General features: G+C 38.8%; 7 protein-coding genes, 7 long non-coding RNA genes and 2 pseudogenes across 32 annotated transcripts; 9 read left to right on the top strand and 7 right to left on the bottom strand.

Annotated features, from left to right (window-relative positions):
- Positions 1-671: 671 nt before the first annotated feature.
- On the bottom strand, positions 672-75,639 carry LOC144300405 (uncharacterized). 3 transcript variants are annotated; one of them, XR_013367009.1, is made up of 3 exons: positions 74,737-75,627; positions 11,833-11,983; positions 672-1,343 (listed from the first exon to the last, which is right to left on the bottom strand). It is a non-coding gene; the product is annotated as an uncharacterized LOC144300405 (long non-coding RNA). The 3 variants fall into 3 exon arrangements; XR_013367008.1 differs by lacking the exons at positions 672-1,343; positions 11,833-11,983 and adding exons at positions 63,271-68,314; positions 68,530-69,353 and having other exon boundaries at positions 74,737-75,632; XR_013367010.1 differs by lacking the exon at positions 672-1,343 and having other exon boundaries at positions 74,737-75,639.
- LOC144300404 (uncharacterized) lies at positions 7,078-11,999 on the top strand (annotated as a pseudogene). Its single transcript, XR_013367007.1, has 3 exons — positions 7,078-7,152; positions 8,289-8,422; positions 10,955-11,999. The product of XR_013367007.1 is annotated as an uncharacterized LOC144300404 (transcript).
- Positions 71,582-72,541, bottom strand: LOC144300406 (uncharacterized). The gene is made up of 2 exons (XR_013367011.1): positions 72,081-72,541; positions 71,582-71,887 (listed from the first exon to the last, which is right to left on the bottom strand). It is a non-coding gene; the product is annotated as an uncharacterized LOC144300406 (long non-coding RNA).
- LRRCC1 (leucine rich repeat and coiled-coil centrosomal protein 1) lies at positions 75,099-113,693 on the top strand. Of its 6 annotated transcripts, XM_077876389.1 has the most exons (20): positions 75,372-75,559; positions 78,179-78,384; positions 78,688-78,753; positions 82,541-82,708; positions 84,637-84,812; positions 84,906-85,112; positions 93,647-93,843; positions 94,121-94,268; positions 96,389-96,537; positions 98,713-98,917; positions 100,334-100,473; positions 102,665-102,866; positions 103,258-103,443; positions 104,239-104,413; positions 105,480-105,643; positions 109,166-109,374; positions 109,487-109,624; positions 110,969-111,104; positions 111,890-111,950; positions 112,818-113,017. In XM_077876389.1, exons 1-19 carry the CDS (start codon positions 75,471-75,473, stop codon positions 111,917-111,919), a joined length of 2,991 nt encoding a protein of 996 aa, XP_077732515.1. In that variant the 5' UTR covers positions 75,372-75,470; the 3' UTR covers positions 111,920-111,950; positions 112,818-113,017. The 6 variants fall into 6 exon arrangements, with proteins under 6 accessions (XP_077732518.1, XP_077732517.1, XP_077732515.1 ...); XM_077876391.1 differs by lacking the exon at positions 111,890-111,950 and having other exon boundaries at positions 75,253-75,559; positions 112,818-113,693; XM_077876388.1 differs by lacking the exons at positions 75,372-75,559; positions 111,890-111,950 and adding an exon at positions 75,752-76,581 and having other exon boundaries at positions 112,818-113,693.
- Positions 113,694-124,294: 10,601 nt separating this feature from the next.
- E2F5 (E2F transcription factor 5) lies at positions 124,295-151,818 on the top strand. 2 transcript variants are annotated; one of them, XM_077876383.1, is made up of 8 exons: positions 124,295-124,519; positions 142,153-142,262; positions 143,221-143,384; positions 144,700-144,741; positions 146,168-146,232; positions 147,175-147,439; positions 149,634-149,678; positions 151,029-151,818. In XM_077876383.1, the coding sequence occupies exons 1-8, from the start codon at positions 124,295-124,297 to the stop codon at positions 151,136-151,138; spliced, it is 1,026 nt and encodes a 341-aa protein (XP_077732509.1). In that variant the 3' UTR covers positions 151,139-151,818. The 2 variants fall into 2 exon arrangements, with proteins under 2 accessions (XP_077732509.1, XP_077732508.1); XM_077876382.1 differs by having other exon boundaries at positions 149,631-149,678.
- RBIS (ribosomal biogenesis factor) lies at positions 151,803-157,679 on the bottom strand. Of its 3 annotated transcripts, none has more exons than XM_077876386.1 (4): positions 157,554-157,679; positions 154,527-154,643; positions 152,226-152,342; positions 151,803-151,932 (listed from the first exon to the last, which is right to left on the bottom strand). In XM_077876386.1, the coding sequence occupies exons 2-4, from the start codon at positions 154,638-154,640 to the stop codon at positions 151,861-151,863; spliced, it is 303 nt and encodes a 100-aa protein (XP_077732512.1). In that variant the 5' UTR covers positions 154,641-154,643; positions 157,554-157,679; the 3' UTR covers positions 151,803-151,860. The 3 variants fall into 3 exon arrangements, with proteins under 3 accessions (XP_077732512.1, XP_077732511.1, XP_077732510.1); XM_077876385.1 differs by lacking the exon at positions 157,554-157,679 and adding an exon at positions 156,889-157,048; XM_077876384.1 differs by lacking the exon at positions 157,554-157,679 and adding an exon at positions 156,519-156,542.
- A 1,705-nt stretch (positions 157,680-159,384) lies between these two features.
- Positions 159,385-180,344, bottom strand: LOC144300402 (uncharacterized). Its single transcript, XR_013367006.1, has 3 exons — positions 180,166-180,344; positions 179,373-179,490; positions 159,385-160,180 (listed from the first exon to the last, which is right to left on the bottom strand). It is a non-coding gene; the product is annotated as an uncharacterized LOC144300402 (long non-coding RNA).
- On the bottom strand, positions 168,012-169,836 carry LOC144300398 (adenylyl cyclase-associated protein 1 pseudogene; annotated as a pseudogene).
- An 896-nt stretch (positions 180,345-181,240) lies between the features above and the next one.
- On the top strand, positions 181,241-252,215 carry CA13 (carbonic anhydrase 13). 8 transcript variants are annotated; one of them, XR_013367001.1, is made up of 12 exons: positions 181,241-181,392; positions 186,443-186,640; positions 194,687-194,805; positions 201,030-201,125; positions 202,414-202,476; positions 203,023-203,178; positions 212,866-213,186; positions 246,140-246,207; positions 247,773-247,874; positions 248,640-249,151; positions 250,154-250,246; positions 252,062-252,215. XR_013367001.1 is itself a non-coding variant. In XM_077876380.1 (7 exons), the coding sequence occupies exons 1-7, from the start codon at positions 181,356-181,358 to the stop codon at positions 212,983-212,985; spliced, it is 789 nt and encodes a 262-aa protein (XP_077732506.1). In that variant the 5' UTR covers positions 181,241-181,355; the 3' UTR covers positions 212,986-214,941. The 8 variants fall into 8 exon arrangements, 1 of the variants encoding a protein (XP_077732506.1); XR_013367002.1 differs by lacking the exon at positions 248,640-249,151; XR_013367000.1 differs by lacking the exons at positions 247,773-247,874; positions 248,640-249,151.
- On the top strand, positions 231,905-233,808 carry LOC144300176 (uncharacterized). Its single transcript, XR_013366771.1, has 3 exons — positions 231,905-232,035; positions 232,357-232,388; positions 232,548-233,808. It is a non-coding gene; the product is annotated as an uncharacterized LOC144300176 (long non-coding RNA).
- Positions 252,216-254,436: 2,221 nt separating the features above from the next.
- Positions 254,437-264,048, bottom strand: CA1 (carbonic anhydrase 1). Its single transcript, XM_077876381.1, has 7 exons — positions 263,893-264,048; positions 262,995-263,192; positions 261,132-261,250; positions 259,483-259,578; positions 257,380-257,442; positions 256,366-256,521; positions 254,437-254,821 (listed from the first exon to the last, which is right to left on the bottom strand). The coding sequence occupies exons 1-7, from the start codon at positions 263,927-263,929 to the stop codon at positions 254,705-254,707; spliced, it is 786 nt and encodes a 261-aa protein (XP_077732507.1). The 5' UTR covers positions 263,930-264,048; the 3' UTR covers positions 254,437-254,704.
- Positions 264,049-330,571: 66,523 nt separating this feature from the next.
- CA3 (carbonic anhydrase 3) lies at positions 330,572-341,234 on the top strand. The gene is made up of 7 exons (XM_077876378.1): positions 330,572-330,777; positions 331,587-331,784; positions 333,947-334,065; positions 336,063-336,155; positions 337,191-337,253; positions 338,222-338,377; positions 340,172-341,234. The coding sequence occupies exons 1-7, from the start codon at positions 330,744-330,746 to the stop codon at positions 340,289-340,291; spliced, it is 783 nt and encodes a 260-aa protein (XP_077732504.1). The 5' UTR covers positions 330,572-330,743; the 3' UTR covers positions 340,292-341,234.
- On the bottom strand, positions 333,753-335,529 carry LOC144300395 (uncharacterized). The gene is made up of 2 exons (XR_013366998.1): positions 335,481-335,529; positions 333,753-334,111 (listed from the first exon to the last, which is right to left on the bottom strand). It is a non-coding gene; the product is annotated as an uncharacterized LOC144300395 (long non-coding RNA).
- Positions 341,235-354,817: 13,583 nt separating the features above from the next.
- CA2 (carbonic anhydrase 2) lies at positions 354,818-371,006 on the top strand. The gene is made up of 7 exons (XM_077876377.1): positions 354,818-354,977; positions 356,052-356,249; positions 364,392-364,510; positions 365,006-365,098; positions 366,654-366,716; positions 368,572-368,727; positions 370,191-371,006. The coding sequence occupies exons 1-7, from the start codon at positions 354,944-354,946 to the stop codon at positions 370,308-370,310; spliced, it is 783 nt and encodes a 260-aa protein (XP_077732503.1). The 5' UTR covers positions 354,818-354,943; the 3' UTR covers positions 370,311-371,006.
- A 38,569-nt stretch (positions 371,007-409,575) lies between these two features.
- Positions 409,576-414,227, top strand: LOC144300175 (uncharacterized). The gene is made up of 3 exons (XR_013366770.1): positions 409,576-411,199; positions 412,408-412,468; positions 413,902-414,227. It is a non-coding gene; the product is annotated as an uncharacterized LOC144300175 (long non-coding RNA).
- A 5,444-nt stretch (positions 414,228-419,671) lies between these two features.
- LOC144300174 (uncharacterized) lies at positions 419,672-424,070 on the top strand. Its single transcript, XR_013366769.1, has 3 exons — positions 419,672-420,604; positions 421,706-421,865; positions 423,937-424,070. It is a non-coding gene; the product is annotated as an uncharacterized LOC144300174 (long non-coding RNA).
- The last annotated feature ends 63,517 nt before the right edge of the window (positions 424,071-487,587 follow it).

Genomic DNA, 487,587 nt, shown 5'->3' with positions numbered 1-487,587 from the left:
CTTCTTTATCCATTCATCTTTCGTTGGACACCGAGGCTCCTTCCACAGTTTGGCTATCGTGGCCATTGCTGCTAGAAACATCGGGGTGCAGGCGTCCTGGCGTTTCATTGCATTTGTATCTTTGGGGTAAATCCCCAACAGTGCAATTGCTGGGTCGTAGGGCAGGTCTATTTTTAACTGTTTGAGGAACCTCCACACAGTTTTCCAGAGTGGCTGCACCAGTTCACATTCCCACCAACAGTGTATGAGGGTTCCCTTTTCTCCGCATCCTCTCCAACATTTGTTGTTTCCTGCCTTGTTAATTTTCCCCATTCTCACTGGTGTGAGGTGGTATCTCATTGTGGTTTTGACTTGTATTTCCCTGATGGCAAGTGATGCAGAGCATTTTCTCATATGCATGTTGGCCATGTCTATGTCTTCCTCTGTGAGATTTCTGTTCATGTCTTTTGCCCATTTCATGATTGGATTGTTTGTTTCTTTGGTGTTGAGTTTAAGAAGTTCTTTATAGATCTTGGAAACTAGCCCTTTATCTGATATGTCATTTGCAAATATCTTCTCCCATTCTGTAGGTTGTCTTTGAGTTTTGTTGACTGTATCCTTTCCTATGCAAAAGCTTCTTATCTTGATGAAGTCCCAATAGTTCATTTTTGCTTTTGTTTCTTTTGCCTTTGTGGATGTATCTTGCAAGAAGTTACTATGGCCGAGTTCAAAAAGGGTGTTGCCTGTGTTCTTCTCTAGGATTTTGATGGAATCTTGTCTCACATTTAGATCTTTCATCCATTTTGAGTTTATCTTTGTGTATGGTGAAAGAGAGTGGTCTAGTTTCATTCTTCTGCATGTGGATGTCCAATTTTCCCAGCACCATTTATTGAAGAGACTGTCTTTCTTCCAATGGATAGTCTTTCCTCCTTTATCGAATATTAGTTGCCCATAAAGTTCAGGGTCCACTTCTGGATTCTCTATTCTGTTCCATTGATCTATGTGTCTGTTTTTGTGCCAGGACCACACTGTCTTGATGACCACAGCTTTGTAGTACAACCTGAAATCTGGCATTGTGATGCCCCCAGCTATGGTTTTCTTTTTTAAAATTCCCCTGGCTATTCGGGGACCACCCCACTTTAAATATCAGAATACCAAGTCTCAGGTAAAGTAATTTGCTCAAGTTTGTACAACCAGTTGGAGGAGAGGGTAAGGGCAAAGCCAGGATTTAAATTCAGGATGAGGATTCCAGAGCCCATACCTTTAATTATGTTCCTGTCTTCTTTTGTTTCACATGTCATATATCCGTCATCGTGTTTCAGCTCATAAACATGCCATTAATTCAAAAAGTGGAGGAACTGAATCTATTTGGAGAAAAATCCCTAAGAGATACTAAAATGCACAAGTGGAAGATATTCAAATCCAATGAAAAATTCACCAGTGTTTACATTAGAGAAAAACTAAATATTGTAATACAGAAGAGAAATGGACAAAGTAACCTCATTTACAGAATTAAAAACAAGATGAAAGAAATCACACGGAATCATTACAGTTTGAATAAACGCATTTTCTAAACATTTGTTTGGAGCTCCATGTGTTCAATATAGCTATTTTACCAGTCTGACCCAGGCACCAATGCTATAGTTAGGATACTCTAGTGACAAAGAGAACTGGAGATTGTACAATTCATGGTACAAATAAGAGGAGTTTTAACCAACATGTCTTGACCAAGGTTTTTTCTGTTTTTTGTTTTTTTTTTTTTAAACTCTTACAGCTGCTTCCAAGATAAATTCAAAACGATGAGTCAGCCATCCTGTGCTTGTGGAAGACTCACAATCAAAGTATAACATGATTAGATAATAAGGAAAAGGACAGAAATCTCTTTCTGTCAGGAAGAGATTAAGCAAGAAGAGCCTTGAGATGCTGATAAGACTTAAACTTACATTACTTTTTTTTTTTTACTATAACTAGAAAACTCCATAGCTTATAAAGTGAGTGTGAAGAAGTAATGAGGGTTTTGCCCTTGAAATGCTTTTTTTTGGACAAAAAAAAATAAAATGAAAGTCGTTCCAGTTTTATGATATAATTGACTCTAGAAAGAAGGAATAAAAGATTATTGGAAATTAATGAGTGCCCAGTATCTTAGGTACTTTTGTAACTGCTTGCCCTCAGGGTTGTTAGCTTTCTTCTAAAAGCAAAGCTGTTCAAGCATCGTTTTCCTTTCATTACAAGCTCGTGCAACATAGCTACACTCACTGAGCACATGAGCCTGTCAAACACCAAGGAGACACTGGAAATTATTTGTCCGTTCATCTAACAAATATTGATTAGGCATCTACTATGAGGCAAGCATTGCCTTAGGATGTGGAATCCAAAATTATAAAGACACAGTTCCTGCCATTGCCTCACTCATGGTCCGGAAGGAGAGACAGACATGCAAGCAGTCAGAGCTGATACTTGACTAGTGTGCACCAAATGACCTTCCCACCTGTTTATAGCTAGGTTCCTTCTATTATGTAAGTACCTATGCCAAAGTGGCCATTAAATACTTTAAACAGCACCCCTGTAAGCAATTACAGTGTAATGTGGTATGTCCTATATTAAAAGCACATATAAAATGCCAAAGAAACGGAGAGAGAAGATATTTGTCACATCCGAGATCGAAATGGAAATGATAGTTAATAACTTCATATCCTCTGTGACACTCTCTCCAAACATACCAGCTCACAGTGATATTTACGAAGAAACATAGACCTTTAAGGTTGGAAGAGACCATAGAAATTAGCTTGATCAACCTCCTCATGAGAGAGAGAGAGAGAGAGAGAGAGAGAGAGTTGGAATTCCAAAATAGCTTCACTGACTTCCTGCCATCCCCCAGTTAAGGTCACAGGTAGGATAAGAATTCAAGGCCCAAAACTCTCTGATCACTATCCCACAACTAGTCAATAACACACACTATTGTACTTACCTGAGCCCTGTTTGTTTTATGCTCATTGTCCTGCCTTCAATGCCTTCCATCCACTTTCTTACCTAAAAACCAGTAACTTCTCCAGAAGAATGGCAACAAAGACAACACCAAAGCAGCTAGGCTAAGAGGCGTGAGGCCAAATCCCATTTCCGTGAGATTTAAAATAGACCATGGGTATAAAACTCCTTGAGACTCCTTGCCTTCAGACTCTCTGACTTCAGCCCATTCTCAAAGTGATCTTTCTATTATAGATTTAATCAAGTTATTCTTCTGCCTTAAAGGGGAAAAATAAACATCTAAACATACAGAATTCTTGCAACCTTAACTCAGTCTTCGTCGTAATCTCATCTCCAAACGCTCCCCACAGTATTCTGCTCCACTGACATTGAACTACGTATTCCTATTTCCCAAATCTGCCATGGTCTCCTACAGCTCCACTTTGTGAATTTCTACTCCCTGGCGTGTCCTCTTCCCTCTAGACTCACCTCCTACTCATGGATTCATCTATCTCCCTAATTCATCCTTAAAGACCTTGCTTCAATGTTTGGCATTTTAAAACCTCGAAAGTATTCATATACTACTTTTATAATTAAAAGACTAAATAATATTGTACTCCAGAGAAAAAGTATGACCACATTAAATGTTAACTTTTCTGTTATAATTTCCTAACTCACCCTTGCTCATGTAATGGCATTTCTATGCTAACCAGGTAGCTGTACCCTCCTCTGTTATTAATATCATAGTAAGTTTATGTGTCTGCCTCTACTCTGGGCCACTGAAACAGGAAAAGTGTCCTATATATCTCCACCATAAGCGTGCCGAAGAACTTAACTTACAAAGAATGAACAAAATGTGAGAGGCTACACATTGAATTAGAGTTGCATCAGTTATTCACAGACAACCCAGACCAGAGCACATGTTAGAGCTTTTCTCTTTCAGGTCAGGAAACAGACAAATGTCAGGAAACCCAGTTTAGGTTTCTATACAATACCCTCACAGTGATCCTCCTGTTCTGAAAACTGCCATGTGTCATGTTGTCTGACATACTGGAGAAAATCACTAGACTAGATTTGCTCTTAGAAACTGTTTTCTCAATTCCTTAAACCTCTTAACACTACATGCGCTTTTTTCATCTTTTTTTTTTAAAGATTTATTTATTTAGTTATTATAGACAGAGAGAGAGAGAGAGGCAGAGACACAGGAGGAGGGAGAAGCAGGCTCCATGCTGGGAGCCTGATGTGGGACTCGATCCCGGGACTCCAGGATCGTGCCCTGGGCCAAAGGCAGGCGCTAAACTGCTGAGCCACCCAGGGATCCCCTCATCTTCTTTAAAAAAATAAAAAAAATTAAGTCCACTTAGCCAATATATAGTACATCATTAGTTTTAAATGTAGAGTTCTATTATTCATTGGTTGCATATAATATCCAGTGCTCATCACATCATGTGCCTTCCTTAATGCCCATCACCCAGTTACCCCATCCCCAATCCCACCTCTTCTCCAGCAACCTTCAGTTTGTGTCCTATAGTTAGAGTCTCTCATGATTTGTCTCCCTCTCTGATTTCTTCCCAGATTTCTTTCCCTTTCCTTATAATCCTCTGCACTGTTTCTCATATTCCACATGAGTGAAACCATACAATTGTCTTTCTCTGATCAACTTATTTCACTCAGCATAATACCTCCAGTTCCATCCACATCGATGTAAATGGTATGATTTCATTCTTTTTGATGGTTGAGTAATATCTATCCATTCATCTGTTGTTAGATGTGCTTTTTAAAAGGAACCTCTAGGGTGGTTAATTTCACCCAGGCACTATGCACACTCTTTGAATGCATGATCCTTTGGAAAAATAATATTAGAGAAACTAATGACTTGATTCTTCTCCTTTTCAGGGAGGATAAATAAGATGTGGGTAGTATACTGCCCACTGAAAATTTTTAAAGAATATAATTATGATTGTCATATAAATATTAAATGAAGATGTCTCAAAGATATTGTTTGACTCATTAATTCTTGGGGAAAAAAAGGGCAGGGAGAGGAGATGGTAGATATATAGATGATAAACAGATAGATAGTAGATTGATATGGACAGAAATGTTGAAATAATAGATTTTTCTTAAAACATGAAAAATTGGTCAATACCAATAGGACAATAACTAACTACATCTGCATAGGACACAATTTGTCTTTCTATGGAAAATAATCATTCATTTAATCATTATCAATATTCTATACTTACAAAGTTGTAAAATAGCTTTCACTCTATAATATATAACCTGGAAGTGTGTGTTAGACAATGCTAATTTTCCATCGAAGACATCCAACAATCTTTTTGTCCATTTCCAAGTCTTTCACAATTTTTTCCTATACCTTTCTAATGCATTGATATATTATAGCACTAAAGTTTAGGAGCTAGTATTTTTTCTGCTTATCCTACTAAATATTCTGATTACTCTTCAACATTAACTTAAAACAATACAATCTACAAAGTAGAACGGTGTCTTCCAAATTATTTATTCATAAGATTTAATTGAGGGTACTTTTTAACGTTCACATTTCCAGGTCGTCCCCTGGACAACCATTGAGTATATATGGAAAGGGACCTGAAATTAAGCATTTTTTAAAAGATTTTATTTATTTATTCATGAGAGAGAGAGGCAGAGACACAAGCGGAGGGAGAAGCAGGCTCCATGCAGGGAGCCCGACATGGGACTCGATCCTAGATCTCCAGGATCAGGCCCTGGGTTGAAGACAGCACTAGGCTGCTGAGCCACCCGGGCTGCCCAAGCATTATTTAATATGCACCCTACATGATTTTTATGATCAGGTAAGTTGGGAAGTGTTTCATTAAAGCAAGGCTAAAACTAATCCTGTAACTAAATATAGTTTTGAGTACCCTTAAATTAATTAAACAATCATTAATTAAAGTTTTATTTAACTCAGGAGGTTTATCAAATCTTTTTTTAGATATGCCTAAATTTATGACCACTTACTATCTCCTAAATCACTTAAGTATTTTATGGAAATATAAATATTAATTGCCTCTGAATTAATTGCATTAATTGCATCTTTTAACTTTCAAAGGTCCCTGTGCTCTCTCTATATTCTCCTTATTTTATATTGAATAGTGTAATACCATACTTTGAACTGCCAAAATTATAGCAAACTAATCAACAATCAATAAACTGAGGTTAGACCTAACTCTGGGTAATGAACAGGGGTAGTGGAAGGGAAGGTGGGTGGGGGGTTGGGGTGACTGAGTGATGGGCACTGAGGGGGGCACTTGGCAGGATGAGCACTGGGTGTTACGCTATTTGTTGGCAAATTGAACTTCAATAAAAAATTTAAAAAAAAATAAACTGAGGTTAGTTACCTGGAATGCAGAGACAGTTGATCCACCAAATCCTAAAATATCATTAGATGTGAGGAGATGCAAAAATGAGATCATGAGTCAGAGTGATACCTGAATCTGAAGGGCAAAACCAGAAATTCACAAATGGCTAAGTGAAGAGGTTTTAAGAAACAAATATGGTAGGTCCACATATATTTCCAGCACAGTGGTTTTAAAAGAAACTATTCCCATAACGGGGGCTATATCTCATCCAGAACACATCAGTATATTGAAATATTTTTATTCTATTAGTAAATGGTTATTATCCTAAATTCCTCATCCATTCCTCCTAGTCAACCCTGTATCCAAAACTGAAGGATAATATCCAACATGGCAGGGGAATCCCCCAAACCTTGCTCATATAAATATTAATGAAGCCCAATTGCCAACAAACTTTCTGATTGTTTTAAGCCCGCATCCCACCGTGGTTAAATACTGAGATTATTATTCCTACTCACAGGATGTCTCCACTGATATTTCATGGTGCTCTTAACCAGACTCTTAAAACTACCAAAAAGAAGTCCATTTTCTTCTAGAAAAAAAAAAAAAAAAAAGAGTATTTGTCCTGTTATTCCAGCGTTTGAATCTTTATGTCTTACTAACCTGAAAAGGGCAGTGAGGTCCTTATATACACATTGTGACTTTGAAATAATCCAGTGCACTAATTGGGGGCTTTTGTCAATTTTGTCAATTCTTAACTGAGAAATATTTTGCTACTTCTTCTTTACTAAATTCTGTGCAGCTTCCTTCTAAATACTTCTAAAAAGAACCAGAAAAAAATTAATGGACATCCATTTACCTGTAAGGGGTGATGGTAAGTGCTATTATACCTAATCATAGACCTAAACAAAACAGTACAATTTAAGAAAGAAAACTACTCTAGCACTCACTAGTACAACGTTTTTGTTGTTGTTGTTGTTGTTGTTGTTGTTGTTTTCTTTTTTGAGCCCACTGTATAACTCTTAATTCCAATCTTCTCTGGGAACTCTATTATTAAAATAGCTGGGTTTTCTCTTTAAAACAATTCAAACAAAAATAAAATAAAACAATTCAAACAAATCCATTTACATACCAGCATATTTGTGTGGGGAATAAACTTAGTGAGTTTCTGGTACTAGATGTCTAGGAGCAAGTCTTGTTTCTTTCATTAGGACCTGGAAAAATCCATTTACAATCTTTGTCCTCAGTGTCCTCCCACGAAAATGAGTATTTGGACAATAACAGATCTTTCCAGTAGCAAAAAGCTCTCTTCAAAGAAAACATTGCACAAAAGTTCAACGATAAGCACAACTTCTTCAGTTAAAGGGGAAGGATGGGCAGAGCATTGCCATCTTGAACCTTCATCTACTTCCTAGGCAATCCTGAGATACTCTGAAGGAACTGCTTAAGATTCCACAAAACAGTGTGAAATCCACAAAAATATGATCACTAATATTCTTTCCAACTCTAAAAATTCGATGAAAATTCCTATAAGGTGTTCCTAATGCTTGGGGTTGTTCAATCAGACCACATGGAGGCTCAAAGGATAAAGGCTAAGCTAATACAAACACACAGCAGAGGACAATATTATGTTACTTATAAAAGAAATGACCATTTCTGTAAAAAAAAAAAAAAAGAAAGAAAAGACCAAAAGTAGGCAAACTTATGCCATTGTAACTCAGTATCAGTCCCTTCCCACCTCATGATATAATCCAAACCAAATATCAATTGAAGATAAAGTAAGAGCAGAAAAAATAAAATCATGATAATTAATATAGGTCATGTTGACTGTGACCATTTATCCAAGGTTCTCTCTCTCTCTTCGTGTGTGTATGTATATATATATATCACATTATATATTCATACATTCATGCATACACATGCATACAATAAATACTAATACATTCCTACATATTTCTCTTCTAAAGTTTCCTTTGATTGTTTCATTTTGGGGACTTTTATGTCTTCTAGGTTAGATCCTCAAAGCCACTGCTTCTATACACTGATTTCACTTATTTTGGGTGACCATTATCAACCCAGTGATTTGAACAACTTGAGAAAAGTTGGAAACTTTACAAGATGGAATCCATATTATACTGCACAAGGTAACAAAAGCTCTCTGTTAAAAATGTAGATTCAATCACATAATTAGTGTGCATAGAACACTTCACAGCTTCTCAACTCTTCTAGACTCATTATGAAATCCCAGACCTTTCATAATTTTCTTCTGTGGACCTTCCCAGCTTTACTTTGTCCTATTCTCCCCCTGCCCACTTCTGTACCTGAAGTGGCAGCTTGGTCATGCTCTGTGTTCTCCCCCACTGTCACTGGGGCCTGAATTATGCCATTCCTCTACCTGGAAAAACATCTTTTCAGCCAACTGCTTAACAGTCTATTTATCCTTCAAAACAGCTTGAGCCTCATGTTCTCAGCAAAGCATTCCCTGACCCAGTCTAAGTTAGGAAACCTGATATATATTCCAAATAGCGTTTTATACCTTTTCACAAAACTCTGAATACTTGAAATTGTTTAACATATCATTTGTGATTATTTATTTCATATCTGAATTTTTACTGCCAGTAAATTCCCTATAGATAAGGCCATGTCAATCTTACTTACCCCTATAGCCCCATTATTTCTCATAGTACTTGGCATTTGGCAAATATTTGACAAATATTTATTGATAACAAATAGCACTTAGAAAATTTACAAATTTCTGAATTCACTCCTTAATTACTAGCAGTGATTTTAAACACATTTTCTGGGCCACCTGGGTGGTTTAGTCAGTTAAGCATCTGCCTTCAGCTCAGGTCATGATCCCAGAGTCCCAGGAACCAGCCCTGCATCAAGCTCCCTGCTCAGTGGGGAGTCTGCTTCTCCCTCTGCCCCTCAACCTGCTCTTGCACTCTCTCTCTCTGTCCCAGTTTCTATCTCAAAAAAATAAATAAGATCTTTAAAAAAACCTCATTTTTTATAACTAAAAAATTTATTTTCTTTTGTTATCAAAGATTTTTATGATGCCTTCAAATTCTTGAACTACATGGAATGTTCTGAATATATATGCTTTTACAGAGCCATCTAGTGTCCATTTTATTTAGTGATGCTTAAAATGAAATAAGGCCAAAAGAAAAAAGAAAAAGCCCATAATATACTTAACAGTGAGAAATATATAATCTCCATCTGGCAGTAGCAATTTAATGCATCAACTGCACTTGAATAACTTTTTTTCTTCAGCTTCCTCTGTCCTTCACCTTATAGACATTATATTAGTCATTCTAGAATTTTGATAACTAAAACTGTGATGAGAGATCTCTGTTTCATGTGGTATATTGAAGAAATATGCTGCCACCTACCCCCTCCTAAAACCCCACTACAATAACAGGAGAAGAATAAGATATGCACAGACATTTAAGGATAAATAAAATAGGATAAGAAATTTCAGCAGATAAAAGAGACATAACAAAATTTTGGAAGTTAGAACAGAGAAGAATCAATAGTAACTCACACTGCCATTAGAGAAAGCTAAAAAAGCAAAGAAAAGGGATGCCTGGGTGGCTCATCCCTCCCAGGATGGTCAAAAAGGGAAATTTCAGGATTCCATTTGTGAAGAAAGCAACCAGTGTAAATTGGAGTGGAAGGACAGGGTCTCTAAGAAATATCAAAAAGAGGAAAAAAAGAAAAAGACACAAAGAAACAAAAAAAAATGCTATTTAGGGGATCCCTGGGTGGCTCAGCAGTTTGGCACCTGCCTTCGGCACCTGGAGACCCAGGATCGAGTCCCATGTCGGGCTCCCTGCATGGAGCCTGCTTCTCCCTCTGCATGTGTCTCTGCCTCTCTCTGTGTGTCTTTCATGAATAAATAAATAAAATCTTTTTAAAATGCTATTTAAATATATGGAGAAGATGAAATCGAATCTCTGCTAGAATATTTGGGGATGAATGTCATAGGTACACAAAAAATTTAGAGAAATTTTTAAAAGGCCAGAAAAAAAATATGAGCACAATAAATGGTCCAGCTGAGAATCATATTTAAAAGGTAATAATAGGGCCCCTGAGTGGCTCAGTGGTTGAGCATCTGCCTTCATTCAGCTCTGGGTGTGATCCCGGGGGCCTGTGATCAAGTGCTGCATCGGGCTCCCCGCAGAGACCCTGCTTCTTCCTCTACCTGTGTCTCTGCCTCTCTCTGTGTGTCTCTCATGAATAAATAAATAAAATCTTTTTTTAAAGGTAATAGTAATGTAAAAAAAAAAAAACTAAATATTGATTTAATCAGTTGTGACAGCTACACTCAGAAGATGGGAAGAGACATACATGGGAAAGAAGAAGTGGGTGCATATAAAGGAGCTAACTTCTTTCGCTAAATAGTTGGATATCTAAATTAAAATTTTCTAAAGGAACAATAAAATTATATCGTTTTAAATATAGAGACAAAGTCTGAAAAGAACAGAATGTGGTTTTCTCTGGGAGAAGGAATCAGGAGTGAATGGGACTGTGACTAAGGACAGATTTCTCTTAATTATGTCTTAACTTGTAATTTATGAGTGTATAGACAAAATTTTAATTAGTTCAATAAAAATAGGTATCTTATATATTTTTCTTTCTTTTCTTTTTTTCCCATTGTGCATTCCCTCGCTGAGCTGCATGAGACAATACATTTTCAAGTTCTATCTAAGATGCACCAGCATTGCGTGGAACCAGAGGGCCCCATGAGGGGTGACTGGGCTTCTGCAAGCGGGAGGAGGTGCAGGCCTGCCCCAGGCCCCTCAAGTCTGTGTGTCTGTCCCCAACACTCTGCAAGGCTAGAAAAGGAAGAAGAACCTGTCCAGAATCCCCGCAGGGCAAGGAAAAGAAGGGAAAATCTCAACATGGAAAAACTCTACAATGAAAATGAGGGAAAGCTGGAAATTGAGAGACAGCCAGAAGATGAAGGAGAGCCTGAAGAGGAAGGAAATCAGGGGAGGAAGAAAAGCTGGAAGTGGAGGGGAAGTCAGGGCATGAGGGAAAGCTCCAGAATAAGGGACAGCCAGATGACGAGGGGCAACCAGAAGATGAGGGAAAGCAGGAAAAGCAGGGCAAGTCTGAGAATGAGGGAAAAACCAGATGGTGAGGACAAGCCAGAATCATTGGCAAAGCCCGGGGGTGAGCGACCAGCTGCTGGAAAGTGCCCAGCTGAAGATTACATGCCCAGGAAAGAAAAGAAAACCGGATGGGGGGACGGACAATCTCCCCAAGGACCATCAGGAGGACTTACAGGAAAGGCACTTGAGCAGTGAGGAGATAATGAGAGAATATGGAGATATGTCAAAGGCTCAGGAAGAGCTAGGAAAAATAAAAAGAAAAGGGATGGTTTTCACTGGATGCAAAGAGATGTACAAGATCCGTTTGCCCCAAGGAGGCAATGGAGTGTCGGAGGAATGAGGGGCCAAGGTAGGGGCCAAACGGGTTTACATGATATCCCATATCCTTAATGCCTTTGGCCTTCAATTCTAACTTCTCTAATGAGAGTATTGCTGACCCTGCTTTCCCTGGCTGGCATTGGGCAGGCTGATCCTTCACTTTAGGTGTCACTCTTGTTACCAGCAGCCTTTTGATCCAATTACAAGTGTTTTTGGTCTTTCAGGAGGGGATCTTTCACTCATGTGCATGGAAGAGATGTTCATGGTACACTGTAAAATAACAATAAAGAAAAAAGTTTTCAGAGCCACAAAAACAATAAATACAATACAATAAAATAAAATGTACCAGTGTTAATAGCCTCACTTGGTTTCATCCAGAACTCTTGATTACATGATACTGACAAGATTTTTTAATATTTTAAGACAAGCACAAAAGACCTTTCACCAGTTCTATAATTGTTTCCCATCAATGGTTACTTGAGGGTACTGGCCACTGCATTCCCTCTGTGGGGATGTTTTTGCAATAAGTGTGATAAGTCCTGCCGTGAGGGCTGATTTTACCTCTGAAAAGAGGTCATATTCTAGGCAAAAACAGTTGAACATATTGCCTGCACATCTCCTATCTTGTGTCTCCTCAACCAAAATATTGGGCTGCCTACCATTATAACCTGAGAAATATGCATTTCCAAGATTGGAGAGATCTTTCCTAGGACTAGACTCTTGTGGGCAAAATAAGACAAGCATAGGAACAGTTTTCATAAGGTTTTTGATAAGTGACAAACACAAGCAACCATGCCATTCTAAGGAGAAATCTGAACTCCCCAGGTCCTAGGACTGACTTGAAGAACAGATCTCATATTTCACATATGGTCACATAATCAAATGATTCTTAAAAGAGATCTAATTTCCGAGGAGGCAAAATTAATTTAGCATTTGAGAGCACAAACAAAGAGCAAATCATAGGTCAGACCCAAGGTGAATTTCATGCCACTACTGTGATCACAGATGCCCCCAAGCAGGAGATGCAGAAGCTCCATGGAGCATACTGTTTTTGAGTTGAGAGTCTTGGGCTATAGCAACGAAGGTTTCTTACACAGACCTTGGTAGAAATTCCACATCGTTGAGTTCCTAAAATACCACCAAAGCTTAATCAAGCAAAGTTAATTTATTACAATGTACTGCAGCACAATAGAATTTCACTTCATTTTTTATCAATCAAGCGTACAAGGGGATCTCTAATTTGCTTCAAAGATCTCTAATTTGCTAATTTCTGATGCTAGCACCTCTCTCTCTCTCTCTCTTTCAAAAAACATACCGTGGGGAAAAATACTCTGGCCATATATTTGAATCTTTCTTAAATACATCGTTGACTAGGAAAAAGGGTCCTTTTTTATAGACTAGATATGCATACTGGTCACATAAAATTGGGGCAGACTGGGCAACCTTCTAATGCTATATGAAATGCCAGGTAAGGTTCAGGACCCCACACCGGACACATATTCTAGTCATCTCCTGCCAGCCAGTAAATGGTGAAATAACACCAATAGATACATAACATACCAGCAAAAATAATATCTTACAGTTTTTGAATTTTCCTCCTTCTTAAATACTTCTGCTTTTCTGGCTTTATATGTATTTTTAGGAAGATATGCAGAGGAGACATATCATTTAAAGTTAATTTTGAAACAAATTTCTCATCACTCTCAAACTCCTACATCAGTTTAGAAAGATAACTTGGTATTAATAGCAAATTGTTAAATATAAGTTTTCAGTTTGTCAAATGTAGCCAGTAAACTTGTGGGAATAAGAAAAAAATAGATGAGAGAGAAAGAATACAGAGATTCCAAACTTCCATCATTTCTTTTCACAGAGAATTCACTGAGACAATGCATAAATAAAGGTAAATTTCATTTCAAACAAAAATTATTATGTATTTTGTCCTTTAATGTGATAATTGATCCAAATATTTTCTCTCTAATCTTTCCAAAACAAGTTACTAAGTTAATTTGCTCGAATATTTATCAAAAGATAGAGATTTTTAGATTGTGTTCAATTAAATAGAGTTTAGAGAAAATTGGATATTTGGACCAATATCACTCAATGATTAGCTAAATATCAAGCCCTACAATGTAAATATAGATGTCAAAGGCAGATTAAATACCTTTAATAAACAAATGAACAAAATACCTTTTGGAAGGTGTGGGTGTGTGTGATATTTTTATTTTTATGAAGTTCACACAAAAAAGTTACAAGCATACTAAAACATAATTCCCATATAGCCTTCAATCAGACTCACCAATTGTTAACACTGTATCACCTTTGTTTCATCATTCCTCTCAAATATATAATCATTTAAGAGCCTACTCATAGATAACTTGTCTCTTTACCTCTAAAGACTTGAAGTACAATTCCAAAGAATAAGGGCATTCCATAAACTGGTACAATTCACTTAACAAAATTAGGGAATTTAACATTGATACAATGCTGTTATCTAATATGCAGCCACATTCAAATAACACTAATTGTCCCAGTAATATTCTTATGCCATTTTTTCCCAATCCAGGATCACACATTGCTTTGTCATGTGTCATTAGTGTGCTTAAATCTAAAAATTACCTCAAACTTTTTTTCATGGCATTGACATTTTTGAAAAGTGTGGTCACTTTTATACAATGTCCTTTAGTTTAGGTTTCTTAGAAGCTTCTTTGTGGTTAGAGTCAGGTCATGCCTTTTGGCAGGAATGACCAATAGCTATCAGTTATTGCAGTACTAGTTAGGTTAGTTTTGAAAACTTGGCTAAGATGGGATCCTTCTCCAATGTGGTCATTATTTTTCCTTTGAAACTAGTAAATAATTTCTAGGGAGAAATTTTGGAACTGTTTAAATACTGTTATAAAACTTTCACCCAAATTTTAGAAGCCATTGATTATTCTTTTTTTTTAATTGGAATTCAATTTGCCAACATATAGCATAACACCCAGTGCTCATCCCATCAAGTGCCCCCCTCAGTGCCTGTCACCCATTCACCACCACCACCCCCCCGCCCACCTCCCTTTCCACCACCCCTTGTTTGAGAGGATGTGGAGAAAGGGGAACCTTCTTGCACTGTTGACCATTGATTATTCTTATCTGAATCAATTACCATCATGGTGGCAAAATGATTTTTAATTTTATTATTTCTTCTGATTTTATTGACTAGCATTTTATTGTGTAGGATATTTAAGACTCTGGCGTAAGCCTAGATCCCTGTAATCAATTTCTCTCTCCAATGTGAAATAAAACAAAGAGATTTACCACTATTTGGGTTTAAATTTGATTTTATAGTAATTTTTTAATATTTTAAAAGCTCTTCCAAGATAAAGGTGAAGTCCACCAGGCATAATATTAGAAATGTATGAATCCAATATTTATTTAATGTTAAACATTAAATGCCAGCACTGTCCCTTTTTAACTTAGTTGCATTTCTTGTGTTAACTGAGTAACATGACTTGCTTTTTAAATATATATTAACCATAGTATTTCTGAAAAAACAAGAAAACTGAGTAAAATTATGTTTCATAGAATGAGCAATTATTAAAACTCAGAAGGGCTTAGGGGTACCAAATTCCCACATTTTACAGATGAGGAAACAAAGTTTTCAAATGGACAAGGTAATCACCAAAGGTCCCATCAATAAATAATAACAATACGGGCTGAGAGTAGAGATCCCCAGTCTTCTACATGCTTAATTATTTATAAGGTATGTTAATTAAGAAAAATAAAACTTCCTAACACAAAATAGTTATAAAATAAGCTTCCGTATTTCCCTTCAGATAGTTAATGGAAGGTCTTTTCAGAGCCAAATAAGAAAAAATTATAACTAATGACATTTAAAATTATTTTAAATTACAAAACGCAGAGCACTAAGCTCCCAAAAGCAATAGGATTTTTCTCCAGGAAGCAGGGCTTTTATTCAGTAACAGATGCTAGGATCTTTTTGTTTCCGAAAGAAGTATTGAAATACTTCTCAGTCAGTAAGAAAATCACGCCAAAAGGGCAGCCCAGGTGGCTCAGTGGTTTAGCCCACCTTCAGCCCAGGGCCTGATCCTGGAGACCCAGGATCAAGTCCCACATCCGGCTCCCTGCATGGAGCCTGCTTCTCCCTCTGCCTGTGTCTCTGTCTCTCTCTCTCTCTGTGTCTCTCATAAATAAATAAAATCTTAAAAAAAAAAAAAAGAAATAAAATCATGCCAACAGTTAGGGCTGTGCGCTTAGTGGTATCCAGGCTGTCTGCTTTCAATCATGCAGAGGACAGCTTTCTTAGCAGTGGAGCACACTGCTCCATTACCAGTCAGTCCTGAGGTTCTCTATCTTTAGATTCCCCCTACTGTCCTCTCAGCATGTGGTGCCTAAACAACTTTGTTGCCACCTGAGTTTATTACCCAGCTTTTCCATCCCTGGTATTCTAAAGTAAACCTTCTAAGACAGGATTTTGTTTGGTGATTTTGCAGGGATTTTGATTGAGACTTCAAGACACGGTTTCAATCTGTACGGGGATCGATGTCATCACTTTATTTTCTTAACTGGAATTGTGCTCAGTTACAGGAAGAAAGGAGTTTGGAGCAGGCTTGTGAATGTTCTCTGTGATGAGCTTTCTGATGCCTCTAAGAGTATGGAAGCTTCTGGCCAAGGACTCCTTGAATATGAACCTCTGAAGGTCTGGATTCATACAACAGGGAAATATATTTCCCCAAAATATAGTTTCCTTTCTTCGTTCCTACATTTTTTCAAAATATATATATTAAATGCTTACTTACCTGCCAGGTCCTCTTCTAGAAGTTGGAGATACATTAGAAAACAATCAGAAATGCCCTTGCCTTTATAGACCTTGTATTCTAATAGAATCATAGAAAAAGACAGAAAACAAATAAGTAAATATAGAATGTATCAGAGGATGATACTTACTATATATACAAACTGAGCAAGTTAAGGAAACAGTAACTGAACTAAGCATGCCTAGTTAAGATGCTCCTCATGAATTTCCACTTGGATAAGTTGTGATTCTCTGTATCTGCCCACATGCCTCTCCTATGTAGGGGGCAATAGTGTTCCCTGTGATTTCAGTTCTCTGACAGCTAAAGACAGGGGTTGATTTTAAAGTTTGTTCAACTGTAAAAGCTGCTGTTAGGACAGAGTGAAGACTTCTAAGCTTTTTACATGCCACACCAGAAATCAAAAGTTTGGTGCAATATTTTAATTACCTTCTTCAGTTCCCTGGGTTTGGGTATTAATTCATAATCCACAGTCTCTATCTGTTCCATTGAGCTGATTAAGTGACCCCAAAATGATCACCCTCTCCATCCTGCTATCAGTGCTATTTTACAGAGATTTTCTGTTTAGGTCTATTCTCTGAAAGGATGAAGGCACACAGGAACCTTAAGCCCAAGCTCACTGCTTCTACATCTCCCCAAAAGTTTCCAATCCCTGAGACCAGAACATATACCATATGGATCCAAGTAAACTACATATTATCTTTCCTGGTTCCCCTTCCAACCCTACACATACCCCTGTCCTGACTTCTCTACTCCCTGTTTTTCTCATCACCATGTCTGGATTTGGCATCAGCAAGACAGAGAAATTTTGAAAAGGAACCACAATTCTTCCTGCATGCTGATCTCCAGCCATAGGTGTTTCCACTTTTGCAACTTTTATTGTCCAAACAAGATCATTTAGAGATGCCAGAGTTACAATGGTGAAAAAGATCCAGACTATGTCTCAATCATCTCTGTGACATGCATTGATTAACATAGCATAGTATCTAGCAAAAGGCAGATGTTCAAAAGACTGTGCCCTAATCAATAAGAAGCTGTAAATATAGGAAAAATAAATAATGTTGAAAAGATGAATCATGCCTCTGTAAGAGTACTGATAGGGGAAATGTAAAGCCCTAAACATGTATACTAAGTGACGCATTTGTCAAAATTGAATCTAGTTTGCAATGAACTACAAAGTGCTTTTAAAACACCTTAAGAGATGCTGATGCAGTCTCTCTATAATGCAGGTCATGATAATTAATATTACCAGATTACAAAACTAATATTTATGGATCCCTAATGTACACTAGTTACACTATTAGGTGCTTTTTAATAGTATTTGCCTTCTTATCTCATTTAATCTTATTGAAGAAAAAACAAGGTAGGGAATAAAATAGGGATTATCAGTTCCATTTTCAAAACAAAATCAATAAGTTAAGTCACATAGATTTGCTAGTAAGCGGCAGATGTGTATGTTATTCTAACCAAGATCTGCAAAGAAGCGGCAAATATGTGATTCAGATCTTTGCACTTTTTATCATTCTATACAAACTTTCTTTTTTTAAAAGATTTATTTATTTATTTATTTATTTATTTATTTATTTATTTATTCATGACAGACATAGAGGGGGAGGAGGGCAAAGACACAGGCAGAGGGAAAAGCGGGTTCCATGCCGGGAGCCTGATGCGGGGCTTGATTCTGGGATTCCAGGATCACAGCCTAGGCCAAAGGCAGGCCCTAAACTGCTGAGCCACCCAAGTATCCCCCTATACAAACTTTCTTAAATAATTATTTGGTTAGGAGTCAAAATTAATGAGGGTACATACCCATAGAAATAACCTGGTTTGGAATTTTTTTTTTTTAATCTCATTCTCAATTAGCTATGTCTAACTTGTTTAAGTGTGCATAGCTTTTTAAATACTTAACATGTAAAACACTTTAACTCTAGTATTAAGACCTCAGAAACTTTAGTTCAGTTAACTCAGTTAATTTTAGTTCAGTTAACTCAGTTAATTTTTTTATATTAGGTGCTGTAACAAAATATATTCGAGTACTAGAGGAGGAGAAAAGCAAAGTGTTTTTCTATAAGAAGATTGGCTGAAGCCTTTCAGAAACACAACAGATGAAAAATTGTGAATTCATGTTAGCCTTTAAAATTAAGTTTCAGATTTAAGAAAATGAAAATGAGAGGAAGTCCTCTGCTCCAAAGGGTAGTAGGATGTTTCCATGGAACAAATTTTTATTCAGTATCATCCGAGGTGCGGGAATATTAATTTCTCCTAGAGGGGTATTAAAGTGCTCCTCACTCAATGTGGGGGGTCTTCCTGTCTGGGCTCTCTGTGCCATAGTGTCTATGATGGCTGCTTTAGTCATGCAGAGCTCGGGACCAGTTTCCCTACAACTGGAGCACAGTACTATTTCCTCAAGAGATCTCTTAAATCCTTTACGACTTTCTTCTATCTGTGGATCCATCTGTTTAGTACCCCAGCAGGAAGTGCTGCACGTGGCTTGTTACTAGCAGGATACATTATACAGCCTTTCCATCCTGGATGTTTTATGAAATGTTCAGAAATTTTATGAAATGTTTAGAAATGTTTAGTTTGGGAAGTCTGAAAGCTTGAAGAGTGAAAGAGGTGACTTGGTTTCAGACTGTCAGTACAACTGTGAAAATGACAGTTATCTGCTTCATATCTCTAACTGGAATTGTGTTGTTGAGAAAAAGAAAAGAGAACTTAGCCAAGTTTGAAAAAGCTTTTGATGCTGAAGTTCCAGATTCCTCACAGATTGCAGAAGCCTTCTTACAAGGATTATATGCATATTCAGGCTTGGGAGTCCTTGTTGGAATAGCAGGAAAAATTAATTTTTAAATTATAAAAGCCAACACTCTACTATAAACATATAACACTCAAGCACCATAATCTAAGAAAGAAATACTACATTGTTTTCATATGATGTGTGTCTCTCTAGTACTTTATCAAATGAGTAGAAACACATTAAACCCTCTATGAATGTGGCCGTCATACTTCAGAAAACAGTATTTTCCAGATATTTACAATTAAAACAAGTAAACACGAAACCAGCCACTTAATGACCTCAGGACAATTGCACTGTTCTCATTGAACAAATATTTTAATAGTCTATATATTTCCTAATGATAACAGACTTTCATCAGGAGAAAATTTTTTAAAAGATTTATTTATCTGAGAGAGAGAGAGAAAGAGCACTCAAGGGGGCAGGGGCAAGGGTAGAGGGAGAGGGAGAGAGAAAACCAAGCAGACTCCACACTAGCTCTGAGTCAGATTCAGACTCATCATGGGGCTTGATCTCAAGACCCTGAGATCACAACCAGAGCCAAAACCAAGAGCTGGGCGCTTAACCAACAACCACCCAGGAGACCCCATCAGGGGAAAATTTTTAAATGCAGAAAATGTAAATTAAAGATGGCCTGTAACCATCTTGTATGTATGTACACACATAACGATCACACTACACAGGCACTCTAATAACTTTGTTTTATTTGAAGTGTTTAGTGAGAATTTACAAGCATTAACAAGTATAAATGGCTTTTAATGAATACACATTATTCCACCATAGGAAATTTGACCATTATTCAAACATTTTCCCATTGTTGGATCCCAGAGTTGTTTCCAGTTTTTCACTTTTAAATTTTAAACTTATTGTTGCAATAAGCATCCTACTATGTAAATCTTTGTGGATTTTCATGTTGCTTTATTAGAAATAAATATTTTTTGTATATTCTTTATTGGAGTTCCATTTGCCAACATATAGTATAACACCCAGTGCTCATCCCGTCAAGTGCCCCCCACAGTGCCTGTCACCCAGTCACCCCATCCCCCCCCCCCGCCCACCTCCCCTTCCACTACCCCTTGTTCGTTTCCTATAGTTAGGAGTCTCTTATGTTAGAAAGAAATCTTGAAGTAGAATTACTAAGCGAAACATATAAATATTCAGAAATGAGTCAAGAAGTTGCCTTCCAGAAAGGCTCTATAAATCTATCAGTGTCAGTTACAATGACTACACTTGGCATCATCATGCTTTTTTCATTCTTTTGTCCCTTAGTCTGTAGAAATCAAAGCTCAGGATTATAATTCACTTTTTCCTTGACTACTAATGGGAAGGACGAATTTTTCAAATGTATACGATGATTTATATTATTTCCTTTTAAGAAGACAGGAAAATATTTTTCCCAATCTGTTCTTTGTTTTCTTTTTTAAAAAAGATTTATTTATTTGACAGAGAGTAGGTATGCACATGAGCTGAGGGAGAGGCAGAAAGAATCTCCAGGAGACTCCCCACTAAGCAAAGTCTGAGGCAGAGCACAATCCCATGACCCTGAGATCAGGACCTGCGCCAAAATCAAGAGCCAGACACTCAAGTGAACTGAGCCACCCAGGTGCCCCTGTTTTGCTTTTTAATTTTGTTCATTAGACTTTTTTAAATCATAATTTTAATACTTATGGTATCACCCTACTGATCTTTTACTTTTTCATTGTTTTCATACTTGAAAAGTCTTTCTCCACTTCAAGATTTAGATTAATATATATCTTTGCTTCTTTTTCTAAATCTTTATGGTCTTATTTTTTACACTTTACTCTTCACTACATATGAATTACTTTGAGGGCATTATGTAGTATAAGTTAACAATATAACTTAGTATTTTCCAAATACTTAAACACCCGTGTCAGTTTTGGTGTTGGGAATATACACTCAGATTTAACCCAAGTTTTAACTAACCTACAGACTTATTCCAAGGAATAAAAAGAACAGGAGTGCCTCCACTCACATCTTAGACTAACGGATTCACTATTCCAGCCCTTCATTAACAGGCAGTTATAATTCTACCTGTTGACCATAGATAGGAAAAAGGTTCACTCCAGTTCTTCTGGCCTAGAGTTCAGGGTTTCTGAACTATTCTGTTCTCATCCAAGAGGCTCATGTTGAGTATCTCAGGGATACCCCACTGACACCCCAGAATTTAACACACACTATTGCTACTAGAATCAATAAATTACCCAGGACATGGTAAATGAACATTCAACAAAAATGAGCTCTTTTGCAGAATCATTTCCTTTTCTTACTGTATGTCATATTGAAACCACTTTCAAACATTATATAATTATGTTTCATGACTGGTCTTCTTTTTTCTTTTTCAGGAGAACTAAAAAATCCTAGTGACAATATCTCCAAATGTGTAAATACTGACTGAACTCACCCTTGTGGCACCGATCTACATATTGGTTACTAGTTGCTACTTAGTAGTTCTGACTCCAAAGGAAATCATTTCTTCAGATATAGTGACATAGAACCAGAGGGAAGACATTTTGTCCCATTCTCCTGACTAATGGGAGTTTCTAATATACAGTGGCTCTTTTTGCATACCTTCAGAGAATTATGATAAATTAGCTCATGTCTGGGTCAGTTATTTATTTACCTACTCAAAGATAAAAAGTTTAAAAGGACAAACATTCTTTAATTTTGAACATATACTAAACGTAAAGTCTAGCAGCAGAAATATGGAAAGCATAAAGAATTAGAAAAGAAAAAAAGCAGAACAGAATAGATTAAGTTGATTAGAAAAGAATAGAAATTATGGGAATATTTTTCAAACTTCATTAGAATATACTCCTTAAGGACACAGTGGGTATTCTGGGTTAACATTTGGTCCTAGAAAATATAAGTCATATGCTTTGTTCCTAAGCATATCCTCAAAACCTACTGGGGACACAGAGCTTAACTATTTAACTTTTCTTATTACTGAATGTATAAAACCTTCTGCAATATATCTCCAAGCATATAATTTTAGTTTACTGTAAAAATCATTCAGATTTTCAAAATTTGTTTTAATTACTACCTCAAAGATAAAGAAACTGTATTTTTTTTGCCCTAAAGATAGGTAAATTGAAGAGCTTCGATCTCAATTAAACTTAACATACACACAGACACATTAATAAAGTATATACTTTCAAACTTTATATTTCCAGTTATCATCAGGCACTAAAAATAAAGGATAATTGGTAAAAGGCTCTCATTAAAAAGAAAAATAAGGTTTTACACTGTATGCAAGCTTGTTGCTCCCCCTTTGCAACTTTTCAATAACTAAGAATGTATTATTCACCCACCTCACACATTAGTGGTGATAATCAAGTGTGAAAATATATGTGAAGGTACTTTGGAACTCCTACAGCACACAAATATTCTGCTATGAAAAGAGCAATGGCTTAATGAAAACAGACATATATCTGAAATAAAATGACCAAATACCAAAAATTGCTTTCACACATTGCAACTTTATGAATTTCATGAGGATTTCTATTTTAATGTCAGCAGAATGGGGAGGAAAATTGTTGTTTTCATATTGCATAGGAAAATTAAGTAAAAGTATGAAAAAATCATGTTATAGTATTTATAAAATCAAGTTACATTAGTTATAGTTTTCAAAACATAAGGAACAAATATACTCTGTAGTGATCCTAAATCTCCAAAAGAGAGTAATATTTTTCACCAACAATAGCCCTTTAATGTTAAGAAATCAGACCTGTTAGTTCTCAGGATTTATAGTATAGAAAGATAGTAAATAGCTTCATACATTAAAATTTTAGACATGTTAATATTAGTAGACTTGATTTAGGCAGAAGGTGAAGACCCACAAAAATGCCTGCCTGATGTAGTAAATTAAATAGGAAACATAAAGATAAATCCCACATCTTTGTTAGCCTGAATTTGTGGTCCAATTTGGAGTTTATCATCAAACCAGTCAGTTTTCAATAACAGTAGGACCTAGATTAATTCTTTACACATCTCTGAATGACTGAGGAACTGTACACATTTGCAGGGGACGACCATGAAAGTCAAGCAGTAAATAAAATCCAAGGTGACTTAAAAATTGGCTGAAGTTGAGGATCCCTGGGTTGCTCAGTGGTTTAGTGCTTGCCTTCCGCCCAGGGCGTGATCCTGGAGTCCTGGGATCGAGTCCCATATCCGGCTCCCTGTATGGAGCCTGCTTTCTCCCTCTGCCTGTGTCTCCACCTCTCTATCTATGTGTGTCTCTCATGAATAAATAAATAAAATATTTTTAAAAAAAAAAATAAATAAAAAATTGGCTGAAGTTTTGGGGCATCTGGGTGGCTCAGTTTGTTAAGCATCCAACTCTTGATTTCTGCTCAAGCCATGATCTCAGGATCATGAAATTGAGCCCCACGTCAGGCTCCACACTGGGCATGGAACCTACCTAAGATTCTCCCACCTTCTCCCTCCATTCCTCTCCACCGTCTCCCTCTCCCTCTCACTAAAACAAAACAAAAAGGCTTAAGTTTTAATTTGCTTCTCAACACACACAGATTGTGTGAGGATGGAAGTCTTAGGTGCTTGAGCTGTTTGAGCATAACATCTGTTCAAATTATTAACTTACAACTTATATATGCAGTAATATACAACAGTAATCTCTAGGAATCCAAATGTAAAAATTAAAATTAAGAATTAAAATGTGGGCAGCCCCAGTGGCTCAGTGGTTCAGCGCTGCCTTTGGCCCAGGGTGTGATCCTGGAGACCCGGGATCGAGTCCCGGATTGGGCTTCCCTGTATGGGGCCTGCTTCTCCCTCTGCCTGTGTCTCTGCCTCTCTCTCTCTGTCTCTCATGAATAAATAAATAAATAAATCTTTTTAAAAAAAGAATTAAAATTAAGGGGCACCTAGGTGGCTTAGTGGTTGAGTGTCTGCCTTTGGTGTGGGTCATGATCCTAGAGGTCCTGGGATCAAGCCCTGCATCAGGGTCCCAGAGGGAGTCTGCTTCTCCCTCTGCCAATGTCTCTGTCTCTCCTCTCTGTGTCTCTAATGAATACGTAAATAAAATCTTTTAAAAAATAATAAATAAATAAATAAATAAATAAATAAATAAATAAATAAATAAAATTTGAGCAGACACATCAGTAGATTTACATCATGAGGGAAATGGGATTATGTCAGTTTAAGTCAAGGCAAGTTAAAAACAGAAGAAAGGAAAACTTGAGAAAATATATGGAGAAGTAATGGCTTGTAAATGCCAGAAATTTATTAAAAAAATCAATAAATGGGGCCAAGAAATTCAGTGAACCCACAATGAACACAAAGAGAATCAAATCTAGATGTAGCAAAGCAAACTGTGTTAGGGGATCCCTGGGTGGCTCAATGGTTTGGCAAAGCAAACTGTGAAAACCAAAGCAAAAAGAAAGGGAAAGCATCAAGAGAGCAACTGTGCATTTTGCACAGGAAAACAATCATTGACAATTGACATATTAAAAAATGGAAACCAAAAGGCAATGGAATAACACAGTTTAAGTGCTGAAAGGGGAAGAAAAAAAAAACTTGTCAAGCAAGAATTTGATATCCAGTGAAAACACCCCTCAGAAATGAAGTAAAAATAAAAACATTACAAGAAAAACTAAACAATTTTATTGCTACCATACCTGCCCTATAAGAAGTACTGATGGAAATTCTTCTAGCTGAAAGAAGCTAACGTAAATCAAGAGGAAGGAAGAAAGAGCACCAAAAAACAGCAAATATATGGGTAAGTACACAGGTCTCTGAGTACACACTTGTATATATATTTCTCTTTTCTGTGAATTAAAAAGAAAACCTTGAGATTATATAAGGCAGTAAGTTTAAAATGAAGGCATAGGCTTTATAAAATATGCAGATGTAGTACATAACAATAATAGTACAAAGAAAAAAATGAGGAAATGAGCTAGAGAGGAGCAAAGCTACTATATTTTACTGGTATTTAGTAAGAATTAACTTGAAACTTATTTTGATGAATTTAAAGGTGCATATTGTAATTACCAGACCAACCACTAAGAAAGTAACTAAAAAAACGTAGATTAAAAAAATCAATAGAGGAATTAAAATGGCACCTTAAAAAAATTTGCTTAACAGTAAAGGAGGCAGGGGCACCTAGGTGGCTCAGTGGTTGCACGTCTACCTTTAGCTCAGGGTGTGAGCCTGGAGTCCCAGGATCGAGTCCCACATCGGGCTCCTTGCGGGGCACCTGCTTCTTCCTCTGCCTATGTCTCTACCTCTCTCTGTGTCTCTCATGAATAAATAAATAAATTCTTAAAAAAAAACAGTAAAGGAAGCAGTAAAAGAATAGAGGGACAAAAAAGACTGACATCAAAAACAAACAGCAAAATTGCAGATGTAAATACAATAATATCAATAATTATATTAAATGAGAATATGCTAAACAATCTAGTTAAAAGGCAGAGATTGGCTGAATGGATAAAATAATCCATCCAATTATAGCTGTCTAAATGAGACACATATAGATTCAAACCCACAATTAAGTTGAAAGTAAAAGGATGGAAAAAGATATACATGCAAACAGTAACCATAACAGAGCTAGAATAGTGATATTAACAAGAGACTGATTAAATTTAAGACAAAAAAATTACTAGAAAAAAAAATTACTAGAGACAAAGAAAGGTATTTCATAATGATAAAATGGTCAATGTATGAAGATGATATAACAATTATAAATGGGATACCTGGGTGGCTCAGCAGTTGAGCATCTGCCTTCAGCTCAGGGTGTGATCAGGCAGTCCCAGGATCAAGTCGTGCATCAGGCTCCCTGCATGGAGCCTGCTTCTCCCTCTGCCTGTGTCTCTGCCTCTCTCTCTCTATCTATCTATCTCTCATGAATAAATAAATAAAATATTTTTTAAAAAAATTATAAATGCATATCTACCTAATAACAGAGTCCCAAAATATGTGAAGCCATACTAATGTAACTAAAAGGAGAAACAGGCAAATCAACAACTGTAGTTGGAGATGTCAGCATATGACTCAATAATTAGATAAAAAATTAATAATGATATAGATCTGAACAGCAGTATCAATCAAATTGATCTAGTTGACATATAGAGAATACTCCACCAAACAGAAGCAGAAAACACATTTATTTCAAGTACATATGGATCATTTTTTAGGACGGACCAAGTGCTAGGATATAAAACAAGTCTCAAAAAATTTAAAAAGATTTAGGTGCACCTGGGGGCCTTGGGATTTAGGGGCATCCGGGTGCCTCAGTTGATTAAGCGTCTGTCTTCAGCTCAGGTCATGATCCTAGAGTCCTGGACTGAGCCCAAGGGCAGGCTCCCTGCTCAGCAGGGAGTCTGTGTCTTCCTCTCCCTCTGCCCTTCCCCTTGCTCCTGCTCTCTCTCTCTCACTCTCAAATACATAGTCTTTTTTTTTATTTGAAAAGATTTATATCATACAAAATATTTCTTCAACCATGATACAATCAAAATAGAAATCAACAATGTCATTTGGGAAATCACAAATATTAGAAATTAAACATCTAGGGGTGCATGGGTTGCTCAATTGGTTGAGCATCCAACTCCTGATTTTGGCTCAGGTCATGATCTCTCAGTTGTGAGATTGAGCCTCATGTTGGGCTCTATGCTCAGCAGGGAGTCTGCTGGAGATTCTCTTCTCCTTCTCCCTTTCCCCCTCCCCCCTCTAAAAAAAACAGAAAGAAATTGTTTTTCTTTTCTTTTCTTTTTTTAATTTATTTATGATAGTCATACAGAGAGAGAGAGAGAGGCAGAGACATAGGCAGAGGGAGAAGCAGGCTCCATGCACCGGGAGCCTGACGTGGGATTCGATCCCGGGTCTCCAGGATCGCACCCTGGGCCAAAGGCAGGCGCCAAACTGCTGCGCCACCCAGGGATCCCGAAATTCTGTTTTTCTAAACAACTCTCTTCTAAATAACTAATGGGTCAAAGAAGAAAGGCTCTCAAGAACTGTGATGCATCTACAATATAACCCTACTTGGAAGGTCACACATTAGCCTAGCACAATTTCATGAATGCCAGCACTGGAGACAAAAACAATTTATTATTCATAGCAATACCAGTAGCAAAAATACCATTTTTTTTTTTAAAATACCATTTTTATGTTGGTTCCCCACACCTCAATTCCTACAAGACAAAGTAAAGAAGGCCAAATAAGACTTGCACATGACAAAAGAGGAACCCAAAGCTTAGGGAATCCAATTGTTTTTTAATGGACAGTAAGTCTCCTTTACCTTTATCCCAAAGTAAGTCACTGTCTTTATTATATAGTAAACAAATTTGCCTTTTTTTTCTAGATAGAAACACTATCTCTATGTCCGTGACAGTTCACTACACAAACATCCTTGAGAATATAGTCTAAGTGTGGTACTGGCACAAAAACAGACACATAGATCAGTGGAACAGAATAGAGAACCCAGAAGTGGACCCTGAACTTTATGGTCAACTAATATTCGATAAAGGAGGAAAGACTATCCATTGGAAGAAAGATAGTCTCTTCAATAAATGGTGCTGGGAAAATTGGACATCCACATGCAGAAGAATGAAACTAGACCACTCTCTTTCACCATACACAAAGATAAACTCAAAATGGATGCAAGATCTAAATGTGAGACTAGATTCCATCAAAATCCTAGAGAAGAACACAGGCAACACCCTTTTTGAACTCGGCCACAGTAACTTCTTGCAAGATACATCCACGAAGGCAAAAGAAACAAAAGCAAAAATGAACTATTGGGACTTCATCAAGATAAGAAGCTTTTGCACAGCAAAGGATACAGTCAACAAAACTCAAAGACAACCTACAGAATGGGAGAAGATATTTGCAAATGACATATCAGATAAAGGGCTAGTTTCCAAGATCTATAAAGAACTTCTTAAACTCAACACCAAAGAAACAAACAATCCAATCATGAAATGGGCAAAAGACATGAACAGAAATCTCACAGAGGAAGACACAGACATGGCCAACACGCACATGAGAAAATGCTCTGCATCACTTGCCATCAGGGAAATACAAATCAAAACCACAATGAGATACCACCTCACGCCAGTGAGAATGGGGCAAATTAACAAGGCGGGAAACCACAAATGTTGGAGAGGATGCGGAGAAAAGGGAACCCTCTTACACTGTTGGTGGGAATGTGAACTGGTGCAGTCACTCTGGAAAACTGTGTGGAGGTTCCTCAAAGAGTTAAAAATAGACCTGCCCTACGACCCAGCAATTGCACTGTTGGGGATTTACCCCAAAGATACAAATGCAATGAAACGCTGGGACACCTGCACCCCGATGTTTATAGCAGCAATGGCCACGATAGCCAAACTGTGGAAGGAGCCTCGGTGTCCAACGAAAGATGAATGGATAAAGAAGATGTGGTTTATGTATACAATGGAATATTACTCAGCTATTAGAAATGACAAATACCCACCATTTGCTTCAACGTGGATGGAACTGGAGGGTATTATGCTGAGTGAAGTAAGTCAGTCGGAGAAGGACAAACATTATATGTTCTCATTCATGTGGGGAATATAAATAATAGTGAAAGGGAATAGAAGGGAAGGGAGAAGAAATGTGTGGGAAATATCAGAAAGGGAGACAGAACGTAAAGACTGCTAACTCTGGGAAACGAACTAGGGGTGGTAGAAGGGGAGGAGGGCGGGGGGTGGGAGTGAATGGGTGACGGGCACTGGGGGTTATTCTGTATGTTAGTAAATTGAACACCAATAAAAAATAAATTAAAAATAAATAAATAAATAAAACCTAGACTATAAAGGCAAAAAAAAAAAAAAGAGAATATAGTCTAGGACAAAGGCAGTCATTGTCTCTGCCCACTAGATGTTACATAAATGCAAGAAACCTATAGACAATTGCCTCCCAGTAATACCCACCATTTGTTTCTACATTTGACTTCTAGTGAACTGTCCCATGAGCTTATCAAACCATCAAGTATTCTGATAAATCTAACTAACAGAGGTTGGGACCACATGCATTCAGTCTGTCTCACAGAGCATTTAATTAAGGCTGCTGTTTACAAGATCCCAAACAAGATGAAGTAGTACTGACCTCAACCTTGCCCCCCCTTCCTTCATAGGGTTCTGGACCTAACCAGATGAAAAAAAATCCCAACAGAATGGCTGAGTAACTATTATAGAGATGGAGGCAGAGAAGATATCTGTAGATATTAAAAGTTGTTTTGTATAGGAGGTACTGAAGTTGAGGCCACCACCTCCTGTTTCAGAGAGACTTCTTGGTAATGTTAAGGGAGATAGCAATCAGATCATAGCCATTTGGCTTGGAACTGTTTCAAAGAGAAGCACCAGGGTATTTTCCTCCAAGAGGAAGGTCCTGGGAATGGCTCTGAAGACAAAAAGTTATTATTGTCCATCCAACCATATTTTCCAGAATCTAAAATATTCTTTCCTGGAGACCTACAGTGACCACTGTGAGAAGACTCAGCAAACTGTGTACTTAACCATGTGGTCATTATCTTTATAGTCTAAGACCATGCCAATCCAACAAGGAGATCCAGGTAAATGAACCAGGATTAATTTTGAATTCCCTAGGCTTTCTTTTGGCAAGTCTGATACTCAGAGGTTATACCACCCAAGTGAGCTTGAGGTTGCTGTGTAAGGAAAGGAAGGAGCATAATAACCAGCAATGATCAAGAAAGCCTCCTAAATTTACAGAATAGGTCTATATAACTCCCTATCCCATTCTTCCTGATTATTACCCAGGAAGCAGCCAAGAATGGTTTCACTTTCTAACAAAGGTTATATGCAATGTCTAAACTACCTAAGGCATGTGGACTACAAGAATGTGGGGGAGGTAGAGTCAGAAATATTTTTGTGCTGATTTTTGACAATGTCATCCAAACATCAAACTTTTCTGTTGAGAAACTGCTGACAGTCTTATGAGAGTTCTGTTATATGTAATATTTCTCTTTTCTTTTTTTTTTTTTTTTTTGCTCTTAAAATTCTTTCCTTGTCTTTGACTTTTGACAATTTAATTATAATGTACCTTGATGTATTCATATTCATGTTCAACCTATTTGGGATCTTTTGAGCCTCATTGACTGGACGTCCATTTCTCCAGATTCAGGAAGTTTTTAAACTATTATTGTTTTAAATATACTTTGTCTCTTTCTCTTTTTCTTCTCCGTCTAGACTCCCATATTGTGAATATTTGGGGTTTTTTTCTGCATGCCCTCTAATTCCCACAGGCTTTCTTCACTCTTTTTCATTCTTTTCTCTGTCTAATCCTCTGACTGGGTAGTTTCTAAAGTCCTATAGTCCAGGTTGCTGATTCTTTCTTCTGCATGATCAAGTCTACTTTTGAAACTCTATATATTTTCACAGTTATTGTATTTTTCAACTAGGATTTCTGTTTTATCATTTCTATTTCCTTTTTGAACTCTTTTTTGTTCATACATTGTTTTCCTAATTTTGTTTACTTGACTACATTTTCTTATAGTTCACTAAATTTCCTTAAAAGGATTATTCTGAATTCTTGTCAGTTCATAGATCTCTATTTATTTAGGTCATATTTACCTGACTTTTTTGTGATCTGTTATTCCTCACATTAGTAGCTGTGCATTTGAGTAAGCAGGCTCTTCTTCCAGACTTTACAGGTTTACTCTGACAGTTTTTCACCGGTTAGCTCAGTTTGGGTTTCTGGGTGTGTCTGTTGGTGATGACACTGGGGAGATGGGGCCTGCTATTAAGGTCAATTTTGGAGTGAGCCAACTGTTTGGGCTCTGAAGACAGAGATAGAGGTTGTGCCTCTGGCTGAGAAGTGGATAGGACTGTTTTCTTGGTTCCCTACCCAACAGAAGCTGAAGGATGGGCTCTGTGGTGCCTGCATTCTCTAGTCAGGCTTACTAGATGGTCAGGACTGGGTCCCATCTATATTCAATAATATATGGGACTATGAGTTAGCCTCCCTACTCTGGGAGGGCAGCCAGATGTGACCTGTACAACTTATTGTTTAGAGGCTTGAATCAATCATGTGCAATGAATTCCTTGGTCAGGTGATGCCACTGGTTTTGCTTGCAGATGAGGGAAGTCACAGGCTGTACTCTCTGTGAAAGCACTACTGTCCATAGGGCTGTTGAATGGGCTACGCAGCTGCCCATGCATTCTGCTTACGCTTCCTGGCCAGATAGGCTAAAGGCTGTATTCATCAATGTGCAGGGCTAAAAAATAGATTCTCTGGCCAGGCTCAGAAGAGAAGTGACTTTAGGGGCACCTGGGTGCCTCAGTTGATTAACCATCTGCCTTAGGCCCAGGTCATGATCTTGGGATCCTGGGATTGAACCTGCATCAGGCTCCTTGCTCAGCAGGGAATCTGCCCTCCCCCCTCTCTCTGCCCCTCCTCCCCTTCTTGTCTGCTGTCTCTCTCAAATAAATAAATAAAATATTTTTAAAAAATTTTAATTAAAAAAGGAAGTAACTCTAAAGCTGGTAAAGCTTTTGTTGTCTTAACTCAAGCCAACCTACATCCCAAGTTTCCTGGCCAAATAGGGCCACTGGCTTTGCTCTGCAAACTATCAGATCCACCTTCATCTTAGCTCAAGTACTCCTGGGCTGCACAGCTTACAGAAGTTGTTACTTGCCCTCCTGGTTAGATGAAGCCAGAAGGAACATTCCATAGTGGGTGGACCTATGTCTCAGCCCCTTGTTTGGGTAGGAAGAAAAGGAGACATTCCAGGCTATTCTCAATTTCCCAAACAGGATCTCTCCACCTCAGTCGGGGATATGAATTAATTCCCCTGCCTGGGAAGCCTCCATGCCCAGTGCCAGCTTTTTTCTGGGGGTGATCAGCTCTGCCCACCTGCCTCTTAGCTTGAGTATCATTGGGTCATCAGCCTCTCTAATCAGATGCTGGAAGTGGTGGAAGATACTCTCCACAGCAGGTGGAGCTGTGACTCACACCCCACCTTGACATAGGCAAACCAGCACCCAGGGCTGGCAAAACTCCTCATCTGAAGATCTGAAACAGGTAGATCTACACTCGCAAAGAGTTTCCTGATAAGAATGTGCTACAGACTTGATCTTGCAGGTGAGCAAACCACTGGTTGGGACTACTACCTTGGGTATGGCAGTTATGAATTTAGTTTGCCAAAATCCATTGCTGGTTGTTGCAAGCCCCTCGTCCACTTCTTCATCACACTCAGATTGCCAATGATTGAACCCCACAGATGCCTCTGAAATCTCTGTGGTGCAGCATCAGAGTAAAAGTTCTCAGAAAGTGACCCACAATACCGGAGGATTCCTGACTGTCCCCCTGGGTTCTCTTTTCCCACTAGAGGAACTAGAGGTTCAGGAGAGACCTCTCTGCATGGTGATTCACTGGACTAGGGGAGCAATGCAGTGAACATGTAGCCACATCTCTTATCCTTCTAATGTAGTTTCTCTTCATCTGGAGAAGGTGGAGGAGGATGCTTCAGCCTCACCCCTATATTCTAGGATTCTCTCAGTGGTGTCTTGCTGTCAAATAGATGCTAATTGTATACCAACTAGCATCAATCTATACAATGGTTTTCATTACAGTCTCAAGGCCTGGAACAACCAACCAGAGCTATAGGAACAACTGAATTCAGTTGGCAATACATCTACTGTAAACCTGCAGCTCCCAGTAGCTTTTGTCACTGGCCATATAGTAACAGTTGTATTGAGATGTGCATCTTTTATTACTCCAGCTGCCTTTAAGTCTTCAATCAAGTTTATGATATTTCTTCTACTCAGATTCTACATTGTTTTGGGCTATTTGAACTACATAATGAGGGAGAAAGAGATGAATTTGGGAAGAACTTGTATGTCCCACTAGTACTCCCTTATCTTTACCTGAACAGGAGAATCACCTCTGGACTTTTTGATCATTCATACTACAAGCATATAAAATACCAATACCAATAATACATTCAACAGAGGAGGTCACAAAAATATGGTACATTGAACTGACCAAAAGGCTTTATCAACAAAGAAACCTCTGCAGATGGAGGGCTTCCCTTCCACACTGAATTCCACCCAAATTCCTTTAGCTGCATGTAGCTCACAGGACTAAGTTTGTTAATAACTTTGGAACCTGTATCTAAAAGCCTTCACAAAGTTTCCCAGAATATTTGGGTGGGTATAGCCAGGGAGACCTCAGTTACATCCCTAATTGTCCTTCCCCTCAAGATACCTGCAGTTGAGGAAAAGGGAGAGAATGGCCATGGAGAAAGAAAGAACGGTTTTGTGCCACTAAATAAGATATATTTTTTAAACCTCAAATTAATAAAACTGCCTCCAAAAGAAACATAATATCTAAATATATCCATATTAGGGAAACAGACTACTAATTCAAAATCTTCCCATAAATTAAATCCCAGGACAGTGGCTTCACTGATGAATTGTATCAAGCATTTAAGAAAGAAATAATACTACTCCTACACAAAGTCTTTCAGAAAATAGAAGAGGAGGGAACACTCTCAACTTATTTTATGGAACCCGTATTACTCTGATACCAAAGTCAGAATAATTCTTTACACGAAGAAAGAAAATTACATACAAATGCCACATATAACATATATTGTTGTATGAACTGCAATGAAACACTTCTTAAAGACATTAGCAAATTGAATCCAGCAACATATTTTTAAAAATGACAAACAATGACCAAAGGAGATTTATCATCAAGGTTGGTTTATCATCCAAAAATCAATTAAGGTTTTACTCTACTAACATACTAAAGCACAAAAATCGCATTATAATATTGGAGATTCATAAAAAGCATTTGACAAAAATCCAACACTCATTGATTATTTTCTAAAACCTTTCAAAAAAAAAAACAGCGATAGAAGGGAGCTTCCTTATTTTAATAAAGGGCAGCTACTACCTATTGATATGTGTCTGGCAAAGAAACTCATAAATAGCAGGTATCTTGCAGGGCAGATAGCATATATTCTGTTTGAAAGTTGATTCAAATACTCTAGAATCAAAGCCTTGGAGTTAAAATTTGGTATTTATAGTGATAAGTAGGAAGCCTCGTTTTAAAACACAGGTCAAAAGAAAACACCATATCTGACACTTGTGGCAGACTCAAACCAACTTATAGGTACAAAACTGGCAGATTACAGGTAATCTTATAGATTCTGTACAGCCCAGGAAGGTGTGTTTGGCTGTGCATGGGGCAGCTGGGGCTGGATGCACCAAGTGGCTGAGTGCCACTTTCAGACAGGAACTGATCACCTGCCACTTCACATTTTTTATAGAGAGGTTGTGAAAGGGTGGGGATTACTCAGCTGTATAGAAAGATTCTGAACTTGGCAGTTAAGATGTCGATCCAGCAGGCATGAGCAAATAAATTAGTTTATTGCTCCATGGTTCACCGTTGGCCCCAGATTTCATAGCTTACCAAAAAGAAAAGGGTATCTCAGGTGGCCACGATACTGCCAAAAGGCCACTTCACCAGGAAAATGGACCCACACATAAATATTTCAAGGTTCACAGGTCAAAGCCAATAATAACAGAAGATAAAGATGCAGTGCAGGGTCAAAGAAGTTTATAGATACAGTGCTATGGGATACCTGAGGCTCCCCCGACTCCTGACATTTTTATGAATAGGTGTGATTACCCCTAGATGGTACAAAGGTTCTACTCCAGAAAAGGCCCCAATATTCGGAAGATTCATACATTTATAGAGGAAAAGTTGGGAACAGATACTCTCTAAACAAGTCCAAAGCCTCTGAGTTTGGTAATGAGGATTCTAGTATTCCCTTTAAATTCATCCTCATGAAAAAAAATAATAATAAAATAAATTCATCCTCAATGAAGCAAATATAAAATTGGCTCAGCAAAAATTTAAAGTCAGTCCCTTTATCTCTACCACCAGCCAATAATCAAGGCACAAATGAACAAAAAGAATAGGTACTTCTGCTTTTAGCACTAAATCACCTAAAATGATTATGCTGTGTAATTATTATGCCATATATATGCTATAGACCAGAGACCATCAAACCAGGCATCTAAAAAATCTATAGAAAACTTAATAGAAGCATTATAAATATGAACAGTCAGCAGATTAACTGTTCTGAGGTACTGAAAAAAGATCAAGAGAAAAAAATTTCTCTATACAGAAGAGATCACTAAAAAATTATTCATCTGGCTTCAGCTAAGGTCGTTATGATAATTTGACCCATATTTCTAACACATAGTGAGAAAAGAAACTGATCTAATAATTTGAACAGAATAGAAATCATTTTGCAAAAGTTCATGTGTAGACAAATAATTTTAAAGTCTGAAAGAAAAGCAGGTCAAGTGACATATATTAACTTTCCATCTTGCCACTTACTGGGAAAGAGTTTTTGACCACAATAGAGATACAGTATAGAGCAACAGTTGTATGAGTATGAAATTTAGAATCAAAAGACCTAGGTTTAAAACTTGGCTTCGACTTGATATGTGGACATCTGACAAATTACAGAAGTTCTCTGAGCCTATTTACTATCTCTAAAATAAGAGTAAGTCGATTGGAATACAGATTAAATGAAATAATTCCTAGCAACTCTTAGCATAAATAGGTGTGAAATATCAGTATATGCCTTTATCTCTTTTTGGAGCATCCACGGAATAAGAAAAAATGCAAACATTTGACTTCTGGAGATTAATACTATATTGATTCCATAACCTCAAGTGAACACAAATACCAGAGCTGGACAAAACTAATTCACTTCAGCATGGCCAACTACTCCCCTGGGTAGGTTCCAAGTCTAGTCATCTTAAGTGGGAAGATGCTTGACAGGAGTCACTAACTGCTGAGAATAACATTTTTATGGCCAGCCAAGTTCTTGAAGCAGTAGAAACAAAAATAGGAATGTATTCACAATCTTCAATTCACAAGCAAGGAAGATATAAAATAAATCCTACTGTTAATTGAATGCAGAGATACTTCCTGGGTACCTCATAAGGTAGCTCTAATTTATGGCTTCCAATTCCCACTACTATATCACACTCACCATATCCCATCCCCTTTGCATTAGCTTTAGTTCCTACTGTAGCAATGCTGGATATATTATTTATTTATTATTGTGTAACAAACCACCCTCAAAACTTAATGATTTGAAACAACAAACATTTATTACCCCATATTTTCTGTCAGGAATTGGAAGACCATTAGCTGGGTGGGTCTGAATAGAGTATTTCAAGATTGCAATCATGAGGGCTAGGACTACAACCCTGAAGGCTTGACTGTAGCTAGAAGATCTTCCAAGATGGTTCATTCACATTCTCCTGACAAGAGGCTTCAGTTTCTCACCAGCTGAATCTCCCCATAAAATGTCCTCATGACATGACCAACGTATCCCCCTCCACTGCAGGGAAAGGGAAAAAGAGAGAAAAAGGGAAGAGGATGGGACAGGAGAGGAAGGGGAACAGAAGCTTCACTGCCTTTTATAACATAATCTTGTAAAAAAAAAACATAATCTTGTAATTGACATACCATCTCTTTTTTTGTATTCTTTTGTCACATAGAACAACACTGGTACTAGCACAATATGAGAGAAAACGACACAAGAATAGTGAATACCAGGAGACAAGGATTATTATGGACCACTTTGGAGGTTGATGACCCCAATCAGGACCTACCTGAGCTTACTGTACAAATATAATACCCATTATTATATAATTTTGTAAGCTATAAACTAAAGGACCCTACTTGATTATTCCTCTGTCACTTGCCCCTTCACTCTCTACAGTCCAGCCACAACACCTTTCAGTACATGAGCACACCAAGTTGTTTTTCATCTAAGAGGGTTTGCATATGCTCTTCCTCCTGCCTAGAATTCTCCTCCCTCTCATTCTCTGCCACTTAAATTCTCAGTTTAAATATCACTTCCTCGACAAACATTATATGGTCTCATTCATTTGGGGAATATAAAAACTAGTGAAAGGGAATAAAGGGGAAAGGAGAGAAAATGAGTGGGAAATATCAGAGAGGGAGACAGAACATGAGAGACTCCTAACTCTGGGAAACGAACAAGGGGTGGTGGAAGGGGAGGTGGGTGGGGGGTGGGGGTGACTGGGTGACGGGCACCGAGGGGGACACTTGATGGGATGAGCACTGGGTGTTATGCTATATGTTGGCAAATTGAACTCCAATAAAAAGAAATTTTAAAAAAATATATCACTTCCTCTGAAATGTCCTTCATGATTGAATTATGTCATCAGTGTTATTTGTAATAACAACGCTAACTGTTTATATATTTACTAAGTTTATCCTATATGCCAGGTACTGTTCCAAGAACTTTTTATATTCTAATACATTTAATCCTCACCACAACCCAATGAGATAGGTACTTTTATTATCCACATTTTACGTATGAGCAAATAGACATAAAGAAGTAACTTGCTTAAGGCATGAAAGCTAAGAATTGGTGGAAGATGTGAGGAATAAAGTGATTGAAGTGTCTGAACAAGGAGAGAGGAAAATGAGAGGATACTGGAGAAATAGGAAACTCATCGACCTTGTTATGTTGATATTATTCTAGTGGCAATAGAAGCATTTGGAGAGTTGGAAGCAGGGGATATAAGTGATGATTAAAGTAATAGTTCATTTTTAAAATATAAACAATAATATAATAAATACCATGAATACTCAAGAAATTAAACACTACAAATATTGTTGAAGAACCTGATGCACAATCTCTCCCTTCCCATTTCCCCACGTATCCCTAGAGGTAATCCTTATGTTGAATATCATGATATTTTTATTACATATGTACATATTTATACATAATATAACATTCATTTTTAACATTTTAACATTATATGGTTATGTGCTATATATATATTATGCAAGTTGTCTTTTTTGTTCAATTTTATGTTTTTTAAATATACACATGCTAACATTAATCTCACCTTCATTCATATTGAATACTTTGATATACTGCATCATGTGAATGTAGCAAAATTCATATTTTCATTTTCCTACTGATGGACATTTACATGGCTTTAAATTTTTTACAGTGACAAACAACACTGCTATAACCATTCTTTTACACTGATCTCTGTAAGATAGATCTAGGTATAAAAGGATTTAAAAACAATAGAAAGGAAAAGAAAAAAGACATCAAAACTCACTATCTATGAACTAAATCATTATCAATATATTGTATCATTAGGTAAATAATTATTAAGCAATAAAGCTGGGTTTAAGATCACTTATTAGTTATACACCAACATCAAATAGTAAGGATATGCTTAAACTTACAAGCGAATTTTTAGAATTTACAAGTTTAGACTTTAAAAGCAAAATGGGGATGCCTGGGTGGCTCAGTGGTTGAGCGTCTGCCTTTGGCTCAGGGCGCATGATCCCAGTCTCCGGATCGAGTCCCACATCGGGTTCCCTGTGAGGAGCCTGCCTCTCTATCTCCCTCTGTCTGTGTCTCTGCCTCTCTCTCTGTGTCTCTCATGAATAAATTAAATAAATTAAAAAAAAATAAAAGCAAAATGAACATGATGCTAAGCCTAAATTTAACAACAACAATAAAAAGGCATTAAAACATTTACTCTTAGAATATTCTATCCTTTCCTGAAGAATGGATCAGGAAAAGACAGGGGCTAAAAGCAGGAAGATAAGAGTTTTTGCCATTACCTAAAAGAAAATGATAGTGGCTCAGACCAAGATACTTGTCAGAGAATCAGACATATAATCAGAAATAGATAGGATTTGGAAATAGAATCAAGAGTTGGTGAAGGATTGGATATAAAGAGTAAAGGAAAAGTATCAAAGCTATTTGGACATAGTTTAATCAATTGGGCATGATAATGAAATTTACTGAGGCTTGAGATAAAGAGACTTCTGCTTCCAACTGAGTGAACTAGCTTTTATCAAAACAAACCTCCCACCAAAAACAATAAAAAGCTGTATTCAATATAAAAATGTCTCTTTGAAACCATTCGAAATAAATCAAAGCAGCAAGGGCTTAAAGAGTCAGAGTCCCAGAGAAAAAGGAAACCTAGAAAGGTGAACCTGACATTTAACATCACTTTTCCCCTAGAAGCATTTGACAACATGTAATTGGTGAACTAGAAGAACATCAAGTAAAATACCTAGACAGAAGCATGAAAAGAAAAAAGATGGAAAATACAGAAAATAGAATAAAAATGTATAATATGTGCAAAGACTAATATACTTTTGAAATATAATTTCACATCCATCAGATCAACAGAAACTTTTAAGTCTGACAATATTGTGTTGTCAGAGGTGAAATTTGAAAGCATCTAATAAAACAACAGTACCATGTCACCTAGCAATTCCACTCCTTTATGAATATCCGAGAGAAACTCAAACATGTATCTAAGAATAAACTGTAAAGCATGTTCACTGCTGCTTTGAATTTAATAGTGCAAAAATGTTCTCCAAAAGGCAAATAGATGTATTTGTGCAATAGATAACTATAAAGACAAATCCATTCTTCCAATTGCCAGGCCCACACACTTTGGTCAGTCCTCTTGTCCATCTCTCACAACCCCACATCCAATCCATCAGCAATTGTGCGGTGTCTACTTTAAAAATATATGAATATTCAATCATTTCAAACCTCCGATGCCAATATTCTTGCCCGTAAGCTTAAATACTTCATAGTTCTATATACCTGGACTGGCCCAAGTCTAGCTCCCTTTCTTTCATGAGTGAAGCTCTAATTCAAAAATTACAAGTTATACAAGAAATAACCCAGACTGCCAGCTACAGCATGCTTAAGAACATCCTTCAATCAGAAATCAGCAAATAGGGGGGAGGAGCAAGATGGCAGAAGAGCAGGGTCTCCAAATCACCTGTCTCCACCAAATTACCTAGAAAACCTTCCAATCATCCTGAAAATCTATGAATTCGGCCTGAGAATTAAAGAGAGACCAGCTGGAATGCAACAGTGAGAAGAGTTCGCGCATCTATCAAGGTAGGAAGACGGGGAAAAAGAAGTAAAGGAACAAAGGCCTCCAAGGGGGAGGGGCCCCGCGAGGAGCCGGGCTGAGGCCGGGGCGAGTGTCCCCAGGACAGGAGAGCCCCGTCCCGGAGGAGCAGGAGCTGCACCGACCTTCCCGGGCGGAAAGGGGCTCGCGGGGAGTTGGAGCAGGACCCAGGAGGGCGGGGATGCCCTCGGGCTCCCGGGGACAGTAACAGACACCTGCGCCCCGGGAGAGTGCGCCGAGCTCCCTAAGGGCTGCAGCGCGCACGGCGGGACCCGGAGCAGCTCGGGGGGGCTCGGGGGCGGCTCCGCGGAGGGGGTTGCGCGGCCCGGGAGCGCGAATCCACCAGCGCAGGCCCCGGAGCACAGGGCGCCGGGACACAGCCCAGGATCCGGCCTCCCCCGGGACAGGCAGAGGCCGGGAGGGCCCAGGACAGCGAGGACGCTCCTGCCCCGAGCTGAGCACATCAGCGGCCCCGCCCCGGAGCCTCCAGGCCCTGCAGACAGAGTTCCTGCCGGAGCTGAATCCAGGTTTCCAGAGCTGCCCCGCCACTGGGGCTGTTCCTCCTGCGGCCTCACGGGGTAAACAACCCCCACTGAGCCCTGCACCAGGCAGGGGCACAGCAGCTCCCCCAACTGCTAACACCTGAAAATCAGCACAACAGGCCCCTCCCCCAGAAGACCAGCTAGACTGACAACTTCCAGGAGAAGCCAAGGGACTTAAAGTACACAGATTCAGAAGATACTCCCCCGTGGTTCTTTTTTGTTTTGTTTTGTTTTGTTTTGCTTTTTGATTTGTTTCCTTCCCCCACCCCCCTTTTTTTCTCCTTTCTTTTTCTTCTTTTTTTTTTTTCGTTTTTTTTCTTCCCTTTTTTTCTCTCTTTTCTTCCCTTCTTTCTCTCCTCTCTTTTTCTCTTTTTCCCAATACAACTTGCTTTTGGCCACTCTGCACTGAGCAAAATGACTAGAAGGAAAACCTCACCTCAAAAGAAAGAATCAGAAACAGTCCTCTCTCCCACAGAGTTACAAAATCTGGATTACAATTCAATGTCAGAAAGCCAATTCAGAAGCACTATTATACAGCTACTGGTGGCTCTAGAAAAAAGTATAAAGGACTCAAGAGACTTCATGACTGCAGAATTTAGAGCTAATCAGGCAGAAATTAAAAACCAATTGAATGAGATGCAATCCAAACTAGAAGTCCTAACGACGAGGGTTAACGAGGTGGAAGAACGAGTGAGTGACCTAGAAGACAAGTTGACAGCAAAGAGGGAAACTGAGGAAAAAAGAGACAAACAATTAAAAGACCATGAAGATAGATTAAGGGAAATAAACGACAGCCTGAGGAAGAAAAACCTACGTTTAATTGGGGTTCCCGAGGGCGCCGAAAGGGACAGAGGGCCAGAATATGTATTTGAACAAATTCTAGCTGAAAACTTTCCTAATCTGGGAAGGGAAACAAGCATTCAGATCCAGGAAATAGAGAGATCCCCCCCCTAAAATCAATAAAAACCGTTCAACACCTCGACATTTAATTGTGAAGCTTGCAAATTCCAAAGATAAGGAGAAGATCCTTAAAGCAGCAAGAGACAAGAAATCCCTGACTTTTATGGGGAGGAGTATTAGGGTAACAGCAGACCTCTCCACAGAGACCTGGCAGGCCAGAAAGGGCTGGCAGGATATATTCAGGGTCCTAAATGAGAAGAACATGCAACCAAGAATACTTTATCCAGCAAGGCTCTCATTCAAAATGGAAGGAGAGATAAAGAGCTTCCAAGACAGGCAGCAACTAAAAGAATATGTGACCTCCAAACCAGCTCTGCAAGAAATTTTAAGGGGGACTCTTAAAATTCCCCTTTAAGAAGAAGTTCAGTGGAACAATCCACAAAAACAAGGACTGAATAGATATCATGGTGACACTAAACTCATATCTCTCAATAGTAACTCTGAATGTGAACGGGCTTAATGACCCCATCAAAAGGCGCAGGGTTTCAGACTGGATAAAAAAGCAAGACCCATCTATTTGCTGTCTACAAGAGACTCATTTTAGACAGAAGGACACCTACAGCCTGAAAATAAAAGGTTGGAGAACCATTGACCATTCGAATGGTCCTCAAAAGAAAGCAGGGGTAGCCATCCTTATATCAGATAAACTAAAATTTACCCCAAAGACTGTAGTGAGAGATGAAGAGGGACACTATATCATACTTAAAGGATCTATTCAACAAGAGGACTTAACAATCCTCAATATATATGCCCCGAATGTGGGAGCTGCCAAATATATCAATCAATTATTAACCAAAGTGAAGAAATACTTAGATAATAATACACTTATACTTGGTGACTTCAATCTAGCTCTTTCTATACTCGATAGGTCTTCTAAGCAAAACATCTCCAAAGAAACGAGAGCTTTCAATGATACACTGGACCAGATGGATTTCACAGATATCTACAGAACTTTACATCCAAACTCAACTGAATACACATTCTTCTCAAGCGCACATGGAACTTTCTCCAGAATAGACCACATATTGGGTCACAAATCGGGTCTGAACCGATACCAAAAGATTGGGATTGTCCCCTGCATATTCTCGGACCATAATGCCTTGAAATTAGAACTAAATCACAACAAGAAGTTTGGAAGGACCTCAAACACGTGGAGGTTAAGGACCATCCTGCTAAAAGATAAAAGGGTCAACCAGGAAATTAAGGAAGAATTAAAAAGATTCATGGAAACTAATGAGAATGAAGATACAACCATTCAAAATCTTTGGGATGCAGCAAAAGCAGTCCTAAGGGGGAAATACATCGCAATACAAGCATCCATTCAAAAACTGGAAAGAACTCAAATACAAAAGCTAACCTTACACATAAAGGAGCTAGAGAAAAAACAGCAAATAGATCCTACACCCAAGAGAAGAAGGGAGTTAATAAAGATTCGAGTAGAACTCAACGAAATCGAGACCAGAAGAACTGTGGAACAGATCAACAGAACCAGGAGTTGGTTCTTTGAAAGAATTAATAAGATAGATAAACCATTAGCCAGCCTTATTAAAAAGAAGAGAGAGAAGACTCAAATTAATAAAATCATGAATGAGAAAGGAGAGATCACTACCAACACCAAGGATTTCGGCTTTCCTGTGTGTGTGTGCGCATACACACACACACACACACACATATGCATATGTATACATTTGTGTGTGTGTTACTTGGTTAGTGTTATAAATATAAAACCTCTTTCTTACTGGGAATTTTTATAATAAAAAAAAAAAGAAGGAAAAAAAAAAGAAATCAGCAAATAGAAACATCAGCAAAACACTCATTTATCTCCAATTGCAATAAGTTCAATTAAGCATAAAACTTTTCTCAAGTATCCCTGTGCTTAGGAAAATATTATCTATTAACTGCTAACCTTTCCATTCCACACAAACACCACCATTACTACCACCCCTATCATCTTTCATCAGTCATCATCATCTGACATATTATACACATGTGTTTCTTGTGTGTTTACTTCTCTTTCCCCTAAGATATAAAAGTATTTATGTCTGTCCTGACTAGAATACAAAAAGTCTTTGCCTGCTATGAGCTTTGCATATAGTCAAGTGCTCAATAACTTTTTGTTGAAAACAAAAAATCTACTAAAAGAAAAATTAAAAGAAAATAAACAATTTACCAAAACAAAAACAAAACATAAATTAACTTCTCTATAGTTTATTCTGCTACAAACAAATAATGGGTGAATGAATGTATAAGTTAATAAAAAACATGTGTTGGATGTATTAACATTTATATTGCGACACAAGCTACACATGTGATTTAGACATTAGTGGCCTAAATACATTCAAATTGTACTCCTCTTAAAAGTGAGAAGTCATTTGTCTTGTAGCTTTCAAATTTTTTTCCTTATCTCTGGTGTTTAGAAGTTTGATTATGACTTTATTTGGGGATGGATTTCTTTGGATTTATTATGTTTAGGACTCACTCAGTGTATTATATATGTAACTTTATATCTTTTAACAAAGTTGGGAAATTTTCAGATGTCATTTCTTTCAATATTTTTAAGGCCTACCATCTTTCTCCTCTCCTCTGGAACTCCAGTGACATATGTGTTAGATATTGTGTTATATTCCCACAATAATCACTGAGATTCTATTCCTTTTTTTAATCCATTTTCTTTCTATTGTCAAACTGGGTATTTCTACTGTTCTATTTTCAAGTTCACTAATTCTTTCCTTGTGTTCTCCATTCTGCTGTTGAACCCATCCATGGAGTTTTTAATTTATTATATTTTTCCATTCTAAAATTTCCATTTAGTTTCCCTTTATATATTTATGTCATCTGGCTCCTTCTATTTTGTCACTATTTTCAGGCATATTTGCACAAGCTTACTGAAGAATTTTTATGATGGCTACTTTAAAATCCTTGCCACATGATTCCAAACTCTGTGTCGTCTCAATATTGGTGTCTGTTGTCTTTCTTCATTCAAGTTGAGATTTCCCAGGTTCTTGGTATAATGAATGATTTTCTATTGTATCCTGCATATTTTGGATATTACATAATTAAATATGAGATCTTACACTGGACCTGGGAGCTCCTAAATATATTTATTAATAGACAGGTTTATATCTACCGGGATGATACTGATATCTAATCTAATTATAATAAAAGAATGAGTACTTCTACAATATATTTTTATTATATACAACCTAATCTATACTGCTAAGATGGCCGAAATGGCCTCTGTCTCCTGGTATCAATGGCCTAAAGTAATCCCCTAGCCTTGAGTGTGGGCAGGACTTGTGAATTTTTATTTCCAATTAATGGAATACAGCAAAAGTGAAGGGATGCCACTTCTAAAACTTCTGTCTTGTTATCATTCTCTGTCCCTGATGGAACAAACAAGATGGCACACTATGATCGGCCCTATGAGGAGGCCCACACAGAAAGAATGAAGGAAGGCCCCCAGCAGATAGCTTGAGACTGAGGCTCTTAGTCCAAAAGGCTGCAGTAAACTGAATCACAACCATATGAATGAACTTGGAAGTGGATTTTTCCCCAGAGAAGCCTTGAGATGACTACAGTTCCAGCCAGCTTTAAGAGACACGTAAAGCCAAGCGTCCGAGGTACCAGCATCCAAGTTTCTGCCCACAGAAACTGTAAGAGAATGTTTTTCAGGTCACTAACTTTTGGGATAATTTAGTAGGCAGCAGTACACCCAAGTGCAATTATTAAGCCATGACAGGTCAGTACTTCAATGAGTGTTTCACAGAGGTCACTTATTCAGTTCCATGGAAATGACTCTCCAATAAAATGAAATTATTATCCTCATTTTACAGATGAGGAAATATTAATTCAAAGAAATAAGACAACTTATTAAAAAATCATGCAGCAGCTACTAAGTGTCAGACGTGGGATTCAAACCTTGGCCTACTTAAAGTTTACATGTTTTATATTAAACTCAGTTCCTCTCTTTAGAATACACTTTCAAAAGTATTAGCTCAAAGTTATATAATATCAATGTTATACCTCTAAAGAAAAAAACCTCTGCCCAAAACTTAAATCTTTCTTAATTAGCTGTGACTAACTTGTTTAGTGGCATATGTGATTTTTTAAGACAGATTTGTTGAGATTCCTATACTATTGAAATTCCTGTACCCATACAATTCATCCCTTTAAATTGTACACTTGGATGGAGTTTTTGGTATATTACATTAATAACTTTTTAAACTTACAGTAAAATATACATAACCTAAAATTTTCCATTTTGACCATTTTTAAGTGTACAGTTCAGTGGCATTAATTATATTCACAATGTTGTGCAATCCTCACGAGGTATATTTGAATTTTTAAATAATTAACGTGAAACGTTTTAACTCTGGAACTCTTTAAAAGAGTTCACAAAACCCTAGAACAATTCACAAGTTAATCATTTCTAAAACAAAGTGCAAAAAAATGCTTATGTAAGGATGATAGCTAAGTCAACAAAGTGTGTTGCAGAAGAATCATGTGGGAAATGTATAAAAGTAATCAATCCACATGAAATTTTTAGAGCATTTTTTAGGATTAAAAAAAAAAAAGGGAAAAGGAAAAAACATGCAACTCCTGAGGGAAATAGGATTTTTCCATGGAAATATTTTATTATTTTGTGTCACAACAGGTGCAGGAATCTTTGTGTCTCCTAAAGGGGTATTAAAATATTCCTCACTGAATATAGCTGTCTCCCTGAGTATTTGGGCTGCTTGTGCTGTTCTGACTTTGATCACCGCTCTCAGTCTTGCAGAGCTGGGGACAACCTTCCCTAGAAGTGGAGCACCTTACTATTTCCTCAAAAGATCTCTTGGCTCCTCTGTCGCTTTCCTCAGTCTTTGGATCAAACTTTTTATTTACCCCTTAGGAATAGCTACTCAAAGCTTAATAATAACCTATATAATTCAGCCTTTCTATACCAGGTGCCCAGCGCCAGAGCAACCAAAGAAATGTCTAGCTTTGGCCATTCTGTGGTCATTGGGACTTCTGAATACTCGAGGGGTGCTAACTGTGGCTTGGTTTCAAACTATCAGTATTTTGGTGAAAATGGCTGTCCTCTGTTTCATTTCTCTTACTGCGATTGTGCAGTTAGGGACTGGGAAAAAGGAGAATGTGGCCAGGTTTGAGAACGCTTTGGACGCTGAATTTCCGGGTGCCTTACAGATTGCAGAAGCCTTACTTCAAGGATTGTTTGCATATGCTGGCACATCAATCCTGATCAACATAGCAGGTACATCCATCTCTGAAATACTTTTGTAGAAAGCATAAAGTATTGCCTATAATCCTATAGAGAAATATATAGCTGATTTGTTTGTATTTTGGAATCAGATTTACTCTTCTCTGCACCAGTTGGATGTATCACAGTTTAGTCATCATTAAGGCTCAGTATATAGCTATTTATATAAAAAATGTGGAAATTGGGCACCCCGGGTGGCTCAGCGGCTTAGTGCCGCCTTCGGTTCAGAGCGTGATCCTGGAGACACAAGATCGAGTCCCACGTCAGGCTCCCTGCATGGAGCCTGCTTCTCCCTCTGCCTGTGTCTCTGCCTCTGTGTGTGTGTGTGTCTCTCACAAATAAATTAATAAAATCTTTTTTTTTTAAATGTGGAAATTAGTATTCTTCAGGTCATGTCCCTTATTCAAAACTTGGGAATTCTATAAAGTTTTAAAAAGAAAATTAAGACCAGTCTCAGACTTTACTGCTTTTTTTTCTAACATTTTTTCTTCCCATGGTGGCTGTGATTTATATATTGGTGAATACATCCTACCTGGCAGTTTTGACCCCTCAGGAAATCATCTCTGCAGGTATGAATGTGTCTAGACAAAGGGTAACTAGTCACTACTAGTACCTACCCTCAATAAACATGGACTTCTTTGTACTGTAGATATGCTTGATACACCCATTAAGAATATAAACATGATGTGTTCATGCTTTGGTTTTTATAAGGAGAGGAAAAACAATCCTCTAAACAAACTATAAAGAAGGGGCACGGGAATCCCTGGGTGGCTCAGTGGTTTAGTGCCTGCCTTCGGCCAAGGGGCATGATCCTGGAGTCCCAGAATCGAGTCCCACATCAGGCTCCCTGCATGGAGCCTGCTTCTCCCTCTGCCTGTGTCTCTGCCTCTCTCTCTCCTCTGTGTCTTTCATTTCATTATTTCAATTTATTTATTAATAAATAAAATCTTTAAAAAAATAAAATAAAATAAAATAAAGAAGAGGCACATGCTAAGGACAAAGGTCTAAGGGTAGTAGAATGTGAAACACCAAGAATTAGAAAGAGGAAGAAGAGGAGGAGAGGGCCATGGAAGAGAAAGGGGAAAGAGATGAGGGAAACGGGAGCAAGCACAGCAAGAAAGCAAAGCAAAGATAGGAGATATTTTGTTAGAAGTACCTATAGGACATCTGGATGGCTCAGCGGTTGTGTCTGCCTTGGGCTCAGGGTGGGATCCCGGGGTCCTGGGATTGAGTCCTGCATACGGCTCCCTGCAGGGAGCCTGCTTCCCCCTCTGCCTCTCTCTGTGTGTCTCTCATGAATAAATAAATAAAATCTTAAAAAAAAAAAAAAGATCTATGACAAAGGCTAATAGTAAATGGTGTCATCTGAATAGTAAGATTACAGTTTTTAATTTTATTTCTTTTTGTATATTGTTCATACTTTCCATGATTTGCATGTTGTACTTAGGATCAGAAAAATGTCAATTTTCTAATGCCAAGTAATAATACTTCTACAGACTCAAATGATAAATTTTTATGAAGACACCAAGTCTTTAAGAAAATGTTAAATGGGGGTGCCTGGGTGGCTTAGTCAGTTAAACATCTGCCATTGGCTCAGGTCATGATCCCAGGGTTCTGGGATGGAGCCCCAGTCTGGCTCCCTACTCAGTGGGGAGCCTGCTTCTTCCTATCCTCCCTACTCATGCTCTCTCTTGCTTATCTCTCTCTCAAACAAATATTTTTTAAAAAAAGAAAGAAAATGCTAAATTATATTCAGTTTACTTTATTTTATTTTTTTAAGATTTTATTTATTCATGAGAAACACCAAGAGACACAGGCAGAGGGAGAAGCTGGCTCCATACAGGGACCCTGACACGGGACTCGATCCCGGGTCTCCAGGATCAGGCCCTGGGCTGAAAACAGTGCTAAACCACTGAGCCACTGGGCTGCCCAATATTCAGTTTACTTTAAAAAAGGCAGAGTAGTATTTGAAATAGATTCAAAAAGTTCCAACAAATCCTAATTTTAAAAAAGTTATTCCTGAAAGAAAAGAAGCTATCTAGAAAGTTCATTTACTGAGAGCAACTCATTCTTTAAATATTCTAGATAAAGTCCAAGTAATACACCAACAAAAACATAAACTACAAAAATATTGTATAGACAGATATGCACAGAAGTATATGACCATGTAGAAACACTTCTCTTCCCTCTGCCCATGTCTCTCTGCCTCTCTCTCTCATTGTGTTTCTCATGAATAAATAAATAAAATATTTTTTAAAAAAATGTTTGAAATGCAGTTTAAAATCATGAAATGGAGTATAATGAATAAATAGAATAAAATTTCAATTATCCTGCCATGAATTTTAGGATTGTTAACATTATTAATAACAAGTTCTCTAAAACTTAGAACAGAAATTACCTATAGAAACAAAGCTTTTAATTTTGCAAATAAATAAAGGCAGAACCGTAGGTGTCCAAGCACTTATGATTGGAAAAAGAAGGAAAAGAACTGAACTATGAATTTATCAAATTATCAATGAAAAATACCAGCATATCATAGGTAGTAAAATAATGAAATCATATCACCCAATTTTGAACTCCTCTTAATTATAATCCAAAGCCAATAATTTTGGAGAAATTTTGCAGCACATTTGATACCCTTATAACAGAACTTATGTTTCTAGTATCAGTTATTTTTCTTAAACATATGATACTTACCCCCATTGAATTTTCCTTTTTTATTTTTGATCCTAGTATTTATGGCTGTATCATTTATTTATTGTTGCAAAACAAGCCTCCTCAAAATGTACTGGCTCCCAACCACCACTTAGTTGGTTCACAGTTCTGCAAGTAGACAATTTATGCTGAGTCCAGTGAGGCAGTTCTGGCTGTCTGCTGAAGTCATACATGTGTCGATACCCTGCAGTTTCGGTAAACAGCTGTATTGAGGTTAGCCATGCTTTCCTATTTATTTGGGGCCTTGGTTGGTAGGATAGTTGGAATCCTTTGAAAAACAAATGCCAGAGGCACTTGGCTGGCTCAGTCAGTAAAGCATGCTCTTGATCTTGGGTTTGTGAATTCAAGACCCACATTGGGTATAGAGAGTATTTAAAATCATAAAGGGGTGCCTGGGTGGCTCAGTCAGTTAAGTACTTGCCTTAGATCAGGTCATGATCCCAGAGTCCTGGGATGGAGCCCCATAACCCATGTCCAACTCCCTGCAGAGGGGGGAGTCTGCTTCTCCCTCTCCCTCGGACCCTCTCCCTGCTCATGCTCTCTCTCTTGCTCATTCTCCTCTCTCTCTCCCTCTCTCTCTCTCTCTCATATATAAGTAAATAAATCTTTAAAAAAATAAGTAAAATCTTAAAAAGGAAAGAAAGGTCAATAAAGCTAAAAGAGAGGGAAGCAAATGCCAAGAAATAATTAAATGTGTAAGGATTTTATTAAGAGAAATGCTTGCGTTAGAGAAACCAAGAAGGAAACCAGGTAAGGCTAGGAGAGCAAATTTGACTCAAAGTGAAGGAGAAAAAGAGGTAAGGATAGGTAAAAAACACCCTAAGTTGATATGCAGTATAGAGAAGGTCTGGCACATCTCTCAGGGAGCCCATTAGCCAAAGTCAGCCATCAGATACAGGAGTACTTCTTGGTATCTCTACCTCACTCATTAGCTGGGAACAATCTAGGAGCATGGCTTTGGTAGAAATGCCACAGTGGATTTCATTGTGCAGTAGCTGGGGCCCTAGATCAATTATGCTCCCTATATTTGGAAGTCTGTAAGGTGCATTTTCATGGCTCCAGAGTTACTACGGCTTGTCTCTGACAGACTAGATTGAGTTTGTTCATATTGTAGCTAAGCAGTGTCCCAAAAGAACAAACAAAAGTCCATGATACCTCTCAAGGCATAGGCTCATAGTTGGCAAAACACTACATTCAATGCATTCTACTGGGCAAAATAGACAAGGCCAGTTCATATTCAGGAATTGATAGAGAAGCTCTCCCTCTTGGAAGGAGGACCAAAGTTATATCACAAAGAGTACAGATGCAAGAAGAAATAAGAATTATTCCCATATTTGCAATCCAGCAAAAGTGACTAACTTTTTTGAAAAAATTTTTTAGAAGCTGTTGCTGTCACCTGGATGAACAAAGTATTCCCTTCCATGGAATGGGTCATCTCTTTTGGGATTTCAACTTCAATAGTTAGCAACATGTGTTGTACAGTACTTTCAGCCTCAAGGCTGTTCTACACAGCAAGCCAAGAAGGACAACTGCCTTTGATCAATAAGTACTTCAGTCCAACTGTTGCTACCACCCAGATAATCATATTAGCTTCTTTTCTTATTATATACTCAGATTTAATCAATTTAATAAAATATTCAGGATTAGCAACCTGGGTAAAAAGAGGGCTATGTATGACAGGTCTACTTAAACTAAGGTACCAGGACCCCAATCTACCCAGACCTTATAATCAAGATAAAAATGTTAATATTAAATCTCTACTTTCTTTCTAGGAATATAATTTTTTTAATCTATAGGAGAAGCTTCTAAGTCCAGAGCAGAGGTTCATAAATGAAACTGGACTTGCATGTCCAGTTTACTGATGTATAATTGGCTGTATGAGCTACTTTTGGCTTGATTTTTAAGGAGTAAACGGTTCTTGATTCTCCACAAGGACAATAGATGTTACCATTTTTGCTATCTTTCAGAAACTAGATAATAATGCTTTTGAGGGGGAAATATTGGCCCAACTCAAAATCATCCCTTCAGTGCACAACCCAACATAGGTGATGTGGCATTCCATTCTTGATTATGTCCTTGATAGAGTCTTCATTTTCTATAAGATGTTTAGGTGATTATAAAATTGTGAACCTGAACTTAAAATAAAATCACTATCTTCTAGGTAATGTCAGTAGGGCCATTGTAGGCGCCTAGAGTATCTTTGTGTAAAATATAAAAAAGCACCCCTTCCTCTAGGTGGACATAGCTCCGTGCCCTGGCAAAGAGCCTAGTGAGCAGAGCACAAGCTAGCTATCAGTCCCCTCACATGGAAGCACTTGTGTATGGAGTGACTACCTAAGCAATCAAATGCATAAGAAATAAAATCAGACTCATTTGAAAAGACCATTCTGACAATAGTGTAGAGAATGAATTAGAAGGAGGCATGACTAGATTCAGGCCAAACAGCCTGCAGAGGTTCACCTCGTCACCCGGTTTAACCCAAGAGAATTCCAATACTCGGAGATTAAGTAATTATCCTAGCTAAAAGGAGCAGGGTTGGAATTTAAACCAGACATTCTGATTCCAGAGCCCATATTTTTGTTATATGTACTAAAAGAAAACTGGTGAATATTTTATTCCATAAGGACTTACTAAGAAAATTTTTCTGATCTTAGCATCAGGAATATTGGGCCTCCCCTAAATAACCGATTTGCTTATACATTATAGATGGTCTGCTCTCAGAATCTATATGGGGCTTTGTGGCATGCATTTTGTGAACCAAATCCATTCTTTATCTATTTGCCTCTTTCTCTTTCTTATTTTCACTTATTTTGTCTTGGTATAATGTAAGCTATACCTTACTATAATGTAAATCCTAGTAAGTTTCAAATAGCCTGTTTTATTCTTTAATCATAACTATGGTATGATTTTTAAAGATATTTTTTAAGATACTTTCTGGCTGCAGGGATTGTGTGCAAAGTAAAACGAGAGTCCCATATTTCATGCCAGTGACCATAAAAACCACTTGAGTGTGCATTTTAAAATCTGAATTTTCAGATTTGCCCTTGGAGATTCTAAATCAGTAGGTGTCAGTTGGGCTCCAGGAATTTATGCTTATCAATTATCTTGGGGGTTTTTATGCCGAGAGTCCACTGACCATATTTTAACAAACACTAGTCTAGGTAATCCTGACTTTCTTCTCACAATAGCTCCTTCTTTGGCCATGCCTCCTATTAAAAACAGTGAATGATAATATCTTGGATTTGAGTCATCCATTTATTCAAGAAATATGTGGTAACTATCCGTTGTGTTTCAAGCACTCTACTAGGCAGTTCAGAGAAATACAAATGAATCTTTCAGTCAAGAGTCTTATAAGCCTCATAGAAGTGTAGAAAGTGTAAAAAATCACCGTTACAAATTTAATTAAGAAATGGCATTTTGTTGAACACATTCTACTGAAATACCCTGTATACAATTCTCAAGAAGATTTCAAAAGATCAGCATTAAATAAAACCTCATTTTGCATATGGGTCTGAGAGGACCCATTTTCCCCCAAACATCCAGACTTAATGTTTAAGTGGCAACAACACAGGTATATCATGAATATTTTGTTAAAAATCTATGAACACAATTATCTTGTAGCACTCACCAACCCACCACGTAGCTTTCCTCAGTTGAGACAGAGCACAGGGACCCAGAAGTCTCGCTGTGCAGTGACAGTGACCTGGGCACTGGTGGTAGAGGACCCACAAGACTGGCAGTTGGGGGTCTTCTCTTGGCTCCTTCCTGCAAATGGTTCTGAGGACCAGATTAATTAAATAGCCCAAAGTTATACAGCTGGACAGTGGCACTAAGCTCCTGAAGAGGAACCTTCTTTATCTGTCTGAGTATGGCAAATGGCACATAGGAATAAGTGAATATTTCTTGAAGGAATGAACAATATAGATAGCAGAGTTTGTTGGACACCTGGGTGGCTCAGTTGGTAAAGCATCTGACTTTAGCTCAGGTCAAGATCTCAAGGTCCTAGCACCCAGCTCTGCTCTCAGCAGAGTCTGCTTCTCCCTCTCCTTCTCCTTCTGCCCCTCCCCCTACTCATGCTCTCCCTCTCTCTCTCTCTCATAAATAAATAACATCTTTTAAAAAAAGGTATCAGAGCTTGCATTTCCAATCAGACTTTTCTGATTCCAACGTTTCTGTTATTTTTATTACTTAATAGTGCCACTCTAAGAAAAATTGGCACGTGCCCGAGTAAAGAAGCCTTATAACCAAATACAGTTATGCCAACATGGCTGGTTTCCAAATTCCCAAAACTAAACAAGCTTCAATAACTAAAACTAGAATGACATAGCTAATGTTTAACTTTTGACAAAGATTTCTTATAATGTATCTTTTTTCCTATGCCAGAAAATAAAGTACTGATTTTAGTAAATAAATGACAATATCTGATGAATGGAGTAGGCATTCATAAAAACTATGGAATAAATATAAATAAATAAATACAGTTCCACTTTTTTTTTACAATCATTAAGTCTGCCACTGATTTACTTTCTATAATATAATACTGAGACTGTCTCTTTAAATATTATGTGAAAATATATTCGCAATTTTCTCCCTGGTGTTTGAAAACATTTGTTCCAAATACAAAGGGAATGTTCTCATGTTGTTTACAGAAACTTTTGAGGAAAAGGTCATCACTAATCTTAATCTTTTTTTTTTTTTTAACTTTCAGGTGCGTTTGCCATTTGTATTTGGATCCATAGCTGTATCTTTGTTTCTAATCATGACACCAATGATTCAGTCTCCTAAAGTAGAGTATATCTATGGGTTTATCTTCATTTTTAGTGGACTTCTGTGTTACTGGCTTCATGTTCACCTTAACTGACATTATGCTTGTTTTGACAAAATCATTTGTTATCTACAATTACTATTTAATGTTTCACCACCTGAAAACCAGGATGATGGTATTTTAACAGGAAAAAAAATTCTTGAAGAAATATTTTTGTAAATAAGAAATTCTAAATGGCTAATAAGTATAGTTTTAAAGATAATATTTGCTTTACCCCAACTACATATATCAAATCCACCTCCAGCTACATATTCAAATTCTCTACAATTCAAATTCTTTTGCTTGTAATTGAAGCCTAAGTTCCTAATGCACAACATATTTTTCACCACTTTCCTTCAGGTCAAAAATTTTAAGCAAACACACACACATGTACACACAACAGATAAAAGGGCATAATATGCCTACTTCTGTGTGTAGAAAATATTTTAATGCTGTACACCTGAAATCAATATACTGTCATATATCAATTATATCTCAAATAAATAAACAAATAAACAAAATCAAAGAGTCATTGTCAGGAAGACAAGTTCATGGATGAACAATGCCTAACAGATAACAGTTTTTTTTTTTAAATAAGTTATTTTAATCAACATTTATTAAATCAATGTAAGATGCACCTGCAAAAAAAAAGCATAATTCTAAGTCCAAAATTTATATTAATAAAAACTATATATTGCTTCTTACTCACTTTGTCTAAATTCTTTATAGTGATACCAATTAAAGAATATGTTTTATTTCCAAATCCTTGCATTCACCTCTATAAAGTGTAATAGGCTAAATCATGACCTTCAAAAATATGTCCAGATCTAGATGGTGACTTATCATGGTGAGCATAGTGCACAAAATTTTCAAACCATTATATTATATACCTGAAATTAATATAATATTTTATATAAAACTACATTTTAATTCTTTAAAATGTCCAGGTCCTTTTCCTGGAAACTCTGTATCTTACTTTATATACAAAAAGAGTCTTTACAGATGTGATTAAAGATCTTGAGATGGGCACCTGGGTAACTCAGTTGGTTAAGCATCTCCCTTCAGCTCAGGTCATGATCCCAGGGTCCTGGGATGGAGTCCTGCATCAGCAGGCATTGGCAGGCATCAGCATCAGGGATCGGGCTCCCTGCTCAGCAGGCAGTCTGCTTCTCCTTCTCCCTGTGCCCCTCTCTGCTGCTTGTGTGCTCTCTCTTTCTCTCAAATAAATAAATAAAATCTTTTTTAAAAAATAAAGATCTTGTGATGAGGGACATCTTACTAGATTATCTGGATAGGCCCTAAGATAGATATATAGATATATATCTTTTATAAAAGGTATATATCTTTTATAAAATATATATAGATATATTTATATATTATTAATATATATCTTTATAAAAGGGACGTAGAGAGATATTAGTCAAGACAGAAGAGAAAGGCAGCCCAGGTGGCTCAGTGGTTTAGTGCTGCCTTCAGTCCATGGCGTGATCCTGGAGACCTGGGATCAAGTCCCACATCAGGCTCCCTATATGGAGCCTGCTCCTCCCTCTGCCTGTGCCTCTGCCTCTCTCTCTCTCTCTGTGTCTCTCATGAATAAATAAATAAAATCTTTTAAAAAATAAGTTTCCTTAAAACTGCTATTTTGAACTCTGTATCAGGTAAATCACAGATCTCTACTCTTTGGATTCCTAGAACATTATTATATTCCTTTGGTGGTGTCATATATCCTCATTTTCCGTGTTCTTTGAAGTCTTGAATTATTGTCTTTGCATTTAAAGAAGTAGTCATCTCCTCAGTCTTTATTGACTGGCTTTGGGAAAGAAATACCTTCTCAGCTCTACTAGAGATTCTGAGGTTTTTCTCAGACCTTTTCTACGGGTACACCCGCCCCACACTTCTTACTCCCTCTTGTGACGGAATTCTCAAGCATGTACGCATTTTCTTGATCCTGAAAAGCCAGGCTTGCAGTCTCCCCTTTGCTTTCCCTAGCATGATGCTGAGTGCTCAAGTTTGTGGTTTCTCCTAGGCCCTCCTGCTTGAGCCAGCTTTCTGCACATAATCACTAGCTGTCTGAAAAAGCTCTCTGCACCCTTGGGAGCATGGCCAGGGAGCCAGCCAAAGAGTGGCATTGTGTATAGGTGAGGTGCACAGAGCACACACAGTACCTGTTAGTGAGTTGGGGGGATTCCCAGCAGCTCATGGCAGGCTTCCTGATGGAGACTGTGATGTGGTTAGTAGGATCCACATCCCTTTGATATGTTACATTCTGGACCTTTGCTCCTATTCTCTCAGCCACTGAACTCTCCCCATCATCCTCCCCACAACTCAGTACCTGGATGAGGCAAGAGACAAGTGGGCCTCTTTGGCAGTATCTTGAAGCTAGACACTCACTCACACTCTCACTTTCTTCTGTGGGAAAAATCACAGGTCAAGAAGTCCTGAGCTGTGCTGTACTGGCAGAGGGATGACATGGGTAGAGTCAAGCTATTTATTTCACCTTCTTGAATGTGTCAAATCTTGAAATTTCTTGTTCCAACAGTGTGCTAGAACTTCACTACTGGAATCTTGGACTTCCACAAAGGTTCTGTCATCCATGGATGACTGCGACATCAGTGTTCTTTGAGGGGTAGATGGGAGAAAACTCCTGTTCCACCATTTTCATGACAACACTCTCCTTTCAGTTAGTTACAATTCTAACGTGTTAGCCACAGTTCAGAATTTAGCTCCATCTCCCACTTCTCTCAGATGGCCCGGCATTTCTAAGCTGTTGGATTCTCATCTAAGAGGCTCATATTTGGATCAGGGAAATAGCACTGAGACTCCAGAACAAAACATGATTCCATTGCTTCTTGAAAAAATAATTTATTCAGGACAAGATAAGTGTTAAAAAAAAAAAAAAAAGTTCAAATGAGCTCATAAGGTTTGCCAGATCACCTTCTTTTTTTATTTTTTGTTATAGTTAAGCCACTTTCAAAGATTATGTAAGAAGTTATTTTTTATAAATGGCCTTTATTTTTGTATAAGAGAGCTGAAATACTCAGTGAAAATATCCCTACATATAAGATTACTGCACTTACCCTTATGGCTAATTTACTTTACTGATTTACTTACTGGTTAACATTTCCTACCTAGCAGTCCTGACTCCAGAGGAAATCATGTCCTTATGTATGGCTGCACAGAACCAGAGCGAAAACACTGCCCCGTTCTCCTGAAGAAAGTGGGCTTCTAATACACAGTACGTCTCTTTGCATACGTTAAGAAAAATATGCTGCATTGATTCATACCTGGGTCATCCGTTTATTTAAAAATAAACACTTAAAAGTTCTAAGCAATCTTTAATTTTGGTTATCTCCTAAAGGGCAAGATCTAGCAGCAGAAATATGGAGATCATCAAGAATATTATAGAAAAAAAAGCAGAATACAATAAATTAAGTTGAATAGCTGATCCTGCTACAAAATTAATGAATGAATAAATGTTTAAATTAATGAATACATATTAGGTGGACTAATACCTGCAGATTGAGATAAATTAGGGGAAGAGTACTAGCCTACATACATTTAATACTAGACAAGGTTATATTTCCATGGCCAGTGTAGATATATAAATTAATCCTAATATGTGAGGTAATCCAATAGATGTTTCACATATAGGATCTCATTCAATACTATGCCACTCATCCCACAATATGAAATTATTATCCTCATTTTATAAATGAAGAAATGTGGATTCCAAAAAAATAACATAACTTGCTAAAAACCATGCTACCGGTAAGTGACAAAGTGGGATTCAAATCTTTGCCCACTTGAATGCAAAGTTCACATTTTTTCCATTAAACTACAATTTCTTCTCTTGGTACTCATCTACAAAGTATTCCTTCAGAGTTAAATAATATCAGTGTTACACCCCCAGTGGAGACTTCTCTTTCCAGAACTTTAAAAATCTTCCTTTCTTAATTAGCCATGACTAACTTGTTCACTGGCATATGTGATTTAAAAAATAATAATAATAATTAACATGAGAAACACTTTATGGCCTTAAAAGAAGTCACAAAATCATAGAACAATTCACAAGTTAATCAATCATTTATAGAACCAAATTAGATTCAATAATAAAATGCTTGTGGAAAGATGAGATGGCTAAATTAAGGAAACATCAATGTTTGAAGAGCCTTTCAGAAACACAGAAAGAAAGTGTAAAAAAAATTGCAATCCATGTTGTTTCAAAATTACTTCTCAGAATTTAAAAAATGGAAAAAGGCAAAAATATGCAACTCCATAGAGCAATAGAACTCTTCCATGGAAATATTTTAATATTTAGTGGCTCAACAAGACAGGAATCTTTGCATGTCTTATAAAGAGTATTAAAATATTCTTCACTGAACTTAGCTGTCTCCCTGAGTATTTTGGCTGTTTGTGCCATACTGATTATCATCACCATGCTTAGACGTGCAGGGCTGGGAACAACCTTCCCTAAAAGAAGAGCACCAAGATATTTTTTCATAAGATCTCTTGGATCCTCTGTTTCTTTCCTCAGTCTTTGGATCAAACTTTTTGTTCATCCTTAAAGAATGGCTGCTCAACCTTATTACTCTCTGGCTGCATGGATGTACCATAGCTCTTCTATGCAAGGTTCTAGATGTCCATGGAGCACAGCTGGGCAAGTAGAGAGGCTAGAATAGAGCTGGAGGAGGTACACAACAGAGGACTGTGAAACAAGTAATTTTGTGAATTTATTGTTTACTTGTGTAAGCAAAGTTTCTCGTTGATGGTGATCATCAAGAACTTGAAGACACCATCATCAAAAATGATTAAATCAAAATCATAGTCAAGGGACGCCTGGGTGGCTCAGCAGTTGGGCATCTGCCTCTGGCTCAGGGCGTGATCCTGGAGTCCTGGGATCGAGTCCCACATCAGGCTTCCTGATTGGAGCCTGCTTCTCCCTCTGCCTCTCTCTCTTTCTTTCTCTCTCTCTCTCTCTCTGTGTCTCTCATGAATAAATAAAATCTTTAAAAAAAAAAAGCATTGTCATTTCAAATATAAAATCTCTTTTCACCTCCAAAATTAATTTTTGAAATCATATACATTTTAGAATAATTTTGTTAAGTTCCATAAAAGATTAAGTTGGGATTTTTATTGCGATGGAATTTTATTTGAAGTATATTTGGGGAGAACTGACATCTTTACAATAATGATTATAGCTTTCTCTAGATTAAATCTTTTTTGGGGGGGAAGGGGTCCTTTTATAAGCTTTAGGTTTTTCCATAAAATTTTACACATCTCCTGTTATATTTACTCCATAAACATTTATAATTTTTGTTACTATGTCAATTGAGAAAATCCAGGAGAATATATGTAGAAAATCATATTGTCTGCAAATAGAAGCAGTTTATTTTTTTAAATTCTTAAAATTGAATAAAAAATTATTTTTCTTACAGCATTGGTTCAAGTTCATTTTAATAGAGCAGGAATCCTTATCTTGCCCATGACTCTAATGAGAATACTTGCAATGTTTTAGGATGATGTTTGCTGTAGGTGGTGGGGAAATGCCCTTTATTTAATTAAACATCATCACCTATTCTCAACTTACCAAGATTTTGTTTAATTATGACAGAATATTGATCCTACCAAATGACCTTTGGTTCTTTCAGGATAATTACAATTTCTTCTTTAATCTACTAAATTAAGGTATATTTTGATCTTTTCTAGCTTAATGAATTTTCTTTTTTTTCTGCTAATCTAGATAACAGTTTATCAATTTTATTTAACTTTTCAAAATACCAACTCTTTGTTTTGTTGGTTTTTTCTATTGCTTTTCTATTTTATCTATTGCTAGCCTTTATGTCTTTTTTTTTTGTAAATTTATTTTTTATTGTTCAATTTGCCAACATATAGAATAACACCCAGTGCTCATCCCATCAAGTGTCCCCCTCAGTTCATGTCACCCAGTCACCCCCACCCCCCGCCACCTCCCCTCCCCCCACCCCTCGTTTGTTTCCCAGAGTTAGGAGTCTCTCGTGTTCTGTCTCCCTTTCTGATATTTCCCACTCATTTTTCTCCTTTTCCCTTTATTCCCTTTCACTATTTTTTATATGAACAAAATGAATTCATTCCCCAAATGAATGAGACCATATAATGTTTGTCCTTCTCCGATTGACTTATTTCACTCAGCATAATACCCTCCAGTTCCATCCACATCGAAGCAAATGGTGGGTATTTGTCATTTAGAATGGCTGAGGAATATTCCATCGTATACATACACCACATCTTCTTTATCCATTCATCTTTCGATGGACACCGAGGCTCCTTCCACAGTTTAGCTATTGTGGACATTGCTGCTATAAACGTCGGGGTGCAGGTGTCCTGGCGTTTCATTGCATCTGTATTTTTGGGGTAAATCCCCAGGAATCCAGAAGTGGACCTTCAACTTTATGGTCAACTAATATTCGATAAAGGAGGAAAGACTATCCATTGGAAGAAAGACAGTCTCTTCAATAAATGATGCTAGGAAAATTGGACATCCACATGCAGAAGAATGAAACTAGACCACTCTCTTGCACCATACACAAAGATAAACTCAAAATGGATGAAAGATCTAAATGTGAGACAAGATTCCATCAAAATCCTACAGAACACAGGCAACATCCTTTTTGAACTTGGCCACAGTAACTTCTTGCAAGATATATCCATGAAGGCAAGAGAAACAAAAGCAAAAATGAACTATTGGGACTTCATCAAGATAAGAAGCTTTTGCACAGCAAAAGAAACAGTCAACAAAACTAAAAGACAACCTACAGAATGGGAGAAGATATTTGCAAATGACGTATCAGATAAAGGGCTAGTTTCCAAGATCTATAAAGAACTTATTAAACTCGACAGCAAAGAAACAAACAATCCAATCATGAAATGGGCAAAAGACATGAAGAGAAATCTCACAGAGGAAGACATAGACATGGCCAACATGCACATGAGAACATGCTCTGCATCACTTGCCATCAGGGAAATACAAATCAAAACCACAATGAGATACCACCTCACACCAGTGAGAATGGGGAAAATTAACAAGGCAGGAAACCACAGATGTTGGAGAGGATGCGGAGAAAAGGGAACCCTCTTACACTGTTAGTGGGAATGAGAACTGGTGCAGCCACTCTGGAAAACTGTGTGGAGGTTCCTCAAAGAGTTAAAAATAGATCTCCCCTTCGACCCAGCCTTTATGTCTTTTTCTTGAGGAGCCTATAATCTTTCTCCCTCTGGTGTCTGACTGCCTTCCCAAGGGCCAGGCCATGGAAAGATGCTCCATCGTTCTTCCTGTGAAGCCCAAATTCTGCAACTTCTTCCTATTTAGCAGAGCTGTGCTGGGCATGCAGCAAGCCATTCTTCCCATTTCCTTTGTTCTTAGCTGCCTTCATGAACTATGGCAGGTCCATTGGTGCTATGGAGAAATCAACCCCTCCAACAGCTCCCAGATAGGCTAAGACCTTTGTGGCATGCTCTACCCTTTCCTCTGAAAGAGGCCAACGTGATTTCTTTGTACTGTGCTGGCTTAGGGAGAGACTGAAGTAGATAAAGTGGATTGTTCTAAGCCTTTTCAACACGGTGGCTCTTAGTTTGTACTACTCTGAAGCATTGAGATTTTTTTTTAATATTATTTATTCCAGAGAGACACAGAGAGAGGCAGAGACACAGGCAGAGGGAGAAGCAGGATCCATGCAGGGAGCCCGATGCGGGACTCGATCCCAGGACTCCAGGATCACACCCTGGGCCGAAGGTGGCACTAAACCGCTAAGCCACCCAGGCTGCCCGCATTGCAAAATCTTAACTGCATTCTGGACTCTTTACTTAAAGGTATTTTGGGCACATTATCATTGTTAAATCGGTGTCTCTGAGGGGAAATGAGAGCTGGAACTTCCTTTTCCACTATCGTGCTAATGCCACTCCTCTCTCTACCGTGAATTAAAAGTTTGTTCATTAATTTTCAGTCTTTTTTTTAAGATTTTATTTTTTATTCATGAGAGATACAGAAAGAGAGAGGCAGAGACATATGCAGAGAGAGAAGCAGGCTCCACGCAGGGAGCCCAATGTGAGACACAATCCCAGGACTCCAGCATTACGCCCTGGGCAGAAGGCAGACGCTAAAACTACTGAGCCACCCAGGCATCCCTACTATTTTATTGTTATGTAATAAACTCATTCAAAGTTCTGGTTTTCTCCTGAGAAATTTTTGGCCAAATGCCACTGATCTTTTTTTTAAGATTTATTTATTTGAGAGAGAGAGAGAGAGAGAACACACACCCAAGAGCAGAGGGAGAGGCAGTGGGAGAGAGAAAATCCTCAGACTCCCCACTGAGCAGGGAGCCCAAAGCAGGACCTGATCCCGGGACCCTGATATCATGACTTGAGCCAAAACCAAGAGCCAGATGCTTAACCAACTGAACCACCCAAGTGCCCCCAAATGCCACAGACGTTGAAATGGATTGCTTTAATTATCATAAAGGTATAAACTGTGATTTACATTTATTCAGGAGTATGGTTTTTAAACATCAAGTTACACAGACTTTTTTTCGATGAACATGTCTTTATTTTGTTCAGGTATATTATTGTGGCCAGTGAATGTATCCTGTTGGGAGAAAAATTTAATCCACACTTAAAGGTTCTTCCACTGGTGTAAGAATTAAACTAACATGAGACAGTTTAACAAAAGAAAATCAAATTTAATTTTGTATATATGGGAACCCCACAGCCATGAAAGGTTCAAAGACAGAAAGGTAAAATGAGGTATACATACCATCATGAGCTAAGGAATGGAACAGGAGTCTATAGCATCAAAGGCAAGGAGGTCAGTGCATGAGGCAATAAGAACAGGTGTTTGGTAACTAGATGTTTCCCCTGCCATACAGATAGGCCATTCAGATAAAATGTATCTCTGGTTAGGACGCCTGGGTGGCTCAGCGGTTGAGCCTCTGCCTTTGGCTCAGGGTGTGATCCCAGAGTTCCGGGATTGGGTCCCCCAGTGGGCTTCCTGCAGGGAGCCTGCTTTTCCCTCTGCCTATGTCTCTTCCCCTCTCTCTCTGTGTCTCTCATGAATAAATAAATAAATAAATTTTAAAAAAATGTATCTCTGGTTATAACTCCTATTCAGGGAAAGAATCCCCCAATTTAGATTCTTCTAGGTAGTTAAGGAAGGGGCAACAGTTTCTCTTGAGTCTGCAGAGTCTCAATTGCCTTCCACTCAAAACAGTACATCTGCCAAAGCAGTGCATTTGGGGGAAACTTGTTCTATATTCCTTTAGCCCCACCTTTGAAACTTGGAAGAAAGTTTCATAATCCAGAAGCTAAACTGATAGATTAGTCCATATCTCAATAAATCAGCCTCAGTCTTGAGAATAAATAAGTCAGTTGAGTTAAATAATTGTGTCTCATTTCAGGAAGCAGTCTTATAGGTGGGCTCCCAAAGTTAGGCCTATATTGTGCAAGCAATCAGGTAACAAAAGAAAAACAAACGTTAATGACTGGAGCAAATTATAAATCCAGGATCTGAGTCTTGAGTGCTGCCAGTGAGATTTCTAGATGTCAGACGAGAGGCATCTTCAGAGAGAGCAATGGCAGACAGTGGCAATCTGAAAGATTTTCCTGATTTGAAGTTTGAATGTCTCTGGTGATCTGAGTGGCCCATTCAGTAACAGGCACAAAGATCATCTAAACATGGGCTGTTGGGATGATTTCTCTGACATTGGTATCATGTCATATAGCTTGAGTTTGCCGGACTTCAGGAAAAAAAAAGGGCAGCTTTAGTTCTCAATGATTCCAAGTCAAAAAGAAGGGAGAGGGCAGCCCCAGTGGCTGTGGTTTAGTGTTGCCGTTGGCCCGGGGTGTGATCTGGAGACACGGAATCGAGTCCCACATCGGGCTCCCTGCATGGAGCCTGCTTCTCCCTCTGCCTGTGTCTCTGCCTCTCTTACTCTCTGTGTCTCTCATGAATAAATAAAATCTTTTTAAAAAAGGAGAAATTGTAAATTTTAGTTTGGAGAGTCTTAGCCAGATATTTTAGGAAATCAGAATTCATGATCCAGTCAAGTTTATAGGCAAAAACAAACCCTCAAAGATCTAATACCCACAAAGGTGTGTTACTGAAACACAGTTTTTCTCTCTAAAATCACCCTCATATCCACCAAAGATAGCCAAATTAGATGAATTTATTTGCAAAGTAAGTCTGGTTTCAAAAAACTTGGCCTGATTATTTACATAATTGCAGCAAGAAGAGTGAGTGACCATATAGGCTCTTTTTAAATCTACGTTGCTAGAACTTTTTACAAAGAATCTTCAGATTGAACTTTTAACAGCCTCTGAGGCCTAACTCAAATACTTCCCATCAGACTTGCCAGCAATATCTACATATTTGGGTAAGTTCCTTCTTCTCAAGGTCCCCAAAATATCTTGAGGTGCCTGTCAAGCACCTGTGACAATACAGGCAAGTCTTGACAATATAACCAATGTTTCCAATTATATCCTATTACAAAACACAATTTTATTGAACTTATGCAAATAACTATATTGCCATGAAAATAAGAAAAACCTCTGAGAATGTCCAAATTCTGGAGGGATCGAGTAGGAAGAAAAAGATAAATGTTTTGTATTTGTTTACAAAGGTATATTTTACCAAATTGCTAGAAGTCACAGATAGCTTAAAAGAAAGTTTCTTTAGATCTGAAAAAGTAAACGCTAGAGAACCACCAATGTTTCAAATAAGTCACAGAAATTATAATCCTCTTCTTCAGTTCATTCAGTCCTGTGTTATTTAATTCTTGTTGTGTTCGAATCCAGTTTTCCCACCAGTTCTGGAAATTCTTACCCAGTTCAGTAGTAAGGTTAAGAAAAACCTGTATTTGTCAAAAGTTCTTTCCATGAATCTCCTTGAGGATGAAGCACTTTTGTAAGGAAGCTTTTGGAAAAGTATCAGAATAAAACAACAGCTGTCTGTATATGACAAAAGACTTTTTAAAAAATTGTAATCATTAGAGAACTGATGAGAACTCGTTATAATGGACTTGACAAGGAAATGTGGTTATCTCTGTGACATATGACACTTCAGAAATTAGAAGTACAAGTGCATGTACTTGTACTTGAATGTAGTAGTACATTCATTATACTACGACATATTAAAATTTTAAAAATTTCATACATGTTATAAATAGTTATATTAGGGATTCCTGGGTGGCTCAGTGGTTGAGCATCTGCCTTCTGCTCAGGGCATGATCATGGGTCTGAGGATCCAGTCCCACATCCAGTCCCACATAGAGTCTCACATCAGGCTCCCTGTGGGGTGCCTGCTTCCCCGTCTGCTTATGTCTCTGCGTCTCTCTGTGTCTCTCATGAATAAATAAATAAATCTTAAAAAAAATAGATTATATTAGTATTCACTCATATAATATAACCTAAGACAGTTTATCATTATTTATTTGACAATGCTTCCCATATAATTTAACATACCAAATAAGCTTACCTAGTTTAATCTCTCTCTTTATAAGGTCAAAGAACAAATCTTTTGAGATGTTTCAGGGACTCTCGGGAATATCTCATATCTCAATAGTAAGCTGCTTCTTTTTTTTTAATATTTTATTTATTTATTTATTTATTTATTTATTTATTTATTTATTTATTTATTCATGAGAGACACAGAGAGAGAGAGAGAGAGAGGCAGAGACACAGGCAGAGGGAGAAGCAGGCTCCATGCAGGGAGCCCGACATGGGACTTGATCCTGGGTCTCCAGGATCGGCCCTGGGCTGAAGGCGGCGCTAAACCGCTGAGCCACCCGGGATGTCCCTCAATAGTAAGCTTCTACATGAAAAAGAATTTAGTCAAAACTTGATTTCTGGGAGTTTGTAAAAAAAAAAATATTTATTTTTATTTATTTATTTCAGAGAGAAAGAGCACACAAGCAGGGGGGAGTGGCAGAGGGAGAGGGAGAAGCAGGTTCTTCTTGGAGGAGCACAGCAGGAAGCCTGACACAGGGCTCCACAAAGCCAAGGACTCTGGCATCATGACCTAAGCAAAAGGCAGACGTTTAACCAACTGAGCCACGCAGAAAATGCTGTCAAAAATATTTTTTTAAAAAAAGGTTTTAAAGTTCTTGCCTAAATAAGATCAGAGGCCATTACAAAACTTAAAACTTAATTATCTATTCAACCAATGTGGCAATAAAAGATTTTAAAGGCAAACACAGAAGGTTACATAGGTTACATACATAGGTTACAGAAGGTTACATACATAACCTTGCTAACATAAAAGGTTAGCAAAACTTATTTCTTTTATTTACTTTTTTAAAAAAGATTTGATTTATTTATTCATGAGAGACACAGAGAGAAGTAGAGACATAGGCAGAAGGAGAAGCAGGCTCCCTGCAGGGAGTCTAAGGCAGGCACTCAACCACTGAGCCACCCAGGTGCCCCAAAAACTTAGTTCTTTTAAGATAAGATATTCAGTTTTCCTAAATAATCAAAAACTTGATAAATATAAAACATAGAATCTTTGTTTTGAAACATATTATGCTAAAGATAAAGAAAAACCTTTGTTTACAATCTTATTAGGAATAGACCAATAATCTGAGAAAATTGTCATTCTAACAAAGAGAAAAACAAAATTCTAAACTTACAGCAGTATACTTTTGATAGTAAAGCTCATTTACATAATTAAATTCTTTCTATCTTAGCCAGTCCTGACTGATACAGCTTTGAATGTAGGTAAAGCCTGGAGATGACAGCCAAGAATTCTTGAGACGTCTTTGGTATAAAAAAGGTGGTTTTATTAAAGCATAAGGACTGGACCCCTGGGCAGAAAAAGCTGCACTGGGGTCATGAAGAGAGTGGCCCACTATACATTTTCAAGTTGGGAGGGGATTAGGGAATAGCATTAAGTCTCTAAGGAATTTTGGAAGCAAGGTTTCCAAGACGTTGAGGGGCTAGATATTGTTGGGGAAAGGTCATTTATTATTGTCTAATAAAACCTGAGTCATCAATGTATATTTATGGGTCATATGCTTGGGAAGATGATCGCCAACATATACCTTGGGAGGTAAAGATAAAGGAAGTTTCCAAAGGAATTTTTATAAAGTAGACTTAAAAGGATCCTGGGGGTCCAGCTAAGATAGCCTTTGCTATTAGCAAAGTATTAACAACGAGGCAGCTTAGTTCTTAGAGGAATGTCTGTTTCAAGAACTTGTCAATGGGCTATAGGTAGTACAGAAATTTAATAGTTTTTCTTCTGCTTTTGTTTCTTACCTCACTGACCATGCATAAAATTCCTTTCTGAAGATCCCTTTCCTTGAAACCTCCTACAATTTTCTTTTTTATAGTCAGATTTTTTCTTATGTTTTCCCTTTTTAAATAGAGACAAATTTCGTCCTAAAGTCAACCTCACTTTAGGACAAAATTATTTTCTTTTTCTTTAACCAAAAAAAAGCACTTCTACTCCTTATATCCTTTCTTACTAAAAACACACATATTCTCTTTGCACACAGAGATGTTTCCATGATTATTTCTAGTAGCTTTAATTACATTAGAATCCTTAACTCTTAGAAACCTAATTTCTAATGAAAACTATGAAGTAAACAACTGTGTACCGTTATACCGGCAAATTTTTTAATTGGCAAATTTTTTAATACTTTTCATAATTTCTAGAACCATTACTATGTGCTTCTTCATAGTATAATCTTTCAATAAAGCACAAAACAGGGATCCCTGGGTGGCCCAGTGGTTTGGCGCCTGCCTTTGGCCCAGGGCGCGATCCTGGAGACCCGGAATCGAATCCCACGTCGGGCTCCCGGTGCATGGAGCCTGCTTCTCCCTCTGCCTGTGTCTCTGCCTCTCTCTCTCTCTCTCTCTGTGTGTGTGTGTGTGTGTGTGTGACTATCATAAATAAATAAAAATTTTAAAAAAGCACAAAACATGTTTACCAATAGACCCAAATTTATCCTTAATTTCTCTGTAATAAGGAATTCAAAAGTAAATAAATTTATATTCAGTAATTAAAGTTTCAATATTTTACCTTATCTGGAAGTGATCTAGATATTCAATGAATTTAACTTAACTCATCACTTAACTTAGCAACTTTAAAGTTTTAAGTTACCAAAGCACTTTGGTAAAACTATTTTAAAAGTTTACTTAAAAACTTTTTATCTTATTTGCATCTATTCAATTTAATTGCTCCTAATAATTACGTTCAGATTACTCACTCACATGAGACATCAGACAAAGCCAACCATTCTCCCAAAATGTTTTTTTTTTTGTTTTTGTTGTTTTTGCTGTTTAAATTTTTTTAAGAGTTATAATATAAACTTATTTGGTTAGTAAACCCAAGTACCATAAAAGTGTTATATTTAATATTGATAACTCTAAAGGCATGTCTATTTTAATTAAACCAACATACTTCAATTAGCTTTTATTCATTAAAGATTTATCCTAGATCACATGAACTAAAAAGTGTTTGGGTTAGTTTTTATATTTCTGAGGGCTTTAGAATAGCCAATCCTTACAAGTGCTTGCCTTCAAATCAACTATATAGAGCTACTGTACAAATATTGGCAATACTATCTGTAGAAAAATATCACATATATACAATATATAACATATATATACAAACATATATATACACACACACAGAGACATAGAGATCTGTAGTTATTAATATTTGTAGAGAGAATTTTTCATTTGCCCAATTTCCAAATACGTCCTCTTTCCTCCTTTTTTTTTCCTTTTCCTTCAGTTGAGAAACCTCTCCCTAAAGAAGAAAATCGAATTTAATTTTGTATGTATGGGAATCCCACAAACATGAAAAGTTAAAAGATAGAAAGGTTAAATAAGACATATATACCATCCTGAACTAAGGAATGGAAGAGGGGGGGAGGTGGTTAAAGCACAGGGCAATAAGAACAGATGATGGTAATTAGATGTCTACCCTGCCATACACATGGGTGGGTTCAGATAAAATTTCCCTCTGTTCAACTCTTATTCGGGGAAAGACTCTTCCAATTTAGATTCTTCTAGGTAGTTAAGGGAGGGCAAAATGTTCTTTTGAGCCTATTGGGTCTCAAATGCCTCAGCTCAAAACAGTCTGCATTCCAAAGTGGCACATTTTGAGGAGATTGTCTCTGAACCCTGTTAGTCCCATAAATTTTAAACTTGCTACAATTTCTTTGTAGTGCAGTGAATGTCTAATTTTACTACAATGAATTTTATAAATACTCATGTTGACGTATATGTACATGCATAGACATGACTAAATAGAGATAACAAAAGATTAACAGCATTACATTTTGATCCTACGGGAATGAGTAAAACACTAACGGTCACTCAAACACTATGAAGAAAAGGAAGGAGAAACAACTATGGTTGCCTTATACCTTACGTTCAAATCAGTAAACAAAGCTTATAAAATCTAACTTATTAAGTTCTCCTTAGGTATTGTCTCATCACTCTGACTCTTAGGGACTTTGTCCAGCCATTCATTTTTCTCCCTTGGTTTACTGCAACAATCTCCTTAATTTATAGCTCTAATCTGCCTCCAATTCAGCCTCCCCACTCAGTTTCTAGACATAATGTCATAAAACACAACTTTAATCCTGTCATACACACACACACACACCCCAACTTACTCTCCTGTCTTGTGGTCTTCCATCTCCTTCCTACCTCACTCACAACTGCCTGCAACCATCACACTATTACCCCATCACCACCTTCCTTCACCAAATACCAACTTCTAACTGACCACTGCAGGTTCTCCAAGATTGGAGTCAAGCCTAACTTTCTATTCTCAGCTCTTGCTTCCTTATGTGCACACACACCCTCAGCACACATCAGCCTTTCTAAACAACTTACCATTTCTAGAATAGACCCTATTATCTCTGCCTCCCCCACAATGCTACCTTGCTGCCCCTTCTGACTGCCTATCTCATCCCTGATCTCACACTAGTAAGACAGATTTCAAACATATTGCCCATTTTGTACCCCACAAACACTTTATAGATAGCGTGAAAAGCAAGTCCAAGACAAACTTAAGTGATGTTTAAAAATATAAACCACGGCGGCACCTGGGTGACTCAGTCTGTTAAGTGTCTGCCCTAAGCTCAGGTTATGATTCCAGGGTTCTGGGATTGAGTCCCTGCTCTGCAGGGAGCCTGCTTCTCCCTCTCTCTCCTGTGCTCTCTCAAATAAGCAAAAATAAATAAATAAATAAATAAATAAATAAATAAATAAATAAATAAATATAAAAAAAATAAAAAAATAAATAAATAAAGCTAAAAAATAAAATATAAAGCACATAGTAAAGTTGTTTACATATTACTTAGAATATTAATGATAGGCTCTTTGAATTTGAGAACTGAAGTCTCCTATAGAAACTTATTGGGAAGTCGGGTGGCTCAGCGGTTTAGCACCGCCTTCAGCCTAGGGTGTGATCCTGGAGACCCGGGATTGAGTCCCATGTCGGTCTCCCTGCATGGAGCCTGCTTCTCCCTCTGCCTGTGTCTCTGCCTTTCTCTCTCTCTCTCTAATGAATAAATAAATAAAATCTTTTTTAAAAAAAAAAAAAGGAAACATTTAACAAATTCTGTTTTGCAAATAAAGAATTTTGAAGCAACACCAGTTTCCAAACATTTGTGCTAAAAAAAAAAATAAACAGGCAAACAATAGTGATATTAGTTTATCAAACTCTGATTTTAAAAAGTCAATTCTAAAGTGCTAAGGCAATTCAGACACAACCTGGATTTTTTAACTCCACTAACAATAATCAATATTTTAATTAATCAATTAATAATGATGCCCATGATTTTGGAGGAAAGATCCAATACATTTAACATCATCACAACATGATTTGTTTTTTGTATCAGTTATTTGTTTTAGGTAAGGCTATAAGACTTATCCCCACTGAAAATCTCTATTTTAATGGATCGTCCTAGATCAGTGACTATTACCAATCATCTAATCCCATGTAACACATTCCCTCCAGAATTGACTGGCTTAACACAAAACACTTTATTTAGCTCACATTTCTGTTAACTTGCAGTTTGGGGGTGGGTTCAGCTAAGCAGTTCTGGGCTCACGCATGTTATCTGTATGTCCTTAGCTAAAGTGACTTGTTCCTGCTTCCCATAGTCACTCCTCCTCCAGCAGGCTAGCCTGGGTTTGTTTGAATGGCAAGTCAGCCAGACTTCCAAGACAGGGAGCAAAAGCATGCAAGGTGTTTTGAGGTCCAGCACTAGAATTAAATGAATTCTATTGGGGGGGGATTAAAAAAAAAAAAAAAAGCAGGGATCCCTGGGTGGCGCAGCGGTTTGGCGCCTGCATTTGGCCCAGGGCGCGATCCTGGAGACCCGGGATCGAATCCCACATCGGGCTCCCGGTGCATGGAGCCTGCTTCTCCCTCTGCCTGTGTCTCTGCCTCTCTCTCTCTCTGTGACTATCATAAATAAATAAAAAAAATTAAAAAAAAAAAAAAAAAAGCAGAAACAAGGACTCCAGAATCAAGGAGCCACTGAGAAAATTCCACCTTCACTTCCTGTTGGAAGGAGCTGCAGACCTATGGCAAAGCACACGATTATAGGAAACAGTAGATTGTGGCTACAACTTTTAGAATGTGACAGGTATAGCCAAACAATCGGAGACCGACGACATTTATGTATGAAAATACCTTCGGTATTAGATTAGAAACATTAGGTTAGGCTTTTATTTGCGTGCTAATAGGGACCACCAAAGATTTTAGTTCAAGATAGTGACGGGGTCAGAGCTGACATTTTTTTTTCCTTTTTCATTTTTCTAAGAGATTTTATTTATTTATTCGTGAGAGACAGAGAGGCAGATACACAGGCAGAGGGAGAAGCAGGCTCCTCGCCCGGAGCCGGATGCGGGTCTCGAACCTGGGTCTCTGGATCTCGACCCTGGGGTCTCTCAGTCTCCATCCTGGGTCTCCGGGTCTCGATCCCGGGTCTCTGTCTGGATCCTGGGTCTCAGGGTCTCGATCCCTGGTCTCTGGGTCTTGATCCCAGGTCTCCATCACGGGTCTCTGGGTCTCAATCCTGGGTCTCGATCCCTGGGTCTCCATCCCTAGGTCTCAATCCTGGGTCTCTGGGTCTCGATCCCAGGTCTCTATCATGAGTCTCTGGGTCTCGATCCTGGGTCTCAATCCCTGGTTTCTGGGTCTTGATCCCTGGTCTCGATCCCTAGGTCTCAATCCTGGGTCTTTGGGTCTCGATCCTGGGGCTCAATCCTGGGTCTCGGGGTCTCGATCCTGGGTCTCAATCCTAGGTCTCTGGGTCTTGATCCTGGGTCTCGATCCCTGGGTCTCGATCCCTAGGTCTCGATCTCTGGTCTCTGGGTCTTGATCCCGGGTCTCCATCCTGAGTCTCTGGGTCTCGATCCTAGGTCTCCATCCTGAGTCTCTGGGTCTTGATCCTGGGTCTCAATCCCTGGTTTCTGGGTCTCGATCCCTGGTCTCGATCCCTAGGTCTCAATCCTGGGTCTCTGGGTCTCGATCCTGGGGCTCAATCCTGGGTCTCTGGGTCTCGATTCCGGGTCTCCATCCTGAGTCTCTGGGTCTCGATCCCTAGGTCTCAATCCTGGGTCTCTGGGTCTCAATCCCGGGTCTTTTTTTTTTTTTTAATTTTTTTATTTATTTATGATAGTCACAGAGAGAGAAAGAGAGGCAGAGACACAGGCAGAGAGAAGCAGGTTCCATGCACCGGGAGCCCGACGCGGGAACCGATCCCGGGTCTCCAGGATCGCGCCCTAGGCCAAAGGCAGGCGCAAACCGCTGTGCCACCCAGGGATCCCTCAATCCCGGGTCTTGATCCTGGGTCTCTGGGTCTCAATCCCGGTCTCCATCGTGGGTCTCCATCCCGGGTCTCTGGGTCTCCATCCCGGGTCTCAATCCTGGGTCTCTGGGTCTCGATCCCTGGGTCTCGATCCCTAGGTCTCGATCTCTGGTCTCTGGGTCTCGATCCTGGGTCTCTGGGTCTCGATTCCGGGTCTCCATCCTGAGTCTCTGAGTCTCGATCCCTAGGTCTTGATCCTGGGTCTCTGGGTCTCAATCCCGGTCTCCATCGTGGGTCTCCGTCCTGGGTCTCTGGGTCTCCATCCCGGGTCTCAATCCTGGGTCTCTGGGTCTTGATCCTGGGTCTCGATCCCTAGGTCTCGATCCCTGGTCTCTGGGTCTCGATCCCAGGTCTCCATCCTGAGTCTCTGGGTCTCGATCCCAGGTCTCCATCCTGAGTCTCTGGGTCTTGATCCTGGGTCTCGATCCCTGGTTTCTGGGTCTCGATCCCTGGTTTCGATCCCTAGGTCTCAATCCTGGGTCTCTGGGTCTCAATCCTGGGTCTCTGGGTCTCGATCCTGGGGCTCAATCCTGGGTCTCTGGGTCTCGATTCCAGGTCTCCATCCTGAGTCTCTGGGTCTTGATCCTGGGTCTCGATCCTGGATCTCTGGGTCTCAATCCCAGGTCTTGATCCTGGGTCTCTGGGTCTCGATCCTGGTCTCCATCGTGGGTCTCCATCCTGGGCCTCTGGGTCTCCATCCTGGGTCTCGATCCCAGGTCTCAATCCGGGGTCCCTGGGTCTCGATCCCTAGGTCTCTATCCCTGGTCTCTGGGTCTCGATCCTAGGTCTCGATCCCTGGTCTCTGGGTCTCAATCCCTGGGTCTCGATTCCTGGTCTCTGGGTCTCAATCCTGGGTCTCTGGGTCTCGATCCCAGGTCTCAATCCCGGGTCCCTGGGTCTCGATCCCTAGGTCTCTATCCCTGGTCTCTGGGTCTCGATCCCGGGTCTCCATCCTGGGTCTCTGGGTCTCGACCCTGGGTCTCCATCCGGGTCTCTGGGTCTCGATCCTGGGTGTCTGAGTCTCGATCCCGGGTCTCCATCCTGAGTCTCCAGGATCACGCCCTGGGCTGAAGGCAGCCGCTAAGCCGTGGGGCCCCTGGGGCTGCCCTTTTGTCCCTTTGTCTGTCTGAAGTAGGCACCCTGCCCAAGGTGGGGCTTGCACTCCCCTAAGATCGAGTCAGATGCTCCACCCTCTGAGCCAGTCGGGCGCCCCTCCTCCATCTTTTAAATATCCCCACGACCTAGAGAGCAACCCGACCAGGTCTCTTCCACCTCCCTACCACACTCTTTTCCTACCTGGCATGCCCCTCGCTTCCAGAACGTCCCTTCACCTAGCAAGGCTCTGCTCAGTCCCTGGGAACTTCTTTCGAAAGCCTCCCCGCAACCCACGCCGCTACTCAGGTGGCTCAAACGCTGCTGGGCTACTTCCAGCGCTCACCCCGCTGCACGGCGATGCTTCGTCTCCTCCCCTGACCTGCGAGTGCCTCCGGGAACGAGAACGGCCTTCCACGGATTCCGCCCGGCACACGCGGGACACCCCGTGAGTGTTTACTAAATCCGAAGTACGTGCAACGGCCGGCGGGGTACGGGGGGCGGGTAACTGATAGGCGTGTACGACCATAGTTCCGCAAAGACACGCTGCTGTTAAATGGCCTTCAGGAGTCGGTCGCCTCCGAAGCAGAAATCATCGAAGGGTTTCGCAGGCAAGACGCAGCCTTCTTCAGCCCACACGCGCGCGCGCGCGACGGCCTTCCCCTTTACGGCAAAAAAAAAAAGTCCCAAGAGTCGCGCCGTAGATGCCGTAAAAGGGAGGGAAGCTCTTGGGGAAGGAAAGCAGGCTGCCCGCTTTGCGGCACTTGTCAAGGCGGGAGAGTGCCCGGCTGTCGGTTGGAGCTGCAGGGAGGGCGGGGCCGGGGGAGCCGTCGCCCCGCCCCCTCGGACAGGACTTCCGCCCACTCAAGAGGCGTGTTCCGGGCTCTCCCACCCAGCTCTGGGCGCCGGTTAAGACCACGCTCCCCGTCGCCGGTGCCATGGAGGCGCCGATGGAGGCGGAAGTCGAAAATGAGGACGGCGACAGCAGCTGCGGGGATCTGTGCTTCATGGACAAAGGCCTACGGAGGTAAGAGTGTGCCCCGCAGCGTGGAGGGGCCCGCGCCCGCCCCGGGCGCCGCGGAGGCGGGCGGCGCCGCTTAGCGCAGACCCGCCCCAGCGCCGCTGGCTTCCGGCCGCCGGGCTGCGCCGGAAGTGCCCTGAGCCCTCCTCCCTGCTCCGGGGCCCTGCAGCCCGGAAGCTGCGCCCCGACCTCCTCCTCCATCACTCGAGGCCGGTCCTCCCCCTTCCCTGGCTCTCCTCTCTTTCCTGACGAGCCTTCCTCTGCTTGCTCTCTACTTGTCGGTTTTCTGGGTTCTCTCTTGTCTCTCCTGCTCTTTCATCCTTCACAAGAGAGTGGCGCTCCTGCATCTCTCTGGCAACCGTGGAGCGAAGGTTTACCGCTCTTCCTTGGTTTTGACCCAATTCTCTTTGCCTGCCCCCCCCCCCCCATTCTGATTTCTCCTTTGCAGAGCGCTGGGATGCATACGTCCTTCTACTTTGTGAGAGCGCTAAACCATACGTGGCTAAGGATTTCCCTCTTTGATGCAGCCCAGATCTCTGCGGTTCTTGCTCTACTGGCTGGCCCCTACCTTATCGTTTCGGTCTTAGGATACGGCTCTTACCATTTCTCCATTTAACGTCTGTGATGAGCCGGTACTGAGCTACAGGCAGTTCCGTAAATAGGGTTCTCCTTGGCTTTGCACTTAACTGTTCCTTTGTGGCACGCCCTGCTCCATGCAGAACCTTGCTGCCCATAATTAAACCATCTTGCCCCGGATCATGGTCTAAAAATGGGCCAGAAGACCCCAGGGAGATGTTTTCTAAAGGAATATTTAAATTAGGATTAAGTATTTAATCCTAATTAAATAATAGAGGAATATTATTAAATATACTTGATAATAAATGTCACCTGCCGAACGCCATCCACGTGTACATATTATTATGTATGTTATCACGGACCCTCACGATGGTTCTGCAGCGTCGTAATTTCACAAGTGACAGATCTGAGACTCAGAGGATCTAAGTCGTGTTCTCAACTTCTTGCAGCTGGTGAGCAGTTAAGTTCAAATCCAAACCTGAGCCTGTCTAATTTTCACCGTCTTCCTTTTTTTTTTTTGCTGTACCGCATTAATTTTCCCAGTACTGATTTCCAGAAACTGCAATGTGTCGGAAAATACGTGGCTGTCATCGAGAGCGTGTGTTAATAAGAGAAGGATAGCTCGGTTAAGTGACAGTAGCTAGGTAATTGGGAAATATTTCAGTCACATGTAGGGATTTTTTTTTTAATTTTTATTTATTTATGATAGCCACAGAGAGAGAGGGAGAGAGGCAGAGACATAGGCAGAGGGAGAAGCAGGCTCCATGCACCGGGAGCCCAACGTGGGATTCGATCCCGGGTCTCCAGGATCGCGCCCTGGGCCAAAGGCAGGCGCCAAACCGCTGCGCCACCCATGGTTCCCTGTAGGGATTGTTAGTTTCAAAGTGACAAATGCTTTATCTTTTTCTGCCCCAGGTTATTAGGTGCTTAAGTCTGAAGCCTAAGGGAGGAGGTAAAAGACCTACCTGATGGCATATTTAAAGTGTTTATGATTTTTTAATTTTGAATTTGAGATTCTCCGTGCTAATTTGGAAGCAAGCACACCAGAATTCCTTGTTTCCCTTTTACTCCCTGGCTACTGAACTTCTCACTTCTCTGCTGCCAGAGTTAAGCTTCCGCTACAGTAGCTGCTACGGAACATGGAACAAATGCCCATGCATTGTGTGTGCCTATTCCTGACAGTCCTCCCTCCAGCATATCTGAACTATATGCACTGTAGGTTTTATTCCTGGAACTACCATCTTGAGGAGAGGTTCAGATTATAAATGGCAGTACTTAAAAAAAAAAAAAAAAAAGGCAGTACTTGGGAGAATGGAGAAATGAGTTGTGTTTAGGGGAGGTACATTCCAGATTTATAGAAAGGAGGGAAAAAAAAGAAATGAGGATAAATTTTTTTCACTAGAAATAGCAAGAACTAGTGGTTTCTTTTGAAATCAACTACATTCTGGGTTAAAGAGGTGTTGGAGTCCGTAAAGAAAGTAAGATTATAAACCACAGTGCCAGATCTGGATTTATACTGCCTCAGGTAATAACGACAAGAACGTGGACAATTTATTTAATTTCTGCTGCAGACTACAGTATCCTTATGATACCTGTTGCTTAGAATTGTGGGGATTAAATGAAATGAGGAAACGGAGGCTTAGACAAATTAACTCCTTTATTCAAGTAATTTAACAAAGGAAAAATAGTGATAGAATGCAGATTTGAACTGGGGTATTAGGGTTCCAGGGCCTTGACCGGCACCGAATCACAGCTTTCATTATATGTTGATGACTTGGTTGCTAATAGAAGGTAGAAATGCCCAGGGTCTCTTATCCCTTTTGAGTGAGTTTCTTGTTTATCTTTATGGTCTAAAATACCAATTAGTGGTAAGAAGCACTGTACCCTACGAGATATTAAAAGGCTACCAAGAGGAGGAAGGATTTCATTATAGAATGAGTAGAATACGTACTTAACCATCTACATGCTGTTTGGTTAATTTTAATTATTTGGTCATAATTTTTAAATCTGTTTCTTACTTGTTTTGGTAATATATATTTTCTTTTATAGCATGTCAGAGTTATCTTTAGATTCATCCCTTCATGCCATCAATCTTCATTGCAATAACATCTCAAAAATCGAAGCCATTGATCATGTTTGGAATTTACGACACTTAGACCTGTCATCTAATCAAATAAGTCGAATTGAAGGGCTAAGCACACTGACAAAGCTATGCACTTTAAATTTGTCCTGCAATTTGATCACAAGAGTAGAAGGTTTGTAAGTGATTTTCCTGTGATACTTTTCTTAAGGAAGATGATTTAAGTCCACTTTTCTTCTTCCCGAAAGAATGGAACAAATATCATAAACTTTTGAAAACTGGCCTTAAAATTTACTACGTAAAAAATTTTCTTCTAGAAAAGTTAACAATTAAGTATTTTGCAAAATACTAAGAAAATTGATTTCACTGTTACCAGAGTATAAATTTGCTTCAAAACTGTCTGAAATAGTATTGTAATACTGTATAGCTTTAAGTAATTATTTGAATTCTGTAAAGGCTTTATTTTATTTTATTTTAGGACTTGAAGCACTAACTAATCTGACTAAACTGAATTTATCCTATAACCACATAAATGATCTTAGCGGTAAGTAGTTAATCGTATGTTTTCTATAGTGCTGAATGTTTGCTATGTGATGAATTAGGCTAAACTCAGCCTGCTGAAAACTGGATAATCCTGTTTTTGACCAAAAATACCCCTAGAGAATGTGCTTCGGTCATAATTCTTTCTTGCTGGTGCCAAAGCTAATGCTGAATAACAAATAGGAATGCAAACTAGAGTGATCAGTAACAGAAAAAACTTGGACTTACTTCAAGAGAATACTGTTTTAATCTTATATAATCGATCAGTAATATGTTATTTAAAAAATCGTTCCAGGGCAGCCTGGGTGGCTTAGCGGTTTAACGCCACCTTCGGCCCAGGGCCTGATCCTGGAGACCTGGGATCAAGTCCCACGTCGGGCTCCCTGCATGGAGACTGCTGCTCCCTCTGCTTGTGTCTCTGCCTCTCTTTCTCTCTCTCTTTCTCTCAAATAAATAAATAAAATCTTTTAAAAAAAAAAGATCTTTAACATTTTAAGTAAATAAACTAAATTAAATTAAAAATAGTTCCAAAAGAACTTTTACGATGATGACAGTGTTACATATCTGTGTCGTCTGACATGGCAGCAAGTAGCCAGATGTGTCCTTAGAGCACGGGAAATACAACTTACGCAGTGAGGAACTGGATTTGTAATTAAATTTTAACTTGAATTTACGAAGCGGCTTGTGACTAATTCTGTCCTACTGGATTGTGTAACTTATTGGACCATACTGCGCTCCAAAAACCGTGTTGTACGTTGAACATCAAATGACTTTCTGTTTGACCTTCAGCAGATCTGAGGAGGTTAAACATTGTTACCTATTTTTTAATTGATTAAAGTGATACACTGATAAATCGAACACAGTTTCGTGATGTGTCAAAATTGGCGGAATTCTTCTACTTACCTTCATCACCCTGTCAGCAATGGAAGCAGTCTTATCCATGTGTTTATTTTTCTCTCATGCTTGGAAAAAACTAGCCTATGCCGGGTATTTCATATACAAAAAATTAAAGCAGTCTGTTCCCTACCAGTAAGCTGGAATAGCAAGAATATTTTAATTTTTAAAAATTTTCCCCAAAAGATCTGAAAGTATTAGAATTGAAATTTGTTTAAAGATCTTATTTATTTATTCATGAGAGACAGAGAGAGGCAGAGACACAGGCAGAGGGAGAAGCAGGCTCCATGCAGGGAACCTAACATGGGACTTGATCCCACGTCTCCAGGATCAGGCCCTGGGCCGAAGGCAGATGCTCAACTGCTGAGCCACCCGGGCGTCCCTAGAATTGAATATTAACCTTACCTTTGTCACTGCTATATGATGTTGAGCAAAGAATATTACTGTTTGGATACAGTTTCTTTATCTGAAAAATGTGAATCTTGGATAAGACTGCTCATTCATTTACTCAGCAAATGTTTATTGAAGATCACTGTATCAAATAATGTTCTGTAAAGATTTAAAAAAAATATATAGTTCTTGTCCTAGAGCTTACATTGTAGTAGGGAAGAAAAACAAAAAATGAGATCATGTCAGCCCCTCAAAAATAAGCAAAACATTTGAGCAGACCCTTCCCCAGAAGGATATCCAAATGGCAGATTGGCACATCTGAAGATGAGAAGAGGGACACATGAATTAAAAGTGATAGAATGGTCTGTATCTCAGTTATAGTAGTGGTTACACAGTTGTATGTGCTTGCTGACATACATAGAGTTGTACATGTAAAAAGAGTGTATTTTAGTGACTTTATATAAGATTGTGATAAATATGAAGAAAATACAACAGGTAACGCTGTAAATTCTAATCGATAATTCTTAAAATGATATTTTATATGTTCAATATTTATTATTTATTTGTTTGTTAAGTGCTGCAAAGACACTAAGGTACTTCCAACCTCAACCTGATAAAGGGACAGAAAGGGCAGTATGGCCAGAGCATAGCAAATGAGGGATTAGTATGCTAAGAAAAAAGAAGAGAAAGTAGGCAAAGGCCAGATCCCAGCTTCACACTCATGGTAAAGAAAGGTTTGCATATGATTCTAGGTAAAATAGGAAGTTTTAGGAAGGATTTAAACAAGTGACATATATGTGTTTTTAAAGGATCACTTTGGTTGCTGCATGGGTCAAGAATGGATTTTAGGAGACTAGGAGTGGAAGTCAGGTGACCAGTTAGGAAGCTATTCCAGAGGTCTAGGTGAGATGATGGAAACTTGGAGTAGAAATAGGGTAGAAGAGCAAATGGTTATATTTGCAGGTAGAGTTCATAGAACTTGCTGACAGATTGAGATAAGGAAATGAAGAAAAGAGGAATCAAGGATAATTGAGTTTTTCCTGTAGCAATAGGTAGATGATGAGACTGGTTCCTGACATAGGAAAAATTGGGTGAGAAACAGATTTAGAGATAAGAGGATGAGAAATAAGGATTCTATCTTAAACTTGAGAACCTTGTTAGACATTATGTATGTATGTATATATGTATATGTGTAATGCACAGTTTGGGGTGGGTTATGGTTGGAGTTGTAGATTTGGCGCATCAGTGGTATTTGTAACCTGAAACTATAAGGGGTTCTGGACAGTATGTGACTAGAGAAGGGCAACCAGGAATGAGCCTTTAAAATTGAATAGTAAGAAGAACATAAAACAGAAAAAACCAGTAACATGAAACAAGAACATAGAGATACGGTGGTAAATTAAGAATTGCTAGTGCTTATAAGAACTCATGATAGGAAATCTGATCTTGTAGACAGTTGTCAGAGAAGACTTTTCTGAGGACATGAGGGATGAATAGAAGTTAATGATGAGGACTATAAACAAAAGAAAAGAGGCAACCCTGTAGAAGAGAAGTAAAAGTTAACCCAAGAAAGATGGAGGAGAGAAGAGTATTCCCATCAGGTTGAAGAAACTGGGGGTAAAAGGGGGGAAGGTGGGTAAAGTTAAATTTATGTATGGAGTACTAAAGGAAGCAAAATTGTAAAATAAGATCTTAAGAGGAACAGTGTAGAGTGCATCTCAGAGCGGTCCTTCCAGAAGAAGGGAGACCAAGGCTTCATTCACTGACTCACTGACACTGACAGTTCCCCTTTTGTTGAGGATAGCCCCTGAGGGTGTTGGCTCCCTTACATTTCTCGATTGTACCTTTGCTCAAAAGCTCCATTTTGAAGAGAGTTCTGAGGCAAAAAAAGAGAAACATGAAGTGCTGCAGTGGGGCAGACTGGCAGCATGCATGGCCCCATCCACCGCAGCTGCAGCTGAAGTCAGAGGCTGGTCAAGGAGATGTGGTACCAGGCACCAGTAACCTCTGCTGGAAACCTAGTTCCTAACATTACCATGCTCTAGTTAAACTCATGTAAGAACTGAATCAAATTGTATTTTATGCTCAAACCAATAAAATTGAAGGGTACTGCAGTGTTTGCTTATGTCTGCTAATTAAGAATAACGTGTTGATTGAGAGCCTGAAGCCATTGCTTTATGCTTCTCATAGAAGTACGTACATTGGCCTTGGGAGATCCATATGTTCTGTTTGAAGAGAACCAGAGACAAGGAATCTGTGGGCTAGGGCCTCAAAAGTGATGCTGAACCCGTGTTTCTTCAAAAGAACAACCGAACCCGTGTTTCTTCAAAAGAACAATCGTCTTTACTCGTACTCAGTTTATTACATGTAGCTGTTTGCAGAAACTTAATGCTACTTCTTTGCATCAAAATCTAATCTATATAAAAATTATTTTTAATTAGCTATTGGAAAAATGACTTCAGTGGCATCAAAAGAGTTTTTTTTTTTTTTTTTTTTTCTTACTGCAGGTTTGATTCCCCTTCATGGAATTAAACATAAACTTAGATACATTGACCTACATAGTAATTGTATAGATAGTATCCATCACTTACTTCAGTGTGTGGTAGGATTAAACTTCTTGACTAATCTTATTTTGGAAAAAAATGAAGAAGATAACCCTGTCTGTCGTGTACCAGGTATGAGCAATTAATTTAATGCTTTTTGTAACAGTTAATATCCAAAACTCCTTTGTTTCCTGCAACTGGTGTTTATGATCTCCTTTTATTTGTCTTAAGCTTTGTGACTTTTTATTATACATTTGGAAAATTATAATTGCAAATAAACTTATTAATATAAATTATGGTTAAAGAACACAGGATAAACAGATAAGTAATTTTAGGCACTTTTATATTTGATAAGTGAAGACCTCATGATTAAATTATGTTATTATAACATAGTCTTATAATACTATGCAGCCATAAAAAAAGAAGTAGAATATTTAGCTACTGATAGGCAATTATCTCCCAAGGTATATTTATGTTAAGAGAAAGAAAAGCAAGCAAGTTACAAAACATTGCATATAATAGGTTACCATTTGTGTGCAAAGAGCAAGGGATTTGCAGAATATATATATAAAATACCTAGAAGGCTACACACACACAAAAAAAAAAACTGATAACAATGGCTAATTCCAGTATTAAGTAGCTAAGGATCAGGAAATGGAGAAAGGATGGAAAGGGAGCTGAGAATCAGGAAATGTCAGGAAAATTTTTTCCTGTGTACCTTTTTAATTTTATTTGTGAATGTGTTAAATTATTAATGATTTTTGTAAGGAAGGAAACTTAATATGCTATGTAGAAGATGCTGCTGAAATGCCATTTGATCTAATTCAGAATCACTGAAGTTGGCAAGTACAAAGCAGACCAGACTGCAATTTCTAGAACTCCCTTATTTCAATGGCTTAACCTAGCAATAAGAAACAAATGTGGAATATGAATATATATTCTAAAGATCTGCTTGGGTAGTTGGCTACAAAGTTGGCTCCATTCTATCCTTAATATGCAACTATATGAAGGCTTTTCCGAGAGTGGAAACCTGTTTTGATAATTTTATTTCACAGAAGAATATAATAGATTTGAGATGAACTCTTTTCTTAAGGCCGTATAATACAAGTCACCCTAAGAATTAGGATAGACTTCAGTTTTCTGGGGGAACCCTGTTTTTGAAAAAAGTCTTATTTCTAGAGCAACTTTATTTTTCTTTACCCACCCAAGTTGGATTTTTTTTCTAACAATTTATCTTAAGAATCTCTGGCTCCTACAGTTTGAACCTTTGTTTTTCACGTTATTTAATAAGATATTTCAACACAGTTGCCTTCCCTCCTAGAATCGAAGGGATACTTACTACTAAAATTACTTTTCTCCCTTCAAAATCTCTAATATTAACTTGCCAGACTTTTTTTATTTCTTTTGGAATTCTTCCAATCACATCATTGGCCTTTGTTAGACATACTTGCTTTTAAAATTAGTCAGGCAAGTGAAAGTGTTTCTTTTAGCCTGAACACCAAATCAATGTTAATTTGTCAGATTTCTTATACTTAACTGTATTTAGGGAAAATAAACATATTCTTGAATAGTTGATAGATTATTTTAAACTTAGTTATATGTAAAAGGGAGAAAGATAGGGGCATTTAATTTTACTAAAGGCCTCATTAGTAAAATTCTGGGTTTCTAGTTGTTACCCACATTGTCTTGATTTATATTTGTGCTAATCATATTACAAATAAAAGACATGTTTGGCTTTCCGTTCAGAATAAACTGTTACTGGTATCATGCATTTATAACTTTAAGCAATTTTAGAAAGATAAATCCAGCAATGATTTCTAACTTTCTGATCTTCACCAGGAAGATTATGTGAGAGGGATAATGGGGAGTATTTTGTTTGTTTTATGTTTAATGATTACATACTGAGGGACTAAGTACCTTTTATTACAAGTTTATTAGTTGCATTCCAGGACTAATTTAATCATTCAAGTGATATATCTGGTTGGTGATATATTTAGTGTATTTGAGAAATAACTAACTTTTGAATGCCTGACTTTTCATTTTGAATGATTTGTTTCCAGGGTACAGAGCAATTATGCTCCAGACATTGCCACAGCTTAGAATCCTAGATTGCAAGAACATATTTGGTGAGCCAGTAAATCTATCAGAAGTAAATTCATCACGCCTACAGTGCTTAGAAGGTCTTTTGGATAACTTAGTTTCTTCTGATTGTCCCCTAAATATAAGTGAAGATGAGGTATGGTATTGTTTTTTTCTAATATAAAAGATACCTTCAAATTTTAAGTAATAATATAAATTTTAAAGGTTTTGGTTTGTTTCTGTATCATAGATAATTGATAGTATGCCAGTGGTAACACCACCCATCGATGAGATAGTTCCCTTGGATCAGTTCGCAACACCAGCAGATACTGGTTTGACATCCTTTATATCTATATGTCCATCTTCTGAGCCGGAGAAAGTTAATCATGAAAACAATTTTCATAATGACATGAAACTTCAGAAATTAGATGATCAAATTTTACAGCTTCTCACTGAAGTAACTATTTTTCCTTTATTTCTAAGCAGTGTGTTTGTTGAAAATAAAAAAGTCGTTAAGAAAATGTAAAATAAAAATAGCATAAAAGCTAACCAACCTGAAACAATTTATAGTTAACATACTGTCATATATGTATATTTTCCTTTATAGAAATGGGATTATGTTTTATAAAATAGTAGTAGTAGAAAAATGTACTTTCCTTATTGTCCTTCAAATGTTGATTATGTAATTCTTTTGTTCTGCTGTACTTCACATTATTTCTGTGCACCCACTTTTTGACCTTGAGTAAACACAGAACTCTTCTGACTCAATGTTTATTAACATAGAGGATATGTGAGTTACTTTGGGCCTCTACTATTTTCAGTTGTTTAATGATCAAAACTGCTTCTAGAACTTATAGCTGAGTGACAGGTTAACTTATATAGTTCCTGCTTCAATTTCTGTTTACGTCAAACCTCATGAAATTACTCTCTACTTTCTTTAGATAATTCTTTTTTACCCCTGCTACTGGTCCACTAGCTATTAGAATCTTTGAATTATGTGGATGTACTACAGTGCCTAGATTTTATTGCTATTTGGGTCTCCAACCCTTGCTCTAGCATTCTTGACTGTGATGTACAGTAACAGCTGTTTTCTTAAACACCACACCTCTCAGAATGCAGTGGATTATTACTTAGCCCCTACCTGGATATAGGATAGAGATACTGTGGTACAGGCCAAGAAGCTATTAATCAAATGTCAGTTTGACCTACATATTTGTAATTAAATTTCAATATTCAGAATTTTTTTGTCCAAATCAGGTGGGGGTGGGAAGTGAAAACACTAATGGTGGAATTATGGTTCAGAGGCTTTTTAATAATTCTGAATTATTATCATAGTTATAACAGTAACATAACAATGCTGGATAAACAAAAAGTCTACCCTGGGTCAGTAAATGAATAAAGCTGTAAGGACTTTGTGTGCTGTAAATCCCTAGATGCTTCATTTGGGCCACAGATGTAGGTAGGAATAGAACTGGGATAAGAATGCTAGCCTAAACATTCTTTGACATCATTGATAATGTGTCACTGAGTTCTTAGACTTCTCCATTTCCTCAGATTTCATCGTTCATCTTTTCTAATGGCTGACTCTTCTACCAATGTCAGAATTTAGATTTAAATTTAGTAACTTAAATTTGAAGTGAACTTTTGTGCCACCTTTTATGCTATCCTTATTTCATTGTCACAATACCCCAGTCAAGTAGCTAGGGATTAATATATTGTTCTTGTTTGTATAAAAGAAACCCAGGAGTCTGTGTCCTTTATTAGCAAAACAGAGTTAGGCTTCAGACCCAAATCTCTGATCCCCATTCTGGTATTTTTTCTACCATCATGCTTCTCACTCAGTTATGGTGATAATTCTTCCTACTTTGTAACCAAAAATACGAGTCTAGCTATCTGGGGGGAGAAACATGATTCATTGCTTTGCATATTAAAAAATTAGGTGAATGTCTTCTTGTTTGCTAACTTGTGTGAAGGATAAACATGCAGTTTTAATTTCAGTTGATGTATACCCTCAGTGTTATATCAAAAGTAGCAATTTATAAGCAAAAATCGTAAAATTACTGAAAATGTGCTGTACTACAATATTTTTCTTAACTATGGGATTTATAATTATTTTACGATTTTGAGAATTGTCTGTGAAGACTCTTGTCTTTTAGTTTTTTCATACCATTTTACTATGAAATTTTCAAATATAGAACAAATTTGAAAGAATTTCTTAGTGAATACCAATATACCCACCAACTAGATTCCACAGTGAACATTTTACTTTGCTTATTTTGTCGTATATCTATCCATTTAGTCAGTTACCCGTCTTATGACACATTCAAAGTAAATTACATCAGTATACCTCCCCCCCAAAATTCTTAAGAATATGTATCATTAACTATAGATTCAGTATGTTTTTAGTCATTTCTTTTAATATAAAATACAGATGTGTGTTTTCCCTGAATTGATAAAAAAAAAAAATATACCTGTCACCCAAATTTCTTTGACAGTAAATATAGCCATCATCGACATTACCCCTTTCCCAGTCAGTCTTCTCCCCCAAGGCAATCCCTTTTCTTCCTTTTTCACTATAGATTATTGAATGCTTCTATCAGAATCTAGTATAAATGTAGTCATACAGTAAATATATTCTTATGTATAAAGTCTCTCTTATTCAGCATCACTTTGAAATCATTCCGTGTTGTATATCTTTTCTTTAGATATTTTTTTCATTACTCTAAGCAGTTGTTTTAGTGTACAAGTTTTACATACCTTTTATTAGATACATTCCTAAGTATTTTATGTCTTATAAATTGTAATTTGAAGAGTTTTTGTGGTTTCATGTCCCATGATTGCTACTTCTTTGTGAAATACCATTTTTATATATATAGCTTGGATCCTGTGACCTTGCTAATAAATTTACTTATTAGTTCCAGTCCTTATTTTGTGTATACCTGGTGATTTTCTTCATAAACAGTCATGTGGAGACGCTTTTCCCCCTTATTCCCTGACATTTATGCTGTTCCTTTTTGTTTTATTGCAATAGCTAGGGTCTGCAGTGCAATTGATAGTGAGACTGGGCGCCTTTGTCTTATTCCTGATCTTAGGAGAGCTTTCTATATTTCACAGGTGTAATGTTAGTCTTATGTTTTTCATAGATGTCCTTTATCAAATGAAGGAGTTTACTTCTGTTCCCAGTTGGCTGAGTTATCTGATGTTAATTTTTTTTGTTAAATGCTTTTTCTGCATGTATTGAGATAATCATATGGTTTTCTTTTTTACTCACAGAATAGTATGAATTACATTGATTAATTTCCAGATGTTGAACGAATATTGCAATTTTGGGATAAACCTCATTTAATCATAGTAAATTATTTCTTTAGTGTATTCTTGGATTTAGTTTGCTAATATTTTATAAGGGTTTTTATATATATTTCCTCATGAGGGGTATTTGTTTTTCTTTTATAGTAACATATTTGATACTGATGTTAGGTTAATGTCTACCTAAATGAGTTTAAAGTTGTCCCTTCCTATATTTTCTAAAAAATTTTTGTAAGATTGGAATTATCCTTTCTTAAATGTTTGATAGAGTCCAGCAGTAAAATTATCTGGGCCTGGAAGTTTCATGATCATGAATTCATTCTTTTTAAAAATTTAAATAAGGCAGCTCATTTTCTATCTCATTGTGTGTTGCTTTAGATGAGTTGTGGTTTTTATTTTTTATTTTATTTTATTTTTTTAAGATTTTTAAATTTATTTATTCATTGAGAGGCAGAGACAGAGTTAGAGGGAGAAGCAGGCTCCATGCAGGGAGCCTGATGTGGGACTTGATCCCGGGACTCCAGGAACATGCCCTGAGCTGAAGGCAGATGCTCAACCACTAAGCCACCCAGGCATCCCAAGTTGTGTTTTTTAATTTGTCTATTCATCTGATGTGTCAACATAAAATTGTTACTACAATATTATCTTATTGTCCTTTTAACATGTATAGGATCTGTAGTGATAGCCTTTCTTTTATTTCTGATAATGAAGATTTCTGTCTTTACTCTTTCTCATTTTGTTTATTGTTTTTGTCCTGGTCAGTTTAGTCAAGCATTTTGTTTCTCTCTACAAGGATTAATCTTATCTGCTTTCTATTTTCTGTTATTGATTTTGACATTTTATTATTTATCCTTCCTTTAAATTTACCCTTCTTTTTTTTTTTTTTTTACCTTTTTTTTGTTTTGTTTTTAAGATTTTATTTATTCATGAGAGACACAGAGAGAGAGAGAGAGAGAGAGAGAGAGAGAGGCAGGCAGAGACACAAGCAGGCTCCATGCAGGGAGCCTGATGTAGGACTCAATCCCGGGACTCCAGGATCATGCCCTGGACCAAAGGCAGGCGCTAAACCGCTGAGTCACCCAAGGATCCTCCTTTTTTTTTTACCTTCTTAATGTAAGTGTTTACATTATTGATTTTAGACCTGTCTTCTAATTTAAATTAACTATTTAAAGCAGTAAATATTGGGATGCTTGGGTGGCTCAGTGGTTAAACTTCTCTGCCTTCAGTTCATGGCATGATCCTGGAGTCCCGAGATCGAGTTCCACATCGGGCCCCCTGCATGGAGCCTGCTTCTCCCTCTGCCTAGGTCTCTGCCTCTCTTTCTGTGTCTCTCATGAATAAATAAATAAGATATTTAAAAATACAGAGAGAGAGCATTAAATATTTTTAAATACTGCATTAGCTACATTTCACAAAATTTTATTCGTTTTCAGCATTATTTAGAAATATTTTTCTGATTTCTCTTGTGATTTCTTCTTTCAAAAATTACTTATATTTTGTCAGAGAACATTCTGGATAATTTTAGTCTTTTTAAATTTATTGAGATCTATTTTATAGCCCAGCATGTGGTCTAACTTGGTGGATGTTCTTTGTACACTTGTTAAGTCAGGATGGCTGGTAGTATTTTCAGATGACTCCTGTCATTATTGATTTTTTTTTTTGTCTCCTGTCAGTTGCTGATACTGATTTTTTAAAATTTTACTTGTCTGATTTTATCATTTGCATGCAAAATGTTAAAATCTCCATCTAAGAATGTGGATTAGTCTGTTTCTCCCCTAATTCTCTTAACATTTGCTTATATTTGGATCTCTGTTAATAAGCACATACATGTGTATAGCTGCTTTGTCTTTCTAATGAAATGTCCTTCTTTGTCTTGAAGTCTGTTTTAGCTGATATTAATATAACCGTTTCAGCCTTATGCTTATAGTTTATATGATAAATCTTCATCAGTCAGTATTTTTGTTTTTTTTTTTTTTTTAATTTTTTTTTTTTTATTTACTTATTTATGATAGTCACAGAGAGAGAGAGAGAGAGGCAGAGACACAGGCAGAGGGAGAAGCAGGCTCCACGCACCGGGAGCCCGATGTGGGATTCGATCCCGGGTCTCCAGGATCGCGCCCTGGGCCAAAGGCAGGCGCTAAACCGCTGCGCCACCCAGGGATCCCTCAGTCAGTATTTTTGGAATAACAACTTTATTGAGCTATAATTCACTTACCATACAGTTCAGTGGTTTATACCCACTAGCAGTCACTACCATTTTCCCCTAGCCTAGGCAGCCACTAGTGAATTTTATTTTATTTTATTTTAGTTTTTTAAAGACTTATTTATTTGTTTATTCATGAGAGAGACAGAGACACAGACAGAGTGAGAAGCAGTGTCCATGCAGGGAGCCTGATGTGGGACTCAATCCCGGGACTCCAGGATCATGCCCTGGGCCGAAGGCAGGCATTAAACTGCTGAGCCACCCAGGGATCCCCATTGAATTTTATTTTTATATAGATTTGCCTTTTTTGGAAATTTCATGTAGATAGAATCAATGATATGTTGCCCTTTATGACTATTCTTTCACTTCGCATGTTTTCAGGTTTTATCAAAAAAAATTTTTTTAAGGTTTTATCAATTTTGTAGCATATATTAGTAATTCAGTTTTTTTAAATGTAGGGTAATCTGTTGTATGGATATACCACATTTTATCCATTCTTCATTTGATTGGTTAATTTGGGTAATTTTCTACTTTTTGAACATTAGGAGTAATGTTGCTGTGAACATTTATGTATAAGCTTTTGTGTGAACATATGTTTTCATTTTTCTTTGCTGTATATCTAATAGTAGAATTGCTAGGGCTGTGTGTTTAACCTTTTACGGGATGATCAGACTGTTTCCAAAGCAGCTGTACCATTTTACATTCCTACAATCAGTATATTCTAATTTCTCCACATCCTCACCAACTAGTTATTACCTGTGGTTTTGATTATAGCCATCCTACTGGATATGAAGTGGTAACTCACTGAGGCATCCATTTACTTTTAACTTTCTATATCTTTATATCGAAGTGAGTCTTATATATAGGTGGGTCTTGTTTTTTAATTCACCCTGGCCCATCACTCCCTTTGAAGAATCTATAGTCCACTGAAATTTACTCTAATCGTTGATGAAGTTGGATTTAGGTATACCACTTCATGTTTGCTTTTTGTTCACTTTTTTATTCATTTTCTCCACCCTTTCTACCTTCTTTTGTGTATTTTTAATAGTCAAATCTTAATTTGTATTTGGTTCTTTAGTCATACATTTTTTTCTGTGTGTGGTAGCTCTAAAAATAGACATATCAGTACTATGTTATTTCATATAAAATGTAGAATTCTTGCATATACTACACTTTGTCATAGTTGCCATATGTATTTCATTTGGATGCATTGTAAACTCCAGAAGACAGGTGTTTTAGATTTTGCTTTAAAGGAATTAAGAGTAGGGACGCCTTGGTAGCTCAGCAGTTGAGCACCTGCCTTCAGCCCAGGGCGTGATCCTAGGGGCCTGGGATCGAGTTCCGTATCAGGCTCCCTGCATGGAGCCTGCTTCTCCCTCTGCCTGTGTCTCTGCCTCTCTCTCTGTGTGTTTCTCATGAATAAATAAAATCTTAAAAAAAAAAAAAAAAGGAATTAAGAGTAAAAAAATATTTAAAAATTATTTGTATTTACCTGGATGTAAATCCTGTATGATACCCTTTATTTCTTCCTGAAGATTAAATTTCCTTATAATATTACTTTCCTTTAGCCAGGACTTTCAGCCTGAACTTCTGTGGCAAATCTTGTAGTGGACCCATCTGAGAACAACAAATTCTCTTTGTTTTGTCTTTTTGAAGGGTATTTTTTGCTGAATATAGAATTCTGTATTGACAGCTTTTTTTTTTCTTTTAGTACTGTCTTCTAGCCTCCATAGTTTTGAATTCAAAGTCAGTATTAATGAGAATCCTTGATTTCCTATATGTAATGTGTAATTTTTATTTGCCTGCTTTCAAGAATTTATCTTTACTTTTATTTTTTAGCAGTTTGGCTACTTTATCCTACTTAAAGTTTCTCTGAGTATTTTAAATCTATAAATTGGCCTTTTAGCTAATTAAATTTTTGGACATCACTTCAAATAATTTTCTGTTCTATATTCCCTTTTCTCACATTCCACTTAGACCTTTGTACTCTTCCATAGTTCCCTGAGAGGCCATACATCATATCAACTTTTTTTCTTCTGTACTCATATTAAATAATTTTGATAAACTGATCTTCAAGGTCACTTATTCTTTTATCACCTCATTCTCTTCTTAAGCTTAGTCAATTTTTACTTCAGATGTTAATATTTTTCAGTTGTAAATTTTCATTTTTTATGATTTATCTGCTGAATTTTCTTTTCGTTCATGACAAGCATATTTTCTTTTATATTATTAAATATAGTTATAATCACTGTTTTAAAGGCCTTATCTTTTTTATTGAAGTAAATTGATACACAGTGTTAACATAGTTTTAGGTGTACAACATGATGGTTTGAGAACTCTATGTATTACACTCATCACAGTTGTAGCTACCATCTGTTACTATACAATGTTATTGTAATACCATTGACTATATTCCCTGTTCTCACTTATTCATTCCATAACTGTAAACCTCTGCCTGCCAATCCTTTTCACTCATTTTATCCACCCCACCATCCTCTCCCATTGGCAAACACCAGTTCTCTTATATTTAAGGGTCTGTTTATGTTTTTTTTTGTATGTTTGTTCTATGTTTTGTTTTTTAGATTCCACTTCTATGTGAAAACAAGATGTTTGTCTTTCTCTAACTTATTTCACAAGCAAAATACCCTGAATCCATCCATGTTGTCACAGATGGCAATATCATTCTTTTTTATAACTGAGTAATACTCCATTGTTCTTTTCTGCTTATTTGAACATTTGGGCCTTCACAGATTAGGTAGGTCTCCATTGATTGTGTTTTCCCTTGAGAATAGGTCGTATTTTGTTGGTTCTTCTATGATGAGTAATTTTGGATTTTATCCTGGACATTGGGAATGTTATGTTGTGGAGGTTTTAGATGCTATTATAGCCTCCAAAAAATGCTGATCCTTTTGTCGTAGCAGGCATTTAACTTGCTTTCACTTAAACTATAAATTTGTCTCTTAGGCAGCAGGGTTTTTTGGGGGTTATTTTGCTGCTGTTGTTGTTGTTGTTTTTAATCATCCTGTACTGGGCTTCTTACAGTCTGTACTGTTCTATGATTCTTCAGGCCCAAAAGTCTGTGGTTTGTCTACCTGACTTTTAAGACTCTCTGTGTACCACTGATTGTGATAAGCTCTCAAGTGAAAAACCGTAAAAGCAGAAGCACCTTGTTCTGATCATTTTTCCAAGTGTCAACTCCTCTCCAGAATAAGTCTGCTTTTGTTCACTGTCCAGGGCCTCCAAATACTTTTGCTCGTTGTTTGTTTATATTTTTCCTAGAGTTATAATTGTTACCTTGAGAGTCAATCTCTAGGAACTTATTTGTCCATACCAGAAGCTGAATTCCTTGTCTTTAATTCTGAACATACCTAGATTATGAACCTTTAATCTTGTGAAAGTTCTAATACTTTAGGAAATTTCACATTTAAATCTTTTACACTTAATTGAACTTTTAACAAACTTTGTTGGCTTTTTTATTCTAGACCTCCGATTCTTTCATAGATAATGTTCCTGAGAAAGATCTCAGACCAAAAAGAGATACAGATATAACATCTGAAAGCGACTATGGCAACAGAAAAGAATGTAATAGAAGAATTTCTCGACGATCAAAAGTCCCATATTATTCCAAAACTATTCAGGCTATTAAGCACCACACTAAAAACAACAACCCTTTTATGAGGTAACTGTTTTAGTTTCAGAAATCCAATAAGGCACACAGGCATAAGTTAATACTGTTAACTTGTTCCTTTAAGCTTTTTCAGAGTGGTATTTCTTAATCTTCTAATATCAGAGATTTGACTTCTCAGCCTTGCTGATTCAGATTTGTTCACTCTATTTATTTAAAATTATACAAAAGGATCCTTTTCTTTGATAGACTGCCATTTATCCAACTTGTGAAAAGTTGTATAAGTACTGTATATTTCTTTCGGTCATTACCTATGTTTTATTCTTTGCAGTTGTAATCGTAAAATGAAACAACCTTTCTTTAAAGAATTATATGTAAGATCATCTTTAGCAAACTGTAATATGTTAGAAGAATCAGAAGAACAGAAGACTGAAATCATTAAAGTAGACAAGAGTAGTTCAGAAGATACCACTTACCGGGTATGTATGATATGAAAGGTCAAGGGGGCATCTGGTTGGCTCAGTCGGTTAAGTTTCTGACTTGTGATCTCTCTCCGCTCGGGGCTTGATTTCAGAGTCATTGGGCTGCATGCTGGGAGTGGAACCTACTTTAAAAAAAAGAGGGAGGGGGGGTGCCTGGTGGCTCAGCAGGTTAAACGTCAGCCATTGGCTCAGATCAGGATCTTGGTGTTCCTAGGATAGAACTCTTCACCCGGCTTCCTGCTCAGTCAGGAACCTCCTCCGTCTCCTCCCTGCTTGTGCTCTCTCTCACTATCTCCATCTCTATCAAATAAATAAAATATTTTAAGAAAAAAAAATAAACGTGAATAATCTTAGTTTTAAATATGAAATTAGTCCCAGTAAAATAATGCATGTTTTTATGAGCAAAAGATATTGCATATAACTTACTGGGGTGAGGGGCACCTGGGTGATTCAGTGGTTGAGCATCTATCTGTGGCTCAGGTCGGGGTCCTGGGGTCCTGGAATAGAGTCCCTTATCAGGCTCCCTGTGGAGTGCCTGCTTCTCCCTCTCCTTGTGTCTCTACATCTCGCATGAATAAATAGTCTTTAGAAAAACTTTTTTTTTTTTTTTTACTAGGGTGATAGATTGGGTTATTTTTCCCTTCCTGATTTCCAGATTTTGTATATTTTTTTGAGTTGTAAAGGAATGGAAATTATACATTTAAGGTCAGATTATATTTTATTTATTTATTTTTAAAGATTTTATTCATTCATGAGAGACACAGAGAGAGAGAAAGAGGCAGAGACACAGGCAGAGGGAGAAGCAGGCTCCATGCAGGGAGCCCAACTCAGGACTCGATCCCGGGCCCCCAAGATCAGGCCCTGGGCCGAAGGCGGCACTAAACCACTGAGCCACCCGGGCTGCCCTTAAGGTCAAATTTTAGTGAAATCATTTGTTATTTGCTTGTGAAGGAAAAAAAAAATCAAAATTTTCAAATTCTTCTTAAAGCAGTAGTTCCAAACTTTTGGGTCTCAGACCCTTTTTTAAATAAGGAGTTTACGGGTCTTCTCAGAGAAACTTTATTTTTTTCCTTTTATAAAGATTTTATTTATTTATTCATGAGAGACACAGAGAGGCAGAGACATAGGCAGAGAGAGAAGCATGCTCCCTGCAGGGAGCCCAGTGCGGGACTCCATCCTGGGATTCAGGGATCACAACCTGAGCCAAAGGCAGAGGCTCAACCACTGAGCCACCCAGGCATCCCTTCTCAGAGAAACTTTCAAACACTCAAAATGTGTATAATTTCAAGGTTTTTCATGGACTCTGCTGAAATCTAGTTTTGGGTGCATGGATCCCAGATTAAGAGGCCTTCAAGAAGCGTACCCTGCTGACTCAGTCGTTAGAGCACAAGACTCTTGGTCTTAGGGTTGTCAGTTCAAGCACCATGTTAGGTAGTAGAACTTGAAAAAAAAAAATGAAGAGGCCTTCAGGAATTTAAATATTCTTCAGTATTTGCCTTAATAATCCTCATGTTAAGATTTTTTTTTTTTAAGATTTTATTTATTCATGAGAGACACAAGAGAGAGGCAGAAACACAGGCAGAGGGAGAAGCAGGCTCCATGCAGGGAGCCTGACATGGGACTCGATCCCAGGTCTCCAGGACCACGCCCTGGGCTGAAGGCAGCACCAAACCGCTGAGCCACCCGGGCTGCCCCTCATGTTAAGAATTTTTAGTACACATTGATTTGTATTTTTCTAACATTAACTTGCCCTTGTTTTACTTGTGAAGTGCAAATTACACTTTCAACTGTACTGTGCACTGTTCTTCCAATAGTATGATTGCTTTTTTAACAGTTTCAAACCTTTCATGCCATTGGTTTCTTCCCCCTGTTCTCCAGTATAGAGACTTTGATGTTTGAAAAATATTTATCATTGGGACAACAATAACCACTAACATTTATTGAGTGCCTATTATGCACCTCACACTGTTCTGCACTGTTCTTTATACTTCTATTAATTCTTACCACAGCCCTTTGAATTAGATAACTGTTATTCCTATATTATAAATGAGAAAATTGAGGCAGTGAAAAGTTAGGTAATATTTCCAAGTTCATATAACACTTTAGTTTTCTTCCAGTCACTTGTTGAACAACTAGACCAAGAGAGAGAGAAGAGATGGAAGGCTGAACAAGCTGAGAAGAAACTTCTGGATTATATTGACGAACTACACAAACATGCAAGTGGAAAAAAAGATCTTCATAGCCTGGCTCTACTTACCACAGATAGGTAAGGGAAAGTCTATAAACCTAAAGATTTCCTAATGCAAAGAATACATTGGAATTGGAACTGGAATACCTTAGTTTACACTAGGTATAGTAAGATCAAAAGCAATGTCTGTGTTGTCCATATTTACCATATTACATATTCATTATTTTCTTGAAAATTCAGCTTCAGTCTTTTCTGGTTCTACTTTTATTTATACTTCAAATGTTTGTTTGGCATTAGATCCTCACATGTTTTCATATTCCCTTATGTGACTTGGTAGGGATTTTGCATTCCTCATCCCTATACAGAGTATATCATCTAGGTGCCATGGAGTATATATTATTTCAAAAACTGAATCTTTTCTATTATGCTTTTAAAACCTAATCTATAAGCTTCCAAATCTTTATCATCTAGACTTCCTTAATGAAGAGATGTGATCAGCTAATTATCTACTAGAAGTACCTTGTGTACATTGCTCATAAGTCTCTTAAATCAGCATATCCATAACTATACTTATCCCACTCCTTATTCTGTGTTCTCTGTCCTAATAAATGGTGTCTCATCTAGTCAGCCACTAAAGCAGGAATCTTTTGTTTGTTTCCTTTCTTGTTCTCATATCCCATAACCAGTTGGTATTGATGTCTTCTTTATTCTACTTATTAAAAGAGGTCGAACTATGTTTTCTTTATCCCAAACTTCTGCCTTAATTAAGGCCCTTATCTCTTGCTTAAATGATTGCTCTAATTCTACTGCTCTGTAGCTACTCTGTCACCATCCACCATATAGTCTACAGAATAAAGTCCAGTACTCTATAGTATACCAAACTGAAGTTGAGAGAGTGAACAAAGGAAGACCAGTTCAGAGACTAATCTTAAAGAAGATTAGAGATAGTAAGGATAAGAATTGGAGAAATGACTAGTACAGAAGCTGATGGATATATAGACTTTTTCAATTTTGGCTTGGAAATTACAGTAGATGCATATAGGAGTGGGTACCTAGCTCAGTAATTTCTTCGTGGGGCTGTCTTTGCTATTTGTTGTCTCATTTTCGAAAGTTAGACTTGTATTCTATCATCATTCGCCTCCCTGCATGTAATACTGGTCTAGAGATGAACACCTGACCCAGGCTGGGTAAATATGTCTTAGTCCATGGCCAGAGTGATTGGTGTATCTAGTGGTCATAGGATCCAAATTGGACTAATCAGAGCCTTTCCTAGAATTCTCCTAAGCTGAACTAGAGAAAGATAATCTTTTCTATTTGGTCCTCAGAACTGTTAGAATGTGAGTCCAGGGATGTTTGTAGCTTTTTCCTTCTCTCCTTCATACTTTACAAGGAAGCCTACAGGAGGAGAAATGGAAACCAGCCTATAGAAAAGTAGTGTCCTTATGGTCTTCACGTCCTTGATTTTGGTGGTCCCTCAGAATAATGCACCCCATCCTCTGAATAGGTTATGTAAGTCAGTAAGTTCTCCCCCCCCCTTTTTTTTTTTTAGATTTTATATATTTATTCATGAGAGAGAGCGAGAGAGGCAGAGACACAGGCCGAGGGAGAAGCAGGCTCCATGCAGGAAGCCCTATGCGGGACCCGATCCCGGGACTCCAGGATTACGCCCTGGGCCGAAGGCAGGCGTTAAACCACTGAGCCACCCAGGGATCCCCAAGTTCTCCCTTTTAACTTAAAGTAGTTAAGAGTTTTCAATTGTAATCAAAGGGCTCTGATAGAAAGCTAGGATCAATACTTTTTGTCTGGGGAAGATACAAGGAAGTCAAAGTTAACTTTTAGTCATCTTTTTATGTATCACTTTTCTCTTACAGCTTTATAACTGTATTCTAGTCTGATTCTTCTCCTAGATGTTGAACTCCTGGAAGGCACAGGCTTTATCTTAATCCGTCTTACTTGCTTTGAAGCCCATACTTAGCACAATGTCTGACACAAATTAGGTATTTAGTGAAGTTTTGCTGTTGGATAGTAAAGTTCATATAAGATAAGGTTTCATTAATTTATATACAATTTCCCTTTTGGCACAGTGTTAATTTCAGGGACTGGAGAGAGGCATATTATACTGTTTTTCAACCATTTTTACTAAAGAGTTTCTGAAACATATTTCAAAACTTCCTCTTTACTGTAATTTTACCTACAATTTTTATCTTTTTGTATGCATAATGTACTTACAGCTACATTTGATTTCTGCTTTAGGCTAAAGGAAATTATTTTTAAAGAGAGAAATTCCAAAGTACAACTCGAAGTTATGGTTCACAGACTTCAAAATGAAATAAAAAAACTAACTATTGAATTAATTAAAGCAAGGGATCAACAAGAGGATCACATTAGACACTTAAGAACCCTGGAAAAAGCATTAGAAAAAATGGAGAGGCAGAAAGGGCAACAGCAAGCAGCACAGGTATTTCTCTTCTTTAATCTCTGAGTCCTATGAATAAACACAAATTATAACTTTCATCTTGAAACATTATATTGTTACAGAGTAAACTTAAAAGTTATTAGGCTATATGCAAAAATTAATTTAAACATAACAATTCCTATGGAATCCTTTCTTTTTTTTTTTTTTTTTTTTTAAGATTTTATTTAAGTAGGGGATCCCTGGGTGGCGCAGTGGTTTAGCGCCTGCCTTTGGCCCAGGGTGCGATCCTGGAGACCCGGGATCGAATCCCACGTCGGGCTCCCTGCGTGGAGCCTGCTTCTCCCTCTGCCTGTGTCTCTGCCTCTCTCTCTCTCTCTGTGTGACTATCATGAATAAATAAATAAAATCTTTAAAAAAAAAAAAAAAAAGATTTTATTTAAGTAGTTTCTTTACTCAACATGGGCCTCAAACGTATAACCCCAGGATCAGGAGTCGCATGGTCTACCAACTGAGCCAGACAGGAGCCTCCCTCTTGCCCCCACTGTGGAAGTATTACAGGGTGTTAGGCTTGTGTTCTGAGAGCCAGGTTTTTTTTTGTTTTTGTTTTGTTTTGTTTTATTTGTAATAGTCACACAGAGAGAGAGAGAGAGGCAGAGACACAGGCAGAGGGAGAAGCAGGCTCCATGCACCGGGAGCCCGACGTGGGATTCCATCCCGGGTCTCCAGGATCGGCACCCTGGGCCAAAGGCAGGCACCAAACCACTGCACCACCTAGGGATCCCCTGAGAGCCAGGTTTTAAAAGTCTCTTTGGGGAGCTTGAAGATAGATACTTCATTTTCATACCTTTTTTTTTTTTAAGATTTTATTTATTTATTCATAGAGACACACAGAAAGAGGCAGAGACACAGGCAGAGGGAGAAGCAGGCTCCATGCAGGGAGCCCGACGAGGGAGTCAATCCCAGGTCTCCAGGATCACGCCCTGGGCCGCAGGTGGCGCTAAACCACTGCGCCACCGGGACTGCCCCCCCCCCCCTTTTTTTTTAAGATTTTTTATTTATTTATTCATGAGAGACAGAGAGAGAAGCAGAGACATGGGCAGAGGGAGAAGCAGACTCCTTTCAGGGAACCCGATTCAGAACTTGATCCCAGGACCTTGGGATCATACCCTGAGCCAAAGGCAGATGCTCAACTGCTGAGCCACCCAGGCCTCCCTCATTTTCATGCTTTCTGAGTGGAAATTATTGAGACGTATGATGTAATTAAGCAATATAGTTAATGTTAGTATGTTTGATGCTTCTAAGCCTATTCTTTATGTGATCATAGTATCATTAACTTAGTAAATTTTGAAAATCAACTTAGTCACCAGGTCCTATTATTTAGAAGGTACTTTTCTTTGGCATTCAAATAGAAGCAGGGAGAATATTATCTAAATACAGTAATTGTGTATATTTACTCAGATGCGACTTATCCAAGAGGTGGAGCTCAAAGCTGCCGCTGCTGATAGAGAAATAAACTTACTTAGAACTTCTCTTCATCAAGAAAAGGAACAAGTGCAGCAACTTCATGAACTTCTTGCTTTGAAAGAACAAGAACACAGGTAAATGAAACCAAACTGCTTAGTTCCTCCTTAACCCTGCTCTCTCTTACCTAAAACTAGACTGATTGATCAGTGGTAAAATCCTAACAGAACTAGTTCATGGTAAATAACGTGTTTATGTATGGATTAAAATCAGTCTTACAGGGCAGCCTGGGTGGCTCAGCAGTTTAGCGCCGCCTTCAGCCCAGGGTACGATCCTAGAGACCCGGGATCAAGTCCCACATCAGGGTCTCTGCGCGGAGCCTGCTTCTCCCCCTGCCTGTGTCTCTGCCTCCCTCCCTCCCCCTCTCTCTCTCTCTCTCTCTCTCTCTCGAATAAGTAAATAAAATCTTTAATTAATTAATTAATTAATTGATTGATTAATTAAAATCAGTCTTACAGTAAGAACTAGCTTAAAAACAAATAGGTGGCAGGACACCTGGGTGGCTCAATGGTTGAGGGTCTGCCTTTGGCTCAGGGTATGACCCAGGGTGCCGGGACCAAGTCTCGCATCAGGCTTCCCGGAGGGAGCTTGCTTCTCCCTCTGTCTGTGTCTCTGCCTCTCTGTCTGTGGCTCTCATGAATAAATAAATAAAATCTTAAAAAAGAAAAAAAAATAGGTGGCTTTACTGAGGTAAGAGCTTATAACAGGCTTATTTTGCATATTTCCAAGCTCAACCAAAAGTTGGTCATTGTAATACAGAGAAAACTGTTTTAATTGACCTCTGAGTAACTACCTATTAAATTAATCAATAGTCTATTCCTCTGAATTGCAGATGTCAATGGACTTTTTCTGTGAAGGGCCAGAGAGAAAACTTTCAGGCTTTGCAGACCCTAACTCACTATATTTTTATAGTTAAAAAAAAGTAGCCATAGGTAACAAATGGGCATGGCTTTGTTCCAGTAAGTTTATTTCCCCCCCAAAAAACAGTTGTCAGGGCAGATTTGGTCCATCAGTGTAGTTAACTGGCCCTGTTCTATGGACTCCATGATAATTTAAACACTTGCAGCTAGTTATCTACTTACTGCCCTACCAGTTGAATTGTATATTTGCCATGGGTTAAGTGATCCCAAGCCTGTTGTGTTTTTGCTCTTACATAAGTGAAATTTTTAAAGTATAAATTAAATTTTGATGCGCTGGGGAAAATTGTCATTATATGCAGGGTAGAACAACTATAAAAAAAAGTTGGGGAAATAATTGTAAAAATCTAAAATTTTGCAATTAGTTTCCTTTAGGAATGTCTTTTAACTTCTTGTTCTAGTTCAAAAGAAACAAAAACTAGGGATGCCTAGGTGGCTCAGCAGTTGAGCATCTGCCTTTGGTCCAGGGCGTGATCCCGGGATGCCGGGATCGAGTTCCACATTGGGCTCCCTGCGAGGAGCTTGCTTCTCCCTCTGTGTCCCTGCCTCTCTCTGTCTCTCTCAGGAATAAATAAATAAAATCTTAAAAAAGAAATGAAAACTAGAAATAGTGAATTTTGTATTATGGGTTTGACTTATTTGTGAAAAATAATGGAGAACTCTAAAGAATGAACTCACATTTAAATTTTTAAAAAGTTTATATATGGGATCCCTGGGTGGCGCAGCGGTTTGGCGCCTGCCTTTGGCCCAGGGCGCAATCTTGGAGACCCAGGATCGAATCCCACGTCAGGCTCTCAGTGCATGGAGCCGGCTTCTCCCTCTGCTTATGTTTCTGCCTCTCTTTCTCTCTCTCTCTCTCTCTCTCTCTCTCTCTCTGTGACTATCATAAATAAATTTTTAAAAAAATTTAAAAAAAAAGTTTATATATTGAAAGATTGGTAAATAATTGCCCACTTTAACTGATTTTTTTCTATTAACCAACCACCAGTACCAGACAGACTATATTAGTTGTATGTCAAAAGTTCAGCCAAAGTAGAAGATACAGTGAAGTAGAACTTGATTTCTACAAATGCACCTAAAGAATTTTAGAAGCTATACAACAATTCTGAACTATTTCAGTTAAGATATGGCATAGTCCTTTTATCCACATCCCCACTAAATATACAATCAAATAAAACTTGTCTTCTTCCTCTAACTACTTTCCTGTGCCAGTTTCAGTGCTTGAAAGTGAGGAGCTGATTTTAAATTAACAATAGAGAATGTAGAATATTTAGTAACTATTTAAAAGCCTTGAATGTTTTTCTTTCCAAGTGAATAGAATGCTATGATTTTTATTTGTTTTTCATTCCAGGAAAGAACTTGAAACAAGGGAGTTTTTCAGTGATGCCGAGTTCCAGGAAGCCTTAGCTAAAGAAGTAGCTAAAGAAGAGAGAAAGCATGAACAAGATATAAAAGAATACCAAGAAAAAATTGATACGTTAAACCAACAATATATGGATTTAGAAAATGAATTCCGTATTGCTTTAACTGTTGAAGCCAGAAGATTTAAAGATGTAAGAATTGGCATCTAGCTTTTTATTGAAAACAGAAGCAGCAAGATATAGTTGGATGAGAGGACTACATTTTAGAATTCTAGCTCTATTTACACGTTGGCTATATGATTTTAAGCAAATTAAATTCTTGGAGCCTTAGTTTCTTTACATAAATATAGCCACTCTTCAGTGCTGTTGCAAAAACTAAGTGAAATTGTAAATGGTCAAGTAAATGAGTGCTAGAATAGAAATGGGGCAGCCTGAATTCTTCTATTCCTATAAGCAGGGATTAGCAAAATAAAGCCCCTGGGCCAATTTTTATAAATACAGTTTTATTAGAACACAGCCACAGAAACAAATAGTTTCTCAGTATTTGGAGAACTGCTATTTATAATGCAATTTTGAAATATAGGTTAAAGATGGTTTTGAAAATGTTGCAACTGAGTTAGCAAAGAGCAAGCATGCTCTTGTTTGGGCTCAACGAAAAGAAAATGAATCTTCCTCTTTAATTAAAGATCTGACCTGTATGGTGAAGGAGCAAAAAACAAAACTTGCAGAAGTTTCGAAATTGAAACAGGAAACAGCAGCAAATTTACAGGTAAAACATTACAACATTATATTTCTTTTTAGATTTTTTTACATCATTGTCTCAAGTATATTGTGATGATTTTAGAAAGTAACAAAATTATAAACTTTTAAATAATGCTAATTATGTATTTGATGTGTATGAGAAAAGTAATACAGGATATTAAACTATAAGTAAAAAAAATAGTATAAGTATTTAGTATAAGTAATAGTATTTAAGTAAAATAAGTGTATTTAAGAAATGTGTACTAAGTAATAGATGCCATTTGTACAGTGATAACAGCAAAAATTGTGATGGTGATGCTCAGATGGTTGAAGTTTGGGAAATACCACACAAATTGCAGATAACTTTTTGGTGGTGATGGTTGGTTTTAGATATATCTAGCTGTAATAATTTTTAAATTAACTTTTTTAGTGTTCTTGTCTCAATTTTAAACATTAGTGGTATTTTGCCTAAGAGAACTTAATTCCTAAAAGTGACCTTTATATTATTAATATAAATGCTTGGTGAGAAAATTTGAGTATTACATGTATAGTTGCTCTTTTTAAGATACTGATATTAGAATAAAATTAATAAAATTAAGAGTTCTTAAAGGAATAGTCTCTTAAAATTTGACTTTTTATTTTATGACCTATGTCTATCTTTAATAAAATCAAAACTTTTTCTGATGTAAAATTTGGAGCATTTACTTTGTATTTGTTCAAATAACATTTTTCCTAATAAAACACAAAAAAAATGAAAAATAAAGTAATTAAATGTAGTAATTATTTTGCTTTTCTTTTCTCCAATGTTTTTGCGGATATACAGAATCAAATCAACACCCTTGAAATCTTGATTGAAGATGACAAGCAGAAGAGTATTCAAATAGAACTTCTCAAGCATGAAAAAGTCCAGCTTATTTCTGAGCTAGCCGCCAAGGAATCACTAATTTATGGTTTAAGGACAGAAAGAAAAGTATGGGGACATGAGCTGGCACAACAGGGTAAAATTTTCAAATTTTCAAAGGGAAACTAGCCCATCCTTCTAGACCAACAAATCTGGGTATTGAGGGATGCCTGGGTGGCGGTTGAGCGTCTGCCTTTGGCTCAGGGCATAATCCCGGAGTCTCAGGATCGAGTTCCACATCAGGCTCCCTGCATGGAACCTGCTTCTCTCTCGGCCTGTGTGTCTGCTTCTCTGTGTCTCTCATGAATAAATGAATAAAATCTTAAAAAAAGAAAAAAATCTGGGTATTGATGAGAAGAGGGCTTATTAACTCTGCCCTAATACACATGAAAAATAAGGTGACTATATGGAAAGATAAGTAGGCATTTGCCAGCCAAACAGCCAAATTATATGCCTCCTAAGGTGTGAATATATTACACTAGTTATGAAGTTAGAGCTCTGATGTGGTGGTGGTGGTGGTGGTGGTTTTCTTCCCAATATAACTTGGTTCCTTTTCTGAACAGGTATACCTTTACAGTGCTATAACTAAGTCATTGGAATAACTCTTTCTAATATAGTGATTTTAAATTATACAGTATTCTAAAAAAAACTTTCTAAAATGTAACATTTATCTTGTGTGGAGAAATGTGCGATAGTGTATGAACGAAAACCAATTTAGGTTTAGGTAAATTTACTTAGTCTCCTTTCTTTTCCTGTCACTATAAAGCAAGAGATAGACACTGTTTTATGGCATTCGTAGAAACTTTACAAATTATGAATGGCTAAATGTTAGTTTTAATGGAGAATTTGCTCATTTGTCCTTTCGATATGAGAATCTTGAATATGATATTTTTGTTTGAATGCCATAATTTGACCAATTAAGTATTACCTGTCTCAGTTCCTTGTTTTTGATTCGTAGTTGTAGGTTTTCCAAATAGCAGCAGGTGTTTAAAAGGCCTTTGGGTTCTCTTCCCCTTCCCTTTCTATTCTGCTTTATATATTTTGAGTTTTTATTCAGATTTTCTTTTTATTTACTGTATTACACATTGTTAAAGTAGATGTTCATAAAATACAAATCCTCCAAGGTCTTTTACAGTTTGGTACTGATGATGTTTATTTCTCAGGTACATCTCTCATCTCAAATCGTGGGAAATTAGAGGCTCAAATTGAAAGTTTATGTAGAGAGAATGAGTCTTTAAGAAAGACAAATGAATGTGATAATGATGCATTAAGAATTAAGTGCAAAATCATAGAAGACCAAACTGAAACCATTGGAAAATTAAAAAGTGTAAGTTTGATATTTTATTTTGGGAAAAGAGCATGTGGCAGATTGTAAATCTGTGGATCAAATTATCCAATAAATATCTGTCTCAAAGGATCCAGACTGTTGGAGAATTTGGGACAGATTATCATGTGTATATGATATCTGGTATAATACATGCCCTTTGCCTGTTAGAAAGACTGTAAGGGGGGATCCCTGGGTGGCGCAGTGGTTTAGCGCCTGCCTTTGGCCCAGGGCGTGATCCTGGAGACCCGGGATCGAATCCCACATCGGGCTACCGGTGCATGGAGCCTGCTTCTCCCTCTGCCTATGTCTCTGCCTCTCTCTCTCTCTCTGTGTGTGACTATCATAAATAAATAAAAATTAAAAAAAAATAATATAACTGAAAAAAAAGAAAGACTGTAAGGCTTTTATTTATTAATTTTTAATTGCTTTTACCTCAAAATTTTATGGGGTAATATTGCAGCCTGTGAAATAACTGGAAATAGTGTCAATAAAGGGTTAGGAATCTTAAGAAAATTCATGTTTTACCTATTTCAAACCCCCTTTTAGAGCATTGTTTAGGATCTTCCAGTGTTGCTAAATCACTTCTCAAAAACTATTCTATATTTAAAAACATAGTTTGTGAAAGTTCATGCTTGTTCCCAGGGAAAAACATTTTTACTCTCTCCTTCAATATGGCCTATCTTAAGAGAGATAACTAAAAGGATTGGTTGCTTCAAAGTATGTTACATGGGTGCCTGGGTGGCTCAGTTGGTTAAGTGTCTGTCTTCAACTCAGGGCATGATTTCAGGGTCCTGGGCTAGAGCCCTGTGTTAGGCTCCCTGCACAGTGGAGAGTCTGCCTCTCTCCCCCGCCCCTCCCCCATGTTTACAAGTGTGTGTGCACACATGGGCACACACTCTCAAATAATAAAAATCTTTTAAAAAGAAAAAAAAGCATGTGACATGAAAATTTTCCAGGGAAATTTTTTGAAAGTTACGTTGAGCACTGAATCAAATTGATCTCCAGAATTTTCTTCAAGAGATTCTCTCTTAAAGTATAAAAACTGAGAAGAGTTTTTAAGAAACTTCTAAATGAGATTAACACCCATTGAAGTTAATTCATTTTCTTCAAAGTAGCAATGATTACCTAAGATTTACTTTTCTTTTTCTAAGTCCTTTCTAATCTCCTTGAGAACTTTATCAAGTACAGAAAATAAACATTTATCACCGTGTTGCTATATCCATAGTTAGATTTAGGCTGTGTATGCCTGAACTGTATCACCCTAAATAATTACATCAGTATTCTCTCAGCTGAATTTGGCTTCAGTATATCCATAATTTCAAATATATCTGTCATACATGCCAAACTGCAGTGAAAATTATTGAAGTGCAGTAAGCCTTTTTCTTGTTTTAGAAGCCTAGCCAAACATGTTTTCCTTTGAGTTAAGCTAAATATGAAACACAAAGACTTGTGATTTGCTTTTAAATTTCACAAGGCAAAGCAGATGATATGCTGGGCATAATACATTGTTTTTGACAAAGCTACTGGAAGACTACTGTCTTGTCAATCTCTAAGCGGGAAGGAAATGACTAGTAATGAATGATACAGTTGATCTGAGACACAGATGAGTTTTAGTTTTAGATTTGGAGTTGTTTTTTTTTTTTAAACTTCAGCCCTTTTTTTTTCCCACAATGTACTACATTTACTCTAAAGAACATTGCATCAGCCTCAAAGATAAAAGGATCAATGGTGCTTTCCCACTAATCATATAACAGATAGTTTGGCATAATTTCTTTCAGCAGTAAATTCATCATCACTAATAACTAAAATGGGTAATGACCCTTAACCATTGTTAAATTAGATGTTCATAAAATAGAAATCCTCCTGGTCTTTCCAAGTTTGTTACTGATGTTTCTCAGGTTTGTCTCTAGCCCAAAATAATGGGAAAGTAGGGGCTCAGACGGAAAGTTTATGTAGAAAAACAAGTCTTCAAAAGGCAAATGAATATGATAATGATATTTGACATTTTCAGTTTGGAGTTTGTTATTTTCAGTTAAATAGATTCTATAATTAGCTTCTGACTATGGAAATCAGAAGCTGAAATTTTTTTTTATTGTTTCCTCCCCATGTGTTATTTTCATATTTTTTTGTATATGTGCCTCACAGTACTCTCCGGTGATGCAATGCTTGTTATTTTTTTTTTTATTATTAATAGGGTTATTTCATAAGACTCTTTTATAACTCTTTTGGACTCTTGTAATATGTGTCAAGACTGCTCATTCTTAAGTGCTTCAGAGAGTCATGGGGAGAAAATAAACAATTCATGACTTCTGTGCAATTGTTGGTCAGACTACAAGACTACCCAACATCTTTGCTTTAGAATTTTTAGATATGTAACACACCGAGGAGTTGAACCACATTCCTTATAATACTTATGAATACATACTTAAGTTAGCCTTTTCCCGTATTTGATTGCCTCTGTCTTCTTCCCAGAAGGGGGGGGGGGGGGGGGCAGAGAAAACAGGTTATAAAAATCAGAGCCACCAATTTCATCTTTTCTCACTCGCAGAGACTGATACCAGTAGTTGGTATATTGACAGGGCTATTTCAGACATCCATGCCCTCATAAAGCAAACAAATGTTCACTGGAATAAATAACCTATATGAAGCCTAGTACCTGCAAATATTTAACTGTACTTACGGTGGTTTTGATCGTTCATTATCCTTTGATTTGTATCCTGTATGTAAATGCAGGCTAAAATCTGGCTCACAGTATAGAAGATAGAAAAAAAAATGTTTTGGGAGTTATAAGACCTGTTTTTATGTGACATTTTATGTTTTAATTTTTTTTTTTTTAAGATTTTACTTATTTATTTGACAGAGCACAAGTAGGGGGAGCTGCAGAGGGAGAGGAAAGAGCAGGGAGTCTGATGTGTGGGGCTCTCTGGTATGTGGGGCTTGATACCAGGATCCTGGGATCATGACCTGAGCTAAAGGCAGATGCTTAACCAACTGAGCCACCAGGCGCCCTTTATGGCATTTTAATAGTGATAAAATCGTATTTTATTTTGAAGAAAAGTATTTGTTCATCCTGATGCAGAAAGCACTTCTGTTTAATACAGTTGAAATAGCAGTATAATTTGTGCCGTACATAACTGTGAATATCAGTCTTTGCTGTATCAGTCACTCACCCAGAATTTTCTGTTTCTGTATGAAAGCATCTTTTCTAATGCAGAAGTGGTAATTGTGCTGCTTTCTTTTCCTTTCCTCTCCCTCTATGATTGATAATTGCTACTTATTGAAATAAAAAATGTGAAGGGGATAAAAATTTAATTTTTCTTAATAGCATTAAAGTAGTAGTGATGTTTCTTATTGATTGTGATTTTAAAATGTCCTGTAAATTTCTTTGAAAACATTCGATAAAAATTCATTTTAATTTTTTAATCTGAGATTTTTAGAACAGTGTTAAACCATATCTAAACAATTAGAAAATGAGACATTTAGGGTTAATAAAAGTAAAGTGCTGATTTTTTTTTCTTGAAGTGTTTACAAGAACGAGAAGAACAAATCAAAATATTACAAGAGAAGATGACTGAAATACAGAAATGTACTCAAGAACAGCTTGATGAAAAATCTTCACAACTGGATGACATAATTGAAAAACTAGAAAGACACAATGAAAGAAAAGAAAAACTAAAACAACAGTTGAAAATAAAGGAATTAGAACTTGAGGAAATTAGAAAAGCTTACAGGTATTATACAGCGTAATACTGTATTATACAGTATTTCCTGTTGAGAAATAAAATGTGGCTAAATAATTTCATATAACCGGTTTTATTTCTAAATTGTTTCTTTTTGTATTAGTACACTTAATCAGAAATGGCATGATAAAGGAGAGCTTCTAAGTCATCTTGAAATGCAAGTAAAAGAAGTGAAAGAAAAATTTGAAAACAAGGAAAGGAAACTTAAAGCAGAAAGAGACAAAAGTATTGAACTACAAAAGTAAGCACTAAGTCCTAAAGTATGTGGGAGATCTTTAAATATAATATACACTGAATTGGGATGGGTGAGATATGTAAAAAGAAGGAAAGAGAAAAGGGCTAAACACATGTTGGACTATGTGTTTTGCCAAGTACTTTATTTCCATTCTATCTATAAAATGAAGATAATTACAATTCCTACCTCAAATGTTTGATGTGAGGTTTTAATTTTGTGTATATGTTTCTTTATGTATATAGATATAGATATAGATATATATAGCTTTTATGAGTTTTTTAGCCACCCCGGCGCCCCATTAGTTGAAAAACTTTAATGCAGAGCTTGTAACTTACCCTTAAGTCAAATGGCTACTAAGTGTTGCAACTGGGATTAAAAAAAGACTTGATTCGGGATGCCTGGGTGGCTCAGTGGTTGAGCATCTGCCTTTGGCTCAGGGTGTGGTCCCAGGGTCCAGAGATCGAGTTCCACATCAGGCTCCTTGTGGGGAGCCTGCTTCTCCCTCTGCCTGTCTCTCTCTCTCTCTCTCTCTCTCTCTCTCTCTCTCTCGTCTCTCATGAATAAATAAATAAAATCTTTAAAAAAAAAAGACTTGATTCATGAACGTAATGTCAATCCACTATTACTATGAGCTATTCCAAAAGCAGAAAATGTATTCGTTACAGATTTTTTATAATAAAATTATTCATATTTAATGTAAAGGAATTGGTTTTTTGCCTCTAAGAAACTTAGCACTAAAATTTAGTGAATACTTTTTTTTTTTTAAGATTTTATTTATTCATGAGAGAGAGAGAGAGAGGCAGAGACACAGGCAGGGGGAGAAGCAGGCTCCATGCAGGGAGCCTGATATGGGACTCATCCCAGGTCTCCAGGATCACACTCCGGGCTGCAGGCGGCGCTAAACCGCTGCGCCACCAGGGCTGCCCTAGTGAATACTACTTAATGTATTTACTAACATAGGGTGTTAACTGTTAATCCTTAGCATAGAGAAGTCAGACACACATAATTCATAAATTTAAACCTGCCTATAATATATATCTCTCAAATTATCATACTACAAACACATGGAAAAAGATTGATAATAGTCCTCTGTGAATGTTTTTATAAATCATATCCTTAGGCTCCAAATAAATGAGAAGCAAAGTACTCTTAACTTTTAGAGAAAGTGTAACAAATTTTCGTAGATGGTACGATGGACGATGAACTACTTATATCTTTAGTTACCCAAGATAGCCCTTTGCTGCTTAATGGAGTTATAATTCCATTAAAATTTGAATATAAGAGTTGCCATTTAAGAAGAAAAAAATCCTAATTTTATGCACAAAGATAAATGAGTTTTTTGTTTTTAAGGGATGCCGTGGAAAAGCTTCATAGTATGGATGATGCCTTTAAAAAACAAGTTGATGCAATTGTTGAAGCTCATCACGCTGAAATAATACAACTGGCAAGTGAAAAGCAGAAATACATCGATTCTGCAAATTTAAAGGTACTATAAACAAAAAGTACAATCCATCACTATTTTAGAAAAAGTTTCCAAACAGTATTTTATTAATTATGGTTTAAGACTATCACTGATCGGGCAGCCCCGGTGGCACAGTGGTTTAGCGCCGCCTGCAGCCCAGGATGTGATCCTGGAGACCGGGGATCAAGTCCCACGTCGGGCTCCTTGTATGGAGCCTGCTTCTCCCTCTGCCTGTGTCTCTGCCTCTGTGTGTGTGTGTTTCTCATGAATAAATAAATAAATAAATCTTTAAAAAAAAAAAAAAAAGACTATCACTGATCATCTTGAATGATATCATTTAATATCAGGATATCATTTGACAGAGGGATTTAGGGTGATGTTATAAATCAGAGGTAAACATCTATATAGAGTTTTTTAATATTATACATTCATGAGCTTCCCCTGAGAGACTTTAATTTCTTAAGTCTCTGTTTAGATTCAGGTATTTTTAAAACTCAACAGTTTGGTTTGATATGACCCCTTTGTTGATATCCACTAGATGAGTGGACAGTTTTAAATTTCCCTTGATTTTGAAGCAGCACTAATAGCACTAGAAACTGAGCTGTGAGACAGAGATTCAGAAATCAATTAACTGGGAAAGAGTTCATGAACAAATTGTAACTCCATATAATTGTAATGGCAGTGGTGTGATTAGGTGACATTACCCTCAGGAGTCTGTGAGAAAAAAAAAAGAAGCAACAAGATCTTTGGAAATAATGACAATAAGGAAGTATAACTTGTTCAAAATGTAGTTCTTTATTTTATTTCAGGTCAACAGATGTTTCAGAAGTTTTCTTTAAAATCTACCAAGTGTTAACAAGGGTGCATCAGGTAATACCAAATAAAGATAAGATTAGGCCCTTAGTTGAAAGGAAAATACTGAATTTAATTTTGGACCTCTGATGCCATTATGATGTGTAATATCAAACGGATGTATCTGTTAGTTGCAGAAATGGCACCAGAGCTTAAATGTGATAATCGTGAAAACAATTATAAATTATTACATAAAGATGATAATTTAAACATTAGTTTTCTAAGAGAAAAGAATTAGGAAATCTGTATTAGAGATTAGGAAACAGAACAGAAAGGAATGGTCATATTGATAGCACTATCAGAATGTTGTCATAGGAGAAAGTTTTAAGCAGAAATTAATAGTATCTAATACAGAGAATCCTAGAAGAATACAGAGGAAGAAATGATAAAATTAACTCTCAAAAAGATGGTAATTTATAACCAACAGTGATTTTAGAAATGCAATAGGCTAGATTAAAGTATTTCTTTGGGAAGGGAGGTAATTTTGGTTTTACAAGTCTATAAGGAACTGATGTTTTAGTTGAACTCATGACTCATTCATATGTAGCACAGGACAGTGGAAAGATTAAGTCAGAAGACTGAGTTTCTGTTCATATGTGCTGAGAAACTGCACATCCTTGAACAAATTTTCTAAGCTCTAAAATACAGTTAAATTACCATGTGCTCATCACAAGAACCTGTGAGATCTAGACAATATAAATGTAAGTACTTTGTATAGAATATTAGTATTTGAACAAGTTATGTTATACTTACCTCTTTGCCTTAAATGAATACTACAAGTTACAAAATTCATGAGAGTAAAGTTTGACTTTTTTTTTCCAGAATGCATTTTTAAAATAGATTTTCTTTAAAAAATTTAAATGTAAAATTTACATGTTGATTTAGGTTCATCGAGTTGAAGAAGAAATGCGTGAACTTCTGCAAGAAACATGCAAGAACAAAAAAGCAATGGAAGAAAAAATTAAGCAACTTGCTCTTGCTCTGACTGAAATTCAGCAAGAAATGTGATAGTTCTGAGAAGGAATTTAATTGAAATGGAACAGCAGACCTATTGTAAAAATTATTAAATATTGTAATAGTAGTAACTGCTATGACTTTGAAATGCCTCTTTCTACACATTTCATTCTGATTATATTTTAAAAGACTTTTGAAGTATTTTTAATTGTATATGTAGGTTTTTATAATAAATTGTTAATTATGTGTTTTAGAAAAACCTATCAAAATAACTAGACTTACAACACTTTCTTGTTTCTGTGCTATACATTGTTTGGTAATTACACATTTGCGTTCAAATATGTAAATGGAAATTAACATTAGTATTTGGACTATATGAGGGAAAGTACTTTCATCGTTGTTACTTTGTTGTGTTGAAGAACTAATTATATTTATTGGTCATCCTTTAGTTGATGTAGCTCCATTTTTTTTAAATGCTCGTAAGTGTAGCTGAAAAGTATTTGAAGTCTATATGATAAAAGATGTGGGATTCTTAACAAAACATCTCCACATCACTCATAATGGCCTCTTTTTTATAAATGCATATGACTTCTTCATGAGAGATAACATTTAAGGTTTTGTAAACATTGTACGTTCCTCAAAAGGAACGCTACTGTTGCACCTTTATTTTCCCTTCTAATCACACTGTATAGAAAGCTGATTTTCATTTTGCCATCTCTTATGTTGCTATGTATGCAGAACAAAAACCTAAGTACTATTTCTAAAAGAATGAATATAATATCACATTTTTAACTAATAGCCACTGAACTAATTTGTTTGAGGTTTTTTGGGTTTGTTTTGTTTTGTTTTGTTTATCGTAGGGCTGTAATCAAGACCTGAACCGAGATCAAGAGTTGGATACTTAACCAGCTGAGTCACCCAGTCACCCCTGAGCTAAGTTTTAAAAATTAAATGCAATCAGAAAAAAATGTAAAGGCCTCTAAAAGAGAGGGCTCCATTTCGTTAGAACAAACTTATTGAAATCTGTGGGATGACATCAAGCATACCAACATGCACAGTGGGAGTGGGAGGGCAGGGCATAAAAAAAACAATTGGAAAAATAATAGCTAAAAAATTCCTAAATTTGATGAAAAGATTAACCCAGAAATCCAAGAACTTCAATAATATCCAGGATAAACAGACAGTTTATTGTCAAACTCCTGGAAATTCTTGAAAGCAGCAAGAAAATATGATTTATGTAAAGGAACAATGTAATTAACTGTTGACTTCTTATCAGAAAGTAAAGACCAAAAAAAGAAAGAAACAGCGGCCAGAAGGCAGTGAGTAACATACTTCAGGTATGGGGGAAAAAGTCAACCGAGAATTCTACATCCCAAAAAAAGAATCTACTTCCAGCAAAACTGTTAAGATAAATGCAAAAAAATGGCATGTTTAGACAATTGACAAAATGTATCGCTGGCCAACCAACCTTAAAAGAAATGTTGGAAGTTCTAAAGGCAGAAAGAAAATGATTTGAGACAGTAACTCAAATCCACTGGAAGAAATGAGTAATATTAGGAACAGTAAACATGTAGTTAAGTTCCCATACGACTATACAAATTTATTTTTCTTCTGTTAATTAGAAGACATTGTATATAACAACTTCAGTACTATATTGAATTTACAGCATGTATAGGTGAGATGTGTGACAAAACATAAAGTCGGGGAAGGAAATAGTTATTAAAGTCATTTATTTTGCTAGATTAATGCTAAAGATGACTGATAAAATGCATATTGTAATTCCTACACAGCCACTAAGAAAATAACCCAATCATACTAGGAAAATCAACATAGTAGTTTCCACTTTTAAAATGGCATCACAAGGAACTCTGGATGTATTTTCCAGCAAAACAACCACAACTGGTAAAAAGTTATTATTTTTTTATTTCTTTTTAAGATTGTATTTATTTGAGAGAGAACAGGAGCAGGTGGAAGGTAAGAGGGAGAAACAGGCTGCCTGCTGAGGGGAAGAGCCCAATATGGGGCTCCATCCCAAGACCCCAGATCGTGACCTGAGCCAAAGGCAGACACTTAACCAATTGAGCTACCCAGGCGACCTGTAAAATATTTTAAAGCACCCATTTAAAGTCTGAAAATTGAAGAGCATACAGCAAAGGAAGAAACATTCCTTCAAGAAAACTTAACTAAATCTCTGCAAGAACAGCAATAGATTCCTTAAAATGCCTAGTTTTCACCTAAAAAAAAAAAAATGCAAAGAAATAGAAAAAGACTCCTTCAGAGGGTGAAAAAAGCAGGCAAGGAAAATAATGTGTAAGAGGGCCTGGATGTTAGATAAAAGAAGACTTCAAAGCAATCATGTTCAATGGACTAAAAGCATGCTTAAGAAGTGAAGGAAGGTATGTTAATAGTGCTCACCAAATAAAGAATAAAGACAAATATTTTTTAATGAAATGTTATTTTAAGAGTTCTACAATGCATTTGACCCAGCAGAAGAATCTGAATTTGGAGATTATGTAATTTGAAGAAGAGAAAAAATACTGAAGAAAAAAAAAATTTACTTTTTTTTTAATATTAAAGAAAAGCTAACATCAAATGTGGATTGCATTAAGTGCACCATCATATAGCGTAATACCAAAGGAGAGGAGCGAGAAAAGAGTGATACATGTAAATTCTAAATAAAATATATAACCTATAAGAAGAAATAGTGGCTCTCAGCTTGCCAAATTTGATGAAAATCATGAATTTACACTCCAAAGGAGCTAACTTCAAGTAGGAAAAATTCATAGCCACACCCACATAGTAAAAATACTGAAATTGAAAGAAATGTGAGAAGTCCATAAATATTTGCAAATTAAACAGTAACTTCTAAATAACCAATGAGTCAAATTAGAAATCACAGAGAAAAGGTACGCTAGAGGAATTGGGCTCTATATTGACCTGTGCTGTGTCTGGGGGCAGAGGGAAGGGGCATGGCATAAGTAAGAATTAAAGATTCCAGAGGTTTAAAAAATCATTTGGCTTTCTGAGTTGTGGGGCCCAAGAAGGGCTGCCTACACGGTAACCTGGATCCAAAAATCTTTTTCCCCCAGTTATATGGAGATACAACTGACCTGTAACATTGTAGAAGTTTAAGGTATACAACATAATGACATATGTGTATATATATATTGTGAAGTTATTACCACAAGTTTAATAATATCCATTACCACACAGCACAGTTTTTTTTCTTGTGATATTTTAACATCTACTCTGAGCAACTTGGAAATATGCAATATACAACTGTTAACTATACTCATAGTGTATACTACATCCCCAAAACTTAAATATCTTATAGCTTTAATTTTGTACCTTTTGACTGCCTTCATTCAATCCCCCTCCCACCCCTGAATCCAAAATCGTGATTTAAAAGTACCTAGGCTTAAACTCACTAGTCTTCTAGCTTATGTTAGTGCGTATCAGCCCCCAAATTCCTGAAACCAAGATCTGGGTCTTCAATACTGAGCCCCTCCAAGGCTGGGATGTTAGGCATAGAAGTTCCAGTTTAATATACTGGGGGATAATTGGAAAAGATATCTTACCTGCTGTCATCCATTGAAATCCCAAAATGTTCACTCACATGGCCAAACCCTGAGTGTTTGGAGGGATAGCAGTTTATCTTCTCTTTTTTTTTGTTGAGATACCAGGAAATAAACAGCAGCTGCCACCCTTCCTTCACCAAACCCCACTAATATTTAAATATTAATGCAGTGGATGAGGCAGTAATGTCCTTAGGTTGAACTCATCATTACAAGTTCCAGTAAATAAATCTGCAACAATTAAGAGTCCATAATTTTGAGGAGTCCACCACCAAAGTTGTGACTACTTAGTTCATTTGGGAGATTTTCATCTAGAAGTCTTGCTATCCCATCTGATTTGTCATTTATGGGCTACTGATACCACCACTGATGGTGGGCCCAGTTATCTCTTATTTCTCTACTTCTTTGGCAATATGAAACTACTGCTCAGAGTGAGTAGAGTCTGACTGTAGCCTTTATTATGACTCTGTCACGCTGGTGTTTCCAACATTTATTGTCACATCCTGCGGTATGAGTCACAGTCTGACCTGATTGCTTCCAGTCAGATAGCTATGCCTTGTCCTGGCTAGAGTCCCTTGCCCAGTCTCTCCACTGTCACTCCCTGAAAGGCAAATCAGGCACACAGCCACCTACAAAGCAAAACAAACACCTATACAAGAGAACTTATGACAAAAGCCAGAACAAAAGCTAGAGAAACAAATCTTCATGATCCTTATCCTTACCTCCGGCTCTTGTTGAAAGATACGATCAGGCTTTCAGGAAATGGTAATCATTTTATGTATATAAAATGATTATATATAAAAATGTATATTATAATATATAAATAATATATTTATAAATATAATATAGAAACACAATATATAAGTTAAGATGTAATATTTATAAATAATATATATAAATCTCCTTTTTATACTGGGTATGCTTTCTTTGGTTTTACTGGAAGTGAATTTTAGGAGGAGCAACCCATGCAGTCTTCTCTGAGACTCATCACATCAAAATGTTCTTTTCTGAACATTCTTTTCCGAGAGGCTGCTGTGCAGTTTTCCAGCATGACTCCTATCAGGCTTTGGAAAAAGATTATATTTAGGAGTAGTTATATCAGTTAGTTGGTAGTTACAACAACTGTAATTAGACTCAATTTTGCTTTCTCTTTCTTCAAGAAGTGTACAAATTGTAGTCTTCTCTCACACAGATCTAATTAAGCAGCGCTTTATAAATGAAGTTGGATTGTTTAAAATATTATCAAACTCTTGAAATATCCTCTTATTCAAACCTAAAGACATGGTTGTTTTTACAACCTTGAAAATTTAGGGCCTCAATACCATAAGAATTTTTGAAATCTTTCCAGGATTTTTATCACTATCAGGCAATAGGAATTGGGCTCCCTGCTCCCTGCTCAACAGGGAGCTCACTTCTCCCCCTCCCTCTGCTTGTGCTCTCTCTGTCAAATAAAATCTTTTTAAAAATTACCTCTTTTTATCCCAATATAAGTCAAATCACTACTTTGATGTTCTGGTTGTGTTTGTTTTAAATTTTTCCCAATTCAAACAAACAAGGGGTAGTGGAAGGGGAGATGGGAGGGGGGATGGGGTGACTGGGTGGTAGATACTGAGGGGGGCACTTGACAGGATGAGCACTGGGTGTTATGCTATATGTTGGCAAATCGAACTCCAATAAAAACATATACAAGAAAGAAAGAGAAAGAAAGAAGAAAGAAAGAAAAAGAAAGAAAGAAGAAAGAAAGAAAGAAAGAAAGAAAGAAAGAAAGAAAGAAAGAAAGAAAGAAAGAAAGAAAAAGAAAAAGAAAAAAGAGGAAAGAAAGAAAGAAAAGAAAGAGAAAGAAAGAAGGAAAGAAAGAAAGAAAGAAGAAAGAAAGAGAAAAAGACTGAGGGAAAATAAAATTTTCCCAATTCACATTAGTCACTCAAGTATTGCAGTTAAAAACTACTTGACCATATGTCATCTAAAATCATTCTGTGTAATACTAGTAGAATGTGTAGCACACATTGGAAAAAACAAATTATGGGATGGTCTATGGACTGATGAAAGATCCCAAAGGTAGTATTTTGGCTTTTCCATTTTTTCTGTCTTACAAAGCATTTTTTTGCGGAGATTCTAAAAGCACATATTATTTGATTTGGTAATGTTTATGGCTAACATAAATTACGTGGAAGATATCCACTGATGAGTCTGAATTTAATTTTTGCTGAATAAATTATTGTTTTATAATTATATATGTATTTTATAAACAAAGCAGTTTAATTACAGAACAAAATAGTATAGTACATATATTATGCTTAGATAATTCTTGGATACTTTTTGTCTTTATCTTGAAGGATTTACTTATTTATTTAGAGTGCTCTATTTTTCATTCTAGGGAATAGGTTTCCTGGTACTGCACAAGGAATTGAATGATGTGGGGATCATTACTGGTGAGAAATTTTTTTTAGACAACACTTTTGACTTAGAATCACTCCCTCTTGGTGATAAATCCAAAAGTTCTCAACGTTCATTTGACACAAGGTTTTAGTTGCCAAAGGGCTTGTATTGGAGGGTGCTATGTATAAGTTTGTGTCTTAATTGAGGCGATGAATTATGAACAGGAGGTCTTTATGTGATGACTCATTATTTGGACAAGCTGTCATCTTAAGCTTTGGTAGTATAGTGATAAGCATTTTTACCTTATTAAAATGTCAAAGAAATGGTGTTATCAATCATGTTTCCAATGAAGAGAGTTGCTAAGCGACTTGATTTTTCAGAAGAGTCTAAATGATGTTCAATTTCAGTAAATGTTTGACCCTATTTGTCTCCCCCTTTTATCTAGAAGAGTAGTCGGAGGACTGTTCATGCATAAGTAAATAGAAGCTTGCAGTGTAAACTCAAATTATATTTTGTTGAACAAACTTGAATTTCTTGCTCTTCTATTTGACCATGCATGGTTGTAATTCAGACTCCACACATCGGATTATAAGCGTTAACTTTATGATGATGAGAATTAGAATTTAAAAAAAAATATTTGAGAGAGAGTGCGGGGGAAGGTGGTGTGGTGGAGGGGCAGAGGGAGAGAAACTCCCAAGCCGACTACTCCACACAGAACCTGATGTGGGGCTGGATCTCACAATCCTGAGATCATGAACTGAGCTGAAACCAAGAGTCGAATGCTCAACTGACTACGCCACCCAGGCATCCCAAGAATTGCTCTTTAAGGAACTTTAGAGAAAACTATTTGTTCTTTTTCTTTTTTTTAATTTAATTTATTTTATTTTACTTATTAATGATAGTCACACCGTGAGAGAGAGAGAGAGAGAGGCAGAGACACAGGCAGAGGGAGAAGCAGGCTCCATGCACCGGGAGCCCGAAGTGGGATTCGATCCCGGGTCTCCAGGATCACGCCCTGGGCCAAAGGCAGGCGCTAAACTGCTGCACCACCCAGGGATCCCTCTTTCTTTCTTTTTAAGGATTTTGTTTATTTGATAGCGCACACATAAGCAGGGGGAGCGGCAGAGTGAGAGGGAGAGGAAGGCTCCCCGCTGAGCAGGGATGTGGGGCTCAATCCCAGGACCTCAATCGCAGGACCTGGAGATGATGACCTGAGCTGAAGGCAGACCCTTACCCGCCTGAGCCACCCAGGTGCCTGTTTCTTTTAATGTCATCCCATATTTTTTACATATGTGCTCATTCTGTAAACTGCCTTGATAGTGCAGTACAGTAGAATACAAGTCACCATACCAAATTTAAATTCTAATGTATGTGAATTATATTTCTATGTATGTTAAAATGTAATTTGCATTTCCTGTTTCTACTGATAGGGCACAAACTTGTGAAAACAAGGTCTTTATTGTTCATATTGTTGTACCATAGAGGTTTTCGGTGGACAAAGAATAATATTGTTTATCATAATGAGAGGATTAATAATCCTTGAAACATATTTCTTAACTAAGTTTGTTGTTTTTTGGTAGTATTGTGTTGCTTGTTTGTTTGTTTTACCTAAAAAGTGCAGAAGATAGATGTTTGAGTGTTGCAAGGTTTGGAAAAGACAAACAAAAAGCCAAATTGTGTCCTTAATAACTTAGAAAGGATTAAGCAAGAGAGTAACAAAGCTGTTGGAGGTAGCCTCCTGATGGAAATTTGTTAATGCAAAGGAGACCTGAAATTTGGAAGTTCCAACCAATCATGACCACTAAGTATGTTCCTGCATTTAAAAATCAGTATGCCATCATCAGTGATGAAAATAAAATTTGATTGGGGCGCCTGGGTGTCTCAACTAGTAGAGCATGTGACCTTGATCTCAGGGTTGTGATTTCAAGTCTCACATTGGGTGTAAAGATTATTTAAAAATTAAAAAAAAATCTTTAAAAATTTTTATTAAAAACTTGGGTTGGATTTTCTCATTTAACTACCATGTTATGACATGACTGTAATATTTTTTTGTTTTTTTGTTTTTTTTTAAGATTTTATTTTTAAGTAATCTCTATACCCAATGTGGAGCTTGAACTCATAACCCAAAATCAAGAGATGTATGCTCCACTGAGTAAGCCAGCCAGGCACCCCTTTTCTTTTGATGATTATTTGTATTTTGACTTTTTAACTTCATGTTTCCTAAACAATTTCATTAGCAGAAATTTCAAAAAAGATTCAACAATATTCAGGAGACTTTTGTATTATCAGTCTCTGATCTTTAGCAGTTTTTAAGGAAAAGAATTTTATTATTTTTCATGTTCTTATTCAGTATTTCTCAAAGAATGACCATATGCATGAGAATTACCTGAAACTAAAAATTGCAGATCGTGAAGCCAAATTCTTGTAACAAATGCTGATTTCATCTTTGAGGTTTGTATCCAAGAATCTGCATTTTTAGCAAATACCATAGATCATTTTTCTCATTAAAATTTGGGAACCAGTGGTGTAAGTGATTTTTAGCTTCTCTGACAGACATAAGATTTTTTTTTAAAGATTATTTATTCATGAGAGACACACAGAGAGAGAGGCAGAGACACAGGCAGAGGGAGAAGCAGGCTCCATGCAGGGAACCTGACATGGGACTCGATCCTCTGTCTCCAAGATCATGTCCTGGGCTGAAGGTGGCGCTAAACCACTGAGCTACCTGGGCTGCCCCAGACATAAGATTTTGAAGAATTATTGAAAGTATGGCTGATTTGTGAATATTTTCTAGTTGAACCTCAGCTAATCAAGCGAAAAACACAAAAACACTGCAAAATAAATTTCAACAGTTTAACAGGGCAGCCTGGGTGGCTCAGTGGTTTAGTGCCACCTTTGGCTCAGGGCCTGATCCTGGAGTCCCTGGATTGAGACCCTCGTCAGGCTCCCTGCATGGAGCCTGGTTCTCCCCTTGCCTGTGTCTCTGCCTGTGTGTGTGTGTGTGTGTTTCTCTCATGAAAGAATGGATAAAATGTTAAAAAAAAAAAAACAGTAATTACTTTTTAGAAAACCTTTAAAAACTGAAATTAAAAAAAGGTATTTTCAAAATTACCAAAATATCTTTTATAAAGTAATACTACAGACTATGTAGTATTACTATGGAATGACTTGTGTCTCCCCCATAATTCATATTTAAAGCCCTAATCCCCAGTGTGATGGTATTTGAGGAGGGAGCCTTTGGAAGGTATTAGGTTTAGAGGACGTCATGAGAATAGGGCCCTCAGGATAGGACTAGTGTCCTTATAAGAGACACTGGGGAGCTTCCTAGCTCTTTCTGTCTCTGTCTTGTGGGGACAAGAGGGAAAGTCTGCAAGCCAGGAAGACAGCTCTCACTAAAACCTCACCGTGCTGGCACCCTGGTCTTGGATTTCCTGGCCTCCAGAACCGTGAAAATTACTATGGTATTTTTGTTATGGCAACCTTAGCTAAGGCACAACATAAATGTAAGTTTTTAAAAAATAACAATAATTTTATTTTTATCAATTCCCATTGCAGCATCTATAGCAGAACGTTCCCTCTTTTTTAAAAAAATTTTTAGAACGTTCCCTCTTCATATTAAAACCAAAACCTCCTTAAGAAACACAATTGTTAAAAAAAAGAAACACAACTGTTTATTAATTTTATTAACCAATAAAATGAATTTGCAAAACTGGTCATTGCTTTTGCTAATGCCAAATCACACAGGAAAAACCATTTTCAGATAACTTAAGTTGTGTGACTTTTTTAAGCTGAATTTTTCATGTTTTACTTCAGACTTAATTTCAAGTTTTGCCTCTAGAGTTCTTTCATTAAAACAAAGACTATCTGGTTATTAATAAAGCTCTGGGCTTATGAATAGGAACCATACGTTTATTATAAATGGTTTGTCTAGTTTTACTTGTGAATGCTGCTGCCTGAATATTTCACTTCATTTTAGGGACCCCTTTTTTGCTAGCTTGCTGTTACTTTAAGTAAAATCTGGCATGAAGCTTTCTTAATTTTGTGACATGGAATTTCCATTCACCAGACATTTATCGAGCATCTACTATGTTCCAAGTGTTGTGAAAACAATTCATTTAAAATTTAAACCTGAGGGCAGCCCTGGTGGTGCCGCGGTTTAGCGCCCCCTGCGGCCCAGGGTGTGATCCTGGAGACCCGGAATCAAGCCCCACGTCTGGCTCCCTGCATGGAGCCTGCTTCGTCCTCTGCCTGTGTCTCTGCCTCTCTCTGTGTGTCTCTATGAATGGATAAATAAAATCTTTTTTTAAAAAAATAAAATTTAGACCTGATTCTCAAAAGTTTGTGATCGCACCTCAAAAGACTTAAAACAAGCAAACACCTGAGATCTGGGTGCCACCTCATTTAGCATAAATGGTTTGACGTTTCACTGAGGCACAAAAACCAATGAACGCCTAATATTCTAAATAACATAGTATAATCTGATTTCAATAGGCATTAGGAACACCTCTAACTGGGCAGGCCAGGTGGCTCAGCGGTTTAGTGCTGCCTTTCGCCCAGGGCGAGACCCTGGAGACCCGGAATTGAGTCCCACGACCTCCCTGCATGGAGCCTGCTTCTCTCTCTAGCCTGTGTCTCTGCCTCTCTCTCTCTCTCTCTCTCTCTCCCCGTCTCTCAGGAGTAAATAAAATCTTTAAAGGGAAAAAAAAAAAAAAAAAAAAGAAACGCCCCCAACGGCTGCAGGTCTCAGAGACCTGGGGTCTCTAGTCTCTAACCTGTCTCGGAGACCTGGAGACCTGAGGTCTCTAACCTGTCTCAGGCCTGCAGACCTAGGGTTTCTAACCTGCCTGAGACCTGGAGACCTGGGGTCTCTAACTTGCCTGAGACCTGGAGACCTGGGGTCTCTAACCTGTCCCACCACCCTGGAGTTTCTCTGTGTACAAAGGCCTGCAGAATGATTGCGGATGGGGACGGGTCCCTGCCCTCCCCTGCCCTCCCCTGCCCTCCTCTGCGTGCCAACCCCAAAAGGATGATCTCTGCCGTGAACACCGTGCGCTTGGTCCGAGACCCTGTTGGCACAGGACCCGCCGGTGGGAGAGGCCGCCGAGGCCGCCCTGCGGGCCCCCCGGGCGCGGCGACCCGGTCCCTGGGCGCCGGGGCGCGTGGCCCCGCTCGCTCCTCCTTCCCGCAGAAAAATGCGTTTCCAGGCAACGGCGGGCGGCGGCGTCACTTCCTGCCATTTAAACGGGTGCCCACCCCTCGCGGCCCCTTCTCTCGCGTGCGCTGCCCCTCCCCTCGGTCGCGGGCTCCGTCCACGCTCCCCGGGGTCGGGGAGGGGCGAGGCCCGTGGGCGCCGCGCGCACCTGCTGGCGGGACCCGCGCGACCCTCGCTCCGGCGGCGGCGGCGGCGGCGGCCTCGGCACAGCGGCCCGGCAGGTGGCGGCGCGCGGGGACGCGATGGCGGCGGCGGAGCCCGCGGGCTCGGGCCAGCAGGCGACGCCGGGCCAGGGCCAGGGCCAGCGGCCGCAGCCCCCGCCCCCGCAGGCGCAGCCCCCGCCGCCGCCGCCGCCGCCTCCGCTCGCGGGCGGCAGCAGCAGGCACGAGAAGAGCCTGGGGCTGCTCACCACCAAGTTCGTGTCGCTGCTGCAGGAGGCCAAGGACGGCGTCCTGGATCTCAAAGCGGTGAGCGCGGGGGGCGGGGGCCGGCGGCCACGCGGCGGGCCCGGGGCGGGGGGCAGGGCCGGGGCCGCGGGGGCCCCACCGACGCGCAGCCCATGCGGCCCCGCGCCGCGCCCGCCTCTCCACAAAGGGCCCCGGACCCGGAGCGCGCCGCGTGGCTCGGGGCGCGGGACCCGGGGGGAGCGGGGCGCGCAGGACTCGGGGGGCTCGGGGCGCAGGACCCGGGGGGCGGGGAGCGCAAGACACGGGGGGGCTCGGGGCGCAGGACTCGGGGGCGGGGGAGCGGGACCGGGGGGGCTCGGGGCGCAGGACTCGGGGGGCTCGGGGCGCGGGACCCGGGGGGCGGGGAGCGCAAGACACGGGGGGCTCGGGGCGCAGGACTCGGGGGGAGGGGGAAGCGGGACCGGGGGGCTCGGGGCGCGGGACCCGGGGGGAGCGGGGCGCGCAGGACTCGGGGGGGCTCGGGGCGCAGGACTCGGGGGGCGGGGAGCGCAAGACACGGGGGGGCTCGGGGCGCAGGACTCGGGGGCGGGGGAGCGGGACCGGGGGGGCTCGGGGCGCAGGACTCGGGGGGCTCGGGGCGCGGGACCCGGGGGGCGGGGAGCGCAGGACTCGGGGGGCTCGGGGCGCAGGACCCGGGGGGGAGCCGGGAGCGGGACCGGGGTGCTCGGGGCGCAGGACTCGGGGGGCTCGAGGCGCAGGATCCGAGGGGCACAGGACCCGGGGGTGCAGGACCCGGGGGGCTCGGCGGTCGCAGGACCTGGGAGGCTCGGGGCGCAGGACCCGGGTGGCTCGGAGCGGGACCGGGGGGCTCGGAGCGGGACCCGGGGGGCGGGGGAGGAGGACCCCGAGGGGCGGGGAGCTGGGGGCGCAGGACCCGGGGGTAGCAGGACCCCGGGGGGCTCGGGAGCAGGACCCGGGAGTCGGGGGGTGCAGGACCCGGGAGGTGCAGGACCCGGGGGGCTCGGGGCGCAGGACCCGGGGGGCTGGGGGCGGCCTTGCAGCTGGGCGCCCACCTGTGGCGGCGGAGCGGGGGGCACCGGGCGCTCGGCCTGGGGGTGGTTGTGCTGTTGGGAATCGATGGTCCTGATGGGCTCTTCTAGTCGAGCCCGTGTCCCCGTTCGAAACAGAACAAAACAAAACAAAACACGATTTTGCCCTCACGCTGGGAATGAAAGAAAAAAAGTAGTGAACTTTCCATAATCATTCCTCGTTGAACTACTAATAGCCATCTAAAAAAAAAAAAAAATTCCCACGTCCCTGCGCACTCCATTTCATCATCTTGATGACTGGGAGGGGGTATTGGATATTTTCCCCTTTAATTTGGTATCTGATGCAGATTTCTAGAAGTGGGATGTGCCGTCACACAGGAAGCGGATGGTTTAGGACTTCCCAGGAGGTGGAAGTGCTCGGGAAACTCTCCTGTGCCCTGAGAACGGGTCCTTCGTCTTTTTTACTATGGTTTTTCAAACAATAACGTGCATCAGAAGCTGTTGGGTTAAACAAAATGACTTAACCGTTTCCAGGCAGGATTTGGAAGGATTCCACAATGCGGAGGAACAGAATGTGATTACATGAATTAAAATTCAACCAGTGCACCAAGTTTAAGTAAAGACCAAAGCTTTAAAAACAAATAAAAATCACTAACAAGTCATTAATCACCGTAGACCTACCCTCCTAGGCATTTCCCCATACCTGAGGTCTGATTTTACACCATTGATTGGTCCCAGCACCCCCGGGGGAGTTGCCAGTGGGGCCACCTTACTTGGCTTTGAAAGTGTGACCCAGATCATCATTAAGGTTGTGCCAAGAGCAAGGGAAAGAGCATTTGAGCCGGAGAGCATTCTCTAGTAATCCCTCAAGGTGGAGAGGACCACTGGGGTCGCCGGGAAGGTTTCTACTGCAGGCCCTCCTCTGGAGTGTAGCCCAGGGGTGAGGTTTGTCTTTGAATGCCCTTTCCTTACCCTGAGCACAGTAGGTGTTCATTAAGTGATTGTTGGATTGAATTACCCTAATTGGGATGAGGCATAATGTGTGCATTTTGCATTTGGGGAAATAGTTTCTACTATCTTCTTTTTTATTCCTGGAATTTCCCCCAACTCTGGAAATTCCTTGTGCTTTCCACAGCCTTTTCCTTGCTTCCTCCCTGAAAGTGCTTTATAGCATATATAGCATTTAGATTGTCAAGAACTAAAAAGGATTCGGTTTAAGGAGTTTCAAAGGAAGTCATGAGGCCATCACAGAAAGCCAGAGATGTCACAAAACAGGACTTGTGAACTGCTATTCAAAATCTAGACAGTGAGTTGTATCCTGAATTTACCGTGTGAATGTATTGTGGTTTCAGAACTGGGAATCATGGAAGTTTGGGGTTTCCCAGATACAACAAAACTCAGGGTTTAGCTTTGAGGGCTTCTATCTCAGCTCACCTGGGAATAGAATGGAACTTTGCCTAACTTAAATTCTTTGACTCCGTCCTGTTTGATCTAAGGCTATATAGATGTTCTCCAGAAGTCACAGAGAAAGTGAGTAGGAAGTGGACTTTAATTCATCCTGAAATTTTTCTTAGTTTCAGAGTTTTCTGCAGTACCATTATGTCTCTTTATATTAATGATTTTTTACTCCTAAAGAGCACTTTGAGTATCATTGTTTTTCACATATACATGAAAAATATACGTATTTCCTCTATTTACATATATTTTTCATTTATTTGCATGTATGTGTAAAATCATATGTAGGTAAAAATGTTACAGGGAAATCTTTCCAATGATGTTTCTTATTGTGAACCTTGACATGTACTACTGAAAAGTAAGAACATAATGCTGTATCTCGGTGATGCATTTCTTCTTCAAAATATACCTAATCGAGGACATAGCTTAATAAAGCAGATAAATTCTAATAAAGCTGTTCGAGTATAATTTAACAATTAGGGATTAGAAACACCTTGGAAGTGATTTGAGAAACTTATATAATATCTCCCTCCCGCTCCCGCACCCACACCGTATGGTCTTATTTACAGATGTGGGGTGCAGTAGTTATATCTTTTGATTCCAATGAGATGACACGTTATCTCTGACTCCTCTCACAATCTGGTTTGCCAATTTATGCTGCTAATAACTAGCATTTGTTGAGAGTTTGTTCCAGACTTTTTATACATATTAACTAATTTTATGCTCTTAACAACTTGGAAATTGGGGCCTAACATCCCTGTTTCACAGATGAGAAAACTGGTACATTAAGTAACTTGCCCAGTGTCACTCAGTAGAAAGTGAGAGAGTAGGATTTGAAAGTAGACCATTTTCCTATTGTTTATGCTATACTGCCTTTTACTATTCCTTAAAAAAAAAAAAAAAAAAAAAACTTCTCTCATTTAAGTTTTTTCATCTATGTAAGAACAAGCAATGTTTCCTCTACAGAAAAACACGTGATTATTTTTATCCCTCTATTCATGACAGAAGAGCAAAGTATTGAGGTCCTACTTTCTTTTTAAAAAGATTCTATTTATTTATTTGAGAGAGAGAGAGCGCATAACAGGGGAAAGGCAGAGGGAGAGGGAGAGAGAGAATCCCAAGCAGATTCCACACTAAGCACACCAACTTGGGGCTCAATCTCATAACCCTGCGCTCATGACCTGAGCTGAAATTGAGAGCTGGAAGCCCAACCGACTGAGCCACACAGGCGCCCTGAGCTCCTCCTTTAAAAATGAGGATATGTTGGGAACCTGGGTGGCTCAGCGGTTGAGCTCCTGCCTTCAGCCCAGGGCGTGATCCTGGGGTCCTGGGATCGAGTCCCACACTGAGCTCCCTGCGTGGAGCCTGCTTCTCCCTCTGCCTGTGTCTCTGCCTCTCTCTGTGTGTCTCTCATGAAAAAACAAATAAAATCTTTTTTAAAAATGAGGATATTGATAGCAAATTCTACATTATTTCACAAATTAAACTATGGTTCTACTTTTCCAGAAGTAAGAATTTAAAGAACTGTTAAGATAGTCACAGCTATCTATATATTGTTTTGGAAATTCCTATTAAATATAATTTCTGAGTTTCTATATTTTATTTATTTGTCATTTTGGTGCCACTTTGAACTTTTTAAAAGCATGATTAAGAATGTATTATAATTGTTGATGTTACAAATTGCCTGCATGATACTTAGGTTAAAATGATAAAGTACTTTTTTTTTTTAAGGTTTTATTTATTTATTAATGAGACACAGAGTGAGAGAGAGAGGGAGGGAGAGAGAGAGGCAGAGACCCAGGCAGAGGGAGAAGCAGGCTCCATGCAGGGAGCCCGACATGGGACTGGATTCTGGGTCTCCAGGATCAGGCCCTGGGCTCAAGGCGGTGCTAAACCGCTGAGCCACCCAGGCTGCCCTGATAAAGGAGTTATGATGTTCCTTATCTCACAGGTCCCTGACTCCTAATCATTTATAATTAGTTAATTAATACATGTCCTTGAATAAATAAATACTTTAAGGCCTTAGTTTGTGACATAAAGCAAAGGATTTGTGTCACAAGATAAAGATAGGATTAGCCTAAGGAAAGATATTTGATTCAGACAGCCAGAACTTTAGCACGTGCTTAAAAATTCTGAGGACAATTTCACTTCTGAGTGTATACCCCAAAGAGAAAAGAGAGTCATAAAAAAATAATTATATATCCGATGTTCATAGCATTATTCACAATAACCAAAAGGTAGAAGCATTACAAGTTTCTATCGACAGACAAATAAATGAAATGTGATATGGATATGCAATGGAAGATTATTCAGCCTTAAAAAGAAAGGAAATTTTCACACAGGCTACAACATAGATGAACCTCGAAGACGTTATGCTGCTTACAAAAAATAGCAATTCTACTCACATGAAGTAACTAGAGTGGGCAAGTTCACAGAGACAAAATAGAATAGCCAGGGACTATGGGGAAGGGGAGAGTGGGGAGTTGTTTAATGGGTCAACACGTAATGGACTGGACTGTGTCCTCTCAAAATCCATGGGTACCTCAGAATGTGACTATATTTGGAGATAGGGCCTTTAAAGAGATGATGAAGATAAAATGAAGTCATTGGGATAGGCACTAATCCAATCAGGTGTCCTTAGAGGGAAGAAGGGGAATTTAGACACACAGCCGCACGCCAGGATGCGTGCCCCCAGAGAAAAGCCCGTGTGAGGACACAACGAAAGGGTGACCATCTGCAAGTCAAGGAGAGAGGCTTCACAAGAAACCAAACTTGCCAACACCTCGATCTTGGAATTTCAGCCTCCAAAACTGTAAGAAAATAAATTTCTGCTGGTTTAAGCCGCCCAGTCTGTGGTCTTTTGTTACAGCATCTACTAATACTTAACTAATACTACGGATATAGAATTTGCTAGATGAGAAGCGTTGTAGAGTCAACGTGCAACATTGGTTGCACGTCCGTGTGAATGTGCTTAAAACTACTGAACTGTACACTTAAAAATGGTTAAGATGGTAAATTTTATGTCCTGCGTATTTTACCAAAGTTAAAGAAACATAAAACAGCAACACAAGCTACTACGACATACCTATTCGAATGGCAAAAGATCACAAAACACTAGCAATACTGAATGCTGGGGAGAACGTGGAGCAACAGAAACTCTCATTCATTACTGCTGGGAATGTTAGAATGGAACAGCCACCTTGGAAGACTGGCAGTTTCTAAAAAACAGAACATATTCTTGCCATATGATTCAGCAATCACACTACTTGGTATTTACGCCAATGAATTGGAAACTTGTCCACTTGTACATGAATATGTGTAGGAATTTTACTTACAATTGCCAAAACTTGGAAGCAACCAAGACGTCCTTTGGTAGCTGAGGGGATAAATAAACTGGCACATTCAGACAGTGGAATGCTAAAAAAAAAAAAAAAAAAAAAAAAGCCAGCGAGCCATGGAGGAATTAAAAATGTATATTACTAAGTGAGAGAAGCTGATATGAAAAGGCTACCTACTGGGATCCCTGGGTGGCTCAGCGGTTTGGCGCCTGCCTTCCGCCCAGGGCATTATCTTGGAGACCCAGGATCGAGTCCCACATCGGGCTTCCTGCATGGAGCCTGCTTCTCCCTCTGCCTGTGTCTCTGCCTCTCCCTCTCTCTCTGTGTCTCCCATGAATAAATAAATAAAATCTTTAAAAAAGAAAGAAAGAAAGAAAAGGCTACCTACTGTATAATTCTGACTATATAACGTTCTGGAAGAGGCAAAAGTATGGAGGCAGTAAAAGATCAGTGGTCGCCAGAAGTGAGAGGGTGCAGAGAATTTCTAGTGCAGTGAAGCAAACTATTGTGTTTGACACTGTAATAGTGGATACATGTCATTACACATTTATTAACACCCATAGAATGTACAACAACACTGAGCATGAACCCTACTGGAAACTATGGACTTTGAGTGATAATAACCTGTCAGGGTAGGTTCATCGACTTTAACCAATGTCCCACCCTGGTGAGGGATGTTGATAGTGGGGTGGCTATGCACGTGGCAGGGGTACATGGGAACTCTACTTCCTGCTCACTTTTGCCGTGAACCTAAAACGGCTCTAAAAAATAAAATTATCAAATATGCACGTAGAAAGCTGATCTGGTTATATCTGTTCTGGTGTCTAATTATTAAACATCAATACAAGATGCTTAGCTTAATGGAAAAAAATTCTCAGGAGACTAAGGCTCTACAACACTAATAAAAATTATTACTGGTAGCTAGTACTAAATAATTGGCCAGGGACACCTGGGTTGTTCAGTGGTTAAGCGCATCTGCCTTCGGCTCAGGGCATCAGGTCCCGCATCAGGTTCCCTGATGGGGCCTGCTTCTCCCTCTGCCTGTGTCTCTGCTTCTCTCTGTGTCTCATGAATAAATAAATAAAATATTTTTAAAAAATAAAAAATAAATAATTGACCAGACGCTTTACTTGTATGAGCTCATTTCATCCTTGCAACAAAAGTATAAGGGACAGATGACATCTCCACTTTGATGATAGGAAAGTGAGGTGTAAGGAGGTTAAGTGATAGTCAATATCCACAGTATTCAAGCCCCACATTGGGCATAGAGCTTATTTTTTAAAAAGGAAAAGTTTTAGGGGTGCCTGGCTGGCTCTGTCAGTGGAGCATGTGACTCTTGATCTCAGGGTTGTGAGTTCCAGCCCCACATCCAGTGCAGAGATTACGTAAGACAATATCCACAGTAAGTGCTATGTAAGTCCAGGTGCTCTGAACCACAGTGCTAAGCATGTAAGTAAAGGTAGCTGTTAACAGATAAGACCTGCTTTAAACTGCCATCTCATTTAAAGGGGGGGGGGGGTGAATAAAACAGCTTAACAAGTCCGTGAAAAGAACAAAAAGTAACATCATGAAAGTATAAGACGCAAAATCAAATGAGTAATATTTGAAACCTGTTTCTATATGTGAATGTATTCAGATCCTTTTTCTTTTTAATAGTTGTTTGTTTTATTTTATTATGTATTTATTTATTTAGAGAGAGAGTGCCAGTGGGTGGGGGGGAGGGGCAGAGGGCGAGGGAGAGCATCCCAAGCAGGCCCTGTGCCCAGCTCAGAGCTTGACGCAGGGCTTGATCTCATGACCCTGACACCATGACCTGAGCCAAAATCAGAGTCAGACACTTAACTGACGGAACTAACCAGGCGCCTCTTTAATAAAGCTGTTTAGATGAAAAAGAATTCAGGCATCTGTTGTTTACAAGAAACTCTCCAACAAAAGGCCCAAAAAGTTTATATGATATGTATCAGGCAAAAAGAACTAGAAAAGAAGTTAAGAATGAAAGTAATAATTTTCAGAGAAAGTTTACTTATTCTTAAAAACACCCATTTATACCATTTAGTACTATTGATATTAAAGAATAATATCACCTCCCAAGGATGAATTACAAAAGTCAAGTACTTTTATTAGCAGACTAAAGCAATGAAATGTTTGAATAGGGTTGCCTGTTGGTATGAATCATGTATATTTGGGTGTGTGAAATGTGTTTCTTTAATAGAATGCTGTTTCTTTAATAAATACTTTTATTAATACATTGTTTTTTAGATTTTGCCAGTTAAAACTGAATTTTCCCAATTATTCTCTCTTTATATATTAAACTCAGTATATTTGTGAAAGGATTTTTTTTTCGGATTCACTTTTTTTTTTAAGATTTTACTTATTTATTCATGAGAGACAGAGAGAGAGAGAAAGAGAGAGAGGCAGAGACCCAAGCAGAGGGAGAAGTAGGCTCCATGCAGGGAGCCTGATGTGGGACTTGATCCAGCATCCCTGGATCATGCCCTGGGCCAAAGGCAGGCGCTCAACCACTGAGCCACCCAGGTGTCCCTCTGATTCACTTTTTTAAACTTAAAGTATGAGTATGGAGGTGACCTACAAATAGAAAGCTAGGAAATAGATTAATAGCATCTGGAATAAAAATTACCCAGTATGCCATCACCCAAAGAGAACCACTATCTTCAATTTTCAGTATTGCTTCAATTTGTTACACCTTTTTTATAGCTGAGATCAAACTTATCTTTCCAAGTTATAAACATAATTTGGGATGGCCTCACAAGTGACATCCATCACATCAGTCAGAATTAACCTTTCTTATAGATAGGTGTAGCAGTTGTTTCTAGTTTTTTTCCCCATCTTGTTCGACAAATAAGGAGTTTAACCACTGCTTGCCTCAGTCCCTTCCTTTAGTAGATTGCAGCTTACAGTTGGAGCGGAAAGTCCGGGAAGCGGGCAGTTGCATACTTCTTATGCTCTTACAGGCGGGTATGGAAGCCCCTCCTCTGCCTTGGAGATCCCTGACGTGAGAGCCATCGAGGCAGGGAACAGCTGGGAGCTAAGCTGGGCAAGTCAGATGGCATTGCTCTGTGTAAAAATTGTACATTTTAAGACCCTATTGCTCCTTTACTTAGAAAAGCATCCAAACACCCACTAGACCTTGCCTCTTCTGACAAGGTCCAGGCCCGCTGTCCTAGCAGGCTCGCTGTCCTAGCAGGCTCACATGCGCTCTCCTCTCTGCCTTCAGGCTGTTGCACAGGCTTTTCCCTCTGCCTGGAGCACATTGCTACACAAATACACAGTCATGTGGCCATTTCCCTTAACGCTCTGGCCTCAGTTTAAATATTTTCTCATTTTGGATGCTGTAGTAGGTGGAATAATCACCCCCGCCCCACCAATTGGTTCTTGAGTTGCAGAGGATTCCAGACTTTGTGGTATCTGTTGGGTTTAGCAACAGAGGCCCAGAAAACATTTTTGGCATTTAGGCATTTTGAATTATTTCTACTTCTCACAATCTGCACTAAAGAATTACCAGGTCAAAGGATAATAAACTTTTTTAAGGCCTTTGATGAACATTGCCTAATCGCTTTACAAAAAGCTACTACTTTACCCTCCACTAGCAGCATGCAATCATGACCAGCCACCTTAGCACATCAGAGTAGCCTAGCCTAGTGGTTAAACAAGCACCCTGGGTCTGTATCCTGATTTTACCATGTTCTGTGGACTTGAGCAAGTTCCCAAGGCTCACTTCCTCTTGCAGAAGTGCAAACAGTAATATCTACCTCATGTAGTTAGCATAGGAGCTGCTAAAAGTGAGTTTAAAGCATGAAAACGGTGCTCGGTACAAGTAAGTGTTGAACCAGAACCAGTGTTTGTTAGGCAATAGGTAGAAAAGGAAGGATGGATACTGCGTATTCGGGTGTTTTCGTATTTTGCGAATTCGAATGGTGATAAATAATATTTTTTGTTGACTTTTTAAAAAATTAATGTATTTATTCATGAGAGACACAGAGAGAGAGAGAGAGGCAGAGACACAGGCAGAGGGAGAAGCAGGCTCCACGCAGGGAGCCCGATGCAGGACTTGATCCTGGGACCCCAGGATCACGCTCAACCACTGAGCCACCCTGGCGTCCCTTTCTGTACGTACACCAAAATGGTCATGTTCTACGTGCAGTGGTTCAGTGGTCTTGACAAATGCTTATATCTGTAACCACCACTGCCAGATGGAAATCCTCACCATCACCGTCAACGGTTGCAGTTCTCGGGCCTCCTTCCAGCCGCTCCTCGGCCTCACCTTCAGCCCCTAAGTAACCAACCTCTCTGCTGTTCTTTTGGATTAAAATGGTCTTTGTAGGTCTTTTCATGTCGGTGAACTGAGTGTGTACTCGGTGTTTAGCTTCTCTCTCACTCAGCATGGCGTTTGGGGGATTCACCTGCATTGTTGCATGTAGCAGTAGTCATTCCTTTGTCTCATTTTATGGCTACACCGCACTTTGCCTATCCGTTCGCCTGCTACTTCCAACCTGGGGCTGTTATGACAGGGTACAAGTCTTTGTGTAGATATATTTTTTCCTTGTTTTAGTTTGCATTCATTTGATTACTCCTTGCATAACTCCTTAAAAGTCTGAAAACTTTTTCAAGAATGTTAACAATTTTCTTGGTGTGATTTCATTTTTTGTCCATTTATTTTTTATTATTTATTATTTTTATTTTTTAAAGATTTTATTTATTTATTCATGAGAGACACAGAGAGAGAGAGGCAGAGACATAGGTAGAGGGAGAAGCAGGCTCCATGCAGGGAGCCCGATGTGGGACTCGATCCTGGAACTCCAGGATCAGGTCCTGGGCCGAAGGCGTCGCTAAACTGCTGAGCCACCTGGGCTGCCCTTGTCCATGTTTTAATTTGTGTTCTTCCTGCTTATCTGAGTTTTAATTGTTGAGATAGTCAAATCATTTTTCGTTTTTGTTTATTCTATAGAGTCAACATTTAGAAGTAGCCAGTGACGGAAATTTATGACATTTTGATGTATATACATGTGTATGAGTGTGGGTGTATGTGTGTGTGTTTGTGTGTGTTTAAGATAGAGATGCCTCAGTAAGTTTGAAGGATTCTAATCAGTTTTCAGAATAAGCTGTTGGTCACAGTCATGAAGAAAGCTAACACGAAAGTTGTATGTAATTCAGTCAGAATTGATCTTCACTATAATCCCTTGAGTTTTTTTTAGATCTATTTAAAAGTCCACGTCTGACTCAAATATTCTTCTTGAATATGACAAATTCAAGCATCCTGAAACCATTGTTTATCCTATAGGTAATGAGATTTTGTCCCTGGCTGAGTTTTCTGATTAACTGAGAATTTGTATCAATTAATAACATTCTTTTTTTTTTTTTAAGTATTTGTTGTTATAAGTCACTAAGATTTTTTTTAGACTAATTTTTTTTTTAGATTTGTTTATTTGAGAGAGAGAGAGAGAGAGAGCACACAGAGGAAGAGAGGGAGAAGAAGCAGACTCTGCTGAGGAGCCCAACATAGGGCTCGATCCCAGTTCCCCAGGATCATAACCCGAGCCGAAGGCAGATGCTTAACCGACTGAGCCACCCAGGCACCCCCGCCTCGAGGCTTTTCTATGTTGGATTGCCATTTTGTCCAGTGGCCTCAGCTTTGTCTGCTTTGTGAGTTTTTGTCCTTTCTGTAGTTTCTCTCTTATCCCTTGACTGCTCTGAGGTGCCTCCCTACTGTCCCAGATGGCACTTCCAGTTCTCCCGTGGACAATGAAATTAAATAAGCCCAACTGTTAGGAATCCTATAAAAGAAGGACTAAGTAGAATCCACATGGAGTGAATGTTTTCAGTAGTGAAATACACCATTTTGTATCTATTTTTTGCTCTTCAGAATCCTTTTTTCCTACTTCATTGCACTTGACTGCCTTCCAAAGAGTTAAAGTTAGTGAGTTAGTGAGGGAGGTAAGGGTGTTCCATTTTGTTCCATGATAGACCTTTCTAAGAACAAAATTTTCTTATTACTCTAGGGGAGAAATTGGATCAATAATGGTAATAATAGCTAACCCAACCGTCATGCCTACCATGTGCCAGGCACTCTTCTAAGTGTTTCACATATGCTCCTTTAGTCCTCACAGTAACAACATCTTAACAGGCATACAGATCAGGAAATTGAGGCACAGTGAGGCTAAATAACTTACCCAGGATCATAAAGTTAGAAAGTCAGGCCTATCCCAGAACCCGTGCCTCTCACTTCTGTGCCTGCCACCACCAGTAGGATGATCTAAAATGTGCAGAGGTAAATCCAAGAGGTAAAATAGCAGACGCACACTTAATTTTGCTCGTTTTAAGAAGTACTTCTACGAAGAGAATTTCCAAAGCAGTTGAAGACTTAGACAAGCAATCCAGAGTTTGCAAATCCACAGGTACCAGAGTTTCAGCAGGCTTTTCCTACTTAAATAGATAGTTGACCAAATATCTTTTTCTTTTGGGTAATCTTTGGTGATTTGGGTAAAATAATAAAACAAGTTTCTTTATAAAAGCTTATGCAGAGCTTGTTAAAAGGTTATAATAAGACAGGAATCCAAAGTATAACATAGGGAATATAGTTATACATAAAATAATATGTAACAACTTCGTGTGGTGACAGGTGGCAGCTAGGTTTAGCACGGTGATGACAGTGTATACGAATGTTGAATCACTAGGTCGTACACTGGAAACTAGTAAGTTATTGTATGTCAACTATACTGCAATAAAAACATAATTTAAAAAGAAAACTTAGAACAAATTTAAAGCATGTGCATTTCAAAAATATTGGTACATATATAACAGTGTCGTGTTTACGGATGACAGGGGTGGCAAAAGCTCTGTGGATCGCTTTAGGAGGAATTCCTTTGGGGCAGGACACTGGGTAGGAATGAAAATACTATGTGCTTAGCGCTGCTTCTTGAGGGAGCGCCTTTGCATCCGGAAAGTAAGTTCTTTATATTTTTGGTATTTAATTTCCTTATTGATTTAATGTCTCCTGCAGACCCATTGAAAACCCATAGCAACCGCTTCCCGGCAACTTTCCTTACTGCCTCCGTCTTAAGTAATCTCTTTTTTTTCAACCCCTTACAACACTTTATCTCTACAGTACGGGACTGTTTCCATTTTTTATACCTCACTTTCTAACACCAGGTGTTACCCACAGCCTTAGGTATGTATATAATTCTTTTGTTACAAGTACCAGCGGTGCTTAAACTGCTTATTCAGTGCAATGTTCTTAGCGTGGGAATTTTGACGGCACACCACACTTCTTTAAAATCTTGAAACCCTAGAGCCCATTTGAAAAGGTTTTGCCACGAATTTATTTCATGAATTTATAATTAATGTCAAATGGCATTTGATTATCCATTAGCTTGATGAGTCTCTATCCTATAAAATCAGGAGAATGGTACCTACTTTACCAAAGGGTGTGAGCATTAAATCAGCATCTTTGGAAGATCCTATTACAGTTATCCCATTACTGGCTTATAAAGGGTTCTTCTTAACTGTGATTTGAAATCAGACATTTGACATGGTAATTCCCTTTAACAGTATTCAAAATTAGCTAATAATCAGTCCAGACTTTATTGTAAGGCAGAGCAACAGAAAATACCACGTGGTGCTGTCGAAAGTGAGTTCACTCAGTTTTTTAAAATTTTAAGAAATATTTTATGGGCACTCTGCATGCGTCAGTTAGATTCTCTTCACCTTATTCTCAGCATCCTATCCTCTCCTGTGCACGTGTGTATATAACTAATTGATTTTAGGGAGTGCTTCCATGGCACATTTTTTACTTTCGGATTCCGGCCCCACTTACTGAAGTGTTAGTTTCCGAAGCACGGCAGCTAAAACATTGAATACACCTGGATCGACAGTTACGGCCTGGAAGAGAGTAAAGTACCTGATTTGCAGATGCAGAACCTGAAAGACGGGATGTTTCCCATAGTTATTGTTTGCATATTAGCGCTTTTGAATGCAATACATCAGGCTCCATCAGAAGAACACTGTTGAACAAATGAGCTGCAACTAATCTTAACTCAAATAAATCTACCACATAATCTCTCTCCCTCCTCCAGAGTTAACATTGGGTCTTAGTTAAAGTGAGGGAGTGGGGCCAGGAAATTCTTAAGGCCCTTTTTAGCCCTTACATGCGACCTCTCTCGGTTCTCCTGATTTATCCTGCCCACCTCTACAAAGCATCACAGGCTTTAAGTTCGTCCCACATATAGAAGCCACCTTGTTTGCAGTATTTGTAGGAAAGGATTTAATATTTGGAGGGGAGATGTATTTCTTTCAGAGGGTGGTTTATTCCCCTCCTTCCCCGTCCCCCCCCAACCCCGCCCTCAAGTTGAGTTGGTTTGGTACAAATAGAGGCTTCCTTTATGTCTTCTAGGTCAAATCTATAATAGCAAATGTAATTTTTAAAAGTAAATTCGATACGTGCACATGTGCGTCTATTCAATAGCTCTGTGGCAACATGGGATGAGGATGTACCCATTTTGCTGTCTGCCTGCCCCTCGTCAGTACCCAGGTTGACCCCCAGGCCTGGGGAAGAGTGCACACGGATGCTCATGGGTCTCAGTTTAAATTCACAACCACTTCAAGAGGACTAGTACTGGGTCCAGCATTTCTTCTACGCTGCTTACTCTCTTACTCTCCTAGAGGAATATTTCATCTTTCTTCTTTCTTCTAAACCATGAAGCATCCTCTCCCGTCCACACTCCCCTCTCACCAGCCTCCACTTAGGAGAAAATAGAAAGCAACCAGAAGGAAATGTCTAGCTTGTCCCCCTACCTTGCCCACTATCCAACCTCTATCTGCACCGGCCACTCGGCTGGACTGCAGTTATTAAAATGCTTGTTATTATATTTATAGGCTAATCTTCAGCTCATCTGATTCACATTCCCCCTTGCCCACCTACAGCTGGCCCTTGTCTCTCCTGCATGGTTAATTATCCCTCTTCCCCCGCCACTGGACAGTTCTTATCAGCGTAACTTACGTGCTGAATTAGCTCCCATCTTTAAAGGAGAAGAGAAAGGAAGGGGAAAAAACTTCCTGGAGGGACCCCACAACTCCTGACACCTACTGCCCCATTCTTCTGTTCCTCTTTGCCTCAGAACTCTTCAGAAGAGTTGTCTGCGGCCACTTTCCTTCCACTCTTTGTTGGAATCTCTCCGTTAAGGCTTTTAAGGCTTTGACTCCATTACTCTGCCAAGAAAGCTCTGACCAAGGTCACCAGTGACCTTGCCAAAGTCAAATCTGTGATCAGGTCTCACTGCTCATCTGATTCACCCTGACACGGTACTTGACCTGGTCACTCTTACACTCTTCCCTTGGCATCCAAGACCCCATTCTGTATTTCTCTTTCTTCAGTGGCAGGTCGCTCCTTGCTTCCCAGATCTTTTTTTTTTTTTTTTTTTTAAGATTTCATTTATTTATTCATGAGAGATACACAGAGAGAGAGGCAGAGACACAGGCAGAGGGAGAAGCAGGCTCCATGCAAGGGAGCCTGATGTGGGACTCACCAGTTGCTGTGACTGGATCTCTGTGTGCCTAACTCCAGAACCTAATGTCGAAAGAATGACGGGGCTGCTGAAATAAAAGCTTCCTGGAGATCCTTTTTAATGTTATGTTCTGTACGTGCTGGTCGTTCATGTGTTTATATGCTTAAGTAGAAAAGTTTTTAGTTTGGGAAATAAAGGACAAAAATTTGTAATTGTTAGTCAATAATGAATAATAAACTAGATAGATTATAGACTTTAAAAAATTTGGAGCTAAACGTGAGCTCTGATGGCTCTGTGCCTGGTGACCTTGGATAGCTCTTGCAGTCTGGTTCGTACAAACATGTCCTAATACCCCAACCGGTTAGCCGTTGCTATGGGTGTGAAGGCTTTTGTGCGTGAGTACACGGATAATGTAGAGCTGGCTTGAAGTGCCCTGGGTTACTTCTCAAGAGGGCCTTTTCAGAGGAAAGTGAGAGAGGAATCCTCAACTTCAGATTTTTACAGTTTGACTTTGCAGGAGATTATTGCTCTTTAGGGACACAGCCTTAAACTCAAGGAACTTTGTGAAGGTCGATAAAACAGGAAGGAAATGGTTAAGTGCAAGGCAAGAGGAGATCAATGAGACCATGTCTAGTCCTACTTTCAATTTTCTGGTTTCCTAGAAGAGATGGGATCAAATTAGTCAGAATTTGGGGCTCAGAGCCTCGGTTTCTGGTTTTTCATTCTTTCTGCCACATGTTATTTATTCTCTCGGGCCACTGATTGAAGCATGAGTCCCCTTCCTGAAGACCTGAATGATTTTTTTTTTCAAGATTTTATTTATTTATTCATGAGAGATACAGAGAGAGAGAGAGGCAGAGACACAGGCAGAGGGAGAAGCAGGCTCCTCGCAGGGAGCCTGATATGGGACTAGATCCCAGGACCCCAGGATCATGCCTTGACCAAAGGCAGATGCTCAACCTCTGAGCCCCTCAGGCGTCCCTAAGACCTGAATGATTAATCAGACAGTGGTAACTTGGCCTTTTGGTAGCACAATAAAAGGACTGATAGAATTGACATTTAAAGCCTGTGAAGTTGGTCACACCTGCTCCTGTAGAAAGAAGGTCCTGGATTTTGTATGCGTGTGTGTGGCCTATGTTTTTAAAGAATTGAGAAAGTAGTAATGCCTTGGGAGAGTGGTAACCCATTATATGAAGCTAAATTCTGTTCATTAATTTGGGTAACGTGCTGAGCTTTGCCAGTAAGGACATAAATGTGTTTTTCATTACTACCATGACTCTTATTATGTGACTCCACATTCAAGATAGGTTATTGTCTAACTCCCCCTGAAAAAGAGCTGTAGGATAACCTCTTTTTTAAGGTTTTGTCTATTGCATTAGGTAGAATGAAGCTCCCAAGTGTGAGTGGGAACCAGTTAGAGAAACAGTATGATATTCCTGCATTTTATTCGTATCATTAGATAGCATGAAATATTCTTCTTGACCTAACTTTTGTTGAGTCAGACTACCAAGCTTTCGTATTGTATCTGCTGGCACCATGACTTTGCGCCATAGATTCTGATTTCTTGTTGATTTTATGCTTTGTGTTGGGATGGCATGATGCACTCCTCCATTTTCACTGTGAATTTAAAAAATGTAGATAGTACATTTCAAGGTTCTACAAATGTATGTATAATATAGAATCCCCCCCCCCGCCAAGTATCTAGACTTAATTATTTAACAGGTTGCTGAGATGTAATTTTCCAAAGTTGAAAAAACAAGGCTATTTTTATTTTTATTTATTTTTTATTTTTTTATTTTTTAGATTTTATTTATTTATTCATAGACACAGAGAAAGGCAGAAACACAGGCAGAGGGAGAAGCAGGCTCCATGCAGAGAGCCCGACGTGGGACTCGATCCCGGGTCTCCAGGATCACACCCCAGGCTGCAGGCGGCACCAAACCGCTGCTATTTTTAGACGAGACTGTTTATGAACAGAGAAATAAAATAGGAAGTGACACGGGTAGACAATTAGTAGCTCCTCCTTGGGATTAGTCCATAAGATGACATGAAGTATTCTTACTGTGTTCTTTTATTTTTGCGGGCTTCGTGTCACGACCTTTAATATTTCATATATTTTTTCCCCACTCTAACATCTGCTGGCTTTTAAATGGAATAATTTCTTTGGTATTTGCTAGGTTTCAGAGCTATTGTTCCCAAGCAACTGACCAGGTCAAATTTGGGATTGGGCTCTCATGCTGTCAACTTAATAATTAATCTTTTTTTGGCTTTAAAATACGAATTGTCCTTTATTTCATTGTGCTTTGCCCCCCTGCCCCCTTTTTAAAAAACAGGCTGCAGATACTCTGGCTGTGAGACAAAAGAGAAGAATTTATGATATCACCAATGTCTTGGAGGGAATTGACCTGATTGAAAAAAAGTCAAAAAACAGTATACAATGGAAGTAAGTCACAAACCAGCACCCTAGTCTAAAACCTTTATTTTTCTTCCTATGCTCTGTAAGATCTGACCTGTTTAGCTCTCCTAAATCCTCTCTCTTGGCCCCCTGGTCTCACCAGGCAGGCGCCTTGTCCTTCCCTGCACACCGCTCTGGGCCTCTGTATGTGTCACTCCTGTGTTGGCATGTTGCCTTGCTCTGTCCACTGTTGATTTACAGTCTGAACATTCACAACTTATTTTCTCCCTCAGGATGCTCATTTGGCACACACTGCATGCTGCTTTGTATTATTAATCCCTCTCTGCCTAAGTGTATAGCTGCCCAGCTAACATAAACTCCTTAAGATCAGGAACTACATGCTATATGTAGGAATGTGTACCATATATATAGTAAGTTGATCGAAATGCATGTTGTCATTTGTTAACTGTTGTATGGTTGTATGTTTGAATGTAAAAAATCCTTTCTGTTCTGCAGATTTGTCCCCTTTGGCCTTAGTTTTGTGTTTTGTTTTGTTTTAAAGCCAGAATCTCACCAAAATATTAAAAGGTGGTAATTTATTTTACCAGCATCTCAGTCTACATCTTGACACTTCCAGGTGTGACTGTTTAGCTCTGACACCCCTTTGGTGCCCGTCACTAGACTGGCCTTTCAGAGGACAAGCACCATTCTAGGGCATACTGAAAACTTTTTTTTTTTTGACTTTATAAAAATTTTCATTTTCTGTATGGCAAAAACATTGAGAATTTTGATAATCTGATTGTTCTTGCTGATACATTTTCTAAGCAAATATATTCAGAGGTACGATGTTTAAGTTTTCTAAGGATTTTAATGCTTGATTTTTAGAAAATTACAAAGATTTTTGTTTTGAATAAATTACTAAGTCAGTTTTTATTATTACTATAAAAAGTAAATGATGTTAACCTGGGCCTGATACTGGGAATACTAATTCTTGTATGTTTTTAAGAGGTGTAGGTGCTGGCTGTAATACTAAAGAAGTCATAGATAGATTAAGATATCTTAAAGCTGAAATTGAAGATCTAGAACTGAAGGAAAGAGAACTTGATCAGCAGAAGTTGTGGCTACAGCAAAGCATCAAAAATGTGATGGACGACTCCATTAATAATAGATATCCTTTTAAATAAGTTACACATAAAATAAATAAATAAATAAGTTACACATATAGCTGTAGAATTTGTATTTATATATTTTCCAGTCTGAAGATCAGTTACTTTATTCTATTGTTTTTTAAAAAAGTTTTATAAGTGAATATATTTTAATTTTATATTATTCTAGTAATTTATACTAACATTTGAAAAGTTTTTACTTTTTAAAGTACATAATACATCTATTAACATTCTTGTGTTGCATTGAGAAAAATTCATCTACTTTCAATCTCTCATTGATAGGATGCAGTATGCTAGCTAAAGTGTGCATGGGGGTTTCTGAATATTAGAAGTCATTGTTAAATGTATAGGTATATTTAAATAATTATGCTCAGTGTTCTGAAGTGGTTAAAAATTCAGTAGTTCTGAAAGTTTTGAAAAATTAATATTTACTTAAAAATAAAATATCATGAGCCTGCAATCAATCCAGGATACTTTCTGCCTAATATTAACTCAAAGATAGTACCTGCTTGAGTTTGGGGACCAAGGCTTATGTATTTATCATATTACTTTGGGGAAAAAAATTAGCGTTTACTTCATGTGTTTCTTAAAAATCACTGTTCTCTTAAATACCAATGATTCTGTTGATTTGTAAACTTATGCATACTCTTATGGAATTTTTTAATGGCCTTTATCTCCTACCACTTCTCATGAATTTTGACTAATGTATACAACTAATTTTTTATGTTGTTTTGTAATCTGTTGAATAAGTCCATGATCTCATTTGCTATTTCCTTTCTATGAATCAAAGCTCCTTAACAGTTTGATAACAATGGGGTTTTCAAGCTGTGCCTTGTGGTGCCCCAAGATACAAAAACCATTGAACTAGTTGATCTCGGACTTTGCTGCACTGCTTTCCAAGATTTTGGCCATTCCCAATTCCCTAAACCATGACTCAGGAAGATTCTCGATTTGGAGGTCTATCTGGTCACTGTCCACTCCTGCTGATAACATCCTTTTCCCCATCAATATTTTCCCTTCCAGAAGCTCTGCTCCATGAGCAATATGCACTGTTTTTCATCTCCCTCTCAAAGGTCCTTAGATGTCACAGAAATAAAAAAATGACTTCTCAGAGCAAAGGATGGGCACTCTTCTTATGGACCTCTGTCTTTGCCTTTTTAGACTAAATACCTTTTTTTAAATTTTACTTTTTAAACCTTATCCTGTGTGGCAGCACCTTCATGCATTGGTCATTTTGTTTGTTTTGGCCTGCAGATTTATTAATTTAAATGCCTAGACCTTGGTATACACATTGTTCCTTAACTCTCATGACAGTACATTTTCCTATGTAACTCATGAAGACATCTGTAATTGCTTTAATGGTAAGTACTTTTAGTCAGTTTGTTCTAACATTCTTCTTCTGATCCACCTGTTTAGTAAAGAGTGATTCGAAATTCCCCAGGCACTCACCCTAAGTCCTTATTTTCAGGAACTAAGGACATTCTGTGTCCCTCCCTCTGCAGAGCCTCTGTAGTTATAGGTGCTTTTGTTTCTGTTCTCATGACTATAACTGCCTTTCGGTTTTCACCTCATTGACTGTATTGGTAGGTGTAAACTGGGTGTGGGCAGGGCAGCTAAGTCAGAGATTAAACAGGAGTCTCAAAGTCGCAGAACTGGAGGGTCAGTGACCAAATTTGAACAAAACATGGTTCTCACTGGCACTGTTTATGAAACTGTATGGAGCAAATGTGCTGGTCACAGTGCACTTCAAAGAAAACATGAGGGCAGAGTTAGGTGAATCCATTATATTACCAGGACAATGATTCCTACCCCTGCCTCCATGTTTTCCCCCTGAAAGGACAATACAGTGTATTAATAACTATAGCGGGAAAGGGGCTATATTCCCATAATTATACTGCAAGTATGAAATTTTGCATACATGTTTACATTTAGTTATGCTGGCTTATTAAAAGGACAGTCTTGTGCGTTACGCACATAAAAAAAAAGATCTGCCAGGCACCTTGCCAGGTGAAGTCTGACTTTCCAAGGCTGTGTTGACGATATGTGTGGACTTACTGCTTTCCTCTGCCACCTTATGTCCTAAGCTTTCTTTTCTTTTCTTTTTTTTTGATTTTATTTATTTATTTGAGAGAGAGAGTGCACACAGCACAAGTCGGGGGAGGGGCAGAGAGAGTGGGAGAAGCCGACTCCCCAAGCAGCAGGGAGCCCAATGCAGGGCTTGATCCCAGGATCCTGGGATCATGACCTGAGTGGAAGGCAGCTGCTTAACCAACTGAGCCACCCAGGCATCCCTGTTCTGAGCATTCTAAGAAAGTTTGGGGAAAGTATTTTTAATTTTCAACTCAACAGAGTCTGCTTTGAATTTAGCTTTTAAAATTAAGTTCACTTAAGCTCAAGATTTCACAGTATCATACCTAATCTCTAGTATTCCTAGACACTTCAGTAATTTAAAAATCTCAAGTAAACAGTGTTATTTGAGGCTAAAGGTTTCAAGAACCTCCGATTTTACACAAGACAAGATAAAATTAACGAGCTTTGTTCATGAGAATAGAGCTAACGCTGAATATTTACCCTCTTTTAAGATCTACATATATTACCTCATCTAATCCCTAAACAAGCCAATGCAGTAAGTTATATTTCCCTCATTTTACAGAATTAGGAACTAAAGCCCAAGGTCACCTAACCTGGGATTCAAACCCAAGCATTCTGACTCCAGAGTCCATACTCTTGCCACTGTATTCCAAGATCACTGTATCTTCTAAAATTTAAAAATATTTTTTTCACCAGGTGATACACTTTTGGCCATTCAAGCACCTTCTGGTACTCAGCTGGAGGTACCTATCCCAGAAATGGTATGTAGGATAACTTTTTTTTTTTTTAATTTTATTTATTTATGATAGTCACACAGAGAGAGAGAGGCAGAGACATAGGCAGAGGGAGAAGCAGGCTCCATGCACTGGGAGGCTGACATGGGATTCGATCCCAGGTCTCCAGGATCGCGCCCTGGGCCAAAGGCAGGTGCGCTAAACTGCTGCGCCACCCAGGGATCCCATGTAGGAGAACTTTTCTTAAAATTGACCTACTGTCTTTAAGAGGGACAAGTGTTTTCTCTTTAGCTGTACAAGAGCTAACCGTGTGTAAACACTTTCAATGACTGCTTCTTAAGTTTTTTATCTGAAAGTATTGATATCTGAATTTGGATGACTTTAGTAAAATTACAGAAGTGACCGATTCATTTAACATTTTTTGGTTTTTAAAGATTTTATTTATTTATTCATGAGAGACACAGAGAGAGAGAGAGAGGCAGAGACACAGGTAGAGGGAGAAGCAGGTTCCATGCAGGGAGCCTGACATGGGACTCGATCCCGGGGCTCCGGGGTCATGCCCTGAGCCAAAGGCAGACGCTCAACCACTGAGCCCCCCCAGGTGTCCCCCATTTAACATTCTGATTACCAGTTTTATCAAATTTGATTTTGAGCTAGAAGACATGAAGGAATGGGTAATGATACAGTCAGTAATGTTTGAAGAATCAATTAAAATGTTATAACTGATATAACAGTCCTGACTACGGAGAAAGTTCAACTTGAATATCAACAATAATAATAACAACAATAATAACAACAATAATAGATTGCCTTAAGTTGAGTCAGTCGATTTATTGACTCTGCTATATATAATTCTATGCTATATGTATAATTAGTGCCTAATAGCTTTGCTTATCTTAGTTTTTAATGTTCCAAGGTACTTAGAAATGTTAATATTTATTCATTTGTTTATAACCAATACCTTTAAAGGGTCAGAATGGACAAAAGAAATACCAGATCAATCTAAAGAGTCATTCAGGACCTATCCACGTGCTGCTTATAAATAAAGAGTCCAGTTCGTCTAAGCCTGTGGTTTTTCCTGTCCCCCCACCTGATGACCTCACACAACCCTCCTCTCAGCCCTCCACTCCAGTGACTGCACAGAAATCCAACATAGCAACCCAGAATCTGCCTGAACATGTCTCCGAAAGAAGCCAAAATCTTCAACAGACACCAGCCACAGACTTATCATCAGGTGGGTCTAGGGCCTTTGTTTTAAAAAGTCAAGAAGGGAGAATATGAATACTGTATTAAACAAGTTGGTGAGCTGTTCTGAATGTCAGCTATGGTTATTCTCTTACCAAACACAGGAGGCAAAATGGTAAGCTTAATAAATATTTAGAGTCCCCTGTGTGCCCAGCACTGGGATAGGTGTGATGAGGAAAATTTTAAAACGGACCCTGCCTTTAATTATATTACTACAGATTTGTTTCTGAGGTAACGTAGACGTACAATCTGATTGTATGTTCAGACACACAGACAATTGGATACAGTATAATGTGGTTACGACTGTAGACTTTTAAACAGAGACCAAGGAAAAGATAGTTGATGGGCCTAAGTATGCAGTGTTCCATAGGATTCCATGTTTGGAATTAATCGAAATTTGTTCATTTCCCCCCACTTTTACTATTTACATATGTCAGGTTTTTCTTTTCTTTTTTTTTGTTTTTTTAATCAGAGGCTTACTTTTGGTAAGGTTCTTTTATCTCTTAAGTCACTCTAGTATTAAGTGAGTTAAATGCGTTCCAATTACCTTTAAGAAAAATCAAAACTGATGTATAGTGACACTTGCCTCCTTTCTTCATACTCTTATTGTCATACTTTTTATTTGGAAGGCTTAGTTTTATGTATTTGAAAAAAGGTCTCAATTCCAATTTAGGATATCTTGCCTTCCTAAGTCGTTTAATCTGAAATGAAAGTAACTAAAACTCTAAAAACTGGGTATTAGGAGGGGTCCAGATCTAAATTATAGAAACTTCCTTGGCACTCAATTTTTTTTTTTCCTGTGGTTACATGGCCAGGTATTTAGCCACTCCTTACAGATCCCAAATAAAGGGCCCATGGCAGCTATTCTCTGAATAGTTATTGAATGATTGACTTAGTCATGCCAGTCTAGATGTAATATTTTAGACCATTAAAAACGACACTGTAGGACAGCCTGGGTGGCTCAGCGGTTTAGCGCCACCTTCAGCCCAGAGCGTGATCCTGGAGTCCCCTATCGGGTTCCCTGCAGGGAGCCCGCTTCTCCTTCTGCCTGTGTCTCTGCCTCTCTCTCTCTCTCTGTGTGTCTCATGAATAAATAAACAAAATCTTTAAAAAACCAAAAAACAAAAAAAACGACATTGTATACAATCCCATGTTTATTTTCACCTTTGGCACACATCTCATGTGTCATGGAATGTGGCATGAGGCTTACTACTCTGGGAGTTCACAATAGTTAAGAATAAGGCTATAAAGATCTAACTGGACACAAAATACTTTTTCAGCCTCCTCCTTTTCTTCCTCTATAACTATTCCGATACTTACAGATATAGAATGAGGTGCACAGCAGAAAGCGTTCTTCTTAAAAAGTTTATGATCTAATCATAATCTAGTGGGAGATGTATAAAGGCAGACAAGTTTTATGTGGTTTAACTTAGACACAATTAGTACATCAGCCTCCACAAAGCATTAAATTTCTGTATATGGTTTTGTATTTGGAAATAGTAGAGAAGAGTAATTTCGGTTCAGATGAGGGAGAACTTTAATGACTTGGGACTTTAGCTCATAAGCCAATGAAGATTCCCCAAGAAGGGAAGTAGCATACTTAGAGCTGTGTACTGGTGAGCACAGGAGTAACACGATTAGCAAAGAGGATGCTTTTGGGAAACAGAAGAGATTAGAGGCAGTGGAGACTAAAAATCTGATGTCTGCAGTTATGCAACAAGGAGAGAACATTAACACTAAAATGGGTGATAATAGGATTGGAGAGAGAAATAAAGAGGATTTGAGAAATACTGTTTAGGCAAAATAAAATATGTGAGATCTGGAGATAAATTTAACAGGAGGAATGGAAAGTGATGCTGAAGTTTTAAGGTTGGGTGACTGGGAGAATTACAGTACCACTGACTTTGTAAAACCGAGGAGTCAGTTTTGGGCGAATGACAAGTCTTTTGATCTACATCTTGAGTTTGGAAGCTTTAAAGTAATGCCAAGCACAGAGTAGGTGCTCATGAAAATGGTATCTTTTTCATAAAGTTCTATGACCTTAACACTGTGCTGTTAATCAAGCTGCTGTTTAACTGTTTTATGCTGTTTAAATATATGCTGCATTTAAATAAAATTGCTTTTTACTATTAAACTATATAAATAGACATGTGACAAAACTTTATCACATTTGTTTCCAGCAGGATCTATTAGTGGAGATATCATTGATGAGTTAATGTCTTCTGATGGTAAGCAGTTCAAAGTTTTACTATTTATCAAGAATGCTTTTCTAGAATTTGTAAGTGGCATGATTTAAAAGAAATGCAGAACCTATGTTTTTTAACTGCTTAACATCCTATGATGATTTATGAAAGATCTCCCACTTAATAGTAAATCATAGGCATCCTTCAGAATTTTTATTTTTCTGCATTATGAGAAAAAAAGAGCCCATAAGGGGATACTTATTACTGTCACTGAATAAATTTCTAGTTAGTAAACTAGCCCTTTTCATATCTAAAGAATGTGGCCAAGAAGAGTAAAATTATTATAGGTAATCTCAAAATCCAGTTTTGTAAATAATCTAACCAAGACCATTTCAAGCAACCAGTTGAAGTCCCTGAACTATTATTATTATTTTAAAATATTTTATTTATTTGAGAGAGAGTATAAGCAAAGGGAAGGAAAGGCAGAGGGAGAAGGAGAAGCAGACTCTTCACTGAGCAGGGAGCCCAATGCAGGGGCTCAATCCCAGGACCCTGGGATCATGACCTGAGCTGAAGGCAGAAACTTAATCGACTGAGCCACCCAGGTGCCCCTCCATGAACTATTATTAACATTAGCCAAGTCGTCATCTAATCTGAATTAATTCTTAAAAATACAAAAAAAATAATTTTTAATTACTTTAATAATAACTCTTGGCTTCACCTTTTTGTAAGTTCTTAGATTCAGTCCTGGTTCCTAACAAATATAGCCAAACCTAGGAAGTTGTAACTATTAAAGAGGCAAATGGTACAGTAACCATTAGAGATTAAACATTTCTGTAAAAACAGAACATCAGCAGATTAAGTTGAGTTCCTACTTTTGTTTTCAAAGTAGTAACTTCGGCAGCCTCCGTGGCGCAGCGTTTTAGCGCCGCCTGCAGCCCAGGGCATGATCCTGGAGACTCTGGATTGAGTCCCACGTCAGGCTCTCTGTATGATTGATGCCTGCTTCTCCCTCTGCCTGTGTCTCTGCCTGTCTTTATGAATAAATAAATAAAATCTTAAAAAAAAAATAGTAGTAACTTATTTAGCACATCAGAGGATATACTTTGGCCAATGTTTCTGAAGCACATATTTTAGTGTGACAAGTTCAAGCCATAAAAATTTTAACCTCTTTTTCTCAAGCTTTACCTATGCATACCAATGCATAAATTATCTTTAAATGAGAATCCTTCAAAATATACAGTATCTTACAAGTCATTAATTTGATTACTTTTTCTATTATATAGTTAAAAAATTCTTATACATAATTTGGGTTGATGAATTTGAACAGGTTTGCTAAAAATCATTAACTGTATGTAAAACCTGTGTTTAACACTGTATTTTTTTTGCTTACAGTGTTTCCTCTCTTACGGCTTTCTCCTACCCCGGCAGATGACTACAACTTTAATTTAGATGATAATGAAGGAGTTTGTGATCTGTTTGATGTCCAGATACTAAATTATTAGATTCCACGGAAACTTGGGACTGTTATCTACCTCTAACTGTAACATTTTAGACTTCTTAATAACCTAAGTATTTAAAATAATGAATGTAACACCTTTTTAGTTCACTGATTCTGAAGTGTTCTCTAATACTTTCTTTTTTACTTCACAAAACTTCATAAAAACAAAGGGCTCTTTTCAACCAAGAACAAAGGGTTTTGTCAAGGGAAAAGTTGATTTAATACCCATAAATCTCCCCCTCACCCTCAAGTAATTACATCCTGAGATTTCCACTTTTCTTCCAATTCTGAATCCTTGTTTTTCCCTCATCTGAGAGCAAAGTTAAAGTAGACTTAAGGCCATTGAAAACAAAAATGTTGGCCAACAGCTCATCACTTGTTTGTCTTATATTTTTTTACTGCCACGAAACTGTCCATGTTTCTGTGTGTCCTCCAATCCAAACACACATTCACTGCCACTTATAAAGTGAAGGATGTAAAGTAGGATATATTAACTGTTTCAGTGAACGGATTTTGTGAAGTGCCTTCTGTTTTAGCACTTTAAGTTTATCACATTTTGTTGACTTCTGACATTCCACTTTCCTAGATTATAGGAAAGATCTGTTTATGTAGTTTGTTTTAAAAATGTGCCAATGCCTGTACATTAACAAGATTTTTAAAAATAAAACTGTATAAAACATTTAATTTATTGGTCTTTTGGGGGGGATTTGATGTATCTCCAGTGTATTACAACTGAGCCATTAATCTTGTTGCTTCATCAACATTAACTGGTTCATTTTCATGACACTGCTGAGGAATCTGAAGGGAGAAAAATGTTATATTTTAAAATGTAGATAACAACAGTGAATAAAAATGACTTCTATAGAATTGATTATCTAATTTCTTCCAGGCATACCTTTGGAAGTAGAATAATAAATTCTCATATTTAGACTCAATGTTTTAGAGTCTGAATATGATTCAATATGCTATATATATTATAGGGCCAAGTATAGCAGAGAGCCAAATACTAAAAATTACACTCAACTTACTGGCTTTAAAAAGTTGGGAGTTTAACTTATTAGCCATAACAAAAGGAAAGGATTCCTACTCACCAGCTGTTTCTGCAGAGGTTCAAGGGAAAGGCCTTTTGAGAAATTTGCAAGTTCCTTTTGTATATCTACAAAAGCTTTATTCACTCTGTTAACTTTTTCATCATTCACAATGTTTATCTTTTAAAAAAGAAAAAAGGCCATTAACGATAAAATATATCCAACTTTAATTCAACTTTGTTAAACCTAAAAATCTAAACATTCATTAACCCTACCCATTTTTGGGGAAAAGTCACACAAAATTTCTTATGGTCTTACTGGGAAATTTTGGACAAAAGGTTCTGGTTTTTTAAAAATAAAAATTATGTGGACATACCTCAGATACAGAGTTGGTTTAGGCACTGAAATACACGACCACACTCCTTTTTAGGCTATGGTAGTATCCTTTCTCATTATAAAACAAGGAACCCGGATTGATGATTTACTCTCCTTCTAACAGTCCATCTCTGAATCCTTCCTTGATCTTATTGGAAGTCCCTTCCAGTCACTGGAGGACAATTTCCCTTGCAGCACTCCTCTCTTAAATCTAAGAGGTGAGGTGATATTCTTGTTCTTCACTGCTGCTCTCAAACCATTTCTCCTTAAAAACTCAGCTCCTTTGCACCTAATGCATCAGAACATTCTGATACTTCTTCCCTCACTATGTCACCTATCAACACATTTATTTGCTCCCTCACGCAGGATCTCAAACGTTGGCTCACTGACCTCTCTTATGCCTGGTGATGGTCTTCCAACAGAAATCGAATCCTATGGTTTCTTCATCTTTTCAAGTCCTCAACTGCAGGGTTCTTTCCTACCACCTACCTTCAGCCACACACTCCCAAGGGATCACCTTTGGCTGCCTCATTGCTTGTGACTGGACTACCTCCTGTTCTTCTAGTTGATTTAGTTTACTAACATTAACCATTCGTAAGTCTTACTGAAATCGTCTCCCACAAGTTTCACTATTTTTCACATTTTCATATCTTCACTTTTCCTTTAGCCAGCAGATTCCATGACCGTTATTTACTCAACCATTTCTTTCTTAACTTTCCTTCTCTTTTCTCCCTTAATCAAACCTGCTGGGCAACCTAGTCAAATCCAATTGACAGCTTTTTCTGAGACTAAAAGTGAATCTGGAGGAAATGATGACTGACTGGCTTGCTTCACTTTGAGTTTGTGACCACAAACTTGAATTTACCACAGAGATAATGGTAATAAGCCCAGCAATCTTACAACCTCCACTTAGTTAAGTTAGGCAACTTTCGGAGCAAACTATGATAATTTCTCTAACCAGCCTGCTTATCCAGATTTCCCTCTTTTAGATCTATTAGTATACATAAAGCTTCTAGTATGACCTCCTGTCAGTCAAATACACCAAGTTTTTCCCTAGCTTGAGGCCTTTGCATTTGCTATTCTCTACCTAGAATATGCTGCTTCCAACACTTAACTTTAGACTAACTGCTCCTTTTTTGGATACCAGCTTCATTGTCAACTTTGAGGATAACCCTATATAAAATTGTCACTCCCTACCCATATCATATCACCTAGCTTTATTTTCTTTTTTTTTTTCTTTATTTTCTTTATAGCACTTATAAGTCATAAAATCCTTGATCAAAAAGCTCAATTTAGATAGTTGATAAAAACTGAAAGATAAAATGTTACATTTCTATGACTATTATGACAATTACTAAGTCCTGAGAGCTGACTCCACCTACTACTTAAACTTGAAAATATTCCTTTGAAGAATTTTCTTCAAGAATCTACGTAGGCTCAAAGAAATTTCCCATTTCCCAAATATTTTTTGGGGAAAAAAAAAGGCACAAAAACAGACAAACATCTTTATTTTCAAATTTTGCATTTTAAGAAAGAAAAGATCTTATTTTATAGGTTTTTGTTTGAGATGTTGATACCTTCAGGGAGACCAGAATTAGGAGAAAAAGAATGGGGGGGGGGGTGCTGACCAGCATTTTATGTCTTTTCTTTGTTAGGAGGTTCTTGACTATATTTGAGTTCAGAGATAAGAACTGTTTCCCATACTATGGTTTTTGACTGATAAAGCTTTTAAAAACAGTTCTTTGAATGACTGATAAAGCTTTTAAATCCATTCTTTGGAGCCTCATGCATTTGCAATTAAAGTGTCTTTTCTTTTTTCACACATCTACATCAAAAAAGGGAGGTAAGTTTTTTTATTTAAAAAAAAAATGTTGAAAATTATCCTGCCTTTGTGAGAAAAGAACCTGTATTACATAAGAGCATCTGGTTTCCCAGTGGCTTTACAACTATGCTTTGCTAGTAAACAATAAAGTTAGAGTGGGTACTCACCTTCTTAAGATTAGTGGTAACTGGTTTTGCTTTGTTTTTGGACTTAAAGTTTTTTTGGCTGGCTATATGAAATACACTCCTGGACTTCTGTCCTCTTAGTTTGTTCTTGGCCATTGTCTAGGGGAAAAAAAAAAAAAAAAGGAGCTCAATTAACTGCCCACATTTATAAACTATAAATCAATTTAAGTTTTTAAAGTAAAGATACTAATTTAAGAAATTGCATTTTATTCTTGATTGTTTTTAAAGTTGTTGCATATATTAAATTATTTTCATGTCTTTCATCGTTACTAGATTTTCTGCTGTTTGAGTGCAGAGTATATCTTATTCTTTCCTGTATCTCTAATACCTGGCCCATCGGAAGTACCATGTTAATTTCTGCTAGTTTAAGTCATTAATACCAACACAAGTGCTTTCTCAGCTCTCTGCAGCATCTGATCATGTTAACCATCACCAGCCATCCTGCTAGTTTATATACACTACTATGCTATTCTGGTTCCCATCATACTTTAGGATGGACTCCTGTCTCCTTTCTCATTCCTTTATACTTGCCTCACTTTCTCACTTACGTACACTTCCTCAAAATCAGTCCTTAATCTTAACTTCCTACCTTAAATTACTTTCACAACTTCCATATCACCTCTATCTGAATGGCTCTTAGCTTGAAACTTTACTTATTTTCTTTGTTCTACAGAGCACTAAGCCTTATAAATCTTACACGTCTCACGTTTGCTTTAACAATGCATAGAGGAAAAATTAAAAAATATTAAGTTAAGGGCAGCACCAGTGGTGCAGCGGTTTAGCAACGCCTGCAGCCGGGGTTGTGATCCTGGAGACCCGGGATCGAGTCCTGTCAGGCTCCCAACATGGAGCCTGCTTCTCCCTCTGCCTGTGTCTCTGCCTCTCTCTCTCTCTCTCTCTGTGCCTCTCATGAATAAATAAAATCTTAAAAAAATAAACTAAGATTTATTGAGCTTGTAGTATGTGTATAGTATGTGTATACGCACTATGTGAATATTATAGGTGCTTTAATTTACACAAGACTTTGTGGGAGGTACTGTTTATTATCCCCATTTTACAGGTAAAACTGATGCAAAGAGGTTAATTTGACCAATGTCACACTGTTAGTAATGAAGAAATGACACGATTCAAAGCCAGGGAGACTAGATATGGTCTCATGTATAAATAAAGCCAATACAGAAACATAATGTAATACTGACTGGTTCAGGACTGGATTACTGCTATGGTCGTTAGGTACATTTGGTTAGACCACAGATGGGCAAACTCTATCAATGGACCAAACTTGTCTCTCCAAGTTTTGGTAGCACGCAGCTATGTTTATTATGGCCACCTTCCTGCTACAACGGTGGCCCAAAAAGCCTAAATAATTTATCATCTGGCCCTTTGCAGAAAGATTGCCAACCTCTGGCTTAAGTCATCCGCATTCAAGTCTGTGTGATGAACCTCCCCAATATTAAAAACTTCGAATCACTCTTCCAGTGCACTAGGGGCAGTGCCCTTTGTCCTGGTATAACGTCGGAGCCCCAGATCTAGCTTAAACACACCCAACATACCTCCTGCCACTTCTCTATACACACCCCTCCTAGTTTACTACTTGCTCTCTGAAGACACTGAATGTTCCTTTCTTGCCTTTGCTCAGCTTCTCTCTCTCTCTCAACTGAAATTTATATCCTCCTTCAGTGTCTAGCTTCAGTAAACTACTAGGGGGCAGCAATGCTTTCAAACGCCAACCGTCCTCCGACTCCAAACAAACAAACAAACAGGAACACAGTAGGAAATTCATGATTACGACACGGGAAGCAGAAGATACACATCCTATCCCCACCAACCAGACACTCTAAAATCCTTCCAATAAAGCCCAAATCCAATCACTCATCCAGTATTCGTAACTGACTATGTGCCAGGTGTGGTTTAAAAGCGACAGACATAACAAAAAGCGATATACGCATATACGTGCGTGACACAGACACAGACACAGACACGGGACATGGCTTTGCCAGCAGCAGCATACACATGGGCACAAGAGGGAGAAGTCCACTGGAACTGTGGGCGTGAGGAGGGTTCACGAGGACCCCAGGAATACCCTGGGGGTGGGGCAATACTGAAGTTCTCTGACAACAACGTGAATACTGGGATGACGGGACGCAACGAAAAACTGGCACCCGGACAGGGCTTACGGCCCACAAGGCGCCGGGGTTTCGGGCCTCCGCCCGCAGGCCGCGGCCCCCTGGGGTTGCCGGAGGCAGCCCGCGACCGAGCCCGGCCTCCAGGCCTCTCTGACACGAGACCCATCAGTCCTGCCCCAAACCCCGAAAACTTCCCGCCACTCTGCCAGAAAACCCACCTCTCACCACACCTTCGATACCCTCGTGCAGCAGCTCACGACCCAGGCGACGCCATCTGCACGCACAGGAGCTTCCGGAAGTTCCGGGGGAGAAGCAGCCAGTCAAAAACTCCTCCCGCAGGCCGTAGTCCCGCCCATCGGGCGAAGCCCCACCCACAGCACGCGGTCCAGCCCAGACGAAGCCCCGCCCTCCGAGCGAAGTCCCGCCCACCGAGCACAGTCCCACCCGCAGCACGCGGTCCAGCCCAGACGAAGCCCCGCCCACCGGGCGAAGTCCCGCCCACCGAGCAAGTCCCGCCCACCGAGCACAGTCCCACCCACAGCGCGCGGTCCAGCCCAGACGAAGCCCCGCCCACCGAGCTAAGCCCCACCCACAGCGCAGGTCCAGCCCACACGAAACCCCACCCACTGGGCGAAGCCCCACCCACAACGCAGGTCCAGCCCAGACGAAGCCCCGCCCATCGGGCGAAGCCCCACCCACCGAGCACAGTCCCGCCCACCGAGCACAGCCCCACCCACAGCGCGCGGTCCAGCCCAGACGAAGCCCCGCCCACCTGACGTCATTCCGCTCGGGGCGGGGTCCCACCCTCGTAACGTAGCCCCGCCCCTGGGGCGAAGTGTCCGCCCCCCGCCATGGGAGGCCGGGCCCCAAGAGCATCCCTTACCTGCGGCGGGATGGAGGAGCGGCCCTCGGCCCCGGCGAGCTCAGGGCGTTGGAGATGCAGCCAAGCCTGGACTTCCCGCGCGGGAGGTATGTTGCGGAGCGCACTGAGGCGTTTCCGAGGCTCGGAACCGGGAAGTCCGTCCGCACGTCCGCCCTCAGCCGCAGACTCCGGCCGGCTCTGCCCACCCGCGCTCCCGGGAGGGGGCGCTGCGCACCTGCCCACCCGCGCACCTGCCCACCCGCCGCACCCGGGAGGGGGCGCTGCGCACCTGCCCACCCGCTCACCTGCCCACCCGCGCACCCGCCGCACCCGGGAGGGGGCGCTGCGCACCTGCCCACCCGCGCACCTGCCCACCCGCGCACCTGCCCACGCTGCCACCTGCGCGCACGGCGTCGGGCCTCGCCGGCAGAGCCGAGAATTTTCTTTCCGCCGCATCAGCCACTTGCCTGTTATAGGAAGAGGAACCACTTTTATTTATTTTTTTATATTGACTTTTTTTGAGGAGCCACTTTTACAGTAAATCCTGTCAGTATGTGTATGGTCATCACACACAACAAATTAGGGAATATACTGAGGAAAGAGGAATGAATTACCTGTCGGTGTGCGTTTATTCAAATGTTGTATTCTAAGAGCGACTTTAAAAAACAAAAACAACCGGGATCCCTGGGTGGCCCAGGGCGCGATCCTGGAGACCCGGGATCGAATCCCACGTCGGGCTCCCTGCATGGAGCCTGCTTCTCCCTCTGCCTGTGTCTCTGCCTCTCTCTCTCTCTGGACTATCGTAAATAAATAAAAATTAAAAAAAAAAAAAAAACCAACCACCTTAACATCCTTGTATGTAAAATGCCCATAATGTGTGTGTCGGGGGTGGGGGTGGGGGACCAAAACCAAACCAAAGTTACAGAAAATCCTCAGAATATTGAAACAAACAAGGCAGCTCTGATTGTGGTTCCTTGAATGTGAAGTTACTGAGATTATATATATATATATATATATATATATATATATATATATATATGGCAAAGAAATAGATGTAATGAAATGACGTCATAGTGTTTCTGGAAACTTATGGGCCTGGCTTCTTAGTGTGAAATAGTGAGATAAAGATATACGCCCCCCCCCAAAAATAAAAGAAATAGCATGGTTATGCAGGTAAGAGCTGAGGTGTGAGTGAGGAGTCCTGGATTTCTGGTTTACCTTTCTCACCAACCAGTAGTGGGATCATGAAAAGTTACTTCATTTCTCTGTGCTTCCTTTCCTGTAGATGACTATTCATAGGATATGCGATATGCCCGCTGCAGAGAGCATCCATTATCTGCTCAGCATCCTTCCTGGGGAACCATTCTTCTCCCATTGGGTGGTCCTGGTTGAGCTGATAATTACAGCCCTCCTCTGAAGATGTTCCACGTAGAGCTGGTGAAGAATGCTATCTCCTGCACTTTGTGTCTTGGTATTGGGATGATGTGAAATTAAGGCTACTATTAGCCATCTTCTCCGGCAACTTGCTAGAGACCTGTCTGCAGGGGGAGAGGGCAACATATAAAAGAAGACAGACCCGAACCATAGAACACAGGACCCTGATGATGTCATCTTAGTCTTTGGATTCAGCCATAGATTGAAGAAAGCTCTATCCCTTGACTTCTGTTACCTAAGGAAAAACACTGGGTTTATTGGGGTTTTTTTTTTTTTTGGCTTAAATGGTCTTGGGTTATTATTATTTTTTAAGATTTTATTTATGTATTCATGAGAAACAAAGAGAGATAGAGAGAGAGAGGTAGAGACACCAGTGGAGGGAGAAGCAGGCTCCATGCAGGGAGCCCAACATGGGACTCGATTCCAGGTCTCCAGGATCACGTCCTGGGCCGAAGGCGGTGCTAAACCCCTGAGCCACCCGGGCTGCCCTGTCTTGGGTTATTATTATTTTTTTTAATCCTTTGTACTAGAAAGAGTCTTTACTCCTGCCCCACCTACTTCACAGGAGTATTGTGCCCAGTTGACAAAATACAAAGCATGAGGACATAAGATATTACTAGGACAAAAGAAAGGATCATGTCAATTTTCTAAAAGCCATTTAGTTACGAACCAAAGGAATCATTATATAAGGAAAAAATAGCTTCAAGTTTTGTAATCTGTAAAAGTACATGCAAATTTATTTCCAGTTTTTCTAACAACCTTGATGATGAATAAATGCATAAGTGGAAAAAGCAGTTTTCAGAAACCTCAGTTTTCCTGGTGAAACTCAGCAATACAGAGTTCTGTATACAGATCGCCAAGGACTGTCTTGAAAGCGAGCGATTCAACAAGTACACAGGGATAATTAGGGAGAAGCGGAAAATGAGAGCACATATAACTAATAATTACAAATCATTCGTAACAGATCTCATAGCCCTTATTTGGAACAAAGCCAGCCTTGTATAGATGATACTTTGTGATAAACTTGTTTCACTGATTTGACTTCATTCTCCCCACTGCTCAGTTTCCTTCAATCACAGTAGTTTGAACACCTAAGCTCTGTAGGAGCTCAAAAAAGTACCTGACCATTTCTTTCTCATAAAGGGGTCACAGTCATCTGGGAGAGAGAGATGTGGGCACATGCAGTGATCATTCGTGACAGAAAGTCGGAAGGACTGTAATAAATGCAAAATGATAAATATTAAAAAATGTGCTATTTAAGGAAGAAAATAATTTTGAATTCTGGAAACATTCATGTTAAAGTTTTCATATGGGGGCTCCTGGGTGGCTCAGTTGGTTAAGCATCTGCCTTCGGCTTCGGTCATGATCTCAGGGCCCTGGGTTTGAGCTCGTATTGCGCTCCCTGCTCAGTGGGGAGTCTGCTTCTCCTTCTCACTCTCCCTCTATGCTCTCCTTCTCTCTTTCAAGTAAATAAATAAAATCTTAAAAAAAAATAAAGTTCTCATCTGATTATCTTAGAGTAGAAATCAAACTACAGCCCAAAGGCCAGCTCTAGCCCACTGCTTATTTTTGTACAAGCTATGAGCTAAGAATGGTTTTACATTTTAAAATGGGAGGAAAAATCATGATAAGAACAATTATTGAGACACATGCACGTTCTATTAAATTCATATTTCAGTGTCCCTAGTAGAGTTTGGAACACAGCCTTGTTTGTTTACATATTACATATGACTACTTTCATGCCATAACAGCAGAATTGGATAGTTGTAACAGAGATTGTATAGCCCGCAAAGCCTAAAATATATCTGGCCTTACCAACCTTAAAATTTAAATACTTGGGGTGCCTCAGTGGCTCAGTGGTTGAGCATTTGCCTTCGGCTTGGGTGATGATCCTGGGGTCCTGGGATTGAGTCCTGCATCAGACTTCCCGCAGGATTTCTCTCTGCCTCTCTCTCCATGTCTCTCATGAATAAATAAATAAAATCTTAAAAAAAAAAAACTTAAAAACTTTACCAACTCACTTTAGAGGATGAGCAGCAAGGGGGTATAATTGGTTTTACTAGTATTAGCTCAAAGCAATAGAAGTCTTAGAAGAATGAGAGACACTTTTTCTACCAGCATTCTCGGGTAGCTAAAGCTTTATATAATGAGTCTGAGTTTCTTTGTCTCTAATGGTTATCAAGCATTTTCATGTTTCTGGACAGAAAATGGAAGTTTCTAGAAATGTTTCAGACATTCCCACCTGGGTGTTCCTTAGGAAATGGAAAAGGGAAATGGCTTAATCCTAGGGGAGAAGATGAGCTTCTGGAAGTTGAGGAAATATTTGGGGGAGAGGGTGGTTAACAGTTTTCTGCAAGTGTCTGAGGCTTTTGTCCTTGTGGCACATACCACCATGGCCTGAGGAGTAGTAGCATAAGATCCCTACACAAACAAGGGTTGCAGAAAGGGTGGAGCTTTCTGCCTGCAAATGAAATCTAGCCATTAATATTGAGCATTGTAGCAGCCACTGTGATGGACTGAAGACCAAAGAAAGTTTCCATTTTCTGGGTATGGGGTAAGGCACTTACTTCATATGTACTTGAGACTGAGATGGAATTTTTATGCCAAGTTAAAGAGTGAAAGTTTGGAGCCAGATTTAATTTGATTTAAAAATTTAAGTTTTATGATGTTTCTGAGATACTTACGCTCAGGCACTTAAGGGTTATAATGTTTCTTATACTCAAACTTTTTACAGGCAAATGGAGCTATGAAGCCTAGGAATGGAACATGACGTGAGCGAGCCCTAGAGCCAGAAATGGACATGCATGCCGTACTTGTAGGGTGAGTAGGTAGTAGGATGATTAGATTCCTTATTTTGGGTGACTATTTTGTTATGTGGAGAATATTCTTATTTGTAGGAAATACGCATGAAAAGTGTTTGGGGAAATGAGAATATTTTATCAGTAACTTAGTCTCAAATGGTTCAGAAAAGAAAAACCTTGTATTATTATTTTTCTGTCAGTTTGAAACTCTTTCAAAATAAATAAAATAAATCCTTCTTGGTTATCAAGGCCCTTCTTTAGCTCATTATACTAGCGTCATCTTCAAAGATACCTGCGTACTCCCACTTCCTCAGCCATACTGGACTCCTTTCACCCCTACAAGCACGGCATGCATGTTGGTCAGTTTCTGGCTCTATGGCTAGCTCACATAATGCCCCTGTGTGCCTTGCATGGGAGCTAGCTGCTCGAGTGAGTAGTGAGCAGCAGGGGAGGGAGAGGGACAAGCAGACTCAGTGCTGAGTCTGGGGGCGGGGGGTGATGGTGCTCAACTTGGGGCTTGACTTGGGGCTCTATGCAGAGCTTGACCTAGGGCTCCATCTAGGCCCTAAGATCATGGCTTGAGCTGAAATCAAGAGTTGGACACTTAACTGACTGAGCCACCCTGGCACCCCTCTCTTTAATCAACTCTTACTTGGAATTGTAATTCAATCTTGCTTTGGCTTTCCTAGCTTGACACTTTAAAAAATAATAGTCTGTTTTGTAGAACGTTTCATAATTGGGAGTTTTTCTGTTTCCTCATAACTTGATTCAGGATATACTTTTGGGAAAGGACGTGAACAGAAATACCCCAGAAGTGGTGCTGTGGTCTCATTGCATCCCATCAGGTGGTTCGTGACTGAAATTTGTCCCATTATGTGGATGTTAACTTTGGTTGCTTAAGATTTTTTTTCTCAACTCTTCCCACAGATTTACTCCTTTCCTCTTTTAATCAATGAGTATTTTGTGAGGAGCTGTTTGAGACTATGCCACTATTTTACTCCTCATCAAACTTTCATGCTGGTTTTGGTAGTCACTGATGTTTCTTGGATAATTTAATTATTACTGTGTTGATTCCCAAATTGTAATTTTTAAAAATATTTTATTTATTCATGAGAAACAGAGAGAGAGGCAGAGACACAGGCAGAGGGAGAAGCAGGCTCCATGCAGGGAGCCCAATGTGGGGCTCTATCCTAGGTTTCCAGGATCACGCCCTGGGCTGAAGGTGGCACTAAACTGCTGAATCACCCGGGCCGCCCCCAAATTGTAATTTTTATACTTTTGTCATTCTTTCTATAGTCATCAGTTGACATTCCATTGTAAATAAAAACTTTGTTCTCTGTTCATTTATTCATTTGTTTATATTAGTACAGGCTCACGGGTTGCTATTTTATTCAATGGATTATAGCCTTTTATTATCATAATTCATTTTGATGTTTACATTGCCTGAGATTTGGCCAGTGAGTGCTCCTCCACATACATCCTTTTGACTTGCTCCCATCGATCATTGGCCACCTTCTTACTTTCTGACACAGCAAAGCACTTCAGGTTCATTTTGGGCCTATATATTCCAAGTCCCAGAATTAGTCATTTCTCCATGAAGCCCTGGTTCCTTTCAGTGGAGAATAATATTTAGAAGCCAAGCCCTGGAATATTGATGCTTCTAGGCCTCAGTGGGCAGATCTAGGCAATATGTGCATGGATGTACATACTATTTGCCTGTCTATCTACCTATCTATACATGTTCCCACACCTCACCAACTGTGTTTATTTCTATATATAAAACCATGAGTTTATGTCAGTATCTCCAATTCCAGTTGAAACCATAGGATTTATTTTAGCTTTCTACCTTTTCATATTTGTAATTTCTTTCTCCACCAAGTGAGAAACCTGGCTCCCATTATTCTAAATATATGTACTAGTCACTCATTTGATTATCTTCCTCTTAGTAACCAATCTTCCTTCACTGTTGCCACCTCTTTCATCCTGACTTCATGGAGATACGCTCCTCACCCCCATTGGGCTCACACCATCCGTTGAATCATCCACTCTGGCTACTGCCACCTGCAGAGATGGTTCCCTTACCCTTCTCAGGCTCTGACTTCCCCTAGGATGCTGCTATCTCCCCTCCCTTACTAAAACCTAACGTCTTTTATCCTTAATTATGATGGAAAGAGGGAAGGGAAGAAGGAAGGAAGAAGAAAGAAAGAAAAAGAGAGAAAGGAAAAGAAAGGGGAAAGGAGAAAAAACGGACAAGCAGATAGCAAAGTTTGGATTTTTATTATATATGCAATGAAGGACTCCCCTTTCCTCCATACCCCTCCCCCCCACAGATGCTATGGCTCGTTACAGGGAATGAATTTAGTTGGCGGCATGAAAGTAGATTGGAAGAAGGAATGATGGCAGGCAAGGAGGCAGGGGTTCAAGAAATAGCTGACAGAGAGCCTGGATGACGGCGCACCTGCTATGGCTCCCCTGAGTATCAGTGCAAGAACAGTCAGTAGAAATGATATGCATTTTGCCTTGTTGTATAGTTTCTTTGTGGGCCAAGTAAATAAGAAAGCTATCTTCCAATGAATCTGCATATCTTGTGAGGGGCCAATTAGATCATGAAAATTTTCATGATTAATTATGGAAATAGTTTCCCTCTGACTCCTCAGTGACAGAGCATTTAATTTTAGACTGAGAATAAACATATCTGTAACACAGTCTGTATAATAAAGTGGAGCAGAATGGACAGGACCCCCCACCTTTCTAACTAGGCCAAATTCCTGGAAATATCTGGAGTGTTAGAACCTGTAAATGAAAAGAGACGATTAGCCCTTTTGGGGGAAGGAAAAATGATTCACTTCTATGGGTTATTATTAAGCTGCAGGAGGTAGGTCACAGGCTTTAGCGTTTCACTATATATTTTCTGTAATTGAAATATCATATTACTTGTATGCATGTTTGTCTCTCAACTAGTCCGTGTGCTCTTCAAGGGCCGGTCTCTGACTCAGTTGCCCTTGTGTCCCCACGTAGGATTCTGTATTTCCAGCACATGGGAGGTGTGGCATAAACACTTGCTAAATGAAATAAAATGCCCTGAAGTATAAAAAAGCAAGCAAGGTATTGTAGCCAATATACAGAAGTGACTTTAGAGCTTTGTCACCTTTCCCGTGACTAAAAATGCCTAGAAGAACACTTATTTTTATCTTCTTGTAGCACTGTTCCTCAGGAATGTTAGGTGCTCAACATATATATTTTTAACTTATTCGAACAGATTTTTATCCAGAGTAATATCCTGGCCAAGTGCCTAGAAACCCTGGAACTAAACTAATTATAGTCACAAAGGAGAGCTTGTATATGAAATATTTGAAGATTAAGAATGCTCAAATACATAGCACAAAGGCAATGAAAATATTCACAGGGCACTTTTTAAAAGATTTATTTGTTTATTCATGAGAGAAACAGACTGAGAGAGAGAGGCAGAGACACAGGCAGAGGGAGAAGCAGGCTCCATGCAGGGAGCCCGATGTGGGACTCGATCCCGAATCCCGGTTCACTATCCGAAGGCAGGCACCCAACCGCTGAGCCACCCAGGCATTCCAAGGGCACATTATTTTTTAAAGATTTTATTTATTCATTTGAGAGAGAGCACGAGTGAGAGAGCACAAGTAGGGGGAGCAGCAGAGGGTGAGGGAGAAGCAGGCTCCCCACCGAGCAGGGAGCAAGCAGGGAGCCGGAGGCAGGACTCCATCAGGACTCTAGGATCAAGACTGGAGCCAAAGGCAGATACTTAATCAGCTGAGCCAACCAGGTGCCCCAGGGCACATTTTTCTATGATGCTTGGTTAAAATGCGAGTAATGATTAAAAACTACAGGCATTGTGGAATATTTAGCAGATGCATGTTTAAAACTCAGAAAATTGGCAACGGCAAAGAAGGCAGTGTGCTGTTTAATTGCAATTGGACCTCTAAATTTGAACGGTATTTCAAAGTAAAAAATGAAAGGATGCTGAGCTTTGTAATTATCAAGTTTAGTTGATAATGCAAACACTCAAGCTGTCTAAAGCTCAACAATAATTTTGTTTTTCATTTGAAATGGTTATGTTGAGTCTGCACAGACTAAAGTCGACAGTTTTTAACTTTTTTTCTTTGTGTCGTTTTGTAGCAACCCCTGTTGTGCTGAAATCCGACTAAGAATGACATGGTCATCTATATTTTCATAAATATAACCAGAAAATACGGAGGACTAAAAGTTCTCACAAACATTTGCCTCCTTGAAGACTTGTTTTTCTTTTGGATCGGGAAGGCCATGAAGAGTCATTGTTAAAAGGGAAAATTCAGAAAAGTATAAAGAAGAAAACAAATAACCAGCCATGATTATATTCTGATTTTATTCTCCATCACCTTCCTCTCATTTGGATTATTATGATAGCTTCCTGACTGGTTCCCCTGCTTTAATCTCTATGCAAACCCAGCAGCCACAGGAATCCTGTTAAAATGTTAATCAGATCATGTCATTCCTAAACTCAAAATCCCCAACGTTCCCCATGTCATTCAGAATAAAAGCCAAAGTGCTTACTCTAGCCTGTGAAGCCATATGTAACCCCCTACCCTGCCCCCTTGGTCCCACTGCTTTCTTACTGTTCTGTAATCCATGCCAAGCATGTAACTCCTCAACCCTTCTGCCTGGAGCACTCTCCTCCTAAATATCTGCAAGGCTCCTTTCTCATGTCCTTCAGATCTTCTCTGAGATGTCTTTTTCAGTGAAGGGCTTCACTGACTACTTCTGTAAAATTCCAAGTCCACCTACATTCCTTCTCTGCTATCCCATTATTGTTCCATAGCATACCATATATTTATTCATTTTGTTTTTTATCTGTCTCCTCCTGCTGGAATGTCAGCTCCGTAAAGGCAGAGCTTTCTATCTGGTTTTGTTTGCTTGCTTCTGTATTCGTTTTCTAACATGTAACAAATCACCCCAAAATTTAGTCACTCACAACAACAGTCCTCATTTAGTATCTCATAATTTTAGTGGATGTGGAATTTGGCTTGCGGTTTGGCTTGATGGTTCTGGCTCAGGGTCTTTCCTGAGGTTCAATTAGGTATTGGCCGGGGCAGCAGTCATCTGAAGCCTTGATTGGGGCTGAGGGGATCTACTTGCAAAGCCACTCACTCACATGGCTATAAGTTGGTGCTGACTAGTGCCAGGATGCCAGAAACCCTCTCTGGGAGGACCTCTCCCTGGGGCTGTTTGAGTATTCTCACGATGTGGAAGCTGGCTACCTCCAGGCTGAGGATCCAAGAGAGCAAGGGAGAAACTGCAGTGTCTTTTATGACTTAAACTCAGAAGCCATACACTATCACTTCCACTCTGTTTTATTATTCATATATGCTCATCCTATTCAGTAAGGAAGGCGACTACACAAAAAAAATTAAATACCAGGAGGTGAGGATCATTGAAGACTATCCTGGAGGCTGACTAGTGTATATTCCCTGTGCTTAAAACCGCCTAGCATTTTTCTTTGTCTTTTTTGTTCTGTTTAGGTTTTTTTTTTTTGGTATTAATTTTATTCTATTTTATGTATAACTTTAAGTACATAAAGGTTTATTTCCACAGGCCTCAGGAAATGGGTAGAAGTCAACAGGACAATCTCACTTCCCACCAAAAAAGTTGCATATTTTGGTAAGTGTCCTAGAGAGAAAAACTGTAATTTACATCAGCAGTGCTGTGCAAGATTTTTATATAAGACCTAAAACCAGGCTGCAGTGGAGACGTTAGTCCTTTGATCAGACGCCCGGACAGAAACCAAAAACAGTTGAGCATGACAGGGCAAAGGAGACAATGAAGGTGGACAGGAACCTAGCACGGAAGGAGGAAGGAATTTCAGACTCCTCTGAATGGTGTGCTTTCCTCTTTTTTTTTTTGTCTTTTTTTGTCTAAGTTGTCTCTATAGGAAGGTGCTGGGCAGGGACCCCAGTGAAAGGAAGGGGCCAAGACTCTTTTAAGTGGCCTGGGTGCAGGGCACTGCCAGCAGCTGATACAGGAGAACCTGCACCCAGGTTCAGGCCAAGCCAGGATGGAATACAGAATAAAAGGAATGCTTACAGGAAACAATGATGCTTGGAATGCTAGATGGCCAAGCTTCAGCCTTTGGTCCAGTGCATGCCCTCCCTTGCTGGTCAGCAGTGAAAAATTAGTTTGGCTAGAAGAACTGGCTAGGATCTCCCCAGCCTCTGCTACCTTCACGCTCATTGTTAGAAAAAGAGGACCTTGTGTGAACATTCTGATCTGTTAATCCCTGGGTACTGTTTTATTCTTCTGGAAAGACTGTTGGTCAAATAACCCCCAAAGGCTGAAACCTAAAACACACCAGTCCTGGTGTGTGGTTCCCAGAGAATGGACTGGCGGTGTGGTTGGGGTGATAGGGAGAAGCTGTACCTTCCTACAGAAGATCAGCTGACCTGCTCTCCCGCCCCAAATCTCAGCCTGAGGTATATTTCAGTGAAGGCAGGGATCTGTGCTTCTCAGAGCAGAGAAGCAGTTTAAGAGCAGAAAGGTAAAGGAAATCTAGAAAAGAACCGTCCTGATACAGATTTATCCCATGGTGTGAGGGGGAGGGCAAAGAACCCAGTGGCACTTCTCTTATCCAGCAATTTCTGTCACTGTGGTGATCAACTTCTCCCCATTCCATAGGGTCTTGAACTGCTCAGGGGCTGGGAATTCATTATAGTCACCGCCTTCGGTAGGAATGATGACATTCATCTCAGAAGATTTGGCCCTATCTCGCAATCCAGGGAATTCTTGCTCAGGTCAACATGGCAGCCAACTGTTTTGTTGATGGAAATGGTTAGCACTTTACCTATTACCTGAACCTTGACATCCCTACTATTGGTTATCTCCACAATGCCCACCACGTCATAGAACACCAGACCGAGTTTCTTACAGTTATCTACCATAATGGAGTTTATTTTGCCCTTGATTTGCAATGTTGTGTTGACACATTGGTATATGTAACCACCTGTTTCAGCTCTGTGTCATCAATCACCAGGTTGGAAACATTCTCCTGATTTTCCACTCTCCACTTGCTCTCCAGTTCCAAGTACAGCTGGCTCCTTCTTTGTGGTTGGCTTGGGGGATGGCCTGACTCCTGGTTTAGGTGCAGAGAACCGTCTGGGGCCACTTCGTACTGGACCACTCTGGGCCTCAGGGAGGGGTTCTTGTGAGTCTTCATGTCATCAGATACATGTTTCAGGGCATGTGTGATGCTCTCCCCCTGATTAATCTGCGCAAACAGTGCTGAGCGGGAAGCAGACTCATCTGAGCCTGAACTGGTGGGGTCTGGTGTGGGAGGTGGGCCTGGTGGGGGTGGGGGAGGAGAACCCGATCCAGCAGAGGGTCCAGATGGCAGTCCACTCAGTTGTTGTGCCACAAGCCCCGTTTTGCTCCAGGCCAGTCCGGTGGTATGGAACTCCTTAATGTAAGCCTGTAGCTCTGTCCATATACTCACATAAGCTTTGACCCAATCCACATGCTTCTTATCAACATCTTTGTACTCCTTGAGGACTCGGTTTGTGTAAAACAGGGCAGCATCATTCATTTATTTCACATAAAGACCAGGCTTGGGAGCCATAGCCACCCAACCCAGGGCCTGGATACTTTCACTGACAACAACTTGCTGCCTCAGTTATTCTCCCAGAAGGTTATCACTTCTTGGATCTGCCCTGATTTGGGTGCCAACAAGTCAGAAAGCTTATTGTGTGCCGGCTGCTGACACGGAGAGGCTGTAACCAAGAGAGCTCGCTCCAACTTCAGACCTGTGTGGACCATCTCCGCATGTTTCTGCACGTCTCCCCCAGTCTCTTTATTGACCTTCAGGTACTCGGCCACAAGACCAGCAAGGAGTGAGGCAAATGCTTGCACACATGGAGCTGCTTCTGCTTTTGGAGCACTGTCTCCATACCCACAGTGCGTGTCAGAGGCATGGGATACTGCCTCCAGGAGGCCCAGTGCCCTCTCCAATCTTTCCACCGGATTTTGCATATCAGCCATAATGTACCACCTCCCGACTGCGATCAGCTGCTCTCCACTTCCGGCAAGAACCTGTCTTTTTTTTTTTTTTTAAAGATTTTATTTATTTATTTATTTTAGAGGAGGGGAGGGGAAGAGGCAGAGAGAATCTTAAGCAGACTCTACACTGAGTGCAGAGCCTGACACAGGCTCCATCTCATGACCCTGAGATCACAACCTTGAGATCACAACCTGAGCTGAAACCAAGAGTCAGACACTTAACCAATAGCATTACCCAGGCACCCCAAAACTGCCAGCATCTAAGGGTAATCTAATAAATGTTTTGAACAATGAATAAATTCCACCATGCAGATTTTCAAAAGTATTTTTCTTTGCAGCTTTTTCCCTAAGCAGTTATACTATGTTATTTATTGGAATTGGAATTTCTGTCTAGATAAAAATTTGTAATCTATAAAATAATCTATAAATGTAAACACATATACTTAATAAGTATATTGAAAATAAATTTGTCTTTTTGAAATTGCATCTTTCTGATATACAATAAGTTTTTTCCACTCTCTTCTTATCACTGACATTTCTGTTGTCTCTAGATTTTTTTTCTATTATAAATACATTGTGGTAAACATCTATTTTTTTTTCCAAACAAAAGTGAGTTTATTTACAAAAATTACAATAATTACAGATAGTAGAAATTGAGACAATTTCCCCTGTTACTGTGACAGAAGCTGCCAGCCTTCACTTTAAAATGAGGATTTGGGGGATCCTTGGGTGGCTCAGCAGTTCAGTGCCTGCTTCAGGCCAGGGTGTGATCCGGCAGGTCCGGGATCAGGTCTCGCATCGAGATCCCTGCGTGGAGCCTGCTTGTCCCTCTGCCTGTGTCTCTGCCTCACTCTCTTAGTGTCTCTCATGAATAAATAAATAAAATCTTTAAAAAAATGAAGGTTTTGTTATTTTGAGATATGATACACATGTGGTGAACATCTTTGTACATAAACCTGTGAGAGGATCTCCTAATATTTTCTTGGAGAGCATGCCTAGGAAAGAGATCTAAAGGTTATGAACACTTAAAATACTTGATTTAAATTACCAAATTGTTTTCAGAAAGACTATATATTTTATAATTCTACCAATAATGTTTTAGCATGCCAAATTCACCACATCTTTATTGATACGGAGTCTTGATACATTTTAAGAAGCTGAGATTTTGATTAGGAAGAAATAACATGAGGACTTCTTAAAAATTACTCATCTTTTGAGTTTTGTTTCATGTTTATAGTTTAGTTTTCTTTTGTCATATCAACTGGTTAAGGGCTAAAATAGACAAAATTTAGAAGGGAAAGGAGAAAGAGAATAGCCAGAATTGGTATGATTATTAAGTTTCTGACTTGTGCAATTGGGTGGAGGGTGGCACCATTTAATAAGATAGAGGAAACTGTGGGAATGAAACTGATGGGGAGGAAATAAATAATTCTATTTTAGGTACTATAAATTGCAGCAGGTAGATGCAATCCAGTGGACCTAGAGCTATGCTGCCCAATATAGTAGCCTCTCACCACATGTGGCTATCAATCACTTGTAATGGGCTAGCCTGAACTGATATATTCTTAAAAAAAAAAAGATTTTATTTATTTATTCATGAAAGACACACAGAGAGAGGCAGAGACATAGGCAAAAGGAGAAGTAGGTTCCCTACGGGGAGCCTGATGTGGGACTCAATCCCAGGACACCAGGATCATGCCCTGAGCCAAAGGTAGATGCTCAACTACTGAATCACCCAGATGCCCCTGAACTGAGATATTCTAGAAGAGTAAAATATGCACCAGATTTAGAAGACCTAATAAGATAAAAAAAAAAAAAAGTGAAAGGTATAATTGTATCAGTTAAGGTCCAACCAGGAGACAAAAATCCTACAATAGTTTGAACATGGAAAGTTGACAAAAATAATTGTTAACTATAACAAGCACTAAGATGTTAAGAGAACTATAAAGAATATCCTTAGGCTAAGGGAGAGTTTCCAAGGAAGGATGAACTTGGAAGTTGGCTTCCCCCGCAAGGTTGGGATTCAGATCACTGGAGGAGCATAGTAGCAGCCCACCAGATGGCAGAGAAGTTCATGGGGTGGTCCACGCCAGAGCTGGTCCATGGTTGCCAGGTGAGCAGGAGACACCCACTACAGTGGGCCAAGTCTGGTATGCAAAGAGACTCAGAGCACTGGGAACCTCCTGTCCAGCAGGGTGCTACAAAACCCAGAGGGCAGTGCCTGTGTCAGAAGCACTATGGAAAACAGCATCCATGTGCAGGCTGCCTGGGGCTGGTGGGCAGGTGTGTAGAGGGCGTTGAGGCATCTACTTTCCATCAGGGCGGCATGAGAGCTGGGATGTGTGGTGTTTGCTTGGAGAGTTATGAGGAGAGGGTTACTGGGTTGGGGCTGGGGCCGCACACTCTTGGTATGAGGCTGAGCCACAGTATCCCAGCATGTCGGCCCACACATCTCTGCCAGACGCCCAGCAGGAGCAAGAAGAAAACAAAATGCAGCACGCCAGAACCAGGAAACCAGTCCCTCTCCAGTAACATCCTTCTACTGAGAAAAGGTTAGCATTGTGCTTGCTGCAAAGAAGACATTCTTAAAGCTCCATTATCAGAGAGAAGGTAATATATGGTGAATTTAGAGCTGAGAGAGAATGCATTGATAAATCACTCACCCATTAATATTTTTTATAGATTCATATTAAAACAGTAATGTATTGGGTATATGTGGTTAAATAAGATAAATCATTAAAACAAATTTCAGGGATGCCTGAGTGGCTTAGTGGTTGAGCCCCTGCCTTCAGCTCAGGGTGTGATCCTAGGGTCCCAGGATCGAGTCCCATGTCAGGCTCCCTGCATGAAGCCTGCTTTTCCCTTTGCCTATCTCTCTGCCTCTCACTCTCTGTGTCTCTCATGAATAAATAAGTAAAATCTTAAAAAAAAAAACAAATTTCAAAACTTTTAAAAACTTATTCTTAATGTAACTGGTTGAAAATTTAAAGTTATATATAGAGCTAGAATTTGTGACTCATGTTATATTTCTCTTGGATAGTGCTGGAATAGATTTCTAAACTAGATAGACTATGTCCAAAGACAGTGGAGTTACCTAGGATGAGAGTATATAGATAGAAGGGATCCTAGTAGAAAGTCCCAAACCCCTAAAATTTAAAGGTTGGTGTGAGGACTGATGTTATGTCTCAACTTGATTATGGGCCACAGGATGCTCAGGTATTTGGTCAGCCATTACCTGGGTATATCTGTGAGGGTGTTTTTCTTTTATTTTTTTAAGATTTTATTTATTTATGAGAGACACACAAAGAGAGGCAGAGACACAGGCAGAGGGAGAAGCAGGCTCCCCACAAGGAGCCTGATGCGGGACTCGATCCCAGTACTCCAGGATCACTCCCTGAGCCAAAGGCAGATGCGCTTAACTGCCGAGCCACCCAGACATCCCTGTGAGGGTGTCTTTCGAATGAAGTGAGCATTTAAACGAGCAGACAGAGTAAAGCAGATTGCTCTCCTTAATGCGGGTGGGCCTTATTCAACCAGTTGAAGGTCTTAATAGAATAAAAAGTCTAACCCTCTCCAGAGAAAAGCAGAATTCCTCCCACCTGACTGCTTCTGAACTGGGACATGGGCTTTTTCCTGCCCTCAGACTTGACCTGCAACATTGGCTCTTCCAGGTTCTTGAGCCTGCCAACCTCAGACTGACACTGCACCATTGGCTCTCCCAAGTTTCCAGCTTGCCAGCTCATCTTGTAAATCTCAGGACTTGTCAGTTTCCATAACTGTGTGAGCCAATCCCTTATACTAAATCTCTTTTACACACACACACACACACACACACACACACACACACACACAGTTGTGGTTCTGTTTTTCTGGAGAAACTTTACTGATACAGTTGGGTATAGAAGAACGCAAGGAGGAACAGACAGGTTGGGTGGGCAGCAAATGGGAGCTGAATGTATGTTCAGGGAGTGGTTTTCCCTTTGAGAAACATATTACTATGCTGATGGCAATGATCGAGAGGAAGAGGAGTTGGTAACACAGGTTATAAAAGATATGATGGTACATGTTTGGTGTGAGTTGGGGGTTTTGCTAGGTTAGGCTAATGCATCAAATCTTTGGTGGCAAAATGGTGGTATGTAGATAGAGAACTTCCTTTTCTTTTTCTTTTTTTTAAGGTTTTATTTATTTATTCATGAGAGACAGGCAGAGGGAGAAGAAAGCTCCATGCAGGGAGCCCAATATGGTACTCGATCCCAGGACCTCAGGATCACACCCTGGGCCAAAGGCAGGCACCAAACAGCTAAGCCACCCAGGGATCCCCAGGTAGAGAACTTCTTGGAATGGAGGTCTATCAAACCTAGCTTGATGGTGAGATGGGGATTGGGGTATTGCTGTTGAGAGAACAAACTGCCCTTCCCTAAAGGACAGAAGAAGGTAGGTAAACATGGAATCCTATGGAACACTGCATACTTAGGCCCATCAACTATGAAGGTAATTTATTATCAAGTGGGGTGAACAGCAGGCAGGCAGAGGGAAAGGGAGAAGCAGGCCCCCCACCGAGGAGTGAGCTTGACTGGGGGCTCCATTCCAGGACCTGGGGATCATGACCTGAACTGAAGGCAGATGCTTAACTGACTGAGCCACCCAGGCACCCCTGTCTATACTTTTCAACATTGATCTGATGTCTATACAAATGTATTTCCTTTTAAACAATCTCAGCTTTCTCTTTTTATCTTTCCTGCTTTATCTACTTTTATGATATGCTCAAATAAGATATGAAACACTATAAAATAGGGTGTGATAAATTCCTGTTAGAAGACTGTATGAGATTAAACAAAAAGACCAAAAATATAGGAGGTAGGGTTTTGGCAATGTAGGTTCTTGTCTGACAATATGGGACAAAATGTTCAGCTCCTGTTTTTGAAAGTTATAATCTGCAAAGTAGCTTGAGAGGTGTTTCTTTGAAGCTACTTTTTCAGTTCTGGTCTGAGTAGTCCCATCTTGGCATGAAACCTGGGTCACCTGGGCCAATCCTGTAACCCCTATAGGAGATGGCATTATGCAATCCTAACCTTAGGATAACCTTAGGAGTGGGAAATTAAGGAAATCGAAACCCCCATATAGTGTCAACTCCATAAAACCAACACTCTCCATAAGATATCAAATGATGAGACGTTCCTGTGGTTAATAAGTCCCAGCTGTGCAAATCCCAGGACTTGAATGAAGGAAACGGGCACAGACTGGAGAGCCTTGGACTTGGAACTCTGCAGATTGGTGCTCTGTCCTCAGCTGTGTGGCCTGCCTCTCTAGGTAACTGAAAAACCTTGCTCATCTCAGTTTACTGCTCAAGAAAAGTCAGATATAATAGGCACTTGGTTTCACATTCAGAGTTTCTAAAAAGAATCTTTTGGGGGTGCCTGGGTTGCTCAGTTGGTTGCGTATCTGCCTTCGGTGCAGGTCATGATCCCAGGGCTCCCTGGGATATTGGGCTCCCTGCTCTTCCTGCTTATGTGCTCTCTTCTCTCTGTTAAATAAATAAATCTTAAAAAAAAAAGGGATCCTTAAAAATGTGCATCTCAGAGGAAAAGTCTGTATATATGCCCTAATAGAACAATATTAACTCATACTTTGGTATTTTCTTAATATGTTACCATCCTAAATGAAATCTTTCTATGGCTAAGAGTTATAATGTACAAGGGCTGCTCATGACATACAGTGTCTGATCAAAGTGTCTGATCACTGAAGAGGACTCTCCTTTTTTTTAAGATTTATTTATTTATAATAAGAGTGACTTAAGCATGATTGGTTGCAAAGGAAGATTAAACTAGATCTGTTTGAATCAAGAGTGAAGTGGAGAGTATGATCAGGTCAGGATTTCTGGGTCCTCTGGTGAGTGTTAATCTTCCTCTACTTGTTTGCACTTCATGGTTATGAACCTGGAGACAGAGGCTCTTTGTTAAGGAGAAAACCCACACCTAGTTATAAAAGGTTTATTTTCTTTTAAAGATTTTATTTATTTATTTATGAGAGAGAGAGAGAGAGAGAGAGAGAGAACACAAGCAGGGGGAGAGGCAGGGAGAGAGGGAGATTCCCTGCTGAGCAGGGAGCCCGACAAGGGGCTCAATCCCAGGACCCTGGGATCATGACCTGAGCCGAAGGCAGATGCTCAACCGACTGAGCCACTCAGGTGCCCCTATAAAAGGTTATTTAGCAAGCTAATGGTTCACTGACTGGAGGAAGTAGAAGATTTCTGTCACCCCAGATTTGTTTTGGAAAAAATTAAAACCTACAAAAAAATTGTGAGTGTAGTAACATGAGCACCCAAACATCCTTCAGCAAGATTCACAAATTATTGACTGAGGCCTCTGAGAGTCAGTTGCAGACATGAAGGTACTTCATGAAGCCCTATGGCTTTGGCGTTCATCTCCTAAAGTATTGCCAGTGTCATCACCATACCTATGAAAATTAAGATCAATTCAATAATATCACCTATATGCTCTCCAAAGCATTTTTTTCCAATCTAGGATCTGATTGAGGGTCACACATTATGTTTGCTTATTACATGTATTTTGTCTCTTAATCCCAGGCTGAGTCACTATCCTATTGACCCAGAAGTTTTAGCTCCCATTGCGGATGCTTGCCTAAATCATATATTACACTGGGCTCTCAAAAAGTATTATTTTACAATTCTATCACTTTATCTGTACTTAGTAGCTTGCATTTTCTCATAAAGAAGCATTTTCTTCGTTCTCTTTCTTTCAGTATTACTATGAACTCATGGATATTTTGGGGAGTGGAATCTATTACTATTATTATTCTTTTTGATGCCAAAATGTCCCAAATTTGGTAGTGAGACCTCCTACATGCTACCTCCTCTGTGTGTGTGTGTGTTTGTGTGCATGTATGTGTTACATGACTTCATTAGTATCTTGTGGATTTATTTTGCTCTTTTTAAAAAAAGACTGTTTATGGGGCATCTGGGTGGCTCAGTCAGTCAAACATCTGCTTTTGGCTTAGGTCATGATCCCAGAGTCCTGAGATCGAGCCCTGTATTGGGCTACCTGCTCAATGGAAAGTCTACTTCTCCCTCTCCCTCTGCTGCTCCCCCTGCGTGTGATCTCTCTCTTTGTCAAAATAAATAAATAAAATCTTTTTAAAAAAAAATAAAAGAAAAAGACTATTAGAGCAATTTTGTCAAATACAATCTTTTTAAAAAGTAAAAAGAGTTTATTAGAGCAATTTTGGGTTCACAACAAAATCAAGAAGAATTACAGAAAGTACAGGAAGGTTACAGAAAGTTCCCGTATAATCTCTAATCTCTGCTCCCAACAATGCTTAGCCTTCTCCATTATCAACTTGATCCATCAGAGGCTATATTTATTACAAATGATGAACTTCAATTGGTACATCCTTATCATCTAAAGTTCATAGTTTGCCTTAGGTTCACTCTTGGTGTTTTATATTCTATAGGTTTAGGCAAATGTATAATGGCATGTATTCATCATTGTAATATCATACAGAGTTTTGTTTGGTTTTATTTTGTTTTTATAGAGGGAGGAGGTGTGGGAAGGAGCAGAGAGAGAATCTTAAGCAGGCTCCATGCCCAGCACGGAGCCTAATGCAGGGCTCCATCTCACAACACTGAGATCATGACCTGAGTTGAAATCAAGAGTTGGGTGCTTAACTCACTGAGCCACCCAGGTGCCCCTCATACAGAGTATTTTCATTGCCCTAAAAATCCTCTGTGTTCCATCTACCGCTTCCCTCTCTTCTTGGCAACTGTTGATCTCTGTACTGTCTCCACAGTTTTGCCATTTTCAGTATGTTATATAGTTGGGATCATACAATATGTAGTCTTTTCAGACTGGCTTCTTTCCCTTACCAATATGGCATTTAAGTTTTCTCTATGTCTTTTCATGGCTTGATAGCTCATTTCTTATCAGTACTAAATAACATTCATAGTCTAATTATCCATTCACCTACTGAAGGACATTTTGGTTGCTTTCAAGTTTTGGCAATCCTAAATAAAGCCGCTAGAAGCATCCATGAGCAGATTTTTATGTGGACATAAGTTTTCAACTCATTTGTGTACATACTGAGTAGTGTGATAGCTGGATCATATGGTAGGAATATGTTTAGTGTGCAAGAGCCTGCCAAACTATCTTCTAAAGTAGCTGCCCCATTTTGCATTCCCAACATGAATGAATGAGAGTTCCTGTTGTTCCGCAGCCTTGGCAGCATTTGATGTTTGTCAGTGTTCTGGATTTTCACTATTCCCATAAGTATGTAGTAGTATTGCATTATTGTCTTTATTTCTATTTTCCTGATGACATATGATGTGGAGCATCTTTCATGTGCATACTTGCAATCCGTATATGTTCTCTGGTAAGATGTCTGTTAAAGTCTTGGGGTCACTTTGTTTTCATCAGACTGTTTTTTTATTGTTGAGTTTCAAGAATTTTTTTGTACATTTTGGATATCAGTACTTCATTATATGTTTGTATATAAATACATACATATACGTATATTGTTTTGTGTAGTGAAGTGAATATAGATAGAACTTTTACTAAATGTTTGGCCACTATTATATCAGCATAAATTAATCCAGGTTTTTATTTTATTTTTTTAAAGATTTTACTTATTTATTCATGAGACACACACACACACACACACACACACACACACACACACAGAGGCAGGGACACAGGCAGAGAGAGAAGCAGGCTCCATGCAGGGAGCCCAATGTGGGACTTGATCCTGGGACCCCAGGACCATGCCCTGGGCCGAAGGCAGGCACCATCCTGAGAGCTGAGCCATCGAGGGATCCCCCCTAATCCAGTTTTTGAGAGAGAGAGAAAGCACAGGAGCAGGGGGAGAGGGAGAAGCAGATTCCCCACTGAGCAGGGAGCCCGATGCAGGGAGCCTGATGCAGGGCCCCAATGCAGGGCTCAATCCCAGGACCCTGGGATCAGGACCTGAGCCAAAGGCAGATGCTCAACCGCTGAGCCACCCAGGTATCCAGAGGAGCATAAAGTTGATTGTACTTACTGTTGTATAAAATTTTCTTCTGTTACATTCTAACCTCATTAAGAATTTACAGAAGCAGAAGGAGGTGCAGGCTGCACTATGGGGTATTTAGGTCAGGTCTAACGAAGAATAGTTCAAGTTGATCTGTATTTAGTGGTCCCTAAACAATACAGTGGTTACCCAAAGAGGTACCTCCTGGGACTTGCAGTTACCACATTATGCAGCTGCTGTGTGGATGGCAAGAGACCGTGGAAGATGATAGTTGAACAGCCACCCTTACATCTTTTATGGAAGGCTCATGACCACTAAGAAGCTTTTTGTATTAGTTTGTCCATAAACAACACTGCCCAGTTCAATTTGAAAATTCAAATTGACCCAACTCAAACCCTTGGACAGCACGGACAGTACTTATAATCCTGGCAAGTCACAGGATTCTCTTTATTTTTCACTCTGAGCCCAGAACACCCACCACTCCAGGGCTGCAGTCAGTTCAGCTGAGCTTCCAGCCCTAGGACAGCAAGCCTACCATGCCTCCAAGACGACATGGGCCGAACACCTTCCTCTCAGCAGGGACCAAAGGGCAGCAGAACTTCTGGACCAAGAATCAAAAATCAGGTGGGTTCCCTCACTTCTCAAGCTGCAGCCTGCAGAGGTGAGAGTCAGGAAGGGGATAGGATGAATGGGCCTGTGGAGCCAAGCTGGGGAAGGATGGGGGGGGCATCCTTTCCCTATTAGTAAGTCCCTATTAAGCTATTATTAAGTCCCTATTAGCTGTGTGACCTGGGGCTGGTTATTTAGCTTCTCTAAAGCCTCAGGGGGCAATTAAAGTATCTTCCTCAAAGAATGCCGGGGATCTCATGGCTGAATGTGGGTAAACGTCTTAGTTCAGACACTGGCCATGATAAGCCTTTAATGAATAGCAGCTCAATTACTTTTTTTTTCCAATTACTTTTTTTGGATGTGTGTGTGGCTGCGGCCATTGTCATTATTGTTTTGTTTTGTTTTGCTTACAAATGTTTTATTTTTTTATAAATTTATTTTTTATTGGTGTTCAATTTGCCAACATATAGAATAACACCCAGTGCTCATCCTGTGAAGTGCCCCCCTCAGTGCCCGTCACCCAGTCACCCCATCCCCCCGCCCATGTCCCCTTCCACCACCCCTAGTTCGTTTCCCAGAGTTAGGAGTCTTTCATGTTCTGTCTCCCTTTCTGATATTTCCCACTCATTTTTTCTCCTTTCCCCTTTATTCCCTTTCACTATTTTTCATATTCCCCAAATGAATGAGACCATATAATGCTTGTCCTCTGATTGACTTACTTCACTCAGCATAATACCCTCCAGTTCCACCCACGTCGAAGCAAATGGTGGGTATTTGTCATTTCTAATAGCTGAGTAATATTCCATTGTATACATAAACCACATCTTCTTTATCCATTCATCTTTTGATGGACACCGAGGCTCCTTCCACAGTTTGGCTATCGTGGCCATTGCTGCTAGAAACATCGGGGTGCAGGTGTCCCGGCGTTTCATTGCATTTGTATCTTTGGGGTAAATCCCCAGCAGTGCAATTGCTGGGTCGTAGGGCAGGTCTATTTTTACCTCTTTGAGGAACCTCCACACAGTTTTCCAGAGTGGCTGCACCAGTTCACATTCCCACCAACAGTGCAGGAGGGTTCCCTTTTCTCCGCATCCTCTCCAACATTGGTTGTTTCCTGCCTTGTTAATTTTCCCCATTCTCACTGGTGTGAGGTGGTATCTCATTGTAGTTTTGATTTGTATTTCCCTGATGGCAAGTGATGCAGAGCATTTTCTCATGTGCTTGTTGGCCATGTCTGTCTTCCTCTGTGAGATTTCTGTTCATGTCTTTTGCCCATTTCATGATTGGATTGTTTGTTTCTTTGCTGTCGAGTTTAAGAAGTTCTTTATAGATCTTGGACACTAGCTCTTTATCTGACACGCGACGTCCTTGACGGCAGAGGTGGTGGTGATGACAAAATACAAAACAGTAATGACACTTTGTGATACTTTGACACAATGACACTTCGTCATCACCACCACCTCTGCCGTCAAGGACGTCGCGTGTCTCCCGCCACTTCAGGGGCCAGGTGACTCACGTCTTCCCGGGATGGCCCTCCAACCGACACCTCCCCGGGGTGACCGCTCAGGAGGCAGAAAATCCCCTCTGGAAACCCTTCTCTCTTTCTTCCCGGCCCCCGGCCCCTCACGCGTCTCTATGGAGACCCCTCGCCTTGCCCCCCAGCGCCAACTCCGCGCGCCGCGGGGGCCCTAACTCGGCCCCGCCCCCCCCGCCCCCGCCGCAGGTCTCTATCTCGCAGGTGCGGGCGCCTCGGTGCGCGCCGCTGCCCCCTGGCGGGCGAGGCGGGTAGCGCCGGGCCCGGGTGGGAGCGCTCGGCTCCGCAGCCCGGCCCGGCCCCCGCCCGCCCCGCCCGCCCCGCCCGCCGCCTCTCGCGCTGCCCCGCAGCTCCGCCGCCTCCCACCCGAGGACCATGTCGCGGCTCAGCTGGGGATACGGCGAGCACAACGGTGAGCGCCTCCCGAGATCGGGGGGCAGGGGCTTGGCCCGGGGGACCCACCGCGCCCCGCAGAAGCCACACTGGGCGAGAAACTTCTTGGTTCCTCTTTAAATTGGGCAGCTTTGCCCAGAGCTGAACGCAGGAAGTGGGGGGAAGGCTTCGCCTGGTGCAGGCAGGCAGAGAAAAGCGTCTTTTGCAGGGTGCTCAGCGGGGGTGAGAGGTGGTGTGGGATCCCCCAGACCCGAGATCCTCCCAGGTGTCCGTTCACCTTTGAAAATCCCAGGACTTTCCCTGCTAACAGCTACTTGCCAATTAAAGGCTCGGAGATGGAGGTCTGATGACACCCTTGAACGAGGACAAGTTCGCTTTCAGTTTTTTAAAGTTCATTATTCACTTAGAGGAAATCATGGAAAGCATTTGAGGCTACCTAAGGAATTTTAGTAATTTTCATAATGCAAGCCTGAAGACTTAAGCTGCCGTCTTGGCAACCAAACTACTGCCGATTTCTTTTCTTTTTTAAAGATTTTATTTATTTATTCGTGGGAATACACAGAGAGGGGAGAGAGAGAGGCAGAGACACAGGCAGAGGGAGAAGCAGGCTCCATGCAGGGAGCCCGACGGTGGGTTCGATCCCGGGTCTCCAGGATCAGGCCCTGGGCTGTAGGCGGCGCTAAACCGCTGAGCCACCGGGGCTGCCCTACTGCCAATTTCTTAATAGCTGTTACTGCAAAATAATGCAATGGCGATTTGCAGTTGGTTGACTGGTACCATTAGCTGTAGGAAGACTTAGGTTCTTTCTAAAAAATGAAGTTATGCTTGCGGCTCCTTCACTTTCTCCCTCTCCCACACTCATCCTTGCAGAGACAGAGGATTAGCAAAGGATTATTAAACAAAAAATTTTTAAAGATTTTATTTGTGTATTCATGAGACACACACAGAGAGAGAGAGAGAGAGAGAGAGAGAGAGAGAAGCAGGCTCCATGCAGGGAGCCCGACGTGGGACTCGATCCCAGGTCTCCAGGGTCACACCCCCGGGTGCAGGCGGAACTAAACCGCTGCACCACCAGGGCTGCCCAGATTATTCAAAATTTAACACGTAGGTGAAAATGTATTTATTGATGAGAGTGACAGTAATAATAATATGTATGCTTTTCTTCCTCTATATACTAAATCATCAAAATAACCATTATTTGAAATAACTGCAAAGTGACACCAAGAGAGCCTTATAGTAAATCACTGTCAAAATGAGATGTGTGAATACTAATAATAATAGTAATAATACTTTCCTTGGATTAACATGCATATTATTGAACAGTACCATATAGTCAAGTTTTATAGAAAGTTTATTTTCACAAGAAACAGAAAAGCTTCATTTCCAATTGTAGACTTTTTTGAGGTTATGATTAACTTGCCACTTTAAAAATGGCAGCAGGTGAAATTAGAACTTTAATAATGAAAGGTATAATTTAGGGGAATATCTTTTTGATTGAGACTATAATTTTAACCTCACATTTTGCTACTTTCCATTTATGTTTTGGGGAAAAAAAGCCACAAAACAAATTTCTTTTCATTTCCCTCTCTGCTGGAATAATTTTAATTTTTGTTATTTATAGTTACTGGCTTTGACAATGCCCTCACTATAGTTAGGAAGAGGAAGGGCATTTTCAATCAGTGAGTACTGATTACTCTTTAATACATTTATATGTTAGAAAATATTGGCTCCAATGAAGCTCATCTTCAGAAATTAAAAAAAAAAAATCTGTCTCTGAAAAGTCATTACCAAGGAGTGATTTTCTTATTCTGCTAAGAATTATAGGGCCATTTCCTGCTTTAGACACAATAGCTTTCTGTGGACCACGTCTGTAAGGAGATCAACTGTGGCAAAAGCCTACTGGCAATGTGTTGTATCTTGACTGGGCAAGTTTGGTTGCCTGTTTTCGGTTTAGATTGGCAGAAGCACTGAATGAGCAGATAAAAGGTAACTTAAACTGGTTATAGTAGCAATGATAAAATGGAATACCAAGGGTTGAGACTTTGGAGGGGGGTACCACCTTCACCAAAAACTTGTAAGTTCTTCCAGTAACCTGTGACAGTTTTGTTGGTTTAGTTTAGGGAATGTGACAATTACTGAAAACTAAACCTCTCTATAGATATTCAAAAGTTCTTGAGTCAGTGGAAGAATCACTATCCATCTCTACTTAAGAACTATGTTTAAAAGAGCCCCTTGAGGAGGCAGGGAAATGAACCCACTATGGGGGTTAATAAATAATACTGAGTAATTTGTGCAAAGTGATATTACTTTTATTTTACTTTGGTTTGCCTCTGCTTTTAAAAATTCGTCTTGGGATCCCTGGGTGGCGCAGCGGTTTGGCGCCTGCCTTTGGCCCAGGGCGCGATCCTGGAGACCGGGGATCGAATCCCACGTCGGGCTCCCGGTGCATGGAGTCTGCTTCTCCCTCTGCCTGTGTCTCTGCCTCTCTCTCTCTCTCTGTGACTATCATAAATAAAAAAAAAAATAAAAAAAATTTAAAAATTCGCCTTGTTATAAAGGACTGGAAGTAAGAGAGTAAAGAAATTAGGAAGAGAAAGAAAAAGGTCAACAATATTTTGTGATACATGCATCACATATTTGAAATCAGATTCTCATCAGGTTAAATCAGACTTGGTGACAGTGAGATAGAAAACTTTTCACTTAAAGCAAGAACTAGATTGTGCAAGGAAAGAGCACTGGGAAGGTAAAGGAGAGTACTTCATACATCAGGGAATGTAATGCCTTTCCTGTAATAAGTTGTAGGCAAGGACTTTTGATGTTCAAGTTGCTTTGAAGTCCAAAGTGTCAGACTCAGGAGTAGAGAGCTTGTAAGTTGTGTGTATGGTTATATATTCATGCTCTGACTTTTTGTGCCGGAAGCATACGTGAGCGAAAGAGCTTAAGCTTTCTCCTTCGCAAAATTGAAGAGTAATAAGGAACATTAGATTTAGAGATGGGAGCTGTTGATAATTGTGATATATTTGAGTTTCTTGAAACTTCATTCTAAATCTCATCTTTAAAAATATTTGTTGCTGTCGGTAACAAACGTTTAATTAATTGTCATGCTGTGCCATTTTATTTTATTTTATTTTAAAGATTTTTATTTATTTATTCATGAGAGACACACACAGAGAGAGAGGGAGAGAGAGAGGCAGAGACATAGGCGGAGGGAGAAGCAGATTCCCTGCAAGGAGCCTGGTGTGGAACTTGATCCCAGATCCTGGGATCTCACCCTGGGCCAAAGGCAGATGCTCAACCACTGAGCCACCCAGGCGCCCCATGCTGTGCCATTTTAATACATACTTGAATATTAGAGAAATCAAGTTAGTGAAATCGGGAAAAGCTTAGTTAGTAGCCCTGTGCTCTACCGACCTGGTGGTAGCTGTGTAAATTGCAGGCATAGTAGACATAATAAGAACCTTGAACCCATAAAGTGACCACTCCGATCTGTAAAATGAGTCAGAGGTTACTTGAAGCTGCATTCTTACTCTTGGTTTCGGGAGGCAGGACTCGAATCAAGTCTCCCAGAGAAATGAAGAGTCTAGACAAGGGAATTGCCTGCTTATTGGTTCATGTTAATTTACCAAACATGTGTCTCACTTGGGAACTGGATGCAATTTTGACTTTTTGAATAGAGGATCAGGATGACAGTTGTCCCTTATGTTGTAATTCAAATGTAACTTTGGCAAAATAACCACAGAAGGACCTTTGGGGGGGGGGGCGGTGCCTGGGTGACTCAGTCGGTTAAGCATCTGCCTTGGGCCTCAGGCCATGATCTTGGGGTCCTGGGTCCTGGGATGGAGCCCTGTGTCAGGCTCCCTGCTTGGTGGGGAGTCTGCTTCTCCCTCTCCCTCTATCCCTCCCTCCTTCTTGTACTTTCTCTCATTCTCTCTCACATAAATAAATAAAAGGTCTTAAAAAAAAAAAAAGGGACCTTCTGAAATGTAGAAAGAAGAAAGAAAGAAATTGTTACCTGACTCCACTGACCATAATCAGCTATATTACATTTCCTGATGTGGTATAGTCATTTTATTTCGATTATGCTGTGTGAAAAATTTATGCATTTCCTTAGTATGCCTGTTGCACATCAGAGGTAACTGAGCTGAGGCCTGGGTGGCACCTGAAGACACAAGTAAGTGGCAGAAGAAAGAAATAGGGATAGCATTTTTAAGAACTGCACCCCCCCTTTTTTTTTCTACACAGCTTTTTCAGTTCCATTAATTCCTTCAACCCATGAACTTACTGACCTCTGGAGCTACCACAGATCATTCTTGGAGCTGAGACTAAATCTCATTGTTTACAATGATGAATTGTGCTGTTGTTTTTAGTTTGATAGAAAGATACCTTTGGAAAGTACTGTTTTTTTCCTCTAAAGATTTATTTATTTTAGAAGGAGAGAGTGAGAGTGAGCACAGGTGTGTGCAGGCGATGAGAGAAAGTCAGAGGGAGAGAATCTCAAGTAGTTCCATGTTGAGCAGGGAGCCCAATGCAGGGCTCGATCTCATGAGTCATGAGCCTTTGACCTGAGCCAAAACCAAGAGTCAGACTCTTAACTGACTGAGCCATCCAGATGTCCCTGGAAACTACTTTTTAAAATTTACATACTGGGTGGCTCAGTGGTTGAGTATCTGCCTTTGACACAGGACGTGATCTTGGGTCCTAGGATCGAGTCCCGCATCAGGCTCCCTAGAGGGAGTCTGCTTCTCCCTCTGCCTATGTCTCTGCCTCTCTCTGTGTGTCTCTCATGAAAAAATAAATAAAATCTTAAAAAGAAAACAACAACCTTACATGCTTTTCGTCCATAAGGGTTAGTTTAATGCTGCAAAGGAGTTAAGGCAAACCAGGAGGTTTTCATAACTATAATGAAAACTGCTAGTCATATAAAAAAAATTAGATGTGAAGTTCCTGAGGATGAAGACCTTATTTGTTTTTCCATCAGCTCAAGCACAGTATGTTGCACTCAACAAATGTTTGGTAAAGGAAATAACTTATTTAGTCTTTTTTTTTTCTACTGGTCCTATATATTTAAGGTCCTATTCATTGGAATAAATTTTTCCCTATTGCTGATGGGGATCAACAATCTCCGATTGAGATTAAAACCAAAGAAGTGAAATATGACTCTTCTCTGCGACCTCTTAGTATCAAGTATGATGCAAACTCAGCCAAAATCATCAGTAATAGTGGCCATTCCTTCAGCGTTGACTTTGATGACACGGAGGACAAATCAGGTTGGTTCTTTTTTTTTTTTTTTGATGGGTGGGGGGGTGAGGGTCTTGAATGATTGGGCTGTGATTTCTTTTCTTTCATATTTAAAATATCTATGCATTATATGTTCCTTATTAATACTTTGCTAGAACTTATAATAAAGGTTTATTTTTACTATTTCATGGCATAATGTCTTTTATGCTGTCAATAAGCCATGGACCAGCCAAATAAAACTTCAGTTTATTTGTTAATTTGATAACTAAATGAAGTAGGAAAAGAGAATGTCCTTAAAAATGAACATTTAATCCTTCTTCAAGCATATTCACTTCCCAAAGAATCATCATATCCAGTTTAAAGTTGAGAGAGAAGATTAGAGAGAATCAAATTTTGGAATACTTCTTAAGGCTTCTGACAAATTATTTTTAATTTTAGTTTAATATCAGGATGTTGCTGTATTTGCTCTATTCATGAAAAATATAGCTAATTTATAAAAACCCTAAATTGGAAGAAGGTTTTCATTTATTCATTAAGCTCAGATTTAGGTTAGTAATAAAATCTGTATTTATGTGATACTATGTTGTTACCAAAAATTATAAACCCACAAAATTTTTCTCATATTTGTCAAATCCATGAAAGATATATTTTCATCAGAGCATTGTAAAAAATGCACAAAGAAAGATTAACACATGGTATTTTTAACTTTTTGAGGGAAGGAGGATCTTGCCTTTTATATACTATATTCAATGGTCTTTCCTTTAAGCCTCAGTTTGATGATCTGTATTAATAGATATGGTTGATGGATACATTGTAAATAGTCTAAGGCTTCTGAGCATAAAGTTTATACCATCCATAATCATAGTTTGGTACTGTTTATTCTCAAACATAAAAACTTGAGGCTAGGGACACCTGGGTGGCTCAGTGCTTGAGAATCTTGCCTTTTGTTAATGGTTTGATCCTGAGTCCCGGGATCGAGTCCCACATCAGGCTTCCTGCATGGAGCCTGCTTCTCCCTCTGCCTCTGTCTCTCTCTCTCTCTGTGTCTCATGAATAAATAAATAAATAAAGTCTTAAAAAAAAACTTGAGGCAACCCACTCCTAGTTTTAGAATAAGAAGCAATTACCTAATCACCTAAAACTTTGTTTTTTTTTTTTTTTTAAGATTTATTTATTTAGAGAAAGGGAGAGAGAACATGAGTGGGGAGGGGGCAGAGGAAGAGGGAGAGAATCTCAAGCAGACTCCCTGCTGAGCATGGAGCTTGAACTCGACCCTAAGATCATGACCTCAGTCAAAACCAAGAGTCAGGAACGACTGTGTGGTTCAGTGGTTGAACATCTGCTGTTGGCTCAGGTCATGATCCCGGGGTCCTGGGATGGAGTTCCACCTTGGGCTTCCCGTGGGGAACCTGCTTCTCCCTCTGCCTATCTCTCTGTCTCTCATGAATAAATAAAATAAAAATCTTAAAAAAAAACCAAACAACCCAGAGTTGGACGCTTAACTGACTGAGCCACCAAGTGCCCCAAAATGTTTTTATTTATAAATGTAGGCAGCCTTGGTCGTAAAAAATTCCTACTCTAATTTGCTTGATGATGATCTAGGTTTCCTCTCTCTCCCTCTCCCTGTTTCCTCCTTTTCCTTTCTCTCTTCCTCTTTCTCCCTGTCTCTTTCTCTCTTCCTCTCATTTTCCCTGTACTTTGGGTTACTCTGGGGGAATCAGTTCGTGTTTCCAGATTTGACAATGTGTCTGTGATTGGTAGTGTGTGCCTCTCCCCTATGTGAAGGTCTCGTTCCTATCTAGATCACAATGAAATTACCAGGGTTAATTGGAAATGTCTGTAAAGTACTTTGTACCCCTCTGAGACAGAAACCACATAAATATGGGTCATGATTCTCTTTCTTTTTTTCTCAAGATAAATAAAATGTTTCATGGTGATTCTGGGTATTAAATCAGTGAAAAAGTAGAGACCACTATAGTTAAATTGTTGGCTTTTTTTTTAGTAAACTGTAAACAACACAAAGATACTGTCTATAGCAAACCACTTTGATTTGAAGAAAACAGTTTCCATTTTGTAAAGAAGCCATTCTTGACCAAAATTAACTCTGAATCCCACCAGCCAAGAAACCAAACGCATGGTCTTTGTAGGGCTTCTTTTTCTAGGCAGTTGCATTTCCTGTGGTTAACCTCTGGTGACCCACCCATTCGAATTTTAATACTCCTTTTAAAAGAGGGCAGGAAAAAAAAATAAAAAAGGGACAGAGGACATGAAATTTTTTGGGAAGAATTCCTGTTGGCCATAGTGGAAGGGAAATAATAATCTGATAAGGAGAGACAAGGACATTCCACCCTAGCTACTGGTCTTTCTGTACTCAGACAGGATCTCACATCTGGGAATCTCATCTGACTGGCCCTACAACTCCTCCTGTAGCACCCCAGGCTTGTCCTATCACAGAGCTTCCCACACTGCATTGTAACTGCCAGTTGGTTCTCTTTCCACTCAGCTGAAGACTCCTTGTGAGCAATGTCTATGTCTCACTCATCTATCTAGCATGGTGCCTTGCACACAATAGGTACTCAACAAATGTGTGTTTAAGTTAAAAACATTTTTTGGGTGCACCTAGGTGGCTCGATGGTTGAGCGTCTGCCTTTGGCTCAAGTCATGATCCCGGGATCCAGGGATCAAGTCCTGCATTGGGATCCCTATGGAGAGCCTGCTTCTCCCTCTGCCTTGTCTCTGCCTTTCTCATGAATGAATAAACAAAATCTTAAAAAAAAATAAACAAACCAAAAACCCAAAAAATCTTTTGGTACGATGTTTTCTGGAAGACATAGAAAATTGATATGGCATTGTGGTACAGGACATATTGGTCTACATAGGTGAAGTCCCAATAAGATTACAAACCACCAGAAATCAATTAATATTTACCATTTGACACCCAAGTAGTTTAAGCATTTAGTGGATTATTCATTGTTTGGATGTTTAATTGTTAAAGGCTGTTGTACTAATTTTTATATTTTAATAAGGGAGAGTTCCTGGCTTATAGTAAGCATTTAATAACTATTAATAACAAATTAATAACAATAAAACATAATAAATAACAGGCCTGTGTTCTTTCCATGTATGAGATATGTTGTGCTGAAATTTATTTATTTATTTATTTATTTATTTAATTTTTTTTTCCATGAAATTTTTTAAAGATGTCAAAAGGAAGCTGGCTTCTCGTTAAGAAAGACCTCCTAGGAATACCAGTGACTTGATGGATTCAGTGCTTATTCTTTAATTTTCATCTCTAGAAATTGTTAATTTCTCGGTTATGATCTAGTTACCAGTTCTAGTTATGTGGTTCTAGATAACTGCCTGAAATCAGCCAAATTCACAAGATCCGAAGTTATACATTAGAAAAGAACAAAAACAGAAAAAAATAGGGGTGGGGGAGGATACTTAGTTGTATGATCCCCCCTAGAAGCCAAGATCCCCAGGTAACAAAACTTTATTATAATGATGTTTCCTTCACTTGGCTGTAAGTTACTTGACGATAGGGATGACCTTACCCATCATGCCGTACTTAGTATTAAACAAAGTTACAGGCCCATAGTAAGCTCTTCAGAATTGTCGGATGAATGAGCAATGGGAGAGCAACCAGGTGTGCATATGCTCAGAGCAAAAGAAGCTGGACTTAATGAAGACTTTCCTGGCTCCATAAAGAATTCAGGACTGGAAACATTTATGGCTTTAGTCTTTCATGGTATAATCCTGGCAGATTTGTGCTGTTTGGTTCCTCTTTTCCTAGATTCCAAGCAAAATACAGATGTGCTATTCATTTAGCTTTACTTCAGAGAACCGTTTACCATACAGTGATTAGGCTTCAACTTTCATTAGATTCATAGTCATAAGAACATATTCTTTAGTGATTCCCAGGTCACTTCCTCAGTAGCCACCTTATAAACCAAAGTTTATGGAGAAGTGCTTCTACAGGTGAGGCCTCTTTTCTACTTTTTGTTAGTAGTATTTATTGATGCAGACCCTGTCTTAGGCACTAGAAATACAAGAGAACAAGACAGACTCTTCCTTAAAAGAGTTTGTATCCTGGTAGGATAGACAGTAAATGCATGCACAGACAAGTGTGTTAACTTTGAAATTATTTTTTTTTCTGATTTTGTTGCAAGCATGCTTATCACTTAAGGCCACTGATGACAGAGTCATTTCAGAAAATGAATAGGACTAGCAAATTTCTAACAAAGTCAAATTTAATGGAGTAACATCTACATTGCTAGTTTCATAACATTGTTGGTCTTTGCAGCATATAAGAAATGACAAGGACCCTTTTACTAAGATATTAAAAATTTCTCATACTTTTATGGCATTTGACTCTGATTTCTTAATCTCCATAGACCTCTTATATGAGTGTTTTATTTGAGATAGATTTAAGAAAAATCCCAAATGAAAGGATAAGTGTACATGTGTACCAACTGTGATTTTGGAGAAATGATTACTCATTTTCAGATATAAGATGGAGACAATATTTATTTACTCATCTAGGTTACAGAGGAAGATGAATGATTTAATACTTGAAAACACTAAGTCATTTTCCTTAAAAATAATTTTTATTGCTATTATTCATTTCATTATTTTGTTATAGACTATCTCAAATTCAATGATAAATTAACCTTAATATTTTGACTCCCTTTTCCCCACCCTGTGTTTCAGAAGAGCTCTGCTCCAAGAGAATATTTTCTTCACAAGTAGATATTTGCTAATCATGGTCCCAGTTTGAATATTTGAGTTGAAACACTTACATGTGGAGCCAAATATGTAGAGTGTAAGGCAATCTTTGTTGCTTAACTAGCAGAGCTATGCTAATCTGGCTTTAAACCCTGGATTCAGAGCAGACTTTCCAGAGATCAACCATTATTCTTGGATGTTTCCCTAACAATGTGTGTTTTTTGGTATCGCTTTCTTCCTCTTGAGCCAATTTGTTTGCATCTTCTCCCAAAGTTAATTTCACATCGATTACTCAAGCTCTCTAATCTGCTTTTTATCTGTGAAGGAATGACTTTGTGTTTCAGCTCAGGTCTTATGCTACAGCAAGAAAAAAAAAAGGGGCAATAAAAATGTTGATTTCTTTGGCTAAAATTAACAACTCCTGCAACAACAGATTGACGAGGATGCAGAGAAAGGGGAACTCTTTTGCACTGTTGGAAGGAATGCAAATTGGTGCAGCCACTCTGGAAAACAGTGTGGAGGTTCCTCAAAAAGTTAAAATTATCCTATTATCCACCAATTGCACTACTAGGTATTTACCCAAAGGTTATGAAAATGCTGATTTAAAGGGGCACATGCACCCCAATGTTTATAGCCGCACTGTCAACTATAATTAAACTATGGAAAGAGTCAAATGTCCATCGACAGATGAATGGATATATAAAATATATAAATGTTACTCAGCCATCAAAAAGAATGAAATCTTGCCATTGCAACAGCATGGAGGGACTAGAATATATTATGCTAAGGAAATAAATCAGAGAAAGACAAATACCGTATGATTTCACTCCTGTGTGGAATTTAAGAAACAAAACAGATGACCATAGGAGAAGGGAAGGAAAAATAAAATAAGATAAAAACAGAGAGAGAAGTAAACTGTAAGAGACTCTTAACTATGGAGAACAGACTGAGGGTTGCTGGAGGGGAGGCAGGTGTGGGATGGGCTAAATGAGTGATGGGCATGAAGGAAGGCACTTGTTGGGATGAGCACTGGGTGTTATATGTAAGGGATGGATCACTAAATTCTACCCCCGAAACCAATATTACACTATATATTAACTGACTTGAATTTAAATAATAAAAAAGAATTATTGATTTCTTTTCATTTGAAATGCCATTGCATCCGTGCTGTATGGAATCACTTAGGGAAATGTGCCTTTTAAATTAATTTATCTGTGAATCAACCTTGAAATTGCTTGTTTAAAGACAAATCAAATGTTTTATTCATTCATTCATCAAATATTTATCATGCATTTGCTCTGTGATAGTTAATGTGCTTAGGTGATGGGACCCAATCAGAGTCTCTGTCCTCATAAATACTGCTCAGTGGGAGACTCAGAACATGAAAACTACTCTGTTTATAACAGGAGAGCAAGCCCTAGAGTTTGCTGTCAATGCTTCTTCTCTTTTACTTTTCAGAGGGCTTTGGAAATAGCTATCTTAATTATTGTAAAGAAATCTGGATTGAAATGAATCCAAAGGAACCTCCAATCATTCAATCTTCCAAAAATGTTTTATTGCATATGCTCAGTGTTTTTTCCCCTTGGTAGTTTTGGTAATTGTAGAAGGTAAGGAGGAGCATCCAGTCCAATCCCCTAATTAAAAATAGACAAATGAACACAGATGTAGACAGAAAGCTGACGCCCACAGAAGCTTAAGTGAGTTTTGAAAGATCACATAATTCAGTAGCTGAGCTGGGACTATTTCCAGGTTTGCTGATTCCAACCACACTAACTCTTAATCATTGACGTTCAACTTTAGCTGAGTCAAACTGAGTGAGGAAGAAATGAGTTCGGTTTGTACTGGTTAATACAGACAACCGTCTGCATCATTTCTCTCCCGCTGTATAGCCCAATGAGAGGTGTGCTTTAGGCAAATGTATTTTCCCTTTCTTCCTTGCTGTTTGTGGAAAACTGCTAGTGATACCTCTTAGCATCTTTTGCTTCTGTAGGCTCCACATGCAACATGAGACTTGAACTCACGGCCCTGAGATCGAGGCACATGTTTTACTGACTGAGCCAGCCAGCCACCCCATGCCATCTTTTGTTTCTTATGTAAGATGGACCATTCCTGGTGCTTTGGAGATACCTCTATCTCTGTATCTTTGTTTTCCTGTCTCTGAAGAGGAGGTTCATTTAAATCAAACTGCTATTAAGGCTGCACTTCACAACCTAGCTCTTCCATTGAATGTTGATGGGGGATTTGTAACACATATGGTATGTTGAACATCCAGTGCTTTCTTATCTCCCCATAACCTTTAAACATGCCCAATAAAGATTTTTTTAAAGATTTTATTTATTTATTGACACACAGAGAGAGGCAGAGACACAGGCAGAGGGAGAGGGAGAGAAGCAGGCTCCATGCAGGGAGCCCGACGTGGGACTCGATCCCAGGTCTCCAGGATCACACCCCAGGCTGCAGGCAGCACCAAACCGCTGCACCACCGGGGCTGCCCCCAATAAAGATTAATTAGGAGGAGACAGTTTAGAACTATGCTTTCTATAAGGAGCTTTTCTCTATCCTTAAGATATGATTCTGTTGCCAAAAAAAAAAAAAAAACAAGAGTTAATTTTGTCCCATTTATTTTTCTTAATTTTTAAATTTTTTTGTTTGTCCCGTTTAGATAGAATTCAAGTACAGAAAATGTGCTTACTTGGCCAATTTTTGTAGTAATCCTAACAAGAATAAAACAGTAATAATAGAGAATGTGTCCAGCAAACTGATTGTGTGCCAGGCAGTGATAAGTTCTTTTTGTATTCAACTTTTTTACTCTATTTTCAAAATAGCATCAGGAGGAGAGAGTGTTACTATCTTGAGCTTACAGACGCGAAAGCTAAAGCTTTGAAGTTAGGATTGGTGCGAGATGACACAGTAAGAGGGGGAGCCCAGGTCTTCTCATTGCTGGAGGCTGTTCTCAGCCACAGTGCTGGGCTGCTGGGCCAGGCTTAGGGCAGTCCTCTTTACATATCACATCCTTATCCAGAGATCCTGACATCCTCCAGTAAAAGGACCAATTCTTTACTGTTAGGGACCGTTAATTTCTTCTACTTTCTAACCACTGTGTCTGTTGTGATTTCCCACATGTCCCATAAAAATCTGTACCGTGAACTCTCCAACCTTTTAAAATGTTTGTTTTCATTCGTCATGTACCTAAAAATTGTATTCCTGTCTGCAAACTGAATGAAACGTTTGTAAAAAGGATTCCTGGGAGAACACGGGCATGTTGAGTAACTCAGGGAGGTCATGTGGATTGTAGCAGCATGTTTGAGTATTTTTTTCTTGCTAACAACTTAAAATGTGTTGGTGTTTAGTTCTACGTGGGGGTCCTCTCACTGGAAGCTACCGCTTGCGACAGTTTCACCTTCACTGGGGGTCTGCTGATGATCACGGCTCTGAACACGTGGTGGATGGAGTGAGATACGCGGCAGAGGTAATATATTATCCCACACATATTTATGATTCAGCATTTTCCCAGGTGGTGGGATTTAACAAATACAGCAGACAATTCTCTTGACTCCACATTGATCTTGAGCCAATTAGGAGTAAGTGTCTGAAATTGCTTTATTCCATCAGTATGAGAGTTTATCAGTATGAGAGCTATAAATGTGGTCCTTCTGAGCCTTACACTGACTCTGAGAACCTAGAGTTCTTGTACTCATTCTAGAAATGAGTAAACTGCAGAGTTGGAGAGATTAAGTAATTTAGCCAATTAGGAAGTAGTTGAGATGGTTTAAACTCAGGTCTGTTTGATCACAATTACAAACACTTTCTATAATATCTGTTGTGTTTCCTGAAAGTCCAGAGAAGGTAGAGAAAGTGACATTTGATTTGGGCCTAACTGTGTAGATATTTGGTCCAGATATTTGGTCCAATAGCATGTTTAGAAGTTATAGTAAATGGCAAAATTCCTTATAGGGAAAAGAAACAAAGGCACAGCTCTCCTAAACTCTACATTACCTCTCTATTTACAGGTATAAAGTAGAATCTCTGTTAATTATTGAAGTCACTGGTAAAGCATAACACAATAAAGCATTCATTGATTTTTTTTATTTATTTATTTTATTTTTATTTATTTATTTATTTTTCATTGATTTTTTTAAATTGGGAAGTTACTCTTTTATAAATATATTCGTTAATAATACTCTATGTTTTCTAATCCTCTGTTAAATGACAAGGCATAATGTACTTCAAGTTTTAATACTGTTAAGTATTGCCAGCACCCAACTTTTCCCTGAGATGAAAGTGAATTATTGGATGACTCAACCAAAGCTCTTTAAGTGACAGTAATTTGGCTTGCGATTTGTCTAGGTGAAACAGAGCATTACCAGGCAAGTGAAGTTTTTCTTCATTTTCTCATGGTCACTGAGCTGTGGAGTTCAGACACTCCTTTATAGTTCTGCTGTTCAGAGAAATCCAGCCAAGAGAATTTTCCAGTTTTGCTCTTTCATTAACAAGTATATCTATTCTTTGAGCCTATCAACCATAACATCCATTAAAACACTTTTGTTTGCAGCCAAATGCTTAGCATATGGGACCTGCTATGTTTTCACGGTGGGGGAATAAAATGTATATCCAGAGTGTTGTATGGCACTGGACAAAAGATGCCAAGAATGTAGAAAGTGGGACTCCTGAATCTGTCTGGTGCCTCGGTTTTTATCATCCGCTGAGTTGTGTTTATATTGCTTTCTAAAGTTTGTATTCTGAATTTAATACATTGTTCTAAATCTGAAAGGCTCTGTGGGGATTGAGCTGGTTTTGGATTACTGCTTTGTGATTTTCCTAAGCAATTAAAAGAAATTAGTCACATTGCTTTATGGTTATACTTTCCAGCGTCCTGAACTTGAAAGCATATTCTCAGGCTTTTTATCTGAGCTGGCAAGTTGTTTCTTAAAAAGAGCACTCATATCCTGAAATTTTCCAGAAGCACAGAGTCCTGACTTGCAGAGCAAGAGACATCTTTGTAGACTTTTCCCTCTTGAAGTAAAGCTTTGACTTGGGATTTCATATATTCTTTAATATGTGTTTAATGCCGTTTCGTATTTTATTCATTTGTTCAGGAATTCATTCACTCTAAGAATTCATTGTGACCCCACTGTGTCCCCCATCTTTGTCCAGCTTCCTTGTGCTCATCCTGAAGGAGTGCTGGAAGGAAGTAAGGATGAGTCAGGGAATGTTTCCCTGTGAAGAGTCCTTCAACCCTAAACCTAAAGGATGAGCGGAAGTAAGCCAGGCAAAGGGCAGAGACAGTAGTGGCCCTGCCTAAAATCATGTGTGAGGACTTGGGGTGGGGAGGAAAGCACATCATGTATTTGAGGACTTGGGGCAGGGCACAACACGGATTTGAACAACAAAGCGGCCAGTGGGATTTGTGCCTGGAGAGCAAAGAGGAGGGCTGCCAGAGGTAAAGTTGGAAAGGCTGTGGGGCCAGATTTTACAAAGGTAAATCCCGGTAAGGATTGTGAACTTAATTCTAAGTGTGGTGGGAAGCCGCTGACTGGCTTGGAATTGCCAAGTGATCATATTTGCATTTAAAAAATACTCAGGCTACAGTTTGAGCCTGTAACCCAATAAATTGGGTTGAAGCAGGAATGAATAAGGGGAGTCAGTGAGGGGGCTTTTGGGGAAGTTCCAGGGAATAGATGATAGTGCAGTTAATTGGAATGCTAGCTTCCAAGTACAGTTTCAGTGGGATTTGTTGATTGATTTGGTTGGGGGTGGCTTGTTTTCTGGTGTGAGATAGGAATGCTGATGGAGAATGAAGAAGTCTGGGTCAGACTCCAGGGCTGTGAGGGGTTGTTAGAGGTAGACAATAAACACACGAATAAATGGTATATGGTAAATTCTTAGATAGGAATAATACCATGGGATCTGATTGAAGAGTTAGGAAAACTTTCTTTTCAATTTATGTGAATTGAGACTGAATGGCTAAGGAGTCACCATGAGAAAAATCTAGACAGCTTCTCAGCAAGTGGGCACAGCAGATACAGATGGCCTCAGGCAGAAATGAAGTTGGCATGTTTAAGAAGTGAAAGGCATTGGCTTCTGGGATTGGGTGGGATTAATGAGGGATAGGTGATAGGCCATGTCCTAGAGAGGCAAGCAAGGACCATGCCTTGTGGGGCTTTGTAGGGCTTGATGAGAAATTTAGAACTTATCCTTAATGTATTGAGACAAAGATAATGGAGGGTTTTAAGCAGGAGAATGTCATGTTCTACTTCATATTTTACAAACTATAACTAGCTGCTATGTGGAAAAGAGGTCGGGCAAATGTTGAAACAGGGAGACATATTAGAAGGTTAGGGAAATAGTTCAAATGAGCAAGGGTGGTGGTTTGGGCTCTGGGGGTGGTGGGGGTGAAGAGAGCTAGATGAGTCCATGATCTGTTTGGGAAATAAAATCGGTGGGACTTGCCAATGAAAAGGATGTCAAGATTGAAGGAAGAAAAAAGAGGAGTCTAGAAACACTCGTAAGACTTTGGTTTGAGTAAACATGAGGATCGTTTTTGCCATTTACTCAGATGGGCAAGTCCAGGGAGGAGTAGGTTGTAGAAAGAAGTTAACTTTCTGTTGTGTACATGTTAAGTTTGAGGTGTCTCATAGATATTCTAGGCTCACGTCCAAGAAGTCTGTTAGATACAGACCTGGAGTTTAAGGAAGGAGTCCAGGCTGGAGCTGGAGGTATTTGGGAGTCATTTGTTTCTGGTTTCAGGTTCAAAAGAATCCCTTTGCGCTCAGCTGTAGAAATGATTCTGAAGTGTTAATTAGTTTTTCCAGCCACGTTTTACCTAACTTCATGACTGTCACTGAGTTGTATGACATAAAGAAAAAGAAAAAGAAATGAAATGAAAGGAACAAGTCATTTAGAGTGTACTTAGAAGCTTAATTTTGAGTCTAATCTGATCTGTGACATTCTAGAGAGGGATTAAAGTGATCTGAATCATGAAAAACTTTATCCTAAGAGTTACACATCTTTAAAAAGTAGACTAATAATCCACTCCATATTTAAAACTTCATCTGATTACGGTTTGTGCAGATTATATAAGTATATTAAATATGTAGTTGATAGTAAAACTGTGATTTTAACCTTAATGGTGATTTTTGGCATGCTGAGCATAATTTACAATAGTATGCAGTTAAAAATGCTAAAGTTGAATAATACTATTATTTAGAAATTATTGGGGCACTTGGGTGGCTCAGTGGATTGAGTGGGTGACTATTTCAGCTCAGGTCATGATCTCAGGGTCCTAAGATTGAGCCCCATATCAGGCTCTGCCCTCAGCGTGGAATCTGCTTAAGATTCTCTCTCCCTCCTGCTGCCCCTCCCCCTGCTTGTGTGTTCTCTCTCATAAATAAATAAATAAATAAATAAATAAATAAATAAATAAATAAAATCTTAAAAAAATAAATTATTGTCTAACAAGGAAGACTCTTCTCATTTCCATTTTTGTAGTGGCTGCGACTTCTTGTCATTTGCTTAAATCACTGTGGCTGTCATTATTAGTCAGGAAATATGAGTTTGTTATTTGTTTGAGTTTTAATTCAAATATAAATGCAAATACAAGTGATATCAGTCCATCTGAAGATTTTGGTGCCAGTTAGGTAAGGTGTGTGGGAGAGAGAAAGACTTGTTTACAAAAAACAGATTTCTCTTGCTGTAGTTTCCCATAATATTCTAAATAATTGTTGTTTTTTATTTTTAAAAAGATTTTATTTATTTATTTGAGGGAGAAAGCAAGTGAGCATGAGCTGAGCAAGGGCAGAGGGAGAGGGAGAAGCAGACTCCCCTCTGAGCAGGGAGCCTGATGCAGGGTTTGATCCCAGGACCCTGAGATCATGACCTGAGCCAAAGGCAGACACTTAAGCTACTGAGCCATCCAGGTGCCCCTAAATAGTTGCTGTTTTTAACCAGCAAAAGATTCGTCTCTCTTTGGTTACATATTCGTTTTCTAACCAGTTGACACCTATGTTTTTGGTGTCATCCCTTACTAAGTGAGCTGATGGATTGGCCCAGAGCCATTTAAAACAACATTAATGGTCTTTTCAGCCCCTCCCTTACAGTGGAATGTCATCTATCTCATGTGAACCAAATGAATTTTGTTTCATCACCCAGTGTTTTCAGATTTGGTTCCTCCTCCAACTATCTCACACCAACTTAGAACATGGCACTACAGGGATCTACTCTTGTATTTTCCATCTGCATATCCCACGGTCTTCCTTGCTTGTTTGTTATGGGGACTATTGTATAGTTTTGTAGCTCACTGGTTGTGATAATTCTTATTTATCCAGAAATCCTGCATAAGTAGTTGCCTATGAGATATGAAGTTATGGTTAAAGCATGGGATTAAAACCGTGTCTTTGAACATACTAAATTCTCTCTTTAAGAATCATCTAGAAAGGTGATTTGTGCATGAAACCCTTCATATGTGTTTCCTCCCTGGCTTGCCAAAAGGATTCCTTTAAAGGTTATTTGATCTGAAGTCAGTCCGTCATATGGGGGTTCTTGGACAGCATGGCGTCCTCATGATCTTGGCCAGATTGTTTGAGCATGGCACGTTCCCCTTTGGCATCTATCTTAGTTTGTTCTTCTGCTGAATCAGGAATGAAGATCTCCCCAGGTGCTTTTCTGTCTTACTGTTATTCTGCAGTTTTTCACGGTTGTTTGTGTGTTTGGGACACACTGCTATTTAACAGTGCAGAACATTTAGGACGCCTTTGGATTTTGCAGAAGGCCACTTGCATGAGGGCAGAGTTGTCAAGTAGGTGTATTTTCTGTTTTCTAGAGTTCCAGGTACTCCAACTCCTTGCCTCTTTACTTCTTTCCTTTTCTCCACCTCAGTAGCACCAACTGCCTCTCATTTTCACCCTCAGACACATCCTAAGTCCTGTTCCTAGACAAATCCTCTTTGTCTCCGTTAAAACTTGCTGTCAGCAAAGGGGCTGAACATATTTATAGAAGGTAATAAGAGTGGGAATACTGCTTAAAATAGTTCTGTTAAGGAGAATTTGCACTTTCAAGTCATAAAGAGTCTTTTTTTAAAAGATTTTATTTATTTATTCATGAGAGACACACACAAGGAGAGGCAGAGACACAGGCAGAGGGAGAAGCAGGCTCCACACAGGGAGCCCGACATGGGACTTGATCCTGGGTCTCCAGGATCAGGCCCTGGACTGAAGGCAGCACTAAACCACTGAGCCACCGGGGCTGCCCCATAAATGATGACCACCTGACTAGGAACAATTGGTACTGTTACTGCAAACCTTCAGTTGACTTCTCCACCCCTCTGTGAGGCTAAGCTTGTCTAGTGGACTCTGTTATCTGACCTAACGCCGCTCTATTGCTATCCCACCATGGAAGGTTATGGAGGAGACTTAAGTCACTCAGGAGCAATGGTTGAAGATTTTGGGGGCTGGAGGGGCTTGGCAAGATGCTCCAGAGCATTTTACATAGTGATATGGACTTTTCTATAGTACACTACTGATTAAGTGGCCATAGTCCTTGTCTTTGGCTTTTGGACAAAAGCAAATAGGAGGATTCTAATGTTATACACATGAGTGCACAGCACCAGGACATCTAAATAAATATTTTATTTTCATTTATGTTCTTAAGAATTTTTCAAAAATGACATTTGAATTATGTTGCCTACCTCCCTTTCAGCTCCATGTCGTTCATTGGAATTCCGACAAATACCCCAGTTTTGTTGAGGCAGCTCACGAGCCAGATGGACTAGCTGTCTTGGGAGTATTTTTACAGGTGAGAATCCACTGATTTCATTTTAAATAATTCATCAGCAATGTTGGATAAAGAGTTTCAGTGATGGAAGGGATAGTCTGCCATTTTTAATAGTAAACTCATTCTAAGTTTAATGTTTTCCTTTTGAAATATATATTGAAAATTTACATATTAGTTTATGATTTATCTAATAGCCCAGAGCTACCACAGGAGCATTGTCTAATGTTGCCTCTTGTCCAGTGATCATTTTTATAAGAATAGAAACAGCAGCAGCAGCAGCAACCATAGTAGCAGGAGTAACAACTGAGATTCTGAGAAGAAAATCTGTATTCTAGGCTCTTCCCCATTACACATTATTTAGAGATACAGGACAGAGTAAAGTTCAAGTTCCTGATTCTTGAAGCACTAGTTTCACCACAGTGGTTTGTAGTCTCAAACACACTGACCAATTTTTAAAAATCGATGTGTTTTCCTTTGTCTCATACTCACATGTGGTTTAGCAAGTATCATTGTTATAATCCCCGTGGGTGGGTTGGGCTGTTCGGCTCCCACTGTGACTACATTCTTGCAGGGCGTGCACTTTTGCTCTGCCACCAACTCTGTGTGCGATGTTGTAACTCATTGGGGCTGGGACTGGGGGAAGTACAGAGCAGAGTGGAGGGTGAGATGAATGGCAGTGGCTCCTTCCCTTTGGCCACCAAGTATGCTGGTGGCAGTGGAATGCAAGTGGGGCAAGAGATTATATTTTAATCCTGAAGGATTTATAACCTTAGGTAGATTTGGGACATCCCTAGTAATGAAAAGAGGCACATAGATTTTTTTCTGATGATTTCTACTGGTGATAACATATTGTCTTGGTTCAGGACCTCAAATCGCTTTAGGTTGAAAATGGGAGATGTTTTCTTTGATTGCTTGAATGTCACAAGAGTCAGTTTGGATTTAGAGTCTGAAGGTCACATCCGGTTGAATAGTGCAAGTGTTATGTTGGAGTTTCCTGAGCATGTTTTCTCTGAATTTAACGTGTATATTAAACATTCATAAAGCTGAAAACTATGGAGCTGTTACTACTAGTTTTGGAATCGAGTTTATAATTCAGCCAAGGAGCCCTGTAACATTATCTTGTTATTCAGATTTCTCTGGCACGATAAAGCCAGCAGGTAAAGGACAGCTTCATTATAGAACAATCTCTGTTTGTTCTGGGCTGGCATACGTTTTTCAAAAAAACAATTCAAAACCAGTGACTGAGATGGAGTTGAACCAGACCTGCTCTGCTACAGTAACCACTTCTCTTGAAATTTTGTGCTTTCAGATCGGTGAACATAATTCTCAACTGAAAAAGATTACTGATATTTTGGATTCTATTAAAGAAAAGGTAAAATGAAATTTTATTTGCTACTGACTAATGTATTCCTTGTTCTCTCCTGAAGTCTGTTACCTGCTTTTAATAACTTAGACTATAGATAGAGCGTATGCTATATGCTTCGAAGCAGGTTTGGAACATACTTGGCCAGTAGAGCAGAATCAACCAATTACCACTCATCTTTTGAAAATTATGAGGGGGTCTTAAGTTCTCTAAAATCATTACTAATTCATCTATGCATAATTAGTTTCTGGTATTGGAGCTTTGTGCAATCAGCACTTAATTGCAACACGTCGTAAACAAATCTTGTGCTTCTTAAATAAACCTAGGTAATGTGCAACTTCATCTAAAATGTTTAGATTAAAAAAAACAAAATAAAAAAATAAAATGTTTAGATTAAGGCAGAAACTTTTTTTTTTTAAGATGCAAAGGGAGATACTAAATAATTCCATGAGGTAGAGAATTCTAGTAAAATGGTATTTCATTGATATATGTTTTTTTGAGGGGTGTGTAAAGCTCTCCCGTTGTAATTTGTGAGAATTCTCTTTTCTCCACCAGGGCAAACAAACTCGATTCACAAATTTTGATCCACTATCTCTGCTCCCTCCATCCTGGGACTACTGGACATATCCTGGTTCCCTGACAGTCCCGCCTCTTCTTGAGAGTGTCACATGGATCGTTTTAAAACAACCTATAAATATCAGCTCTCAACAGGTATGTCACCTTTTCAAGGTTGCTCTTGATTTACTGGAGGAAACTGGACCAAAACCTAAAAAAAAAAAAAAAAAAAAAAAAAAAAAAATCCTGCCCTTCATTTCTGCTGGGGCCTTATGAAGCCTATGTTTTTTCTTCATTGATCAGATAAGTGTCATTGGACCAGGTAAAACTTATGTCCCTTTCTTATTTGACCTGTGATTAGATGATTTCTCTCCCTGTTCTTTGAAATGTGATGTGTGCACAGACACTGAGGAAAGAAAAGTGACTTTAAAGGTTATAATTGTTTTTTGTTTGTTCGTTCTCTTTATTGGGCTGAGATATAAACAGGTATATAAACTGGAAAATCAGGGGAAAGGTGACTTTAAGAGGGGACTTTCTTCTTTTTGACCGCACCCTCTAGACCTGCTCCTCCTACAGATTTCACAATCAGAAAGTGAGCAGTGAGAACAGCAGTGGGTCTTTTGGCTTTTGTTGACAAAGCTTTCAGTGGGGCTGCTTGAGGGACTTTAAGCACTTACTAAGGTGCTGTTGGGTGCCTACCTGTGCTGTTTTAGTGAAGACATTGCCTCACTTGTTTTTCTGATAAATACATTGAGTCCCCACGATCAGCCAAGCAGTCTGCAGGCTCAGGATGTCTTTGATGCACAGAGAGTCTGCTCAAATCTACGAGCTGTGTGACTGACCCGTCGGACAGATGGGTGCTATGTCTTCTGTGGATGCTGTGCTGAGTGGCTTTTCTTTTCTTTTCCTTTTTGAATTACTTGCTGCAAAATCTCAGCAAGGACATAGTCTAGTAATTTTTGCAGCTAATAAGGGATTTCTGTTCTGGGCTTGCTCACCTGCCTGGATGTTTATTTTTTACCCCAAGTCAGAGACTAGAGCTGGTTCACCTTCTAAGGTCATGCCAGGTAACATTTTCCCTTGAGGTGTGTTGAACACATCCAACTTCTGTTGGCCTTATCTTTAGGATTAAAGCCAAATAATAATTTAGGACTAATAAAAACATTTTGTAAAAGTCTGGATTGAAATCCAGAGTTTGACTGACATGGAAATTCCTGTGACTTTTTCCTATCAAAAATAAAGTACACTGTGTCATGACAAAAATGACCTGTCACTAATTCGGTGGCCTTACTGATGGAGTACATTTTTCTTTTCTTTGTGTGCTAAACTGTTCGCTTTTACATTCCTTTGTTAAATTTGAACAAGGCAAGGGTAAGAATTAATAAATTATAACATCAAGGTGGTATTAATAGGAGATCATGTTTCTCCTCATATTTCCTTTTTTTTTGGTAAATTTATTTATTATTGGTGTTCAATTTGCCAACATATAGAATAACACCCAGTGCTCATCTCATCAAGTGCCCCCCTCAGTGCCCGTCACCCAGTCACCCCCACCCCCCGTCCACCTCGCCTTCCCCCACCCCTAGTTCATTTCTCTCCTCATATTTCAAGGATATTTTTATCTCTTAAATAACTTTTTAAAATCTTTGAAAGAGAATATATCAAAATATATAATTTAGTTCCTTAAAATGCATAAAGCTCTAAATCAAACATGACTGGCTATAAGTTTAGGAATTATGCCTACCTAGCTGTGGTTTCCTTACTGTATCTAATTGGAGGCTCAATTGATTAATATTAATTATTAATGTGGTTTTTATATGGTTGAGTATATAAAATAATAACTATATTTTAGCTTTAGTATGATTGATAATTTACTGTGATTTACTTAAATACACTTACATCTATTCTAGCATGAATATTTTCAGACATTTTCATTTTTTAAAAAAGATTTTATTTATTTGAGACAGAGAGAGAGAGAGAGAGAGAGAGAAAGAGCACAGGCAGGGGGAAGGGGCAGAGGGAGAGGAAGAAACAGACTCCTCGCTGAGCAGAGAGCCAGACCTGGTCTGATCTGAGAACCCTGAGATGGTGAATTAACCCAAAGGCAGACATTTAACTGATTGAGCCATCCATGCGCCCCAGACATTTCCATTTTTTAACCAGATGGAAATGATTATCTGAGTAAGAATCCAAATTATTATAATATGGCATTATGGTGATTTTAAGAGTTAAAGAATGAAACAAAAGATATTTCAGAAATCCAATCCCAGTCTAACCATGAGAAAAATATCAGACAAAGCCCAACTGAGGGACATTCTACAAAATAGCCAATCAGTATTCTTCAAAACTATCAAAGTTATCAAAAGCAAAGTAAATCTGAGAAATTGTCATTATCAAGAAATGCTCAAGGACATATGACTACTAAGTGTAATATTTCTTGGTAGGATCCTGGAACAGAAAAAGACATTAGGTAAAAACAAAGGAAATCTTAGTAAAGGATGGACTTTGGTTAAGAGAACATTAATACTGGCTCACCAGTTGTGAAAAATATACCACACTAATGTAAAATATTAATAATAATAAGGCAAATAGAGTGTGGGATATATGAGAACTATTTGTGCTATCTTTGTAATAATTCTGTAAATCTAGAATTATTCTAAAATAAAAAGGTTATTAAGAAAACCCAAAACATCAGAGGGTTGAGATGATTATTCAGTTGTTTACCTCTTTTATATAAAGAGAGATGAACCTGTATACCACTTGCTTAAAAGTCACTTTCCAAAAGATAACTTCTAATCTAATTTTTGGCAGCTTTTTATTTTTGAAGTCCCTGGGGCACATTATTTTATTTTCTAATTCTACTGTACAATGTCACTAGCTATGAAGATTAAATTCTTTTTTCAGTAAGTTGGTGCCAATGTTTTTTCTAGGTTTTTCTGCTATTTCTTGCCAAGTCACTGTTTGACAGGAAGGACAAATCACGTGATTTTCATTTTCTTTTATTTGATTCAAGCTCATGTTTTTCTCCAGAGTCACTTACAGAAATGCTTAGTTTAACTGCCAGACCAGTAAACAGATATGCTGTTTTCAGATAGTTTTGATAACTGATGTGTCATTCTCTTTGGAAGGCTAACTTTTCTGCCAAGTTTCTTTGGGTTATCCTAAATTATCCAAATTGGTTTGCTCACCTGCTGAGTTCAATGTGCAGAATCCTTGGTTTTAATTCTATGCTTTTTTTAAAAAAAATTCTCTTTGTCATTTGTTATGATATTTCCATACAATAAAATTCATGAGTTTTAGTGTGCAGTTGATGATTATTGCTATTGTATATTACTATGCAGCAATTACTAGATTGAGATATAAAACAGATCCCTAGGCCAAAAAATTTCCTTGTGTGTCTTTGCACTCCACCTCCTTCCTCACCCATGGCACAGGCCGTCACTGAGATGCTGTTACTAGGATTTTGCTTTTTCTAGATTTTTATTTATTTATTTTTATTTTATTTATTTTTTAAAAGATATTTTATTTATTTATTCATGAAAGACACAGAGAGAGAGAGGCAGAGACACAGGCAGAGGATAGAAGCAGGCTCCATGCAGGGAGCCCGATGTGGGACTCGATCCCGGGACTCCAGGATCACGCCCTGGGCCCAAGGCAGATGCTCAACTGCTAAGCCACCCGGGCTGCCCTAGATTTTTATTTAAATGGAATCATACAGTATGTAGATTTTCATGTTTAGTTTTTTTTTTTTTTTTTTTACTTAGCATGATGTTTTTTAGATTCACTGTCAATTTTTTGTTACTGAGTAATATTCTATGATATGGATAAACCACCTTATTTTAAAGTCTCTTTACCACCTGATGGACATTTTGGTTGCTTCCTATTCTGGGCTATTACAAATAATAGCTGTGCATACTTGGAAGTTAGAAATGATTGGCATATGCATTTTTGTGTGGACGCATATTTTCATGTTTTGTGGCAATACCCAGCTCTAGATTCACTAGGTCATGTGGTAACTTCAGGTTTAATTGTATAAAGTGCTACCGTATTGTTTTTTAATGTGGCTGTTCCACCCTCCATTCTCACAGGCAATATATGAGATTTCTAGTTCCTCCACATCCTTGTCAACACTTGGTGGTGTTAGTCCTTGGATCTTTAGCCGTTCTAGTGGGTATATGTGATTTTTAAAATTCGCATTTATCTGGTGATCAGTAATGTTGAGCATTTTTTCATATACTTGTTGGCTGTGCATATATCTTTTGTGAAATATCTGTTCAATTAATTTGCTCCTTTTAAAATTGGGTGTTTGTTTTTTCATTATTGAATTGCAAAGGTTCTTTTTTTTTTTTTTAAAGATTTTATTTATTTATTCATGAGAGACAGAGAGAGAGAGAGGCAGAGACACAGGCAGAGGGAGAAGCAGGCTCCATGCAGGGAGCCCGATGTGGGACTCGATCCCAGGTCTCCAGGATCATGCCCTGGGCTGAAGGCCAGCGCTAAACCGCTGAGGCACCCAGGCTGCCCCAAAGGTTCTTTACACAATCAGGATGAAGTCCTTTTTAAAATACATTTTTTAAAAGATTTTATTTATTCATTCATGAGAGAGAGAGGCAGAGACATAAGCAGAGGGGGAAGCAGGTTCCCTGCTGGAAGCCCAATCAATGTAACACTTGATCCCGGGACCCTGGGATCACGCCCTGAGCCAAGGCAGCTTCTGAACCACTGAGCTACCCAGGCGTCCCTTAAAATACTTATTTTGCAGAGGTTTTCTCTCAGTCTGTTGGTTGCCTTTTTAAAAACTATGTCTTTTGGAGAGTAAAAGCTCTTAACCTTGGTATAGTCCATTTTAATCAGTTTATCCTTTATTAGTTTGTGCTTTTGGTATCCTGTGTAAGATATCTTTGCCTAACTATATGCCCCTAAATATTTTTTCATACTTCAAGTAATGTTTGTAGCTCTTACATTTAAGTTTTTGATGACTTATGAGTTAATTTTTATATATATACACTGTGCCCCATTTTCTCTTTCCTTTCCTTCTGATATTTCAATTACATATACATTTAACCTTTTAATAACATCTCACAGATCCACAAGACTTTATTTTTTTTTAGATTTTTAAATTCAATTTATTTAACATATAGTGTATTACTAGTTTTGGAGGTAGAGTTTAGTGATTCAGCAGTTGCATATAACACCCAGTGCTCATTACATTAAGTGCCCTCCTTCATGCCCATCACCCACTTAGCCCATTCCCCCATCAGAGGGGAGATGCCCCTCCAGCAACCCTCAGTTTGTTTCCTATAGTTAAGAATCTCTTGTGGTTTCCCTCTCTCTGATTTCACCAAGACTCTTTTTTTAAGATAATTTTTAATATTTCTGTTTTTCATTATGGATAATTTCTATTGATCAAGTTCATTCACTCTTTCCTCTGTTGTGTCAATTTGACTGTCAGGTCTATCCAGGTAATTTTTTGTTTTAGCAATTCTATATTTTAGTTCTAAATTTTTGGTTTGGTTCTCTTTTCTTATATCTATTTTCCTCCGGAGACTTTCCACTACTCTGCATTAAAGATGCTTTGTTTAACATACAACCCTCAGGTAATTAAAGTAGCCATTTTAAAATCCTTGTGAAAAAATCCTTGTTAAGTTCCTACTTTGGTTCCTATTGGGTCTGACTCTGCTGATGATTCCTTTTTTGAGAATGTGTTCCATTTTCTTGCTTCTTTGTATGTGAAGTATTTTTAATATTTATTTATTTATTTATTTATTTATTTATTTATTTATTTATTATTGGAGTTCAATTTGCCAACATATAGCATAACACCCAGTGCTCATCCCATCAAGTGCCCCCCTCAGTGCCCGTCACCCAGTCATCCCCACCCCCCGCCCACCTCCCTTTCTACCACCCCTTGTTCGTTTCCCAGAGTTAGGAGTCTCTCATGTTCTGTCTCCCTTTCTGATATGTGAAGTATTTTTAAAATTATATTCTAGATGTTATGAACATTAAGTTATGGAGATTCTGGATCTGGTTATTTTTTTTCTGATGAATATTATTTCCTTTACATTAATAGGTAATTTTTTTTTTTTTTTTTTTTTTTGTGGTCAAGGCTTGAATTGCAAATTTTCTTTTTTGTGCAGCAGCTCTGATCTCAGAACAGCCATGTGTGGTTCTTGGGTATAGAGTTTGAGGATCCTCTCTCTGATTCTTTTCCTTAAGACCAGTGTGCTCCATTGCAGATTCTACCCAGCTTCAAGTGAAACACTGGAGAGATAGGAACTCACTGTAGAGCTCCCATCTCTCCTTCAAGTGAGAATAAATTACCCACCTTTCCCTCTGCTTTTGCTCACTCTCCACTACCTGTGACTAGTTTTTTTTTTTTAAAGATTTTATTTATTTATTCATGAGAGACACAGAGAGAGAAAGAGAGAGAGAGAGAGAGAGAGAGAGAGAGGCAGAGACACAGGCAGAGGGAGAAGCAGGCTCCACGCAGGGAGCCCGATGTGGGACTCGATCCCGGGACTCCAGGACCACGCCCTGGGCCAAAGGCAGGGGCTAAACCGCTGAGCCACCCAGGGATCCCCAGTTTTTTTTTTTTTTTTTAATATTGTCTAGGTTTTAGAGTTATTTTCCACAGGGAGGTTGTCTGTAGGTTCTTAGACCAACATACCTGGAAGCAAAACCTAATGTCCCTTTTAAATAGTAAAATGCTATATTATGTAATTAATGATAATGATCTAGGATTACTCTTCTTCTGCATCTTTAGGCTAAATGTGAAATGAGGAAAGAATGCATTCACTTGAACATTAGCTTTGACTTATATAAAAAAACTCCATGTAATTAGGTTTGTATTAAAGTTCCAAATTATAGGAGACAGTACAAATCAATTCTAGAATTGTTTAATAATTGCTAATTCTTGCAAGGTATAATGCAAAGGAAGTGTTTAACAAAGAAGTGTTAAAGGAGTGTTAAAAATGTTCCTAGTCTTCAAGTAGTTTATAATCTAATAGACAAGATAAAATAAATGCATAAAAAATTATAACAGTGGCTGTGCTTGGTATATAAGAGAAATGAGGTGTAAAGGAGGTTAAAGGGGAGAGACTGGTTTATTGGAGAAATCAGGAAAAGACTTCATGAAAGAGCTGATATCTGGGCTAGGGAAAAAGCAGTGACTGGTAGTAAAAAAAAAGGGAGCAATTTCAAGAAAGAACACCATAAATAAAGGCAAGAAAAGGTGCAGAAAATATGTGGGCACCTTTATACTTAAGATTCTCAGACTTTAGTATATACAACAATCACCTGGAGGAGCTTATCAAAATGTGGATCTTATTAGAAATTCTCATTCAGAAGGTCTGGCATAGGGTTCCATAATCTGAAATTTTAAGAATCACCCCAAAGTCTTTTCATTCAGATGCTCTGGGGCCGCCCTTCACTAAACTGGCTTCGGGTGGGACCTGTGTGTGGTTGTAATCAGAGACAATCTAGTTGGTTGGAACCCAGTGACTCAGAAACCAGGCTCACTAGTTTGTTTTGGGGGCCTTATTAGAGCTAGAAATGTTGCATGTTTTGGAGATAGATTTTGAAATGTTCACACCTGAAGCGATATGATATTCGGGAATTTGCTTCAAAATAATCCAGTTTGGGCAGGATCGGAGGTGGAAAGAGAGAATGAGTAGGAGTACGGATAAAATGAAATTGGCTGTGTGTTAATGATTGATGAAGCTGGGTACTGAGTTTGTGGTGGTTTATTCTGCTCTTTCTAGCTTTCTGGATGTTTGAAAATTTACGTAATAAAACACACGAAAAGAGATGAGGGGAAAATAGAAAAAAAGTTGCAATATTGTGCTGTGGTTAGTGCATGACCTATTTGCCAGATGGCTTATTTATTGAAACTTCCTAGCTCTCCATCAAGCTCCTATAAAATGAGGATAAGAGTGTATTATTGATTAATGAGATAGGCATGTAAAGGACTTAGCACAATACCTGGCCCATCATGTTCTGTAAGAGAGATTTCACTTTTATTATTATCCAGCTTTGACAGGCAGTGGCTTGCTATTAGACATTTGAGCACTAGAGTGACATAAGCAAAGCTACTTACAAAACATTAGAAAAGAGTGTTTCTGCTTATTGCGGTTGCTATGTAAAGAAATTAAAATTTCAGTAGTAGAGCCAAGAAAAACAGCAAAACAGATCATACTCACGTCAGCCTTCAGGCTAATATGGGGAGATTCCTGCCAGGACTCGTGTAGATGGGATCAGCCTTCATGACAGAGCAGCCCATTTTCTGTCTGCAAGAAGCCCAGGAGCCCAGAGAGTGAGGAGACTGATAAGGGCCAGCCAGGGCTAAGCATTTTGAGGTTAGTGCAGTGGTGGAGGACACCAGGCCCAAGAGAAGCACATCTGAGCAGGGACGGACAGATGCAGGGTCTGCCTACCTGGGCTAAGCAATTGGGAGGGAGATCCAGAGCCAAAAAGAGAAGGGATTTGGTGAGACATCAGGACAGGTTCAGTGAGTCTGACCAAAATGTGCAGGCAGGTCATAGAACTAGAGTAAATTCCAATGGGGTTAACGTGTTACAGAAGTAGGGAACCATGATCAAACTTGCAGAGGAGTCAAAAGAAGGGTGGGAGGTGCACCTGGGTGGCTCAATCAGTTACGTGTATGCCTTTGGCTCAGGTCATGATCCTAGGGTCTTGGTGATGAGGAGTCCTGGGATCAAGCCCCACATCAGGCTTCCTGCTTGGTGGGGAGCCTGGTTCTCCCTCTCCTTTTGCCCCTTTCCATGCTCTTGCCCCCCCCCCCAAATAAATAAATACAATCTTTTTATAAAAAAGCCAAGGTCTTCAGAGTACTGGGCAGTTTCACTGGGAGGCAAGTTGTGTTTGCTGAGGCCAGCAAGTTGGTGCCCTGATTCAGGACTTGGGATCCTGCTGAGCCACCTGGAGAGGCCACAACATACAGATTTGCTCCCCGTGATCTGTGGAAGGCTGAGTATTTTCCCTGTGGCTCCAGAGGTTAGATTTTATTTACCTCTGCTGCTTGACTTTACCAGAGAATTCTTCAAGTCTCCTCTGGCTTTAGCTATAATCTGGTCTAATGAAACACAAGTAATAGTAAGTTCTAAGTATTTGTCTTATCTTGCCCATATCTATACCCTTTTAAAAGATCTCTCAAAGTATCACTTGTGCAAAGACATGTCTGCCTGGGTATGATGCGAGAACTTCTCTCCGGGGAGTGTGGTTACAAACCGCTGTCTCTTATTATGGAGGAGCTCCATCGCCTCTGCCTCCCATCCTGGCTAGTGCTGAACAAGAAATATTTGGAGCTTCAGCTAAATGATGATGATGGAAACTTAATAGATGTATCCTAGTGTGAATTTTTAAAAAAATATTTATTTATTTGAGAGAGAGAGAGAGAGAGAGAGAGCATGAGCAAGGGGAAGGCCAGAGGGAGAAGACAACCTGCTGAGCCAGGAGCCCGATGCAGGGCTCCATCCCAGAACCCTGAGATCATGACCTGAGCTGAAGGCAGACGCTTAACCAACCGAGCCACCCAGGCACCCCGACCCACATTCTAAATGTCATTTCCTCATATTATTTTGATCCTCAGATAAAGTGCTTATGTATTTAATTTTTTGAACCCACAGGTACTTGTGTCATGGTGAGAACTTAGTAGAAGTATTGTTTTATTACTTATATGACTCATAATTTAGAACACTTTTACTGTAACATATTAGTTCCTGGTAGAGGAAAGGTTATATGTTTCGTAACTTTCTATGGAGGGCAGTTCACCAACATTGGTGTGACTTTCTCTGCTGAAGCCAACTCTTCTCTCTTCTTCAACAGCTGGCCACATTCCGCACTCTCCTCTGCACAGCGGAGGGCGAAGCAGCGGCCTTTTTGTTGAGCAACCACCGCCCACCACAGCCTCTGAAGGGCCGAAAAGTGAGAGCTTCTTTCCATTAAAAGTCACCAGCTGACCACTGCAAACATGTCTGTGGAGAAAAAAACAAAACGCAAAAATCCCTGCTAACAGCTCTTTCTTAGAATTCTGGCTTATGGGTACCATATTGCTTTCAGCTTCAGCACCCGAAAGAAGCTCAGATCTCTGCAGTCAAACTAACTTAACTCATCCATCTCAGATTTCCACTCATCAGGACTCAAACGGTAAACATTGTTGGATGTGTGTTAAAACCTACAAAATACAATCTTTTACTACCTGTGTGGGAACATGGCAGGCATTGCACAACTTCCTAAAGCATTAAAAAATTTTCCCTTGCCCTAGAGATTGAATCAGTCATATCTCTCAGCAATGTTTGGTGAAAAAAATTAAAATCTTTTCCAGAATGATAAGATCATGATATCTTTTTCCACACAAAGGAGTCTTAATGTCTCGCTATCATTCCAATTCATAAAACGTTGATAATATTTCCTTTTAAAGGGAGTTTTTGTGTTTTGATTATGTTGTTGATTCTCATTGCATGGTACCTTTAATAGAATGAACAATCTGAGCATTCTGGGGGGTGGGATATAACTACTCACTGTGTCTGTTCCACAACTCAAAATTAACCTATCCAATTTTGGTGGGCAATTCCTCAGGATATGAATGACTGCTTAAACCTTAATGAGTTATGCCCTATATCACATTCGTGCAGTAATGTTAGTGATAACCAGGTTGATAATTGACCAGATGCAGTGCTTGCCAGTTTATTGACATAGTTTGAAACTAACAGATTGCAAGGTACCAGGCTGGTGGTGCAGCCCAAGGGCATGATGATGAATGGGTTGCTTACTTTTCCCCTTGTTTTGGCACAGAGCAGGGAGCAATCCTGTATAGGTTACTGTTCTGTCAAGTGGTGGAAAATATTTACTTGAGTCTCATATAAGTATACAGTCAGCTCACAAACCCTTCAACCCATTTCCATTGCAAAGTTCATCTCCCTTTTTATCCATGTCCCTCAATCTCACAAGTAATTTTATAAGTTGGCTGTTGATATTCACTTTAACCTGTTGCCTCTTATGTATTTTTCTTTGTTTTTGGTGAAGGAGGATGGTGAGGGTCCTTTCACTCTCTCTGGTGCAAGTGGAGTGACACCATTAATTTAACCACGTTTAAGGCTTGGACACAGAGTACACTTCTGTCTTCTGAGAGAAGTTTAGCTGAGTTTCCTTGATTTTGTTAATTTGTTTCAAACACCATTCCTCCTCTGAATGTAGATTTTGATATCTTAAATTATTGTAATAGTTTTCTTGATAGGATAACTGAGTGTCAGTAAATTATATGATAATGCTGTACTCAGTTGCAGAAGATAAGCTCCTGAAGTCTAACTGGTCATTTTTGTTTTCCCTCATGTAGCTTAAGCCTTGCAGGAGATTGCCATCTCATAAATCTTTAATGAACTGAATCTTTTAAACTATTTTATTTGATGTCTTCGGTAATTATCTCGCAGCTTGTGATTAAATGCACCATCAGTTAATGTAACAAGTAAAATATAAGTTATCTCTTAAAGGTGGTTTCTTCTGAAAGGAATAATTTATTAAATCTACTTGTGTAACCAGATGTTTTAAAAATACCAATGTTGAATGGGAAGGTGTTTCTTTAGTTTGGAAAGACATGTTGTGAGGTATCCTAGTCACAGAAAGAAGTCTGTTTCCTCAGAGAAGGTAGTTGTTCTGTTTGAAGGGGTGTGTAACGAGGATTCTAGTTACTTTGCATGAGAGTTTTTACGTTGTAATTTAGGGTTTCTGCTACAATATTGCCTCAGTTCCATGCTACAAATTGGACTTTAGTAGACTAAAAGTCAACATACCACTCATTATCTTGAAGACTGTCTGCTAATTTATTTATCTCTTAGGGGCAAAAGGTCTAAGTGTGTGTTGAAGTTGTTATCTCTTAAAAAGATTAAAGAGTATAAATACTAATATGGATCTCTTTTGTTTCCTACACATGTTGGATTTATGTTCATTAAACATTTTGTGTTTTATTTAAGTTGAATTCAACCATAATGAAGAAAATGAGATAAACTTTGAACTGTATCAGGGACTCGCATATGCAAGACATAAAACAAGATTATCGTTTTATACTTTCTATTTAGAAAATAATCTTAAACTCACAAAAAAATGCAAACAGTACATTTTTTCTGAATTATTTGAGAGTAAGTTGCAAACCTACTGCTCCACCATCCCACAAGCTTTAGTATATATTTCCTGTAAGTGAGGACATTATCCTACAAAGCTACAATATAGCTAAAATAACCATAAGGAATAAAAGGCATCCAAATTGGCAAGGAAGATGTCAGATTTTCACTATTTACATATGACATGATACTCCATATTAAAAAAAACTCAAAAAAACTCCACCCCAAAATTCCTAGAGCTGATACATGAATTCAGTAAAGTTGCTGTATACAAAATCAATGTATAGAAACCTGTTGCATTTCTTTATACCAACCATGAAACAGCAGAAAGAGAAATCAAGGAATTGGTCCCATTTACAGTTGCACCAAAAACTATAAGATATCCAGAAATAAACCCCAAGTAAAGAGGTAAAAGATCTGTATTCTGAAAACGGTAAAACAATGACGAAAGAAATTGAAAAAGACACAAAGAAATGGAAAAATATTCATGCTCATGTATTGGAAGAACAAATATTGTTCTATATTACCCAAAGCAATCTACATATTCGATGCTTTTCCTATCAAAATACCACCAGCATTTTTCACAGACCTAGAGCAAATAACCCCAAAATTTGTATGGAACCACAAAAGACCCTGAATAGCCAAGCCGTCTTGAAAAAGAAGAGCAAAGCTGGAGGCCTTACAATTCCAGACTTCTAATTATATCACAAAACTGTAGGGATCAGGACAGTATGGTATGTGCACAAAATACAGACACATAGATCAATGGAACAGTATAGAAAGTCCAGAAATGGACTCACAACCCTATTGGTCAACTAGTCTTTGATAAAGCAGGAAAAATATCCAATGGGAAAAAGACAGTCTCTTCAGTAAATGGTGTTGGGAAAAGTGGACAGCATCATGCAGAAGAATGAAACTGGGCCACGTTCTTACACCATACACAAAAAGTGAATTCCGAATGGATGGAAGACATAAATGTAAGACAGGAAACCATCAAAATCCTAGAGGAGAACACAGGTGATAACCTCTTTGATATAGGCCATAGCAACTTCTTCCTAGATATGTCTCTTGAGACTAGGGAAACAAAAGTAAAAATGAATTATTGGAACTTCACCAAGATAAAAAGCTTCTGCATAGCAAAGGAAATAATCAACAAAACTAAAAGGCAACAGAATGGGAGAGGATATTTGCAAATGACGCATCCGATAAAGAGTTAGTATCCAGATTTTAATACCCATTGAAGTGCTTACTCCTCTGAGAGAATAATTGTTTAAGTTGCCACCAGTCCTTTACACTTGAAGGTAACTGATCTTTTTTTTTTTTTTTTAATGTTAAGTATTTTAATTTCGGCTATCTGTAGAGCACCAAGGAAATGTGGAAAAGATAGAAAAATTAATTCTGGATAAATTAACAAAGGCATGAAAATTTGCAAATGTGATGTTTTGAACACTGGATTCACTGGTTCTCTGTGTAGATTTGTATCCTGTATGGAGGGTGGGGAGATGTATCAGTGAGGACTCTTTTGCCGGAGAACAATAGGAACCCCAACACTACAGGGCTAGAGCAATAGTGTGAAGCTAGGGGCTAAGATCCGGCCTCAGTATCCCTCCTTCTTGGTGGTCTCCACTTCTGTGGGCTCCGTCAGCAGTTAGATTCTCCCTTCATAAAGGAGGGTTGGCAGACTGCACCTCTAGCCCTAAACCATCCCCTGTAAGCCACACCAACAGTAAAGGAGAGCTTCTTTCTTCAAAAACTTTGAAAAATTTTCTTTTTCACTCCCGTTTGCCTAGAATGAGCCACACGCCCTTCAACAAGTCATCAAGGTCAGCAGATACAAGACTTGGGGAAGCAGGTGACATTGGCCCCTTCCCAAGCTACACAGATTAAGAACAGAGGAGAGCTGACTCCAGCAAAAGGAGACTGGGAACCAGTACCTGAGGAAGGGAGAAAAGATTCTGGGCGGCAAAAACAATAATATCTACTCTGTACCAAAGGAGTGGCTGAAGAGAGGTCTGAAAAGAATAAAACTCACGAGCTAATTCAGACCTTTCAGGAAATAATCATCATCCACCTAAAAGAGAATGAAGTTTCTCAAGCCAGATACAAGGTCAGCATTTCATAAGGGCATAAGATTTTTTTTTAAAGATTTTATTTATTTATTGATGAGAGACACACAGAGAAGGAGGCAGAGACATAGGCAGAGGGAGAAGCAGGCTCCCTGTGGGGAGCCTAATTCAGGACTCAATCCCAGGTCCCTGGGATCATGCCCTGAGCCAAAGATAGATGCTCAACCACTAAGCCACCCAGGTGCCCCAGGGCGTAAGATTTTAAAAAGTTCTTTTCTGCTAGTGCTTTGATGCAGTGATAAAATGATATTTTTCCACAGGAATGAGGAAGGATGGGGATTGTCAGGGCTAGGTACCCAACCTAAAATTAGCCAAACCTGGGAACTTCAGCAGGGAAGAGCTACTTGTTGACCCAGCTACTTGTTCCCCGTAAGGCTTACATGTTGACACTGGATTCTGATCATGGACAGTCTGTTGGTGGCTTCTTTCCAGTTCCAAGGAGGCAGAGATGTTCCTTTTAGATTTGCTCCTCATTTCTCTGAGCCTTCTTTGTCTAGCAACCAATGTGGATCGTTCATGCTTATGATTCACAATGCCTTTGTCTTTATTGGTGGCTCAAGAAGTATTTGTTAAAAGCATTAATGAATGAACACATGAGGGGTGCCTGGATGGCTCATTCGGTTCAGCAGCCAACTCTTGGTTGGGCTCAGGTCATGATCTCAGGGTCGTAAGACTGGGCCCCGAGTAGAGCTCAGTGCTCAGGGAGGAGTCTGCTTGAGGTTCTCTCTCCCTCTCCCCCTGCCGCTCCCTGCTGTCTAAAATAAATAAACTAATCTTTAAAAATAAATAAATAAATAAATAAAGACATAAATAAAGACATACATAAATAAATGAGTAATAAGTGCTCTGATTATATGTAAAATTAGCACATCTTGAAATCTTGAAATCATTGTTCTTTAGTGAAATAACAGGTGCCCACAGATTCCTAAAAACACAAGCAATTTGTTTCCTAATGAAATGTTAATTTATCAATTATGAAATTAATCCAAGACCATTGGGGGTGGAGGTGTACGTTGTGGTTGTTGCATTGTTATTACATGGGTACCCTTTGCCCAGCGTGATCTCCAAACACATCGTGTCCTTCCTTATGAGGGCCAAGGTCCTTCTATTTTTCCTCTGACTAAAATTTTCTACTGCCATCATCTGGACAACCAGATAATTTTCTTCTACAACCTGTGCTTTGGACCTGCAGCGCTGGAAGTGGCTTGCAGACCTCCAGGGCCCCTGAGACACTTCCAGGGGGTCAGTGAAGTCAAAATTAATTTATAATAATACCAAGATACAATGGTGCAACTGGGTGGCTCAGTTAGGATCTCAGGGTTGTGGGGACTGAGCCCTGTGTGGGGCTCTTCAATGGGAGTGGAGCCTGCTTGGGATCCTCTCTCTCCCTCTGCGTCCCACTCACCCCTGCTTGTGTGCTCTCTCTCTCTATAAAAAGAAAAGAAAAGAGCAAGAAAAAGATATTATTTGCCTTTTTCACTGCTTTGACATTTGCGCTGATGGAAAAAAATGGCTAATTTCTTGGCATAAATCAAAGCTGTGGCAGTAAATGGTGATACTAGTCATTTTTTCCTTACCACCATGCATAGTTTTAAAATGTTTTTCTTAAGAATGTCCTTTTTGTTAAGTAAAAATTATTAACTGTGCTTGTATTATTGAAAATTAGGCTGAGATTAACTATTAATCTTTATTCCTGAGTTCACATTCTTTTAATATTTGGTATAACATAATGGAAAATTTGCAAGAGCTTCTGCTGCAGTTTTCTTTCAGGAAAGCACTTATGTAATGGTTTGAGTTGCAAACTGAATTAGACACTTTTTTTATTTTTTTAAAGTTAGCTACACCCCATGTGGAGCTTGAACTCATGACCATGAGATCAAGAGTCACATGGTCTATTGACTGAACCAGGCAGTTGCCCCGACACTTTTTTCATTGAGCACCATTTTGACTTAAAAGAGCAACTGACAAATTGGATATTCAGACTTGGATAACTAGCAAATATTTTCTTGGAAATGAGCAAAGTGAGCTTCTCATTTCAAGAAAAACAACTAAAAGGATTTGTTGGCAATGATAAAATGAGAACTTTAAAGAGAAAATTCGGATTTTGGAAAACATATCTGCCTCTGTGAGCATGCCAGCTTCTCAGTGCTTAAAGATGTTTTTGATGAGACCAGTGGTAATTTTTTTAAATGTGATTTTTTTGATATTGTATAATGAATTGTGCCAACATTTTGAAGATATGCATCACTCGGTGAACCAGTATTTTCTAAACAAACAGTGCATGATGTTACAAATTCATGGACAGATAAAATATCTATTCACAATGCAAGATAGACCAATACATTTTAATGGAACAAAGTATGAAAGGTTTATTCATAGAGTTTCTTTATACATAACTTTTAAGAAAATATTTTAAGAAACTATTGTTAAATTTTAGTGTTTTATTAAAGAAGAATATCCGTAATTATCTCAAAAGGTTATTAATACATTCCTCCATTTTACAGCTACTTATATGTGGGAATCTGGATTTTCTTCATGTAGTTAAAACAAAACAGCGTATCATGAGAGATTAAATGTAGAAACAGATATAACAATCCAGCTATCTTCTATTTAGCCAGATATTAAGGAGATTTACAAAAACTGTAATTGCCACTTATTACATTTTTTTGTTTTATAACATATTTTCATTAAATCTGTTATGTTCATTTATTATTTATTATATGAATCCATTATATTTAAGTGAATTAATAAATACTTAATAATTTCTCAGTCTTAACTTCTAATATAGTGACCATCAATAGATATTACCCACATTAACAAAAGTTGTTTGGGGTCTTCAGTAACTTTCAAGAGCAAAGGGTCCTGAGACCAAAAGGATTAAGAGCCACTCCTGTGGATCATGTCATGATTCAGTGTCCCATCCTTCATTCTTCTTAGCACATCTCTGCTCTAAAAGAGTTGAGATAAAAAATAAATAACTAGATAATAAATAAATAAATAAATAAATAAATAAATAAATAAATAAAATTTTTTTAAAAAGTGAGTTCTGACCAGGTCTAGTGAACAGTAACTAAGTTCTATTAATGCTGCAATAAGACCAGATATAGATATGCATACATATTACTGAGATGTAAAAAGGTAAATTCTGGTCATACAGTCTCACATTATTTGACATAGGATTCATCACACTACCTCAGGCACTTCTAGATGTACTCTTTACTTCCCAACATCAAATCCAAGGGTAAGCAATTTACACTAATTTCTGTTTAGGTGTTGGAGGAACAATATAATTTCCTCTAAGTTTGAATTAACAGCTGAATTCCAGTCTAAACGACTCACTGTAGTCACTTGAAGTCCCGGCCTTGTAGTTCCCTGGGTTCTGCAAACAGAAATGTCCCACATACTCTTGCTCTTAGCAAGCTGTTACTCCTTTAGCTCTAGGCACTCAATTTTGAAAAATTTCTTCTCAGCCCTTTGTCTTTTTCTTATCGTGTATTATGGAATGGTTTTGACCATGAACTTCAGTATTCTTTATCCTTTCCCAATCTCAATTTTTACATTGATTGGCCTTCCCCTTCCCCTCATCCTTCCTTTTCTACCCTTACAGAGTTACCTCCCCAAGATACTGCCTTCTAGCTCTTGCTTCTTCTCCTGGAAAAGAGCAATAATCTATCTTGGCAGATTAGTTACAGTTCAGCTTTCTTGTTAGGTCGTAGCCATGCAGAAGGGCAAATGTGTTCATGTGTAGGCCACATGGCTGCTTTCTAAGGAGTCTCCTAAGTTGATATACCTTAATACAGTTCTAGAGCCAAGCCCTCAAAGCTGCAAGGTTAGAAGCCTACTTTGTCACTACAGTGAATTTCTTTTTCAGGTGCAGACTCACAATCAGTGAGGTCACAAGTTTGATATATAAAGCAAAAAAAAAAAAAAAAGTCAAGTTATTAATTTATAAAGAGCAGTATGCACCTGATTTTAGTTGGAATACTCAGATCACTATGACTACTTTCAAAGAGTATCTATCAAATCCCACTAGGAAGGTCACCATACATAGGAAACCAAATCAGAAGTTTGCTTGGTGAGTATGGAATTTAGGACAAAGAAGATAAATGGAAGAAGTAAATGTCTTATATCAGTAGACATGGAATAGTTTTTTTTCTTTTTTTGGACGATTTTGTTTATTCATGTGAGACACACAGAGAGAAGCCGAGACACAGGCAGGGGAGAAGCAGGCTCCATGCAGGGGGCTCAATATGGTACTTGATCCCGGGACTCCAGGATCATGCCCTGAGCCAAAGGCAGATGCTTAACCACTGAGCCACCCAGGCGTCCCACCTGGAAAAGTTTAAAACATCCAACTCACTAAAAAGGGTGATTTTCAAAGTGAGACCATCATAATAGAATTTTGTTGGTTGTAGCTCCCAGCCCTTATCTCCAAAATACGGATAATTTTGCCAAGAGAACTAAAATACTTGATCTTTTGGCTAATGTTTTCTCAACATTGGATCATTTTTGGATAAACTATTAGTATATACCTCTGTAGTTTTCATTCTTTATTCTTTTTTTAAAAAAAGTGTTTATTTATTTATTCATGAGAGAATCAGACATAGGCAGAGGGAGAAGCAGGCTCCCTGGACCTTGACCTGAGCTAAAGGCAGACGCTCAACCACTGAGCCACCCAGGGGCCCCTCATTTTCTATTCTTTTGTGACAAATCAACCTTTTCCCCAGTTGGTCATCCTTTCTTTTAACATGTCAACATTCACTGAGTGAGAGTTTCAGATCTGAGGGCCGTTCTTCCCTGTAAGGAAAGTCTTTAAATGTCTCTTCTTAACCATAATGTACAGATTTCAAAGCCCAACTCTTAGGGCCCTTTAGCGGATATATAGAATTTTAAACTTACCTTCCTTGTTCTCAAGTTTTTATTGGGAAAGTCCCAATAAAAGCTCCCCAAGGACTGAAAATGGTATTGTTTAAATCCACTCATTGTATGGATACAAAAGAATACAAAGAAAATGAGACAGCACACCTAGAAGAATTCAAGATAGCCTGTTTCTTTGTTTCATCCTGTTTGTTTTCATGGGGGTTTTCTTGTAGGGAAATGTAGCTTTTGATATAGGTAGATGCAGCCTTTTCTCAGCAGGTTGGGGTGAGAAGTAAAAGAATCAAATCAAGGACCCAGAGGGCAGGCATTGTGATAAATAGGAGTCAGACTAATCACAAATCGATGACAAGGTAGAGGTTTTGCAGGTAATCTAAACTTTTGAAGACAAGTTTCAGGGTGGTTACATAGTGAAAATCTTTGGGATCCTCTGAAACTCCTGGAGCCCTGATCCCAAGGGGTCTCCCGAGTATCATTGACCGGCCAGTGCCCTTTCCTCTTGGCACAGGGACTATTCTGCGCTGGGTTTCTCCATCTGTCACCTGGACATCCTGAGATCAAGCAGTGAAACAACAGTTCCTAAATCCACATCTATTTGCTCCTTTTATTTCTTGTGCAGTTGATATACTTTCTGTGTTTTTCCTTTAGAAACTGGAGCCTGGACAAACACAGCTTGAGGTGCTCCTTCCTTAAACAATGGAAGGTTCTGTTGCGCTTTGCGGCTACACAGAGGCACACTTTACACTGAGTTTGCTCACTCATCACAGGAGTGTGAAATGTGAGCCCCAATTATTCTTTTACTTAAAGGAGTCTGTTAAGAAAACACAAAGCCAAGTCTGGCTTTCTAGCCATGTTAAGGAAGAAAGGAAAAGAGAGCTGTATTCATTTTCTTTATTAGCGAGGATTCACTTCATTCCCTATCCAAGCAAAAACTTTGTCAGATTCGATGAAAATGTATCTTTGTTAAAAATCGAGGTTAAAAAAAAAAATCAAGGTTGAGAAGGTTTAAATATTTAAATTTTTTTAAATAAAGGAACTGTCTCAGATTTAGCTATTAATTGCTGATGTCCAATTACAGATTAATTCTCTAATTAGCCCCTGAAACTGATGCTTAATTGTAAATGTGTCATTTTATCACCAGGTCAGACGGTATCTTTCAGATGACTTGGCAAAATGTAATCACATGCTGTTGCTCTGTAATAACGTCATTCAGGGAAGTTTACATGTGAACCTTCTCCCATTAAGTCATAAATCAAAGCCAAAAAATAGCTTCTTCTCTCCCACTTTCCTTTATTCTCTTTTAGTCTTGGCACGGAATCAGAAAAATACTTAAGTGCTCAACGCTGAATTTAATTATTTGCTGGATGTGGATACACATACACACACACAGATACACACACACATTCACACCCACAAGTATACAGGTATGTATGTGTATGTGTGTTTCTAGCACATTTTTCTTGTGCGACACATCTCCTGGTTTCTTCTCTCCTTTGCAGCTGATTTTTTTTTTTTCCTAGTCTGTTCTCTTTTCATTTCACTCTCTCTCTCTGGGTGATTTTCTTCTAGTCCTGTGACTTTAAACAACATTCAACAACTATCCTGATGAGGCCCCGTATTTATATGTCCAGCGCCAACGTTCCTCTGCAATTCTCTCATATATCCAACTGCCTAGAAGACAACTCTATGGGATTCCTGAGACATCTCGCAATGAGCGTGTCCAAACAGATGCCTCCATTCCATGCGCTTCTTCCCTGCGACCCCCACTCTCCCAGGGCTTTCGTCTCATCTCTTTAACTGACCACCGGCTACTCAAAACACACCCCCTCTTTATCTCAAGCCGTGTTAATCTGCCAGCAGGTCTTATGGACTCTACTCTGAAACCATGGCTCCCAACTGGTCTTCTGGCTCTAGTCTTGCCTCCCATCGCCTTCTCCACACAGCAGCCAGAGGGCATCTTTGAAAAAAATAGGCCAAAGTGCTTCATTCCCTCCAGCTCCATGCCTCAGTGACTTCCTCTTGCTCTGGATAAAAGCCAAAATCCTCATAGGGCTCTGTGTCACCTGTGCTGGCTGCCTTTGTCCTGTTCTCCACTGGGGTCCCACCCACTGCACGGTGCTGCAGATACTCAGTATTTCTCCAGCAGGCCTTTTCAAGCCTTTACAATTGATATGCTCTTCACCTGGAATGCCCTTTCCTGGATCTTTCCACAGATCGCTCCCTCATTCATTCAAATGTCACCTCCTCAGAGAGGCTCTCCCTGACAGTAGTCTCTGAAGTAGCGCCCTGTTACTCTCTTTCTCCTTACTTTGCCTGACTGTTCTTTTCACAGCACTTAACCTAATCTAATATTATTTCTAATGTCATCGGTCATTAGGAGGTAACCTCCCAAAGAACTAGTAGAAGCTAACTAGAAGGTAACTACTGGAAGGCAACCTCCCAAAGAACAGGGTTTTTATTTCGTTAGCCGGTGTTTCTAGCATCTGAATAGTGATCGGCCCATGCTGGACATCAAGAAGTATGCCTTCAATGAACAAATGAATATATTTTCATGCATATTTAAAATGATATATTTTAGGGGTGCCTGGGTGGCTCAGTCGGTGAAGTGTCTGCTGTCAGCTCAGGTCATGATCCCAGGGTCCTGGGATCGAGCCCCGTGTCCGGCTCCTTGCTCGGCGGGAGCCTGCGTCTCCCTCTCCCTCTCCCTGTCACCTCCCTGCTTGTGTTCTCTCTCTGTCAAATAAACAAATGAAACCTTAAAAAAAGAATAAAATAAAAATAAAATAATATAGTTTAAAACATAGAGAGTTTAAAAAAGCTAAAAATGAAATGACATAGCTGGTCAAAGTTTACAAACTTGTAACCAGAACACGAATACATTCTAGAGCGCTAATACGCAGGCTGGTGATTATAGTCAACAAAGCCGTATCATATCCCTCAAAGTTGCTAAAAGACTAGACCTTGAATGTTCTCACCACAGAAAAAGAAATGATAATTATGTAACGTGAGGGACGTGTTAGCAAACCTGAGGTGGAATCATAGTGCAATGTATAAATGTATGAAATCAACACATCGTACCCCTAAAGCGTATGCGATGTTACGTCGGTTATATCTCAATAAGGAAAATAAACAAGGGGATCCCTGGGTGGCTCAGTGTTTCAGCGCCTGTGGCCCAGGGCCTGATCCTGGAGTCCTGGGATCAAGTCCCACGTCGGGCTCCCTGCATGGAGCCTGCTTCTCCCTCTGCCTGTGTCTCTGCCCCCCTCTCTATGTCTGTCATGAATGAATAAATAAATAAAATCTTTAAAAAAAATAAAAAAAAGAAAAATAAACAAAATAACAGGGAGATTCGCAATATAATCTTTGATTTTCTGGATTCGTTTTGTGCTTCTGCAGAAAACTGGGTGTGGAATTCTATGTCAGCTGTGGTGCTATATGCAGTGAGCATTGTTTCTTAAGAAAATAAAAAAGACTTTATTTATTTGAGAGAGAGAGAGAGAGAGTGTGGGCATGAGGGGCGAGGGGCAGAGGGTGAAGCAGGCCCCCACACTCCATCCCCAGCAGGGAGCCCCATGTGCAGCTTGATCCCAGCACCCTGAGACCATGACCTGAGCCTCAGACGGACACCTAACCAGCTGAGACACCCAGGCACCCCAGAAAACTTTTAAAAGAGATTGCAGTTTTTAAGATGTGGGTTAGGGCAACGCCACACACACACACACCTGCCACAGACCACTTTCCATGGTGCTTCAGTACTGTGAAGGCCTTCTCCAAGCTCGCACGCAGCGTTCGAAGGTATAAACGGACTGGCCAAGTAGCTGATTCCCTCAGAGACTCTCACTCTCGATTTAATAGATGCCATATGGGTCACTTTGCCCTGGACCCTGCACCTTCCAAAAGGGGGCTGGAGTGAGACACACACTAAGAGAAAGGAAGCCTGGGAGAGGACAGCGGGAAGGAGAATGATGCTCTTATTAGGAGATGGTGTTTGAAAGGGAGAAAAAGAGTTTTCTAACAGGCACTCAAGGAAATCCAAGAGGGAAAATTTATGGGGGAATGATGTCCCCTAAAAGGGTGAAAAAGGATGGGGGTCGGACAGCAGGGCGTCGTCCCTCCCGTCAACCACCAGGTGGCGCTGTTGGAAAAGAAAATGCGCTTTGCCTGGGGCGCGGCCGGGCCGTGCTCTCCTCCCTCTGCTGGGGCCAGATTCCAGGGCCAGATTCCAGGGCCCTCCAAGGACTCCCACTCCTCCCTGGCGTCCAGGCATTTGCACGCAGCGCCTCGTGGGCGCCCAGGAATGAGCCAGGTCAGCTCCTATTTTGCTCTGACCTGTCTTTTCTCCCCTCCCTGCAGGTGCAGCTCCTGGCCAGCGGTCCCTCCAGGAGCATCTCTGCCACCTGGCCTGGGTATTGCTTGGTGCTCCGGGCACCATGCACTGTGCACTGTGCCCCTGCCTGGGGGGGAAGGCTGAGGCAGTATTCCTTAAGGGTGAACATTATCCTCCCTACTCTCTGTGGTCTACCTCTATTAATCGGGGAGGCGGCCCCAGGTGACAGCAAGTTTGCATGTACACGTCCTGGAGTCAAGGCTGCTTCAATGCTGGGTCACTCTTCACTCCATAAACATGTCATCCTTCCCTATGGTTTCCAGCAGCATAGAGTCTCATGGGTGAGTGGTGTCCTCCTTCTTTGCAAAGGGCCTGGGCCAGACGGAGGCCTTCAAGCAAGGCCCGAGGCTCTATCAGACACCCAGGACTTATTTATTAAAAGCTTTCTTACCAGGGACTTACTTTCAAGTGTCTCTTTGTCATCTTACCCACACCGTCCTTCTCTTTGGCACGCCTCATTCTTGTGGAGATTCACAGTGGCGTTAGGAAACCAGTTGTTCTTTCTTCAATCTCATTCAATTCTACGTTTTCTATTGGGTCAAGACTGTACTGCGGCCTCCAAGGATCACAGCTTTCATTAAAGGCAATAACTGCCCTGCTCAGCCTTGGCTTTCTTCCCTTAGGTCCCCGATGTGACCATCCACCACCCACATGCCTCTACTCCTCAGATGCTATTCCTACAATTCAAAACATATTTTGTTAAAAAAAAAGTTATGGGAGCATGAATAGGGTTTTTCTAGACTTAGGATTCTAGGGAAATCAAGTTTACCGCTTCCTCATGTAAGAAAAAAGAAATAGTTTTCTTTGTCTTTTCTCAAAGATATATCTTATTTTCTTATTTTTGAGAAGCCTTTGGGGTTTTTGGTCCTCCTTTTTTTTTTTTTTTTTTTTTGCAACTGAATCACTGAGGTCAAATCTGAGCACTTTTCCCAGCATTTTGGGGGATTGGTGTTAAGGGCAGTGGCCATGAAGGAAGTACTGATTCTGATCAGGAGAAAGGAGGACGGATGGCAATGGCTTGTGCGCATGGGCAAGTGTCTTCACTTCTCTATGTCTTACTTTTCTAATCCACACACATGTGCACACATGCACATGTACACACATGCACACACACAAATACTACCAACATAAAAATGTTTGTGCGTCTTCAGTTTCATTAGGCACTTACAGGAATTATGACAGGTCCTGGCATACTCAATAAATCTCATTGAATGAGCACAGTCTGTCAATGTGGGAGATACAAGAACAATCTAGCAGCTCCAAATTCCCCTTCGATTCAGACACTAGATGTCGCTGCTAGTACTTTCCAAATGAAAGTTTTAAAAAAAGTTCTAAAGGAAAAAGGGGTCCGATCCAGAGATGGCTTTCTTGAAACCATAAACCTGGAAGCATTTTAAAAAATACTGTATTAAAAGTGAATCAGTTTTACAAAAATTGTAAGGCTTTAATCAACATATTTAGACGTCAAGTAACCCAGTAGGGTTTGCCCATTAACTGACTGAAGTTAGAACAAAAATAAATGCTATTTCTGTTATTTAAGAAACTGCTGTGTTGATGGAAGACTGAAACACCAGAATCATCCTCAGAAATTAGAGGCTTGGATAGGGGGATGGTGGAGAGGGGATGTTAGTGAACAGCATCCTACAGACCCTATATGACTCTAGATACGGATACCTCCTTCCCTTTAAAGATTTGGTCAATGTACTTAAATATTGGAGTCTTTTCAAAGTACCTTCTTTGATCTGTGGGTATAGAGAACGTCAAGTTAAATGAAAATATGTAGCCTGAAGTCAAAATTCCCGAATTCAGTATATATGCAAGAAGAATGGCCCTTCAGGTGTACTAATTTTGTTAATCACGTTACAGGTGGGGCACCGGGGTGGCTCAGCGGTTCAGCATCTCCCTTTGGCTCAGGTCATGATCCTGGGGTCCCGGAATCGAGTCCCACATCGGGCTCCTTGCATGGAGCCTGCTTCTCCCTCTGCCTGTGTCTCTGCCTCTCTCTCTGTGTGTCTCTCATGAATAAATAAATAAAATCCTAAAAAAAAAAAAAATCGCATTACAGTTTCCAAAAGGGAGGTGCTATTTTTAACAAGTATTTAAGAAATAGACAGAGGGACCTGTACACACTCCTAGCTACTGTTTTCTGGGCTTTTTCTACAGCTGTGGGGAGTCTTCACTCGGGGGCAGCTCCCTATAGCCAGTGTGGGGGGGCGTTTACCGTGCTGAGCAAAAAAATCAAGCAGATGGACATGTGGCTAAATCTGGATTTTTCTCTTTTTCCTTCAAAAATTTTTATAACTGGATGTGCTGAGATGATACTTTCACTAAGGACATCTACAATTTGTTGAGGCACTGTTCTGAGCACTGTACAGAACTCGTTTGAGGCTCACAGTGATAACCCCACAAGACAAATACCATAATGATTCCCACTTGACATGTGGGAATTCAGAAGAAGGCCAGGTTAACTGCCTAAAGCATTAGTGCTAATCATGACTTTGATAAACATTTCCATTAAGGAGAGGTGTAAGTTTCTGAAGCGACCTTGACAGAGAAGGCCAGTTATGTTCATCTATCCACCACCTTTCCAATCTTCTTAATTAGCCACATTCATACAATTGTACCCATATGGGTATGTATCCTGGCCAGCGTCCCACTCTTCCCATGAAACGTTCCTTTTTTTTTTTTTTTTGAAACGTTCCTTTATACACATTGTCTCAAGCATTTTACTTATGTGGCTACACGCATATTTTTAGTGACTACAGACATGATGCCACAGTGTTTTTTTTTTAAGATTTTATTTATTTATTCATGAGAGACACAGAGAGAGAGGCAGAGACATAGGCAGAGGGAGAAGCAGGCTCCATGCAGGGAGCCCGATGTGGGATTCGATCCCAGGACCCCGGGATCACGCCCTGAGCTGAAGGCAGACGCTCAACCATTGAGCCACCCAGGCGTCCTGAGTAGCTGCTCTTTAAAATATTTTAAATCCATTGATGTATTTAGCTTATGTATCATGTTTCTTTTTTTTTTTTAATTAATTTATTTATTTATTTATTTTTTCCTAACCCTAACCCTAACCTTAACCCTAACCCTAACCCTAACCCTAACCCTAACTGTATCATGTTTCAATGAAGATGGGGTCTCACTGTCTCGTCTAAGCAAAGTTTAAATATCACAGATGATAGAATTTATCATTCCTCTATCGTTGAACACTTAGGTTAGTTCCAATCCTTGTGAGTGTCATACTGATATGAACTTATTCGTATGTACACTACTTCTTCCCTCTTTTGTGTCCTTGCACTAAATTTCCTGGAGTTGATTTAGGCCCAAAGGGCACGGACATCTATAAGCATCTTCCTGGCTTTGCCAAGCGGCCCTGCAGGAGGCAGCTTACCCGGCCCAGGGCAATGTGGGCCTACTTGCCCTTTGCCCACAAACCCAAAGTACCAGCTTTGAAAAAACAAAACAACAGCAATAAAAACCAAACAAAACTCCAAGCAGATGGCAAGTTAAATATGGCCGAGCCGGATTGGCAGGGCCAAGTTCCTGCTCACTGAGGACATGGGGTTGCTCTGAATTCCAGAAGAATGTACTTCATTTACAAAGGATTCTACGGGGACCGTGAAAAGGTGAGAGGCCTTGGTTCCCCTGGAATCTCGACGGGCCCTGGAGAACTGGGCCTCCCCAGAAGAGATCTTACCTCTGAAAGTCAGTTGGGGAAGAATTTAATTGGTGCTGCTCATTCATCAGGCTCTGTTAGGATAGTGTAATGTGCTTAACACATGCAAAGAGTGGCTTTAAAATACCACTTATTAAAGGCAAGAACAATAAAGACAAGAGGGAAAAAAAATCGCTCATATTCTCACTTCCACACCAATAACAACTCTGACCATTTTGCCTTTTAGGGATCATGAAAAGGAATCTCTAGTGTATCTGGGTCGAATAAAGTCCCGATAATTTGTTTTAACGTTTTACAAATTGAATAACGTGGCAGAGATTTGAAGGCATCAGATAAGCCGGGTGTAACTCTGTGCCTGTCAATCACGGAGTTGCAGTAATTTGCAATGTACTTTATACTCTGAAGGGTAAAGTCTGCTTTCCATCCTTGGTCAAACATATAAATCCGCCAAATGGAATTTCTGGGAGCAAGCTGAGCAAGGAGGACGAGGAGCAGTTGCACCATATCCTCACCTCCGTCTGACATCGCCCGTTTCGGAGTGGTGGCCAATGGCTGGAGAATGTCACACCTCTGCCCCACGGTGCTTCTCTCTCTTCTCCTACAGCAGAGAGATTCAGTTTATTGTGTCACCCAGATGCCAACTCTAGGGTTAGCGCCAATAAGGGCAACAATCTTTCTTAAGTGTGTGTCCAAGGAGATGCCGGGATTTTAATGGTCAAAAGTCATGTGTTGGCCTTTTTTCTTTTTTTTTTTTTTTTTTTTTTTTTTGCATAGACCAGGTCATTTGAAGTTTGGCTTTCTGAGATGTAGTAGGGATTGCAGAATGAGACCACACCTGAGCTCACACAGTCAGCACAGATCCACGAACCTGGAAAATGTGTGTGCGCCATGCGAGTCTCTGGAAGCAAGAACTCTTCCTCATAGACTCTGTCCTAGTTCAGGTCATAACCACCCCCCTGCTTCCTTGCCTTCCGTCCAGCTGCCTCACCACTGTGCTCATCATCTCCCCAAGAGACAGTGGTGTTCTTTTCTGGCCATACACCTTGATGGGGGTTATGCTGCCAACAGAGTAGAGCCCCAGCATTCAAGGGTACCTGCATCCAAGACCTCGTGCTCTTGGGCTGGACCCCCTTCCAAGCCCCATTTCCTGCTGCTCACTGGCTGACCCCACTGTGTTCTGGTCTCTGTAGACATCCTAGTCATTCTCTGAGCAAGCTCTGTGCTTGTCTACCTTTGGTCTTGCTCACGCTTTCTTCATTTCCATGAAATTCTTTGCTCCATTTCTTCGTCCCTTAGTAGCCAGCACAGATGGAGCCTCCTCTGAATCCTTCTTTGACCATTTCTGTCTACTGGGCAGAATAGAGCGCTTTCCAACTCTATTCTGATGTATTTTGCTCATAGCACTGCGCATCTTACAGTGCAGTTCTTTGTATTTTTCTCTTTTTCACCTGGAAGGCTGCATCTCCGTTTCATCTATTTTTATCTAGTAATTTTACTAAAATGTTTTTGACATACAACATTGTGTAAATTTACCATGTTTTGCATGGTAGTTCGGTATATTTAAATACTGGGATGTGATTGCCAGTGTAGTGATAATTTGCACATCTATCATTTTACATCATTGCCATTCCTTTTTTATGGTGGGGCTAATTAAGGTCTAATCTCTGTTAAGTTGTATAATTATGGAGCAATATTGTTTGGTGAATTCACTATATTGTGCATGTGATCTCTGGGACTTATTTTCTTTTAATGTATCTGTTTTTGTTTTTATCCCCAGAACTAAACTCAGTGCCAGAAACATAATAGGTGCGTGTTTAATATTTTTGAACAAATTCATCTATTTATAAATAGGTTTAATCACTGGTACATTAGTAAAAAAAAAAAAAAAAGTAAGTGACGGTTGTTTGCCCACATAGATTATTTACTTATTCAATCATCTTTTACCAGGTCTCTACTATGTGCCAGGCATTGTGGTGGGCACTGGTACTCACTGAATAAGACATTGTTTTTGATCTGAGGGGGGCCACAGTCTTATGAGGGAGATAGAAATATAAGGGTGAATTATGTTCATTTATTTATTTTGTAAAAGAGAAAAATGTTCTTACATTTGGATGTGTTTTCCTCTAGGAAATTGGAGTGGATAGTGGCATTTTAAGAGTGTAAGTAGCAAAACTATACCAATTATATGTGATTTCTGGTCTCTACTACTCAGAAAAGGTATGTTTGAGAGTAATTCCTTTCTTTGCCAACAAAGGTACAATCCTGGGTGTTTCTGCCAGATATACTGGGGCTTTAGACTCTCCCTTTTACACCCACAGTGGACCATACTGCCAGGGAGAAGAGCTGTGGTGCTAGAAATACAGAGAGAGAGGCTACTTCCTTACTGCCAGAACCCTGTTGAGACCCTGCTGTCCCAGGAATCCGTAGTACTAGCAGCAAAGCCGTGGTGTTTCCCCAAGCATCCTCAGCCTTCTTTGGCAAGGTGAGAAGATAAAGAGTTTAACAAGAGAACCAGAAGAGAGTCTTGCATCAATCTTTAATTTCAGTATCAACCTACCTCATAGGCTTGGAGTGAGGATTTGCTATGGTTTTCCTCTAGTCTGGCCACGTGAGACAAGGAGTCACAGTTATTAATGAACCATGACCTATAAAGGGGACAATCGGAGATGGTCAACTGGTATTTTATAAAGGTCAGGGGTTGCTCTAAAAGAACTTGTGTAGGGACAACGATGGTTCTTCTACCACACAAGGAAGTAAATCCAGATTCATAGGAACGTACGACTAGAATGGACAGCAAGAGGTGAAGTGTTTCAGCCCTTACCACCAAACAGGACATCCGATCATTCAAAATACCAGTGGAAATAGAATGGACACAGTCAACCAGATCTTGTTTTGGAAACCAAATGTTTCTCTAGCAAATGGCTCAGTTAACACCTGCATAGCATGTGAGCTGATGTTCTAGAATAGCAAGGAGTCCTGAAGACGTTTTGCCTGTCTTATTACTTTTCTTGACTTATCTCTTGGAAGTGAGATTTTTTTTTTAAGGTTATGAAAGATAGTACAATGTTGGATCTATCATGTCATGATATATCCTATAAGGTGTGTGTTCCTGAAAGATATGTGGAAACGAATATCAACTTTACTGTAAGAGGAAGAGTATTTCTCATTTTTTAGGGCATGGGCAGGAGTGTGGGCTCCAGTTGTGGAAATGCAGAACTTCTAGATATAGGATGTTTATCAAGAAGAATTTATTAAGATTTTTCACAGAACGATTGCAGAGTTTATTATGAAGATTTTATTTAGCAAAGTAGTGATAAGTTCATCATTGTGTGAGTAATAAGATTCATCAATTACCGCTCCTTGCATGGCATTATTTTCAATTATTTTAGTGTATTGTCTTTTTTCTCTCCCTTACCAGCTTTCCCAAAATTTAATACACTTCATTAAAAAAAAAATCTGATGTCCTTTAATTTCTATCGTTTTCCAAAAAAAGAGTAACAACCACGTTGAAAATTTAGTCTGTTAATATGTGACTTAGGAGTCTGTAAAAACTGGCCTGGGTTATGACAGTAAAAATAAGTTTTGGCTTGATAATTAAAGATTGTGACTTTATGCTAAGGCTTGTGTGGACTACGCATTGGGTCTAAGATCAGAGAGCTTTTTGGGATGAATGTAGGGAGAAGCATGCTCAGAGTGGTTGTGCATGGAGATGTATATCCTCAACGTTATGAGAAATCTTTGAATTATTTGAAATAGTGGTAGGAATAATAATAATAATAATAATAATAATAATAATAATAATAGCTGTGAAAGGTGCCCACAGCTGATCCTCAGAAGCTGGGAATGTGTTCCCACATATAACAATAGGGACTTTATAAATGTGAACAAAGGAGCAGACTTGGAGATGGGAAATGATCCCCGATGATCGAGGTGGGCCCGATCTAACCGCATAAATCCCTAAAAGCAGATACCCATTCCTGGCTGTGGTTTGAAAAAGATATGTGACAGAAAAAGCAGGGTCAGAGAGATGTTGCCATCAAGCACTTTATTTTTTTTTAATAAAAAAAAATTTTTTTCCATTTGCCTCCAGCTTTATTGATGTATGATTGACAAATAAAAATTACATCTCTTTAAGTTATGTAATGTGAGTTTTGAAGATCTACAATGGGATGATTTAATATATGTGTTGTGAAATGATTACCACAATTAACACATCCATCATTTCACAGTCACTACTTTTTTGTAGTAAAACCCTGAAGACTTATTCTTTTAGCAAATTTCAAGTACATAATATGGTAATATTAACCGTAATAACTATTATTAAACATGCTGTGCATGAGATCCTCGGCATTTAATCAGCGTATAACTGAGAGTTTACACTCTGACCAGCATCTCTCCATTTCCCCCCATTCCTCAGCCTTTGGAAAGTACCATTCCACTCTCTGCTTCCGTGAGTTCAACTTTTTTAGATTCCACATATAAGTGAAATCATACAATATTGTTTTTCTATGTTTGGACTCTTACCTAGCATTATGTCTCCTAGGTTCATCCATATTATTACGAAGACAGGGTTTCTCTTCTTTTTAATGGGTGAATAAATATTCCACTGTATAAATATATATCACATTTTCTTTATCCATTCATCCATTGATGAACGTTTAGGGTGTTTCCACTATCTTGACTATTATGATGAATGCCACAATGAACATGGGAGTGCAGGTATCTCTTTGAGATACTGATTTCATTTCATATATATATGAAATATATGTAAATGTGGGTATATATATGTGTGTGTGTGTGTGTGGGAATGCTGGGTCATATGGTAGTTCTATTTTTAATTTTTTGGGAAAGTTCTATACTGTTTTCCATGGGGGCCACATCAGTTTACATTCCCACCAATAGCACACCATTTACGTTCCATTAATAGTGCTCCATACTCTCACCAACACTTGTTAACTTCTTGTCTTCTCGATAATAGCCATCCTAACAGATGCAAGGGGATATCTCATTGTAATTTTGACTTGCGTTTCCCTGAAGATTAGCATCTTTTCACATGTCTGTTGGCCATTTGTATGTCTGTGAGCTGTAAAAATGCAGGAAACGGGCCATGAACCAAGGAATCCTGGTGGCCTCTAGAAGCTGGGAAGTTAAAGGAACAGATTTACTCTTAGAGCTAGCAAAAAAGGAATTTTACATTGCTAATAATTTTATTTTAGCTCAATGAGAACCATGTAGAATTTCTGCCCTAGAGAACTGTAAGATAGTAAATTTGTGTTGTGTTAAGTCACTAAGTTTGTGGTAGTTTGTTATGGAAACGATAGGAAACTAATACAGGAATGCGTTGTGACAATAATTATGAATATCTGACAAGAAGAACTGATTCTGACTCCTAGAAGAAGGATGGAATGAACAGCCATTGCAGGTCTTTATTATGGTGGCCATCTTTCCATATGCAGTTCCCACTTAGTAGTGTGGCTCAGTTGGAGGGAATTAATCATTTTGTTGGAATAAAGAGAAAATAAAATCTCGAGCTTCTGCCTAGGGAATCTGGAAAAGATCATACAAATTCTCATGAGCTGAATCTCCCTCGATGTTTCTAGTTCTTTGCTGAGAACTAACATTTATGGATCACTTTGTAAAATATTTCATTTGAGCTTCACTATTACCCAGATCTCTTTCTTCCTATTTTACCTAAGAAAAACTTCAGGTAGGAAGTTAAGGGAAACTAGAGGTTAAGAGAAACTATTGGTGGGAATGTGCTATTGGTGGATACATGATGTATCCAATAAATGGAAGAAGGATCATGGAGCTTCTCACTCATCCTCAAAACAGATGTTTTGTACCATAAGACTGAGTCATTCTTTTTCCTGATTTTATTCCATATCCTGGAGTATTGAAGCACAACAAAGATTTCCTCCAAAAGTTGGGTATTTTTTTTCTGCCTATGGAACAAAGCTGGCTATATATTATTTTCTCTTAACTGTTTCTGAGTGTATTTTAAAAATGAAGGATCTGGTGTTATCTCAGCCTCTGGTTAACAGGTTTCTGTTTAGGGTCATTGACTGTAGCTTTCACCCTGCCACAGCAGGAAGCCCAGCTCTGATGGAAATCTAATATCAGCTATTGTTTTATTCAAATAATGTAAGTTTAGCAGCTACATACAGGAATGCGCACTCTTGTAGATAAATATAATCAACATATAGCACAGGACAGGTAAGGCATTTTTCTATACCACCAGAGCTGTATCTGGGAAAAAGGAAAATTAGCCACAAAAATATAAAATATATTTCAAATTTACTTGTGCCTTCTTCTTAACTGTACTAATTCAGATGCAGAGAGGGAGAATTTCTAGAAAAAAAGTAAAATAAAAACAGTTTTATTGAGATATAATTCAGGAACCATACAATTGACCCATTTAAAGTATACAATTCAATGGTTTTTGGCATATTACATTATTGATTTTTTAAAAAATTGTGATTATATATATTTATATATATATCTCAATAATGATTGAATTTTAAACCATTTTTAAGTGTACGATTCAGGGGCATTAATTACAATTACAATGTTATGCAACCATCACCACTATCTATTTCCAAAACATTTTCATCACCCCAAATAGAAACTCGGTAACCATTAAGCAATAACTCCCCATCCCTCCTCCCTTCAGTCTCTGGTAACCTCTAATCTACTTTTTGTTTTTAAGAATTTGTCTATTTTAGATATTTCCTACAGTGAAGTCATACAACATGTGTCCTTTTGTGTCTGATTTGCTTACTTAGCATGACGTTTGCAAGGCTTATCCACATTGCAGCATGTGTCAGAACCTCATTCCCTTCTACGGCTGCACAATATTTCACTACATGCATATACCACATTTGGTTTATCCACTTATCTGTTAATGGATACTCGGGTTATTTCCACCTTTTGGTTATTGTGACTAATGTTGCAGTGAACATCGACGTACAGGTAGCTGTTGAGTCCCCACTTTGAGTTCTATAGGAATCTACCTCATGGTGGAACTGTTGGATCATATGGTGGTTTTATGTCTGACATTTTGAGGGATGCCAAACCATCTTCCATAGGGGCTGTAGCATTTTAAATTCCCACTAGTAATGTTCAGTGGATTCCAATTTCTCCATGTCCTCACTGGTACCATCCTGGTAGGTGATATCTCATTATGATTTTGTGTAAGTTAACTTTTAAACTTAAAAAGATTAAAAGTCAAATCCTTTCTATCCTTTAATTTCCCTCAGTTTTGTGCATATGAAATTATATTTAGGTGCTTAGTATCATTTTCCAAGTCACTCTCAGATCATGAGTGCTCTTGCCTGTTCTTAGAAAGAGCCTGGTCATCCTGGAAAAGAGAGAATAAACTACAGATGGAGGAATTTTGTGCAATAGGGAAATGTGTGTGGAATGTAAAGGGCAAGGAAGGAGCATACATAGGAGGTACATAGTTTATAAAGGGTTATAAAAATTATGTAGGAGAGAGATAACATGGGTGTATTCATGGAAAAGTGCTAAAGGAAATGACAAGGGCAAAGCAGCTATACTCTGTGAATAGAAGCCATAAGTGGAAGGTCCATGGTTCGTCATGTCTAGGACTTGAGGCTTCACGGTAGAGTGAGGATGGATCTGGATTTCTTACATTACATTTGAGGAAGGATGATCATGCTCCCCTCTTTTCCTGTAGGACAGGGAAGTAGCTCTGGAAACCTGTTAAAGACAGGGAACCCATTTCCTCAAGTCGCCTTCCACTGCCACAGATGATCTGACACGAGTACACAGAATGTTGGCCCAGTGATCGGCTGTGTTTGCTAAGGTTAGCCTGTGAGATTTAGGAAAGCTTAAGTTTCCCTCAAAAGAAAGCAAATGACTTGTGTTATTTTTTCGTAAGCGGATTCTCTTTATTAAACTATTAGACCGCATATATTTTTTAGACCACATATTTATCAAAATCTTAAACCCCATATTTGGTTGTTTATCCCCAAGGAATGGTAAATGTGATTCTGTATGGAATGCACTCCTCACTGACCTTATGATATCATGTCTGCCTTTCAGAAAACAAAACAAAACAAAACAAAACAAAACAAAACAAAACAAAACAAAACAAAACCATACACCCAGAGCTTGAAGATAGGCATATTCTTTCACATGTTATAAATTCATACCAAGAAAAAAAAATCAAAGCTGTGTACAAATATTTATGTACGTGTTGTGCAAGATGCTCATCACAAATTTGCCTGTCAAAAATCTACTGACAACAATAAAATATCTAACTGTAAGGGCTTTATTAGACAAATTTGGCTCGCCCATTTGCTAAAATACTATTTTGCTATTAAAAATTATTCTGTAGAAATGTATTAATTGACACATAAGAATACTAATAAGTTATTGACAATCAAAACAAGCAAATCACAAATGAATAAAATCTCCATTTGTCATCTATCGATCCTCTCTTCTTTTCAGGGTTATATATCTGGACAATGACATACCACAATAGTGGCCTTTGGGAAGTAAGATTACGGGTCAGTTTTCTTCATTCAATAAGATTGTATTTTATACTTTTTATTTTTTTTTAAGATTTTATTTATTTATTCATGAGAGACACACAGAGAGAGGCAGAGACATAGGCAGACACAGGCTCCATGCAGGGAGCCTGACGTGGGCCTCGATCCTGGGTCTCCAGGAACACGTCCTGGGCTGAAGGCAGGCACTCAACCACTGAGCCACCCAGGGATCCCTGTTTTATACTTTTTATACAATAAACCTGTATTACAAATCCACATCCTCTACCCACACAACCTGGAAAATGCCAGAGGGTGGCAATTTCACCACACTGTTCATGAGGGGGTTGCTTCTCCTGCACATAAACAGCATCATACCTCCCTGTCTCCACATATTCAGAAGAGTATTCTGGATTCTTTAACAACAACAAGAGTTCTACATTCGTCTTAGAGAAGACCGGCAAGATACAATTCTACAAGGCAGCAAATGCTCATGGGAGAGTAGAAGAGGAGATGGTTCAGCAATGACGAATCTTCCTGGTTTGGTCACAGAAGGGGAGAGCGTTGCCAGTTCCCGCTGTCGGGATGCCTTTTGTGTCCTGCATCTTTTTTTTAGCTCAGGGATTATCAGGGCAGGGTTTCCACGCCAGAGCATTCAATACAGCTTGCCCACCCAAATTCAGAGCTCAGTGTGCTTACTACTAGCTTTTAAAAACTTTGCTAGATAAGAATTTAGCTCTTGCCAACAAAATCTTTTCATATGGGTGACTTATTCGTTCAGGAAGCAAGCAAACAGTGCTGTGGTGACATTGATGCACTACAAAGGCATTCACTCCGAGTTAATTTCAGCAGAGTATAATCTTTCAGTTGCTTTGTTAATAAAATGTCCAAATCGTCTTTTTCCACACTGACACTTTACATACTTGGCTTGCATAGTCTATAGGCGTCATAGAGACTGACAGGACCAGATGATCTGATGACCAGTTATGCTGTCAATAACGAAGAGTGGTAAGGTCTGAGCTCAATATCTCCTGGTTCATCTTTATGTTCCTTTTTGAAGATCTAAATAAAATATTAAAGCTGAATTTTCAAAATGTTACAGCATAGCGTGGAAGGTACAAGTTTTTATTTATTATTTATTTTTTATTTTTAGAGATTTTATTTATTTATTCATGATAGACACACAGAGAGAGAAGCAGAGACACAGGCAGAGGGAGGAGCAGGCTCCATGCAGGGAGCCTGATGCAGGATTTGATCCTGGGACTCCAGGATCATGCCCTGGGCCAAAGGCAGGCACTAAACCCCTGAGCCACCCAGGGATCCCAAACGTACAAGTTTTTAAAATTAACTTTTGAAGTTACTTCTGAAATGTCCCTTGAAAAATATTGGATTGAGCAGGTGTTTGGTGTCTAAGTCTGTTTTTCCAGAGGTTTCCACTAACAAGGTCCGGAAGGGAATTATGACAGATCTAAAAACATCAGGCCACAGACTGAGAAAGGTGTTTAAAAATGGAAACTATGCACAGACAAGAATTAGGTTTTTTACTCAATCAAGTTAAAAGTGTGCAAGAAAAGAAGAATCTTCATCAGTAAACTGGAAGATGATTGAAGAGATTTTTTTCAGGTAGAGCGATTTGGGGAGTTCATTAGCAAGATCTTTGAAATTTTTTATACCTTATTTAATTATCTAAATCTGGGACAACTTTTTTTTTTCCCTCCTAGAAATCTTCACTCCTAAAAGATGATGCTCATCATTGCTGCTGAATCATCTCTACCTTTACTCCTCCCATCAGCATTTGCTGCTTTGTAGAATTGTATCTTGCTGGTCTTCTCTAAGGAAAATTTAGACCCCCCCCCTTTTTTTTGAGGAGACGAGAATGCCATGCTATTCTTCTGAATATGTGGAGATGGGGAAGTATGATGCTGTGAATGTGGAGGAAAATCATCCCTCTTTGTGAACAGAATCGTTGAGTTGTTATTGAATTTGGACTCCGCACGCGATTCTTTGATATTGGGTGCCATAGAATACTCTTTTAAATCATTATTGGTTCAGAAAAGTCTTAAAAAAATAATCACCAATTTGCACATAAGAAAAAGGTCCACAGGGCTGCTTTAATTTTTCAGCCAGCTGGTTTTTCCTCCTCCCGCCTTGTCTAACTACCATCCATCCTTTTCATGCTGGTCATGTTACTTCAATGGACTTGTTCCATACATAAAGTTTGGGAATTTGAAAAATTTGGAAATTAATAAAGAAAAGCAGTGTAGAGGGAGTCTATGTAAGCCTTGCTACTGCAGTACTACAATTCTTGTAGACATCTTCTGTATGTTTCCATAAATCTGCTGTTCTGTATGTTTCCATAAATCTTTTGTTCTTCCCTCAAGAACAACAAAATTTCACTCAGAATAGAAACAAAACACACTTGCCCTATTGACAAATGAATTGTTATCAATAAACAAATATTCATCAAGTACCTGCTACATGTCAAGCAGTGGGAATACGGCAGTGAAACGATGAAGCCTCTGACCTCATGGGAGTCTCAGACATTCATCAGTAATTATAAATGTGATGTGCACTAGGAATCAGGGCAATATGGGAAATCTGTTGCGTTCTTTCTGTTCCTTTAATGACTTCCCTTAAAAATTAATGTCACTAGTGCCTCTGTGATCTAGGACCTACACTGAATATATGCAGCAAGTGAATTCTTAAAGAGCAGAAGGATGAATATATAAACAGTGTAAAGTGTGCTCAGAGAATACAAAAGCAATGGCCTGAGGCAGAGAGAATACATTCCATTTCAGGAACTGTGATCTCAGGGGCCCCTCTGACCCTGTCTTCTACCCTCTTCACCATTCTAGAATACCTCCTCAACTGTTCTGTTGGTAAGTCATCAATCTATTTTAGTACAAGTCAATGGCAGTTCCAGTATGACATCACCATCTTGACCAAATCTACTTCTGTGTACTGTGTTCTTGCTTCCAGAGGGCAAGTGGCTTATCATCTTCCTTTATGTATGATTTTTCCCCTGTCATTTGCTGTATTTCTTAGTATATTTTTCTGACTCTACTGTCTAGTTCAACCTGGGAGGGCAAAAACAGCATTGTGCAAAATCCCTAGGTAAATAATCTTAAATCCCTCCTCTTTTGGGCCATGTTAGCAGGTACATTTTATAAAAACCTATGTCTATTTTTTCCTATGAAATTATATGTATAAATACACACAGATATATATATACTCACATATGTATAATATATATAATATATGTATATTAATATATATGCAATATACATATATTTAATTTTTTAAAAATTTATTTATGATAGTCACACACAGAGAGAGAGAGGCAGAGACACAGGCAGAGGGAGAAGCAGGCTCCATGCACCGGGAGCCTGACGTGGGATTTGATCCCAGGTCTCTAGGATCATGCCCTGGGCCAAAGGCAGGCACTAAACTGCTGCGCCACCCAGGAATCCCTATATGCAATATATATTGAGCAGGTATAGATTTAGACACTTGGGTTACTATTATTACTAGTATACAAGTTACATGAAAATTATATATATTATATATATATTATATATATATTATATATATATATATTATATGTATACATATATATGATTACATATATATAATCCTTGAGGGGGAGAGAATGTCTCACGAAAAGCTTATAAACTCAATGGTATAACACAGTGGTAACCCCCTCAAATCCTATGAAGTCACTTAGCAATACATGTCTGTGGTGCTAGGATAATTCTAATTTTGTTCTTGGAAGGAGCATTAAAGCCATTGTGTTAGCTCCAAAAACAACCTGACAGAAATAATTTTATTTCTTTTTTCACCAGGAAAAATTCTCATGTACTTCCTGTACCATAGAATAAATATCATGGTGCTTGTAAAATATTTCAGTATCTGAGGTCATTTAGGGACATGTTGTATTTTTAAGGGCTAGTGACTTATATCCGAGCTCACTGCTTTTATTCGTATTTAGCAATAAAATATTTTACCTTCTTTGACTTATTGCCTGCCAAACATCAACTGTTTTTTTTGTTTAGATTCATAATATTTTTTCCCTTGAAATCTTTTTAGAGCCTTATGCACTTTATGAAAAAGTAAATAAAATTTAGCATTAAGAAAGAGTACCCTATTTATACACATGCACTTTTTCCCTCACACACATATTTTAATAAAGCGATGGTATCTGGAAAGAAAGTGCATTTGGTAGATAAGGGTTTAGGTTCTGCCTCCACAAAAATTAGAATTCCAATCCTGACTTTGCTCTTCTCCAACTATGTAGTTTTGGACAAGTTTCTACAGTCCTTGAAGCCTCAACATTCTCATATGTTAAGTGAGGAAAATAACTGTATGGAATTCATAGGGCTGTTGTGATGACTGAGATGCTGTCTACTGAAGCCTAAAGAAGTGTCTGTAATTTCATTTAGGGATTTATTTAGTAAATACTACTTAATGTGCAACCACAGTTCTAGGTCATTGCAAATATGACTCATTTATTATTTCATTTAATACTTCAATCCTAATAACAACTGTATGAGGTGGGCACTCTTATTATTTCTATTTAATAGATGAGGAAACCAAGGGCTGAGAGGTTAAGGTAACTATCCCAGGTTAAAAGACAATATCAGAACCAGGATTGCCCATGTGGGCAATCAGGCTAAAAAAATCCATGCTCTGAAACAGTGTTGCCCTATTTTATTTATGTATTAATTCATCCAACTTACTTAAATCCTACTATGTGTCAGGAATTGTCCTAGGCATATGGTTACAAAGATGAAAAAGTCTCTTCCTTTGTGAAGATCATCATTTAGGGGTTAAAAAAAAGGAAATTGTGAACAAATAATTACAGTCCAATGACGTACCTCCATAGAAGACATGAGTTCAGTGGCTGTGGGAGCCGCTGGCCCATTATTAACACTTGAAGGACTTAGGAAGAGGTACAAATGAAGACCTATATTCCACATGTTCAAATATTTAAACATTATAAATCAAGTTTCACAAAGCTGTTTTTATAATGACATATTGCTAAAAGTTGACATGTATCAAAGACAACCGAATTTAAGTATTAGTGGGCATGTCTGTGTATTCTGTTGAAGGGCTAGCAACATTTGGATCGAGTAATAAAATAACAATGGGGATAATTCATTTTTTAAAAAAGATTTTATGTATTTATTCATGAGAGACACAGAGAGAGAGAGGGAGAGACACAGGCAGAAGGAGAAGCAGGCTCCACGCAGGGAGCCGGATGTGGGACTCGATCCCAGGACTCCAGGGTCACGACCTGAGCCAAAGGCAGACGCTCAACCACTGAGCCACCCAGCCGTCCCAATAATGGGCATAATTCATAAATAAAATGCATTTACCCACAGATATATTTTTCTGACCTCAGTTTTATCAAAGTAGCTATCATTTTATAATCAAGATTTTCATATAACTTGTATACTATTAATAATAGTAACCTAAGTGGCTAACTCTATACCTGCTAACTGTATACCTGCATACAATTTGGACATATTTTCATCAAATTGTAAATTAAAACAAAGGTACCAAAGTTAAATTATTTTTATATTTTTCTAAATTTCTCTTTATATGGAATATTCAGTTATTTATTAAAATAAAATACAAAACAAAAAAATTAAAAAATTAACCGAAGCTGAAATTCATAATTTGATTTTTTGAAAATGTAATTAAACTGTATTAAATACGTATTTTTTATTTGGGTATACTTGACACACAATGTTACATTAGTTTTGGGTATACAGCATAGTGATTCAACAACTTTAAATGTTACACTATGTTCACCAGAAGTGTAGCTACCATCTGTCACCGTGCAGCACTATTATGATGCCATTAACTATATTCCCTGCACTGGACTTTTTATTTCCATGACTGACTCATTCCAGAGCTGGAAGCTTGCATTTCCTACTCCCTCTCACCCATTTTGCCATCCCCCCATCTCCCTCCCTTGTAGACACCATTAGTTTGTTCTCTGTATTTTTAGGTCTGATTCTGCTTTTTGTTTGCTTATTCATTTGTTTTGTTTTTTAGATTCCACTTAAAGTGAAATCCTATGGTATTTGTCTTTCTCTGTCTCACTTATTTTGCTTAGCATAATACCCTTTAGGTCTACCCTAAAGAGTGTCACATGTTTTTATTTTTATTTTTTAAAAGATTTTATTTATTCACTTGAGAGAGAATGAGAGAGAGCACAAGGTTGGGGGAGGTAGGCAGAGGCAGTGGGAGAAGCAGGCTCCTCACTGGTCAAGGGGTCCCCCAGGACCCTGAGGCCATGACCTGAGCTGAAGGCAGACACCCAACTGACTGAGCCACCCAGGAGACCCTTGTTAAATGTTTTTTTATGCAAATAAAACGATTCAATATAAAATCATTTTATACAAATAAAATGATTCCCAATGCTAGTGACCAATGTCCATGTAGTTGCTTACTGGATTGATGAGTCACACATGTTACATCTATTTATATAAAATTTAAGAGTAATGTGAATTGTTAACGGTTGCAGAATGTTCCTCTGCGACCATGCGTGACTGTTGTGAATTCTCACTAATTTGCAAGTACCTCTGGAACCATAAATTTGAGCACATAGACAAACAAGAAAATGGGTATTTGGCTCCACTAGGAATAGCAGTTTGTTTTGCAGGAATCTATTGCACATATGCTATTTGAAAAGCATGATTATCGTGTCCATTCTTTGCCTAAACATTACCACGGCTCAAATTCTCCACACACTCTCAGCAGCGTCGGTCTCCAGCGTCGGCATGACCCACAAACCTTTATGTTGTCCAGCTGCAGTTGCCTTTTTTTTTTTTTTTAAGGACATATGGCTAGAGATAAGGAGATGTGTTTCTTTGGAGCCAGAATCATGTTAGTCATGGAAGAGACATTTAGGGTTATGAGTCTTGCTCTGTCAGTGCTGACCACCAGATCCTAAGAGAAAGGGGTGTCCATATATTCTTTTATAAATTAATTTTTGTGTTTATGACATACGAGACCCTCCAAAGTGCATGATCCTTCTAGTTTTGGTCTTAGGGAGATATTGTATCACTACTAGCTGCAGGGCCAAGGGATTTTTTTTTTTTTTTTTAAATTTTATGAGGCAGGTATTTGGTTGAGTCTTGGAAGGAGACAGAGGACTGTGGGGCACGGTGCTGAGAGCATATGCAAAGGCACTGAGGCACTTAGGAGTGTAGCCCACTCGGTGAACTGCAGACATGTCTGCATGGCTAGAGCACAAGAGGCTTGAGGGAAGAGATGGATGCTAACGCAGGAGAGGTAAGTGGGGACACATCATGCAGCTCTTAAGAGCCAGTTGGTGTTTATCCTGAAACAAGGAGGAACATTAAACTTTTTTTTTTTTTTTTTTTTTACAGGGGAGGAATTTGTTTAGATTGAGCCCTGATGTGGAACCTTGGAGAAGGGCAAGAACTCAGCAATTCGGGTAGCAATTATCCCAGGGAGAAACGACACTGACCTTAACAAAGTTGGGGTGGGGGGGTGGAAATTGGAAATGCTGGGAGAGGCTGGGAGAGATTGGGAATGTGGTGAGGAGCTGGATGTTCGTTACAGGAAGGCCTAGAACACTGTGGTTGTTTAATAAATGTTTGCAGAAATGAACTGTCCTCCAGCTCCCAGGGCCTCCAGCATTTTATCTGCACTATCACATGCCTTGGTTTAACTGTGAATTAATTTGCATACATTGTTTTAATACTTTGAATTGCAAAGTGGGTACATTCTTAACCAAAGGAAGATTGATACCAAAGACAAACACACAAAGAGATTCTCAGTGAACCTGGGCTGATACTATTACACAACTGTGTTCATTTCCAGTAGGACCAGGTTCTTGGCTCCCATCTCCTTGAGTCAAAGACGTTCGTCTCACGGGTCCATGAAGTCACAGATGGTTGGGTTATAATGTATATCACTCATTAACAAGTCTTCTGTACCCCCCCCCCCCCCCCCCCCCCCCCCCCCGTCGGTTACCCTTGGTAACATCCTGTCTACTGTGTCCCGTGGGAAACATTGAGAATCCTTGAGTTATCGGAATAGATTGTAACTTCACAAAATGTTGCCTTTGTTCTTCCAAGTGCTGACTCCTCTATTGCTAAATCAAATTTAACCTAAAATGACTTTGTTGTTGTTTTGTTGTGCTTCAGTTGGCCTTGTGTTGTAACCTTTCAAAACTGATGGGGGGATAGATGGATAACAAATGTAGCTTGAAAATTTGGAAATTTGATAGTCGCAGACAATGGGGATCGTGCTGTTTTTATGTATCTCTTTAAAGGTCCCTTTTTAGGGGCACCTGGGTGGCTCAGTTGGTTAAGTGTCTGCCTTTGGCTCACATCATGATCCCAGGGTCTTGGGATCGAGCCCCCCATCGAGCTCTACTGGGTGGGAGCGGGGGAGCCTACTTCTCCCTCTCCCTCTGCCTGCAAATCCCCTTGCTTGTGCTCTCTCTCTCAATCTGTCAAATTAATAAATAAAATCTTAAAAAAAAAGTCCCTTTTTATTCATGCTTGTTATATATGGCTTTTAATTATAGCTGGGTCGACTGGCCCACCTGATGCAAATTCAATCCTAAATTGTCTCTAAAACTTATCCTGACTTTAATATTTATTTTTTAAGATTTTATTTATTTATTTATTCATGGGAGACAGAGAGAGAGAGAGAAAGGCAGAGACACAGGCAAAGGGAGAAGCACACTCCATGCAGGGAGCCTGACGTGGGACTTGATCCTGGGTCTCCAGGATCACACCCCAGGGCTGAAGGTGGCGCTAAACCACTGAGCCACCAGGGCTGCCCTTATCCTGACTTTAAACACTGGGAGAGGTCCAGCCTTAACCTGGGACTGCACACTTAGCCAGAGCTGCTGCTGCTACTATGTGCCTCAGTTCTACTAACTGCTGCCTCTGCCTAGACTCTGTGCCCAAGTCTAGGTGTCCACAGCCCGATTTTCCTAAGATACGGACAGCAAGTTGCACTTAGCCATTTTTTTATTTTACCCAGGAATTGAAGTCTAACTCCCCAACCTCAAGCTTCGATTTGTGACCACATTCCGGATTTTCCAACTGGTCCCGGATTTCTTTAGGATCTTGCATCTGGTTGCTGGTATAGCTCTACTACTTTTTTTCTGCGGCTTTACCTCTTACATATTTGACTTAGTAGGCCAAGATGGACTTTCACTGAGTTAGACCTATTCTCCTAGCCTATTCTTCATATCAGGAGACAAGGCTGACAATAGATTTCAAATCCTTCCATTGTGTTCCAACTTGTTGATGTAGGTTGGTTGTGTGCCTAGGTAGATGGGCAAATTTGTAGCCCATATAGAGGTAGAAAAACTTGGCTGGATAGACAGCAAGAGGAAGTTAAGATTCAATCATTCTTCCTCTGCCTTCTTAAGGCATTTGATCGCATGTATATCAGTATATGTTTCATTCTATTTTGGTTTGTAGTTCTTAACGTGGACGTCTCCACCAATAGATTATAAGCTCCTCTGTGATTGGATCTATTTTAATCTATTTTAATCTATTTCTCTATTCACAACAGCACTAGGATAGTGCTCTCCAAGTGGTGAACACTAGTAAATGGTTGAAGAAATAAAGAAATATAAAACCAGGGTTCATTAGATGCTTATTAATAAATAGGATCCAGTGTCTTATTGTCTTTATCTTTATTATACCATTAGTGTAATGCTATCCAAATGTAAAATACAGTATACATTTGAAATAATAAATAACAATAGAATTACAGTATCATTTTTCACCTGAGTCAATAGTTTATCCTTTGTGATTTTTCTTCTGCCTAGAAATCAGAAACTGCTGTTAGACTGATAGTGTTTAATTTTCAGAGACAATGTATTATTCCTTTTTATAGCCAGAATAACTCATCTGTGTTCAAGTTGAATACGTTAAGCATTCATTCTACGGTCTAACTTTTTGAGTTCTTCCAAGAGATAAAAAGATAAGTAATAAGATGAATCACTGCCTTCCTGCTTTTTTCCCTCTCACTCATTCTTTTGGCAATCTTTATAGTGTTTATAGTCTAAAGGAAGAGATCAATGAGGCATTCAAGGATTATGAAACGAGACAGAAAAGGAGAGGGTGGAGAGATGCTCTCACAGTGTTCTGTGGGGAACTCTATGCTAGGGAAGGCTTGACACCAGCTGTGGGAATACTACCCCTTAACTCTCCCTCTTTATATTGAATCTAGGGTTTTATTATATGATTTTATTTTTTTAAGTGGGCTCCACAGCTAGTGTGGGGCTTGAACTCACAACTCTTAGATCAAGACCTGAGCTGAGATCAAGAGTCAAAAGCTTAACCAACTGAGCCACCTCGGTGCCCCTAATTTTACCTTTTTCTACTGTCAAGGAAATACATGGGAAGGTGAGCAAATTATAGTTTTACAGGGCTTTCCTTGAATCTGCCTTAATTTGCAAGTTCATTCATTCTTTCAACAAAAACTATATGCAGTAAGTATTAAGATCTTTAGTAATTTATTTTGAGTAACAAATTACACATCACATACTTTGTAACTAGTCAAGACACCTTTGTTGAGAATGCTTGTTCAAGGACCAAGGGAAAGTGCTAGTGGGGCAATGGGGTCACTTTAAATATTTATTGATTATATATGTAAAGAATCAGAGAGTATTGTCTTGCTGTACTTCTTCGATTATTAAGATTGAGCAGTTTCCATATATTTATTGATCATTTGTTTGTCTTCTTTACTGATTGCTTATTCATATCTTCATACTATTTTCTTTTGGGAATCAATTTTTATGCTCATAACTTGTGAAAGGTTTTTCACAGCAACGCCATTGTTCCTGTGGATGTCATTTACATTGAAAAAATTTCCCCCCAAAATTAAAAAAAAAAAAGGGGATCCCTGGGTGGCTCAGCGGTTTGGCGCCTGCCTTTGGCACAGGGCGCGATCCTGGAGACCCGGGATCGAATCCCATGTCAGGCTCCCAGTGCATGGAGCCTGCTTCTCCCTCTGCCTGTGTCTCTGCCTCTCTCTCTCTCTCTCTGTGACTATCATAAATAAATAAATAATTTAAAAAAAAAGAAAAAATTTCCCCAGTTGTCATTTTAATTTTCATTAATTTTTGTTTTTACTATTCTTGGTTGACCTAGGTATCTAAGTTTTTCATAGTTCAATAAATTATTCTGTTATTTCTTGGTTTGTACCTTTGGTGTTTTGAAGGCTCTTCAATCATATATTTAAATATTTACCTATTTTTCTAGTATATTGATTTCATTGAAAAATGTAACTACTTTGCATTTATTCTGGTGTGTGGATAAGATAAGGGTCTTTTTTTCTCAGTAGCTAAACATTATCTCTGCATGGTGTGATTCTGTTATGCATGTTTGGTTTCTCTGGCAATTTAGGTCATCTACTAACATGATGGAAAATGACACAGCCAAACAGCTTAACATGTATCTGCCTCTGAAGCGTATTAAAATACTTATCGATGATTTGAGGTAAGTATATTCTCTAGTCTTTGGGGGGGGGGAGAAATAAAGCCTCTTAAACATTATTCCTCTCTGACATAATTGCTATTTCTACATTCTCATAGCAAAGGGATTAGCATCCCAGATGCCATTGTGAGGAACCTCTAGCAAGTGCATTTGTGCTCTGAGCATTCTAACACCTTCAAACATGACCTCTTTGTCCATCAGTTCACTTTTAGTATAAAGATAGTAAAGATACTCTTAAAGTACAAGATAAGAGTATGTGCATATCTTTCCCCCCTATTTTAGGGGTTTATTCTTTTTTTGTACTTTATTTTTAAATTGAATTATAATTGATATGCAATGTTATATTTCAGGTGTAAAACATAGTGATCTGATATTTTTGTACAATACAAAATGATCACCTTGATAGGTCTAGTTACCATCTATCATAGACAAAGCTATTACAATATTATTGACTATGGTCTCTATGCTGTCTATTACATCCTCATGACTTATTTATTTATTTATTTCTTAAAAATTTTTTTAAAAATATTTTATTTATTTATTCATGAGAGACAGAAAGAGAGAGAGAGAGAGAGAGAGAGGCAGAGACATAGGCAGAGGGAGAAGCAGGCTCCATGCAGGGAGCCGGACATAGGACTCGATCCTGGGTCTCCAGGATCAGGCCCTGGGCCGAAGGTGGCGCTAAACAGCTGAGCCACCTGGGCTGCCCATGAGTTATTTATTTTATAACTGGAAGTTTTTATCTCTTAATCCCTCTCACCTATTTTCCCATCCCCTTACCTCTCCCTCAGCTGGCAACCACCAGTTTGATCTGTGTGAGAGTTATATACATATCTTTAAGACTCTAAGTTACTCCCATGAATACCTTCTCTATTGAAATCAAGATTTGTAAGCAAGAATTCTTAAGGCTATTTCTCCTAACTTATTTAAGCATGGTATATTTCATCAAAATCTTTTTTTTATTTTATGCATTTTCTTCTCAGCTTTGTAAATGTGTCTGTATAATTCTAAGAACACATAATGAACTGTATTCTTGTAATAGGTTAAATATCCGTACCTGCATTTCTATTTTGTCAAAGTAGACCAGTCCTACAATCAATGCATTTATCCATTTATATCTATGTGTGTCTGTCTCTGTCTACCTAGTGAGATTGAAAATAGCTAAATCTAGTAAGAGTAATAAGGAAATCCTACTAGAGTGCTTCACAGGGAATAGTGTGTAATTAAGCATTTACTATTTATGGATAACCATCAAGATTATGCTCATAAAATAAGTATTTCCATATGCATTCGTGGTCTTAGATACAAAGAATGTTGATGACTTTCAGAGTGATTTGGAGTCATTATTAATCTGATGAGATCTCTGACTGAATTTTTTTTCTATGCCTTTTTTACTCTCATTTGTAAATTTTTGCTAGTGTATCCACTAATAAATGAAACAATTCACCAAAGAAAGAATTCTCTTTTTTTTTTTATCCATTTTATATCTCTTCTGCAATGGGACCCTATACCAATTCAAAATAATATTTGTAAAAGAGAAAAAGATAATTCATGAACTAAGCTAGAATATATACATCATCCCATCTAGAAACCTGTTGTAAAGAATGACTTGGAAAAGCACAAATAATTGTTAAATTAGGAAGCAAGATAGACCTGGAGTCCCACTGTAGTTCAACTTCTTTTTGTAGTTTAGAGCCAGAATCCTATCTGTGGTCTAGGATTGACTTTGTGATGGGGAAGGGAGAAAAGTGTTAAGTTTCTAAGTACTCTAAAGCTCCATACTAAATTTTGATTGTATCTAATTCTTTTCATTTTCAGGGAGGTAGAGAGAAGTTTCATTGCTCTACTTACATATTTATAGGAATCTGTGACCCCAAAATGATGAAGAACTACTGATAAGAGAGTAACCAGTTATAAGAAATAGAAATTTCCTCTTTTGAGTCATGTAAAAAATTAAATTTAAAGATGTTTATTTCCTTTCCTTTCATTTTTCCCTAATTCTCTTTGATGAATTTAATGGTCTTAGAGTTATTTTCTGAAATGTGCAGAAATGAACAATTTAGAAACTATCTTGGACTCACAAATCAGCAAAAGGATGCCATAAATGTTCAGCATGCTATTTCTGAAAGCAAGAGTAGGAGTGGTGGAGCTGTAGAAGACAGAAAGTGGTAGAGAGTAGAAGCACCTTCTACCCTTGAGCCTGTCTGTGCTGGGCCTTTCAGCTGCCATTGTCATTCTCGATGATTGGAAGAAGGTCAGCTGCCCAACATCATGGAAAAATCAGAAAATCATTGCAATCCTTGCAAGATGTTCAAATTATTTACCAAAGTTGGCAAGGGAAGAGGGCACACAGCAGGAGGGTGGGTCAAAGAAATATATGAGTTGCTTTCTCAGATGATCCAATGCCTTGTCCACATATCTTCTCTCAACAGCTGCTTTTATCGGCTACTTCAGAGAAATGTGGAAAGCCCCCATAATGCACCTTGTGAGTTCTGCCAAATAAGTGAAATTCTGGCAGAAGCAATAGGGGGAAACATGCTCCCCAGTTGGCAGTCAGCTTAGGGATAAAGTTTGATGGCCATCATATATCTTCTGTCAATTCTTTGCCCGCTCCATAGCACGACTTGGAGATTTATATTTAAATTCAAGAATCAGTTTTAATGTTCTTAAAAAATATATGGCCATTAAGTATTTTTCAGGTCCTTGTTGTGAAATTTGTTTTTTTAATTGCTCAATTTCTTTCCAGAAAATATTTTCAAACATTGTGGGTTCCGAGGAGATATTCTTTGCAGATATCTTTCTGCAAAAAAATATTTTATACCTTTTATACCTTATGCAGATGTATTTTTCAAATTAAACTCATACCCCTCTGTCTTTGGTTCTCATGATGACCTTTGATAACTGTAGAATTAAAATCTTATTAATGTGACTCATGATATTAGGAGATCGCAGGACAGACTTTCTCAATATTTGGCAAATATATAGTAAAATACACAGATTACTTTTGCAAAGAAAGTATTTTCTATTATGCAATGCTTATGGGTGCAGAGCTAAAGTATTATTTGGCTCTATTACATCTTAATAAATAGGATTCTTTAAATTCTAGGCTCCAGAACAAAAATTCAAAAGAAGTCTCTTAGTACAGCTTTAACACAATCTTTATACAAAGACTCCTTCAGACCAATGAAAAATCTACTTGATCCGTCTTTTTAAACTGTGTTTATATTTATTTAGAAGTTTTGACTGATTCTGTAACAGACAACACTAAGACATTGGAATGGATATAGGCTTTGGTCTCTAATATGATTTTTAAAAAATACATTTTATTTTATTTATTTGAGAGAGAGAGAGAGAGAGAACATGAGTGGTGGGAGAAGCAGAGGGAGAGGGAGAAGCAGGCTCACCACTGAGCAGGGAGTCCAAGGCGGGGGTCAATCCCAGGACCCTAAGATCATGACCTGAGCTGAAGGCAGTGACTTAACCAACTGAGCCACCCAAGTGCTCTCTAATATGATTTTTTATATTTAGTCACCAATAAGGAAACTGAAATAAATCACAAGACTATACACTAGGTAAAAGATTTAAATTCTGGATGTAGATAGGGCTTCAGAAAGAACTGGCTTCAGGTTAAGGGATGGTCTGACTTAAAGACCATTGTTTTTATATGATTATATAATATGATATTATATGATAAATCCAAATGACTCATCATTTTTATAAATGATTCACTGGTGAATTTTCTTCAAATTTTGAATTACAGATTCTCTATTCAAGCTAACTAGTTATGATAATGGGGGCAAGGAGGGCCATTGGCTTTGCTAATGGGAGGAAGAAAAGTGGAAGCAATAACCAGAGGCAACATCTTCCCATCTAAAAGATACCATTTTTATCACAGAAAACATAAATTATAGCAATACTGGGCCAGTATAATAATATTATATATAGTTGTCATCTTAGCTGTATATTTGCCTTCAAGAGTAAGAAGATGAATTTCTCAATATTTCATCTCAAGCTACTCTCAGGTTATTACATTTGAGGCAAAATAATATTGCAAATAGGGCACTTAAGATTTTTGAATGTAAATGGGACAGAAATTTAATATAAAAAAATAGGGTACATAATAGACAAGAAAGGGATAAAGTTATTTTACTAGTTCAGCTAAACTGAATAAAATGGAAACAGATACAAATCACTAAGAAATTGTTAGGTATACTTTAATTGCAATCATAGAGAATTCCACAAAATAAACTTGAATTCAGTCACAAGTTTCACAAGCTTATAGATTATTATTTGAGTTAAGCATTAAGAATAAAAATTAAAACTTAACTTTACAGATTAAATTTGCAGCTATGCTGCCTTGCTAGTATTGAAATAAGTGTGTTTCTTAAAAATTGTTTTACTGGATTATGTCAGAAGCAGGGCAGTGTTCCTTGAGGAAGCAGAAGTTCCCTCCTGGTCCCATCAGAATGAAGCTTTCACTATTCTGCCCTTAAGAGGCTGGGGTGGTCGGTTGTTGTGCTGAATAGGGACAGCTTGGTCGCCTTCAACATTCGACAAAAGACTTCGGAACTGAGCCAGCTGGGAAGAGGGATAAAATATTTAAAGAATCAAAGGCTATTAAAGTTATACAAAGGACTTTATTTCCAGTATTAGTAATGCACTGATATTTAGAAAACTAAGTTGCTGATTGCAATAGTCTCATCAATGGGAAGGGAGGAAGTCAAAAATTCCTACATATTTATTTGAACTAGGTATTTGGTTTAAATTGTTAATGATTGACTGGATTCGAATGCCAACTTTCTCAGAATGTCAACCTGGCTACCTTGGCTGAGTTTCCATATAGTAAAATTACAATAACATTGACTATATTCACTGTGCTATACCTTTCTATCCCTGTGACTTATTCATTCCATAACTGCCTCCCACTCCCCTTCATCTATTATATTATATCCATCCCCCAACCTCTTCCCATCTGCAACCATCAATTTGTTCTATTTATGTCCTATTCTGCTAGAAATCTAACCTCTTTAGAGTGACTGAAGCTATGGCTGAAGGCTTGTTTTTTAAGCCACAATGTATGATAATTTATGAGCTCTCAGAATAATCACTTTCCCATCCCAAAATATATTCCTACCTTCTACTTAAGACATCACCTTACAAAGGTACCCAAAAACCCCTGTCATTGAATGTAGACAAACTTTCTAAGAGTTCCACAAAACATCAACTGGCCTATAAAACCACGGAGATGTGAAAAAAAAAAAATCGCTGACTCCACCAAAAGTGAAAATAATGACTACACCTAAAAAAAAAAAAATGGTGTGCCCTCAACGTTTCAATCCTAAGTATAGAGTTAATATAGGTGAAATTATACATGCATAATGTAGTATGGAACAGGCCCATTAAATAGCTGATAGGAAAAATATGAAACACCATCAGCCACTTACACTGGGTTGTTGTGAAGATTAAATAGGTTAATAGATACAAAGTTCTTAGAATAGTGCTTGGCATGTAGCATAAGCTCAAAAGTAAGTGTCCATTACCAGTAGGCTACAGATATCACCTGTCCTATAGGTCTGTTATGAGAATTGGCTGGCAAAACATGTTTGTAAGGCACCTAGTAAAAGAGGTCGCTCAATCAAAGGCAGTTATTATTATCATAATTATAAACAATAATTAAGGACATATTTTGCTGGATAGTTAATAACAGAAGTTTCAAAGAAGAACAAAAACCCTTTGTCAACTCTCAGGGTATGTCAGTTGCGAACCATACTTCCCCCAAATTTTAGTAGAACTTCCAGGGACAATCTTTTCTTTGCTTATGAGACTCCTAGGTAGACACTTAACAAGGCTGGATTTTCCCTTATTACATTGGAAAAGACAGCAGGAGTTCAGAATCTCCCATTTTTTTTTTCTACATAAAGTATAAAACAGCATTATAATACACATTTCTTTTTGATTGTTCAACAGAGCCATGTCAGAAATGAATCTTTTCCACTAGGAATAGACTACAAACTTCTAAAAAATCTATTTGACGTCATAATGTTCCCCGTTAGTGCTCTGAATTGAAGTGATACTCGTGCTTTGCACTACCAGTTTCCCCTCTTTCACCTTTGATACGTTACCTGTTCTGGGCTGATACCGATGCTGTCCTTACAAATGATCCAGCTTACACTCTCATAAAGGGGAGGATGAGTCAGAGAGCCATTGTAGGTCCAGTAATCCAGGGATGAAGGAAGGAGAATAGAAGGGTCAAAATTTGTGAATGGGGCTCGTTTGTTCTGGAAGAAAAAAGAAAAGTAATATATTATTATATCGTGATTTAAAATACTTATATCATATACATATATGATATCTATGTTATATTATTTTGGTATATATGTTGTTTTGATATTTTAGCTGAGAATTTACATCTTCTACTACACAATATACACTGGTGTGTTTGTAGATATAAGCAGTAAAAATAATAGAAGACTGAAAATTTGCTACACTGACATTTTGGCCAACCAATCTTCTTCCTTCCTCATTTGGTTGAACATAAAGTTTAAAATGCTTTAAAATAATCTACACTCTCTAAAAGATATTTCACTTCCAGGATAAGACATTTATTATTTCTATAGGAATGATGCCAGCTACTGTTCCCGTGGCAAAACTATTAGCATGCACATTGGTTATGTTTTAGCCTTATTCCATTTATTCCTATTTTCTGTTTTGATTGTTTGTCAGTGGCATATTAATGGTATCTCAAAAGGATACTCTTAACTCCTGCATTTTTGTACCACTGAAGAGACAGACAATTTTCTTCATGAAATGGGGAAAAAAAATCACTTTTTAGTTGGATATAGTTTTTAAAGAAAATGTAAATGGCTGTGGAATCTGTTCTTCTATAGACTTCATCCTGCTAAAATAGATAGATAAAAGAAAATAACTGGGAAAGAGAAAAAAAATCAAAACAAATCAAATGCCTTAGTCAGAGACTTTCCCAGAAGCAAACAATATCTAAGTAGTACCTTGATTTTCAAATTGGTAGCTTCTGCTCTAGGTTTCCTACTCTCCACTTCAAATATGTGACTAAACGATTTCAGTAGTTCTGTGGATTCTTATCCTCTGATTTAAACTAACATATTTAGTCTACTGACCTTGGTTTTAACTGCGTTTAGGGCATCCAGCACTTTCTGCAGTTTTGGATTGGCTTGATCAATCTGGAGATAAAAAAAAAAATGTGAGTTAGAAATTGTAATAAAGTCAAACTATGTTTAGCTAATTTTTTTTTTCCCTATTAAAAACAGTAACTGAAGGAAGGGAAGACACTTTCTTTCTGCTTTTAGAGAGGGAATTTTGCTTGGCGTAGGTCCTTGAGGGCCCTTGTGCTCTATAAATGAATTGTTCATGATGTGTAACTGCTGTCAACCAAAAAACAAGAAACTGGCTCAAGGGGCAACGCGTTTATTGGAGATCAAAGAATCGCAATTCAGGGCACACAGATTGGGGTAGAAACCCAAATAGCATTCCAATTTCAGGACAGAGACTCGGGGTATTTGTGGAAGAAAAGGAAGATCACGTAAGTAGTTTTTGAGAAGGGTTCATGTGTGCTGACCAGCAAGGTGGGATTCGCACTTCACTGATTGGGCAGGTGAAGTGGTCACTATGCAAAAGTTCACTTTTATCAGTTCTCTCGATAGGCTGTTCTCCTTCTTGCTGACTTCTTGGGATGTTGGTGGTTTGGCCCCAGCACAAGGAAAGTGGCAAACAAAAAGCTCGATTTTAATTTAATATGGTCAAGATGTTCAAGGACACACAAGTCAAAATCCCGGAACTTAGCAAAATCCAGGAACTGTGACACCAAACACAACCTCTTACTTTGGGCCTGTTTCATTAGTTATAATCGGTACAGTGTTTGGTGCGTTGTAAGTGATCAATAAAGGTTAACTAGAATCACTATAATTCCAAAAGTTAGCCACCTAAGTGCGATATTTATAATAAGAAACCTGTTTATGACACAGTGCTCCTAGACCCCTTGGAATTTCCTAAGTGATAGTGATAAAGGTATCTTCTGTTATGTTGACTGGGGGGACTTTTGAACTGAATCTAAGGATGAGGGCTGGATGCCAGGAGAACCAACTATGCGATTAGAGGGTTGGAACTTTCAGCTCTACCCTCAGACCTCTGGGGACGGGAGAGGGGACAGAGACTAGAGCTTGAATCAGTTGCCAAAGGCCAATGATTTAATCAGTCGTGGGTAAATAACGAAGTCTCCATAAAAACCCAAAAGGACTGGGTAGAGAGAGTTTCCAGATGGGTGAATTTGGAGAGATACAGGGGAGACAGTAGGCCTGGATAGGGCGAGGATGCTCTTTGCCTCTGCCCATACCTTCCTCTGTGCATCTTTTCCATCTGAGTTATATCCTTGTGTAATTACCAGTAATCTAGTAAGTAAAATGTTTCTCTGAGTTCTGCGAGCTGTGCTAGCAAATTAATTAACCTCTTCCAAGCCAAGGAAGAGGTCATGAGAAACTCTGATTTATAGTCAGTCAAGTCGGAAGCCCCACTAACAATGTGGGCTGCAGACTGACACCGGAGGTGTGCGGGGGAACTTGCAATCTTGTAAGTCTGAACCCTCAACCTGTGGAACCTGAGGCTATCTCTGCATGGACACTGTCAAAATTGAGCTGAATGTCTGGATGCCTGCTGGTGTCCAAGAATTGCTTGCTAGAGGTGTGGGGGATATCTGCACATTGGAATTTGGGGAGCAGAACCCAAAAGACCCAAGTATACCCAATTCAATAATAACTTCCCTATAGAACTTTTCAGGGACTCTCCTAGAGAGGATTTAAGCAACACCAGCCATTTTAAACCTTAACTGAACTTTCTTTATGGGACAATAATCCTCTTAATATTTTTTTCCTAATGATGCATTAAATTGGTAAATTCCTGAGCCTGTGAAATAGGAAGTTTAGAGGAAAAGGAATTTGGAAAATTTGGAGTATAGAAGTTCCCTCTCCCTCCAACACCTTCCCATTCTATCCCTACCTGAAACTTAATTCTCTTAAGAAGGTAGAAGCCAAGAGAAATCAAAGCAGCAAAGTACTAGGGAGCTGTTTGCTCACCTGTAGCCATGAGTAGAATGGAAACATTTTCAAAAAAGAAAGACTCAAATATCTTTTTGCCTTATTTTATACTATTTTGGTGTCTGATTGGTAAGAAATAGTGTTAGCCGATCTCTGTAACTCTCTGTAACTCACCTTCATCAAAACAGCAATAATTGCCAAACCATCAGCCTGTGAGACAGCTTCGGCAAAGCTGGAGTACTTTGAAGAATTCCAGTGAACTATGTGAAGCTAAAAATAATAATGTGGTCAGTTAGTTATTTATACCATTGTGAAGAGAGAACGTTGTAAATTAACTTGTTAATAGATGAAGATGTGTTTGGCTTAGATAACGTTTATGTGAACCTGGGTCCAGCAGATAGGAAGGGTTATGTTCTCACTCTTAAGAAGGGTTATGTACATTGAGTAGAGCAGGCAATTTGCAATTTCTATGGAACCAGTGAATAAAATTTCTTTTCCAGTAATATCACAACTATTCAGTATTACTTCTTTTTAAAAATTGTTTTGGTATGAAAAGATCAGGAATTCCAACTAACTAGTTTTCAACAGAACTGAAATAACACCTGTCAGGTGAGGTACTTTTTAGTAACTTTATGAGAAGGGGTTCCTGGACAATCTGAGGGTCTTGGCCCAAAACACATTCTCTTAAGCACATCTAGGCACCTCTCGAATCATCATCTCTAGCCTAACCTCTCTATGGAACTCTAGATCTGAATATCCAGTATGTCATCTCGGTATCTTCTTGATATCCCCGCATGGATGTCTAATAGGTATCTCAAACTGAACATGGCCAAAGTACAACTCTTGACTTTTTCTTTGCCAAAACTCTTTAATTTTCCCATTTTTGGAAAAGGGACCACCATCTACCTAATTGCTCAATCAAAAAGTACAACAGCTATCATTGATTTCTTACTTTCCCCACTTATCAACAGCCATCTCTCAGCACATCTCATAGATTATACTTCTTCATTCAATTTATAACTTCAAGTTTTTTTGCATTAGTTGCTGATTTTTTTCTGGAATGTCCTCTGTAATCTGTCAATGGCAGCCTTTTGTCTTGAATTAGGGCTGAACACAAATGCTATTACTGAAAGAATCCTTCTTTGATCTCCTAATGTAAAGAGATCACTTGGTCAATCATATTACTTTACATTAGTTAATTCTCCCCATACCACTTACCTAATTTCTCTTGCTTGCTCTCTTTCTCTCACATTCTTTCTCTCTCTCTTTTCCTTCTCTCTCCTTTTCCTCTCTTTGCCCCAACTCCTGCTCTCCCTCTCATTTTCCCTCCTGGCCTCAGTCACATGTTGAATTTTGTGGCTAAGCACCTCTCATCTCTAGCTTGGATTATTTTTATTTTTCTTAAAGTAGATGAGAAGATCATTGACTTAGATTTCTTAGAAATCGGTGTGTCCAAACTTGAACATTTGAATAGGAAGCAAATGGTATGGTCAGCTCAGAGTCAGAGCTTTAAAGGAAAGCATTAGCCTCCTCTTGAGCCTAGCCTGATGTGGAGGTAACAGTTTTTTGAGGCATCCTGAAGAGAGTGATGGTTCTTGGGCTCAGGAGCTCAACTCCAAGTTGCCTTTTTCACATAAAAAAATTTCCTTCTGTTACCAAACTTAGTATGTGTGTGTTTGATTTTAATAGGGCCTGGGAGTTCCTTCTAGGGATGAGAAAGCTCATTCCTTTGGGGCCCTTATAATGGTGACTTATGCAACCAAGCAGCTGCTTCTGAAAGCAATTCTCAGTGTAATTATCTCTCACTTACTAAGTGACATTACCTCTCCAGAATATTTGACTCCATCCACTGTGTGTTCAGAACCATAGTCATTGGTGCTCCCCCAATGAAAATGGAACTGAGAGAGCCTATAGCTTGCAGAAAGAGGACCACCTTTCAGCACTAGAAGAAGAAAGGAATTACCGTTAGTTTTATGATCACAAGCTCCTGCTTATCTTTGCATTGAATATAAACCAACACTAAATTGGATTAGCTAGAACTGAGAACAAACACTAATGCCAAAGTTTTTCTCTTGTGGGATTTTCTCCCTTATATCCACGATGATGGCATTTATGTATATGATGTGTCCCTGACCATTGCATTGGGTTATTATATACAGTTCTCAGCACATGAGCTGTAATTTTTATCTTTTTCTTTTTTTCCTCTTCTTTTTATTTTTAAAAAAAATTTTTTTCCCTCTTCTTTTTAAATGTAGACTTCACACAGTGTGGAGCCCAACATGGGGCTTGAACTCACAATCCTTACAACAAGACCCGAGCTGAGATCAAGAGTTGAATGCTTAACCAACTGAGCCACATTGGTGCCCCTAATTTTACCTTTTTCTGCTGCCAAGGAAGTATATGGGAAGGTAAGCGAATTATAGTTTTACAGGGCTTTCCCTGAATTTTTCCTGAAAAGAGATTTTCCTGAATCTGCTTTAACTTTGCAAGTTCATTCATTCATTCTTTCAACAAAGACTATGTAGGTAGTATTAAGATCTTTAGTAATTTATTTTGAGTAACAAATTACACATCACATACTTTGCAACTAGTCAAGACATAACGTGTATGTTAACAACTTTGTTGAGAACGCCTGTCCAGGGACTAAGAGAAAGTGCCAGTGGGGCAATGGGGGCACTTTAAAAATTTTGATATTGAATGACTGTCATTTTCAAGAGTCTATGTAATCATATGATTAATTAAACACACATAATACCAGATCTAATCTAATATTAACAATGGACGTAGCTCCAAGTTTCGCCTTTTGTCAGTAGAGCTGTCTTATGAAATTATCATTTAATAAACTTTTTAAAAAAAGATTTATTTATTTATTTATTCATAGAGACACACAGAGAGAGAGAGAGGCAGAGACACAGGCAGAGGGAGAAGCAAGCACCATGCAGAGAGCCCGACGTGGGACTCCATCCAGGGTCTCCAGGATCACACCCTAGGCTTCGGGTGGCGCTAAACCACTAAGCCACCTGGGCTGCCCATTTAATAAACTATTTAAGAAACATTTATGAAAATCTTACCGTGTAGCAGAAAATGTGCTAAGTTCTGAGGTATGAAGAATTCAGTCACTACAGTCTTGTAGGGGAGAGGGAGATAGAAGAGTATACTTATGAACAGAATAAATCTTGCAAGGTTTACGTATGACTCATTTTCTTACTGGTACCCAAGCACTTTATAATGATAGAGTCATTTTTCTGGCTGCAAGAAGTAAATCTGTTCTTCACTCCATTTCTCTTTCCTATTGTGCTCCTCCATCCTCATTCCAATTAGAAAATATTTGCCTTTTCAGTTTCTGTATTCACCGTGATGGCTTATTAGAACTTCTTGGAAAAAACTCAGTTTATTCAGAGAATGTGAAATGAATGCAAAGTTACTAGAGACCAGAAGAGATGGAATGGTGTTATGGACGAGAAGAGCTAAAAAAGACAGAGCTGTGGGGTTCCAAAAATCATCTTTACCACTTGGGGGTTTTGCAAAAGTCCAGGATGCTTCACCAGAGTGCACAAATTTACACATATGCACTACACATGTGCACAAAAAGACTGAAGATGGCGTTTGTGTTTTTTAAAGTCCTATTGTTTAAATTTTCCTAGTAGAGTCAAAGACAATATAATCAGAAAGGTCTTTTGGCTCACCTGATCGGTCATCATGGTCCTCATAGTTTACGTGGAAAGAATGTCCCACGTTGATTATTTCTTTGGCTGTGGCTGGATTGTAGGAGACACTGATAGGCTTAAGAGAGGTGTCATGTTTGGTTTCACTGGTTTTAATGTCAATGGGAGATTGGTTATTTCCATTTGCAATGGGGTACAGCTTGCCCCATTGTTCAGGACCTATCAAGGCAAACACGTGCATACAATCAAAAACTTGTTAAGTGTTTGACTCCAAGTTTTAGGAGTATAAGTAGCTCTTTGCTTATTAGACTACAATTTATTCAGGCATCTTAAATGGTATTCTGTTTAGCTTAACGAAAATTCAACATTTGAGAATGCACTTTTCTATACTATCCTATAAAATAGTGTATTTGTCAACACAACTATAAATATTTTACTATCAGTAATAGACTTCTAATAGACACACACACACATATATGGAGAGAGGGATTGAGAGAGAGGAAGAGATGGAGAACACATTTTGTGAACAACCGTATTTCAAAGGACAAGTGCTAAGAGTATATGCAAAGTTATTTTAGTCATTCAAGTCAGGCAGTTCAAACCTTTAGCCTATGACTAAAGTTATTTTATTTTACTTATATAATTTATTTTTTAAAATGCTCAATACCTCTTTTTTTTTTAAAGACCCTATTTATGTATTCACAAGAGACACAGAGAGAGGCAGAAACACAGGCAGAGGGAGAAGCAGGCTCCCTATGGGGAGCCCGATGCAGGACTTGATCCCAGGACCCCGGGATCATGACCTGAGCCAAAGGCAGGTGCTCAACCACTGAGCCACCCAGGTGCCCGCTCAATACCTCTTTTATTGGAAAAGTCAAAGAGCTATTACTTTGATCTACAGGAGCAGAAGAACTCTTACCGTTTTTGTCATCATATCCCCAGTTGGAGCTCGACATGATCTTCTACTTAGTTTTCTTTGCTGCAAACAAAGATAATACCTGGAATAACTGACTGAGAGTCAGCAAGTGGTAAACAACTGAAACTACCACTTGTGGGTTTTTATAGAAACTTCTCTGCCTTTAATAAGCCACTATATCATCATCTCTGCCTATCAGGAAGTGTAGATAAGTTAAGAAAAAAAAAGCTGCTCGTAAAAAAAAGCCCACAAAGGTCAGAGCAGTTCCAATTGTTTCATTTTCTTATATTGTAAGAAAGAAATATCAAAATCATAGGTTTTATAAAACCAAGCTCTGTTTCTTTCATGTGAGTAGATGATATAGCTGAATAATATCCCCTATGAGTCTTTGGATTTCCAAAAGTAAAATTGGATTTGTGCACTTGATATTTCCAATGTCACACTTGCTGGATACTTCAGCAATAATACCAACACTATTTTAGTAAGGAGAATAATGGGTACGTTTACAGGATGATTGCAACTAGTAATTGCAAATTAGAATTAGTGATTGGAAAATTAATTCTTTGTAATATATACTATCCATAAAGTACATTTCATAGACACACAGGATGAGAATAAAGTCCTTCATTTTAGAGCAATATTGGAATTCGTAACTGGAGACGGTATTATTATTATTTTTAAAGATTTCATTTATTTATTCATGAGAGACACACAGAGAGAGAGGCAGAGACACAGGCAGAGGGAGAAGCAGGCTCCATGCAGGGAGCCTGACGCAGGACTCGATCCCGGGTCTCCAGAATCATGTCCCGGGCTGAAGGCTGCGCTAAACCGCTGAGCCACCTGGGCTGCCCATGGAGATAGTATTATTAATATTGAAATTGAAGATAGCCCAATATTTATTTTACACGTCAAATTCAGCTCTACTGGAATAGAAATCGTTCTTTTGATTTTTTTAAAAAAATATTTTATTTATTTGACAGAGAGAACGAGAGAGCACAAGCAGGCAGAGAGAGAGGGAGAGGCAAGCTCCCCACTAAGCAGGGACCCAGATGTGGGGCTCCCTCCTAAGACCTCGGGATTATGACCTAGGCCAAAGGTAAATGCTTAACTGACTGAGCCATCCAGGCTCCCCCTTCTTTATGATTTTTAAGGCAATTTCACTACCACCACACACACACAAATCCTATCAAGTAAAAATGATTATTTTATAGTTGAGAGCTATTAAGGGACTTCTCCACAACTAGTAAGAAGCCAAGAAATCAAGACTTCATCATGAGCCCCATGTCCAGTTGCTTTCTTTGCTATACCCTCTATGTGAGCTATGAGATGGGTGATCCCCTAATTCTCCTTTTATACCTACAATTCTCGTAAACCCAATTTAAGCCAGAACCGAGGTGAGAATTGCCACCTGTTGAGTGATAGGGAGATCTATGGGACTTTCCAAGTAGGCGAAGAAAACCAATTAGCATGTGTCAGACTCTGGCTGGATCCACATATCTGAGGCTCTAAATATGTTCAAAGGAGTACAAGCAGAAAAATGAGCTTCCATAGTAATGCTTTTTCATACCATGGTGGTCATTAGGGAGTGTCTCCCTTCACACTCTAGAATTGTCTGAGGGGCCTGGGCTCCCTGAAGGAAGAGGAAGACTAGGTGCAATAGCAAAGCTGACTAGAGACACATTGTTTGTCCCTTTTTGGCTCACAATGGCCAACTGCCCCAGCCACAGAGTGGACTATGGCTCATGAACATTGTGGGGAGAGTCTACGCTTCCATTCTACGCTCTATTTTTTTAAAGTACCATATATTGAGAAGGAGCTATTACTTAAAGGGAGCTTTTTTTTTTTTTTTTTTTTTTTAAGTACCATATATTGAGGGCCCAGTATGTCTCAAGGCTGTGCTGAAAACTTTACATGCACTAATTCATTTGATTCTTACAGTAACCAAATTAGGCATTAAAATCTGTATTCTGCGTTAGAAGAAGGCTTTCTAGAGGTGAAGACACCTCCTAAGGTTACAAAACTTGTAAATGGAAGCTTACATCCCATAAGCCTAGAGTTTAAATCTAGATCTAACTCCAAAGCTTATACTCTTTCTTAACTGTCCAGTGTCAATAAATGCCCAATGACCACCACTTGATTCTATTTTGTGGAGGATTGGATTAGTTGATCTGTTGTGGTCTAACTCAAGTGGATCATTAGTCAGAATTGATTGTTGGGCTTCCTTCATTCTAGACTTAAGAATCTCAGTTTGGCCAAAAGCTCATGAACTCATAGTAGAAGGTCCACTTTGCCTTGTACTTGCTTCCTAATATTTGCTATTTTGCTAAAAATAATTAAAAACAGAACCACTATATTAATCAACATATTTGAAAAACATATTTGAAAAAGACGACCTCTTTTCATTATATGATTATGTGATGATTCATCACATGAATATTTTAACAGTCATATGGGATGGTCATTCATTTCAAATTTTTGGCACAAAACTCCTTTGAGCCTTAACTATTATGACCTTTTATTCCATTACACACCTGGGTGTGTTTGTGTGCAAGCAGAAAACTATAGAGAGAGGATGTAAAATTTAATGAATATCTATGGTTTGAGTCCTAACACCTCACCCATTTACTTTCACCCCTCTTTTTCTGCTTACAAACACTGCCTCTTCCAGCTTAATAGCCTCCCCCCAGGGTACTATTTCAGAGCTGTGATCTTTAGACTCTTTTTTTATACCAAAGGAGTTCAATCTATACAGCCTTTGCTCTTCTAAACTAACACTTTATTTCCTAAGACTATGAAATATAAAAGATTATTCATTTTTCCTGATAAAATATTCCAAATAAGCCTAAACATACTTGAAAATGAATCAGGAGCAATTAGGCTGATGGAAAAACTATTTTTTTAAAGTAATGCAAAAATACATAAGTAATTTTGGTAGAGAATTGCTTAACTAATAACATTAAGAAGTAACTTGATACTTTATTATATCTCAATAAAGCTGAGGAAAATAAAAATAAAAAAGGTTTTAGCACTTTATAGAGATTTTTAAATGTTGAAAGTATGATGTGCAGGAAGTTTAACTTTCATAAGTATATTGGTCCAGTTCGAAAATTTGATGAAACCATACTAATGGGCTGAGGGGGGGAAAAGAAAGGTTTCCTTTGCTACCAAATGAAACAGAATTTCAGAGGCCAAATATTACAGAAAAAATGTAAAAATGAAATGTTGATTATCTTAAGGGGATCCGCCCTTAAACTCTATGCCACAGTTTTATCTCTTGACCTTCATAATAAATAAAATTCATGAAACAAACAGAAATATCAAGAGTGCTGGAAGATTGACTATTATGGGAAGAAGTGTTCCCTGTGCACTCATGCTAGGGGATGGCAGGCTGGCTTTTTAGAAAAGACTAGTTTTTATAGAGCAATTTTCATCTGCCAAGTCCTTTAAAATAATGAGCCCCACTGATCCTAAAAGCAGACCGGGGGATTAAATTAGTCTCATCTTATTTTTATTTTTATTTTTTTTAAGATTTTGTTTGTTTGGGAGGGGGGGGTGAGAGAGAGAGGAGAGAGCACAAGCAGAGGCAGAGGCAGAGGGAGAAGCAGACTCCTTGCTGAGCAGGGAGCCCAATGCGGGGCTCAATCCTAGGACTCTGGGATCTTCACCTGAGCTAAAGGCCAGTGCTTTACCGCCGAGCCACCCAGGTACCCCTCATCTCACTCTTAAAGAGGAAAACCTGAGGCTCACAAAATTCAAGGAGAAGAACCAGGATTTTAATCCCTTTCTGGCTACCTTGAAAGCCTGTGTGGGGACGCCTGGGTGGCTCAGAGGTTTTGTGCCTGCCTTTGACTCAGGGCGTGACCCTGAAGACCCGAGATCGAGTCCCACGTCGGGCTTTCTGCATGGGGCCTGCTTCTCCCTCTGCCTGTGTCTCTGTGTCTCTCATGAATAAATAAATAAAATCTTTAAAAAAAAAAAAGCCTGTGTGTGCTTCCTTTTCTCTATACTATGATGCCTTTAACAGGCTATCTATAAAACATTTGCTGTAAAGTCAGTTAATATTTTTTGCATTTATTTATTTATTGAGTAGCATCAATTACTTTGCTGGAGATTTTTCAGTGCCCTGCAATGTTTTTCAAAAAAGCAGCACCATTTCCTCAGTGTTTTACAAAATTTAGAAACCATAAGTAGCTGATTTTTACATTATAAAGTCTTAGCATTTATTTGAACTTTTTTCTTCTAGTTTCCTAAATGAATGTTTTCCTCTGATTGCTCCTTTAACATTTTAAAGTTAACAACATGAACTCTTACGCAGGTGAAGGGATTACAGTGAGTCTTGTACTTCAGTTTGTGATAAAAAATAATGCTCTGAAAAAAAAAATAATGCTCTGGCATAGAAGGATATAAAAATGGGAAAGAGGGCTGTGTTTCAATACGGTAGAGATCTGCTAAATACAGCTGGCAAGAAATTCCAAAGGGAAATAGCTGTTCTCTAATGCTTAGAGTTCTACAAGGACAAGTGGCTTCCTTGGGATCCATATTTTCCCCCAAATAAGGAAATCAAGTGTCATTTTTAACTATTAAAATTTGGCATGACTTATCACATTGCTGCCTAAGTTCCCTGCCCCTCTGCAGTGGTATTGTTCAGGGAGGCAAGATAAACTTTATATCTAGTGGAGAAGAGGGTCATGGAAAATGGTGATATTCGTTCAAACGTTTCTGCAGTAAGACAACTGGAAATTCTGATGAATCTGTTTCAATGGCAGGATGGTTTATCTGGATCTCACAGCTATCATTTTGCCCAAATTGGTCTTCTCTTCTACTGAAATGTCTTACCCACTTTATTCTTTCTAGTGAATGTCTTTATTTTCATCCATACTTTGCACCGTGGCACCTGGGTGGCTCAGTCAGTTAAGTGTCTGCCTTCGGCTCAGGTGGTGATCCCAGGATCCTGGGAGTGAGGGCCTCATTGGTCTCCCTACTCAGTGGGAGGAGTCTGCTTCTCCCAATTCCTCTGACCCCCCTCACCCCCTGCTTGTGCTCTCTCTCACTTGCTCTCTCTCTCTTTCTCTCTCAAGTAAATAAATAATATCTTAAACAAACAAACAAACACGTCTGCACCCTCTGTCTGGATTGCTCTATATCTAGACTTTTGCACAAGATCACCTCCTCAGAGATAATTTTCCTGACCTCCAAATCCGACATATCTACCCTCTTCCCAGTCACTCTGTTATATCAGTCTGTCTTATTTCTTTCATAGCATATTTGTTGCAGCCTGACGTTATTTGCATTCTGGAATTAATTTATTTGCTTCCTTAAAGTTTATAACCACCACCTCTATAATGACACCTCCATCAAGACAGGGCCACTTTATGCTTTTTAAACCCACTGAGTTCACTTATGACATGCCTGGAAAACAATGGTGCTCAATAATATTTCACTAGAGTGGAGAGGGAATGATTAAATGGTCATTCTAACTTCAATTATTGTATTTTTATAAAGACTTAGAAGGGCAGAAGGCTTTGCAGGGACCGTGCCTTCCCGAATGCACAAATCTGAACTCAGGGGTGTGTGTCACCCAACTCATGTTTATATTTGGAACTAAGGAAAAAGAGCCCTTCCCTTCTCTGTTCTGTTAATGGGAGGAATTAAGTGACCCGTCTGTGTCTGTCAGTCAATGCCGGGAGAGTGAGAACGTTGGTCTTTAGAAGTGTCAAATTTTTTGACACTTTACAAGTGTCAAAACTTAACTCTTCAAATGTGGTTTGCACTTTTCACATAAAAATGTCAAAAATCCATACTCTCTTGGCTTTTATTACTATAATTAAAGACAGAACTTTCAACCTTATATTTCCTATCTTAGAACATATTATTTTTTTCCATTTATTTTTTATTTTTTTACATATTTTTTTAATTAGAGTTCAATTTGCCAACATATAGCATAACACCCAGTGTTCATCCCATTAAGTGCCCCCTCAGTGCCCGTCACCCAGTCACTCCCACCCCCCGCCCACCTCCCTTTTTAGCACCCCTTGTTCATTTCCCAGAGTTAGGAGTCTCTCATGGAACATATTATTTTTGAAGGCAATTTTTGATAGGCTAATGAATATTTTTTATTAACAACTAAGTCAACTCTATATAGGTGACTATTTTAATTCACGGCACAGAAGGATTTACAGTTTATTACAATTTCATGCCTTTAAAAACATTAAATTTTAAATGCATCTAGTCAACTATGATGTTTATTGAAATTACAGGTTGGAAACATATACCGTAAATACTAAGAACATAGGCTTGTGCACTTTTAAGCGAATGGTTAGGAAGCTCTTTTACTGGATGAATGGGTAACCTGAGCAGGTTAATGTATCATCCTTACATTTATTTTTATAACTGTCAAAATGCTATTTGTGTCTTATCTCTTGTAACTGTTTGGGGGAATTGATGAGCCTTTCTATAACAGCTGACGTTTTAAGCATTATTTTTCACCTAAATATAAAATAACATGATCAATGCTTTGTAAATCATAAAATATCATACAAATATAAATGATGAATTGTGGCCTCAAAAATTTTTGATTTTTAACTCTCAGGTCAATACATGATTAAGTAAAATAAAGTAGTTCAAGTGATCGCACGTGGCCTGAAATTCAAACAATTGCACAACAGAAATCTGCTTGCCCCAGGTTAAACTAAATCCTACAGGTAAATATGAAAGAAGTTAAGTTCTCAAAGGTAAATATTAATGGAGATGAAGGTCAGTCGTATCAGTCACCTTGTCAAACTATCTTTCGGGCAAACTTTTTTGGGGTCCATATTACCTAACATTGAACTTGAGATTAAAAAAAAGTTTTTGCCAACTCCCTTAACAATTTTGTTAGTTCTCAAGCTCTTTTAGCAAATTTTATCAAAATCTTTTTATCAAAGTTTTAAAAATGGCAGTTGAATATATCCTCTTAAAATAGTGTTTCTGTAGGTCACCTGCCTCAAATTCGTAGTTAAATGCACATGTGTTTGTATCTCAATGAATCCATTGCGATTGTGAAATGACCTAAACTGACTTGGATGACTAACAAATACCAAGCTCTCTTGGGAAGTGTTGGTAGGCTTTTTTTTTTTTTTTTTTAGATTTATGTATTTGTGTGTGTGAGAGAGAGTGCTAGAGTGTGTGAGTGAGTGTGGGGGAGGGGGGCAGAGGGAGGGAGAGAAGTCAAGCAGACTTCCCACCGAGCATGGAGCCTGCATGAGAGGACTAGATCTCAGGACCCTGAGGTCATGACCTGAGCAGAAATCAAGAGGCAGAAGCTTTACCCTCTGAGCCATCCAGATGCCCCAGTAATTGATAGGCGTTTTTGATGTGTCTGGGGGGCTAGGTCAGTCTAGCTCTGCAATCTAATTACCAAAAGATATGTTTCAACGAGAGCAAGTCTCTGATCAAACTCCCTAAATGTGCATTTCATTATTAGCAACCTGGCACAAAATAGTCACATGACTTGTCTGTAGTTTCAGGCAGGCCCAACTACAATTAGGGCTTACCCACTGAATGTTGTTTTCCTGACATGCTTTCCCTTTTAGGAAAAAATACTGAACATTAGCAGCTACCTCAGAATATACTATTTTATGAATTAGTCTTTTTCCCCTGAAGTAAGATTTCTTCAATCCTTTAATGCTTTTACTAGTACCTAACTCCAGGAGAGAATTTTTTTAATTCATTTCTGTGATGTCCCTTTATCTGTTGGGTCAACATGCTAAAAACAGAGCGGTGACCTGCTCTTCATGGATTTTTTTTTTTTTTTTAACGGTTAGATCAGATTCATGATTGAATAGAGACAGGTACAATAATCAAATGCCTTTTAGTAGTGGAAATAGCCATTGTGGCAGGCAGGAGTCTGTTATTTTATTTCACTCTTAACTGGTCCCTGTCCTAGTAGGTCTATAAAAGAAAAGTGGCAAGACACTGATTGAAGCAGTGGTTTGCAGAATGAGTCATTCAAAGGCAGAGTGCACAGAAGTGCATTACAGAGACCCTCTTTATTGATTTCAAGAGAGTGAACAAAGACACCTGATGTGGTGAAATAGTATCTATAATGCTCCTTCAATCTCTAAAGACTTTGCTTCATGACTATTTTCAGGTGTTAGCATTATTATAAAATCCTTTATCCAGGTACTCCAATTTCTTTGAGTCATGCTATTTCTTTGTTGCAAACTGGAATAATAATAATACTCACCTTGAAGGTTTTTTTTTTTAAATGAGGATTAGAGCTAAAACCACACATCAGATGCATAGTAACAGAGAGGTTTTTTCTTTTTTATTATTTTTATTATTTTTAATTTTTTTTTTAGCCAAGTGTACTACTAATAATGCAACACTTGTGTGGGCTGTGGTTCCCTAGGATGGAAGAGTTAAATGCTGGGGAGAATTGAGGACACAGGGCTGGGTCAGAGTTTCTAAGACTTTGATTGCTGAAGTATATTGTCTAATCAGCCTTGAAACCATGAGACATAATTGTCCCCAGGGCATTTTCTAAGAAATTAGTAAGGAATAAAAAAGAATGATTGATTACAGGTGCTTTTCAAGAAAGAAAAATTTTTTTCTTTTAGAATAGCTCCCTAGAATGGGGACCTTTTTGCATGTGATCTTATTTATAACTTTTAAGAAGTCTGTGATCTGGGTAGAACACATTTTAGTATCTTCACCTCAAAATGCAGAGCGAGGCTTTCGTGGATGAGGAAAGGAAACCATGTATCCAAACTCAGATATGTGTTAGAACTCAGATATAAGTGTTAACACTAGAACATCAAGTCTTCACACTCTGTCAAGTGTTCCTCCCCAGTGACAAATTATAAAATCAAATCAACAGTGGCTTTCCTTCTGTCACTTTTTACTTCATTATTACAAGGGTTCACTGATAGGGTGAGCTCCTACCCCAAGACAGTCGGTGTAGTTTCCCTAAATGTTGATACAGAGAGGGTTTTGTTTTGTCTAAGGGGGGCCAGGATGTGATGAGGGCTGTCATGTGTCCTGAATAAATGGGTGCTGTGAGTTTTTTTGCATCTCCACTGCCAGCCTGGGTAGGCCTATGGAGCTACTGCACCACCCTCCTCAAGCTCTTTCAATGCCCACCTTCCCTACATTTCTGAGAAGGAGCCATGCTACCACGTGATTTAAATTCCTCAGTTTCAGTATAACTGATGAATGCATATTTCCACATTTCCACAAACATTGGGAAGATGAAATAGCAAGATTTTAATGAAAGTCCTTCTTGATCCCGTCTCCTGTTATACAAAGAGTTACTTGGGCAATCGATTTAGCTGGTAGAGGCCATGTGTCTTATTTTGAGTTTCCTGTTTTTCTTTTTAAAATGTTTTTCTCAAGTTGCTCCAGGCAGATGAGGGCTACCTAAATATACAACTTATACTAAGCGGCTCTCTAAGATAGGTTTGGCAAGAAGTAAGTGAAGAATTTTAAGGTCTTAAAGTCTAGCTCTTCCTTCAACAGTGACTCTATAGAGAGACCTCCTATGCTCTCTGAGGGCTCCTTTAGCTTCTGGAATCAGGAAAGTTTGGAGAAGCTGCCTAAACGTGTGACTTGAAAGGCCTTGGGTCTCAAAACTCCATGGTTAAGGGTGCAAAGCTGTTAAATGAAAGCCTTCTGATCGCATTCCCTTATGCCTAGTTTATCCAGCCCTGCGGTGGAATTCCTTACTGTGCAATATTTGGACATTGCAGTAATAATCCTAAATCCTTTAAGACTGCCCCGGACTCTGCCTTTCACTAGTTGGTAAAGTTCCACATAACCTTTGTGCAAGTGCCCAAGGATTACAAAATGAGAGGATGACATGTTGGCAAGTGCCTTAGTTTTCCATCATCACCCAGGAGGCAGCCGGAACCAGTCTGGTGAGAAAGAACTCCAGGAAAAACACCTCCCCAGGTTCATGGCAATAATGCTTTTAAAAATGGAGACCCACAGAATCCAAAGGAGTCCTTAGGAGCCCTAGTGGCTAAGAACCAAGCTCCGGTTAGAATGAAGCTTATGAATTTGGATTTCCTAGGACAAGAGGGCTGATTTTATGCAGTGATTTGATCTGGGGAAGATGAATTCCTGGCAATGTTATCAATTCCTCCTGTGGTAATTCCTGGGGGCGCTAGCTAACCAGGTTTACATTCAACATTTTTCAGTGTGGTCTTTTGTTGCTCCTGTCCAGGCTCCAAGAGTTTTCATGGCCTGCCCCCCTGCAGAGTTGGACAAGATTCTACTGTGTGGTTGCTTGAAGCTGGCACCAGCGGTTGTACACTTTTCTACTCTACTTTTGCTTTTTTGGTTAAGATTGTGTCTCTAGTCCTCCCTCAGCTTTTGATACCAGACATAACGCCAAGGTGTTGGCTGGTAAACATGGGATTATTAATAAAGCCCTGTGGCTTCTTCCAAAGGAGCATTGGCTGTAACATAAAGTCACTTCTGGGTATGGGGCTGACTGTCATTTGTTTTGGCTACGATCATGGTTTCAAAGGAATCATTTTAACTTTAACAGAAGAGGTGGCCCATGAAACTTTACTTAAGGTTTCAAGTCCTTAAAACATAAAGTTGGAGTGGTGAGGAAGAAAGGAATCATCTTGTAGCAGCAGCTAGACATAATCGAGTTTGAAGACAGGAAAGATAGGGTATCTTTTATTAGATCAAATATTAGCAGCAATGTTCTGGCATGATGAACATACCTTCTGTATGAGATGAGAATGACATACACTGAAAAAACAGCCCAGAGAGGAGAGAAATGCCAACGATAATAGATGTGACCTTTCAGTGCCTTGGCCACTGGCATTGCGTGAAGGTAATCCTAGATCCCCCATTTTTCCATTTGGATGTAGCGGAGACTGACAGGGCAGGTGTCCTGCCTAAGGCAACCGATGTATGATTTGCTTTCAGCCTCCTTCCTATTTGCCTCTTCCAGAGGCAGCTGGAAAATCCAGGCCTTTCATGGGCTCTGCAGAGGACCTAGAGGCCAGGACCTGACATGTTCTTTGTTTCTTCTAAGGCTGCTATTGTACCAATGCAGAGATCGATGACGATGACAAATGGACAACACGTTAGAGGGTTTTATACTGCTAGTCGATTCGGGAGGATTGAAATGCAGCTATGACGGATGACTGGAACTGCAGCGTCTAGATGAAGCTAAATTGAGCACAACTTAATCCCTTCATCATAATACGAACAAGGAACAAAACAAATGATACCATGGCAGTCAGGCACGGCCACTCTGGTTGTGGAAATTAGCTGTGAATTCATTTTGCAGCTCACAGTCATCCACTCGCTGCCATTGATGTGACCAGCCTGCCTCGTTAGGCCTCGGGGCAGCCTTGAAAATCATTCAACCCAGCTCCAGTGTGGACAGGGAACGCTTGCTGGGAACTCAGTGAGCCATGGCTTCGGAGGGGATAAGATTGGGATAAACAGCACTAAATGTGGGGAGGGAGAGCACCACAGTCTGCCCTACTGTATGTTACCAATAGACTTGGAGACTCCTCCCTCTCTCTTAGTTATCCCCTGCAAGAAAAATACTAAAAACTCTTCCATGTCCCATCGAAAGATGAATGGATACAGAAGCTGTGGTCTATGTATACAATGGAATATTCCTCAGCCATCAGAAATGACAAATACCCACCATTTGCTTCGAGGTGGATGGAACTGGAGGGTATTATGCTGAGTGAAATAAGGCAATCGGAGAAGGACAAACATTATATGGTCTCATTCATTTGGGGAATATAAAAAATAGTGAAAGGGAATAAAGGGGAAAGGAAAAAAAATGAATGGGAAACATCAGAAAGGGAGACAGAACATGAAAGACTCCTAACTCTGGGAAACAAACTAGGGGTGGTAGAAGGGGAGGTGGGCGGGGGCGGGGGTGACTGGATGATGGGCAACTGAGGTGGGCACTTGAAGGGATGAGCACTGGGTGTTATTCTATATGTTGGTAAATTGAACACCAATAAAAAATAAAATTATAAAAAAAAATAATAACTCTTCCATGTCATCACTCCATTCTGCAGCCGCCATATGCGAACCTATCCTTGCTGGAAGCTGAACTCTGTTTCTGGCCCCTGACCTGAGTCAGACCTATGGCTGTATGCTTAGTTTCAGTTCTGTGCAGCACCATGTGGGCCCCAGCCCCAGGCCTCCCACCTGGGCTCTGACCTGGCCTTTGACTTGGGGTTGGGTCCTACCACTGGGCACTGACTGCGGCCTGCCTCAGGAATCCTGCTCCTGCTCCACCCACCCCTGCCTGCCAGCCCAGCACCCCCTTGTGTCCCACCATCCTCTTATCGTACCTGGTAAGTTCTGTGACTTGATACCAACGATTCAGGTGACCAGAGGCTGAGACGTTAGGGTGGGGAAGAATATTGTCTGGGGGCCTAAGCAACAAGAGAAAGCACAGGTTGCCAAGAGCCAGGAACAGAGGCCTGTGTGAGCTCATCGGTGATCAAAAGTGTGGGGGAAAAAAAGAGAAGAAAAAACAAAAAGAAAAAAAAGTGTGAAGAAAAAATGTCTTGCCTAAATGAGAAAAAAATAGTGCATGTAAGAAGAATTTGGGCCATTAATTGTGTGCCGCACTAATGAGTAACACGAGGCTACACCCTCATCCCTCAGCTGCCTTGGGCAGCATTTGTGTTTTGCGTTTCTCCACATTGTGAAAAATCATTTATGAATATTTTTATCTGTAATTTTCGTTTCGGGGGCCAATATGTCTAAGTGGTTCTAAGTTCAAAGATATAAAAGAGTACAACATAAAAAAAAATCCCCTTCCCATTTGCTATCCCAGAGAGAACCAAAATTGTCCATTTTTTTCATACTCTTCTAGAGATGTTTGATACAGCTATGTGGAAATAATTGCATGTGTTTTCTCTTTTTTAAGAACAAATAGTGTCATACTAAACTTACATTTTCAGCCCCTTTTCCACCTACCATGTTGAAATTTGGCCATATCACTATGTAAAGAACTTTTGCTGTGGGCTTTACAATATTCTGTTGCATGGACTGCCATTGTTTATTCAGCCATTCCCCAACTGAGAGACATTTAGATGATTTCTAGTCATTGTAAACTGGTAATATAATTACCTTATAAGTGTATAAAATCATTCATAAATATAACTTATTCCAGATTCCTAGTTGCTCATCTGAAACCCCGGGGTCACATGTGCTTTAGAATTCAGAATTCTTCAGATCTTATAAGAGCAATACGTTTCAGATATTATATAAGTAATGTCCTTAGTGTGGCCTGGAAAAGCACCCTGGAATTTAACATATCAAATTTTTTTGCAGCAAAATGTGTGAATAGTCCTAGTAAGTGGAGTAACTAGTGACTATAAATAGCTTCACATCAGTTCAGGTCAAGTTTTGCTCACACATGAGTTCCAGTCAAGTCAGGTCAGCTCTTTGCAAAAAAAAAAAAAATTGGTTTTCAGAAAGTTTTGGAGTTTAGGGATGAAGCCAGGCATAATGGACCAGTGTTTCCCTCCTTACGTTGATTGTGTCAGCACAGTGGCTATATGGGTATAGGAAGACCATCAGAATTAAACTTGGAGAGCCTGCACTTGGGGACTATGTCACTTGTGTGACATTGTGAAAGTTGCTTGTATCTTTCTAAGTCTCTGTTTCCTAATCTGAGAAATGGAGATAAGAATTCTTACTCAGGAGGATTGTAGTGAGGATTAATGATATTATGTTTCATGTGTCTGGTCCCTGGATGCACATTACGATTGGCAGCTGCTATCATTATTCATGGGAGAAGGTATCTAATAAGACAGAATTAAGTCACTTTTTCCCATGAAAATTTGGAATTAGCAGGACAGAGAGGCAAGAATTTTGTGCAAGAATCCAGGGAGAGTTTTTAAGGAAAAAGAACCAATACCCAAAGCTTTCTCCCTGGAGTTTAAATTTATTAAAAACTGTTGGGCTGAATAGGGCATTGCTAACCTAAGCTCAGAGTCGGGGAAGTTCCAGAAACCCTTTGAAAATGAAACTCTCAGAAAGAACCTGCATAATGGACTGGTCCCAAACTCAACCTGGAGAGAGAAGGGCAATGGTAGTCCGGGCCAATCAAGAACTGGACGTAGGAACCTATCCTGCTCCAGGCAACTCGTGGTCACACTTCAGCCTATGGGATTTAACATGTGAATTCATTTATGTAGTCATTTAACAATTATCTTTGAATGTTGAATAGTCATAGTTCTAGGAGACTACTCAAGAAGTTAACGGACACGGCCATATGTTCATAGGTGTTATAGTTTACTGGGGACTTAAAACGATAAAGTAAACCACAAGCAAATCACTAAGAATTGTAGATTCTCTAAAGGAGTAAACTAGGTGGTGAGTGGTAGGAGCAGGAATGGTCTACTGGAGTTTATGCAGACCGAGAAAGCCTTCAGAAAGAAGTGCTCTTCAAGTTGAGAGGAGAAAACACCAGCTGTGCACAGAGGAAAGCAAGGAAGAGGAGGCAGTGAGGGCAGCGGTGGGGGTACGTGAGCCATTTCTTCTGTCTGGAACACTCTTTGCCTATAAAGTCACATGACTGGCTCTTCTCATCATTCCAATTTCAGATCCATGCCATCCCCCAAAGGGTCGTCCTGACCTCACTAAACTTAACCTCTCCCCACTTTTGCTAGTCACTTGCCACTCACTATCCTGATTTATTTCTGCAGAGCTCTAGTCACCACAAAATTTTTCTTGTTTATTTTTGCACTTGCTTATTGTGTGCTTCTTTCCTTTAGAAGGAAAGCTGCATGAGAGCCCTGAGCATTTTGTCCAGGATCTGTGGGTGTCTATTTGTTGAATGAATAAAGGAAGAAACTATGCAAAGATGCTAAGGTAGAAAAAAAAGTCTCAGTTCATTCTAGGAAATAAAATTAGGCCTTTGGGTCTTGTCACATGAATGGCCCCCAGTGAACACTGTTTCCTGGTATCTGTGCCCTAATGAAGCCCCCTCCCATCATTGACTTTGGGCTTAGCCTTGTGACTTTTGTTGTCCAATGGGACATCAACACAACATGAGCACAGGCTTGATAAGTGCTTGTTTAGAACACAGATGAGCCATGAGAGAAAGCCCTGCCTGGTCTTGCCTCCTTCAAATGGAAATACCACTCGGAGAGCAAAGCCCGGTCATCCCGGAGTCCCAACTGAACTTAGCTCCCTGCCAATCCTCTAATTAAATGCAGCTGCATGAGTGAGTCCAGACAAAACCAGTAAACCAACCCCCCTATTCTCCTTACCCCTCACTCCCGCTCCGTAGAATTGTGAGAAATAGAAAATAGTTGTTTTAAGTCACAGAGTTTCTGGATGGTCTGTTACATTCAAAAGAGCTGAAGCAGAGCTGGGACATGGTAAGTGTGTGTGGGGGATGGCATGAGATGAGTTTAGAAAAGTAGACAGGGAAACGATCACTCAGGGTCCTAAGTGGGTAAAGTTAAGTTATAGTAAATGCAATGGGAAATTGTTAACAGTTTGAAGGGAGAAATTGTTTTTGAGGAGATGAGTTAGGAGGTTGTTTATTGCTGCTTTGACAAACAGAAAAGGCTCTGCACCTCTTTTCATTTCCAGCCTCCGGCCTTAACACTGACAACTTGTATTTCTTTTCTCTGGATATATCAGGAAGCCTGAGCCTGCATTTAAAAAGAAGATGTGGTCTATGTATACAATGGAATATTCCTCAGCCATTAGAAACGACAAATACCCACCATTTGCTTCGACGTGGATGGAACTGGAGGGTATTATGCTGAGCAAAATAAGTCAATCAGAGAAGACAAACATTATATGGTCTCATTCATTTGGGGAATATAAAAAATAGTGAAAGGGAATAAAGGGTAAAGGAGAAAAATGAGTGGGAAATATCAGAAAGGGAGATAGAACATGAGAGACTCCTAACTCTGGGAAATGAACTAGGGGTGGTAGAAAGGAAGGTGGGTGGGGGTGACTGGGTGATGGGCACTGAGGGGGGCACTTGATGGGATGAGCACTGGGTGTTATTCTGTATGTTGGCAAATTGAACACCAATAAAAAATAAATTTATTAAGAATAAATAAATAAATAAATAAATAAATAAATAAATAAATAGTTGATTGCCTTTCTGGAGAAATATGGAGAGGCTCCCAGATTCAACAGGAGGTAACACATGATACCTTTCTATGGAAGAGTCCAGTCTGCCATAAGGGTCTCCCTCACAATAACACTGTAGAGTCATTACTAGAATTCTAGTTTTAATGAGTAAGAAAAATGAAGTTTAGATGAATGATACAATTTTGTTCAAGCTTTCATGGAGGTAGAGACAGAATTTGAGTCAGATCTGCTTAATTTCTAAAGAAGACTATTTTCACTATAAGAGATTGGATGGGCACTGGATTGACCATATAGGAGAGTTTTGGTGGCAGAAAAAGAAGAGGCAAAAAGTTGGGAGAGTTAAGAAGATAAGAAGAAAGGAAGAGATATTCCAGGAAAGCAACTCTGTCTTCCTACCACTCTTCTCCTAAGCTGTGCCCAAGTATTGTGACCTTGAGTGACAACTCTATGATCTCTGCAGAACGATACCTCCTCGTTCTAAATTTTCCACACTTATAATTGCTTCAAATCCGTTACAAGGAAAAAAAAATTATTGAAGCATTTTTGTAGTAATTAATAGCTAAAAGTTTTCTGGAAATGACTTAAATATCAACCAATAGAAAAATAGATAAATATATTGTGACTTTATCATAAGATGGAATATAAACACAACTATGGGTATCAACACATAAATCTCAAAAACATAATTAAGCAAAAAAAAAGTTAAACTGATGAACAATATACATAGTATAATAGCAATTATACAGAGTTTAAAGCACGCATAACAAGGCAACCTATAATTTATGGATCCGTGCATGTGGTAATCACAAAGAATATACTTGAGAAACATACCACATCCATTTCAGTTGGTTGTAGTCACCTTTAGGAAGGAAAACAGAGAGGGAATGGGAAGCGTAGATTAAAGGCTTTAGCTGTATCAACAAGTTCATATTTTCTTAAACAAAAAACCCCAAAAAAGCCAAGATGGCAGGTAAAATCAAAGGAACTATCTTCAAGATGGATTTTGTGAGCTCTACCGGCCAAAGCAAAATTGTTTAAGGGCCCAGATGACAAATCACAACAATTTGGGGGACACTGAGTCCATCAGGTCACAAAATACCACATAGTAGCAGAAAGAAGTGAAGTGCCACTTGATACCTTGAAGATACGCAGTTGGCAAAGAAGCCCCAACTGTCCCCTAGTCAAGGAAGTAGCATTCCCATAGGGGTTGCCAGCAGCCATGTTGGTTGGGATGACACCCCTTTCCAATTGCTTTGGAATTGGAATTTGGAATTGGTAAGGCCACAACAGGAAGGCCAGATGAAAGAACAAGAGCAGACTTTTTTTTTCAGAGCATCTGGAACATCTTGAAGGACTTGGGGCGGGGGGGGGGGGTGGTGGTGGGTGGTGGTGGTGAGGTTTTGACTGGAGTGGAAGTGTGGAGGATCTATTCCAGCAAGTCAGAGCAAGGAATCAGTGGCTCAATTTGTCCTTCTGGGTGGGTGGAGCCTGGGAAAATTCAAGTTACACGTAAAAATAGACACACCTGGAATAGCTCACACATGAACAAAAATGAAGTTCAACCAAATGCAAATGATGACACCACAACCTTTCTTATTTTAATTGGTGAGTGGAAGTGGAAATGGAAGTGAGGCAGAGAGGAAAGTGAAATGGGGAGACAGGAGAGCAGTTTTTTTAAGGGTCGTTTTCTGTTTCTCTTCATCTGTGCTAAAGCCCCATGGAAGCTCTTGCTATGCTACTTCACATCTTGTTGACAGCTTAGGGGGAGATTCAACAAAGCTCATTCCACCAAGGCCCATGATACTGTGGGCACAGATTGTATCTCTGACCCCTGGCCTCTTTAGATACCCTGGAACATCCAGATTCTTGGAAAAATGAGTTCCAAGATAAACACAGTTGGCTCCAAACCCGTTACTGGTTTTATATATGATGCAGCCGTGGGGAGACCAAGTTCCTTGGAGGAATGTGAAGAGTGTGCTCCTGTTCCATACAGATTACCTTTCCCGGTTGTAGCATTTGTTTATAAAGAAGAAATTAGAAAACAAAACAAGATAAAGAGACAGAGAGAACAGTTCAAGTCCCATTAAATCATTGTCAGTTAGTCTTTGGAGACAAATTCCATAGCCCTTCTTTTGTAAATTCTTCTAGAAAGATTAAAAAGAAAGGTGGGGGGGGGCTGGATTTTGCAGTCTTTTATCTTCTTGGAAGCTACAACAATTCTGAAGCTTGCGCCACTGGGATCTGAACCCATGACTCTTCTGCTGAGCCAAGACTCAAGGGAACTGAACTGTTTGATGACGGCCACTGGCGGCTGACCTCTCTGAAGGAAAGCTCGCACAATTTAGAATTTAGGACTTCCACAAATAATGATCAGATAATGAGTTTACAATTAGAGACTGTCAGTAGTTATGAGGACAAGCTTTGGATACTTCAAATATATTTAAAAAGTAATAAAGAGAAAAAGTTAAAGAGATAACACGTGTCAAGCATTTAGCCCAATTTCTGAAATGCAGTGGGAGCTCACTATTAGAAGCTCCATTTGGATTCCACTTGGTCCTTTTTTTCTCAGAACCAGTGCTCTTAGCACACGTTCTCCAGCTGCTGGCACCCTGAGGTGTGCAGTGATCATGGAAGTCATCTCTGTCTGAGCAGGTGGTCCACAGCCTCGTAGTCCAGGGTCCACAGCTTCGTAGTCCAGGGTTTATGGCACATGATGCATAGAGGTAACATGGAAGTTTCCAGTTGCTGCTGCAACACGTTATCAAAAATGTATTGGCTTCAATTAGAGTCATGGAACTTTATTCTCTTAACACTTCCAGTGGTCGGCAGACTGAAATGAGTCTTGGGGTTACAATCAAGGTATTGGCAGGCCTGTATTCCTTCTGGAGACTCCAGTGGACAGCTAGTTCCTTGCCTTTTCTGGCTTCTAAAACTGCCTGAATTTCTTGGCTTGTGACCCCTTATCCATCTTTAAAGCCAGCATCTTAGCATCTTCTTCTGTGTTTCCCTCTTACATGGGATCTTATGATTATATCAGGCCTACTTGGACAATCCAAAATAATCTTCCCATCGCAGGATCCTGAATATATTATCACTTCTGCAAAGTCCCTTTTGCCCTGTAAGAGAACAAATTCATGGGTTCTGAAAATTAGGGCATAGGCATTTGAGGGGCCATTATTCAACAGAGACAGAGAACACTTTTCAAGGAGTCATTAAATAGTGGTGGAGATTGGTGGTGGTGGTTATAGATGGGGTATTGAGGAGGAAACTGGCTATTTCAGTCCTGAGTATAATTGTATTGGTACAATTAGGAGAAGAGGTTCAGGGACATTAGATCCATTTTGAGCTAAAAAAAGATGTAGGGATTTTGCTTTTTATGGAGGGGGTGGATTTTGCTTTTTAAAATGCATGTATAATTGGTGTGTGTGTGCGTGTGTGTGTGTGTGTGCGTGTGCGTGCGTGCATGTCATAGGGGTGGCAAGGGAAGTAGAGGTGGTTGAAATAAGATGATAAACTAGTAGTTTTATTACCACTGTAAAGTGTATTGTTCCTTGAATATTTTTCAGTTGAGTATGGTTGACATAGCAGAAAGGAGTGGATCTTTCTACACTGTTATTTTATCTAGTGATCTTACTGAATTTATAAGTTCTGATTGGTCACCCATTGATTCTATTGGGTTTTCTAGGCAGATAACCTATTGCATATTATGTTGGAGAAAATGTCAATAATAGACCCAGGAGCACAACAGCATGAAGGTGAGTCACACTGATTTTGATATGAATGTTATTTTATAGGAGCTAAAAAGTCTATTTAGACTTTGCTGAGTCCTCGTGGTTGGTACTTTGTCACGTATTTATTCACTCATAATTAGGAAAAAAGTAAAGGGAACATTTTTCTTTCTCAACACTTTGGTTCAAGTGGTCCCAAGTCGCTTTTAGTACTAATGAGAAAAACTTCAGTTTCTTAATTTAAAAACTAACCTTGGCCTGTATTATTCCAGCCCCTGGTAGAGTGCTATGCGCAATTGCACAGCACAATAAATATTTCTGTTGACACAGATAATAAATGCCGTCAAGTGTTCTATCAGCTAGTCGCTTAAGAAAGGCAGATTTACATACTAACAAGTCATATCTGAAAATGTCACTCTTCTAACTGACAACTCATTTCTTCAGTCTTCCTGCTAAAGCACCGGCAGTGAGCGGCTTGCCAATGCTCTGAGCTCTTCCTCCCTTGCAACGAACTCATGGTTGTTCTCCTGCCTCCAAAATGCCAGTTAATATTGCCACCATCATTGAGGTCTAAGCCCGCTAATGTCTGTCCACTAAAAGATAAGATTCTAGGAACCTTCCACCACCTTAGCAGATACTCAATAAATATTTGTTAAGCATTGGGATGGATAAACAAATGAGTTGAGTTTATTAATTGATTTCCGTGGGACATTTGTGATGGTGTGAAGCAAGAATTTGAGCCCACCAGAATAAACCCCACCTGGAACCAGACTAACAGAACTTTCAATCAAGTAGGACTGCTCTAATATGCCACGAAGCTATGAAACATCTCATCTCTGGAAAATGTGCCAGGATCTTAGTACATCATTTTCGGGAAGAGATACTATCTCTCTACCTAAGACTTGGTCTAATCTTAGTACCAGAAACTTGAAACCTTCACACTGGAGAATAAATAAGTTTCAATTTTTAATAGATCATAAACTGTGACAGAGAGTATCAAATTAGCCCAAGCATTAGCCACCCTGCAGTGGTAGCGGAGGGGCCCGTGGACGGGGAGGTGCCTCAGAAGGCTGGTTTCTGCTCATGGTACTGGCAGCAACAGCTGCTACTGGGCTTTGAAGGCAGCCCTCTGTCCTCCCTCTACAGCAAAGAGACGGATGAGAAAAGCTCCAGTAGTTAAGAGATCCAAGAGGAGATGGGGAGTGGGAGGGTAGATGGGGCAGGGGCGTAGGGGGAAAACTGGTCTTGGAGATGCAGTTGAGCTGTGTGGAGCAGGATGATTAGATCATCACAAGGCTATAAAATGGTAAGGATATCCGAACTGAGTTGGCCTATCTGCTTGAGAGACTAAATGACACCAGTTATGAGAAAAGGTAACTTCTATTACCTGGGGAGTACACTTACTGGTGCCTCACTTCAGAGCAACATGAAAAGATTACAGGCACATAAATCTAGAATTAGATACCTTCAGCTCCACCATAATGGACGATGAAAGGTGAGATTAAGTGATTCTGAAACTTTGCCTGACCTGATAAACCTCCATGACTTAAGAAAGTGAACCCTGCTTGGCTGGACACAGCCGCCCTAATATTATTATGGTAAAAGGAATTTCTCACATCGCAGGCTGGGGAAGCCAAATATGGTCTTCATGTCACAGTGTTCTACACCCATTGCACGCAGAACTTTTACTTTAAGATTCGCAGCTGGAAGAATAAGTATATCACTTAGTAGACTTTGCTGGTGTTTTATTCTAAATAAATTTATAAGGGTTGATCCACTTTTAATATTTAAAAAAAATTCTCCCCTTTATCTTCAATATAGCTTGGGCTTGTTAATTTATTTTTGAGTTCACAGAGAACAACTGTAACCATAATCTCTGAGCACACGGGTGAAGAAAACACAGATGTTGGGAAAGATGACAGTCTGATCGCACATCCATGACCGCTCTCCAGTCAAGCTCAGTAGCTCCCCCTTGGTCTTTGGAGAGAATTGACCTCTGCCAGCTTCTAGTGTGTAGCCTGTCGACTCCAACAGGCCCAGAGAAGAGCTGCAACTGTGAGCAGCACTTGTTGATCCACACAGTGGAGGAGGAGAGAAGCCTACCATGCCCTTCTTCGCCTGGAATATGTAGAGGTTACCTTTGCCTCTTTGCCTCCCAAAGGAGACCTGTTAGACCTTTTGCTCACCAAGGGCCACTAGCGTGTGAAAATATGTTCTATGTGATCATTGAGTAGGAAAATGAAAATGAAAACAATGGAAGGCCACTGTGATAAGGGGGCAAAATTCAAGCCGTTGACAGTATTCTTTAAATTTTAAACATTAAGTGCTACAACATTAGTTTATGGCAATTATTTAAATTATAATGGACATAGAATTGGGCCCCCAAATCTCATCTTTAAAAATTCCATGTTACTGAAAAATTAATAGAAGTAATTTGAAATACAGGTACAAGGATGCTAATTGAACCAGGGTTCATAAAGGTGGGCATTCTGAAATAACCTTAAGGCAGATGGATTAAATGATGACACGAGGCAATTGTGTTTATATTATTTTAAGTGTGAACAAAAGAATGGCAGAGCAACAGCATAATATGATCCCAATTTTGTGTATAATTTTTTTTTTTGCGTATACACAGGCATTCTGGGAAGAGTGAGTGGAAGGATAAGCCCCAACCTCATATCATTTGCTGCCTCCCAAGGGAAAGCAGGGAAAAATGATTGAAAGGACAAGTGAGACCATGAACTTTTACTTGATTTACATGTGTATGGTGCATATGGTGCATATGGAAATATATTATTTTCAAATAATTTTATTTAAGAAATTTTATTAAAAACCTCATATTTAAAAATTCACAAAAGGAACAAGAACCATTTCTGGCAGTTTTTATGCATCCACAGACACACCATGTAAATTCAGCTGATATGCTTCCTTTAAATACTTTTATTTTTATCACCTTAAAAAAAATGGGAAATCTCCTCACGAGATGAACACATGGAAAAGTTATTTCATTTCATCTGATCTACAGGACAATTGTACTCTTATTTGAGGAAAAATGTCTTTGTTTGAAAAAGCCAAGGTGAGAAAAGTCCCACTCAAGTCCATGGCATATGAAGAGAGAGCCTTCATATTTAGTGATTGGAAAAAGAAGAAAAAAGGAGTCATAGTTCTGCAACACATAAAATCTTTGTTCCATGGTTCCTTTAAGCCACTGGCTCTCAAAGGTTAGCATGCCTCACAATTATCTGGAGGGTTTATTAGAACACAAATTGCCTGGCCTCACCTTCAGAGTTTCGGAATCAGTAGGTCTCTGGTGGAAGCTGAGAATTTGCATTTCTAACAAGTCCCCAGGAGATGTTGATGCTGCTGTTCTGAAAAGGACACTCGGAGACCTGCTGCTTTAAAAATATTCCTTATAAGCCCTTTTTCAGAAATGGCTGAGATTTCCAGAAGCAAGAATAGAAGTAAAGGCAAGAGATACACAAGTGCTATCTGATACTGGAGTGGAAAATAGGTATTACCTACAGTTTAAGAAAAAGCAAGACTACTGCTAAGCTCTGTCTTACACTGCCTATGTTGTGATACTGTCTTGTGTATTTTATAAAACAAATGCCCTGAACAAATCCAAAGAATGTAAGCATAATAGATAATTACTTACGTGTCATCAGTTTCATTTATTTTCTTTTCATTGTTTATAAGAGGATATTAACTGTATAGTTTCCAGCTAGTTAGTCACATTAGAAAATAAATAAAAACAGAATATGGGAAGAAAAGAAAAAGCAGAATATTTGTGAATTGCATTTGTAATTTAAGAAACTTCTGTCTTTAGTTTTGGTACTTAATTGTTTTAAGCATATAGAAGGATATTTTCCCATTTTCTTTGTAAAAAACAAACCATAAATACCTTTTTGATGATCGCATTTCGCCATGACTGAGACAGTTGATGTGTACGGTGTGCTCTTTTTGGGGTTTCTCTATAATTTTTTCAGGACTTACCCTTTGTTTTGCTTAAAATTAAACTGTCTTGGAAAAGGAAAAGTATGGTAAATATAATTTTGCAATATTTGCAGGAGCAGCACCCCATGCCTGAGGTGGTCTAAGAGCTATGCATCCAAGCCAAGAGGTACCAGACTTGTCACCGTCATGTCAATCTTACAACTTTCCCAACAAGGTCCTGCCTCCCAGAAACTAAATCAGACTTTCTCCTTGGACAAATACCAAGTCTCTGGACAGAGTTTCAACGGGAGGGTTTGGGGTCATGGGTTTTCTCCAAGGAGGCTCAGAAAATGCTTCCCTTGCAGTTGGAATCTTAAGGCTGCAGCTCAGTGGCAGACCAGGACACCTATGAACATTTTCAAGCAAGTAGCCACTTCCCTTCTCCTTTAATAGCCTTGTACTCTGATCTCTGGGTTCTTCCCCCTGAGTTTCTGCCCCGCTGTCATTAAATTGCACGTAATAATTACATGGCCATCTTAGATACTACTTTAAAAATAACTTACTTTGTGAAAGCTCTTACTTATTTTTAGGGAAAGCAGAGGCCCAGATTGTTAACAGATCTGTGAAATATCCATGTTATCTTTCATGATATTCTCTCTTTTTCAGGTTCTCAGTTTCCTAATGCTACCACTTGGCTACCCTGTTTTGGCGATCACCCCAGGTTGCCTATAATATGTCTCTTCCAACTTCTAACCCATGTCCAGATTTTTCTGACCTTGGTTAGTTAGCCATATTGAAACAAATTCACATCAATGTATTAATGGCAGGAAATGGTTTAATAACCATAATTAATATCTTCCAGTCACATCCGTGTTTTACATGGTGATTTTAAACTCAAGGAGCCTTAAGTAAAGAAGTATACTTAAACAATGGAATATCATGAAATAGTATAGGACAGGAGAGATTTTTAGCCAGAACAGCTTCCCAGGATCCCTCACTCTGACTTGACATGCCATAAAAGTTGTCCTTAATAGGAAACAAATGAAAAATGTTCTTTTTAAAAAGTATACTCTAATCTCTACCCGAAGGAGGATGAATGGGCACTCTACACTAAGATGGATTTATTTTATTACTTTATTTAATTAATTTAATTTATTTATTTGAGACAGAGAGAGCACAAACAGTGGGGAGGTGCAGAGGAAGAGGGAGAAGCAGAATCCTTGCTGAGCAGGGAGCTTGACACAGGGCTCAGTCCCCAGGGCCCTGAGATCATGACCTGAGCCAAAGGCAGGTGTTTAACCTACTGAACCACACCCAGATGCCCCATGTGATGGATTGATCTTGATGTCCACCATTCATCCTCAAATCATGTAACCCATGTTAGTATAATCCTTACTGATCGGAAGTTACGTTGCTTGTGATTAAGAAACTGTTATAGTCTTAGACCTGTATGTGGAGATTGGGTTTAAGATTCTATAAGTAGCTTATATATGATCAAATAAGTATAAGTAGCTTTATATGACCACTAAATTAAGATCTCTAGGCTTTGGCTGCATAGGGGTCGAAGTGTCCATTTCCTGTGTAGTGAGAAATAACATTCACTGACCCTTTTGGAATTAGGCTGGGAACTGAAAGGCAAGGTAGGTGACCAGGTGTCTATGAAGCTGCACCTTCCTTAGGACCTAGATGGTATACAGAAAGGGTATGTATTCTATTCTACAGAATGAGAGATGGTTGTATGTAAAATCTGTCACTTATAAACCCAGCAGGACTTATGTTTCTTGTGTTTCATGTTCCTTTATATTTTTCCCCTTTGAAAATCCCTGCCTATCTCAGTTCTATAGTGGAATAAACTGGAAGTAAGCTTCGTTCAGACTTCATTCAGATTTCTGGGGAAAAGAATCACAGTAATAGTGTTGCCATAGGAAGAGTAAAAGAGGAACCAAGTCAAAGTTCTCCAGACTTAGACATTTCCCTTCCAGTACAAAATCTTCAAAAGCTCTTTAAAATGTAAAAAAATGAGTTTTTTTCTATCTTATTTTAATTTTAAAAATAAGGCTGATGGGATCCTTGTGGTCACTATGGATGATTTTGTTATAGTTAGAGAGTGAAACATCCTATCTTACTTTTATAAGCTTGGAACTTAGAAACCATCTCTCAGTCTGTTTATTTGACTTGGCTTGCTAATAAAAGTAGAGATATTTGTTACTTATAGAGGCTAAATAGAAAGTAACTTCAATTTTCTAAAAATTTTAAGTATTGTCTCTATAATATGTACAGATACACTGTTGTTTAATTTATGTGTTGGATTTTCTTTCCTTTTTAGTAAGTATTTATTTATTATATTTTTCAGGAGTTAATTTTATCAGTGCTGTATTAAAGATTCACAATTTCATAGATCAATGGAACAGAATAGAAAGCCTGGAAATTGACCCATAACTATACGGTCAACTAATCTTCAACAAAGTGGGAAAGACTATTCAATGGAAAAAAAGACAGTCTTTTCAGCAAATGGTGTTGGGAAAATTGGACAGCAACATTTAGAAGAATGAAACTGGACTACTTTCTTATACAATACAAATACATAAAAAGAAATCCAAAGTAGATGAGAGACCTAAATGTGAGACAGAGACCCATCAAAATCCTGGAGGAAACACAATCTGCAACCTCTTTGACCTTGGCTGTAGTAACTCCTTACTAGATATGTCACCAGAGGCAAGAGAAAGAAAAGCAAAAATGAACTATTGGGACTTCATCAAGTTAAAAAGCCTCTGCACAGAGAGACAAACAAGAAAACTAAAAAGCAACCTATGGAATGGGAGAAGATATTTGCAAATGACATATCTGATGATAAAGGGTTAGTATCCAAAATCTATAAAGAACTTATCAGATCAACACCCAACAACCAAATTATCCAGTTAAGAAATGGGAAGAAGACATGGATGGACATTTTTCCAAGGAAGACATCCAGAAGGCTAACAGACACATGAAATGATGCTCAACACCACTCATCATCAGGGAAATACAGATCAAAACCAAGATGAGATATCACCTCACACCTGTCAGAATGGCTAAAATTAACCACACAAGAAACAACAGGTGTTAGTGAGGATGCAAAGAAAGGGGAACCCTCTCTTGTACTGTTGGTGGGAATGCAAACTGGTGCAGACACTCTGGAGAACAGTATGGAGGTTCCTCAAAAAGTTAAAATTAAAACTACCTTACAATATAGCAAGTGCATTCCTAGGTATTTACCCAAGGGATACCAAAAATAAAGATTCAAAGGGGTACATGCACCTCGATGTTTATAGCAGCAGTATCAGCAAAAGCCAAACTATGGAAAGAGCCCAAATGCCCACTGACTGAAGAGTGAATAAGGAAGGTGTGGAAACATACCATTTGAAAGGAAAACATAGCATGGAGACTTTTAGCAACAGAGAACAAACTGAGGGTTGATGGAGGGAGGTGAGTGGGGGATGGGCTAGGTGATGGGCATTAAGGAGAGCACTTGGCTATGATGAGCACTGAGTATTGTATGTAAGTGATGAATCACTGAATTCTAATCTTGAAGCCGACATTGCACCGTATGTGAACTAACTAGAATTTAAATAAAAATCTGAAAAGAAAAAATAAAGATGCACACATTTTCAAATTATATCTTATCAGATCAAGACACAAAAACAGGTTAAGGTATAAATGGCATATAAAAATAAAAGCCTTTGTTATATTTAAATGGATCTTAGAGGTGTTAAATTTATGCTTTAGTACTATTTTGGATACTCTTTGAATTTTTAATTTGATGTCATAGTTCTTCTATTATGTTTGGTTGTCTGCATCTAGTATATAGGATCTCAGGTGAGTGGGATTCCTGAGATGCTTCTTCAGATGGCTTCCAGCTATTACGACCTAACTACCATCTTTAGGATTGATCTACAGACTATGGATCAAACTTGTGTGTAGGTAGAGGGAGTTCAAAGGAGATTTAAATTATCTTGCCAGTTTAAATGACACTTAGACCTGGTTAGCTAATTCAATGGCTTAATCCTAGCAATTGGGGTTCTATCTTGCCTGAGACCTGACTCTACATCACCATTGGTGTAAAGTTCTTGATTTCCTTCCCTAAACTTAAGGCTCTGGCTTGATAATGGGTCCAGTGCCTCAGAGATTCTAGATCTGTCATTCTTAATCCTTTTTTGGTCATACACTCCTCTAAGATTATAGTAGAAGTTGTATCTTTATCTCCTGAAAATGCATGTATTCACAGACACACACACACACACACACACACCAATTTCACATACCATTTCAAGGTTTTTATGAACCTAAGTAGGGCCCACCAAGGCATGAGGTATCTGAATATTGCAAACTTTAACGTCATTATGTAGTATACCAAAGCAGAGGTCAGCTCAACTGAGGCAGTATCTTAAAACACATACCATCTTGCACTTTGAGCACCAGAGTCTTGTCAGCAATAGTCCAGTAGAATACACCCAGCACAAATATTTGTCTAAAGCAATACCCAGAAAGATTCCTTGATTTACAACTTTATGAGAAAAATAAAATCTTTTGCTGAGCATGAGTTAACATTAGAGTAGGAGAACAATAAAGACTATACTATATTGATAAGAACTTAATTACACACAGTGAATTACAGAACAGCAAAGTTCTGCTATATGTGTTCAATTCTTCTAAACGGAGGAACTTTGAACTCCTGTATTCACAGTGGCTGGAAGAATTGTGGCCTGTGGTCTACAGATTAAGCTCAACCCTAGTATTTATTAAACACTGACTCTGTGTCAGGCCCCAAGCTAGGTTTTGTTGGTAAAAATATAAATGAGGAACTCAAAATATAGTATGGAAGAAATATATGTAAATAAATAATAATAAAGGTACCTCTACTTTCTAGGTGTAGGAACTATGTTAAGGCTTTCACATATATTATTTCACCAAATCTTCAAAATAATTCTAGAGGCAGGCTAATTATTACCTAATTTAACAAGTGAGGAAACAAAAAGCATAAGGAAATTGAGTAAATTGGCCATATACCATGATGGAGCTGAAGTTCGGACCTGAGTCCAGGGAAGAAGCAAGTTTTGAAGCAAGTTGGGGGTTCTTCTTCGAAGAGAAAAGAGTACACTTTGTACCCATTGGATGGATATTATTGTTTTTAAGATTTATTTATTTATTTGTGTTGGGGAGAGGGAGCATGAATAGGGGGAGGGGCAGAGGGAGAGAGAGAGAGCGAGAGCAAGAGAAGCAAACTCCTCGTTGAGGGGGTAGTCTGATGTGGGGCTTCATCTCAAGATCCTGACATCATGACCTGAGCAGAAACCAAGAGTGAGGCACTTAACCGACTGAGCCACCCAGGCACCCCTAGATGGGTATTATTAAAAGCAAAGCAAAACAAAACAAAACAAAACAAAACACACCCCTAAGCCCCCCAGAAAACAAGAACTGTTGGCAATGATGTGGGGAAATTACAACCCCTTGTACATTGCTTGTGGGAATATAAAATGGTGCAGCCACTGTGGGAAATGGCATGGTGATTCCCAAAATATCACACATAGAACTACCATACAGTCCAGCAATTCCGCTTTCGGGTATATACCTAAAATAGTTGAAATCAGGGACTTGAATAGATATTTGTACACCCATGTACAATGAATTATTATTTAGCCTTCAAAAGGAATGATACATGCTACAACATGTGTGAACCTTGAAGACTTTGGTAAATGAAAAAAGCCAGACTCAAAAAGCTAATACAAATATGATGCCACTTACATGAGGTACCTTAGAAACGTTACATTCACGGAAGTGTAAAGGATAAGAGTGGTGACCGGGGGCTGGGAAAATGATTTGGAAATCTGTTAAGTACTCTGAAAGACTGTTGTTATTGTCATACTTATTCACTCAAGGATATTTTATTAAGCACTTACTATGTACCTGGGTGTTTACATATGCAATTAAAGTTCAGATGGTTTGTGTTTTGCCCCAGATCAAAGGTAACATAAGAGTTCAATGAGCCAAGACCCAGGCCAAGGCCTTTAGATTTTGAAAATACCATGCTCTTTCCCTCTCTTACCTCCTTCCACAAATGGTAGAGAAGGGATTCTTGAATTAGAGAGTTGGACTTAATGACCTACAAGCTTTGAGATTATGTTCTGTGAATAACATCACTGACGTACTTTGACTTTGCAAATAATGCTTTGATGGCTTCTGACCCTCTTGGATGGTCCATCCATGACACTTGTCTGCAAACACTTTAAAGATGGAACAGTTGTTCTAAAAAGTTTCTGAAATAACTGAGCAGTGAGTATCAACTTTAAACATGCACAGGGAATGTTTTAATATCCTGTTCTTATGTAAATGCCAGGACCAGCTTGGCTGAAGGTCATTTGAGATGACACATAGCTAGGCCAAGAGAATCTGACCTGGGCAATAGTTGAGAGCCATAGACAACCTGCACTACTTATGGGTAACGGCAATGCATTGGCCTGGAATTGAGGCAGACACTCAAAGAAAAAAGATCCAAGGTCAAGACACTAGGAGTCAACAGTGAGATGAACATATAGCTCCAAATTTGCTTTAACTATGTACAGGGTGATACTTTTTTGTGGGTGAAAAACTAGATAACAGATCAGTTTGTCACCAAAAATGAAAAAGAGGACACTCTCCTCTTGATTTTACCCATATTTTTTCTTCAGTCATTTTCATTTTTCTTTTTGCTCACTAAAACCCATGTTTATATGGCTTTATTTAAATTTTAGAACACACGTTTAGATATATACTTAAAGAAGAAACCTCTCTGAGTTTTTTGTCAGAGGTTAACAGGCAGAGGTAACAAACACAAAAACTTTAAATTATGAATAACTGGAATGCAATGTTAATTTCAAGTTCTTTTCTTTTTAAAAATCATAGGCAGAATTATTTCCCCATTACCTCATTCTTCATGCAACTTTTAATAACTGACCAACAGGTTTATAGGAGGGACAAAGAATCTAGATAATCTGTGAATTCTGTGTCCAGCTTTTACTTTAGTTTAGAATTGGTTATGAATGGTTTAAAGGTGATTTATTCTCCATTTTTATTATAATATTTTAAATATGCATTATTAGGGGAACATATTGAACTCTTTAGTGTTCAGGAAAGCTTCTGAGTCAGTCCTGAAGTTAGAGTGACATTAAAGCTAAACATCATTTCTCTATAAGGAAGAAAACTCAAAAATAAAAGTATTTGCTATAAATCTCAGAGGAAGGAGAGGTAAAAGTTGATTATCCTATCGTCATTGTGAAAGCAACCAAGTCTGAAAACATACAGTCAATCTTGCTCTTCGATTTGGTGCCATGACCCTAGAATTCAGATGTAGCTCTTTCTGATCTCAAAGTTTAATTGGCCATTTGGAACTGTCACTCAAGATCCAGGACTCTGAAGCTAGAGTCTAAAAATCCTTATTGGCGACAATGACATCTCTCTCAGCAGACAACTGACTCCACCTGAAATTTAAGTCTGGCTTAAGGCTATGTTTAATGTCCAGTATCATATCATTGCTGGATTTCTCTGACTACCTTGCCTTTTGGGAAATGTAATTATATATTTATATAACACTGAGTTTGCTTCTGACAAAAGAGAGACAGGTGAAAAAAGATCAGCCAAATCTCTTAGAAGATAACTGGTTAAATAAAACAATCTAAGATAAATATTATGGTAAAATGTCCCTCTTTTGCATATATAACTTTGCATTGTTACTTTATTCATGTCATGCACTCATACCATGTTGGCAAGTATTAATTATTAGGAGACTTGCTGTGTGAAGACTAGTCACCTGTCAGAGGGATGGGTTCCAGCAGGAACTATTCATGATGGTGGGTCATTGGCAAAATTCCCAATATATCATAGATTAGTTTCCTTATCTGTGAAATAGTGGTGACATACCACTGCACAGAATGCTTGTAAAGCTTAAATAAGATAGTGTCTTAAAGTACCAAGGCTGTGTCTAAATCTAGCAAGTTCTCAATAAACTATAGGTGCTATTACTTTAAAAAATGTGAAAATTTTGTATATTTGTATGCATGACTTTTGAGCTAAACTAGTTTTTCTATCTAAAGTATTTGATTAATAATAGCCTTTTCCCATGAATAATTACAACTCTTGCTATTTCTTTGCCTATTAAATGAAGTCCTAATTTTCAAATTATTGAAGAATTTCATAGTTACTATCAATTCAATAACAACATGGGCTTTTAGGGCTTCCAGGAAATTTTCACGGTTTTCAGGACATTTGGGGGAAGTCCTACTGACTTCCTCCTCCTCTTTCTCTTCCTTTTTCTTTTAAAAACAGCTTCATTGGATATAATTAGCACAGTATGCTCCTGGCACATGAATAGGCAGTTTAGTGAAATCAAATAGAAAATCCAGAAATAGACCCCAATACATATGCAAATTTAGTATATAATTAAGGTGACATCTTAAATCACCCAGAGAATAGATGTACTTTTAAATAAATTTCTGGGGAAAGAGGAAAACCATTTGAAAAAAAGATACAGTCAGGTTAATACCCCATTCTTCACACAAGAAAAAACATCAAATGGATCAGAGATTTAAGAGAAAGAAAGGAAGAAAGAAAAATAGTTGGACAATAGTTGGAGGATAGAACACAAGAGGTCATCAGCAAAATGTATCACTTCCACCTTATAATATATTCATATTCAGGATGTGGCAACAATGGATAAAAATGTTCTTTTTCTAACACTGTATTTTTGTCTTAACAGAAATATATTTACAGAAAGGAAAGCTATAAAGCCCCACTATGCTGTCTTATGTGTTGGCATAATGGAGGTTTGAATGATACCAATATTTTGGGTTGTCTTTTTTTACCTAGGGTGATGCATAAGATCGAGAAGGTTGAGAAAGATACTTTTCTTTCATAAACTGAGACGTGGTCAATTATGAAAGTGGAAATGAGAAAGGGAATCAGAAGCTTCAACACAGGTGCATTCTTAGAAAAATGAATATTAGAAAAAGTAGGTATTGAATGTAAATATCTGGAAATTGAGTCCCTTAGAACTCTTTTTTTTTTTCCTTAGAACTCTTAATGTCCTTATATTTATGCCTTGAATCATTTTCATGTACTCCTAAGCGCTGTGTACTCCAGCTTGAAGATATGAAGCCATAATACAATTTGATTAGTTTTTCGTGTAAATTAAAGAAAAACTTACAATAGGAAGGAGCATAGACTGGAGATACTGCCTCTGCCAGTAAATTACTCAGACCTTGAACAAGCGACTCTCCCTTCTTAGGTCATGATGGCTCATCTTTAATAAAGTTGCAGGTGAGATCCCTACCTAAGTCCCTGCCAGGTATGACATAGCTATATACATATTTCTGCATGGGCAAATTGGGTTCATTGAAAGAGGCCTGAAAGAAAGCAACTCTTTTAAACAGAAGCATCGCCAGCATATGAGGTGAAAAGGAAAAACTGAAAACCTCAACAGATTTATAGAGAATCAAGAATGAAGATGAGCATATCATCAGAGAGATTATAGACATGCCAGGTAGGCATAGATCCGTAGATAATGCATTACACTCAAGAGCCTTTCAAATATGCATGGTCATCAAAAGCATTTGGGAAAATGAAGGAAAATAGTATCTAGGCCCAGAGTTGAGACAGTAGGCATATGAATATCAATTAAAATAGCAATGTAAGAGGGAAATTGTGAAGAAAAAATTCTTATTTTACTTATTGTATATATGACCTCTTCCATAGTTTTGTCTATATTTGGCCCAGCTCCAGATGATTACTCTGATACACATTTGCAGTATTTGTATGTTGGTTCATTTTATAGGATCACAGGAATTTATATCTGACCTTTGCTCTCTCTTAAAGCTGAATTAGAAATCAGCAGTATGCCTCTCCAATAGGATCCTGAAAGTACCCATCTATCCAGTTCTTTCCTTCTTATCCATCAGGTTTCTTCTCTTTATGAAAATCCATCATTTGTTCCCCTTTTCTAATACTGTCTTTTCACATAATTATTACTTGGAAAAAAAAGAGAAAGTGCCGCATTTCCTCATTTAGTTCACTATAATTATGAAAACAGAACTGTAATAAGGTAACAAATATTCTATTTTTGGATTAATGGACAATAAAACTTGTATTCTTTAATCAATTGAATAAAAATTGAATCAAGAAATAATTAGGTAAGTCCCAGGAAGTAAAATTGTGCGTTTTTTCTTTTTTTTATAATAAATTTATTTTTTATTAGTGTTCAATTTGCCAAAATACAGAATAACACCCAGTGCTCATCCCGTCAAGTGCCCACCTCAGTGCCCGCCACCCAGTCACCCCCAGCCCCCGCCCTCCTCCCTTGTGTGTTTTTTCAAATGGTGAATTCAATTTAAAAAAAACATCCAATTTTATATTTGGAGAAAAATGACTTTATTATTTTACAGAAGTTTTTAGATTGTGTAACAGTTTATTTTTATGTTTTTCATTTTTGGATGAGAAAATGAAACTTCATTGTATTAATTGTGGATAGTTGCTAAAATAGTTAAATTATTTGCTATGCTTTGGCTTTGGTTTCCAAAATATATATCACCCACTAGGTATTTCAGTGACAAGTTACTGAACATAAACATATTAGTTCAAAGGTTTCAGCCTGTTTACTCCTCTGAAAATGAAATGCTATTGAAACAATGATTTCCAGCCTTACCCCATACTCTTCAAAATACTAATGTGAATTCTAGAACCTAGGCAATATGAAAACCTTGCTATTCAAAATGTGTTTAGGTCAGAAACTAACACTTCAGTTTGTAACTTCTCTTCAGGGAATTATAGCAATATAGATTTTTCCACAAAAAGACACTCCTTGGTCCCTCTTTTTCTGTTCCCTTTTCCCTTTCTTTCCTACTTTCCTACCTTCCTTCCTCCCTTCCTTCCCTCTTTCCCATTTCATCCCTTTGTCCTTCTGTCCCTCCTTTCCTTCCTTTTTAAATTTGTTTCCTAGAGTAGAACTCTACTAATTAGACTTTGATACTTGAGTAAGATTATATTTTCCAAGTGTTTCCAAAAATAACACATCCTAATATCATCAGAATATACACCTTAGTGAAACAGAAGTCCTTTCCCCCCCTCAGAATTAGTATATCGCATACCACCGTGTCTGCTGAATTTTTCTAAAGTATCACTTTTTTTGTCCACTTATCCCTCAAGAATTTATAGATTTTTCTTTGCCTATTAAATTAATCCCTAATTCCTCAGTCTCATCAATTTTGAGTTGACTGATTTGAAGGACCTTAAGTATAGGGTAATACAACCTTACTACTTGTGGGATATACTTCTACATTTTAGTAATGAAAGAACTAGAAAACAAAGTCGAAGATACATGTTATATTCATTTCTCCTGACCACCAGTACCTGTCAAGCAAGTTAAACAACTTTTCTTTGAAAAGTATGTAGAGAACAGCTTGGAAAGTAAGAGACCAATGATGTGGGGGAAGTCAGAATGGCAAAATTAATGGCTTACGTGGTTTTTGGAGATAGTCATAATTATTGGAGCACTGTTTCAGCAAACTGGAGGAGAGGCAGAAAACCACTTCTTTCTGCTATCTTTTGGGAATCCATGTGCTAAATTCTTCAACAGTTATCTCTCTTAATCCCCACAACAAGCTTGTGGAGTAGGTACTCTTACAGCCTTAGTGTATGGTGAAAGCAAGGTTAAACTACTTGCCATCGTCAAGACAATCATCATATGGTTTCACTCATACATGGAATATAAGAAATAGTGAAAGGGACTGTAAGGGAAAGGAGGGAAACTAGTGGGAAAAATTAGAGGGGAGACAAACCATGAGAGACTCCTAACTCTGGGAAACAAACAAAGCATTGCAGAAGGGGAAGTGGGTGAGGGGATGGCGTAGCTGGGTTACCCGGCACTGAGGAGGGCACTTGATGGGGTGAGCACTGGGTGTTATACTATATGTTGGCAAATTGAATTTAAATTAAAAAAGAAAAAAAAAACAACAACTTGTCATCGTCAAACAGTAAGTGGTAGAGTTGAATTCAAAGTGAGGCAATGGACTGGAGAGACTTAATGAATACTTTGAATAACTGGAGAAGGTTACAAAAGACCTCCCCAATCTGGATAGGACATGGATTGGGTTATAAAGCACTTACGAGTTTTGGAAACATAGTATATGGAAGCTTTTTTCTAATATTTTTCACTTTTGCTGCTGAAAGACCCAAAAGAAAAAAATTTAAATTATCATATCTGGAAAAGCCCTTAGAACTTAGTCAGGAAACTGAGGCACAGAAAGGATTAATGATTAGCCAAAGTCACCAAACCAGTAGGTTGAAGAGCTAACACTAATAAAATGTTCATTTTCTGGACTCTCTTTCCACTTCTTTCACCTACTTAATATAGTAAAGTATACTAAGTATACTTTGTCAGGAAAAGATTGTAAAAGAAAAAGTTCTTAGAAGAGAGCAAGATTAGGGCTGGCTCAGATGGGGAAGGGAAGTGAGTTATAAACATAGCCTTGAAGAACAAGTGGAATATATATTATAAAAAGGGGGAAATAGAAGGGATTTCCAAGCAAGAGAAGGTTCCTTTTTCTCACTACTCTGTCCAACAGACTTATAATGTAATCATTGATATTGTCTATAAATTTCCATTTCCATAATCTTGTTTAGTTTCTGTCACTACTTGGAAAGCTCTTGCTCTTTCTGAGAATTCAAATCCTCTCTTAGGTTCCACTTCAATACTCTACACCATGAAACCTTGCCCAGGCCAATTTAACCCTAAATGGTTCTTTTCCTTCTCTGGAATTCCTTAATTCTCATAATCAGAATTGACAGACTACTGTCAATTACTACTTGTCTTATAGTAACTTCTCAATTATGCAACGTGTATGATTATTCTCTACCCAAACTTGAAGGCAAGAGTTCTCTCGTTGGCCTCTTTAGTTTCTTCAGAAATTTTTATTGAAGTGTTCATAAACCATTTATTGAGTGACTCCTTGAATTCAGGCAATAGGCTGGGTGCTGAATACACAAAGATGAATCAGGCTTCAAGCTGACCCTCAGTGAGGGTGCAGAACAATGGAAGGGACAAGAACGCAAACGAATTCTTATAATTCAATTACTAAAATTTTATTATGGAGATACGTTCCAGATATAGCAAAGAGAACAAATGAGAATGTAGTCAATTCTATTCTTTTCTGTGACTCTATTGTTCAAGATATGTTGGGACACAATAAATAAAATAAGCTGGATGCAAATGATTTACACTGTGAATATGACTATGTGTGGCTCCATATCAACTCAACAAATATTGGAAGACTTTCTGAAGAGTGCTCATAAAATTACAAAATTTGTACTCTAAGTCCTGCCAAAACTAATAATTTTTTTTTCATTTCTCTAGTTTCATTCCTTTGAGCCTTTCTGTGGCTGATGAGGTCCCAATCAGTCTTTCAAAGGTCCATTAGGTTAAATATAGATTCTATAATTGGAAAAGGCTGAGGATGAGTGCTAGCTCACGTCTCTACAGGTAATATGGATCTATTTGCCTCTCCTAAAGAAAGCAGAAACAAAAGATTTTTTTCCCTCCATTCACACGAGGGTAGTGAGAAGAGGGTAATGAATCCATTCAGGCAGACTTGGGCTCAAACTTGAAAGCAGGGGCAAAGTTCTGGACACACAGTAAATGTTTAATAAACTTTTGGTCAGTGAATGCCCTCAAGGCACGTGCCCCTTAGAACTCTCTCCTAGATTATAATTTTTAAAAAGGGTATCAGTTCTCTTAACTCTGGTTTAGGAGTGCCAATGCTTGTAGGTGTAAGTTCTATTCTAAAGTAGCCTGCAGAACATGCTCAAATGTATTGGCACAAGGATCAGCTTTGTACTCTAGGAAGCTGCCTGCATAGAGTGTCAAAGAGGTTGGAGAAATCAGATTTGTAAAAGGGAGAAGGAAGCTGCCAGCCCTGGAGAGGTTTCAGAACCACCCACAGTTGGCTGCCAATGGCTATATAGGGCATTGTGAGGGTAAGGAGGGGCAGAGAAATATCATCTAATTACACAGAACGTGTCCATAAATGGCCCATGGAACGGACTCTTTACTCTGGGATCATAGAGGCTCATGGGAAAGGAAAAAGTCACGTCAGATATCTATATTATTAGTTGTTGAAGGAACCATCAGTATGGATGCAGCGTATAAATATCATACTCATGGATAAATGAATATGTGCAGGACATTGTGAAAAGAAGTCATGTCTTCATTTCTTATAAATTTTTGAATTTGTTATTTTGATTAATAAACATAGCCACCATGGAAATATGTGAATATATTAACCTGATGTGTATACTGGATGAGGATATAAATGAGATAACGATTTGAAAGAAACACTTGTAAACATTCTAAATGTTGTATAGTGAAATTTTGGGGTGGCTTGGCCCTGAAGGATGAGTTTTGGCTATTGATAGTTACGATTCATGTTGTACAAGAAAATGTTTAGATATTTACTACTAAACATGAGCAATGTCAATGCACTTAAAGCCCTTCATTCATTAATTCAAGTTTACCACTAGAGGAGAAAACATGCTAACACATGATAGGAGCACAAGATGAGGTCTGCTGTTGTAAAGATATTCCTTGTTTGCAGTGGGAATACCTACATCTGTTTGGGACCAGAGGAGGTAGTGTCCGAAAGATAATTAAGAGGACAAATGAAAATAAGGACTTTCATAAATGGGCAAAAATGGTAAAGGCATGAGATATGAGAGAGCATGTTGGGTATACCCTGCAGGAAATTTTTTTTGCAAGCAATAGAAACTGACACCAGTTTGTTTAAGCAGAAAAGTAATGAACTGAAAGGATACTTGCATAACTCACTCCCAGAATCTTCAGGAAGTCAAAAGTACTAAGCTCAGTTAGAATAGAGGAAAAACCAAAGGAGACTGCATGGCTAGAGCTGGCAATGGTGGATCCTGGATGCCCCCATCAGCAGTCCTGCCATTCCTGGATCTGTCATTAGTGCCATTACTGCTTCCTTTAGGATCACTCACTGCCTCTTGACACTAGACTCTGCTGCTGCCAGAGTGACAACTGAAATGAGTTCTGTGCTGTCCCCTCTTCTTTGTCTCTCATTCCAGAGATAAACTTGTAGGAGGAACATTTACTTGGATGAGCGTCGGTACTCTAGTTGCAAGGAGCTCAGAGAGAGATGAGCACTCTTTCCCCTTCATCCTTCAGAGTGAGAGGCAGGGCCCCGCTTCTTATCAGTCTTGGCATTTCTTCAAATAAGGACGTTGTCTGGATGCTGATTATTCAGCTACTGTCCTTCCTTTCTTTGCTTAGTGGTACTGGGGCTGGGACTCTACAAACCACATTTCTCCATTGCCAGCTGGACTCCTGTTAGATTCGGCTTATTAGCAGGGACCAGTACAGGAGACCAGACTAGGAGAGGGAAAGGGGCTATTCTCTCCTCTTCTGCTCCATACTCCTATTGGAGTTACCCCAGAAATGGCTGGTCAACCTGACAGGGTCAGTCCATTCCAGTCTTGGATTTTTCTCCCACACTCTAAGAGAATCAGCCTCATAACTGCCTGCCTTCTGCCCTGAGATGGCAGCTGTAATCAGCCAGTGTCCCTTCTTTAGTAATCTGGGACTTAGCTTAGTGGGGACTCACTTCTGAGCTACTAAAGCATCCGGAGGGCTGCACCTCTTGCTAAAATATCTAGATTTCAATTCTCAGGGCCCTTTCACTATGCCTCCAGGTACCATGAACCCAACCCCTTCTCTGTGTTCCCCCAGGTGCAGAGATGGAGCTGTCCCAGCAACTACTATGTCTCTATTGCTCAGTTGTCTCCTCTACCTTTTCAGTTGCCCAGGACCTGTTCAACTGATGCCCTGATTCCTCACATTAAATTCTTCCTATTAACAAAACTAGCACGGTTCTTGTAGTTTTCTTTTCTTGTTATTTTCAAGATCCTTGTTTTTGGATCCTGAATACTCTAGCATCCAAAATGACAAACGTCTCTTAGAGCACATATGTATAAGTAATTTGGTATTTCTGGAGCATAAAGTATGAGCGTGAGTGCAGCAAGAGATAAAGCTGGAGCCTCTGTGAAGGGTCAGGTGATGGAGAAATTATTTGACCCCTAAAAAGTTTATACTTTATTCTATAGGCAACAGAGGGTTAGCAAACATTTCTAAATAGGGAAGTGGCAATTGGATGTGTTTGTTAGCATAACAACTCTTGAAGTGCATGATGGATTGCATTAGGGAGGGTTGAGTTTAAAGAGAACAGTAAGAGAGTATTGCAGAAGTACTAAAACTATTGAAAAAAAACATAACTGGTTTGGAGGACCAGAAATTCATTCATCAAGAAAGGTAATTTTGGAGGAGGAGCAGACTTGAGGGTTCAAATGAGGTGATCAGTTTTGGGCAGGTCAAGTTGGAGGTGCTTATGGGGTACCCTGCTGGATGCTTCTGAGAATTGGAGATACAAATTTGTGAGTCTCTAGCTTATAAGTGGGAGTTGAAGTAACTTAGTGAGATGATAGAGAGTAGAAATAGCCTGCTACCCCTCGATGGGGCCAGGGTGTGCTCGACTGGAGTGTCTGCATGCAGGTCTATACTACAGGACTTGAGTTAGGTCTAAGCAGTCTTCATAAGGCCTTGAGGAGAAGGAAGAGCAAAAGAAGAGTCTGTAAGAAGTCACAAAGACTTCTGTGAGCCAGCAGAGCCAAGTCACTGAATGAGACCAAAGAGTAGGGGTGGGGGATAAAAATTGGGAAAGAGGTTAAACCTGGCACTAGAAGCAACTGGAATAGAGACAGAACAAGGCTGAAAAGTATTCACTGGATTTTGCAATTAGTGGATAACTGCTGACCTTAAAGAATACAGATGTAGAGGAGTAGGCATGCAAAACTCAGTGGGTGGAAGATTTAATGTTAAGAGGGCTAGTTAATGGGGTAAACCGACTGCTCTTGTCAGAGAACTGTGAGGCAAAAAAGAGTTAGGGTGAGGTCATTGGAGGCTTTTAGTTTTGCACCTTGTCAGATGTGAGTGAGTGAAGTTTATCTACCTCCTGAGAAGAAATAGATGAAGAGGAAAATGTTGAAGACATAAAAGGAAAACTGAGAAAAGTATGTGGGTAGTGGTGGTTCAGAACTCAGGTAAATGTAGTGTGTGTGTGTGTGTGTGTGTGTGTGTGTGTGTGTGACCAAGGGAAAGAAGATAAGGATGGGAAAAAAGGGCAGGTAATTTCATAGCTAGGAAGTGACAAGTAGTTGAAGGGGCTCAAGCCTGAATGCTTCATCTCTGAAACTGCAATCTTTGGATGGAGATGACTAGAGGGCAAGGTATGGCGACTGCAACATTGTTGTAAAGAAGGACACAAAAGCAAAAGAAAAGGCAAAGGATTTTTGTACACTGATTAAAGTACAGTCTTTAAAAAAAAATTTATCTAGCAAAATAAAAAAAGGAGATCAACTAATCAGGATCTTAAAAGTTCCTGTTCTTGTCTTTGAAACAAAGGTTAAGTTAATGAGTATGTAAAGCCCCTGAAGACATGTACATTTCATCTTCAGTCTTATGCGGACACAGCATTCCTTGTCAAAAGAGTGAGGCAGCCAATATCAGGGCTGGCCCATAGCTTAGAAGGAAACCTGCTGTGGAAAGCTCTAGACAAATGTGAATTTGAATTCAGAAAAATGATGTGTATCTACAGTGATAGAGGGGAGTAGAAGTAGATGGGCTACTTGCGGAGAGGCCAAAGTCATGAAAATTTTGATTTTGATGTAAGGGGAGACCTCAGGGCAGAGAAGACTAGAGTAAGTAGTAGTAGACAGCACCAGGGTGGGTAACTGGAATGGGGTTAATGGCAGAAAATATGGACTCCTGTTGCTCATGGGACAGATCATATGAGTATCTTCCTTCTAGTTCACTTCTCTGTAGCTGCCGTGTGGTTCTTGTCCTCATAGTTTTTCAAAAAAGGCTCCTGTTGGCTTTAGTCTTAGTATTCTTACAGTTATCCTCCATCATTTGAGCCATATGGATGGTCTGTATCCTATACATCCAAACAAAACCTATTTAACATGCGTGCCTTACAAAGAGAAAAGACTGGGGCCCCTGAGTGACTCAGTTAGTTGAACGTCTGACTTTTGGTTTCAGCTCAAGTCATGATCTCATGGTTTTGGGACTGAGCTCCACGTGGATTCTATGCTCAGTAGGGAGTTCGCTTGAAGATTCTCTGCTTCTGCCCCTGTCCCCCCTTGTGCATGCATGCTCTCTCTCTAAAATCAATCAATCTTTTTTTTTTTTAAAGGGAAGAACACATTGTGATATTAAAAAAAATTTAATTCACTGCAAAAATTTATCAAGTCATCTCTCCTAGTCAGAAAATATGCTCTTTGAGCAGGATTGTATATAGTAAACTCATTTGCCAAGACAGAATTGCTATTCAATAAAAACACTTTTCTGCCTCATATCCTCTTTCTTAGATGTATTTGTTCCAATAAGAATATACCTTCTGGATTCTGAACAATGTAAGACTTTGATAAATCAGTTCATTTGGGGGTTACCTATCCCATAAATCTTTATGATGACCTTAACCCATTTCTTTTTTTTTTTTTTTTTTAGAATTTTTTTTTTAATTTTTTAAATTTTTTATTTATTTATGATAGTCACACAGAGAGAGAGAGAGGCAGAGACACAGGCAGAGGGAGAAGCAGGCTCCATGCACCAGGAGCCCGACGTGGGATTCGATCCCGGGTCTCCAGGATCGCGCCCTGGGCCAAAGGCAGGCGCCAAACCGCTGCGCCACCCAGGGATCCCACCCATTTCTTTTATAAGCTAATTATGACCAACTTTGTTTCCTTAATGCTAGCATAGTGTTAACACATGATTGAAAATTAACTTAAATATTGTCCTCACTTGTATTATGTAACATTTCCATATCTTTATTATGATAAGAAACAAACGTTTAGTAGAAAATAAATACAAAAAAAAAAAAAAAAGGAAAAGGGAAAAAAAGAAAATAAATACAGTCACGCAACTACAATGCATGGACCTGTCTTAGGCCTTGGGTACTGAAGAATTAATGGAATTCTCTTCCCTCTCAAGAAGATTTACAGTCCAGCAGAGGAAATGAAAATGCAAAATAAGTTCAATATAATGTGATTTATAACTGCTAGAATGTAGATAGGTGCAGGAGGAAAGAGTAGCTCTGAGGTAGGAGAGAGAAAGAGAAATAAAAGAGGTTGTAATCTATCACATTATTGCAGAGTTCAGCAACTCAAACTTACTTTTGAGTTGCAAGATGTTCAAAAGTAAGTAGGATTGTCCCTACCTAGCAAAGGCAGGATGGGTGAACAATGGGCAATGTGGGTGGCATATAATGACGTGGACTAAATTCAGACTTACTCTAAGCAGAGGGAGTAGGATCTCTAAAAATAGTGAAGAGGTGTTCTGGAACTAGAAGTAGTTTCATATGTGTATCAGTTATCTTTGGTCACACCAAAGCTGTGTAACAAATCATTGTCAATCTTAAACCACAACCATTTACTGTTTATCATGAATCTATGGGTAGGCTGGATGGATCTGATTGTGTTCTGTCCCTCTAAGTTCACCCTTATATCTGTGATCAGCTGTCCTGTAGCTAGGAGCTACCTGGTGTAAGACGGCCTCAGCCAGGATGACATGTCCCCACTGTGTGACATCCCATCCTCAACCAAACTGGCCTGGGCTTGTTTCTGTGACAGAGGCAGTGTTAGAGCAACAGCACATCGGGCCTTTAGAGGACTACAGAGAGAAGCAGCACATCATCCACATTCTATAAGGCAACGTAAGTCACCAGGCCAGTGCAAATTCAAGAAGTGGGAAAGTCAGTAAGGGCTACGTAGTCACGTAACAGTGTGGAGAGGTAGGAAATTAGGATCATTTTTGTGATCTCTCGGTGTTGTCACTGTGTAGGAACAGAAGGGTGGTGGGAGATCAGTCCGGGAAGTTTATATACCCCAGGCCTTTTGAGTGGAGATAAGAAATGTGAACTGGAGGGTCAAGTGAGACTTGGAAGGATTGGAGGCAGAGCACCGAGAGGATCACTGTCTCACTTTAGGAAAATATCTCTGGCAGCAATAAAGAGGATGGATTGGAGAGATCAGACCTTTTCCTTGTAAACAAATATCTGAGATGGAACTCTGCATAGTTATCTATTTATTTATAACCCACCTCATTCCAAAGAAGATATGATGCTGCAACTCTTCCATAGTTGCCATCAAAAATATATGTATTTATGCCCTGTCTACTTCTATAAAGAATTTGAAGCAGCTCTAGTTGAATTCTGCCCAAGGGCCATCTTGGAAGTATGTCGCTGTTTGTATTAACTGAGCCACCAGTAAATGAAGCTCCCAGAGCTTCTGGCCAAAGAATATTCCTGGAGGTGAAATAAACAGAGGTGAATTTGGCTGCTTGAAAACACATGTAAGCTCTTTATTTAGAACTCTGATTCCATGATGGCTGAAGAGAAAGAAAGGTATGGCAGGCTGAGTGAGTTCAAAAAGAATAGTTACCATTCCAGTCATCTTAGGAAACACTGCAATAATTTCTGCTTAGCAGACACAAAAATAGGCTGGTAAAACTGATAGCTCGCCTGTAGAACAAAGCTGAAATAACCAAAAAGACTGCAGAGATTCAACAAGTAACTGGCAAAGCGAAAGTTGCTTTTCAGCCTCTTGTTAATGTTGGAACTTGAAAAAAGTCTATTTTGCATATGAAAGCAAAAACAAAATAGAAATGAGGGTGAGGGGCATGGGATTCTCATAGGAGGTTCTTTCTGAAATTCAGTCGGTTTTGTTTTTAGTAACCAAGAGGGAAAATTCATTTTTAAGTTGTGTTTGTCAGTGAGTAAATTCTTTGGTTTCCGGATGAAGAACCTAGATCCTACCGTTTGCATTCACCTTATATACTTTCATTGAAGACATGGCTGTGCAGCTGGGTGCTAAGTCCTGGGACTACAGAGATGGATTACATATGGTCCTGGTACTTCAGATGCTCATGGATAGACGCAGAATAAGACAGAGCCACAGATCTTGTTATGTGCTAGTACCTAAAAATGCTGTGAGGCCAAACAAAAAAAGGCAAAAACCCAGGTTTCCCTGTGTTACTGCCTTTGTCTCCAGTTCATATTCTCAGGACAAGAAGCAAAAGAGAACTGTGCTTTTGCTTGCTGTAGGCTAACATGTTCATTTGATCATGAACTTCTGTTGCCTACACAAGAGGCTATGCCTCTAGCTGGTCCTAACATGTAGACTTCTTTCATCCAAAATGTTCCCAGAGAGCTTGCAACACTCCCCAGTAAGGATATACAGTTTAGATGTCGGTCTTCTTATTGATAGATGTGATGCTGACAGCTGTGGTGACAGAAGGTCCCCGCTGCGTGCAACCCTGCTGCATGCCTGCTACCCCAGAGGACCTGTAGTAACACCCCTCTCAAAGGAGTACTAGTTTTGATGATAAATTACATGGTCACCATATTAATTCTAATGAGAGATCCTCAGTTAAACCTGAGCATCCAAACTGGTTTTTTTCCAAAAGTGACTCTTTTTGTGGATTCCAAGTTATCTACACTCTCTTGCACAAGGCCTTTTTTGGGTCAGGGTGTGAATTTTCATGATGTCGGGCCTAGTTTGAGAGTGTTCTTTGTGGTTGTGCAACCAGGTTTTCTTCAGAGCAGAGGTGAATACTCCTTGTGGAGATCATGACCGTGGGGGACCGTGGGGGACCCATCACTCCCCTGAAGGAGAAAAGCTGGCTCCTGTAACTGCTTGAGAATTGCCACCTTAACAAGTGAGAGGTGAGACACTCTCTCAATACATTTTGCACCTGAATGAAAATTCACACACCAATCTTAAAATTTCACCATTATGTTATTTTAATACTTGCATATTTGTTAAGTACTTGTCATGCATCCTAAAATATGCTGAAAATAAAGGTCTCAAAGAGAATTTTAAAAGGCACTGGGACAAAACGTTTTTTGCTGTGTGTGTGTGTGTGTGTGTGTGTGTGGAGGTGGGTGGGGGAACATGGGCAGGGATTTGGGCCTCTGTTTTCTTTTTCTGTCACAAATTATGCATCAATTTTTCATGTCAATTAATCGTTCCACAATGAACTCTCTTTGGGTACTTTACAAATTGGATGTGACTCAACCATTTTTTGTCTAGTAAGCTTTTATGGTTTGGATTTCTATAATAATTACTATTTGGTATGAGCCTTGTTTGATTGAGTTCTTTTTTTTTTTTTTTTTTTTTTGATCGAGTTCTATTTATTACACGAACTACTGGAAAGACAGACTCTGGCCTTTAGACCAGTTTGAGTCAGAGCTTAGCCAGCCTATAACTGTGTGACCCAGAATAGAGGATATAAGGGTCTAGTTGCTTTGTCGTTGAGAGGACCATAATAGGGTTTTACTTCTAGTAGATTCTCAACAAATGGTAATGTCTTTCTCTTTGCACCTACTAAAGAAAATATCTTTTTGGAACTTTGAGTCTATAATTTTATGGATTTTATCTCATCCCCATGAAACTACCTATAATTTAAAGAATTCTTGACCAGGAATATCCTTAGATAAAATGAATATCCTTGGAGAAAAGACACCAATCTTTCTTCAGGCTTCAGATTTTGGGGACTTTCTTGCTAATGCAAATGAAGATGTCTTTTTTTTTTTTAGATTCATTTATTTAGAGGGAGAGAGAGTGTGTGCATGAGCAGGGGGAGGGGCAGAGGAAGGGAAAGAGGGGGAGAAGGAGATTCCCCACTGAGTAAGGAGCCCAACACAGGGCTTGATCTCAGGTGGTGACCTGAGCCAAAATCAAGAGTCAGATGCTTCACCAACTGAAGCACTTAGGTGCCCCTGAAGATGTCTAGTTTAAGGAAATTAAAAACTGGTGGGCTACCTTCTATTTGTAGATTCAAAGTATTGAGTTTGACATTTTTAAATTAACTTAAACATAGCTCTCTAAAATGAGGTGAAAGTATTTTCGTAAAAATTTCTAAAACGCATAAAAAGCCGGGTTGCTCTAGTAATAAAGAATCATGGTCCATATGCAAATAATAGAAACTGACACCTTGTTCTGGAAGAAATACATGGCAGCATGTGAGGAAGATTTCGAAGGGTGAACTTGGAGAATGTGCCCAAAAGGGGAAATTCTTTAGAGGACATATATCTATTATAAGATGCTCATGATAAAAGTCAAATGATCTTTTAAAATGCCATTTAGAGGAACAAATATCTCCCCTGCTGGGAGGACACTCCCTCCATAGTAAGAACATTGGAAAGATATTTGATGAGGGCTGGAAAAGTGACAAGTATGCATGGAGGTGTTAGAGGTGGAACAGCAGTGCACACAAAAACAGTGGGGTGTTTTACACGGGATAGAGAAATAGGGAGGCTTTGAAAGGGACATTTGTGAGGATACCAATTTGAACAGGGAAACTCTACCACAAAAATACCTTCCAGTTGCTTGTGCACGTCACCCCTGCAGGGAAGAAAACGAGCACCTCTTGTGAAATCATACTCTCACACCTCTGTACTGTCATCCTCTCTCTCCTTTTTTCTTTTTTATCTCCAAAGTACTAATCACATTTTATTTTATTTTATTTTTTTCTAATCACATTTTAAAATGCTATACAATTCAATTAATTTTGTGTATTGTCTCTCTCCCCTTGCTAAAATGAACGAGAGCAGGTACATCTGTCTATGTAAAGAACAACATATTAGCTACTCTGCCTGATGTAGCAGGTGCCATTGTAATAAGCTAAGTTTATTTATGATCTTTACTAATCGTGGTGTTTTGCAAAGACTTTGGCAGTTTCTTAGAGTGGATGCTAAAATTTTAAGGAAATCGAAGGAAAATGATCAGCTTCTGTTTTCCAGCAAGGGGAGTGATCTTCAAAATGTCAAGGGAAGAACAAAGAAAGGGATTATGAAGGAATACAATGAACATTAGTATGCCAACCGATTAAATAATCTAGATGAAATGGGCACATTCTTAGAGAGAAATAAACTACCAAAACTAACTAAAAAGGAAATAGAAAACCTGAATAAACTCACAAGTAAAGAGGTTAAACCAGTACTTGGTAGACTTCCAACAAAGAAAAGTTCAGGATCAGTTGGCTTCACTGGTGAATTTTATCATTTGAAGAATAATTAACACTATCTTTTACAAATTCTTCAAAAAGTGAAATCCTTTTCAAGCTCTTCCAAGAACTTCTGGACTCATGCTATAAGACTGGTATTACCATGATACCAAAGCTAGAAAAGCAGATCACAAGAAAACTTCAGATCAATATCCCTCATGACAAAAGATGCACATCAAAACCAAAATGAGATACTGCTTCATACCCACTAGGATGGCTATAATAATTTTAAAAGAGGGGAGGCAGTGTGGTTGTTCCTCAAAAAGTTGAAGATAGAATTACCATATGACCCAGCAATCCTACTCCTGGATGCATACCCAAGAAAACTGACAAGAGACTCAGATAGTTGTACACTAATGTTGTTTATTTATTTATTTATTAAGGTTTTTTTTTTTTTACACCAACGTGTGTGTGTGTGTTTTTAAAGATTTTATTTATTTATCTGAGAGAGAGAAAGAGAGAGAGCAAACACAAATGGGGAGGAGGGGCAGAGGGAGAGAGAGAAGCAGACTTCTTGTTGAGCAGGGAGCCTGATGTGGTGCTCAATCCCAGGACCCTGGGATCGTGACCTGAGCTGAAGGCAGGTACTTCAGCTGAGCCACCCAGGTGTCCCATCACCAATGTTTTTTAAAGCATTATTCATAATACTCAGAAATGGAAACAACCAAAATGTCCATCAACTGATGGACAATAATGGCTAAATGAAAAGTCATAGAGTCATACAATGAAGTATTATTCTGTCATAAAAATGAATGGAGTACTGACACATACTAAAATATGGATGAACCTGAAAACATGCTAAGTGAAAGAAGCTGGACACAAAAGGCCACATACAATTGTAAAATTGTACAATTCTATTTATATAAAATGTTCAGAATAAGCAAATCCAGAGAAAGCAGATCAGTGATTATTGGTGTTGGTAGGGCAGGAGAACAAGAAGTGATTTCTTAATAGGTATGTGGTTTCTTTTGGGGATGATGAGAATGTTCTGGAATTAGTGGTGATGTTTCCATGTGTTGTGAATGTACTAAAAGCCACTAGATTGTATACTTTAAAATGGTTACAATCATGAATTTTATGTTAAGTGAACTTTACCTCAATAAAAAAAATCCTAAAAGGCTGATAGGGAAATAGAGTTAAGATACAACATTCATAAACTTCTCAGTAACACATGAAAACAGGTGGGGATGTAATTTAAAAAAACAAAATAATCTAATAAAATTGGTATTATAGATCTACATATGTTAAACAATTAAAAAATGAATAAATACTAAAATACATATGGTACTTTATCTTGAAAAATATCTGAAGTTTGCATGTAGGAGTGGTTGTTTGCACTCCCACTATGCTTGCTTACTTTGGCTCCGTACGCACTACCATATATGTACCAGAGGAAATAAACAAAAGAATAAGAGATATGAAAAATGAAGAGAGAAAAGAAAAAGGAGGAAAAACTACAAGAAAAACTGAGAGGAAATGGGAATGTTAAAGAGAGTTTAGGGCAGGAGGCTTATAGCTTGAGAGTTTTTGTGTAGTGGTGATAGAAGAATCACTTGAAATAAAAAAGAACCTTTTAGCACCAGATGTGGATGGGTGGATGTGGTGGCCCAATATACTTATGAAGAGTGTGCCTGGACACATTTTACATATTCCTACACAGCTCCATTCAGCTGGGTGCAATTTTCTGCACTTACCATTTGGAACAAATTTAGATTTTCCAATATGCATTAAAGCAGAATTGACTACATTATAATAGCCTTTTCATGTAATTATGAGGGTTTCAAAAAAAAAAAAACTATTTCCCTAAAACTCAACAAATTCTTAAAGATTAGCTTCAGTGAAGAATCTTAAACCATACTAATAGCTTTTCACACTCTGTTACATTAAAATTCATGGCCTATCTTGTATTTTGAATAGATTGTTTACCCATGCATGATTTTGTAATATCATCCTTTGGCCCCTTGGAAAGTATTGGTTCATTGAGTTACTAGCAAACTGGATCCAACCACATTTTTTGAAAAAAGGATTCATGACTTATTCCATGACTAAGTGGAATTTATCCTAGGATGCAAGATTATTTCAACATATTAAAATCAATCAATGTAATACATCATAATAAAAGAATAAAGGACAAAATCTACATGATCATATCAATAGATGCAGAAAAGCATTTGACAAAATCTGATACCCTTTTATGATAAAATAACATTCAACAAATCAGAATTAGAAGGAAACTTCTGCAACTTGATAGATACTATCTACAAAAACCCACAGCTAGTAATATACTTACTGGTAAAAAACTGAAAACTTTCCCCCAAATCAGGAACAGAGCAAATACACCTACTCTCACCATGTCAGCATTCAACATACAATTCAATGTTGTACTTGCGATTTAGCTAGTATAATTATAAAAAGGGGAAAGAAGGAGTATTCAAAATGGAAAGGAGTAAAACTATCTGCAATTAATTGTAGAGGACATCATATGGAAAAATCCTAGGAAAATACAAAAGAAAAACAGAGTTAATAAACAAATTCAACAAGGTTTCAACATACAGTATGCAAAAATAAGTTATATTTCTAAACACTAGCAGTGAACAATCTGAAATAAAATTTTTAAAAATTCCATTTCAATATTATCAACAATTATAAAATTGTTACAAATAAAATCAAAAAAAGGAGTTCAAGATTTATACTCTGATAGCTACAAAACATTACTGAAAGAAATTAAAGACTTAATAAATGGAAAGACATCCTATGTTCATGGATTGAAAGATTTGATATTGTTAATTTAAGATGGCAATATTTCTCAAATTGATCTACATAGTGCAATTCCAGCTGCCTTTCTTTTTTTTTTTTTTTTTCCAGAAATGGACAAGCTGATCCAAAAATTCGGATAGAAATGAAAGAAACCTAGATAGTTTAAAAAAGAACAAAGATGAAGGACTCACACTTACCAAATTTCAAACCTTACTACACTGTAGTGGTATAAGCATAATATAGAGCACAGGAAGAAAATTGAAAGTACATGAATAAACCTCACATTTACAGTCAATTGATTTTCAACAAGGGTCCCAAGAACATTCAATGCAGAAAGAATAGTCTTTTTAACAAATGGTGCTGGTACATGAAAAGATGCTCAACAGCATTAGTCATTATTGAAATGCAAATCAAAACCGCAATGAAATACCACTACACACCAATAAAAGGGCTATAATAAAAGAGTTGAAAAATAACAAGTGCTGGCTAAAATGGGGATAAATTGGAACCTTCTCCAACTGTGGTGAGAATGTAAAATGGCACAACTGCCTTTGAAAACAACTCTTCAAAACAGATTAAACAGAGTAACCCTGTGACTCATCAATTCTACTCATGTACAAATCCAAGAGAAATGAAGACATATGTCCATACAAAAATTTGCATGCAAATGCTCATAGCAGCATTATTTATAGTAGCCCCAAAGTGGAAACATCTGACATGTCTGTCAACTGATGAGTAGATAAATAATACATGGTACATCTCTACAATATTATTTGGCACTAAAACCAAATGAAATAATGACACATGCTACAACTTGGATGAAGATTGAAAAAATTATGCTAAGTAACAGAATACAGTCATAGAAGACAAACTATTAAATGGTTCTATTTATACAAAATGTTCAGAATAGGCAAATCTGCAGAAATACAAAGTAAATGAAGGTTTAAAAGGAAATGGGGAGTGACTGCTAATTGGTCTGAATTTTTTTTCTGGGTGATGAAAATGTTCTGAAATTAGATTCTGGGGCTTGCACAACTCTGTACGTATACTAAAAGCTACCAGATAGTACACTCTAAAAGGGTGAATTTTATAATATGTAAATCATATCTCAATAAACAATAAAGACTATAGTGATGTTAGAAATTAGCAATGAGTCATTTAAGTAAAATAATACTTTACTAATCTCATTTACTATCATGTTTTCATAAGTGGACTAGACAAAGAGATCAGAGAAATAACATAAACATGTATCTTGATTTAAATAAGGGATTTGATTTAATCATTGTTCATTTATTTATTCATTCATTAATTTATTTTACGTTGCAAATTTACTAAGAATGTGCCTGAAGTATACTGGCTATTTGAGACCCATCGATCAATATGACACAATTCATCATGGAATTAGCCTAGTGACAAAAAAGAGGAGTCCAGAGAGGTTAAATAAGTGGCCCAATATCACACAGGTAGTAGGTAACAAAGCAAGGATTTGAGCCCAGTTACATTGTTCCATGACATCACACTTCTAACAGCAGAATGCTTACAGGTAAGAATAGTCAACACTGTAATTAGGGAGATTCACAAAGGGCTGAATTAACTGTATGCAAAGAATATTAATCTGATTTCAACTTGGAGGAACATCTCCAGAGCGATCAAAGGGTTCTTTCCGTGGCCAAATTCTATTTGATAGCCTTATTAACAATATAAATGAAGACACAAAAGGCAAGCTGACCACATTTGCTGTTGACACAAAGCTGGAAGTGATAGTTGATATGTTCAAAGAAAGATTCAGGATTCAAAAAGATTTCATCAGACTGGAACTCTGGGCTGATATTAATACGGGATGCAGGGAGAACTGGCTTAACAGGAATTCACATGAAAAAGACTTGGATATTTAATTGAAAACATGCTCACTATGATCCAAAGGTGTGAGCCAAAAAAGCTAAGGCATTCTTATGCTGCATTAAAAGAAATGTAGCATCCAGGAAAAGGAATAGAATTGTACTTCTGGTCACTGCTCTCGTCGGACAAATTTCGAAGTATTTTGTGCAGTTGTCGTTAAGAAGAATATTGACAAAGTGGCATATGTTCAGATGAGAGGGATCAGGAGAATGACACTGTGTCACGTGAAGAACTGGAGATGTTTAGCTTAATCTGAAGACTTGGATAGTGCAGTGGAGGTGAGAGAAGAAAAGTGCAATAGCCATTTTGAAAGATTTGAAGGGATACCTACAGGCTGATGGTTTAATCTAACTCTGTTCACTCTAACAAGCAGAATTAGGACTCAATGTGACAAGAAAGTAGCATCAATTATTTGCAAATAATTTGAGTTGAGGAAAATAGAATAATCTACTTTGTAATTTAGTGAGCAATTAGTGGCTCGTGGACTCATTCAAGAAGAGTCTGGATGACCACTTGTAAATTGAAGATTCTTGAAATTTCACTGAAGTTTGGACTCAAGGACCCATAAGATCCATTTGAACTCAAAAAGCCAAATAATAATAAGAATATTAATGTATTAAGAAAGTTACAATAGTATATATTCTACATGCCCTATCATATTTAGCCCTAACAAGATCTTATGAAATATTTTATTATTCTCATTTTATCACCAAGGAAACGAGGGTCTACATGGGGAAAGTAATTTTCCCAAAGGTAAATAGCTTGTAAGTGCAATAGCTTGCACTCAAACTAAGGGTGTGGTGGTTTCGAAGGCTCAGATCTTAAACGTTCTCCTAAAAACTTTTAATCTCTATGTTATTTGATGAGTTATAATTGATCATGATTATGAGGTAGTTTGGTCCAAATTCTATTTGTTTAGAGTGACTACATATTGAAGGGTGTTGTATTGCTAGACATCTGAATAATTCAAGGTCAACAGGAGCTCTTACCTTTGTGGAGAGTAAATGCCTGTCCAGTGGAATTTCAGGATTGACACGTTCAATGTTTAAAAAAGCAAACAGCTTAGCTCATATTTTCATTCTTGGATTATTTTAAATGACGCAGTGCCAGAGTACACAAAAGCAGATAGCTTGGTTTCAGATTTTCATTCCTGAATTGGGACTTCAATATGCATGCCATGCTAGCAGATGCCTACCAAAGAATGGAAAGAGTAAGAGATGGAAATTACCGTATTTACTCTTGTGTTAGGCAGATGACTTTCCTGCAGCTTGCATAACAGGTGCTCTCTAACATGCTGTTTGGAAAAATATGTGCTTAACTTCAATCTGTAGGTCCCACCGTAGACTTTAAGTCTTTAGAAAGAAGAAAGTTCAGTAGTGTTTAGCTTCAATAAATTATTGTCTAGTTCAGAGTAACTGTGGCATAGTCAAATCTGAAATAGATTCACTCATTCATTCTTTTTTTAAAAAATGATTTTATTTATTTATTTGAGAAAGAGAGGGAGAGAACAAGTAGGGGGGAGGGCCAGAGGAAGAGGGAGAAGCAGACTTTCCGCTGAGCAGGAAGCCCAACATGAGCCTCGATCCCAGGACCCTGAGATCATACCTGAGTCAAAGGCAGCTGCTTAACTGATTGAGCCCCCCAGGTGCCCCATTCATTCATTTTTCATTCATTTTAGGAAAAACAACAGTTAAATTAAGTTATTATAGATTTTGATAAGTAGAAAAAAGAATGTACATCTGGTGCTGTCATCAAAATTAAAGGGATTCTACTTAGATGGGTTGGTCCAAGAAAGGGCACCCTGAATTCGTGACCTTTCCGCTGAAGCCTGAGTGATGGGAAAGGGCTCAGGGGAAGAGTACTCTCCATAGAACACACAGAAGCTGAAAGTTCCTGTGGCTGGAAGGAGTTATTATGCTCTTGGCACACACAGAAGAGAGCAGTAGTTCAGATGGGAGATGTCTATGGTTTAGGCTAGGATGAGAGCAGTGGAAATGGAGACGGGTGGGCAAACTAGAGGCATATTTTGGAAGTTGAAATCAAACCCTAGAATGCAATCTATACATAAATGCAATATCCTCAGTGCAACACACACACACACACACACACACACACACACAGCTCTAGTTCTATATAATTCCAAGAAATCTTCAGCATGTTTCAGTCTTATATCAACTAGTTTTGAGTAGAAGCAATCCCTGTTTTCTTAACAGGAGAGATAGTTCACTTTCTTTTAATTAATTAATTAATTAATTAATTTTACATTTTTTTCATTTAAGTTCAATTTGCCTAACATATGGTATAACACCCAGTGCTCATCCCATCAAGCGCCCTCAGTGCCCGCACCCAGTTACCCCATTCCCCCATCCACCTCCCCTTCTGCAACCCTTTGTTTGTTTCCCAGAGTTAGGAGTCTCTCATGGTTTGTCTCCCTCTCTAATTTTTCCCACTCAGTTCCCCTCCTTTCCCTTGTAATATCTTTCACTATTTCTTAAATTCTGCATATGAGTGAAACCATGTGATGATTGTCTTTCTCCAATTGACTTACTTCACTCAGCATCATACCCTCCAGTTCCATCCACGTCAAAGCAAATGGTGGACAGTTCACTTTCTATTAGAAACTCCCTCCCTCCCTCCCTCCTCTCTCCCTGAATTCCTTCCTTCCCATCTGTCTCCCTTCCTGCCTTCAATGGTACTTATTGCATCGCTACTTGATGCTGAGCGCTGAGCTTGGTATTGGGCCTAGGGTTCTAAGCCTAATATATATGTAAAACAATCCTGGTTTCTACCTTCATGAAGTTTCATTTAATTGGGAGCTAATTAACCCAGGACAAAATTTTATCTATTTTTTGTTTCTATGTTTTTTAAGCTCGTTGTTGAATGCTTATTCACACCAGGCAGTATTTCTAAGTTCTCTACATGTGTAATCTTAATTAATCTGTAAAACGAACACATTCCCATTCTATTAGTTCTGCTAATGAGGAAGTCGACCCTCAGGGAAGTTACTGGTCCTAAGTAAGTGTGCGGCAGAGCAGGAGTTGACACCCAGTCTCTGCAACTCTGAGTTCAGCTCCTAATGGCAATGTTTTGTGGTGTCTTTAATTCTGTTTTAAAGCTAATTAACCAAAAAAAAAAAAAAAAAGCTAATTAACCAAATATATAAATAAAAGCAAACAAATGAATAAACAAAAACTTGCTCTGGCATTAGCTGTTTCTTGCTACAGCTACACTTGTGGTCTTCCTTTAGTTGGGAGCAGGCTGGAGAATTTATAGCTTCTTCTCTCAGGTTCCTCTGGGCTGCTCGTGTTTTAGATATTTTTTAAGACAAGTCATAAAGTGGAGGTCACTGGGGGGCAATATTAATGATCTATTAGGTACCCTGGATAAGCACTGGTAACCACTCCTCCTCTCTTAATGTAGAGGGAAGCAGGCATTGCTCTGTATTGTCATTGTCTTATTTTAATGGTGATCATGTTGAATTACTGAATTGAGTTTTGTGTCTTGTTTCTTCCTCCATGTGCACTATACAAATTTGACGGATGGTATTATGAACTCAATTTGAGATTTGTAGATTCATCACTTGAAGAAAAAGTTTTACTAGAATCATAATAATGCGAATTAATATTCCTGCTTGCTTTCTTCATCCACTTCACTTTGTGTCAGTGATCTGCAAAGGCAAACCTGGTCATATCCCTCATCAGCATTACACTCTTCAATAACTTGCCGTTGCATCAAAGTAAAAGATCTTCCCCTCACTGTCCTACCGTCTTTTCTCCCCCCACTCTGCATCATCCTCTCCTGGGATTACTATCCTCCAGTTACAGTGTTCTTGGAGTTCCCTCCACCTGAAATGCTCCTTCATGAATTCTTCCAATGGTTAATGCCTTTCCATGCTTCAGTTCTTTTATTTCACCTTCTCAGGAAACCCTCCTATAATTGCCATATCTATGGAAGATGTGTCTTTTCCAGTCTCTCCAATGGATATTTCCTAGAAGCCACATGGTTATTGTCTACTTCCTTTTTTCAGTACCACCAACTAGACTGTAAACTCAATGAGGAGCACTCTCTTTCTCTCTTCCTCCTTAATATATCTCCAGCGCCTGGACCACATAGAAGGCATTAAATATCTGTGTTGCATGCATGAATAAGTGATTTTTTTTCAATTACATTCTTTTGATATATTTAAAAAGCCTATTGGATTTGGGTAAAATATTATTCCATTTGGAATTTATCTGATTTGGTATGTCAAATGTCCCAATAAGATCTTCAGAAGTAATGATTACTATGATTAGTTCCTTGTATTACAGGCTGGAGAACAGTGTTGGACCAGTCACTGAACAAAATAAATACCCTTCTGCAATGTAATGACTTAAAAATTATGGAGTGGAATGTAGTAACCTCAGAATTTCTGTCTGGTGGTTGGCAAAAAAAACCATTTCTGAGAAATAGGATTTGCGCTAAGATTTGTGACATGTCATTTGTCTATATCTGTAGTAAAATTTAAATTGAAATATATGCTCAAGTCTACGTATATTAAATTTGTGAAATATATTATTATAATTTATATTTTCCATGCAGTTCTACACTTATGTTTATGTTACTTTTATTACTCTATCCTTATTTAAAAAATGATAAAATTCTTTACAGGGAAAATAGTCATGAACAATTCTTTCTAGATCTCACTTCCAGAGAGATCTTTCATTATTTCCTTAAATAATAGACCTTACAAAAATCAACATAGATTTTAGTAACCCAACATTGCAACAGTGGTAGTGTGAAGAAATGGTTGTTCCTGATTCAGAACTGATGAATTCATTTTCTTTTAAGTTCAGTTTTGAGCTCCTGCCAAATGTTTAATTATGGCAAGGGGAAAGCTTGTACAACATTAGACATGCTAGGCTGCCATTTGTTTCTCTCATCACCCTGTCCTAGACGAGACCGTGTTGCTGGTTGCAATCTGAGTACTGAGCCCCAGGCAACAATGCCCATTACTCATCCTCTCAATCAAATATCAATGTGGGAAGTTTGTGACTTAGGCCAAAGATGAAAAGATCTGACCAGCTGTTCCTCTCAGGCTCAGTTCTGATCCCTGTGTGAAAAAAGAATACCTTAGAAAAGTAATTGTGAGTCTGAATATGACGGTTGCCAAACAAAGAATCTAGCTCTGTTTATTTTGGAAGAGCCATGTGCATCAATCTGGCTGTGAGCAAGGTATTCATGTGTGTTCTTCTGCCCAAGAGGGACAGCAAGATTCATCCATCTCATTTGAATGGAGATTGCACTGTGTGAATTGTTTGTCTTCTCTACCCCTTCCTTGGTCTAATTTAAGGTCAACAATAAATGATCACAACTATGAAACTGAAAACCAAAAATCTGGTTAGAATGGTCACCCTTGAGAATTCAAGCTCTGATAGTACAGAGGGATAAACTGTCCTAAGAGTTAATGTCAGTAGAACATCGGAGTTTAATGAGGGATTAACTGTGGAGGTGGCAGGAGAGATCTTCTCCAAGCAGGAGCACGACACTCCTGGTCTCTGCTCATATGATTCCCCATCCAACCCATTGTTTTCCCACTGGTTTTTGTTTGTCCTTCTTATATATCAAGTCTAGATCAAAACTTTCTTGGCCCTGAAGTGGGGATATGTTTTCCAATTTTTCCATGTTGTTGACATTCATAAATATTAACCGGCAATAATTAAGTTCTCCTTCTAAAGAGTGACACATGAAATGCCTTCATTGCCCTGAGAAAGAAGCTCTGGCTCTTCCATACGTTGCAAATCACTTTTATGTGTCATGCAAATACTTTTCATTCAGTTATGTTCCATTTTCAAGAGGCTATTCTGAAAAATTAAAATTATGAAGACTAGTTCTGGTTTCTGTTAAGCAGTATTTTGTTTCAAGGTTAAAATATATGGGATGTTACAAATTTAGAGATATAAATAAAGAATATACATTCTTTAAAGTCTTTTTAATTCACATGATATTTCTGATGTATGAAAAAATCCCACATTTTACCACAGCTAATTCTGACAGGAAACTATAATTCCAAAATTTCAATTCTAGTTACACACTCAATTGGCTTAGAATAAAGAAAAATATGTATTCTAGCATGGAGCAAAATGTATTTGTTTTAGATATCAGTATTTATACTGATTCTTTTTTTAAAAAAAATTATTTATTCATGAGAGACACAGAGAGAGAGAGAGAGACAGAGAGAGAGGCAGAGACACAGGCAGAGGGAGAAGCAGGCTCCATGCAGGGAGCTGGACGTGGGACTCAATCCTGGGTCTCCAGGATCATGCACTGGGCTGAAGGCGGTGCTAAACCGCTGAGCCACCTGGGCTGCCCTATTGAGCTTTTCAACACTTTTTGCTAATGGGATTTCATATGATCAACTATTCATACTGCATTCTACTTTTCAAGGTCACAGAGAGAGACTACTACACTTTTTTCTTGGGGAGATGTTGAGTTTGCACTTCAGAAAAGATATATTAAAAATTCTGTCATAAACATACTTCTACTAAAACAAGGTAGATAGCTGATGCACAGGGCACATAAAAACAGCAGCTCAGTGCAGATACCGCTCTCCAGGTGGAATTTCCCCCTGCCTAATTTTCTGCTTCATAACAATGAGTATGTATTATAATCACCTTGAAGAGTAGTGGCTTACCCTGTTGTGTTCCACAGGTGCATTTTTCTCTCCAGTGGCGATCGTCAACTAAGAAAGTTTCTGTTTTGAGAAAATTTGCATCAAGATTTTATGTTAGCTTTAAGTTATTTAAATACCAAAGACCAAACAATTGGTAGGGATTTTAGTTGACTGTAACTGATAAGCTAATGTTATATCATAGTAAATAATTATTTTTCCCCAAAACATCACAAATCAAAGAGGATGCATTACAATGACAAGATAGTCTTTATCATATAGAGGCAAAATAAGGAGTGCTCAAATAACTTTTTCTAAAGACAAGAGATAAGAATCGATCACATCTTAGTCTTAGGGTATGAGGTATGCTGAGACGCTATTATTAGGATTTTTAAAAAGTAGTGTGTGATGGGTTAATTGACAGCATTTTTTTTTCTTAGTGGAACATAAAACAATAGTTCATCCTATGGTCAATAGTATCTGGAATATCTGAAGATATTAAGTAGCCTTTTCTTTTCTATAGAAGGAAATTTACTCCTAAGATACCAGAAATTTACTTTTAAGATATAGAGAGGTTGGTAAAGGGATACAAACTTTTGGCTATAAGATGAATAAAGTCTGAGGATCTAATGTACAACATGGTACTATAGTTGATAATACTACATTAAATAATTGAAATTTGCTAAGAGAGTAGACTTAAATGTTCTCTTACACATAACAAAGATAAATAGGCTGGGTGACAGATGTGTTAATTGACAAATGGGAGGAATCCTCTGTCATAACATATATTATATCAAACCATCATGATGTGCACTTTAAATAGCTTACAGTTTTGTCAATTATACAACAATTATAGCTGAAAAATACTGAAAGGTGTGCAATTATGTCAACGTAAAATATTTTGAGTAGATTATTTAAGTTTCATTATTTATATGGAATAAATATAATAAAATAGATGGGTAGTATGTGCCATTAATCAAAGAGTCCTGTTAGTATTGATGACTTGATTTTGGAAAAAATAACATTAATTTCATTAATTAACATTAACATCATTAACATTTAATGATATTAAACATTCAAATAATTGATGCAGATATTTTTTGGCTGTTATTCAGAAATTTGATGAAAATCAATCTATCTCTAACTTTTTAAAGATCCCATGATTTTAGGTTTATCAAGTTTGTGTCTCACGTTTTTTTAAATTATGCTTCGAATTTCTTCTTGCATAAAAACTCCACAACTCTTTTTTTTTTAAAAAAGATCTTTCTTTCTTTCTTATTTATTTATTTGAGAGAGAAAGAGAGAGCTGAAAGAGTGAATGGAGGTGGTACAGAGGGGAGGGAGAGGGATGGGAGTGAATCCCAAGCAGACGCCCTGCTGATTGTGGGGCATGAGGCAGGGCTCCATCTCACCACCCTAAGATCCTGATCTGAGCTGAAACCAAGAGTCAGTCGCTTAACTAATTGAGCCACCCAGATGCTCCCCAAACTCCACAGTGCTTAAAACATTTATTCAACTAAATTTGTAAAGTGATGATAATGATAAATGCAATATGTTAGTTTCAAGTCCTTGCAAACTTTGTTTGCTTTGTTTGCTGCTAATAACCCAGCAAAGTGTCCAGAGCAGTTACTGTTACTCTGACTAGCCTAGGGGAGCAGTGCTTCACAGGAAGAGCCAGAAATGTAACTCAGTTTTTCTTGCTCCTATAGAGGTGGGGCTGATGTTTGATTTTTCCCAGGGAAGGAAAATATAATCTACATCACACTGGAAACAATATCGGAAACCCCCCCCCCCCGCAAAAATTAAAATGACACAAAAAAACAAAACAATACAACTCTAACAGCAGTGTGGCCTTGAATTGGAGGGTGGATAAATTTGGAAGGAAAGACTAGGATCGAGCTAAAAGTAGGGAGGGTAGACTTCTGAAGACCCCTGAATGTCATTTAGAGGAATTTGAATTTTATTTGTAAAAACTTGTTTATCAAAAAATATACCAAAGAAGTGTTCAGTTTTATAGGAATTATATGATTTTTAATTCTTACCACAATATATAGAATTTCCGTTAATTTTGTTATATTAGATTAATCCACCTTGCACATAATAGGGCATATATGGTTAAGAAGTTTTACTCTGAGGGACGGCTGGGTGGCTCAGCGGTTGAGCGTCTGCCTTCGGCTCAGGGCGTGATCCTGGAGACCCGGGATCGAGTCCCACATCAGGCTCCCTGCAGGGAGCCTGCTTCTCCCTCTGCCTATGTCTCTGTCTCTCTCTTTCTCTGTCATGAGTAAATAAATAAAATCTTTAAAAAAAAGAAGTTTTACTTTGACTCCTACCCTTAGAAGGGTCAGCTGGGCATTAGACTGAGCAGCTCAAAGGAGTTCAAGGAGAAGGTGGATGCTGTGGGTATCAACTTGATCTTACACAAGTTCAACCACATGATATCTGTGCTTTAGCACCTGTGCTCTGCAACGTAACACAGAAAGCACTGTTTATGACCAACCAGAAACAAGAGTTATTTAAAGTAGTGCTTGCCCAAAGATAAATTGGACAAATGAAAAAGGCCACAGAAGGTACTAGCTTTGTTGAGGAAAAAATACACTGGCCTACGCTGTAATAAGTACTTTACTATATTATCTCATTTAAGCCTCATAAGGCTCCTGTAAGGCAGGCATTATTCTCTGTTTCAAAGATGGGGTGCCTGAAGGTCAAAGAAAGATTCAGGCAAAGGGTCACGTGAATGCTATGAAATGGCAAAATAAAATACAACTCCACTTGTTAATTTTGCAAGCAAATACTATCATTAAGGTACTGAAAACTCTATTTGACCATCTAAATTTGATCCTAAGAGAGCTACCAGAAAGTTTAAGTTTTCCACTGCTTAAGATGCTACTATTGCTTTTTAAGAGAAGAATTTAAATTGAAAAGAAAATAGTTTAAATTTATAAACCTTGATGATCAAATCTCACTGCATAGATTTTGGGGGTCCTCACCTTTGGATTCATGCTTCCCCCTCTCAAATAAAGTAACTCTCTTAAATTGATACATTTTAGTAACAGCCACTAGTTGGGACAAGGCCTTCTGCAAACTTGCCATGAGCAGGAATCAAAATTTAGGATCCAATCCAAGAGGTTCAGTTGTTACTGGTGACAACCTCAGGAATTCGGTCTATCGTGTTCCTCTCTAATATGGGGAGTTAAGCTTCCTGATAGCTTTTTGGGAAAAAAAGAAAAAGCAAAAAACATTGTCAAGGAGGAAGGTGAAAGTTATGTTATATCTGAAAGTTAAATAGATTAATTTAAGATTTTGATTTTAATTAGCCTTTTGGCTTAGTTGAGACTTCCACATTCAGACATTCTACCCCCCTCCAAAACTTTTGTTTACCTAAATTATCTTTCTTAGTTGCTCTGTGGTCTGTCTCACTGTTTCTCTTTTACTCTCTTTCTCTGACCTCTCTCTTATAAGCACACTCATTTTTTGGGAAAAATCCTATAAATTGCTCACTATATCAACTTTCCAATAAAGGTGTTGGGAGAAATGCTGTCATTATGCTAGGAGATAATTTATAATTAATCATTCCTAGCTCTTTTTCAGTTTTCTTTTAAAAACCAACTCCAGAAATCTCAAAGTTTTCAACACAGTTCAAAGTTATCTCATTGCACCATTGACAGGGAATTTTGAAATTTATAGGCAAACATGCTGGAGTAAATCAACTGAGATGCAGATAATTAATCTGTGGCTTCTAAAAAGTGTATTATGGTCTATTTTTTTAAGATTTTATTTATTTATTCATTAGAGACACAGAGAGAAAGAGGCAGAGACGTAGGCAGAGGGAGAAGCAGGCTCCATGCATGGAGCCCGATATAGGCCTCGATCTCGGGTCTCCAGGATCATGCCCTGAGCTGAAGGCAGAGCTTAGCTGTTGAGCCATTCAGGCATCCCAGTATTTTATGATGTAAAATGACATGATTTGATTTTAATTGTTTTGAAATTCTCATTTTTATTGACTTTCATACAGGAAAATACAATGAAAACACCAACCACCATTTTTTGAGATCATGTACCTAAACTGTTAAATATTTCACTTTGCAAATTCTATCTAGTGTTTATTTGAAATTATATGGCATTGTGTACAGTCTTTAATTTATTATTTACTCATGGTAGAGAGGCTTTTATTTATTTGAATTAATGGCAACCTATTTTTAAAATTCCTTCATTACAACATACAAATGGTCAACAGACACATGAAAAAGTGCTCAACATCACTCGGCATCAGGAAACACAAATCAAAACCATAATGAGATACCACCTCGTACTAGTCAGGATGGCTAAAACTAACAAATCAGGAAACAACAAATGTTGGCAAGGATGCAGAGAAAGGGGAGCCCTCTTACACTGCTGGTGGGAATGCAGGCTGGTACAGCCACTCCAGAAAACAGTATGTAGTTTTCTCAAAAAGTTGAAAATAGAGCCACCCTACAACCCAGAAATTGCTCTACTAGGTGTTTATCCTTTGGGTAAGGATATGCTTGGCATAAAGATTTTATTAAATGCTTGATCTGGACCAGAATAGATGTTTTTCCCAAGAAGATGTACAAATGGCCAACAGATGCATGAGAAAAGATGCTCAACATCGCTAATCCTCAGGGAAATACAACTCAAAAATGAGATATGACTTCACAGCATTTAGAATGGTTAGAATCAAAAAGACAAGAAATAACAAGTGTTGTTGAGGCTATAGAGAAAAGGGGAACTTTTGTACAGTGTTGATGGAAATGTGAATTGGTGCAGCCACTATGGAAAACAGTATGAAGATTCCTCAAAAAAATTCATGATCCAGCAATTCTACTTCAGCTATTTACCTGAAGAAAATGAAAGCACCAGTTTGTAAAGATATATATATATAATAAAATATATATTTATATATAATATATATATTTATTATATATATATAAAAAATATATATATATTATATATATATTTTATATATATATACACCCTTATGTTTACTCAAGTATTATTTACAATAGCCAAGACATGGAAACATTCCAAGTGTCCATCAATAGATGAACAGATAAAGAAAATATGGGTGATATATAATGAAATATTATGCAACCATACAAAAGAATGAAATCTTGCCATTTGTGACAGCATGACAGACCTAGAGGGTGTTATATTAAGTGAAATAAGTCAGACGAAGAAAGACAAATACCACATGATTTCATTTACTGTGGAATTTAGAAAGCAAAATAGATGAGCAAACAAAACCAAGCAGAAACGGCTCATAAATACAGAGAACAAACCATTGGTTGCTGGTGCAGAAGGACAGGGGAAAGGATGGCTGAAATTGGCTAAGGGGGTTAGGGGGTATGCACTTCTAGTTATAAAATAAATAAATCACAGGTATGTAAAGTACAGCATAGAGAATATAGTCGCTAATATTGTAATGGCTTTGTATGGGGACAGATGGTAGCCAGACTTACACGGTGTTCATTTGATAATGTCTCTAAATGTCCAATCACCGTGCTGTACACCTGAAACTAAGACTATATTGTATGTCAACTATACTTCAATAAAAAATCCACTTTATTTTAGCGCCTGCCTTTGGCCCAGGTTGTGATCCTGGAGTCCCGGGATCGAGTCCCGCATCAGGCTCCTGGCATGGAGCCTGCTTCTCCCTCCTCTTGTGTCTCTGCCTCTCTCCCTCTCTATGTCTATCATAAATAATAAGTAAATAAATATTTAAAAAATCCACTTTATCTCTATTGCTACTGTACCAGTAACATGAAATGTAGTTACTAACCTTAAACCACACATACCAGAAAAAGAGAGATTATCCTGGTTCGATGAATTGAAACCAGATCCTAGTTTACTGACACAAATGATTATGCATTTAATAAGAAATATAAAACACCTCCATTAACCACAAACCATAGCACCACATTATCACAGTAAAGCAGAAAATTGACCCCAGATGTCCTACATCTGCAGGCTTTCTGATCCCACGTGGACATAATTGAGCTCAGAGTCGAAGGGCATTTGCTTTGCTGTTTGCTTGGATTTTCCGAACTATCTCAGTTCTTGATTCCACATTGCTATTGTGTGGATCAAATGATCCCTGGCTACAAAAATACGCTGGGGAGTGACTCCCCTGGCGTCCAGGTTATGAGTGTGGTCAGTCATTCCACATGCCTTGGGGATGAGCTATCTTTACCATGATGAGAGATTTCCTTTTCAAGTTCAGTAGTCCCCAAATACGCATACTAGCATCCAGAAAAGTCAAAGTAATTAAGGAAACGTATATTGCAAGCTTATTCAAGATAGCACTGCAATTAGGCTCCTGTCTCTTTGCTGTATTTTTTTTTTATAAATAAAAATCATTACCGTCCTAGAACAAAGAAGAAATTTTGCAACCTACTCTTAGAGTTATAGATATCCGCCACACTGACTTCTTCAATGTAAACCATACCCAGACGTTGAAGAATTTCTCTCCGTCATGTGTGCATTGGGTATGTGTGCCAGTTCCATTCTCCTTTCGCATGGGTCATCATTTTATAAAACAACTTGGAAAGGGAAGAGGAATAAAAAAAAAAAAAAAAAAGCAATTCTGGAAGCCTTTCCTCTTCCTTTTCTTCTGATCTTTCATTAGGTCTTGGAGGAGGAGGCCCTGCTTTATGTGTGTGGCCTCCCAACCCTCTAGAATGTCCTGACTTTTGGTGAGCAGAGGTGCAGCCCCCACCGCGAGGGCCAGATCAGACCCGGGCTGCTGCTCCAGGGTACCCTGGGGTGCACCCCGCTCCCGGGGCCCCGCGGCCCGCAGACCCAAGGGACCCGCTGGGTCGGGACCTGCTGCTGGCGCGGTACCAAGGACAGGGCGTCACTGTCCATCTCTCTAAGGTTATTGTCCCTCCCGGCCTCTTGCTCCCCATCCTCTTGCTCCTAAGATTTTACAAGCTGCCTGCAAGGGAGTCAGACACGGGTCAGGCAAACAGACGTGCTCTTTCCAGCTACCGTAACCGGATCGCTGGCGCGGAATCCAGTCCCCGGAGCGCCCGGGACCGCGGGCAGACAAGCAAGCAGCCTGCGCTGGAAGCAAACCTCGAGGCGAGGCTGCAACGCCGCCCGGCTGCAGAGCTGAGCTGCCGCCCGGGTCTCCTGCAGGAACAGCCCCGAAAGGCCTGGAAGAGGGAAGGAGGGAGGGAGGGAGGGAGGGAGGATGGGGCCAGAGTCGCCCGCACTTGTGCACGTCGGCGGCGCCCCCCCTTAGGACAGCAGCGCGGCTTGGGGGGGGGCGGGCGGGAGACTAGGAGAGCAGCGAGCCCAGGTTCCCGGGGAGGGGTGGGGTGCGGTGGGCTGGGCTGGGGGGGCCCTCCTTCCGCCCCCCTCCTCCCTGCCAGACAGCTGTCCAGCTCTCGGAATTCATTGGCTTCCCCCACCCCGCCTCCCAAATACCACCCCAATCCACTTTAGCCCCCCTGCCCCACCCCCGCTGACCTAATAAGGCCGGGCCGGGTGCGGGGGCCCTATATAAAAGGCGCGCGCTCCGCGGGGACTCTGCGCGAAGCCCCGGAGAGGAGGGAGCCCAGGGCCCGCGGACACGACCATGGCCAAGGAGTGGGGCTACGCCAGCCACAACGGTGAGTAGGGGCGCCCCCCGCCCCCCAGCCCCAGCCCTGGTCCCGGATGCTGCCGGAGGATCCCCTGGCATTGCACGGAAAGTGCGCGACCCCAGGGAGTGCGTGGGGAACTTTGGGAAGAGTCCAAGGAAACCAACGTTGCCTGAGCACCTAGCAAGTGCCTTAAGCGGCTGACCCTTTTACCTTTATCTCATTTAGCTCTCCCTGGAGCCCTTGTTACTTCCACTGGAAGCAACAGAAGTGCGGAGAGAGGCTGGGTACCGTGCCCAGGGTCACACTACCTCTGACTGAGAAGTCAGGAACCCCCCCACACCCCCTACCCCCCCCCCACCCCCACCACCAGGTCCAGTTCTGATTGTTCCTTACTCCTCCTGAGCTACTAGGCAAGCACTTAACCTCTCTGAGCCTGGTGGTGGCTTCAGAATCCTTGCTCTGCCTGCTGGCTTCTGCTCACCCGGTGGTAAAAGAAATAGGGGTGAGCTTTGAATACCACAGCTTTGAGGGTATTTTTTATTCCAGCTTTATGGCAGAAGATGGCATTGGTAAAACAGGTGATGCAGCGCATTTCAAAAATAAGCCTTTGAGGTTCTACTCTTGAGCAAGCAGGGAGATGCTTTATATTTCTAAGTATAGTATTAAGGAAACTATGAAAAGGTCTTAAATGCTGAGCATTGGCATGCCCAAGCTGAAATCCAAGACCTTTTCATAAGTACAGACTAGCCTCCATGTATTTTGCTGATTTGGTCAGTTAGAAAGACGACTTGGAATGTGCCGCCAAATACATAAATCCCCTCAACTTGATTTCCTAGGTCCTGACCACTGGCATGAACTTTACCCCATTGCCAAGGGAGACAACCAGTCGCCCATCGAACTGCATACTAAAGACATCAGGCATGACCCTTCTCTGCTGCCGTGGTCAGCCTCTTATGATCCTGGCTCTTGCAAGACCATCTTGAACAATGGGAAGACCTGCAGGGTTGTGTTTGATGATACTTATGATCGGTCAAGTAAGTATGACGCTTAGGTAAAGGCCCACGGACATTTCCAATGTCCATATTGGCAAAATTAGACTTAGGATACAGTAACAGAATTAGTGGGAAGAGGGGTCCCTTCATCTCTGAAAATGGAGATGACATTCTGTTTGGCTCTAGTCATGAAGAATTATGTTCATGCGTTGAATAGGAATGCCTCTCTCTCTAACCTGGTCAACTTCGCTGCTGCAAAATGGGCCCATGACCAAGCTAAAAGTTGGCAATGAGTTCTTGAAATGTGGCTTGATAAGAAGGCGATGAGTCCAAATGAATGTCATTTTGGATGGCCTACACCTGAGGTTTCTGACCACAGTCTAGAGAGCAAGGTTCCCATTCCCACATGTGGTAGAGAGTCCTTTCTACAAAGCAAGGAACATGGAAAAAACCCAAAGTAGGCACTTTCTCTCCCTGGTGTGTGGGTAGGGGCCAATCCAAGGGAGAGAATGAGGTCATTGCATGAGTCAGGAAGATTGCCTTCAATGCTTCAGTGGGGTTCATTTGATTAATCCTTTTGGCAAGTGGTTTTGAAGTATATGACAATTTCGTGAGTAGTGATTTGTGTTGCACGAAAATGAAAAATCACATTTTAAAAGACTCTTTATTTTACTACATTATTAAGCAAACCAGTGAAATAAAAGCAGGCTACTTAGAAATCCTTCATTTCACTGTAAATGAGGTAAGAAAGAATCTATCTTTAATATTTTGGTGCTTGATGTACAAGAATACATTTTCTTACAACAACATTTGTAAAAAAGTTAAAATTATCCTTATTGATATATATATATAAATGAATATTCCCAAGGATGTTATAGTAAGGGGCAAGAGTGTCATAATCTCTACTTATTAGGAGGCTCCCAGTAATGAGTATCATAGAAATTTATATTTTCTTAAACAATAAAATTTCATGTTACTGTTACTTTTTTCCCTTTTGTCCTTTTAAATCAAGTTCCATTCTGAAGGATAAGCAACAAAATAAATAGTACCTATTATGTTGAACCACATGAAAATACTGTTTTTGCTTGCAAAATATGGACAATTCCATATGAATTATCCTAAGTTGGACTCATATGTCCAGAAAATAACTGTTCTAGTGCTTGGACTGGAAAAATGCCGTGAATCAAACCACTTATTTCTACATGACCAAGCTCATACAAGTCTAGCTCTATTGTTTTAGATTTATGGTATGTGGCTTTCAGTGCCCTTTCAGCCAATAGTTGGTCAATCCTTTCTGGAAGAGTTACTCTCTGAATTATATTTTGATCTAGTTTATGTTCCTAAATCTTGATTTTAGGATTTTTGCATAATTTCCAATGTCTTGCAGAAAATATTTAGACCTCTAAATCATTCTCCAGGTGAATGAAGTGAGATCAAAATAATGTGATGGGTTGAAGTATTTGGACAACAAACTAAAGAAATTAATGCTGCCAAGAATTATCTAGTTTAGTTATCCACATTGATCGATTCTCTGAGAAATTTCTGAATTTGTCATTTTACCTCATTTGAATAGACACAGTCTAAGTTCGAGGTGGATGACAGCTTTTGCTTGTAGTCTTAAAGATGAGTGGAGTTGGAGGCAAGACATGGGGAAGGAATTCACATTTGCTCAGGGATTCGTGTATTGGGCAACATGATGAACACTTTAAAGTCCTTAATCTCATTTAATCCTCACGGCAGCTCTGAAAGGTTGATATTATTATCACCTTCATAGAGAAGCAAAAACAGGTTCAGAGAAGTTTAGCAACTTGCCTGAGATCACACAATTAGCTAGGATTTGAACCTCCATCTGTCTGGCTCTCAACTGTCATGTTCTTCTCACCGCACCACACAACCGACTCATTTGTTGACTGTCCACATCCTTATTGCCCATCTTTTGTTTTAATTTTATCATCATAGATGTTATATTGACATTTTAAACATAATAAAACAAGCAAACGAAACAAGACAGAAAAGAGAAATCATTTATTTTGATATAGCCCAAGACTTCGTGAGAAAGAGACCAGTGTGCTTGAGAACAGTATCATCTACCCAGCAGATTGACCACTTTTGCCCTTCAAACTTTGGCTATAAGAGCACTTGTTTAAAGTAGGACTCTAAAAGAAGCATGAATTCACCGTTGACCTAGCTTCTCTGACTCACAGTGCTGAGGGGTGGTCCTCTCACTGGACCCTACCGGCTTCGCCAGTTTCATCTTCACTGGGGCGCCTCTGATGATCACGGCTCTGAGCACACCGTGGATGGAGTCAAGTATGCAGCAGAGGTAGGAGGAATGGCCGTGACCCACTCTGGGCCTCCCAGAGTGAAAACTGAAAAGTGAAAAATAACAAAAAAGTCACATCCACTGCCCTTCCTTCAAGCCTGAGGTTGTGAAAAGTGCTGTAGTAGTTTAAGCATATTCTAGGCTAGACGATTGAAAGAGTGGAGGTGAGTGAGTATCATGCATGAAATTTGTCAAGGTTATATTAAGAAAAAAAAAAAAGAAATTGGATGGTAGTTTCATAATTAAAAAAAAAAAAAAAAGACCAAGGTCCTGAACAGAACAGAAAAGATAAGGATAGCTAGTACTTATTAAGTGCTTCCAAATATTAACTCATTTGATCCTCTCAGCAACTCAATGAGATGGGTTACAGATGAGGAAACTGAGTCACAGAAAAGTTACATGACAAAGTCACAGAGCTGGGTGCTAAACCTGGTGCTCTACCTTATGTAGGTGGGCTTCAGAGTCTATCACCTTTTTATTTTTCTACGGTTTATTTATTTTAGAGAGAGCAAGATCACGAGAGAGCGGGGAGGGGCAGAGGGAGAGAATCTGAAGCAGACTCCCCGTTGAGCAGAGAGCCCTACATGAGGCCCCGTCCCAAGACCCTGAGAGCATGACCTGAGCCGAAACCAAGAGCCGGCTGCCTAACTGACCGATCCACCCAGGGGTCCCCAGAATTTATCATCTTGTCCAGTGCCTTTGGCTTCTTTTATAAGAACGTAGTGCTCTAAAAATAGCATTTAGAAGCTCTGGCTAATGCTCTTGTTCTAGTCTCCTAATGAAGGGTGTGCATACATAAGTGTGTATGATTGTGTATATGTATATATTTACACACACACACAAGTGAATAGGTAAATATAGATACACTTACAATTTAATATGAGCAAATACTACTGTCTCCGTTAACCCAGTAAAGAAAAGCATGATTTGTAGCTGAGATGAAGGCAGCAAATTACAGGGACAGAAGACAAGCCTAGCGCATATTGTTTTTCTAAAGCTAAGCCTGTGAAGGGTGACAAATGCCCAAGAGGTGAGGATCATTCCAGTTTTTTACTGCCACACTCTTTTCTGGTCCTAGGCTCCGGCCAACATAGGGGCTGGGACAGGGACCTCGGAGACACTTGTGTTCACTCCCTCAGGCAGCATGCTGAGGTAGCTTAAATGAAACTCCAGGAGACCCGAAGTACTTCACTAGGATCATTCCATTTTTCTACAGCTCATCTAGAAAGCCAGTGACAGAATAAATAAACGATTGACAGCGCCCTCTGGATCACTTCCCCCTGAAATTGGGGAACGTTTGGTGTATTACAACTGTGGGCATGGCTTGTGCTTTGGCCTTTCACATGGGATTATCTCAACACTTTTGGTCTTGAATACAATATTCTTGACTGCTGTGAACTATTGTATTCTCTTACCATTCTGTGTAACTCGATGTGAGAAGTTTGACTAATTAAGCTGGTACCTAAAAAAAAAAAAAAACAAAAACAAAGAAAAAAAAACAAAAAACAAAAGCTGGTATCTGTGTTCTACATTAAGGTTAGGTTACCAGCAGTAACCACTGGCTGCTAAAAGGAGGAAAATATGAAAATGCCCAAGAATTTTACTATTGTTTGTTCTCCCCATTTCCCAATTAAATTGTAACTTTAAGATGTTATCTGCTTCTTGCTTATCACTCTGCGTTTCACGGTTTGATTTGTTAGAAAAAGGAGTAATGTTGTACGAAACTACATTTTGAATTAGTTTAACAAAAGTTCGGTGTTGCCTCACCGCTTATTACAAAGTTCTAGATCTACTTGTAATAGTCTCATACACTTTTCAGTTGAACCATTAAAAATGTCACCAAAATAGTGCCTGTTAATATTTAGAATTCTATCAACTTCCCAGGAGAGCGCTCGGCAACTTTAGATTTGTAAAATTATCAGGTTTATTGTGAATGATTTTATACTCATTTTCTTACTCGAGAAATTTACCTCATAACCTGTATTCTGTGGTTTCAGCTTCATTTGGTTCACTGGAATCCAAAGTATAACACTTATGGAGAAGCTCTCAAGCAACCTGACGGGATAGCTGTGGTTGGTATTTTTCTGAAGGTAAGGTAAAAATTGACCACGTTTCTCTGTCAAAACTTTGTTCCTTATCCGTGGTTAGGATAGCATGAGTTTCATTCCTTCCTTTTATTGAAAGGGGAGAGAGGAATGAATGTCATTACTCATTCAACTAATCAAGATATGTCTGGTAAAGTCAGCTCAAAATATTTAGCCCTTCCTTCTAAGTGTACCTTTTGCCATATGTCAGTGCCCCTAACTCTTCTAAATTCTCTCAAGAATGAGTGTGTGAGTGTGTGTAGGGGCAACGGAGACAGAGCCTTGGAAGGAGCTTATTTTAGGGCTGGGGAGGGCAAAAGCAGCATTGTTTCATTATCCCTTCCCGCTACTCTATTTCGATTGCACTGGAAACCAGAAAAGCCCATGTTGGGAACCACTGTGATGCCAAGTTCCTGGCTGGACATCCCCTCAGCTTAGGGTGGCTACCACTCACATGATCCCAGGCTAAGATAGCACATGGAATGTGTGTGTTGTTGGGCCAACTTTAGTTTAAAGTGGACTTAGTGTCATTAACACATGAATTTAGCGGTAACATAATCTAGATTTTAAGCCAGAGGTGAAAATCTAGCTTCTTTCTTTTTGAATGACCTAATTTGTTTTATGTCCTGAACTCATTGGGTCATTTTCAGTGATTGAATGCAATGCAACAGGAAATGGAGAGGGTCTGTACTGGAAGAAAATAAATTTAGTTTTACATACATTGAATCCATCCTAGCTTTAATTCTATATATATAAAAAAAAAAGGTAGAATGACTGCAGGGAAGGTCAAGGACATAGAAATAAATCAACATGTAATTTTGTGGTTTTGTGCTTCAGAGGCCTGGAGTCTAAATTTAGTTCAGAAAATATATACCCTAAGATCTTAGGGGAGAAATAAACTTCTGTTTTTGCTTTGTACAAGATATTCTTGCAGATTTATAAACACTAGTTGCAGATGGATGGATCAAAGTCAGTTTCCAAGACAATCATCAATTACGGAGAAGGGAAAAATATAATTATTGGCTTTTGATTTACTTACAGATAGGACGTGAGAAGGGCGAGTTCCAGCTGTTCCTTGATGCATTGGACAAAGTTAAGACAAAGGTAAAAATAAATCATGTTCCCTCCTAGAACATAAAGCAGGGTATGTCCGTTTTTTTATTTTTACTTTTTCAAGTGTATTTGTTCCACCTAAAGGGTTACAAAGTTTGATGAATATGCTAAGCAAATGTATACAAACAAATGCTGTTCTATTTGTGTGGTTTATGATTTTTTAGTGCAATTTCACATATATCAGCTTATTAAATTCTCTGTCAGATAATGACCTTCTTCATGATGTGGTTGTAAGAGAAGTTGAATGGTCATCCTCTGCTCCCCAACACACGCACACGCACACACGCATGCACACATGTGCAGAAGTACTAAATATTTTGGTCCTGCTCTTGCCCTCTCTCTCCTGGGTGACATCTTTATATTTTAAATCTTAACAGTAGACTCTTCTAATTAACACACTCCTTTTAAATGCCTTTGGAACTGTTCTAATCAAATGCTATTTTTACCACCAGAAAAAGTATTCCGAATATAATATTCAAGCAAGCCTGGTTTTTTTTTTATCATTGAGAACCTAAGCATTAACTTATATGAAATATTTGTGTTCCAGTGAGATGTGAGTTCTCTTTTTCTTGAGAAGTGAGCAATTACAGTTCTACTGACAGTTAATAGGGAATAAAATGTTACAATGATTGTGCCAAAGTCATAACATAAACTGGCTTCCCCCCTTTGACTTTTAGTTCTGAAAGGCATGAACTTTGCTTGAGTTCTGTTTTTCTTGGGGTGCCTGGGTGACCCGTCAGTTAAGGTCCCACTCTTGACCTCAGCTCAGGTCTTGATCTCAGGGTCCTGAGTGCAAGACCCGACTTGGGCTCCATGCTGAGTGTGGGGGCTACTTAAATTAAAAAAAAAAAATTTCCATTTTTGTCTATTGCACTTGAAATCCATCCTCACAAAGTGGTGAGCCCCTTGGGGGTGGGCAGTATGGGTGCACCTGTTCACCGTGCCCTGCTCTCTACCAGGGCAAGGAGGCGCCCTTCACAAAATTTGACCCATCCTGCCTGTTCCCTGCCTGCCGGGACTACTGGACCTACCACGGCTCCTTCACCACACCGCCCTGCGAGGAGTGCATCGTGTGGATCCTGCTGAAGGAGCCCATGACCGTGAGCTCCGACCAGGTAAGCACAGCCCCAGGCAAAAGCCTGGAGTACAGGCGAACTTGCATCGCTGAGGGGCTGTATGGTAGAGATGCTAGATGGAAGATGCTTTCGGAACAGCTCCATGACTAGACATTGCAGAGTTTGCTCCAGTTGATTAGGGTCAGTTTGCTCAACTTTCTAAAACCTGGCTTCCAAAAGTACCAGGATAAACACAGATCATTGAAGGTGGTTGTCATCCTCAACAGTGACTGAGTTTATGCTCTAGAAACACAGAAGGGTTTAGATCATTAAAATGAATTAGCCTTTGTTAATTTGGAACTCCCTCCAAATGCTAAGCACTGGTAGGAGATTATAAATACAGGCCCTGGGGACGAGGATACTAATGGAAGGGATTTAACAACCCTGTGAGCTGTATACGATTTTTTTCTAGTTTTTTTTTTTTTTCTTTCCAGTTTTTACAGATACCTAAGTCATGGTTTAGATAGGTTAAGTTCAGATAGGTTAAGTTTGCTCATGATCACACAGCTGAGCTGAGGAGCTGAGATTCCAGTGTCTGTCTGTTTCCAATACCTCTTAACCTCGTTGCTCAGGCCTTTCTTCTTAGTGTTCATCTAAAGAATGTCCTTGCAACACTTGTCAAAGAGACTTTCAAGGAAAGACTGGGAAAAAATATGTGAGCAGGGATATGGAGAAGAACTGATTAAAGCAAGTGGACAACTCGGAAATCCACACCATAGATCATGTATATCTATTTTTAAAGTCAGTTTACCAGTATGTCTCCCTTACTTAAGACAGGAGTATTCCTATTGCTGCCAGTCACAGGCTCAAGTACATATGATCATTTTTATCAAAAGATCAGATTTTTTTCATGAAGTTAGAAGTGTTTTCTCTTTCTCTTTTTCTTTCTTTCTTTCTTTCTTTCTTTCTTTCTTTCTTTCTTTCTTTCTTTCTTTCTTTCTTCTTTCTCCTTCCTTCCTTCCTTCTTTCTTTTTTAACTTAAAATCAATTAGCAACATATATCCAAAATATCAGATTTAATAGGTTCACTCATATACGTATTTTGAAAGAGGAACGAAGTTTTCTTAAGAAGAAAGCTAAAAACATTTTCATGTAGAGATACAGTACTGATGATAACTTCCTAAATTCTTCTCCCTTAAGAAAAAAAAATCTTCAAAAATGTTCTTAAAATTTTAAGTACAGCATGACTAATTTCTTTCTCTTGTTAAAAAGAGACTCCATAAACTTCTACAATGAAGGCCAATTAAGCTTATTATTTGCACTGATATTGCCCTCCTACATAAAGTATATGCTTCATACTGACCCACCAAATTAAAATAATTGCTTCAGAACTCAGGAGCAAACACTTTGACCAGAGGGCATGAGGATCCTATATAAAATGAAGAAAAATGTATTTTACAAATAAAGAAAAGGTTTATATTATGCAGGAACTGCTAACCAGATAATTCTGGACCAACGGGTTTTGTGGTTTGCTGGTCTTGTTTTAAAAGCGGAAATTTGGGGCACCTGGTGGCTCCATTGGTTAAGCGTATGCTTTTGGCTCAGGTCATGATCCTGGGGTCCTGGGATGGAGCCCACTTCAGGCTCTCAGCTCTGGGAGAGCCTGCTTCTCCCTCTCCATCTGCCTGCCACGACCTCTGCTTGTGCTCTCTTTCTCTTTCTCTCTGTCAAATAAACAAATAAAATCTTTAAAAAAATTTTTTTAAAAAGTAAAAGCCAGAAGTTTCTGTCACATGTAGCCTATGTCCACTTGCTCTGAACGTCATGCTGACAGCTTTCCCTTGTCCCTTGCAGATGGCAAAGCTGCGGAGCCTCTTCTCCAGTGCTGAGAATGAACCCCCAGTGCCCCTGGTGGGGAACTGGCGCCCTCCCCAGCCTATCAAGGGCAGGGTGGTGAAAGCCTCCTTCAAATGAGGCTGCAGGAGCTTGCCCTCTTCAGGAAAGGAAACTTGCCATTGGAGAGCTTGGTTCCTTGTCTCCTTTTGGTGCTCCTTACTCCAAGTATGCTTCAGTTTTCCACACTGAGCAATGTATGCAAGAGTGCAATCATTGAGAAACCAAAGTTACGTTTGACAAGATAATACGAAAGCATTTGGCCTTTGTAATAATCGTCTTTCCTATAAAAGTAGCATTGTTAGTAAGGTTTCAAAGAAGAAACAGGTGAAAGAGGAAAGTTTTAGAAAAATGGGTATTGGGCACCATTTTTTTCTGTCATCTTAAATTTCACAGAACTTCAGTTTTATTCTTTCTATATTTTGAGTTGTCCATCTTAAAGATATAATGAGTAATTCTATATATAGAAGCAGATGTGTATGAAGATTGCAGAGCGAAGGAAGGAATCTGAATTAAATATAAGGCACTTAAATGTCTATATACACGGAGCAATGAAAAGATGCATTTTAATCCTTAAATAAAACCAAGGGATCCATTACTTATTACAATTTTAGCTACTGTAAAGATTACCTGGTTTTGTTTGTCAACAAAAGGAAAACACATTCATCCAATTGTTTAAAAAATTTGATCCAATATTTGAATTTCTTCTTCATAAAGATGGTTGACTTTATCGTAACATTTTTCTTTACCTGAAGGAGGGCCATTTATTTTTAATTTTACTACTTTTCTCTTTTGCATGCGTATTAAGATAAAAATTGCCTCTGATATCTTTCTAATTTGAGGGTGGAATAATAATTCCTAGAACACGAAGGCGTGAATGGCTGCACTTGAAGTAAAAGCAGTTGTACTGATCATCAAAACTAATAAAGACATGAATGAAAAAAATTTTCTTGTGTTTTTTTAGTGAAGAAAAAGGTCCTAAATGGCAGTAATGGAATAAAACTAAAAATGGCAGAGTTTATAAGTCTATGTTTATAACTGAAGAGTGATGATAACACACAGGTTCCGCTTTTAATTGGATGTTACATTCCTCACAGGGTGGCTAAGAATCAGTGAAGGTCCTTGGGGGAAAATAGCAGACTTGAGAAGAGGGATGTGTGGCCGTATATTCGAGAGTATGGACTGGTTTCCAGAAGCCTTAAGACTGATTTAGGATTCCGGGGTCCATCCCAGTACCATGGTTGCTACTTAGGGGCATGGAGTCAAGTCAGACTGTAGCTTTTATGCTTCTATTTTTTAAAATGTGCATTGGGATGGCACTAGTCTGATACTATAAAAGTCCATACATTGAGACCTTCAAAACATTTAATATGTTTAGACATAAAGTCTAACTTTGCAGTTAATGCCTTTAATATGTCTTTTATCACATCACTGGCTAGTATGTTAACTTATGTTAGAAAATGACAGCAATAATTTCATCACCCTAACGAATGAAAATGGTATTGGGTCAGGAGAGTCCTGTGATGCTGGAAGTCAATTCATGTGACAAAGCCCTAGAGACTAAAGTTATTTAATAGATTACCACTTGGGTGAAGTAAAACCAGGTTGGTCAGTGCGAACTGGATGTGTTAATTAAATCCCTTGAAATTAGGAGGTGTGGAGCTTTCATCAATTAGTGGTAATATACCAGCTGATTCTCTCAGGATACTTAGTAATGCTGAAAGCACTGTAAAAACGCACCCAAGATACACTCAGTGTGGGAGAGGAACGTAGAACTTAAAACCAGCTACAGTGGTCCTTGTTCAAGTACATAGCTAAACAAGGCTAGAACTGTTTTAAGGGAAAACGTCCAATCAAGAGAGGCTATCTCCCTCGACCATGAGTTCCATGAGTGTGCAGATGTGAGTCTTATAAATTGTTATTCCCCTTATTGCCTAGTAGTGTGCCTGGCACTTTAGAAGCATTCAAAAATATTTGGTGAATAAATGATGTGATGAACATAGGTAATCCCAGGGCAAATACTCATTGTCTTAAATAACCAGTTACTCTACACCATGAAGACTACTGCTTGTTTTTGCTCATCTTATTTACTTTAGACCTCCTTGGGAAAATGTTCTCTTTAGCTTCAGGTGACAGCTTTCCTATTGGAACATATTTTTCCTTCCAGTCTGAGTCATTGCCAACGCTCACAATTATCACCCAACTTAAAACTTCAAATTTCTCCCTGCACTCAAAATGCTGAGTTATTACACATGTTCATTGGGATATTGAAACCACACTTATGTCCTTATGCAATGGAGGGATCATCTTCACGATCACGCATAAGATCCCCCAAAATTGTGGCATACACAACCTGTAGAGGGGACGTGGCTAGGAGGTGTGCTGAACATGTTTCAGCATCTGCCAACTTTTGTTCTTTAGGATGTAGTCACTGTAGATATTTTTAAACGTCAACATAGAACAGAAACTAATTTGAATTAAGTGTGTCAGAATATTCAGATAACCGTATCCTTAAGGGTCTATGAATGGCACATAATCAATAAGAATTTACTGAATATAGGGTATGCAAATATAATCTTACTCCTTTAATGGGCGGACAATATACTTATGAGAAGGTAAATATTTTTGACCACTGATCCAAAACTTTTTATGTGCAATCAGTGAATATTTATGTAGATGAATCCAATATTTGAATTGGATTCCCATTGGATTCCCATTGGGAAGCATTCTACATAGGATATGTAAAACTTCAGATTTCAATGTCTAATTTTACTCATTTGGGTAATTAAATAAACATGGATGAAATTGATCAGCTATAAACTCTCTTGGATACATGTAAAAAATTGGCACAAATAAAATTGTTATAAAGCAAATAGAATCCCAAACCACATCAGAGACCACATAAATAAATTAGATTTTATTTTCTTTTTGAATGTCTTCATATTTGATACTAAAGAGGAATTCTGGACATGAGCAAAAATATTATTTTAGTTGAGAAGAACAAGTGAGAAGAGGTAAAAAAAAAAAAAAGAAAGGAAACAGGTGCCTGTGTGGTTCAGTTGATTAAGCATGGGACACTTGGTTACGGCTCAAGTCGTGATCTCAGGATCATGGGATCAAATCTGGTGTTGAGTCTCTTGCTGGGCTCTCGCTGAGCACAGAGTCCGCTTGGGATTCTCTCGCCCTCTTCCCAACCCCGCTCTCCCACCTCCCCGCTCACGCACGCATTCTCTCTCAAATAATCCTTAAAAATGAAAATTATAAAAATTTTTCAGATTTAATATAGGAAAATTTAATGATTTTTAAAAACTATCCCTAAGCTAGCACTTAACAAATTTAAAATGAAAATGAAAAGGCAAAAATCCTGTATGTATTTAATTTTCACTTGGGTCACTAGATGGCAGCAAAATAATTACAAAAATGACTTTGAAATGAAAAGGCAGGCTGTTGCAGAGCAATAAGGGGTTTTGTTTGCTTGTTTTTTTTTTTTTTTTATCCAGAAAATTCCTTTTCCTTTTCTCAAATGTTTAATATATTAACCATTAATATCTATCGAAAAGATGGCGAGGGTTTCTTATTTTTGAGGATTTTAATAGCCAAAAGTGAGCCCTTAGAGATTCAAGTTTGGTAGTTGTTGAACCCAAACCAAAATAAATGAGAAGCAAACATTTTTTAGCCCTGTTCAGTCTTCCGGAGGCCTGGGTGCAAGTCACACAACACTTGCTGGATATGTGCTTTCGAGCAAGTTCATTTCTCTGGCCTCAGTCTCCTCATCTGTGAGTAGGAAATAATCATGGTACTTGCTCAGAGGGTTTTTTGTTTGTTTTTAAGAATTAAATGAGTTGGTGCATATAACTCCTTAGAATATTTATTGTAGCATATAGTAAAACTCTCAATAGGGGTTAATTCTCTTTGGAAACTTAATTTTACTTTAACCAGGAAAAACTCTAATGGCTTATTCGGCATCTAAAATCATGTTTTTTCTTCATGTATCGATTAGTAACAGCATGAGTCCACATCTTAATTCAGATGATGGTAAAGGAGTTACAGTAAAGGGCTCCCCTAATGGATTTCCTCTCTGCTTGGCATTGACAATGACAATAACTCTTGCCCCATCCCATCCCATGTAGCAGAAAATCAAGATGTGGCCACATTAGAAACCAGCATGATGCTCAAAGGAGTGATTGGGAGGATGACAGAGAATTTTTTCTGAGGAAGGTTCTGTTCCAAGAGCTCTGTTCCTTACCTGAGGAAGTGTATGATTGGCAAAACACCAGAAAATAAACCAAAGAGGAGAGGTGGGAAAACTAAGGCATTCATTCTGCTTTACTGACTTTGAAATGGCAGGATAGAGTCCCTTGGAGTGCTGCATGAAGTGGAAAATCTATCCTAATTGTAAATACAGAAAGTCTCCTGCCATGACATTAATTTGGGTCTTGTCTGGGCATGTGATAAAATCAGGATCCTAAATGAGGTGCGTTAAGTGAACCTGGGAGGAGAGTTTATCCATTTGGGGGTGACTCAACTCCAATTATAAAAGGAAATAAAACAGTGTAGGCATAAAATCTAGGATCAAGGGAATGGATGACTTGAGAGCTGATGAACTACTTTAGATTTGAAGGTGTTTAATGGCAGCCACCTGACAACTTGACCAGCTAGATAATCACAGGTAATCAGCAGGAGTAAGAGCGAGTCTAACTGTGCAGTCACAGGGGACCAAGTGCACTGCAGAGGCATAAAACCCAGTGATTTAAAAGCTAATTTTAGCCAGGTGAGAATCAACTCTGTGCAGTAAACAGAGAATCAGATTCTCCCTTGTATTCAAATTATTTCCAGGTAGAGAAGGCTGGAAACTCAGGGAAAACATTTTGGTCATTAAATGCACATATTCTCTGTTTCAACATGTCCAAACATTTCTATCATACTCACTCAACTCATATGAAATTTGGATGGTTCTAAACACATTTGTTCAAGAGAAGTCATTCCCCCAGGGACGCTTGACTCCCATGGAAGTATATTACAAGTGGAAGTGTTTGAAAATACTATGCAACTTTGGCTAATAAAATTCACATTTCTGCTCCTCTGTGTGCTTGCTTTAATGGAGGACCTAAGGCATTCCCTGGAGACCCCAAAGAGACCCCTTCCCTGGCAAGCATAAGGTGATGATACAAGCCAAGCAGTGTAGGCATAGATCAAGGCCCAGCCAGGGGGAAGAACTGAGAACTGAGGGGGAAAAGGGGCCAGCAGAAAGTCAGCAATAAGGAGCCTGCTGCTCAGTGAACATGTGGGGGTCTTGTTCTTGCACTGGGAGCCAATCTTAGGAGTAACAAGAATATTTCTACATTCTATCTGTAATGTAGGCTGATGGGAAGCATTGTGCATGCGTACATGCATATATATAATGTAATGTATGTGTGTGATGAACAATAGGGATGGGGAGGTTTTAGGAGGATAAGAAATTCATCTGTCTTGTTATACTACTGAGGCCCCAGAACTAACACAGTATCTGGAATCTAGTCAGTGCTCAAAAAGTATTTGTTGATGGGAGGGAGGAATGGACAGATGGATGGATGGATGGATGAATGGATGGATGGAAGGATGGATGGATGGATGGATGGATGGAAGGATGGATGGGGCAATAAGAATCTTAAAATATTGAATGTCCGTTTAAGACCATGAGTTGATGGGACCTATGCCATCATCCTGGGAATGTCAGAGACTGGCATCTCCAAGAGTTCCTGGAGGAATGCAGGAGTTTCTTTGTTGAAGTCCAGGCTTCTCTATAAAAAGAGTGACGATGGGAGAAGAGAAGCAGTTTCACATCACATATATTCAAAACTCATCATTTGCAAATTTAAATATTAAAAACGAACTTAATGTAGAAGAGACATGTTTTAAGAGATATAAAAGAAGATCATCTACCCGAATATTTATCTCGTTAAGCACTTGGGCTTCTACTGCGCAAACTGAAGAGGTACGTTGGCAAGGAGCCTGTGGCATTGGACTCTGCTGATACTAACTGGCATGATTCACACTAGTGCTGCTTGAACTTTTATGAGTTTGCCTTAATTTTCTCACTAGTCACTTTGGTTTTCTGTTTCATTCAGCTTTGTGTGAAGATGCTCATAGCAGTAGTACATACATAATAAAGATAACTCTCCCTAACTCAGATCCTTGTGGCATGGCCAGAGGTAAGCAAAGTGTGATACTTTTGAAAATTCAATAAACATCTTCAACAGATACATTCCGCCCACCCTTATCAATAGATGGTCAACTCAGGTAGATTTCCTGTCCTATGCACACAACACAGACATATGTATTCTTGTAATTATTTCCCAGAGCTTACCTTATAGTATAGTTGAGAATTCTTTGAGAAAAACATTTACTCAGATGGTGAATTTACCAGAAATCAGACTCAGGTTCCATTTTAGTTGTTGGTTGTGGTTGGGGGTGGGTGGTATATTGTGGTTCAAACTCATAATTTGGTATGTAAATTTCTGGCTGCCTATTACAAATATTTTTTTTATTTAAAGGAATGTTTTCATCAGAGAAGTTCTCATTTCCTCCTTTTAATTTGGTTTCTCTAGAACAGGGCCTGTTGTCAAGATTGCCAAGTGTACTAAGCCCTTTGCCTTAGCAGCTTAATTGGTATGAAACATTGATTAGGCCCTCAGAGGGGTAGAGGAGTTTCAGAGGAATTATGATATAACCACAACGAGCAAAGAACAAAGTTTGCAACTTGCTAACAGGGCAGTGCTTTTAGCTGGGCAAAACCATACAGTATCTGAAACACAATTTTAAAAGTATATGCAAGCGACTAAAAAAAACCTTTTTGAAAGGATTTCATGCTTTTCAAAAGTGTACCCAGTAAGAAAGAAAGTAAAGTAAATCAAGGAACTACCGAGAAGCCATCAAGGAGAAGAAAAAAAAAAGAAAAAGAAAAAGGCAATGTCTAAACATTGCTGAAAAGAAATTGTACTAAACATGGCTGTGACCACAGAAGGGAAGGGCTTATCAGGCGTGACCATGGTACCCAGCACACTGGGCACGAAATATATGTTCAGTAGTGATATCAATGCCATTCGAAAGAAAGAACAGATAGCAGAACCTAGAGTACAGGCAACCCACAAAACAAGGCTCTAGGTCACCTGGGCCTCTAGGCCAGCAACGGACTCCATACTGCTTTTGGATGGTTCAGGCCATTAGGGCACAGTTTTAGGGCACGAACCCCCAATATAGCATTTCTAAAAATAAATAATACACACACAGTGTTGTACTATTATATATATTATAAAATATAAGCAAAGTAGAGATTTTTAGAGAGTGAAAAAATAACTATGCATAGTAGTCTCACATTTTCTTCCTGTCCTGGAGTGGCCTGTCATGTGCACCCCCAGGGTATATGCATTGCACCATGGAGACAGCTGGTTTGGAACCTTCCTCTGACAAGATCAGGTTCCACAGTCTCTGGCCAGCTGGCAACTTTCTTCTATTCCATGGTTCCACACGGAGCGGGGCCACTGTTTTTCTCACTGTCTCACCAAGTAGGGATTAGCTGAGGGTAGAGGTAGAAGGGGATAATTTGGGGAGGGAAAGTGTGTTTTGCCTCTAGTTTATGACATTGCTGAATCCTGATGCTTGCCCTTGGTCAGGAGGAAAAACTTACTTGCAATGCTTACAATTCCCTTTGCATGGAAAATATTTGATTGCTCTTGTTTCTAAAAGGAAGTAAAAACTTTCCACGTACAGCGTGGTGATTTATAAGCCAAAGAGAAGTTCCGTCATGTGATGAAGCTACCACTAACCAAATCAAGCTCTCACAATTTTGGTAGGAAAGCCGTCAGTGGGAATATGCTGAAGCAAAGTGAATAAGCAATGACCTTAAGGTACAGGGATGGGATTTTATTCTTTTCTATCTGGTCTAGACAACAACAACAACAAATCAGTGAGGACATAGTATAGGCAAAGCTCTGTCGTAGGGCTCCTGTGTCGCTGGAAACAAATCTAATTCCTTTTCAGACCTTCCACAAAAGCATAATCTTACAGATACTCTTCAGGCAGGGTTTCACGATCTTGGTACTTTTAACATTTTAGATTGAATAATTCTTTGTTATAAGGGGCTGTTCCATGCATTGTAAGACGTGTAGCGGCATTCCTGAACGCCAGCACACACACAATCCTAGTTGTGACCATCAAAATGTCTCCAGATATTGTCTATGTCTTGTGTGGGGCAAAACTGCCTTCAGCTGAGAACAAAGGCTCTGAGTTGAGATAGACTTTTACTCTTATTAAACTGAATATTTCTTGGTGCTGCCTGTGGTGGCAATCGCGGAACATGTTAAAAATTTGCATTTTTTTTTTTTTTTTTTTTTTAGTGTAACTGTTCCCTTTAATATTTCCAACCTAGTTCTGGTTGAAATTGAAACTTGGCAGCACTGTTTGAATTCCCTAACTCCTCTTAAAACCTAAATGAATTTAATTACTTCTAGAAAAGTTTAAATGCTGCAAGTTGTCATAAAAAAACAGAGACACATTGAGGAACTAAATTTTGAAGGCTGAAAAGCAGTTTGGCAAAGGAGGTGAACTCATCTGTTCAGTGGATGTGGAGTTAGTGCTATTTCCTGCCACTTTCATGGTTAGCAGGGGTTTGATAGGAGACCCTCAAAATGAGCAGGATGTTGATATAACTTTGTTTTACAGAGTAGTACGGAGATGTAATCCTAGTGCATTTTTACTACAACATCGTGAGGAAGAAGCCTTTATACACTCCTTAAAGGCACATAGCCAGCCCTCAGTGAGGCTCTTTGCTAAAAGCTTGAACTCTGAAGTAGGATTACTTGGTTTCAGGCCTGGCTCATCACTTCCTAGTGGATACCTGGGGCAAATGGACTTACATCTATGCCTCAGTGTCCCTGGCTATGAAGTAGGCCTATGTGAGACATTTAGAACCCTGCTTGAAGCATAATCAGTTTTCAGTAAATGTTATTCTTTTAAGAGTAGGAACTCCAAAAATGTTCATTAAGTAAATGTGATTTGTTTTCATGTAAGTTAGAGAAACAGAAAAGAAAATCTATTATTTTATAATAGGAAGTACTATAATGATTTATTTGTTCAATTTTGAAAAAGTGCCAGAGTCATAAGTGGTTATCTTCCGGACATTAGTTCTCACCGTAATGACCCAGAGCTTTATTTTTTTATTTATTTTTTTAAAAAGATTTTATTTATTTATTCATGAGAGACAGAGAGAGAGAGACTGGCAGAGACACAGGCAGAGGGAGAAGCAGGCTCCATGCAGGAAGCCTGATGTGGGACTTGATCCCAGGACTCCAGGATCACACCCCGGACTGAAGGCAGGTGCTAAACTGCTGAGCCAACTGACCCAGAGCTTTAATTCTCACCCATCCCCTGCCCGCCTCCCCCCCCCCCCCCCCCCCCCCGCAATTTACAAATAAGGAAGTGAAGTTCAGAGAGATTACTTAGCTTGCCTGAGGTGGTACAGGTGAGTGCTGAAGGAGAATCTGAACTCAGGTCTGTCTTCTCACAAAGTTGATTGTCATCACAGAATCCTATGTCTCTGCTGCAAGGAGAAGAATCCTAATGGAGCAGCAGGCACATACCAGGCATCATGCTAATTTACAAGACTAAGTCACGCAACTTAGTCCATTTAATGTTAACAGCCCAGTGTGCCCCCTTTTACATTCCACATGTGGAAACTGAGGCTTGGGAAGTTGAAGTCAATCATCTAAGGTTGTATAGCAGGTAAGTCCTGGAAGCTGAAATCCGGACTCAAAACCTTGGCCCTTGGCTACCGTGAGATATTGCCTCCCATATGCCACGTAGAAGAATGTCAAGAAAGTCAGAGAGAAAAGCCAGAGCCTGGATTAAAGTGGCTTTATATGTCAGGAAGAGGAGTTTGGATCTTTTTGTGAAAGGTCGTTGTCAGATGATCAAAGGCAAGGAAGTGGGGGGACAGCAAGAAGCATTCTGGGAACTTCTGCTGGCTTCTTCATCTATAGAATAAAGAATTAGATCACATAAATCTCTAAACTCCCTTTCCTTCCGAAACACTCTATTGTTGCCGTCTGTATCATTCCCTTCCTTACAACCTCCTGGTGGCTTCCCTATGCAATGGGTATAAAATCCTTCCCTGGTGTCACGATCTGTGAGGCTTTGCAGATCACTTGTCCGTCCTCATTCACAACGCTCCAGGCACAAGCTTTTCTGTTCTAGAAATGTCTTCAGCCAGGGCCTTTCCACTTACTGTTTCCTCTGCCTGAAACATCTTTCCCTAGATCTCCTGAATGGTTCCTGAAATGGCACTTTCTTCACTAGATTTTCCATAATCCCTGACTGCCATTATAGTAGCATCCTCCCCCTCTTAATTTTCTACCTCATTCCTGTTTTATTTTCTTTGCGGTAATTACCACTGTAATTACCAATCAAATTCACTTTTTTTTGATTGCTTATTTATATGTTGTATACTGCCTCCACCCATCCCCATCCCATGTAAGCTCCCACGAGGGCAGGGATCCTGTTGCTCTGGTTCTTGGCTGTACCCCCTGTGCTGATGCCTGGCACATTATAGTACTTGACAGATTTGCTGAATGAATGAACAGATAGATGACTAAAGCTTTGCCGGCCTACGTAGTCCCTAAAAAACATTAGGCACGTAAATGGACCTCAAAAATGTGTAATAGTAATAATGATAACTAATGTTTATTGAGCTCATTATTGGCTTTGTGCTAAAAATCCTTTCTATGAATTATCTCCTACAGTCTTCACCACACCTCTATATGATTAATATCCTAGCTTTACACGTAAGGAAACTGAATCTTTGCAAGACCAAGCAATTTGACCGAGGTCAGAGGACTAATGAATTAGCCCCGACTCAAAAGCAAGTCTAATTTCAGCACAATGTTATTTCTTAAGTGACCGATTTCTGTAAAGAGAAACTGAGGTTACCTACATTTAGATTAGTGACTACATAATTTCAAAGAGAATTCTTGGGTGGTTCCTGCTTGTGGCCTCGGGCTCAGGTAACAAAAATGTGGTAGGTGCCCAGGATGCCTAAGTGAATAATGGGATATAGCTCGGTTTAATAAGAAACACAAATATGCCAGTGTGCTAGAGTGGACATCTCCATGACCCAAGCACTCCTCTATCCCCCCAACAAAAACCCTTGCATTGCTGGAAGATCATCCTCCTTACTTATTCCCTTAAACCTTGCCCAGGTATTTAATTCTGTGTTCATTGCATTATATTCTAACTGCTTAGCACTGGGAAGAACTGAATAGCCACGAGTTACTGAATGCCTTCATGTAACAGGTGATTTGTTGTAACTGAATCCTCAACAACTCTGAGCTGGGTGGGTATCATCATTTCTCCTTTACAAATGAGCAGCCAACAGCTTTTTGGGGTGGTGGATTACAACCTGATGACTCTGATACAGTGTCTGATTAGAATACTGTGTCACAAATACTATGATAGAGGGATGTGTGTGCAAAGACCTATAAGAGCCCCAGGAAGGGAATGGCTCTTGAGCCCCCATAGATATTGTAACAAACATGAGGCTATCTGGCTCTTTATTATCTTATTGGTTTTGTGGTGAAACATTAATAAACCATGGATATCTCACTTTGTGCAATATATTAACAGTATCTTTACTTTTGGGGAGGAAAAGCACTTCTCCATTTTATTTTATTTTTTTTCTTTTCCATTTTATTTTATATTTTTACCAAGATTAATATGTTAGAAGCTTTTTTCATGATCATAATTAGAACACAGACTTCAAGATTTTTGTATTATATTTCCCTGATATGCAGTCTGCCCTTTCTTCCCTCTTGGGGTAGAGAAAAAGCACCTTACTTCAAGTACTACATAGTTTACTTAGAATTATTTTTAAATGAACTGGTCCTTCCCTCTAGCAGAAACATAGGTGTATGATAAGATCATTACTATTTTTGTTTTAAAAATCCAGGATTAGAGTAGTCTTTTTGCATGTAACTCAATCACAACTGTCTGCTAAGAATGCTCTCAGGAAAATAAAGTTTGATTCTGAATGAGCTACCTGAGGGTACAAAGCCATCACCGTCATAAAATAAATAAAGAAATACAAATAAAGAAAACAGTTTAAAAACTGGATAGAAAAAAAAAACTGGATAGAAATAAATGCTAATACAATCACCGTAACACAAAAAAAGTTAGTAAGAAATTTTAGATTTCTGCTGACATACAAAGTGGAACCACTTTCTGCCCCGCAGTGAGCACATGACATTCTTCCCACTAGTAGCTCTGTGGGGACGGCTTGCTCTTTTGAGAATTAGTTCATTCTCTAGGGGTGAAAGAGAAAGGGGAAGCTTGGATAATAAGACTCTATTTGGTGAACTGCAATTTGGTGCTGTTTGAAGTTTTGGAGATACGTTAACAACCAAAATATGCTCCCGTTTCCTCTATGTTAGAAAAGCCACAATCCAGCTTTGTAGAAATTGAGGCAAGGATGCCAGCCTATCCGATAGCCTGGCTACCTTCACAGAATCTTTAGAACTCATTTTCCTCAACTATCAACTCTTAGTAGTTATCAACGTTACGTCACTAGGGCCTAGAGAAGAGTCTCATGGCAACTGCAAGGCCCTGAATAAATATTTGAAAATTGTGAAAAGAATCCAAATTATTTCCTTGAGCCCTATGAGAGACCATATAGTTAGAGAGGCACGAATAAAAGGTATTTATTAACTACAAACTACGTTTTGTGATGGCCCTAGAAACCAAAAGTAGTTCATTGTTACTCTTGCCTAAGAATTCACTGTGGCACCAACCAAAAGACCTCTCTCCCTACCCCCAAAACCAGAGGTTCAGATTTTTTTAGATTCTTAGGCCAAGAACCAATAGATCCAAACACGAATCATATTTGTTTGTGTGGAATTGACTGGAATATATAGTAAATACAGATTTTGCAATCAACATTGCAAAAATTTACACTTATGTTATAATTTATTTCTTTATCATATCAGTAAAAGTAATATGGTGTCAAGGCTCATAGGATTGTGTAAAATTCTTCCCGCTTCTTCAATTTTAACTTTAATAGGATCCCTCAAAGGTCAGAGAGATCCACAAGACAGAAAATCCTTCTCTCACATTTGTGACAAAGTCCCTTGAAGGAAGTGAATTCTGTCCCCACCTCAAAACTCTATTTGGTGAACTGCAATTTGGTGCTTAATAGAGAAGTCCTGACTTATCTATTAGATACAGTAAGGACAGTGCTTCAAGCCCACAACACTTTTAGAGGTCCACAGAAATGCTTCCTTTCCAAGTCAGAAGAAAAAAAAAAAAAAGGACATTAGGTCAAAGAAAATGTTGAAATACAGAATATTCAGATATTCATCTTCATAGCGATACAACCATAAATACAGATGTGTGTATGTATAGGACAAAGGGGACCCATTTTGCCCCAAAAAGTCCTCTTAATTTTTTTTTTTTTTTTTTAATTACTGCTTAGGTATCCCAGATGCCAAGTTTCCTTTTTGCAGCCAGGGAGAGTTCTCACCTCTTTGCAAGAAATACTTTCTTGGGGGCTCAGTGGTTGAGGGTCAGCCTTTGGCCCAGGGTGTTATCCTGGAGTCCCAGGATCGAGTCCCACATCGGGCTCCCTGCACGGAGCCTGCTTCTCCCTCTGCTTGTGTCTCTGCGCCCCTCTCTCTCTGTATCTCCCATGAATAAATAAATAAAAAATCTAAAAAAAAAAAAGAAGAAGGAAAGAAAGACTTCCTTTTACCCACTTTCCCTGAAAAACAGTGACTTGTTTCAGAAGTTTCGGGGAACACGTTTCAAACGAGCATGCATGCATTCAGCTGGGAAGTGTCCCCAAAGTGAATTTTTTTTTTTTTTTTTTCTAGAGAGAAGGGGGGTGGGGAGAGGAGCACTTCACGCCGGGAGATGCCCTCGCTCCGGCCAGGCCGAGGGGACAGCGGCGCCCGTCGCGTGCTCGGTTCCACGGCCGAGCGGCAGGGGGCGCGAGCTCGCAGCGCCTGCAGCCCCGTAGCCCTAGTTGCCCCAAGGTCATAGCTCCTAAGCCGGCTCGCCCGCCCGGGCCGGGACCCCCGGGGCTGCTGGGGGCGCCGACGCGTGGACGGGGTCCGGGGGTGTCCGAGGCCGGGGATGCGGTCACAATGCGGACGGCGGATGCGAGGCGCGGGGGGCGCGGGGCCCGAGCGGTCGGCGCGGCCGCCAGAGTCGGCGGCCGGAGGGGGATGGGGCGCGCGTAGGCGCCCGCCCGCCCGGGTCCCAGCCCCCAGCCCCGAGCCCCGAGCCCCGAGCCCGAGCCCCGAGCCCCGAGCGGCCGAGAGCGCGGAGCCCGGTCGTCGCACCCGGGACCTGGAGCCCGGGCCGCGGGCCGAGGGGGGCCCCGGGGGGGGGGGCGGCCCCGAGCCCCGAGCCCCGAGCCCCGAGCCCCGAGCCCCGCCGCGCGCCCGCCGCCTGCGCGTTCTCCCCGCCCCCGGGGGCCTCGCCCGCCCGGCCCGCCCCGAGCCCGGGGCCACCACCTCCGCCCGCCGCCGCCGCCTCCCCGCGGCCGGGTCCACCCGGGGCGCCCTCCCCCGGGCCGCCCCCGAACCCGGAGTTGGCGGGAGCCTATAAAAGACGCTGACGGCGCGACCCGCGGCCACACGGTGCAGGCTCCCGAGCAGCCGCCGCTCGCCCGGCGCCCGCTCCCGCCCTGCCTCGACCCGCGGCGCGACCATGGCCCATCACTGGGGCTACGCCAAGCACAACGGTGAGTGCACACGGAGGGCTGCGCGGAGGCGGCGGCCCCGGCCCAGCCCCGACCCCGACCCCGACCCCGGCCCGGCCCCGCACCTGCCGTTCCGCGCGGCTGCGGTCCGAGCGCCCCGGGGAGGCGTCCCCGCCCCCCCCCCCCCCCCCCGCGCCCCAGTCACCGTCGAGGAATCCCCGCGGCCGCCCGAGGCGCGCAGCTCAGCCCCGGGCCCGAGCCCGGACGGTCCCGAGCATCCTACCCGGGCCCAGGAGGGAGCGAGGAAGGGTTGTGCAGGGGGAGCATCCCGGTCGTTGATGGCACAAAAGTAGGGCGCCCCCCTGCTCCCCGCCGACACACCTCAGCCTCAGCACCACCTGTGGCTGGGGCGCCCGACACCGACCGTCCCGGGGCATTTTCGTGGGCCGGTTCGAGCCCCTGGCGGTGATTTCTGAGTTTTTCCCATCATCTCCCATCCCCTAATGTTGGGGGTTGGAGAGGGGGAGGGGGGTGTCCCCGGGAACCCGGCTTTATAGCGCGGCGGGTGATGGGGTTCCCCAGAGCCACCCCAGCCACGCCGCGGGGGGGGGGGAGAAGCCTTGCGCATCTGGCGGGGGGGGCGGAGCTCCCCAGGTGCTGCGGATCCTCTCCCTGGGAAGACAGGTGCAGGGGCCCGAGCAGTGACTCGGCCTTTACATTCAGTTGGGGGGCACCAGGGAGAAACCCCAACCTGCTCCAGGGTCTTGAATGGGCTCGAATACCCTAAATGCTAAGCCCAAGCCCTGACAGTAGTATCTGCCCCATCTCAGTTGCCGAATTTGATAAACCCGCTAGTATTTTTACACGGCGCTCACTCTCTGCTCAGTGAGCCTTCGTGCACTGATTCCAGCGCTCACAACTTACACGATGCAGATGCTATTACCCCATAACACAAATGAGGAAACTGAGGCACAAGGGTTTCTGCGGGGCCGTTCAGCCGAGTGGTGCCAGCCAAACCCGAGCGGAGCAGACTGGCTCCGGAATCCCTGGCCTTCCTAGGGGTCTGCTGTGCCCTTTCCCACGCTGGGGGATTCACAGGTCTCCTCTGGCCGCTAGGACCCGAGCACTGGCATAAGGACTTCCCCATCGCCAAGGGAGAGCGCCAGTCCCCCGTTGACATCGACACCAAAGCAGCCGTTCATGACCCTGCCCTGAAGTCTTTGTGCCCTTGCTACGACCAAGCGGTTTCTCAGAGGATCATCAACAACGGTCACTCTTTCAACGTGGAATTTGATGACTCCCAGGACAAAACAGGTCAGTGTTTAAAAAATAACTCTTTGCCTTTTACCCAGGAGCTACATCCCCAGCTTAATGGGAGGAATCAGGAGCAGTGGCTCAACACCACTGCTTGTCTCAGTACTCTAAGATGCCACACTCTGCTAATCTTCATTAGGTCCCCGGCTCTGCCAAGTAGGCTAATTACTTCCAAGTGGCCTGGGGCTGTGGCGCCCCTGTACAGTTCCTGGTTTCGATGTAGGGCATTGAATAATTGTGATGATCTGCTTGTGAAAGGTCACGAAAGGCAAGGTCCCCTGGAAGTGAAGCTCAGCAACGATGGGATTTGCAGGAACTGAACTCTTGAGGGTTCTCTGTAAAAGAGTTGCTTTCCAGAATTGATCCTTTCCAATAAAAACTGTATCTTAGTGCAGTCTTCAAGGTGGCAGTGAGGGAAGTGATGCAACCCTCACCACTTGAAAGAGTGAAATGTTTTGAAACATTGTATTTATGGCTACAGATGTGCTAAACCGGGGCCCTGTATTTTGGCATCCCCCCAGGAATTCATTCCACAAATGAAGATGTTTTAGAGTTGGTGGGCATACTTGGCCCATTGCTGACAAAACCAGTTGCCATAATTTATCTGTGATAGAGCTGTTTACAGGATGCCCATTGAATGCTTCTTTTTCCTTTTAGAAACAGGAGAACAACCCCATTCAGACGTGGTAGCAGCTTTCTTTGCCCACTGGTTGATTTAATTGCCAGTGGCCTATTTTCCTGAGTGCTTTCTTCTGAAGGTCGTTGCAAACACATGATGTGTGCTGGTGGTATGGGAACCGGGAGAGCACCGGGGCAGAAAGAGAACACAGAGGACAGGGAAGCAGTCAATAATACTGTCAAAAGTTTGGAGCCATGACTGATAGTACTACTATGTACCGTGTAATTATAACCACCTTAGTTGAGTTGGCTATTCTTTTTTAGTTAGCTGTCTGATGTATTCAGTCCAGTTTGGAAAAAAATTCCCTCCTCGCCTCTTTAAAAATTTTTTTTGACACTTGACTCTCTGAAATAGTGATTCTAGAAGCCTATTGGATGGGGAATAATGTGAAGATCATCTGAGAAATGTTTTCAAGCTACCTGTGGCCTGTGTGCACCTCACCCTAGAACACACACACGCACACACATATTCTGGCATAGTATAATGACTAATTAGACTTTGATTAATTAGATTTAGTAGAGGATGCTCATTGAAGACTCCTTTAATCATTCTACTACACCGCCTTCCCAAGAAACAATGCTCAAGTGATTAAGTATAAGGAAAACAAATTTCTTTCCTTTTTGTTAAGGGTACTGTATATTTTGATTATAATATGACAAGGCCATAGGTCTTGGTGGTGGTGTCCATATAGAAAGGATGCTATAAAGTTTCATGTTTAGTTACTTGAAAACCAAAAAAAGTGAGCTATGTTAGTCTTTATCGATTTCTAAAAAAAAAAAAGAGGTACGATGAATGTATGTTTCTGTGCTGCCAGTGGAATCATTGTTTTCAATGAGTGTAATGTCCACCAGATATAAACCTCATTGGATGCTACGTAGAAATTGGGTACTTTTTTGGAGTAGCGAGGAAACAAATGTCTAACGAATAGAACCAGATGAGATAATTCCCTATATTCCTTACAAATCTGATCATGATGTAATTGTTACAGTAATATATTGAGAAAAGTGGATTTCAGCATTTAGTGTAGCAATTATGAGGATAGAATGGGGTCAGGTAGCCATGGAATCAAATTCTAGCTCTGCCGCTATCTAGCTCAGTGGCCCTGGGAACAATAGCAACTCAGTCTCTCTAATTTTTAGTTTCCTTAACTGTAAAATTGGAGTAATGGTAGGATCTACCACAGAGGAAGGATTAAATGGGACGGTAGATATAAAGCACCTCGCCCAGCACCTGGCACATAGTAATTCCTCAATAAGTGACCATTGATTGCTGTTTCCATGTCTTCACACCATTTGGCTGCTTTTATTAGGCAATTGCTGTAGTGATTGAACCTGTGGTAAGATTTCTGAAGAAAGTTTCTAATTAGCTGTCAGATTACCTGCCATCACTTGATGGGACTTAAAAATTCTATTTTTATATGCTCCTGAACATCTCACTTGTCGTATTAAAGTGTGTACTGATTTTATATATGATGTCACTACATAGTTATATGTTTTCGCTTGAGTATGTCAAGTTCTGATCGATTTCTACACAAGCAGTCACTGGTTAGAACTAGCCACACTTTTCTAACTACTTCTCCTGGTGAGTAACACATACATTATTAAAACCCATGTTTAGATTGTGAAACAAGTAGTTCTGAAAGGGTCTCAAGCCCATGTCTTTAAAGACACCTGTGTTCTTCTCTCTCTCTCTCTCTCTATGTATATATATATATGCACACACACATATATATTATATAGCATATCTATAAATTTATAGCATCTATCTATCTATCTATCTATCTATCTATCATCTATCTATCTAAAACAATAACAAAACCGTTCCTAACGTCAATTAAATGCAAGATCAGCTAGGTACCATGAAGGTGGGCTAGAGGCCTGGTCTCTTTCCTGTTTCTCTAGAATTCAGGCTGGGGATATCTAAAGTGGAAAGACACAGAAAAAAACAGATGCTGACAGTGACACTGGTGAGCCCAACGAGGACATACATATTCCAAGGAGCTATGGAAACATGAAAGAGACTTAGGAGTCGTCCTGTGTAAAGTCAGGAAAGACTTTCCAGGGTAAATAAAAACTTGTGCTGAGGCGTGAAGGATTTTGGTGTCTTGGAGGAGACGCCGGGCAAAAAGAAGTAGGAAAGACCAGGGGATTTGAGAGAGCACAGTATGTACTCTGACAGGCAAGGAGGTGCCATAAAAACAAGGAAGAGTTAGTGTTAGAATGACTTGCTCTCCTTTAGGTATGAAAGATCCCTTTGTAACTTTGCCCATACTCTTCAACATTGCCGGTTGTTTTGGTTAAAGAAGGAAGCTCTTTTCCCCCGACTAGGATGCAGACTATATTAAAATGTTGGCATTAAGGAAAAACACACCTATAGAATAAAACGAACAATCATAACATGCAGAGAAACACCCTTTAGACTTTTTTTTTTTTTTTTAAATCCTAGGCCTGGGGCACCTGGGTGGCTCAGTGGTCTGAGCGTCTGCTTTTGGCTCAGGTCATGATCCCGGGGTTCTGGGATTGAATCCCACAGCAGGCTCCCCCTGCTTCTCCCTCTGCTTATGTCTCTGCCTCTCTCTGTTTGTCAATCACGAATAAATAAATAAAATCTTTAAAAAAAAAAAAAGGAATCCTAGATTTTCAAGTTTGAACAAATGATGGAGATACTCCAGTCAAATTCACTTAAAATAAACATGAGGAAACAATGTTTAACTGACTTGCTGGTCATCTTCTTTCTAGTTTGTCGGGTGAGACTCAAATGCCCATCACTTAAAAATAGAATTGAATAAGAATCTTTGAATGATAACCATACTTAATATTTAATGTGTACATACCATGTTTTTAAAAATTGATATGCTTTTCTGTATATTTAAGTCTAAAAGTAATTTATTCATTTTGGTCCTTTGATATTTTAAATCAACAACTGAACATCTCTTTTTTTTTTTAGGAGTTATTTTTATGGGATTAACATTTTTAGATATCTCTCATGTCTTGTTTTCTCCATTTAAGTGCGTCAGTTCATTTTATTGATTTATTGATTTTTACCTCAGTGAGATTTCAGCTTTCTGGAAGTTCTCATAGGTTTAAGTTTTCAAATATATCCTAAATATTTTCCTAGACTCAAACTAAGGTATCAGGAACTGGGGTGGTTGAGTTTATTAGTATGTTTAACTTGAGAGAATCCTTTTCAAGTGTGGAGTTAATAAAAAAAAATGTGGAGTTAACAGGCTTTAACTAGAAGTTCCCATCAATCTTCTAAATTCCTTTAAAAATAAACCACCTTTAATTAATGAAAAATGGCTAATCCTGTTAGACTTTCAAAAAATTATTAAAAAATAACTCTCCCTGCTTGAGTTCTTTTATTACTAGCTTTATCTGGGAGAAAAGAATACTAGTCAAATTATTAACTTCTGCTAACTCATTAACTTTTATTAATGAGTTTAAAACTCTCCTGCTTTATTGCAATGTTAGATGCAAATATTGAAAAACCAATGCCTGAAATTATTGAGCTGATCCACATACAACTCTTGTATCATTTCTGCTCTTTAGAAATTGAAATATTTTTATCTGTATATATTATTGCAAGAAAAAAGGAAGGAACAGATGACCTGTGCTCATTTCAAACAGACCACTGTCAGCATGACATATATGAGTCTTGCTTGATTTTCAAGGACTTGTTTTTGAAGCTTTAAAATTATCTTTCTATGAATAATTTTAAGTTAAAAGGAAACATAATAGCAACAAGTGAAAAGATTTGTCCTGCATATTGTTAATGGTGTAAGCAGAAACCTAAGTATTTATAAAACTGACCAAAGCATTCCAAACACTATATTTAATTATGTTCATGTCAAAAGAGTTTTTCTTTTTTTTTTTACTCTCATATAATTTCCATACACCTGAAACTTAAAACTTCTGTTCTCTTGATTTTTAATTGTTGTTTACCCTAGTGAAAGTGACAGCTAAACTTCTCACTATTTAAAAAGAAATGGATTGTGGACATCTTTTCCTCATTCATTTTCTTGATTCTAGTATGTCAACCCTCAGATTATTGGCTAGTGTTAAAAAAAGGAAAACAGCAATGCATGATTTAATAATTTCCAATTATTCATAAAAGAAGATTGTTTATCTGCTGGAAAATGCTGCATTTTTAGTAGACTTAGTCTTTTACTTCATTAATAAGAAATCCTTTAAATTTGAATTTTAAACTAAAGATTATTGAAAATGGCTTCTTTGTATTTTGAATATAAGAGACATTATTGATATTTGCTAAGGTCTTTAGTTTGTTTTTTGGCTACATCTTATGTTAAGTAATAATAAAGTGATTAGTAAGAAAGCATTTAAAAATGTTAAATTTTCAGTTTGCTTGTAACTGGAGTGAATGTCTTAATTTTCACAAAAAACATAATTTACATAATTTCTCTAAGTAATATATATATAGGAAGACAGATTATAATATAATTAGTGCTTATTTTGTGTGTTGTATATGCAGTATGTGTAACTGATGGCAGATCATAGAAATTAAAATTAGCTGGAGCTCTTGGTGTTGAGATTTGGATTTAAATTAAGTTTTGGGAATCTTGAAAAAGGTGTCCTAGTGGAAAACTCCACTTATATCTCTCCCATTCCCGTGGAACACATTTCTGTGATACAATAAATCATTGACTCTCCAGAGCCCCCACTAACATGGCTGGATTTTAAAGAAGAAAAATATACTCAGTCTGCAGTTTCTGCTATTTTTTTCAAATTTTTTTTGGCATCATCAAAACAGACTTGATTTTAAACTGGGACAGTTTAGTAGTGGCATATAGTAATCAAAATAAGTAAATAAATAAGTAGATCTGGAAAAAGTGCAAGCTCTCTGTCTTTCAACCAAATATCTTTTTTATTTTGCAAATAAAAAAAATATGCCACCTTTATTACAGTTTGTAGTAATTTATTATAACAATGTTTTTGGGAGGGCTTCATTGACTAAACTCCATGCTAAGAATTGGCTGAGAAATAGCTAATGAGCTGAAGAAGACGAGAAATGGTTCTTTTTGTGCAACTAAATTTTAAGAATTGAATAACCTCTCCTAGGTACCATGGGCTCCTAATCTACATAGCAACATAGTTTTATTTTAACAGGAGCTAAAACAGGTGTCTGGTAATAATAGATAAGCACTGAGTGTGTTTAATTATTGAACCTGGAGCATTTTTTTTTTTTTTTAGTATTAGCAAAGCTTATTTAATAAAAGCTCATATACATTCTTGCCTAATTCTAAATGTTCTCTGAAATAAGTAAGTTAGGCTGGAATCTTAAGATCTGCAAGGGAGTGAGTAAGAATAGGAAATAGCAACTAAGCTTTATTGTTTTTAAAATTTAAGATTCTGATATGATTCTTCACAGGGAAAGGAGATACATTTAGAAAGATAAGTTATCTTGGATGCCTAATATAGTTTCATTTTATTTTCATTTATTTTGCCACTTGGTAGAATTAATGATGCAGATTATTTGCTTTTCATGGTCAGCCAGTTAGTAGCTTTAAAGTCATTGTAAAGGAATTGTTTCAGTACGAATTTATTTCATAAATATATATTTTGTGTTGAGGGTATATCATTATGAAAAATGGAAATTCTTTCATTTTTGAAAAAGCCTAGAGAAAAGGGCAGATAAGGCTAATTCTTTCCTTACAGCAGAATTCCTAGATTAAAAAAAAAAAACTTTTACAATAATTTGTTTTTAAGTCTCAAAAGATGTGATTTTATCAGAATATATCCAAATTGATATTTCTTAGCAGATCTATAATATAACACCACTTATAATTGGTTCTCTCTTTTTTTTCCATTCCTTCTTTTTTTTTTTTTTTTCCCCTCCTGGCCTATTGTAAAGCAGAACTGGCAACCAGAGATTACATCAAAAGCCATAGGAAAGGCCTCAATGTCTTCCAGCCAGCTCTATTTTTTACTTTGGGTAGATGAATGGGTGTTGCTACCGTCTATGTGTATTTGGGCGAAGTTAAGCAAAGTTGATTATTCAGACTTTGTTGCTTTGTTTGGCAAAGCCAAAGTAAGTTTGAGCTTATTAGCTTATAGAATTATAACCCAAAGCCAATAAATAATACACTTATAACAACAGATTGTGGAATTAAAATAATTGTAAAAGCTTTTAAATATACTGGTAAAATTTCCTTAATGTGCATATAACTTAAAAAGTTTTATGGAGAGGATGGAGGAGAAACTGATTTCTTACTATTTTAATTCTCTGTAACACATAGCTCATTAATTATCTGCAAAGAGATTGTAGTCTAAGAAGATGACATCTAGTCATATTCTTCTGTTTCATGTTTTACTCTAACAAAATTACATTAATACCAGAAGAGTAGAATCGTAAGACAGGTACTAAAGTTAGAATTTTAAGTTTCTGGAGATAATAGAGTACTGCGTATGTTACATGACCAGCAAATTCTTAGTGAAGTAATAAGCAATTGAATGGATCCACTCTACAGATGAGGAAATTAAGGTCGGAAATGTTCCAATAAAAAAATCTTAATGGGAAGAATGCATGGGTGGCTCAGTCAGTTAAACAGCTGACTTTTAGTTTCGGTTCAGGTCACGATCTCAGGGTCCTGGGACCAAACAAGGGTCAGGCTCCACTGGGAACCTGCTTGAGATTCTCTCTCCTTCGCCCTCTGCCTCTCCCCCTATTCATGCATACTCTCTCTCTCTCTCTCCCTCTTTCTAAAATAAATAAATAAATCTTAAAAAAATTTGTTTCTTTATGGGACAAAGCTAGTTAGTAACAGTGACAATCCAAATTCTGAAGAATTTGGGAAGCCAGGGCAAGGAAAATTGGATATTGTACTAAGATCAATGGAATGCTTATTGTTTCACAAATTCTGGGATGGAATAACAGGTGGTTAGCAAAGCAGGTGGTGGGACAGCCATTGGGCCGTGTAGAACCGAGGTTCCCACGTTTGTTAAGTGTGTGCTGCAGACCTGCATTGGCAAGCAGCTGCATGGGCAGTTCCTCAGTGATTCACAGAGGACTTAATAATTCCACCTAAAATTTCCTCTCTCTGAACCAGAATCTATGACTCTTGAACAAACCCAGGAGAGAAGTATCACTGTGCTCAGAAAACAGATGGGCAAAGCACCCATCCTTCGAGCCAACACAAGTGAGGAGAAAAGCCAGTGGAAATGATTTCGCTGAGCACTATAGACTAAACTGGAGTCTGGATTTAGTTTTCACCGAGTGAAAATGTTGCTACAGGCATAAATTTAGAACTATGAGACAGGATTAAGTTAGATTGTAATATTTAGTACTGTGTGTGTTTCATGTGCATATGTATGTGTGTGTGTGTGTATACATGGGATTGGGTGTATGTAAATACAATCATATACATATACACACTCATACACTCATATGCACATGTATAATATACATATACATATATTACATATATATATATATATTTTAAATTTTAGTGCTGAAAGGAGGACCCCTCACTGGCACTTACAGATTGATTCAGTTTCACTTTCACTGGGGTTCATCTGATGGGCAAGGTTCTGAGCATACTGTGGATAAAAAGAAATATGCTGCAGAGGTAAGATACGCTTTTTTGCTTTCCAGGGAAAAATGTAAATTGATATTCAGCATTCATTTCAAAACCTTAATTTTATAAATTCGACTCAATCTAAGTGAACCACTTTTTTTTTACAAAGGACCTTCACATTTGCTTCTTATAACTTTTACTGGTGATATTACAATTAATGCTGCAAAACACCCTCTACTACTTCCGAGGACAGCATTTGCAAAAAGTAAAATGATTTCAAATTGGAGGATCCTATTCTAATATAAATCTAGAAGTAAAATTGGTGTCTTCCCTCAAAAATATGTAATTCTTTGTCTTAGAGTTGAAGTCATTTGCTGTTATGCTAAATAGTGGATAATTAGAATTAAAATGAAAGTTGATATTTTAAATTATCCACATTTTTACCTTCTTTAGTAACCTCTAACTCTGAAGAAAAGATCACTGAATGAAATCTGTAGATTTGATTATGTTTATCATTTATTATGGTTTTGTCTTCTACTGCTTTAGCTTCACTTGGTTCACTGGAACACCAAATATGGGGAGTTTGGAAAAGCTGTGCAGCAACCTGATGGACTGGCTGTTTTGGGCATTTTTTTGAAGGTTAGTTGATGGCCCAATTCTTTTTTTCCCTGTTCTTGAGAAAGATTAACCAAACAGAACATTCATGATAAACAGGACATTCTACAAAGAGCCTAGGAAATGCCTTTGGCTCCAAAATACTTTCAGGCTTATATCCCCCTCCATATCTGCTAGTAGCAGTTGGGATGGAGGACAAAAAAAACAAATCAGAGGTATTAATTAGGTGCTGTTTGTATGTAAATATGAAGGATGTGTACATGTGAAATGTGAAAGGAGAAAGTGGTATACTTCAGATGGCTACTGATTTTGTTTTAAAATTCATCCTTAACTAGATAGTACTGTTTCAAGATAGACAATGCTAAATTAAGATCACATTTTGGAAGGCTCAAGGACAGTGACTCAATATTGGAGAATTTCAGGCAACAGTGGGACATACAGGTTGAGCTGCCCTTTAGACAGTTGTAAAGCAAATGGAGAAAGGTCTGGGCTGGAGATTCATGGGGCTGACGTCATATGTCAACGTGGAAGCTACACATGAATATGAAATCATCCAAGGAAAGCATGAAGAGGGAGATGATAAAGCTGCTGAGCATGCAGTCCTGAGATATTGCAAAATGTAAGACATTTAAGACAGTGAGAAAGATGCTAATGAAATGACTAAAAAGGAATACAAGAGTCCAGGGAACTTGCTGAGGCTGGAGGACAGAAGGAAAGCCAGAGGAGAGAATTTCAAAAAGGAGAGAAGTCAATAGTATAAAATCGCCCCCCTCCCCCTTTTTTAAACATAGACAGAGGGAGAGGCAGGCTTCTTACAGGCAGTAGCCCATTGTGGGACTCGATTCCAGGACTCCAGGATCACGCCCCAAGCTGAAGGCAGATGCTCAACTGCTGAGCCACCCGAGGCGCCTCTACTTTGAATACTTTTTTTTTAAAGATTTTTTTTATTTATTCATGAGAGACACACAGAGAGAGAGAGAGAGAGAGAGAGAGAGAGAGCTGAGCCACCCCAGGCACCTCTACTTTGAATACTTTTCTTTTTTTAAGATTTTTTTTATTTATTCATGAGAGACACACACCGAGAGAGAGAGAGAGAGAGAGAGAGAGAGAGAGAGGCAGAGACACAGGCAGAGGGAGAAGCAGGCTCCATGCAGGGAGCCTGATGTGGGACTGATCCCGGGTCTGCAGGATCAGGCCCTGGGCTGAAGGCAGAGCTAAACCGCTGAGCCACCCGGGCTGCCCAATAGTATTAAAATCCTGCAAGGTTAAGGTAGGCACTTGAACAGTGTCCTTTGATATGGCAGTTGGAGGGCAGTTGGAGGTCACTGGTGACTTTTGAGAGGGTAGATTCAGGGGAACTATGGGGTGGGGTGGGGGGGCGGGTAGCAGAGGGAAGTTGTCAGTGGAAATAGGGAAGTTCATGGTGCCAAAGTAATCAAAGTGAGATGGATGGATGGCACCTAGCAAGTGGTAGACCTTGGTGCACTACTTGGAAATGTTTTATGGTAGAGCTGCCCAAATCAAAACTGATGTAGTGCCAACTGGATTACAATGCCTTGTATGTTGTGTCTTCTTATAGATTGGTGGTGCCAATCCAGGCCTACAAAAAATCCTTGATGCGCTGGATTCCATAAAAACAAAGGTACCATTGAATTTTCTGCTACCTCAATAGAGTACCTATTTTTTATATCCCACTGATTTTAGGAAACTTTTTGGATTACATTGAATCGTCGTAGTTTGACATGTAGTGTTTTTGATGAGGAGTTAATAAAGGTAAAATGTTGCTTATATGTTTATTTAACTTTTCTTTATCCAAAAGATGATCCTAATGCTGGTGTGATTTTCGGCTTGCATTTATTTAATCTTGCTTCCCCAACATTTGAACATTCATATACAAGAGTCAGAGAATTCTCACGACTGCAAAGAAACTGAAAGATCAACTGGTCAAATTATTCACCCATTCATGCAACAGATATTTGCTGAGTACTTACTCCATGCCAATCACCTTGTTAATTTGGGAGATGTAATGGTGAGCGTGAAGAATTTTCCACCCCATGTTTAAATTCTCTTTATGGCAGAGCCATGTTTAGGTAATTGAACATCTTTTAAATATAATCACCAAGGGCAGCTCTGGCTCTTTAAAGCTCATCCTCAACCTGAAGCCTCATTACCTTCTGAAAGGCTCATTCATTACTGACCCTTTTGAGCCATGTAGATTAACCTGATTCAAAAACACTAATTTAAAAAAGATATATGTACATTGCAGCATTATTTACAATAGCCAAGATACAGAAATAGCCTAACTGTCCAAAAAGGGATGAATGGATAAAGAAATGTGAGATACACACACACACACACAATGGAGTATTGCCCAGTCCTAATAAAGGAAGGAAATCTTGCTATTGATGACAATGTGGATGGACCTTGGGGGCATTAAGCTAAATGAAATAAGTCAGACAGAAAAAGACAAATACCACATGATCTCACTTATATGTGGACTCTAAAAGGCAAACAAAAACAAACGCACACACACAAAAATGGGCCCATAGATACAGAAAACAGATTGATGGTTATTCAGAGGTGGGGGGCGGTAGGTGAAGGGGATCAAAAGGTACAAACTTCCAGTTATAAAATAAATAAGTCATGGGGATATAATGTACAGCATGGTGACTATCATTGATAATACTGTGCTGCATATTTGAAAGTTGCTAAGAGAGTAGATTTTCAAAGTTCTCATCAGCAGAGAAAAAAATATTAGTAACCAGGCATGGTGATCATTTTGCAATATATGCAAATATCAAATCATTATGTTGGACACCTGGAGATAATATAATAATATGTGTTAATTATACCTCAGTAAAACAAACAAAAAAAAGTAAAAAATGTGATTATGATTGCTGTTTCTTTTGACTCCATTCTCTCATAGCCTTTTATCTACCCCCAGACTAGTTATCTTTAGTTCCCTTTAACTATTCCCATACAACAATGTTCTCTCTTTGTGACAACCTTGTTGCTCTATCCTATGCTGTTTGCATCTATTGTTTTTAAAGTGTGGTATCCAGAAAGAAAAGCGGTTCTTTAGTACTGTGGTAGCCATCAGATAGGGTAGCAAGACAAAAAGATACTCTATTTTTGTTATTGCAGCCTAAAATTGCATTATTTCGGTGGCAGCAGTTTCACTTTAAATATTGATCACACTTAATAGCTTAATGGAAATTATAAGGAATGATTTTAGAGGAAAAGATGAGTATTGGACACGTGAAAATACTATAGTCGGGTTCTCTTGCCCATCTCTGCTCACCTATATTTCCAAGTCAAATGTCTTTTGTTAATTTCTTTTTACTTTGATTTCTGGTTGAACATGGGACTTCTCTTTAAAAAAAAAAAAAAAAAAAAAAGTTCTGGCAACCAGAGGGGAATATTTGTTTCCTAATCTCCTGCCTTCCTCCCACTCTGACCACGTGGCATTTGTCGCCTGTGTGTTTGTCTTATCCTAGGGTAAGAGTGCTGACTTCACTAACTTTGACCCCCGTGGCCTCCTTCCTGAAAGCTTGGACTACTGGACCTACCCAGGCTCACTGACCACTCCTCCCCTTCTGGAATGCGTGACCTGGATTGTGCTCAAGGAGCCCATCAGCGTTAGCAGTGAGCAGGTGGGTTTTCTAAACTGAAGTGTAGAGCATTTCATGGAGCGTGGCTTTTGGAGTCGGACAGGCCTGGGGTTGAATCTCCTCCTGCTGCTTCTAGCTGTGGAACTACCATCCATAACAGTGCTTAGTGGATAAACAGAATTTAAGAAATATTTGCTGTGATTAGCCACATCCTTAGACAGTTTGTTTGCTCTATAAAATTGGATGATCATGAGCAATAAGGGAGAAAGATATCTGTCGTATAATAAATGCTTTTATCTAGGCTACAGGGAAACTGAGGACAATGAGATTCCATATTCGAGCTTACGCGGATAGCGGTGGTAACTCACGGCCAACTGTTCACTCACATAAGAGCTTATGGCGGTTTTATTTGTATTGGAATACATTTCTGAATTCTGACAAAAGTCAAAGCCATCCCTGGGAGGAAAAATATCTATCAAAACTCGGTCCAGTTCCTTGAATAGGCTGGACCAGACTCGTCCCTTTCTCATACAATATAGTTAATGATGTTCAAGTATTCGTGCAGCTTCTAAGTCACTGATCGTACCCCCAGACTGTCTCTGTTCCCCACACGGCTGAAATGTAGAAAGTGGACACTCCTCTTTCAGGAGGATTCACAAGAACCTGGATCCTGGATAATTTAATTAATGTTGCAGTAGCTGATTGACATTGAAGTTGACTTCGAGGGGTGAGACTGAGGGACTGTTACTGGACCAAAGAGGTCAAGTTAGAGGCTGTTGATCCATGGGCTGCCTTATTACTGCCCCAACCATCCTTTTTCATTTAGATCAAGACTCGGCAAAGGGAAGGGAGGTTCCATTTTGCAAAAACAACCTCAAAGACGTAGGAGAGCATTTGAAGACTACCTGTGTCACATCATTGAGCCAGGGAGCTGAAAGGAGGTTAAAAGGGACTAAAAATCAGCCAATGTCAAGGGTTCAAAATCCAAGTTTGAGCAACTTCATTTCTGTGTTCCTATACATTTAAGCAGAGATGCCAGCCGATGACTTGTCCCCCAGGCCTTGTGGACCCTGGACCACTTTATCCAGTTGTACGGATGCTGTAGTTTGTCTTCCTGGGACAGAAAACAAACTCTATAATATGGATCTACAATGTTTATTATTATTTTACATCTCAGAGGTGTTCTGTAGACTTTTGAGATTTGACTTTAAAAGTAAAAGAGGAAAAAAACAGGCTCACTGAAAGTTTCCTTCCAAACTGTACCTGTTTCCTTCCATATTGTACCAGCAATCTTGGGTGTGTTTTCTAGAAATTGATTTGTTATCTAAAAGCATACATATATGATGTTTATGGGATTATATGTTTATGGGGAACCAAAGTGAACTTTGAACATCGATACGTGGTCCTGTGAATGTTGGAGAATGTATCTCAGGATGTAACACAAGCACATAAATGCATACTATTGTGAAACCTGTATTTTTGATTTTTTTTGTTTTGCCTTTTAGATGCTGAAATTCCGTAAGCTTAATTTCAATAAGGAGGGCGAACCTGAAGAATTGATGATGGACAACTGGCGCCCAGCTCAGCCACTGCACAGCAGGCAAATTAATGCTTCTTTCAAATAAAATGGCCCCAGAGCCCATGTCCAAATAATGGATCTTTGGGTTTTCCCTTAGCTAAGCACAAATCTACCTTGGTGAATCGGACCTTGCCTGCTTTGCATCTGGTTTTCTAGATCCTTTATCTTTTACCTGATGTGCTCATTAGTAAAATGTGAAGAACTTGACCAGTTGTCATGCTTGACGGCATTTCTGTGACTGGTGCTTTGCTTATGGTAACAGCCTTTCTGTACTAGAGAATATAATATAAGGAATAGGAGAAAAAGTACCTTGACTTTGTTCATAGCACATGGGGTGATGAGCGTTGACAATTGTTAAAATTGCTAAGTTTAAAACCTAGGAAAGTCAAATGATTGAGTGCAAATCCATACCATGAGGTAAATTGAGCTGTGTGATGTAAATCAGGTAAAATGATCATGATTCTGTGTAATGTAAATCAGATAAAATAAATGTTCGTGATTCCAAGATGTTATATTAAAGAAAAAATTTTAAATTCTTATATATTTGTAGCAATGCTATCTTAAATATGAATTATGTTGTAATTGAGTGACTTTTGAATTACAGAGCTGTAAATGAAGTATTATCTGTAAAAATTGTTATAATTATAGTTGTGATACAGAGTATATTTCCATTCAAATGATATATCATAACTTAATAAATATTGTATTTTAGATATATTCTCTAATAAAATTTGGACTTCTACTTTGGGTCATTTTCTTTTATGCTGGGCAATGGGTAATAATGGAAGAGCAAATGTGTACTTTAATGACTCCTATTAATTCATTATTAATAATAAGCCATCATACTTGGGTTCTCATAATTGTGGGAATTTCCATAAAAGGAAAAATCCTGAAGGTCATTTACTATTTGCCAAGAGCCCTTTTAGGTGCTTTCTGAGCGCTCATTCACGTGATCTTCATGAATGAATGAATCCTACAAGAGAAAGGTGCACATGCTGAATCAATATATACTCCTTGGAAATAAAACAAGTAAAAGTCCATTTAAAAACAAAACAAAAAGGGAATTCAGGTGGTACCCACAAGTAAAAGAGTAATCTGAGGAGTCTTAGAAAGGTAAATTATACCCTTTACATATAGGAAGAAAAATGAATACATGAAATCAAAATCTCCCACTATTATGGCTGTTCTGGATTTAGCTGTGTGCTAGACCATGGAATGAATTTTTGGCTGATGAGTTATTCCGGAAAGCCAAGTTTAACACATAACTCAAGTTCTACTCTTCGTAGAATAAAACCTCTTTGTTACTTGAGATTTAAAAAAAAAAAGTTTCTAACTCAAGGTGCCCAGTTGGCTAAGCATCTGACTCTTCATTTCGGCTCCGGTCATGATCTCAAGGTCATGAGATTGAGGCAGGCCTCGGGGCTCCGTGCTGAGTGTGGAGCCTGCTTAGGATTTTCTCTCTCTCCTTCTGCCTTGCTTGTTCTCTCTCTCTCTCAAAAAATTAAAAAAATAAATAAATAAAGTCTCTAAACTCATCTACACCCGTCACCTGCTTTACTAAAGAACTATGCTCAATTTTGTGTAGGAGAAAGATCACAGGCTTTAGAGTTTGATTTGTTTTGAATCCCAGGTCTTCTCAAACTCTCTGATCCTGGCTATAAAAAGAGGATAACATCCAGGATTATGATAATTATATGAGGTAATGTCTGGTGTATAGGAGGTGGTAAAAAATACTTTTTAAACTATTTTTGTGTGTGTGTGTTATTCTGTTAACTGTACCATCAATTTTTTTTTTTTTTTTTTTTTTTTTTTTAGTTTTCTGGATTAAGGCTTCTCCTCTAATCCACTGTTTATTGCTTTGGGTATGGAACCCATATAGCCAACCTTAACCAGAATTATTTCTAAACTAAAAGTAAACCTATGCCAGGTGAATGGCTGAGGATCTCTTCTAAATATAAAATGAAGAGCTTAATTTGTGCATATTTTTACATATTGGTTTTCAGTTATATACTGAATCAGAAATTTATCAACAACTGAGTTCTATATATAGATGAATTATTTTGTGCTTGGCACATAATAGATGATCTCCAAATACTGCAATGAAAACATTTATTTCACTCTTGGCTAAAATTAAATTTAACCAGGAGATACTATTTTCTTGGCTTTTTTTGAGGAAGTTTTTTTGCCATATTTGTAATGTGCCACAAATTATTCTAATTTATCCAAGTGCTTTTCAAATGTTCCATCAAAATATTCCTTAAAGCAGAGAAGTATAGTCTTGGTACTCAGTTACAGTTTGAAACAAACCGTTGCTGCTTTAAAGTCTCACTTTTTAAAAAAGATTTAATTAATTAATTAATTTGACAGGGAGAGAGAGAGAAAGACAGAGAGAGAGAGAGAGAGAACAGGCAGGGGGACTGGCAGGCAGAGGAAGAAGCAGACTCCCGGGGGGGGGGAGCCCAATGTGGAGCTCGATCCCAGGACCCCAGGATCATGACTTGAGCCTAACGTAGATGCTTAATAAACAGTGCCACCCAGGTGCCCCTAAAGTCTCATTCTTTACTAAATGTTTTCAAATTTTACATTCTATGCTGTATTACGGCCACATTCATCTTTAATATAAAATATTTTAACTGGTTTATTGTAATTACTGAAATTGGCACTCTGGGAATGTTTACCCTGCAACTTACTATCTCTGGTCCTCAGGTATACCTGCTGAGGCCCTGGTAGCCCCCCGAATTTGAGAAGTATAACCTAATATTAAATATTGAAGAATTTAAAAATATTTTATTTATTCATGAGAGACACACACAGAGAGAGAGGCAGAGACACAGGCAGAGGGAGAAGCAGGCTCCGTGCGGGGAGTCCAATGTGGGACTCGATCCCAGGACCTTGGGATCACGACCTGAGCCAAAGACAGATGTTCAACCACTGAGCCATCCAGGTGCCCCAATATTGAGGATTTTGATTATATTTGTTCTCCAAAGACAATTGTTATAGTCTTCAAGGACGATTGTTTTAAATAAAGCATGCATCAACTTGATGGATATAATGGATATAGTAATTGGTTTTAGCATATTTAAAAAAATATAGTTGAGCTCCTCCTTTGAATTTCACTGAAAGGATCCCATATCGCTTATTCACATTCAGTGAGAAGGCAGGAGACGTAAATGACACTGTAGTAGGCAGAATGTTGGCCTTCCAAAGATGCCTGCTTTCTTGTCCCCAAAACTTAGGACTACATTACCTTACCTGGTTAAAAGGACTTTACAGATGTGATTGAATTAAAGATCTTGAGATGAGCTTATCCTGTGGGTTCAACGTAATTACGAGGGTTCCTATAAGAGGGAAGAAGAAGGTGAAAAGCAGAGAAAGATGGGACAACAGAAGGAGAGACTGGAGTAACGTGGCCATCAGCAAGGAAAGCTGGCAGCTTCTAGAAGCTGGAAGAGGCAGAAAACAGATTCTCCTTTGGAGCTTCTAGAAAGAACCAGCCCCACTGACGCCTTAATTTTAGTCTCTGAAGACTAATTGTAGACTTCTGACCCCTAGAAACGTAAAACAATAAATCCGTATTATCTCAAGCCCCTCTGTTTGTGGTTATTTGTTACAGCACCAATGGACAGCAATACAGATACTGAGTTAACATGGGAAATCCAGATGACAATAAATTGTAGGAAGCCAAAAATTTACCAGCCCAGCCTCTGGGCCCTGGTGCCGATCATTCCCTTTGCCTATCATGTCCTTTGTCTCCATCCCTAATCGTGAAATCTTAACCATTCTTGGGTGCCAAGCTCTAGTGTCAGCTCTTATCAGTGACCAATCTCTCATTCAGGAGAGTTTGTGCTTCTGTGGCTTCTGACATCGATGACCTCCTCGACTTGGTGCTGTCATTGTGATGGCAGCTGCCTCTCTAATGGTACTAGAAGCTCTTGGAAGGCAGCCTGTGCTTCACCACAGAGTGCTGTGAACGTAACTGGTGTTTGGTACATGTGCGTTGGGTGGGAATGAGTCAAGAAAAGCCTTCTGAGGGGAGTCATCTCTTTCTTAGATCTGAAGTAAGTGGAGTGGGTGACGGGGAGGGGGAAGCCTTGCTCATGCTCGGACTCCATGTTTTGTGGGCAAGGACGATGGTGTTCTGTTTACCATGGCTTCGTCTCAGCTTCCTTAGGACCACTCTCATCTCCAGTCCTACGTGTAGTGGTGGCAGGGGGTTGAAAACTCAAGCCTGTCACTAAATGGCATCTCAATATACTCTGGTTTAAGCAGATTTTTAAGATTTTTAAGAACATATATTTATTTATTTGAGAGAGAAGAACATGCATAAGTGGTGGGGGGGGTGGGAGGAGTAGAGAGAGAGGGAGAAGCAGGGTCCCAGACTGAGCCACCCAGGCCCCCCCCCTGGAAATTTCTTATCTCTACTCCCACACCAGTCCATGCAGATGGTGCTGAGGTGACAGGGAGCAGGCCTGGATGGGTAAGAGGTCCCCGGGACCCTCGTTGGCCTCTGTCGCGGAGTGGCTGGCCTAGGCTGGGCCTGCACCAATCTGTGTCTGCTGACGTGGAGCTGCCTCGAGCTAAACTGCTCCCCAGCATCGCCTCTGGTGGCACAATCCCGAGCTCTCGTATTACACGGGAGGAATCACACAGGGACGGCCTACTCGCCTGATCCTGGGTCCTGGAGTTCTAGATTTCCATCAGCCAGATCTGGCCCTGAAGGGCTGTGTGTGGAGGAGGCCAGGAATTGCCATATCGACAACCTGAGCCACGTGGCACTGGGTCAGAGAAGGCAGCTGTCCCTTCTTCCTGTGTGGCAGGAGCTGCCCTTACACTCTGCTTCCTTCTGGAGGCGACATGCATCTGGACCCTTCTCTGGGCTCACAACAGCAAAGAAAACTGGTCTCATGCTGGGGGAAGGCCCATCAGAAAGCATCGCAAAATTTCTGATTTACGTGACACCAAGCAATACGTTGCCCCTGAAGGCTTCAGGGAGTCTCTACAGTCTGCTTGGAAAAATCCAATATGAAGGAAGAAATTTCTTTTGTGTTTCTCCCCCTTTGCTCTTCATCCTCTCTCTGCTCCTGATCCCTGCCTTCATTATGAGGGACTGTAGTGCCTGGATATGTTAACAAAGGTGGCATCATTACCTCTTATCTAACACTTTTAATAGTTTGGTGGAATGAACCAGAGAACCTTGAAGGCTCTGATATTGACAGGTTCATGTTCCACAAAAAGAGAATTACTCAATTTCCTTTAAATGCATGAAACTCTAGGGTCAGCATGGTGCTTCGGTGGGATTCAGTGGGGACACCCACACCATGTTGGCTTAAGGCCACACCCAGCACCTCCGATGGAATTCTGTTCTGCAGAACAGCATGATGGCCTCATTATCAAGGACCTGTTTTATAAGGAGAGATGCCTGGGAAAGGTTTAGGAACAAGCTTTCAGCCCCCAGCTGACGGGGCCCTGGGTTGCCTTTGGAGAGAGTGGGGTACCCACGCTCACCCTTACGGTGGCTGGAACCGGCCGCCTCTGCCCTTCAAACCTGTGGGCCTGGGCTTCTGAAGATTTTCTTCACAAACCTTGTCTTTGGAAAGAGAGATGAAAGGGCACCTGGGTGGCTCCATGGTTGAGCATCTGCCTTCAGCTCAGGACATGATCCCGGGGTCCTGGGATCGAGTCCCACATCGAGCTCCCTGCATGGAGCCTGCTTCTCCCTCTGCCTGTGTCTCTGCCTCTCTCTCTGTGTCTCTCATGAATAAATCAATAAAATCTAAAAAAAAAAAAAAAAGAAAGAGCGGTGTCCCTGGTGTTTTTAGAGAAAGTGTTGTTTCTGGTCCTCCTCTTAGAAGGATGTTTCTGGCTTTTTGGCAGAGGTCAACACGCTCACCCAGGGCAGGTCTCCACAATGCGCAGTTACCAGTCCTTTCCCTCCCTTCACTCTACGCGGGTTTCCACCTTCTACATGGGTTCAAGTCGGTCTGCTTTGCCTGGAGGTTATTCTCAGGACGTCCTGGCAGGAAGAAAGATGCCTTTCAGCCCTGAGATCTCCGCACGGAACATATATAGGTAAAGCTCCACAACCATTTTCTGTTACACAAAGACACACACACACACACACACACTGGCTGGCAACTTATGATGTATAAGATATTTATAGCTCTTTTGGTGAGCCACCTGGTTCTTTCAGGAGCGAATAAAGAAGTAGAATTTAGTGCTACATCTTTTTCATGTCACCCCCTCCCCCACCTTGACTATAACCTTAAAAATAAGGAGAAAATTGGGCTGAAGTCAACAGAACAGAAGTGAAGTTTTTTCTTTTCTTTTCTTTTCTTTTTTTCTTTTCTTTTCTTTTAAATCATATGGTGCATAGCAAGAAAAAAAGGGACTCATCAACTCTATCCTCTTTCCCCTCAAGGACTCTATCTCCCTGGACTGTGGTCCCCTGTTCCTGGAGCCTCCCTGGGGCCTCATTTTCTCCTCATTCTCTCTCACTAATTTAGGTTCCATCTTCTCCTCCTCCTCCCTCCTAATACGCACATGTGCACACTCATATGTGTATGCACGCATGCATGGGAACATGAACACACTCTTGCACACACATCCATCCCTTGATACCATTCTACACTTCAGCATGCTACAGCCCAGCAAACGAAAGTGTCTCCAGTTTTAAGATCCTTTTCTTTTTTAAAGATTGTATTTATTTATTTCAGAGAGAGAGAGAGAGAGAGAGAAGCAGCAGCATGAGCAGAGGGAGGGTCAGAGGGAGAAGCAGGCTCCCCGCTGAGCAGGGAGCCCCATACAGGGCTCAATCCCAGGAGCCTGGAATCATGACCTGAGCCAGAGGCAGACACTTAACTGAGCCACCCCAGTGCCCCTATAAATATTTATTTTTCTTGTCATTAGTATTTTTAATCCTTCTACCATACCTGTATTATCTTTCATGTTCTCAACAGAATAAAGTAAAAATGATTTCCATCTTACAAATGAAATGACTCAGAGGGACTCAGAGACATTTAAGTCCTCATAGCACATGTGGCAAAAAGGGGATGCAAGTGCAAGCTTTGTGTCCTTGCTCCCCACTATACAGTGTGAAGGATGAAGCTTGATGGTGCATGGCCTGTCCTCCAAATCAACTCCCCAGCCCCCCACGCTTTCTGTAAACTGCTGGGTTTGGGGGCCAAGCCGTAAGGAATAGGGCTCACCAGGCTGGGCTGGCCAGGCGTGTGGGAGAATTGGAGAATGCAAACTGGGCCACGCTTTGCCCAGCACAGCGAGTGCCTGGCTCAGAGCAGAAGCTCAACTACACTTCGAATAGATTATCACTGAATCGATGAACAAATGTATTTTTTTTTTTTTTTTTTTTTTTTTACAAATGTATTTTAAAGTCAAATGTAATGAAGAGCTCTAGAGATGGATGCTGGGGACAGTTCCACAATGACGTGAATGTGCTTAATACCACTAAATGGTAAATTTAAAAATAATTAAAATGATAAATTTTATCAGTCTTTTTAGAAGTCAAATGTAAATTACTTTTATATTATCCACTGATTATTTACTTCTGTTGAACAGAGTGGAATAGAGGCATATTTTGTGCAAAATAGAGACAAATTTCACTTAAAAGTTGGACAGGGCCTTAAACAAGACTGTGGCACCAGCAGGAGCCAGATAGAAGGGTGGCAAATGCTGCGGTTGATCATAATGGGGTGTGGAATTAGATTGTCTACATTCAGTGACCGGTCCTTTGTCTCTTAGCTGCATGACCTGGGGCATTTAATCTCTTTATTTAATCTCTTTAAATCTCCATTTCCTCCTCTGTAAAATGAGGATTATAATGCCAGCCATCACAAAAGATTCTTGTGAGCTAATCCATGTCAAATAAATACTACCATGCTTAGAAAGCACCCCAAAGATATCGGCTACTACTAATAAGAACCGTGGGCCCCAAAAGAGACTAAAAATGAGAAGTCTTCAGTATGAGTCCAACTCAGATCAGGCTGCTGCTCTCAAACAGCGATGAGTGACTTCATCTATCACTTCTCTCTTTCTGGTCTGTAATGCCTAGGATACCATCTATATTGCATTCTTGGGTAATGCCCCCAAGAATTTATGCTGTGATCATTCTGTGAGGTCTTTTTAAGTTCAGAAACTGATAAAGACTAGATGAACGAAGAACAAGCACTTTCCCCATTTGCCCCAAAATCTAGAAAACCCTATGTAACCAGAAAATGAAATCCAGTTGTTTTCTCATTGCACTGCCTTCTGTAAAATACTTTGAAGGGTATGTTTTAAAAGTGATTATTGGTCAACTAAGTCACACTTGAGTCTTTCCCATTGGAACCAACAGAACGATTCCACAGTTCTTAGGCAAGGTGGTATCAGAGACAAGCTCCAAACATTCAGGATTTTTCCCCCTTTTCTCTCATTTTTGCCTTCATTTTTGCTCTTTTTTGAAAGGGAGATGATGAATCTGTTTCAGACTGACTTTTTTTTTACTTGTTTTACTTTTGGATCATTCTGCAGGAAATTACTACTGAGAGCACTTTCTTAAGCTTATGTTAGTTTTGATGGGACGTGAAAATATAAATATCAGCTGCGAGGAAAAGGGTATTTCATATGCATCATTATTACCAGCAGAGATTAACAGGTGATGTGTCAAGCAAATAAAAATAATTCTTTTAAATAAAAGAAGGATGTTTGGAGCAGGGAGGATAGCCTTCAGAGTTGGACTAAGAGACTTGTGTCCCAACTGTGCAACTCTGCAAAAGTTGCTTAGTGATTCAGTCCACTCATTTGTGTATAAAAAGGGGATAATAATCCATATCAGAGAGTTGATGTCAGGAGTAAATGAGATATGGACAAAGAACACCAAGTAGTCTGGCTCATGGTAAGTTGCTCAGTAGATGGTTGCTCTTATAAATATAATCAAAAGAAGATCTACACTCCCACAAAACAAAAACTAAAGCCATATCCTTACTTGTGGATCAGCTTCCATCTGGCTGACTCAGGTGGTGTAAGATGGAGGTTAAGGGTGTGAGGTCCTCCCGGTCACTGATGTTTGAACGCTGGCTCTGCTATTGCTTAGTGTGGGATGATAGTTAAGATACTTGGCCGCTCTGGGCTTTAGTTTCCTCATCTGTTCAATGGAGGATAATAAATGCATCTATTGGGTAGGGTAGTTATGAGGATTTAGAGACAATCTAGGCAAAACTCTTAACACCATATCTTGCTTACGACGAGTGCTCAATAAATGTTAGTTAAGGCTATGAAAAATTCAGTGATTCAACGATACAGAAATCCATACCATGATGTAGCAATTGGATTTTTTCCAGGCTTCTGGAAATGCATAACCAAATGGGTGAATATCTGGCTACTTCCAACAACCACATTGAGGCATTTCACTTCAGAACAAACATTGGTCATGCCACAAGCCCAGTGGAATGTCTGATTCTTCGAGGCGTAACTTGAGGAGCACCCACAGGGACATCTCTAAGATGGACACCAGCCAGCAGATAAATGGTCCACACCTGTGGGATGACAGTTCTGGAATGAGTTTGTGAAGACACGAGTATTTGACGCTTTCTTCTGTAGAGACAGAGCTGTCAGGGTCTGACAGGCTCACCACTTTTTTTTCCCCCAACTGGTCTCCTAGAGCTCAGGCAACACTGGGAAGCATTCTCCAACATTTCCATAGCCTTTTCCACTACACCAGCGAGCAAGCCTTCAGTGTATCTGCTAAGTGTTCCTTTACCTGCCTTTTAGGTAAATTTACTGAGTAATTACAAAATAGTTGCTACAGTCATTAAGTTATAATGTGTTTTGTTTTTTAATGCCACTGTCCTTGGGGCACCTGGGTGGCTCAATGGTTGAATATCTGCCTTTGGCTTAGGTCCTGATCCTGGGATCCTGGGATTGAGTCCCCGCATCGGGCTCCCTGCAGGGAGCCTACTTCTCCTCCTGCCTATGTCTCTGCCTCTCTCTGTGTGTCTCTCATGAATAAATCAATAAACTCTTAAAAAAAAAATAAATGTCACTGTCCTTGAAATGATTTTATATCTGTATAAAAGACGATAGATTGACTTTAAATGCATACTAGTAAATTGCTATGTCCAAATTTGTATACAGATCAAGTGCAGATCAGGAAACACATATATTAATATTGAAATTTTTGATGCTCTAATCTTACCTGACAGACTTTGTAGAAAGTTTGGTTTGAGATAGATTCTTTCTCTCCAAGTATTTCTTCAGACCTGAGGAGCACCTAAATGTGTTTAAGATGTTCCTTAGGCATAATTTGCTATTTTTGCTTGCTGCTGGAGAGGAAACCAGACATCCCTTGTGGGCAGACTCCATAGGCAATGGACCCATGGGGTCTCTGACTCTGTGTCCCTCTACCAGTGAGGAAACTGGAGAGCTGCCATTGCAGCTGGTACTGGGAACCCATTCACATAACTGGAGTATTGTTAACCTTGTCGGGGCTTTCAGCTTACGCTCTGATAGTTGCATGGTCTTAGCGTGAGCCTTCTTCAACTCACACGGGTTGTGATGCTCTCAGGGAAAAAAGGGAGAGGTGATCACTTTTTCTTACATATTATATTTCCTTGGAGTGACCTACCCACCAAAAGCTATCTGAGCTCCAAAATGCTGAGAGGCACAGTTTTTTCACCACACGCATATATACACACACACACATTTCTATAAAACTTCCACAGCACCAAGGCCTTTTGGCCTTCAAGCTATGGGCAGCTTGAGATTCAGACTCTATTTTACCTTTTGGTACCTTTGCTTTCATGGTTCAGTCTGATTTTAGTCATGTGCCACTCAGTTTACATGTTTTTACAGACTTGAATCCCAATGGGGTCAGTGTTCCTGTGTCTTTTTCAACAGTGGATTTTCAGTTCTTACATAAACTAATTCATTTTAACAGACCTGTTGGGTATCATCCAACTCTGCTCCTCCATAGCATGCAAGTTTAACATTCTTATGGATTCAGTGCCACCAGCTGAGTGGCTTAAACTACACTTTGTTGCCTCATAGTTCCAGAGGCTAGAAGTCCAAGATCAAGCTTTTGTCTGGGCCTCTGAGGGAGCTGGTGAAGGATCTGTTCTGGGCTCCTTTCCTAGCTTCTGGTAGTTTCTTGATGTGTGGTGGTGTAACTCCAATCTCCACAGGGGGTTCTTCCTGTGTGTCTGTGTCCAAATTTCCCCTTTTTATGAGGATATAAGTCATATTGGACTAGGGGCTCACACTACTCCACTATGACCTCATCTTAACTAATTATATCTGCACTTAACCTATTTCCAAATAAGGTCACACTGTGAAGAATGGACAGTTGAGACTCCAATATATCTTTTTTTGAGGGGGAGGGACACAATTCAATCCATAATGCCATTCAAATATCCTTTTACATAATATTTGTGTTAGATGCCAATGCAAAATTATATTCTTCAGAAATTCCTGAATATATCCTATTTGGGCCTCCACTTTATTTATTATTACTTCCTGCTAAAGGATTTTATGGACTATGGCAAGCTTTCATCACTTTAAAAGAAGGGAGAAGTACACAATCTACCTTCCCCATGTGTTTAATTGTATGTAAGTTTGTCTTTGACAAGAAGCAGACATTTTTACAGCATATTTGTGTAGATGCCAAACTGAAACAAAAACAAAAACAGAACCCACTTATCAAGCTATGCTCATGTCCCTGATATTTTAAAATGTATTTTATCAACATCTTCATTTTGGGGGAAACAATGAATTTCTTGCCCATATTCTGTGATTCACCAGCATGTTTGTTATTCTATGAGAGGATTGTCTAATAGACAGAGAAAAGGGAAGAAAACAGCACACAGGATCTATGATACAAAGACCTCGAAGCTCAGAAAAGAAGAGGGAGAAGCTGGTCCCCAGAGTTGTCTGGGTTTCTGGGTCTTGGTCTCTGTCCTATTGTGTAAATTATTAGCATCTCGTTTTTTCAGGCAGCCTGAGCTATTCTTACCTTCTTATAATATAAATATATGTTTATATAAATATAAAGTGCTTAACATATACAAAGATCGATTTATCTGCGGATATTTACTGAGCTCCTCCTATTAGGTGCTGGGCTCTCAGCTAAAACCTTCCAGTCTTTCAGGAGTGCACAGGAGAAACGTTTATGGATTGCTCTCTTTTAAAACAAGAGACCACTTAAATGTGCCTCTTCCATTAACAGAGTAGCAAACCTACATCATTTTGATTTTCGCATCCCTGAAAGACTTTGTAAATGGACTACAAATGCATTTTGAACGAGAGGTACAGGGATTTCTTCCCTCTTGTGTTGTGCTCACGTGAATGACCCGTGACATACAGTCACAGCTAAGATGGAATGGAATGGTGTTTAGGAGAATTCTAAGAATTCCTACACAATGCCATTGCTTTTCTTCTTCAAAATAAACTTAAGCAAGCAATACAGTGATACGTTATAGTTCTGTGATGAAGTTTTTGCTAGCTAGCATGGATAGTAGTTTTCTTTTTTTTTGATAGTAGTTTTATATTTAATTGCCGGAGCTGGAATTTCGTCATAATATGCATTGGTTTCCTGATATGTTATATTAGGGGATTAACTTCCCTGAGCCTCAATTTTTTGCCACCTTGAAAAATGCAGATACTCACCTTAACAGGCCTTCTGTGAGAATCTAGAAAGGTACTGGACTTTAAAGTACTTAGCATAGTGCTTAGCACATGACTGATCAATAATTGCTCATTTCTTTGGTTTCCTCTCTCTTTCCTTCTTCCTTTCCAATTCTTACTATCAATAAAATCATATGCAGTCTTAAAAAGCCTACTTTTACATTTTACCTCAAGAACCACATCGCCGAACTTAAATGACAATATATTTTATTATTCTGAGTCAGTCCTACTTCACGTGACATTCATTTTCTATATTATTGATGCTGGCTGACCTTCAATACAAACCAAAGAGAAATCATCTTCCTATGTGTCATAGATAAGCTTTCTAATGAAGCCATGATGAAATCACTTATATCTCTACTCTTTCTACACAATAATCCAGTTGGGAAATAGGAAATACTTCTTCACTGAAATGGGACCCCACATCTCCCTTGTGACAGATGTGAATCACTTCAGGGATAAAATCTATGCCACATTTCAGCATTCTTTGGGCCCCTGCCAGCTCTCTAATATTCTCAGTCCTCTTATCCAGGAGTTAGCTCTTACAGCATCTCAGTATTAGGCCACTAATTGCCGGTAGCAACATTTAGCTAAAGATGAAAAAAGTTTTAACAATATTAAGAAAATATTAAGAATATTAACAATATTAAGAAAACTTTTAGGGGGGTACCTGGGTGGCTGAGTCAGTTAAGCCTCTGCCTTCAGTGCAGGTCATGATCCCAGGGTCCTGAGATCCGAGGCCCGCAGCACGCTCCCTACTCCATGGGGAGACTGTTGCTCCCTCTCTACCTGCTGCTCCCCCTGCTTGTGCTCTCTCTCTCTCTGTGTCAAATAAATAAATAAATAAATAAATAAATAAATAAATAAATAATTTTTTTTTTTTTTTTTTTTAAAGAAAATACCTTTAGGGGTGCCTGGCTGGTTAGTTGAAAGAGCATGTGACTTTTGATCTCAGGATCATAGGTGTGAGCCCCATGTTGGGTGTAGAGATTATTAAAAAAACAAACAAAACTTTTTAAGAAGCATCATTTAAAAAAAAAAAAAGAAAAAGAAAATACTTTAAAAAATGTTCTTTAGGTCTTTAGGTAAAAATTAAAACACAGTATATTTGGTTAGGAGGTTGTCCTATTGGAGTTCAGAACATCTAAGTTTCAAAGCAATGGTTTGCTATTTGTAACTTGGGCAAGTATGTCAACCAGATCAGCTACCAATCTGTGTCTTTGTTCACAACAAATTTCCCCGACGGGTTGTCTATATGTCCTCATTTCCTTCTCTCGTTGGCTGTCTCCAATCTTTCTGTCTCCACCAGATCATTGAAATGACTCTGTTTAAGACTACAAAGATCTGATATAAATGAAGCAAGCTCTCCCTTCTTTGTTCTCATCTTGCTTGGCATCTTTTTTTTTTTTTTTAATTTATTTTTTATTGGTGTTCAATTTACTAACATACAGAATAATCTTGATATGCTTGATACAATTGATTGCTCCTCCTTTTTGTTGTTTTTTGTTTTGTTTGATTTAGTTATTAGGTCAGTTGGCTTCAAGGGTACCACATTGTTTATCCTCCTAGTTCACTGCCTACCCTGTATTTGCCTCATTTGCTGGCAACTTCTTCTCTATCAGACCTCCTCCTGAGTTCTCCACAGACCTAATCATTGTTGGTTTCTCCTCTAGCTATACTTTCCATGTGATTTCACTCTTAAAGGCTACCCACATGATGAAGACCCCCAATTTTTAATCTCCACTCCAGGCCTCTGGCCGGAAGCACAGCCTCTCCTGTCTAGTCAGCTTTGCCACTTGGATGTCCAAGGGATACCTTGAACTTTAATGTGATCAACGGGCCCAGTTGAGCTTGTCCCTTCAATCTTCTCTGTTCTCAGCTTTCTCTAGATCAGCAAATGACATCACCTCCTACCTGGTTGCTCAAACCAAACACTTAGATGTATCATCTGATTCCTCTGACACTTTCCATGCACCCTTGTCCAAGCCATTAGTCTATCTTTCCTGAACTACTGCAATAACATCTCAACCTGTCTCTCTGCCTCTGTTCTGACTACTTTGCTGTTAATTGTCCACACAGACACTAGAGTTCTCAATCTAAAGCATAAGTCAGGGAGATTCTGGACGGTTCAGTCGGTTAAGCATCTGACTCTTGATTTCAGCTCAGGTCATGATCTCAGGTCCTGGGATTGAGTCCCACATTGGGCTCCCTTGCTTGGTGGGGAGTCTGCTTGAGAATTCTCTTTCCCTCTCCCTCTGCCCCTGTTCACTCTCTCACTCTCTCTCTCTCCCCTTCCTTCTCTAAATAAAATAAAATAAAATAAAATAAAATAAAATAAAATAAAGCATAAATCAGGTCATTTTACTCCCCCTCCATGAAACCCCCAAATAGCTTTCCATAGAACTGACAAGAAAATCCAAATTCTTTATCCTGTTCTCAAGGCCCTTTGTGGTCTGATTTCAGCCTTCCCTTTTGAACTCATTGCTCTCTTTTTCCATTTCACTTTATTCAAATACACATCCCTTTTTTGTGTGTGCTTCAAGGACTTTATACTTGCTATTCCATATCTTTGGAATGCTTTTCTCTGAGATTTTTAAATGTCTCTTTCCTCTCATTTGAGGTGTCAGCTAAAATTATGCCATTTTATAAAGAACAAGCCATACTGTCCTAGTTAAAACAGCTCCTCTAATACCCTGTGATATAGCTCACCATTCATTTTTTTCTTTTCTTTTTTTTTAAGATTTATTTATTTATTTATTCATGATAGACTAACAGAGAGAGAGAGAGAGAGAAGCAGAGACACAGGAGGAGGGAGAAGCGGGCTCCATGCAGGGAGCCCGATGCGGTACTCGATCCCGAGAGTCCAGGATCGCGCCCTGGGCCAAAGGCAGACGCTAAACTGCTGAGCCACCCAGGGATCCCCACCATTCATTTTTTCTATCAGCTTTGTGATCAATGGAAAAAAATTACAGATGATCCAACTGATTTCTAAGGTCCAATCCACCCTACATTCTGCAAATCTATAACTTTATGAGTAGATGGACTAAGAGTATATAACATACAATACAACAGAAATGCAATAGAAATTTATCTAAGACCAGTCCAGAAGGATAAGAATTCTAAATATCTAGGTGAAACAGTAATTTTGCATGAGAATACTGCATAGTTACTACACTGTTGTCATCCAAACTCCAGAAAACAGAGTTTTATATTAAAAAGTAAAATTAAAGGTATTCTGATTGTAACGGAACACTCTTTTTATTTTTTACCAATACACTCCAGTATCACACTTATTTATATTCCAACAGTTTTTGATTCAAGTTAGTAGCCCTAGGAAGAGGTGATTTATATTTCTGCAGGATTCAGCAAAGATCTTTTCCAATGGTTCTTAAATGTCCTCATCCTAGAGGGAAATAAAATGATAGACCACTGCGGAAGCATTTTCACCTGCAGAATTTAGAAATGTGTCCTCCAAATCATTTGGTCAGTAAGGTGTTCACTGAAAACCACAAAAAAAGAAAAGAAAAAAAAAAAAAAAAAAAAAAAACTCCAGCAGCAAAATCTGAGAAAATCTTCATTGTTTTTCCTGAATATATTTAGCACACAACTTTCTGGGAAGGTAGCCAGGGTAGGAGTTGCCATAACTAACAACACATTTCCTTTAAATGTTAAAGTGGAAGTGATTGCAACAACTATTTGTGAAGCTCCAAAGTGATACTGGATGTTGCTACATGATGCATTTGTCCCAGGGAATTTGAAAAGTTTTCTGACATGATCTCATTATTATTTTGTTCATTAATTAAATAAAGTTCAGATTTGCTACTCTGTTCAACTTCAAAATGTGCTTTCTTAATACTAATTATCCCATTTACTCATGGTAAATAGAAGAATATTGTCTCTTTAACTTGTTAGTCATGTATTGGTTCTTCTTAGATGATTTTTCTCATGTTAATGATTTGAAGTCATCTAATTGAGAGAAAGCCTTAGCAAACTGCAAAGACCTTAGGAAGAACTGTGGAAATCTACAGAACTGCAGGTAGAGGTTGGTTTAATGGCTTCAAGAATTGCAGTATTTTCTACTATATAGAGCTTCCTTGAGAAAACGTGTGTGTAGATGAAGAAGGTGCAAAGACATTTCTCTTGTATAAAACAATGAAAAAATGGAAAATGTTACACTATGAATTGGATTTTAATTAAATGATCTCTTGGAATGGTTTGTCTCCAGCATTTCTACTTCACAGAGAAGCACCAGCACCAAAAGTTAAGGCTGCAAAGATTTACTGATTATGTATAAATACCAATAGAGATTTAACTGTGCTTATATTTGTACTAGGATTGTTAATTGCTCTTGTTGGGTTATGAAATTCCACAGCTTTTGAACGATCTGCCCCATTCTGTTCTTCCCATAAGCTCTATTATTTTTAGTCTGCTATTTTGTGAACATAAAAAGAACATATATTATAGTAGAAACACCTAAATCATTTCCATTTTATAAACAGAAAAAAATCTAAATTAAAACCAAGAGTAATGCAGATTAATCCAATGCAGATGCTCAGTAAAAGATAGGATTTATGATTATTAATTCTTTTAAGACTGTTTTAAGTAGTACTTGTTCATTAATTCATACCATTGGAGATACATTGCATAAAAATTAAGACTTTTCAACCACCTTAATTTTCCTTTTATTTTACGTATTTATCTATTTCCCAAAAGATTGATATATCACTGGAGAGGGACTCGATGCTAAAGGACTTCTCAGAGTGTCCATGTTATACATTTTAAGTAAAAGTTGTGCAGTTGGAAAATAGAACACAGCCTTAGGAGTGTGCTTGACAACTTTTCAAAATATAAATGCCAATATTCCAGAGACTTTCCTACTGAATGGAGACATACATTTAGCATCAGATAGCAAGCTGGGCTGCTAGTGGGTGGTACCTTCATGGTGGGTGAGGACGTGGAGGGTGGTGGTAGCAACCATTGTCTTTTAGAACATAGTGACATATGGCCAGGCAGTAGATGCATGTGATACCAAAAATCAGCTCTTAGGCCATTTTGTCATGCCTGTAGAGGTTGTTGAATATCTTTGCATATAGTATTTCTCTACATTAATTAGTATATTTGACCCAAGAAACATATTGTACATTCCCTTCATTCAGAAACTTGGCTCAGCCTGAGGGAAATAGATAAAAGACTCAAAGTTTCTTCTCAAGCAAGTCCACAGCCAATTATAGTCCAGCATGGTAATGAGTATCTTCCCTTTTTTATAAGGATGCCATTCATATTGGGTTGGGGCCCACTCTAATGACTTCATTTTAACTCGATTACCTCTGTAAAGACTATCTCCAAGTAAAGTCACATTTTGGGATAATAGGAGTTAGGACTTAAACACGTGATTCTTTGCTCCAGGGGAGGCATGATCTGACCCATATTAGGTATAAACTTCAAAAACCACTTACTGTATCACTTCATAATTTGCTCTGTGAATAGAATTCACTGTCACCATTTTAAAAAAGAAGAAAACTGAGGTTTAGGATTGTTGTATGATTAGATCAAGTCCCCACAGCAAGCAAGTGATGGAGATTGAACATTGTCCTAACTAGTCATATTGAATCAATCCAAAGAAACATTTCAGGGAGGAATTACTTGTTTTACATGTGTGTGGCATTCAACATAGAAATTGTTCATTCATTATTTCACTGATCTGATATTTATTGAATATCTATGATGTATAAGGCACTATCTGATGCTGGGAAGAAATGATCAGGAAAACATAAAGCTTGACTTTAAAGCAATTTGTCATTTGCAAAACCCAGTTTCAATGTTTGTACATATAAGCATTGATTAAACACAGGAGATGGTACTCTAGATTGACTAAAAGAATCTCAAACTACTTCCACTGAAAAAAATTTATCTTAGATACCTCAATAAAATATAATTTGAGAAGCTTGGCTTCAATCTTGCTAAGAGAGTTTTTAAAAATGGCAGACATTTCAATATTCTGTTCACATAAAGAACAGATTACAAAATATAAATACATAAATAAGCCAGAATGCTTGCCATGCATCATGTTTACTCATTTAGGATCTAAGAATGCTGCAAAGAAACAGTATTTATCTTAAAAGGCAGTGTTGTTTCAGGTTCAGCAAGTATTTACTGAATGCCTACCAAGTGTCATAGTGTTTAGAGATATTTTCCATTCTATTTGTGTGATAGTAAGTAACTTACTCAATGGCCATGGGTCTCTGTTGCCCATCTGTAAAATAGAGATGTTAATAATACCTTCCTCCCCACACCATTATAGAGATCAGATGAGATATCGTGATAAAGCACTTGGCACAATGGTTGGTGTATAGCAGCGTTTCAATGAATGTTTGCTGAATCTGAATCTGAGTCACAGAATTTTCCCTATTATTTTAAAATAAGACTAGAGGACCTTTAAAGCTGCAAGTTAAAAAAAATAAAGCTGCAAGTTCTTCCACAGACTTATTAAAAATATATATTGCTAGCTAGAGACAGACACAAACTTTTTTTTTTTTTTTTGGCAGAAGAACCAATATAAAAAAATGATAGCAAAAATCTGGACATAAAAATAAATTGTAGCTTGAATTATAACCTTTTAGATAAATTATTCTTAAATGTATTTGAAAGGATTGTATATTCCCCAGGCACTTAAAAGGTGCATAATTTTTCATGTCTTTGCTCTGTTATACACTGCATTAAGATCAGAGCTATTTAAATGAAACAGTCAGGCACATTCTCCTTAAGGTAATAAGGCAATAAAGTTTTAATTCACCCTATAGGTAACAAAATCAATTATTTCATTTCATAAACAAAACAAATATACCAACATATTATGTGGCATAAGTGTTGACAATTCCATAGTTATATATAGATTAAATCACACTTTTATTTATTTTAAATTCCTGTTCCATCTGTTTCTCAAGGACTTGAGTATATAGAACACAAATGGCTTAAAGTTGCAATAAAACACTGAAACCTAACTCAAATAAATCAATAAATCCCATCAAAAACCTAAGTAACCTGTGCTTATCAGTTTCTAGGAGGATGTCTGCTGGTTTTCTTGAGGAGAAAAATAGACTCAACATCTTCTCATCCATTCTTATTTCCTTGCAGTGTCTTAGGGAACATAGAGCTACTCAGGTTGCTGCTAATAAAATACAGTAACCCATGTGGGGTGTGAAGGTGGAGAACCCACATTTAGGTCACAATGAAAATGTGCCATTGAAACCCTACTGAGGTGCATTGTTAATGTGGATTTTTTTTTTCAGATTTTATTTATTTATTCATGAGAGAGGCAGAGAAACAGGCAGAGGGAGAAGCAGGCCCCATGCGGACCCTGATGAGGGACTCGATCCCAGGACCCCTGGGATCCTGCCCTGAGCCAAAGGCAGATGCTCAACCACTGAGCCACCCAGGCTTCCCTTACATGGATTGATAACAATGAATAATAATATTTTAAGATTATAGATCTAGAATATATCCACTTAAGAAAATAGATTTAAAAATTAAGGATAACATAAGAATATTAATGTATTTATCTTAATAACTCTAGAATTTTATTCTTGACTGGAAGCAATTTTCTACCATGGTTTATTATAGCAAATTACACCCCAAATGATGATTCTTTGATGTTCTTTCTGGCAGAATCATCTTACTAAAAAAAATAAAATAAGTGCAGAATTATGTATTTCATTCCACTCAGTCATTTCTACAACAAACACTTATTAAACACTTGGTATGTTTTGAGCAACAGGAAACACACCGAGGATGCAGTGATGAGCAAAGTTCGGTCACTGGCCTCAGGGAATTTTGTCTAGTTGGGAAATAAAGTTAACAAATTTTACAATAAATAACCTGGTTACTGCTCTGGGAGCAGGGGTGGGGGAGCACTTCATACAGATGAAGCTCAGGACTGGAAATGAGAGGACATTTTGAAGTAAGTAGACTGTGTGAAGTTAGTTTTCCCCAGGAAGAGACACCTTGGCCAGTCACCCTAGTTCATGCAACGAGTTCAAAATACTGTGGTGGCAAAACCTATACATGCTTATTAGAGAGGGGAAGCTGAGTCTAGCTCAACTGTACAGTGGGGATGAATCTGACATCTTTTGGAGGTCAATGCCAGAAAACATTCAGGCAAGCAGAAAGGAGATCTGCCTGCCTGGGAGGGAAACAAACAAAGAACAACGGTGGTCTGCTATTTTATGTGCAAATGCAGATGGAACTCATAAGTTAAGGTCAATCATTATTGGAAAATCAAAGCTGCCCAAAAGTGTGAAAGAGGACACAAATGCATTACCTGTGATATATAAACCTAGTAAGGATGTTTGGTTCACCAGATAATTGTTTTCAGAATGATTCTTTCAAAACTTTGTTCCTGAGGTCAGGCATTTTCAACTTAATGTTTTAGGATTCCACGAAGAGGATGTCAGGGCCATGTTACTTCTGGACAGTTCTCCGGTTCACTCTTTATCCAAATCACTAAGCAGTGAGGATGTGCGAATAAAATGCATGTTCTTTCTCCGTAACACTTCAACCTTGATTCAACCAATGCATCAAGGCGTGATCTTGAGCCGCAAACGACTTTATAGGTGGAAGCAACTTGAAGAGAGTCTTGCAATTTTTGAAGAAAGTGATGATGAGCAAGATAAAGGAGAAAAAGGAGTTTCCAAGATTAAAATCTACAACATAAAAAGTGCAGTTTTTAACTGGGCCAAGAGTTGAGAAGAAGTAAAACAAATAACTATAGCAAATGCATGGGAAAATCTTTACAAAAAGGAACCTGAATATGATCTTCAAGGCTTAGAAGATGGAGATTATAGAGAAATCCTTGAGAAATATGGGGAGTTGGAAACACATTGGCCGAGGATAGGGGGTGGATTAATGGGGATGATGAAGAAAAGGGTAGCTCCCCAAAACCAAAAAGTGGAATTACAAAGGAAGTTATTCAGAAAGGAGGAGGAGATGAAGAACAGACTGCTGAATTTCAATTATCTGCTGTAAGAGAGAGGTTGGACCACCTACTTGACTTTGTTGATGCCACACTTGAGTTTCAAAGATTCCATTTCACACTGAAAGAGATGCAACAAGAAATAAAAAACAAAACAAAACAAAACAAAAAACCAAACAAACAGTTCCAGAGTAGAATCCATTCTAGAATTGGTAGTTTTTTGAAACCTAGGCCTTGTATTGGGTTCCTTCAATATGCCTTCAACTTCTAGTAATTAGATCTTGTGTTTAAAGTTTTCTGTAGTTGTATGATGCAGACCTGTTGTGAATTGTCATTGTTTTTATCAACTTATTTCACTTTGCATAGCACTGCCCACTTATGTATTGTTTATAAAACATACAATTTAAAAATAAATTTGTTTCTTTAAAGTACAAAAACAGAAACCGGGATCCCTGGGTGGTGCAGCGGTTTGGAGCCTGCCTTTGGCCCAGGGCACGGTCCTGGAGACCCGGGATCAAGTCCCGCGTCGAGTTCCCGGTGCATGGAGCCTGCTTCTTCCTCTGCCTGTGTCTCTGCCTCTCTCTCTCTCTGTGTGACTATCATAAAAAAAAAACAAAAAACAAAACAAAAAAAAAATTAAAAAAAACAAACAAACAAAATACTGTGGTGGCAAAGAGGTTAAGCTGGAGTCAAGTTTAAAATGTTCCCCTGTGAGACGCCTGGGTGGCTCAGTGGTTGAGCATCTGCCTGTGGCTCAGGGCATGACCCGGGGTCCTTGGGATCGAGTCCCTCATCAGTTCCCTGTGGGGAGCCTGCTTCTCCCTCTGCCTGTGTCTCTGCCTCTCTCTCTCTCTCTCTTTCTCTCTGTCTTTCATGAATAAATAAAATCTTAAAAATAAAATAAATAAAATAAAATAATAAAAAATTCTCCTAAGTTCTCATACTAAAGCCAGCCTTATCCTAACATCAGTGAGGAACCGCTGGGGAATTTCAACGTGCTTATACTTGAGTTTTAGAAACATTTCCCTGACTGCAGGTAGATGAAGTGGAAAATATACTGGGGTTAGGGAGTGAGGAAGATGCAGTCACAGAAATGCATGGGGAAAATAAAAATCTTCATAGAAGAATGGCTGTAGATATGGAGATTGGTAAGACTGGATTCTACCATCTGGGACACAAATCTAAGATTATTCATTAGGCACAAGCCCAGGAAGAATTTTATTCTTTTATGGTGATTCCCAGATCTTGAGATTCCTCTCCTATCATTAACATCCTTCAGTCTAAACTCAAGTATCATCAAGCAATAAAGTAGTTCCTGTTTTGTCCTTATCAGCCTTATCTTACTTCTTTGCTCATTTGCCACCCACTGCCCCGCCCCCCCCAACCTCTTACCACTAAGGTTCTGAAATAGAAAATCTGGAAATATCAGAACAATTAGTACTTATCTCTTATTGAATTCCCACAAGGCACTCAAAGATGTGATGCTGTGAAAAAAATATGGTAAATTATTACTTAAATTGGCCTAAATTCTTACTTAAGAAATCTTGATCTAATACTTGTGATAAAAATAAGGAAATTATAAAAAGGTAAATAGTGTTAGAAACGAAAGTGATTTTGCAGTTAACATCAAAATAACTACCAGTTTATGCATATATATTTTTTTCAGTTCTTAAAATTGTCAGAAGTCGGGCTAGATAATAAAGCAAAATGGACAAAATGCTGATAATTATTGAAGCTGAGTGGTGTGTATCTGGGGGTTCACTATCTTATGTTCTCTACTTTTGGGTATGTTTGAATATTCTGTAATATAAATTTTCTTGAAAGTGTTATAGCAGTATTTTGTGTGATGAGTATTCATAACTGGGAAATCATATTTTAATTTTGCTAAATTACTTGATCAATTTGGATTTGTGGGTCTGTGGGATTCACATGTTAAGTTTCTTGAAGACCATTTTACATTTATGTATTTATTTAAGTCCCGATTTGTTTCAAATTATTGATGTGGCCCATAACATATACTAGAGTGATCTCTTAATCCTAAAAAACAAGATATATTTGGGATCTCTGGGTGGCGCAGCGGTTTAGCGCCTGCCTTTGGTCCGGGGCGTGATCCTGGAGACCTGGGATCGAATCCCACGTTGGGCTCCCGGTGCATGGAGCCTGCTTCTCCCTCTGCCTATGTCTCTGCTTCTCTCTCTTTCTCTGTGTGTGACTATCATAAATAAATAAAAATTAAAAAAAAAAAACCAAGATATATTTCCCAAAATAGAGTAACTGAACCTCACAGAATAATTTTCACAAATAACTAAATATGTAATTGCATTTCACATTTTGCTTACTAATGACATTTTGAAGTAGTGATGATTTATTCCTACTGCTTCTTAAATCAAAAAGATTTATGAAAAAATTCAAGGTGAAAGTCACCTTAATTAAAACTGTGGAGAAGATGGCATGAATTGCTTTTTCTCTTTTTGTTAGAAAACATTCTAAAGCAATTAAACAAGACTCAAGAATTGTAGACTCAGCACTAGTTAATGTAAGTGACCACTCTCCAATGTGTTCCGCCAGTGGCAAGATTGTATATACATTGGAAAAGAAAGAAATGATAACCCAGATTCTCTTTGAGACCTACTGATTCAAATAGCCTATAGTTGTTCATTTTCCAAATTTTTCATTAAGAATAAAAGTAAACACTGATGCATTATTGGGACAATACCCAAGCCAAGGGAAGAGCCCCACCCAGGATACAAAGGATCAGTTCTGAAGAGATTATGCTGGAATTCTGTGTTTTGTCTGAAATTCAGAAAGCATTTTCTCATGGATGCAATTTTTCTCATGGTGAGTTGGATCCCAGAAAAGTCCACAACCTTAATTTAACATGGAGTAGAAGTGCGACATGTACTGATGATGTTAGCAGCATACAATGCCAATGTGTTGGAATATTCTGACTCAATGATCTCCTCTTACTCCAGGAGTAAAACTCAAGCCCCTTACTCTCCCAAAATGCCTTTTTTGTCCTGCTTTCTACTTCCTCTCACACCTCCCCTCTTGCCACTCTCCTCTCACCTTCTGTGCTCCAATCACATTGGTTTTTCTTGAGATCCTTGAATAAGTCAGGTGTGTTCCCACCTTAGAGCATTGGAGCTCCTTCTTTCCTCACTTAGATGCTAGTCTTTCTGATGTTAGCAAGACTGGTTCCTTCTTGTCCTTCAGACGTTCAAAAAAAAAAAAAATATATATATATCACTGGGAACACCTGCCTAGTAGACTCACCTTAACTATTAGGTCTTTTCTGACACCCAATGTAAATTAACCACCTAGTCATTCTATTCTGTTATCCTGTTTTAATTCTTTGTAAAGCTCCAAAAATCTATCATTCAATACTTTCTTGTTAATTTATTTGTCTATTATATATGTCCTTCTACTAGTATCTAATCCTTGCATCCCACAGCCTAGAAGAATGACTAACAATAGTGGCTCCCCAATGCATGAGTCAGTGAATTCAAAAAATGAATTCTACAGAACTACTGTAGGTGGTAACAGAGACTCTGTTACCAGAATATTCATTCAGAGTTACATCCTCGGGAGCCAAGACCACATCGTCTGTATCAGCCCTGGTAGTTTCAAGGCACTAGAGTTGTCTCCAACATTCTGGGATCAGAGAAATGGTGCTGGAGACCTGCCTCTGAATATAGGGCTGGTGGTGGGATGGTGTGAAGATTAAGGACAGCACCGTGGCTGATGGCAGAGAGCTCTTGGGCAGTTTTCTCTCCTTCTTATTTTGCCTCTGCCTTTTTTCTCCCCTTCATTCTCACCAACCAAGAGCATGGCCAGGACAGAAGCCAGCTACCAACATTAACTGGCCAGCGAAGGATAAATCTTCTCTTTTTCCTTATCTCCTGTCCTTCTTCTCTTTCTCTCTTCCTTCTCCCCACTCACTTCCCCTAATTTCCTCTATTCTGCGCTCCCTTTTCTTGCAGGCTTCAGCTGGTGCTGCTAGTGGTAAAGCTGGAAACTCAGACTGTGCCAAGCACCATGTCTGGCATGCAGTAAGTGCACAAAGAATGCTTGTTGACTGACTGAATGAATGAATTGACAGATTCCATTCTGCAGCCAGTGGAATGTTAGAAGCAGATTATTACAGTATATGCCAAGTAGGACAGAGTCTAAAACTTTGCCTAAGTCAAAACACATTACTTCTCTGACTTTCTCGAGGCACTAGCAGACTTGTCACTTGGCTGCTGAAAGGACTTCGATTAGTTGGGTGTGATGATTTTTTTTGTGAAGCTGACAGGATTTATGAGAGACTCAATTTTGAGAGATTTAAAAGGAAAAGTTTCAAGTAGAAAACTCTGTGAATTCAACTGTTTTAAAAGAATAACTCCTTACAGTAATAGGTAATGGCTACTATTCTTAACTTTCTAAACTGACTATTTTGATTGGGTTAAGACCTCTTTTTTCCTTCAAGGAGACTTCCTTCACTAGATGCTCACATACTATTACAGTCTTTTCTAACAATCATTGAAAGAAGGAAAATTCAATGATAAAGTTTAGTGGCATAGTTGATTCACTCTGCTTCTGAATCAGGATTAATCTGCCTGTATGGACTCATGAGACCAGACTACTCATCTGCTCAGTTGCGTTCTTTTTTTTTTTTTTTTTTTTTAAGATTTTATTTAAAATCTTACACAGAGGCAGAGACACAGGCAGAGGGAGATGCAGGCTCCATGCAGGGAGCCTGATGTGGGACTTGATCCCGGGACTCCAGGATCACACCCTGTGCTGAAGGCAGGCACTAAACCACTGAGCCACCCAGGGATTCCCCCCTCAGTTGCATTCTTAAATGTATCTATTTGTATTTTCTAGAATCATCCAAGAAAAGGAGTTGCCAGTTTAGCAGGTCTCTTTGTCTCCATGCCCTGACAAGGATATATGACCTGACTGTGCCAGGGAGAAGACTCTAGCTCACTTAGCAGCTTCTTTGCCTTTGGATTCTCACACAATGACATCACTTAGAAGCAGCTGCCTCATCGAAGTCATGAAGAAGGTGGGAACCCTCATGCCTGCTGAGTTTTCTGGAATAATGGGCAGCCTGAGGGCCAGTTGCAGTAAAGTCTTCTGTGCAAAACTTCTCTTAAAACTAGTGAGAAAATCCTTGGGTGCCTGGGTTGTTCAGTTAGTTAAGTGTGGAACTCTTGATTTCAGTTCAGGTCATGATCTCAGGGTAATTAGATCCAGCCAAGTGAGGCTCCATGCTCAGTGCTCAGTGGGGAGTCTGCTTGAGATTCTCTCTCTCCCCCTTCCTACTTGGGTCATGCAATAAATAAATAAATAAATAAATAAATAAATAAATAATTTTTTAAAAACAGTGAGAAAATACTGTAAAAAGCCACTTTTACTTTTACCTAGAATTCAAGCAAATTTCAGTGTTTAAGACTTGGGTAAAGTCTCGGCAATTGGAAATTGGGATTCACCATAATTTTTAGGCTTCAATCTACAACGATTTTTAAGGACTGTTTTTGGGTATGCTTGGGTTTCACATTATGCCTCCAGTCTTACCCTGTGCATAAAAGAACAAAAGAACTCTGAAAGAAGTTTAGGAATTGAAGTGATCACCTGGGTGTCAGCCTAGCCTGCACTTTTCTCCTGCCTCCCATAGCAGTCTGTTCTCCCAGTGAGGTTTACCTTCCTGTTGGGTCCAGTGGGGAGCCCTGATTGGTCAGAGCCATTCAGGTCGGGTTCACCCTCTGGCCACTATGATTGGCTAAGGTACCCAGGCATAGACCAATCAGGACATGCCATTTCTCTGTCCACAGGGATTATTTCTCAATGAGTGCAAGGCCCAATTCAAACTAAGGAGATGAGAGGTTTTCTTAAGGAGAGGTTTGCTTGCATTTCAGAGAGTAACTCAAAGAAATGATCTCTTCCTGAATATTATGCTCACCAATGTGACATCTGGAATGTATGAACCATTTCCCTTCTATTAAGGGAGCCATCTGAAGGTAAAGCCAAAATATGGAGGAATACCCAGCCTGGAATGGACACTGTGAAGCCACCAGCATCTGGTGATTGATTCAACCTCCTGTTACTGTTTAAACCACTTTGGAAAGGATTGTTTGTGACTCACAACAGAAAACACTCTAAATGTCATATGTATAAACTGTTATTATAATACTTCTCTTAAATTTCATTTGTCATTAATATCGATCAGGGTTGCACGAATGATTCACACAAGGAAATTCTTTGGCTTGAAAGGTCAGATCTAGAGTAGAACCTAAGCAGAGTTGTAATTTAATATTTGATGACTCTGACACTGAATTCTGCACATCAGTAAAAATATATTTATTTTAAAGATTTATTTATTTGAGAAAGAGAGAGAGAAAGCATGCAGTGGGTAGGGGCAGAGGGAGAGGGAGTGAAAAACTCAAGCAGACTCTGAGATGAGCTCAGAGCGGGTGAGGGGCTGGATCTCACGACCCTGAGATCATGATCTGAGCAAAACCAAGAGCCCACACTCAACTGACCATGCCACCCAGGTGACCCTCAGTAAAAAGATTGAGTTATTCTAGTAAGTATATCTCAGGTTTCTTCCTAATATAAATATGTAGTTCATCTAATTTTAAAATCATTATAGCAGGTAACCAGAGATATTGTCAGAACATTTAAAAAATAATTGAATATATATTCAAAGAGGAACAATTCAAGACCTTTTAGGAACTTTGTTTTGCCTTGACAGAATTAAGTATCAATCTTCTCTGGAAATAACTATGAAAAATCAATAAGCATATTAGTTGGAAGGGTCTCTATTAATAGAAAAACAGTGGATAATTGTTGCTGTAGTGTCAAAAAAGCATTAAAATGCATACTTTACAAGTAAATAGTCACGTTTAAAACATCTATTTCTCCTTTGTGGAGAAAATTAGAGTTAGATGGGAAAATGAATCCTAAACTGCTAATTTAGCTGAAGTATAGTCAATAATTGAAATCAATTGAAGCTTTAATTGCATCCTATTCTGTGAATGCATTTGCTTGCATCATTACTCTTGGGGTAGAAAGAAAAAGCTGACTTAAGTAGCTTTACAAAAATTGCTTAATAATTAATTCACCTTCTCAAAAGTGGCCAGAGCACTCAATGAGTGAGATAAACTCTGAGGATAACAAAACTGAATTAAACATGCCTGTTATGGGTAATCCTGACTGATCTCTTAGTTTGTTTCTTCTTTTCTCTGTAGAATTGGATTAGTAGTCATAACAGGCAACTCTGGCTTGTATTTGAGTTCTGTTATTGCATTTCATTTTTGCCTAATGAAATGGGTTATAGAAAGTATAATTTTCTTTCTCTTTCTGAGGTCTAAAGGCATTGGCATATCAATCAGATGAAAAAACAAATAATTTTGAGGATTAATTACTATCTCTAGTGATGCTGAAGAAACTCCTGGCGCTTTGTGCTACTATAGCTGTGTTTGTGACTATGTTTTGCTTGTAACTGATCCACATACCTTCATGCATTAAAGTATTCAAACTGAGGATAGTCAATATAGTTGAAAGATAGATTAAAAGACCTTTGAGTATTATAGTACAAGAAAGCGGAATACCAGAGTCAGTATGTTCCTATGAGTCTTAGTTTTATATTTTTAGCTAGACACTGCTTGACCAGTTGAATAAGAAATAGAATAAGGAGTTATATTTCAAATACTAGGATGATAGCTGATTGTGTTAATGTTTGTATTTTGGAGGTTTCAGTAAATATGCAGTACCCACAATAGTTCTGGTAACATAATATGCACTTAATAAATTCCTGCCAAACAAATTAATTAGAATCACAATGAATAGATCGCCATTAGTATAACCTGACTATGTTCATCAAGGATTTGAGTAGGTTTAAAAAAATACATACAGTAATAATACACTCTATGCTAGTTAATTGAATTTAAAAAAAAAAAAACATAAAATAAAAAAGTGATTAAAATAAGTGAATGATTTTCTATTTCTTCCTGTTCCAGTTTTGGTAGTTTGTGGCTTTCCAGGAATGCGTCCATTTCTTCTAGATTGCCTAATTTATTGGCGTATAGCTGTTCATAATATGTTTTTAAAATCGTTTGTATTTCCTTGGTGTTGGTAGTGATCTCTACTTTCTCATTCATGATTTTATTAATTTGATAACAGCAAGAGAAAAACCAAGAACCATATGATCCTCTCATTGGATGCAGAGAAAGCATTTGACAAAATACAGCATCCATTCCTGATCAAAACTCTTCAGAGTGTAGGGATAGAGGGAACATTCCTCGACATCTTAAAAGCCATCTATGAAAAGCCCACAGCAAATATCATTCTCAATGGGGAAGCACTGGGAGCCTTTCCCCTAAGATCAGGAACAAGACAGGGATGTCCACTCTCACCACTGCTATTCAACATAGTACTGGAAGTCCTAGCCTCAGCAATCAGACAACAAAAAGACATTAAAGGCATTCAGATTGGCAAAGAAGAAGTCAAACTCTCCCTCTTCGCCGATGACATGATACTCTACATAGAAAACCCAAAAGTCTCCACCCCAAGATTGCTAGAACTCATACAGCAATTTGGTAGCGTGGCAGGATACAAAATCAATGCCCAGAAATCAGTGGCATTTCTATACACTAACAATGAGACTGAAGAAAGAGAAATTAAGGAGTCAATCCCATTTACAATTGCACCCAAAAGCATAAGATACCTAGGAATAAACCTCACCAAAGATGTAAAGGATCTATACCCTCAAAACTATAGAACACTTCTGAAAGAAATTGAGGAAGACACAAAGAGATGGAAAAATATTCCATGCTCATGGATTGGCAGAATTAATATTGTGAAAATGTCAATGTTACCCAGGGCAATATACACGTTTAATGCAATCCCTATCAAAATACCACGGACTTTCTTCAGAGAGTTAGAACAAATTATTTTAAGATTTGTGTGGAATCAGAAAAGACCCCGAATAGCCAGGGGAATTTTAAAAAAGAAAACCATATCTGGGGGCATCACAATGCCAGATTTCAGGTTGTACTACAAAGCTGTGGTCATCAAGACAGTGTGGTACTGGCACAAAAACAGACACATAGATCAGTGGAACAGAATAGAGAATCCAGAAGTGGACCCTGAACTTTATGGGCAACTAATATTCGATAAAGGAGGAAAGACTATCCATTGGAAGAAAGACAGTCTCTTCAATAAATGGTGCTGGGAAAATTGGACATCCACATGCAGAAGAATGAAACTAGACCACTCTCTTTCACCATACACAAAGATAAACTCAAAATGGATGAAAGATCTAAATGTGAGACAAGATTCCATCAAAATCCTAGAGAAGAACACAGGCAACACCCTTTTTGAACTCGGCCATAGTAACTTCTTGCAAGATACATCCACGAAGGCAAAAGAAACAAAAGCAAAAATGAACTATTGGGACTTCATCAAGATAAGAAGCTTTTGCACAGCAAAGGATACAGTCAACAAAACTCAAAGACAACCTACAGAATGGGAGAAGATATTTGCAAATGACATATCAGACAAAGGGCTAGTTTCCAAGATCTATAAAGAACTTATTAAACTCAACACCAAAGAAACAAACAATCCAATCATGAAATGGGCAAAAGACATGAACAGAAATCTCACAGAGGAAGACATAGACATGGCCAACATGCATATGAGAAAATGCTCTGCATCACTTGCCATCAGGGAAATACAAATCAAAACCACAATGAGATACCACCTCACACCAGTGAGAATGGGGAAAATTAACAAGGCAGGAAACAACAAATGTTGGAGAGGATGCGGAGAAAAGGGAACCCTCTTACACTGTTGGTGGGAATGTGAACTGGTGCAGCCACTCTGGAAAACTGTGTGGAGGTTCCTCAAACAGTTAAAAATATACCTGCCCTACGACCCAGCAATTGCACTGTTGGGGATTTACCCCAAAGATACAAATGCAATGAAACGCCGGGACACCTGCACCCCGATGTTTCTAGCAGCAATGGCCACGATAGCCAAACTGTGGAAGGAGCCTCGGTGTCCAACGAAAGATGAATGGATAAAGAAGATGTGGTTTATGTATGCAATGGAATATTACTCAGCTATTAGAAATGACAAATACCCACCATTTGCTTCAACGTGGATGGAACTGGAGGGTATTATGCTGAGTGAAGTAAGTCAGTCGGAGAAGGACAAACATTATATGTTCTCATTCATTTGGGGAATATAAATAATAGTGAAAGGGAAAATAAGGGAAGGGAGAAGAAATGTGTGGGAAATATCAGAAAGGGAGACAGAACGTAAAGACTGCTAACTCTGGGAAACGAACTAGGGGTGGTAGAAGGGGAGGAGGGCGGGGGGTGGGAGTGAATGGGTGACGGGCACCGGGTGTTATTCTGTATGTTAGTAAATTGAACACCAATAAAAATAAAATAAAATAAAATAAAATATTCTGTAAAAAAAAAAAATAAGTGAATGAGAGAAATTAAGGCAAAGGGAAAGCACAGGCAGGAAAATAGTAAATCTATGGTACGATTGGTGTGCAGAAGTGCATATGTGTAGTTGCTAGAGGTTGGCAACAATTGTCTCTGTGCTTCCTAGTGGCCAAAGCAAAGAAGGAAATAGGACCAATTACATGGAAATTGGTGTTCTTGAGATAAAACAAAACCAGTTATGCAAAGGAATCTCAGCCTTTCTTTGACCAAGAGGCCTGGGAGTAATTACTGATGGGTCCTCATTTATGTAATAACCATCATCAACATTGCCAGACTTGCAGTTAAGTAAAACTAACTCATAAGGGCCCCAAACAGTACAATTTAAGCATGTAGTTCTTTGATAAGGAACACTGTACTATGATGGTAAAGGGAACTCACTTTGGGATCAGACATGTTGATATGAATACTAGTTTTTATACTAGCTATGCCTCTTCTGTAAAATGATGATAATTACCAACTACCTCTGACATCACTATCAACACACAATTAGGCATGTGTCTTAGCACAGTGGCATAGAATAAGCACTCAAGGGTTGGTTGTTTTTATTTTTATTTTCTGTTTTAGTCTGGAGAAAACATTTAGAATAATAGGAGAAGTGAATGTAAGTACTAACTTTCTTAATGAGACTTTTATTGAGTTGTAGAGAAGATTGGAGTTGTCATTTCGGCCCAGAACCCAAAGTGCAGATAGGTAATCGATTATGGAGCAAAAGGCAGACAATAGGGGTAAAGTTCCTCTCACTGTGAAAATGCCTGAAAGGAATGGACATCCCTCAGAACCTGCAGAAAGGTGGGCAACAGAACTACCCTGCAACCAGAGGCAGTGTTAAATCTGCCTCAGAAAACGGCTCTCCTTCTGCTCCAGTGTGTGGATCAGTAGTGTTGGAGTCCTCAACGTCCTGGGCCATATGTTATGACTGCTAATAATGTGTCCTGGACACTTCTCAAAGCAAAAGTTCTATCATTGTTCATGTGACCACAGAAATACTTCACAAAAAAGTCACTTAGAGAACATAAAATTGTAAACAAGGTAGCTAAATAGTAAAGCCTCTCACATAAGAGATGGGCTGGATGAGAATCAATATTCATTCGTTAATTTTTGTCAGTCTACAAAAGGCTTGAACATAGAGGCACTTATAAAGGAAGAAGTGGCAAAAAAAATCTTTTTTGTTGTTGTTGTTGATTTCAATTACCTCTACCCACATATCTAAGCAATTATTGGAATAAAACTTGAGACCTCTGGAGAAGGAGCCCTTTGACCTTCTTCCTGGAACCACACCGTTTCCTAGTCCCTTGCCCACCTTGTGCCAATCTCTGAGACCATGCCTCTTAGCTCTTCTGGGGAAAACAGACATTTTGAACTGGAATACAGGTTTCAGATCTCAGCTTTAATCCTGACTTGGATAGATGAATGTAAGCCATGTGTCATACACAGTCTCATGGAATCTAAATGCTGGGGACAGAGAGGGCAATTCTTTCCTAGGGAAATTTCTGTGGATAAGGTGAAGATAAAGCTGAGTCCAAAATATTGGTTTCAGTAGGAACAAAGCAAGTACAAACCTGACTCTGAGGGAGAGTCAATTCCAATGAATGTGGAAAACAGTCTCAGAACACATCTGAGTTACTTGCAATTAATTGACTTTAAAAATCACAAAGATTAAAACCCATCCAGTGGCCTTTAAAAATCGAGTCCGTGACTTAGGGAATACTATATATTTACACAGTACAGGTAACCTGGTTTTCCAAGTGGAGGGGTATCTCAGGGAGATTTATTATCCTTTGAGAAACAAGTGAAATTTCATATGGGATGCGAATCTGTGCACAGATCTTGCAGTATTCACTGAAGGCATTTAGCATAGAAGGAGGACCTCCAAAGTAGCTCATAAGAAGAAAGGAAAGTGATTACACTCCATTCCTCTGCATCACTGAAATATTTATTAGAGCTGTAAGAAAACTCGGGGCCAAGCAGCAGCACATCGCTTCAGTTACTTTACAAGATCTTTTAAGAAGAGCTGTTTGGGGTAAAAGGGCAATTTTGGGTAAAGAAGACTTTCTTACTATCTGTTACATTACAGAATATTTTGTTCTCTTTTAGCCACCTCTAAAGACTCCTGGGTGACTTCCGTGTTATAAGAGGTTTGTAGAGCCGAGGCAAATATGTTGGGTGGAGAGAGGATTGGGGCTCAAAGGTAATAGTGACCCAAAAAAGTTCAGGAGAGTTTTTAGGTGACACCAGAACAGAAAATGAAAGTTCTAGTTTCCTGCATAGTGACAAATCCCAGAGGAACCGAAAGGGGCTCTGGATTGAGACAGAGCCAGATTGTCACTTTGTCATTTAATCTGAATTAAAGCACAAGCTAAATTTTGTTTAGCGTCCTATGAAACCTCATAGAGAATTAGTGCTTAGGTTGTCGTAGATCACTCAAAAACTCAAAGGAGAGTTTTTAAAAATAGAGGTTCTGTTCCAAGTAATTCTGTAACACTGAAATACATTTCTACTTTGAAATGTCAGCTAATAAATAAAGTCTGACCTTGGGATGCTTTTCAGGGGGTGTATTAATGAATGTCTGAATCAATTCTTTCTTGAAACAGTCTTTGGAACAATTGGTTATCTTTAGATTAAAATGCGACTTTACATGTAAGTGTGTTTTAAGTGTAACATATCTTGTGTTTTGCAAACTAAATGTCTCAGATTTTGTGTTTCTTTGGAGGATAGAAATGTTGAATGAGTTTTGGGTTGGTTCCGGAAACTTTAAAAGTATTTGGGTAAAAAATAGTGTACAGATACCTTAAGAAGAAAACCAGTAGCTTTAGATGCTGGTGTTTAGTTTCAGTCACAAGCTTTTCCATTAAAAAGAAAGAAAGAAGGAAAGAAAGAAAGAAAGAAAGAAAGAAAGAAAGAAAGAAAGAAAGAAAGAAAGAAAGAAAGAAAGAAAAAAAAAAAAAAAAAAAAAAAAGATTTCCAGAGGGCCAATAGGCGGCCACATGCAGGATTCCTGAACAGTGGAACTTCCTACTTGATTCTGATCTTTTCCTTGCACAATAACAATCGCAGAAGTTTGAAACTGCCCCTTAACCACTGCAACACTTAATGACTTTCTCCCTTGAAAAAAACTGGAGCAATGCTTGACATCCTTTGTGTGATCCAACATTGTTTTTGTTTTGATCACATTCCATTGGGAAACAACCACTTAGCCAAATTTACATCAACACTTCCTATGGTAGCTGTTGGAAACTAAACACAGGCAAAAGTGGTGCTATCTATCGCAGTTCTTGTCGCCTATGAAAAAGAAGTAGATGTATTTTGACTCTTCCTTTCCACACTTTTCCCTGTGTTTAAAAATATTTTGAAGAAATGATGAAGTGTTGGCATTTGTTCATCCTTAAGAATCCACGAAGTAAAAGACATTGTACTGAGCTGTTTCCTAGGGCTGCTGTAGCAAAGTACCACAACTAGGTGGCTGAAAACAACAACGGAGTATTGTCTCACGGTTTTAGGTGTCTGTCGGCAACAAGGCATCAGCAGGGCCATGCTCCCTCTGACAATGTTGGAGAATCCTTCCTGGCTCTTGCTTGCTTTGGAGGTCCACCAGCGTTCCTTAGCACTCCCTGGGAGGTAGGCACATCCATCACTCTAACCTCTGTCTTCACATAGTGCTCCCCGGTGTGTTTTCATGTAATCTCTCCTCTGTGTGTCTATTTCTGTATCCAAATCCCCCCTTTTTACAATGACACCAGTCATGTTTGATTAGGGTTCACCCTAATGGTCTCATTTAAGCGTGGTTACCTGTGTAAAGATCCTATATCCAGGATGCCTGGGTGGCTCAGCGGTTGGGCACCTGCCTTTGGCCCAGGGCGTGATCCTGGAGTCCTGGGATTGAGTCCCACATCCGGCTCCATGCATGGAGCCTGTTTCTATCTCTGCCTGTGTCTCTGCCTCTCTCTCTCTCTCTGTTAATTAATAACATAAATTTAATTTATTAAATTAATAAACACATTTAAAAAAATTAAAAAAGATCCTATTTCCAAGTAAGGCCATGGAGTGAGTTTAGTATTTCAACATACTGTTTGAGGGAAACACAAAACACAACTCATAACACATGCCACCTATACATCTTTCTGAATAATCGTGATGCACAAGGTACTATGCTCAGATTTAGAGAATACATATAACCTTTGGTTTATAGCTGTAAGATGTTCTCTATTTATGGCAACAGGTTGTGGGGCTTGCATAGGAAGAGGATGGAGAGTTGCAGAGCTGCCCCCACAATGCCGAAAGTCCTCTGGTTGATAACATCGACAATGGGCCACCAGTCAGTTCTCAGTCCCTGTAGACCTATTCTCTTCCACTGCTCCTGAGTGCCCTCCTGTCACCCAATAATGCTCAAATCCCATTATTCCTGTCAAGAATTTGAGCTGAGCCTTCTAATTGCTGGTAGTTTGAGGCTACGTGACACTATTTGAGGTGGGAAAAAATGTTTTGAGCATGAACAAGTGCAGATCCACATATATGCCAAGCATAAGGGAGACCGTACCTGGGCCAGCCTGGCTGAGGTCTGTGTGGAGAGCCCTTGCATGCAGGATGCACACTCCCTTCTTTACTTGCTATTTCATGTCTGTATAGTCAATGTGTGTTGTCTTTTGAACTGTGCTATAACCCTCCACATTTCTTTGAATGCCTGTGAATTAAGACGGAAAACTCTGATTTCCTTGTGTAAATCATTACTGTGCAATATTTTGGCATGTAGGGATAAGACCACAGGGTTTAACATCAAAGAGAATTCCCCCCTGTGGAAGGAAACTGAAACAACACTAAGTATTATCTTTCTGCGCTGAAGTCCTAGAGTATTTTATTGTCTGTGACAGCTTTTTGAAAGTTATATAAGTCACTTACTTGCGGTTATTTTATGATATGTCTATGTCTTATCTCCAAATAATAATACATGGACATTTGGAAGACAGGAGTGAAGCCTTATTATTGCATTTCATCCATTCTCAGATGTAATTTTTGCCTCTATATTTTAACATCGCTGAAAGCAGGATGTGTCATACGATCGGCAGGTTGTTACCATCACTGTTGTGACAGAGTTGTCGTGGGTGAACTTGGGTTTACATGGGTGAACTTGGTTGTAGCTCCTGATGATATCACATCAGCTGAGTTATAGGCATGATGAATAATACACACTTCCAATTTAGTCGTCACTTAAATAGAAAGATTACATTATAGTTCAGCAATAAAATAAAAATTATTTATATATAGACGTGCACAGAAATAAAGGGGTAGGGCATAAATTAAATGGTAGTGAAATAGATATTAGTGATTGGAGTGGTGACTACAATTCCATATTTTCTTGCAAAGCAACAAGTAAGCCTTTTAAATGACCTAGGAAAGGAAGAGGGTGACAAGTGGTTGAAGCTTTGTCATATTTTGTACTAAAATGTGGGCCAAAGAACAGCTTATCATATCCAAGCAAGGCGACCAAAGAAAGAAGACATTGCCAATTTCTTCCCAAAATATAAAAGAAAATCCAACGCAATGAGAATTGGTATGACCAACTCATGCATCCATGTAATCAGCATGGCATGATTGTTTCATTGGTTAGTTGGAAGTGTTTCTCCTTTCTCAGTTGACATGAAATTATAACTAAGATCATCATGGAGCCAATGAAATGTAGTATTTCTTTGCTCTCTCCATGAGTTCTAGCCCTTACACTTCTTGGGAAGACAGAAAATATTTATTGATTAGTTGCCTAGGTTTTACTGATTAAATGGAAAGGTTACCCCATTATTGTGGCTGGCAGGGTAGAGGCTGAGTCCATGTGTGAGAGAACAGGCTGGTATTGCCCTAGTCTGTTCGGTTGTGTGCATCTTGAGAGAAGGGTAAGCGTGGAAATGGAACAGGTTGGCAATCCATGCTGTCAGTTACCATCCTTCCAGCATGTTGTCACCCCGAGCCCCTCAGTGATGCCCGGGGAAAGCCTTGTCATGATATTTCTCTTTCTATTCAGCTTAGAAGCCTCTACTTTTAGCTTAATCCATGTACATAAGTACATGCATTGGTTCAGTTCAATAGCTAATTCTATCTCATTCACAAATGACTTTTTCTTAACGTGTTTATTGAATCATAGGCTAATATTACATTTCTAAGAATGGCTTTTTGGTTACCCCTCTTTTTAGTTTGCTGTGCACCTTTTCATACTCTTGCATTGTATAGAGGGAGGATGTCTTCCCCACCTTCGGGGTGTACATCCTGAGGCATCACGGCTGCTAAGCTTTGTATCGGTATTCCCACCATTCAGGATGCATAATTTTGATGCCGCTAATATCCATAAAGCAATCACTCTTAATATTTTATTAAATATCTAGATGATAATCTCAAATTTCATAAGAGATTGTAACAGTACTTCCATTTTGCTTGCTTTTAATAAAATGCCTATTAATTTCTCCTTGTCCTCTCACCTGCAGGATTCATCAAAAAGTTCCATATGCTCTAACCTTTGTGTTTTCTCTCCTTTAAATACTAAGCATTTATATTTGCATAAATGGGTAACGGAATTAATATTTATTTCAATATGTGTATCAGATACCTGTACCATATGTTCTGGGGTCCTCTAATGCTTCTTCATTGTTTAATCCCGAGAATAACTATACAAATGACATGTAGGTATTGGGAACTGTAGTGTTACCATCACTGTTGTGACAGAGTTATCGTGGGTGAACTTGGGTTCAAATGGGTGAATTTGGTTGTAGAAGTGTATGAAAGTGTATGAATTACACTTAAAAATTTAAATACGAGAAAAGAGAGACACAAAACGTTTGCATAGCTAAACTTGGTAGATACAGGACACTCTAACCCTAAAAGTCGGTTTCTTTGTTTAAACTTGTGTGAAACCTTATTAAAGTGTGAATTGAGCAGTAAATATCCTAGAACACTAAAGAGTTCTAGAATATTAGATTCCAAAATGAGTCTCTTTATGATAATACTAACTATAGTGATAATTAAAACTCACCGAGTGCTTCTTTTGTGCGAGGTAAGGATGTAAGTTCTTCATGAGTATTTAATGAACAAAAGAGCTTCGAGATAGAACTCATTATCTTCTTCATATTACAAGCAAAGAAACAGAGGCGCAGAGAGTTGAAGTCATTGGTCTCAGTTTACAGAACTCATCAACAACAGTTCGGATCCAGACTCAGACAGTTAATCTTAGAACCTTCACACTCCATCACTCCAAGTCCCATCTTTTTTTCACTTCACAACTTAAGAAACAAAAGCCCAGAGGACAGGTCTTTGGTTAAGAGTTGCCAAGGATTTTGAGTAGTGTTGTTCGTTACTTTCAGGCTTTAGGAAGTTGGTACATCTTGGGATAGCTTGGGATTTCCAATCAGTAAATAGAAGTAAATAGAAGTAAATGGCAGCTGTGAATATATCCCTCTATTCTATATTTTTTGTGTTTTGCCCCCTGATGACACAATGAAGCAACTTCAGTAACTATCTCACACACACTCACATACACCCAGACACATACACACTCATACCCCCACGCTCACACATACTGCCACACACAGATGCACATGCACACGTGAGTTTCCTTCTGCAAAGTCTTTACCCATGAGGTTTTATTGTCTAGAATACCCTTCCTCGAGTCCTATTCTACTCCTCTCTCTCACCTCACTCTGATTACTCACACACATCCTACCAGAACCAACTAAGGAGTATCCTCTTTGGGAAGCTTCCATTTGTCCAGCAACCCCTCTGCCTCCAGCCCCAGCTGGGGTAGAGGAACCTCCACTGTGCCTCCACAAGAATGCTCAGGCATTGTTATTGGATCAATCAGGCTGCCGTGATGAGTCTTCTCTTGGTCAGCTTCTTCAGGGCAGAGAGTAAGTACTGAATTATCCATCCTGGGGTGTATGCTTGACACACAGCGGCCTTTTATAAAACATGTGTTTGAGGGGAATGGGTGAAAGCGGTGATGGAGAGTAAGGAGTGCACTAGTCGTGATGAGCCCACGAGTGCACGGAACTGTTGAAGCACCATATTGTACAACTGAAATTAGTATAACATTGTATATCAACTACACTGGAATTTAAAATGAGAAAAAGCATGTGTTGAATGAACAAATGAGATGAGTGCATAAATGAATGAATGAAAACGAAACATGGGACGAGGCTGGAGAAGAACTTTTGTCACTAAGCCACCTCATGCCATCTAGATTTTATGATATGGGTCGGAAGTGCTTAGTCATATATTTTGAGGGCATTTTTTTCAGTCTGTTCAGCCAAGAGACTTCCTAAATGGGGAGTGGTAGAGGGCTTGAAGCAGGTGTGGAGGAGCAGTGGCTGTCATGAGAGAAACTGCCTGGTCAGTTTCTGGAAATATTCCCCTTCTGGTGACAGCATCCTGAGTCAGGTGAGAAGGCCGCTTAACCCAAGATGCCAGGTTTCATGCAACCCACGGCCACCTGGAGAGCTACTCAGCAGTTTTATGTGTTTTATGGGGAAAAAATTCATCTGCATGTGTATTAAAAGTGATCAAACAAGAGAAAAAAATATATAATGGTGTTTGAAGCTGTGAAGTAGAATGTTCTGAACTGTGGGAAGAAAGCTCATATAACCTTCAAGCCAGCCTCCTCTCTACTGGTTGGCAAAACGTTAAAGACATTTTTTTCTTTTCCAAGGACTTTTACAAGTGGATTGGTGTTTGACTAAATCAGACTCTGGACTGTGCTGCCAGTTTTCACTGCCTACTCACTGTGGGGGCTGTGGAGTGATTCGAACAAAAAAGACTGTCTACTAAAAAGTGAGGTTACCAAAAATGTTATGAAAAATTGATAATACATTAGAAAAAAACCTGAGTGCAATGTATTTTTCACTGAAGAGGAGAGAAATGTCTCCCTATTAGTTAGTCTAGTGAAAGGAAAACAGCTCTGGACATGGAATTCGAAATCTGGACCTGAACATAAGCTCTCCCTTCCACTGGCCGCAATCTTGGACAAGTTATTCCATTGCCTTGAATGTTGGTTTCCTAATCAATAAGATGGCAAAATAATGCTTACGTCACAGGGTTATGATAAGCAAATGAATCAATGTAAGGAAAAAATAAGTTGATGTCTGAGACCAACTCAATAACATTCATATCTTTTGTTATTTAGTGGAAATTAATAATTGAAAAGCTACAGTGTTTACCAAAACATGTCTTTTTTTTTTGAGTCAATAATCTCAACCACAGTTTTAATCAAGAACAAAATTAAATATTAAGTTCCTAATACGTTTTTAATATGGTATTTAAAATTTTTTCAATATTTACTAATCTTCAGCAGAAGGCGCTCAGTGGGATTGGTTGAGAATCCTTGCACAAGGGAAGAGCAACATTATAAATACAACCCAGGACGGGGTCAGTGGCCAGATGATCTCACAACTTGGCCTCATTTTCCTGGGCATTCCTCAAAAAAGAGGGAAGGAAACAGAGAATAATGCAGCTGAGTGGTGTAGAACTCTTTTAAATCAGTGACTCCCGGGTTAAAAAGAAGAAAACCAACACAACAAATCCCCAAATGCGAACTCCTTGGTCCCACTTCAGTTCTGAAGAATCAGACTCTTTGGGAGTAGGGCCAGGATCTCTATATTTTTAATAGGTTCTCTGGCAATTCTTATGATCCCCTCGGAGATGCACTGTCAGAAGTAATACCCCGAGGAGGCCCTGTCGTAATACTTGGAGATTTATAGTAGTTTTTTCTGATGTCACTAATCGTGATTCTAAAGCCCAAGGTGTAGCAAAAGATATTTGTCAGGTATGCAAAATTCTGCTAGAGCGAAAGTGTGAAGACTATTCATCAGTTATGTAAGATGTCATTTTTTTTTCTTTCACTTATTAACATGTGATCTCCTTTTGCATCTTAATAGACTCTTAGTAATGGTATTTTAGAACTTCTTTTATGTTGATGTACTGCTTTCTTCATTCAGGAAACATATCTGTGAGTGAGGCTTTATCATTAAATTGTTTTCTAGGTAGCAGCACTGCTGAAGCTCCCTACTTTTGATGCCTAATCTGTACAGCTCCGAGAAGCAGGTACTATTATTACCCTTGAGCGAACACATAGAAGAGATGAATGATTTTCCCATAATCACGCAGCAAGTATCAGTGCCGAGATTTGAGCCCAGATAGTTTGGTTTTCAAGGCTCCTCACTCTTACTATCATTAGGAGGAAATTCATTCATTCAAAAATGTTTATTGCTCATGTATTACATGGCAGGCAATGTGCTAGGCACCAGGGGAATATAACTATGCCTAAAAAATATTCCTGCCTTCCAGTTGCTTGCAGTCTAGCATGAGAGACAGGCACGGAAACAGGCAGCCACCGTGCAGAGTTCAAAGTAAGACAATGAGGGAAGCCCTAGGAACTATAAGGGCAGGCTGATCACCTGGACTAGGATTAATCACACCCTGGTTTAGCGTTGGCCTTGGAGCCTAGGCTACCTGTATTTTAATTCCATACATATGGTGTGATAGCCAAGGGCATATGGTTTTAACACATCATGCCTCAGTTTCCCCCACTCGAAGATGGGGTTAATATTGGTGTCCAAGTCATAAAGTCATCATGAGAAAAGAACACAGTAGCACTTGCGGGTTATAAAGCATAAAGCGAGGGCTCAATACACATTGACATACACAAACTATTGAAGGCATCTAAACTTAGGGCTGGGGACCCCTGGGTGGCTCAGACATTGAGCGCCTGCCTTTGGCCCAGGGCGTGATCCTGGAGTCCCGGGATGGGGTGTGATCCTGGAGTCCCGGGATGGGGTCCCACATTGGGCTCCCTGCAAGGAGCCTGCTACTCTATCTACCTGTGTCTCTGCCTCTCTGTGTGTCTCTCATGAATAAATAAATAAAAAATCTAAACGGAGAGCTGAAGGTTGTCTAAGAATGAGCCCGGGAACAGAAGAGATCATCTAGGTCTGTTCAATCTGATAAGATCTTGCATTGCCAATACCCTTTTGCAATGCTAAAAGCCTCCCTCACTAGAAACACATGCATAATACAAACCTTGAAAAAAAAGTTAAATGACTCGTCTGGCAGGGAACTATATAATATACTCATCCTCTGTTGATTGGCCAATTGACAAAGTGAAATAAATAAGAATGAAAAAATATTTAAGTTTTCACACAGAATTCTTGCCCCCCCCCTTTTTTTCTCCGAGACCTTGTGTGCAAAACCTTTGCTATCCTTACTGATTACTCTTTGTAATCCTAAGAATCTCCAAAACAGCCTTAAGGATACTTTTATGATGTATTTTTCCCTCTCACTTCTTTTTTCCTCCAAGGTTTATCTATTCCATAATTATATTTAGTTCAAAGTTCAAATCTCAGACTCATTGAAAAAAATATGTAGATTTTTAGTATTCCCTTAGAGAAAAATCCTGGTCTGCATTTTCCTTGTTTTGTTAAGCCATTTGTTTAAGATTTTTAAAACTCAATTTCTACTATGACGTTTTTTCATGACAGCACTGCTCCATTCCCCTGGAGAGGCCTGGATCAAAAAAGAAGTGAAATCTAAACAGCTCAATGACAATTCATGGTATTATTTAGCCCTTGCTGACATCTAATAGAATTAGGTATAGCATTTATCAGGTCAATTTCTTTTCCTTGGACTGACAGATGGGCAAACTAAAACTTGAAAATAGAGAATAAATGATACTGGCAGATGAAATCTGGCAAGTAACTGAAGTTCTGTATGAACTATGTCACCTCTTACTTAGGTCACGCAAGGTGAAATTGGAGATTATATCCTTGGTGTCCCTTCTTCAATTAAAATGGATCCCTCAATTAAACTGGATTGTGTTTGTTTCTGCCAAACTCTGCTTCAATTATCAGTGATGACTACTGCCAAATTTATTGACGGTGATGAGTAGGTCAGGGAGACTGATGGGTTACCCACTGAGGGCATCTATTAGCAAGCCAAACCTGCAGCAATCCTGCTGTAAAAAAATTGCTGCTTCATTGGCAATGGGCCTGATAGTCTTGAGCAGGGATTCCTGACCAGCTTCCTAGTCCAGTTTCTACTCAAACTTCCTTCGCTGGCTCATGAGAATGCTGTGGCATTAGTTTTATTCAGGAAATAAGAAACTGTCTTGAGAAAAAGTAGCTCATGAAATTACTTCAAAAATAAACATTGCAAGAAAGCATAGTTATTTGATACCTAAATGCAAGTTATTTGTTTAACAAATATTTGTTGTGCAAAAAAACTCACACGCCACAAACAAAACCCTTGCTTTCACTTGGCTCACATTCAAGTAACTCATAAAATTTTAGACAAATGGTTGAGTGGGACAGTTTCTTTGAATAGCATAAAGAATGTATTGAATTTTTACTTCTAGGTATCTTTTTTAAGAGAAATAGATGTGTACAAATTAGCATGTATAAGTTGCCATTGCAGCATGATTTAAGTACCTATCAGATACTTGGAAATGATGTAAGTACTTGGAAATGATTTAAGTACCCATTGATAAGGGAATAGTTATATAGTGGGTATGATTTTTGCAAACTAAGATCCCAGATAGGAAAACAAAATTGGTAACATTAAAAAAATTTTATAAATTTATTTTTTATTGGTGTTCAATTTGCCAGCATATAGAATAACACCCAGTGCTCACCCCCTCAAGTGCCCCCCTCAGTGCCTGTCACCCGGTCACTCCCACCCCCAGCCCACCTCCCCTTCCACCACCCCTAGTTCGTTTCAACTGGTAACATTTTAAATTTTTCTGTAACTCAAGATAAATATTTTGGAATGAGCTCCCATTTAGTCTGGTGGCAGAAAAATCTAATGGTCACTTACAGAGAGACTTGGTCAATTCAAGACTTTTTCTTCCTCTTTCTTTCCCCCTGGAATGTCATATAAATTCCCAAGTACTAAGAGAGCTTCAGATTTGGGGTGGGGTATCCATGGCTTGGTGTCTGTTGCACTGGCATCTGCTGAAGGGTATGATACCATTCTCAAGACATGCACATCTGGTATACCTGCTTCTCAAACTTCACCCTTTTCCTACCCCCAGCACAATAACCTTCCCAAGGATGGTTGTGGCCTTATCTGCTTCTAGTTTAAAGGTGGCAGTGCCTTCCTGTAGAGAAAGCTGTTCCCTCTTCACAACCAAGATGCCCTCTTATAATGTGAAGACTCTCTTGTACCCATGCTTTCTCCTTCTTAGCATTTTTTCCCATATTTATTTTTCTAAGATTTTATGTATTTATTTGAGAGGGGGAGAGAGAGTGTTGGGAGGAGCAGAGATAGGGGGACAAGCTGACTCTGTGCTGAAGGCAGAGTCCAATTGTGACAGATCCCACAACCCTGAGATCATGATCTGAGTAGGACACTTAACCAACTGAGCCACCCAGGTGCCCAATTTTTTCCCATCTTTTGAGGAGCATGTGAAAATTCAGTTCTTTCAGCTCCCCACTATAGGCAGCAAGAGGCCTGAAAGAGCTACCTCGGGCCCCCTCCCTTCCTGGAACTACACTTGTTATCTTTAACCCAACTGCTACTGCATTTGCTGTGATAAGGAAGAGAGCTGAGAGGGGCTTTACTGCCTCTCAGATTTCAAAAGGGAAGTAGGGAGCAAGTGCTCTCTACTCTCAGATGCCATAAAACTTATCCGAGGGCCTGCAGCTCTATTGTTCTCCCCTGTGGCAGATTACATTTTCAGAAGATAACCACTGGCACTATCTCCCAACTCACGTGCTTTTCTTACAATGGGACTTTGACATTCCTCTCACTAATCAGTCAGGTGGGTCCACATCCTCTCCCCTTGAGCCTAGGCGGGATTTTGTAACCACCTCAACTGGTAGAATGTGACAGAAATGATGCTGTGTGACTTCTGAATGAGGTCATGAAAATGGCCTGCACTCTGCCTTGTTCTCTCTGGACACTAGCCTTCGGAGTTCTGAACTGCTGTGGAAGGCAGCAGACCAACCTGAAGCCACTGGGCAACGATGAAGCCCGAACAAGCACACATGTAGTAGAGACCGTAAAGGGAGGCTCTGAGACTGTACACAGAGAGACAGATGCCCCACCAGGCCCAGCTGCCACAACCTACCATTCCACACAAGTCGCTGACTGCAACTAAATGGGAGGATCCTGAGCCAGGAGCACCCATTCAAACCCTTCTTGAGTTCGTGATCTGCAGAAACTATGAGAGAGAATCATGATTGGTTTTAAGCCATTGAAGTGTCATGATAATTTATTATGAGATAATTGACTATTGGAACTTTCTGCCTTCCATCAATTCCAAGGTAACCAGTCAAAGCATTCTATTGCTGAAGCACCTGGACTGTCAAATCCCTTCTGTCCCCAGTGCTAGCAACATTACCTGCACTGGTGGGAGTGGGGAGTGGGGATAGAGGGGAAGTGAACATTCTGACTCCAGCTAATCTCTTTAGGGTATTATTTATGTTTTTTTTTCCTCTTTTCCTCAGCTCTGGTTCAATTTTACTTTTAAGTATCAAAACTGAACACAAAAGCAAAAACAAATTTTCCTTTGCCAAAAGAAGAAAAAAAGACCTATAAAACTTTTTTTTTTTTTTTTTTTTTTTTTTTTTTTGCCATAATTTTCCCAAGCTTACCTAGAATCTTAAAATTTAAGAACCGGGTTGTTTGGTTTATTTGGATGTATTAGTACTCTTCTAGGCAGAGGATGCTGCTAAATATGGGCTAGAGGATACGTGCGTAGGGGAAAGAAATTTTACTAATAGCTGAATGCTTGATCATATTATTGTAAAAAACAAACAAAAAATCCTCCCAAAACAAACTACAGTGAGTTCATACTACAAACTAGTATGCATCAGGTAAAAAGAATCAGGTAAGTCTGTGTGGATCCTGGCAATATTGTTAGGTGAAGAAAGCAGAAAAATAAGTATGATATATTATTTAAGCAAAAACATTTTTTAAACAAAATAACAAAATAAATATATATATATATATTTCTAGGTGTGTATTCATGAATGCATAAATAAGCTCGGAAGCAATCATTTTTATCTATGGCAAAAGCACTGGTTTATAGAAAAGGAGGTTTATTTTGTATGGTTTGAGTTTTTTATTTTTTAGAGTATTAATTTTGTAGTTATTTGTTATAATTTTGTATATTATTCAATACATATATGAATATTACTCAGCCATCAAAAAGAAGGAAATCTTGCTATTTGCAATGACATGGATGGAGCCAGAGGGTTTTATGCTAAGCAAAATGAGTCAAAGAAAGACAAATACCGTATGATGTCACTCATACGTGGAATTTAAGAAACAAAAGCAATGAACATAGGAGAAAGGAAGGAGAAATAAAATAAGATGAAGACAGGGAAGCAAGTCAGAAGAGACTCTTAACTATGGGAAACAAAGAGAGTTGCTGGAGGGATGAGGTAATTGGGTGATGGGCATTAAGGAAGGCACTTGATGTAATGAGGACTGGGTGTTCTATATGACAATGATTTACTAAATTCTACCTCTGAAACTAGCAATATAGTATATGTTAATTAAATTAAATTTAAATTTAAAAATTTAAAAAACTTGCCACATCATTATTTATTAACTACATCAATGTATATTTAATGAGTGTCTACTATGTGCCAGGAACACAAATTGGGCATATTTTAGAACAGGGTTGGTCTCTACTCCTGCAGAATTTTTAGTGAAGTGGAAGAGGCAACAATTACTTATAATCACACAAATAAGCATATAATTACAAACGGATTAAGTTTTCCAAATCCATGATTTGCAATCTCAGTCAAGGGTGATATTGCTCTCCCAGATGATTTGGAAATGTCTAGAGACATTTTTGGTTGTCACAAATGATTGGGGTTAGGGACAGGGTGGTGCTAGGGGCATCTTGTGGGTAGAGGCCAGAGATGCTGCTCAGCATCCTTCAACACATAGGACAGCACTGTCTCCCACGATAAAGAATCACTTGATCCAAATGTCAGTAATGCCAAGGTTGAGAAACCCTACTACAAAGGAAAAATATAGTGCATTTAAGAGCATACAATGGTGGGGGATTGGCGATTTAGGTAAGGACTTGGTTATCCAATGTAGAACTTCACAGAAAGGTAAATCATTCACCGAAGACAAAGGGTATACATGTTTTGCCCTGATTTTTTGCTTGCCAACATATGCAGAAATAAAGACTTCAAATAGGGAAGACTGCATTCCCTTTTCTAATGAGGAAGTCAGAAAATGAGAGGATATTTGGTCAGCCCCAGCTTGAGAAAAGAAAGAAGAGGATGAAACTAGAAACCATCTCAGTGATATAATCGGGCTCACAGGGAGGACCACGATTATCAAAAACTCAACTTTTGTTTATTTGATATTTCAATTGTCCCCAATGTTCTCAAGATTAAAAGCAAGAAGAAACAAACAAACAAAACAAGAACAAAACCAAAGCCCAGACAAACCAAAAGAGCCTATGTGGTTGATGTTGAATCCAACATGGCAGAGGGGGACCAGGCCGACTGAGAGCTCCTATCTGCCCACCTCCTGAGAAAGAGACAAAAGAAAGGAGCTATTGCTCTATAAGTGCAATGCCAGCTGACAGATGCTAGGAGTTTCTGGAAAAGGAGAAAGACATGAGAATTGACCCAAGGTTAACAACGTAACCACAGAGGATTTAGCCATGGTAAGCAGTGATCCTAATGGAATTATCAGCTGTGCCTATCAGCCGTGCCTATCAGCCTCGTCTCTTCTAGCAGTTTGGTGAGATTATAGCTGTAAATGTTTGAGTTCACCAACTCCCTTTTGTAAGATGTTTCAGGTACACTTCTGAAAGTTTCCAACTGTATAGGAGAAACGTGAAAGAATAGAATGAGAAGAACATTCCTAACAGGATAATATGGTGTAATTCTACCCAGAAACTAGGAGGTCATTGCCAATCCAGACATGAAATGACAAGTAGTATATATTTCTAGATAGACAAAAATCAAGCCCAGAGAGGTTTTGTAATTCTTGCCACAATCCTGCCTAGACAGGATTCACTGTCTGTGCCAGGTGTAAAAAGGAAAATGTAGTCTTTCCTCCCCTTTATACATGATATTCGGCACCTCTTGGACTTTCCACACATGGCCTATAAGCCAAAGATATTAATATCCCTGGCAAATGGGAAAGAAGCTAACAGCATAAAAATCAAATGGCTGATTCTTTTTCATTGTGATGAAAAATTTTCTACAAAGCTGTGCTACATGGTAGCAATTTTTCAAGAAAATCATCTGGGACCACATTTGAGTTAAAAATGGTTACCAAAGTATTTTCTTTTTAATTTGACTTTTTAAAAAAATAATGCATAGTGTAGTATATATTAACATATAAATACTATAGAAAATTCCAAGTAACACAAGGAGGAAAATAAAAACTCCTTTAACTACATTCCAAGGTAATAAATATTGTTAATATTTTAATTCTATCTTATCTCTCTCTTTAGTTTACGGATATGTTAACATACATTTTTAAATGACATGAAATGGGTGTAAAAAATTCATGTTCCACAACTACATGCAGGATTTCATTTTTGAAAGTTACAGGCTGCCCTGACATATTTCTTATGCCTTAATACATGAATAAGCAAAGAAGCTCGAGAACTGACACAGAAATATTAAGTACTGAAGATATCAGTCATGTGATTTCCAAGGTACTAAAATATGGTCAAGAACATTTCTTTTGTGATTAATCTTGGGTCCAGAGTTTTAATATTTAACATTTCTATAAATGGGCTATGCAGACATAGGGAATTTTGTCCCTTTTCCACAGGGAATTATTTATTGATAAGCCTTAGCTTTGTAGCCAAGCACTTAGTACTTGTTTGCCAATGAGACACTTTAATAGGACCACCAACACATAATTCAATTATCTTTGTTTTCTGCTGAGAAAAATCAGTGAAAATTGTATTTGCACTAATCTGTAACCTATTACTTGAGATTTGTTGTAAGTCTAAAAATATTAGTGAGTAGAATAGCATTCTATTTCTTAATCATTTCATTTCCTGAGAATAGCGACCTATCGTCTGGCGCCCAGATTCATCTTGGCTGACACCATCTCTGATCTCAGCTGTGGTGTTGTAGACAGGTCTACAGAAGCTTCAACTCACAGAAGGAGGGAGAAGCCCTGACCCAAAGGCTTTATGTGTGTGCTTCCTGTGATCTCCACAGGCCCCAAGTACCCGCAGGACCTTGCTTGGTTAGTACATATCTACAACTCAAAATCTTGAGGCAGTTAATATCCCTGAGGACAGCTCTTAACCAATGCAGCCAGAAGCTGATAGAAAATTCACTGTCTTCCATCGGTCAGGTAGTAATTCTAAGAGGTGTCCAGAAAGTACACTTTTCTTGGGAGAATTGAACTCTGTTGTCATAGCACGGACATCGTTAACACATACTTTTATGGGCTAGTCCTCCTTCTGTGCCTCATGCTCCTCCCTACTCTTGGTCCCTGGGTTCACCTCCCAAATAAATTGCTTACCCACAAGTCCTTCATCAGGCTCTGTGTTCAGGAGAACCCAACGAAGATAACAGGGAAGCATGGCCTAGTAATTTATATGCAGTAAAATTCGAATGAAATTAAACCACATTGTTCTCTTTATGAGGTCAGAAGTAGGTTAAATGGAACCTTAGAATGCATGCCCTATTGAGAAGGAAAATAAATTCAAACTTCTAAATCTGAATTAAACTTCTGAATACTTTATTCAAACTTCTAAAGTGAATTCAGACCTAACACAACATATTTGACCCTTGCTTATATGATGAATCATGTAATAATGACACTGCAGTTGCTACTAGAACAATTCCTGACTGTACAACCCAAATCAGAGTTTTCAACATCATATAGAGACTTAACTTGATCATCTCTATATTAAAGGTAATAATACAGACCTCACTGGATAATATCTACCTCAGAATGGAATTCAAAGACATGAGGCATAAAAGGTAAGAGATCATGAAGTATCTCACAAATCATGATGAGAAGCCTCAATAATATCTTGAAGCAATGAAGACTCAAAAAGGGTTTAAAGCCAAGGAATAACTGATTAGATTCACAAAAAAATGACTGGCAATAGAAGAGGATGGATGTGAGGGAGTCAAGAATGGGAAACTTGATAGGAGACTGTCAGTAAGCCAGTGAGAAATGATGGTGACTCAGTCACTTGAATCAGAAGCGCCAGAGCAGGGAAGGTGAAAAGTGGGCAGATTTGGCCAAGAAGCATAGTGACCAAATTGGTGTTGGGAACAGGAACAGTAGAACCAAAGATGGCACCCATGTTTCTGTCTTGGGTCACTGCAGGGTTGTGGAGCCCTTCACTGAGCTGAGAGCACAGGAGGACGATGAGCAGGTTCGGTGGACTGTGGGGGGCTTGGATTTGAACTACCTGCAACACTTTGTAGCAGAGACATAACAGTTGAAAGAGGTTGGAGCCAGGAAGACTTCCTACAGGAAGTGACAGGTAAGGTGAGACCTGAGGGTGAGTTTACATTATGAAAAATGTAAGAAAATAAATAATTAAATAATTTTTACATTGTGAAAAATGTAAGAAAGAATGCTCTGGGAATGACAGTGGGGGTGCATACAGTGAAGAAGGAAGTGGCTGTCTACAATGCGGAAGAACTAAAAGGCTGGCTGACGTGCAGACTGCTGAGAAATATCTTTCATTTTTAACACTGAGGCAGAAGACCCATCTTTGTAATGTTTTTCTGTATTTTTTCAGATACTTATAAGCAAACAATTTTTCCTTAGATCCAGTCATTTTTTCCCCCACCACAGCTTCTTTAAAAATCTCCTTTGCTCCCCAAACACTGGCATTATAGTCCTCTTTTGTGCCATTACTTCACAGCATTAAGTGCCATTGAGTTGTCACATAGAGGCTACCAAGGAGGAAACGATATTCAGAGCATTTTCCAGAGGCAAAGATAGGGGTGTCCTTCCCTTAGAAATTTCATTAGGAATTACATACCAACAAGAGTAAAGGCATGGAACACTGAGTGGCACACTCTGAATTAAAATGGGCACCAATAAAAAATAAATTTAAATAAGTAAGTAAGTAAGTAAGTAAATAAATAAATAAATAAATAAAATGGCTTTGGTTGTGGAATGGCTCTCTTGTTTAGAAACCATATCCTTTCAAAGGACTCAAGAGAAAGCCAAAAGCTTCAACCATTATCTTCATGAATTTAAATATAGCACATTCTTCTACTTGGATCTCTTTCATTATGCTGCCTACAGAGTAGAAACCTCCAGCAGGTTTTAAAACATATTTGATCCTTGCTTATATGAGGAATCATGTAATAATGACACTGCAGTTGCTACTAGAATACATGCAAATCAGACCCTTGGAGAGAGGGAAAAAGAAACCTCTTAGGTGGCAAATCTAAATAATGACCCAAGGGATAGTTGCCTGAAAAAGCCTTGCTGATAAGGAAAGGCATCTAACATAAACATCAGTAATAAGAATTCTTATTTCCTTTTGCCCTGATTCAGCTACAAGTACTGTGGATGCTTAATTATTCTGACGTGATCTTTCTAGCTGCAGAGCGTTCATATGCTAAGGCTTGGGAGTCTGGATTTATTTAAACTAGCATGAATTTAATTTTTCTTCTTGTTTTTGTAGTTGAAGATACTCCAAACATTATACTTATAGATACACATAAATATACACATGCATAAACACCCAGATACACATATTCACACATATATATTTATACAGACACACATAGACGTGTAAATATGCGTATATATAATGTTATGGCTTCCAGGCAAATAGTGGAGGTGGCTTCACCATATTTAAATAATGCAAAGAATTTTCGTGTTAAATAGCTTTAGTGTATGTTTGTCAAAGAGCTAGTAGCTTATTTCTGGCCTGTGGTGATTTCTTAAGAATGTCACAGAACAGTTTCAGAAGATCAACAAAACAAAACAAAACAAAACTCCAAGACATTTTTTAAAAGGTATCGTCATTTCTGTTTAATAGGGGTTTAGTCAAGGTAAAAACAAGGCTGATTTGGTCGACTTAAATATGTAGTGTGATCTCTTATTTGCTTGTCCTTTCTAGATTTTAAGGTTCTTTGATTTTTGTCACCATTGGCACACTCTAAAAAGCCACTCTAAAAAGCACTAGAAGTTTCATTAATGCTTACATTTGCTATTATGAAAATATTTCCACCCTGGAAAGAGTTTTAGATGGACACATTTTCTAAACCTTTGGTGGTATTTCCACATATTCTGAGATAATAAAGACTCATGTGGTTGTCCTAAGTTTTTATTAAACCTCACAGGATTACTGATTTTTGTTATTGTTCTTATTTTGGTGATCACAAACTTTATTAAATAAAGTACTTTCAACATGGATGCTTGTGTTTTTATTCAACCCTTGCTCCTTGCTATCCTCCAGGGTAATAAATGATTCCGCAGAGTGAATGTCTGGTTTTTGTGGTTGTTTTTTCATTCACGTTTTTCATTTCTGAAGAGCAAGATCTGATCCTCCAAGACCTCCAAGTCTCTCCACCTCTTCCCCTCTTTAGGAAATTACTCTGTGATGCATTTTCAGCAAATCAGGCAGAACTGCAGAAAGGGCAATAGCAATCATCTGCGATTGTTGGTGTGTGTCTTGAGGGACCAAGACGTCGTCAAAGAAATACTGAAGGAATACCAAGAAAAAGAGACGTGAAATAAAATAAGTCAGAAAATGAGATGCATGAAATTTTTTTGATGAAAACAGATTTCTAAAAATTGGAATCCATTCATGTAAAAAATGTATATTAATATCTCCAGACATAAATCCCTGCCCTCTTAGTATGGTTAGGTTATTTTAGTGCTATGGTTCAGGCAGGACTATGCCTTTCTTCTCTTGAACCGGTTACAGGGCCATGTCATTCTATTCTCTATGCTTTTCACCTACTGTAGCCAACCTAAGTCAGCAAAAGGAAATTTGGCCCTTTTGGCAGAAGAGATCACAGCTGTGGAATCTACAATTCCCGATTAGACTGATGAACAACGTAAAGAAACACATTCATTTGTGTGAGGATCAGCGGCTTTATCTGGGAATCTTTCTAAATAAACAGATTCCCTCTCCCAGGTCCAGATTTTATAATCTATTATTAATACGAATAAATATTTGAGTCTCTGGGCAAGTTCATTTGCATATCTGAAGAGGTTGGTGATGAATCCTTAAATCTGGCAGCTTAGTTTGGTTGTTGATTTGATAGTGCACACATGTGTAAATGACTACATGTACATTAGCCTTTAAAAGTCTGGCCCCCAAGCAAGACTGGACATCATGATTTCTAGAATATCATTCAGCTCAGTACCCCATTAATAAAAGAAATTGTTTGTACACTTTGGGCCTTCTCACATCCCACTGCATCTGTCTACCCAGCAGACTCCAGATTCAACTGATACAAAATAGGTTACATTTTAGAGGAGATTTGTTCCAGAACCAGGATTACTGGAAATAAGTTTCTAATCCCAGGACCTGTGTCAGTCTCCCCTAAGGACAAGCCATTCTGTCAGTCTGTCTGGATTTTCTCTACTGTCATTCTGAATAATGGAGCCTAATATCCCATATCTCATCCTCTTGACATCTGGTGGCAAATGACTCTGTCAGTGGCTGGGATTTTAGCTACAAACCCAACAATGAAAAGACAAATCTCATCTTTATAAATAGAAGACTTCAAGGGTAGATGAACTTTAGTACAATTCACCTAGAGGCCTAATTTCCAAATTTTAAAGTCTTGATTGCATTGCTATTTACCATTACGTAGTTTATATAGACACAACACTCTCATTCACATCATATGGTGTAGTTTTCAAGGGTGGTGGACAGAAGGTAAACAACGTCCATTTGAGTTGAACTATTCATAGTACGCCTCAGAGCTTTAGTTGTCTGAGTCCTGAAGGGATTATGCCAAACTTTATGGCAAGCAAGTCTTCATTGGAATTATTCAGTGTCTTTTTTCAAATAATCTACTTCTCTTTTCTGCAACCTCTCACCCGGGATGAGGCTAGTGTCTTACCAGTTGTGCTATAATGTTCATTAGTTTTGTCATTTGGATACAAACAGACCAGGTAAAGCCTTGCACAGACCATATATGTGGACAAACTGATTAGACTGTCTTTCAGTTTTTCCCGAGCCAAATTTAGTTTTGTAACTTCTCAGGCTTTGATAGGAACTTAGGTTGGTCAGGAGGAAAGAGGGACAAAGAAATAAAAAGTGTAGCACAGAGAGTGAGGCAAGTGCTCTTAGTGGTAGATGGCTAAACATAAGCCAGTCCCTTCCTTCCAGGTTTAACAAGAAAAATGGGTTTTTGTAAGTTCATTTGTGTTGGGGGGTTCATGAAGAAAAACTAAGGCTAGGAATTTGTAACTCTTGATGTGGGGTGCAGGGGGTTTACACAAAAGATGCTGACCCCTCACACTGCAGAGCTCTGGTCGAAGCAGAGCATGGCTGCCTTTCCTCTATACTGAGGCTTATTACTGGGACTACCATGCTCAGCATTCAAAACCTAACAAAATTTTGCTAAATTTATCAATGAAATGAAATTATTATGATATATTAGGAACAGTCAAAATATTTACCATGGTAAGTATTATAAAGTAAAAAATGTAGGAAAGTCTGTGCAATAAATAATCAGGTAGTCATTTTACTTGGACTATTAATTTTGCTCATCAACTGACCATAAAATTTTTCAGCACCCAGGGGTACCTTGGTGGCTCAGTCGGTTAGGCGTCCAACTTTTGATCTCAGCTCGGGTCTTGAGCTCATAGTCACAAGGTTGAGCCCTGTGTTGAGCTCCACACTGGGCACGGAGCCTACTTAAACACACACACACACACAAAACCAAAAAAGCAAAATTTTTCAGCACCCATAAAAAGTATTTGTTAAATTCTCTCTTGTCTTCTGTTTTCTTTTTAAAGAAAAGTCTCATTAACGCTAACAATATTAAACCGTTAAGGGAAAAAAAAATTCACATACTTTTATCACTCAGACACATTCATCTTTACATTTTCTCCATTATTTTTTTGCAAATCTTATAGCTGCATAATACTTAGTTATGATTTTTAATAATGCTTTGTTGTAAGATAAAAGTCCATATTTTCCTGTCAAACCTCATGTGGAGACTTGATCATGCCCCCAGTTTATGACATCATTCTGATGCAGTCAAGTCTTTTCTCTTTCCCTTTTTCTATATCTCTATTTTTCCTAATTCCATGCACATTCTCTTCTCTGATAGACATCCACTTTTTGGATATGTGTGTTATCTTCTAAAACACAATATTTGTAAGTGTTTTAAATGTGCATTAAGTGGCATTTTGTTATAGACACTTAAATTGTCTCCAATTCCCAAGAAACACAAATAATCCCTCAAATGAGTATCCTTGCAAATGTCACATAATGGATTTTGAGAGTATTTCTTTGAGGTTTATAGCCAAGATTGAGAATGCTGAGTATATTAGCTTTTTGCATGATGAATTTCACTAAGTACTGTCAGACTGTTTTTCAGAGTGACTTGAATCTTTTGCTTGCATTAATAATCCATGGAGCTTTGAGTTCACTTACATTCTCATCAGTATTGGGTAGTATCCAAGTTTTTAAATTTTTCTAATTTGATGGCTTTAGAGTGATGTCTCATTGTTTTTTAATCTGCATTTCTTTGGTTACTGATGAATCTGAGGATTTCTTATCCATTCAATTTTCTTTTTTGTGTGTGACTCTTTTTCTGGTACTTGTCCATTTCCTTTTTCTTTTGATTTGCAAGATTTCCTATTTTTAAGATATCAATCCCTTGGCAATTTTAGATATTATTAATATCTTCTACCATTCTATCATCTGTTAACTTTGTCCATACTATTCTTGTAAAAGACAGATCCCTAATTTTGATATAAATTTGTCAATTTGATAAGCATATCTTATGGCATTAAGTACATATTTTTTCTGCCACAAGGTCACTAAGATCTCTTCTATGCATTTGCTATACTGACTTCAGAATTTTACATTTAAATCTTCAGCATTTATCTTTATATGTTATATAAAGATGCAGTTTATTTTCCTGCATATACTGAGTGAGATTTCCAAACATAACCTACTAAACAATGTTCTCCATTGGTTTTGATACTCCTTTGATCATATATTAGGTTTATATACATGTAAAATTATATATATATACTATACATAATATAAATATGTGGATACCAGCTCTCTTTAAAGTTTAATTGGTTTATTTGTTCTCCACCAACATTATGATATTTTTATTACTAAGGTTTTGTGACTTTATTATCTGGTAGAAAAAAATCTCTTTTTTTTGTCTTATTTTTGCCTTACTAAGCTATTCATGGATTTTATATTTTATATAAATTCTAGAGTAAGTACTTTTTTAAAGATTTTATTTATTTATTTAAGAGAGAGTGAGAGAGCACACTAGTGGGGAGGACCAGCACTGGGAGAGGGAGAAGCAGACTCCCCACAGAGCAGGGAACACTACTCCAGCTCGATCCCAGGACTCTGAGATCATGATCTGAGCTGAAGGCAGACATTTAACCAACTGAGCCACCCAGGTGCCCCTAGAATAAATATTTTTACATATTTTTAAAATTTTGCTAAAATTTCTATTTCGATTATAATAAATTCAGACATGAATCTGGGGAATATTAACATCTATACAATGAAAGTTGCTTGTTTGTCAACATGGAATATTTCTCTACTTATTCAGATCTTTTAAAATGTCGTTATGAATGTTTTAATTTTTTTATATATTTATATTTATTTTTTAATAATGTGGAATTCTTTTTTTTAAGATTTTATTTATTTATTCATGAGAGATACAGAAAGAGTCGCAGAGACATAGGCAGAGGGAGAAGTAGGCTCCTCACAGGGAGCCAGATGCGGGACTTGATCCCCATCCCGGGACCCCAGGATCACACCCGAGCCAAAGGCAGATGCTCAACTGCTGAGCCACGCAGGCATCTCTACTTCCTACATATTTTAAATTTGTTTTTATTGCACCTGTGAGTCATTTCCTTTGTAATTTATTTTATTATATAATTTCTATTTTCTACTATTTTATCTTTCTTCCCTACAAGTATAATGCCTTAACTTACCTGCAACTTATTTTTATGTATAATGAAAAAGATGGAAGACCTAAAAATATTAAATTTCTCTACTTTCTTGAACAGTTATCATAACACCATTTATCCAATGATCTTTCCTTTGTCCATTGTTTGAAGTTGACTACATTCTTAATTATAACATATGGAAGTTTTGCTTCCACATGAATCTAAGTTTCTATATTTGTCATAATATATTCCATTGTTATTTTTCTTATTTTTCAGAACATTTTTTGAGCTTCTATATTTATAAATTTTAGAATAATTTCATAATCATTTTTTGGATTTCATGTTCCTTTTTTTCTTTTTTCCAAATTAGATTTTGACTGGGATTATGTGACCTCTACACTATCCAATATTAGTAGTCATTAGGTGCATGGGGTTGTTGAGGACTTGAAAAGTGGTTAGTACAAATTGAGATATGCTGTAAATGTAAAATAGAAACTTGATATCACACACTTAGTACAAAAATAAAAAAGTAAAAGAGATCATTAATATTTGATAATGTTATATGTCAAGATGATAATAGCTGAGATATATTGATTTAAATAAAATACATTACTAAAAATAATTTCACTTGTCTCTTTGCCCTTTTTCTGTCTTTTTTTCAGCTTTTTTCTGTCTATTTAATCACTTTTATTGTCATATTAATATGTGTGATCCCATGCGAAGTGATTCTTTGTATTTTTTCTTCAGTATCTAGTAGAAAGTTTGAAATTATACCTGGGTCACATATTATGTATATTGGACATTGCTAAGTTAAATATTTAAATTATTGAGGAGGAGAATTAGGTATTTGCTTCCCCTCTTGAAAGAATATAGTATGGACCTGAATTTAAATCTTCTTGCATATAATCAGGTAAAGATTCAGCAAGTTTGCCTTTATCATCTTCACACTTATATATGCAAACATCGTCAGGATTCCGGTTTTGAGCACGTAAGTAGATGGCATGCTATTTCAGTGCAGTAGGGAATATAAAAGACTTGGAGGAGAAAAAGATTAGCTGGGTTTGGGACATATGGAGTATGAAGGGTGTATACAGTCAACATCTGGGAGGAAACACTTCGTTTTGCATACATTGTACATGTAGGTTCAAAGCTCAAGTGAGAAGTGTGAGCTGACAATACTGAAGTGAGAGTCATTACCCCATTATTTGGCATCAAGCATCCATAGGGTCCTCTCTCAACTTTTTATTGATTAAGATGTTTCCTAGTAAGACTTCATATTTTTCAAGAGTACTTACTTTTTAATGAAATACTTTAAGGACCAAAAGACCTTAAAGTACTAGAAGAAAATCTGTTTTAGGAAAAAGATGGGCAATGAAGTGATAATTATTTTAAGACTAACCTGCTCCTAAGAGGGGTATGTCTGCAAAAAGTGCTCTGGAAATCCCTCTACGTGAATAAGTCAAATCAGGGAGGAGTTCAAGTGTAACCACACTGTCTAAGCAAGAGGAAGAGAATTCAGCCAAAGGACAATCAGCCATTCCACTGAAATATTTGTATTTATTGATGGAAGCACATTCGAAGTGAGGTGGAGTGGGTGAGAGGGTCAAGGTGGAGGCAGGACATAAACCACGGAGTCCAGCTTATGACAGGATAAAAATAGAGGAGATGTTTGAGAAGAGTAAGCAAATCGCAAAGTGGACTATTACTAAATAAAGAACAAACAGGTGCCCACAGCAATTTGGCTGGCTGGAGCGAGCGACCTTGCTGGAAAGGTGAGACTCCCTCCCAGTGGCTCAGAGGGTGATCTCACTCTGCCACCAACACAACAGAAAAAGACCTACTCAAGAAACTATGGCTGGCTGGGAAATTCTAACCTGTCTTTTGAGGCTTTTCCCCCTGAAGTCCTGACCTCACTTTATAAGACTTCTGACCAGTGTCTGACATCCCAGCCTAACCATCATCATGTGGGGTGAATTCTAAGTCTACGCTATAGCCTTCTCACTGGACTCCTTAATTGATGGAGATTACCAGAATCTCAGTGAGTCTCATGAGAACAGCAACCTATTCCCTAAGAGATCTTCAGACAATTACTTAGGGACTTGATGAAGGTGCGTTCAGAATCAGCCCTCCTAACAGAGACTCCACATCCCCTCTAGGAATTTCTGGCTGGATTTGATTGCTCTCTGGATGATTTCATGTTACATGCATGATATTATATGGATGATCCCTTATTATAGATGGGAACTGACAATGTTAAAAGATTTAAGAGATCTTTTATTTTTTATTTTTTAATTTTTATTTTTTTTTAGATTTAGGAGATTTTGATAGAACATTTAGGACAAAAGCTTTTTAAAACTTTTTTTCCTGTCTTTGGTTAAAGACTGTGTTACCCTTAGCTCCTTCATCTCTTGGCTTTATATGTCATGAAGGTGAGAGACAGTGAGTCACTTGTCAGCAAGTGGAGGAGAAAGTTCAGGTCTAAACAGGAGTTCTGATGTTCACACTGTCTAATTTTAATTATGGATTTTTTCCCTTTTTTTGGAACTTCCAAATGAGAAAATTTAGTAAACATAAATCAATGTCTAGAAATTTCTCAGTGGAATGTACACACAGATATTTAAGCAGACAGATAAATAGATGGGTAGATAGATGGTAAAGGAAAAAGAGAACGAGTGGGAGAGTCCTAGTATGAGCTTCTTTTCAATGCTAGGAGTGACTTTTGTTAGGAAGTATTAGCTGATCCAGGAGACTTTGTAGGGGAATCACATTTTGAAATCTGGAGTTAGGGACGCCTGGGTGGCTCAGCGATTGAGCATCTGCCTTCAGCTCAGGATGTGATCCTGGGTCCTGGGATTGAGTCCCACATTGGGCTCCCTGCATGGAGCCTGCTTCTCTCTCTGCCTGTGTCTCTGCCTCTCTCTGTGTGTCTCTTATGAGTAAATAAATAAAATCTTTAAAAAAATGAAATCTGGAGTTCCAGATCTTTCTGATTGGTTACCCCCAGCTTACAGGCTGGAATTCTACTCTTGTACACTCTTCGGTAAACCTAAGAGGAAATAATTGTAATTCAAATCAGATTGGCCCATATTAATACTAGTCCCAATCTGGTACAACATGAAGAAGGAGGAGGAAAAAGAGGAGGAGGAGGATTGAGAGGAAAAGGGAAAGAAATACATATCAGCTCTAAAAATCATTGAAAAGTGATGTAGACCTCTACTGAAAAACTCTTGAAGATATCCAAATGGGCACTGGGTGTTGTTCTGTATGTTGGCAAATTGAACACCAATAAAAAATAAATTTATTATTAAAAAAAAAAGATATCCAAGTGGGAATTACACAGTGGGGTTTACATAGTTCATTATAAATTAAACTTCCTAAAATCCCTTATTAGATTATCCCTTCCTCTCTCCCAAATTCTCTGTAGCTATACAGATCTTTGCACATCTCTTTATAAGCCTGTCTTTTTAGGTAACCTTTCCTTGTGTAAAGTAACCCATTCCCTCCCTAAAAAGTGTAATACGTGTGTATGCAGGAGGAGGCTAGAGAATTGTAATTACTTATTATTGCTTTTGTCATACAGGGATTGACCTTTCCTTTCTTATTAAGAACAAAAGTTAAATTATCTTTGCGGTATTAAAAATTCCTTCTTTTTTATAGAAAGAAGGCTTTATTTTATTTTTTAAACGATTTTATTTATTTATTCATGAGACACAGAGAAAAGGCAGAGACAGGCAGAGAGACAAGTAGGCTCCCTGCAGGGAGCCCAATGTGGGACTCAATCCCAGGACCTGGGATCACACCCTGAGCCAAAGGCAGATGCTCAACCATTGAGCCACCCAGGTGCTCCAAAAAAATGTCATTCAAAAGTTTTAAGTGCATGCCTAAGCAATTGTCCTCCCTCTAGTCCTGGGAGCTGGTATATCTTTGCCAAGGAGAGATGAAGGAAGAAGAGGAAGCTAGGAATCATCCTGGATTGCAGGCGAAGTGCATGCCTTTCTCTACTGCAGCAGCAGAAATCTCATGAGAGTCCTCTGAAGACTTGGCTTCAGGCCCTGACTGGTCACTCACCTCTGGAAGCCTCTCTCCCCGTCAGTAAAGGTGGAGTAATGGTATATTTATCCTCATCAAATCTTGCCTGCCGCCCCTACAAGTGAATCAAGAGACTTTCGTGCTGAGACAGTCACTGAGCAAGACAAACCTTTGCTCTCTTCTCAGCCTCGATCTCTCCATCCATTAAATGGGGTGGTTGTGAGGCACACAGGGGATAATAAATATGAAGCTGCTTTGAAAATTATAAGCACAATGCAAATATAAGAGACTTCATGGGGGCACCTGGGTGTCTCAGTCGGTTAAGTGTCTGTCTTCAGCTCAGGTCATGATCCCAAGATCCTGGGATCCAGCCTCATGTCGGGTTCTCTGCTCAGTGGGGAGTCTGCTTCTCCCTCTCCTTCTGCCCCAACCACCCCTTTTGGTTGTGGTTTCTCTCTCTCTCTCAAATAGATAAATAAAATCTTTAAAAAAGAATAAGAGACTTCGTAGAATCAAGAGAAAAAGTTATGATTCTCCCTCCTTGGTATGAAATTTGGGGGAAGGTTTTTGGTGAAAGGGGACTGTATTAGTTTGCTTTGGCTGTTATTACAAATGTCATAGATTGAGTGACTTAAGCAACAGAAAATTCTTTCTTCATATCTAGAGGCTTAGAAATCCAAGACCAAACTGTCAACAGGTTTGTTTCATTTCAAGGCCTCTCTCCTCATCTTATGGATGACTGTCTTCTCCCTTTGTCTTCACATGGTCTTCTTTCTTGTGTGTCTGTGTCCTAATCTCTCTCTCTTTTTTTTTTAATGATTTACTTTTTTACTTATTAGAGAAAGAGAGAAGATGCTAGAGTAGAGGGAGGGACAGAGAGAGAGGAAAAGGAGAGAATCCTTAAGTAGGTTCCCTGCTGAGTGAGGAACCTGGTGCGGGGCTTGATCCCAAGACCCTGAGATCATGACCTGATCTGAAATCAAGAGACAGACAATGGACTTGCTGAGGTGCCCCCGCAATCTCCTCTTCTTATAAAGACATCAGCCATGTTGAGTTGACTTCTTTTGCCTTAATTACCTCTTTAAAGGCCCTATCTCCAAATATGGTCACATTCTGAGATATAGATGTTAGAATTTAACATATGAATTTTGGAAGGGACACCATTTAACCCTTAACAGGAATTGTCAACTTTTTTCCCCTTTGGAGGTGTTAATTTTTCTTTCAAGATTTTGTTATATGACCGCCTTAAGTCTTTTTGTGAACAATCAGGCTAATCTCCAGATTTCTTCCACATTTGTCTACTCACAATTTGAAGAAACACTAAAATTCTGAATTCTTTATTTTCAGGTTTTGAATTGTTTAAGAATTCAGACAGGAGCAGTAACGTCCTTGAGACCTCATTCATCAATCTCCTTTGAGATTTGTTTATGTTTTTCCTGACAATTTACAGAAGTAAACATTACTAGTGATTCATCTTAGTTGATAACCAGTTTCTAAAAAGGAAAACATTTCCATTAAATAAGATCTGCTTTAAAGTAGTCATTCATTGTTAATTGTAATTCCCCAAATCATCTTCTGATGACCAACTAAACCTAGTATTTTTTTGTACTTTTGTAGATTAAAGATAAAGAGGAATCTATAATTTTCATTAGCTCAGCAAAAATTATATAAGGTAATAAAATACACAGGATAATTTCCTAGGAAACGTTTACCCTCTATATTCGTTAGGGTGGCAAATGCAGAATATATTTAATATGTATTTCTAATTTATATAATTATTTTGATATATGCATAATAAATGTATAGTTAATTTTTCCAGGTCTCACCACCTAGAGTACAAATGGAGTACTTTAACAGAAATAATTCAAATTCCACTATTCTTATAGCTTGCTCCTGATCAAGAAGAAGCTCAGGTTCCACATTATGTATTTAGGGAGAATTGAGCCCAGTTGGTAGCCGAGCTTGAAAAATATGTCATCCTATTAAACTGAAAATCAGCCCTTCTTTCTGAAGACTGAAGTTTCCTTACTGAGTCAAAGGCCTTGTGTCTGAATATTCCACTTAACATGGAAACTCCCTTGGAAGGCTCTTCAGCCCTCTTGCAAATAGATTTTAGTTGGGATAGATGGCAAGTCAGACACATCCGTGTACTCCTGAGTTCTGGCGACTAGTCAAACGGGGACTCCTGCCACATACAAAATATATTGAGAACTTTTGAAAAAGTGCTTCCTTTTACATTATCTTTTTCAAATCTCAAAATAGAGGTGTTGGCTCAGTACAACTGTTCTAATTTTGGAGATGAGCAAACTGAATTATAACAAGGTCAAGTTTTTTGCCAAGGTTACACCTCTAGTAAGTGGTGGTCCTAAGATTAAAACTCAGGCATTTCAGAATCAAATCCAGAGAACTGAATCCCTTATCCCAATATAAGGGAATATGTGATAGCCACTTCTCTCTGTGACCTAATTGCATTGGCTGACTTTTCAATATCTGAGGGAATTATGAGAAGTAAAACCTTGTCTACAGTTGAGATCCAATATGTATTTGTGTCTGTTTAACTGCGGGGAGGGGGACAATGACAGAAGACAAGTTGTAAGAAGGAAATGTAGCGCCTCCCCAAAAGAATTGATCAGAAATAAGAAGAAAAAGAGGTAAGTAAGCAACCTGGACTCAGTATGTGCTGTCACTGGAACCCACTTTTATTCCAATCTGAAAGTCTCCTCATTCTATGGAAAGAACAGTTTGTATTTAAACCTAGTGAGCTCTCATGGTGTGGCTCACACTCAACTCTGATGACCCACTATGCTGAGAGAGCTAATTCAAAGGAAGAAGAGATTGCCTCCTTATTTGCTAAAGAAGGTTTCTTTTTTTTTAAGATTTTATTCATTTATTCATGAGAGACATAGGGAGAGACAAATAGAGACATAGGCAGAGGGAGAAGCAGGCTCCCTGAGGAGAGCCCAGTGCAAGATTTGATCCCAGGACCTGGGATCATAACCTGAGTTGGAGGCAGATGCTCAACCACTGAGCCACCCAGATGCCCTCCCAAAGAAGGTTTTAAACAGATTCTCAAGTAATGATTTGTAGTGAGTAGCAGCATGCAAAAGAGCAGTGATCCTGAAGACATAGCAAGATTACAACTGGCATCTGCCTAAGTAGAACATCATTTAGGGAGAGGGGCCTTCAGAATTTGGCTGAATGGTGTCACTGAGTTAAAGGATGAGTCTAACACAGTGGCTTCATTTGAATCTGCAGGCTAATGAGAATAGGGGACAGATATAATATTTCTGGTTTTAAGAATAACAGTTTACTGTTTGTGCCTGGTTAATGAGTCCAAGGATGAGGTTAGAATAAACCTAGTTTTCTAAATATAAATTTTGTTCATTCTAGGTCTTAACATGACTGACAAACACCTATAACCGCATGCACAAATTCTCTATTTAATTTTTCTTTTTTTAAGATTTTATTTATTTATTCATGAGAGATACACACACACACAGAGAGAGAGAGAGAGGCAGAGACCCAGGCAGAGGGAGAAGCAGACTCCATGCAGGGAGCCCGACGTGGGACTCGATCCCGGGTCTCCAGGATCAGGCCCTGGGCCAAGGCAGGCGCTAAACCGCTGGGCCACCAGGGCTGCCCATTATTTAATTTTTCTAATGGCCTAGGCTGCTCTGGAGGCCTGGTCTAAATGTAAAATAATGTTTTTATTCTCCGGATAGTGCTATATGTTTAGAATACATATTGGTGCATTTTCACAAAGAGCATGTCTGGAAATCCAAAGTGTCCATTTGTAAGGGTTACATTTCAGATGTCATTTGAGATACGTCAACATTTGCCTACTAAATTTTAGGAACTGAAAACCTTAAGACTTTTCATCCTTTAATTACTCAATATTGACTGAGACCCAAAAGCAACCTTCTTCCCAGAGCTTCAGAATTGACATTTGTGTAAGGCAGTTGCCTTGCTGGCTGCTGGCTCCCCTGGAGAGATATTCTAAGTATGGCCTTGAGCTCCAGATCCAGAGAGTCTCTGAGCAAACCCATTTCTTTGAGGAGAAAAATGAAGGAAACAATTCTTGCTGTCTGCCACTAAAGATACCCAACACTGGGAGCAGTTAGTTTCCAAGAGAGATTTTCTCTGTTGAAGTTGGTACAATGAAATATTTCTGTTTTCTTTCCTATTATTTAAAGGTGAAATATGAAGGCTCTGAGTGGCTCAGTCAGTTAAGCATCTGCTTCTGCTCAGGTCAAGATATCAGGGTCCTGGGATCAAGCCTCACCTTGGGGTCCCTGTTCAGCAGGGTGTAGGAGCGGGGGTGGGGTGGGGGGATTGTGGTGGTCGTGGATTCTGCTTCCTCTTCTCCCTCTGGTCCTCCTCCACTGCTCATGCTCTCTCTCTCAAATAAGCAAATAAAATCTTTAAAAAATAAAGAAGAAATCAAAGTTATACTCCAAGTATCATCTGTTCTGTGGATCTTTCCTTCCACTTCAAAAGCTTTGTTGGGCCTCTGCTTAATCCATTTCCCCTTCAGAAGAGGAGAAATTCGAATTCAGCTTAAGTAAACTTTCTCTCTGTTCCATTTAATTACAGAGGTGAAAAATGAATAACCTGGAAAAAAAATCTATGTATGTATAGAGATTCCTTTGCATTCAGAAACAGTTTTCATTCCCTTTTCAATGCTTTGAATTAAGAAAATCCTTTATTTAAAAAAAAAAAAAACTGTAGCTAAAATTGTGGAAAGGAAAAAAAAAAGATTACAGACTTGAATTTTAAAAATCAAAATTTTTCCATCTCTGAGAACAATATTTCAGGAAGGAAGGAGGTAAGGGCTTACAGTCAGGAGTGAGGGGTCCCTCCTCCACCCTGCTCCTGAGACTTGAGAATTTGTAGGTCCAAACCCCTCCCTCTATAATCAACACACATAGTTCATTACAGGAATGGCTTTGTAAGAATTGCTACGTGATCTCAAGGAGAGGGCGGGCCTTGTGCTCAGAAGCAAATAAATTATAAGCTGGTAATATACATTTGAAAATATGGTCACAATGTTTATTTGAAAGAACAAAGAGGAATATGACACTAAAGTTCTGTAATGAGCTCCCAATCGTTTTTCAAAGGAATAAAACATAAAGGATGATTTTGGAGATTGAATGTTTGTTAGGACATGTAACATAAAGTGCTGCTGGTCATGAAGAGATTGTGTCATTTCACCAACCGTGTACTGTGTGTTTGCTGTATGTCAGACATTCAGGACAACCATGGATTCACCCCATACCCTCAGGGACCTGATGACAGTGCACTGTTGTTACCCTGTTTTAAAAATGAAGAAACTCAGGGACACCTGGGTGGCTCAGACAGTTAAGTGTCTGCCTTCAGCTCAGGTCATGATCTCAGTCCTGGGATCAAGCTGGAGTTAGTGCTCCCTGCTTTGAGGGGACTCTGCTTCCCCTCTCCCTGTGCCCCTCCCCTGCTTGTGCTCTCTCACATGTGTATGCTTTCTTTCTCTCTCCCTCTCTCTCCCCCTCAAATAAATGAATAAAATCTTTTTTTTAAAAAAATGAGGAAACAATCACAGAGAGATTAAGCAACATATTTAAGGTCACACAGCTTGTAGAATAGAAGGGATCTAGACAGGGCTTGAAAACTGCTATAGTCCACCACTTTGAGACAACTGTAACATAAATTTGGAAAAAGGGCCTGTCTTTTATTATGTTTATGTTTTTAAAACTCATTCCCAGATTCCACAGAAAATGGGTTGAAATTCCACCTATTAGTAGTAGAACTGTCCCAAAATTTATCAAATTTAATAAATCATGTAGTACCATATATTTGATGAAGATAATATATTCATAGCTATTTAAGTAACTCCATGAATATTCATAATTCTGTAAAGTATATAGTGTTTTACTTTTAAATAAAAGATCCAGGATTAATTTCTTCCAAATACTTAAAATTTATCTTATATTATTCAATTAATATGTATATACTTATTTTATAATTATATAATTCAAAATTTCAGTTAAAAATTATAGGTTAGATTTTAAGGATTTAAAAGCTAATGAATCCTAAATATGTATGAAAAAATTCAACCTGTATAAAAACAATGTTATTATTGAGAACAATATCAATGGGTCCTTGGAATTCCCTAGGCAGAGAAGCCAATATTTTGTGGTTGACATAAATGATGTGTGAGAACAAGCAGCCCACAGTTCATCATTTCTTTTTCTCATATATTTATGCTCCCTTTACCTAGGTAAATTTAAGAATTGTGCCTCCTTTTCTCTTCTAAAATAAATTTATCTTTTAAAATGGAAACATAAGTGGTTTCAGAATCAAAATGATACTAACTTGATCAATAGGGGGATTTTAGAAGAAACCAGTAAGCTTAATGAATCAGATACAAGTCAAAGAAGAATACAGTGGTTCATATTACCTTAAAAGAGAGATTTCATGGAGCTACTATTGCAAAACATGTTCACCCTTAAAAGAAACAGGACATGAAACACAGGTCCATGAATTAGGAAATTAATCGTTATAATTTTAGTATGTCAGGTCTTTAGAGAAAGTAGGATTTGCTTTTGTAAAATAACAGTTAAAAATAATGACTAATTGACTCTCCAAAAACCAATTTTGGGAAAGAAAAAGGGTGATATAGAAAACTAATATTCTTAGTTAAATTCATAGAAACTATTAGAAAAAAAGAAATATTTGAATGAAAGTAGAGTCCAAGAGTCAGGGAGTTGGTGTTGCAGAAAACAAGACTAACAAAATAATCAGAATAATCTACTTATCATAGGAGGAGGATATGAGATTAAAGCCTTAAAAACTACAAAAACAAATTTCTTATAGTTTTACAAGTATTCTTTTAAAAATTATGTTAGCACTAGGAGTTAGTTCTCCTTCCTAATGAGTGTAAGGAGCTAAAAAAAACCCTCAAAAAACAAAACAAAACAAAAAACAATCACCCTGAAATTGTAAAGAACTCAAATTCCTAGAACTAAACTATTCATTTCAAACTGTAAAAGGAAATATTTTAATTTAGAATTTTAAGAATCCATGTATCCAAGCAGACTGTGGATCCAGTGATTTGTTTTTAGTTGGGAGACTCAAACTGGCTCTCATAACTAACCCTGAGAACACCACAGCTTGGACACAACACAATTTCAGCTTCCTTAACTAACAGCCAATAATTTCTTAATTTTTTCCCCTGTGTATGTAGCATTAAGTAGACATGGATATATAAAAGAAATGAATAAAATACAGACTGTCTCAAGGAACTTGCAAATATGGCCACATTTTCTATGAATAATTATTTGTATCTTATTTCCTCTAATGGACTTTGAAAAAGAGAAAAAAATATCAGGTATTATGAATGACAAAAGGAAACAATTAGAAATAGTTTCAATAAAACCTGTTGCTTATAATTTTGAGTAGAAAACATCTACTATTAAGTCTTTATTTCAACACTAGAGTGCATTTTATTTATACTCAATTTTGGTCCACTAGGATCCAGTACCCAAAGATAGTTTCCCACACAATGTAGGGAGACTGCAATGTGAGGGACTCTCAGAGTATCCCCAAGCTATAGTTTGGATCACTCACAAGTTATCGCATCATGTTTTGTGTGAATTGAGCTCAGGCTACCAAACAGTCTTGCTTTGGGGCGTTGTTGACCCGTTTACTGGCTTAGAATCATCCTGGCTTGTGTCATGGCCTCACCAATCCATTTGGTCTTGGTATTGGTCCCTCGATCCACTCTCCTGGGATCTCCCTGCCTTATCTTCTTTTTTTTTTTCTTTCCTGGCTTCCTTTTGTTTTGCTGTTTGTTTGGTTTTGATTTTTTCCCCCTATTATTCCTTCAGCTTCCCCCCTCCTTTGGTGCTCTATTCCTGAATTGGTAGTCTCAACATGCTCTAGCACTCATACTTTGATTGCTCCTGAATCTAAAGTGAAATTCTAACCATGTTCACTCCTCAAGATACCATATTGCCTTATAATATCCTTTTATTTAAAAACATAAAAATTATATACTTAAGATCTTACAATTCCCACTGATCCCAATAGCTTTGCTTTCCTTTTTGTTTCTGTACCTTCACACTGATAGTTTATTTCCAGAACTCTGTAATCACCCTATTGTGAAAGAAGGGGCACTTTTCCCATAGCACATGACATTACATAGTCTGTGTGGGCAAAGTTTAACTAAAGCAGAGCCTCATATAATTATCTAAATGCACAGTCTATCGAAATAATTCCACCCCAAATCTTTCATTTCCTGAATTAGCAGGTTCTCTATATTGGCTTCAGTGCCTACCCATTAAAAATGAAGAAACCAAATCCTAGGAAAGAGAATTCCATTGTCCAGGCTCCTATCCTATTTTGTTTCTCCCACAGACAGTTACAAAGGTCCTTAATATATATGGTAAATAAAATGCCTCTAAACCCAAAACTAACCCCTGTGATGATAAAGATGCAGTCTATGAGTACGCCAAGGAAAGATTCTCTTTCCAGTCTTTTGTTTTTCTGTTTTTCCCTTGAAGGACAGATTCCCAGCTCTACACCATTTGCCTCTCCCTAAGAGGGGGCATCCAGCCCTCATCGGCTGGGTTAATGCCTTCTATCTACTGAGATCACTTAACTCTTCTCAGTTATGTCGAGTCAAATCTGATCTTAAGAATGATTACTAGGAAATTGGCTGTTGCTTTGCTATGTTTCATGACCAAATTCCTCCCTGCCTCATTCTTCATGCCTGGTCCATTGGGTGGATTACTGAGGTACAGATTAATTTTCTCTGTGACTAATGATTTGTCCTGCCATAAAGTTTTTTTTTTTTTTTTTTAAAGATTTTATTTATTTATTCATGAGAGATACAGAGAGGGAGAGAGAGAGAGAGGTAGAGACACAGGCAAAGGGAGAAGCAGGCTCCATGCAGGGACCCTGACGTGGGACTCGATCCCAGGACTCCAGGATCACGCCCTGGGCTGAAGGCTGCACTAAACCGCTGAGCCACCCAGGCTGCCTTGCCATAAAGTTTAAAATTGGAAACAATCCTCCCCTGGACAATCATCCTGTGCTTGAGTGCTAAAATCTGACCTTGCTTCTGTGCTCGGCCCTTCACACCAATGAATGTTGGAACACTTACCTTTGTTTGGACTTCTGAGGCTACATACCCCATATCACTTCCCTGTTCCCCCTGTCAGACTCCACCAAGCATTATCTGCCTGGTTAGACTTTTCTCTCCTGGGCCTCACTAAGCTCTGGTCTGACTCCATTAGCTTTGTCCATTTTTGGCCAATTAAGGCCTGGTTCAAGCAGCTCATCATTGCACTTGTCATACTCCTGCTGAATTTTTGGAGACCAAGACTAATATAGCTCAATGAAAATAGAGTCACATATTGCACAGGAAGCTAAAAATCATAATGCATGCTGAATGAAGCAATGTTTCTGTCTGTGTTCAGAGGAGTTGGTTTTTATTTTCAATAGAATATTTTTAATGTGTTTGGCACTCACTTGAATGTTTTGTTTCAATTTCCTGATTTAATGAAAGTAAGATTCATTTCTTTTTTTCCAATGAGCCCTTATCTCAGCTAAGTCTGAATGTTCAAAAAAGGCACTGTACCGGGTAATTGGATTTCATGGTGAAATGAGGGTTCAACAAAACACCCTTTTAGTTGTCCCCTTGTAGAAACATTTCTAAGATGTAATAGATTTTTTTTTTGCCTTAGTAAACAAAATATAATAAATGGATTGCCTCTTATTTGGGGAATTTGGGTTCTTGCCAAACTTTAAGGCACTGGATCATTAAGGTCAAATTTATTCATTCTTTCAATGTTTACTATGTACTAGGCCCTTAAAGATGAATAGGCTCTGTCTTAAGAAACCTTAGAGTTTAACAGGGACTATAATATATAGAGTAATGCTCATGTGGAGCAGAATGCAATACACTCATAGAGAAACTGATGATTTTTCTAAGCACAGGAATTATAAAGATTATAGGATATTGGGAAAACTAATAAGCATGACCACCTCCTCATTCAAAAATAACTGCACACTTACTACATGCCAGGACTATCTAGGTCCTGAGATATAGCAATGAAAAAACAAAACAAAACAAAACAAAACAAAAACAAAAAACAGGGCACCCCAGGTAGCTTAGTGGTTTAGTGTTACCTTCGGAGTGTGATCCTGGAGACCCAGGATAGAGACCCACGTTGGGCTCCCTATATAGAGCCTACTTCTCCCTCTGCCTGTGTCTCTGCCTCTCTCTCTCTGTGTCTCTCATGAATAATAAAAGAAAAAAGAAAAAAAAAAAGAATGTGGCATTAAAAAAAAAAAAAACAGAACAATGTTTCTGCTTTCATGGGGTCCTTTTTCTAGAGAGATGGGGATAGACAATAAATCAATATATCTCAGAGTTAAACGGCAGCACAAGCTATGTAGAAAAGTAGAGCTGACGAAGGGGAATAGGGGCCCAGTGAGAGTGAGCCAGCTGTTTGACACAGATGTTCAGGGAAAGGCCTCAGAGGTGGTGTCATTTGAGCAGTGACCTGAAGTAAGAAGGAGTGAGTGTTTAAAAAGAGAAAAGTGATCCAGGAAAAGTGTGAAATTCCTGAGATGCAAACTTCTCAGAGCTTTTAGAGCTTCTTGGTGATGTTAGAAGAGCAAGAAGTTCCAGTGGGGTGCAGTGCAAGCCTGGAGGGGAGCAATTGAAGAGACCAAAAACCTGGTGCAGATTCAGCAGAGCCTTGAAGTCTGTGTACTATGCCAGTCTCCCCCTCCTCACCACTCATCCTCCTACCCCACCTCCAACTCATTTTGTTTTCTTGTTATTGTCATTCTCCTATAAGTGGAAACTAGAAAGCAAAAAAAAAAAAAAAAAAAAAGCTAATTAAGGCTTCTGATAAACTGAATTCCATTTGCTTGAGGTAGAACTGTAATATATTGTTCTGTATTTAATTCTTAAGTCATTTCACATGGATATTTTTCTCTCCCAAATTAGATAACATATGATCAAAATCACAAATAGTCTTCTATTTTTTCCCCTATTCCCCTAGAGCTCCTAGATCCTAGAAGAGTTCATAGTCCAGTGCTAAAAGAATGAGTCAACTTTTAATAATGTGTTTTATCATAGACAATGACTACTGAGAGGTCATTCTTCTGCACTGCCTGTGGATCTTATCTCTGTTTCACCAGAGCTAACTTCTTCACATCATTGTAAACTAGCCTGCGATTGTAGTGAAATTGCACCTATGTGTGGTCTAAGAGACAAAGAGAGATACAGAAAAAATGGGCATTAATATTTTTTCTCTCAAAGTAGTCTTTTGTCTTTGCTTTTGTTTATCAGTATATCTCAAGGTTCAGGTAATTATTTGATAAGAGTACTCTGTCATCATCAGATATTACACAAGGGAAAGAGTTACCTAAAGTTTAAAAATGTCTCAACTTAAATTGGGTTTGGCCTATTTGCCATAAATAAGCCAAGCAGGATTTTCTCCGCAAGAGAAACACCTAGGTTATTAACGTTCTCTGAATTGACTAGATCTGAGGTAAGGAATTATATTCCCCCCCCCCCTTTTTTTTTTAAGTTCGAAATAATTTCAGACTTATGCCAAATTTCCAAAAATAGTACAGAGAGTTCTTGTATACCCTTCACCCAGTTTCAGCAAATGTACATGGCCATAGTACAATGATTGCAACCCGGGAAATCGAGACTATTAACTAAATACAACACCATTAACTAATCTAAAGACCTTATGAAAAGCTCTGCAGTTTCACCCTAATGTTTTATTTCTATACCAGGATTCAATCCAGGATCTACACTTTACATTTATTATCATGCCTCTTTAGCCACTTTCATCTTCCAATCTGACAGTTCCTCTAGTTTTCTTTCTTTTTTTCTTTCGTGACTGACATTTAAAAAAAAAAAATTCCAGGATAGTTAAGATATAGTGTTAAAGTTTTAGGTGTACATTATAGTGATTCAACAATTCTATGCATTACTCAGTGCTCATCATGATAAGTATACTCTTAATTCCTATCACTTATTTCATTCATCCTCCTCCCACCCACCTCCCCGCTGGTCACCATCTGTTTGTTCTCTGTATGTAAGAGTCTGTTTTTTCATTTGTTTCTTTTTTTCTTTGCTTTATTTTATGACTGAGATCATATGGTATTTGTCTTTCTCCGGCTGACTTACTTCATTCAGCATTTTACTATCTAGATCCATCCACATTGCTGCAAATGGCAAGGTTCCATTCTTTTTTTTTTTTTTTTAAGATTTTATATATTTATTTAGAGCGAAAGAGCACAAGTGTGGGGAGGAACAAAGGGAGAAAGAGAGAGAGAACCTCAAGCAGATTCTGTGCTGAGCTTAGAGCCTGATTCTGGGCTCAATCTCACAACCCTGAGATCATGACCTGAGCCCAAATCAAGAGTCAGATACTTAACTGACTGAGCCACCCAGGTGACCTCCATTCTTTTTTATAGTTGAGTAATATTCCATTATATGTATACATCACATCTTCTGTATTCATTAATCTATCAGTGGAGACTTGGGCTGCTTCCACAATTTGTCTATTGTAAATAATGCTGCAGTAAACATAGGGGTGCATATATCATTTTGAATTAGTATTTTTGTATTCTTTGGGAAAATATCCAGTAGTGAAATTCCTGGATCATATGGTAATCCCATTTTTAATTTTCTGAGGAACCTCCATACTGTTTTCCAATGACTGTACCAGTTTGTATGCCCATGACTGAAACTTTTTAAAAAAATATTATTTTGCAGAATGACCTTCGATTTGGATTCATCTGATACTTTTCTTGATTAGATTGAGGCTATGAATTTTTGGCAATATTGCCACAGTAGTGATGGTGTGTGCTTCTGGGTGCATTACATCCGTAGGTACCTAATACCAATAGGTATTCTTACTGGTGATGTGGATTTTAATCTTTGGTTATGGCAGTGTCTACAGACTTCTCCAATGTAAAGTTACTATGAGTTCCTTTGTAATCAATAAGTATCTTTTTGAGACATACTTAAAGACTATCCAAATATCCTACTTCTACTTATTTCTTCACTCACTTTAGTATACATCTGATTTCTGCCTATAACAACCTTACTACTGTGGTGTTTGTCTAATAGAGATGTTCTCATTCCACTAATGTTTCTACATTTATTAACTGGAATACTGTGAAACTATGAGAAAGAACCTCTTATTCATTTATTTGCTGAGTCAATTATTTATGTCTAGATTCATTAGTCAAGATTTATAGATGTTTATTTTATTCTATCAGTTATAATTCATTACTATCTTTATTTATTTTGCTATTCAAACAAATGAGAGTTCATTATGAACAGACCATAAACCAAAGAGACTAGATGCACAATTCAATAAACACCACAATAGGCATATATATAAATTCCTTTTTCCTATTTGACCAGAGATAGTCCTTTCATTATAAGCACTATGCTTTAGTATCTTCCACTGTATACATAGAGAGAGTAAATAGGAAATGCATGCAAATAGTAAAAGAAAGGATAAAACTACACAGTGAAAACCAAATCACTGTTATCCATTTCTGTATATCATGCCAGATAGTATATACATATATGTGTGTTATCCTTTTTATTGCTTTTTAAACATAAAATAAAGCATGCTACACATACTGTTTTTTAATTTTTTAAATTTAGCAATATGTCATGGAGAGCATTCCTTTTGTATTTACTGAGATTTACCTTATCCTTTTTAGTGGCCAAATAACATTCCACTGTAGTGATACATTGTGAATTAAACAAACTCTAATTTAAGAGTTTATTTAAGTGTAGGTGATAGGAATTAAGGAGTGCACTTGTCATGATGAGCACTGGGTGATGTATGGAGTTGTTGAATCACTGTGTTGTACATCTGAGACTACCATGACACTATATGTTAACTAACTGGGATAAAAATTAAAACTTTTTAAAGAGTTTATTTAAGTGTATTTTTGATGTTTTGTTTTAAATAATACTTCAGCGAATGTCTTGGAATATTCCTCTGTGCATGTCTGAGTGGGGTAAATTCTTAGAAGAGAAATTGTTGAGTTGATGGGAATGTATATTTAAAATTGAGATAGATATTGACAAATTGTCCTTTAAAAATGTTGTATTAGTTTACTGTCTTACCAGCAATTTGGGAGGACTTATTCTTCTGTACTTGCCACAAATCCATGAATTTTGCAATCAAATAAGTAAAAATAGTACTTCCTTATGATTTTAACATGTATTTATCTTACTCTGAATGAGTCTGAGAATTTTTTCACATGTTTAAAGGTCACTTATATTTTCTACAAAATTGTTTTTTAAATGTTCTTTGACCACTTTTTGATCTTTTTAATTCTTTTTCTTTTTGATTTGTAGAAGAGTTTATATATTCAGGAAATTATCATTTGAGCAAAGCAGATGTTGCAAATACTTGTTTCATGTTGTTTTATATAATTTAATACTTAAGTCTTTACTTTTACTATTTTTTGGCAATGGAGAAACCTTTAATTTTTATGTATTAAAACTTACGAATGAATCTTTTATGAGTTCTAAGTTTGATTCATACACATAAATGTATTGTCTACTCCAGGGCTAGAAAATTATTTTCCCTCATAGTTTGGTGAATTTATTTGCGTTAAAATATTAGAGCCACTTGAAATTTTGTTTTGGTGTAAGAAATAAAGAAGTAGGAATTGTGCTTCCAGAGTTCTTCATGGTAGCAGAACCAATAATTGATTCTGTCCCTCACTGAATGGATGCAGTTTCCTTAGCAGATTTCCAGAAGGTAAAACAGTGTCAACTAGTCAAATGAAGTTGATTTAGTCATGTTGCCATTTATTTGTGCAGATTCAAAGCATTTTTGGCTTTTTACAAAATGTCTTCTTTTTCTCCCAGGAATGGTCCACCCCCATTCTGTTGGCAAATAACCAAATCACAGTGCTCTTGAGAATGGAAAGAACTTACAAAAGTATAGGTATACCTTTTTTTTTTTTTTTTAAGATTTTATTTATTTATTCGTGAGAGAGAGAGAAAGAGAGGCAGAGACATAGGCAGAGGGAGAAGTAGGCTCCATGCAGGGAGCCCAACGTGGGACTCGATCCTGGATCTCTAGGATCAGGCCCCGGGCCCAAGGCTGTGCTAAACTGCTAAACCATCAGGGTTGCCCAGCATACTTGGTTTTAATCTACTTTGCTTTATTGTGCTTTGTAGATATTCCATATTTTACCAATCAAAGATTTATAGCAACGCTGAGTTGAACAAGTCTATGGGCATCATTTTTTCCAACAGCATTTCTTCACTTTGTGCCCCTGTGTCACATTTTGGTAATTCTGCTAATATTTCAAACTTTTCATTATTATTATATTGGCTATGGTGATCTGTGATTAGTGATTATGACTTTCTGAAAGCTCAGATGACAGCATCTTTTAGCAAGAAAGTATTTTTAAATTTAGATATATTTTTAAAAAATATATAATGCTATTGCACACTTAACAGAATACAGGGCAGTGTAAACATAACTTTCACCTATACCAGGAAACCAAAAACTGCACTTAACTGATTTCATTTCAATATTCATTTTATTGTGGTGGCCTAGAACTGAGCCTACAATATATCTGAGGCATGCCTGTGAGTGGTTGTTATTATACCTAAGCTGACATCTGCACTATGGTCCTCATACATCACTGTATCCCTTTCAAATGTGCTGTTTTAGTGCTATCTTGGACTTCATTTTCTTACTGCAAAGAAAATTAGGCAAACAGGATATTTAGGTTCATCTTGAACTATAACATAATCTATAACTAGTATGGTCTTTACCTCAGCTATTTTTTTTGTATATTTTTTATTGGTGTTCGATTTGCCAACATATAGTATAACACCCAGTGCTCATCCCGTCAAATGCCCCCCTCAGTGCCCCTTTACCTCAGTTAAATAGTACTTGTAAACACCTCTGTGGGATTGTTCTTGTCCAGGCCTCTCGTTCCAGTGCTGGGGGGAACTATTGTAGAGGGCTGCTTTGCTTCTAACATGGCTCCTGATGATCTCCCCGCTGGTATTCAATCCTTCTCCTTTCTTTATATGTGGGCTAGACCTATTAATTACTTCTAATGAACAGCGTGTGTCCAAAGTGATAGGATATTACTTCTGAGATTAAAGTATAAAAACTTCTAAGATAAAGCAAAATGTCTGTCTGCCATTCTCTTTCTCTGGCTGTAATGTCTCATTCACCTTGACGAAGCAATCTGCTATGTTGGAGAGATCCATGTGGTAAAAAAATAAAGGCAGCCTCCAGCCAAATCTTATAAGGACCCAAATCCTGCCAACAACAACATGAGTGAGTCTGCAAGTGAATCTTTCCCCAATTGAGCCTTGAGATGAGGGTAGCTCCAGCCAACACCTTGATTTCAGTCTTGAGAGAGACATGAATCAGAGCATCTAGTTAAACCAAAACCAGATTCTTCATCTACAGAAGTTAACATAATAAATATTTTAAACCACTAGGTTTTGAGGTAATTAGATATGCAGCAATGGATAACTAATACAACAAATAAGAAGTTGGATAATAGGGACACCTGGGTGGTTCAGTGGTTCGGTGTCTGCCTTCAGCCCAGGGCCTGATCCCAGTCCTGGGCTAGAGTCCCCCATTGGGCTCAGGAGAGACACAGAGAGAGAGGCAGAGACACAGCTTACTTCTCCCTCTGCCTGTGTCTCTGCCTCTCTCTCTGTGTCTCCCACGTGTGAATAGATGGAATCTTTGGGGAGAAAAAAAGTTGGATAATAATATTAAATAATATTGTCATTAATATTAATATTATTGGAGTTTTAAGATTATATTACCAATGGTAGGAAAGAATATGTTTTGTAATAATATCGTAATATTAGAAAGCTAACAATACTAGTGAGCTTGATATGGGGAAATCATTATTCTAAGAATTTTGCATATGTTACTCTATTTAATCTTCACCTTAATTCATGAGAGGGTTAAATTACATCAATCTGCCTTTTATAGTTGATGAAACAGAGGTATTGAAGTATACAGAAACAAGATTTGAATTCAAAGCTAGTACTCTGAATTGCGCTGTAAGACTGCAAGGACAAAGAAAACAGCTTCTACCGGCCAGAATCATGAGATTTCCAAGAATTATTATTGTCTTTCCTTTCCATAGCAGGGTTTTGCTTTCATCATCCATGCTGGGGTTTGACTTGACCTTGGCCTTGACCTAGAGATATAGTAACTTCATTCTAAGCTGCCTTGGAGTATGTATCACCAGGCACATGACACAGATGAAATAGACATCTCTTACATATGTGTGTGGATCAATGCATGACGGCATATGCCAACCTTGCCACTGAGATAACCTTTGGCATCCTTCCTACAGTTGTTGGTGAGGAAGGAGTATGGAAGTTGGTGGGGCATCAGGTTTACAAACATCAGGGGCAGACTTACCTCTTGCACAGGGGGATTTACTCCTCTATGCTTCTTTATAGTGATTTCCTCGCATTGTTCTAACTCTAGGCTCTGCTTAGGACGGAAGAATACATGAAGGTAATTTATTATCTTGTATTTTTACTCCATTGTCACAATGGAAGAAGATAATGACTGCAATTTCAGATCCTTAGAACTGAGATACGGAGAAAATGTTGTTGTTGTTTTTTTTCATGTAAACAATGCTTTTCCTGCCACATACTATTTGTGGAGGTATAACTGAGAAAATCGTCTATGAAGGAAAATTTTGCAAAATTGCAAATGCACAGGCCTTTCGATCTAGTAATCCTATTTCAAATAATTTACAGGGAAAATTACATGTGTGAAATGATAATATTTCTGAGAGCAAAAGATTAGAAGCAACTTAATTGCCCATCAGTAAAATAAATTATGGTATATCAATCCTTATAAGTGAATTCAATGCAACTAAAACAAAATAAAACAAAGGGACCTCTTCATATGTGGATTTGGAATTATCTCCAAAATGTATTGAGTAAAACAAATTAAGGAGAATAGGTACTAAATTTGTGTTAATAAAAATAGATTGTATATGTAGGGTGGTTCTAAAGCATGTAGACAAATTCCTTGACAGTCTTCCCTTAAAAAGGTGGAACTTGATTCTCCTCTCTTTGAATGTGGGACTACAGTAGCTACTTGGTTATATAAACATAAAATACATTTAGCCTGATATTTGAGACACTGAAAACTTTACCTCTCAAAGGAGAGAGAATTTATCCCAGGGCATGGGATCAGAGGATATATTCCTCCTCCTATATATATCATTTGTGCCTCTTGATTTTTAACCACGTGAGTGAATAACTGTTTAAAAATAAAATAAACAGGGGTGTCTCACTCTCTATCTCTCTCTCAAATAAATAACTATATATATATAAATAAAATAAACAAAATACTAACAAATGTTAATATAGGAACTGTAATAAATAAAATAAAGTGTTATATCCTATTTTTTTATTTCCAGTTTTACCTATAAATGCCTACAGGTGGTTTGTAGTCTGAGAACAGACTGACTAAATGTTTTTGATGAAATTAGAATGCAAGAATGCTGGTGGACACTATCTGGGGGAGAGATGTTTGAAAAATACAATAATCACTTGTTCTTAAATTCAAATGAGGAGGGAAGAGGGCTACCACAGGAGGAGGAAGGACTACTGGAAACAGTGATAGAAGGGTGGTCTTATCTTGCCAGGTTTTGGTCACTTGGGTGTGGGCAGTAGTTCAACAAAGACAAACATGACACCCAGGCACACCCAGAGATGAGGTCGTCCTCAGAGGCTGTGTGCAAGGCACTGAACTTGGGTGACTGGACTAAATACTCACGCCAGTGTGGAGAGGCTGGCAAGCAAAATGTAGAGGGAAGAGTGATGAGACATATATTATTCATCAGGGGTAGCAACGAGCCATTAAGTAATAGATTTGTTTTCTGCTCTTTTCCCTGCTAGATACACATAGTCCATTTGCTTTGCAAAGCAACTTTAGAATGTTGTCTATGTGTAAGGTGCCTTATGGCAAAAACAAACAAACAAAATAAAATAAAACAAAACAAAACCATCTCCCAAATTCATGCGTGGATTTAAAGCTATTCCAGTCCTAGAACATTGCATTTGATTTTAGAAATGACTGTTCCTCCATTTGTGATATTATAACAGTAACATCTTCCTTCTAGGTTTGTTGAGTGGATTTAATGGAATAAAATTGAGTGCTGGAATCACCCTTCCTTCCCTCCACAGCCCTGGCACCTTGGGCTCCTCTCCTTCAAGGAGCACCCTGCCACTCACACTCACATTGCTTACTTTCCAGCATAGCACTCTCCATGTCCAGTCCTGAGAAATGCTCAACCTTGTGCGAAGGAATCTTGGAATGTGCATCCTATTCAATTTAGGGAGATTTGGGGGCTTCTTCACAAGTGGGCCAGGATAAGGTCCACACAACTAACTCCAGGTTGCATAACCACTAAGGGGGCAGTGCCACAATGCACCCCCCGGCTTCTGCTCTTCTAGCCCTTGTCCCTCTGCTGCCCTGGTTGAAGGCATCTGAAGGTTACCTAGACAACTGTAAAAATTACTGAAAGACCCTCATGACTTATGCCCTCAGCTGTGTTTCTCTGTGGAGGCATCAGAGTGAAATAGATTAAACACTTATGTTCTGGAATTAGATGTCTAGGTTCAAGGTCAAGTTCCACCATTTACTGGTTTTGTAACATTGGGCAAGTACCTTAACTTCTCAGTGCCTCTATTTATTTATCTTTAAAATGGAATCAGAGGGTCATAGTGAGGAATGAATGAAGTAACACATGAGAAGTCTTAGAACAGTGCTTGGTACATGGTCAGTACTCAATTAATGATAACTTGGTTTCTCTTTATAATAGTTTATAATAGGAACTCATAAAAACCATCTCATCAATACCGATAATACCTCTACAGGTTCATAATTAAAACTCAACTTTATACTAACAAAACTGTACTTTAAGCTTGCCCTAGTTAATATTGATAATAATGAACACCGATTGCTTGCTTATTATGTACTTGGTACTTTGCACATATTGACCTATTCAGTCCTCACGATATTTATGAGAGAAATGACATTTTTATCCCATTTTACAGGGGGGATATGGAGACATAGAAGTTAACTGTTTTAGACATGATCACATAGTGAGGAAGTATCATAGCCAGAATCCAAGCCTTTGCAGTCTGGATTGAGAGACCCTGCACTATCTGACTGCCCCAGGCATATACTGTAAGAATCAAAGTGGACCCTACCACACAGATCTAGCAATTTCAATGTCAGAATAGTCAGTAAGCTCCCAAGTGGGGTCCAAAGGACAATTAGCTATCACAACACTCCGTATTCATGTTCTTATTTTATGAGTCTTTACTGAAGGACTAGACACTAATAACTAAATTTGATTAACTGTACCAGAACAATAACTTAGTAAAACCCTGGATTTCCATTCTGTCAGAAAAGTTTTAGGAAAGTACTCAAGGTCAAAAACAAATGATCTTTATGACAAATTTTACTATCACTGGGGTTTTATATGCTTTATAGTTCAGATGTGTTCTGTGGAGAAACAGTAAAAAATTAATACAAATTTGCAGTTCTTTCTTCACTCCAAACTTGTTATAACAAACCTTTAGAGAACACAGACATTCGAGATGAAGACATGTTGTCCGTGGAAGTTGTTTAAACATTAAACAAATGATTGTTAAACAAATAAATATTAAAATTGTTTTACATGTAAGAATCTGAACCATGATCTCAAACTGTGTAAATGAATTGTAGATACCCATTAAATTTAATGAATGTTTTCATGAATACGCACACACACACACATCTGTACACGTATATACATACACTCTGGTGATAGATATATATAGATATCTATATATCTATATATATATTTATACAAAAATCAGTCAAATACTTCCCCCCTTTTGTGTGTATCATGGCACACGCTTGCAGCTGATCCAGCCATAGCACCTCCCTACCCCTGCACTCAATAATTGTTTCAAGTGGTGAGCATGTGATGTAAGTTGGCCAATCAGAATCTACCCTAGGGCTTTTCAAACAAAATTAGGAAAAAGAAGCCTCTTTTCTCCTTCTTGTTTATGGAACTGTTAGGATATGAGCTGAAATGTCACTTCCTAGAAACTGAGGGGAAGGCTCACGAAGAAGCCAGACAAGCTCATACAGGAGAAAGACGTGATGAGGCGGGGGTTGAGAGGGGTGCTTGCGTGCAGTCTGGTGACATTCAAATCCCCAGTTATAGATTTCTCTAAGGCCAGTATAACTCTACCCCTTTCAAATTTGGCTCAGTGAATTCCTTCCTTTATGCTTATGTTAGTTCCTGTTAAGATTCAGGAACTTGCTTCCTATAAATACAGAAGATGATGCAAATGCCATACTTGATAGTGTTGGAGAGAGTTCTCACATTCACTGTGGCTGGGGTGTAACTTTTTTTTTTTAATGTAATTTGGTAGTACCCACCAAAATTATTTACAATGGCAAAACTCTTTGACCCAGAAATTCCATATTTAGGAATCTCTACTATAGAAATGTTAGCATGACTGATAAAGAATACATGAAAAACATGTTTAATGAAACATTTTTGTACAGCCATTAATCAGGAAATGTGGAAAACAAGTCGTGGCCCACCCACCATGGAACATTCCACGGATAAAGAAAAAAAGTAGCGTGTATTTAGAAGGATGACCATAATGTATTATTGAAGAAAAATGAAATTGCAAAAGTATAATTCCAGGGGTATCTGGGTGGCACGGTTGGTTAAGCACTGGACTCTTGGTTTTGGCTCAGGTCATGATCTCAGGGTCATGAGACTGAGCCCTACATCCAGCTCTGTTCTCAGTGTGGAGGTTACTTGAAATTCTCTCCTCCCCTTGCCTCTGCCCTTCCCACTCATGCTCTCTCTCTCTCTCTCAAATAAACCTTAAAAATATATGTATAATTCCATTTTAGTAACAACAATCAGAAGTCAAATTAGCATACATATATTGCATGTTTCCTGTGTGCATGAAAAAATATCTACAAGAATACAACTGAGAATGAGGAAAGTGATGCTTAGAGCTTTAATATTTTACTTTATAGATTTCTGTATTATTTGTTTTCAACTTCTGTGTATTACTTTGTTAATTATTAAAAGTAGTTTTAAAAGGGAGATAGTTTTGTCTACTTTGTCAGTCTCTTTTCTTAGAAGAAAAACTCCTTAAAGGAAAGGTATAAATTGGGCAGAGATCTCAGGGTTAGTCTTATGCTCCACCTCTGACATTCTCTGTGACGTGGATTGAATAGATCCAACTCTCTGGCTCTGCTCATTCATCTGAAAAATAGGGAATTAGACCTATATGAACACTAACAGCCTCTCCCGTTGTAACAATTTATGAACACAGATCTGTTTTTTTTTAGACTTTGTAATATGTACAAACACAATTCTGAGGATAGAATCACATTTGGAAGGTAATACGTTAAACAAGATGCATACGAATTAAACATATCTTAAGTATAGCATATTGACCAATATTTTACACTCAAAGGATTTAATCTTTCTCTTTTCTCTAAAGACAGATTATTTTGCCCCACTTCTGGCTCCCTGCTCAGTGGAGACTCTGCTTCTCCCTCTCCCTCTGTCCCTCCTCCCTGCTTGTATTCTCTGACTCTCAAATAAATAAATAAATAAATAAATAAATATCTTTTTTAAAAAAGAAAGATCGTTTTTAGTGAAATGACTGCTGCATTGACTTTTATGTGAAATTAAATCCCATAGTACCTTTACTCTCCTTATATTTTGAGATCTCCCTGCGTGGGTGAAATTTCTGAAAAAGAAGGAGGGATTATGGGTGGTCAAGTCCCTGTTACCACAGGAAAGTACATGGTAGCTTTTTATCTAACAAGACAGGGTTCTCAATCTACCAGGAGATCCCAGTGCACTGAGAGGAAAGCCCTAGTCTATGACATTTGTTTATGTTAATCAAGGCTAGGAAGCTGGTCATAGGCAAATTGGACCAAGACTCCAGACGTTTCTTTGGACTGCACCTCCCCCACACCACCCCCAGGGCAATGTGAATACCCTTAGACAGGGCATGCCTTCTCCAGTTAAACTCAATTCCCGCCTTCTAGTGGCCTTATGGCTAGTCACTTCACACATAACTCTGTCAAGCTGTAGAAGTCCTGTGACTTTTGTAGCTTCTAATTAACTGTTAAAATCACCTGTAGAATAACAGCACAGATGGGGAAGGGGAGGAGGAGACACAGTAGCAGTTTCTTCATGCTTAGTCATAAGAACAAGTAAATGCAATGACCTTGGGTCTTATTCAAATGCATAATCCTTTTGAAACAAATTTAACAATCTTGGATCAAGGTTATAAAGCTGCCTGCAGATTCACCTTTTTACCCATTTTTTTTTAATTTTATTTTTTAATTTTTTAATTTTTTTTTTTTTTTTTTTACCTTTTTACCCATTTATTCGTCCTTTTCATGCATTGCCATTGGCAAGTCAATACTTTTCTAAATAAGACACCATGCTGGAATAAATACTAATTTTATCAGATAAATAACTTTGTTAGGAATCCCTTACTGGCTTATTTTTATAGGGAAGTATTTACAAGTTGATGTCACCCACTAGACAATGACTTCTTGAGGCCATCACACCTAGTCCAAGGCTAGCATTTGGAAGATTCCAAAAAGCCTTGTTGAGTAACCTAATGAAGAAATAGTGCCTAGCTAAGTTTAAATGTGAACTATGAAAGAAAAATCCAGTGACTGGCATATAATTTAAACTAGTCATTTTTGTTCACAATCTGAAGTTGGTTGAAATTTTTAGAATACAAATTCCTCAAAGGCAAGGGTTTTTGTCATTTTGTTCACTGGTGTGCTTGAGAATGACCTATCCCCATCCTTACTCCCACACAGCTTCCTGATTATTACTAACATGACTTTACTATTCCATTGCTTTCATTAGCATAACTTTCCTAATCCAGGAGACTCTTGCCCAGGCACATAACTTGGCTGTTCATTATGTTAACTTCCAGAAAGACCTATGAAATTTTCAATAGGAAACACAACAGACAGTTAACTGATGAATATTCTTTGAATTTCTTGCCTAAAAAATTTTCACCTTGCTCTTTCCACAAATTCCAAATTGTTATATCCTGATCCCTACTCAATCCTAATCAAGCCACCTCCTACCATTGAAATACTTGCCTCAAACTAAACTACTGATTCTCAGTAAATCCTGACCTTGAATTTCTCATTAGAGACACTACTGAAGCTTGGTTCACTTGGTAATGCCAGTTATAAATAAATTCAATAAATTCAGCTTTGTCTTGTCAGCTTTGTGTTGGTGACATTTTGAGGAGCCAGCTTTCAACATACCTAGCCTGGGGTACAGAGTAGGCACTGAATAAATATTTATTGAATGAATGAGTGAATGCTATGTAATCATACATGAAGGGATTTTGAAAGCCCTATTAAGCCTAAAGCAGAACGAGTCAGTCCCTGTAAATCACCACTGAAAGCATGACTAATCTAGCAGAGACACATGCCATAATCATTGTCATGTTACTGCGAGGCTCCTTAGCCAGAATTGGCATATTTACCATATCCTTTTTATTTTAAATTACTTTTTTAGAGTTTGAGCCAAGGAGTACAAATCAACTGTTCTTGAAAGAGCAGTGAATGAGTGTTTTCTGATCCACCCTTCCTTAACAGTGACTGAGGTGACACGATGGGATCTTAATTTATTTGTTATTTGAAAACGTTTGTTGATTTACTTCAGATTTTTACAGAAGACATTTTGATTAGCTTTACCATCCCCCCCTCCTCCCCCAACCCCCAGGAAAAACAAGTTTTCCTGGAGTATTTTCTGAGCTCAGAAAGAGGCCCTCCTTGTTTTAGTTTAAAGAGCAGTCACTCCCAGTTGTAACTCAACCCATAGCTGCATGTAGTCAACCAATGGAACTCTCAACTAAATATATTATTTAGTAGAGGGAAAGAAAGTGAAGATAAGGCCATTTTATAATAAAGAATTTATATATGGGGAAGTTCCACTATCCATTCAATGGAATAGCGATAGGAAGCAGTACTTAAAAATAATTTCAGATGAGTGCCTGGGTGGCTCAGTCAGTTAAGCATCTGCCTTAGGCTCAGGTCATCTCTAGGTCCTGGGATGGATCCCTTTGCTGGGCCCTCTGCTCAGCAGAGAGTCTGCTTCTCCCTCTCTCTCTGTCTCTCTCTCTAAGGTAAATAAATAAAATAATTTTTTAAAATAAAAAAAATTCAGAAAGGATAAGATTATATCTCAAATTCAACCTGTAGTATTAACCCTAAGCCCAGGAAGCTCCTCGTCTTTTCCAATATACTAATATAAGATAATCAGATTTGTTTTTATTTTTAAAATTATTCGGGGGTTTTCGTTTGTCTGTTTTAATAATACTTGCAGAATGTATAAATCCCCAGGAGTTTAATCTAAATATAATTCAAACTTGTGATTTGCATTCTTTCTCCCAAGTTGAGACTAAAATGCAAAATAACATGGCAACAATTTTTCTTTTTCTTTCTTCAAATGAACAATAAATACCCTGGTATTTATCAAAAGTCAGAAAAAGATCTTAACAATTAAGTATACGTTTTGGTAGGCAGTGACAAAAGGAAGATGAGTTAGGTCAAGATCCTTTGCTAAAGCACCTGGGAATTATATTCTTTTCTGGGCAGTGGTTAGGGTAATGGATCTGTAACAACCCCATTACCAAAATTATAAAATAGCTTCCATGTCCCTGAATCAGAGTGTGGGACTAGGATATCTACACTAAGCTAGACAAATTCCCTAGAGCCCAGTTTCCAGGAAGATTCCAGGAACTGTTCATGTTTCCCAGCCTCCAGAGAAACCCAACTCTCTAGAAACAGTGGATGTTTCTAGAATTTACAGAAAAGTATAGAGCTAAATAATTTACCTGTGCTTACTCAAACAGTATAGTTTTGACAAGAAATCTCTGACTTGGATTCTGAACCCAATATATGTTTTGGCAACTAAGGGGAACAGAGTTTGTCACCCCAATATATGACTCTTTGGCATATGCATTATTTTTGAGCTGATTGTTTTAAAGAAACTATAGACACGTGAGAAGCTCTGAAAACAGAGTGAAAGATACCTTTTGTAAGGAAATTCTACATTTATAAAGAAAATTTACACTAGAAAGGGGACCTATACCAGGAAGAGAGCTGTTACCAGAGATCACTTTTGCATCTGAGAGACCTACCTACCTGACAGGGCAAAGTCTTTTGCCAAACATTTCCTCTTTCATTTATCAGATGAATTGCCTTTCCTTCTTCCAAGTCCCAGACCCTGTCCCTTTCCTTAGCTCAGCTTCAATTATCTGGCTGTCTTTTGAGTCTCATACCTTTGTAGGGCTTCCACAGGTAATTAGCATTGTTTGTTTCTTTCTTATGTTAATGTGTCTTTTGTTATAGGAATGTCTCAGCCAAGAACTCAGAAAAGTAGAGAGCTATTTTTTCTTCCCTACAATAGATGCTTTCGACTCTGAGACTTTCTGCAAAAAAACATGGAAGAGGGAACCTGCATCTTGAATGTATTTTCTATGAATCACTGCAACAGTCATAACCTGGAAGAAAACTTCAGGTGACAAGCAAAAACATTCAAAAACTTTGTGGCTATGAGCAAATTAAGCTGCAGATCACTTTTGCAAGACAAAAACATTATTAAATTATTAGTTGCTTTGGAACTGCCTATATTGGGCTAAGGATCAAGCTGCCTCAAAATTCCCTATGACACTCTGACAGCTATTATTATTTAAATATCCTTAGAATTTATGGGAGCCCCATAGGGGGACAGTGAAAACTCAGACTTGGTTTCTAATACTACTAAAGAAAAATGATTGAAATGAACAAATTTTTCTACCCTTCTCCCACCAGTTTAAAGTAAAACATGGTCACAAGTCACCTTGAAAAGTTGATTTCAAACAGAATTAAGTCACTAATTCCCAGCATGCATTTTTAAATGTCTGGAGAGTACAAGCTGAATGAAGATTCATTCCTGTTAATTTTAGTTATTTGACGGGTTGCAGTCAGCTTCAATTATTTGAGACTGAGAGATGAGGAAGGGAAGAAATATGCCATTGCTTCTATGGGATATGTTTAACAGTGTCTCTCCTTCTCTCTCTTAAAAAAAAAAAAAAGAAAGAAAGAAAGAAAGAAAGAAAGAAAGAAAGAAAGAAAGAAAGAAAAAGAAAAAGCCTAAAGATCACTAGGTATTGTGCAAGGATTTCAATCTAAAATGGAACCAGAGAATATGAAATGGAGAATCACACATGCACCCTCATGAAAACAAAACTTAAGAACTGAAAGACTAATTTCCCATAAATGTCTGGCTTCCAGAAAACCAGGATTTATCTCCTGACCAATGAACAACCATCGAGAATCTCTCCCCACCCTCAAACCAATGAATTTACTGCTTGGACTCTGGCTGGACTTCTCTCTTTACACTCAGCCCCAAAATACAGTTCACCCCAAACTAATGGATTCACCTGTAGATCGCCACCATTTGCATTTCCCAAATTACAGTTCCTCTGCTATTCCAAAATAAACTCAATTTTTGGTAGTTTGAGTTTGCCTTAGTTTATTCTTTGTTTAATTTGGAAATGTAGATGGAATAGAGCAATGTGATATTGGATAAGACATTGTGTTTCTGGGTTGAACAATTCTGTAAGGGGACTTACAAAATATGGCAAATATTTTGTCTTCAAGTTGTATAGTTTACAATGGGAAAAACATGCTTCTCTGTGGTAGGTCTTATAAGATCTAGTTAAAATGGACAATGATAACATGAGATTCATACATTCAGATAGAATTACAAATTAATAAATATGTGTTTTGTAATTTATTTCTACTACATTTCAGAGGAATTGTAAGACAGAAAAATAATCTTGGAAGCTCCATAATCTTTAATATCCGAAATCTCACCCTCAGATAAAAATTTGGAGGAGGAAAACTCCATGTGGCAGTCTAGCTCCATCAGTAATGAGCTACCTTAAGCAAGATATTTGACATTTCTGGGTCCCTTTTCAACTACCATGATTCTGTGACACTTACCTTTTACAGATCCTTTGGCACTTACCAGATAGAATGCTCAGTGTTTTACTCCAGATTCTGAGAGCCACCTCACCTAGAGGGCTCTGTGCACCCAGCTTAACCTCCTGTTACCTGCTGTGGTCTACTTCCACATAGAGTGGAATAGAATGTGTCACTAATTTTGGTGGTTAAAAGTGATGTCAACTTTTTCATTGACAACCTTTTATATCAGCAATTCTCCAACTTTTTGGTTTTAAAACTCCATTAAAGTTAAACTCCATTTAAAACTCCATTAAAACTCCAAAAATTACTGAGGATTGCCAAAATCTTGTGTTTTATGGGCTATATCTATCAAAATTTACCTTATTGAAAGTTAAAACTGGAAAAATTTCCCCCCAGTTTTATTGAGAAATGATGGACATATGTATAGCATGATGGTTTGAATTATGTGTATCATGATTACTGCAACAGATTCAGCTAACATCCATCTTCTTATGTAGATACAATAAAAAGACAAGAAGAAAAGACAAAAAGGAGAAAGTTTTTTCTCTTTGTAATGAGAATTTAGGATTTACTCTCTTAATAACTTTTCTTATATATCATACAGCAGTACTAGCTATAGTCATTGTGTTATACATTATATCCGCAGAACTTAATCTTATAACTTGAAGTTTATAGCCTTTGACTTGCTTCCTCCAATTTCCCCTCCCCAGCTAAGAACTTTAAAACTTAAGTATTTATAAATTTGTTTTTAAAGCCTATTATATGAATAATATATGTTTTATAAAAAATCGTTTTCTAATGCAAAAAATGTAGTGAGAAGAGTGTAAAGGATTTTTACAAATCTCTGTAATGTCTGGCTCAATATATGACAGCTGGATTCTCATAGCTGCTTCTTGATTTAGACTGTTGCAATATCACATATGTAGCTCCTAGAAAACCCCATATAAACTCATGAAAGACTGAGAGTGAAGAAAAAAAAAAAGAACTTCCTAGTACCTTTATGAAAATGGTTTTTGACCTCTCAGTACTTCTGAAAGAGTTTTGGAGGGCCCCAGGAATCCCAGACTTCACTTTGTGACTACTGTTCTATAGGAAGGAGTAGCTGATCTAAATCGTAAGGATGTATTTTATATACAATATGTAAATATTGTATATATATATAATCCTTATTTATACTATGTATATATAATCACTTTTTATATATATTATGTATATATAAATATTTGCATATACTATGTACATATAATCAATTCTGAATTGAGCCTTAGAGTAACTATGAAAATAGGACTTCTCACAAAGAATTTCCTTATATCAGGCACTGTGCTAAGAGCTAGGCAAATATTATTTCATTTAATCCTCAAAACAACCCTAGAAGTTGGTGCCATCAATATTATTTATCATTTAACAAGTGAAGAGATGGGCCACAGAAAGCATAAGTAACTTGCCCAAGGCTATGTGTTGACTTGGCCTTTGAATTTAGACAGTCTGATGTCAGACCACACAGGATCCTAATTAAAGCACCTAATTCCCCTTGAGAAAAAGATGGCTCAGCACTGAAATAATGGTCTCATGTAATGGCCACAAAAATTCCACAAGGATGACTTCATAATCTCCATTTAACAGATGAACAAATAGACTAAGGTTGCACAGTGAGCTTTAGGCAGGACCAGGATATGCAATGTGCTTACCTATGCTCATTCTGTGCCACTAGTCATTGACCTCCTGATATAATCTGGGTATGGACCAGACACTGTTTAAGGCAGTTCACAGGTGGGGGTAGAGGGAGAGAAAATATTAGCACTAATTTTTATCTTTTTTTAAAAATGGGGGAAAATCCATTTTAAAATAGTTAATACACACACTGATGTCTGTTCTTCATTGAGCCATAACTTAGCCCTTAAAATGTGGGAAGAATCATAAAGAAAGAGTGGGTGAAAAAAAAAAAAAAGAAAGAAAGAGTCTGGTCCTCAACAGAGGATTTTTTTCTCCAAGTGCAGATGATGAGCACCCAGTGAAGAAGCCCTCCAGATTGATACTTTTTATTTTGAATAAAATAATACTTACAGAATACACGGTGGTGTACAAAGATTCCTGTAGGAAACAAAACACAACAGCAGACTGAAGCAGGTACTAATAATTCAGGCACAAATAGAAAAAATAAATAAATAAAAGGCACAACTGACCCTTTTCCTAGATTTATTACTAGCTTTGTATTAGCAACATCACACAATTTCTTTAAAAGTCTTATTTAAATAATACTGGAAATAATCTGGCCAAAATATCTGAAATTATCAAAAGAATACTTGGACTATGGATTTTCACCCACCATTGTAGTGATGAATCCTGAGAAGTGAATATTCTGCAAAAAATAATAACATGAAGCTGTCATGGTTAACAAGATATTATAAAATATCATCTGTTTCACCTTTAAAATGGTTCTTCTGCAATACTTATTTTTGGTGTACATTTTATAACATATACATTAATAGAGTAGTAGAAGATTTTGGTTCATTAGTAATATACACACATGTTCAATAATTTTCTATTCATTAGAAGACCTTGATCAAACTGGTTTGGAGAATCCTGTACTATGTTTTACTACCTCTAATGGTAACTTATCTCTATAATAAAGCTCCAAACATTTCCCAGCTCTAATATCCTATAATTTTAATTTCGTGTCAAGTATATTGAGTTTTTAATTATAGATTTGAACAAAGAATGGGAGAAAAAAAAACAAAATTCTATCTAATTCTATGGGTTATTGTATCACAGAGTAACAAAGGAAGTTATTTTCTTTCTGAGTCAACACACTCAGAACATTGCTTGACAAATGCTATGTGCTCAATACATGTTAACTGACTGTCAAGTGACACGTTATCACTTATCACTAGATGACATTTATTGTGTTCTGGGTGCCTATCATCCCATTTCATCTTTTTTGCTTATTTAATAACATCCTAAATTTCCCATGTAAGCCATCCTTTCCCAGTGTTCAGTCAAGCTCAGGGAAAAGCATGTTGTCCATGCTTAAGTCAAGTGAGCATTCCACCAACCTAACCATATGACTCAACTCAGGTCAGTGAGAAGGCTGGAATTCCACTGTATTTGCATTTGGAAGGTTCTAGGGCTGCAGCTGCTGGCAGATGTTGTAATACCATGCAGATTCTGATATCAAAGCTAATGAAGAAAAGAAGGGCAGAAAATGGAAAAAGACTCCAACTAACACGATAATAAAATTACTACCATGTAATTTCCTGATTATTCAACCTTACTTAAGCTTAAGGGCAAGCATATTCTCAAGACCTCTCCTCATGAATGAGCCAAAATTGACTAACGTTAAGCTCTTTAAGAAAGCGAATTTGTTCCCCCTGAAATTCCGGTCATTATTTGCAGTGGCAACAGTCTTTTAGTCCTGACAGGATAATTCTGGGACATAAAGTCTTTAATTGGTCTGGAGAAGGAAGGAAGTTTTTGTATGATTTGGTTGGATATTATACCTTTTATCACTCACATTAACAGTAACTATATGCTCCTACATTCCTCTCCACGGGGAAGAAATGGTAAGGAAAATATATTTCAAACTAAATCTGAACAAAAAATAACCAAAAAGTTAAGGAACAAGCAGAACAGTAGGGAAGCCAAGCATAGTCTTTCATATTTTCAAATGATCGGAATTATATTAACCAGAATGTTCTACTCATCTGCACATATACAGAACCAGGTGCAGTAATTATTACTTCATGTAATGACAATCCCGAGCCACTACCATTAGGCCCCATCGTGTTATCAGGCTTACTCTGGTTCTGATGACTTTGGTTTAAACATTCCTGACTTAACATCCTGACAATATACTCATACCAAGTGAATATCTGCTCTTTGATCTTTCCAGCATAACCAAAGGAGAAAAATCACAATGGAAAGAACAAAAGGACAAGGGTAGACAGATAGGATTGATGAGTGTGAAGAAATAGCACAGAACTCTTGGGTGTGTGCAACCTATTTAGACACAGTCTGAGAAGATGGCAGCATTTTTTCTGGAGGACAAAGATACACAAAGAATTACCAGGTGCTGGTAGAAGAGGTGTGAAGCAAGCTGTGAAAATAGCACATTTACAGAGGCTGTTCTGATTTGCGATCTTAAGCATATTTTCTGCCTTTATGAGATAAGAGCCAGATCCACTGTTATTATCACAGTTGAACAATCTTCTGGGAAACCTAGAACGATTGAAATACATGTAAGTAATTTATGATCAAAACAAAGCCATCTCATTAAGAGAATGCTTATTTTCTCTTGTGGGGTTTCCTTTTTTTTTTTTTTTTTGTCAATATTTGTTATTACAATCAGGTAATTAAGTGATGGTAGTAGTACCCCTGAGTAAATATACTGTGTTAACTTTACCAGTTAGGGGGGATCCCTGGGTGGCTCAGCAGTTGAGCGCCTGCCTTTGGCCCAGGGCCTGATCCTGGAGACCCGGGATCAAGTCCCGCATCGGGCTCCCTGCATGGAGCCTGCTTTTCCCTCTGCCTATGTCTCTGCCCCTCTCTCTCTGTGTCTCTCATGAATAAATAAATTAAAAATCTTAAAAAAAAAAAGTTACCAGTTAGGTGGTAATTTATTTAATGTTGCACATAAATAAATCAGTTTCATACTCCGATTGCAAATTATAGTTACGTCTATCAGCCCTTAACCATTTTATGTAGTAATTATTTGTTACATCCCTCTCTCTCTCTCTCTCTCTCTCTCCCTCTCTCTCCCCCCACCCCTTTCTCCTACTGGACTATGAACACCTTGAGGCATGCTCTTTTTATTATAAGAAAAAACAACACTTACTAGGTGTTTAATTATGTGCCAGATTCTATTTTAAGTGTCAGATCAGTTATTTAGCAGTAAGGAAATTTGAACTCAGAGACACTAATTTGCTTGACTTCACAAAAAAGTAAAAACTAGAAATGAATTCTTAGATCTACTGTTTTGATCTAAGTGATCTGAGTGACCTTGCTCTTAATCTTTATGCTGTTCAGCTATGAAGGATATTCATTGCCTGATAAAAAGAAGTGCAGCTGAAAAAATTTTTGATGTGTCCCTGGATTCAAAAAACATTATCTTTAAAATAAATGCTCTCTTTCCCATGCCTTAGCAGGCTTAGGGATAGTTCAGAGGAGTGACAATTCAGCAATACTCGGGACTCAGTTCTTAATTTGTTTAATAATTCTGACTCCAAGACTTCCAAGTTCTCTCTCTTCAGGGATCCTGGGCAGCTCAAATATTTTGTCATCTGTTACTACTCTTCTAAAGTCATTTTGTGATCTTAATGCTAGTTCTCATTCATTCATTCACTCATTTATTCAATAATTATTAACTGATCATCAGTCATCTAACAGGGAATGTGCCAGGTGCTGGGGATTAAAAAAAGTCAACAGCCTGCGTGGTCCTGCTCTCTTGGAATTTATAGTTTGACATTAGCCAGTAACTGGGCAGAAGGACATTTGTGTAACATTCTTCTGCCTCACCCAAGTTTTACTTGTATTTTGTGCTCAAATCTAAGCATTGCTTGTGTCTATTTCAATGAGTAGAAACAAGAGAAATCCGCTTTTACTCCCCAGCATGTAGCACAGTGTCCAGCACATCGTAGGCGCTTGATTAATGTTTGCTGAGGAAGCAGAGTGGCTTAGTAAAAAGGGAGAGAGAATCAGAAGGGAGGGAGGGAAGGGGGAAAAAAAAAAGACTGAGAGGACTAAAGAAGATGGCAGAAAAGGAAGGCATCTGGGCATCTGGTTGGGTGAAAACCGGAGGGTAAGAATCTCCCAGTCTGACTGGAGTGTAAAATTATCTCAAGGAAAGTGAAAAACAGGAGAAAAACATGGAAAGATAGCTTGAGCCAGCCTATGGACTCTCTTAGTGAAAGACGGAAGGATTTGTTCTTAACTTAGCAGAAGCTGGGGAAGTACTGAAATTTTTAAGTAGGCTTATAAAATGATTGGTATTCTGCTTTGGGAAAATTATTCTTAAACTTTGCGAGTAGAGACATCTGTTTTGTCAACGATGCATCCCAAATCCCCAGGACAGCGCCTAGCACACAGGAAGCACTTCATAAATTTGCTGTTGAATGAACAGAAATTACATATGAACAGAAGTTACATATGAACAGTAGTTACATATGCTCTAGAAAGTAGCCATGGAGTTAGAAAGGTTGGCAATTTCCTCTGATAATATATTTTACCAAATCCTTGTTCAGATACAAGGCTACTCCTGTACTTCTGCATTGGATAGGGAAAATTGTCACAGTCTTCCTCATTCAAAGAGAGAACTTAAAGATCTATGTGGGATGGTCAGGAATGAAACAAAGGAAGTATAAATTTGAGGCCTATAATTCTGTTTAATTTCTATTACCCTGAAAGATTTTGACATCGCTTGTAAATTTGTCATCTGAAGTTTTCAGAAAGATTCACGTGAAACACAAAACATTTCTCTTAGCTTAAAAGGCAGAATTTATTTTTAGAAAGACCTCTTTTATAAACTTGGGCCTAGGATCTAATAGATTCTCACGCAGGAATGGGTGTGAATACCAACAGACCTGACGCTTGGTGTTCTTCAATCCTTTGATCATGTTCTGTAATCATTGTTCTGTGATTTTATTCCAAGTAATTTCATTTTGACTTTTTATGTGCTAACCTAGGGACTTCATTAGCTGGGCTAATTTAGCCATTAACTTTTTTCCTCTTTATTTCGACAAGTATGACAAGTGATGTCCAAATTTGGGACATATTCCCATGGAGATTTCAGTGCTTATGTACAATTCTCAAAGTATAGTTTAAGATATCACCCTTTCTTTCTCTTTCAGGAAAGCATACAAACAGTGACTTGAATGTGTTTCCCCCAAATTCATATGTTGCAACCCTAATCCCCAAGATTAGGAGGATTAAGAGATGAGGCTTTTAAAGGATAATTAGGTTGTGAAGATGGAGCGCCCATGAGTAGAATTAGCACCTTTACAAGAAAAGATAAGAGAAATATGATGTCCCTCTGAGCCATATGAGGATATAGCTAGAAGCCCTCTACAAGCCAGGAAGTGGGCCTTCACCTGGCATTGCATCTGCTGGCTCCTTGGTTTTGAACTTCCCAGCAAACAAAACTAAGAGAACTTCAAACAATCCTTGTTGTTAAGCCATTCAGTCTATAGTGTTTTGCTATAGCAGCTGGAGCTAAGACACATATACTAATGAATTTTAATGCAAGTAACATTATAAGGATAAACTTACGTAGTTTCTAATTATAAATAATTCCTTTAAAATTTGATAACTTATTACTAGTAACAAATTACAACACACTAATGTGAGGAAGATGTGATTGGGAACTGTTAATCTAACTCATATAATGTATTAGTCAGGGTTCGTTAGAGAATCAGAAGTAATAGTTTGCATACAGACACACAAAAATAGATTTATTATGAGGGATATTATGGGGCTCACATGACTGTGGACACGAGAAGCTCCTTAATCCACCATCTTCAAGGTAGAGGCCCAGGAAGGTAGGTGGTGTAGTTCTAGTCCAGACCCAAAGGCATGAGAACCAGAGGAGCCAATGGGGTAAGTTCCAGGTGGAGTTGGAAGGCCTGAGAATCACGATCACCAATATCCAAGTGCAGGAGAAGATAGATGTCCCAGTAGAGTAAATTCACCCTCCCTCCACCACTTTGTTCTATTCAGGCTCTCAATGGATTGGATAATGCCCATCAACATTGGTGAAGGTGAATTTCTTCACTTACACTGCTGACTCAAATGTGAATCTCTGCCAGAAACACCTGCACAGATGAACCCAGAAATAATGTTTTACCAGCTATCTGGTCATCCCTTATGTTGACACATAAAATAAACCATGACACAGAAAAATTAAAATACCCGAAGATTTAAAAATTCCAATATAAAACGATATCATAATATTTTCAATTTTATTAGTCTTTTTCAAAAACCAATTGTAAGGCTTTATTGTTCATTTTCTACTTCATTTCTGCTCTCATCTGTGCTATTTCCATTTTTTTAAAACTTCCTTTGGCTTTAATTTGTTCTTGCTTTTAAAAAACCGATTTCATATTTATTTTTTTAGAGCAGTTGTATGTTCACAGCAAAATTGAGCAGAAGATACAGAGAGTTCCCACATACTACTGCATGTTCCCACACGTGAATAGCCTCCATATTTTCAGCATTTCTACCAGAGTGATATCTTTGTTGTAATTAATGAACTTACAATGACACATCATTATCACTCAGAGTCCATATGCTACATTAGAATTTACTCTTCATGTTATTTATCATATGAATTTGGACAAATGTATGACATGTTTCCATCAGTATAGTGTCAAACAGAGAAGTTTCACTGCTCTAAAAATCCTCTGGCTCTGCTAATTTAACTGTCCCTCTCCCCTAAACCTTCGCAACCAGAAATCCTTCACTATAGCTATAGTTTTGCTTTTTCCGGAATGTTATAGAGTTGAAATCATACAATTTACACGTTTTCAGATTGACTTCTTTTACTTAGTAATATTCATTTAAGTTTCCTGAATATCTTTCTATGGCTCAGTAGCTCTTTTCTTTTTTAGTGCCGAATACTATTTCATTGTCTGGCTATACCAGTTATTTAATCCATTCACTTACTCAAGGATATTTTGGTTGCTTCCAAGTTTGGGCATTTATGGATAAAGCTGCTATGTATAAACATCTGTTGCTACATATGTGCAGGGTTTTGTGCAGATATAAGTTTTCAGTTCCTTTGAGTAAATACCAAGGAGTGCAACTGCTGGATTAGATGATAAGATTATGTTACATTTTGTGAAAAACTTCTAAATTGTCTTCAAAAATGGCTGTACCATTTGCATTCCTACCAGCATTGAATGAGTTTTCCTATTGTTTCATATTTTTGCCAGCATTGTTAGTGTTTTGGATTTGGGCCATTTTAATAGGTGTGCATTGATATTGTTTTAATCAGCATTTCCCTCATGACCTATAATGTGGAGCACCTTCTCATATGCTTATTTTCCATTTGCTTATCTTCTTTGCTGAGATATCTGTTGAGGTCTTAGACCAATTTTTTAACGGACTTATTTGTTTTCTCATTGTTGAATTTTAAAAATTCTTTGTATATTTTGTATAACTGTTTTTTAAAAAATATTTTATTTACTTATTTGAGGAGGGGCTGGGGAGAGCACAAGCAGGGAGAGAGCAGAGGGAGAAGGAGGAGCAGGCTCCCTTTGGAGCAAGGAGCCCAAAGGGGGTCTCGAGGTGGAGCTTAAGGTGGGGCTTCTCAGGACCCTGGGATCATGATCTGAGCTGAAGGCAGTCACTTTACCAATTAAGCCACCCAGGCGCCCCTGGATAATAGTGTCTTATCAGTTATGTCTCTTGCAAATATTTTTTTTTCCCCAGTCTGTGGCTTATCTTTTCATTCTTTTAACTGTGTCTGAAAAAAGCAGAAAAAAAATTTAAAGATTTTATTTATTTATTTACTTACTTACTTATTTATTCATGAGAAACACACAGAGAAACAGAGACACAGGCAGAGAGAGAAGCAGACTTCATGCAGGGAGCCCCATGTAGGATTTGAAACTGGGACTCTGGGATCGCGCCCGGAGCCGAAGGCAGACGCTCAACTGCTGAACAACCCAGGTGTCACACAAAGCAGAAATTTTGAAGAAGTCCAATTTATCAATTCTTTCTTTCATACATCATTCCTTTGGTGTATCTAAAAAAGTCATCACCAAACCTGGGGTCATTTTCCCTTTTGTTATCTTCTAGGAGCTTTATAGTTCTGTGTTTTACATTTAGTCTGTGGTCCATTTGGATTTAATTTTTGTGAAAGGTGTAATGTCTGTGTTTAGATTTTTTCTTTGCATGTGAATGTACAGTTATTCCAGCACCATTTGTTGAAAAGACTATCTTTGATCCATTGTTTTGCCTATGATCCTTTGTAAAAGACCAGGTTGACTATATTTACATGGGTCTGTTTCTGGGCTCCCTATTTTGTACCATTGATCTATTTCTATATTCTTTTGTCAATACCACAATGTCTTGATTACTGTAGCTTTTAGTGATCTGGAAGTCAGATAGTGTCAGTCCTTCGACTCTGTTCTTCTTCGATATTGTGTTGGCTATTCTGAGTCTTTTGACTTTCCAAATAAACTTTAGAATCAGCTTGTCAATTTTCACAAAATAACTTGCTGAGATTTGGTTGAAATTGTGTTCAATCTACAAATCAAGTTAAGGAGAACTAACATCTTGATAATATTGAATCTTTCTATCCATGAATACCGAATTTCTCTCCATTTATTCAGTGCTCTCTTGATTGTGTTCCTCAGGTTTTTGTGATTTTCCTTTTTTGTGATTTTTGTGATCTTGTACATATTTTGTTAGATTTATACTTTTTTTTTGAATGCTAAAAGCAAATGGAATTTATTTGTGTTTTTAATGGCATTGTGTTTTTAATTTCAAATTCCACTTGTTCATTGCTGATATACAGGAATGCAACTGACCTTTGTGTATTAACCCTGTATACTGCAATCCTGCTACAATTGCTTATTATTTCCAAAAGTTTATTTGTTCTTTCAGGTTTTCTAAATAGATGGTCATACCATCAGCAAAGACAGTTTTATTTCTTCCTTCTCAATCTATATACCTTTTATTTCCTTTCCTTGTCTTACTGTTTTAGTTAGGACTTCTACTACATATTGGAAAGCAGTAGTGGTAGGAGATACCCTTGCCTTGTGATTGTTCTTTTTGGGAAAATTTCAAGGTTCTCAACATGAAGCATGACGTTAGCCACAGGTTTTTTGTAGATATTCTTTATCCAATTGAAGAAGTTCCCATCTACTTCTAATTTGCTGAAAATTTTATCATGAATAAGTGATAGATTTTGTCTACTGCTTTTTCTTAATGTATTGATAAGATCCTGTGACTTCCTTATTTAGCCTATTGATATGATGGATTACATTGATTAGTTTTTGAATGTTGAACCAGCCTGGTTTACTGGGGATAAATCCCCCCTATTCAATTCATTTTGATAATATTTTGTTGAGAATTTTTGCCTCATATTCACGTGAAATATTGGCTGGTAGTATTCTTTACTTGCAATGTGTTTCTGGTTTTGATATTAGCGTGATACTGGTCTCATAGAGTAAGGTTGGAAATAGTCCCTCTGTTTCTGTCCTCTGAAAAAGATTGTAGAAAATTGGTATAATTTCTTCCTTAAATGTTTGGTAGAGTTCATAAGTGGACTCAACTGGGCCTGCAGCTTTTGGCTTTGGAAAATTATTAATTATTGATTCAATATTTTTAATAGTTATAGGTCTATTCAGAATGTCTATTTCTTCTTGTGCGAGTTTTGGCAGATTGTGTCTTTCATGGAATTGGTTCATTTCATCTCAGTTCTCAAATTTATGGGCATAGAATTATTTATAGTATTTCTTGATTATCACTTTAATGTCTATGGAACCTATAGTGATATCTTCTTTTCTTTTCTGCTATTAGTAATTTTTGTTCATGGATCTAAGAATTGCTTTTTAAGTTTTACCTGCTCTTTACTTGTTTTTAGGACGAGTGGAGACTTACAGCTTCTTACATGCTGGACTAGAAACCAGAAGTCCCCTTTTCCGTGCTTTTAAAAGATTTTTTTTTTAATTTTTATTTATTTATGATAGTCACAGAGAGAGAGAGAGAGGCGCAGAGACACAGGCAGAGGGAGAAGCAGGCTCCATGCACCGGGAGCCCCATGTGAGATTCAATCCCGGGTCTCCAGGACCGCGCCCTGGGCCAAAGGCAGGCGCCAAACCGCTGCGTCACCCAGGGATCCCTTAAGAGATTTTTAAAGTGGAAACAAGTGATTGATTTTATGTCTTTCTTCTTTTTTAATATAAGCATTTGAAGCTATAAATGTCCTTTTAAGTACTACTTTAACCGTAAGTTTTGATATATTATATTTTCATTATCAGTTAGTTCAAGAGACTTTTTAATTTTTCTTGTGATTTATTCTTTAACCTATGATTTATTAGATGTTCAAATATTTGGGTATTTTCCAGTTATCTTTTTGTTATTGATTTCTAATTTAATTCTGTTCCAGTAAAAGAATGTCTTGTATGATTTTCATCTATTAAAATTTATTACTTATTTTATAGCTTAAAGGTTAGTCTCTCTTGGTATTTGTTTCATATGCCCTTAAATAGAATGTGTATTCTGCATTGTTGAGTATAGTTTCTGTAAATATTAATAAGGTCACATTAGTTTATACAGCTGTTCAAATCTTTTATATACTTAACTCATTTTTTCCACCATTTTTAGCACTTATCAAAAAAGAATGTTAGAATTTTCAGCTATGACCATGGATTTGTCTGTTGCTTAATTCAATTTTGTAAGTTTTTACTTTGTATGTTTTAAATATCTATAATTAGGTACATGTCCATTAAGGATTAGTATATCTTCCTGATGAATTGGCCCTTTTATTATCAATAATTTTTTTACTAATACTACTAATCTTGAAGTCTTCTTTGTTAAACATTATCCAAGGCACACAACTTTCTTTTAACTGGTGTTTGCATAATATATATTTTCCTCTATTTTTACCCCTAGCTTATTTGTATGTCTATATTTAATAGATATTTTTTGTAAACAGCATGGAGTCAGGTCTTGTTTTAATGTAGCCTGATAATTTCTGTCTTTTGATTGGAATGCTTAGTATTATTGGCATGTTTGAACATAATAAGATGTTCTACTATCTTGTTGTTTGTTTTTTATTTGTTCCATCTATACTTGGTTGTTTTGGTTTTCTCCTGCTATTTTTTTAAAATAAATTTTGTGTTTTTACTCTTTCAGTTTATCTCACCTTGACGTTTTTAAATATACACTTTTTTGTTTGTTTAATGGTAGCACTAGGGATTATAAAATCTATACTTTATTATAGCTTAAAAATTGATGTTATAAATTAATATTATATTACCTCATATTAAATATAAGAACTTTACAGCAATATACTTCTATTTACCTTTTATTATGTTTTGTGCTGCTTTACTTGTATTTTTTTTATATAAACCTCACAATATGTTGTTATATTTTTGCTATAAGCAATGAATTATGGTTTAAAGAAATTAAGACGTAAGAAAAAAGTTGTATTACTTATATACATATTCTTTATTCCATTGTATAGATCTGGATTTGCAAATGGTTTCATTTTTCTTCATTCTGAAGATTAATTTTTTTTTTTTTTACTATATTATAGGTCTGTGGACAACAAATTTTTCAGTTTTTGTTTGTCCAAAAATATATTTCACTTTTATTTTGAACATATTTTCAGTAGATGTAGAATTCAAGATCAGCAGTTCCCTGCTTTCAGTACTTTAAAGAAATCATTCTACTGTATTTAGGCTTGTATTATTTCTAATAAGAAGAAAGTAGTAATTTTTTTTATCATTGATCCCCCGTATATGAAGTGTCTTCCTCCCCCCCACCCCACCTGGTTGCTTTAAAGAATTTTTTTCTTTATCTTTGATTTTAACAATTAGATTTGATATGCATAGATGTGATTTTTTTGTGTGTGTGTGCTAATTCTATTTCAAGATTTTTGAGCGTGGACCTATGGCTTAGTATTTTTTGCCAAATTTGAAATAAATGTGACCATTATCTTTTCAAGAATTTTTCTACCTCATTCTTTTTCTCTTTCCTCTCTTCTGGTATTTCAATACAAAATTTTAAAACACTTGATATTTTTTACAGGTCATGGAGGTTCTGTTCATTTTCTTCTTAGACTTTTTCCTCTCTTTACTTGGGCTTAGATCATTTGTGTTGTTCTGTCATCAAGTCACTGATATTTTTATCTGTGAATCACTGTGAATTTTAAAATTCAAATATTGAATTTTTTGTTCTAGAATTTGCATTTTTAATAATTTCTTTTTCTTTGTTGAAGCTCCCCATCTGTTCACTTATTATGCAATCTTTAAAATCTTCAAATTCTTGAACATAGTAATAATGGTTATTTTAAAGTTTTGTCTCTTAATCCTAATATCCTTGTTATCCCTAGCTCTTTCTTTATTGATTATTTGTTTTCCTATAAATGTGTCACATTTCAGAGTTCTTCACGTGTCTATTTTTTTCTTTGTATGTAAGACATTTTGGATGCTATATTGTTAATAGTTTTTTAAAAATTATCTTCAGAGCATTGAATTTAGATCTGACAGGCAGTTAATTTATTAATGAAGCATAATGATATTTTAAACTTCATTTTTAGGCTTTGTTATGGAAGATCTAGAGGGAGGATCAACAAATTACACTGTTGGGCAAAATCTGGGTCGCCGAATATTTTTGTAAATAAAGTTTTATTGAAACACATCTTTCTTTCTTTCTTTCTTTCTTTCTTTCTTTCTTTCTTTCTTTCTTTCTTTCTTTCTTTCGTCTACAGCTGATCTCATTCTATAACGGCAGAGTCAATTAGTTGTAACAGAGACTGCATGGCTTGCAAGCTAAAATACTTACAATCTGTCCTTTATAGAAAAAAATCAGCTGATTTCTAGTCTAGAGTAGTTTTTACACTAAAGCATGGCTTTCCTGAAGCCTCAGTTAAATATCCAAGGTGTTTACTGAGGTTTATCTACTCCATTGGTCAAAACTCCAATGTTTCCAAGTATTGCGTGACCTCCAGAATCTACATTCAGCTTACAGCTCCAGAATATCTGTTCTGTGCCAGATCTTACAGAGTCTTGACCTACATGCAGAGTTTATTATTTAGCCAAAAACTTAAAAAGATTTTTAGGCAGATTTTAAGCTTCTTTTCTGCACAGATCTCCATTTGTTCTCTCCTGTTACTGACTCTTCCTATCCTGGGCATTACTAGCTCCTCCCACCCCCCCAGCTATGCCACCTATGTGAAGGAATAGCCAAGCAGGGCAAAGGAATAAAGTCTAAGTAAGGGATCTCCCAGTCTCTGGTTCCATAGGACATATCCTGGTGGATTTCCCCTCCTTGTCCCTCCAAGAGTTAGCCTTTACTGAAATGATTATGTGGCTATCCCAGACAGAACAATTCTAAGTCTAGCTGGTCAGTGGGTACCCTAGAGGCCTATGGGAGGGAAATGATGGGACAGAAAAGTAAAGGATGGGGGAAACCAGGGGTGCTCTCTGGAGCTAGGGCCAAACCTGGGTAAGTCCAACTACCCAGCACCTCGCAGAGATGAGGGAGGGTCTAGCTGTCAGTCCCCTGAGTAGGAGGAACCACAAATCAGGAAATGAAAAGGAGAAATTGAGATGGGGGATGGCTTCTCTCTTCCCAAAAGTCTTTCTACTCAACCATCAGACATTGAGATAAGGGATACTTTTTCTTCTTTTCTTGTAGATGGGCAATTCTCTGACCAAAACCGGTATTCCTTTTGAATGCCTTCCCCTTCCTGCTTTTAATTCAGAAGAATTCGTCCTGCAAATGGCCACAATACAAGTTGGAGGATGAGACATGGCCACCTGAGGGGAGTATTAGAATTGGAAGTATGAGGGAAGATGGGAGAAGTACCTTATATACAATGTTTCTGGGCCTTACGGGAAAGCAAAGGTCTATGTCAGCAGTGTAGGATTGATCCCAGCCTCCTGGCTCTTCTCTCCCATGGCCTGTGGCTGAGGAACAACATATGAATAGAAGCCTTCCAAGATCTCACTTATGTATTTGAATTAACCTGGAAGGAGGTAATGCTTCTGTTAAATCAGACCCTCTCTAAGGGAGAAAAATGTGGGCTTCTGGTGGCCACTGAAAGATACAAGGATGAGTTATTTCATTACCAAGGGATGGATGAGTTCAAGGGTGGCTTCTGGTTTCAAACTGGAGCCCAGGCTGTACCACCTCAAGAACCCAATTGGGACCCTAGTGATCTCATTGGAAACTGATAATGCTGTCACTTCCAAGCCTGCGTCATAGAGAGATTGAGGGGTGCATGGGGGCTTCTCTTTCATTTATTTCCCGGGTTAATAGCTATAATTGAATAGATAGCTTTCAAAGTCTCTGGTAACCTGAAACTTTGAAGTTTTGCTTGGATGATAATGCTGTATTAACTGTTACCCAAACTCAGGAAGAAAACCCAACAGTTTTCTTAGAAAGATGGAGAGAAGCTCTCATTAAATATCCAACTCTCTCCCCTGGTTCTCCCAAGGCTGAGATCATTCTCAAAGATAAATTCAGCACCTAATTGGCTCCAGATGTTCAGAAAAAACTGCAGAAGTTGGCTCTTGGCCCTGAAGGAACCCTAGAAGAGCTCTTATGAGCTGCCAACCTGGTTTTTTACAGAGAGGAACAAGAGGAGAGTAGGGAACAGGAGCAGAAGCTAAAGAGGAATCTGAGGCTTTGATTGCAGCCTTGCATGTTGTGGTCAGCTCAGCCTCCAAGGGCTCTAGCACCAGATGCCATCTCTGTGGCTGCCCGGGACACGGTGGCAAGAATGTCCCTAATGGCAAAAAACAAGGCCCTGTAACCCTTGTCCCACTTGTAGGGGACACTGGAAATCTGAATGTCCTTGGGATCTCAACCTGTGAGGGCTAAGGAGGCCAGCACCCCTGATCGGGACTGATGGGGCCCAGGGCTCTACGCCATGGCTCCTCTGATACAGCTCACCATAGGGAACTCAGAGCCTTGGGTGGTTTTGGAAATAGAAGGAAAACCAGTCAATACCCTTCTTGATACTGGAACCACCTTCCCTGTTCTACTCTCCTCCCTGGGCCAACTAACTGTCCAACTGCGGTATTGTTGTTAAGGAAGTCACTGCACAATACATAACAAATTTTTTCTTGCCCCCTGGGATGTACCTGGGGAGATCTCATTTTCTCTCATTCTTAATGCCTGAAGAGTCCCATACCTCTCTTATATAGAGGTATTTTAGTGAACCTAAAGAGAGCCTCAAACTCATCTTTAAATGCCAAGAACACAGATATGTCTTCTTAAATGTTACTCTTCTATATCATACTCTCTATTCTTTGGCTCACTCTTATTTTGTTACTCCTTCTTGCTAACCTATCTCTGCTTGGCCCCTTGAACTGGTTTGGCTGCCAGCAGACATAATTCTTCTCTATGGCATCAAATGGGAACCTTATGCAGAAAAAGAGGAATTCCAAACTTCAAAAGGTGGTCAGGATGGAACCTGCCATGAACATATCCTTTGACTTTTTCCTCAGGCTCCTGGATGGGCACCCCAGGGAGGAGGAACTCTAACTGCCATCCTAGTCACCTCTGCCTTTCAGCAGGAAGTAGCCAAGATCGGTCATCGCTGCTTTCCCTAACAGCAGTTAGGCTTACCTCTTCAGAGCGGGGGGAATGATGGAGGAGAGTTGGAAGAAAGGCAAGCAGGGACAAAGGGCCCCTGTCTTAAGAGGAAAACTAACCTTATAAGGAAAAAAGATCCCATCCTGCTATTCTTGGCTTTACTCAGTGCCCCAGCTTTAAGTTTTCCTGTTGGGAGGACTTACAACTTATATGTGACAGAAAGGAAGGGAATGGCCCTAGGGTGTCCTAACCCAGGCTCAGAGGCCAACTCAAAGGAGAGGGATATTTAAACAAAGAGCTTGATCTCGTGGTCTGCGGCTACCTGGCTGGCCTTAGGACAGTGGTGGCCACTGCCCTCTTGATCTCAATCCCTAAGGCTATGAACGTCACCCAGCAAAGAGCCCTCCATCCCTTCCCACGTGAACAACGACTTGATAGGTAGATTAATATGTGAACAAAATCCTGATTGAGTGGCAAGTACATGGAAGGTTAATCAGATTAAAACAGCCCCCACCAAAGGTCCCATAGAAGCCCCTAGATTTAGTCACCAAGTCAGCAATCCTCTCGGATCCCCTCCATCTTCAGGAGCTTAATAAACTTTGCTTTATTATTGCTCAATAAACTTTGGTTTGCTGCCCACCACTCTTCATCTGACCTACCTCTTCATTCTTCCAAGCAGTGTCACCAAGAACTGCAGGCACTAAAGGAAAAGAAATCCTGCAATGAACACCCAATCTTTCTCTTTAGCTCAACAGGACTTTAGTGCTCTGCTTAGGCTCCATCTCCCTTGGCACTGTCCAAAAATGCCTCCAGCCTAAAGCCCTAGGCAATTCTTTAGCCCCCATCTCAGGTTATTTCCTTTTTTCAAAGATCATAATCTTGCTATGCCTATTGTCTAAAACCTGACAAACATTACTTCATATATTTGTTTATGGATGAAGGGCTAGTCTCATACCAGTTACTCTCTCATGATGGAAGTGGAAATCTATATCCTAGTATTTGGGGGTACAAATGAATTACAACTTATTTTGATGTGGGCATCTTCCCCTTTTCTCCTCATTTTTAAAAAATTTCTTCTTTTTATGCCTTTCTAAAGATATATTTTTTCAGACAAATGCTTTAATGTGTGAGGCATTTGGTTCTTATTAGCCTGGAGTATCCCAATCCCACCTGTTTTTACCTATTTGTCATGTCTGAAAACAGGAATACACTGCCTAATTTTGGGAATGTCTTCAATATATATTTCATTTATTTCAATAATTTTTATCTCTTCAAATACAAGAGGGGTAATGAAAATATTCTTTTCCTGTGTTTGAATATATTTCCTTGAACTCATTACAACTTGATGTAGTCAACCATTCCTTTCGATTATCATATTCATCAGAATACCTAAAACTTTTAAAATAAAGCAATCCAGACTTCTGTTAGTCATCGCATTTTCATAGTTTTCTGTAATGATCAGCTTGAGGCTATGTAGATTTAACAATCTGACAACTTTACATTGACACCTTATTACTAGGTTACAAATAAGCCCATGCAATGGGTGTGTGTGTGTGTGTGTGTGTGTGTCTGTGTGTGTAAATAAGCCCCTATGGTCTCCCAAATACTAATTTTAGAGAACCCAAAGTCAGAGCTAAAAACCTTACCTTGGGTGATATTTATTTACTACTGTTTAAAGAAAATACAACTAATGCGTAATGCGTCCTCTAATCTTCACAGCTGTAACTCTTTAACACAGAAATCTGGCAACATCTACCCACACCTCTGTAGACTTTTCAATGGCCCTTAATACTGATTGCTCTTAAGACAATGCTAGAACTTCTAAATATGGACTACAGAGACTTGTAAGATCTTGTCTCTACCTCTCCACCTTTATCTCTGGTTCCTCCTTTGCCCTCTGGAGAAACTGATCATCTTTCTAGTTAACTCCTACTTCTGAAGCTTCACATCTTGCCTTATGCCTTCTTCTTCTGAGAGGACTTCCTGACCTCCAAATTCCTTCCCATCATAGGCTTATTACCAGTGTTCATACCTACTTCCCCTTTGTAGCACACTTCAGGGATTAGGAGTGTTTGCTGTAGGTCTATCCCTACATCATCTACATGAGCTGGAAATAGACAATGTTTCTTTCTCTTCTCCATAATGCCAAGCATAGTGAAAGCACACAACATGCACTCAATAAATATTCAACTGAATAGATAGGTAGATGAGTAGATATAAATATATAGATGTATCTTTAAAAGAAAACTCAGAACTCTTGAACTTTCCTCCAGTTTTAATCTTCCTTGAACACACTTTATAACTAAATGCTTAACCCAGAACACTAAAAGATTGTTATCAACATCTAAACAACCGGAAGATGTTATCAACACGTAACTAAGGCACTTTGGAGGTTCCTATCTCAAAACTTAAATTAGATCCTTCCGATAATCTACTAATATTTTTCTTCTCATGGTTGGCTAGTATAAGCAGATGGGCTTTGGTTTGTTTGTTTTGTTTTTTTAATTTTCTCCTAAGGACCATTGTTCATGTAATTTATAAGAATCCTCAGGCAGTAACTGGGGAAGACAATTGTTGGCGGAAGAAATGCCATAAGACATCTTGTTGATTCTGTTTGCTCCTAAAACGATTCAGTGGTAATTTACTAGACCCAGCAGGTGTCTGGCTCCTAAGCCAGCCAATTCTACGTAGTATATAAGTAGAGAAAAAGAGCATCCTAAGGGCTTTTTGAAAGCAACTTTATTTTTTTACTCCCTATTTCATTGGGTACATAAATTTTTTATCTATTATTAAATCAGGTTCCTAAGTGTTTGGTTATACTATAGTGGAAATTACCCTCTACACAGAACCACTGGCTAGAGTCCATCAATAGATTGAAAATGACATGAACTCCTTGAGGGCAAGAATCCATTCATTTTGAATCTGTTCACCTCTCTCCTCGCCATCCCTCTGTTTTTTTTTTTTTTTTAAGGCAATGAACACAGTTATTTAAAAAGTGTTTTCTCAGTAATTCCCTGAAGTCATTATTCATATCATCTTTATAAAAGCAAGATAAAACCAGAATAACTTTCAATATCTTTGAAACTGTTTTAAAATTCAAGTAAAGTGGGCCTTATTACTCATTTCATAAGAAGATATCTGATGTTAAATGTATCCATTACAGAATGAAGACTAAAAAAAAATAGCTCCATTGTATTAAAATATTGGGCAACCTTCATATTCAACAGAAATGCTAAACCACCTATTAATGTAATCTTTCTCTTTGATTGCACCTACACACATTTTGAATATCACTATGGAAACCGAGGAAACTGTCCTTGGTAAAACATAATGAGGCTTTTAGAAATACATTTAGAATCACCTGCAAACAATAGCCTCTAAACCAAGAGCTCTAGAAATAGCTTTTTTCCCTCTGAGAGTCCTAAACATAATTAATATAATTCAGTTATCTGATAAGGAGAACTGAGCTAGTTTTGAATAAAGAAATTTACCTTCATTACTTCTTTAAATTGGGACAAATGTGAATAAGTATGTTTTGTTTTTGTTTTTTCTTTTGTGCTTTTTTTTTGTTTGTTTCTGTTTGTCTTTTTGATTATCCCGAACTAAGACAAAGTAAGAATACACTAAGATACAACAACAATCACCTGAGTTCAAATTTTCCAAACTCAGCTATCCCTGGAAATGCTGAAAACCTCATGAGAAATTAGTTGAAGAAATTTATTAAATTAAGTAAATTTAATAAATTTAAATAATAAATTTAAAATAATGAACTTTATATCAATTGATTGTGTTTTTTAGATTTTCTTTAATAGAATTACAGCAGTGCTGTTGTAACTGATGCCATCCATTTGAGAAAGCTAAACAGGCCCATGGTTCCATCCAGCACTGGTGGTAGGTTGAAGCAATCTACTCTGTTCCTGGAGGGTCAGAGACTGTATTCTGGTTGTCACTCTATTTTAAGGATCTCATTGAGGTGTATAGTGTTAGTGTGCATAATGTGTATCCAATGTTGAACAAAAGAGTTAACATAAACATAAAAGGAAGGAATATACACCAGGAACTTCCTGGTGTATATTCGATGATAAAGCCTATGGTTCACATTGATTGTTTTACGGGTGTTGAACCAGCCTTGTGTCCCAGGGATAAATCCTACTTGGTCATGGTGAATAATTTTCTTAATGTATTGTTGGATCCTATTGGCCAGTATCTTGTTGAGAATTTTTGCATCCGTGTTCATCAGGGATATTGGTCTGTAATTCTCCTTTTTGGTAGGGTCTTTGTCTGGTTTTGGAATTAAGGTGATGCTGGCCTCATAGAACGAATTTGGAAGTACTCCATCTCTTTCTATCTTTCCAAACAGCTTTAGGAGAATAGGTATGGCTTCTTCTTTAAAAGTTTGATGGAATTCCCCTGGGAAGCCATCTGGCCCTGGACTCTTGTGTCTTGGGAGGTTTTTGATGACTGCTTCAATTTCCTCCGTGGTTATTGGCCTGTTCAGGTTTTCTATTTCTTCCTGTTCCAGTTTTGGTAGTTTGTGGCTTTCCAGGAATGCATCCATTTCTCCTAGATTGCCTAATTTATTGGCGTATAGCTGTTCATAATATGTTTTAAAATCGTCTGTATTTCCTTGGTGTTGGTAGTGATCTCTCCTTTCTCATTCATGATTTTATTAATTTGAGTCTTCTCTCTCTTCTTTTTAATAAGGCATATCAGCAAGAGAAAAACCAAGAACCATATGATCCTCTCATTAGATGCAGAGAAAGCATTTGACAGAATACAGCATCCATTTCTGATCAAAACTCTTCAGAGTGTAGGGATAGAGGGAACATTCCTCGACATCTTAAAAGCCATCTACGGAAAGCCCACAGCAAATATCATTCTCAATGGGGAAGCACTGGGAGCCTTTCCCCTAAGATCAGGAACAAGACAGGGATGTCCACTCTCACCACTGCTATTCAACATAGTACTGGAAGTCCTAGCCTCAGCAATCAGACAACAAAAAGACATTAAAGGCATTCAAATTGGCAAAGAAGAAGTCAAACTCTCCCTCCTCGCAGATGACATGACACTGTACATAGAAAACCCAAAAGTCTCCACCCCAAGATTGCTAGAACTCATACAGCAATTTGGTAGCGTGGCAGGATACAAAATCAATGCCCAGAAATCAGTGGCATTTCTATACACTAACAATGAGACTGAAGAAAGAGAAATTAAGGAGTCAATCCCATTTACAATTGCAACCAAAAGCATAAGATACCTAGGAATAAACTTAACCAAACAGGTAAAGGATCTATACCCTAAAAACTACAGAACACTTCTGAAAGAAATTGAGGAAGACACAAAGAGATGGAAAAATATTCCATGCTCATGGATTGGCAGAATTAATATTGTGAAAATGTCAATGTTACCCAGGGCAATTTACACGCTTAATGCAATCCCGATCAAAATACCATGGACTTTCTTCAGAGAGTTAGAACAAATTATTTTAAGATTTGTGTGGAATCAGAAAGGATTCCGAATAGCCACGGGAATTTTAAAAAAGAAAACCATATCTGGGGGCATCACAATGCCAGATTTTGGGTTGTACTACAAAGCTGTGGTCATCAAGACAGTGTGGTCCTGGCACAAAAACAGACACATAGATCAATGGAACAGAATAGAGAACCCAGAAGTGGACCCTGAACTTTATGGTCAACTAATATTCGATAAAGGAGGAAAGACTATCCATTGGAAGAAAGACAGTCTCTTCAATAAATGGTGCTGGGAAAATTGGGCATCCACATGCAGAAGAATGAAACTAGACCACTCTCTTTCACCATACACAAAGATAAACTCAAAATGGATGAAAGATCTAAATGTGAGACAAGATTCCATCAAAATCCTAGAGGAGGGATCCCTGGGTGGCGCAGCGGTTTGGCGCCTGCCTTAGGCCCAGGGCACGATCCTGGAGACCCAGGATCGAATCCCACATCGGGCTCCCGGTGCATGGAGCCTGCTTCTCCCTCTGCCTATGTCTCTGCCTCTCTCTTTCTCTCTCTGTGACTATCATAAAATAAATAAAAATTTAAAAAAAAATCCTAGAGGAGAACACAGGCAACACCCTTTTTGAACTCGGCTACAGTAACTTCTTGCAAGATACATCCACGAAGGCAAAAGAAACAAAAGCAAAAATGAACTATTGGGACTTCATCAAGATAAGAAGCTTTTGCACAGCAAAGGATACAGTCAACAAAACTCAAAGACAACCTACAGAATGGGAGAAGATAGTTGCAAATGACATATCAGATAAAGGGCTAGTTTCCAAGATCTATAAAGAACTTATTAAACTCAACTGCAAAGAAACAAACAATCCAATCATGAAATGGGCAAAAGACATGAAGAGAAATCTCACAGAGGAAGACATAGACATGGCCAACATGCACATGAGACAATGCTCCTCATCACTTGCCATCAGGGAAATACAAATCAAAACCACAATGAGATACCACCTCACACCAGTGAGAATGGGGAAAATTAACAAGGCAGGAAACCACAAATGTTGGAGAGGATGCGGAGAAAAGGGAACCCTCTTACACTGTTGGTGGGAATGTGAACTGGTGCAGCCACTCTGGAAAACTGTGTGGAGGTTCCTCAAAGAGTTAAAAATAGACCTGCCCTACGACCCAGCAATTGCACTGTTGGGGATCTACCCCAAAGATACAGATGCAATGAAACGCCGGGACACCTGCACCCCGGTGTTTAGAGCAGCAATGTCCACAACAGCCAAACTGTGGAAGGAGCCTCGGTGTCCATCGAAAGATGAATGGATAAAGAAGATGTGGTTTATGTATACAATGGAATATTCCTCAGCTATTAGAAATGACAAATACCCACCATTTGCTTCAACGTGGATGGAACTGGAGGGTATTATGCTGAGTGAAGTAAGTCAATCGGAGAAGGACAAACATTATGTGTTCTCATTCATTTGGGGAATATAAATAATAGTGAAAGGGAATATAAGGGAAGGGAGAAGAAATGAGTGGGAAATATCAGAAAGGGAGACAGAACGTAAAGACTGCTAACTCTGGGAAACGAACTAGGGGTGGTAGAAGGGGAGGAGGGCGGGGGATGGGAGTGAATGGGTGACGGGCACTGGGGGTTATTCTGTATGTCGGTAAATTGAACGCCAATAAAAAATAAATTAAAAAAAAATAAAGCCTATGGTTCGTCCAGTACCTGAGAACGATTTGAGGGTTGTAGAGAAATGATAAGAAATGAAAGGATATGATGCTGTTTTAGTTCGTGATGATCTAACCTAGTTGATTATTAACCTTGGCTGCATCAGGGGTACCTTGAAAAAATAATGAATTTTAATCCACACCTCCTGAAAATTGTACCTAGGTGGTCTAGGCTAAGACCCTGGAATCTTTCTGAGCAACAGACTTGCATATCTTTTCTTTCCAAATTGCTTACTTAGACCAGAGTCTAATTCAACAGTTTCAAAGAATAAGAAACAAGAAAGTATGGTCAATCCACTAGCCAAGATCTGCTTCTAATGTTGCAATACTTTCTCAGGGTACACAGGAATTCTCTGTCACAAAGGTGACATTTGAACTACCATATTCCATGCCAAAGTGGGTTGAAATTCCTAAGGGGGAATACTCTTAGTCCTCTGCTCTTGTATTTCAAATACAGTCATTTTATTCAAGGCAGGCTGAATCAAGTGGGTATCTACTGCTCCTCTCTGGCACCCAGAGCCTTGACACTGAATTCAGGTCAGTCCATACAAGGCCCTTTCTTGTGACGGGTTTCTTCTTGGTGTTCCTGCTAACCTTGGATACCAACTGCCTCTGTCAGGAACACACCAGTCCATTGAATATTCTCAAAATACTGTGACCCTTCAAGGGAAGGCTTTGGGATTTACACCTCTTGCTGTAAAATGACTCTTTTGTCCCAAAGTAAAGCCAGTTTCCAACAGATGTTTGTGAAATGTTTCACCAATTTTTCACTTTCACCAATATTATATCCCAGATCATTGTAAAACAAAAAAGTATTATCTCTTGAACTTAAGATATTTCCCATACCTTTTTTTTTTTTTTTTTTAAGATTTTATTTATTTACTTTGAGAAAGAGAGAGAACTCGAGCAGGGAGAGGAGCAGAGGGAGAGAAAGAATCTCAAGCAGGCTCTGTGAAGTAGGCTCCATACTGAGTGCAGGCCTGATGTGGGGCTTGATCTCACAACTCTGAGATCATGACCTGAGCCAAAATCAAGAGTCGGACGCAACCAACTAAGCGACCCAGGCACCACCCCTTATTTTTATTTTCTTAAAATTAAAATATCCATTTGTTGACTATTACTAAACAAAATCTATGAAAAAGTTATTTAATTTCTGTATGTCTCAAAATGAATAGCAGCTTTTAAACGGTGACTCTTTCACCTACAAATTATCAAAACCAGTCCAGAAAACTACAAATTTTGAAATGTTTTCTGCTGTGTTTTGGCATTAATATAACTGATTTGTCAAGTGCTAAAGGGTCTATGCAGAGTAATCCTATCTGGCAAAAGAATGATGTTCTCTAATTTGTTTTAATTTAGAAGAAAAAGATATCAGTTTGGATATGGAAATGGATACTGTAAAAAGAAAAAAAAAACCCTATTTCTGAGAAGGTTGTATTCATGTCATAGTATTTTGTGGACAAGAATGGCAGCAAACTTTAGCTTCAATTTACATTTTTTAACTTCATCTCTCAGTGATTTTATGTATAAATAATGATGCTGGTAAGTTGTTTGTAACTGTGTTTGATTCTTTTTCACAATGGAATTTTATCTCTTTTAATTAATTGGTTGAAGAAAAAAATAGTGCCAAATTAGCACTATTTTTTGTATTTTATTATTTTGCCCTTGAAGTCTTGTATTGAGTTGAATGGCTATTATGTCAATTAAAAATAAATAACTAGGGACCACCACATAATCCTTCTGTTTAAAAATGTTAAAAGCCTAAAGGAGATCAGTAAACATACACTCTGGCTTTTAAATGTATCAGTAGCTAAAAGAAGACATGGGAAGATCTTCTAAATAGAAGATTTCTGGAATGTAATTTTTTTAAAACTAGGATTTTTCCCACCCAACTTAGAAACCAACGGCGTGTTCTCCATTGTGGATATGTTAGAACTTCCAGCTCAACCTCTGTCCAGCTCAACCTCTTTCTAGAAGGCTAAAAAACTAAAATTACATTTGTAAGGAACTCTTGCAGCTAGGTTTCGAGATATGATTAAGCTCGGCTTGTCATTTACAACGCTTCCCTTTTATGCTCTGCTCCTTGTAGGGCCATTATTATTGTTTTTTCCCTATGACGGCATTAGCAATGGTACAACACCTCGGGTAAGACCGAGGTGGAGACTGAGTGGCAGGACATGGACATTTGTGGGCAGCAGGCACTACAGTCTGGAGCTGTCTGCAGAAACAGTAGCTTCCTGGTCACAGCATTACACAGTTGTGGCAGGTTTTCTCTTGTCACTGTGAGGGTTTGGTTCTGGTGACACTGCTCCTCTGTTTAACGTGACCACAGAATAGTACCCAAAAAATAGACCTGGGGTATTTCTTCAAGCCCTGACAATGATTCTGAAAGCCATTTGAGACTTTGCAAAAGTCATTTTCAGCTTCGGCTACATTTTTTGGCAACTGAACATCGATGGATCCATTCATTCTATACTAATATCTGGTT

The sequence above is a fragment of the Canis aureus genome, chromosome 28 (genome assembly GCF_053574225.1).
Source record: "Canis aureus isolate CA01 chromosome 28, VMU_Caureus_v.1.0, whole genome shotgun sequence".
NCBI classification, from domain to species: domain Eukaryota; kingdom Metazoa; phylum Chordata; class Mammalia; order Carnivora; family Canidae; genus Canis; species Canis aureus.
Note: the sequence above shows the minus strand (reverse complement) of the source record. Positions and strands in the feature narration are given on the sequence as shown.

Bases quoted from the DNA above. Each gene is read 5' to 3' on its own strand.
- CA3 (XM_077876378.1), top strand. From the start codon at position 330,744: ATGGCCAAGGAGTGGGGCTACGCCAGCCACAACG. The intron at 330,778-331,586 runs GTGAGTAGGGGC...TTGATTTCCTAG, and splicing joins GGGCTACGCCAGCCACAACG to GTCCTGACCACTGGCATGAA. The intron at 338,378-340,171 runs GTAAGCACAGCC...TGTCCCTTGCAG, and splicing joins TGACCGTGAGCTCCGACCAG to ATGGCAAAGCTGCGGAGCCT.
- CA2 (XM_077876377.1), top strand. From the start codon at position 354,944: ATGGCCCATCACTGGGGCTACGCCAAGCACAACG. The intron at 354,978-356,051 runs GTGAGTGCACAC...TCTGGCCGCTAG, and splicing joins GGGCTACGCCAAGCACAACG to GACCCGAGCACTGGCATAAG. The intron at 366,717-368,571 runs GTACCATTGAAT...GTCTTATCCTAG, and splicing joins TGGATTCCATAAAAACAAAG to GGTAAGAGTGCTGACTTCAC.
- E2F5 (XM_077876382.1), top strand. From the start codon at position 124,295: ATGGCGGCGGCGGAGCCCGCGGGCTCGGGCCAGCAGGCGACGCCGGGC. The intron at 146,233-147,174 runs GTATGTAGGATA...ATACCTTTAAAG, and splicing joins AGGTACCTATCCCAGAAATG to GGTCAGAATGGACAAAAGAA. The intron at 149,679-151,028 runs GTAAGCAGTTCA...TTTTGCTTACAG, and splicing joins TGAGTTAATGTCTTCTGATG to TGTTTCCTCTCTTACGGCTT.
- CA13 (XM_077876380.1), top strand. From the start codon at position 181,356: ATGTCGCGGCTCAGCTGGGGATACGGCGAGCACAACG. The intron at 186,641-194,686 runs GTTGGTTCTTTT...GTTGGTGTTTAG, and splicing joins TGACACGGAGGACAAATCAG to TTCTACGTGGGGGTCCTCTC. The intron at 202,477-203,022 runs GTAAAATGAAAT...TTTCTCCACCAG, and splicing joins TGGATTCTATTAAAGAAAAG to GGCAAACAAACTCGATTCAC.
- LRRCC1 (XM_077876391.1), top strand. From the start codon at position 75,471: ATGGAGGCGCCGATGGAGGCGGAAGTCGAAAATGAGGACGGCGACAGC. The intron at 78,385-78,687 runs GTTTGTAAGTGA...ATTTTATTTTAG, and splicing joins TTTGATCACAAGAGTAGAAG to GACTTGAAGCACTAACTAAT. The intron at 109,625-110,968 runs GTAAGCACTAAG...TTTGTTTTTAAG, and splicing joins AAAAGTATTGAACTACAAAA to GGATGCCGTGGAAAAGCTTC.
- CA1 (XM_077876381.1), bottom strand. From the start codon at position 263,929: ATGTCGAGCTCCAACTGGGGATATGATGACAAAAACG. The intron at 257,443-259,482 runs GTGAGTTACAGA...TTTTATCTCCAG, and splicing joins TTATTGCTGTTTTGATGAAG to ATTGATCAAGCCAATCCAAA. The intron at 254,822-256,365 runs GTAACGTATCAA...CCCTCTTCCCAG, and splicing joins TCGGTATCAGCCCAGAACAG to CTGGCTCAGTTCCGAAGTCT.
- RBIS (XM_077876384.1), bottom strand. The intron at 152,343-154,526 runs GTGAGTACCCAC...CTTTTTTAAAAG, and splicing joins TTACCACTAATCTTAAGAAG to ATAAACATTGTGAATGATGA. The intron at 151,933-152,225 runs GTGAGTAGGAAT...TTCTCCCTTCAG, and splicing joins AACCTCTGCAGAAACAGCTG to ATTCCTCAGCAGTGTCATGA.